At 41.3% G+C, this 576716-nt stretch overlaps 5 protein-coding genes and 3 long non-coding RNA genes across 22 annotated transcripts; 5 read left to right on the plus strand and 3 right to left on the minus strand.

Moving 5' to 3' along the window:
* Positions 1-54628: 54628 nt before the first annotated feature.
* Positions 54629-56873, minus strand: LOC307024050. The gene is made up of 3 exons (XR_013803823.1): positions 56739-56873; positions 55360-55655; positions 54629-55087 (listed from the first exon to the last, which is right to left on the minus strand). It is a non-coding gene; the product is annotated as an uncharacterized lncRNA (long non-coding RNA).
* A 21311-nt stretch (positions 56874-78184) lies between these two features.
* Positions 78185-80037, plus strand: LOC307024871. The gene is made up of 3 exons (XR_013804013.1): positions 78185-78240; positions 79322-79591; positions 79686-80037. It is a non-coding gene; the product is annotated as an uncharacterized lncRNA (long non-coding RNA).
* An 87546-nt stretch (positions 80038-167583) lies between these two features.
* On the minus strand, positions 167584-168771 carry LOC307025038 (E3 SUMO-protein ligase ZBED1-like). The gene is made up of 2 exons (XM_079659621.1): positions 168205-168771; positions 167584-168096 (listed from the first exon to the last, which is right to left on the minus strand). Exons 1-2 carry the CDS (start codon positions 168686-168688, stop codon positions 167657-167659), a joined length of 924 nt encoding a protein of 307 aa, XP_079515747.1. The 5' UTR covers positions 168689-168771; the 3' UTR covers positions 167584-167656.
* A 4761-nt stretch (positions 168772-173532) lies between these two features.
* sdk2b (sidekick cell adhesion molecule 2b) lies at positions 173533-446913 on the plus strand. 10 transcript variants are annotated; one of them, XM_079657186.1, is made up of 46 exons: positions 173533-173761; positions 354716-354875; positions 374722-374828; positions 377192-377339; positions 386436-386569; positions 389579-389690; positions 390517-390707; positions 392320-392403; positions 394071-394265; positions 397001-397117; positions 398195-398362; positions 398665-398767; positions 402125-402301; positions 403234-403370; positions 404074-404221; positions 405861-406001; positions 406762-406943; positions 407433-407548; positions 408632-408827; positions 409197-409295; positions 410403-410594; positions 412816-412937; positions 413054-413163; positions 414037-414187; positions 414683-414920; positions 415767-415882; positions 416045-416234; positions 416483-416581; positions 417052-417246; positions 418737-418938; positions 419387-419490; positions 420512-420582; positions 421210-421342; positions 421983-422039; positions 422912-423013; positions 423763-423878; positions 424261-424447; positions 429053-429190; positions 429551-429760; positions 430208-430333; positions 431584-431748; positions 431896-432036; positions 434201-434360; positions 439082-439211; positions 444181-444237; positions 444744-446913. In XM_079657186.1, the coding sequence occupies exons 1-46, from the start codon at positions 173674-173676 to the stop codon at positions 445200-445202; spliced, it is 6774 nt and encodes a 2257-aa protein (XP_079513312.1). In that variant the 5' UTR covers positions 173533-173673; the 3' UTR covers positions 445203-446913. The 10 variants fall into 10 exon arrangements, with proteins under 10 accessions (XP_079513312.1, XP_079513314.1, XP_079513315.1 ...); XM_079657188.1 differs by having other exon boundaries at positions 434222-434360; XM_079657189.1 differs by having other exon boundaries at positions 429599-429760.
* LOC307023717 lies at positions 415785-417403 on the minus strand. Its single transcript, XR_013803758.1, has 4 exons — positions 417303-417403; positions 417057-417221; positions 416025-416224; positions 415785-415921 (listed from the first exon to the last, which is right to left on the minus strand). It is a non-coding gene; the product is annotated as an uncharacterized lncRNA (long non-coding RNA).
* A 2998-nt stretch (positions 446914-449911) lies between the features above and the next one.
* Positions 449912-469949, plus strand: cdc42ep4b (CDC42 effector protein (Rho GTPase binding) 4b). The gene is made up of 2 exons (XM_079660599.1): positions 449912-450126; positions 466177-469949. Exon 2 carries the CDS (start codon positions 466359-466361, stop codon positions 467343-467345), a length of 987 nt encoding a protein of 328 aa, XP_079516725.1. The 5' UTR covers positions 449912-450126; positions 466177-466358; the 3' UTR covers positions 467346-469949.
* An 11357-nt stretch (positions 469950-481306) lies between these two features.
* On the plus strand, positions 481307-517374 carry tekt3 (tektin 3). 5 transcript variants are annotated; one of them, XM_079657842.1, is made up of 10 exons: positions 481307-481396; positions 481848-481967; positions 509988-510175; positions 510404-511004; positions 511607-511690; positions 511779-511849; positions 511951-512094; positions 515319-515541; positions 516392-516546; positions 516941-517374. In XM_079657842.1, exons 4-10 carry the CDS (start codon positions 510435-510437, stop codon positions 517155-517157), a joined length of 1464 nt encoding a protein of 487 aa, XP_079513968.1. In that variant the 5' UTR covers positions 481307-481396; positions 481848-481967; positions 509988-510175; positions 510404-510434; the 3' UTR covers positions 517158-517374. The 5 variants fall into 5 exon arrangements, with proteins under 5 accessions (XP_079513968.1, XP_079513970.1, XP_079513972.1 ...); XM_079657844.1 differs by having other exon boundaries at positions 510102-510175; XM_079657846.1 differs by having other exon boundaries at positions 510113-510175.
* A 4841-nt stretch (positions 517375-522215) lies between these two features.
* On the plus strand, positions 522216-532578 carry pmp22b (peripheral myelin protein 22b). 2 transcript variants are annotated; one of them, XM_079660601.1, is made up of 5 exons: positions 522216-522413; positions 525608-525698; positions 525959-526052; positions 529170-529310; positions 530241-532578. In XM_079660601.1, exons 2-5 carry the CDS (start codon positions 525621-525623, stop codon positions 530399-530401), a joined length of 474 nt encoding a protein of 157 aa, XP_079516727.1. In that variant the 5' UTR covers positions 522216-522413; positions 525608-525620; the 3' UTR covers positions 530402-532578. The 2 variants fall into 2 exon arrangements, with proteins under 2 accessions (XP_079516727.1, XP_079516728.1); XM_079660602.1 differs by lacking the exon at positions 522216-522413 and adding an exon at positions 524584-524742.
* The last annotated feature ends 44138 nt before the right edge of the window (positions 532579-576716 follow it).

The raw sequence follows: 576716 nt of genomic DNA on the forward strand, positions 1-576716 counted from the left end.
GGAGCTAGATAAATCACAATTGCCCTGCAAGATATATATTATTCTCTATTAGACCCCTTTAAATAAAGGGAAGAAAGCTTTGAATTCCCTGCTCACTTTTCATGAATAAATGATGAGGTGTGTTTGAATGAAACCGTGTCCTTTCTCAGTGTCCTTTCTAAAGTTCGCTAAATGGCAGACACAGCGATAGTCCCGTCTACGAGCTAGCTGCTGCTAATCTGATGGTGGGATGTTCCTAGGCCAAGCTTTTCCCTGAATCTTCTTTTAACAAAGGCTTCTTCTGCGGGGGCTTCAGATAAAATGAAATGTCCAGTATCAAACCAGGCTAGGGGTAAAGTAGTAGGTATAACTCGAAGCGCTTAGATAGCAGCCACAGCTTCTTGCTTTCTGCTCGCTGGAACTTGATTTGTGGCCATCGTTCCTTCATGCTGCGATATAAACAAGCCGAAGAAATGCTACCCTGCAACTTGATAGAGTAATGTGGTCATCTCTGCAAAACAAAGGTCACTCTCACATTTCTCACCAAGTGGCAAATCAGGTCTTGATATTGTATACTCACTTCTACATTTACTGGTTTGAGGGTGTGCATGCACTTCACACATATAATTGAATTGGTCACTGCCATTAAATAGTTTAGCAGCTCCAGGGGCAAATTAGCTGGAAGGCGTGTCTCAGTAAAAGGGAATGAGGACATATGGGATATGTTTCTGAGCTGTACAGAAGAAGACTCTTGGGAAAGACTAAACCAAAGGGTAGTGCCAGTCACAGCTCAAGCCCAGGCGTAGTAACACAAAGTCAGAGCCACAAGCGGAAGAGAAACGGAGAGTGGAAGAGAGAAAGGCGACTCACTCAATGAGTCTGGGGCAAAGATAAGGGGAGAATTAGCAGTTAATTTGTGGGGAAATTAATCCGTTTTCAGCATGAATCACAGCCCAACTCAACGCATTGTTCAAGGCAGTGAGCCCTCCTATCTCACGTCCCCAGATATTTGCAGGTCACTGCAGAGGAGAGGATTTCAATTTGGTCACTGATGTTGGATCAAGAGAGGAAACACACAAAAGAAGTCTTTGTTCCAGCAAGGGAATTTATTTGCAACAAAGGGGTTGACTGGAAAATGGCACATATCATCTTGAGAGAATTTCCCTGCTGCCAATGTGCACCGCGCGTCTTTTATAAGTTGCTTTTCATGAAGGGAAACTGAAGGCCACACAACAGCAAAACTGAACAAACTGTAATTGGAGCAGCCTCTATTTGATATTGAACATTTAATCACAGATCATTAATGCGGTGCCATTTAAAAAGCCTCAGCATCCCCAGAATATAGAGAAGGTGACATTTAAAAAGCCCCCAGTTCTCCACCGACACCAAATATTTCGCCAGTTGCTCAAATTAATTCACTGATGAGTTGCCTTTGGATACGAGCTGCACAACATAACAATACAGAAGGATTTTCTGAAATTGTTTTACACAAGGCAAGGTTATGTGAAAGCACCGTTGGCTTCAGCTTTCCTTGGCTGAACTAAAGGCTTTCAAATGACGCTGCAGTAGCCTGGTTGATATTAGTGTGTGTATGTCCTTGTGGAATGGTTTTCCATTGTGATTGATATTCTTTATTCAGTGGCACATCACTGACCGCAGACCTTTCACCTACATTAATGGTGTATTCAACAGCACCTCATACATTGTAAGTACAACATGGCTTCATATGGAATAGAAACAGTATAGAGATGGCAATCTCTCCTTTGAGACAGGCTGAGCAACTGACTGCTGTTTCTCAATGTCAAAGCTCATGGCTGCTCTTCTTCTGAATCTTGCAGACTAAATCAGGAGGACATCTAGCCTTTGTTTAGCAGCCTTCATGCCGTGCGCCATAATATAATGGCTTTTATTGTCATTCGTACATAGCTACAGTGTAGTTATGTCGATGAAAATCTTAGGTCATGAAACTGTCCCTGAGTCTGGTGGTTTTAGTCCGGATGCTGCGGTAGCGCCTGCCAGACGGCAGCAGACTGAACAGTTTGTGGCTGGGGTGATGGGGGTCTTTTCTAATCCTGAGGACTTTCTTCCTGAGCTTCTGGGAGTAAAGGTCCTCCATGGATGGCAGCTCAGTCCTGGTGATGTTCTGTGCAGTTTTCACCACCCTCTGTAAAGCCTTACGATTGAGGGCGGTGCAACCGCTTGATAGCGGTAACAAGACCAAAGTTGATGATAATGTAAAAGCTAATACATTGCACACTAGTGTGCCCTTCCTGTAAGTAATTGTCTTAAGAAATTAGTCCAATTATGTTGTGAAAGCTTGAATCCATTTTCCTCCCCGTAAACCATGTTTGATCAGCCTCTTAAGGCACACATCCCGCTTCACAGGCACACCACGCTATGTCCCTGACGCGCTTTGCGAAAAACAGTTAATTGTGCATTTTGTATGGAATATTTCCAGAAGCGGGTTGATTAACATTTGATGCTCCCTTGATTATTACAGCATCAAATCAGTGTATGTATGACTGACCCCAAATCTACAACTACAGTGACAATGTGTATCATGATCAATAAACATGTCAACTAGCGGCTAACTGATGTGTTTTCATTTGCTACTAGTGTATAATGGAGCTTTATGGCATAGAAGAATTAGATTGATCAGGCTTTAGCTACTAGGCTAATACTTGCTTGTAGTCTTATCCTACATGACCATAGTTGTGTATATGACAATAAACCTTAGAATCTTGAATTTCATTGAATCAAAAGATTTGTTGAGAATATGACAAAAACAAACGATGGACTGAATCCATTATTTTTCATTTTAAGATAACTTTTGCAGTCATCAATTCTCCTTCTCCATCGATGTAGGATGGATATGTGCAATGCTCCCTTTTTATCTTCGTCCCGCTTTGACAGGGAACAAAAACAAAATGCACAAAAGCTGTAACAAGAAGAGACATAAAAAATAATTCACGGCACCTGCCTCCAAAGGCATTAGCCTCCATCAGCTTGCTGCTGAGTATTAAGTAAAATTGATGGCCACACGTAGAAGAAGGGAAAAAAAACTCAACGACACAATATACATGCTTACATACATGCAGTGCTCAAAGCCCATTTGCTTGATTTACGGGGCCCTTGCAGAAAACCTTTCACAAAGGTTTAATTAGCGTACATTTAACACCGTTTTTCATGTTTAAAAGGTGATGAATTGTATAATTAAAGGGCTCACAATGTAAACCAATGGGGCAGAAAGAGAGAAGGTGATTAAACAGAGGCCTGGTTGGCATCATTATGTTCCAACTTTCGTGGGAGACTAGGGTTGCAAAATTCCAGGAATTTTCAAAGATGGAAACTTTCCATGGGAATTAACGGGAATTTAAGAGAATAAACTGTGAATTATCAAAATTGAAGGTTGGCTCTTCACAGGGAACTTAAATATAGTGGGGAGAAAGTATATTTTAGCATAATCTTGACTAAAACAAACAGATGCCATTCAAGTACACTTAAATATCCACGCCATTCCTCAATCACATGCACATAGCACACTGCTTACTGCATGGCTATTGAGACCACACCCCCTACAGGCACTGTGCATTCCTCCATCACATGCACAGATGATTTCTAGAAGTCATATTTAACTCAACATTGTTTTTGTTCTTCAATGAAACAAATATTTGTTCAATCAAATAATTCAAACTTGTTCTGTTCGACTTACAAATAAATCTGTTTGAAATGTCATGTTTTTTTAATTGTATCATTTTGCATGGATGTTTTCTTATGACAAAACAATGATTATATTTATGCTTGGATATGATACAATTTGATTACATTACCCTCAATTCCCAGTTAGTTCCCCTATACATTCCCATAATTCCCATTATTCCCATGGAAAGTGCCCAAACACTTGTTGACTGTATAATGAAATAATTTTTACACAAAAATACGTCCTGATAGGAAAACCTAATACTGTAGGTGGCTTTTATCATATTATAACCAAAAACTACAATTCAATAATTATATACACCTTTATCACAGAACCAATCTGTTAGGTGGAAGTGTTTAGTCCAGCAATATAGCATCTTCACATGTGTATCAGAGGGTCAATAAAAAAAAACAGGCTCTAAAACAATTTTGTACAAGTATTCTGACACAGTACTACTTTGATCATCCTTCGTCTTGCCTGATGACAACATTTCAGGATTCTGCCATGATGTGAAGAGTCTGCACCTTCCCATGTTTCCATCCCCAAACTGCATCTCCCTTTCAAATCACGCTCGCGTTTTTCTCTATTCTCCCAGGATTTGTGACATTTTGGAGCTATGAAAAGCAGCAAATGCTGATGTGACAGACCTCATTTGCAGTCTCAGTCCCAGTGCTCGACAGACTCAAAGCCCGAGGTGTTCTGCTACTTGAGCATCCAAAGATAAAGCTCACTTTTTCTATAGGCCAACCATCCTAGAGTTTCCTGGGATTGCCAGAACTGGCGGAGGCGGACGGGGGGGCAGATGTGTGGTAATTGAGTTTGGAATGGGGTTTTTGAGGTGGAGCCGGCGCCATGCAGCTCAGTCATAGCTATCCTCCCAATTTTCTGTCTCTAAGGAGTTCTCGCCCCAGGGAGTGTGCAAGTGAGTGGACTATGGCTGGCTGTTACTGTTGCGTAGAGTTACACTTGACACAGGCTCCACTGTCATTGAAAGACTTTGTTTTCACTTAATTGTTGCCTACTGCAGGTACGCTGTTACGTCCCAACTAGGGGAAGAGGAATGCAACACACACCAGTATGTAATTGGTATTAATTATAAGCGTTTATTTAAAACAGCTGTAAACAAAATGGCAGGCAAACAGCCTGAAACAAACAAAAGAGCCAAAAGGGCACAGGTTGACAAATAACCAACTAAAGGAGGACTCTAAAAAAGGAGTCTAAAGACATACAGGGAAAATAAATAATATACTAAATAAAGAACGAAACAAAACCTCACTCTAAAAGTGGTACACTAACACAAAGAATCTATACAAAAACACAGCTAAACTAAAGGCAACCGTCACAGAATCCTAAACTACTCTAAACACTAACTAATCTACTCTACACTCTAACTAATCTACTCTACACTCTAACTAATCACACAAGTTTTAACCCCAGAACAAAGAGCAAGTAGCGAGAGGCATCTGTCCACATACAGATCTTCTTCTTCTTCTTCTTCTTCTTCTTCTTCTTCTTCTTCTTCTTCTTCTTCTTCTTCTTCTTCTTCTTCTTCTTCTTCTTCTTCTTCTTCTTCTTCTTCTTCTTCTTCTTCTTCTTCTTCTTCTTCTTCTCCTCCTCCTTTTGCTTTTGGCGGATTGCAAACAACTAGCCTCCAGAATGATGATTGTCCCCAAGCTTTGTAGTAATCTCCAGCAGGTGTGCGCCGGCTGTGCGCTGCGATTGGAGTGCGTCGGGCCCGGTGTGCTCCAATCGCAATCTTCAGGGGCGGACCAGGAGATGGGAGCCAATGCCGGGAGAGCAACCGCACAGCTCATTTACATAGAACCCACACAGCTGAAAACACTCAGACGACCAGGAAGGCAGCAGCCGTAACATACGCTATAGTAATTTATAACAGCATTTTACAAGTGTATATCTTAACAAAAGCTGGGCTAGTTGTTTCCCCCAGTTTTAAGTAGTTAGCTAACGTCTGCTCGGGGTAGCCTCATACAGAAAGCGTTTTCAAGCAAAAAGGAGTATTTTTTTAATTGTCAAAGCAATCCTATAAGCTGACTGATTCAACTCGCATTGAAACCAAAATGAAGCACACAAATGCACGAGGAAAAGGACTTGTTCAATAGTGAGTGACTTTCTGTGCCAGGGTAGACACATACAGTGACTCAGGTGACAAATACATGTGCTACTTGTGTGAGTCTATAATTGGATTCTTTTTTTTCAAGCCTCTTACCTACTTTTTTTCCCTTTTTACTTATACTCTCCGGCTGTACAGACGTGTCCTGGCATGTTCTTAAAGGTGTGAGATTTATATTGGCACCTGCAATAAAATAATGAAGGATGCCCTGTACTATATCACCCATTCCTCTCTGTGTTCTGATGTCCAAGGCTGTAGGTGTGAAGCATGGGTGGCTTAACACAGCAGGTGGGGCCCACATGACTACCCGGTACAAAAAGCAAAAGAACATTCACCCATTAAGGGAGAAAAAAAGAAAAATCCTCACAAAGACATATAGAAGTGGTAACTGAAAGAAGGTAGAGTCTTTAAATAATTTGATCTTTTAGGTAAATGACACATGTAGCATTATTTCCCTCTATCACAAATCTATCAATGTACATCTTCTTTTTATCGCTCGGTTCTTTTCATCACACAAAGCCAAAAGCTCCTGCATTGTGTGATGCCGACAGCAAAGGCGAATCCCATTACGGAACAATATGATGGTGACAGAGCAACACGAGTTGAAGTATCACCAAGCAAGAAGTTCACAGGAGGTCAATGTACCTGTTGTTGAAAGAATTGCCTGTGCACAGAAAAATAATACCATGATACAATCAACCTGAATACATAACAACCTTTTTTGAAAGCAATGAATAATGTCTGGTTTATCTTTAAATATCTACTGGATGGTATAGAGACAAAAACAAAAAGCTGAACTTCATAGCTAATGTATTCTCTCTTCTGAGATACACAATCTCAGCTTTGACATTGTACTTAATCCACCCACCTAGTTATGTCTTTATGCTCAGCAAGCCTTCACCCAGACGCATACTGTATAACTGCTGGAAAAAAACACATTGCAGACGTAAAGGGTAAACACAAGACATCAAATGAGTTCCAAACTGAGTAAACCCAAACATGAAACTAATTTAAATCAGAGAAAGAAGTGTGTTTGTTTTAAACCAGCCTTTTTTTTGTTTGTGCAATCACTGACAAGTACAGAAAGTAATTGGGTTCACATTATTCTCGGGAAAGCAGGCATAATTTGTCCCGCACTAAAAATCAACGAGGGCAAAGCTCAGAACTGTGTGCAAATTTGATTTCATGTGCTCCAGGGGAATTGAATAAGGCTGTTGATGGAAGTGGCACAGAAGGGGACAGGGATGTGAGAGTAGCCAGCAGCCACTGTTTTTCTTGGAGGGGTTACAATTTAGAGGGCGGAGCAGATGGACGGCCAACAATCAAACAGCTGCTGTAATCAATTCAGCATGAGAGTTCATCATGAGTCTGTCTCGCTCGCAGAGTGGCACATAAAGACAGGGACAGAATGGTCCAGATTGAAAGCTTGCTGCACTCGGATCATATTTCTTATTCAAATACATGTGTGTAATAGTGCATTAAAATGTCTAAAAAAAAATGTGTATTATCCATGTACTGTATCATGTTATATGCTATTGTAGATGAAACTGATTGGAGTGCAGGATAATACTCTTGCATTTAGCTGCCATAGCTTTATGTCTCTATGGAAGTGGCAGTTTGCTGGTTAGTTAAGCACCATACATTAGTATGGATTCCAAAGGTGTTCCGTATGCCACACAACCATGAATAGAGGTTGGTATCAGTACCAGTGAAATTCCATGATTCCCGTTACTAATTGCTCGCCAATTAGTAAAAAAACAGCTAGCATGTTAGCATTGAAATTGCACACCTGTAGCATGCTAACATTAAGCTTGCTCACATAGCTTTTAGTATGAAGTACATTCCTAGACTTGTCACTAGTGTTTGGTGGATTTTGCAGAATAAATTAGGATAAATCCACCAGAGTACATAGCCTGTTGTTTGAATGTGCAGCAAGGTTAAATGTATGCGATGATGTTGCCACTACAGGCTTTTGGTCAATCAGGCAATCTTCTGTTACTAATTGAAGGCCAAAAATACTCACTGACTTTATCAATTTGTGGCAAACGGGAAGATATATGCCTATATTTATATGACCTGCCCACTGGCCTGCTCATAGGACTTCCGCTGTAGTTTCTAATGTTAAAATCCTTTTATTGTCAGCAATTTCGGAGCTGATGTTTCAAGTTTGATGGCAAGTTTTAGAAAATACGTTTCTGTGATGCACTGCATACACAGTGTAGACTTTGGTTGTTTTTGTGCATACAGTTTTGACATTCTGGACCAGAAAGAAACCTTTGCTACTGGATGTCTTCATCCATAACAAACGGTTTTCTTTCCAGAGCTCAAATCGAATAAAAAGAGCTTACAAAGTCCCAAAAGAGCTTGCCTCAGTTGATCACTTGATTAAAGAGGGATTGAGAGTCATTCTTATGAGGACTGTGTCATTGTAATAGAAAGACTCTGGCCTCACTATGTGCTATCTGTTTTACATCCTGCTTGTAACTTAAAGTGGACCTATCATGCTATATTTGAATAATATAGTGTAGGACCATACCTATATAAGGCATATTTATACTTTTTACTTTTCAAAATACCAAACAGATCATGCATTTTAGCCATTCCTCATTTCGCTCAATTTAACACTGTCTTTGCATGGGCTGATTCTGTGAGAACAGCACCATCTACAGGCCTGGCATATGTACTACAGCGTCTCCAGCGCTTTCGAACGGCAATGTCCGTGGCTGTCTCCTCCTGATTGGTGGAGTTGGCCCAATAGCCGTAGCGCCACTTCTGTGACGTTATAGAAGTGTTCAAATCTGGATCAGTCTGTATCCGATCCGTTGCAGCCCCTTTTTAAGAGATTTGGGTATGGAGGAAAATAGAGAGGGTTGTGTTTTCTGACACTTGGTGAGTTCCCTGGAACACCGGGGACACATATTCATGTATAAAAGACGTACAAAAGTGCATTTAGCATGATAGGTCACCTTTAAACTATAGCCTGGTGGGAAATAACATGATGGTTTCTGTGTGTCATGTTTGGCTCTTTACTCTAGCGTTGCCTTACAGCGTCCCTCTTATCTCCTACTCTTTACATGTTCTCTGTGTAGCTTACTGACTGTGTGTGTGGACTTATATCTGCTAGCTAAAGTATTGTTCTGCACACCATTGTAGAGGAAAGGCCAAAGCACTATCTCCTTTCCATCTGGACTTTTGGACCTCTGAATGCACTTGTGGTGGACACAGAGATGACATTACTGTATGCATACTGTACAGAGTTCTTCTAGAATAACTAGACAGTAAATACATTTTGACAACACAACACATGGTCTATAGTCTGCAGGGCTCTGCTGACCTTTAGGAAGAAAGAGTTAAACCGACCAACACAACAATTCCATTACTCTGATTAATTGATTTTGAATGCTTTCAGGGCCTTGGCAAGAAGAGTAAATGGGGCTTTATGCTGGCAAAAAGCACTCAGATGATTGGAGCTGAAGCCGAGACACAAATGATTTCCTGTACATTTATATCTGAATCATGATTCTTGGAAAGCTATATACATATTTCAATATTTATTCAATTTACATACAGCTCTAATATATGGATTCCTGATATGCGGCATTGCGGCATGCATACAGCAACTCTAAATGTCACATTGCCATATTGTAGAGAAAAGGTGTTGAAACGAACATATAGTAATGACGAATAAACAGCAAGTAAAAAATACAGTAACCCTGGAAAACACTCGATAGTATTTACTTCATTAGTAACATGATTTCACACAGACATGATAGAGAAAAGAGGGATAATAAGGGCTCATTAAATCAGGTTATACCCTTTTTAGAAAGTCGGCTGTGATGCTCATTAATATGGAGTAACCCGCCACCTGTGGAGCATGGACAACTCGCAATCCCATAAAGATTGCATTGGGCGACAGCACAGGGAGCGAGGGGATTGAACGTGATGACAGAGGGGAGAGTGTGGGACAGACAGAGCGGGAGGATGGGAGACACTGCGCATGAGTAAACTGAATGAACAAACAAGAAGACTGATGTCTTCAGTTACCGTGCTTTATAGATATTCAAAGCGTGGCCCTGCATTCATCACACCACTCCTGCCGTGGTGCTGTCACTGCAACACATTGGGTAATGGTGGAGGTTCAGGGTGGTGGGGGGGGGGGGGGGGGGGGCTGCGTTAGCATAAGGGTTTGTGAGGTGACAACTAGGAATGGAGCGTTCATGTGTTTGGAGATGACAAACAATGAATTGTGAAGAATGGGGGATGTCTACTGTAAGGAGAATGAGGAGCTGTTCAGCTACCCTCCCTCTGCCACACTCACACATCCTTTCTCGCAGCAGAATATTGTCAAGTCTGCCAACTCCCTGATACAGGAGGGATGCTATTCATTAACACTGTGGACTGCTGAGACTCAGCCTGTCTTTTTCTCTAGAGGACTCAGGCAGAAGCCGAGGGGCAAGGCGTCAGAGGTGGGAATGAGACTGGCACCTCCCGGAGAAGGTGGAAAGCATACTGGGGTGGGATGACACCGGGGCAGCAGCGTTGGGAGACTTTCTATAAATCACAGTGTCTGCATCAGAGCTAACGCCATAGCCGGTTCAATGACACTCTCGTTTACGGTATGCCGATGAGTCATGCCGTTCAAATGGGCTGTCACTCGCACTGAAGCTCAGGGACCGGGAGACGGCGAACAAACACTAGTGATTAGCATTAAAGATGTAGCTGTTTCCGAAATGTCTAGACTTGCAGTGGAGCGTCAACAGTCATGCTGGGCTGGAACACTTTACCGTTGTGAGTGAAAAGATAGTGGAACCTGGTTTTATTCTGTTTTTCTTTTTGAGCAGGGACAAAACACAAAATAAATGAAGCAGGAGATATCGATCTATTTGAGATGTGTTACTAGAGTATGAATAAAAGAAATGTTGTAAGATCCCCTGGTTTTACAGCAGCCAGCTTGCCATACAATTCTCATTAAACAGTCACTTGATTTTATGAGGAGTTTTATCCATGCCTCTGAGGTATAACTGCGGTGCCATATATTGCTGTCTCATAATATGTTAATATGCATTCCAGCTTTGGTTTCCCAGCTAGTATGTTTGCTTAATTGATCAAATCAACGAGGCACGTTTCCACCAGAAGAGCTCTGGAGGGACCCTCCTACGGTTTAGATTTGATCAACTGAACTTTTGTTCATCTATTGACTCTAACGGAAGCAATGCAGCTCACATGGGAAATCTCTGCTGCAGCGAGACACGTTCTGCAAACATGAGATCGTCATATTCTGTCACTCAACGCTGAACCAATATGCCCGTATGCCATGCTCATATCAAACAGCAGAGTGATTCAAAGACAAGAAATGCTTAAAGTCTACCGCACCTACAGCAAAACATTTTTGCGCTATAGCTTTTGCACATTCCTCACGGTGAAGCCCCCCTAAGACCCAACGAATCGTAACAACAGCATATGCAGAATACATCAATGTTTGTAGTAGCAGCTGCTGCTTTGTGATTTCAGATGTTAATGTTTGGATATCCATGTGGCTCAGTTTGAATAAGATTGTTCCCTTTAATTTCTTCTGCCTTGACAAACTGATACTTTACATACAGCCTGCTGATGTGTCCCTGGACCTTCTGGCAACAATGTGTGAACGCTGAAATGTGCCTCATCATCATCATTATATCACAGTGAAGACATCTGTGACTCCCCCTCAAACTGTCAGGCCACTAGTGGAAGCAAGAAGTCACGGAATGAGAATTTAATTTCAATCTTAGTTTTGTAGTTTGCTAACGACAGCTAACAGGCAAAGCAGCCAACAGAAGCTGACTGGCAGACTTATACAAGGTGGCTATACATAACGTTTATAATCGGAGCTCATTATAACGGGTCAAACACTTAACAACAAGCTTTTATCAACAAATGTTTGTGTCCTTAACTATAATATATGGTTTGCTACTTTATTACTTTTATAGCAACTTTCAAGTTATGTTTCAAGAATCCTCCCATTTTATTCCATACAGTATGAAAATCAGTAAGAAGACAATTCCTACCGAATTTACTCCTATAATTAGGTCATCATTATTAGGTCATCATCGGCCACCCACCCCGTACCAAAGCCATCCAGAATTTCAACTTCACTCTTGACAGCAACACTCTATCTCCCCCCCTCACATCCGCAACCTCGGAGTCATCTTCGACAGTCAGCTCAAATTCAATCACCACATCAATCACATCACTAGGACCGCCTTTTTCCACCTTGCCTGTCTCCGCCCATCGCTCTTCTCCTTTGCTGCTGAAACCCTGATTCATGCATTAATCACATCACGACTCGACTACTGCAATAGCATCCTCTACGCCGGCATACCATCCAACCTCCTCAATAAACTCCAACATATCCAGAATTCTGCTGCCCGCCTCCTCACCCACACCCGCTCCCGAGACCACATCACTCCCGTCCTCCAGAACCTCCACTTTCTCCCCGTCCATCAAAGAATCAACTTCAAAGTCCTCCTCATTACTTACAAAGCCCTCAACAATCAGGCCCCCCTCACCTCACAGACCTTCTACACCACCACACCCCTTCCCCCTACCTCACAGACCTGCTGCACCACCACACCACTTCCCCCTACCTCACAGACCTGCTGCACCACCACACCCCTTCCCCCTACCTCACAGACCTGCTGCACCACCACACCCCTTCCCCCTACCTCACAGACCTGCTGCACCACCACACTCCTTCCCCCTACCTCACAGACCTGCTGCACCACCACACCCCTTCCCCCTACCTCACAGACCTGCTGCACCACCACACCCCTTCCCCCTACCTCACAGACCTGCTGCACCACCACACTCCTTCCCCCTACCTCACAGACCTGCTGCACCACCACACCCCTTCCCCCTACCTCACAGACCTGCTGCACCACCACACTCCTTCCCGCTGCCTCCGCTCATCAGAAGCCAACATCCTATCCATCCCCACCCACATCAATCACCGGACCTGGGGGGACAGAGCCTTCTCCGTTGCTGCCCCCTCCCTCTGGAACTCACCCAATCCATCAGAGACTGCACTGACCTCACAAAAACTCACCTCTTCAATCTGGCTTTTAATGTGATTGTTTTTGTATTATTTGACTTTAACTTTAACTATATATATTTATTTGTTCTTTTCTTTTCACTATATCTGTAAAATGTCTTTGAGCACCTGTAAAAGCGCTAACAAAATAAATCTATTATTATTATTATTATAATCCACCTTTGTGGTAAAGTTTGCAAAAATCTAAATGAAACTTGTGTTGCATTGTAATGCAGTTGAAACGCAAATTGGTTTAAATCTGTGTGGCATTACCTGACAACACTATTGCAAATTCATTCACTGTGATGGATTACACATCTGTAGCGAGAATTTGGTTTCCATACATGTCATAAATGAATGGAAATCAATGGATGCCTTGAACAGAAGAAAAATGAGGGAAACTGTCACACCCATGGAGGCCAGTCTATTTGATGGTGCGGCTGCAAATAAGTTAATAATAATTCACAATGTAGGCACGTTAGAGCAAAATTGAATGATGCCTTATTTTTTGCCACAGATAAATATGCAGTCACATAAAGCACAATGTCCCCTCCTCACCTTACTCAGAGTGAGATTATTGCTGCCTCCCAAAATGCCGGTTTCAATTACTGCCATTTAAATTACCCAGTGACCCAACAGGGCACTTCCTTCACCTCACTCTACTCACTCAATTCCCATCCCAAAAATTGTCTTTGAATCTATGTCATCTGGGGCCTCATTTATAAAGGGATATACGCTCAAAAAATGGCGTACGCCAGTTTCTTCGCAATGTTTGCGATTTATAAAATACTAACTTGACGGGAAAACATGCGGTCCTCCACGCAAACTCTAACCCATGCGTACGCACTAAGCACAACAACGGGAGAGACGAGAAACTGCGACACTGTTGGCAGAAGGAAGAATGGAGAGAAATATGTGGAAATAATACCATAAATAAAATGTTACCTCTCATTTATCATATATGAAGAATTCATTTTCAAACATTGATTAAAGCCAATCTTAAAATGATTTAACAAATGCCTGTTTGAGACTCCTCAGTGCACACAAAAACATAACTGGGAGAAATAACTAAATACGGATATGTTATTTAAAACCACCTCGTATATGTTGAGTTAATGTTATGAAATGTTTTCTCATAAATTATGCGGTAAGCAGGAGGACAGAATTACGTCTAAACTGAAACCCTTTTTGCTTTTCTATAGATTGTAGATACAAACATGGTTTTATATACTATCATGTTTAATCGTGTTTTATGCCGTTTGCTAAGACTTGATAAGTCGCTCATAAAACACAGGAGGTATGGAAACTAAGAGCACCATATGTGGAAAATTGTACAGCTAATATAACACAACACATTAGTTGTATTTCCTTTAACTGGTGGATATAGAGTTGCTGCGGGGGGGGGGGGGTTGAGATGCACAGGCTGCAGTGGAGACGCTGCGCACAGCTGATCGACAGCTGGGACACAAACCACCAAATACGAAAACATAATTCAGACCCAGTCATCATGACTCCACTCCGGAGGGATTCCCAGATCATTTCTTACAGTTTCTCATCAAGGGGGGGGTCTCCTGTCCCCGGTACAAACACACTGCCTGAGGAAGGCTATGTGTATTCTTTTTGTCATGAACCTTTTTCGGACCACTTATTTATTTATTTTGGTGACGATCCGACCTCCATGCTGCTACTCTGGTTCAAACTGCATCCACCAAACAATATGATTTATCTCCACCTCCCCAAAATAACCAAAATCTGACACGGTGTGAGATGTCTTTTTTAGCTGTTCTGTCGTCATTTCCTGCTATCTTCTTCATAAGGTCAGTCAAAATGAATGAATGAAAGGGCGTTTCTTTGACTATTTATAGGCAAATATGGGCGTTACGTGAAGCCCGCAAAAGCTGCACCGCATTTCGAGTCGATTGTGATTTATAAAGGGAAACTGGCGTAGGAAGTGCTGTACGCACTTTCCTCACCGGTACGCAATGTTTGGTGAATCGGAACATTTCTGTACCTATTTTTTGGATTTCTACTACGTAAGCAACCTTCCCACGTGAATCCATACGCACGACGTTATAAATGAGGCCCTAGATCTGCAAAAGCAAGAGCAAATACATTGAAACTATTCGAATTGAGGTTGTTGATTCATTCATTATGTCTGAGCAGAAAATAACCAAACGAGCGATGAGCCAGTTCTATTTTAACACTACCTTCTTGGTAAAAAAATCCAAGTTTCCTGAGGAACCAACTTGCTGAACAATGCTGTCTTTAGGCAGAGACACTGTGAATATTCTTAACACACAACAGTGCCTGCAATGAGGGGACAAGCTGGCTGCTTCTGAATGTTGAATGATACAGAATTTATTCTGTTTATTCACAGTTCTTACCTTGTGCATACTATGCATTTCTAATGAAGGTGTAGTAAGACCCATTTCTGGCTGTGATCAGACAACAAACCCTCAGGCAACAACTGCTGACAGCGGAGAAGCAAAAGATGTTTGTATTTGGAGTCACATTCAGTCTCTGTGGAGATAAACCATCATGGACTTACAGACATCCTCACACTATTCTCCTTATTCTATCTAATCTGTTGTTGTTTGTGGAGAAGCCTGTGACACAAGATTTTCATCGACATTACTACACTGTAGCTATGTTCGTTTGACAAAGTTAGTAGTAACATTCCACGCTTAGGATTCACACATACCTGGCCAGCATCCACCTCAATATGGCTGTAGTGAATCTTAAACTGTGACCAAGAACGCAGGAGGAACGTTTACTTCCCCCCCTACCTCTCTACCACCTGCGTATCTTGCAAAGATGCAGGTGGCAAAGTAGTGTGTGGTAACCGACAGATGCAGTTTGTTTGTGTGTATGTGTGTATGTATGCTTGTGTATCTGTGCGAGAGTCAGATAGATGTGCTCCCTCCTTGGACCAGTTGCTGCTCCCTTCCCCGCCCTGACATTTCCATAGATTAAGTCTTGAGAGGCAAAAAGCGCTGCTTAGTATTCCAAATCTCAAATTCGCTGCCTGGGCTGCACCACATGGAGAAAGTTGTTTAGCTGTCACCACCTAAACGGAGAAAAATGTGGGCAATTAAAGTAATTTCAGTCCTCAGGTTGCATGCAAATATGTAATTCAGCTTGGACTTGCAGTGTAACTAGTACAGTGTTCAAACCTAGATTTAAAATGATTACAAGCGACTTTTTGCTCTTTAACAATAGCGAGTCCTCTTGAAAGGGCTAACTTTGAGGCAACCAAGAGTCATAAATGGACGATGCCATTGCAACCCATTAGCTGGGGTGCAACCACTTATATTAAAATATTGTTCTTAGACCGGATTGGATGCTATACACATGTGTTTAGATTTAACTGTGATCCTTTTGCACCTTTAGCAACTGAGCTACCTCTTGATAAAAGGATATTAGATCCAATCCTAAGAACAAAGGAGGGAGTAGAAAGAAGATTTGAGAGTTGATGTGATCGTGTTTGTGACGTTTGTTTCCAACATGCTACAGAGAGAGTGGTTAGCTTATCGTCTTCAGTAGTTCAACAAGAAACCCTGCAAGGACTTGACTCCACATGGGCTCAAGAGTCGACTGTCACTGCGACCTCATAGCCGTCCCTGTCTTGTGATATTTCAGTATTGCCTGGAGGGAATTTCTTCAAATATGAAGCAAATGTTCACTTGGACTGGAGGAAGAACCGGTTAGACTTTGTTGGTCAAAGCTAAAGGTTACTGTGACCTTACAATACAAGATTTTGGTCATATTTCAATAATTCATCAGTTGAATACCAAAAAGTGTCTTTATTTAGACATACATGGCTGTGTATCGTCACCTTGACTGGTATGCAAATGTGTACCACTGCAAGGCTGTAGAGTTTTCTCTTCGAGATGCATTGAAGGCTTGTTATTTTCCTTCAAAATCTTGACATTAGGTTGCAATAGGTGTCTGCAACCTTTTAACTACAAGAGCTCCAGTACTTGGTAAATGGAATATGTCGAGAGCTTATTTTTCCCCCTCTTGACTCGAGTAGAGACATACTTGATGCCATTACATATTCACCCTTCGGAAAACACTTCCCTCCGCTCCTTTGCTCTCCTCTCCAGATAAGATAAATAGTAGCCAAGGGCAGGTCAATGTGCATAAACACCTTTCTGCTAATGAACAAATTAACTTTGAATAAGTGTCCAACTTCTGATATAAAAATAAAGTTAGTGCGTCTAACTTTTTTTAATGTGCTCACATCACTATTAGTCACACTTATTCTGCCACCAGCTCTCCTATTAAAAAAACATGTGTTGACAGAGTTATACAATAGAATCAACTCATGGCTGGCATCTCACATTACAATATCTTTAACAGAGATTTTATCCAAGGTTAGGAGGATATACAATGTTGTATTTGTATCACATTGTGAAACTTGTTGAAGTCAACAAAAGATGGTTTTGAAGGTAAATTAATCAGATTATTACCCTCATAACTTTCTAGATTACATCTGAAAAATAATACTAACTCAATCTTGTATAGATGTAGTTTGTCATAAGTGAAAATGTCCCTTTACATTGACGTGGCCTGAGGTTTCTGCGCTAATATATCATCTGTATCCGCTGTCTGGACGAATCCGACAGTAAACAGGAGGATTGCCATGTTGACATTCACTTTGAAGGCGAGGTTAGAGGAGTCAGTCCAGAACTCTGCTAGAGACACATCCGGCAGACCTCGAATATATCTGGCAAATTAGTAGCTACAAGTGGAGTTCAGAATGCATGCTGCATGTTATTCACTAGGAGAGGAGAAGTTGGACTTCCATTGTCCTGGAGAGGGTTGGAGACAAAGGAAAACAACGTGCCTGTATTGTTAATGCCTCCACATGCCATTAAACCAAATTCCCCTGCCTCAATCTTTCTGTATCACCATAACTTTTGGGAGTAAGGTATGTTGCATATTCCCCTCTCCTGATGCAGCTTTATGTATAAATATGAATTGATGTATATATATATATATGTGTAACTGGAATCTCATCTTTAACGAGGCACAATCACGCAATGAGGCGTGAGACAAGGAATCGAAAGGTTAGCAGGTGGCTTAGTACTGTATGTGTGAATCATTGTGTGTGTGTGTGTGGGGGGGGTGTACCAATAGGAATGTTCAGGTGGTGTGTGTGTGTGTGTGTGTGTGTGTGTGTGTGTGTGTGTGTGTGTGTGTGTGTGTGTGTGTGTGTGTGTGTGTGTGTGTGTGTGTGTGTGTGTGTGTGTGTGTGTGTGTGTGTGTGTGTGTGTGTGTGTGTGTGTGTGTGTGTGTGTGTGTGTGTGTGTGTGTGTGTGTGTGTGGGTGGGTGGGTGGGTGTGGGGGTGTGGGGGGGGGTGTGGGGGTGTGTGTGTGTGTGGGGGGGGGGGGTGTGTGTGTGTGTGTGTGTGTGTGTGGGTAAATTGTAACAGGAGTTTTTTTCTCTTTAGAATGGCAGAGGCAGAGCAGCAGCTCTCATCAGAGGGTTGTATATGTGGCAGCATAATGGGGTCACAGTAGATGTGCAGGACAGGCAGAGGCTCTATTTCACCGGCTGAGAGATGGAATGTGCAAGGCGGTAGTTTGAGCAGTCTGCAGAAGGGTCTGAATAATGAGTTCTCTCTCTCCGACCTGTCTGCTTCGTGCCTCCCCCACCTACCCAACCCCAGCCCTCCACAAAACTCCACTTGGATATTAAAAGCTGTCATAGGCAGTGGACAAGGTACAGGGACAGTGTAGGGGAGTCGTGGAAAGGAAACAAGCAGATGAAGACTGACAGGATGATATGATAGTGTTTCCTGTTCCCTTGCCAAACACGGCAAGTTCTGATTTGTCCAATTATGGTCGTTTTTCTAAATGGGGGATGGCAGGATGTTTGTAGAGGACAACTTGTGGAAAGACACTCCTGTCAATAAGTTGGACATGGGGCTGAGAGAGATGGAAAGCAGCCTGCTGTATCCACCGGCTGAGTTTGTGCAAAGACAACTTTCTTTTTGGGTGATAACTAGACTATTAATAAGCAGATTAGACACATAAACGCTTTTCACCAACCTTTACGGCGCATCTGTTCAGTTCTACTTGCATAGGCACAGACATGATACTCAGCGCCAAGCCTACTGTACTGCATCACCAGATTTGTGGCGACAGAGCCAAGGCAAACTTATTGGATGTCAAGCAGGCATGAATTAATTATTCCCCACAAGCTTCAGAGCATAAAAACAAATTAGGTCGAAAGTAAACATATCGAGGCAAATTATTTCAATGAAAGTGTTTGCTTGATGATGATAAGAACATCCACGTGTTCTGCAACGTGAAGGTTGTGAGGCATCTGTCTGAAGAGAACATAGAACGCCTGTTCGCTCTTTCTCTTTCGTCATCCTGTTTTTTTGAGAACTTGGATAACTGCTGCATGTGTGTGTGAGTGCAAGTTTGTGTGTGTGGGTGATAAGGAAGGGGAAGGTGGATGAGGACAGGCAGGAAAGTGACTCTAAGGCTGTGCCACATCATTAGTCTACCACCCAGGCTCGCTAGCTGGAGCAGGTCTGGCATCCTATATTATTAACTGACACTGAGACACCAGTGGAGGTTTGGTGTGTACAGGACAGGCACTTCATCGCTTCCTATCACCACACTACAAGGCGAATAGAGGCAGCACAATCTGATTACCTATTCAAAGCACCGCCAACTCAGCCAATCTACAGAGTCACTGCAGACACGCCACTGATACAGACACGGTGGCTGTCCAGTACACAGCGGCCCTCATTTCAGCAAGGTTGCCTGTTTGGTCCTTGTTTCTTTTAGTTTTCTTCCCCTTGTTTTGACATAGCAGCAGCTCCTGTAAATGGTGCATAGCCTCTGTATAAGTGCTCTCCATCTCTGACAGAACCATTTTAGCCGAGATAACAGATGAAAGGCCAAATGTTTCCAGAACGCCTGAAAGTGCTGTTAATGAAAGTCCCTTGTTATGAAAACGGAGTTTCACAGGAACCTTGGTGGTAATTAAAGATTCCATTAATATGCAATGCTTCAGTCAGCCAAGCTTGTAGCATACTAACAGGAGGACATTTTATTTTTTTGATCAGCTCTGTGCTCAAAAAGGGCAAATGTTTTGTAGAAGTTGTAAACTGTACAAATGTGCTGCAGCCTTTCAGGTTTTTAAAGACGGGCATAATGGGCATTTCATCCATGCGCCGATGTGAGGTGAGACAAGTTTAGTATATTAACCAGCTACTTAAAATGAGGGCTGTAATTAAAAGGGTGACAGCTTTATTAACACATGCAGAGGAGTGGAGTACTTGATTAGCGCAGATGAGCTGATTTACATTATTGTATGCTTGCGTTAAACTAACCTTGCTCTTTTAAATGTTACGCACTGGAACTATTTTCCCAGGACACATTATCAGTAGCTGTCAACAGCTGTAATAGTAGCTTCTGCTTGTCTTCCAAAATGCCTTTCCTTGTTAATAGAATTGACAGGTATTCACAATGAGTATAGGCGGACAACAGTATATGATTATTGTGCTTTTCTTCAAGTTTGTATCTTGTTGGTCGAACGCACTTATTGAAAGTCGCTTTGGATAAAAGCGTCAGCTAAATGTAATGTAATGTGCTGTTGCTTTAAAAAAAAAAAGTGTTATGGAGTAGTTTAAGAAGATTTGATTTACTCTTTCCAAGACTTTTACCCTCGGAGGTTTCCGTAACAATAGGGTTTGTAGCATCTGGCACAAATCTCGAAACCTAGTTTTTTTCTTTAACAATGACAGGTTAATCCATGTCATTGTCTGAAATCTGATTTGTGGTGACAATGCCAAACTAAGATAAGATGGAATTGGAATTGCCTTGTGCTGCCAATCGAGGCAAATTGAGGCTGAAGAAGGCACACACACACGGGAACACACACCTGCAGAATAAATTATTCCTGTTATAAGAGAACTGTCAATTTTGACAACAGTGAAACTGCTTACTTTATGTGCGCAAAAACAATTATTGTCTTTATTTATACTTGGAATAAGTAATATTGGCAATTTACTTTAATTCACTTGGATGTTTAAACACTTTACTGCGAAGATCAATAGAACGTTTTTTGAGGAAGGTTTCTTATTCTGGCTTCTCAGCTTCCATCAGCACGTCTTTGTGAGATTTGCACGATGCAGAGGCGAACAGGAGTCCAACAGCTACTTTGAGTTCCCTTCTCTCATTAATGTCTAAATTGTATAGCTGATGGGGCTGCGGTGTGTTTGTGTGTGTGTGTGTGTGTGTGGCTTGGCAGGGCCCTGCTCTTTGGGACTCACCAGCATCACATGGACAGATGGCGGGAGGAAACAGCTGTGACTGAGGGAAATACAGGAAGCCAGGGAGATGGCTACAACCCTCGCTCTGTGGCAATGACACAACCTCAAGATGCATGTTGAGGGGAAAGTAAGTAAGATTGGTAAACAATACCGGGAATACCCTGTAGCTCCATTCTGTTGCGTACACCATTGGCAACAAGCTTGGGTCTCTGTCCCTTGCGTAATGCAAGACTTTCTGTCCCTACCAACCCACAAGGAATAAGTGCCAAGGTTCTATCACTTTCCTTTTTGGTCCTTCCCTTCACATCTTTAGAGCCCAATTCCAATTACTCCCTTGCAAAACCTACCTTCCTCTCACATCTCACCAAAAAATAAAATATAGTCCAGGGAAACTTAAGGCTCTTTCCTGATCCCGTTGATGTGCTGTTTGGCAGGATGGATGCATACAAATGAGCAGTTGGACCGTTTGGAGTCCAACTGGGGGGCCTTAGCCTGAGAAATGAGCTGGCATTTGGAGATAGGCAGGCACAGACTGATAGTCACTCTGAGGGGTTGTGAAGGAAATTCTCATCACTTTTCTTGGGGGGGGTAAATCATGCTGTGTGGTGAAGTGTTGAGAGCGCTGAGGCACTGTGGGCTGAGGCACTGTGGGCTGAGGCACTGTGGGCTGAGGCACTGTGGGCTGAGGCACTGTGGGCCGAGGCACGAGGCAGCCCCCTGAGACCAGGCGCCTCATTTATAAAGCTTTGCGTAGGATTCACGTGGGAAAGTTGCTTACGTAGGACAAAGCAACTAAATACGCACAGACAGTTTCCGGTTCATAAAACACGACAGAACAGCTAAAAAATACATGTTTATTTTTTTATTTGGTGGTTTGTGATCCAGCTGTCAATCAGCTGTGTGCAGCCTCCCACCACAGCCTGTGCATCTCAACCCCCCCCCGAAGCAACTTTATCACCAGTTAAATTAAATAAAACTAATGTGTTGAGTTATATCAGCTGCCAAATCTACCAAATATATGGTTTTCTTAGTTTCCATACCTCCTGTGTTTTATGAGCGACTTATCAAGTCTTAGCAAACGGCAAAAAACACAATTAAACATGGTAGTATATAAAACCATGCTCGTATCTATACAACGTATAGAAAAGCAAAACGGCCTCAGTTCAGACTTAATTCTGTCCTCCTGCTTACCGCATCATTTATGAGAGTACATGTCATAACATTAAGACAACATATTCGAGGTGGTTTTAAATAACATATCCGTATAATTTATTTCTCCCAGTTATGTTTTTGTGTGCACTGAGGAGTCTCAAACAGGCGTTTGTTTAATCATTTTAAGATTGGCTTTAATCAATGTTTGAAAATGAATTCTTCATATATGATAAATGAGAGGTAACATTTTATTCATGGCATTATTTTTACATATTCTTCCTTCTGCTAACGGTGTCGCAGTTTTTCGTCTCTCCCGTTTTTTGTGCTTAGTGCGTACGCATGGGTCAGAGTTTGCGTGGAGGACCGCACATTTTCCCATCAAGTTTGTTTTTCATAAATCGCAAACATTACAATACAATTATGAATGCTATGCTATAAAAAACATGTTTATATATTATTTGTCTGCAAAGAGGTTACAATACAGATAGGAATATATACTATATGTAAAATATATTAATAAAAACGAAAGATAAAAAAGTAATGTTTAAAACAATCACAGTTTAAAGTATCAAATGAATATGTAATGTACACAGATATTTAAGTACGTAATGTATTGAATATGGAAAGGGGGTCAGTGAGGGTCCGGGGCCCTGTTGACGAGGAGAGTTGCATTTTCAAGACTGTTTTTGAGACTTTTAATAATTTCAACTTGTCTTTTTCATTTTTTCCGATAAGTCGTTTGACTCAAAGATTGGATGCAATTGCAGCTAATACTGCTAAATAAAAAACAAATTAAGTTTTCCCTCGCTCCATCAACAACACATACCCCTTCCCTTACTTTATCTATTTTTTTCTTATGTTGGGAGCATAACAGATGTCCGGAACAAAATATGTTTAGTTCTTTGGGGGCCTCTTACAGACGATGACACAAGTTGTTCTAATTGAAAAACAACCATTTCTAATTAAGTATGGTTTCCAAATGAAGGGGATAGACGGAAGAGAAAGAGCTCCAAATGGCTGTCATGAGGGTCTCATGTCAGAGTACACGGGTTAGGCCCCTAATCTCATTAAAACAGGGTCTGTTTTCCCCACAAACCAGATCCTAGAGTACATCATGCCTGTGTGTGCATGTGTCAGCATCCACGCCGTGCATGGTTGTGTGTTTTATTTTGTGTTTAGGTGCTTGTGTTTGCCTGGGAGAACAGGCTGAATCTTATTTACAGTCCGAGGGGTCACTTATTGACTGAATCAACCCCCCTGCCAGGGCCCAGACGGAATGGAGGCTTAACAAGATTACTGTTATATATAGCAGCGGTAATGGGAACCTCTCTGGAGATTCTGGCGCTGCTGATTTGTGCCCTGCTACTCAGATTTGAGCAGAAACGGCTAGCATCCTGCACACAGCCTCTCACCGCTGGGAAACTCCTGATGCATTACGGCTGCAACGGATCAATCAATCTGCCCACTGCCCGCTCTCCCATCCCTCCACCTGCTGCCTGCCAGGACAGTGATTCCTCAGAGGACTGTGCCTCGAGCTGCACTGTCTGCGCGTGTGTTGCCCATGCATGCCTATCCACCTCTACCAACACTTAGTGGAATTACCGGCACATTTTTCCCCGATCCTCCTGTCCATTCTGCGCATACATTCAGGGGTCTAAACCCCACCGTGCAACAGATTGCTGCTCTCCATCGCGCCCGCCAGTCACGTCAGCTTCAGGTACAGGGGTTAAGGTTTGAAAGAAGGTTGGAGAAAGGAGGTGCGTATTGGAAAATGCAGCGCCGCCACCCTTGTGATTAATGGACCTCTCTCCGCCTGTGAGTGACGAATTATCAGAAGGCTCGAAGGCTCGTTCATCACTGTCAGCCGAGGCCTGCCAGTAGTGTGGCGTCTCCAGTCCAACCAGCCAGCCGAGCTACCATCCCGCCTCTTATCGCTCACACCTGGTCCGGCAGATTTGCAGAAGAATAAAGGAGACTGGAGGAAGAGGCAAAAGGCACAAGATAGCTCAGCTAGGTTTAGTTGCGACCATCGTGGCAAGCCAAAACACAAATGGATGCCACACTTATCCTGTGATTGACTGGATGTTTACTCCGATAAACCTTGTAGGTAAACGCCTGCAAGCAGGAACAACCATCTGCCAAAGCATTATCACATGATTGAAGGTAATTTGCAGAAAGGAGAGTCCCGATAAGAGTCTTTGCATTCAACAATTAAATGGCAGTGGATGGATAGTGGCATTTCTTTTTGTTTTGTTTCTCAGCCCAAGGCTCTGGCCTAGCTTCTAATTATCAGGTACAGAGCGCTTAGCAACGGGGATCTAATCTTTTGCCAGGCGACAAAGACAGTGTTCCAAAGAATAAACACTAATTAATTACCAAGAGTGTACTTTACTGTGAGGAGGCTTTTCCACTGGTGCCTGTTGTTACGGGCATTACAGAGATACAGATGGAGGCACAGGCTTCACGAGCGCCCCATAAAATAAAGCAAAACTCTCATTTCCATATTTACGGTTCGTCTCCTTCTTTCAAGTGTGTTTCCTCTTTCTGGCTCATGCACCCACTCCCACCTGGACATGGGAGGGGAGGTGAAGTAGTTGTTTTTTCAAGTGTGGTTCCATCCTGTGACACAGACAGCAGACCAAGCAGGTGATGGATGGGAAGTGGACAGCTCTCGAGAGGCAGCAGGACGGCGGGGCCCACGAGCAGCCGACGGAGACACACCTAATTCCCAGGTCTTATTTTGTCAATACACGGCAGCCAGTGGCACTCAATTAGGGGCCTTTATTGACTGTGCTGCCCGGCCTGTGTCAGATGTCAGCTTGTGACATGGCGTGATGTCCGACACTTTCCCAGAGATTAGAGAAAATAAGAAAAATCTAAAGAAAATTGCAGAAGCAGAGAAAATAAATAAAGGAGGGAAAGCATAGGGAGGATTTAGCCGAGAGACAGGGGGAGATTAGAGAGATGAAACGTGCCAGGTGACGACTGAACTAGTCCTCAAAGCATTTTTCTCAAAGGCTCCGGTTATTATGTCTCGTTTGGCCTGTTGAATGTTAGCCTAAGCAGAATGTAAAACAAAATCAGATAAGACAAATGTTAGCTTTAATTGGCAGGTTTCACATTGTTACCTTTAATGTTTATTCTTGCCTCTAGACATGTCAGGATAAAATGGATATCCTCCTCCATCTCTTTCTTGAGTGAACAAATCCTTTAACCAGTGTTTGTTTTTCAGTCGTCTCTCCTTCAGTATGTTGTCTTTTGTTTTACTTCAAATGCCACTGCATCATCTGTTCTCCCGCAGAGGCAGAAGCAAACAGAATCACCATCTTAGCCGGCTTTCCAAAGTAATTGGTTTAGAGTTACTCCTTGAAGTGGTTGCATTTTTTTGACACGGTGATCGTTGTGTGTTTATTTTTTTAGCTTATATTCACTGTCTTTTAGAATCTAAAAGAAAAAAAGATGTTCTTACCTCAAGATAAAAATACTGGTGGCATTGGAAGTGAGATCCTGTGCGTTTTGAGCAAACAAGAACACATAAACCCTGTTAGACATATGGATAAAGTTGTTTTGAAATGGTGTACGTTTCAAAAACATCTGGATGAATGAATTCCCCGTAGCTCTATCATAACTTCAACAACAATCTAATGCATTAAAGGCAATACATTTGTGTTTAGGACCAACGCATTTTGTTTTCCTCCAAATGGTTATTTTGTTTTTGGTTCATCATTCCTTACATATGCAAACTATTACATTTTGCAATGATACGATAATATGGAAATACCTAAAACCACAGAAGTAGAGGAATTAGACGACTGAGCTGAGGTTTGTTTTTATTTGAGCAATACATTTATGTTGTTTGAGAAACTTACTTCCCCTAAAGAATAGACAGACAATAAGAAGAGATTGGTTAATTTTGAAATACATTGTATAAAAGTCAATATATAATTGTATAAATACGTGTATACCCCCCCACTTGTATTTAATGAATGAAGAAAACTACCTACAATTACAGCAAATTATGAAATAATACCTCCCTAAATAACAGGGCCTCATCATAGTAACATTTGTGTATGATTTCAAGTATAAAAAATCATTAATCACAACGGGGGATCTTTAAGAGATAACACATGATGAGGTATCTCAAAAATAATGGATGCAGCAGAGGCGGAGCAACTCCACTTCATCATCCCCTCCACTGAGTTCATTATTTCTTCTTTTTTTTAGCATATTGTTTATTATATTATAACTTAGTACTTTTTTCTAACTCTAACTTCATAAGTTTAGTTTTTATTGTTATTCAAAACAAACTGTAAAGCATTATCAGGGCTGCTGCTTCAGTTTGAAGGCTAAAGGCTAATAAGTATTGTTCAACAGTAATTAAAGTGGAACTCTGCAGGATTCCTTAGTTAAAGGATGTTGCATCATTCTTGCTTATTATAAAGACTCTTGCACATACTAAAGTGTATGGATTCTCTTAAAAAAAATATTGGAATATAGATAGATACTTTATTTGGAAATTGAATATCGTGTTGTGATGCATTTGACACCAGTTCCTCTCACTCCCAGGGTGTCAACTAGATGCTTCCGCAGTGGACAAGGCACCCTTTGTGGCCACATGACTGGCCAGTGATGCTCTAAATAAACACCCCACTACAACATGCCATGATGATGCCGTGACACAGACCTTGAATAACCACATAATCTCTCACAGGTGATGTCAATCTTCTGCAGGGAACTCTGCAGGGATGTAGTTGCTTCCTGATGTAATTATGATCATTAGCACACAGCGTGAGGCTAAGCTGCACCTTCACTGACACACAACAGATGGTTGTGCTCTGAATACCAAAGCCGGGCAGTGGTCCTTCATCCCAGTAGGAGGCCCATCAACCAGCCTCGACTAGCCTGTCTTATACATGAAACAGAAATATAATAACATGCGATGACTTCACTCTTGTTCAAAAAAGCCACTACACCATTACTGGCTATTTGATTGTTAAATCTGTCGCAATATAAAAAAACGACATTGTCTTTTTAAAAGCTAGGTCAGGACTGAAACTACGTATGGAGAAAAGGTGGTGTCTGTTATGTCTGGATAGCTGTAAATCTTGTTTTTTATTTGTATTTAAAGATGTGTTTTGTACCAAGATGAAAACACTTGCATATTACTGGCTTGCAAATGTGCAGGTGTTACATTACCCTCAAAACAAGTCAAATTCTACTTCACTTTTAGCTCTGTTTTGGTCCCCACCAACTCCAGAGTATATTCTACTGCTAGGTGCTTACCTTTCTTCACCATGTGCTTGGTAACCTTTTCTGCCTGCCTTTCGGTCCAGACCAAGTAGCATCTATTGTTTATTGTACTTTCTATGCAACCAAATCAAAGAGCTAAAGGAGGCTAAACGATCCTGTAGAACATCTGTGTTTGTCACTTGACCCCTTTTCACATTACACATCCTTTATCTGATCTATTCTTTACATCAAATATATTGATAGTGGAAGTAGCCACATTTGAAAATAGTATGTAAGCTACCCTCGTGTTTGGCTAAATTACGTATTTGAGAAAGCAGTAACATAGAGGTGTGTAATGATGCAGTGGCTCGTAGTGTTAAGGTTGAACAGTTTTGGGGATTTTCTCACACCAGCGAAAGAAGATATGTAAATGAGGCGGGATTTTATAGCTGAGGATAGCTTGTGTTTAATTCATTTAGCTGAGGGAAAAACGTCCTAGTCGGGCTGATGTAGTAATTACAGACTTTGGACCTTCTCTGCAAACAAAATAATGCCTAAATGCCAATATTTCATTACCAAATATTTTCACTTCATCCAAGTTTAAACGGAACAAAGCCCTCTGGTGTTCCAAACTGTGAGCAGTCCAGGAATACAGGTTGGACTTGCATAGGGAGTAATTCTTTGAGTATTAGGCAAACAATTTAGTTGCGAGGCCGGTGCCAAAGTCACAAATGAGCATCCGCAGCAGCCCGAGTGGACACTGCCTGCCAAGCACAAGAATTATAGGGTGAGTGTGGCCAACATGTTCAAATGATTTATGATAATGAGAACGACGATAAATCTGCTGCTGTCAAATGGTGTGTCTGACCATGGCATGTCAATTTCATCTGGCTTTAGAGAAACATTGTGGGAGAGAGAGTTGTGGATAGGGGAGGGTGCAGGAATCCTCTCTCTCTGGCTTTCACACCTTCAACGCCCACTCGAGTATTTGTCTCCGGAGGACTTTTATAAATAAGACAACAGAATGTGACTGATGAGAAGTCGTGCCTACCTGATGTTTCCAAGACTTTTGCTCATATGCTCCGATAACCCTTTGCCGGTTCCTGTCTGCCACTCACAATATGAGGAAAGGAAATGGAGAACATAAAACAGATATACCTGCACTGAACCATTTAACACTGAAGACCAAAAAGAAAAGCCTTTGTGAGCCTTTGTCAAGCATTCAACTAATAAAGCATTTACTGCAGGTGCCTGGTCAAATATAACTGTACTCGCTATTATAAGCAGCTGTCTTAATGTCACTTTAACACAGAACAGCCAGTTTGACATGGCACTTGGGGCCAAACAGTAGCTCTAGGAAACAAATGAAGGACCCCTCAGAAATAAATGGAGACCTTTTACTCGTTTTTTTTGTATTTTGATATTCTCTTTTCTTGATATTCTTCAATATTAAATGTTTGAGATTGTGCGTCTTGCAATACTTCTACACCTTTTTTCACGATCCATAAGCAAGAGATGGTAGGGTCATAATGCCGGAGCCTTGATGTTTTATGGTTTTTCCCACATCCTATTTTCATTAACGTGATATTTTGAGGGAATTTCTTTACATTTGCCAAATATCTCCACTCTATGTTGGTGTTTTAAAGGCCACTGTGACCTCACGTCCTCCCCATCCTCATAAAAGCAGTATTTAAAGAAACATCCATAACATTCACCTGTTTGCAACTTACAAATGATGTATCACTTGTATATAGACTCTTATGGCACTACTTTCTATTTTATTGTATTTACTTGCACTATTTTATCTGTATCTTGAACATAAAAGCAGTATCAAGCACCTTAATGGAAATTCTTCTCAGGGCTCCTGAATCTGGATATGGTGTCTTAATGTCGCTTAAGGTGGATATTAGAGACTTATTGATAACTTTTGATACATATGAAGTAGTTCATATACTTTGCAGTGCATTATGTTCCAGACCTTTTATTTTTAGTCTGCTATTACCTACCTATTCTTATAAATAGACTATTGATTATTTTTACATACGTCTCTCTGGTGTTAGTATGGCCTGGGAGTCTTGAAATATTTTGCTTGGCTAACCTTGTGACATGGCTGCTTTCCCTGCCGCAGAGCAATTGAAACACAATTGCCATGCTTTTCATTCAGCCAATGCAGCTTGTTTCCACTTCATTGTCAGGACAATGGGTCAATGCTGTGTTGCAGATTAACCGTGCAAATAAATAAGAAAAGGCAAGTGGGCTGGCACTCGGGTTGGGGCAATCAATAGGGTCAAACGAGGATGGAAAACAACCAGAGTTGGAGAGTGGTGGGAAACAGCCAGACGGAAGGGGAGAGAGCTGTAGGTAATCAAGTGAGCCATCAGCTGCATGTTAAACCCAAAGGAACCGTTTTCCCTGGAGGAAGTGATTGCTCAGGAGCACAGTGAGGGTTCATCTCCTCTGACTGAAGTCTGCATTAAGTGTCCCCACTGGAAACTGCACACACGACTCGAGGGGGAGACCAATAAGTTAGGAAGTTGTGAAGTATTGATTCGGCTGCTCTGATAATTTTGTCTGTTCCTCTGTAGCCCTTTCACTTACTAAAAAGGCACATAATTATTGGCACATAACAGCTAATGATTGAGCCAAATCAAGATAAGAGATAAGATAAGATAGGACTTTATCTATCCCGAAGGAAATTGTTGAGCCAGAGTTACAAAAATACAATAACACATATAATACAGCAGCATAATAATAAAATTGCACACTAACAGTAAAAATAGCAATTAAATAACTACAGGAAACATAGACAGTCACATAATGTAAAATCTTGTACAGTGAAGAGCAGTATTTAGTAGTGCAAAAAAAAACATAGTGGCAGATACATAATTGCATGTTAGCAGATACGTAATTGCACGTTAATTGCAAGTAGGATACAATTCAATTTTCTGTCGTTCCAGCCCTTTTATTAAAAGACAAAAACAGTGACAGTAAGGCTGACCTGTTTATAAAAGAAGCAACACATATTTTCTTGCAAAGCTCCAGTTCTCACCTCTTAATTTCTCTCCCTTCTATGTGTTTGTACCATGTTATAGTTTCAAACAGACAAACAAACCCCACTGAGAAGTGTCAGAGCGAGAAGGGTGTTGTTTCTGCGAAAGCCCACAGCCGAAGCATAAATTCAATTGAGGCGAAATTCTGTTTGTGGCCTAAAAACAATGAGATGGGGTTTATTAAGTGAAAATGGGGAAACAGTGAGAGTGGAAAAGCTCTTCCAATTGCATTAGGACCGGATCTGGGAGAGCTAGTGCAATAATGGCACACAAGGCCGGGTCAGATTGCAACAGACTGGTAAAGGGTTTAGTGGACATGAAGGCCCAGAGAGAGAGCTAGGCACGCTGACTGAGAGGCTAAACAAAGATTATTAAAGATATTGGAGGTATAAAAAATGGAGGTAATGGGGAAATAGGAGAAGTTAGAAAAGTTGTGTGCATCTGAACAACAAAGTCATGAGGAAAAGTGTGTACTAAAAGTGTTTGTCTTCCTGGTGGCCTGTTTGAGTTCGACATTGCTGCAATGTTTCTGGTTCAGTTCCAGCTTTGTCGCATGTAATTCCGCCTTATTTTTCTGACATGTTTACATTTACATCTCCTCTGAAAAACATCTAATTCAAATAAAGGCTCTTAACCCTCTATGGTATGATGTTGCCTCCAGGCAATACCCATTTTTGCCTTTTGCATTCACACAATACATCCCAAATGATGATGCAATACTTTAAAAAAGAGGCAGGACCATAAGGAACCAATAGTAGTGTTTGAATTTGTCCCATGAGTCTCTGGCGGCCAATTTGAAGATCCTGTTTGCTGCCTTTCCCACAAGGATCAGCTCAGCCATTTCTCCCCAAGAAATGTGTCTAAAAACGTAATTTCCTGCGCATTTCTTGTCTGGAAAAAAATGTATTCTCAATAATAGGTGAGTAAACCTTAATTTCTAATAGTTTAATATACTTAATTTGCTAATTAGGAAAATGGAAACTTGTTAAAATGCAAATGTTGCCTGGAGGCAACATCCTACCATTATGGTCAATTGTAAATGTTGCCTTGAGGCAACACCGTACCATTATGGATTCACCATGATATTGTGGTATTGTGTGTTTTAAACTGTTCAAAAGCATACCATTCATCATAGATCTCTACAATTTAACCAAGATACATTTAATGTTAAACGCCAACCCAACGATCTGTGCAAAGATGGGATAAGAAAAAGAAAGAAACATTGCAGGTTACCTGCCCAAGTGTTGTGCATGCATACAATATAAGTATGGGAGGAGTGGATCTTCTAGGCTCGCTGATTGCTCTCTACAGAACAAAGATCAGGTCAAGGAAGTGGCATCACAAGATCGTGTTGCACATGATGGATTACTGAACGCGTGGCTCTTGTACCCCAGGGACTGCAAGGACTGCGGCATCCCCAAGAAAGAAGTATACAGCCTGCTTAAATTCAAAGCTGAAGTTGCAAGTTGCCTTTGCAACGAGACAAAAGTTTTGAAGAAGAGTGGGAGATCATCTCATAATGTTGACAGAGACCTGGCTGAGAAGAAGCACAGAGGTTCTTGCTCATCAGTGCCATCAACACATGTGCATCATGACCACACTGACCATTGGCCTGTGTGGGTGGAGAAAAAGGGCCGGTGCAAATACCCTGGCTGTAAGGGTGAAAGTGCAGTGATCAAAGTGTGTGACGTACCTGTGCTTCACTGCTGACAATAACTGCTTTCACAACTATTTTGAGTTCAATCTTTAAAGCAACTTCCGCCCTAATAGAAAATACCAAAAATGTAATCATTTTCAGGATTTTAACCCTTTAAATGCCATTTTGAAAACATGAAACCGCTGGTTTTTTTCATGATGAAAACAGAGAAAATTAGTTATTTTCCAAAAAATACATATCTGGTGACTGGCTCTTTATTTTTTATAACAGTCTTGGATATGTAAAAGATTACCATCAAAATTGATTTTTTTGCATTATTAGTTTTTGCACAAAATCAGATTGCACAAAAAAGTTACATATTAGTCATTTGGGACAAAAATGTCCACTTCCAAAAACTGCTCTAAAATGACAACAGATTATAATAATATAGATAATATATTTTTTAACTTTTTGGGGTTAAATCTTTCAATCAACTTCCGTCCTGATCAAAAATACCAAATGTTAAATTATGTTCAGGATTTTAACCCTTGAACTGCTAGTTTGAAAACATGAATTTGCGTTTTCTATAAAAAACCTGCACAAAAAGGCAGTTATTTTCCATATAATAAATGTTGAGGGGGTCGGCTTTTTTTTTTTTTATCACAGTCTTGGATATATCAAAGATTAGCAAGAACATTGATTTTGGTTGATTATTAGTTTTTCCACAAAATCAGATTGAACAAAAAAACTCACACATTAGTCATTCGGGACAAAAATGTCCACTTCCAAAAACTGCTCTAAAATGACAACAGATTAATATTTTTAAAAACTTTTTGGGGTTAAAAATTTCAATCAACTTCAGTCCTGATCAAAAATACCAAATGTTAACTTATTTTCAGGATTTTAACCCTTTAACTGCCAGTCTGAAAACATGAATTTGCGTTTTCTATGAAAAACATGCACAAAAAGGCAGTTATTTTCCATATAATGAATGTTGGGGGGGTCTGCTTTTTTTTTTTATCACAGTCTTGGATATGTCAAAGATTTGCAACAACATTGATTTTGGTGGATTATTAGTCTTTGCACAAAATCAGATTAAACAAAAAAACTCACACATTAGCCACTCGTGTCCCATCCACTCCCATTATAACCACATATTTTGATCTCTCCGCCATACCGGTATAAAATCATGCATTTTGTAATGTCAGGGTTTTATATTGGAGGAAAATAGTTCAATTTGTCCTTTTTACTGTATATAACCAGATGTGACATTTTACCATTGAATTACATGCTTGTCATTTCTTTGTTTCTTTGCCTGTTGTATAATGGGGCCCTGACAGCCATTGGAACTCATGTATGCAACTAATATGATGTAGGTGTGTTGTTATGGATGTGGAAGAGTGGTATCAGCTTAGAAGTGTGTGTTACAGTAGTGTGTGTGTGTGTGTGTGTGTGTGTGTGTGTGTGTGTGTGTGTGTGTGTGTGTGTGTGTGTGTGTGTGTGTGTGTCTGGATGTACAGTGTGTGTGTACAGAGACAACAATATACAGTAGATTTGGTTTACAGTAAGTCGCAGTTTTCGCCTCATATCTTTCTTTCTCTCTCTCTTTTTCTCTCACTCCCTCATTCCCAAACTCATACACACTCGTACATATTAAACCTCCTTATACCTTGTGTGTGTGTGTGTGTGTGTGTGTGTGTGTGTGTGTGTGTGTGTGTGTGTGTGTGTGTGTGTGTGTGTGTGTGTGTGTGTGTGTGTGTGTGTGTGTGTGTGTGTGTGTGTGTGTGTGTGTGTGTGTGTGTGTGTGTGTGTGTGTGTGTGTGTGTGTGAATGAGACAGGAGTAAGTGTGCGCTCTCATTGCGTTTTTCGTTTTTCATTTGTGCTGTTTCATGTGTCTTTGAGGTAAACAGATGTATGATCTTGACCCAGCTTGACCTCGATGTTTTGCATTGTTTGGAACTTCAAAGTGCTTTGATAATGTCTCTTTAGCAAACAGACATACACAGCGATACATACACTCCTTGAAGTAAATAAAAACATCTGGCTGCAATGCCAAAGCTTCAAATATATGTAGTTTGGCTGGCTGGTCATTTCATTCCTGTGATACGCAACAAGCAGTAAGATGAAGAGGAGCTTCTCTGTGGGACAAGAGGTCTCATGCAGCCCGTAACTTCAGCTGCAGGACTCATCCTCTGAAACAGAAACACCCTGAGAAGGAGAATCTGGTGTGGATCTGCCTGTGCTTGAAAGGAGTCAGCACAACGAGTAGAGTGATCTTGTTATACTGCTTCATAAAACACTTATGGGCTAAGTTGGGAGAAGGCATTCAAGGCTTGTACATTTAACACTGCGGGCGACTCTTTGTTTCCGGCAATCTTTCTCTTACATTTTCCTAATACGTGTATACGGGTGTTATATTTCAAAAGATTGTTGGAACGGTCATCGGATTTGTTATTACATTGCCAGTGGGACGTGACCTTTTTCTGCTTAGGTCCGAGGATTTGTTTTGTAAGTGAAAACATTAAACAAAAAGGGGTAAGAATTAGACGTTTTAATAACTGGTACCATTGGATAACTGCTATGTGAAGTATTTTGTTGAAAAAGGATGTGAGGTTGGCAGGCAACATATTGAAGGATCTGAAGTGGGATCAAAAAGGATGTCAGAATTGGACAGAAGACAGTTTCCAGGAAAGAAAAAAAGAGTGATTACTCTGACGTGTGTAATGACTTTATTGGTAGGTCGTGACATAAAATACATGTTTGTTGCCCCATCTTTTTGAATCAGTCACTTTTGTTGTACTTCTGACTGTACGCATCATCAATGATGGGTGTGATTGGGTGGGGTAAAATGTATGCTACGTTGCACCTGTTACCTACCCAAAAGTTACTGAACTGAAACACCCTGGAGTACCTGCTTACAGTACATTAGACCCCATTTACATGCAAATGCATGTGACATGCAAACGAACTGAATACGATATCAAAAAAGTATTCCTTCCACACGAGACCGCTCGGGAGCGCTGGAGACGCTGTAGTACATATGCCGGGCCTGTAAGTGGCGCTGTACTTCTGCCACAAGATACACCAAAAGCAGCGAAGAAGACCCTTGAGCATGATTGCCATGGTTGCCCTTCTGTTTATGCCCTGCGGTGGATCTAGCGACGTAGTGTAGTTCATGTAATTCTCCATGTCCACTTGTTGCTGACGGTTGTGGTAGAGGAGCTGTAGATTTTGCACTAACATCTGTAGCATGGTCAGTAGCTACTGACAGTAGCTACTGACCATGCTACAGCAGTGAGCAGCAGAGGCGGGTCTATGGCTTCATCGTTATCAGGAAATGATCGTATAGGGCGTACACACAGAGCCGTTGGGCCCCCCAGAGCGTTCCGCTTGCCGATCTATCCACCTTGGGACCCGTTATCGTTTGCGGGGTCCGTTCCCGCGTTTCCGTTACGGCCTCGTGTGAACGAACGGGCTATACGAAAGAGAAAAGTAGCGGATACAACCGTTTGCGTTCTCGTGTAAACAGCACCTAACACAGCAGTGAAAAGTAAAATCACTGTAGAATGGAATATACTTGAATTAATAATTATGCATTTTATTTATATAGCGCTTTTCACAACTCAAAGACGCTTTACAATATGAGGGAGGGTAGACAAATAAGGACAGGCAAACAAGTAAGTATAGTAAAATAAAAAGGCAGTCAAGAGGAAGTTGATTGAGAGGGGGGGGGCTTATGGGTAGACAGAGTGAAGAGGGAGCCGCTCTTGAATTGTTGTTACGTAAACAGAGGGGTTTTAGGTTGCCATAAGGCTGTTGACGGTCTTATAGGCTACATCCATTGGTTGGTTTTGTGGCACATTTGTAACGCTGTGCCAACATGGGCAAGCACGCAGGCAAACTTGAGGAGCGCACACAGGGTGGAGAGGTGGAGTGAGGTTGAGCGATGGAGAGAAAGGGAGAGAGAGAGATTGAGCGAGGCAGAGAGCGTGTGCACTGTGCAGTTTGTGAGAGAGCCGGCTTGAGAGTAAATTTCTCTTCAAAATATAATTGATTGCCAGCCTCCCTTATCCCTGGCTGGCTTGCTAGCTCGTTGGTAAGGTAACTGATTTTTTCTAATGTGCCTGCATCTGGCGCTGACTTGCCATATTCCTTTCGTGAAACACTTCCTGATATCCATTGTTGCAGATAAATATAAATGATAATAGCCAAACTAACCTAGCAAGAGTAAACTGACAGGCTGCTGTGCCGCATCTCACTCAAAAACCCACACGACTCAACCCAGCGAAAAACCTGTCTCGCGCGCAGCCATTTCATTCAGAATTTCATTCAGAATTTCATAAAAAAATGATATTAAACAAATCTTTCAACATAGTTTAAAACAAAAATAAATATTAGGACAAAGCCCTACAAATAACAACAATAAACATAATAATAAAACAATTAAAATGTTGTATTAATTCAGCCCTGATTAAAACAGCGGGCCCAAATCCTGGATGGGCGGGCCCAAATCCTGGATGGGCGGGCCCAGCCCCATGGGGCCCGCCCATGACGCCGGGTCTGCCTTTACCATCCGTTCGCTGTATTGATCATTGTGGAGAGCGGGCAGACGTTTTCCTGTTGTTTTGTATTATTGCAGCTATCAGATGGAATCAATACATGGGCTACATGTGGCCATCACAAGTAAAATCATAACGAAAACTACGTAAAATATGCGTGTAGAAAACGGCTTATGCCACAATATGATAGCAGTAGTCAAGATAGTCAGATTAGCTTCGGTTGCTAACATCACCTGTAGAATGCCAGAGAAACGTTCATAACAGCGTTGTGATGCCAAACAGCGTTCAGACTGAAACACATTCACTGATGGGGGATATTTATCAGCTGCTTGTGTGACATTCGGACATTCGGATTTGACTTTACAGCGGCCGCTGCCACGAGTTAACAGTAGAATAAACTCTGGTGAACGAGCAGCAGTAATGCCGCTGAACCACATTAATAAACAATGCACCACGGCACTCTGGAGAAAGGTATAAGGTTGCAGAAGTAGTTATTTAATTTAATCTGGCTTCGTATGATTAAAAACTACCAGACGCAGTCCTCTATTGATGTTGTTGTGAGCGGTGTTGCAGACAAAAATCAGCGACGTAAAACGCTGTGTGGGTCATAAGAAGGCACGTAACGGTTATGTCATGACGCAAATGATGACGCAATAATTCACCTTTGAACCTAATTCACCTTTGAACCTGCATCTGTAACAATGAGTGGACCAAAAGAAAAGTCGACATTGAGTGTTTAATGAGGAGTGGATAGCTAAATATTTGTTCACCGATTTGCTACTGGCCCGGCCCATCTGTCAAATTTTTAAACTCATAGTGGCCCCCGAGCCAAAAAGTTTGCCCACCCCTGCTCTAGAGGATCATCTTTCTTCTTGCTGCTGTGATGTAAACAAGTTTGTCACTGTGAAATCACTAAGTGTAGATGCAGGTACCATAGAGGTAACTTCTTACTGCATCCAACCACTTTTACAAAACTTGACACATTAGCCAAGACAGGGCATTGAAACAGTGCTTTTGTTCATTTAAAAAAAAAATCACCCAGTCAGTGGCAGCTTGCCATATTCTAATTTGTTCCGCCACAGACAATATTTTAACGGTTGGGCTGGCTGGCTCTTGTTGAAAATGTTCTTCCCTCTGGTGCCGTGTCACTCTTTTATACCAATCCAAAACGTCTATTGTATTATGCACAGTTAAAAACAAGTTTCCCTGCACAATTAAACAACAATGAACAGTTAGGAAACACGAGAAATGGAGAAATCAATTAAAAAAAAACAATAAACAGCCTGTCAGTGTGGAGTGTGTTTCACATTTGTATCTATGTGAATTGGTTTGAAGTAAGGTTATGGGCAGTGGAATGGATTTGTATATCCAAACCATCAATGTGTTTATCTTTTAGTTAAAGAGCACAAATATAGATCTTCATAGATTCAACCTCCTTACTTTTCTTTTCAAGTTCACCAGAGTGATGCTTTAAAATGTATAAAACCTCCACATACATTGATATATAAGCTGTCAAGCTGTTGAAAGCCTGAAAAAGTTAGAGGCAGCTACTTAGTATACCAAGGAGACTGCAGTCTCATTAAGCTGTACTGTACAGAGCACCTTGAAAGCAGAAAATGGCTCCAACAATGAAGTGAAGCCTCGACAATGTCTCCCTCTAGAATGACTCTGGCTTCTCAATAGCATCCAATAGCAGCCTTGCTGTCTGCTCTCTGACCGTCCCTGACAGGGGAAGTGTCTGAGTGCCACTCACTCAGTGTCCTTGCGTCTGCCAGGGCACGACACACACTCATCGATAGGTGGAAAGATACTCTCTGCAACGGCAAAGGATCAAATTGAACTGATTAAATCAAGCCGTTCGATACTCACCTTCTGCCAAATGACAATGAGATTGAGGACATTAAACAGCAATAACAGAGTGCCTCCGTGTGAAAATGAACTCCCAGGCATCTGTTTTCAAATGGCCATCTTCATCTCTTAGGAGTTGTAGAGATGACAAAACCAGACAATGCTTCTTCTTTGTTGTTGAAAGAGGAGAAGGAAGGAAATATTTACATAATGTATGACAAAGGAAAAAGAATAATGATCTTGTATGGTTTGGTTCCTTAAAAACATCGCGTCTAAACAGTTATTGCTTGGGGAGTTGGTTGTTTTTCCAGACATGAAAAATGCAATTGTCCTTCAGGAAAACAATCTTTATAATTAAACTGTCATTGCAATTAATGGCAGTTTACCATTAAAGCTTATAGGGAAAGTTATTTCAAGGTTGTACTTGTAATGTTTCGGTTGTAGCCGATTCAAAAAGTTTATACGTGTGAACTATCCACTATTCCTATGTCTACTTGTTCCACCTTGGCCACCTGGGCCTGTTTATCTGCCTTGAGGATCTAAACTTATTCTGTTCTCCTAACAACATCGATTCCCCCCTCTTCCCTATTCCGCAACAACTTCTTCTCACGGAAGATGTTGTTTTCAGGGCGGCGGCTATTATAGGTTGTTTGGTGCCGACCCGTGGGGTTGTGTGGTCCCTCATACTACCAGCTCTTATCCAAAGTGATTCCGACAGGCACATTAAAATGCAAATTCTTGCCTGTGCTCCCCTTGCCATTTTGTCACTTCCTTTCTCCTTGTGTGGCATGTTGAGGGGGAAGGAATTAGAGCGCTGGCCCTGGGGTTGAATATTCAAATGGCCACCTGATTTCCCAACAGAGCAGCACCACCCAGGCCTCCATTTACATAGTTCGCTTTCCCCATTTACCGCCCATCAACGCTGACTGACTCAACCACAACTCTCTAGTAGACCATTCACAGAACTTCAGACTCTGAAACAGTAGAGTGGTCATTTCCGTCAACCACAGGCTGCGTACCCATTCACTAAACTTCAGACAGCCAAAAGGGCATAGAAAAAGTCATTATTAGAATAATGCTCTGGAATAATGCGTCTCATTACCATTACCGAACCTTTGCTTGTCGGAGGTCAATGCTTTGTTCTTTCTGGGGGGGTTACTGGGGTTCGACCGAGCAATTACATATAATTAGTAGTGTATATCATTCTGAATACGAGCACTATTGCATTAAATAGGTAATCAGGCCTTTAATGAACTGGAGGTGACTGTTCTCTCTTTGAGAAATATTCTCATCAACTGGATGAACTTTTCCGTTCTTCAAAGTACAGACACATACTCACTTGTAGGCTTATGTATTTTATCTCACTGCTTTTTTATTTGCAGACAGTATCTCATGAGCAGATTTAATATGATAAACACGGTACGTATACCGTTTTTAGACTGCAACAAGAGAGAACTAACAGAGACAGACAAGACCACTCTATCACGAAAAAACAACATTTCAAGAAAGTCTAGGGATTGGTTCAAATGTGCACTGATTTGGCTTCCCTGAAAACCTGATAAACTCTTTTCCGAAGTCAAGGAGCAATCACAGCACCTTTGACTGTTCAGCCTTCCCTGCTGTGAGGACCTGAGGCAATTTAGATCATGACAGCGTTTATGCATAGAACGCCACTCATTTACCATTGCACTCCTGCAGCATATTATGATGGACAGAATAACTTAAAATGTATGTATCTGGACCAGAGATAGTCTTTTTCTATTCCTTGCATTCTTCCTTCCTTGTCAAAACCGGTCAAAACCCGGCGCCTACATTACCAACATGGACACTCATCCGCAGACACACCTGAGATTCAGGTGTTGCTGCCAATGTAGCCTCGAGACACTTGCCTCAAGCAGAGAGGAGGAGCGAGCTACAGAAGTACGGCGAGCTCACTTCTTTCAAACTATTCTATTATCTTCTAGTCCACTTGCCTAGCTCTCTCTGGAGCCACAGAAGGCTAGAGAACTAATGTTGATGCATAACATGCGTACTGACAAAGTCATCAATTGTAACACTACTAGTAAGAGGTCTTATTTACTACAATGGAGGAACTGAGAGTAAACACAGATAATGACTGATTTTTGCATAAACGGGTTTTGATTGGCTGACGCTTCCACCTCAGCTTCAAAAGTTGAACATTGCTCAACTTTTGAAACCTGGAAATCCTGGAAATCCTGGAAATCTTCGCTTCGCTTCCCCACAATGCAGTTTGGCGAAAAGCGAGGCAAAGTTACGTCACCCCATTTAAAGTCAATGGGCAGAGAAGCGTTGGAAGATTTTTTTAACGCTGCTGTAGACGGGCCGTAAAGCCCACTGAGACAAAAAACAACATTGTAAATTATAGAGTTAGAGCAAAATGAAAAGACAAGATAGTGTATGTAATACAAATAGAAATACAAAATAAATTAAGATAACAACCAAAGACAATAAAAATACATAAAACAACTTAAACATGATATAAGGAGTTATGTTCCAAAATAAGTGAAAAACATAAATGCTTGTTTTCCATAAAGTAAGGATTATGAAGAATTGAGTATTTCCTAGCAAGGCTCTCTCTTTCAAGCGGTTTATTACACCTATTTTTCCACGAGTAAATATTCTAGCTATCGGAGCTAAAAACAGAGGCCTTCTCTTCTCGTAGAGCAGGTAGTGACATTTTTAGGAATATGAAGATAAGAAATGTACAAAAACAACGTCTCCACTGCTAGCTTGTCTTCATTAAACCTGTCTCTGTCAATGACGGCCCTCCTCTCCTGCGTGCCCGAGCTGAATGGCTAATTACCTGGACGAGGTGCGGGGGGAGCAGTGGACCACAGCAGCCACCTGTCGGCTGGAGCGCCTCCAAATGACAAACGCCCGCGGGGCTGCGCTGCCCAGGTTGAGTCTGTGTTTTCCACTCTGTCGCCTCACACCGCAACCCAGCATGGCAGTATCAACCTGGGGAGCAACTGTTGTCTTTACTAATTTACCCAAAATAGCTGCCTGCCTCGGGCTCTTCCATGATGCCAGTGCCGGTGAAGAGCATCTGTTTTGAACTGCAGGGGCAATCGTAATCACACAGCGCGGTGGCTCGGGGTGTGAGCCGGGCTCCCAGCTAATAATACTGCATGTCTGACGCTTCATGACATGTCTCACTTCCTGAAAACACTCCTTGTAACACACAGACAATCAAGTTATAGAGCCAGAAAGAACCATATCTGTTATAAGCACTGCTGCCACAAAAAATAACTTTAATTTGTCCCTTTGTACTGGCTGGGTTATTTATGATCATCCATAAATAATGAGGTATCGATTGACTAGAGCAGTGCTTCTCAAACCTTTTCAGTAATGTACCCCCACATTTTCTCAGCCGAGTACCCTCTGACCGACCCCGAACATCTTTGATAGAAAAAGCCTATAAAGATAATTACAATATAGTGATGTTCCATCAGTGTGTGATTTATTAACTCCTTCATGCATGAATTACAACAAACTAAGGATTGTTTGATCTTTGTGCATGAAAAAAAAGAACATATACATAACGATTTTTCCAAGGAGTTTTTCAATTGAAGTAATATATATGTTTAACAAACCAATGAACAAAAATTATATATTATGAAAAACTATAAAATACAATACACACATTTGACACATTATGTTTATATGAGGACCCCCTTGGTGGTTCTAGAAATATTGTATATACAATTGTGTTTTCTATTTCACTTATTGTACTAAGATTATTTTTGTAATCATGCATGGTCTTTTTTTTTTAATCTCACGTACCCCCTGCAGTAGTCCAACGTACCCCTAGGGGTCCGCGTACCCCCATTTGAGAATCACTGGACTAGAGGTCAAGAAATGTGAAACATTTAAAACCCTTAATTAAACTTAGTTGGAGTACTACTAGTAGAAAGAAACTCTTTAAAGTGTGTGTTTGTGTGTTGAATGTTTCTTTGAGTGAATGTTCCTTTGTGAATACGCCAAGCAGAATAAATTCAAAGGTTGAAGAGAGCATCTGAGACTTTGAACGAGGAGTAAATAAAAACTCCTAGAGCAACTATTTGAGTTGTGTGACTGTCTTGCAAACCAGTGCAAATCAATATCATTCTTCAGTTTGTGGTTGGTGTTCTCTTGCCTATTGCTGTACACATTCAGAGTACGACTCAAAACAATAATGCGTATCAACAAAGAGAGACACTTCTTTCAGCTTCCTTGTATCGCTCACTTCTAAAGCAAGCTTATAGAGCTGTCCAAAGGAATTCTAACTGAAAATACACTCTCGTTGCAACACACAGAAGCATATATGGATAATTATTTGTGCAGAATGACGGCAAAAAGGCATGTCTCGCCCTTATCAGCCTTCGATTGGCTTACCCTGATATTTCTACCCAATTTGAGTTTTTTTATGACTATTGGGGTTACAGATTTGGTGTATTTTGAACAATTGCAGTCCCCATAACATGTGCCTCCTATCTTGTAATACAACTGGCGATAGTGTGCATCCAGACTATGTATCATGGCATAAACAGCCAGCACGGCCCCCATAGATAGATAGCTAGCATGTACTGTATAGATGGCTCACGTTGACTTTAAGCTGATGCCCCAGGATTATAAGACAGTATGTTGACCTTCCATCAGTTTCGTTGAATTTGTTGTATTCTTAATTGTTTCGGTTTGACAGTTGCCTTTTCTTTTTTTCCTTTTATTTATGTACATTTAGATTGCATGGACTTCAGTATTCGATGTGAAATGCTGACCCATATTTCTATGGAGCACATGGCTAGCCCAAACATTGCTCCGATATTGATGCAACATGATATTTTACTAACGAGAAAGGCAATTTGTGTTACTATGACGTTAGCACATACAGCTTTATCGTTTTGTAATAAAAGCAAATCGTATACTGTGAGGGAGCTCTCTCATTAAACGCAACGACACTGAAATAAAATTACCCCGCCATTATCTCTAAAGCGCACACGGATCATTTCAGTCTGGATGGGGTGAGGGGAAACATCAGCACTTTAGTGAGAGAACTGTTTGGAGACCCTTTATAAGTGTTTAAGTGTAAACATGCACACACATGTCCAATATGACTCTTATGGCCTGAGCCTTTGAGACCCTCACATCATTGGGTATTAATGTGCACACACTCAGACACACACAGATGCGGTCCAGTTCCAGCTGAGAGGCGGTTGCAAATTGACAGTGGAGGGATTTTGGAAGCAGGTTGATGGCAGGGGGAGTGCTGCTTAATGTGGCATCTGTCGCACAACAGTGTGTTCCAGCTGGAACAGAGGGCTCCGGGGCCACTGGGGCCTGGTGTAAAATATACTGCGGAGAAGGTCACTTTCCACAGCTCCACTGAACCAGGCCGCCATCCAGACTGCTGCCAGGGCTGGCCTCCGCTGATTCGCCTACAAACACAAATAACAACACGCTAAATCTCTGAGGTAATAATCCACACCAGGCATCAGGAGAGATGGTTATGAAGCCATTAAAACACACTGGGAGGTAGTGTAGAGTGTGCAATGTTGAATAGATTGAAACAAGTCAGACTGCAGGCAAGGCAAATATGTTTTCAGACACACATTTGAAATGACATGTCAATAAGAGAATCAGTCATTAATAACATTAATTAAAGCATACCAGGTCTCAGGTTTTGTGCATGCTCACACATTGACCCTGCCTAATGGAATGCTTTAATGTAAGTTAGCTACTGTTAACAATATTAGTTCTGTGAATGTCCTGCTATAACAAGTCAAAAAAGCTGCAATAAGAAATGACTATGTAAAGACATGAGTGGAAATGAAAGTTACCAATTACTTGATATTGTAGAAGCTATAGTGAGAAATCTAGTTTGGTTAACTAAAGTTACAAGGAACACATTGTTGAAACTACTGAAGGTCAAACAGACAATTTACACGTGATAGGAAATTATATCAAAAATATATACAACAAAACCATGTCTGCAATAAAATGCCATTACATTTTGTTTATTTTAAAAAGACAACATGTTTACTAGTTATACATACATCAAAACAATGTAAAATATGCCAAACATTTTTTTTTTTTATTAGCACGTTTGCACTGTTTGACCAGCTTGAGCATTGGTCTCTCTGCTTTCTTTGTAACATAATGCTGTCACAGCAGACCCAAACCAATCACATCAGCTGCAGCTTCATGTCGTTCATCTTACTTATAAAAGCAGTCCAATTCATTTTGCACTGCAAGTGTCTTTAAGTCTGTAACGGAGGTGATCTCTGGGGCCATAGATCTCAGCCTCCATTACGGATTGAGCAGCTTTGTTGGTGGCGAAATGTATGTAGTGTGTGCATCTGTTTGTGTTTTAGGTTGTCTGTCTCTGTTTGCTGGTTTTATGTTGCAAGTGTTCCCCTCCCCCCATGTTTGTTGCTGTTGATTGTGCACACCCGGTGCCCTGTGTTGTCTCCTCCCCCCTCACCTGTGTCTAATGGCTGATTAGTGTGTGTATTTAGGCTCGGTTGCCCTGTCTGTTTTGGGGCAGGTAGTGTGTGTGTGAGATCCTTGTGGTTGGTGACTGTGCTCACAAAAACAGCAAGATTGAGGCTGTGTCCTGGGAACGAGTTTAATAAATGCCCACACCGGGTTATATTTTTGGACGTTCTGCCTCTGCCTCCTTGCTTGGTCGGGCCGCTCCTTTGTCAGCTTCACAAAGTCCTTTTTTGAATCCTCCTTCACATATTTCCTTGTCCACATGGCATTTTTCACCAAGGAAAAATTGTTTTGTATAGAATATAGGTCAGCATATGTTCACTCTTTTTCCGCAGCCCATGAGTCCCTCAATAAATGAAGAAGCACAAAAGGTGACCTCATTGTTCCATAAGGGAGTTATTATTAGCATTTAGACAAATGATTAGGTGATCAGGCACCTAACAGCTCAGAATAAGGTCTCGACAGACAATAATTGCTCAAAAGTCATTTCCATCATGCTTGAAATGCCCAGTAGCATGCATCCGAACTTTCTTTTACTTTTTCTGTGTTTTAGCATATTATTATGCATACCTCTTAATCCCTCATTTTCAATACAACTCCCCTATTGGATTAATTTGCCTGGTATTACTTCCATGCTTCTGCCCTCAATTGTTAATTAATTTGCGGGGAGCTTTAAACGTGACTGCTAATTTGAAATCTAATCTTCCATATTTAATGCATCAGCCACTAAATGCTAAACATTCGTCTCAGCTATCCTCCTATCCACCTATTCTCTTGTCATTGATTTCATAATGACCAGTGAATAGGTCTCCCTACTTGTATGTGTTTCTTATGTATTGGATGATTGGTTATACAACATATTGTTGCTCATACCACATACGCTGACCTGGTTTTTCTTATGAAATCATAACATCCTTTAAAGAAATGATCTAAGTACCGGTAGATCGAAGTAGATATCATTAGCATCTTTGAATGATATCCAAGTTAGGTCATAGCCGTCTTTCAAAGGAAAATGTCCATCTATTAATTTCTCCATCTATTTACCTACTTCTAACCGCTTCAGGGTCGAATAGATGGAGTGAGCAAACACTTTATATTGTAAATAATCAAAAACCCAAACCTCCAAACCCATTTATAATTTCTTTCAATTGAAGGTGTTTATTCTCCAAACAATTTTGTGTTTTTAACCAGACACATGAGTATGAGTAATGTGTGTCACGTGAGTACGAATTTGAGCAAATCTTTGGCCAATTAAAATAAAAAAAACAATACAATTTGAGCTCAAGGTCCCTTTAGTACTGTAGCTATTCTGGAGCTTTAGATAGAACCATATGCTCTTCATCACCAGATAATGGATGCCCAGTTGTATGTTGGGTTAGAGGGTTCACATTTGCATTTTTGCTTGCACGCTACGGGTTCCAAGTCAATGTTGACTTAAAGTTATAACGTGATATCACTCAGCAGAGGTGGATTTCTCCATTATGTTATTGAAACTCAACCTTTTCTCCAACATGGATGCTCAGAGAACTGGACAAACTCCTGCGGATGACGATTGTGTATGTGGTTGGAAATTCTAAAAGTGTTATTTTTGTCGTAATTGTTGTAACAAATGCAGCCTCATGCTTTCACCATTGCATTGTTTATGGACCTTTGGGATGCTCCTCCTCTAGCAGAGAGGAGAAAAATGCACATTATTTATTGCCAAGGCAGTGTTAGTCTAACTACCTACTTATATCTCCAGCCTTATATGCTTTCAGACAAATAACAGTACTAAATCTTCTTTTAAGATAATTGAAATGTTCCCAGGGTGCTCTCAGAACTTTCTTCCTCTCTCTATGTTCTGGGTATGCAATGAGTTGCAAAATATTACAAGTATTCCCTTCTTTCTATCACTTTTTAAAGGTATTTTACAAAGGCCGTGAAGGCAACATGTTGCTGTTTTTTTTATGTATTGTACGTGTTCTAACATGTGAAACTGTTTTTATGTGAAACTGATTTTGCTGCCGCCTTGACTTCCTGGAAGAAGACATCTTGTTTCTCAATGGCACCTCTGTGACTCAATAAAGGATCATTAAAATAAGAAAAATAAACAATTGTATTTCATGAGATTTGCCTTACACGTCCTGCTTCTGAATGTGTTCATTGCTAATATTTAAGAAGTTCATCATACAGTACTCAACGTTCAAACTTTTACCCCAAGCACTCAAAATAGCTTTTAAATTGTACACCCCAATAAAAAAAGTGTTTAAAGAATGTGAAACTGTTGTTATAATTGCTGGAAAGCTTTTAGTGTGTCACATCTGATTTAATGGTCTTTGATGGCTCCACTTATTTGGTGTTTCTTTTTCTTTTTAGCCTCACAGTTACATGCCATTAAATTGATTCACCATGAGGCTCACACAATACCGAGTAACAAATGATGCTCTTGGAGAAGCAATAACCTTGGTTGCAGTTCTAACTATTCCCCAATGATTTCATTCTTTCAGCAGGCTGGGGAAATGGGAAACTGAGAAGAAGAACTCCTTCACCTTTTTTCAAGATCCCCACCGATCACTTCACAACGCTGAGAAAAATATATGGTATGTCTTCCACACACCTTTTCACGAAATAAACCCACATTTTCAATTCCAATTGCTGCGTTGAATTAAAAGATCATAACACAGTAGACAAATATTGACTGAGCAAATGTTGTTCATTCTTTTTTTTAAATAAACCGACCCATAAATATTGGGCATCACAGGCAAACAAATATAAAAGAACTGAATAGCAATGTTTGAGCCTCTGAAGCTGAGTTTAATCAGATTTCACCTCAAGTGGTATTCATCTTCAATTCGAAGAGTGTTGGACACACACATTTCACACTCATTTTCTTCTTGGCAATTTCAACGGGAACAGTATCAAAAGAACAAGTGATCTTGGAGAAAGGGAGTTTTTGCAACCTCTGTGTTGGTGCAATCTGAAATGCTTTTTGATTTACACAATATTTGTAAGATGGGGTTTGCTTTTGATGCATTCAGTAATCTTTCAAAGGCATTGAATTCTGTTGCCAGGAAACAACTTGTTGACTCATGGAAGACACTGACTGAATGCAGAAAGGACGAGACTTGTTTGTATGTGTATGTTTTATTCAGGTTTTTGCCAAGGTTTGACATTGATTTAGTTTTATGTCCATCTGCTGTACTGTGAAATCAGAAAGTATTAGGGTATGATATTAATGATATTTTGTTTTGGTTCTGTACTTTAGTAAATTAGATTAAGTTAAAACCCTGCTCCTGTTATTTGAGTTCTTAAATGTCAGAACTAATATTTTGAAAAAATCTAGTTTAAATATAAAGAGAGAGCTTCATACATTTCAGTGTACATTGTGATAAAGTTAGTATTTTAATTGCTACCTGTCACACTCTAAATGACTTTCAGAAAATCTGCCATCCATGACATCCATCCACTTAAAAAAACCAAGACAAAAGACTGAAACGGGGAAAAAGGTGAGTTTTTTTAAATTCTTTTCTTTCTGGAGAAAATGTCTAGTATAGTGCATCAACCCGGGACACTCTTTGGGACTTGATGGTTCCTTTTGGTCTCCATAGGAAAATTGAGTGAAAGCACTCCTTGTCCTCTAGAATTCGCCCTGGGTGCCCTCTCATACAGCCTGTTCTAATGGCAGTGAATTATGCTGACAAAGGAAGTGCTATAAAGGCCGACAGCCAAAAGATGGGACTTGAGGAAGTTCTCATAAAATGTCAGGAAAACAGAGATTGAATTTTCCTTCCACATCCCTTGAGCGAGGAACAAAGCTGGGTGTTACCGTTGGTCTTGGCTGTAAAAATGCAGCGAAATCAGTCCGGCTAATCCTGTGGAGCGCCATTGTGACGCTAATGATACACCAGGTGTGTTTTTTTCTGTCTGCTACTACTGACCCCGTCCAGCTCGAATCAGGCTTTAAGGAATCCGAGGATTACATTAGCTTTGTTTGCTTGCTGGAAGGCGAGAACGCACCAAGACCTTGTTCTTGGAGAAAAACAGACAAGGGCATCTCCCAGAGCTCTTTGCCAAACAGAAAAATAAAGTAGTTCCTCTCCCCGATCCAACACAATATAGATTTTTCATCACCTGTCCACTTTGCTGGTGTATTTATGCATTGCATTAGTCTACATTTTGTACATTGCTCAAGAGTTTCGAACACAATGGTCTACTCGTGCTGTATTATACCATTCCTCAATGAAACCTGGTACATCCAGTGTGCATTTCTAAGGCATCGTGCCTTATCACAGATTGCTGGTTGTAAACAACCTTGTAAACTTCCCAGCGCTGTTTCTTCAATCATACCGTTAAATAACTTAAATTATTTTACACATTACTAATCAAATCATTTGAAGTGATAACAGATTATATGGTTGGACAACCCGTGCATGTCATTATAATTAACCAAGAGCTTTGAATTGTAAAATGGTATTGTGGAATAACAAAATAAAATACAAAGACAATATATTAAAGCAAGTTAATGAAACAAGTAAGAAAAACACTCCCAATGTAACCATGATACATGAAAAAAAAAGCTTTTTTTTAATTTCTCTTCTGACTCTTGGTAATACGGCAAATGAGCTTGTAAAAGTATATTTTATGACAGTTTTACTTTTACTACATTTTGAACAAGAATAATATGCTTTTTTCCACCACATTTGATTGACATCTTTACTATTTACTTTGCAAGTTTAGATTATCGATATAAATGTAACTCATTATTCAATCAATAATTATAATAGAATAATATAATATAATCTGAAATCTCTCATTCTGCAAAATTAGTACTTTTAATTATTACTTTCATACTAAGTATTTTTACAATTCTGAACGCATTACTTTATCCTGGAACAGAGTGTTTATATTTTTGTTTTGATGCTTTTACCAAAGAAGCATTTCTGGATATTTATTGTTCCACTGGCATTACCTGTTACTTGAAAACAAATCTGAAGTGTTCTTTGGGACCGTAGCTCAGCACAAGTTGAGTGGCCTCCATCCAACATCTCTAAGTGTGTACAACGGGCATGTTTGAAATGCATCAGAGCTTCCAATCCATCCGAGTTTATAGATGTCTCCATGGTGATGATTGACGACGGTAAAAGGCCGCTCTGGTGAGAGGCTCCGGGTGAACAGATGAGATCACAAATCTCATCTCTTTCTGTCTCATTCACTCTCTCACCTCTCCGTCTCGCATACTCTCAACAACACACCGGAGCAGCACACAAACAGTGCATATCACAACAATTCTATCACTTTTCATCCCCTGTCATCTTCATGGAGCCAGTAAAAAAAGTATAGATGAAAACAAATTCAAGGTAAAAGAAAAAAAAAACAGTCAGAGTTTGAGAGAGTCTTCAAGGTTCCTGCAAAGATTTGAATTGTCGGAGGAACTAGGAGTCTGGCCAACTTAAAATGGGCGGGCAGAGTGTACTTCCAAGATGCCACAGGCTACTTTTACTCAGTTGAAATACCCATAAAATGATCTTTTACATCAAATAATCAGTATTCTTTCCCTGAGAGCTGGACCTAGTCAGCAAATGCGGAATGATTTGGTATTTCTCAACTGTGAAATCAGATGTTAATGTGGGCTTTCATGGTAAGGTGGTCCAGGAATCTGTCCAATAACGGTTGGTTTGACTGTTCAGTGTGCAAATGTGGGGAGACACACACATTTAGAGACATATAAACCGCCACGGGCTTGAATCAATGCCATTTTCGCCATCAACTTCCAGTGATACCACCGATTTAGCATTTCTCAAACATTTCATAATGTTGGCACCTGGCTGTGACCAGAAGCTATGAAGAACCTTGATTCCACCAAAGTATCATGTCCCTCTGTCATGTCATTTCATTAGTGTAATGACCCATCGATTTAGCATTTATGCCACGAATTGTATTGGGGCTGGCTTTTGGCCAAGTCAATCACAGGCAGGGCCGGCTGTGCTTCTTGGCAAAAGAAGGTGATTAAAATTACTTGGAAGAGCAAGGAGAATTTCCGATTCACCGCCCCAACAAACAGGAAGCAGCCTGCTAGCTTGACTGGGTTTCCTGCATTATTACCTTGTGTCCGGGGTGGGAAAAACGGAAGCAACAGATGGATGGCTACATGGGCGGAGGCTAAAGCATTTTCACACCAGGAGCCGCTTAATATCCGGTTAAACTCTGTGTGGGGTTTCTCTTATCGAAGTAGATTTGGATCTATTTAATTCCTTTTCATTCCCTCTCAATATTCACAGTTTGATCTCTTTGGCCAATATTGTATTTAACAACTTAGTACCTGTCAAGCCGAACTGATTTGCATTGTTCTGTGTGTTTGCCCTTCAAACACAGTGTTTACTATCTGATGTGCAGCAGTTTGAGAGACTGATGTTGTTGCAATTAGATGTTCTATTTTTCGGGGAACATGTGACAACCAACCACTGGTTTACTTCATTTAGGAATCATCTGGGTTTTTTTCAAAGTTGGAGGGACAAATTGGTGGCTTTAGTGTCTGAAATTGTACAGTTCTGCATTGGACCTCCAGGTTGTAAAGTGATTTACTGGTACCTATAGGTGGATCATTCTGCATGCAGTAACGTAGTTGCCTGAATAATAATAAGTAATTGTCGAGCTTGTTTCTCTTCTCTCCTTTGATCTTAGAGCTACACTTTAAGTATGCCAAGCACAGTGCGACATTAAAACACTTGGAAGACCACTCATTTGTTGCTCTGGCTACTATTTTTCAAAAGAAATAGCAAAAGAAATAGCAAAAGAAAACATAATTGCTGGCTGAAATTCAACTCTCTGGTTGTGTTGTTATGAAATGCAGGTACTTAAACCAAGTAAAAGTAGAATAGCTTTGAGCATTGGAAATATCCAATAGCCGCTATGCTAACTCATGCAGTGAGGTGCCCTGTATTAGAGCTACCTTATTTTTTGTTGATTCTACCACATGAATGCCCTGCAGATGGATTTATGTTTTATTTTGGTAATGTTTATGGACTGGGTCTACTGGTATGGAAAGGATGCAGCTTTTTGTTTATCATTTTCTAAAAGCAATTCAAAAACAAAAGGTTCAGATTTATCTGGCTGCTTGTGGTAATGGATGAAAAGAAAGTAGTTGCTAGAGTTGTATAAACAATTGAGGGAACGATACATTTAGAAGCAGCCAAAGACATTGTGGGATCATTGCGAGATTCACACATCTAGAAATAAATAGTCTCATCCATATCTCCCCTCCCTGCGATGGTCATTACACATATTGTGTGTTAACGAAGATGTTAATTGATATGTAAGATATTGATTCCAAGCCCTTTAAGTAACGCTTGACCTTTCCAACAACATGTTGTCTGTCACCACATCAGATGGCAAAGGCAGGTAGCCACTGACATGCCTGTTTCCGTGCGGCAACAACGCTCCTCAAAGATTGCCGTTTGTCCCCATTCATCTCACACACTGCTCCCACTTTAGCATATTGGCATTTCTGAGGTGCTTGGCGGTAATTGTCAGCCACACGGCAGCTCCTCGTTTGTTTCACTGACATTTTGCCTTTGGTTGATTGTGTATTTAACAGGGGAAGGAAAGCAAAATTAATTGGAGAGAGGCCTAATCTGTCTGCTTGAAATGTCACCCCTGTATTGTGATGCCGACACTGACACTGTGGCACACAAGAGGCAGCAACAGAAGGGAGGAATGCAGTGAAAGGGAACAGGAAAAATAAAACGGAAAAGAGGGAGATAGAAGAGTAATACATCAGTCTCTGAAATCAATAGTGCTCAAAGACTTAATTCTTGTCCCTGTGGGTTTTAACCTCAACCTTACGCTACAAAGATTAAAAAATACCAAACATTAATGTTCTGGGGTCTTTAGTGGCGTCTCTGAGCTCAGATGAATAAAACAATCTTTATCAGGCGGTGCTCTGCTGCTTCAGAACAAGGATGTGTTGTTCTACTCTGGTTGTTCTGTAATACATCATCTCTACAGCAGGTTTTCATGCAAGGCATAAGTAGGCATGTACAGGATAATCAAAGCATTATCATTCAGCAATCCGCAGTTTCTAGCCAAGCTCTATCCAATGGGTCGTTTTCAAAATGTCAACGCCGACCCCAGGGAGCCTCCAAAGAACATAGACGGCAACCCAGAAATCATTTTATTCCCACATTTCCAAACTTGCTAGCTAATCTATGACAAGATTATACATTATAGGGTAGGCAAAGCCGCCAAAGCCAAAAACATAAGTGAGACAAGAACATGTTTTGAATTACACCCAAAGTTTTTTTGTTTTACCTTTTTTGTTGAACCAGGAAAATGATTTATAATCAGGCTATATAAATTAAATATTTCAATGCGTTTTAACCTGGATAACATCATTATAGTTTTGCTCATTCAGATTAAAAAGTCAGGCGGGCTAGCTTTGCCATAAACCTCATTGTAGGGATTCAGGAAGCACGACTCAGGCTAGACAATGTATATTAGGGCAAGCATCACAAGCATTCAGATGTCTGCACGTCCAACAAAGGTAAACACTTTTAATCTAATTTCATTTAATCGTTTATTTGAACAGGAACAATGCACATTAATGAACACTTAAGACAAATAATGCTTCAAGTGTAAATATACCAGATTTTAGCTTTGAGCTCATTTCCATCCGTAGTCCCTGACATACAACATATAAGAACATGACATTTATAAACATAGCAACAAATAAATACATGATATGAAAAAGAGCAAGAGCAGCATACACAAGTATTTACCACATGGCAGTACACACACTATTCCCCTCTAATGTGTTACAGTATGTAATGATGTTGTTGCACCTCAACAATGCATCTTAAAATTCAAAGGGAGATCCTGGGGAATTTCTCTTCCCCCCCCTTTAAGGTCAGACAAAGATGTCTTTCCCCTGCATCTGATATGGTATGAAAGATATATGTGCTCATTCTTTAACAGGAACTCAGATCCCATAGCATGTGATTCTAAGATCTCTGTACTAATTTGAGCAGCATATTTCTTTCAAGTTCCGAGGCACAAGAACTCTCTTCCCATCACTTACTCTAATGTGTCTCCACACAATGGCATTATCCCCTGCTGTCCACCCACGGACTGTCTCTCCGGACAGCCTGTGAGACACACACACTTCTGTACAAGCCTTGACACCTTAGATCCGCTGCTGGCACTCATATGTAGGGTGAACAAATGTCTCCTGTGATTTGGGTCATTCTGGATTTTGATGCAGTTCCCCCTCAATGTATAAAATGAAAACAGACACATACAGTACAGAGGTAGCAATGTTATGTTTTTCTTGTAAATTACAGATTTTCTTTTTGTAATACATTCTTTGTAGCTTGCTTATTGTGCCAAGCAACTTTCTCCAAATGACCTTAGACGAGGGCGTTGACAGCAGAGAATGTCATGTCGTTGCATCATGCTCGTCAAAGGATTTTAATTAATTGCAGGTCTTTATCATTGCTGGCATTGAAATGAAACACTTTTTGTTCTTGTTGTTACTTGAAGCTTTATTCAAAGTTTTGCATTTGTTCAGATATGTCACTGTTTTCTCACCAAAACCCTCTCACTCATATTGTAAGAGAAAATGTTTTACACTGTAGCATAAACCGAATAACTTTTTTATCCATCATATTAGTTTTTATATTTTATTGCAATTTTCGAACCTAAAAATATAAATAAAGAAATCAGATTTTACTAAATATAGATCCATCAGACATGATCAATCAAACATGCTCATTCATCCACTCATTCATTCCTTCATAATGACTTTCTAAGTTGTTCTAAACACAGACAGTGATCATGTGAAATGAATACCTTGTGGATAAAGAATTAAAAAGACAACTGTTAGCAGATCATAAGAAAACCACGTGGCATCACTCGTAAAGCGTGATAGTGAGGATGATCCGGGAAAAGCAGGTTATGAAGCCCAAGGTTAGGTCCTGTAATTGGAAATAAAAAAGGACAAAACAATAATGAATAATAGTAAAGATTATTTCCAGTGTGGAAGAATTGAATTCCAAAATACATATAGAAATGGATAAAAAAAAAAAATTAACGCTTTTATATATTCAGCTTTTAAATGTCAGGGTTACATTTTTCTTGTACCACAGATTCATATTAATTTCAGCAGTAAATCAGCTTGTCGGACATCAGAGTATTTGTGATTGTGACATGGCAGTTATAAAAGGTTTTATGTGAGGTTGACACTTACATACGAACATGCGGATGCACATGCCACACATGGCGATGACGCTGGAGATCTGAAGGCATCTGCCGCACTCTCCACTCATCAGACAGTCCCTTGTCTTCAGGCAGCACGTGGGACACTTCCTCCCGGAGCTTTTAGTCTCCGTCTCCTCGTATTTCGGAGGCTGAGTCCGCCTCGTGTCGTTGCTCTTCTCATCCCAATCCAAGTCCTCATCTTGAAATGTTCCCATGATGCTTGTTTTTTTTCTTTTTTCAACAAAAGGCAAGTGGAGTACGTGCGTGAGGACTGATGGATCAGAGCTGTGGAGACAATGGCAGAAATGTATTATCGTATGTGTGCCACAGCTTCACTACAGTTGAACTCTCACAGGGGATAATGTGAAGCATATTATGTGTCGTGTCCCACCCTCAGGCTTCACAAAACAGGCTTTGTTTACAATAACAACAACAACTGTCCAAAATGTCATAATGCTGTTATTTCTGTTCTGTTCGTTTGGACTTGGCAGCTCTGAGTGTAACAGTGAACGCTATGACTCAAGCTTTGTACATTGCACTTACTAGGCGGTGTATTGTTTTTCACCTCCATCTTACTTTGTTTTTAGGAATCTAGGCAAGTACGCAGGTAACATTCCTGAATTCAACACCTCCTTGCAATGTAGAGGACATAGTATAATCGAACATACAACAACACACACTCTAACTCTACTAGACTGCACCCTACTGAATCTGTGTATCTTTACGTACAATGATCTTCATATACATAAAGATACACAGATTATCAGGTTTGATCTAGCCATAATGATTGTTTCAAATGATTTCTTTCAAATCTTGAATCTTTTACAATATATACAAAATGAAAAGTCCTTTTTAGCAATAAAGAGCAGAACAAATGAAAAGCACAACTGTTCCCTTTCATTAGAGTAGAATCCTCTCCCAAAAGAGTGAATCATTAACACTGCAGCCTAAACTTAAGTCCCTATGAACACTTTATTGAGTGAAGTCACATTGATTTGACAGATTAACAATTCTTCCGTGCTGATGATCATTTCTCGGGCCAGGAGTTGAGGCCCCCTGTTTTAACTGTCGGATACAATTGCTCCCCACAGACATTATCAGATATTAAGTGATAACCCTGATGGTGAAATAACGTCTTATCTGTGCCATCCGATGGCTCCCCATTTATTACCACTGACAGCAAATTAGATTGCTGGCATCTGGAGGGTATACCGGCGTTTTGAGTGCACCTTTCCATCTCATTCTGCTTTCAAAACTCCATTGGTTTTCAATCATAAGTAATGAAATTCCATCAGCCTCCTCGGCCGTGAAAGCGACTTGGAAAGGAAGTGAGAGACGGCCATTAAGAGTAGAGAAAACGAGCCTTACCCTTTGCTTTCAGAGTCGCCTCTCTGTCGGGTCGAATCTTTTCTTTTTTGTAGAGCAGACTTTTGTTAGAGCAGAGCACTGAACACCTTAACCCTAACAGAGACTCACAGGCTGTGTATGGTGAACAGGGTGTCAGCCTCAGATTACATGAGCAGGACAGGTGTGTTTTCAGGTATAACTGGTTCTACTGCCCTGCCCAGAAGGATTGTAATTACAGAAACAAGCCATGTCCTTTTTAAAGGTGTGACTAAGAGGCCCCACCTACACACATTAAATATGTTTAAAATTCCAGATTCTCCCATTATTTTTAAAAGGTTTACTTTTAGTATTTACATTATCATTATATCTTAAAGGGGCCCTCTAATGCTAATTTGTGTTTTGTGCCTCTACTGTGACATGTTTACATGCTTTAATGTTCGAAAAGGTCTTGCTTTTTATCATACTGCCTTTGCTGCAGAACCTCTTTTCACCCTCTGTCTGAAACCAGAGCCCAGTCTGCTCTGATTTGTTGGCTTGCCGTTTCTGTTGTGATTGGTCAACTGCTAAGAGATGTCCCGTCTCTTAGCCTATCATATACAATGTGTTGAAGCGTTAGCCAAAGGAAGTGCAAGTTTTACATTGTGATGTCACGTATGTTATGGAAGTAAACAAACGAGTACATGTTAGGCGTTTCAGCTAGGGGGGAGGGGGCGGATGTGCTAATTATTATTTAAATTATGATCGTTTCATAAACACTTAAAATATACAGTTTTCATTTTTAAATCAAAATATTTAAATCTGTGTATTAATATTTTTTACATTTGTGTGGTTCAAAGTATTATGTTGATTTACATAAAGATGGGTACACAGACAGAACTAGTTTGTGAAGTAAAATGTCAACATTTAATTTGCATAGCTTACATTAATGAATCTCCACACACGGTATCAGTGTATTTGATTTAGCCAACAACTATTTATTCTCAAATGCGTGACAGGCTATTTTAATAAGTATGTTCCTTCAGTCTTGCTCAGGAAATGCAATCAAGCTTTAATAAATAATTACACAGGATAATTAATTGATTAGACGGCACATTTCATTTCATGATGAACAAGGATAAATCTTGGGAAAAAGCAATTTATGGAAGCAATTAAAGCACACACAATTGGAATGTATTCAAAGTATTGCATTCCATTTCGAAACAGAATTACTTACTGAACAGTTTATCATCTATGAATGAAGCCACATCAAATGCACTAATTCATTAATTTTGTCTTAACAATGCATCAGATTTGGTGAATAGGAAGGTGTGTGTGTGTGTGTGTGTGTGTGTGTGTGTGTGTGTGTGTGTGTGTGTGTGTGTGTGTGTGTGTGTGTGTGTGTGTGTGTGTGTGTGTGTGTGTGTGTGTGTGTGTGTGTGTGTGTGTGTGTGTGTGTGTGTGTGTTACTGGCAACAATAATAAAGATCTGAAGTGTTCTCTCTCATTGTGCATTATGTTATGATGGAAAAATCAGGCACAAGAGGGGCTTCCTTTGTCCAAGGACATACATTTGTTGCACTTAATTGCAAAAAGTACTAGTACAAATATATTAAATGGCTACCTTCCATTCTGCTTTGACTGTCATTGAGATAAGTGGTACTGTAGCAGAAATAGTCTTGAGTAAAATGTAGTAATTATTTATTAAAGAAAGGGAAAATGGACATCAATTCAATAAGCACTTGAGACTATTGTGTAACTGTGCCAGATCTAGCGATAACACATACACTACATTACATCGCATTTAGCTGACGCTTTTATCCAAAGCGACTTACAATAAGTGCGTTCGACCGACAAGATACAAACTTAAATACATCATGTTTCACAGAGCTAAAACATTTCAAGTGCTACTCAACTGGCTTTAGATAAGCCAGTCCTTTATTAGTATATAAATGATTTGTTAGTAATTATATCGCTCGAAGTGGAGTCGAAAGAGATGAGTTTTCAGTCTGCACCGGAAGATGTGTAAGCTTTCTGCTGTCCTGATTTCAATGGGGAGCTCATTCCACCATTTTGGAGCCAGGATAGCAAACCCACGAGTTTTTGCTGATGGGAACTTGGGTCCCCCTCGCAGTGCGGGTGCAGCAAGTCGTTTGGCTGATGCAGAGCGGAGTGCACGTGCTGGGGTGTACGGTTTAACCATGTCCTGGATGTAGGAAGGGCCAGATCCATTCACAGCATGGTACGCAAGTACCAGTGTCTTGAAGTGGATTCTAGCAGTTACTGGAAGCCAGTGAAGGGAGCGGAGGTAATTATATTATTACCTCCGGGCTCGGACCCTCTCCAAGTTACCCTTTAGGTACGGTCTTTGAGGTATGAGGTGAGGAGGGAAAGTGCAGAGCCTGAAACTCCAAGTTCTTGGAGAGTGTGAAGGAGGATCTGATGGTTCACCGTGTCGAATGCAGCAGACAGGTCCAGAAAGATGATGACAGAGGAGAGGGAGGCTGCTTTAGCCGTGTGCAGGAGCAGGAGGGGACTGATGAGCCTGCCGAGATGTGAGAGGACAGAGAGAGTCCAGAGAGAATGAAAGAGTCGAGAGGAGAGTTTCTGCAGTAGAGTTTGGAGGCAGGAGTTGGAACGAGTCAGAGGAATCAGCCCTCCCGCTGATACCTCATTCACACCAACGCAACTCCGGTTCGAGCACCGTGCTGAGCTTTTCAGGTTCAGAACCGGTTCTTCGGTTTAACTCCGGCTCTTTTCACACCGCCCAGAGTCCGACTGGTGCTGCGTCATTGTGTCATTGCGTCATTTGCGCCATGACGTAACCGTTTGCGTGCCTGCTTCATAAAGCCAAACCGCGCGGAAACAGCTCACACCGACAACAACAACAATGGCCGATTGTGCTCCAGCTTCCTCTGTACCTCTTCGGAAGACCAGATTCCCAGTAGGTAGCTGGTCTCTTCAGTGGACCACTGCTACTTGTTAAGTTTCTCCATCGTTGTGTACAAACTGGATAAAACGCCGGCTTTTTGTTGTTGTTCAGGAGTTGATCCCGCCCCTTCCCCCGCCTCGACGTAAGCGTGACGAATGCGGTTCTTTTGCTCTGGCCGGACAATTTTTTGGTGCTTGAAACGAACCGGATTCCGGAGCTAAGAGGCTGCTCCGCTGCGGTGTGAACAGGAAAACCCGGTGCTTTTCAAGCTCCAGCTCCGAACCGGCCCTGAAACACCGTTGGTGTGAATGAGGTATGAGAGCACCGATGAGGCAAGGGTAGAGGGGGAGAGGGAACGAAGGTTGCTGCGGACAGTTGCAGAATTAGAAGAGATTAGTTTGTTATGTTTGGAAAGGGGTAGAGAGAATGAAATTAAGAAGTGATCGGATGTGTGGAGCGGGTTTACAGAGAGGATAGAAGTAGTGCATTTCCTTGAGAATATGAGATCAAGGACATTGCCAGCTTTATGAGTTGGTGGGGATGGAGACAGTGAGAAAACAAAGGTGGTTAAAAGAGATGTGGGTTCAGATATCTTCGCTATCTGGAGGTTGAAGTCTCTGAGAAGTATAGCGGGAGGGCCAGTTTCTGGGATGTGTTAGAGGAGATTATCTAATTCCTTCAAGAAGTCCCCCAAGGCGCCTGGTGGACGGTAGAGAACAACAATGGTTAATTGTATAGGATGGGTTACTGTGACGGCATGGGATTCAAAGGTGGAAGGAGTGAAGTTAGGTAGTTTGAAGAGGGAAAAGCTCCAGTTGGGAGAGAGCAGGAGACCAGTGCCACCTCTTCTGCCAGTGGGTCTGGGTGTATGGGAGAAGGAATATGCTATGGAGAGAGCTGCTGGGGTGGATGTGTTGGATGGAGTAATCCAGGTCTCAGTGAGAGCAAGGAAATCCAGAGACTGCAGGGAAGCGTAGCCAGAGATGAAGTCGGCCATCTTCAGTTCCAATATTCACTCTCCTATTCGCTCTGTTTTGGTCTCCACCAACTTTTTGGAATGATATCTACTAGGTGCTACTTCTTCAAATTTCTTCACCAGGTTGTCACTTGTTTGCTGTTTGTAGCTTAACAGACAGCTTACAGTGAATTTTTAAAAAACATTTAACAACAGCTTTTGCTCTTGTTGTAAACGAGGTTGATTAAAATAGTGAGTGTGAACAAAAACAGTACATTTGTGGGCCAAAAAAAAAACAATGGGCTGAAACATTCAATCAAGGCGAACTCACAGCTCTTTAGACAGCTACTCCTTACATATGATTTCTCACCAGAAATCACACGTCTGAAAATAAATCCACTGTGTGTTATGGAGTGTTCAAGGAGACAATAATTCACATGGACAGCTAGGGTTGAAGCAGATGTGAAGTGTCTTTAGGCAAGACACTGATGGGTTTCTTGTCAAGAACAAAGAAAGGGGTGGACAGTGCATGACACGTACCAAATGATATTTTCTTGAGTTTGGCAATTAAACAACTAAACTTTGTCATTTTAACTATACAGTATGTACAGATGGAGTTACAGAGCTAACAAAGCAACAAAAAACACAGCTTTCTACAAGTGTTCATCACAATACATTTAAGCTGAATTTGGCAAAAATCCAAATCCATTTCATGATAATGGCCATGTGCAGAGTATCAACATGCATGTTACAGTTCTGTTTCTGGGAAATGTATCCAAGATGGCCACGTATTGTCCTCCTTTCTTCGCCCTTCTTTGCATTCGCTGCCAGCAGGGATCTTTTTTTGTGGTGATTCCACAGTTAACTTTCCTCTAGTTGTTGTCATCTTCTTTGGTGTGCCTCAAATAGATTCACCTTTTATTTCCCGGAGAATGCAACTCTTAGGCAGACAGAATTGCACGGTGAAAGCAAGGCCCATAAGAAACCAATCTGAACTTTGATGGTGTCATTGTTCTGTAGCTATTACACTGTACAATCAGCATCTACTTTATAATGATGGCTTAAAGTAAATAGGTTGTCTATTGCCACTTTAACTCTTATATATAGAGGGAATATTTTGTTTAAATCAGCCAAAAGAAAATTGGTAATCAGAATCATTGATTGACTGTTATTTCACAAGGCTGTTAAATGGTAACAATGTGTAATGGTATTGAGGTTGTATGGAGAGTTAACTGTAGCCCATGTGAATCCACTTGGTGTACAGTCAGCTGCTTGTGACAGCAGGACACCGTATGGCATTTGCACTTTCATTTCCTCCCTTTTTCCATTTGTCTGTTCAATTGCTTTATTACCCAAGCAGGCACAATCTTTCAATATCTGGCAGAAACAAGACAAGCAGTCCATCTCATCAGAACACAAGCCCACGCAGCCACCACACTCCCAGGATGCATTCTGTCATCTGCTTTTGTACACAGCCACTCTTACTGTCTCTACTCTTCAGGGCTGTAGGAGAGGGTACGTCAACAGCCTGCTGAGGAAGTATATGATGAGCTGTGATGTTAAATAAGTACATGAAGGAAGAATATGCCACCCTTGGCAACGTATTATTCTGGCTGATGTCACCTTCATCCGATTTACAATGAACGCTGCATCGGTAGACCTTGCCTTGGTTTGCAGTCCTTCTAAAAATCGCAACTGTACAGAAGTGTAGTTTTCATCTGTAGTTTACTGTCAACGTTTCACAATTGAATTTGCATTCTGCTTTGCTGTTATGCTTAGTGAACAGTGATGCACACAGGAGGACCTACATGTATCTTTCTGCTGTATTGGTGGTTTGCTTCGGCCTGTGTGACGAAGATGGCTTCGTCAGTGTGGACTGACGGCTTCGGGCTTTGTATATTGCACATGTGTTTTTTTTGAAAAGTGTTCCCTTTCCCCATGTCTGTTGCTGTTGATTGTGTGCACCTGGTGCCCTGTGTTGTCTCCTCCCCCCTCACCTGTGTCTTGTTGGGTTAATTAGTGTGGGTATTTAGGCTCTGTGTTTCCTGTTTTGTTGGGGGGTGTGAGATCCTTGTGGCTGGTGACTGTGCTCACGTGAATAGCGAGATTGAGGCTGTGTGAGGTTCCCATTGAGTAATAAATGCCCACACCGGGTTGTATTTTGGACGTTCTGCCTCTGCCTCCTTGCTTGGTCGGGCCGCTCAACGGTCAGCTTCACAGCCTGTTTTCACCAATTTGCCGCTCACTTCTGCCACACTCCACCCTCTATTGTCATCCTGCATCCATCCACTTGGTGCCCTGCTCACCTGTGTCAACTTTCGCTGCAGTTTATAACTGGCCAATTTAGATTTGCTCCCCGCTAGATAGTCAATTTTGCTACGTGTCTTGCTTTCCAGTCATCCAAACATGCACCCTTCAACTTTAAATCTCCTGCCTCATATGTTTTATATGAAATAAAATGGGCTTATTATACTAAAGATCCATTGTTTAAAAAGAAAAAAAAAGTCTTTACCTCATCAGATTAGTAACTACAGATTTTTTTACCCAATTGTATGTCTCATTTCACCTTAAACTTTAGAGCTCCTAGAGGACAATAGACGGTAAGCAAAGCCCTGTTGCGATGTAACCAGATCAGAAAATGCTGACAGTTACAGAAAGTGAAAGGACATAAGCACTGCTGATTATGCATCACAGAGACCTTTAAAGGTTACAAATGATTGAGATCATTTGCACCGCAAATTAATAAATCTTTTTGGATTGATTTTTTCCTAGATTTCAAGACACTTTTAAAAATCAGCACAGTAACAGTTTAATGCCTGCATTTTGGTTTGTTAGTGAGAAACTTTCTAGACATCTGGCTATGAAACGTGATCACCTATTGCACTGTAAGACGGTTCAGACAAAACTTTGCCAAATGTAGTATAATGTAACATATAAAGTTAATATAGGTCAGCAAACCTGTATGTAATTGACTCTTAGGTGGATGCAGACTATGTCAAGCTCTGACTTCTTCAATCACAGCAGGGTGTTACTAGTGACAATTATAACTTTCCTCTAGAGGAACGTAGACTTCTACAGGTGGATTTGACAAGTTCTCCAAATGATGCAACCTTGTACGTCACTCTAGAATGACACATACAGGAGAATCGTGTTCTGATCTGACTCACCTATCATTTGTCTTTTAAAAACCATTACAAACTTCTATCATTGTGGTGTATAGTGAGGCTTTTGACATGCTACAGTTATTAAGGGAAGCAGAGCAGCGATGCCTTCATTATAAAGCCATAATAAAAAAGGTGTTGGGGTTAAATGTCTTGTGAAATTAGTAGTTGGTTCTAAATAATACATTTATTTGAAAGCTTTATTTTTCCCTCCAATGTTTTGTTCAGTGACTTTTACCCTTTCTATACGATGACACACGATGGCATTTGTATACTTTCACATAATATTACACTGTTTGCACTCTGTTTCTTTAAATGGAGATTGGTAATAAGCCAAGAATTTCTTTTTGCAATACAAAGCAATTAAATGTGATTTGCCATAGCTGAGTGCTGCGTGTCAAGTGAGACTAGTCAGTTTATTGTCATGCTAGAAACGACTCAACAGAGAGCCACCATAACTCCTGTGCTACTTCAAAAGCTCAACTTAATTTAAAATTGTAATTTTCTCAGGTTATTGCCTTTTTTGCATGGGAATGTATTTGGTCTAATTCCACCGCTGTTCCTCGTGTTTTTTTTTATTAAACTGAAAATCATGGACAAATTAAACAGAGGGGAAATTCACAGCTATTAACTTTTCGTGTTAGGAATTTGGCCTTTGGAGGACTAGTCTCTAGTGCGTATGTTTTTCATCGACTGTACCAAGGAGTACTATTCTCCATCCGAAAATGTTAACTTTTATCTTTCTTGCCTTTATTTCACCTTTTCCATGTCTCTGCTGTAACATTAATCTCTTCCTGTGCTCTTATACTATCCATATGCCACTCCAAGTAATATCTTGTTGGCTCCAATTGCACCTTAACTATGTATTTTTTGTAAACAAAGATAGGTTACATGGTATCCATACACACATATATTCTGTATTGCATCTGAACAGAGCCGATGTTGAATGGCTGTCAACATGCAGATGTGACCTTGATCATCCCTGAGGGGAAGAGGCGCTCATAAATCCAGCTATAATGCCACACTGTCTCTATTAATTCTGCTGCAACACAGATGTTAAATACTACCTCCTAGGCATTTGTTTGGATATGACAGGTAATCACGATATATCACATCAGGTGAAGCATACAGTTAAAAAAAGAGCTGTGTTAGATTTGCATGCCAAGGAAGCCAGGATAATGTATAGATAATTACATTATAGCAACATTATTTTGGTAACACTTTTATATTAACACGAATTAGTAACATATGGAGGACTCTTTATTTGTCATTACAAAACACTTAATGCCGCCATCTGCATGAAGATATTTTAGAACTACGAGGCGTTTTTCCTCGACAATTTTCTAATTACTAGTTTTTGACAGATAGGAAGTTGTTGCAAATAAATTACAGCCTTTGCTCAGTATGGGCGTTATCCATCCATTTCTTTATTTATTTATGTGTCCATTTAACTATGGCAAACTCTAAATATGTTCCCCATTCTTTAATGAAGTCTTGCTCATAACTTCTTGACTCGTAGTTTCATATTAACCTGAATTAACTTTGGGCTGTTCTGTCAAATAAAATTGAATTGATTCTGTAACTAAGATTGCTAATTATCTTTTGCATTTAGCTGTTTGCTTGATTCAGAACACCTTCTCATAAAGATGTATTTTGCAGACTTTTTCTGACTTTTATTAATAAAGCTGAAGAAGGACAGGAACGGACGAGAGAGAAGGGACAACAGGAAGCAAATGGTTGCAGGAACATATAAAACATATAAACAGGCCCATACAGAGCAGTGCATATTACAATTATTATTCATGTTAAAAAATAAATCATTGTCTCTTACAATAAATAACCAGTAAAAAGAAAGTTGATGAGGAAAAACTTGAGGAATTTTTGAATATAGTAATGGAGAATGAGTTATTGATAAGTGTGTTATGATGACTGATGGATAAAGAAGCTTACATCTTTTTATAGCAGCGGTAAAGCTTGCATTTTGACATTGGTTTTTAAAATAAGTCTGCGTCGGGTTCTTGTCCTTGTGCATCAGCTAATACAAGTCAGTAACAGCCTGAGTAGGAAGCACATGCTCAGCTGAATTTCACAGCCTGAGGTTAGAAATGAGTTTGACCACATGAAACGCACCATTTAGCCCGTGTTTGCCATTCCTCCCTCCACTCAGCATGAAGATAATTGGATATAAAACATCAGTGAGAAGTCATAGCTCTCCTCCCTTAACCCGGCGTGGCCTCACGGCTCCAAATCACACAATAAAACACCACTAAACCTCATCAATGGTGCTTTTAATGTGTTGGACAGAGCAGAATGGTTCAGTAGTCCATTCTATAAGTCATTTGGATGAAATTCTCATTGACCTCAACCCCTACTAGTTTCTTTATGTTCCCTTCTGCTGTGTCAAATCTCAGCTCAGGCATTTTTGTTCTCCCTCTGAATCTTTTTTTAGTGTTCTTCTTATATATGATTAAGTTTAATGGCTGGCTGACTTTAGAAAGACATCTGCAGTACTACAGTATATTGAAAAACGTAACACGTCCCCATGTCGACTCTCACAAAGGGGACACTTTGCAGGTTGCAATTACTTGGATAGCAACCATTTTTCTTCTCTCACACTCTGACACTTTTCTCTCCCTAAAGGTTTATAGATTATCTAGCTGAGCCAGCAATGACTAAACAATCCAGTTCACTTTAAGTTTTCCCTTCAGGGTGTCTCAAAAGGATAATTATTTGTCTCACTTACTGACTGGCATGCTTACTTGTTTACTGACTGATTGCCTTACTTACTTCTTACAGTAAAAGTCGTATCATGATCGAATGCGTTTGAAAATCATGGGGACCTTGATCACATTTTATTAAAAATAAAATAAACGGGCAATGCAGATTTTACCTTCAGCTAGACTTTCAAAATGGGTGATGATACCATTAGTGTTGGGTTACATTCCCTAAAAATGTGTCTTGTTACATTACATTGTTACTGCTATTAAAGAAGTTACAGCGTTAGATTCTAAGAAGCTTCTTGTTGGAGTACTTTTGCATAACCAAATATTAAAAACCTCTTGGAAAAGATGGAGGCTCTACATTTGAAACATTTCCTCCAGCACTTAAGCAACCAGAAGCTTGATGTATTTACTCAGTGACAGATTACTTGTTTGAAAGCATAAACAATTGATTTATTTCAAAACAAACTGTTAATGTTAATTTACTGTTGCAACAAAACGGTAATACTGATCACCTCAAACGCCAGCCATCAATTATGAATTCTGGAACGGCTCCATATACAATGAATTAGAACAATATGTTAAACGACGCTGAGAGCACCAAGGGCAGAGTATATAGGTACATTTTCAGTTTTTCAACTGTGAACACTAAAATAGAAAAATCTAATATTTTTTAGGTCCACAAAATCACTCTCCCATTCATTGTCTATGAAGCAGCTCCAAGCAAAAAATAATGAAGACGTCAAAAGTTTGAGACTTCTGGTCAAAAGTTTGAGACTTCTGGTTTCTGGATTAGCAATAGAATAGCCTGTGTTCTAACACTTTGATTGATCCTTGGCCTTGGAAATAACATATTTGGATCTAAATGTCAGTGGTGTTCCCCTTTCACACCACCCCATCCACAAGTTTTTTTTGTTACAGACTCGGGTCAACCCCACTCTAAGTCAAAGCTGTGCTGTGGCCCACTATATCTCATATTCGTCTCATATGGTGATGGTGTCTACATAATGAACGATTTCCCCAGTTTTTGGGATGAGATGAAACACCAATCTCCAGAGATGAAAGGCCTTACTCACTATGTTATGAGGTTTTGTGGCCCTTAGAGAGAGAAAAATTGTAGGCTGGGAAGTATGCATGTATGTGGGTGTGCATCAGGTGTAAAAGCATGAAATATAGCTGCAGTGAAGGGTACAGCATAAACGTGCACTCTAACTTTTTTTAATTTGGATTGGCAAGTCAACTGCCAGGATAGCAATATTTTCTCATCAAGTCGTTTTCTGAGTATCCCGCTCTGAAGCAGAGTGGCTCTCCATCATGTTTGTCAGAGGGATTTTATTGAAGAACACTGAGACCGGATTGGATGCCCGGCACTCATCGATGTGTGTGGAAAGGGGTGTGTTGGTGGAGTGATTATATTGAATTTGCAGCCATCCGAGTTTCTTAGTCGCTGACAAGCTGTGCCCCGAGTCAATCCTAAGAGTCCGTATAGAGCCGCCATGTACGCACAATAAACTAAAGTTACTCCATTTATTCTGACAACAAAATGGCAACAGCAAAGAAGAAAAACATGTTTATCTAGACGCTTAATTTCTGAAGGTCTAAGGATCATGACCTCACTCTCTGCAGCAGAGAAATACAAAGTATTCACAGGCATCCAACTATGTTATATTGTGTTTGCCACGTCCTCGTTTTGTGCTGTTATGGAGTAATATACTTCTTATAAACAATTTGAACTATTCCTTGCTGATAAAAAGTTTCATAATACATCATTCATTCATATTGTTTTCTGCCTGATACATATTTACATTGCATATAAATAACTTCTAAATGGAATGTTTATCTCTTTCTTAACAGTACATGCTTTAAATGAACAAGGTCAGCAATTTTGAAAGCCATTAACTCGAGTGGATAATGTTCCATTTCTGTGTTGTTGCCCAACAAAGAAGAAACCAAGGGCATACTTTTCAAAACACATTGGAAAGACCATTATGAACATTCAGTCATGAAAACATGAGGTTTTTTACCTCTTAAATGCAATACTTTGTAGAGCTGCTTTTATTTGTGCTTCTATGGTGACATTTTTCCATGCTTTAATGCTAAGTGCTTTATTTTTCTCATACTGCCGTCATACTGCCCCCCCCCCCATTAGCCTATCAGAGTCTATAGTGATGTCACTATGTTTCAAAGGTTAACAAAGGAGTCCAATAGAGGCATTTCTGGTAGTGGGGAGTGTGTGGGAGAGAAACTTTGTCAGCCTTGGCAGGATTTTAGCCTTTGGTGACCATGCACAGAAACCTATATAACACACTACAGGTTACGGAACAACCCAAATAACCTAATAGAATAAGTACCTACTATACCTCTCAGAAAAAAATTCTGGAGGCCTGCACGCCATTAATCTGGAGAAGCTAAACAAACCTGCCACAACACATCAACTTTACTTTCAAAATAACCTGTACTCTTTCATGGAGGAGGGTATTAAAAATCTGTCTTGGTTGGAAGTCTTTGATCCCATTGTTCTGGATGTGCTGTCGAGCAATTTCAAACTTCTTAATAAGTTTGCAGTATGATTCAGTAAGATGACTTATATGTACTTAACATAGTGCTGGAAGAACACTGTTCAATAAACACGGTGGGCAAAATTGAAACCCATTCATGAGCGTGGACAATGTGGCTTTTTGGCATACTTGTTTAAAATACAATTGCCAACTTAAAAGAACCAATGACAAAAACACACATCTTGTTAAATGATGAATAAAAACAAACTTAATTGCCGCATTTCATGAAAAACACAGTGGAGTGTAGTGGAATCATTTGGGTTTTTGTGTCAGTCCTGAATTTGTTCAAGGACCCCTGACTGAAATATGGTGCTTATGAATCCCCAAGGTAATGGAAAAGATGCTCTGCTGACAGGCAGCAGAGACCCAGGGTCATGTTTTTCCTTGCAAACATAAATCTTGCCCCCGTGTTGCCCCCTGCCCGCCCTTCTCGTACATCTCCTGCCGGATCCGTCTTTTGGCTATCTTGACTGATTGAGAGGCAAGATTTATATCATAGGGCCACACGACTATAGTAACATAATTCTATTAAATGGAGGACATAAATAGAAGATAAATAAATGAATAGGTGCCCTCACCTCACTGCATGTTTTCCCCATCTGCTTTTTCTGCAAAGATATCGTTTTCAACATGTGGGGACTCACAGTATGTTAATTACATCTCAGAAAAACACGCTTGAATGCAATAGAAACTAAATTGGGACAGAATCCATTTTATACAAGTCCTGTTATAATAAGCCTATAGTAAACAAGTACTCCTTCAAAAGTGTGGCATGCTTATTTTCAGGCCTGTTAACCATTTGAATGAACTGAAACCGCCACCAAAGTATTTAGTTTTCTACGATTGAATATCCAGTCTGACATTTTTCTTGCATCACAGCAGCTCCAACAAGGACAAATATTAAGTCAAGATAATAAGAAACATACACTTAACATGACATTACATTCACTGAAGACAATATGTCCTGTTTTTAAACAAGACATTACCATTTTAGGCTAAAGCCTGATCCTTATTTGCACAATTATCCATATTTTAAATTCAGTAGGTCCTTTACTGTATTATAGTGTATCTTAAAGGTCCCATGTCATGCTTTTCCGGTTATTACCCGTCCCCTTGTGTGTTATGAAGGTTTTTATGCATGTAAACTGTCTGCAGAGTCAAAAACCCTCAAAGTACACTCTGTAGGGAGTAAAACTCTTAACACAGAAAAGACCTCCCCAAAACGCCTCGTTGGACATTTCTCATTTTACATTTTTACTTCCCGGGTACTCTGACGTGGGGATACCCAGAGGCCGCACCCTCTGCCAGCCTTTCACGAAACAAAGCTTCACAAACCTTTCAGCGATTCATGCCGGATATGTACAGCGTAGGGCACTGTAGAACGATGCTGTTCCTACTTTGTTTGGACCAGAGGGAGATTTGGGTACACAACCTGTAAGTATTCATTGTTGTTTGTGTATTTATGATGTTTAAAGCAAACAAGGTATCTACCACGACTGTTTAAATGGGTAAACGTTTTTTGGGCTGCTACGGAAATGCTCTCCGCAGACCCATTCTCACAGCGTTATAAACCTTTTTCTTACTCAATATCAAACCACACTTATTGTTTTTACTTCGGCTGTGAGTGTTTGTGTGTGCTCAGGATGAGTTTCGCTTGTTCTTGCTGTATCGCCGACACGGAAGCCTGTCTGCTCCTCGCGAGCAGCAACGAGCCTCAACGTCCTGACCAATCAGAGCACACTGGGCTCACAGGGAGGGGGGGGGGGCAGGAGCTCCAACAAGCCGTTTAGGACAGAGAATGAATACCGGTGAATACACATACTTTACAGAGATGCTGTATGAGAAACCAATGTGAGTTTGGAAAATTGCACAGTATAAATCTATTTTAGTATACCTCAACAATGGAATTATGATCAGTAGAAAGGGCCATGACATGGGACCTTTAATGTTTATCAGCGCAGTCTCTTAATTTGTACAGTAATTGAAAAGGGTGTAGAACAGTTGCATTGTATTTTAAAACAGTCAATTACAATCAGTATAAACCAAAGCTGCCCATTTAGTTACTGTGTCAATGACATGGAAATCTGCAATAGAAATAATGAAAATATAAGATATATGAATTATTAATCATTATCAATATAATAATAATAATAGTCAACAGCTTGTTGTGATCCATCCAACCCTGGACAGAGGTTTCCACTGTGGCAGATTTGTACATTGGCGGGGTAATTGAGCTTGAGGGACATATTGAGATATATACATATATACATACATACTCATACTTATGTGACAAAGCAGTCAATGAAAGTGACAGCAACAATCCAGAGGGAGGTGTACGTCCTTGAGAGGAAAACAGCTGATATGTCAAATTTACTTGATGTAAAGAACAGAACACATTCCCTCCTGTATGTCGCAGGGGTCCTCAGTGTTTCATAGTGTTGACAAGAGCATCTCTCTCACTCTCGTCTGGGCTGTTAAAGTGACTTTTGAGATTTGATACTTAAACCCTGAAAGATATGTTTCCCCCCTACTCCCAATTTAGAGCTGACCTTTCCTCGCAGCCGCCTCGACTACAACTGCACAAATAAAAACAGGATCAACTAACGAAGGACACAATCTGTCTCTCTGTGCTCAGTCAAAACAGCTGATTTCGAACCAACATGTGCGCTCTTACAGTATTGACATTGCTGCTTGTTTTACTGCTTAATTTGTCCGCCCCGCTGAAGTATTTATAGATCTTCGCATCCAAATGCAACACATGTAAATGAAGCTTCATCATAAATAATCCATTGGCAATACATGCAGCACTATAATTGGAAGCAGGTACAAAACCCTCGTTTCCTGCCTTCATTATTGTGCCAGGGAGTTTATTTTCTGTCCTGCAGCATTGGGGTTTGTTTTGCTTCCAGCGATGATCATTAATATATGACTTCCCGTTTTCAGATGCCCTTGATCGACAAGGAGTTCTAAATCTGTACAAGTGGCGAGGAGGACACTCGTCTTAGCTTTGCGGGGCCAAGCCTGTCTACCAACTTAAGTAGGAACTAATTTATGCTCTGTGATAAAAAATACATAAAATAGAAGCAAGGAGTAGCCCAGGGCAAGGAACAGCAATAAGAGGTGTGAGCCCTCAATTGCAATCATTCAGAGTGATTTATGACTCGCTGACAGGAGGGGAAATGTTTCATTGGCTTGTCAGCACAATGCATCCCCATCATCATGAACTCAAAACACAACCTACACATCAGAACAGTTTCGTATTTATTCTTATTTCACTCGTATTATCCCCCTCCCACTCATAAGTAAAACCCAGTTGGATATAATAATGTGAACCAACTTTCATAGTAGATGGGAAAATCCAAGTAGAATCATATATTTGCATAAGTATGTGCACTAAATGTGTGTAAGAAAATCATACTGTTATTGCCCGGGAATGTGTAGCCTACTACCTAAAATAACCTGTAATCGTTATTTATGAATATTTCACCCTCCCCTCTGTATAATGGAGAGTGGTCGAACACATGGCTCATTTGCATGATTGCAAGTGCTCTTCATGCGCTGCAATTGAAAAATTATCAGGTTGTGGGGTCACACCTGTCTTGGCTGAAAATGACAATAATAATACATTCACGATAACATTTGTTATCTGGCGGACGGATATTTTGTCCTGCTTTTTAGCGACAAACAAGGCTCTACCAACATAATTTACTTGAATTCAATAGAATCACCTCTCTTCTCTGCATGTGAGAGGTTTGGGATTTCAGGATAAAGAAAAAGTCCAATTAAAAATGAAGCTTGCAGGAATTTGTGTTAAAAATCCTTGCGATGAAAATATATAAGGTGTAAGCATAGTTATTTAAATTGTCATCACTATATTTTCAGAATAAAATGCCCGGAGATGACTCCTTCCCCAACCCCAGGTGGCAGACTCTTTGACTCTCTTTCACACACACATTCATGCCATTATGCAAACAGCAGCCCCCCTGATGTCAAAGTGTGGATGCTCATGCACACACTCACGAACACAGCCAGACATGATGCAAAGGTGAGGAAATGAAGGCTGTCGCCGTGTGCGGTGCTGATAAGAGCGCCTCTCCTCGCTTTACTCCCCTTGCTCCGTATCCCCAGCATCTGCTCTGCCCTCATTAATCAAGGGAGAGGTGGGCAGGGGGCTGCCACTTGAAATAAAGCTTGATCATCACACAGAGTGCTGCGGACCACATCCCAGCATTAGGCTAAAATGTTTTTGTCATGTGTCTTACCCATCTCCCCTCAAGGCTGCACTGCTTGTTAGTTTTCCTCATAGCTGTGTCACATAGCCAGCTCCACATGGGCCCATTGCCATCTGTTAGGGGGTGTCACCCTGTGACCTAGGGGAGAACATGAAGGCTGTTAACCCCCTGCCCATATGTGACGTTTAACTCGGACTTGATAAAGCAGCCACCTCTAGGTACAGTATCCCGAGAGAGAGGGTGTCTGACTTTCTACAACACATGAGTGATGCTCATGACTCCGCCGCCGTGCCACACTGATTTATTCCCTCAGCAGCCTGGTGGGGCTAGCAGTCTGTGTGTCCTGCGCTTTGCTGCTCATCATTTCAGAGGAGAATGACATTTCCTTTGAGGCACTCTCTGCCATCATATCCTCTCAAAAAGAGCCTCTCCATGTTGCGTTCTTGGTTGGCCGGAGGCTAGAGAGGCTCATCACAGACTTGCTAGCATAGACATATGTCACAAAAGACACAAGGACAAGCGTTTTGAGGCTCAAGGACACCATTAGGGGGTTCTTTCTGCCAAAGCAAAAAATTCAGAGAGAACAGAGTAAAATAGAAGGCCTTCCTTAAATGTCCCCCCAGGATGTTTAAAAAGTGTTTTATTAAAGCCCAAAAAGACAGAAATTGAGAGACTAAAATCAACTCTGGTGTTTCTGCGATAAGTTACAATGATATACAGTAAGTCTGACAGCTCTAAAAAAAAACTAGCTGATATATGCACTACTTTCTAGTGAGAGTAAAAACTAGTCTGCAAATCAGCTCTTGGGAAGGCCCTGTTCATGGACATATCTGCTGGTTACAGCTAGATAATGCAGGTAGCTCAGCAGGGAGATTTAATGAATACATGAATATGCAACTTTGATCATTGCGATCTGTTTTCCTAACAGTCTTGATCACTTTTTTGGCAAGAAATTGGGATTTTCAATTATTTAAGTAAAGTTTGTTTTCATTGGAATCAGAGCTTCTTAAGATTACCTTCCCTTAACTTTCCAGCAGTTTCAATGGTGGTATTATAAATGATGATCAGAGATGCCTAACAACCACTCTGCAGCTAGAGCAGGGGTGCCCACACTTTTTCAGCTTGGGAGCTACTTTTAAAATGATCACGCCCAAAAGTCGCAAGTGCGCGGGGGGGGTGGGGCTAGTGGAATAAACGGCGGATAAACTGCGCACTTACACTAATTGCGCCGCATAGGCGCATAATAGTGCGCCGCATTTGCGCTTCAGATGAGGAGGTGAGGCCCCATCATAACTGCATGAACCCATATGGCACAATACAACTCAGACTGGCTTACCTGTACGTCAATCAAGTGGAAAATTCCATAGTAAGGATGGATGATAGGCTAACTTTAAACATTTCTTTTTTTCTTTTTCAATGCCATGCGATCTACCCACACTACCTTCGCGATCGACGTATTGGGCACCCCTGAGCTAGAGCCTCTCTCTGAGTTACAGGTATGGGTTTTAATGAGCACAACATGTAATCTATCTTATGACAGCATCAAGAAGGGTTGATCCATACAACCACATAAATAAATGTATTTGTTCTTAAATCTTATGGGAACATGTCATTCCCAGTGCAGTGATGACTAAGAGCCTTCTCACACTCTATAATGTGTCATGTGCAGCCGATGTGGAGTGTGTGTTACCTTTTGGGTCATTGAGAGCGACACATGACACCTCACTGAGACCCTCCATCATAGCACCTCAGAGGGCTGTCATAGGCATGACAGAATACAGCCAGACCATTTGTATCCAATCATGACAGCTAATGACAAATGAGCATCAGTGGAGCTATTTAGTGTCAAAGCTTAAGAGGCTCTGGAAGGATGTGAACAGCTCATGGCAGTAACTTGATAGCAAATAACTGCCACGCTTTGAGCCCTGGTAGACTTTTGTCGTACGATATAATGATGTGTGTATCAAAGTCCAAATAGCATCCCAATGATGAAAGTGCATCTCACCATGTGCTATCATAACAAGCACACATGGCACTCACTTCCACCGTGCCTGGCTTCAGCTCTTTGGAATGCCTCGATGAGTGAAGGGAAGGTTCTGACATCTTTCATACACAAAGATCATTTGACAATTGTTCCTTTCCCATTTAAACATTGAGTATTTAAAAAGTTCATTGTCAATCATATTTTTTAAATTCATAATAATAATGATAGGTTGTGTTAATTGGGTGTTTTTTAGGTTTTACATTTTTTTTTGTAATCAAGGCAATCTGTAATTAATCACATATTTAATAGTTTTTTAATTGTATCTATTTATCAAAAATGTAACAAAAATACTTGCTACCGGGACCTCACTCAAAAAAATGAAATGTTGACTTCAATAAAAAATGTTGTCAACAGGTTGCATATAACTGTATTAGTTATTTTAACTCAATATTATTGTTTTCAACCAACCTATACACTTACGTCACACCTGTTGACAACAAACATGAATTAAAGAAAACACCTACTGTTTTTGGAGCTGTTCTAAAGCTGCAATAGCTTATTTATATAACTTCAGACATCTACAATAATTACAAAAACAATATTAAACTTAATTTTGTTCGCAACTTTAAAAAAAGGAAATGCAGCACTTAGAAATGAAAGAGGAAAATAGACAAAAGCATGAACTTCATGTTTTGTTGTACTCTACCCAGAACCTTTATAGGTATCAACAAGCTGGTTTATAAACAGCATGGATTCAGTACTCCATTCATTCTGTGTTCAACTGTTTTATGCCAGAAATGATTTGTTTACTCCTCCCGTATGCACAAAGTTTATGTTTTCCCTCAAGGGCCCAAACAATCCAGTCCTACATATTGATCAGAAGATGCCTTTGGGGGAACTGAGCAATTGTTAGGAATTGAGCACTGCCTTCTTAATGGAAATCAAGGGTGAAGCATGTATAATCTATACACATGCTTTGAATGATTTATTAGCAATTATTTTGGTATGGAACCAATATGTTTCATTAAATGCATTTGTTTATTTATTGAGCTGTTGGGACGAGGTTAAAAATTAATAAGCAGATAATTGCCAACAAAAGCCAGGTTTCATGCGAGCTGCTCAATGAAATATTGCTTTGTAAAGTGATGCTGAGCGAACCCAACACACACACCCTTTATATGCACAGCATTATTCCTCCAGCAGTCTTTATTAAAAAAGCCCTTACGTGGCTAATGGAGGAAAAAATAGATACTTCATACCTGCAAAAAATGAATGAGCTGTGTTATTATTCCACACACAACTGACACAGCATGTTTTATGATGTGTTTTTTAAACTTGAAAACCTTTTTTGAAACTTCTGGACTACACAATTGTGTGTGTGTGTGTGTGTGTGTGTGTGTGTGTGTGTGTGTGTGTGTGTGTGTGTGTGTGTGTGTGTGTGTGTGTGTGTGTGTGTGTGTGTGTGTGTGTGTGTGTGTGTGTGTGTGTGTGTGTGTGTGTGTGTGTGTGTGTGTGTGTGTGTGTGTGTGTGTGTGTGTGTGTGTGTGTGTGTGTGTGTGTGTGTGTGTGTAGCATTGTGTATGCAGTTGTATATTTATTCCTTTGTATTCTTCCTAATACTTTTACGAAAGTGTTTCTTATTCTTTGTTTCCATACGTGTTTTATGTATTTTGCATAAAGGGGCTAAACCTGCCCTTTATTGCACATTTCTTTATTATTTAATGACAACAATACTACCCCTGAAACCTTCTCCCACTTGACACATGCCAAGTTTGTCCATGGATGTAAACCAGCCTTACTAAAACTCTATTTAGCTGTGGTATGACTTACTAATATGTAATGAGTTTCATGTTCAGTGTCTGCTGATTGCTTTATTGCCTGTTGAACAATATATTACACCATAATAATATCAATGTTCGTTCCTTCCTTGAGATATCTTTAAGTTCTTTGAGTTGCATATTTCAGCTCGTCTTTTACCATTTACTGCAAGAGAAAAATTCTAAATACATTTATTATAGGGCAGGCTATACAGTACTATGTGAAAACACTGCACTCTGAAAATAAGTGTGTATTACTGTGTCAGTGTGTTAGAATGTTGTACAGAACTAGGACACAGCTCAGGGTTCGTCCTCCATGCTTTTTTAAAGTGACACAAAGCGCCAAGCCCTTACGAAAATGAACTATAGTATTACTATAGTATACTATAAGAGTTGTATAGTATCCTATAGTAAGTTTGTAGAGTTCTGTAGTATTTTTCACCAGCTATCATATTACTATAGTCTTTTCTGTAGTGCCATTTTACTAGCTATGGTAGCCCTATAATATTTCAATAGTAATACTATGTATCTAGATCTTTGTAGTATTCCTATATTATTTTAAATAGTATAACTATAGTATAATATATAGTGTTTCTGTAGTTGTTTTTTGAACACACTGTAGACCACTCCTATAGTAATAGCATGATATTGTCATAGTGAATGCATATTATTATATAGTGTTTGTAAAAGTATTACCATAGTGTTTTTTTTGGTGTTTCTGTATTAAGACTATATTATTTTAAATATTACTACTGTAGTATAATATTTAGTGTTTCTGTAGTTGTATTTTGAACACACTATAGAACACTCCTATAATAGTATGATATTGTCATAATGAATGCATATTATTACCATAGTGTTTGTAAAAGTATTACACTCCTATAATTAATGTGTATTTTTTTTTTTAACACACTGCTGTGTCAAAGGCAATTCAACACATTCAGTGTCATTTCTGAACTATTTTACACACACATGTGTGTACATATAAAAAATAAAAATTCACATAGTCAACACATTAGTGTTGACTAACACTGGGCTAACATTGGGCACTGTCCTGCCCAATCACGGTTGAGTTATTTCAAATGTATCATTTTTCAACTGTCCAACTGTCAATCAAATGTCCCAACTGCCATTTCACCTCTGGCTGCTGTGGAGGATGGATGTCAGTGGAGGAGAGTCTAACTCTAGGTAAATTATACAGAAACAAAACGTTTTTAACAAAGTGAGCGGATATATTGTCATAATGTGAGCAAGCTAGGGGTCTAAATACATATTTTTAGACTTAAATAAATATAATTTTGCCAATGTTGAACAGCTAACTATTGTTTGAGTTAAGCTGCCTGGATGACAATAATTTTCCTTTAGGCCGTTCTTCTTTTTTATTATATTTATTTTATCTTAACTTAATGTAGCTTACACTCTTTTCTGTGATCATTCTTCAATCGGCATTATATTGATATCATTAGCAGCTATATGTTTAATGCTATCTAGCTACTTTGGCTAGGTTTCATTGTTCGGCCAGAGAAAGTGCGAGTGAGGCTGCGTTGATATACAGTCTCTTACAGTGCAAATACGTAACTTACTCGCACTAAAGTTATTTATTAGTAGTACGTGTACAGTACAGTTTACCTGTTTCTGACTAAAACATCAGCCAATACTCTACTTGCAAATATAATATCCTGTTGAAGGGAGATTTCATATCTGCCTAATGTGGCTAAGGCAACTGTATGTGAGACGCAGCGTCACGCACGGCAGTTAGGCCTTCCCTTCCGATTATTTGATTGTTCGGAAGGGAAGGGCCGGCGGGCTTTCCTTCTGACCAATCAAATCGTTGGAAGGGAAGGCCGGCGGGCTTTCCTTGACATGTCCCTGACACAGCGGACTGCGGGTGTAATATAGAGTGAGTGTAGCGTGCAATACTGTGTTTCACCACACATTAATTTAGAGGGGCGCTGTTTCAGTCTTTGTAAAATACTCACTGACAACAGCAGAGAGATGTTTTTTTAATACAAATAAAAAATATAAAGAAATACCCAGCCTCCAGGAGAAAACGCCACTGGAGGCTGAGCAGAATCTCCACTATGCTTCTCTAGAAGTTGTCTTTATGGGTGAAGTTAATTAACTTAAAATTACCATACTGCTTATAATTTATATAAGGTGTGTATTCATGGGTTTAACTAGAAGATGATAGATGATGGCATTTAATTTAATCTGGCATAATATGATTAGTCAACATCAGGATGAATTTGTCTTTTTCTTATAATTACAGGAAGCGGGAATGAGCTGCAGGAATCTGTTAAAGTCCATAGCAAAAAGGAAATTAAAAGAAAAATCTACAGTGTCCAAAGCACAAACCATCTCCTGGAAGTAACAGGTGAATTTGGATTTGTCCTTGATAGGATTTTAAAATACAACACAGACTTCAAAGAGTTTATAGATGTTGATAGAAGCGAGAATCAGTAACTTTGACAGATTCCAAGTGCACTTTTCTGAAGCACCAGATCTTCAGCCTGTCCTAAGAGAAGTCTGTCAAACTCAGGTATACATGTACCATGCTTGTTAAATTGTGTTTCAAAAATCACACAGGCCAGAACTTTACTTTGTGCTGTGCTTGCTCTTATTGTTTTGTTCAGCCAAGAACCAGTTCTTCTGAATGGCCTAACTGATCTACTTAAGAAGAAAATTCCAGAAGTATTTGATGAACTGCAAAATGACACTCTTACCGAGAAGACCAGCCTCAAACTTGTCAGAGTTTGCATCTCTGACTTGGTAGAGAGGCATGGGTTGTAAGTATATGAATGTGAAATGTGTTTATACTGTATATAGTGGTTGGGACACTTTTTCCCTTAATTTCATTGCCCAACCATTTCTGTTTCAGGCCTGAAATTGTTCTTGTAATTTTTTTACATTTAAGTTATTCGTATTCATATTCTGTGAACAATGTATTTTATTTTGTTAATAAAGTCCCTATCTTTCAAATTGAAACTGCTCTGCTTGCTAACTTTTATTTGTTGATACCATACTTACTATAGGGATGAATACATCATTATTAAAGATAATTAACTATAGATTCACTATAAGATCACCATAGCCAACTCTATAGTATTACTATAGTAATTTTCTGTAGTGTGTTCCAAAAAACCATAGAAATAATATAGAAAGCACTATAGTGATACTACATAAAATTCAATAGTATCGCTATAGTAATTTCCTATAGTGGCCGAAAAACCATAGAAATACTACAGGAAACACTATAGTATAACTGTAACTTCAATATAAGATCACCATAGCCAACTCTATAGTATTACTAAAGTAATTCTCTATAGTGTGTCCCAAAACACCATAGAAATACTGTAGCAGTTTTTTGTGGTATTTCTATAGTAATTCTTAATAGTAATACTATAGTGTTTTTTTGTAAGTAATCAATTTAAGAGAGTAAAGGCCAGATAAAACCACTATATCTCATCCTGTGTCTGGCTGTGTGTGTATGTGTGTAGGTCTCTGGGTGTGTGCCTGTCTGTGAATCTCAGTGACCTTTAAGTCTTCTGAAAGAGCCACCTTTTTTGAAAGGAGTGAAGGTGGGAGAAAATACATTTTAATGATCGCTGGGCTTTGATGAGGTTATAGTAGGTGCTACTTTTATATTACAGTGATGCAAATTAGTCGCTTTTCGGCGCCTCCCTCTTATTTAACGCTGCTTTGGGTGACTTGTGTAATTCGTGGAGAACCGAAGAGTTTTCGTTTTGGGGGGGGGGGGGTCCGTTAGTCCGTCCGGACAACTTCTCACTTCAACAAAGAAGAAGAAATCTAGATCGCAAAATAATTAAACCAGCGAGTGCCTTTTTTTCCTGGCCAAGGACAGGTTCCTTGAACACAACACGAGCGTAACGTGTCTTCACGTGGTTATGTCTCGTCTGAAAGGAGTGTAGACTAGACTAGAGTGCTTACGGAGAGCACCGGAACGCCGCTCCAACTCTTCAAATATTGCAGTACCCATAAGGAGCCGTACACATGCTGCAGTGTTTGCGTGGCTGTGTCTTTAGTTGTAAGCACAGTGGCGATCTGTTGTTATTAGCATCTGGTTAGCTAGCTATGCTAACGAATTTAAAGAGCTTTTCTACAACCAGGTGGAAGAGAGCTCTCTCCTGAGAGGCTCAAATAACCTCAGCTCAGTGAGGTTAAGGCACACCTTGATATGATCATTATAATTATTAATGAGACATTAGAGACTAAATGAAAAACAGGTATAAAATACTATATGACAGTAACAAAAAAGTTGTTAAAAATAAGTGATTTGTAAAATATCCCAAAAGAAAAATCTGCTTACAGTTCTGTTTCAAATGGGTGCTGAGAGATGTATCCATAGATCTCCTCATGTTGCTCTCAAAGTGCACCAGATTGAAGCTTTTAACTTCAATATTCAAAAAAAAAATCTTCCCGGGGGTGCATAACCCCGGACCCCCCTAGAGGAGGTTAGGTCCCCCCCACTTAAATCATGTTCACATGGATACTAAATACATTTGCACACATCTTGTGTCCATATCTTTCTGTTTTGGTGGTCATGCCACACCGTGCACATGCATGCGCGAGTCATGGTAGATATCTGGATTAAGAGGTTGCTTTTTCTTTGCACATCATGAAAGAAAGGCCAAATTAATTGGCTGTGATTTTATTTTTTTTAAGCAGAGGTTGAGTTCAATAATTTGTACGGCCCTCGGAGGATGTTGTAAAAATTTAACGGAAAAAGGTTCCCCTCCCCTGCTGTAAATAATAATAAAAACCCTTGATTTATAACTTAACATCTCTGTCTCCTATTGATCTGAGTATATTATAAAGAACAGTTAATTGAAGCATTATAGCACAGGCCTTTGTCAGATGGTATATTACGGTTTTTTTCCTGCTTCGAATAGTTCTCTCTTTTTTCACCATACCTGTGTTTGCATCACTGATATTAGAAGACCAATCTCTTACCATCAAGGTCTTACTTAATAACATCTCCATTTTATACTGTACCGTTCTACCCTGAACAGCGGAAAACACAGAATGATTATGCAGACATACTTTAACAACGTTGGGACCTCTCTGACAGCCAGTTTTAACTCGACAGCAAAGATAGTCTTAGAACCCTGAAAACATAAACTGCAATCTTTATCACTATTACAATTTAAATCTCATTAAATGTGACTCGGATATTAAATTATGTTATTTATAGACATGGCAGAGTGGCACAGATTAAAAAAGCTCAAGATATAAGTGTTCATTTTCACGCAGCTGTGCTGTGTTGAATTTGTGCTATTGACCTATTCCTAGTAAACTGAAGTGTAAACTCATATTGAATGTTGTGCTAACAAGAAATATTTGAAATCAATTACAGCAGGAGGTAACTTTGATATGACTTTATGAGGGTGAACCGTAACAATAAAAGTGCTTTTATATGTGCCGCACACCTTTACGTGGATCATTTTTCCCTTTGTCTTTATCTAAAGTCCATTTCAACACAATAAGCAATTTTCATGATTCTTTTAAGTAGTCTCCCGTGCCCCCAGATATTTCCCATGTTTCTTCTTTGGCCACTGGACAGAATCATTTTGGCTCTGTGACTTTCACAGAAGCTGGCACATAATTAGATTGAAGTCATGCTCAGCTGGTCCTGTCTCTTACCGAATGTCATTGTTGTCATCGGTGGCTCAGAGGAATGTCCAGGAAAAGGACCTGAATGCCAAACCATTTCAGATGTCCTCAGGTTATTCCACTATCTGTGAAAAGATGTAATACAATGCAAATACATCTTAATATGGTTTCACACCCAGCTGGCAAAACCTGTTTTTAATGGTATGTAAAATACAAATGTATATTTGTGTTGGCTAAGTATCTCAACATATTTGGGATGTACTGCAAACACATTTTGCATAGATATTAAATGGTTTTCAAAGGAGGAGTCCTAATGACTTTGGTAATACACTGGCCACTCCTCCATTTTAGTTTTTGAGCAAAAATAAATGTGGCAGAGATATCCATGTAAAGTATAACTGCTCCCTTGAAAATAATAGGTTAACTTGAAAAACATACATTACAGAAAAACATAAAGAAAATTGAATGGAAAACTGTAAAGTCTGACAAGGTTTTCCGATTTGGTGTGTACATGTTATTGATACAATAATAGTTTGGATTTCGCCAGTTGATAGCCCCATCCAAACACTAGAACTATGTATCTTTACTTTTTATTTAACTTTCTTTTATTTACTTTGTCATGTTGAGCAACAATGAGCTGAATACATGCTAATAGAAAAGAATTATTCCATAACCTTTCTACTCTTTACTGTATGTTTGTTACTGAAAAGGAGCAGTCTACGGAGCCTTTCATGGACTTATACAATATTGTCTTCATTCTCCACCTTCTCTAAGGCCATATACACTGAACAAAAATATAAATGCAACACTTTTGTTTTTGCTCCCATTTTTCATGAGATGAACTCAAAAGATCTAAAATATTTTCTATATACACAAAATAACCATTTCTCTCAAATATTGTTCACAAATCTGAAAAAATGTGTGATAGTGAGCACTTCTCCTTTGCCGAGATAATCCATCCCACCTCACAGGTGTGGCATATCAAGATGCTGATTAGACAGCATGATTATTGGACAGGTGGGCCTTAGGCTGGCCACAATAAAAGGCCACTCTGAAACGTGCAGTTTTGCTTTATTGGGGGGGTCTCGGGGGTTCCGAAAACCAGTCAGTATCTGGTGTGACCACCATTTGCCTCACGCAGTGCAACACATCTCCTTCGCGTAGAGTTGATCAGGTTGTTGATTGTGGCCTGTGGAATGTTGGTTCACTCCTCTTCAATGGCTGTGCGAAGTTGCTGGATATTGGCAGGAACTGGAACAGGCTGTCGTATACGCCGATCCAGAGCATCCCAAACATGCTCAATGGGTGACATGTTAGGCTTAGGGTTTAACCCTAGGGTTTAACCCTGTGCAATAATCATTCTGTCTAATCAGCATCTTGATATGCCACACCTGTGAGGTGGGATGGATTATCTCGGCAAAGGAGAAGTGCTCACTATCACAGATTTTTTCAGATTTGTGAACAATATTTGAGAGAAATGGTTATTTTGTGGATATAGAAAATGTTTTAGATCTTTGAGTTCATCTCATGAAAAATGGTAGCAAAAACAAAAGTGTTGCATTTACATTTTTGTTCAGTGTATATGCCCAAGGCTTAGTATGTATTGTTGAGGTAGTTACATTCTTGATGAAGCGCAAAAAAGCTATGGGGCAGTCAATTGTGTAGCTATTCAACCACACCTGTAGGGTACGAAGCTAATCAATAAGACCTGTGACCGTTTAACTACCAGTACAAACAAAAAACTATTAACTGAAATACTCTATACCCAACAATGGGCTGGTATTATTTGCCAAATAATAGACGGTTCTTGCTGTTTAATGCAAACTGTGCATCACACCTGACTTAGCTTCATTAGCATTTACCAAAGTGAGAAAGCAGCATGGCCGGTGACAGATGCAGGCCCCCAGCGCAGCATTGTGATGGATAGAGCTGCAGATGCATTGTTCCCAACAAAAGCTACTCCACTTGTCATCGCTCTGGTGGAGCCAGGTGTGGTGTGATAATTCATTTAGTATTTAAATGTTTTGTAAGGCAGAACGGTTGAATTGATCGAAAGCATGTTGGCTGTGCACTTAACACAAAAGCTGGGCTGCCTCTCACATCTGCTTTCTGCCACAATTATTCAAATAGCTCCACCGGTACCCTGCTTTTACCGCCGGATCAACAGGCTGTTTATGTCATTCTGGAGCCATTACAAGCATATTAGCCAAACTACTATCTTCGAGCATAGCTATTGGATCTTTGTTAAAAAGGGCAATTTTTCCCACCTACTTTAATGTATTTTTATGACTATGGAGTGCGAGTAATTGCTTGAACCATTCAAGTAATAAAAGGGTGATCTAGTAATTTAGGATAATCTTTATGTCTCTTTCACCATCTGTGGGACAGACGTGCGCCATGTGTGTTAGTGGAGAAACAAACCACAAATAACTATCGGAAAAGAAGACGGGTAACACCCAACCGTAGCTCAACAACTTGACAAAATGCAAATGAACATCCAGAAAATTCACTCACAAAAATCACAGCATCTCACCGCCCTTCCTCCATTTGATTCTTTTCCTTCAATTCCCATATTCTTTTTTTATTTTATCAAAGAAATTGAGAGCTGCTTCTCAGAGGAAGGAAAAAAGAAGTCGGTCTCACTCTACTGGCCAAAGTAATAGCAAAATGACTGGAGCAACAGGCAACAGTTATTTACAGATTTTATTTATTTATTTGTTCAGACGTTATCTGCTGGGGCTGAGGAAGGGGAGAAAAGCAATATTCATTTTTTTAATGGGGCTGCCCTACACAGATAATATCCCAGTGTTATTTTCTTTCTCCTGGATTTCTCAAGCAACGAAGTGTGCTGGGAATGCCAAGTGCTGCTCTTGTTCTTCCACCCAGACAGAAATGAAACCATTCTTTATTTGAAAGAGAACTATTTCACACCAGGAACTTATCTCCCAGATTTTAATTGTGTGGATAAGAACAGGATGTTTAAAAATGGTCTATGCTTTGTAATATCTTGATAAAGGATGAGGCAGCATGCACAACCAAAAGAGTTTAAAGTCACTTGCTGACACAAGGAATCTTGTAAATCACATGTTATGATTGCCGTATTGAGAGGAACTTAACTTCATCCGTAGACAGCCAGCATCTTTAAAAAGTGTATGTACTGCCAATGTGTCTCAAATATTTATTTGCATTAACTCCAGCACAGTTTAACACATTTTTCATTGGGACAACTCATTAAGGTGCACTGATGTAGCATCTTTAACTGACTGACACTAAATAATGTGTTCCTATAGTTACAGGGTTTCCTTTTTTACTAATGAACTGTTTGCCCTGAGTCTCTTGTGGAGAGTATACCTGTTATCAAAGCTAGATGGACTAACCACTGGCAGTTTGATGCAGCAGACAGGCTGTAACTATAGCTAACACTTCCACTCATCTGACTCCCTTTAGCTCTGCCTTTCATTCATTTGTCTTTTTCTTTTTGATCTGCCTTTTTTCAGTTTTGAGTTGTTTTCTCACAGCTCTGGTATGTCTGTGTTTTATTCATGCTCGGTTTTGACATGTTGTCATTGTATTTTCTTCCAACCAAAAGTGGTCTCATTAAAACTTAAAGAGCAGCTCTTGCCAATGGTCGGTTTATGAGACAATGGGCTCCAGGACAGAGACATATAAAAGGCCAATCCACTTAAACAGGAGCAAGAAGCACAAATGTTATAATCATTTAGTCCCTTTTGGTAGTCGTTTAGTTTCTATTTGTAGTTTTTAGGCATCTCTATGAGCCATGTGTCTCTATGTAGCCTTTTGTGTGTTATCAGTAATTGGGTAGTCATTTTGTCATAAATAGTTTTGTGCGGTTTTTATTTCTCTGTGGTCTATAAGTGTCTCCTAATAGTCTTTGTATGTTTTGTTGTGTTCTATGCGCGTCTCTTTGTCATCTTTTTGTGTCTCTGTGGTCTTTTTCGATTGTCTTAGTATTTGTTTTGTGCCTTTTTGTAGTCATATAATGTCTCTTCAAGGTAGTTCTCTGTCTCTTTGGTTTTGTTTTATTTCTCTTCGTGAGCATTTTGAGTTTCTTCCTGTGTGGTACATGTGTCTTTGAGTGACATTTTGTAGGTAAAGGCAAAGGAACCCCCTGAAATATTTAGTAATCTGATGGGCAAGCATTTCCCATGGGCAAGCATTGTTTTCAGTAAAAAGGATATGATGGCTAACGATTTAAAAAAGCTAAAGGTTTGTTGACACTCAATAAGAAGTCGGACTCGCAGTGTGACAATTGAAGCTAAATGAAATGGGGTTAGCAGCCCTGCAGATCAGACATAATTAGGATCAATACACGTGGTCATGTATATTTCAGTTCCCAGGCGACAGCAAGCATCTCTCTTTAACGTTGCCCATTTTAACGCATATTAAAAATTACTGATTCCTTTGCAAACTTTCCAGGCTTCTTATTAAATTGTAGCTGTCCTGCCAGTCGCAAGTCATTTTAATCTACAGGGTACACTTTCAATAGTGCCTTCCTTCAGTGGAAAGATGAAACAAACACATGAAAGGCACAGAGAAAAAAGATGAAAGAGTGAACAATTATATGCCACCCATTAATCTTCTGAAACTCAGGAAATGTTTTTAAGACTACACTGGCTTACCTTGGTGGCTCACAGAGACGGCTAATGATTTGTTTGAAAGCTAGCTCGGCGCTCCTGGGTGGGGGGCATGAATAGAAAACAGTGAGACAAACAAGCCCAGCCAGGTGTGCACGGCGCTACAGGCGGGCGAGATTGCAACCGAAGCGCAGAGCCAGCCAGCGTGGCATTCAGATGTGTGTGAGAGGTGCCCTTCTCTGCCTCTAATGCATCCGGGGGTGGTTGATTGATTTTTTGCGCAGAAGCGGGTGTCTTAATGTCCTAATGCATTGCTCTGTCACAGAGGGCTGCCTTGGCAAGCTGCCCTTTCCACAGACTGATCTGCCGCTCGATTGGATGAGACCAGGGCAAATAAATATACAGGGAGTGGAGCACTGGAGGAGTAGAAAGGATGGGCTACAAGCATGGTGACACCACCACATCAACGTAAACAACCACATGCACACATTATTCTCCTATGAAACACGCTTCCATCCATTGTCAAAAACACACATCAGAAGATTATTTCGGAGCTTTGTTTGTTGTTTCTTCACTATTGATTTGACAAGGGGGCTCCATGTTCATTTCAGGCCACCGGCTCCTTTTGTTGTTCTGTTTTGTGATGGTGGATAACACCAAAATCAATATATGGTTTGACAGTATTTTTCATCCCTTTTTACTTGCCCCACTGGCTTATACTTTTGTGATATTGCAATTCTATTTCCCAGGAATGATCTATTGTGCTGTATCAACTTACATCAAATATGAAAAACAATGCAGGATGTACAGTAGTGAGATTTATAGTCAGGCAATGGAGGCTACAGAGGTCATGTTCATGTAAGCCAATTGCCTTCAACCATATATGAATGTTAACTTTCCATCTTGTGTTGTCAATGTTGATTTCTCATCTTAAGAACTGTTTTCTTTTATCTCAATGACATTCACAATTTCCTTTGAGCAAATTGGTCCAGGTAAACGTGACAACTCCTAGAGAGGATATGCTTGGGCGCCATCTTAGGTTGCAGTCGCTGTGGCTACTCCAACTGAGTGGAAGCACGTTCAGATAACAGTGGCCATTTAACCCTCCTGTTGTCTTCGGCTCAAATCTGACCGATTTACTACTTTCATAAATCATAACTTTTTTGTTTTACATTAGATTGCATTAAGGCTTTATGATATCCTTCACAGTAGACCTTTGAACATATGAAATTGCTGATCACCACTTTCATTGAATTTTGGATGATTTACTCAACTTTGTAACACCCGTGGTGTTCCCGCTCCCCCCCCCTTAAGTGCCCATCCCCCCATGTGCATCACACCTGGCACACACAAACACACACACACAGAACAATTTGATACATTTCCCGCTCTTATGTGCCCATCCCCCCACATGGATCACACCTGGCACACGCAATACATGTTCAGTGTCTATTCTTTGTATATTTACGATGACAATAGGAGGGTTAATGTTTTGGGGGGTTTTCCCTTCTCTGTAGTGTGTTACGGAGGTCTTTGTGCATGTAAATGATCTGCAAAGGCTACAATCCCAAAGATCACCCCAGAACGAGTTTCTTGCCCAAACACTCTGAAACCCTTGATTCCTTTGTTCACTTCCGTATCATAGTGACATCACTACATAACACTCACCATTTATATTGGCCAGCTTTCCAACACATTCAACGTGATATGGGGCGGGAAATCTCTAAGCGGTTGACAAATCACAACAGAGATGGCCAGCTAACCAATCAGCAGACTGGGCTCTGGTTTCAGACAGAGGGTGAAAATAGGTGCTGCAGCACAGGCAGTATGAGAAAAAATAAAACCCTTTTTGAACATCAAAGCATGGAGACATGTCTCAGAGGCACAAACTATAATTATCAAACCTGAAAATGAGCATCATAGGGCCCCTTCAAATATTAGGAATACACACAAAAATATGCAGAAACAAAATAAATCCAGGCACTGCAACGAGGGTTCAGGATTGATTGATTAATTTTAAGTGCAGTTACGTTTATTTAAATTAGACACAAATAAAAAGGAGTCCAAAAGCAGCAAAAAACTTCAATAATGAGCTCCGTTTTGTTGTAGCATACTTCGCAGACCAAAAGAAAAAAAATATTCATGCTGAATTAAAAATGTTCTCAGTAAATTTGAATTAATCAGTGTAAGAACATTGTGTTCTGTAAAAAAACATGTTGGATTTTATTTGATATTGACAATAACAAAATCAATTCACTTTCATCTATTTGGGTTGCCACAATATCTGCAAGGCTAGATTAGTGAGAAATTGTAATTAGCGTGATCAATAGTGTGAGCCAAATCGACCATTTTAGATATTTTGGGTGTCCTTGTTTTCTTTCAAACCAGGACCACAATCGTACTGAGCCCCCTAGGGGACATGGAGAAGAAAAAAATAATTATTTGCAAAAAAGAAGTTTTCATTTAGTTCAATGTACTTCCTGGTCAGTTCGGCTGCTACGGCAACAGAGAAACCACAACAATGGAGTGGTTCATCGATTTTACTTGAGCTTGGCCTTAAATATAAAGATATAACATCAGTGCTTGGCAATAGGCACGGGTTTCACACATAGACTCTATGGGTTTCACATAAGTGAAGACACCTCAAGACAACACTCAGAGCGATGGGACATGCACGTCCCCCCTCTGAGCTGAGTTATTGACAGTTTCGAATTTCGCGGATCAATAACTCATGAACATAACGTTGTAAAAATACAAACATGACTTTACAACCATAGCAAGGTAGACAACGAGCTACAGAGTCGTTTTTATCAGAACAGTTCGATACGCGCCGTCATCCGAGCTAAACATCAAGAATTGGTCACAATCTGCAGTTGGAGGAGGGAGAAGAGTGCTTAGGGACCGTCTACAAACTGAAACGGGGTTTTGCGAGATATCGCAAAAGTATTGCGACATCTCACAAAGGTTTTGCGATATCTCGCAAAAGTATTGTATGTGAAGAAAAGCACCATGTGTGGCTTTTATTTCCCTTGAATGCATTAAAAAAAATATTTGCATATGGTCATAATTACTCTCTAGCATACAAGGTTGTATATTTTTTGTTGGATCAAGTCAGAGTATTCTCTCATTATTTAGCTCTTGCTTACTGTAATGTTGCTACACTATTAAAATAATTAAGCGCCACTCAAGTCTCACTGTTTATGGGCTTTCATTAACAGCTTTTACTCTCATGGCTTCTAATGAGAGAATACAGTAAGACAAACACAGTCAGTCATATCCAAGTCAAGACTTTATGTTGGAAAATTGTTTATTATTTCTCCTTTTGGTCTGATTGATGGCAGCTGTGTTACGCGAAATCTTGACGGTTTTCATAGACATGTCAAAAATGTGGGCTTTTACCAAACATAGTTTTACTTTCCCCAGAAGTTTTCAAGATTTCATCCTTATTTCAAAGGGGATACTATCAGCACCAATAAATAAATAATATGCATCATATGGCTATGATATACAATACGCCTGCAGACTATAGAATCTGGCATCTTACCGCTTGCATCCAAGTCCAGCCAGTGCCAATTTCTGTCTCGAGAGAAATAACTCTTCAAGAAGAGCATTTGTGTTGCCAACATTTTTTAATTTGCGGCTTCAATGGAGTGTTAAAATGTAATGGCCCGAGGTGGAGCAGTGCGGGAAAAAAATGACTTGGGAATTAGCCTGCATCAAAGGAGTCTTTGTGCGCTCCTTCACCCCTCCCCACCTCACTGAAACGCGATAAATACACAATAATTGTTGGAAATTATGTGTTTATGCACATAGATACTGCAATGCTAATACATACACACATGTTGGGATCAAACACACACTGGCTCGGTTTGTTGCCAAATGGCTTCACTCTGCCCTGCCCTCCTGCCCTTTCACTGTAAACTGTGTAGTGCTCATAGCAACTATAGTCAGGAGGTTTTATTCTATAGCAAACAACACACTCACTTGACTGCTCCCAGTGGTACTGGAGGAAAACCAATATAACATTTGAGTGCAAATGGCAAACTCTCACTGCAGGAAATGTAAACTGCAGGGCGCTGCCTCCTCTCCGCTGCGATGCTGAAGTGAGCACTGAACTGTCAACCCGCAATCATGGCACCCTCCCTGGCCTCTTCTCTCTCTGCTTCTGTCCTTTTTTAAACATTTGTTTTCACCTCTCTCATCGCAGACTGCAGCAACTGTAGGCTAAACACAGTGGGTCAGGTAAAAAGGGTTTGCTTGTTTGTATTTCTCCTCAAGGCTCCAGAGAGCAGCTACTCGCTCGCTGCCATGGCCTGCTTTGGAGAAAGTTCCCCTTCAGGTGCCAGCATGGCTTCACAGCAAAGTGCTGGTAAAGCACTCCAGTAGACGGCAGGAATATGCAGACTGCGTGTCCACCCTTGTGTCTGCGAGTGGTGGCAAAGTGATTTACCCCTCCCTTATGCTTCAAACACATAACCCACCCTGTATTTTCTCTGTCAGTAGCCGGCTGCCAGAGAAAAGCCTCCCCAATTTTGCAATGACAAGTGCCAGTGGTTGCACAGCATCCTCAATCCCTCCAGCCTGACATTACTGCCTTTTTGGTTTAAGTGCTCTCAATAGCCTTTTCATCCTAAGTGAGCTGGAAGCAGAGTTGAACAGGTAACCTTTAAGATTAAAACATGAGCCAATTTGGATAAAAAAGAAAAATGCATTAAACAAAACTGATTTCTCTGGCATGGTCACATTTAGCAATCTGCTTTCAGCAGATGTTTCTGTATTCTATACTATACACTGCAATGTTTTTATTAATTGTATATGTATTTTTTTATTTAACAGGGACAGTGCACATTAATGAACATTTCTGTAAATGTGCCACAGTTAGTCAAGAGGCTACTTTTCAAGTCACCCTAAATCAAATGTAATTTCAAATAACAACTAAATACAACTAATAAAGACATGACTTCCGGTAAATGCTAATGAAAACTATTAAAAAAGAAATAAAAACATACATATTACATAGCAAGAGGATAGCAACAGGTTAAGGCACGGGCAGTACAGACAGAAGGTTGTAAAGTGCAGTAGATTATTTCAGTGTTGACAGAGCTGATTCCTCAATAACCATGTTTTTAAATGGGATTTAAATTAACTGAATGTATTTAGTTCTCTGATTGTTGCTGGGATTAAGTTCCAATTGTTGAGCAGCTTTAACATACAATGTAGAATGACTTAAATAACTTTTCCTGAGTGGAATAATGCATTGTCCTCTTGCTGCACCTCTTGTTAGCCTGTTTGCAGTACGGAGGTGAGGTTATGCCGCGGTTGATCTTGTACGGAAGGCAAGCATTTGCATGTTTAATGATGTTTTCCGAGCTCAACAAGTTGTATTTTCTTAAGTTTTTGTCAGTGATGAGAATGTACATATTTCTTCTCAAGTTTTTTAAAGCTCACCTACAATGCTATATTTGAACAATATATTATAGGGCCATATCGATACAAAACATGTCTATGAAGTGTTTTGCTCGAAATACCGAACAGATCACCCATTGTAGCCCTGCCTCATACTCCTCTATTTCAGCCCTGTTACAAAAGTGCAGATTCTGGGTCTGGCCCATTAAAGGTCCCATGTCATGCGTTTCCGGTTATTACCCGTCCCCTTGTGTGTTATGTAGCTTTTTCTGCATGTAAACGGTCTGCAAAGTTACAAACCCTCAAAGTACACCTTGTAGCGAGTAAAACTCTAACACAGAAAATACCTTTCTATGCTGCCCCAGAACGCCTCGTTGGAAATTTTCATTTTTCAATTTTTTCTTCCTGGGTATAGTGACGTGACCATACCCAAATGGTCCGTGGAGCTCCTCAAACACCAGGATCCCTTGGCATCACTATCAAACGCAGTGGGGGGGACCTTGAGCGTCGATTTTCAACTATCAGGGAGTCCCGTTGACTTGCATAGAGCTCCCTGAACGTTGGTAATAGACGAGTTGGGATCGCGGAGAACTCACTCAGCCTTATCTTTTCTCAGGCTGTGAGTGTGTGGCGAACTGTGTGGCGAACAGCCTGGCTGTGAGTGTGTGTGTGTGCTCAGGCTGAGTTCTGCGATGTCTCGCTGTCTTGCAGACCCCACGCAGCAACCAGGAAACGACACCAGTAATACAGCTCACACTGCACCCAGACCCCAAGCAGCATTCTCCTCTGTTCGTCGGTTGCTAACAAACACAATTGTAACACATAATCACTGATGTTCCGCTGTAACGGTGGTGGACTCATCAGAACAGAGTGGGCGAGCTGACCGGGCTTATAAGGAGGGGGGGGGGGGGCAGGAGCTCCAACAAGCCGTTTAGGACAGAGAGTGAATACACATACTATACAGAGATGCTGTATGAGAAACCAATGTGATTTTGGAATATTGAACAATGTAAATCTATTCTAGTAGACCTCAAAAATGGAATTGCTAATGTAAACACAGCCAGCCCACATTTTAGTTATGACGTCAAGACCGCAGCAAATCTGGATTAGCTCCGTTGAACCCCCGTTTTAAGAGATGTTGGTAAGGAGCTAAAGAGAGAGTGTTGTATTTTCGGACACTGAGTCTCCTTACACACCGGGGACACATATTTATGTGTCAAAAATTGCATTTTGCATAATAGGTGACCTTTTAAGTACTTGTTTGCATAAAGACTCCAGTGGTTTTGAAGTAGTTGTTCTGGCATTTGACCAGGTTGTTAAACAGTAGGTGATGAGAGAGAACCATAAAGGGTTTCTTTTACAAACCCCTTTGTATCTGATTTATTTATAAATTATGTACACAAATCCTGTTCTATATTCCCTGAAGACAATGTTTTTTTTAAACAAGCAAAGTTATAGTATAAAGAGGATTACTGTAAATGTAATCACATCATTTTACTTGTATTGCTTGTAATCCATTTATGTTCCACCCTTACTGGAAGGCCTGTGCTTTTAATTACAGGCCCTGTTTTCATTGAGAGGTAATTATCATGTTGGCTTCTAATCCTTTTCATATTATACTTTCAAACACTGTTTTACAATTTTTACTCTGCCTGGCCGATCAAGTTAGTTTCTTCCTATTGGCATGATTCAGTAGCCACACAAGATAAAAGAAACAAAAGCCACACAGTGTGGCCAAATATATGTGAATATCCAAATTAAAACACTAGAGGGCCCCTGGGCTAAAATGTGCAATAGGCCCTAACTGACCCCCAACCTCTGCTTTCTCCAAATCTCTCTCTCGGGGGTTGTGCATATTCTGAATGTGTTAAATCCAAATTAATTTAGAAAAATACACCATGTAAGCAATTGAGCTTGGGGCTAAGGGCAAGATATAATGCAGCATTTGTTTTAAGGCTTGTAGTTTAACGTTCGCTTTTATGGTTCACACAGCAAATGACTCCAAGCCACACTTTTAATTAAATGGGCAACATTTTGATTTGAATAATTCCCCAAAAATGTGGGTCTGTGCGTGCGTTCATCATTTTATGAAACACTTTAGCACTTCAACTAAACAATATTTTTGTCATCTGCTGATTTCCAAAAGCCTGGAACCAAAATGTAATTTGTATGTAATATCTAAAGCATCCAATATTAACAACAAATGGCAATGATCAATGAAATTACCACAGGCTAATGATCATAGTCAAGCCTTTGGGCTCCCTGTGGGTCTGGAGAATTAACTACTTCTCACGGTTGATAACAAACAGCAATTGTGGGGTCTGAAAAGGGAAGCCAATGCGGAAGTGCCATTAGGCAACTATCGTGGCAACAAGAAGTCTAAATGTATAAAGTCTATATGAAAACAATTACCCTCTTCAAACTAGAGTTATTACTCTCAGTAAACATGAGTTTATGATCTCAATCCCTAGTTTAAATGTAACTTTAATACAGCAGGATTTAGAGTAAAATATATGATAAAGCAGTGTTTGCTTAAAGGCCCAGTGAAGTGCATATTTTTGCACCAAAATGAAATGGCAGTTTCATTCCTTACATATCATTGTGCCTGTTCATGGCTAAAATAATTTTTAATAATTCATAATTAATGAATTAATGAATTATTAATTTTGCCGTCTGAGCCTAACGGAAGTTGCAGACGATAGTGGCTGTGACGTCACAAGATGTACCCAGTTGCGATTGTAAACATGGCGGAGACTCTGGAAAGTGATACTAGTGTGAGAGAAATGATTGATTTGGACAGCTTTTCGGACAGGATAGATGAGGAAAGTGATCAATCTGGTGCACTTTGAGGGCAACATTAAGAGATTTACGGATACAGCTCTCAACACTCATATGAAACATATATTTCAATAATCAAAAAACATTGGAATGATTTCTTAACCTATTTTATACAACTAATATTACATAGATGGAAATATTTGTTTACATAGATGACCAAACCCACTGAGATAACTTAGGCTACAGTTTACCTCCCTGAGCTGACGTTATCTCTCTCAGTCCCACAGGAGAGCACTCTCCCTCTCCTTATTGTTGAAACAGCTAATCTCCGTTAGCTCCGAGCTAGCACCAGATGCTAACAACAACCCTGTAACTCTCTCAGTCTCTCTTTCTCTCTCTCTCGAATCGACCAGTGGCCTTTATTTATCATGATCAATCAAAGAATCTCCGAAACAATGACACCAGCCAGGCTCACCTTCATCTTTTGGGAACAGAAACATCGCCACTTCGGCAGACTTGACATTACTACAGCCAGCGGCAATGCATCGTTTCCCCTGTGTTTTTCATCCCTCTTTCTTCACTGTCGCCTCCATTGTCAGGTTTTCTCGATTGGCAATCACTTCCAGTCGACTCCGACACACTTTCCAGGAAAATACTAGCTCAAAAACGTTGAGAAATTCGACTTTGAAAAAGAGAAAAAACGAACGGTGGTGAATGTAAACAGTGCAGCGGCGTCCATCTCGTGACGTCACGCAGTAGATCGCAAGCCACGCCCACGAAGGCAAAGGTCGACTGCAGATTTCCCCGGAAAATTCAAAACTCGTCAAATTTGTTGCTATTCCAACATTTTTTGATATGGGTTCCAATGGACAATTTTGGTCATTACTATACGTATTAGCATAACAGATCATGCACAGGTGCACACTTCACTGGGCCTTTAAGAGCGTGGCTACTTTGTGATTAACAAGTCGGTAACACAGTTTTGGAGTCCAGGATTTCTTAGAGCTGATTACCAAAACATGTCAACTTAAACAACCCATAACACAACTGCAATTGTCAAAACGCCCAAATCAAGGCATTCCCACCATACTCCACAGACTAATAGGTAACGACGAGGTGACTAATACCTCATTCACACCAGGGTGTTTCAGGGCCGGTTCGGAGCTGGAGCTTGAAAAGCACCGGATTTTCCTCTTCACACCGCAGCGGAGCAGCCTCTTAGCTCCGGAATCCCGTTCATTTCGAGCACCAAAAAATTGTCCGGCCAGAGCAAAAGCACCACATACGTCACGCTTACGTCGAGGCGGGGGCAGGGGCAGATCAACTCCTGAACAACAACAAAAAGCCGGCGTTTTATCCAGTTTGTAGACAACGATGGAGAAACTTAACAAGCAGCAGTGGTCCACTGAAGAGACCAGCTACCTACTGGGAATCTGGTCTTCCAAAGAGGTACAGAGGAAGCTGGAGCACAATCGGCCATTGTTGTTGTTGTCGGTGTCAGCTGTGAGGGGTTTCCGCACAGTTTGGCTTTATGAAGCAGACACGCAAACGGTTACGTCATGACGCAAACGATGACGCAATGACGCAGCACCAGTCGGACTCTGGGCGGTGTGAAAAGAGCTGGAGCTAAACCGAAGAACCGGTTCTGAACCTGAAAAGCTCTAGCACGGAGCTTGAACCGGAGTTGCGTTGGTGTGAATGAGGTATATGTCCATGTGCTTATATATACAATCTATGGTTGGTAAATAGATTGCAGAAGATCCTATAAACTCCTTTTGCATATATTTGCTGCCATAACAGTTTGTTTCCAGTAAAACTCAAGGTAGGGACTTTGTGTACTAGGAACATTGAAACAGGAAAGGCACTCACCAAACTGTTGCCATAAAGTTACCTGCTACCAGCTGAGCCCTGCAGCCCTGAGCCATGTGAGTTTTGGTTATACTGTTATTGATAATATTTGATGTTCATTCATGAATCAGATAAATTATCTACAGTATGACTGTGGGAAGCAATCATCAGTCCCCTAGCTTTCATGGTAACAATGCTGTTTTGTGGCCTCCGTGCTTTCGAGTGACATGTCCTCTTTTGAATTCACTCATGCAGTGTTCGCCTGGTTGAAGTTGTAATGGTCCAAAATGGAGGTCAGATCACACAGGGTCATTATCTCCAAAGGCACATTAGATTAGCTCTGCAGCTGTTCTTTATGGGCCACTGTGGGCTGCTGTAAAAGCTGTCACTCAGAGACAAAACAAGTCTGCTCCTCCCTGCAGTTAGGGCTCATCTACAATATAAACACCCACACACTAGTACATGTCATAACACTGACTAAATGCAAAAATGAAAATACAGACTTCAAAACCAAACACACATCAGTAAACCCACCTTTTGGTATGCATGCTACTGCTAGACATTTTAATTATACATTTTTGGGGTTTAAATGCCAACTCCCTGTCCATTTGAATCCCCCATCATGGCAGGATTCAATGAAGAGTCCGGGCAAGGTCAGATGAGAAGAGTCAGAGGAAACTATTGGGAGCGTATAATCACTGGCAAGGCGCTGTATCTGTTCCTACAACTTCATCAGCCCAGCCTCTAATTAAGACTAATTAGCTGGCGCTGGGGAAACAGGCAGGCTCAAAAAACGTAATTAATGTGAGGACCCATGATGTCTGGGCATAACAACTTCCTCAGCACCTGCTTAGCATGAGACAGCACATTAACCTACCGTTGCTTGCCCGTCTCCAGACAGTCTGCAGACATCCAGCAGTATCTTTCACCAGTTGATGCAACCTGGCCTCCTACTATCCATAACAATAACCTCAGTCATTATGAGAAACAGGGCCTTTTTTGCCTGCAGTCACGTATTTCATGGACTATGAAAGTAACCTTTCCAAAAATGTTGTAATTTGATGTTATCAAAAAACACTGGCTTTGACTAATTTCCATTTTTTAATTATGTCATTCGTCACCAGCATGATGAATAATGAGTCTCACCTGTGATTCTAAGAGAATGGAGATGTCATTAGAAAGTGTATGTGCCTTTGTATACCCAAACACATTGTTAATGTTAATGAGCACATTCATCATTTCAGAGTTTATTGCAGGTTCATTTTCAGATTTTGATGTTGGAAAGACAGAAAAACACTGACTACCCGAAAGAAATGTCAAATTCGCAAAGCAGTGCTAAAGTGCGAAACTCTCAACAGACTAATAGGACAAAAAAGTTGTCAGTTAAACTTTTTTTGTAGTTTTGCTAGCTTGTTTACGTGTACTTTAAATACAGAAGCTACAACTGGCCTTGGAAAGTTAGCAGTTCCTTATCCTCAATTGAGTTTTTACCAAATGTAAAGAAAGCCGATTGACCAACCTACAACATAATCCATTTATGCACGCACACGTATCTAAAGCATTGCAATATTTTAGGAAACATCAAAATAAACTAAACCTTCCATCAGTCTTAATATCCTGTTGCCTTCTCTCAAATGCTAACATTTGCTGGCCGTATGCAACGTAGATAAACGCGAGTCTCTTGGTGAGTTGAATGATGCAGAGGGAGTCAAGGTCAAGGAGAGGGGAAGGGATGTTCCTCCCACTGTGTTATCAGAGCATGACAGACTGCAGAGTCACAGGGAGGCAGCCCTCCTATTAGCTCATTTAGGAAGATATTACACCAATCCATGTTGACACCTGCTGAGCCAACCTTCCTCTGACACCAAGAACAAGAGAAAAAACGAGCTCAGAGAGAGCATTACACTCTAAAACAGCGTCTGCAATTAGGGATGTAATGTATTATAAGGGACCTTTACAATATCACCGTACAAAAATACGACATCAGAGGATTGAACATAAGTAATGATTCCCAACAAAGGCACTCATTTAGGCTTGCATACTTAAAATACCAGAGGGTGCAACTTCATTGGTGCTGTTAACTGCAAAACATCACTGCTAATTGAACATCTTATGGTTTTAAGGGATTGACTTTACGTATACTTGGAAACAGGCCTACTGTACTTGTTTCTTGCCAGGAATAAGATTAGAAACAGAATTAGGTTTACTGCCAAACAGGTTCACACATACAAGGAATATGCCTTTGTGTGTAATGGTGCATACTTAAACACAGTAAGATTAATTTAGTTGTAATTTGGGAGCAAATATAGAACTACTATTAAACAAAAAAAACGTTCACATTTGAAAATAAGTGAATTGTCTACAAGAAATACAAATACAAAAAAGTAAGTACAAAATGAATGTGACTTAATGAATACAATAAAATATGCATTATTGGAAATTAAAGTATACAAGAGCAGTGCAGTTTAAAAAGATTCAAATAATTAAGATCAGGCAGTAGCAGCTTCCAGAACATGTTATGTCCTAATTAATTTGTTTAATCCAATCCAAACACAATGTTCCAAAAAGGCATTTTGTGGATCAGTTAGTTTTAACTCCAACCTTAAAAAAAATCTCATAAGTTATGATGCAAAAAGGCACATTTTTGTATGCATACAGTGGGTGCCAGAGGGTGCAATTAACGTCATCCATTACAATTGTGAACAATAAGAGGTCCCAGCGGCTGCCTGAACAGCTTAAAAAGTCTTTAAAAATGCACTTGTCCTTCACCAGACATCTAAATCAGCTTTTGTACAACGTTACTCCAGCCACACATTCCCTCTTTATCTTCATGATGTTCTCATTCTTCTTCTTTATGAAGAAATAGATCTTCTTGTATAAAAAGAAATCCTTCATTCTCTTAGTTTGTTAACTAGTAACGTATTACATCTTGTGCGTCTACCTTGTTATGTTGACTTTAATGTTATAAAAGCTCTTTATTGTTCTCATACTGCCTGTGCTGCAGCTCCTCTTTTAACCCTCCGTCTGAAACCAGAGCCCAGTCTGCTCTGATTGGTTGGCTGGCCGGCTCTGCTGCGATTGGTCAATCACCAAGAGATGTTCCGCCCCTTGATCACGTATGTGTTGAAACGCTAGCCAATAGTATAGTATTTGCAAAGTGAAATCATTATGTTACGGAAGTAAACAAAGGACTACAATCCAGGCATTTCATCTGTTATGGGAGAGAAACTCCCTCTGGAATAAACTTTGGCATTTAAGCCTTTGAAGACCATCTACATGCACAACAACCTATATAACACACTAAAAGAAAGTGAAACCCCCAAAAAGCATAATAGGGCCTGTTTAAATATGCTGGTGTGTAGTTCAATGTCAGTCCTTCTACTAAATATTCCTCAGGCAGCTTGTAACACTGTGTCTTTATTGTATATACAACCCGCTTTGTGAAGCGGATGGAGTGCGCTAATGGCAAGAGTGTAGCTGTCAGACCAAGAGCTAAGGATGATGGGACGTGATGACCCGGTACGGAGAGGAGGTGAAACCTGTGAGTCTGCATTGTTGTCCACTGGGGATCACATCGAGCCCTGGAGCGGGGAAACAAGAGCAGTGAGGTGGAGAGGTCGGTGTTATTAGATAGCATTAGATGCGATGTGGCACACTCCGGTTTCTTGTTGAACACATCAGAGGGCATCGGGGACCTCGCAGGAGAGCAGACGTCGGCCCTTGATTGACACGGCCGCAAGCTTTAACAAACACAGGCTGCTAGGAAGAGAGGGCAAACAAAGAGCAGTGGTGAAGAAGCACGATAGCCAGAGGTCAAATGTGCTCATTTGAATGCCAGAAAAAGGGCAGGGTCTTTGTCTTAGATTTAATTAAGACCCACAGGATTCTACTACTTATAGCTTTTTCTAAGCCCGACCAATGAGATGCGGCTGATGCTGATAGTCACACACAAGATCCCCTCTGTCAACTTGTTGCCTACTTCTAAGCCCCCGATAACCCATAAAACGAATTCATGCTCATTTTGCAAATTGCTCTGATATCCTGGCAGCCTATTTTGATCCATTCCTCTCTCAGCTCACGTGGCAGCAGGTGACAGGTTTAAATAGGATTTGCATCTGAAACCAGGAGGAATGTGAGCGTGATTTGAGCGGGGAAGATGGCATGAAGAATCTAATAGAAAAGAGGAAAGAAATAGAAGGCACTGCATTTGACCTTGAGAGCAGAGCGGAGAGGAGAAAGACGACGTGCAAGATTGACAGAGAGATTTAAAAAGATAACGTTGAGGGGATTAAGGAAGGTGCTTAATGACACTGCCCTGTAAACAATAGCTTTCGGAAGACTGAAAAGATACTAAATAAATAAATCCGATGAGCAAAAATCTGAAATTTCATGTTGTCAATACCTGAGGTAAATATTTTCATTAAATAAAAGAACAATTTGTAAGGCATTCTCCAAATATTAGTCACTATTGCTCATATAGAGACTAATTTATTCAAATACATTTGTGACTACTCAATTGTAAATCAAGCAAACAGACAATTGTAAATCTTAAAAATAAGAATTATTTGTGTTCCCTCTATCCAGCAGAAAAAACAACTGACTTGATGAGAGATGCAGTGCTAAATTATGTATGGCTTAAAATGTTCAATAGGGTTTCTGAATATTTGAGCGTTATTTAGAAAGTATTTTTGTCTCATCTCTATGCAAAGGAAGTTTTTACTGATATTGCATCATTCTGCCTGTTTCTGTAGAAATTGTAATGTTTACACTGCAGGAACAAATATGTGTTGGTACTGCGGCTTCTGAGTGTTCATCCTTCAACCTCTCTGCATGATGAGCATGAGGACAAATTGTAATGGCTGTAGGTTTGGCACAGCACAATTTTGCGTTTTTGCTTCAAAGGATGAAGAAGAAAAAACTGACAACTACAATCATGGGAGCAGGGTGCGGCTGTACTTACTGAGCTTTCCGACCAAGGAAGTCTTTCCATAACAAAGAAAGACTTGGTAGTGTAGGATGTATATTTGATGCAGGAATTCCAATATGAATTTGAAGGCCCATCAGATGCCAAAGCATAGCACAGTGATTTCTAATACTCTGAGGAAAATTCAACAACTTACGGTGGCAATCATGGAAATCTCAAGGCAAATTGCACACACCAAGTTACAATTACAAAGTAATCTTCCAGGAATGTTAACTTGCATGTTCAAATGTTCTGACTTACAACCTTGTGCTTCTTTGATTCATTGCATTTTGTGTTCTTTCCAAGAGCATTGGTGGAATGTATAACTCATTTCTAATTATACAGTAAGTCATTTTGTATAAAGGCGGCAGATGAATATGAAGTTATACAAGTGTGCCATGCCTTTACCAGTTGCAACATAACATTGATGTACACATGAATGCATCAATAACTATAATCTCATAATATAATACAATATTTCTGAAATGGGCCATTAAGTAATTGTACTCTTGGTACTTGAATATATTTATAGTTCTTAAGAACTTTTACCTAAGTAAGTTTTAAGTAAAACATCTGAATACTTTTTCACCTGAACCAGTTAAGCCCCAAGCCTGAAGAACGAGGCGCACACATTGTTTACCTGCAGGGCAAATTGGCAGTCTGATTGCTGCCATAGGAAAAGTAATGCTTTGCTTAGCAGTGCTAATGTCAGCATGCTACCATGTTTGCAATGACAAAGCTAATGTGTTGATGTAAAGCAGGTTTGTGTAATATTCTAATTGTCTTAGTTCAGTGCATTATCATACTAAACATTTGCTTATAAGCACTTAAGTACAACTTTCAGGTCATTTATTTTGCAGTTATTTAGCCATAAACCAAAGTATTGAATATAAAGTTCAAAGTTAAAACTGATGAAGTCAGAGCATCACGAAAGCTATTACGGTTCAACCTAAAGGCAAACTTGAATTAACTTTCATATCGATCCATTAATCATGGGTTCATCAGATTTTTCACTCAGACAACATCAGGGGAGTTCCTCTGTTGATCTTGAATGTCTGTCTGCCATTCAACAAACTAGTTGTTGACATATTAAGATCAGAACCACAATGGTGGACCAACCTATAGACCATCATTACCATCCACTCAGCATGGCAGTAATCTGAGAAAAGCAGTCGACTGCGTAACATGTAGTTCCACATGGATTCCACATTTTTGGGTATACAGCCAGTATATAACAGTTTTAGTGGTTAAGACTGGATGCAAACAAACCAAACCTCTAACTGAAACTTTTCCCTGCTTTCTCACTATATCTCGTCATTTCGACATTCTTCCTCTTTCTTCTCCATGACAGCACAGAGACAAGGTGCCTGTGTGCTGGTTAGGATCAGTGGTCAGCCCGTTAATAGGGTCTGTCAGATTCCCACATTATAGAAGGCCAAATTCTGCACGGTGTGAACAGGCTTTTTTTTGTAGCTTTCCTATAGACAGGACCAATCAGGACCATAATGAAAAATGTCTCAGGTTGTTTGACTTGGTTGTTTATCTGTGTTTGAAATGTGAAACCCGGAGAAGTCACTTCCAGTCAGGCATTTCACACAGTGTCTTTTTAAATCTGAAAAGGTAGTCTTGATGGAAGCAAACAATTAAATGTGGCTCCTCATCAGCCATTTTAACAGTGCTTGTTTTTTTCCTGTATTCTCACTGTTGGCATGATATGATTGATCATGCCTTCTTCCAAGGTCTGGCTCGGCTCCCTTTAGCTAAGAACTGTGTAATATTTTTACCCATTGTCTGCCTGTAGCTGGCAGGTGGAATCACTATATCTCCTGGTGACTCCTCGTGACACCTTCATCACTAAAACCTCCTCTGTCCTTGAACATTGATTGTACCACAGGCCTAATCTAAACACTACATAGTTCCTGCCAGAAAGCCTTTTAGCCTATTAGCTTTTTAGCCCTTTTTTCTCTTGGCTTTTGTGATCATTCCATCTCTGACATTGTTTCTCCCCCACGTTGCTCATCCTGTCTAGTGGACTGTGATATCAGTAAGATTAAGGGTATAATTGGATACAATTGATCTTGAGGTTTTTCAGCATGTTTCTTAAATCGGTTTTGCATATGGAGGATGCGCGGAAGGGAATTGTTGATCCACGTTAAGTACCATGTGTAACGAAACACAGCATAAAAATCACAGTAGCTACTAACATTTAAAGGGCCATTGTGTAGTTTGTAGAGGAATATTTTCGCAGAAATGGAATCTAAAACTATGTTTTCACTTGTGTATAAGCTCATGAAACCAAACAAGGTTGTGCTTTTGTCAGCTAAGAATGAGTTCTTCATATCTATTTACTCAACTATGTTCCTCCACCACCACGTTTCTGAAGTACAGTAGCTCAGAAAGGATAAACCAAACTCTGTGTCTATATTGGGCCTTTTGCATTATTATGGTACCTGAAGGTCAGAGTAGTTCTCCCATACGCTTGTAAAACTGCAGCCAGTCGCTGCATACATTTCGTTGCTCAAAGAGTGTCATGGGTAGGACTGCCTCTGAGCAAGGCAAATACAATATCCTAAAACATGCCACAATGTCACTTTGGTTTTCACTCATGGCTTGTGACCCCAGTCTTGTAAAACAAGAAGTTAGCAGCGGGTATTTAGTTGGTTGCAATCTGCAAGTGCAACGCTAGATGCCGCCACATGCTATATACTCTCTTTAATAGATCCCAATTGATGCAAAATGGAAAGGCAAACGGGGTAAGTGATGGTAGATGAGGGAAGGTGTCAGTAAATCAGTCACTTAAAAAACAAATAACATCAAACAAGTGCCAATAGCCTTGTCAGCAAAAGGGGCCATCATGAAGTAATTTTATATGCTGTACCTTTATATCTTTCACCTCCTCAATAAATAAGATGCGGGGTCGGCGTTACATTTGAGAGGAATGCACCTGAGTAATAAAAAACGGCTGAGTTATGAATCAAAATACATTCGTACAAGAAGGGTGGGAAGAAAAATGAGCCCGCTGGAGGTGCAGACAGATTTAAAATGCACTGCCGCCTTGTAATGATAAAGCATGGCTACACAGAGGGAAAGCACAGGCTCTCTCTCCCTACGCACACACTCAGATCAAGTATTTGTCAGACTTTGTTTTGTGGCTGTTTTGACTTTTCCTTATTCCCTGTTATTCGCTGTTGCTCAACAAGAGCCGTGGTCTCCCTTTTACAATGGTAACATTATGCTGAGACCAGAAGGAAAGTAATGAAGGCATGGCAAACCAATAAGGAACTCAGAATTAGGGTGCTTACAAAATAACTATTTTAGGTTCAAAGACCACAGCGAGGAGTGTCTGAAAGGGTATATGTGTTGGACGGAACAGTGTGGAAGGAGACGAGGCTGACTGGAAGAAAAGAAAGGAGACGAGTGGGAGCAGAGCAATAGGAGAGTGAGATATTTAAAAGGAGAGGTTTTTTTTCTTTCTTTTTTGGCAAATCAGACTTCAGAGTTTATTTCCCACTGAGGGCTGTGTTGCCCAAAAGCTGCCTAAGTATTACAAACTAATCCCTCAATCCGAGGCTTGTGGAACGGGCGATTTGTAAAAGGTGCCCTTTACAAATCAGTCTCAACCTGCTTTTTTTTTTGGTTGCTTAATATCAAACTGTTTTCTCCTTAATTACCATTCGTCTCCCTCCCTTGTCTTATGCCTTCCTTCCGTTTGCACATGGTTCAGAAATATGTCAGTGCCTGGGTGCATGAACTAGTTTGACGTGCCTGCACCCGTAAACATACTTAACCTAATGCAGCTTTTTGTTCCAGTTCATTAAAGTTTTGCTCCTCTCTCTTTCTGTTTCTCCAACTCTGTCTCCCTTTCCCTCAGTGGCGCAGAGGTCTAGAGAGATACAGGGGAAGGGGGGGATTAGTGTCTGCTTGGCTCATTTCAATGCCTCCAAAGAATCAGAGTCTAATCCTGGCCTCAGCTGCCTTGATGCTTCTGCTCTGTTAGCACTCAAAGGCTCTGCCAGTGGGGTGCAAGTGTGCCACAGAGATGCCACAGAAGCAGCCAAATAACAGGTCCACACACATAACGTCATTTCTCCTCGATCCAGGTGTATGTGCTGCTTGTTTTTCTGGGTTGTAAGCCAGCTTGGTGTTAGGAGAATTCAATCTTATGAAGAGGGCTGTGAAACACACTCAAGGGATGAACATGGTCAAAGCATTGTCTCCATTATGTGCAAATAATTCAATAAAAAAAATATTATATTTCGAATTGCGGGAGCTGAGGGTATATTTATGCCAAAACCAAACACTGGCCATTTGTTATTGTATACGTAATATGTTGGTGTAGCAAAGGATTGTAATTATTCTTAATGCAAACTCAAAAGTACTTTGTTTTAACCTCTTGAACCCCAAGCAGGTTTTTCTTTATTTGTTCGGCTTCATGTCAGAGTCGGTTCCCCTAATTTATTTACTTTACGTTACCATTTTGGCTCCAATTTCCAAAAGTGTAGTCGAAATGCCCAATTTATGATCTGAGGGAAATTATTTGAAACGAGGAGATGTAAAGACAGTTGTGTCAAGCATTGGATGTCGATGAATGACTGAATGTTGAGTGTTGTTTAGAGAGACTAGCATTTTACGCCTGTTACGGCGAACAAATCTGTATATGACAAACATACTGAAGAAAGCTATACATTATCGATTTATTTGAAAGATAGTTACATATATTTGTGTTTTATAGTTTGTAACAAGGCATCTAGATAGAGGTCGAACACACAAAGCACAGAAGACGTGAGGGCAGGCTAGTTGTCACATTTAGCCGTAGCAGTAGCCATGTGGATAATTGGATTTTACTAGCCCAGGTTTTACACATCTCAACACAAGGGAATGACAAAGCAATGAGCAGCACCTCTTTGCAGAACCAGTGTTTCATCTACCCTGTTTAACCACCAGAACACACTCTGAACTCTTTTAATTATAATTACTTCAACCATAGACATTGTTTCATTTAAAACGCTTGCCAGCATGTTCGGTGGATTACTCGAAGTGGGGCAGTCACTGTTTCAGCAAAGAGGTTTTTCAATCATGTGAGCAACACAACAATAACATTCCGTTACCCGCCAACATATTGGGATGGCAGTAGAAATGTGGGGAAATGAAACCAAATTATCTGCATGACTAGACACATCTAGAGGGGAGGAAATGCAGTGTGATTGTTTGTAATAAGGATGAGCTGACCCTCGGTTTTCAAATAAATGCTCTTCTTTGGAAATTATATGAGGATTGTCCCCACACAGACAGAATAACTTGCTTTTCCTGTCTCAAGAAGAAAATCATATACAAGTTACCTTATATCTGCCAGAACATTTTGGAAGTGTGGTTTTAACCCTAATATCTTTTTTTAATTGGAGTTTCAATTATATCAAGATCACATGCTGACATGCCTTGGAGCTGGCTTTGCCTAAATCTTATAAACTCAAAATGCATCTTCTTTTTAACAGTTATTGTCAATTAACATCACATAAGCCCCAAACACTCCAATATCTGCTTAACCCAGTGGTTCTCTATAACCTTTTCTGCAGTGCCACCTTTTTTATGTAGAAATATATTCATCATGCATCATTTATATGTAGCCTCGCAGCGACTTCTGCCACACCCCAGTTTGGGTACCGATAGGCGAGGCAAATGAAGACTGTGGCTACAAAAGCAACACTTGAGAGTACTGTACTTGTTAGAAAGGTAAATACAGTGTAGGTTTTTAGTCTCTTCGAGGGGATTGCAAATAGTAATAAAAACATGAAATAAAGCCACTGTTAGCCTTAAAGGTCATGCATTTAAGATTGCCTTATAATATGTACGGAATGGTTTAGTTTTTTTCCTGGTTTGCCTAGTGTTGTAATTTGTCATTGCTGTACTCTGTGTGTGTGTATTTGTGTGTGGGTGGGTGTATGTGCACATGTCAGTGAGTGCATGTTTGTTGTTCTGCAATCTCCGTTCACTCGTTGGCCTGGTTGGGTTAAGTGGATGATTGTGTGGAGAGATTGGGAGGCAGGGCTCGTGTTCCCCGGACGCGCTGCTTGTCCAGCTTGTTTTTTTCCTTTCCTCCTTCTAAGCTGGAGTTTATTTCTTACAGAAGAACTGTGCCTCCCGCAGCAATATAGCGAGGGTATGAACATCCACGCACACTTACACACACACTATGTATCACAGTTTTCTGTTTTTAACACACGCGCCTGAGCAGCAGTCGGAGCCCTAAAGGCTGATGAACAGGCCATAATTCACTGGCTGCTCTGTGACTGCTCAGAGACCTTGTTTAATGGGGGAACTGTACCAATTACCAACCTTCTATGTGCTTGTTGCACTTTTTTACTGTTGTGGAAGTCAATAAAGTTCAAACCTGCTGATTGAATTTGTTTTGTGTCTAACTCTGAAAGGGAATGGGAACTGCTTTTAAAGAGAGAATATGTTTTTCAATTACCTACTTGATGGAAGACAAAAGCACATTGAATACAAAATGTCAGAGAATAACAAACATATTTCAGTTGGAAACCAGCAATACAATCTAATAAAAAACCTTAGTCATTCATCACCGGCACAACACTCTTCATTGTGCTGAAAGGCACTTGTCTGCCCAACTGCTCATCATTTTGCAAACAGCCTCAGTGTGTTTATATTGAGCAGTTTTTAGCCACTTGCTGCCAGATTGTCTATGTGAGTTTAGCAGTCCAGCACATTCCTGGCTGCCTGTTAACAGAATGATATCTGTTACCTATGTGTTTGGACTACCTGGGTGTTTCTCAATGTCGAGGAAGGCTGCTCCAGAGCCACTATTTCAAGCATACTACGTCATCGAGTGCTGCCGAAGGACTGTTCCAATGTCCAGCATACTTGGAATTCTACCAAGGCCGGCGTACTGCGTAGCGAGAAATTTCGAGGCTGCACATGTGTAGACTCCGCGGTCTTAAAATTCCCACAATGCTTTGCGCACTAACCAATTTCCAAATCTTTGGCGGAAATCGGACTCCATTTAAGGCTTGCATATGACGCACACCTGCGTACCTGGTAGCCTGTTCCACAATTCTTTGTTTTCCGAGGCTAGGAAGGATTCTTGCCTCGCTTCTGAAGCAAGTGACTCGGGAGACATGTGCAACCAAGCAAGCGTCCTCGACATTGAGAAACACCCCCTGTCTGCCCTCTTGACTTCCTCCTGACTACTGTTTCTTCATTGCTTTTCTATTTGGACTGTGTGTTTTATTTCTTCTTTGTTCTCTGTCCTATATGTTGCACTGTTGGAGGAGCCTGTGACCTAAGTTTTTCATTGCCATATCTACACTGTAGCTAATGTACGAATGACAATGAAGCCTTGAAACTTGTAGTACTAAAGTACATGTAGAAATCGACTGAAACTATTGGTTAACGCAATGTTTTTTCATATAAAGCTAAATCAATTGATTTATTTGCCACCTTGACGGAAAAAACACACAACATCTTACATATTATCACATATTGTTAACACTAACTTGTTAGCATACAGTTTTCTATCCAGCTCATTAATATTATTTACTCTTCTTTTGGTCTTCACCAATAGTCAAAACATACATGGCTCTTAAAGTGATTTTTTCCCCCACAAATTCTAAATCACTGTAGAACCCCTTTAAAATAAAAATATTGAAATTGTTGTTTCTTGTGAAAGCCAATTATAACATCTAAAGTTATAAGCTGATGAAACAAGCACAACAACAACAACCCCCGTTACCCCAAAAGCAAGCACATAATTGACACCTCTGCAACAGTTGGGATGAGGGTCTAACTTTGCCAGAACTATCACACTGTGTTTTTACTGCAGTGCAGGAGAAAACTCTGGCAGAACCCATTGTTATTCTGCAATGATGCAATGCAAGTAAAGTTTTTCACTCCTGGAACTGGAGTTTGTATGAGCTATTGAATATACTCTGTGGACATGGACTGAATCTGGTTTGTCCTCAATGACCATTAGCATTTTACAGACTTTTACTGTAACAAGTGGAATAAAAAGCCAATTTAGATTCCGATAACTATGGAATTGATTTACCATTCAACAATAAGGTTAAGTTTAATGATAGGGCTTTATATTGCTAAAAGCCCACACTCTGAACTATGCGCAGACATAATATATCTGGGATATACCAGAAGAAAAACAAAGGAAACTAAAGAATGCAATTCCTGAAGAAATTGGTAGTGGGAATGCTTTATGCTGAAAAGCTGACGCTGAATTGCTATGCTGAAATGTAATGTGTAAGAAGAAAGTGAAGAATTTAGATTGAAATGATACATGAACACTGGGGGCTTGAATGTGTGATAAGAGAATAAAAGAAAGTAAAAAGGCTTGGAAAAGCAGCAAAATATTTGAAATGCAATATTTTGAACTAACTCGATGGCGAATGATCTGTCGCTATGGCAACGGCATTTGATGACACCCCATAATACGCTTAGATGTGTTGATGGCTGCATCGTTACCAAACATGCAAAGTTTTGGGCCGTTTGGAGCATTTTCACTGAAGTTATGAGAAAACCGTGTTTCATGGCAAGCGTTGTGTTGCCATGGCAATGGCATTTGAAGAAATCTCAAAACTGTCCCGTAGATGTCTTCACGGCTGAACTGTTAGCACACATGTGAAGTTTGAGCACTTTTTGAACATTTTCATCGGAGTTATAGCAATATCGTGATTTTTTGCGAGGGATGCGTTGCCATGGCAACAGCTTTTGAGGAAAACTCACTATTGAAACATAGACATGTTGAGGGCTGGACCATTAACCATTATCTGAAGTCTGGTGCTGTTTTGACCCTTTTTATAGGTGTTACGACAACATCGTGTTTTATGGCGAGGGATGCGTTTCCATGGAAATGGCATATGGTGAGATGTCAGATTTGACGTAAAGCTGTTGAGGCATGGAGAGGTGATATACAGGTGAAGATTAGATAGAGAGGCGAAGTCCCGCCCATCTACTTCCGCCCCATTGGACTTTATTTCGGAAAAATTATATATTGAAGTCAATGGAGAGAGAAAGATTATCTTTCGATCCCGTTTGAATTGTGCCACTAATTACACATATGATGTTTGTAAATCTTAAAAAATAATTTCCATGTCAAAAAGTCACAGTTTGTTGTAAAACTGTTGAAATATAAGACTATGAACAATACTCAACTAGAAAAGACTACAAATCCCAGAGTCGCATAAGTGATGTCATTAACGTTACACATTACACTTGTGTTACTCACCGAAACCTTGTAAAGCCGGTCCCTCATGCTGGCTCTTACGGAACCGACTAACTCCCCTTTTCCGTATGTACAGTTCTCAACATGCCCAGACTTGGAGTGATTTTCACTTTTAATACTTTTCGCCTAATTCTGAAAGAAAGAGGTGAAACGTGACAGCCATCTTGGTGTTGGTGACGTGTGCGGGACCAGAGATGTAGTTCATTGAGTGTTTCACACAAATAAAAGTGTTACCTCACAGTTTTACGACACATTTAAAAAATGTTGACTTGCAAAATTATCTTTTAAATTGACAAACATCATATGTGTAATTCCTGGCACAATTGAAAAGGGATCGAAATATAATCTTTCTCTCTCCATTGACTTCAATACATACTTTTTTTTTAATAAGTTCCCATGGAGGTCCCCCGGAAGGGGACGGACTTCGCCTCTCTATTGGAGTTACAGCGACATCGTGTTTTATGGTGAGGGAGTTTCCATGGCAACAGCCTATGGTGAGATCTCAGATTTGGCGTAGAGCTGTTGAGGCATGGACTGGTGATATACAAGCAAAGTTTGGGGGACGATCGGACCATGTCCATTGGAGTTACAGCAACTTAGAATTAGAATTGGGAGGGATGAAACCCTCTTTTAATGGTCACACATGCAGAGCACACAGTACACACAGTGAAATGTGGCCTCTGCATTTAACCCATCCTAGAACCAGGAGTCTAGTACTAGAAGCAGTGGGCAGCTAGTGTACAGCGCCCGGGGAGTAATGGGAGTGAGGGGGGAAGGGGGGTGTCTACCATGGCAGGGGCAAGTCCACACTCCACATTTGAGGTCTGGTCTGGGACTTGAACCAGCGACCCTACAGCTCCCAGTCCAAGCCCCTACTGACTGAAGCACTGCCGGACAATGGTTTTATGCTGAGCGATGCGTTTCCATGGAAACGGCATATGATGACACCCCATAATTGACGTAGAGCTGTTGAGGGCTGGACCATTAACCATTATCTGAAGTCTGCTGCTGTTTTATGTCGAGGGATGCGTTGCCAAAGTAACACCACATTACGTAACATCAGATTTGATTTAAAGCTGTTCAGGGCCACAGTGTTAACCATCATGAGATGTTTTGTGGCGTTCTGAGCATGTCAGTTGGAGTTATGACATCATCGTGTTCCATGACACAGGTTTTTATATTTGAGCTAACAATGAAACACCTGTGCTTGAGCCCAGAGATCAAAGGTTTCCATGGTGATGTGCAGTAATTAGTGAGAGGAGAGCCTTTCCATTGTTCTGTATGAGAGCTAAACCTCTTACATGTGAACGTTTTGTTGAAGAACCGTAACAGATATCGGTGAAATTTCAACGTGTGAAGCATCCCAAGGACCTTGAGCATCTGAAGTGTGCTTTTTGTGTACTTTTGGGTCATTAATGTGGCCTTTTGTGCAGATTAACTAAAGGTGTCCGGCTGCTGCTGTGAGGAAAGAGCAGCTTGAATGTACAATGGGCTTTAATAGAGAAATGTTGAAAGTTTTTGTCACTTCATGCCATTAAGAGGCATTTTGTTTAATTATTTTTGCTTTATTTTATTTTATTTTTCAAGCTACGAGATGTTTTCCTACGTTTCATATGGAAAGAGTGTAGGTTTTGGGAATTATGGCAGGTTTAAAAAAAACATATGAAGTCGAATTTCAAGCTGTCCTCCACTCTAGCTGTTACATCACGCACTCTAGCCTTAACGAGCTGGGCAATACACACTAATGTTAAAATCTGAAGAAGGCCTCTTTACCAAGGTCTGAACAATGTTTAATATTCCTAAAAGTATGAATCTGATTTAAGAGTTGCTTTATATGAATAATGTCAGAAAGATGTGTAACATTTTAAAGTTGGAATTAGGTTTCTGAGTGAAAGTATGAAGGAACAGTTAGCAGTTGAAGTCGCATGAAGATTTTTCAAGTCTGAAGAGTTTCTCCATTGACTTCCATGTTAAACATTTGATGAATTATGGGATATATCTCGGGAATTATGAAAGTTATGAATGAGAAAAGTAATAGCCATCGATTCCTGACTGAGCTGAACGTTTTGATGTTTGAACAGAGTTTCTGCGATGTGGGAGCAGAAGAGGGACAAAATAACCCGGCGGAATAAGAATAAAGAATTTTGTGCGTCGAAGAACAAGTATTTGGAATGCTGTATCAGCATTCCCACTAAATGAGATCAGCCACCAAGGTGATCTTGGAAGGGCACATTGTTTGAACTGTTGAGTTGTTTTGGACTGTATTCCAATTTGAAAACGTGACCCACCCTTTAAACTGTAAAATAAAACCTAAACTTCTTTCACCAGGTGAAGAGTGGACTGGCCTAAAGCAAGAAGAGGCCTCCCGGACGCAATGGCTGCCATCACCGTTAGCCTCATGTGGGGACGTTGCATCATTTATCCAATCGAACAGCCACTGGTGAGTTAAAACCTGTTATTTGCACTCTCAGGAACAACCTTGAAGAACCTCAACGAGAAACTTTAAATACAAAGGGTGCTTAAGTGTCAGGCAATCCGTTTTTCCAAAAATAAGCACAGGCTCTTTCCATTATTTTTAAAACTCTGTCTTTCATTATCTACCATTCTTTCTCTGGCACATTACATTATTTTTTGGAGGCTAGCAAGACTTGGCTTTCACTAGCTCAGCTTAGCATGAGGCTTAATTATTTGGTTCCACTTCTGCCTTAACTTTGAGTCTTGGAACATTGCCGCACAAATTGAGCAGACTAACACAAACAGACAGAATTAACTCACATGTCAAGAAAGTTTAGATGTTTTATTCCCTGATTTAAAAAACATGCATGTCTCCACTTGGGAATAATAAAGCTGTTCCCCCAACTGCATGAGAAATAAATCTGCCCCACGTCCCAAAATCTACCCCAAGTCCCAAAAACAGACTTATGCAAAAGGCAGAGAACAGTTCCTCAAGGTTTCGACATAACTAGCTTGAATAAGCGTTATTCAACATATTCCTTTATTACCACTACAATTGGCTTTGGGGCCACAACTACATTTCATTATGCATGAACAGATCTTAATTTCAATACATTCTATTAAGCTGTGGCAGATGATGTTCTAAACTAATTAGCATGTCATACACCTTCACAGGAGAGGTCACAGTGTTTGGAATCTGCTACGACAATACCAGATTTTTAAATTAATTTGCAGCTTTATGAAGCTAAATGGAAATGGTCTATTCGCAGTAAGGCCAACAAAAACTGCAGCCAGTAATTTAATTGTTGTTTCATTCAAATGAAGCACTTGCTGTCCTCTGGGGTTGGCTGATTATCAAACAGTCCTTTCACTCCTCTAGCTTTACAGCTCAATGTGTGTCGGGCTAATGGACTTTGGCCAGACAGTTATAGTATATTGGTAATGTATCTATCTTTTGAAAAAACAGCTGCCTTGCACACACTCACGCTCTATCTCCTCAGTAATGAAATGGGCTTTTTTATAAATGTTTAGCTTGGTCTTACAAGCAAATGAGCTTCTCTCATCTCATTCTGGCATAAAAACACTAAAGAATATTTGAATACGTCTTTGAAAAAGGAACCAGGGGAGCAGGAATGACAATGAACAACTCTGCAGTGTAATAGTTTTTCTGTCTTTTGAATTTTTGTGGTCCCTTTTCTCTCTCGTATTGTTTCCTCTGTCCCTTCTGACTCTCCACTGCTTTTCCATCCTTCCCACTGTAGCCCTCTGATCATGTTTAATTCCCCACCTGCTCTCCGTAGATTAACGTCTCCTTGTGTAATCCCATTAAGTGCTCTGTGTTTCCGCCTGGTGCTCATTACTCCTCTACCACACCACGGCGGAGTCTGGAATTGACTCATGCCTGACATCCAGCCCCACATGAGGCCATTCTCAGTCCTTCACAATTCAACATTATGCAACCCCGACTGCCCTCTAAACTTGACTTTTCTTTTTCCATATGAAATGTGAAATGAAACTTTTGAGTCACATATAAGTAAAAGTCTAGAACTGGGAGACAAATACTTGAGACCTGATGACATTCTCTTGAGGGCTGGCGTTGTTCAGTTGTTCAATTGATCCACTACTTTGGTCTGAAATATTTGGAGTGATTCACATGAAACTCATACTGATTTCCACAATACCCAGAGAGTACATTCTAATGACTTTGGTGATCTCCCGACTTTTCATCCACCACCATCTGGTCTAAAATTGAATTTGTCCAATTTGGTTTACAATCAAATAAATCACCCTCAACTTTGCATTCAGTGCTAATAAGTAAAAGTTAGCAAATTGACATGCTAAAATATGATGGTAAATGGTGAGACCATTTTGCCTTGTCATCACACCAGCTGCAACACCACATCAGACTGGGGCTCAAAGTGGGGGTTCAATGGTCCCTTCCTTACTTCCTACGCACATATGTACGCCCCCTTTGCCTGGATACAATTTATCTTCGAAAGTAGCCTTAATTTTGTTCTCAACTGCACTTCTGTCAACTTGTTTATTGTCAAATGGTGATTAGATTTCCTTTACAGACTTAAATGTTGTTTTTCAACTTCATCCCGTAAAAGGTTGGTCTCTGGCTTATTCCTGTCCCAGCTGGACTACGGTGATACCATTTATAGATTTGCCTGTCCCACTGTTTTTGCCAAACTTTACCCACTCTACCATGCTGCACTGCGTTATATATCAAATGCACCATATAGGACTCATCATTGCAAACTGTATAGCCTAACTGGATGGTCCTCACTTACCATGCGTAGGATGCAGCATTGGTCTTTATCAATGTATAAAGCCATTTAGGTAAGCTTCCACTGTACATACAGTATGTGCCAGATTTGCTCCAGTTTGTGACTCTTACCACCTCAGATCCAGTGCCTGGATACTTTTCCAGGTACCTGCTGTGCGGACTGAGGCTGGGAAAAGGAGTCTTTTTTATTATGGTTCTTGGTCTTGGAATGACCTTCAATCAAGACTGAAACTGACGGCACTTGTCTCAATAGCATGTTTTAAATTGAAGTTGTCTGAAGTCCTTACCACCAGCTGCTCTTGCAGTAATAAGTGGTGCACCTTTCTTACTGTCCTAATGTGCACAATGTAGTGACTGCTTTTTCGTCTTTTGTTTTCTTAGTTATGTTCTCTGTATTTGATATGTATGTGTTATGTGTAACGTTGCTGCCTTCTTGGTCAGGTCAGCATTGCAAATGAAATTTTATTTCAATGCTTTTATCTGGTTAAATAAGAAGAATTAGGAGGGCAAAGAGGGTTTGTCAAGAGGGGGGTGCCAATGCCCCTCGGAACATGGCGGTCTTTGTTGCCAGCCTGTTAGCATGATGATAGCTTTCACCCAAAATACAGCCTCAAACACCTGCATGTATGGCTGTACACACTCTTATGTCTGTAGTCCCCACATGTTTAAAACACTCCAGCATCGTTCCTGTCCTCAAAAAGACAAAAATCACCAGCCTCAACGACTACCGCCCAGTAGCACTCACTTCCATCATAATGAAGTGCTTTGAGCGGTTAATCAAAACCTTCATCACCTCCTCCCTCCCTGACTCTCTGGACCCCCTGCAGTTTCCCTACAGAGCAAACAGGTCCACAGGCGACGCCATAGCCCACACCATCCACACTGCCCTCTCACACCTGGACCAGAGGAACACATATGTGAGAATGCTGTTCATTGATTACAGTTCAGCATTCACCACCATTGTGCCCTCCAAGCTGGTCATCAAGCTCAGAGACCTTGGGCTCAATAGCACCCTCTGTGACTGGATCCTGAACTTCCTGACGGGCAGACCCCGGGCAGTGCGGTGGGACCCCAGGCAGTGCAGGTGGGAAACATCACATCCTCCTCCCTGAGAGGGTGGTGAAAACTGCTCAGAACATCACCAGGATGGATCTGCCATCCATGGAGGACCTTTACCCCCAGCAGCTCAGGAAGAAATCCCTCCGGATTATAAAAGACCCCCATCACCCCAGCCACAAACTGTTCAGTCTGCTGCCGTCTGGCAGGCGCTACCGCAGCATCCGGGCTAAAACCACCAGACTCAGGGACAGTTTCATCCCACAGGCAATAAGACTGAACTGAACTGTTGATAAAACATCCACAATATTCATCTGGCTGCTGCTTGAAAAGTATTTAACTATTTACCTAATATATCATATTTCAATGACTTGCATATAGACTCTTATTGCACTATTTCACTTTTTTAAACTATTTACTTGCACTATATTTGTCTGTTTATAGTGTTGCACTGTTGGAGAAGCCTGTAACACAATATTTTCATCGACATAACTACACTGTAGCTGTTCGTTTGACACATAAAGAACCTTGAACCTTGTTTGAGAATGAAGGGCAATACATCATCTGTTGTATATTTCTTTTTACATCAAACAAGAAACGGATATATGTGCCAGGTATTGGATGTCAAGTAGAGTACAGCAACTAATGATTACTTTCGTTGTTTCTCAGCCAAATTTCAGAACATTTGAAAATGTGCATTATCATGAATCGCTTTATCTTCATTGTTGGGCATTTTTTCACCACAATGTATTGTTTAACCTCTGCTAGGAGGCACATTGTTTACATTGAATAGCGCTCATGCTAGGCTGTGGCTTTTCTATGTAGAGTTTGCATGTCACCAATGTTGTGAACTCTCATCTTACCCCTAGCTCAATGTCACCATGGATAGGCTGAAGCCCCCCCATGAAGATGAGCAGGTTAGGTATTGCTAATGGCTGGATGTTTCAGCTGTTGTCTTGAGCATGTGTTTTGTCACACGCTAACTAGCTGACCATCCCCAACAGATTTCAATTGGATTTTTTGAAATGTCAATACTCTGTCGCACAGGGAGAGGAAATTGCCCGTGCTCAATCATTCGGCCGTGCTTATTGAATCAATGGGTAATCAACAACATTTTGGGGGCGATGAAGATGGTGATAAATTGCTGTCATAAACTATTCACAGTAGACACTGCTGCTGGTGACCACACAGCCGGGTAGCATTTAAACAATTATTTCAAAAGAAGGATTGGGATGGAAGCCACCTCAATGACCCTTGTGTAAAACAATAAGCATTTATCAGCTTATTTTCTCAACAACTCTCTCTAATGGCTGACTGTCAACTCCCATTATCTCTTCCATATATCTGTCTATGTGTTTGTGGTGTTTCTCCCCACGGTCTGAGGAAGTGTCTGACAAACTTATCTCTCCAATGTGTGGTAGTGGGACTGAGATCCTATCACGGCGCTCAGTTTATACTTAGGGGGGGGGGTCATGTAGCAATGTTTTGTCTGCTCTATTATCTGTACGAGGAAATATTTACATCTCAGCAGCGTTGCCAAAAAAAGTCCTCTGTTTTATTTAATATTCTCTTTGTGTCCTCCCCATCTGGTTTGATCGTGAGAGATACAAACCCTCCTGAATAAAGTTACCCTGGGATGCGGTTAGTGTTTGGTGGCCTCCAGACTGGCCAGCGTGCTTTGCAGTCCAGCAACATCATGCGGGGGCACCAGAGTGAAGCATTCTGGGAAAACAAGTCTCCTCTGCAACTGAGTGTGATTTATGTGCTGCAGGGACACCAGTGAGATGTTCTGACAACACATCTGCTTCTATTGATCCCTTCAATGTTGGCAGACAATAGAATAAATAGTGCCCAGGTGTCAGTCACTCACCTTAAACACTTCCACGGACCCCAGACCTGTACTATATATCTGATGCGAGGGGAGAAAGTCTGCTCCGCTTGGGATCCAACAGAGCACTATGAATGTTTTTTAATGGGAGGATGCCGGAAACACATCCCTGCCGGACCAGCAGCCAGTAACTAACTCCTGCTGTCTTTAAAGTCCGGGCAACCAGGAGCACTCGTTTACCCAAGCATCATTAATCTTACTCTTCCTCAGCCTGTCCCCCTTCCACCTCCTCTTCTCCCAGGGTGGTCTCCCTCGGGCACATGTTTTCTTCCCCGACTCGTTTTGCCTCTATGAAACACACACACACACACACACACACACACACACACACACACACACACACACACACACACACACACACACACACACACACACACACACACACACACACACACACACACACACACACACACACACACACACACACACACATCCCCCCCCCCACACACACACACACACACACACACACACACACACACACACACACACAGACACACACACACACACACACACACACACACACACACACACACACACAAAATCCATGCCCTCCCTCTCTCTTTCAGCCCAGTAGTTGGGAGAACATGAGCGGCAAATGTCCTGAGATCCTGTATCAGACAGGAGAGCTCCCCCCCACACACACACTGATTATAAAGTGGGAGTAAGCATTGTAATGACTCAACACCTCAGCTTTGGTCAAACATGCACATACACAACCCACAAAATACTTTCATAAAGTGTGACTAATTAAGCTTTGGAGGAAACTTCATTTTTTTGTGACATTCTTTTATTGCACTGAACTCATTTGGAGGATTCTGGAGCGGATGGTTGGGTTTTTTTTTTTTCTTAAACTCAACCGAATAGATTGAGGTGCCCTAAGCCTAACTTTACATTAACATTTGTGAAGGTATTTCTTTTAAATCCAGACTGTCTTTTCTAATAGAGATGTCCCAATTATAAATTAAATCTGTACATTGTTTTCTACAAAAGGTACTGTTAATGTCATGTCACACAGGGTTGCTGGTCACACAACACATACTGAATTCTAGAGGTCTTCACAGTTCTGAAGATTTGTGAAGAGAGCCGGCATTATAAGACACATACCCAGGGGAAACAGAATCAGTTCGCAACATTTTTAAAGCTTTAACAAATGACATATGTTTCCAACTTGTCAAAAAGCGTTTTGTCTTCTCCCATGAGTTCGGACATGAAACATATAATCCATCCTCATTGCAAAGAAACTTAGTAAAATACACCCACGTTTTTTGTAACTCCTCTCTTGCTGATTGAAACAAAGAGCATGTCTAATCCACACATTATTTTAGCTTTTAAAAAGTCCACTTGCTTTAATGTTGACTGATGAAAAACGCAAAACTGTTTTGTTGCATCTGACTAAAATCATTTTAAACTGCTGTTCTGTTTTTGTTTCAAAGATACATCTGTGACTATGTAAGTTCACAGCAAACGCTCTCTCTCAGCACTCCCCCACAACAGATGAATAAAAACACCTTGTACGTTACAATGAAATGTCAAGAATTACATAACTGCGAGAGACATTTGCATCGCCACCTTAGTTAGAAAAAAACCTGCTGTGTATCCTTTTTAATTTCATACACATTTTAAACACGAGAGATTTCATATGCAGCAAGCAATGTTAGCTCAGAGATTAGGTGAAATAAATGTATGCTGCACAGCTAAGAAAAACATGTGTGTTTTCATACTCTCACATACTTTAGAAAAAGTTGTTGTTGCCCTTTCATTTCAGTTCCATCAGAGAAAGGGTCTTCCTCTGTTTGAGAGAAGACTTAAAAAAAAAAAAAACACCAAGTTTTTGTGGGGAGACTTCCAAGTTTGTGGCAGTTTGAATACATTTATTTGACCGCCCTTGCATGAAACAACAGTGGATGAAAGAAAGGCAGACAATGAGATATCTATAGAAGCTCTTGGCCACTCAATGAAGGGGCCTTGAGGACCACTTTGCATATTAGTGAGTTTTGAGGATCTGAGTTTGAGGGGCTCTTCATTGGTATGCTATTGTGATGGCGGTGGTGTTGCACTGTCCATCATTTACTGGTATTTCTGGTATAGTCCTGGAAAGATCAAGATGGCTGCTTAATTGAGTTGCATTGTAATGATCAATTTCGCTTTTGGCTTATCACTTATCAATAGTCAAAATGTTATCTGATTTCAATGTTCATTTGAAAAATATGGAAAGCGTTAAACAAATCGTCCATTTTATTGAGCGAGCACTTTGTGATAAAAAGTCTTTAAAAAGCCATGGAGACTAGTGGTACCAAGGCTCATTTTTTTCTTTAACACTATAGAACCGCCAGGGGTCGCTGTATACCTAAAACCGCCAACGGATAAAATTTACTCTATATATCTATCTATAAGGAACCGCAGTAGACAAAAGGCGTTGCTATAGCAACACGTTTATGCAAAATCAATAGCACAACAATCGCTGCATTTTCTATAAGGTAAATATTACACACTAGCGCTAATGGGTATAAATGGCATTCATATTGACCATTTTTAACACCAGAGGGTGCTACATAACACACTGTCAGGAAAAGTCACGGACTGGGAGCCTTGAATATTTTATTGAAAAAAAGTTACATACAATAAAAAAAACAGCTGCGGGTAAAATGTACCCGTTGGCGGTTAGTGTTGAATCAAAGGCATGTTTTTAGTCAAATGAAAGTTGATGAAATGAGAAAATTATTATGTTTACAATAATCATTTCAATCATCTACTGTTTTATATTATCTAGGTTTTTGTCTAATCACATTCTCAATACTCTCAGGAGAAAGCATTTCATTACATCACATGTCACTTGTTAGATGCTTTTATCCAAAGCGACTTACATACATTCAGTACTGAGGCCAATCCACAGGAGCAATTTGGGGTGAAGTGTCTTGCCCAGGGACACAACGACATGCTGACTGCAGTGGGGTTCGAACTTGCTACCCCGTTCAAAGTTCAGCACACTATGTTCAGCGCACAATCCCACTGAGCCACAGCCTCCCTTTTTTTTCAGTTCAGTTTATCCATCTCTGTACTTATCCAGGGTCACAGAGGGAGACTCAATTTGTTTGTTTTTTACAACACTTTACTGTCCTTTAAAGTAAATTGTTTCCTTGACTTTTTCAAAAATAATTCATACCAACAAGATAAACAAAAGACACATCTCATACAGCCGGAATGTCAATAACTGTATTTTATGTTATAAGTGTTTATCATAGCAGCAAAATGAAAAAAATCCTCTTCGTAATTGAGTATTTAAATGTTAAAACGTCTTAGAACTAAAGAAATAGAGGAAGAGTATCTTAACGGGTCTACAAACCACCATAAACAAGATTCTTGAGAGTTGGACTCCAAATAAAGTTGCATTAATTAACTATTGTCAAAAAATCAAGCTGATTACCAACACAAAAAGCAATAATGGACTTAATGAAAATTACCTTTTCATGTGACAGCTCCTTCGGTTAAACAATGCTTTTCACCAGTGTTGTTATAATGTGTTCTTCATTGTTTAATTAGGTGATTGTGGAGCAATGACTTGTAGTGAAAGCATTTTCATTCCAGCAAAGAGGAACGGTCACAATACAATAGTACAAATACAGGTTTTTGTTTCAAACTAACAAATATCGATTCAAATTATGTGAATGTGTGTCTAGTTTTTTTTACTTTTACTTTATACTATTTAAAATATATAGTGTTAAATATCTTTGTGATGCAAGGGTCATTCTTGATCTTATTAGCAATTATCCAATAGTTTAAGAGAAACAAGATAAGGATAACATTACATTCTAACCCTATTGTACAGGATCCTGCCACCATAGTTACCATGGTGGCGGCACTGATTTGGATTTATGTGGAACAAAACTTCCATACTTATTATCTCAATTACTTCTTCCCCCGGAGTCATGCTAACAATAATCCATGCACCCTATACTTTAAAAAAGTATGTGTTTGAGCTCATACTTTAGTACATTTCTAAGGCTAATTGATCCATGCATCTATGCACTCTTGGGTTAGCAAAGAGCAGCAGAATGTGTTTTAATGGTCTCCTCAGGGCAGAAAAGTCAGTTGGAGCTCCAGAATCACTGTAATTATAAAAGGCAGTGAAGGTCAATGGGTGGGAAGTCATACTAAAGAACAATTTCTTTGTTTGAAAAGGAAAATCATTTTTTTAAGGCTTTTAAGTTGATGCTTATGAATTATTCTATTATATTGTAATCAGAATTATTATGAGTGAAAAAAAGGTAAAGCCAATCAATTATTGAAAGCATCTATTTTGGCTTTGTAAATCATTCGGTTGGTTTAGATATTTGCATATTGAGTCAATGGCAAACAGTCAGATTTTCAAGCTAAACCATAAAGCAAATAAGGTTTTAGTAACATTCTCTGCCACTCCACTACTATAGTGCAGCAAATCAACTCCCCAGTTCATCTGTGGATCCATTTAATAATGTTATGTTAGATATATATGCCTTTTTATTGTCATTTTAATTGGCTTATACCATTTCCAGAATCTCCCCGCAGTTTCTAAATGCTGACTGAATGGAGAAACAACAGGGCAGCAAGACATCTCACAGTGCCCTGCATTTAATTAAATTAACGTTTTTCTAACCTCTGCAAAGTAACAGTATTTAGCAGCATCCACCCTTTTCATCAATTAGTGTACTTTTTTCTTTGCTTCCTAAGTGCGTTGATTGATTTGTTGTTCTCATCAACAAACTGCCTTTCCATTAATGCGGGGCAGTTGAGGGGGTGATCATTAAAAATCCATTGTTTGAGAGAACAACTTCAAAAGCTTGGCAAGACTGCCGGCCCGTCTCTCAATGAGGGCAATCAATGTTCCCAATGACTGCTAATAACAGTGAGTTGGAGTGTACCAAACAAGGGAGAGACTCGGAGAGAATCAGACCTTCAGCATTGGACCAGAGGGAGAGAGAGGGTGAAAAAGCTCTTTATGGATTCCGCCCTAATTGACTGCCTTATTATCAGTTATTCACAACAGTCTTTTGGGAAACAGCCGCCTGTGGTGCTTTATAAAGACCAGAGCTTGATTGCTCAAGAGGACAATAACCACAGGAGGCACCGGTCCCAAACCAGGGCATTGTCCGACACTTGGCTTCAATGCCTGTATACCTGTGCAGCTAAGCAACTAATGGGGTAGAACATACAGTTTCAGGTTAACCACTGGATGGCCAGGATCCAACATATGTGCCTGAATTGATTACATTTTAGCAAAAAACTCCACATGTTAGTCACAGTCACTGACTGAATTAAACTTTCCAAAGCTATTGTTGTCGGCCATGTCAAACATTTATAATAAATGGAAGGAATGTAAAACGTCAAAATCGGTATTCAGCCAATGTCAAATGACCCCAACGTCTAGGGTTCATGGCCATCCTTGGGACCTTTGTTCCTTTTGATATCGATCTCTTTCTCGCCTCCATTTCTATACTGTCCTTTGTTAAACACAAGCGGACATGTCTTGATAGAGCAGTGATATTTTTCTTTAAATGATATTTCTTTAAAAGCCTTTGTTCTGCTGTCACACATTTGTCTGAACTGTTAGTTGTTGATTTGTTTCACAACCTAAAGAGCTCACTATTTTAAACCAGAACATGGATATACATGCAATTAGGACTCAACTTTTTCTATTGTTGACTACAGTAAAGCATACAGCCAGAACAAATATTACCCAAGAGTCACGACAGACCATCTGCAGTAGGTGCAACATTCCTTTACTAATTGTTCCAGGTGTTTAGAATAATACCTTACATATGCTAAACAAATTAAGTCAGTGTTATAGTTTGCACGCTATAATGCTCACAATTCAACTTTTAACTGACGTGGTGTCATTTTCTGATTGCAAACGCCATTGTAACGCATAATCACCGATGTTCCGCTGTAACGGTGGTAGACTCATCAGAACAGAGTGGGCGAGCTGACCAATCAGAGCACACTGGGCTTACAGGAAGGGGGGGGGGGGGGGGTGCAGGAGCTCCAACAAGCCGTGTAGGACAGAGAGTGAATACACATACTATACAGAGATGCTGTATGAGAAACCAATGTGAGTTTGGAAAATTGCACAATATAAATCTATTCTAGTAGACCTCAACAATGGAAGTATGATCAGTAGAAATGGCCATGACATGGGACCTTTAAAGTATTGGTGTATTGAATTAAAAGATTAAGATCATTATACTGTACATGAAGCAAGTGTCATGCCAAGACATAATATACAGTTCACCAGCAAAATGGCACACCCAAAGGTCAAATATGATGAACTAGAAAATTGCACTCACTAAAGTGCAGAATTGGGCCAGGTTTCTGACTCTGGGGCAGAACTTCAGACCACCACCAAGGAACACTCCACACAAATAATTTTAACCATTCCAATGGGAAACCAATATGCATCTCCTCTTCGTTCACACTATAATTCATTTATATTCCAGAATGATGTGTCAGCAGATAATGACAGTCAATAAAAACTTGTGAATCACCACAAACTCGAGAAATCCTTGAGAATCCAATGTTTTGGCCAATTGGTCCAGTAGTATGCAAGATTAGCTGTGGACAATTACAGCAAAGTAACACTAAAACAGCCTATTATACATTTTATACAACCATAATATGAAACCTGCAGTATAACCCTTTGTTGCAAGCAATCTAAAGAACAGATAAGGCGAGGAACTCTTAGTTCAAGGACATTATCAGGATATGTATATGAGTGTGTGGAGCTGGGAAGGGTTTGCAGAGTCGGGAACACGATGTAATTGGCTGAATTAACAAGGTGCTATACTGGGTTCACTGCAGGCAGGAGGGGGAAATTCTCAAAGTAAAAGAACACCCGAGGCTCAACCACAGGGACGTAGCAAGCGATGACAAATGACTGGAATAATTGGTAGACAGTGACACATCCGCTTAAGCAATAGTATTTGTACTCCCTGACAGCTGGGAATTACAGGGGTGGGTGACACGGAGCGAAAGCGTGTAACTCAGACAGTTGTAAGAGTCCCTCCCCTCCCCATCTTCCCTGAAACCCTTGTATCTGTGTCTTCTTAAACTATTGTGGAGAATTTTGCTGACAGGGAAACATTTCTTCCGAGTGCTACTCAAAAGAATGAATTGACTTTGTCATGTACCTCGATGCCATTCATTATTAAACCCTCTTGTTTGCTCTTCGCCTCAGGGGCAACGCTTTTCTTGCCTTTAATAACCTTTGTGCTTGCGCTTCAGGTCTCACTGTTGTTTTGTTTCGTACAACGGTGGAATGATGTTGGGGATGAATAAATAAAGAGGAGTACTGGCGGCTCACGCTGTGGATTTTCTTACCTCTTACAGTTATGGAAAAACAGACGTGGAAGTATGACTGTACAGCAAAAACTCTCAAGGTTAGAGACATTTTTAGAATAAAGAGATGGAGTTATGAGAAGGGATGGAACAGAGGGGTTATGTGATGGAAACGGACAGAGATTGCAAAAGTACACACATCCTTTACTCAAGTAGAAGTACAGATACTCGTGTTTAAACATACTCTGCTAAAAGTACTGAATAAACTTCTTTACTCAAGTTAATGTAAAAAAGTATCGGCTTCAAAATGTACTTCAGTAAAAAGTACACATAAATACCAGCTGTTTTATAGAGTAACTGACCTCACTTTATATTAATAGAACAATAATGTCATTGTTAGCTAATGAATGTTTCGATGCTGAACAACAGCAAAATTACAAAGTTATCATTGGTCCCTCTTCTTTAAGCCCGCATCACACTGTCCCGAAATTGACACCAGATGGACAAACGATAAAGGAAATGTTCAAATTCGGCTCTGATCAAACTTCGGGCCATTCGTGAGGGCATCTTAAGCCATCGTATGACCACCGGTGGAGTTTCTCAGACTCCGGAAGCAACTTCGTGAGCGGTGGCAAAATCTTTGGCATGCCAAAAAATGCCGATAGACCATGCAAAGGTTCATTTTCGGGTTGAATTTGTGTGTCCATTTTGCCCTTCGTATGGCCATCATGAGGGCATCTTGTCATCTTCGTCTTTACTTCGTGTGATCATCGGTGCCATCGGGCATTTTTGAGACAATACGAAGGAAACAAGAAGCTACCCGATTGTCTTAGGAAGGCAAGACGACTATGTGAAGCCCTCACAATGCCACCGTGTAGCCATCGTATTATAGTACGATGACATCGAGATGGGACCACGGTGTCGGCGAAGACAGCCGAATTTGAGTAGCTCAAGCGTTTCCCATGTGTCATGGTAACGTGGACGTGGCCAGCCTCAGAGCATCTTCCTCGGTCAGTCCTGAGCAACTCTACAGAGCAGAGGCATGTGTAACTCCCAAAGCTTCAATCACAATTAATCACAATTCAGTTCCTGCAGAATGGCATACTTTGATGAGACAACCAGGAAAAAGAAGGCAGCAGCATTGCTTCTTTTGATGCACCTCAGAAAACATGATGAGCAACTCTTACAGGCCCAGCACCTCCGCTTACAGGTACAAATGGTTCTTATTTCTTGCTATTTCTGACCTGCTCTATCGAAATCAGTAGCAGTGATGATACCTGTATTAAGCAGGTGAAACAGGAGCATGAGGACACGGTGTGCTATGTTTCCTTGCAGAGCGCTTCTCTGGTTGTTGTATTGCACAACAAAATCATGTAAACATATTATGTAAATAACCCAATTTGTGTTCTGTGAAACTGAAAAGGATATTACATTGTTTTTGTTACTTTCGTTGCAGTTGTATGTCTTAAATGTAATTTAGGTTAACTTCCTGTTTTCTTTAGATGCTTTCATTTTGAAGGCGAGTTTACACTGTTGACAGGAAGTTGTTGTTGCTATGGAAACAACATGACGGAGAAAAGTAATATCTTCTACATATATATAGAGACGGAGAAAGTAAAGAATAAAGTGTATGTTTTAATGTTGGCACCCCCCGAAGAGGTACAAGCTCTTAGTTGAGTCTGGATACATTCTAAATCATCAGTGAAGTCTACGACCATATTTCGGAGGGATATGCTAACTTTCTATTTCATGCATTTCAGTTCTTCATTAACATTCCTTAATTAACAATTCACTTTCCTGAAACAGTTCCACTAACATACATTCACTGTTGATTGTTATTTTTTAATATTCTTTGCCGAATTTGGCCGTGTAAAATGTCCTCTTGGGTTGCCGTACAGCCAATGCGTGGCGTAACGGACCCCGAAAAGATCTGGTAGGCCGAACACATCTGGTACCTACACCGGCTGTTGTTATGCCTGCTGTGGCATTACGTTACTCTGTTCTCCGCTTGTAATTATGCCGTTTCAAGCTTCAAAGTTGTATTTATCATCTGAATTTGCCAAAACAAGTTTAATATTCTGAAAGCCAAGACTTTCTTTATTTGAAATCAGATGAAAACAAACTGTAACGGACCCTCCCGTGTTATCTATGATTACTATATGCCTTACATTCATAATATCAGCGGGAGCAAGGGGAGAGGGGCTGCGGAACAGCACAGTGCGAGTGAGAGGTGCCTGTCTTCTTCCCTTTACAAGTTTAAAAAATGTATTTATCGTTTGATTTTGGAAATAAAAGTTTCATATTCTGAAAGCCAAGACTTTGTTTATTTAAAATCAAACAAAAAACCCGAACCCCGAAAAACAATTTTTTTTACACAAATACACGTTTATTTTGAAATGAGCCGTTGCGATTTTCGACTGATTTTGATAGAGCCGGTCACATTTGCCTTTCTAGCATTCGACAATGTACTTATTTTGTTTTGCTTTGTATTTTCCAGGGCAGGGGCAAACCGAGGCGAAGGAGGAAACCGAGGTCTATGTGGGTCAGGAAATGGCTGTCTGACAAAAGAAGAGAAGGCTATGGCCACTATAGCACTCCACTGAGCTGAAGACAAAAGATGAGAAGGCCTTCTACAACTACACAAGACTTCCCAGAGGCCTCTACGATGAGGTCTTGCGAAGGGTAGAAGGCAGAATAGAGAAGAAGGACACATGGTACATAAAGTCTCTCCCTCCTGGTCTCAAGCTGTCCATCACTCTACGACACCTGGTCTGCAGTGACAATTATCCAAGCCTGTTCTACAACTTCAGAGTTGCTCCAAACACCATCTCCCTCATCATTAATGAAGTCTGCGATGCCATCAAAGCAGACTTTGCTGCTGAGGTGATCCAGTGTCCTACTACGACTGAAGAGAGGACCTCCATTGCTGAGCAGTTTGAGAAGAGATGGCAATTTCCACACTGCTGTGGTGCTCTGGATGGCAAGCATGTGGCGGTTACCTGTCCTTGGAATCCTGGCTCTGTGTACAGAAACTACAAGGGATTCTTCTCCGTTGTCCTCATGGCCCTGGTCGACGCAGACTACAAGTTACTCTGGATTGATGTCGGCTCTGATGGTTCCAGCAACGATGCCAGTATCTACAATGGGGCAGAACTGAATGAAGAGAGTCCGAACAACATATTCAATCTCCCTGAAGAGAAGTCTCGACCTGGTGATGACATTCCTATCCCATACTACATAGTAGGGGACAATGCTTTTGGGATCAACAAGCGCCTGATGAACCTGTTTCCCATCAGAAACATGGAGCAACATGACAGAAAATGTAACTACAGACTCTCCAGAGCCAGGTGTGTAGTGGAGAATGCCTTAGGCATTCTGGCACACAAGTTCCGAGTTTTGCTGAGGACCATAAACCAGAGGCCCAGGGACATGCAGAAAAATCATCACAACTTGTGTGATCCTTCACAATCTCATCAGACTGAGATATCCAGCCACCCACAACAACATGGTGGACTTGGAGGACCAGAACCTGAATGTCATCCCAGGGGCATGGAGAAATGGCAAAGTACTTCTGGATGTTTACCATGAGAGGGCAAGGAACACTGAAACCCAGGAGGGGAGTCAAATTAGACTGGGCCACTACTTTACCTCAAAGGCTGGTTCGGTGCCATGGCAGGACAAGATGATCCTGTAATTATTCCCACAAAGCAGTGACAGTAAAATGAATACAGAGACACTAACATTGTGATGATGAACAAGTTCTTTTTCACATATTGCATTGTAACTTAAAACAAAATGTGTATGGATTAATACATTTAGTTTTTGAAATTTTGATTGAACATACTTTTTTCCATTTATTGATAAAAGAAAGACCGAACATTTAGATTTAGATTTAGTAGTAGGACACTGGATCACCTCAGATTTAGATAGTTTAAAAATCTCAAGTTTCTCAAGTCCCTAGTACTTTAACATAGAAATCAAAATAACTTGTAAGGTAAGTATAAAGGACCAAAAAAATTACAAAGTCCGAAAATATCAGTGACAATTTTTATTATATACAATCTCAAGTTTCTGTGATTTTTTTTCCCCCAGATTTTTCCTGGAAATGTCTAAATGTATTTTTCTTGAACTGTCTCAGAATTTCTGGTTACTGGCTTTTGTTATTATTGTCGTCATGTGGCACTAAAGCTGAGAGATAGATCTCTTTGTTGATATTTACACTTTCGTCTAGGTTTAGATATTGGCGGAGGCTGTCCTGGGCCACATTGTGCTGGGACTGCTGAGCTGGAAGAGGAGGCGGAGGACGACCCTAGACTGGCTGCTGGGGTGTTAGCTTCCAAGGACCTCTGATTTGCTGCTGAGGAGGCTGAGAAGGAAGTTGGAAAATGCAGCCTGGCGAGGAGAAGGAACGTAGCCCTGAGTAGAAGTGCTGGCTGGCTGGAGGGTATGGTACTGCTGCTGTTGCTGTTGTTCAAAGTTGTAATGGTGGTTCGCCTGCTCTACGTAGCCACACTCCTGGGATCTCCACACTGATGCCGGAGGTTGGTTAGGCCACTGGCTGGGACCTGGCTGGAACTCTGCTGACGGTGAGGAGGCAGCTCTGCTTGCAGAGTAGTTGGTACCGCTGGGGAGGGCACTCTCCTGTTGAAGTTGGCTCACTCTTGAGTAGGTGGCAGATGTGCAGACTGGGATCACAGCAACTGGCCTCTGCTGCTGCGGCTGCTGCGACTGGAATGCTGACGGGACATCTTCTAAAGGACTGATCTGGTCAGCCGCTTCCTTCATCCTGAACTGTCTGGACACCTTCCGGTAACTGGAAAGACAAAAACAAACAGCATAGGATTAATACAAGCTCAAATTTACCATGCAATAACATGTGTGACATCAAATAAATGAATTTTCAATTGTATGCAATGTTATATACTTACTAAGTATAAGAACTGTGGTGATCTCCTCATACGCAGGTTCCAGGCAGGCATCATGCAGACGATCCAGTTCGGTTTCCAGGCACTTGCAGAAAGGAGTGGCCCTGTTGACTTGTTAGTCTCGAGTGATGAACTGAACCAGCCTATCTTGGAGATCATGGGATGCGCAGGTAACTCTCATCTCCATGGTAGGAGACTCGGTCGGTCCTCAGCAGCTGTTCCTGTCCTGGAAGGAGCTCTCGGTGTAGGGTAGCCAGTGTACTTCTTGGTGGGCTCCCTGGGTTCGTCTGCAAGACTGCCTGCCATGGTACTGTTGTCACTCCCATCCAGCTCACCCGTCTCAGCCAGGGCCAACTTGTCCTTAAACTGCAAAGACAAAAATAGAAAACAAACATAAGTACATTTGAAAGTTATATTTGCAAACAAAAAATTGAGAAATTGAAAATGTTCAACAAAGTTCAGTTTGAATTTAATTTCAATGATATACTCTCACTAGCTGGTGTATCCTTCTTGTGATGTCTGACGTGTGGATTCATGAACGCAAACACCCGGCGGATGAACTTGTCACTGTCATTCTCACTGGCCTCCTCAGCAAGGATGGGGTCTTCCTCGTCACCACTCGACAGACCATCACCGGAACTCTTCTGGGATTTCTTCTTGGGTTGGCCCTCCCGCAGCTTCGAGAATCGAGTCCTCTGTGTGTGGTATCATTTCTGAATTGAATGATCTGCAATGACAAAAATCAAAACAAATAATTAGTACAATCATTGAAATGTTCATTGACAGCAATGTATGTCAAGTATCTGAAATAGATTTCAAATATTTCAAAGTAGTTGAAATGTAAATGTTGTTATACTTACAATCCACCCCGCACTCCACAGCCTTTCCCTCCCATAGTTGCCTCCTTAATGCCTTGTCTTTGTAATGTTTGTCCTTCATGTCATACAGTAGCTTGTTACACTCCACCCAGCGAGCGATTACCTCCTCCTTCGCCACTGTGAAGCTGTATGATTCACCAGGGGATGGGTTCTCATTCTGGGGCTTGCCTTTCCCTTTGTCGCCCTTGCCCACTTCAGGCTTGGACTTGGACTTGCCTGCAGGGAGGGCGGGGGAAGCTGAATCATCTGAAAAGATACCAAATGGAAAACAAATTAAGTACATGCAGGACAACAATGTATGGGAATATATAACAAAATCAATAACCCCTCTTGTCCCCCATCCATGCCAAAAATAAGTATAAATATTTACCTTCATCATCCGAGGATTCAGGCTGTCTGTTACGAGGAGGAGGGAGGGAAAGGTGAATGCTGCCGAGACTCTTGGGACTGCTGAGGAGACCTTTCAGACCGCTGAGGAGACCTGGAACCCTCCGGGGACCGCTCTGGAGTTTTACTTGGACAAGGACTGACATCTTTCTTGCATTTCCTCCCCTTTCTCTCTCTGGTTGGAGACTCAGTGCTGTCTTCTTGGACCTCTAAATCCTCAGTTTCCTCTGCTTTCCTCTTCTGAGTTCTGTATTTAGCAGCCAGCTTCTTCCGTCTGCCTCTCCCTGCCTTGGGTGGCATGTTAAAGTTGCATTAAAGTTGAATTTACTGTGTGTTCTGCTCCCAATAATCTCCGATCAGCAATTTAATTTCCCATGTGCGGCCGAAGGTTTTATACCATCGGGAGGTCACATGACGCCTTTGTGACCTAGTTCGAACAAATCGTACTCTCAATACGATGTTGTGTAGCCATCGTGTGGCCTTTGTGTTTCCTGCGGGTATAAACTACTATAAAAATGCACATCTTCGTGTTGCCTTCGTGTGTGGTTCGGGTGCCATCGTGTGGCCTTCTGTAGGCATCGTACTTGCTTCGGCTGTTGCTTGGCTGTTGACCAAGTTCGGGGCCATCTTCGTGCGAAATTCACAATTCCATATTCGTGTGTCCATCTGGTGTCAATTTTGGGACAGTGTGACGCCAGCCTTAGAGAAGACCAGGAAATGATGGATACACGGATCGTGTTAAAATCAATAGGCATGCAATGTTTCTAAATAATAATGATCACGCCTTCAAACACAGATTAAAATTAAAGTAACATGCCTGTTTTGAAAATGTAAGAAGTAGAAAGTAGAGGTATTTGTGTTAAAAATGTAAGAAGTAAAAGTAAAAAGTCGACAGAACAATCAGTAGTGGAGTAAATGACTGTTAAGTACATTTTTCTGGTATCAAAGTATTTATACTCCACTACTTCCCACCTCTAGAAAAGGAAATCCCAGCATTCCATCCTCTCCTCATTCCTGTCTTCATCTCCGTGGCTGTACCTTCCATTACTAAACACAGCTTGTATAAGCAGTTGTTTCCTCGTGCAGCCATTAGCTCTGTTCCCTGTCAGCTGACGTTAGATCCGCTATTTTAGCACCCCTAATGCTATGTTTGCTTTGTTCCCTGTCAGCTGACGTTTGATCATCCACATAGCACCGCCAATGCCGTGTTAGCTTTGTGAACTGTTAGGTAATGTCGGATCAACCGCAGCTTAGCCAGGCTTATGTAATATTAGCTTTGTGTGCTTTTAGCTTATCTTGGTGGGCCCGTAGTTTGTAATATTAGCACGTACTGAGCAATGGGAATACATTATAATGTGATGATCTGCGACACCTCTGCCAATAAATTTGCCTGGACACACCCCTGATGAAGGCATATGTGGGTTTTTTTAAATTATAATTTGGACAGGAGCAACCGCAAATGAATTATTTAAGATTTTTAATGAGTGCTACAACAAAATGTATTATTATTTTTTAATTGTCATAGCAGCAAATCATTATTTTTGAGTAGTAAACATGTTTTTTACCCTTGAAATATGACATAAAATCAATAAATTTGCCGATTACTAACGTCAGTAGCTAATTAATTATTTCACTTCTAAGTCCTGTTTATGAATAACATCAAACTTATACTTCTCCCTTCTCACAGTTTATGTTGTGCAGCATATTTTACATTACATTATAGCCTATAAACCCCAATAATTCAGAATCAGAAATTATTTATTCGTACCGCATAAATAAAGCAGCAGAGATACAGTGCAGATAAAAGGAAGAGCGAGAAAGATTAGAGTTAAATATTTAATAAAAAGGCAAGCACATAATAATAAAACAATTATAATAAATTAAAAGTTCACCTTGGTAAAAAAAGGTAGCAGTATTAAAAGAAAATATTAAGTGAAGATATAGCAGTTTTGAACGAGCCAGTAATGTTAGCGAATTGTGAATTCATATTAAAAAGTTAAAGTGTATATTGCACATAGGTTTATATTACACATGACCAGTGGTATTGCACAGCATAGTGTGTACTTATTGCACAACAGTGATGCTGATGCTCTCTGAAGTCAGCAGGTTAAACAAAGTCACCCGAGACTACTGTATCAGTTGGTTCACCATCTTCTCCTGCCTTAAAGGTCTCCTATTATACTGTTTTTCATCAATATATTATAGTTCTCAGATACAAACATGTCTCGGAAGTGTTTTGCTCGAAATACCAAACAGATCAGGCAATGTAGCATCCCATAAACCCCTCTGTTTCAGCCCTGTTTCAAAAGTGCTGATTCTCTGTCTGTTACTTTAGATGAAAATAAGGAGCCCCTCCCCACGCCCCTCTGAGAGATATTTGGTTAAAAAGAACACACTGGTGCTCTAGGAGGAGGTGCAGGTGATAATGTGTGTGTGTGTGTGGGGGGGGGGGGGGGGGTTACCTTGGTTGGTTATTGGCTACACAAGCCCACAAATTGTTATGACATCATAAAGTGGTTAAAATCTGATCAGCTCATTTTCAGACAGGTTTTTATATAAATGAATCAGGACAAAAAGTGAGCAAATATTTTTTCCTGAAACTTTCAGAATCTCTTTACACAGAAGAAATGAACAAGTGAATTTTGCATAATAGGTGACCTTTATACCCTACTTAAAACTATAGTTAACAAATGAAACTTCTTCAGGAAATGTTAAAGAATGAAAACAAATCGGACCAGAAAAGTAAAGTAAAGTCATTATCATTTTGAATGAGATTCAGATGGAGACAGGATGAAAGAAGCTGTCACACAGTAAATAAAGGCTGAGTTGCTGAACTACGGTGAATTCCAATTACCCTCCCGTGGACGAGACAAGTGTCAGACACGTCGCGCCTTTGTCAACACCGCAGATGAGGAGCTGGCACCTTCAGGGTCTTCATTTTTATTTTAATGCAAAGAGGTGGAGAGGTGAGTGCAGATAGCTGTCATACAAGCGCTGATGCAATGCATTACGGTCTAGTCATGTGAATATTTATGATAAGAAAAGGAGAAAAAAAGGGATTCATAAACATAGCTTTCTCACTTCAATAACTCCAAGGTTACATTTCAGAATTGTCCTTTACGTTTCAGTTTCTTTGGAAGTGTATTTTTAAAAATCATTTATGAGTTCAGGATCCTGTTGTATCTCCATTCCTGTTTTCACTCTTCTTCCTAAATACACTTAGTTTAACCCTGAGGACAGTAAGCAACACTATTCTGGCTGGTAGACCTGGAGTAAGCACCTGAAAGATTTTCAAAATGTTGCATACAGTATAGTGAATCCTTCTGGAGTACTCATGGTTTGCAACTCATATTGAAAAAAAAAACGATACACAAAACGAGACACTTGATTTACACTAAAGACACCTTGTGCACAACTCTTTTCAAACACATGCACACACACACACAGAGTAGCTGCCAACACCCACAAACAGCAGACATTTCATGTAAAGTAAACAATATCCTGCTTGGAGGCTGTCTAATTAATGACCTACACAGCATAAGACACACCACTGCGTTCCGTGTCTTCACTGAGGGGTAAAAAATGGAAATGAAGAGGGTCGTTATGCGTAATGCATCATTAATGAAAGCATTTTGTTGCACTTATGCAGAAAAATAAAAAAGCCAAGCTGAGATGCCAGAGGGTAAAAAGAGAAGAGAATGTGGGGCAGCTGGATATTATTCATCCACCCCATGATATTCAACCTTACACTAATACTTCCATGTATGCTTTGATTTGTATTTTGTTGTTCTTGCACAGTGATTCAAGGTATTATTTGACAGAATGAGGGGTTTTCATATAATCAAAAAAGAAAAATCTCTAAACCTTTTTTCAAAGTAAGATTAGGTAGTTTAAATCATACAATGCAATGGTTCAAAGTGATAAAATAACCACAAGCTATGGCTAAGATGTCTTCATCCAATAACACAAGGTTAGACTCATGGATGTTAGCAACTGGATTACTCTCCGACAAAATGGAACAGTTAACAGATCCAATCTTATTGAAACCTGCTTCATAACTTCAACATCCTGGCTAGCTTAACGAGAATTTAAGAACAAGGCTGCCCATCTTCAGAAAAATAAAACACTTGTTTATTAGCACCAGTGTTCAAAAACCAAGTGTGAAACATCTCTCTGGTACTATTGGCAAAGTGAAGCAACATCAGAATTACCACACCTCCACCTCATAAAAGAGCAGCACAGTTTTCCAGTGGTTGCAGAATAAATGCGAAATTACAAATATTCTTTATAATTAGCCACATAATAAAATCAATAGAATGCTATAGCTGGAGATGAACACAGAAAAATACCAGCTGCTACTGTTTGTTCCTTGGCAGCCTCCCCGATATGTGCATCCAGCCAGCTCAGAAGACTATTCATTAATCAAAAATGTAAATTGCAAAGTCTTTATTACTTTCATATCGCCATACTTGATGTCCTTTTTATAAGAAGCCAATGTGTACCACAGGTCGTAGCATGTTGTGATTATATCAAACCTTTTGGTCTACTTTTCAATGATCTACTCACAATATACTGGCCTTTCATGTTCTATATCTTAAAGGTCCCTTGTCATGGCCATTTCTACTGATCATAATTCCATTGTTGAGGTATACCAAAACAATAAAATAAATTGGTTTCTCATACAGCCTCTCTATATATTATGTGTATTCACTCTCTTTCCTAAACGGCTTGTTGGAGCTCCTGCTCCCCCCTCCCTGTGAGCCCAGTGGCCGTCTGCGAGACAGCGAGACACCGCGGAACTCTGGGCACACACACCCGCAGCCTGGCTGGGAGTTTGTGTGTGTGCCCAGGCTGAGTTCCGCGGTGTCTCGCTGTCTCGCCGACCCCACACCAGTGAGCCAGCTCACAGTGTCCCGCTCCTCGCAGCAGCGAGCCTCGCAACGTCCCGCCGAGTGTGTGTGAGGAAGTCCGCGGATTGGTCCAAACGTAATGGCTCCGCGGACGTAACGTAACGGCTCCCCTCCAATGACCAATCTGTGGAACCGTTACGTTACGTCACTATACCCGAAATACGTCACTATACCCAAGAAGTAAACAATGGAAAAAGAGAAATCTCCATCGAGGCGTTTTGGGGCAGCATAGACAGGTATGTTCTGTGTTAGAGTTGTATTCGCTACAGGATGTACTTTGAGGGTTTGTGACTCTGCAGACCGTTTACATGCATAAAAACCTTCATAACACACAAGGAGATGGGTAATAACCCTAGTTTGTGCATTGACAGTCCTTATTTCCATCCCACCAGAATAACTGGCACAGTGGGAGAGCAGCACTCACATTCATTAACACTTCCTAATTTGACTGAGATTGTCCTTAATGTGAAGTAATTATACAACTTAATGTGAATGACGAAAGATCTGCTGCAAAAACTGAAATCATCCATCAGAACTGAGACCACACTTCATATTAATCAAACCAAGCAATGTTTTGTGGGTTGCCATGCCAACCACATGTTCATAAATACCTTGTTTACCTTAAGCATATTTAATCAAGTAGACATCTGCTGGTGAACAGTGTATAAATGCCACAACACTTTTCTTTTAAATTACAAATATTGCATTTATGTAGCAATAAGAATACGCATAAGTTATCTCTATATAATTGTTACTAACTAGAGTTGTGTTAAGCATCAACTAATATATAAAATATGATAAACTTGTGCTAAAAAAAAACTTACAGTGTTTCATAAATGCAACAAAATGATGATTTTTTTACTCCATCAATATCGCCGATATTTTTGTAATTTGTCATGTGTACCAGCATTTTAGTACAGTAATTGGAACGCCCCAGCTGATGCAAGAGAGAGAGTGCTCTCCACTGCAAGATGGAGATAGCAGTGCTCCCAGTTTGGCCCTATAAACAAAGATGATAATGTCAATGAGTTGGAAGCCGGTGAGGGATTGTGTCCTCGTAACAGAAACAAGGACCTCAGTGCAGAGGGATTAAAGATGTAATCACGGTGCAACATTTTAGTTTGAAATTGTTTTTGTAATGGTTCCTAAATGGCACTACTCCATGCAGGAACTTTTGTACATCAAAAGTTGTCTCTCTGTTCACTCCGAGTCTACACAAACAGATGTTCTGTAAACAATAATTGTAACCCTGCAGTCTGAAACCTGCAACTAGCGCCTCAATAAAACACCTCAATAAAAAAAAACAAGCAGACAACATATTGGTAGGGTCTGCTAAAAATGAAAGGTCAATATTCCACGTTGGTATCATTTTATTTCAACATAAGCTAAATTAATTTGCTACATTTAAAACATGTTTAATTGTACAAAACAAGTTATTTATAGTTGTGAATATTAATTGGAAATCACATATTCCAATGAAAGCAGTCTGTCATTTTTAATAAAATGTTGCCCTAATTCTAAAGAGTTTATTCAGTGCAACAGATAATTTATAACAAACTATTGTGTAATATCATATGTACATACTGTACAGTCAATGCAATGGACAAGGGATCACACTTCAGATTGGGGTGAGGTGGTCGATTCAACTGTGTGTGTGTGTGTGTGTGTGTGTGTGTGTGTGTGTGTGTGTGTGTGTGTGTGTGTGTGTGTGTGTGTGTGTGTGTGTGTGTGTGTGTGTGTGTGTGTGTGTGTGTGTGTGTGTGTGTGTGTGTGTGTGTGTGTGTGTGTGTGTGTGTGTGTGTGTGTGTGATGAAGAGGTGGGGGAGACAGAGAGGTGAGGCACTGTCATAGACCCCTCTGTGCACGGCCTGTGGCAGTGATTAATGAGATGGGGTGTGCTTTAGAGATATATATGTGTTTGTGTGCGGTGCAAAGGTGTCCATGCACAGTATAGCAGCTATATGTAAGTGAAACGCATAGTAAAAGCGGGTAAAAGCAATATCTGTATAGTAACAATGGGTCAACAAGATTACTACCCATTGAGTCAACCTCACAGGTAATTTGCACATGACTCTTCCTCTCTGCTCTATGGGATGCCCACCCTTAAAAAAAAGACGGGCAACTATCTATTGAAGTTTGCTGAAGCATTATGCAGTTAGAAAGCAAGCATCTTTCTTCAAGAGTACAACAAAGAGCAAGCATATAACATGCCTCCAAAGTAATGCTACATTTGTGAATGTATCTGCAGGATGTGTAACAGCCTTGTCTCTATCAATTAGCTATATATGTGTTAAATCTCTGATTTATCAAGATATAAAATGTATTTCTGTCATCGGTAGGGTAATGGCTAACCAAAGCCTGGCTGGAGAGAAAAAAAAGATAGTGGATCGGTCCAAGGATTCGCAAGATAATCCAAACTCGGATACACATATACACACAGTGATGTTTTCATTATTTTATGATGTTGTATTTGATATGAGTGAAAACATATTTGTCCAGACTTCTCCTTATACGTGCCTAAAGTATGCTAGAAAGAATAATCTAGAAAGGTACCCCACGAAGAATTGATGCTCTAATTGCTATATTGTTGACATTGAAAATGAAAAATGTTCTCTAATGTCCTTAAATGTAGTTTTAGATTGGTAAAGTACCATTTGATTACCACATGCGGTGTGTAATAAGCTTCCAGCCCCAAACGTGCAAAACAGTGAATATCTTTTATTTAATATAACATAGAAAAACAACAACTGGTTAAGGAACAGTACTTGGTTTCTTTCGAGATGTTGATTTTATTTTTTGAAAACTTCAGCTGGGTAAGCAGGTACCAAAACTCTATTATAAATCTGCAATTTCAACACTTTACCAACACATTTACCATTTGAGAGACCTTGTTCACGGAAGAAGGAAATTATTGTTGACCTTGCAATCACACATGCTGGTACAAGAATAGATCTGAAATATGGAGCTGAGATTTTTTATCAAATGTAGCTAAAATCAAAGAAATACTGGATTTTATGCATTTTAGTTATGTAGTAGTTGTTTGTTTTTTTGCCCGTCTTTCTGTGGAGCTAGAGATGTTTATTGCTGTGTTACAGACATGTGTTTACATACAATATTTAAATCAGCAGTTGACGAAGGATTTTGTGTGTGTGTGTGTGTGTGTGTGTGTGTGTGTGTGTGTGTGTGTGTGTGTGTGTGTGTGTGTGTGTGTGTGTGTGTGTGTGTGTGTGTGTGTGTGTGTGTGTGTGTGTGTGTGTGTGTGTGTGTGTGTGTGTGTGTGTGTGTGTGTGTGTGTGTGTGTGTGTGTGTGTGTGTGTGTGGGTGGTATGGCCGCCTGAGACCCCGTATAGCTTCTAAATGTTCTGATTTACATGTACAACTTGCTGTGCGCGGCTTCCAAATTACCTGTCAGGGGTAGTTTATCTGGTACTTAAACAATCATTTCTCAAGCCTCCTGCATTTTCCTCCTATTAATGCTCCATCACTCATGCCTCACTTTCTTCTTTTTTATCATCCCCCCACACACACTCACTGCCTGTGCTGCTTCAATGAGCTGAAGTGATGCGGAGTATGTTAATGTTCAACTCAAGGCCTATAGTACTTGTTGAAGAAGAATGTCACACAGTTAAATAACTTTAGCCACATCAAAAGCTCTCAAGGCAAGTTTATTTATAAAGCACATTTCAGTATGCGACAATTCAAAGTGCTTTAAAAAATAAAATAAAAGACAGTTAAGAATAAATACAGTAAAAACACATTATATAATGGCATTTTACAACAGGCATTTAAAAGGCAGAGATAATAAGATAAACACACCAGTTATACAATACATGAATAAAAAGCTAACTGCAGTGTGAATATGAGCAGTTCAATTAAAAGCAGCGGCAAAAATATATGTTTTCAGTCTCAATTTGAAAATAGTAAGAGTTTCTGCGGACGTGCACGATTCAGGCAGTTTGTTCCAGATTGTGGGGGCATAATAGCTAAACGCCGCTTCTCCATGTTTTGTTCTTACTCTCAGAACTGAGAGCAGACCCGTTCCAGAAGACCTGAGACACCTTGATGGTTCATAATTGTGCAGGAGATCGTTGATATACTTTGGTCCTACACTATTTAATGTTTTAAAAACTGGCAATAGAACTTTAAAATCAATTATTTGGCCGACTGGAAGCCAGTGTAAAGGTTTCAGAACCGGACTGATGTGATCCACTCTTTTAATGTTAGTGAGGACTCGAGCAGCAGCGTTCTGAATCAGCTGCAGCTTTCTGATGGATTTTTGTGTCAGCCCTGTGAATACACTATTGCAGTTGTCGAGTCTACTGAAGATGAAAGCATGGACAAGCTTTATTAGTTGTTTTGTAGTCTGCCAACTGAGGCTCTGTGATTACTTTTAATTGGTCCTTCTTTGCTCCAAAAACAATGATTTCAGTTTTTTGTTTGTTCAATTGGAGAAAGTTCTGAATCATCCAGTCATTGATGTGCTCAATGCACTTGCTCAGTGTTCTAATCGGAGAGTAGTCTCCTGGTGTCATTTAAAAATAAATCTGGGTGTCGTCTGCATAGATATGATCGCTTAGATCGCTGTTTTTAATAATTTGAGCCAGTGGTAGTATATACAGTCGCAAGAAAAAGTATGTGAGCCCTTTGGAACTACCTGGATTTCTGCATAAGTTGGTCATAAAATGTGTTCTGATCTTCATCTAAGTCACAACAATAGACAAACACAGTCTGCTTAAACTAAAACCACACAAACAATGATATGTTTTTATGTTTTTATTGAACACACCATGTAAACATTCACAGTGCAGGGTGGAACAAGTATGTGAACCCTTGGATTTAATAACTGGTTGACCCTCCTTTGGCAGCAATAACCTCAACCAAACGTTTCCTATAGTTGCATATCAGACCTGCACCGTCAGGAAGAATTTTGGACCATTCCTCTTTACAAAACTGTTTCAGTTCAGCAATATTCTTGGGATGTCTGGTGTGAATCGCTCTCTTGAGGTCATGCCACAGCATCTCAATTGGGTTGAGGTCAGGACTCTGACTGGGCCACTCCAGAAGGCGTATTTTCTTCTGTTGAAGCCATTCTGTTGTTGATTTACTTCCTTGCTTTGGGTCGTTGTCCTGTTGCATCACCCATCTTCTGTTGAGCTTCAATTGGTGGACAGTTGGCCTTAAGTTCTCCAGAAAAATGTCTTGATAAACTTGAAAATTCATTTTTCCGTCGATCTGTCCAGGCCCTGAGGCAGCAAAGCAGCCCCAAACCATGATGCTCCCTCCACCATACTTCACAGTTGGGATGAGGTTTTGATGTTGGTGTGCTGTGCCTTTTTTTTTTTCAAACTACAGAAAGATAATCATGACACAAATTATTACATTTATAGAGCTAATTTCCAATACACTTTGCATCTAAAGATAACATAAGATCATGAAAAGTGTGAAACACATCATTAGACTTGTCAAAGAAAGGTATTACAGCAGCGTTTATGATTCCTAAGATGCTGATTCTCTACCACTTTAATTATGAATTGATTAATATAAGCCAGAGTTGGCCCAATTTTCGTTTTAGGGAATTGATAAAAACACTTTTCCTATTACTGTAAAGTACAACCAATTTGGAATTTGGTTCTTCATACGCAAACCTATTAATGGCCGACAATCTCTTGGCCGAAGCTCAATTACCTCATTCACACCAACGCAACTTCGGTTCAAGCTCCGTGCTCGAGCTTTTCAGGTTCAGAACCGGTTCTTCGGTTTAGCTCAGGCTCTTTTCACACCGCCCAGAGTCCGACTGGTGCTGAGTCATTGCATCATCGTTTGCGTCATGACGTAACCGTTTGCGTGCCTGCTTCATAAAACCAAACCGTGCGGAAACCCCTCACAGCTGACACCGACAACAATAACAATGGCCGATTGTGCTCCAGCTTCCTCTGTACCTCTTCGGAAGACCAGATTCCCAGTAGGAGCTGGTCTCTTCAGTGGATCACTGCTGCTTGTTAAGTTTCTCCATCGTTGTCTACAAACTGGATAAAACTTGGCTTTTTGTTGTTGTTCAGGAGTTGATTTGCCCCTGCCCCCGCCTCGACGTAAGCGTGACGTATGCAGTGCTTTTGCTCTAGCCAGACAATTTTTTGGTGCTTGAAACGAACTAGATTCCGGAGCTACTGAAACACCGTTGGTGTGAATGAGGTATTTGAGAGGAGTCCTGTCTGTGCATCTGTTCCTCTTCTCCTACATCCATCTCCATCCCGACACCTTTCTTTCACATTTGCCCTATACTCCCATTTCTCACTCCCTCCATCTTGCCCGTCTTCCTCCTCATCTTCTGCTTCAATCCTCCCACTCCCACTATCCATCATCATTGTTACCTTTATCTCTCTCACACTCTGTCTATTCTATTTTTCACTCAAAGAGTACATTCAAGATGCAGATAAATGTGATGGTCCGCTGGCTGGGAGCCCTCCGCAAGCTGAGACTTGGCAGACACCTTTCACACTGTATAAATCCACCAGGCCTTTTTCCCTTCTGCCTTTTCCCCTCATGCAGCTGGAGGATACTGTATATATAAATTCAGAGAGGAATGATCATTCACCATCCACAAGGCTCTTAAAATTTGAGTGACAGTTGTGGACCAGTAGGTTTAGCTTTGATGAGGGGCAAGAGACTCAGACCATCTCTGCTCTAGTGTCAAATATAGTGAGACAGGATGTTCTAAGAAAAAGTCAGAAATAGGAGAAGGAAAAATCACTTTTCCCCCCTTTTTTGAGTCCAAAACATCAATGTCTCAGGAAGGGTTTTATTTAGAGTCAGTGTGTATATGTGTGAAAGCTTGTTGGACTCCCATTGGATTTCAGATTGTGCTCACACATACACACACACACACACACACACACACACACACACACACACACACACACACACGCACACGCACACGCACACGCACACGCACTAACACAAAAAACGTAAGAATAATGTGAGCCAAGATGCAATTTCCTCTCCCATTGCCTATTTCTTTTTGATTAATTTGATCATTTGATTCCTAAAGGCTTGGCAACCACCACCAGCAGCGCGTCACCTTTATGGACTTTTCATGGAGCGAGTAGGAGTAGTTTACATTGATCTTTAGCAACCAATCGCTAGTGGGTGTGCACTGATAGCTGGCACCACAGTTTGTCTTCTTATGTGACCGCCATGGCAAAAGAGTGGGAGGCACATTGGATCCACTCCATGTCCCCTTATTGACCTTTAGTCTGTCGATCAAAATGCTCCTCAATGCTTAATGCACCTTGGCGGGGTTTAAATGTACCTTTTATAATGTCAGCCCCTTGATTGAGTTGTAGTTTTCCAGGCTCCTTGCTGTATTTATTCATTAAGTAGATATGTAATGCTTCTAAAGCACTTTATCTTCTATATGAATCCATAGACTACACTGTTCAGCAAAAGAAAGACAACGAGAGGTCATCCATTGGTTCTTAAAGAAAGGAACAATAAAGCACCATCATAACCATCGCCTCCATCTTTAATCGCTCCATTATCAAAAGGGTTATTCCAATCATCAGACCTCTATCAAATGAATTGCACAAAAAAAGGCACACTTGTACTTTCATTGCTGACATTTTGACTACCAGGAAAATAACAAAGGTTCTCAAACAGCCGTCATTACGTGCCACCTATTGCTTAAGCTATACTGGGGCTATTTATAGCTCGCACATCATTAATTATCCGCACATATTGGTTAAGTCTAATTGGATGTGAAATCCCAATCATCTTTAATAAACATCAGATAGATAATCAATGATTTAGCTCATAGCAAAGTGCGTACGGATAAGCACAGATAAAGTCATGACTGCAATATCAATACAAATAAGTGCAATTGATTAAAAACAAATCTGGACTGACATTTTAAGAATGTAGAATGCAACAAAAACGGTTAAGGAAATAAAACAACCAGTGAAATCAGCTAACAAGCCAAAAAAGCATAGATTGGATTCAGTCTATTGCCTTACTTGTCTGTCCTATATCACCCTCATTTAGCTTTTAAAAAAGGTCTATGCATACCTATTCGTACTGCACATACAGTCATTCTCACATTCCCAGCACACATACTGCTTTAGTAAAGGAAATGGTTTAGGTGCTTTTCTGGTCTGGTGCTCACACACAGCTGATGTCGTCTCGTGTCCTTGGCGTTCCTCAGATTTACAGCTGTTATGTCGGTCTCTGGTCTATGTTTTATTTCTTCATTTTTTTAGCAGAAGGATCATATCCAAGATTGATTTATCATTTAACTTCAACCTAAGCCTTTAAAATCCTCATACTTTCCACTGGTGTTGTATTCGTTGGATAACGCTGACACAGAACAGATGGGAAATTAAGACATTTTGGAAACAGAAATAACAGCATATGTAGGAAAAATCATTAAAATGTGAGCCTTATGCAGCAGTGACCCTGCACGTCACCTCTCCTCCTCATCCTGCCTCAATTTTCATCACACCCGGCCAATCACAGTTATCACCAAGACAGATTTATCCCTGTCTCTGTGCCCATTAAATCCAACAACAAAAGCAAAAGTGGCTTTTTTCCAGTAAATGAAATGTCTCACTGATAGGAGGAGAGGAATCAATTGCTGTTTTTTTTACTGTGCGTACATGCAATGCAGAGATGCTGTGACTGTGGCCATGGAAGAGCTATCAGGGAAGGCTTCAGATCGATAACATCGGGATTCATACAAGCACTCCATCGGCCAAATACTGAAGATGGAAGGAGAGCATTGGTGTATGTTTGAGCCTGTGTGAACAAGATATCTCCTGATCTGACTCCTGCACTAAGGGATGAGGTGTTCTGACTGCAACATAACAACCACATCCCCCTGGGCGTAAATACTCAAGAATTTCAGATTTCTTCTTTTCAATGTGATTGCTAAGATCAACTCTGAGATCTTCAGTGTAACTTGACCCACTTTGGTGGAGAAATGATGTCCAAAACAAAGACACTTATCATTTAGCTTATGACTTTGAAGGCCATCTACTGTAACTCAGTGTTTGTTTGTATTACCATGTGAGGTAGTAGTGTGCTGTGTGTGTGTCTTGTCTACGAGAAGTGTGTGTGTCTTCTGCCACTGACACTGATGGAGACATGTCTAGAACCTCAGTTGGCCACATTAGACTCACATTATGCAGGAGTTGCTTGGACCCTCACACCAAATTGCCAATCACTCTTTCAACACACACATGTGGCCCCTTGCATGTACAGCAAACATGCAAAACAAGCTCTTAGAGATAAATACACACCCAGAGATAAATGCAGGGGCATACACACACAAACCCATGTACTCATCTTTCTAAGCTGTGATATTCGCCTGAATATTTTAACAAACATGCCTCTTCTCTGCTCGCCCTTACCCCCAATTCCTCAAATGCTCTGCCCCGTGGCTCGTCAGCAGCGTCTCATCTCTCTTCTCCGCGCTGTCTACACTATGCATGCTTTAGTAGAATTAATAGAAAGTCTCACTGGCTTATCACAGTGAAATGGGTGCCATGTGCAGTGCTGTCTGCCAGCCTGTAAGTCATGTATAATGCATCCTGTCTTCCCTTCGCTTCTCATATAGCGTAGGTGAAGAGACGCTTACTGAGTGGATGCCAAGTATGAACACATAGCGAAAAGAAGCATGGGTCAGTCAGAGGGGGTGAGACACATACTGTACTGTAGATGGAGAAAATGAGAAAAGAGTGGAGGGACAGGCTGGGAGAGGATGAACAACAGAGGATAAAGAGGTATAAGTAAATGGAGATATACACAATAATACATTAAATGAGGCTCTGCAAGATATTTAGTTATAGAAGGCTAGAAGTCAAATTATTATTTCAATCTACAAAACGTTCTTAGGCTGGATACATTTGAACTTCACTACATTTGTGGTTGGTATTTAAAACATTTACTCTTCTACAATTATGTGTCAACTGTTATATCTATGTTATTAAATCATCAGAATCAGAAACGGGTTTATTACCAGGTAGGTTGACAACTACGAGGAATTTGAATTTTGGTGTCGTTTTGCATACATAAAAGTACATTTAAAAAAAAAAAAACACATAGATAACTATTATAAGAGAAATATAATAACATTACAAATAATAAAACAACAGAAAAATAAAGATATTCCAATACAACTATCCACCATGACCAGCACACTATGGGCAACTTTTGATACTTGAATTAGGTACATTTTGCACAATAATATATCTGTATGTTTAAATTACAAACTTTTTTGAAGGCTACACATCATTGTCAAGAACCCAAAAAGCAGTTTCTCTGAGTTCTTTAGGGCATTTTAGTATATTTCAGCTTATTGTTAATCAGCTCGCCATGAAGGTTATAGTCGGTGTTTGGCTATAATAAAAGCAATTAAATGGATGAAAAATAAACAAAAGAGGACATAGCAATAGGAATAGTGAGGAAATGCAGAAGAATATACAAAGAAAAACATGCTTTAGAAATGTTTTCTTATAAGCTGAATAATTTTTTATATTATTCTTCACAGTGTCAGTGGTTTTTTCTTCCTTTCCTCCGTTATTAAACATAACAGGTCTCTGACAATCATACTGTTGAAACCACGTCAGCAGTAACTTTTACAAACTATATATGAGTTGCCTCTTAGAGAGAAACATCTTTGCTAAACTGGAATATTGTGTACTCCTCCGCACGAAGCCCATGTCAGCGCACTGGATGGTCATTGTAAATGTTTTTTAAATGCACACTATCAAGTGCAACCTTGCCGCTTGATATTCAATCATGTTCTTCGAGCTTGTTAATGCAGAAACATTATTCTATACACTCCAGTCAGCAACATGTATATTCAGTCTGAGTTTAGTTAAACACACAGTGTATCATTTATGAGAAAAATAAAAACTATCACATTGAATGCATCATTTAGACGGATGTTGACATCTGGTCAGGGACTGTCTTACCCTTTCTTTTTTTCTTTTTTAAAGATGTTCCCACAAAGGATACAGAACATACCGTTATATAACTGATAACATGGATAACAAACTTTTTCTTTACCTTTTCAACATTGAGTCTAAACTGTACAAGAGACCCAGGACTTTGGGGACTAACTTCTGAATGCCTTTTTTTCTTCTTTTTTTTCCTTTCATTTATTCATTGATATTTTGACCTGAAGTGAATAAACTGTTCTTTCTCAAGGAACTATGGTTATCCATTTATACAGCAAGGAAACATTTAGCCTGCAGACAAGGGTTCAGTGTTTTCATAAATGACCTTGCCTAATCATAATGATCTATTAATATATTATTAACCAAACAAACTTTTCTTCAAAATAGTCAATACATTTGATCAATCTTCCCATACACACCAGTGTTTTGAATTCATTCTACCTTCGTACTAGATTTCTTTCTACCTCATTGTGGTATGCAGATAAAAGTAAGTGCAGTTTAACATTTGTCAGGGTTGGTGCATTCAAGTGCCTTCAGTAATGGCAAATGTTTGAAACTTTAAAGACCTGTGAAATATGGAATTCTAAAGGAAGAAAGACAAGCCTTACATGAAGGTTACAAAAAGGGTTTGGAAACTGTCAAAGCGCGGGTAACGGCGGCATTGAAATATTTCATGGTTATGTTAAGGTTAGAGAAAGTTGGTACAATACATAAAAGGTCTACTGTTCCATGAAGGACGAGACAGGATGACTTTATTAACATTTTGCCTCAACAACAATCTTTCCCTCGCCTTACTTAACATGCTTTTGTTGCTTGAACCCTACAGATTTGGCAGACTGTGAGCAGAGCACAGATTTCAAATATATTGGAAAAAATAAAAATAAGTTCACTACTGTCACAACTCTCAGGCCTCCATATAACTTTGGTATGGAACATAAATCTTATGTTTTATTTACTTTGCACGATAAACGCTGTTTTACAAAACACATGTTTTTGTTTGCTATCCCCTTTTTCAATAATCAACCCTAACCCCAAACTTTTACTTTTTCTAACACATGGAAACCAATTCATATTTTCAATTATTGCCAACCTACTCTTGAGGAATTGACAGCTCTACTCCTTCTTTGACTGAATTGACATCATTCTGATAAAGATGTTTGTCTAGCCTGGAGTGCTTGATACTGCAGTGTTGGGTCACCTTAAGCTTTACATTTACATTTAACCTATCCTAAAAATTATTATTTTTTTAGATTATGTGTGTGGTTGGCTTGTTTTTTGTACAATAATGTCCACACAGCAGCTTTAAGGGGAGAGCAACAGATGAGAGTTATTTAATTAAGCATTAATATTAATTATATAAATATCCTAGTATTTGTTTTGTCTTTATCGCAAAAAAAAGCAAAACGCTGCTCAAAGTCTTGACATATCTATAACGGCTATTACATAAACCCATGTGACCTCTTCCACAGCATGTCCAATCTGAATGTATAACAGTGTCCATTAGGTGAATATTTTATACTAAGAATTGTTCTTCAATATAATAGATAGACATGGTTATATGTTTGTTTTAGTATATTGTATAATTTGAAAGCAGCAGGGATTTATAATGGAAAATGTGTCATTGGAAATGAACCTTGATGACCATGGATACATTACTGTCACAGAATGCAATTTATTCCACCATGTTCAGCAATAGCTTTCACTACATGAGCTTATCAGAATAAATAATATGGGGGCAAACCTACAGGCAGCTCACGAGGTGTGACACAATTATTACCCATCAACGCTATTGAGTGTGTCATTTTAAATGTAGCTCTGTGGCCACATTGTGAATTACAAAGTGTCTTGATCTGACTCACATACGTCATTTGACGTGATTTGGATGATATAAATTTGTTCTCCATAAATAATTTGCTTGCTCTGGAGTTCCACATAATGGTCCCATCCATAGAGATAGAATGACAGTAGAACATAATCTTCTTTTGAGTAGTTCAAAAGTAAATGGCAATTGTTGTTAATTGAATGGTATGTATTTTACACATTTTACACTGCTTCGAAGGTCACAGGTATGGCAACAGTTAAAAACAAAATGGCCGCCACTCTGACCATCTATAGCTACTGTTGTAAATGGTTCCCAAAAATACTGTTAAATGTTGTGATGGCATGATTTTGTTTGAAATATTGTACTGACTGACACTTTGTTTTATTTCCTAATATTTCCTAGTTGATGAAGACCTCTAACTTCTCTGGTGACAACAAATAGTACTTTTTCCCCACCATGAGGTCGGCATTTTTCCTATAGTACATTTTCTTTACAACTATTTTACATAATTCCATGAAAATTGGTACAGATACTGTATATACATTCCCTTAATAGTTATTTGTAATAATGTGATTGAAGTCAATTTATTGAAATATCTTGGAATAGTTGTTCTTCAGTTCTATGATGCAGTCAGGGACGGCCCTAGACTTTTTGGGGCCCTAAGCGGCCGCTTATGTCGCTGAATGGGTCAGGCCGGATCTGGATGCAGTTAATTTGTTATAACCAAAAAAAGAAAGATGCATATGGGTGTGTGGTGTATATCTCTCTTTTAAGTTCTGCTTTCAAGTGTTTACTTTTGCTCATGTTGACCTCTGCAATGTGTTGCCTTCTGTTCTGCTTGTTGCCTTTAGCTTCATACCCAATTTGCATGGAAATAAGTTAAAGCATGTATTTAGTGGCAGACTATGGATTTTTGTAAATGCACTTTATAAAGTAGCAGCAGATAATTGGGAGTTCAGAAGGATGTGGTGGTAACCTGTCAAAAAGCGGTCTGCGGTTTGTAATGCGTATTTGTTTTGCCTCGCTTGTTCGCACTATCTATGTTTATACTATGTTTTGATGTATCTTTTTTAATTACTGCCATATTGTTAATGTGCTTAAATGGATACCCAGGCTCTCCAAATAACTGCATTTGTAATAACATAAAGATTGTAAAACAGTCATAAAAGTGTTTGGCAGTTGATTACATTTAGACCGGGGTCACACAACATATGGGCATCTGTTTTCTCCAGAGAAACGTCTCATGACAAAGTGCACACCAACAACAAAACAGTGTGAAATGTAGTTTATGTTCCAATAGCTCCAGACGTTTGCTGGGTACAAGTTCACTGAAGATGAATGAATTGCCATCCCTTGAAAAGTTTATACTGACCTTCAGGAAATTAAACTTCATGAAACACACCTACACATGCAAATGGAAATAAATACACCAGGGTTTTAGGAATAATCTCTTAGAATATTGATTCTATTCATACAAAATCATGATTAATGAATTCTTGTTAATCAGTGATTTAAAGTGAGCTTCTTGAATTGAACGACAGAATGAAGAAAAAAAGGAAGAAAACGTTTGTAAAAAAATTGAAATGTAATCAAGTTTCAAAATGGATTTTGAAGGAAACTGTTCCCCAGTTGCCATGGTGGCCTCGTCTTGGAAATAAGTTGGTATTATTCTGAGGATCAATGGGCGCACTCTAGAATAGCCAGGGGGTTGTATAAGTGATGGTGTATAGTTAAAATTGACTTTTGATTAAGGTCAAACAAAGCAGAAAAAGTATGTCTGCCATACTTAAATACATGTCTACTTTTAATTTTCAATGTCAGCAAGTGAGAGCTGATTATATATAACAATTAAATATTAAAAACAGTAAATTGAGATCATTTTTTGCGAGTTTTTCTGGGTGAGTCAAATTTCACCAAGTGATTTAAAATTTATTCCTAAAATAGGTGTCTCAAAATCACAAAGGAAAATACAACTTTAATGTTCAAATAAGTCTTTATTTTTCTGTTCCTGTTCCTGTGCTGCATCACCTCTTTTCACCCTCAGTCTGCTCTGATTGGTTAGCTGGCTCTATTGTGATTGGTCAGCCGCTTAGAGATGTGCCGGAAATCTCCCGCCCCTTAGCCTATCACATACAATATGTTGGAGCGCTTGCCAATAGAAGCAGGAGTGCAACGTAGTGATATCACTATGTGACAGTTGTAAACAAAGGAGTTCAATCGATGCATTTCTTTGGGATTGTAGCCTTTGCGTACCATTAACATGCACACAAACCCAAACCTAAACACTACAGGACTTCTGTAAATCAGTTGGTAATAACGTGGCATGCTTTTGTCTTCACACTCATGCACATCTGGGGACCGATAAATGTAGCTCTCCGACGCATTCTTCACAATAAACACGTTTTAACTGCTGTAATCACAACACAACTTTAGACAAAAACACATTAAAGGTCCCCTATTATACTGTTTTTCATCAATATATTATAGGTCTCAGATATGTAAAAAACTGTCTCTGAAGGGTTTGGCTCGAAATATCAAACAGATCATTGTAGCATCCCATAAACCCCTCTGTTTCAGCCCTGTTTCAAAAGTGCATAATAGGTCCCCTTTAAAGAATATAACACATCAAATGAATAGTGATTCATTGTTGTTTGAGAAGAGGAGACACTGAAACTGTAAAACCCATCATGTGACCTCCATGTGGAACTCTGAGATACGTGTTTCCTGTTGCTACGCTGATACTTACTCCAACACCATTTACTGCCCCAGCTCCCTCCACCAGACTGCCTCCTCCTCATGTGTGCTAAGCTTCTGGTATTGCTGATTTAACTTAGACTTAATGTGCATGTGTGTGTGTTAGGAGCGGATTAGTTCTCCCCAGCAAAATCCTTGCCGCTCGCTGCTTGGATTCTGAGGGGTTCCGCTAAATGCAGCACCTTTTGCATCAAATCCAACTGAATAACACTTTCATTCACAGAATTGCCTGTGAGTGAATTTATTCTGTTTGTTTTGAAGCTTTAAGGGAATACAGATGAAGCACTCTGACAAAATAAATCTTCTCTGGTTTGCTTTCTTTTTTGTTACAGTAGCTCTTAAAGAAAAATGACAAAACTGTCATGCAGTTTTTGTATTAAATTGAATTAGATTGTAAACTAGATAGGCGCAGTCAACTGCATGTGCTGTGTGTTCAGCATTGACATTTTTGTCTCTGGCTTCACCTCCTGCATTTCATGGCCAATCGAAGCAACAAATATTTTTCTCATGCATTGTCTTTAGCCGCCAGTCTCAAGATGCTTGCTCTGTCAACAATGAAGGAAGTCCCTCAAGGAAAGCAGAAACAAGAAGATGGACATGCCTTGGTGTAAAAAGAAGCATCAGAGCGGAGAGAAGAGTTCTACCTCATCAACTGATAACATGTTTAATCTGCATTCATGATCAGGCTGTACAAAACGTTAGCTATTAAGCAATTAAGAAGCAAAATGAATGGTAGCAGATTGTTAACCTCTTCTTTTGTTGTTTGTTTGCTTGTGAAGAAGTTCAGATTTCACACCCCCGTCATCTGTTTTGTCATTTTTCATTTCAAATCAGGGAAACAAAAAAACTGACAATCACCATAGCAGCTGTTATCGCAGATGTATTGTGTTTTTAAAGAAATATAAACACCTGGAGAACGTATGAGACTGACGAGTGGATGAATTCCTTTCTCTACATGAAAATTGAGACATTTCAAAGACACTTGTCTCCAGAAGGTGTATTTAACTGTCAATGTGAATACAAAAAATGCTCTGCAATCTGTCCTTAATTGAAAAGCTCTTTGCCTGAAATGATATTTATCAAATTTCATGAATTATTTAAATGGCTGGAGGTGAAGTGGACCAACATGTCGGCTCTTCGATACTAGCAACAAAAAAAGGGGGGGGGGGACGGAAACACTTTGCAGCTGCTCTGATCTAAATGCTTTCCTTTTCTCACTGTCAAGAGGTGGCAAAATACATTGAACTCATTAGACATTTTGTGCCAAACCACTCTGTATTTCATTAGGCTGTAGGCCAACATTCTGAGACAAATGGACAACATTTCCAGCCGAAACCCATCCAACTACCCTGTTTCTGAGACCAAAAAAGTCTCAGTGTGGAGATAATGCTGATAAAAGGTATTGATTCCATGGAGGCATCCAACATCTGTGTCTTTTTTATTCAGTTTTCTCTCTGGAAGGTGCAGTAAGGTCAGTTGGGTTCCAATCACTTTAAGTAAGATCCACTGGCTCTTTTAATGCCAGGGCATAATAGTCTATGGCGATGCAAAAAGAGAAGATTTGTTCCAAATGTTTTTTTCCTGGTCTCATTCAATTTCTGCATAGACAGTGTTATGTAATTGGTAGTTGGACCACTTTCAAGGCTTCAATGGACTTGAAACTAAACCAAAGTAACTGCTTTGGAAATTATCTTTGTCTTTAACAAAAAGGCAAAAGTGAGAGACGTTAACAAGGTACATTTAAGTATGAAATGTCCAATCACAAAAATATGTTCTGTGCACTGCTTAGTATGACCTAAAGCTAAAGTAAATGACTTGAAAAAAACAAAACAAGTAATACATTCAGCAGCTTTAGAGTCAGTTCACTTTTTAATGTTTGGACAGTTTTAGAGGATTTCTGAAACGGGTGCCTTTAAATATGGTTTCCGTTTGCCATTCAGAATTTACTACAATTACCGTTGAGCTGCTTCCCAAAGATGGCAGCCACTAAGGCTCATGGAATTGTTTATTTAAAGCCCTTCACCATACCAAACTAATAGAAAAGACATACAGTCATCTCTGAGAAACGAGGTTGACATAAGCCAAACTGATGACCATAAAAGGAATCTGCTGTACAGAAACACATTACCCAGGGGACACCACTAGCCTCAATATTCAAAGAAAGGTAGAACACTATCAGCAGCTTCTCCAGCATATTTCTGTATATTCTTTGCACAATTAAGACTTAATTACAAAGCACAGAATGTGAAATGGAGAACTAAGAGGGCTCTGTAGGAGAGAGGGACATTTTGAGAAAGAAAGTTGGAGCTGAGCGCTGGAACAGAGCAGCCGGGCTGATGGGTTGTCAGATGGACCCGTAACCTGGTTAGAGCCGATCACAGAGGGAGAGTCGGCGAGAGAGAAGGCGGGTATGTCATGCACAGCACGAATCCTTTTCCTCTCCTGTTGTCAATTAAAGCAGGCGGCTCTGCACCTGCATGTGGATGCCAGGCCGGCGCTTCTAGCCAGCATTCACCTCGGCACCAAGCTCGCTGTCCAACCGGCTCTTAATGAGGGGCTTTGTGTGCATAAAGGGGGCTGGCGCGTATACTCAGGCACCCATACATGGCAATTAGGGTGAACCAATCCTGGAAAGATCAAGGACTCATGCCTCTTTCTCTCTTTCTCTCCTCTTTTAGATGCCTTCCTCTTTATACTTTGCTTAAGTAAGACTGATGGACAGACATGTAGATATATGGAATTGAAGATTTCCAAATGCGTGGGTTGGGAAATGACTAACTGTAATCCTCACAGAATTAATCATAGCTGATGTCTTCCATACTGGAAATGTCCTGACAGTTATGGGATTCAACAAAATGTCATTGGGATACATTTTACATTACAAACTTGTCTACACATCAGTAAAACACCATTTAAAATCTTAAGGCTCAAACAAACACAGCAGTCGATACAATAAAGTCTGTTCCAGGATATAAACTTTAAATCCTTGTTCATTTGGTTTAAAGCTTAAGGAGAGAAGTCTTGGTCACAAACGAGGACACATATTTAGTGAGCTGTCATAGATCGAGCAGTGAAATGCAAATTTAGTTTGAATGGCTTTTCATTTCAAAAAGTGCCTCCCACAAAAAGAAAAGTGTATTTTCTTTCCTCTGAGACTAACTTTGACTTCAGATATGTGGGCATCACCTATGATGTGAATATAATCAATGGAAACGCAGGCAGAAGAGACTCATATGTGGAATGTCTGCGAGCAATAAACTGCAGCGGACAGTCAAAGGTGACATTCGGAAGTGAAAAGGCTGATGCATGCAATCACACTGAAGTATGTTCTTTAGCTATACAGTCAAAAGGTTGGTGTCAAGTCATTTATTTTAACGAGGCTTCCTTTGTATTGATTTGTTTATTCTCCACTGACCAACTTCTCTACTGTATTGAGGAAAAATGGAACAAAAGTCTAAGAGTTAAAGATAAATCTAACAATGAATTTTTGAAATAAATGATTTCTCATCAATCACAGCAGAGTTGTGAGAGTGGGTGAAGGAAACTTCTCACATTTTTAAAGACCGGGTGTTTGCATTCTTTGAAACAAACACCCCCCTCCCGGTGAAGTAAAGGGGATTTTCTAAACTCATTCCCGAGATGTAGAAAAGTCAAACTAGAGGTCTTTTCGCTCTCAGGTCTGACGTGAATGGCATGTCAACCGCGACTCAAAGCAGACCTCTTTACAGGATCGTTCCAGCATGACACAAGTGTTATCCTCATTTTCTTTGCATTTTTCATGCATGAAAGCAATCACGTTTAATGTCATCTCCGAGGCTATTTAATTGTAGATGCATACACGTGATGAACACTATTTTTATAAATCTGCTTTTTGCCGTACCTGCCAGGCTACGGAACAACATGTCTAATTCAGTCGGGGAAGGTGATCCATCACTGTGATTGAGAAGATAACAAACGTCTTTTGCCAAGTTCCATTAGAACACGTTGCACTGATGCCCAGCCCGAGGTTATCATGTTTCTAACCATGCATGTAATTGTGTGATAGGTGGGAAGAGTACTTACTGTACTCAAATACATCTCTACACCCAGCAAATAGCACTTATCCTGTGAGTAAAACTACTAGTTAAGTAATTCAGATGATGTATAATTAATTATTTGGGATTAAAAACCTTATTTTGTGGCTAATTTGGGACTTTTACCTCAGTATTACATCATTTTATAATAAGTTATTTAAAACAATGTAAACAAAATAGCAACAAAGCATTTGAAAACTGATCTGGAGAATGAATGCTTAAAATATATTTGGAACATTCCTATTTCACAGATGCAGTCCACGTGAAATGACACATATAGGTCAGATAGGCTTATACTCATTATGCTAACTTTTTTTGCGAGGCCTTGGCCCCTTTATAATTAGCTGTAGCGTCCATTATAAGTCTGATAGAAATCCCCCTTACAACTAAATACCTATTTTGACCTTGGAAGCAAACTATTGAGAGAAACTGGATTGTAACAGGAAACTGCACACAAAGGATTATTGCTACTAACTTTTATGGTAGCCTTTTGAAAATGTCATTATTGATGTGTCATGTTTGAGATGACTCGTCTGTCTGCCCCTCAGAATCATTTCTCATAAGAGCTTTTCTGCAGGGAGAGATATTGTTTTTTAATGTCTTTGGACAAGTTGTTTCTTTGAAATGCATCCTATCACAAAAATCAATTCCATTAAAACTCCATTTGTGATTTTGAAGAGGAAAGTAGCCCTTTCAGAGTTGGTGGCTGGCCGACAAAAGTTAAAGACAGGAAGAAAATACAGTTGCCTTTTGTTTGTTTTGCAATTGAGGAATTACTCCATGGGGGAGGACTTGGTTGACACCAGAGAAACAGACAATTGGATTCAGTGAAATGTCAAACCAATGATCAGATGTTATACTAATTCCAATAGAGAAAAGGAACAAGTTCTCTATTTTTGGTTTTGTTCTGCTTTCCGAAACAATTCCAAGATGAGACCTGAACTCTATCAGGGTGTATACCCGTCTAAGTTAGAACAGATAGTTCATCCATCTGGTTCAATTAAAGCACACCATTGGTTTGTTATGTCAGGGCTGACTTATATGTAGCCTCTGGGTCTTACAATTAAATATGGCCCAGCTGACTGTGGAAAGCTGCGGAGAATCTATTGTTATTGGCCAAAGAGGACCTACGCTATGTGAAAGGTCTCTGCATCCCTGACATTCAGAACGTCAATCCTTATGTCACAGCAACTCATGGCTGCTACCAGGAGAGTGACATCTGCACCTTGGCCTTATGAGCCTGATCTACACTCATTGTCGGTTGGTGGAAGTGGATTTGTTTGTCTAAAATCCGACATACTGTCCTTCGATCACCACAGCAATCAACCCCTGTGGAAGCACACATTGTGCACATGAAGCACGGCCAAATTAGGTTGATTTCTCCTCAATTTGTCCATAACGCAATTAGTCTGTGCATTGTGTTAGATGTTATACAGGAAGGTAGATGCAGTTTGTTGGGTTATAGAACAGCAATGTTTTAAATATAATTTAATATTTGTTCCCCCCCACATAAAGGGGGTACATGTTCAAATCTTTACATGGATAACGATCAGTGATCCTGTCACTTGCAGATGACTGTAGTGTCAGAAATGATGCAAGTTAGAAATAAGATCTTCTTCATTAGAATGTTCCATTGTGCTCACTCAATATTTCATAATACATTTGTGTACTCTAATTGCTCTCAATTTTTCTTCAGGCTCCCTTAAAGGGATCATTCAGCATTGGTGACAAAAATACTAATTTCGTAGACACTGTTTTTTTTTTTTAATCTTTACATCGAGCCAGCCTTCTTCATAATGTTTAGTAATGTGTAGAGTTTCAATTGCTGGATGGTTTACATTGAATTACTAATTACCCTCGTCAAGAAGTTTGTGATGTTCAAGGCTCCTGATAAAACTGTGCACGTAGGTTAATTCAAAAACGATTCTATGGGATTATAAAATGAGAAAACTTTTCATAATCATCACAAATCTGTGTGCGAGTAAGGGACAAGGACGGATAGGACACAAATTGTTTTCCAAGCTGAATGACATGCAATGTGTATTTATGCACGTGTTCATAGACCATTCCAGATAGGGATTGATAGCACAAAAAGTGCATAATAAGGCAAGGCTGCTACACTTACAGGACAGCTTGATGGCCAAATACATCAATCAGTAGAATAACTGGATACAGAAGAGTTCCAGGACTGAATCCATCATCTGTTATTACACCTATCATCTGTCCTTGCACCTCTGCTTCCTGAAAGAAGCCATTATCTCCGCTAATGTACACAGAAAAAAAACATTCTCTTCACAAGCCATTACATTGAGGGTCCGAGGAAGAAAAAGGTAATAGCTCCTTATCTACGTGAGAAAACAGGCACATTGAGCAATGTGCCTTCTTTATGCTCGTACTTTTTATTTTGGTCATTCTCACTGCCTACACGGACATGTCGGTATATTGGAAATAAAAAAAGCATATTACGTTGCAAAACATATGGTCAACCTTCAAAAAGTTCTCAAATGTGAAATAGAGAGAACAATCATTTGTAAAGTATACTCCTAATGGGTAAAGGAACTATTTCAAACATCTTAAAGTCAGACTGTAGGAGCCATTTTTACCGGAGAGAAAAAGAGAAACAAAATAAATATCCAACAGCTACACCACTGCACTCAACACTGTGGGGGCGTGAGGGTCAAGACTCCAAGAACATGGAGGCCGGAGCTCTATGTTGCCATTGTAGCAGCGAGTTGGGCACTGAATGCCTTTTCAGGCTTCAGGCTTAATGACACATGTATTGACCTGAAAGCATATCAGTGGGCGAAGAAACATCAATGCAACTGATAAAGGTGCACAAGGTTTAACGCTTCCACCAATTACAGCTCCGTATCGACTGATGTTTGATCCAAGATGCCAAAAAGATGAATCCTATAGGGGGCTATATGTTAGATCCTAAACACATACCCTCATTTGCATTTTGGATTCCTTGCTGTAAATATATTGTATGCATATGGGTCCATGTTATATAATAAAGGTCTCCTATTATGCTATTTTTAGAAATATATTATGGGTCTCAGATATATAAAAATATATAAAAAACATGTATATGATGTGTTTTGCTCAAAATGCCAAACAGATCATGCATTTTAGAAATGGTGGAGCTAATGCCTGCTCAGAATTACACAGCAGATTCAGCTCAATGCTGCCGTGACTAAATGCCATCATGTTCTAAACCACATCAAGGGTTATTTCTGAAACAGTATGGAGCTCAAATGCTTTTTCCAAAAGGTGAGTTTCTTTTTTTATTTCCTGCTGTTTTACACATGTGCTCTCTCCAGTACTGCGTTAACTCTGAGTGTTAGCGATGCTTGCTAATGTAAACAAAGACCATATTACGTCCAAAATAGTCGGCATTGTTTCTGATAGTGCCGTGGGTCCGCATTTCCGTTATTACATCATATCTGACGCAAATCTGGATCAGCTCCGTTGTACCCCCGTTTTTAGAGATTTGGGTACGGAATAAAAGAGAGAGGGTTTTATTTTCTGACGCTGCGTGAGTTCCCTGACACACTGGGGACACATATTTATGTATAAAATACATCAAAAATCGCATAATAGGTCCCGTTTAAAGGCAAAACTCAAATGTCTTGCAAATAAGGGTTACAGCAGAACCTGCACTAACGCAGATGGTTTCAGTGTTTGGCATCCTTTCAACACAGAGCAGGTTTTAGGCAGAATGTCTGGGTGACATTTGGATGTGTCAGATGGGCGCCTAGCCCAGAATTAAATCAGGACTAAAATAATGACGATCTATTTCAGCTTTGACATGGCTTTATATTCATTTTCCCCAGCCAGTGATAAAGTGAAGAAGGACTTTAGAGCTATATGGTGGCTGCACCTCTGTGACCCAGGCAATCTGTCAGACCCAGTCACGGCTGTGTTGTTTGTCTGTAAACGTTTGTACGTTGCAGGTGCGTGTAACAAAGAGTTATTCATACCCTTCGGCTCACTTGTTCTACTTGAAGATAATATCCAGATAAAGAATCACCAGAGTACTTGGATTGATTAAACATCATTTAGCAGCCAACATTTTGTCAAAGCAGGCTTGTACCATAGGGTTTCTTACAGCTTAAACTGTACAATGTACCAATTGTGTACAAGAGTTACTTTGCTGAGTTTTATTCTGAATACAGTACAGAATAGAGACGTCAACAAGCAGCAATTCAAGGCCTGATACAGGTATGTAATGTTGACCTTGAAAAACTCTATAGGCCATTTCCGAGAAATGCACTCTGTCCATGCCATTTCTAACATACACTCTGTGAGCTTTTTGCCAAGAGTAAGTTAAGCATTGCCAGAATCTTAATGGTATTTTTAAATCACATTCACGCAAAACAAACCATGATTAATTTATGGAGGGATGCTGCAACAGTTCTACACTTAGGACAACATTGCTGTGAGCACCATTCAGTCCACTGAACTGTATTGGGGGTATCAGCAGAATCCTCAAATGTGGCGAGCTGTTTGGGTGAACCAACCCTTTAAAATCTGATTGTGCTCCAGCTTCATGATTTATTTGTAACCTTGAATGTGTTAAATGGGGATTGAGGTACTTATGGGTGATGCAGTCAGGTGCAATCACTGCTCAGGTGCTGGTTGGTCATACTTCAGCTCACATTTAATTTACATTCCAAAATAGTTTTAGCATTTTAGGCTAATTGTGTGTAGAGCTATTAATGAAATACTGGTAAAGAGTTAGAAAATTGATTTCTGCGCAAATCAAAAACAGAAACATTACTCTCAAACTTTTTTTCTTTGCTTTTTTCCAAACGCCTACCCTTGTTACCTTTCTCTATGTGTTATAGACCCTCCTTTGCCAAGGTTGGCGCATTTCAGTTTAACATATTTATTTTCTATTTTGACCATCTGTCTCCCTTCCACAAACAGTTCTGCTCCGCTTTCCTCTCGCTGCGTTTTGACTGATCTCTCTTTCTCTCTGATGAATACAGTTGGATTCTTTCTTTACTCATCTCCATCTGCCAAAATGCCTACACCACGATTAAAGATCCCTACATAAATTAGACTGTCCATCAGGGTTTGTAAATGTCACTTTTCAAGTTCCATTTAATATCTAATGGTTGAAAGAGAAAGGAGAAGAAGTCACCGCAGGTTACTCACAGCAAACCCTATGGTAATGGTCTTATAACCTCCACAAAATAATCATACACTAACTTGCAAAGGAAAAATGCTGAAAAGATATCCTTCTAAATGAGGCGGTGTGTTTGTATGGACCGGGCTTATTCAGACGGTTATCTAAGCCATAAAGGAAACCATGACTCTTGTCTATCAGAAGTAGACTTTGACAGATCTTATTGTAATTGCCCTTGGAGGTAATAAGCAACACTCATCACCCCATTGGCCTCCCACAAGCTCCCGTTCCCATTATCTTCTACTTGTTCCGATTCATTAAACCTCCAGTGAGATTGGTCAGAGCGGTGGAAGAGAGGATTGAAGCATTCGTTTTGGTTAAGAAGATCCCTTTTCCTCGATCGCCTCGCTTTAAACTGCCTCTAATCGACAGAGAAATGCTAATGGGGTGAGAAATGTTTAATACATAGTATTGAGCCCACCATGTAATGACACACCATGTGTGTCCGTCACTTTTTGATAGATCTGGCTATCCTGTAATATCACTGGATGTTAATGCAACCACTGTTACCCTCTAGGTTTTCATTGAGGTCGGTTTTGAATAAGTGTGTGTGTGTGTGTGTGTGTGTGTGTGTGTGTGTGTGTGTGTGTGTGTGTGTGTGTGTGTGTGTGTGTGTGTGTGTGTGTCTCCTCAATGTCAGTTTCGGTAATTTATTGACAAGGATGACGACACCCTGAAACAGAGTAATGCAGCAAGATAAGCTGACAAAGTATTACCTCCATGCATGTCATCAACACAAATATATACCACGACACAGAGTATAGTAGTATAATAGTATAATATATATATATAGTATAATATATAGTATAATATAATAGTGGAAACAGTCTTACATGAATGAGTGGACGAACGTCTCAACTCGAGGCGGAGTGAATGAACAATGTTTGAACTAAAATGGCCGCTCGGCACTACCGGGTCAGAGCACGGCATAACCGGGCAGCGACAGCAGTGACGCTGCCCTCTAGTGGCCGGCGATAAACTCTTCATCCCCCCCAGACCGGAAATCTATGGGCCGGAATAGGTTAACGGTCTAAATCCAGTATCCAGCTGCCGGACTCGGGCTCGTAACGTGCAGGCGGCCTCCTCACGCGGCCCGGCCGAGCAGGCTGGGGCAGCGTCGGCGGCACCGGAAGCAGTGCGACCAGGAAGGCACCCGAAGGAACAGTGAGGTCAGAGGACACCTCATCAGCAGGCGTCGGTGGGGAAGCGCCCATTGCCGAGTCGCGGGGTCCAACAGCCGGCCGCTGAGCAATTCCCTGCAGCATAGCGCGCAGGAAGCGGTCCTGATCAAGGCTGCCCGACGGGCCGGTGTTGGACATCAGGAGGCGCTTAGCTGTCTTAACCGCAACTTCCGCCCTCCCATTCGACTGCGGAAAGCTAACGGAAGACACACGGTGTCAGACGTGCCATAAGCGGAGGAAGTCCTCAGTGTGGCTCGCCTTGAATTCCGGGCCACCGTCGCTCGAAAGCTCCTCCGGTACGCCGAAGGTGGCGAAGAATGACCGGAGGTGTTGGACCAGGCCAGCTGAGCCCGCCAGGGCAGTACCCGCCGTAGAGCTCAGGACCTTTACCCGGCCCGAGAGCCGATCCCCGACAACTAGGTAGTGGCGGCCACCATAGTCGAAGAAGTCAGCAAAAACCGCCTCGAATGGCGTGGACGGCTGAGGGGGTGTAGCCGCCTGTGACGGAGCATTGCGGTTGCAGTCTGCACACCCGTCCCTGGTGGCCTGAATATCCCCGGACATCCCGGGCCAGTAAACTATGGCTCGGGCATGCTGCCCCATATCTGAGGTCCCCTGGTGAGCGGCATGGAGATGCCGAAGGACTCTCCCACGGAGGGACGGGGGGACCACAACACGGTCCTGATAGAGCAGGACGCCGTCCTGTGCGTAGACGGACTCACAGACCGATGAGTTTGAGGAGGTGGTCGAGGCATCCATCAGCCGCTGTCTCCCGTGCGAGGAGGGGCCAAGAGACGGCTCCGAGCTCCCATGCGTCGTCGCGGATGGAGGCCATGAGTGCTGACTCCACGGCGTCAGGCCCGCTCGGCAGCCCCAATGAGAGGCCGTTCGCTGAGCCCGAGGGGGAAGGATGTCTCGACGTGGCATCAGCGGCATAGTTGCTCTTGCCAGACAGATGCACAATGTCGAAGCGCCATGGGAGGGTGCGCTGCTTGAGTCTAAACAGACGCAAGTTTGTGATCTCATTCAGCGTACGGTCGCCAAAGATCTTCACCAACGGATTATGGTCGGACGAGGTTGTCGGACCCCTGCGTGAAGTACCACGTCTGTTCCAGACCCCAGGCCACAGCTAGGGCCTCTCCCTCGACGGCCGCATAGCGCTGCTCCGCAGGGGACAGGACACGCGAACACGCGAGGGCGATCCTCCACCCTCCTGGACAGCAGTCCGGTATGCCCGAGGCAAAGTGACAATGTTGCTGGAGCAGGAAGTAGCCAATGCCACGCATGGACCAGTCAGGGCGGAGGCAGGTACGCTTCTGCATGTCGTAGATCTCCACGCCCTCGCGGATGGCCTCCATTATGGCTTGCTTGGAAGTCTGGAAGGCCTCCTCCAGAACGGGGGACCATAGGAACACACAGCATGGGCTGAGGAACGGCTTAAATGGAGCCATCGTGTCGCGCAACTGGGCCTAGTTAGCCACCTGGTTGACAAGGGCGAACCAACTCCTGATGTCCGTCGTGGAGCCTGGGGTGGGGAAGTCCCGGATGGCGTCCAAGTATTTTGGGAGCGGTTCGATGATAGATTCCGACACCCTGAAGCCAGCGAAGTCGACGCACCTCTCCGCGAACTGAAGCTTGTCCGGATTCAACACGATTCCCGACCGGCCGACATGCGTCAGGAAGTCGATGGTCCTCCACCAGTGTTGCTCAAGGTCGGTGTCATAGTGGATGGTGTCATCCACACAACGTTCCTTGCGTTCATAGTCCGAGAGGACGGCGTCAAACCGACGGTTGTAGCCATCCCCTGACGACAGGAAACCCTGTGGTGCCCTGGTGTAGCGCCAACGGCCGAAGGGTGTGATGAAGGTAGTGAGGTGGCGATCCGACTCACGCAGGGGGACACTGTGCTAGCCGTTACAGGCGTCCGTGACGGTCTTCCAGGTGCCCTTCGGGACGCGGCGTGCAAGGTGGAACGGGGACTCAGTGGCGAAGTTCTCACGTTGGCAGAACATGTTGAGGGGGGAGAGGTCCACGGTCCTACGGGGGGAACCGTCGTGCGTCCGAGTGACTACCATACGATGGCACCACGCCACCGGCCACCCATCGCCGTATGGCACACGTTCAATGACCCCAAGGGCTTCGTCCTGCAGGAGGTCATCATGGACCCTCCACTGCCAGTGTAGAGGCAATGTAGCCGCGGTGTGGCATGCCTTAAGCGTAACTGCGGGGTCCACTTGCATCTCGATAGGTGGCCCCTCCATGCATGGTAGTGCCCGATGGGGGCAAGTATTGAATGTCGACGAGGCATATCTCCCGAGTAGCCAACCTTTCATCCGGTTATTGTTCTCTGGCGTACAAGGGAACGGCAGTGCTGCGGGGCGCGCCGGGGGGACCGTGCGCTGAGGACATGAGCACTGGGCGTCCCGGGGGTCACCTGGCCCCACGCAGCCGCCGTTTGTTGACCTCGTCGCATTGACGGACATGGAGCTGGACTGGCGTGTCAGCCGTGTCAGGGCTACGCCTGTCCTTGGGCCCCCCTGCAACGTGGTCCGACGGGAAGTTCACGGGCAAGAGGCCGAGGTTGAGCAGCGACTCGTAGGAGAGGTACATGGCCCGGACTGAGCTGCTCACGTATTCCATGGAACGGCAGGATGTAAAACGCCCCCCGCTGCAGGTCGTCGAGAGCCTAGCGAAGAACGCTCCCTCGATGGCTATAGGGGAGCGGTTGGCGGCCGACAGGCTGAGGCTGACGGGTCGCAGGTCGTCCCGCGCGAAACAGCAGGCCAGGAACTCCTCCAGAGACCAAAGGTCCGACTGCGCGCCAGTGTCCGCGACGGCGGATATTCGAGCTCCGTCGGACGAGCCCCGGTTGCTGGTGCCATCCCTCAGACCGACTGGCATGTCCATCGAGATGGTGATTAATGCTCGGGGGTGGTCTCTCAGCCTGGCTTGCCTCCATTCACCCTTGGAGAAGATGTGGTGCTCGAGTCTGATAGGTGCAGGCCTGTTGACACAGCCGTGCGACGTAGGGGCGCGGCATCGGCGATGGCTCCCGCGACGTCGGCCAGGGCGGGCTCCAGCTTGCACCAACGAGACCTGGGAGACCAGCTCCGACCCCATGGCGGCCTCTTGACTGTCGGATGATGGCTGTTGTTGCCTCTGTCGTTGGCGGGCCCTGTAGCAGCCGATGCACACCTGGTGAGGCTTAGGATTGCACCTGCGAGGCCCCTCCGTGAAGACGTTAAAGACGCTCTTACATTCCGGGCACGAGGCACGTTTAGCCCCGTCCGCAGGGCTCGGGGCGGGGCTCGTCTGTGGAGTCGTCTTCAGGCGCCGGAATGATGACATGGCTGATAGGGAGGACGACGGGAGAGCGTTACGGGCCATCTCTTTGTTCTCTACGAGTGCAATTACGTTGTTAACTGGCTTGACCAGGACGTCAGGCGTCCCCAGCGTCTCGCGGCGTATGTCTGAGTCATAGATGCCATTGAGCAGAAAATCACGGATAATGTGGTCGGTATAGTCCACGTCCTTACCACACTCGCATACCGCATTATATGCGCATGTCTCTGCTTTACCCCGCACTCTGGCAGCGAATGCGCGGAACGTCTCGTCACGTTCCTGGCGTGACTGAAGTAGCTCGGTGCGCAGGACGCATGTAGCGACTGGGATGACAGCTAGGGACCGCATGACGGTAATTAGGTCTGGCAAGGGTCCGGAAGCGGCGTCGGGGACGGCTTTCAACAGGCTGTCTCCAAGTACAGGCCCAGTGCACTGAAACAGCTGGAAGGGGGCCTGTGCATCCTAGGGGTTTCACAACTACCAATATTTACTAGTCGACATATTTTTCAAAATAATAGTCGACTAGTCGTTACGTCATAATAAAGACACACAAAGAGAGGTGTAAAACTGTATTTTATATTGGAACTCATAGTTACATTAAACACTGCATTTTAATTTGTGTTACATGACAAACAGTAACTGGACTCACCAAAATCTACAACAAAAAACTCTGTTTACATAAATGCCACGTAAATCCAGTGCGCAACAGCGCATTGCGCAACATTTTACTCACTGTCCTCCAGGATAACGTCCACCTTTCCAGATTTTTGGTTTGCGTTGAGGAACACCAATGCATCAACATGTGAGGGAAGGAGGCTTGACTGCTGTCCGGTGACAGTGTTGCCTGCCAGGGAAAAAACCCTCTCACTCGGGGTGCTTGTGGCTGGAATAGCCAGGTAGCTCCTCGAAAGCTTGGCTAAACGGGGGAATCGGTGCGCGTTTTCTGCCCACCACTCCAGTGGGTTATCCATTGTGGGGATATGCGGTGTCCGCTGGCAGTAATCCCGTAGCTCATCATCAGCATCACTGTTGTTGACCCGTTTTTTCTTGCTGCTGCTCTCGAAATGAGCTCCAAACAGCTGTTCAAAGTCACTCTCCAGTCTCGCCTTTTTGCAACTTGCTTCCACCAGCTCCACTCCAACGTTGTCTGCGATCTCCTCTTCACCTACAGCAAAAATGAACCACATTAATGATAAACACATTGTTTTACAATTTGGCCGGTTTAAGTAGGACTTTTTTGTGAAACAATTATCGCTAGTTCAACTCTATTTACCTGTAGCTCCCGGCTGTTCCACCTCTCCTTCTTCACGCACTAATTGAGTCAGGCGCGCCTGGGCTTCCTCTCTGACATCGTCTGGAAGGAACTTCAGATGCTTAAATCGTGGATCTAGCATGCATGCCGTGATCGGGATGGATTCTGCCAGCAGGCGAGACAACAGCTTGAAGCGGGTGATGAGCTCTTTCCTCACGATATTCTTGAAGGAACAAATAGCCGCCAGATCGGACTCATTTGCACTTAGCGTGTTGTTAGCCATGTTCAGTAGGACGGGGTAGATGAAGGACAGCCAGACGTGATTTTCTCCGCACATGATAGTTGTCGCCTTTGCTAGAGGCCTGAGCACCGGGATCAGCTGTTCCACCAGTTCCCACTGGCACTCTCTCATGGCGAGGGATCTTCGGATGCCAACTTTTGTCACTGTCTCATCCGCAAGGACGGCCTGCACCGGGAGTCTCTGCTCATACAGTCGCTCGAGCATGGTGAACGTTGAATTCCAGCGGGTCGCACAGTCGTTTTGGAGTTTGTGTACTTTTACTCCAAGCTGTTCTTGATGTTTCTTCAAAGCACAAACTGCTACTGAGGAGTGACGAAAATGACTGACAACACGCCTGGCAGCCTCTGTGGTCTTGGCGATCCCCGACAACTAGGTAGTGGCGGCCACCATAGTCGAAGAAGTCAGCAAAAACCGCCTCGAATGGCGTGGACGGGGGTGAGGACGGCTGAGGGGGTGTAGCCGCCTGTGACGGAGCATTGCGGTTGCAGTCTGCACACCCGTCCCTGGTGGCCTGAATGTCCCCGGACATCCCGGGCCAGTAAACTATGGCTCGGGCATGCTGCCTCCCTAGTTGTCGGGGATCGGCTCTCGGGCCGGGTAAAGGTCCTGAGCTCTACGGCGAAGTGCAACCCTGCTTTTATTGCTAGTTGAATGGTGTGTCCGGCGCATCCAAGGTGGTGGGGAAACTGCTCGCAGAGCTCCATTGCCAGGTTCATGCTGCTTGCATTGTCATGAATAGTGCAAAACACAACTAAGTCCCACTCCTCAATTGTTTCTTTGAGCCTCTGGGCTATATTCACAGCGGTGTGTCTCTCTGGCATGATAGTGGTTCGCAGCACTCTGGATTTTAACTCCCAGGTGTCTGTGATGTAGTGGGCAGTTATGGTGATGTATGGATCCATGGTGCAAGATGTCCACAGATCAGTGGTTAGTGAGACACTTTTATCTTTCATCTCATTGGCAATCCTCGCTTTCACAGTGTTGTACTGATGCATGATGTTGCTCCAAAGTGTAGCATTTGACGGGATCTTATAGCCTGGCTTGAAAAACTTCATAATGTCCCTGAAGCCTTCTCCGGAAAGGGCAGAAAGTGGTCGAACATCCTTGACGACAAAGTTGATAAGCAAGTCTGTTATCTGCTGTCTTCTTTTGTCCGTAACGGGGCGCTTGGAAAAATCAATAATGCTCGTCTGTCTCTGTCCAGTGCTGACGGCGGTCCGTTGCTCACTGGTGCTAGCATTACTGCTAGTGCTAGCTGTCGGCAGCGGGTGTTTCATTTTAAGATGATTGCGCATAGCAGATGTATTTTTGTTGTACTTCAGTACAGCTGTACACAACTGACACTTCACTGTGGAGTTGGTTATATCTTCGTTGAAGTACTGCCATACATATGAATGTCGGACGTTTTTTGGAGCATTTTGCAGCACCTCGTTTACCTCCATTTTGTTCACGACTAGTTGACTAGGGCCTACAGCGCCGACTAGTGGTAAAGGTAGTCGACTAGACCGATCGAGTCTCGGGTCGTGAGGGGCTGGGGGCTGGCGCGGCAATGACAGGCGCTGCGTGCTGGTGGCTATATCCATGAATCGTCAATAGAGCAATGACGAGTGCTTCAGACAAGTCATCGGATTCAAACTCGCAGCCGGGGACAGGGCATCCAACAACGACCATGGTGCCGTCATGAAGAAACACACTCCTCAATGTCAGTTTCGGTAATTTACTGACAAGGATGACGACACCCTGAAACAGAGTAATGCAGCAAGATAAGCTGACAAAGTACTACCTCCATTCATGTCATCAGCAGAAATATATACCACGACACAGAGTATAGAAGTATAATAGTGTAATATATATATAGTATAATATATAGTATAATATAATAGTAGAAACAGTCTTACATGAATGAGTGGACGAACGTCTCAACTCGAGGCGGAGTGAATGAACAATGTTTGAAACTAAAATGGCCGCTCGGCACTACCGGGTCAGAGCACGGCATAACCGGGCAGCGACAGCAGTGACGCTGCCCTCTAGTGGCCGGCGATAAACTCTTCGTGTGTGTGTGTGTGTGTGTGTGTGTGTGTGTGTGTGTGTGTGTGTGTGTGTGTGTGTGTGTGTGTGTGTGTGTGTGTGTGTGTGTGTGTGTGTGTGTGTGTGTGTGTGTGTGTGTGTGTGTGTGTGTGTGTGGAAGTCCACTTCATATTTCTCTGAAGGACTCCAGTCTTCCCCCCAGGTCTTTCTTCCTGTTTAGATTTCTGACCTCTACCTTTAAAAATGGGCAGGCAACAGACCATTTCTCTGATTTTATTTTGCTATGTGTCTGTGTGTGTATTCTTGATCTCACCGTATCTGATGTACAATCCTCACAGCAAAACCGAGGTGAAGATCAGAGCTGTTGATCGGGGATTTGGTCTGAAATGATTTTAAACATTGATGCCCTTTGTTGTTCAAATTTGCCTCTTCTCTCCTGTCTTTGTTCTCTGTTACTCTCTTTTACGCCTTAGAAGGTGCAGGGGGGAGTTCAAACTCTCACTGCCTCTTTTACTTTGGCATGGTAGAATTTTCAGTCAGTAAGAAGAGTCTGAATGAAAGTCATAGGGAAGGTGTGAATAAATGTTGTATGTTAGAAATAGTGATGGGCTTTTTGAGAGCCACTGTAGTGAATATGGTATAACGTATATATGTTCATTTTCTCTGCAAATGTACATTGTATTCTTTGAATCAGCTATTCCCTCTGCCATCTAATGAATCTGCACTTCTACCAATAGGCAGCATTGATTTCCACTTCCTGTGTGAAAATGTATTAACAGGCTCTTGAAACATGCATATCTTCAGTGACTTGTTTTTCATTTGATACATAAAAATGAATGAAAGTGAATGGCTGCCTGGAACAATGAGAAAAACCTTCAAAAACTGAACCTTTAGAGCAATTATTTTAAGATTGACAACAAAACAAAGAATGCGTTATTAAAAGTGAAACCTTTAAGAGCTACCACTTGCAGGGTCTTTTGAGGAAAGAACACGTGTTTTCTCCAATTCCTTCCACGTTTCTATGCCCTCTTTTCTGTCTCCTCCGCTGTGCCAAAAATGGCATCCAATAGTCTGGTTTAAGGTGTTAAATATGGATGCCCTGGGCAAATGTCAGGATTACTTGAAATAATTGCAGTCTGCAGTAACTTGGGAACCATCATTCCCAGTTGTGTGGTTAATTCTAGGGCCAGATAAAAAAGTGTCTCTGACTGAGGTGAGTATAGCTTGCAGTAAGCTGCCATAGCACCTGTGATCACAGATATTGCTCATCTACACCTACAAGGGCTCACACCTGGCTGCTTTGGCATCTGCAGGAGAAAGAAGAGTGCAGAAAAAGAGCCACATAAACCAAGGACTTTTGCAAGTTGTGTTTGAAATGCTGTGGCTCAAATATTGTGTCCAGAGGTTTACTAAATTGCCCTCTTGCTGAGTTTAGTCACAGTATGTACTTTGAAAAATCATAATGGGGTCCCTGAGCAGCCCTGAGGGTGGCCGAGGAACCACTCCGTCTTGGTTCCCCTGATGTTAACTCTCCTTATTATTACATTTTGTGCAAGGTATCACATTTGGGGATGAGAAGGAGAAAGCTAACAGGATCCAGAAAATCATGCCGAGAAACAACAGAAGCTATTACCATGGTGCATTATTTCCTTACTGCCCTGTGGTGGCTTTAATGCGGCTCGCTATTCGCAAAAAAACGAACAAAAAAACATTAAGCACTCCTGCTTTCTCCTAGCAAGGCACTGTCATTTTCAAGACAGGAACATTTGCTCTGTCGTGCTCTCTCATTCTCTCCCTCAGCCTCCACTTTACTGATACTGTCATTTTGGCAACAGTATTTGCTCAGTCACTCTCTATCACCCTCCCTCCTTTCTCTCTCTCCACTCTTCCTACTTCTGTCCTGCACTCATTCATTTCCCCCTTCTCCTTGTCCTCCTTCCTCTCCAACACAGACGAGATAACATGCAGCAGTTTCAGTCCTGGCTTTTAGACTTAGCAAAGCCATTCATGTATTTTTCCATCCATGACAAGGTCCTCAAACATCCTTAAAAAAAGAGAAAGAAAAGAAGGTGTACTGCGCTAACCTACAGAACCATCACTGGATTAAAAGGTAGCCAACATATAAATAATTTTAATGATGCAATGGGACATTTAAAATACTAGAAGGTCAATGAACTCCGACACATAGTAAATCCCAACAGAAGTAGCCTATTACAATGATTTCCCCTCAGGCACCCTACTCTAGCAACACAAGCACGCGTTCCTTAAATCACTTAAACAAAGGACTATATTCATTCCACCTTTTTTTGTGGCGTGGAAAGCAATAAAAAACCCTCTCTCCTGTGAAAGCCTAGTGTTGTAACAGTGTGTTTTTGCGCCTGGCCGCTTGGTGGCAACCTGCGCTGCGCTGCCTGCACGTCAGATCCTAATGTTTCCTCATAAAGAACCCGGGACTCGTCCTCATCCGACGCACACCGGCAGCCGGGCTCTCCTCCGCGGCAGGCTCCGACCATGACAGCGTGCTCTCTCCTTCCCCCTTCTGCTCTCTTTCTTTGCTCTCCTCGCTGCTGAACTTCTCCTCCAGTCTGTCAAACTGAAACGCCGACCTTGACTTCGCGCTGTGGACAGGATTCGAGTAAAAGTCTGTCCGCTTCTTTTTTTTTTTGCGAGGGGAAAAACTGGAACCAATCGGGGTGCCAGCAGCAACGGGTGAAGTTTGAAGTAAGACGCAGGAAAGGAAGATAACCTCCAGGACGCATGAAGAGTCCGTGAAAAAGTATGATCCTGCCTTGTTACAGGTGCAGCGAGCAATGGACTAACCTGGATTCATCTGACTGAGTTGCATCCAATACTTCAAAGAAATCAACTAAGGCTGCTTTGCTACTTCTAGGAAAATATCTCTCTATCCTACGGAGTCTGTGGAACAAGAGAACATTATAACTGTAAAAACGAATTTACACTCTGAAATTCTCCAGTCACTACAGGCTGCAGGAACAGAGGCTCGGTTTTGCGCTCCCAGATCGGTGCGCTTTACCCGGATCCAGTGCCGGCAGGTTCCCGCACGGAGACCCGGCGTCAGGCGGACAGCAGCGGAACCACACCGGGACACGGACACAGAAGCACACCGGGCACTTGTTGTCCATTCTGCCCAGTTTGGGACAATGTTTGAGGACTCCTGGAGCAGATCAATGTGGCGCGCCACATGGATTTTATTTTCCTCCTTAATCATCCACTCCACACAAGCTCAAGGTAAGAGGGACACGGTGTTGGTTAGTCATCACACGGGGCCATTAGTGTGTAGCTCCCCTGCTATGTTCGATTTTGGCATTTCCATTTGTGGCGGTACCGGGTCTGTGATGTGTTCATTATGCTTAGCCTTTTGCACGTAACCTGTAATTTCCTCATTAGGCGACACCTCACCGTGACACACAGTCCCTCTTAATGACACACACTTACACACAAGCAATCCATTACCGCTGTAATTTCTTTGATTAAACATGTCATTGACACTTTTCCACATTTGTTCCCCATAACTTCATCAACGTTCAGATCATGCTTGAGGTAACAAATAGGCTACAATATGATTATTGTGAGGCTCTCCAGTTTTTAACAGTTTATTATGAAGAACCAGTCTTTCTTTCCAGCTGTCAAGATTTGACTGCATTTTCTAGTTTGAACATATGCAATGAATATGTCATTAGAAGAGCAGCTGTTAACAAAAATGTTAATCTGATTAATAAGTACTAATTAATTAATCAGCCAACTCCCTCAGAAATTAAACTTTGTGCCTGAAATAAACAGATCCATATTGATATGCAGCAACTGATGCAGGCGCATGCACTCAGAGCATTACATGTTTAAAATTAATTGGTTCTCTCTTTGAGAATTATGCAGCCTGTTTCCCTTGAGCACGAGGCGAGCCACAGCCAAGTGTGGCAGTTTGCTGGGACTGGAATTGGTGGCTGCTTTTCGTAGGGTTTTTATCTGAGTAGTTGCTTTAGTTGGAATTCAACTCAGATTCTCCACACAATAATCCCACATGATCCCTGTGATATTCCTGTGAAGACCTAGAGTGTGAGTCTTTAGTAACCTCAGGCCCTCACCACATTAGTCTGTCCCTGTAGAGTTGGTTAGTTTTATATTTGTACAGTAGACAGTTAATTTCCAAATGATTATATCATTAATTGTTTGCTTTTGAAACAGAATAAAACAGTTGCCTTGGGGAATGAATGAATGTGTTGTTGTTTTTACCATGCAGATAGGCCAGTGTTGGGTCTGTTTTCACCACCATGGGTCCCTGAGTTTGCTCCAGAGTGTCCTCAGCAAAGTAAATCTTAATCGCCACCCCACTCAATTCTTAGGAAAAGCATTGTAAAACAATTGAAGAATGACATGGATCGAAGGTTGTTCTCTCCTCCCTGTAATCTTTAAGGCTTTATTACAGGAGGTGGTCTTTTCCATGGTGACACAACTTAAAAAATAGCACTATTGCTCCTTGGTTTCCCCCACTGCACACTCTCCACAGGGGTCATTGGGATTCAGGTATTGCTGCCACTGTAAGGAGGGAGTATTTCATCTGAAGATAGACTCTAAGCCCTCGATGGCGCTCACTCAATAATACAATGTAGAGAAGATGAAAAAAAAAAACAAGGCAGATATCCATCATTCATGAGGGCATATCCTAGTGCCTGACATTTACAGGAGATTGATAACTTGTGTGTCCTAGGGATTAAGAGTCCTGACATTGTTGCTTCCTCTCTTTCTATAACTGTATCTCTCCCTGCTGTCATTATCTGATTTTGGATGCTTGTTCCCACTCCTCTCTCTTTCCCTCTTAATGCCTTTTTAACCATTCAAGTGAAATAAGAACACATTATTTACTGTAGTGCCATAGGGGGAAGGCCTTGACTGCCAGTCACTCATTCTCTTTCTGTTCGGGCCATCAAGCAGTGGCCCTCGGATTTCATTACATAGTCGCTCCTGGGTCAGGACATGTAGGATTTAATTGGACTCTAATTGCATCCCGAACCGTCTGAGTGTCCGTTTCGGAGCGCGGCTCGTTGAAAGTGACCCCCGTGTGGGCCGCTCTCTTCCCATGCGATGATTAAAGAACATGATGAGGCAAGCAGCATGCCTCTGGATGGACATGTCAGCCACTGCTTGCCACATTTTAATGACCAGCCCACTGAAACAGCTTTTTAACGACGGAAGAACGGCCTTCACCGGACCAAATTGCTGTGAAGCCTTGCTTTAAGCGGAAAGAGATAATCCTCAGTGTATATTGGCATTCATTATCATTGTGAGCAGCAAGAAAAAGAACAAAGTTTTAGTGTTAATACTTCAGTACCTGACTGATGGCTAATGTACAATCGGTGTCTGTCAGTAGGTTTGATGTTCTTCTAAAACGGTGCAACGTTTTGCATTTCAAACAAAGGCTTTGTAAAACATACACACACTATTTTCGGTAGCTGACACACACAGTAAGAACATTCTTCGTTATATCATGTAAAAAAAAACAGGCCATACTCCCAACTAAAGTGACAGTTATAGGAGCTGCCTGGTCTGTCCCACTGTTCACTTCCATTTATTTACTGAGGTCATGCGGAGACAATGCTGGGCTCGCCTGCTGCTTTTGTCGTTTCTTACACGTCTATTTTGGAACTCGGAACAGCGCAGGGGGGGGCTCTATTGGAATGTCATGTTTGGCATACATATTTCTGCATCACTCCACGTCTGCAGATTAGTCTGACTAGCTACAGCTCGACTTTAGGAGCTTTAGAGGGAGTTGAGGACTTCATTCTGTCAAAGGCGTGGCACTCAGATTAACATCCATAAGGGTAGTTTTGACAGTGTGTGTGTGTGTGTGGGGGGGGGGGGGGGGGCTGCTGGGAAACTGCCTGCATTAGAATTAGCTATTACATGGCTGTTGTCTGACAAGGATGCAAGCGCACAAGATGTTTAGAGGGCCGCTCTGTTTTTAGCTTACTCTATTGGACATGGTCCTTGACACAGTAATAGCAGTCAAGGATGTCATCTCCATTTTACATCTGTTAGAAGATTGGATTGAAATTGTGTGGCCGGAATGAAATGCATGCAGTTTGTGAGCACCTCTTGACTGCTTCTGAAGGAAATAAAATTGGATGCATTCTTATCCCAGGCGACAAAGTAGGGCACATAATCATAGAAGTACAGCAGAAATGTTCTGAGAGCTACTAGATGGCTCTCAGATTAAGAGGTGGAAGCTATAGTAACATTTGTTAATATTAAAGGTCCTATGTCATGTCCATTTCTACTGATCATAATTCCATTGTTGAGGTATACTAAAATAGATTTACATTGTTCAATGTTCCAAAATCACATTGGTTTCTCATACAGCATCTCTGTATGTTTATTCACTCTCTGTCCTAAACGGCTTGTTGGAGCTCCTGCCCCCCCTCTCTATGAGCCAGTGGCCGTCTGCGAGACAGCGAAACCCAGAGAAACCCAGCCCGAAACCAGCCCGAACACACACACACCCGCAGCCTGGCTGGGAGTTTGTGTGTGTGCTCACACACCGACTCACAGCCTTGCCGCATCCCGCCGTCTCAGGGAGGAGACATTTGGGGGAGCTGCAGCTGAGAAAAGATTGAGTGTGTGTGTGTGTGTGTGTGTGTGTGAGGAAGTTTGCGGTTTGGTCCATTTGGACCAATCCACGGACTTAACCTAACGGCTCCGCGGATTGGTCCATTTGGGTATGGGCACGTCACTGTACCTGGGAAGAAAACAATGGAAAAAGAGAAATCTCCAACAAGGCGTTCTGTGGCAGCATAGACAGGTATTTTCTGTGTTAGAGTTTTACTCGCTACAGGGTGTACTTTGAGGGTTTGTGACTTTGCAAACCGTTTACATGCAAAAAAAAAACTTCATAACACCCAAGGGGACGGGTAATAACCGGAAAAGCATGACATGGGACCTTTAAGACTTTTGTAAATCCTGTGCATTCATCTTTAGTTTCCTTGAGATGAATCCGCTTCTTCACTGAATGGTCAGATACTTGAGTCGTCAAGACATTGTGTTTGCGTGGCCATGTGTGTACTTGACACCCTGAGAAGCCAATTCCACGAGGCTATAACACATACAACATATGTATTTAGATAAAGGGACACTTAAAATCAAGAGTCTTGAACAACGGCACATTTGGTCTTTGATATTAGTCATCCTTTCATTCAGCAGCAGGATCACGTTTTTAGTGGGTTTATTTGAACGTGATAGATTGTGCTTAAAGTAAGGTAAGAAATATGAAAATAAACTGATTGAGCTTGTTGTGTGAATGATGGTGACAGTGGGATTGTCACAATGTCTCCAGACTACAAACGCCCTGATTTGTCACTCATCTTAATTGACAGACTGGGGATATCTTTTTCCTTGTAGCAGATGTGCTTTGTAAAATTATTTGAAAGAAAAAAAAGACAAAGCTATCCTAGATCCCTGCAACCAGAACTTTGGCAAAGGTCACAACATATTGCTTTAAGTATTCAGGGCTGGCCACAAATCTCATGGTCAAAGTCTTGTGATAGATTTCTCAGAGGGATGTCTAGAGTTTCACTGTGCTACGTTCAATAAAACTTAGCTTCCCACCCAAGGTCTCTGCTACTGGCAAGTCCTAGAGAGAGGTGTTACTGAAATACTTTTTCCTCTCTGGAAAGCACTTTCAGAGCATCTGCAAATGGGGCTCTTTTCATTGATCCTGGCACAGTTCCCCAATATCAGTCAATCGAAGAGTTTAAGAGTATTTCTAAGTGGGACTCTGTCAGTGTTCTTACATTTCTACACTTGCACTTTAAAAAAAGAAAATAGGGTGATCGCTAGTGGCATACATATTAAAGTTCTGCGCAACAGAAATACAAAGAAACACAATAGGCGCATTCACACCGCAGTACTTTTCCCACTTTACAGTAGTTCTGATATAGTTCCGAAATGTCGCGTTCACACCAAAAAGAGCCGGAACTAAAATGAGTTCCTCAGAACCTTTTTTACCCCCTTTTCTGTCCCTGCTAGAGAGCAGGGGCTTTCGTGGGAGAAAAAGGTTCCTATGACAGATTGGCTGGGCGGAATCCAAACCACGCCCCGTAAAACTCCCAAAAGGTTTTGTGAAGCTGCCATTTTATTATCCTCGCATTAGCATTATTAGCATTAGCATTAGCCCAGCGCAGAAACACAGAGAGACTAACTTATTGCAACACAAAAGAAAACATGGGAGCGGTGGAGATGAGGAGGTGTCGGCGTTCAGGCGATTTACTCGGAAGACTTCAGGCTTCAGCAAGAAGCTGCTGGGAGTCCCAGCAGCTTCTACTGAAGCCAGTCCCTAACTCCGGGGACTTCCGGCCGGGGACTTCGGGTGGCAGTATACGGCGTGAAGTTTTTTGCGGCCTGCCAGTAAACCCAAAGCAGAAGAAGAAGAAGTGACGTCAGCGGCTTCATTTGCCTTACCCCTCCCCCAGGAACTGATTCTGGTGTGAACGCGATCTGTACTTAGTTCATGAGAACTAAGGAGTTCTCATGAACTAAGTTCTCATGAACCTTACTGCTAACTACTAAGTACTGCGGTGTGAAAGCACCTAATATAGATTTTGCTCGGTTTAAGAGAGAATGCATACATATTATAAAATAGTTAAAACTTAAAAATGGTGACAAAGTGACAGTTATTCGTGAAATTCTTATTTAGATACCCAACTGAACATACATGGTACATTCCTTATAAATAATATTTAACAACAGTGCTGATATATATATTATTAAGAAAGCCTGGGGCTGAACGCAAAACCTCGGGATGATTTGAATGAACCTGGAAGACCCCGTCAGTGGACTTCTCACCTATTCCCATCTAACTCTGCATTTTTTTTTCCTGTATACTCATAATAGTCAATACACATTATGCAGGTTTTATTATAATACTGATTGCTGTGTTGAAAACCCCCTGGAAACTACCAGGAAAATAACTTTGTGTTCTTCACTGGGTGGATAACAGCATCATTTTTTTGGGATTAAAATATTCCTCTGTTCATCATGATGATGAATATGTGACAGTGGGTGTTTCTCAATGTCGAGTACGCTTGCTTGGTAGCACATGTCTGCTGAGCGTCTTGCTTCAGAAGCGAGGCAAGAATACTTCCTGGCATTCGGAAAACAATATGTGGAACAGGCTAGCAAGTGTGCACTTGTGCATCACATGAGAAGCCCCACCTTACATTTTCCGCCACAGATTTGGGGAAATTGGTCTGTGCATAAAGCATTGTGGGGATTTTAAGACCGCAGAGTCTACACATGTGCAGCCTCAACATTTCTCCAAACGAAGTACGCCGGGCTTGGTAGATTTCCAAGTATGCTGGACATTGGAACAGTACTTCGGCGGCACTCGATGACGTAGTATGCTTGAAATAGTGGCTCTGGAGCAGCTTTACTCGCGATTGAGAAACACCCAGTGTCCTCATTGCACCTTTAGAGCTACCCCAACTTTATTCTGTTCAAGAAGCCTTCACATTCATGGATTTCTGTGTGTTATGGCTCACTGGTCCATGAAACATTGGTGCCAAGATGCCTCATAAGCACAAAACGATCAGCGTCACTTTGGCGCAATTACATAAAATGGTGCCACCAGGAACGCCTTGCTACTGTAGACGATGTTTCAAAGTATCATGACAAGGCACAATCAATGCCATTTTGAAACTATCTGTTCAGTGACCGCATTGGCTTCTCATTTCCTTCATTGGTATGCAAACAGCTTATCATTTATCTCTCGTCTCATTGAGTACATACTAAGAGCTTGAATACAAAAATGTAAGCCAGTCTTTTGCTTCAAAACAGCAGTTATTTCATCCTAAAAATGACTATTGGATTAAAACAAAAAAGATGTATGTTTGTCCCCTTTCATCTCACTTCTAAGCACTGCGCTGCCCAGACCAAGAACTGTTGGAGTAATGTGAAAATGTAGCAGCCTCATTCAGAAATAGTTTCTATTCAAGCCCCTGCCAACTTACCCACTGTCTGGAACATGGCACAAAAGGAGTCTGGTTGGTTTTTGCCAGGGCTGTCCTTTGTGTTATTGCATTGTTATTAATTTGAGTTTTTTTCACACTGTTTACGGACTGGGAAAAGAGGACATCCAGGCAAGCTGGGAATTCTCACCATACACTCAGATGGACAGTGGTCAATGTTTGACTGAAAAGCTATTTGGACTCTGCAATAAACACAGAGGTACTATGTGTCTCCCTTCTGTCTTTAGTAGTGACAGGCTTATGATGATTGTTCAGCCATACTGTATATCCTAATTGGGGCTCTGACTGTAGTGTATTATACTGTTGATTCCTTTTCTTTTTTACTAAGTCTTAAACAGGTCCTTTGATCCTTATGCTGTGCACTAGGGCAAGCCAGATTTCTTGCAGAGGAATTAATATATTTGGCCTGTGTTGTGTGTAGGTCTTACAGCTACTGAGGTTGTGCTTTTGCACCTTTTTATACAGGTGGTGCCTCTTTACCTTTGATGATCAGCAATGCTACACTGCTACCTTACATTTGTAGTGCACTTTTAGCTTTTCAGTACATAGCACTACAGCGTTGTTCCTTTGAAGCTGCCGCTGCCGCTTTCAATGCAGCATGTATGCTCTACAATAAAACGTTGGCCTCAACAAGGTTTTGTGCCAACAGTAGATTGAAGGTTTTTACGGTAGGGCATTTCATCTTGTTTTAATACCACTGTGGTGAAAGCTTATCCTGTGTTTCCATATTTGCTGAGCCAAGCTAACCCACAATTCTGCACTCTTAAATTAGCACCTGGAGGCCTTCTGCACCTTTACACCACAGTTTCAGCTGCACAGTGCCAAGTCATGAGAGTGATTTGCTCCTGCTGCACATGTCCTTCAAAGTGGGCTCCAAAATGACCCCTAAAAAAATAATAAGCCAGAGGTACGGATGTGATTATGGACTTGAACTTTTCTCTCGCTTTTTAAGAGGGCCATTATGCATGCAGGGAAAGGCAGGGGGGAGTCGGAGTCAAGGCTTGTTTACCAGCATCATCCCTCATCCATCTAGATGGAAATGAGCGCGGACCTTTAGAGTGACACTAGCTTCAAGAGGCCCCCAAACCTGACTCACTCATGCAGATCCTTGTGTGTTTATAATAGCAATGCACTCAGTTTGGCTGGGGGCTTGGGAAACCACCTTTGAACCCTGTAATTGCTGTTCCTTGGGGGAGATGTTTTTGTGAGTGTGTGTGTGTGGTTGCATGTTGAATTTGAATTTGTATGCATATATAAGATGGTGTGTGCTATTGGATGTGTACAAGTGGCCATTGAGCAGTCCTTTAGCTATCATCACGCCCTGACTTTCGACCACAGACTGACTCCCATGGGACTATAAAATGTCCTCCCCTAAAGTGCAGGATGAACAAAACGACGGTAAACAAAAAAAACAACCTGAAACTGTAGTTCATGGGGTTCAAAAAAGGGCGTTAAAGCAAATGCCCAAAGTCATATATTTTGTGAATGAAAATGGATTTATCCTTAACTGCTCCTCTTTCCTGCATAGTTTGATATCACCGGTATTATTCTCTCTTGAAGAAGCCGGATGACAAGCAAATCAATTTAAGGGATTAGTTAGGGATGGTATAGAGCCTGATCGATTCTGACAATCGCGCCATCTTTAACAGACATCTCATCAAAGCCCCATTCCCTTTTTTGGCCATTCCATTACCCATCCACCCAGTACTTGGATCTACTGCCTATTTACCCATCCCATGCAGGAATAATGGGGCCTTCACCCCCAGTTGGATTAATCAGCCATAACCATATGCTACCGTGTGCAATTACGCTGCAATTTTGACCAAGGGAAACAGCTGTTGCCATTTGAAAGGGTGGAATAAGATTGTAATTGCCTTAACTTTGATTTGTAGGGTGCTTTGATTTGATGAGAGAACACATTTTAAGCTTTACATAATAATAACCTCGGAACGAAGAGAACATGAGACTTTTTCTTCTTCCAGATGCATTCAGTGGATAACCTAGCAGTTATGAGGTAACTCACACATTATATAAGGAATGACTGTTTATTCATTTAGGTTTGAATAGGCTTTCTGTTTTCAGAAGCTTTGTTTTAGATTTAATCGTCTAATGACATTTGAATATATTTAGGCATGGCGGCGCCTTAACATTTTGATTTAGAAGGCTTTCTCTCTAATCCCTCAGGTGAGGTAGACTGCTGAGATCCTTTACACCGCAGCCTCTTATACCGCTTATCTGACACCATTTGTTTTCACACTATTTTTATCAATTGGCTGGATTTGATGTAAAACCTACCTTCTGTACAAAAGCAAGTTCTGTGCTGCGGTTGTGATCATACACTCAAAGATTTATACTTTATAGAACTCACTGTCGAATACATTTTTATATCCCAGACCGTTGCAATATTGACCTGGAGTTAGACAACTGATCTCAGATGATGTCTACTAATTATTATAAAAGTAATTCCAGTTACAGAAATCCACAAATTGTCAAAAGGGATGGAAAAATAATAATAACAACATATGTGAACAACTCAAAATACAGTCACTTTGCTCAAGTCCATGTCCTCCATCTTTTCCTCCATGCCCAAAGTCTCCTGATGCACTCCCATTGGATACCTTTATTTTGGCTACAATATAATCAAACTGCTCTCAGAAGAATCAAGACACTTTTCATAATGTCTGAAAACCCACCTTTATAAGCATAATGGCAGAATTATTTACCATTAGGATGGTGTGGATGTTTAAAACATTTCAGGAATAGGCAATTTCAAGAGAAAAAGTCATGTAGTCTGTTCTAGGGTTTAGCCGCACCATTGGTTGGAGCCTGATAAGACATTAACAAATGGATTTTCTTCAAATCCCAGAAGATAAAAGATCAACAGCAGATTGATTGAAGACGAAGAGAAAGAAAGGGCATGAGGATGAATGTCTAAGTGGAAGCACAAGGAGCATTAAATGAAACTAGAATGTTAGTTGTAATGGAAGAGACAGGGCATCAGAATCCGTTATGTTGAAAACTGTAAGGAGTATTTTAAGTGGAACGTTCAATTTTCCCAACCCATTTGTGCACCTGTCAGTAAAGAAGATGGTGCATGTGTCACTCTTATTTTTCATAGGACTGCCAATTACTGGCTTTCTCTTCTCAAACTTTTTAAAGAAGGATACAGTAAATGATACATCTCTTCTTCTGCCATTCATAGTCTGTGTCTTTGTATAATTATCCAAAAATGGAACTTTGTGCTGAATCAGATCTACAAAAAGGGAGAATGTAATAATGAGATGTCTTCTTAGTGCCTCAACTATGCGAGGCCAGTATTTCCTCCTCTTTTAAAAATACACCAAATGACTCATCCCTGACGTTGCTTTGAAAACTGTACTCATTTGAATTTCTGAAGCATGTTCTTATTTCCCTTTTTTGTCTTTGTTTGACGCTCAAGGGCCAGTCTTGAGAGATTTAAAGCTCGGTTCCCTCGATGGAACGCGTCTCACATCTCTGCTGGTATTCACACATTGATCATGGACGCCTGTGATATTGTTTTTGAAGAGTTCCTTTTGACTCCTGCCAAACACCATGTAAACACCAAGCACTGTTCAAATGATGTTTTTGTTAGCAGATGTACTTATGAGTGGAGTGCCACACACAGAGAGGGAGTGATGCGGAAAGAGAAGAAAGAAGGTGAAGGCAGTATCACCAATTAACTGGAGGCTAATCAAAGGTGTTGTTAGATACTTTGAAGGGTCTGTTGCTGATTTCTTCCTTAGCCACGTCCCTTATCTCCGCTAGAATTAGGTTTGAATATAACCTGCTTACCAAAATGCTTATCTATGAATCTGAGAGTTGTATGACCATTGACCACATTTTGAAAAAGACATCAGCTCAAGTGCTTAACACTTGAGCAATTCAGATTTGTTCAATTAACATCTTGATAATCATTTGCTTGGATGCACTTCACACATAACCATGCCTCCTAAGCTGTGTCGGAAGGACCCGATGATAATGGAAGGTGACGGAGTGAGATGGACGTTAGGGCGCAGGGCTTTGAACCGCAGCATAACTTGCTCTTGACCTCGACTCAAGCACTCTAATAGGTAGCCTTGCACACGTTCCAAGATGGCAGCGCTCGGTAGCACAAACAGCTACACCTTCACATTTGTGTCCCCTACGTGTACTAGTCGGACAAAGATAATCACTCTCAGAGCTGAGCAGAACAGGCAGGAAGTGCTCCATCCATCTTGATTTGTCAATAGTTACAATTTTAATTACACCTGAGTGCTGCCAGCCTGCCAAGCTGGGAGTATTGATTTGCTCCAACTAATTGATTAATTGTTGCGTTCAAGGGGGCAGTTTTCCCTGCATCCCCCCATATCTTTTTTTTTTTACCATACCCTTCATTTTCCCTTTCTGTATACTGTTTTTACTGAGTGTTTAAGTTTTACCTGCAGGCAGTTGTGTGGAATAAGTGGAGGACTTGTAAATAAGAACTGCCATATTTTTCACAAGTAAAGGAATGGTATATTAAAAACAAGGGGGGTCTTTTGTTTCTGTAAAGCAATAGGTAACAGTTGGTTGCAGGGCAAGGGACGCAATACATCACCATAGCCCTTATGTGACAGTTAAAGGGTGGCGGGAGATTTTGAGGCACATCTGCCAGGGACCTTTTATTCAAAACTGTAGTTTAACTTTGTGCGGCTGTTTTTCAAAGCCTCAACAGTCTGTCGGAATGCGCTCCGACCTTTTAATGCCATTTTAGAAGACACTATACACCTTTGAGCAAAGACGTGTGGACAGCCCAGCAGATTGGCCTATCACTACTATTGTCTCTAAATCATCCTTCCTTCCTGGCAGAAGTCTTTAAACCTCTCATAAAATGACAGAACTGTGGAGCTGCTGTGTATCACAGCCAACCACAGTGCTTACCGCCCCAGCTCCAGTCTATATAAAACGACCCCCCTTAACAGGCTAACTTTACAATTGTCTGTCATTGAATGGGAAGATTGGTAGGGTTTTATAAAAATGTAAAATTCCAAACCATAATTGTGGTGGCTAAATGTTGTTTACCTTCATAAAAGAACATTCATTTTTAATTAGCAGTTTAGAAGCTTTATATCTTTTTTTATGTTACAGCCTTTGTTACAGATATGATGTTGTGAAATAAACTCAAATACAAGTTGGTAAAAAGCTAAACACCACGGTGACTTCAATGAATGACTAGTATGGTTCAGTGCAGCTTGCTCTTTTAAATATTTATACTCAGTGTGTGGGCTCTGTACAAATGAATGAGTTAATGAGTGTTTTGACAGTGTTTGTTACTTGTGGCCGGTGGTGGTGGGGGCTATAGCAGACATGATGACATATGGGAAAAGGGGTCATGCGTCACCCTGAGTTTATACTGTATGATACATCACAAACACTTGGCCACAAACACTGGCCAACGCATACCCAAAACATTGCAATGCAGCTGTGTTTCTTTACTCTGCCCAACAGTGGAATTCCTTTATTAAAGAGGATTAAAGTGACCGTAACATAGTAGTTTAACAGGGTAAGTTGAGTGAAAGTTTACATACGTTTCAAGCTGTTTTTTACCTGATGTTCAGATTTCCCCCCTAACAGAAATCCAAGCATGCATAGCCAAAAGAGAATACCTGAGAGGAGAGCATTAAATCTCCAAAACAAGTGTGTTTATTCTCTGCATGACATTCTGAAATGTTTGGATTTGTGGCGTTGCACACGTCCAACTGAAGGCATTATAAGCACAACGTTCTTTCTGTGTACTTTGACATTTTAGATATAAACTGCCAAATCCTATTTTGAGTCTCCCGAAATATAGTGTTGTGGTAACAAACGAGCCTTGAAGAGGTGCTTTACAGTGTGACTGTAACACTGTATAAGGTTTCCTATGCTGGCCATTTACATCCTTTTACATTTATTCTGGAAGCGCTAGGATACAACACAATCTACGCACATGGTCCGCTATCCCTCCGTCCCTCATGGTTCTAACTCACACAAACACTCATGTTCCCACAAACTGAAACACTGATGTATGAAAAATTGCTCTTTTACGCTGTGGGGTTTATTCATGTAAACACTATCTGAATAAACAAACAAATAGACAAACACAAAGGCAGAGTGCTGCATGCTTAAGACCCCCTCACGCCTGCTGACACACACACACACACACACACGCACACACACACACACACACACACACACACACACACACACACACACACACACACACACACACACACACACACACACACACACACACACACACACACACACACACACACACACACACACACACACACACACACACACACACAGACTCACAGACAAGCAGCACTGTTTCATTCTGCATCTGCTTTTTTCTCCTGTGGGATCCCGGCAATGATTGTATGAGGATGTAGCGGTCTTAACAAACCACAAAAAAAAGGCACACACTTACAGGGGCAGAGAAACAGAATGCACCGAAAGAGCTGTTTCTTTCAGTTCCCTGCAAACATGTAACTCTAGCTGCCTGCTGTGAAACTTTTTCTTTTGATTGTTTTCCGTAAGCTTTAAATGAACACTGACATTTTACGGAATACACTTTTTTCTTTTGCCATTTTTCCCAAAGACACATGAGAAAATTGATATCTGGCACATATTGTTGGGTTTGTTAGATAAATGTCCTACATAGAAAAGGTGCTGTCTGCTGAAATGTCACTGATATGTTTATGATTTATATATTCAATTGAATAATTTAGAACTCCTTTGTACAAGAATACAGTCGGTGAGGAAAAATATTCCACTTAAAGGTGGTGGGGTAGTTTGAGAAACCGGCTTGAGATACACTTTTTGTTATATTCCATGGAATGCTCTTAACATCCCGATAGCAATGAATACCCTAAGTGCTTTGACAACAAATCCTGGAAACGGTTTGTTCACAATCTATTGTTGAAATAAGTTATTATTATTGCATAATAATAAATGGGAACAAATGGCCTTTTTACAAAGTTAAATACATGCAAATGTAAATGATAGTTTTCAGGGCTTATAACTTATGATCTGATGATCTTGACTAATGTCTGATGACTATAACCGTGTTTTGTGTCATTAACTAATGGGGCGAAGCCTGCGAGCTAGTTCAGGCAGTCAACTCGAGCACTTATGCTGCATTCATACATAACGCCCCCTTGCCACTCTACAACCAACCAAACAGAGTCTCCTTAATATGCCGCTCTATTTAACCTGCCAGATCTCTCTCTATGCATTGCTTGCTGCTGCTATTGCTGCAGCTATCTCTACGTCGCTGCTGCTTGCCTGCCCCTCCACCACCCCAGCTGCCACCCCAGCTTCCACCTGTAGGCTCGGGGGTTAGTTATTTAATCATCACTCATCGTGCTATGTATATCATGGAGTGATGATGCCCGAGCCTGTTCGCCAAACTTAACTATATGCTGCTTCTAATAAACATGTTAAAGAAACACGTGAGTTTTCTGACTGAACTTTGTTTCTGCCTGTGTTACATCTCACTGAAGAGTGGCTGTTCTCTGATTCACTTTTGAAGATAATGATTGGACAAGATACAGCAAGTTGACCGCTCCCTTCCTTCTTGCATCAATAAAACTCTTTCACCCCTCAAAGAGTTTTTAACAAAGCTCAGCTAACTATTGCCCCTGCTTGTAGTCTTTCCCAACCAAAACTTGTCCTTACCTGCCAAAATAATATCCTTATGTAACTTCTCATCTTACCCGGCTTGGATGGCAAACAATTGTCAGTGTTCCTTTCAGAATATTTTGCTGGGGGATTAACCGCTGTATTGAAATAGCTGTGATATTTTAAAAACATAGCTGCTGGTAACACATAGTTCAATGGCCGTAGGACACTGGATACCATTTTGTTGTGGGATACACATCAATATTTCAATGTGAAATCATTTCTGCTGATGAAGGATTCAGTTACCCATTGTGCATTGTGTTGGCCCTGTACAGATATAGAGTCAGTGTCCCGGTCAGAGAGCTCCTAACAACTGTCATTCCTTGGCCTATGCAGCTGCTGCCGTGCCCCTCAGGTGCAAACACACATAGGCCTTGATCCTTTGACCCACCAAGCCTTGTCTAATCCCCCAAAATAGATCTGTACCCGTGACCCGTCAATGCCAGAGAAGTCAGAAGTGTTTGATAGGCCGGAAGACACCGTCGTGTTCAAGGATATGGTGGTTCAGAACGATGATGTACCAACTGATAAACAGAAACAAGCTGTTTGATGTTGTACTAACAGAGCCCTTCCGGGACCGCTCCGAACCGCACTGTTCTCCCTTGACTGGCTTACATTGTTTTCCTCTGTTATCACTCGGAGAGGAGGCTTTGAAATGAGATTGACAGCCCTGATCAGAAGCGATTTCTCTCAGTCTGTTTTGGGACGAGGCAGTAGGTAGGAGGCACAGGGTTTTTGCTGGAAGCTAGCAGCTGGACTGACAGACCAGACATACATGCTGTCGGACTGTAGTGTCTCCGGCCAAAATCTGATCCCGTTGTTCAGCCAGGGCCTGGGGGGGCAGCTGTGAGATCGGTGGGCTGTCAACTTCCCATTGCCTCCTCCAGGTACAGCCATGCGAGAAGAACCAGTTTGATTATTTTTGCCTGAAGGCATCGCTCTCTCTCATCCTCTTTCTCTTGTTTTTAATGGAGGTTGGCAATTTTACCTTTTATGTTTCTCTCTGTCTTCCTTGTGCTCTTTCTGCTCTGCTTTTTTTTTTTTTAGCAACAAGCTTTGAGGAACCAGCAGGGAAAGAGAAGTTCAAAGGGAGCCCGCACACTCTGTCCTCAAATATCATTAGGCTATCTCAGATGGCATTATTACAGCTTCTGCCATGTTTTGTGTGTTACTCTATCCATGATTTTCTTTTTTTCTGTATCTTTGCTTGATTGATTATTTTCTCTTTGAGCCTGTGTCTGCGCACACAAATGCGTGTACATGCAGCCAGTGCGTGCCTTGCCTTCCTCTGGCACGGGGCCCGGGGCCACCAATGGGCCGCCCTGCCATCAGCCCCTCCATATTGAGCAAGACGTCCGCGCTCCCCTCCAGCACAGTGCACGAGGGAGCTGCCCTCTGTTTGATGTCACTTCTGTTTTGCTCTGATCTTCCTCCACCAAAGCCTCACAGTAACACAGTCGTACATAAGCCGAGATAATAGAGAAATAGTATGAAGGAAAAACATCTGGAGTCTGCAGGAGCAAAGGTCCCAAACCACATGCTGAATCAAAGCTGCCTTTTCTGCACCCCCTGAAGGATATATGGCTTGTGTTATTTCATCTTTTAACTATAATCAACGCTGCTTATGTGAAGTATCAAAACAATAACTCCATTGTTAACCAGACACTTTTAAAAGTGCCATACTATGTCCCTTCATTGGCATAACATCAACAAATGTAGTTTATTCACCTTAGCTTATCGAACTGAGCACTTAGAAAGTACAGTCTCAGTTGTTTCATTGGCCGTGTATATAATGTATAACTATCTGCAACAATTTTGTGGACAACAATTATGTTCCGCCGTACCAATACATGATCTATATCCGGCTTTCTCTATTAAGAAAATGATGGTCAGTTGGATCAATTCACTGTTGGTTGTGGTCTCTTCATATTTTGGAAATAGTTAAAGCATAAAATAATGCCAATGTAATCCTTTGAATGTGAATCAATTCAGGTGGCGCCTTGCTAGCTGTTTGCATGCCTATACATTTTTTAATAAACACATTACACTGCGTAACATTGTGTGGCCAAATCTAGCAGATGTCTTATTTAGTTTTTAACAGAATACGTATGGTTGATTTATAATATATTGTAGAGTTCCAAATGCTGTTCCTTTCGCATAATGTTTCATGGCAACCAATATGAATATTTCACATTTTCTTTGCGTCATAGAATCCCATTCTCTTTTTCAGATAAATGCATTTGAAATAGCCTGCTGCTGGAGATGTCATTTTGATATGAATGCAGGTGAAATGTATGAATTAAAACGATAGGGCCAGCATTTCCATGTGCTATGTTCAAGTGAACATCATATGGCATGTGAAAAATATGATATTAATGCTTGCAGAACTTGTTATGTGATGGACCCTCTATCCAACACTGATCCAATCTGTTTGGACGCTGAGTCTTCACTTTTGCCCACACAACTCCAGAATGTACAGAGATAGAGTCAGCTGGAAGATGAATAGTTACCATATAAGGCAATAACTGACAATGGGTGTCAGCAGGGCCGTTACTTCACACCTGAATGTTTTATTGCTACTGGAGGTCCATTTTGGCGGAAACTGAAGGTCCCTGCTGTATTTCGTTTGCCTTCTCAATTCTTTATACATTGTCGGTTCTATTGTACGTTGGGCGTGCAATGGGCCTCGGCTGAGAGGAGTTGTGTGCACTTTTCCTGTGTGCTTGCGTGTCTGTAATGCGCAGTTGCTGCAACCCTGCGAGTACCATATATCTGGACTCTGTAAGAAGGGTGCGAGCAAGCATGCAAGATGGAGGGATTGAGAGATTGTGAGAGACAGGAGGAAGAGGGAGGGGGGGGCCCGAGAGACGGAGCCTGCACAGTTACTGAATCCATAACGGATGAAAAGGGCCTTGGCAGGAGTCTTAAGGGGCTAATAAAATAAAGTTCTCTCAGATTAGTGAGCTAATAGAGCTGTAACATAGTTTTGCGTCTTAATGCTGAAGGGAACATGGCCTCATGTGTGCTGGCTGTGATGTGGGGGGAGTGATGAGGCAGGGTAGGGTGGGTGGGAAAGCGGGCGTGAGGGGTTAGCGGCGCTAACGGAGCACCTGCTGTGAAGAAGGCCTCCGGGTCTGGTTATTCAGTCAGGGGCGAGCAAGTAGACAAGGAGAGGAGAGGGAGCTACCTGGCATGAAATCACCCTCCCAGCAGCTTTAGTACTTACTGTACGAGATCAATGCACAGGCTATGGCTACATGTGTTTTTGTAAGCTAGAGGAAATTAATGCTTTCTGTAAGGCATCAGAGGAGGGATTTCTGCACTGCTGTGGAGGATAATATTGCCTGGCTGGCAAAGACAGGAGTATAAAGGCTTTCATTGACAAGTGGCCTATTGTTAAACATGTTGAAGCTTCACATTTTCTTGAAAAGACTTGAAGAAAGACTTGAAAACAGTGCATTCATCCACAAGTTATAGAGCCATAGAGAACAGGTCCGGAAGAGATAAGGTAAAACAACCGAGCCAACATCAAAGTGAACACAAAGGTTGACCTTAAAAGATTAAAAGCACTCTAGAAGGAACAGCCAGGAGTCTCTTTATCAAAAAAAAGAAAAAGGTATCCTCCTGACTTTCCCTGATTATCGACTCAACGCTCTCTGTAATGGTGTTGCGTCATATCAGGTAGTCCCCACAAAGTTCTTCTCTTGAACTGCATTCCATAAAGCTGGGATTTATGGGCGCAACATTTACATTTGCAACCTCTTTCCAAATGACAGGAAGTCCACTGCTTCTCTTTTGAAGTCTCCACTGTAAGGCAGGAGTGGCCATGGCTCAGCCTTTATCTTGCTTTGTCTCTCAGGGCTTTTCACAGGGAGCTATTATGATAAACTTCAACTTTACAGAGTAGAAATAAAGAGTTGTGGATCATCCAAGGCCAAGTCAACAACACATACAGTCTGTGGATCCTCAAACCTATTCCTGCAGAGAAAATGTGATTGTGTATTTACAATAGGTCTGTGCACGCTGAACATGTATTTCTATTGAAGAAGAAGATTGCAGCCCATTGTCGTGGAGGTCTCCAGACACTGGCTGTTGGAGGGAAAATACCAGCAGAACATGGCCTCTTGTGAGGAGATGGAGAATGGAAGCTACGGAGAGAGAAAAACAGAGGAATATGATGTTCTCTCCAGCGAACAAAGTGGTGAGGAAGAAGTGGTATGGATGAGTGAAGAGAGGGAAGTACCTTGTTTCTTATAAGAGCGTACAAGCGGCTCTCTCAGTGCTGTCATTTTAACAGGAATGTTTAATGAGAGGCCTCTCTGAGTGGGGACTGATTGAGTGCATCATCTTTATCCCTCCCCCCTCAGTCTGATCCCGCTCTTTTCTTACTAAGATCCTTATTCTCTCTAGATTTCATCTCGTTGGAGCTCGCTCTGGGAAACTAGACTTCATTACTAGTGCTTTTACCTGAGGGCTTAAATGAAGAGTACCGTCTGAGTCGTTTACTCAACTATTTGGTCATTTTCTTCCGTTTTATTTCTTCTAGTAGTCGTTATTTTATGCTCCTTAATGCTAAATGACTTTTTTTCCAAAAATATAAGCACATCTTTTGTAAACACAATACTTTTAAGTGGTGCTTTTGCATTTAAAACTCAGCTTTATATATGTATATATCAATTAAATCAACTTCTCACTATTTTCCATTGCAATAGTAGGCATGGGGAAACAGCAGCATTTTAATCACATCTTGCCCTTTTCCAAAATTATTAATTGAGAGTGCTAAATTATATATTTGTTGTAGGTTTGACACATTCGCCCATTTACCGTATATCCACCACCTTATTTTCAGCCAGAGCTTTTATAGACATTATTGAAAGAGAGAGGGATGATGACCTTTATCTGGAGTAAAGGTGCTGGCTTTAACTGTAGTGTCTTAACTGGAGACCAAAAATAATCGATGAAATGGGCAATGTAATTAAGTCTTAAGTATATTACAGGGGCTGTAGGTCTAAGCTGGGCTACAGCAGAAGCTATTACTTGGACTGCAGTTATGACACAAAGGATTTGACATCATTCAAACAGATGATGAATCCAGCATCTTGCCATTAATGAAAAACATGATATATGTACTTGTATCTTCTTTGCAACTGTAAAACTTCCTGACACACCCAACGGACAGTGCCATAAAAATAACTTGAAATAAAAAACCTGGTAATTGCCAACTGATCTGAGGGAGACAGAAACCTGAGAGGCACTCGAACAATTGGGTGAGAGGACGCTACACACCAAACTGACACCAAAGAACACGTCCCGACGGACCCGACTGTTGTGTCGCCTCACGTCTCCTGTAGATGGGTGAGTCCTGATTCATCCAGATCATTAACCCAGATCCTAGTAATGAGCTGGTCGTGACGAGTCTCCCCTTTTGATTAAACCGAGTCCTTTGAGTCCCACACCTGGTGACGTACAAATGAAAACTATAAATTGTGTCACTCACTGCTCTCCTTATAACATGTAAAATCACATTACAATGTACCCCAGTCCATCTGCCTAGCCTTTAGCAAGTAGGATAGCTACCAGAAGTTATCGTTTGGCTCAGGGGAGTGGACGCGGATCAGTGAAACTTCCTGCAGACTCGTGCGGACTCAGAACCGTAACCTTAGTAGATCCAGAGATCCAGAGATTCAGGCAGACTCATCATGCACAAGTCAACAGCAGACTCAGATTCACAAATCCTGACTCACTGAATCAAGGGAACTTCCTTCACTTCCTGCAGACTCGTGCGGACTCAGAACCGTAACCGTAGTAGATCCAGAGATCCAGAGATCCAGCAGACCCGTCGTCATGCACGAGTCAACAGCAGACTTAGATTCTACATAGCTGTCAGTTGCAGCCATAGCATTAATATTGATTTAAACTAGCCTAACAGTATATTTTACTTAAGTACTGTACTTCTCCACTCCCATTCAGGCAAATAGTGTTTCGCTAAGCTGAACAGCCAATCAGAGTGATTTCTTTAGCCGACGGCCTTTTACCGACAGCCTACCGATTCAACATGGCGGAAGGTGTCGGCATGGCCAAAAAGACAGAACGGTGCGGGACACACCAATCTGAGTAGGGCGACAGAACGCTCATCGACGGCCAGACATCTATCGACGTCCGAAATCGGCCTGGTGTGTAGGGGCCTTAGGTGAAAAAGTAGCAGTTGTTTTATGTGTTGCATTGGAAAACACCCACACACGCGCACACACACACACATATGAGCAGAGTGGAACAGCAATTTCAGCTCCCCGCTCAAATCATTCTGTAATCACCCAGCTCCAGGCGACTCCAGGTTTTCTATTTTCCATTTCCCAATCGTTCTCTGCTTGCAGTGAGAGGAAACCTGCTCTAGTTAACTCCATCGCAAATATGATAAATGCTATCCTTTTAGTTGAATTACACAACACAAAGCAAAATTCAGAAGGGGTGTAATGGCTCACAAAGTCGATGGAGAGGCGTGAACAGGAGTGTGCAGGTCCGCCCCAGGCGGGCAAGACGCATCAGGCTTGGATTGAAAATGTTTCAACTTGAGCAACACAATTTGCTGTAATCTCAACTTTACTAATGTACAAAGACAGTGGCAAACGCAAAGTGCCAGCATGAAAATGAGTGAAATAATTGGAGTTCCTAGTCCTACTACCTGTGTGAGACAAAAGCCAGGAGGATAGAGGAATCAAAGAGTTCCTAATAGTAAACAGACACCATTCAATACAAGTGCAATGAATTGTTTGATACACTGCAACAGTATGTATTATGCATGCTGGAACATAATTAGAAGTAGTTCATTATTATGCCTTAATTATAGTCGGTAGTAAACTGACAGGAAACGAGGGAGAGAAGGATCAATTCTCAATCATCCAAATTATGCATCCGAGAAACAGAAAATCCCGCTGAGACAGTCTTTAAAATGTATTTATTAACAGTAATTCTACAGTGTAACACAGCCAATGAAATGACAAATAAAATCCCCAAAAACTCCTGAAATCTGTGTCAATGGTATATTTCTGCATAATGAATTCACATTCCCAAGGCCTTTTAATCTAAATGTAGCCAATTCTTTATCTGAGAAAGAGCGAGATAGAGTCTTACTGTAGCGGATTACTTGATGCCTGATTTGGAGCTCTTAAGATGTTTTTTGCTTTTCAAAATGAAATTAATTGAGAGCATTTAGCTTGATTAATAGTCACTATATTAGACACATGGGCTTAAAATACACATTCTGTGATATTCTGGGGTCCACTTGGTTGCTCCCACTGCCTCTCTGGATTTTGTTCTTGGCCATTTCTTACCACTGCAGCTTGACCAGAAAGGGAGGGAGTTAAAGTGGGGTTTCATTAATAAAGAGTAAAGCCATAGGCCGCTGCTGTAGCTGATGCTGTAATGATGAATGAGCACAGGGCTTTAGCCTCAGTGGTGGTGTCTCTGTTGAATCAGGCTCTGATTATGTCTTGCTGGGTCACACATGACTAATGGCTCTGGGGCCTAATTCATCCTTCCATGAGCCTTGCCATATGGAATAACTACTGGCCGTAACTGTCTGTGTGTGATCAAATTCAAAGAGCTGGCATGCATTATGTACTTTCACACTTTACATGAATTTTAAAAACAAATATTTCCTCCCGGTAATTTGTATTACCCTGGTGATGGCTCCTTTGCCCCATGGGTGCACAGTCTCTACATAATTAGGACTTGACCATTCAAATGTGGGATTAGGATGGCGCTTACTTTACTACAATATACTTCTCCTACCCTAAGGGTAGTTTTTTTCCCCATTAGGACTTCATGAAATGGCTTTTTGTTTACTCATTATTATTTTGCGTTCATTGCTGGGTTGTGATTGGTTTGTAGGAGGTATGAGGCGGGAGCCGTTGTATTGATACTGCCTGGGAAATTACTGCCAATACCTACAGCATGCCCTCAAAGACAGGTTTAGGAACATCATTTATTAAGGGAAATATAATGTAAAAGCTGACCACTAGTGGGAACTTTCTAATTACAACATTAATTTTTACCTTTTTCAACTTGACCATAAATCAGGAGACAAATGAGGTCATGGCAATCAGCAATTGCCAAAATGTACTGGCTGTGATGGGACCAAAACTCCAGTATAGAAGTCAGACATAATGCATGCCTATGCACCATTGGACTCATATTTTGACATCTGGAAAAATGTATTGTATGGACATAATTCAAAGGATATTGGCCTTGTGTTGCAGGCTTGCCAACGTAAAGCCAGAATCGAATGATTGATCACTCTTTACTCTTACTTTGTGTGTCAGGAAGGAAAAGTCCTTCTTTTTCGGGTAAATAAGTGCCACCACATAAATCCCCATAAAACTGTAGCTAATTTGACTGATGTACCGAACTCATACCCGAAATGTTGGCTTAACAGAAAATATTGCTATTTCATGACCCAATACGCCCACTCTCAGGCCTGTTGACTTGTCGTTTTGGTTTCGCTAGTCACCCTTCTGCTCCATTTCCTTAGCTGCAATCACACTGTCAGTATTTGATCTGGTGTTAAGCTGTGGCTCATTGCACCGGGCTGTGCTTGCTGGGTGCGAGCCATGTGGAAGTGGCGGGCATGCTCCTCTGGACGGATGGAGTCAGGAGCGGGGTGGAAGGAGCCGCAATCGAGAGTAGTGGCAGTGAAGGGATCCTTTACAGCTCCCTAGCCTTTATTTTTCCATTCTGGCGAGCTTGTTGTTTACTGCTCAGCAGCAGCAGCATGATTCTCTACTGGGCTAATTTGTCACCCCATAAAAACAGGACAGCACTGGTGCACATAGAGTGGGAGTCGGTGAGCTTGTTATGTTCGTGCAAGGGAGGGGAAGATAAGACGAAAGAGAAAGATAGCCATATATTCAGAAAAGAGGTAGCATCTGCGAATACAGTTTGGGCAACAAAAGGGAAAGGGGGAAGAAGATGTAGGCCAAACAAACATCTAGAGTAAGGAAGATAAAAAGGAGAAACAGTGATTGGATTGCAGCTTACCAGGCTCGGAGGAGGAAATGTAAACATACAGTAAGGAACATTAACACGTTTGTGTGTATGTTAAAAAGATGGCTCTTCCTCTGTCATCTTCTTCTCTGTGTTCAAGAGTAAGCTTGCTTGCTATTCTGAGGGTCTGCTGCTCATTAGAGGACCCTGCAGACTCCTTTAACAGTGCGTACTCAGCTGACCCGGGCACCGCTTTGTGACAGTACACTCCAAATATGCTGCTGTTACAGTACACTGTGATGGAATCGCTGTAACGATGATATGTTTCCGTATGCACATAGCAAAATCTGAAGTATTTTCTCTATCTTTATCCCCCTTCCATCTTTGTCTCTTTGTGCCGCAGTATGTTTTTCGACTTTTATTTCCCCTCTCTCCTCCTCTCTGTGTGCTTGGGTCAGTAATGAGCTGGTTTGGTTTCTTTTTTCTGCCACAGGCATATTTTTCTTCTCTTCTCCATCACAATCCCACACCCCCCCTTCCTCATATGCTATCTTGTTTTCTGCTCTCAATGCCTCTTCTCCCCCAAGGACCTTCCAGGTTGTTTTTTGTGTGTTTCTCTTATCCTCCATATTCACATTTCCCCCCAGTTTAGAATACTTTAATTCAATTCCCGTGAGAATCTGACATGCAGAAGCACCATGCGCTACCTACTGAACAGAAGTTGTCTCATGTTCGGCACATGTGGTCCTCATCTGTCTTAAGGTGTGAACAATGTATGAGCACTTGTGTCATTGCCCTGGGGCTACATGCAGACAGCATCACCCACGGCTCTGTGGTCGAATGTTTAAATGAGAGACATTCCCTCACGCTTGGTCTATAACAAGGAATCATGCATGTAAGCATACTGTGGTAGAAAGTGGCTTTCAAAGGCCATGAAGGCATGTAGCGTTGAAGGTACGTCTGAATAAATGAAACAATGGAAATGATTCATACAGTTTTAAAAAGAAAAAGGCTCTAAATACACATGATGCGTCAGCAAAGCAAGCTATGTCTGACATTTAAACTGTTTCTCTTTTACCTAAATGTTCTCTCCTGTCTTGCTGTGAAAAATCATTGGTGGGTGATTGGTTTTCGAATATAGCCTATCTGACAAAGTGGTGCATTTCTACCATAACAACATATAACAAAGTATGTTGTAACTGTTGTCCTTTGGTCTTAAGATCAGCATATTTGACTGTAACCTCCTCTCCACAGCTAAGGTACACATGACAGTTTTAAAAGGAATGGAACAGGAGAACAAGCAAGGAAAAAAGAGGAAAGGACATGAGAGAAAAAGTTGGAGAGCTATAGCAGGAGTAAAAAGAATTCCCATAAATCACTTCTTGCTCTTTTAACAAGCGGGGTGAAGTGGCTAGTATTTGAGGATTTACAGAGATACTGTCGCTTAGCCCCCCTCCTGCTAATTGAAACATGAGATGGGTAAAACCTACAGGAGGGATAAAGAAGCTGCTGTTATAATTCATGCCTCTTCGCCCCAATCAAACCTAAGCTCTCTTCTCGCTGTCATACCCCAAAGACAATTCTCGCAAATCCTTTTTGTTTCCCCGCCTGATTCTAGCAGTGCTATAGAAGTGACCCTGAGAAGCGCTCACTCAAAAGAGGAGTTTGTACAATCCGCAGACTGCAGGATTAAAGCGCCGGTTCCAAGGTATTTCAGATCCAGGTCCATTTGCATGGAGGAAGTGCCCGCAGTCTTAAGAATTAGAGACGGTATTGTGCCGAAATATTGAGGGTCAGGTGAGCTAGCTGCACTTGTTCAGCATGCAGTGCGCAGGAACAAAGCCCTTACTTATTAACATTGTTACTCATTCATGAGAAGGAGCCCAGCGAAGCAGAGCCATTTACCTTAGATACATTTAACAAATGCAAAACCAGTTTTAAAAAAAAGAAATACAAATCTCCTTATGAGAAACAATTGAATAGTTATGCAGCCTTAGCTTGAACCAGACTAGTAGACTTATAAAGCTTTCAAGACCTTGGGTTTAAATATAGCTTTTTATTATGGCGGCAACCACTTTAAGGGATTTCAATGTCTATACCTCAGTAATAAAGGCATTTTTCAGTACATGCACAATTGCTTTATTTTTGCAGGTTAATTCTGCTCAGAGTTTGTCTTACTAGGAAAATATTGACAACATATAAGATGTAGAAAAAATAAGACATTAGAAAACACATGTATTTGCATATAAAAACATCACTAATAACCACAATAACGAGAGGCAACGGCCACTTAACAGACACAATGTGGAGATCAATAAAAAAGCAATCAATAGGACCTTGCAGGCCTTCGTCCAGGGGAACAGAGGAAAGAAAGAAACTCATGGAGGCTGTAATTATCACTGCATTATTTCATAATGAATGTGTTAGAAGATCTTAATTATAACCCTATTTCTTCATTATGAGGACTGTCCATCAAGGCACCTTCATATGAGTCTTTAGTCATGATACAATTATATAAAATGATAAATATATGACAGCTGTTTCTGCTAACCCTAACACACTTGGATTGAACTCCTAGAATAAATATTATATTTCATCTCAAGTATGGATAAAGCAGGTCAACAGTAGTTGTGAAAAGCAATTTTAGTCATCAAATCTTCACCTAACTGACTCCAAGTTTCAAGTATAAACATACTTTTCTAAACAAATCTATCCACGTCCTGTTTTGTCTGCTCCCCTGGAGTTAAATAAACACTTGATAATAGATGGTCACCGAGCCCTGGACCCAAGAGCTGTGTTTGTGACTGGGGAATGTACACACTGACTTCTCAGGATGGGGAGGAAAGAGGGAAGTTACACCAGCGGTTTTTCTTCTGTTTTCTTTGGATGACGCCGGTCACGTCCATTTCAGTTATTTTAACTGCCCTCAAGGTCCATTTCACTGGAGAACACTGCTTTCTTTGTCTGAAACCTCTAACGTTTTACCACAGATTGTACAAACAACGGTATTGTTTTTTTTCTGAAGTAGTAGATATAAAACAACGAGTAAAAATCCAATCTATGTCATAAAGATCTACATATATTCAGTACTTTGAATATCAGTCAGGGTGGGTGATTTTATAAAATGTTCAATATGTTCAATATATTAGAGTCTAAAGTAGAAATGGTGAATCCATCTAGCCCACATGATAGCTATTTTACCCTGAGGCTTATTTTGAGTTGGATATTACCCTACTGGGTCAATTAAATGCTCTGCCATGTATGGCATATTTGCAGGGCTTGGCACCTGTCCTGTCTGGTTGTGTTTTGTGGTGCTGGTGCCCCAACCAGCCCTCCTTAATGAGAGTAGAGGAACAACAGAAGCAGATGGAATTGCCTGTGGGATTGTGGGAAGACTCAGGAACGGCTAGAAGGACTGCTGTGGGAGGAAGCTGGTGCCATGTGGTGGCGTGCCCACTCTGCCCTCTGGTCATCTCTGCTAGTCCTGCTTGGTGGTCATCCAAGCACACACTGGCCTGCCAATTAAAGATGGGCCCACAGTCAACCCTGAAGGTTCCTCCAAGCCCACAGGCCTCTCCCTTCCTTCCTTCCATCCTTAATCTTTTTTTCTCTCCTCCTTACTCCTTACCACTATCCAGCCAACACCCTGCCACGAATTTTGCTTTGTTGTTTATTTTTGACTCAATGGAAGTGTTTTTCCACCTCAGCCAGATGACTCACCTCCATTGACTTTGCAGGTGCCAGTGACACGCTCTGTTCAGATATGACAATGATGAAATATGCCTTGGCTCTGAAACACTTGCAGTACTGCATTTATGCAGAATTAAGATGCAAATCAGGATTACCTAAAGTTGCTGCTCAGCATTATGACCCTACATATGGGACACCTGTGCTTTCAGAGGAGTCTATCCAGAGAAGGCTCATAGTTCTTCATCCCTGGGGTTTTTAAGCAGTCAAGTTCAGAGGTCACCGGTCTGGCCGGCTTTGTGTAAGCTGATAACTTGTGAGAAAGACATGGAGACAAAGAGGGAGAGAGAGAAATCAGGACAGTAAAGTAGTAAGGCTGTCAGCAGAGCAGTGAGAACGGCTGACTGAGGGAGAATAGATGGGATCACAGGGATTAGGGAGGCTTGTTAGGAAACTCTACCCAACCTCACTGTCTACCATGTGCACTAAACTTGCATATATAAAACTTTAGAACACCGTTTTTTCACATTTACCTGTCACACTTAATGATGAAGTGATTTCTCTTTGTAACCTTCACCAAGCATAAACTAGAAGGTGCAACTCCTTCTCCGACTCTATCACCTCTATCTGTCTGATGAAGGAGGGTCGTGTTCTACTTCTCAAAATCTCCACAGAGACCTCAGATGGCAGGGAAATTCTCTGACTTCCATATGGAGGGAACAGATGTCAGGAACACATCAAGCACTCCCGTGTTTGATATCAGGGGGCGTTTCTTCTCGGGTCCTTCAGGAGGCCTTTCAGCTCAGTTTCTGATGGAGACGTCCACACTCCAGATTTCTGCAGTGCCTTTTCATTCTGATGGCACCCTGCCTCCACCACTTTCTTTTTCTTTCCCTTAATGGAGTTGTTGCCAAGGACCATGGCCTTAATGTAATATGCTTCCTGCATTCTAGATATTGAACAGTTATAATGCTTCAACAGGCAAACAAAATGCTGAATTTCGCAGGCAATCGAAGCAGTGCGGAATAAAACTGTCCATAGTATTTCAGCTCAATTTCAGGGTCAATTATATTGATGTATTCCTCCCTGTATCCCTCTTTTAAATGAGTATTTACTGTATAAGTCTTACACAGTTGACATGCTAAAGGCTTCTGCAGCTTTAACAAATGTATGAAGAGACTATTGAAGACATAATCAACACATCTCACTTAATTTGTGTGGGCTGTGTGTTATTTATTTCTCACAGACCCAAATGTTCATGTCAATTCCCATCAAACTACTGCCATTATACTGCAAAACACATGCAATTGAACTACAATCACAGACGGTTTTTTATAACAGCATCAATCTAACGCTTCAATTCTAAAACGGCTATATCACATTTCCTCAATAATTGCTGTGTTGTCAGACCTTAGTTTGCCCATGCAGGTAAAAGCAGTAATGGTGCAGTTGGCGGTTCTCCATATTTCTCTCTGTTTCTTCTTAGGCAGAACCAGTGAAAAGCAGAGAACAAAATATATTCTCCAAGTTAATGTAGCGTAGTTTCTGTGTAATGTAGAAGTTCAGACAGAAACTCTGTTTGTCACTAAAGTTCCAATGTACATTGGGTGACAAATTGATTCAAAGATTGAATCTGTTTTCTGGAAACTTGGACCCCCTTATGTTTTACATGTCATATCATATGGTGTCAGGTAAGTTGTCGTTAAAGATGCTACATTTCCATGAATCTGGATGGCAATCATTGACTAACAAGCATAGAATATGGTTTAATATTCACAGTCTGATTCCGCTCAAGGAACCACAATTGCAAATCAACAAGCTGTTATAGAAGCCGAACGATTGACTGCCTTTGCGGAAATTAGCAGAATTGTTTCCTCCTGATATAGTGAAAGTCTGTAATTTGGCTTACAGTAAACCACACTGTCATCAGCATCCTTATATTTCTATTTTGCAGTGGTTCAGTCTTCTGGCCATAGCTCAAAGGATTCCACCCTATGAAAAATGTATGCCACATACACACTTTCCTTTGGTATCCTACACTTGTGGGGACCCAAATCAAGATAATTATCTTCCTATCCATATTTATGCCCCAATCTAAGGGCTAAGGAATGCATTATATTCTGACAAATATACATTTTAAAACAAGCCTAACCCTTTAAAGAACTGAGGATTGGCCAACATGTCCTCCTGTTTTGAAAATGTGCTATCATCTCAGTGGAATTGCCTTGAATTAAACAACATGTATTCATGTGTGAAAAAGTGATAGTAGAAGGATGGTTGTCAATAATGAGCTTGAGTGTCCATTGTTTTAGTCAGAAGAACCATAATCAACAACATCATTTTGCTGAGAGGTTCAAACCTCTGTTTGTAAAACTGTTAAAAAATACTTGTTCAGCCAAACATTAAATATTGTTTTTTGGATAGCTAGATTCTGGAATAGATATCCATCAAACAGGCTTGTACTGTAGAATGGCGCTTTTTGATTCAGAATCATTAAATCCAACCATTTGGTAGGTTTGGAAATGCTATTGATTACCAAATAAATTGCTTTAAATACATTTTATGTTGAGCAAATACAATGATATGTGCTCAATGCCGTTTTATAACTTCACTAGGGTACAGAATGTGGAAGTAGAAAGTAGTTTGAAAAGAAAGAGATTGTTCCCTGGAGACCATCTGAAGATGAGGTCTTTGATGCAATCTGCTCCCATTTTGCTTTGCACTCCAGAAGGCAAAGCAGGCAAAGATGCATCTTAAACTGCAGCACACATTTGTTTACCGATGACAATAACATAAAGCCGCCTATTACCAATAAGAAAGCTCCTTGGCTTTCCTCCACCGTCAAAGATTCCTGTCATCTTGGAATGGCACTTTTTGCAGCATTACGTCTAAGGTAAGATCTGGTGTTATGGTGTCACAGAGAATCAAGCATCTGTGTGTGTTGTCGTAAAAGCCGCCTTCACAAATAAAGTATTTGACAAAACATGTTGAGAGCATATCCAAGGTGTCAGGAGTATACATTTCAATTAACAAATAACAAGCTACACATGCTGCCATTTTAAGCCATATCTCTAGATGTTTCTCTTTCTACCATGTGAGGAATCTGTACATCTGCCTCTAAGCCTTTTATATCCTGGAGCCATCAATCAGCAGAGTAAAACCTACTGTGCTGAAAGAGATGGGGTACGGTCCCATGAACATGACATGAATAGATTGAAAGCAACACCTGTACCCTGTCTGTCACACCTCAGCTGTGTGTCAAAGGCAAGCAGAAATACCTGCCTGTGTTTGTGCTAATATTTTAATTTGCAGTCTATTGTACGTATGGTAGCACCAATCGCAAAGGGACGCTAAGGTAGAGAATCATGCGGCAGGGACTGGATATCTGCAGCTTAAAGGTCCCATGTCATGGCCATTTCTACTGATCATATTTCCATTGTTGAGGTCTACTAGAATAGATTTAAATTGTGCAATTTTCCAAACTCACATTGGTTTCTCATACAGCCTCTCTTTATAGTATGTGTACTCACCAGGTATTCACTCTCTGCCCTAAACGGCTTGTTGGAGCTCCTGCCCCCCCCCCCATCCCTGTGAGCCCAGTGTGCTCTGATTGGTCGGGACGTAGCGAGGCTCGTTGCTGCTCACAGCGGACAGATTTCCGGGTCGGCGATACAGCGAGAACAAGCGAAACTCATCCTGAGCACACACAAACATTCACAGCCGAAGTAAAAACAATAAGTGTGGCTTGATATTGAGTAAGAAAAAGGTTTATAACGCTGTGAGAATGGATCTGCGGAGAGCATTTCTCCGAGATCCAAACTTGTCTATTACCAGCGTTCAGGGAGCTCTAAGCAAGTCAATGGGGACTCCCTGTTAGTTAGCCAAGGGATCCTGGTGTATGAGGTGCCCCACGGATTGGTCCATTTGGGCCAATCCGGTCATTTGTTGTTGATTTGGGTGTTCACACTGGAAACAAACAATGGAAAATGAGAAATCCCCAACCAGGCGTTCTGGGGCAGCATAGACAGGTACAAGGGTGTACTTTGAGGGTGTTTGACTCTGCAGACCGTTTACATGCATAAAAACCTTCATAACACACAAGGGGATGGGTGATAACCGGAAAAGTATGAAAAAGGGGGCTTTAAGATGCATGTTATGTAAGAGAAATCAATAAAGTGGGGCTCTTAGACCTCTGTGGTAGGTCATGCCCCTACAGACTACACCGGGCTCCTGCAGTGTTGTCCCAATAGCAGACAGGATTTGTACACACAGGCTGAGATGCATGTGGGAATGGGGTTAATGTTGCAGGGTTAGCAGGTCTAGATTGGTCCTGGTGGAAGGGTTGGTGTTGGGGTATAGAAAGGTGCTTACAGCTTAATATTGTTTAATTAAAATACAAAATAAATGCACTGAGAAACAGTTATTGATGATTTTAGATTAATCAATTCTTGTAGGATTCTCTCAAAGATCTTATTTCATTATTGAAGAGTTGGCCGAGAGAGCTGGATAATATCTAGCTATACCGAATGAGCAGGATTTGACAGGCCTTTAAGCTTTTTTTATATCTCCAGTAACATTTTAAATGTTTTACATGATGATGACATGTTTGTTAGGAAACGTCATGAGTCAAAGCAAGTGTTCATGAAAGAGTTGCAGTTAACACCCCGCTGTGCTTCATTTGAAAACCTTTTATCTACAAATTGTTACTTGTTAGAAGAGCCAAAGCGCTTCAATCTGGCTGGGTCAAAATGCACTCGTACGTGAATCTGTTAAGATTTTTGAAAGTGTCTCATACGCTCAAGTTTTAAAGTTTGTATCAACTCACAAGGGGCCAGTTATCCTTTAACTGAATCTAGACAATAGTCACCCAAAGTTATTATTCTACCCTCTTTCGTCTTCTTACTTTGGGCAAAAGCTGTTCTTTTTCCCCTGCTAAAGACAAATTAAACTTTACTTATTTTATAGTTTGTTTAAATTAGTCTAAAGCATATTTTTCCCCATTAGTCACCATTTTGAGGAAAAAAAACTGCATTCTTTCCAAAAAAGTCTGGTCAATTATGTTTGTATGCATACAGTGGTATCACATGTGTGGTTCTGATCCATTGCAGCTTTTAATGAACAAGTCTTTTCGTCTTGTTGTCCGTCTTGCCGTGCATTGAGGGTATATTTCCAGCCCTTGAGTGCCAAACCATGCAACATTAAGTGATATCTTTTGATTAGTGACTCTGCCTCAGACACAGTGGTGATGGGACAGCTTTACACCCCATCAACTGCAGTGGTGAGCAATTATGCACCGAACTGGAATGAAAACTAGTGGACCTCTTAACATGGAAACAGTGTTACTGTATCTTACTGCAACAGCCTTTGACAGAGGTGTGAAATGTGTATGTGTCACATTTCATGAGGAGTGTGTGGGCGGTACTGGGTTTAAGCGGGAGAGAGATGGTCAATGAAAGTGAAAAAAAGAGAGGAAGTGTAGCTTGTTCAATCACATGCTAAGTGACTCTATCGATCACAGATCTTCATCAAGTCACTTTTATTGAGTTGGAAAGGGGGGCGGAAAGGTGTTTTTTCTGGATTATTGCAGATACTTCAATTGAAATAACAGTTTTACAATCTCACCTTCAACCTCAATGACAGGAATGTATCAATGACTAATACTAGTTCAAATAATAATAACTGCTATGTTGGCCCATTTATTTGCAGTCTCTAACAGAGTTGGAGCTTTTTCTCTCAATTGATAAAAAAATAAAAATAACACATTACCCTGAGTAGAAACTATTTTCTGGTAACTTTGTTTCCTAGAGTGAGATCAGTGTAAGGCTCATACATTATGAATCACTCAGGCACAGAAATGTACTGGGGGACCAACTGAATTTCTGCCATTCCTAAGAAAAGGGCCAACAGTTTGCATGCAGATTATCATTTGTCTCTCATCCCATATCCAACTGAATGAGCCTCTTGGTTAGGAGCCGCCGACAAATATATTCTGGAACAATGTTACAGCCCATTACTCAAATTGGAGGCACAGACACAGACCCGCTGCCACTAGTCCAGATGTCAAAAGCTTTTATGAAAATCCCTAATGTGATTCAACCTGATCCGACCAACAAAAGGCCTCTTGTATTTCACACAAACACAATCAGAGCCTGTGTGATTGCAGCTGCTGCTCCCCTCATTATTGATAGATGCACAGCAGAGAGAAACAGCGGAGTTCAGCACGTTTATAACCAAATGCCTCGTGATAAGCCTCGGGAAGCCTTGCTTTATAACCTGCAGAAGTGCCGACGCTGTTCAATCAAATGTAGGTGCCTTCTACGCTTGTGCTTTGTCGTTTAAATGGGGACCCTAATCATCGGTATAATGCCTCTTCGAAATCTACAACAAGAGCCTGCTCTTATTCTGGCTTGTTAACTTTAAGCTTTTTTTGTGCAGGCTGACAGAATGGTGACTCACTAGAGAGGCTGCGATGTCAGTAAGGCTTTGTTCACTGGTGGATTCTTCAGGCCACACATATTTCTTTCCTTTACCCAAGCTGCCAAACCACCATGCCCTGTGAGTTTTTTTTGTTTAATACAGGCTACAGGTGGGCTGCAGCAGAACGTTTTCACATGGATTTACCAGACCACATGCAGTTACTTGTGTTGGGCAACTTTGACTTCCCTTCAGCTTCTGGCCTCATCACCCATCCTCTGCCTGGTAGTAAACAACTTTCCAACTGCAAGGACAGAGAAAAGGCAAACACAGGGACCAACACCCAGCATATCACCAGCTGTGGGGCTAAATGAAGGCCATTCATCACTGTAAACTGATTTAAGCAACTCAATGAAAATGCTGACGCAGCTGATCTGCTGATTACTATAATAATACCCTTTAACCTTACAGCCCCTTAACCAAACTTATTTTTTGGTAGATTTTGAAGGCATGCTGTACTACTTGGGTGAAAAAAGTTTCCGAGTAAAAGTAAGCTTCAAATGTGTCAACTGCTAAGTTTAGCAACCCCTCCCCCCCTTTTTAATTCCTGGTTGTATCATTCATTTTGCATTGTTGCATTGTTCTGGACTGTAATCATCTTGGCTATGAGGAAGTGGCTTTTTCACAAGCTGTTTTAAGGTTTCGGGTGGTTTTTGAGGCTGCGGCCCCCGAAGGCCTTACAAGGGGGTGAAGGCTCAACCCTGCTATTTCATCTCCATATATAGTCAGGCAGCTCCACCACAAAGTCAGGGCAGACTGCCTGTCTGGCTCTGGACTGGGTGTGGCCCACCCTGTGAGCACACAGTGGGCAGAGAAGAAGGATGGAGAGTGCTTAGAGCTGCTGCAGCACTTTCTCTTGTGTAAACTCTCACCCTTGCTTATTTAACATGTCCTCAGAGCATGGCCTTAACATGGACGTAAATGAGCATTTTAAACCCTCTCCACATGTGTTCTTCTGCCGACACACACATTTCATAACCTAGATGTGCTCGTATTAAAATTCCCCCTGTTGAATATCAAACAGTTTTGCATAAAACCCCCTGCTGCTTATATTTTACCACTAGCCTATGGGAGCCTAGCCGTTGGCTTAGTTGCCTTTGCTGCATGTCATTTGTCATGTTTATGTGACTGACTGGTCAAAGGTGTTTAAAAGGAAGGATTTTAACAGTGTTTCAAAGGAAAGCAAGCTCCCTTTTGCTGCAAGTAGATCAGGAGTGACAGCTGCATTTGCAAGGCTATGTTGAAGAGAGCAGGGTAGAGGGGAGAGCACATCCCCCGATATATGAGGCTCTTTGGGGCAGATGAAATGTTTCAACGTATTTACTGTATGTACAAGCGGGCCCACAAAGCATCCTCTCATCTCTCACTAATGACTCTCTTAATCTGAAATTCTCCCCCAAAAGTAAAAAATACACATACAAACATGCAACACATTCACACACATGCTTGTGAAAGATGGAGGGCACACATGAAAGTGACAGGGAAAAGAAAAAAAACATCACATATATGGAAAAGGAAGTCAGAAACATTGATGATGCAAAAACAGAATTAAGCAGGCTTTCTCCCAGCATGCTTATCCTAGAAAATGGTTGACGTGTGAACTTCAGGTTCCATCTTTTCACCCCACGCTCCGCAGTGGGAGGTTTGCCAGTGAAGGCTCTAAGACGACAGGCATACACACACCACCCAACAGCGAAGACAACTTTCATAAACTACTAAGTATTCATGTGTCTACTTCATCTATGCCACGCTGATAAAAGTCCCTTATAACTTGACTTGTAAATGCCACCCTGTTCTAAAAAGGGATTAAAGAGGGTGCCAACTTTAGGCATATTTGAAGGTGGAAATAAAACATTGGCAGAGATCTGTGGTTGTGTCGGTTGTGTGTGTTTAAAGAAGGATAGGTAGAAATTGAGACTCTGTCTGCAGGAGGGTAGTATTGGCTGAAATTGGCTATTTTCTTCTCACTCGCTTGACATCTAGAGGTGCGCGTGTGAGGCATTATGAATTCATAGGCTCCGGGGAGCCAAATGAGGTCCCGTCACATAGAATTTACACGAGACAGAAATCACTTATTCTCAATGTATTATTTTTTCGTGGCACTTCCACGAGAGGTTACCACATTTTTTTTGTTGCAATGCCTCTTCCTTCTCTTCACTTTCCCCCCCTTCCATCCTCCCCCCCAATATAATCTTCTCCATGGGGCACAATTTCCGTGGCAACTTGGTCACACTTTTGATTCAGTATACTATAGCCTCAACTTACTCAAAATCCAGTTTTCCTGTGCCGTCCTTTTTCCTCAGTAGGTCGCCTATCTTAACAGCACCACAAGCAAGCTGTAACCCTCTCCAGTTAAATGCCAGGCCCTGTGCTGTAATAGAGGGCACTCGGAATGGGATTTGTACATAGCGTGGATGAAGCAGACGCACAGTGTAGCAGTTTGAGTGGTGGACCTCTGGGGACCTCCCTGGCCCACTTCCTGAAAGTCAACATCAGGCCTCATGTGGCATCGTGTGCCAACTGGGAATTGAGACATGATGGATGGACTGGGGGTGGGATGGCGCTCTTAAAGAGGCACTATTGAGATTTACCCTACCCTACTTTTGTCTCTGGCATGTTTTTTTTTTCATGGCCATCTTGGAGTCAAGAGCAGCCTGTTCTTGTCATACACGGCCTATTCCTGTCGCAACAGCTGGGGCATTATTGTGGCGTCCCATCTGCCCCCCCTATGTGATCCCATAATCGCAGTCACAAAGGCAGTCTCATTTTACCTATAGTATGCGTGACTTGTCAAATAAGCTAAACATTCCAGAGCCTTCATCTGATGCATGTATGTCATTCCATTATACCCACTACCCATATTCCACTCCAACCCATTCCTCTGCTGCTGTTCATTCCTCCGTGGCTTCCTTTATTCCCATTGCGCCTTCCCTCCATTCCCTCACACTTCAGTCACCTGATACCCTTGATGGAGGTTTTCCCCCAGGCCCAAGGCCAAGCGGTTCTCCCTGTAGGCCCAATGCCTGGCTAGGACCACATGGCACCTAAAAGAGCTCGGCTGCACCACCGGGGCCATGGCCCTTCGTGTTCCTGGAGGTCACACGCCCTGACACAGATGTTTCTTGTTTGTTCATTTGCGTTTTCTCTTCAAACATGGCTAATCCCTCCCAGCAGCTCCTCCTTTTTCTTCACTGAATTTACTCAGGTGTTCATTCAGCCTATTCATTTAGTCTGTGGAATGCAGTTGAAATCCCAGGTTCACAGGGCGGCTGTATTTCATGAGGAAACTGGGAAGTTTGGATTCCAGCTTGGATTGCTTTTTTAGGGGCTCAGGGTTAAACTGGGTTTAAACAGACATGCTTTTGAAATGGAAATCTTCATGTTAGTGCTGCCTGGGCAGCAAGTCTACAAAGCAGGGAGGAATCAGTGATCGGGAAATCCTTCCTATCTCGGGTGGAGATATAAATCAGCAGACTGTACAGACTGTCATAATCGCTTTGTCAAACCCACAAATTACATTGCCAATGGACAGCTGAAGCTTACTGGTTCAGAGCGATAGGAAAATAGAATATAATTAAATAACAATCGGATATGTATTTTAGCTTGATCAGCCCCTCTTGTGCTATGGTTTAGGCTAGTTACACTAGTTTTACATCAATAAAATATGAAAGTGTCGGTGAAGCAGTTGTGCAAACACAATTTCTCTCACTATGAATTCCCCAATGTACAGTACACTGTATAATGATTAATAGAAACATTAGAAAGCAGCTACTAATTACCCCTGATTGCTTATGAAAAACCAAGCCCATAAATAAGCATATTTATGTATACCCAATTGGAGTTCTTTATTCCGTTTGTTTAACCTATTGTTAATGTGTTTGTTTTGCCTCAGCTGTATTTTCAATAATTATATTACTCATCAACATTTCAATGGGACTCTTTTTTTACTTTTCTCAGGTCACAGGCCTTTCATAAATGTGCTAAATCCTGGATGATGAATCTATTAATATCCTCGTGTAAATTACTCTTGTGTCGAGCAAGCCACCTTTTATTTATTACCCTTATGCTTTTATAATAGGAAAGTTAAATCAAAACATTTTATCAAACAAAATATTGGGACAAGATAGTTTCTATGTTAGCTGTCATCTCTCTGCTTACGCTCTGCAAACACGCAGAGTTTAAAAAAAACAAGACACAAAAAGAAATATAGGAAAAAAAATTGTTTAATCATTTAAAGATGTGGAAAGGATTGGGATGAGATATATATGGGACGAAGAAAAAAATCAATCAAAAAAAGCTGTCATGGGGGCCGTTCGAGCATTTCCATAGCCGTTTTAAGGCTTCGGCATACACTTCAAAGAGAAGCTCTGATCCACTGAGAGGGGTTGGAAACACATTTTCATCCATTTGGTTAATTTCTAGGTGAAGTAGCATGTGTAAAAACGTTACAAATACAACTAAAAACCATCTTACAGCCCGTCCACACAGCGGCGTTGCCTATTCACTTTGAATGGGGTGACGTCACTTTTCGCCGAACTGCATTGTGGGAAGCAGAGCGGAGCTTTCCTGGCGTTTCAGGCTGCAAAAGTTGAGCAATGTTCAACTTTTGAAGCTTCTGAAGCTTTCGGTGGAAGCGTCAGCCAATCAAATCATATGCCAGTACAAGCTCTAGCCAATCAAACCGCTGCTTGTGTGTCAGGGGCGGGAGATTCATGTGATTGGTTGTTGGTCGAGCTTCAGACGCGCCCGCCGGCAAGCTTTTTTTGAAGCTGTAGTGTGGACGGGCCGTTAGAGGCACTCTGATGCAAGAAAACATGGTTTGTTGTTTGTCATTCAGAAAATTGTGCATGAAAAATTGCAAACAAGTACTTAACAAATCGTCACGCCTTGCTCAAGTAGGCATGTTTTTTTGAAAGTTTCACAAGAGTGTGTGAATATAGGAAGGCTCCTTCAAAGATGTAATTGCTCACGCTCCCCTTTATTTTATATGTAGCACCTCTTTCACTCTTATTGATTCCTTCCCCACGGCTAGTACTTAATGTACAGTATACGTTTCATGAGGTCAGCTTAACCTGGACCTTTTATTCGTAATTTTATACTTGCCTCACATTGCTTCATCAGTGTGCGACTGCAAAGGAATGTTGCTGCTTTAGCCCCATCCTAATCAATTACCAGCCGAGCCCTGCTGACCTGAGTTACTCTCTAACCTCCACCCTGGAGTCCCACACAGTTCATGTTTTCAGAGAGCCACTAATGCACACCTTGTTTTTATTTTCACTCGTTTCATGTTCCTACTCAGGAATGCGTCCATTTAACGCCTGTGGGCAAGCACATATAAATAATCTGGAATAATAATTTGCTATTTTCTATTGTATCCAAGTTAAAATAGCACATTAAAATGTTCTTCAAAATATGACTCTTATTTTCCAGCTTACCGTCTGTATCTCCTGTGATACATACCCATTAAAGGTATACATTTATATATTATTAAACCCATATGTTATCTAATTTACACCTGTGCTATACAGCTTTTATACGGTTAGACCATTATTACACCCAAATACACACGCATATAACACCAACATTACACCCATATTGCACTTATTTTACACATTACAATGCTGCAAATTGACATAGCCTGTCAAATGAAAACCATAAGAAATAAGCATCCTTGTAAATACTTAAAATGACTGAAGTATTGGTTATTACAGTATGATGGGTGTCCTAGTTTAAAATGAAGTATTCTGCAACTTGCATGGCCTATTATTCTACCTCAAAGCCAACTTTCCCAGATAGCTTTCTTTTTGTAGCATACTCGAGAGAAATGTGACATATTCAGAATGTGTCTTAGTGTGTGTGTTTTATCAGCCTTTCAATAAATGTATCTCAGTTAAAAACAGAAGTTGAAAGCAGGATAGCTTTTAATCATCACATCCAGACATAATGATTTCAACCAGCCTACTAATAAAACCTAGCTGTGGGGATGACCACATTCACAGAGAAGTTCTCTGCATTATGCATGTGAGAAATTACACTCTTACATAAGTTTGTTCTCTACATAATTCACTAGAGAGCACTTAAAACTTAACAAATGTTTCAGTTTTGTATGTATGTTAAGCCCTTCACTACAGAAAAAAAGGCAAACATAGTAAGAAAAGACATGCAGTAACGTTGGTCAGCTGGTTGTCAGGGTCACTATGAAAGAGAACAGAGGATACATCGACAAGTGTGCAATTAGAGACATTAAAGCAATTAGTCGCCCAGGATACACGAGCAGAACAATTGTAATCAGTCTAGATAGCTTTGAACATAGGTGTCTCAGTTTACTGTTTCACATGGCACAAACACTATGCATATTAATCAAAGTGTGATAAATACATTTCACGCCTGTGGCGGGGAGGCTCCTCACAGAATGAGGACATTGGAGTCATTTAGGGTGCATACTCCTGTTTGCATCTTTTTCATGGTCATAATAACACATTTCTACGGGTGTGAACAGGTAGCTTGCTGTGTAGGAAGGCACACGAATAAATGTTTTTCTGGTGTGATATCCGATTGAGTCCAGGGGATATTATAGGCATTCTTGGTAAATTTTTCTGGCAATACATAAAAGACCAGAGGCAAGAAAAATAACTAGGAAAGCTTCAATCGAGACCTCTGTGCCAAGCCCTAATAATCTCCCCAGGTACAGTAACTCTGCACTAGATGATTACAGTTATATAAAACACATTTTGTTCTGACGGTGCTCGAGTGGGATGGTGTGACAAAAGTCAATCGTTTTTTTATTGGAAGCACGAATATGCACAGTAAATGTTATGCAAATTGGGCCACTATTTATCCACAAATTAGTCACAAACAAACAATCAAAAAGCAAACTGTGAAAGGGAGGTGGTAGCCAAGACACAGGAAGAGAAATTGATGAGATGAACATAGGTAGTATGGACATATATATCGGTGAAAGATGAAAGAGATAAACAATCAATACAAGAAGGAGACATTCAAAGTGAAACACAGCCAACATGAATCTAAGAAAAGGACAAGATAGGTGTTAAAGGGTGTTGAGAAAAAGCAGTAAAAGAGATGCCGGAGGCGTTGCGGTGGGAACAAGAGCAACAGATGTGCTTTAAGTTAGCCTGGCTCGAGGAATGCAGCCCATGAAAGAGGCCAGATAAAGTGACCCTCGGCCTTGCAACCTGATCCCCTGTGGCACAAGCATCTCTTTTGTGCCCCCCCCCCCCTCCAAACCTCGGCACAATGAGCTTGCTGGTTTTTCAGACCACTCCAATCAGACCAGAATAGAAGCGGCAGAAACAAGTCAGCCCCTTACTCCTAGAAATGCTCGCTAAAAGCTAGCTCAGCTCCCAAGTGCTCAGCTCCCAAGTGCTCTGCTCCGTGCTCCGGTTCGCCCTTAATTATCCGGGGCCTGGCATTCAGCTAATGATCACAGTTTCCTTTCTCTTCCTTTAACCCGAGTACAGTAGTAGGCTTGGCCCCTTCTCTTAAGGCTAAAACTGGATCACCATGACATTCAAATAGTCGAGGTGCATACATAACCTCTCTCCTTCTCATAGAATTAAGAATTACAATGTTACACATTTCCATCACCTACTGTGTCACCTTGTCTCCTTTTCTACAGGTGCTAATCATATTCTTTCCTCACTCTGTGTTAATTTGCCACGCTTCTTCTTCTTCTTCTTCTTCTTCTTCTTCTTCTTCTTCTTCTTCTTCTTCTTCTTCTTCTTCTTCTTCTTCTTCTTCTTCTTCTTCACCGTCTCCTACAGAGCACATTCTTCGTCAGTTACACTCGTGCAGCTGCCCACTGTTCGTGTGTTCTGCACCTGTTCTCTGGGGTCCCCTGTCATCTCCCTAAAGCGCTATGATTGAAGTTAAGCCGTTGTTAGTCTTTATGTCTGGATTCCTTCTCGCTGTCTGTTTGTGGGGTCCATGAGACAATGTCCCTCTTAGTTTACTCTCCTGTTTGCAAATTGAACTTCAGTTTTTCGCTCTCGTGTTCTTCAACAAGAATGATCAAGTGCAGGAACACTACATAATTTATGTTTACACTCACACACACACACACACACACACACACACACACACACACACACACACACACACACACACACACACACACACACACACACACACACACACACACACACACACTGTACTTCAGCCCTGCCTGGCAGGATGGTTGTTGTTGCACACTATTAGCATAATGATCATTTACATAGGGCAGGACTGTTCCAGGTAATTCAATCTATATGTAAAACACTGTTGCTAGAGAGGCAGGGGGCTAGTGACAGCTCAGCTAACCCATGCTGCCCGGAGCACCTTCGTTGCCATAGTTATAGCCGGCAATTAGACCTAGTCCACATCCATATTTAGAAACCAAAAGTCACATCTACATTGGGCGACCATGCATTGATTTGATAGACTTTTATATAAGGACATGATGCTCGACCTGTCATAAACACATTCCTGTTATAATAATATAGAATCCATGCAAATCACTAATTAATTTGGTGAAAGCTGGGATTACAGGATTACTTATTGACACAGTATGCTATACTGTATATAGGCAAGACATTGTGACAATCTGAATGGTTAACCAACTGCTGCCCCACAAACACCCCTCAATGTCCCCCACACATGCTTGTACTGTATACACCAACACTATTTCCCTCACCCTTATTTTTTGCCAATCACGTTATCGTCCTGTAACACTGCACTGGCTGCTGATCCGTCATGCATGCAAGCCGTCACCATAATGTTATCATCATCATAATAAGCCTCTATTCATCCATGAATGACAGCCGACTAAATCTGAATTGACTGACTAATTCTGATTTGCCAAGTTTGCGAGCTTCCTCCAAACAGAACCAACTCTGCCTTTTACGGAGCGTTTATTTTTACTCCCTTTATTCCCACTTAGAGTCCATTGTTTTATTTCCAACTGTTTTTTTCTTCTTATTTGCCTTCATCCTCTTCCACTTCCTTCATGAATAGTTAATTGAGTCATGCATAATTTAGGGGAAGCAGCCAGAGATTTACACAGCTCTTTGTGTCTCTGTGTTTTGTTTGGTGACATATTCAATAATTGTTTAATATATCAAATTGACTGGGAGTCGGGAGCCCGGGCCTCGCGTGCAGCAGTGCCTGATGATGGCAGAGGTTAGCAACAAATACTCTCCTACAGTAGGAGACTCCACATGACTGCCAGAGGAACTTACTACTACTGTAGCCTTCAACACCCATAATTCTTCGTTTTCTTATTGGCTTCTCGGAATACTTTGCAGCATGCTAATAAACCACGGAGTCAGTTTACGGTCATTCATTGTGTGAGAGACTCTGCATTGACCTCACACTGTGTCTGCTTCAGATTAGCTCCGCTGTGGTGTGTTTGCATGCCAAATGTGTCTGACAGTGTCCTATTTGGTTTAGTTCTTTACATAGCAGTGAAAGGGGGAATTCAAAAACTTAGAAAGATTGCTAACATTAATAATTTCATATTTCACAGAGGACCCAGCATGACATTTGCTGGTCCATTCCTCTTCAGTAAAATATGGGCTTCTATTCATTTTTATTCATCCCGATGGAATTGCTCAAAACTGTGAATTTTTGCTCTACTTCCATTGTGTATTTCAAAAGGGTTTATGCACTCCGCTAGACCCAGAACATGTTATCGTTTCTAATATGTCGAGCTTTCAGAACTTGTATTCGTTTTGGGATACCTTTGTTTTATTTGTCTGAATAATCATCCGTTGTTATAATCCTGTATTTGGTTTTCTGGCAACATTTCACTACGCAGACGCACTAAAAAGACAAAGCAATGCAATCAAATCTGATCCTCCGGCAGCTTTACCTAACATTCACATATCCTTTGTTGTTCCCCCTAGGGTTTTTTTTATGACTGAAGGGAACATCTTTGCCAAGTCCTCTTTAATGAACAACTTCTGTCAACCGGTTCCCTTCATACAGTCACTTGTCAATTCCACCGATGTGCTGGTTTTTCAGTTGAACCTCAAGTATTTGCGGATATTCCTAATTGTATTTTGATTATTCACAAGGGAATTGCAAAGTTAATCCTCTTCGTATTGATATTGACACTGTGGATTGTTTTTCAGTTAAATATGAACAATTGTTCAGACGTTGGTTGATTTATCCCGACTTCCAACTAGCCTGAGATAAATATACATAGCTGGATATACATTATGCGACCACAGAGCTTCTGTGTTATCATATCCCTTGTCAAACCTCTGGGTCCGGAGCTGTTCTTTCATCCCTTGGAGTCAGTGAGGCCATGAAAGAACTCTGACTACCATTTCATGTCCTCTGTAGCCAGCCAATGCTCCTTTCAACTTTTCTTTTTGTCCTTGTGGACTGATTGAAAACCAGCCAGGGTTTACACTTTAATATCCTGTATATATGCAGGGTTAAATATTTCATTTGGAACCGCTGAAGAGAGAACTGGAAACCCAAATTCGACGTTCAAGTGTGTCCAGCCCTGCCTCAGAACAGGCGACTATTATTGATATCCCCTTCAGCGAACACTCAGGTTGTAAAATCCAACAACTCACTTGCATTGTTTTCAATACATACAGTATTGACTGGCAACGCTAATTGGCTTAATACATTAATGACCTTCAATAATGCATCGTAGGATCAGAAATGTCTTCTTGTTCTATGACATTTACAGACAATTAAACCCCATGATAGGCTCTTTGTGTAGCCTTGGAGATGGATTTGAATAAGAAATGAGTTTTAATGAAATTAAGTATTCATATTTAATCAATGATTTGGCACATGGAATGTCAGTAACACCAGTGATCATTGAAGTCCTTCATTATTTTTGTCATAATCCTCCGCCTTAAATTGCTCTTGGTACTAATTACACTTTAATGAGATTCTATGACATTTTTGAGAAGTTCCTCCTCACTGCTCTGCAACAGTTACATGTGTTTTTGTTTTTTCTGATGAGCCAAAGACGAAATATAGCTGTTCCACTACCTTTTCTTTGTTACCAGTACTGAACATTTATATCAAAATGCTATTGAAATTCGCAATAAGGACTAGAGGAATAATAAATATTCTATTCTAAAATTTAAAAAAAATAAAGCTCTCTCTCTGGTTCAGACCTTGAAAAAAGTCATGATCATTTACAGTACATATATTCCAATCAAAGTAAGAATAATGATGCATAAAGGTTCATCCCTCCACTATCAGGAACCGTGCTTGTATTGAGTTGAATGAATCGTCATTATTTTTTTTCATATTTTTCAGATTGTTACATTAAATGAACGATAAGCATTAGGAAAAATCTGGAGGAAAAAAACTGCTCTTCTAAAGAAAATGTCACATTGCATGTTACTGTCAGCCGTAAGTGATGTGCCTCGGTAGAGAGACACTTTCCTCTGGCTTTCATCCAAAAAAAGTGTCACTCAGCATCTGCCATTGAGAATCAAAGGGAGAACACCTCGCTACAGTAAAAAATACCATCCGCTGCTCGTTGCACACTGCCATCTTGAGTTCCTACAATTTGCAGCGAGCCAAAGCAGGCGATACCACTCGTGCCACTTGACAATTTGGACCGCGGGAAGAGTGTGAAACACTTGGACCGGGGAAAACAATTAGACATTTGGAGAAGTCTGCTGCTGCCTCTTTGCTGTGCGAGATTGGCGAAGGCAACTTCTGAAAAAAAGAAAGACAGGTGGAAAGATGGAGAGCAGTGGTGTGGATGGATCTCTCAAGCAGATCAAGCAGCAGGTGTCTAAACATGTCATTTCAGAAAGAGAGATGGACACGAGAGGGATGTTTAGCTATATTGTTCGAGATAGGCACTACATTGTATTCCTAGGAAAAGTAATGATTAAAACTCTACAGGCAAGACATCAATACGTCCAAATTCTTGCCCCAGGAGGGAGACAAATAAAATAAAATAAAGCACAAGGTTACCTGGCTGTAGCGAAAAGAAAGAAACACAGAGTAGAAGGTGTCAAAATAAATGAGAGATCGGTGGAAAAACCAAACAAGGGAGGAAGGTTTGAGTAGAGATCAAAGGAGCGTGAGGGATGTGTCTGCATGCAGCCGTGGAAAGAGCATTGGAGAGTGAGGAGTGATATGTCCGTGACAGCTGCAGCATCATTAGTGTATTAGGATCAATCCTCAAGACACTTGTTTGCAGTCTTTGCCCATACAGAGGCCTCATGTAATGTATATGGGCATGGTCATGCAGCTGCTGCAGCAACTTACAGGGAGAGCCTGCCTTACTTTTTCCCACATCTGTGATCTCTGATCTCCCTCCCCTCCACCTCGACATCTCACCATCAGCACCGTGGGTATTTCTCTCGTGCGCTGCCCTGCCGGCCCATATCTGATGTTGACTTCTAAAGCCAGAGGTCAGCCTTGAGCGATGTTTCTCTGTTGAAGTTCATCTATCTTCAGCCTTTCTATGTTGACAATTCTATGTTTTAAAAAATAATTACATTCCTTTCTCTGCTCTACACCTCCATCCAGGTGGTTCTGTCACGCCAATTGGTTTGGCTCCCCCCGTTGTTGTGGCTATTGGTATATCAATTTACGTCAGCAGGCAGTAATTTGCCAGAGACAGTGGGTGTGTGATTAAAGATCCCTTACCACCCTGAGCCAGGCAGCTGGCACACTGTGACAACAGAGCGTGTCGACAAGACGTACATGTAGGCATGCTGACAGATTTATACAGTTGCTCAGACACACAAAGTAACGCGTAGCCGGCTCACTGCTGTTTGCTCCAATCTCTGCATGTGTGTGTGTACTCACATACTGCCACTCACATGTGTCCTTGAATAAGGCTGATTGAACCAGGAGCTCATTTGAATCCAACTTTATGGGCCGTGTTGAGGCCATTGCATGTGGATAATAATAAAAGCCAAGCTTGACTGATTACTTGTGTCATTATAGTACCATGTATATTCCTCGCGGATCATTATGCGGATGCAACCATCCCTGGTACGCGGCCCTTTCTCACTCTACTGAGCGTTCTGTTTGAGTTTCTAATTCCGGACTTAGGACAATAATTGGAACAATGCTCTAGTCAAAAAGGCACATCTCATCCATTGCAGGAGCACTCTGTTTGCACAGCTACATGGACAAATATCTTGTGATTTCGCTATCGGGCTGCTCAATTATATCTGGGCTACCCCTTTGTGTTTGCGTTTCCAGTCTTTAGAGTTATCTTCTTCTTGGTCGCAAGTAAATGTACGCAGGACTGCTAAAGCAGTGTCACATTAACAGGGTGAAAAAAAGCCATGCTGTCTTTCAAGGAAGGAGAAAAGGTTGACAGAGAAGAGGGATAACACAAGAGCTGAGCCTTCCGTCTCATTTACTAAATAAAGCCAAAATTGTCTAGCCGAGAGAAATGTGCATTGTGGCAAACATGATCTCATTGGTTCCCTTGTTTTAGAAGTTGATTGTTTAACCTGCTGAACCTAATAATGATACATTAGACTCATATTATTGCACATGACAGCACAGCGATTCACACGAGCTCTGCATGAGTGTATGCATTTATATTGTTTCTGTATCATCGACACTAATGATGCCCCAGATAAGTCTTTGTCTCTATGGTAGTTACAATGTGGCACATTGTCACACATATTAACAGCATTCGGTTGGTTAGCACTTTTTTTTATACTGTTGCGTGTATGCAGCACATTTTTCAGTACATATAGCACAACTCTTTTAAAACAACTGTCTGCTTTGTCAATGCTTTCATCAGAAGCGGTAAAGCTAGAGGCTTTACTTGGTGGACAACCAGAAACCCTACTCCTAGGTGACTCATTGCGTTTCCCACAGGCACGTCTGAATCATTGTAATGGCCTTAACAGCAGCTGTCTGGTTCTACTGCGTGTGCCTGTGCATTACTATGTGCTGGCGAGAGTGTGTGTGTCTTCAAAAAAGCTCTGCTTTTCTCCTCATCTCTCGAGCAAACATGTAGAGCCCTCCATCCGTCTCTAATTGCCTCTACCTCACACATCATTTGTGTTTCTGCCGTAAAAAGAAACATTGAAACTCTACCGCTGGGGATCCATAACCGTTTTCAGCCTATATGCTTTTTATTGCCATATTTAGAGCGTTCATAAATATAGAGAAAAGCATTAGGGAAAAGAGAACTGAGGAAGAATCACAGCCAAGACACCTGCCGCTATTTCTGTAGATAATCTGTCAGACAGGCCAATAGAGTGGCGGTCACACACTCCAACAATCGGGAAACTGAAGCGATGATGTTGACTGCATTTTGGAATGTTTGAAATATTCTCAACATGTAAAAATCCCAGATTAAAACGTAATATTATAACATGGTAAACTGTGTCCAAATAAAACTAATGAGTCCAGAGGCAGCTACAACAATGCAGGATTAGGGAGGTTAGCTATGCATTTTCAGCATGAAGCAATAGTTTTCCGTCTCAAGCAGGTCCAGAGTTCTGGATGAATAAATTGGATTTAGAATCAACTTTTATTTTAAATAAAGTCACCATTCTTGCAAATTCCTATGCATCTAGACCAGGCCCAATTTGATAGAGCTTTTCTTCAAAGGGAGAAAGAGTTTTGAGCTTGAAGAAGTCTGTTTTTATTTTGTGATACAGATCCTCAGATGAGGGACTATGTTATGCAGACTTGATCATCTTTATTTTAGTAAAGCAGAAGGTTATAAAGACAGTCTGAGTAAGACCAGTTTTATTTAGTATGCAAGGTTGTTCTTGCTCTCACTGAACCACAACTGATTGTGTTTGTAATGTTCTCTGGCCATTTGCCCACACCATAAAAGTAACCCTCTATGAAATCGCAGGTAGCGGACATTGATAGTTCACTATTATTAATCAGAATGACGTTTTCAAATACATTTTTATGTAAAGGTCCTGATCTGCTGCCAAGTTCGTTAACACTGCAGCTAATAGAACACCAATTAAATCATTGATTTCTCCATTGGAGTTTTTTTTACAGATAAAATATAGTCAATAGCACTTCATTTCTATTTGCCCTGGAAAATAACAGATCTCCTCATGTATCTGTGTGATGGGTGTCAGACCTGAATGCAGTCGATACAATTGTGCAGTTGTTACATTAGATAAACTGTAGGCAACTGTATATTAACTTACACATTTAAAACATAAGTCATTTGCTGTCAGAATCTTTCTCTTGCCCTCTATTCAGCAACAGTTATACTTTTAGATTCTTGAAAGGCAAAGAAGGCGGCATGCGATCGATGTGCGGTCGTCCAAACGCCCCCTTTAATGGCAGCACACACAGCCTGAGGAGTCTGGCCGCCCAAGAATGCTATAGGTGTTGTCAAATGTGCTTCGCACTACACCTCTCAGGTGTGTGAACACTCACACACATTGTGCATTCCCCTGCTGTCCAGCTCTTCCAGCACGAGCTGATTATACACAGCCAGGTTCATATACAAACACACTCACTCAACACAGATAGCCATACGCCTCCAGATTGTTTAGCATACAGCAGGCATTCGCTCATTGTTCTCCGGGAGTCGCAGGGTCAATAAGTACCCTCCCTGATAGACTCAACATGGAGAGGATGGAGGATGAACAGAGCTAGCGTTGCATACACATACATCACCCTCCCTTGTGCACCAAGGCATACACGCACTTTTCACAGAGCTGCACTCACATATTTAGATGTTTTCCTGCCAAGACAAATTAATAATAATACATTAGGCATTTAGCAAAGGTATCAAATAAAATATGTATTGAGCACTGTGCATGAACCAGAATGCTCACAGCAGAACAACCTAATGCTCAGTCATACAAACAAGATTTGAATTTATTTCTGAAGTTAGGCAAAGTACATTCTTAATTGTATCGATTTGTTGTTTTTGTTATTATAATTTGATCTTACTTTACATGTTTTTAGGAATGTAGTTGCATTTAATGTTGACATGAATTGAAATGAACATACATAACAGTGGAAAGAGGTTGTAAGGGACTTTTTTTTGGGGGGGGGTTTCAAGACCACCCGATCACGCAACATAAAGTGGACTAAGTCAGCCCGATGCCACCCATTGGTTTATGGAGTAAAAAGTTTGTCTTTTTTTTGCCAGACATCTTGGTTTGTTGGATCTAGAAGTGACACCATTTCAACCACATGTTAAACAAGATACGTTAAGGCAACCAGAATGTTGCTGTCGTGAACTGAAAACACGCGTTTAAAGAACTATCATTCAAAAAATGAACATCATGCTTGTTTGGACTTATTGGACTACCAGCCGATCACTCCCTTCTTGATATTAGAAATTGTAGTTTAAAAGCACTTCCACTTCTCTGAACTTTTCAGACCTGAAGTTTGAACCTTGGTTACTTTTCAATTGTTTGAATTTAATTTTGAGACCTGTTTTGCTTTTATGGCGTGTGAGTTTAAAATCAGACATAGCCAAAATAAATATAATAAATATGAGTATCTCTCCACTTCATTTTTAGTTTTTCACTTGTCTTTATTAAGCCAGACAGCCCATTGAACACTGCAAGGGGATGAAGGAGGGAAAAAATAAAACAAAGTGATGGCTTTTATCATGACTCAATTAAAATTGTTTTTATTCTACTAGCAACACAGACGAAGACTTGGTCGTGTGTGCGTTTATGTGTGTGTGTGTGTGTGTGTGTGTGTGTGTGTGTGTGTGTGTGTGTGTGTGTGTGTGTGTGTGTGTGTGTGTGTGTGTGTGTGTGTGTGTGTGTGTGTGTGTGTGTGTGTGTGTGTGTGTGTGTGTGTGTGTGTGTGTGTGTGTGTGTGTGTGTGTGTGTGTGTGTGTGTGTGTGTGTGTGTGTGAATGTGTGTATGTGTGTTGGTATACAAGAAGAGATGTGACTTAATAGCAGTTTAGCATGGTAGCGTCAAGGGATCTGGTTGAAGTGTCGTCTCTTTTAGCTGTAAAAGGCAATCAGTTAGTTACACTACCCCACAGCTAACACATTTCCCACACTTTCCTCTTTTATTTCACAAGATGATTTTTCAAGACTTTGCTAATACACAATTACATTTTTCATCGAGCAAACGTTCACCAGCATAATATATTGAAAGATAAATGGATTGATCTTATGAGCTTAAGGTGAAATAATGACCTTATGCTACTGAATATGACTTAAAAACCTGAAAGACCACACGTTTTTGGAACCTGCTGTACTTATGTGTCTCTTCATACTCAATTATTTTCATTGTTTATCACTTTCTTTTTCAGTTCTAATTACCTAATGTCCCTTACTAATACTTCTTTCCCTCCAACCTTCCAGTGCCCTCTTACTTTCCTCCTTCTCACTCATTCTTGTAGCTCTTCCCTCAATTCCCCCTTTGCTAATTTTAATTACAGACAATAAATGTGATATTTTATTAATAACGTCGTTAATGTTAAAGTTTTAACCAATTTATTCCCCCGCAATTAAAGTTGAAGAAAAAGATTCTTCCGGAAGAGCGTTTGCTGTACTCTAGACTCTCTTGTTGCGGCATGTTTTTTTTACCCATACGCTAAACGCCTGAAATCCTTGAGGGGTTTTATGCCTAGAGGCTCTAATCGTATGCAGGGTGGAATAAAATGCAGGTTACAAATCTCTTTGTATCGGTGTAACTGTTTTATATTTTTGTACTCTATGTACATAACCAGGGATTTACATGTGTTTTGGAATCAGTTCAGAAGCGAAGAGGATTTACCGCCTACTGCAATTTCAAAAAGCCGCACTGATCAACTTGTAATTGAGGCTGTTTTTGGTCGACAGATCATTCAAACAGCACGGAGCCTTTCCATAGTAACTACCCCATTTTATAATGTCCCCTTAAACACCTCGGTCAAAGATTAGTCCGACGAAAAAACTAATGACAAGGTTTATTGACCAATACCTACAGTAAGCAATAACTTTTTTTCGCACCAAAAGTTATCATCTGATTGAGTTTGTCCCTATGTCATTATTTTAAACTTCCTAACTGCTGTTTCCAAGGCCAATAATCAACTGTAAAGAACAGCTTTTAAACCAAGAACATGACCAAATATTCAACGTTAATCTTTCAATACTCAGTGCCACAAACCCTTTACTCACAAAGCGTTAGGGTTTGAAATCCTGCATTGACAAGAGGCCAGTCAGGCAGAACGTTTATCATTACCAGATCTTTATTATTTGCAAAATATAAAATACAGTAAACCCAGCCTTCAGGGGGAAAGCTAGCATTTCTCAGCCAGTCCATATTCCACGCTTTGTTTCCATCGCACCTGCAAAGAAGATTGACGAGGGATGATCCATCGCACTTGGAAATTCACATATAGTTACGAAAGCGATACACCAGCAATGCCCCAATTAGCTGGAGAGGCGCTGAGAGTTAAAGCCATCCGTGTCTCCCTTGAGTGGTGTGTTATTGACAAAACTGCTTTGAGGCAATTTGAGAATAACGGCGCTCTTTTTATATGTAGTTTTGAGTGTGAGTGTGTCGCCGTGGTGCGAGGAAACAAGCCATTAAATTGAGCACACGGTCTGTACACAAAAAACACAAAACTGTAGCACACTCACTCTCCCTCCTCCACTCTGCGTGTCAGCGGCTTTTTCATTTGTCCCAGCAGTGTGCCGTATTCTTCTGAATGGTGCTCAACCACCTCACGTGGAGAGAGAAGGATGGACAGGCCCACCGAGAGCCTAATTAACCCTAATTAAAGACTAGAAATAAGAATGAAAAGGCGAGCTGCTGCGCCATGATGGCCGGAGCTGCTGCATGCCACTGTGGTTTTCTTCCCTTCTTACTTTTGTTCCCTATTAATTTACTTTTTCTAACTTACTGAATGGTGGCTTTCTAAAAGGTCAATTTGGGATACTCCGAGTTCCGTGAAAATCCACATGGAGACATAAGTGAAGGACACAATAACCGGCAGGTCATGTTCAAGTTCATTATTTACCTTCTGTTCTACTCAGGAGCTTTGAACATATCAGTTCTATTTCTACTATGAAGTATACTGTACCTGCTATGTAGCATTAGGCATCCTCATTTTAGCTGCATTATATGCCCTGATAAGGCTCCTTGTTTAGGGGGCCAATAAGATAGAAGGCCCAGGAACGATAGTGCCCATGATTGTGATTCATAGAGCCTGTTCTCCACCTTGCTCTTCATCCTATCCTCCATGTACGAGGCAGATTATAGGGCAGACTAATGAGTGTCAGTCTAAATGAATGACCGTAGCTGCCAATTGTACTGCTGCCACCACACCGCCCCACAGGCCCATCTCCCCTCAATGATTAAATACACTTACTTCTCCTTCCCTCTTCTCATTCCCCTGTGGCTGCACTTCCTCCTCACCTTCTCAGCTATTTCAAATTAGCTCGTTACCGTCCCAGATGAGAAGAAAAATTGGAAATGGTATCCCATCCTCTGTCTGGATGGATGGATGGATGGCTGCTTTCATGATTGTTTTCTTGAGCAGGCACAACACAGAGCTGAGGAACGGCGTAATGGTGTTCTCAGAGGTTTGACAAGGTGGATGTTGCTGCTGCATTGTGCTTATTGCGGATTGGGGTGGCGGAGGTAATGTGATTTCTGACTGAAGCGTGGCGAGTGTAGGTTGAAAATGTGATGTCTAAAGACCGTTGGGCATTTATCAGTGTGTGTGTGGGGGACTTTGTGTGTGTGTGTGTGTGTGTGTGTGTGTGTGTGTGTGTGTGTGTGTGTGTGTGTGTGTGTGTGTGTGTGTGTGTGTGTGTGTGTGTGTGTGTGTGTGTGTGTGTGTGTGTGTGTGTGTGTGTGCGTGTGTAAAGGAGAAGAGGAAACAAAGAGATGGCATTGCTCATGTGTCAATTTTCTATTGCAATATATAGAAGACAAATGATTGTGTGTGTTGTGTGTAACGTTTGTCTGTATCTCTGTGTAAGTGTGCTTTTTGTTTTGCCAAAGACTTAATGTCATTCCTCGACTCTCCCTACCCCCGAGGCTAGTTTTGATGGGCTGGTATCTGATTTTGCACCATCTCGCACTACCTCATAACCCTATCGCCCTGAAGGAAACATACATTGTACGGTGTCTCCTTTCTGTCCATCCATTGCCTTTTCCCTTTGAGGTTCTGATCCGCCGGGTGTCCGTTCATCACAACGCCTGCATGAACGTCCGGAGATGCTTTGTTTCATCCCCGCAGGCACCAAGCCCTATCTGAGAGATTGGAGACAGCTACAGAACATACACGCCTTTTGTAAATTCTTTCAGCATATTACTGCCGAGGTTCCCCTCTATTGTTACTGCAGAAAAGAAAGAAAGATTATTTGAATCTACGATTGCTTGATATCATTTACTGTGATCTGATATGATAGAGCGTGTCACTTCTGCTATCGTATATATGTGTTTGCCTTATTCTTGTCTGTGGTATAATAGACAGTTTTCATACGCTATCTCCATACAGGGAAAACCTTTGCTCAGGTCTAATCCTGTTAATGCTAAAATCTGATTATGGCCGGTAGCCTATAGCACAAAGGTATTGTGTATGTGTGTGTGAGAGAGAGAGGAAGAGTTTGTGTGTTGTAATATAGAGCATACAAAGAGGAACAAATGACAAAGACAATTTGATAAAGTCACCCTCAGGGGAATAAACTTGTATTTGTGCATCTGGATATCCATATGTTCCACTCTTTTAGAACAAAAACATCTCTCTCCTTAACGACATGTTGAATGCATCTTTCGAGGATGCACTGAGAATCGAATCAGCTAGAACATTGGAACATTGACTGATGAAATATTGATTACCAAACATCAAGGAATATTGTGGATGTAATTCAATACCTGACCTTTCCTTTGCAACACATGTCAGCAGTGTAGAACACAGTCAATCTCCGGGCAACAGACTTTCTCAGAGTGTATATTCTTCAGCCGAAAATATGAATATCATCAGTGGTCAGTCCTATTCTGAGGTTTTTAAAGTATTCTAGTGAGGCCCTGATGCTGGACTTAATTACTGTTATCAGCCTCCACTCAGATACAATCTGTCAAGCTGTCATTTGCGTCTGCACGTCATTGTGGGAAAATCAAATTCCAGTTTTTTTATATTCAAACACTGCCGGAATAAATCATGATTTACCAGTTGAGTCTTGGTATATTATCGTGAGCTATGAGTTATGTTTGGCTCATTAAGATCCTTTTTCAACCAATTTGCGTGGGTGAAGTTACGGGCCAGCAGTCCATTGAGTGGAATCAGTCAGATTAATCAAATACAGTATGTTTTCATAGTTAATAATAAAATAAAAAAACAGCTCAACATGTTAATGGAGATTCATTGCCATGTTTGACATGCATGAGAATAACCACCATATACAGTAAGGAGCTGAACACACTATGTTTTTGCATAGAAGCCAACTGACTGATAAATAATGGTTCCATGCAGGTGTGGGTGGATGAGGATTTCCAAATTGGATATAATTATAAAGTCAGGGAATTGATAATTGATGAGTATGTGCATATTTAGGCGATATCAGTGCTGATCTACGCATCTCTGTTGAATGCAGTTGGTATATTTTATAGCTTGCCTGGGGATCCCTCTTGAAGGGGCTGGTAGAAATTGGAAGGTTAGATGATTACAAATATTCCCTCAGTAATTGACTGTTTGGGTACTTCAGAGAGGGCAGTTTGACACTATTTTAGTCATTGATCGATACATATGAATACAGTATAGCAGAATAAAACACTTGTACTTCTAGCCCTCTTTGTGCAACTTTTTGAAGTTATTCTATTTTTGTCTTTGAAGTTGGCTTGTCCTACTCTTATTTTTGTTTTGTTTTTAAATCTCAGCAGCAGTGTAATAAAAGAGATATTCATGCTGTGTAATGGAAACCACCTACATTTAAACCAAGAAATGTTGCAATGTGTCACCTTTTTTATCTGTTCATCACAGAAAGAGTCACAAAAAGAAAAAGAGAAAGTGGAGAATGACCCGGGAGACGGATTTAAGACTGTTCTTTTGAAGTAAGACACAATCAGGGGCTGCAGTGACCTGTTTCCCCCCCTTGTAAGTGTATTATGCATACGGGGGTGTATGTGTTTGTATGTAGTTCATAGGGATGCATACAGTTGCTCAAAAGGGCCTTTATCCAGGTAGGAGGCTGGCTTAACGAGTGCAGTGGATACTAAAAGCAGTAGATGGTCAACCGAGCATAACATCTGGGGTAGATGGCGCGAAACATTCAGTGTTTACTCTTTACATATATCCACAAAGTTGTGATGAACTTTGACGAAGGATTGGAGAAAGTTCTTCATCTTAAAGGAAGTAAAATTGGTCCTGTTTCTGTGGATTACATGATGTCGACTGTGCTAACATAGTGTTAGTCAATTCATCACCAATCAAACTGCAGAAGGCACACATATTGTTGCCTCATTTACACTGGCAACACAATCAAAGCCAACACATGTGAGATTATTTATCATTAGAAGATGTTTGCATGTGATATCACGCTGTGTGTCGACAGTTAACAAACATCATCTTTTCATAGTGCACCTATTCGGACATATATTGCATTGGTAACAACAACCACACCATGTTAGTTGACTATTATAATGAAGCTGGCTTTTATTAAAAGTTTTACAAACAACGTTGGTCAGGAATAGCTCCGGTAATATTCAAACACTCTCCCATTTGAAGTTTTATATGAGTAAATAAGTCCGTCAATATGTCTATTGAACACACAGTCATTTTATTGACTTCAGATTCCTCTGGATGAACACCTTTTTTTCACAGTTTCAGTAGCTTTAGTGCTAAAATGTCATTTCAATAAACTTCATAAGCAGCAGAATGTTTTGATCTGAAGGATGCTGGATCCTACACTTCCCAGAATGCAATTTGTAGAACATTTGTGTCTTGTAATGCTCCCCTTTTTCAAATGCCACAACCCTAGTTTGTAAGGAAGGCTGTCCATTAACAATTTAAAGTATCCGAACCTGAGCTGATATTACCCTGATGACATCACTGTGACCTCCAGATGACACTGGTTTAAACATGTTTTTGTTCGAGACAAGTGTTCCCCTTTCCTACTGGCAAGAGTGTCTCCTAAATTGTCCATTAAGGAGCTAATCTTAGCCATAAAATGTTGCTTGCATTCGGCCCCTAAAATACAAGACGATCAAACGTAAAAGAGAAAGAGAACAGGGTGTGAGGAGGAGAGAAAGAGAGAAAAATCAATTAAACATGAATGCCAACCAGGGCGAGGGTTTCACTCTGTTTGTAATTGTAAATATTTGATAAGGAAAAAGACAACTCACTTAGCACACAGCCATATGCTAACAATGGCATTATGAGTAGGCTCTAGAAAGGCATGACAGGGCCTCCCCCTAGGCTCCCACTGCTGGACATGCTGGCATGATAGTCACACACACACACACACACACACACACACACACACACACACACACACACACACACACACACACACACACACACACACACACACACACACACACACACACACACACACACACACACACACACACACACACACACACACACACACACACACACACACACACAGGGCTGTATAGTATGTTGTGTCAGTGGAGTTTAGCCATGTATATGATGACATTTCAGCTCTTGGAGCCAAAACAACATCAAGCTGCCGTAACGCTATCTGCTGGGACGGGACCCCTGTCTGCCCCCCTGCTCTCAAGAGGGACCACATACCAGGCCTGGGCATTACTCACACCTCACCTCACCACCACCTGCTAACTGAAGGGTGGGATACCCTTCAACGTCCCTGTCCCTCTCTTTTTCCTCTCACTCTGTTGGTTTCATTTCCATCTCCTGCTTAAAGGGAAATGAGGGCTGCCCGATTATGGCAAAAATCATAATCTCGATTATTTGGGTCAATAACTGATATCACGATTATTAAAAACGATTATCCATTTACTTTGAAAACATCAATTTATTGGGGAGAAAAAATGTGAACAGTATGTTTTTAACAGTTGATTACCCTGAACTTTAAGTATAATTCAACTGAAAAACCAATAAAAAAATAAAGTATTTGAAAGAAAAATAAATAAATAATAATAATTATAAAATAATCGTTTATTTCAATTACGTTGTTTTCGTAATCATTGCAAGCCACAATCGTAATTGCGATTAAAATACGATTAATTGAGCTGCCCTAAGGGAAATACAGGCTTTTTACAACGTGGGTTTTCTTTGACACTCTACATGGCTCGTGGTCAGTCCGAGATGATTTGAATAGCAATTTCTATCAGGTATCCATGGCGTCTAATGACTCATGCCATCCCCTGACTTTTCAATTTCATTTTTAGCTCTACATAAATTGGTTTAGATAATCTGACTGAACCTGATATTCAGCCTGTGCTTTTAGTGATTTACCCGTGTTCCAGTACCTCAGCAATTACTCTGATAAGTAGCATTTTACCATAACCAGTAGAAGCGGACGACAAATCTACAAAAATAACTTGTAATACCCCAGCATTTTCTTTGAACTCCTTTTTTTCCACTTCTGTCACAGTTTCATTTCCTCACTCAGCCTTCTTTTGGCTCCTCATGTCTCCCTTTCTTTCTGTCCTCCTCTCCCACTGGTATTTTTATTCTCTCTTGCTGCCATTTTCCCCCGTCTATTAAACCGCTTCTCGCTAATTACTTCTTTCTCATGTCTCCTCCCTGCAACTAAATGACAGTAGTCTGCTCTTTTGATTCTCTTCCCCTGCACACCCCTCACAGTTACAACAGCAACATTGTCTGACATTAAGCGGCTCGCACTTACAGGGCCCCCGATTTGAAACTGTCTCTTCATTTTATTAAGGGAGTTGACTAAAAAGCTTCTTCCACTTCCTTCCCCGACTACTGCTGTCTGTTTTTTTTAACGTGACTTAGCATGGCAGACAAAGCGCTTTCAACAAGAAATCAGAACAGAGAGGCTTGCTGGAAATGAGGATGGTTAAAGTGAGGAGAGTGCGGTCATTTAGCAGGCAGCATCGGATGTGTGAGGCGCCTGCTGATTCTCCCGCTGATTCTCCCGCCGATTATTGTTTTGTTTTCAGAATTGCTTATTTCATGCTTGTCTGTTTTTCGCCCTGTGAGTGTGTGTTTCTTTAATGACCTTCCATGAATATTACATGCGTGGCGGAGGACAGAAAGAACTGAGAGGAGAGATGAAATATAGTCCCCGAACAGACATAAATATGGAGTGTGGACTGCTACTTGGAGGGGTCCCAGTTCACCTCCTGGGCCCTGCCGTGGTGCACTTGAGCAAGGCACCGGACAACCCCCTTTCCCCCCACTCCCATTGCTCCCCGGGCGCTGTGCAATAGCTGCCCACTGCTCCTAGTACTAGACTCCTGGTACTAGGATGGGTTAAATGCAGAGGCCACATTTCACTGTGTGTGCTGTGTGCTCTGCATGTGTGACCATTAAAGAGGGTTTCATCCCTCCCAATTCTATCGGTGGAACAGAAGGGAGAGAAAAAAGGAGGGAAAATAGAAGCAGAGAATGAAAAGACTTGAATAGAACAAGTTAAAAGAGGAGAGCAGAACAGAGGAGATGAGTGCAGAGAAGGGGATGAACGATGACAATAGAACAAAACAACTGGACGAAGAAAAGTAGGAGAGTGGGGGAAGAAGAGCTGGGAATAAAACTATTCTTTGGGATTGAAATGACTTGAATTGAGATGAATTCAACTGGATAGAGGAAAAGGAAATATAAGGAGGGGGAGGAGTGGAGAGTCACTGGCCAGTGCAGTATGAATGTTGATCAGGCGATTTTGCTGGCTTACCTTTAGCATGCTCAAATGGGCTGCCTTGCTCACACTGAGGGAGCCTTGTTTATGGAGAGAGGACTAAATCAGACATGTATGAGGCAGCACACATGTACACACACACTCCACACAGACACAAGCCACTCTGGAGACATCACAGTGGCACAAAAAGCATGGAAAACAAACACACACACACACATGGGGATCCAGATTATTTGCTTACAGTACCTGCGTTTTTAAGGCCTTGGGGGGTCTCTGGAGTGCGTAGGTGTGTGGGTAACAACGCTCTCTTAACCATACAAAACACACACACTCAAACCAACCGAGAGATGATGTACATCTCAGCAGACGCTTACACGGCATATTCCCTCCACGGGTCTTTCTGTTGCTTGCCTAAGGAGACCTGCTGGTTACAGCTTTAATTTCAAATGAAAAATGGTCTGTGCTAGACTGGGGTAAAAAGTCTTCAAGCGTACTTCTTCTCCAGAGCTTTTAAAAGTGTTTGAATATTATTTTAATTGATTCATTTTTGCAAAGAATAGCAGATGTTATTTATAACATTTCAGCTCTTATTTAGCCGATGAGTGAGTGTGATGATCCAGACAGCAGACAAAATAGATTTCAATGTTTTCCTAACACCTAACAGTCATCACCTCTTTTAGTACTTGAAAGATGAAGAAGAGCAGGAAGATAATGTATTCATGTGTGACGCTGAAGTTAGACTTTTTCTGTGTGTGGGTAAGTAAGAAGATTACTCTGTGTCTAACACATTTTGCGCTTTGAAGTGTGTTCATATGAGGTGTGATGATATTTAAGGTACAACTTGCTCAAACCCGGTAGAAGGGATGAATCCAATGCCAGTGAATATTCCCTTGCCGTTGACTTTTTTCACTGATTTAAATTACCTTGATCTACAGTAATTTAAAAATATTGCCGTGAGCGAGACACTGGAATGAAGAAAGCCACGGAGAGACAAAAATTATGCTGAAGTTGATTTAAATGTTTCTTTTACTTTGGAGCTTAAAGCAGTCCGTACAAATCCAATATTCTGAATACTCATGGTGTTGGTTTTAAATGATGGTTCAGGCCCATTTTGTATTAATTTTAGGAAATGTGACACTGTCTATAGTATTTACTTCTTGACTGAAACGCGTGTTGATGTACGCAATACACATGTTCTAACTGTATATTGGTCATACAGTACAGGATGATAATGTAAGGAGGAAACATCTGTTAACCAATTTTCACTGAAAAATAACCCGACGGTGTATATTTATATATAAATATTATAAAACGAAGTGCAGAGATTAAGTGGAGCAAACCTTTAGACCAATGGTTCTCAACTGGTGGGTCACGGACCCGTTTCGAGTGGGTCGCAGATGTGTGAGTGAAGAAAAAATAATTGAAAGAAAAAATAATTTCCTTATTTTTCTTTTTGGAAAAAGGTCAAACTTTTATTTTGAAGGCCCGATTTTCTAACGCTGTGCATGCAGTAGGCGTTGGACTGGAAGTACCGGAGAACATAAACGGTTTTGAAAATGTCTGTCACGTAGTGATCATCTTCTCAATAAAACATCTTTGCTGATTCGAGTCTTCTGGTCAATCAGTATCAAGATTACTGCCGGAAGTCCCCACGGAGAATAACTTTGCGGTAGAACTCTTTATACATCCATGGCAACAACTTCAGATAAAAATGAACACATAATTAAATATGACCCCCGGTTTGATGATTGACAGGTCACAGAACAATGGGAGCTATCTACCCTTACCCACAATTTAAAATAATTCACACAGACTCTCCCCTCTTTACTCTTCTCTCTGTGTGGAGCAGCAAGTTCAGCTGTCAGAACAAAGTGACAAACAAACAATGGCATCAAATATTATTAATATGTCGGGTAGTAATAAATTAATTTATTTTCTTCTCAGAGTGCACCAGAATGCGTAGTTTATATGTTAGTATTTAAAAAAATCTCCTGGGGAACAATCGCCCCAGACCCCCCTTCTGGGGTTGGGTTTTCAGCACGTGTGCCTTTTTATGTTATCCAGTTCAACTTTGATTCCATCATCTCATTAAACCTTTTTTAAAAGCATTCCTTCGTTCTGTGAAGGGGTATAAGGGCTATATGCACTGTACCTCACTTTCATTAATAATGTATGCTGAAAAGCGTATATTACTGCACGATTTTTTGTTGAATAGATTTGAGTGGTTCAAATTTTCGGCTCGCCATCTATTGACAAAGGAAAAAGTGGGTCCCGAGGCCTGACCAGTTGAGAACCACTGCTTTAGACGATCATCGCCCGCGGCATCTTCCGACCTTCTAGTCCGACCAAAGCCACCAAGGCCGCCCCGGGAGGTGAGCCACGACGGGAGCTAAGCTAACCCAGCTAGGAGCTAAGGGGGGTCCCTATACGCAATCTACTCCTGGAAAATAATTTATGAAATAAGACTCCAAGTTAACCCTCCAGCGGGATCAGAAACCTGGTTCCCTCATGGCAGCCCGGATCGAGCCTCTGCACTTTGGACCCAAGGACAGATCGCAGGACTCTATGGACGATATCAGGCGAAGTCTGTGTTAACACCAATGATGCTTGGTGGTCAAACGTTCGTCAATGGACAGTGTTTTCTGATATTGAAATGGTCTACACTGATAAATCACCCTTGTTTTTTTTATTGCTGCTCAGTAAATCCCTGCTGATTTTGTATTTGTTTTGGCATGTTTTTTTTTGTTAAGCGTTAATGTTCTACAGCATTTTTAAGGATCCATTTATCCTTGTTTTTATCGCTCGAATAACCCACTCACAACACATAGAATGTTTCCAGTATTGAAAGTTTAAGAATACAAATGGAAAAAAACTCAAATGAGTTGCTGATTAACCAAAGTCTCTTTAAATATATAACTTGAAATTAGTGTTTTGTTTTATTGACTTGCTCTTCCAAAAACTAAACGCCAATAATTACATATTTCAAATAACAAAAAAAAGGGAACCAAGTATAACCCAAATGTATGTAACGGTCCAATGCTCCTGTATTGCTCCTTCTATCCAGAGGGACAGGACACGAGCAGAAATACCTTCTTGTTGCTCTTCACTATCAAATTCTGGGGCAGTGCAGTGTGACCGAGCGATATCACAGCCTGTCACACACTCTACAGCCGCAACCAGCACACAACCCTTCGTTCCTGCTGTGTATGTAGGTTCAGCATTGTGCTCGCCGTTGTGTATGTGTGTTCCAGATGAACTCGAGTGGTTTTAGATGGTTTCATCTGAGCACCCTTGTGTGTACAGAAGGACCAAGGTGTCAAAAAAGTGACCGCTCTCTGCTCTTTCTGCTTTTTTCTCCACCCATACATCAACCTGCCTCCGCTCCATCCATCACTCATCCATTACTATAATGCTGTAAAGTCACCTTCTGCACAACAATTTAAACATCCTCCAGGTTTAAGCATTGTTTAAGATTCTACAAGTGTGTATGTGTGTGTTTGAGCACATGCTAAAGTTGTACTACTGGCTTCCTCGTGTGCATGCACTACTCTAGACTAGCAATTAAAACAAGCCATTCACTTATCACGAGCGTCTGTTCCCTCCCACTCAAAACACATCTCCTCAGTACCACAGTTGTGTGCGTGTCTATGTGTAAGAGAGAGGAGATGGGGGGTTTGAATCTCAATCTGACACTTCAATGTGTGAAATGTAATTACACATGCTTCACAACCATCCACATACACACATATAGGCACACATAGAAAATATAATGAAAAAATACGTTAATGCAGTACAAACTTTAATCCTATCAACATTTACTCATACATTGGCCCTTTACCTTTCCTATTAGTGACTTTTCTCAGGCTACTTTTATTTTCCATAAAAACGCCTCTCTGCATGAGGTAAAGAATACGTCTGTGAGTGTCGAATGGCTTCAAAGAAAACTCAAAATGGATCAGTTCTGTAAACAGTCGGGCTGGACCCCTATGACCACCCTAGGGTAACCTTGAGCTAAGCACTTAACCCCCAGCTGTTCCAATGGAGCTGCTCAGATGCCAACGTGTTAGTTTCCATGTGTGTGGCTGTGATTGTAGCGCTGATCAACTTACTTGTGTTAACAAAACATATTCAAACTTTTACTGATGTTAGAAATCCAAGAGGCAAGAGGTTGGCAGGGTGTCGTCCTGGGACATGGAACTCGAGTCTGTCCCAAGGCATTCTGGGCTTAATTAAGCGAAAGCAATTAATTAATAACTCCAATGTTGTACAGAGTCCCCGATTTTCCATCTAGAGAAAACCATGCAGACCTTTTTTAATGTTCGAGGCCATTAACTATGAATTGTAAATGTTTGATGAGTGTTGGCTCTCTGGTACTTTTTTCGGCTACTGCTAGCCGGTTATGTTCTCTGAAGCATTGCTTTAACTGATGCAAGATCCTGTTTCTTGTACTCCTGAATATTGGATACACTAGTTGGTGTCATATTAAAAATGTGATGCTATAGTACACACTGTAAGCCGTAATAAGGACTTCCCCTTTTTGTGAACTCGACGGAAATATTTCAATTTTACTATGTATATTTGTAAAGAGTTATCCAGCAATTTAGTATTGAGTAATGACATATTAAACACATGATTAATGGTCAACATTGAAGCCAAAACTGATATATATATATATTCTTACTGACTCCAAAAACATTGGATCCAACATTACTTATAATGCAACGTAGCTTGGTAAAGAGACCTATTTCAATCCAAGTAGTCCTCCTCATTTAGAGTAAACTGAACTTTATATGTTTATGAGTGCAATGACTATTTAAGACAATAAAGTATTAAAACATAAGCATAAGAGCTTATTTTGTATGCCACACTGCAGTGTTACAAATACAATACTTACCTGACCTTGAAACAATGTCTTTGATATATGTGTGTGCCCAAAATTCTGCGCAAATTACAGTGATATTGTATTGATATTGCCTGTGTTCATCATCCATAACATACGCCTGCCCATACCATAACCCTACCACCACCATGGGCCACTCGATTCACAACATTACCCTAATCCTAACCCTCAAACCAGATACTGACTGGTTTTCGGACCCCCCCAGACCCCCCCAAATAAAGCAAAACTGCACGTTTCAGAGTGGCCTTTTATTGTGGCCAGCCTAAGTCACACCTGTGCAATAATCATTCTGTCTAATCAGCATCTTGATATGCCACACCTGTGAGGTGGGATGGATTATCTCGGCAAAGGAGAAGTGCTCATTATCACAGATTTTTTCAGATTTGTGAACAATATTTGAGAGAAATTGTTATTTTGTGTATGTAGAAAATGTTTTAGATCTTTGAGTTCATCCCATGAAAAATGGGATCAAAAACAAAAGTTTTGCGTTTATATTTTTGTTCAGTGTAGAAACGACACTAGAAGGATATGCATTGCATCCGCCATGTTGCTGCTAAATGACAAGGCTTTAATTATTTGTGTACTGATGAGTGTGATGTTGGTGACCTACTTCGATGCGAGAGCCCTCATTAGGCACCACGGAATACTGTAACGGGCTCGTAGTAGTATTTATGTACAGTATGTGGGTGTTTATGCTTCTAAATTAAGCTGCAGGATTGTCTCTTTCATGTTCTAACGAACAACGGCTTCTAATGTTCTTCTTCATCATATCGTGATTTACGAAGCAGGCGACAGACAGTATGTCTGTCGCCTGCTTCGTAAATCACTTGGCTGTTCTTGACAAATATGTTGACACATCTGTTTGATGTCTTGAACTTCTGGATGACAGACGCTTCGCACAATATACTAGACCCCTCCCAGTGGGGAATCAATTCAACCTATCACCTTGCTAGTTTTTCTCTCAGGTTCAGATGTGAGTGCTGGTCTACCCAGTGGGATTCCTTGCAGCGGTGTGAAGGAGGAGGAGAAGCAAAGCAATGAGAGTTCAACTCAGGTTCTTTCCCTTTGTGAGTCCTGAGAAGCTTGCAGGAGAGTGTTTCAAGGCGATAGTGGGCTAACCCGCAAACAACTTAAACCCCCGGCCCACTGCTTTGAAGAGTTTGGTGAACGCTGTTTGAACCAGCGACCTTTCTTAGGCAATATCCCGAAGCCACCTTTAAGTTAGTACAGTATCGACACCCTTACTCCTCCTTTTGTGCACATTTATGATGTCCCAACAATTCATCATTTAAAACTTTATTTGACATGATGTTTGAGACAGATGTGATGACGTTTGAGACAGATGTGTTCTTTTCCTTGAAAATTTACTTAGCCTTTCCAGTGCTTTCCTTCTTGCCCATGGCAGATTCATCAGCTGCTCACTCGTCACCCACTTTTTCATGTCAGGAAGCCAGTAAGATTTAACCCATACGCTGACAGCCCACACCCCGGGCCTTGAGGCGACGGGGCGATTTTAGATTAGGACCCTTTTAGGGGCTTGTAATTTCCTCAGGCATTTTCTTTAAAATTCCCCTCTCAAAGTCAATTCTCCCACTCAGTGTCACGAATGTCAGGACGGGCTTCGGTGGCTTATGTAACAGTCCATTAAGTTTGCCGTAGAAATGGCCTGTGTTGCCTGAGAGGCTGCAGCAGACACATAGGGATAAGTAGAGCCTCTTACATCTTTTATGGAACATTAGACTGAGTGAAGAGATAGCCTAATTTGAATTGATTTGGGGTATATTTGCGCTCAGGAGAACACATACGGAGACACACAGGCACAAAGACACACACATGTATGCAGGCCCACCCATCGTGCACACACCGAGACGCACAGACATACACACTCAATCACAGCCAATCTAGGTCTCTCCGCTTGTACGCTACCCAGCTGTAGCTGCATATCTTTGGCAAAATCTAAGATGTTTTCAGCTGAATAAGCTCCTGCTTGATTACACTGCTTTCTTCCCCTCTCATCCCCCCTTTTGTATTAATGAGGCTGGCTGTTCCTTCTTGCTGAAATCTCTCTCCATATTGTTGTTGTTAAGTGCATGGTCCAGTGGGTTACTGGCCCGCAGATGTAATTGTTTTAATTTGCTAACTTTAAACTCACTCAATTAGGACGCGCAGAAGTCTGTTTTATTTCCTCTGCCCATCGCAGAAAATGAGAGTGGAAATCTTCTTGAAGCAGCACTTATTGTAGCGTGCACAACATAACAGGACTTAGGGAATGTTATTTTGTAGTTGTTTTGTTTGGGGTATTTAAAATGGTATGCTGTGTTTTTTTTTATCCATTCTCCTACTTTTCACCAGTATTTTAAGCTATTCTACTTGTCAAGGTTTCTCTGTGTGCATTCTGTTTAATTAGAGTGCTTTAGAACTGGCCTTTGGCAGTAGAATGTTTATTTCTGTATCGCGTGTGTGTTTTCCCTTTTCTTTTTCCCACGTTCATTTTTTGCATTCACGAAAACTATTTATATATTTATAATACACATAGATGTTATTTTACCACACATTAAAGTGAAGTAAAACATTTTTTCTTGCTCTTACGATTTCTACAAAGATGTCAAGATATTTATTTCAACATGCACCCTTCTTAAACTGAAAGTGCCATTTGTGTGTATCCTACAGCGTCTGTAAGCGGCCTTGGCCAATTAGAAGATACATGATTAAATGTTACTCAAATTAGGAAACAGACATTGGGGGGATCAGTGAGATATTATTCAAAAATCAAAGTTATAAATATCCTAGGTAATAATGATCCAAACAGCAGCTAATCACTGAAGAAAATGTCAATGAATCAAAGCAATATTAAAAATGGCAGACAGATCATACAACAGACACTTTAATTACATAAGTAAATGCCAAAGTAATTAGGTTAGATGCCTGGAAAATACACATTTCTGATTATTGGTTTTTAGAAGAGTATATTGAAAAGATTTATCGAAAGCTGACTGATAACTCTAGATTTTAACATGATTTACAGTCCATTGACAGACTGGCTTGTTAAGCTGCATCTCATTTACATACCAGTAAAAAACAGATATCTTGTAAGTTCAGGATTAAAGAGGTAGCATAGTGATCAAAAATATAACTGGGCCCAGTACAGTCCCCTGAGGTACCCCGTTAATCCTTTTTGCAGATGTGGACATGCAAACAGATTACAATTGGCAACGGACATGCCATGTTCATAAAATGTATCAAATGAGCGCTTATGAACTGGAAATGAGGATTTCTCTGCTGTAATGGCTTTAAAGTGAATATGTAATCGCTTGAGGTAAAGCTGTCTTGATGTCATATTGAACTCTTGACCAGCATGGTAGACCATCCTTAGCAAATAAGTTAGGCTTTTGTCAGTAGCTATACTTCTGTCAGTAATCTTGTCTCTCTCTTTTGAGACGGAAAGAGGGTTTCATTTAAATCACAGCGTCAGTGAGGGTTTCAGAGGAAACCAACTCAAAAGACTCAAGAGAGACACACACTTTCATCTTGACTGCTACATCTTGAGTTGGATGGGTGAGCCGCCTGTGAGTTTTTGACATTTTGTTAACAGGATCTGACGAAGCTTTGCTTGGCAAAGGCTCGCCAAGAACCTCAGAGTTAGCGGCAGTTTTTTTTTACGTGGATTGTCGGGATCTTTCTCAATGAGGTCAGTGAAAATCTCAACTTCACCATTGAGGTGTCTCACGCTTATGTTCCCCCCTCTTTCAAAATTAATTTTAGTTAGAAAAGGGAGGAGGGTTAGTGTTTGAAATCTGAAATGTTTTTACAAGAGCAGAACACATATTAATGAAGCCATCCATCACACATCCAACAGCAGTCAGTGTGAATACTTCTGAGGTGTTTTAATTACTCGTCAGTACGGTCAACTTTTGGTGCCATGGGAACAGCAAATGTTTAACCAAAATTGAGAATTGCTTAATATAGTTTCCTTGGCATTGTTCTCCTTCAATTACCTTATGTCCTCCTCCCCCCTTCATCACCACCTCTGCACTCCCTCCATTTCTTCTCAATTTTCTCTCCATAATGTATCATCTGCCTTTTCTTTTTATAGCGGGATTAATTGCCCTTGAATGATTTTATAATTGAGAGGTGTTGGTGTCATTAATGGCCCGTGGAAGTCTTTGGAGGAAAATATAGGAAGGTGGCAGAGCACCCCTGCCAGTCAGTGTTGATGGTAGGAGGCTTTGTGTGTGTGTGTGTGTGTGTGTGTGTGTGTGTTTGTGTGTGTGTGTGTGTGTGTGTGTGTGTGTGTGTGTGTGTGTGCGTGCGTGCGTGCGTGCGTGCGTGCGTGCGTGCGTGCGTGCGTGCGTGCGTGCGTGCGTGCGTGTGTGTGTTTTCCCACTGACAAACATGATGTAATTGTACATGAACTGATGAATGCACACACATATACTTTATGAAATCCATGCTGCTTTTGACTCAAATTGCTTTTGAGACTCTCACTTCCCAACACACGCTAACACACACACACAGACACCATACACACACATACAGTAGACATATAAACAAACACACCTCGCTTTCAGACACAATTGGTATCCACATGAACAGATGTCCACTTGAAATGCATAATCATAAAAAGTACTTTTTTACTTGTACTACTAAATGATCTAAAGTAGGTGGATAAACATGAATAATTAATTAATATTAATGGCAATGAGATCGAAAAAAGTTATCTGTGATTAATGCAGATGTTAGATTGGTTGAATATGATTATAGTCATGTTTTAATTTTAATTGATTTTACCCCACTCAAACTGACATATTTCAGCCTCATGATAATCTAGATTGGAGTTCTGGATCATGAATTGGGTCCCGTGTTCAGGCCTAATGCACATTTTCTGGGGTTGTGAGTAGCCACGGTGGCCATCCATTGACATGGATTCTGGCTGTTCAACCCTATCTTGGCCTTTCAGCCTGTGTAATTCCATGAGGCCAGGTCCAGCTTGGTTTGCAAAGATGGAGGCAGTCAAGACCTGCCAAAAACTGAAATCTGGCAAAAACAAACATAAGCTGACCACGACAACCACTTTCCCAACTCTTTTTAAATTACTTTACGATTAAATTTAGAGGAGCAAACAACAAGAAGCCACATGCAACAAGGATTGGCGATTGTTTGTACATTTTCAGGATGACACATTTGCTCTTTATGTGGGAATGTTTTTGTGGTGATGACCCATTTTGTGCCAGTGTGAACAGCTTCCTGACTGAATGGCATGGAGACAGTAATTTGTCTGAACTGGTCTGCTTTCATGAACTGTGATTCACTTAGACAGGCACAGACTCGCACACAAGGCAAATGGCTTTAAAAGAAACCATGCACACTGGCTCAGTCCAAACATTTTCCTCCAATCATGTGTTTGTTTCTCCAGTCTCCTTCGTCTGTGTGCATTAATCCACATGGGCCATTTTGAAAGATTTAATGTGAGGCGAGGAAACCATCATCGTGTGACTGCACTTTGAGGGCAATCTTTTTTTTGAGCAGCTCTGCGGCTTGGCCCAGGAGGCCATCTTTATTTTTGACTACTGGTTTGAGCAAAAGCACAAAAAATCTCCACTTAATGGGAAACCAAGACTTTGCAAGGCTTCCGTGACCTCTCCAGACTAAGAAGCATTAGCAACGGGATTTTGGTTGAGTGAAAGCAGCATAACTGTTTTTGCTTCTTTGCTTGTTCATTTGTATATCCGCCCCAAAATGCACAACCTTAGAGCTTCTCTGTGCGCGTATAAGAAGTGGGCTGAATCTGTCTTTTTGTGAAGAGCTATTGGGAAATGGTAGACATAATCAGTCTTAATAAAAATGGGAATAATGGGATAAATAAAGCTGGATTACCACTATGGAAATTGGCAGGGCTTTTTTCTTTTTCTAAACCTCCCTAAAAAGGTCAAATTTCACTTGTTTTGCATCAATCTTGATACAGGGTACTTATTATATGTTATAGTTTGGATTATTAAAACTTTAAGTCTACTATCCCATCATTAAAGGGTGGTTTTCACTATAAGTAATGTTTTTTTTTTGGAAGGGCACAATAATTTAATTTATTTGACTATGTTCAATCTGAATTTACTTTAAAATAAAAAACATCTATATTGATTCAGACTTTTCTACATCCAACTCACAGGTTTATCATTGCTTTGAGAAAAAAGTGTATTAATTTACCACTTTTTAGAAGTGAAGTTATAGTGATTTGTTCTGGGAATGTCATTTTCGAGCCTGAGGCCTGAAAAACAGGTTCGGGGCTCAACTGGTTAAAAGAGAAACAGAGCTAAAAGGAGGCCTGCTTTACCGACCAGACTTTTCTAATTGCTCTGATAGACCAGTTCCACTGACCTCACTACAGATGACATCGCTTAATGAATATTCAATTTGTGCTGCGTCCAATGCTGCAAACAGGGTGACTTATTTGTAGAAAGCTACATTCCATTCATGATAGTTAACTTAATGTTGTGGGGGCTTCTCTTAGCAGGATTGTTTCCTTATTATCTGCATGGCTGGCCCCAATGCAATGTAATCACTCTGGCTGACAGTGAACATTTAAAACTGAAATGCATGCATTATGCAAAAGGAAGATGGAAAATAGTTTATTTTTATTTCACCTGGAATGTTTTTTTGGTAATTATGTAGCTTCAGGCTGAAGAAAGTGAGATTTTTCTTTTTTTTTTATTATTATTATTCTTGTTAAAACCAGAGTAACATGTTTGAAATATATATGAATGTACAGTAGGATATGTGAGAGTTTGACACTAAGATATGCGGGTATAAATGGACGCTAATGTGTCAGATGTTGTTTTCTCTGATTCAAGTTTGGGGGAATGGGTGAACAGCAAAATCTCTAATACATTTGTCAGTGCAGCTGAACAGAGATAACATATCTGGATCACGGCTCACTTCTCTTCCTTCTCAAACGCTCAGAATTGAAAAAGCCTTATTCAGGGCTGTCAGTAGTTTCGTCTTCTTTTCTCTGAGTTTTGCAGATGTTCTCCTCCCATCTCTTTCTGTTTTTCTCTCTCATCTCCTCCCTCCACATCCTAGCCCTCATTTCCCCTATTTTTCTCACTCTAGCTTTTACTTATTTTATTTTTTTCATTGGCCCTCAATCTATGGGAGGGGATAGTTGAGACGTATGGGTTGGGGCTTTTCTTTACTCCTTTAGTTTACTGAGTCTTCCTGAAAGCTGTCAAGATGAAAGAACCATCCGCCCCCCTCTGTATGCTCTTCAGCTCATCATTTTTCTAGCTCTCCCCCACCCTCTCAACCTTCCCTGCCTCTTTCTCATCTTCAATTATCACCCTTCAGATAAGTTATTCTCCCTTCCCCTTGCCACTCCTTCTCTTTTTTCTCTCTCGGCTAATGGAACTATAATGGAACCATAAGTCTAGAGAGTTGAGTTGTTTAGCAAATGGCACTTCGCGCGTCAGTCAGTCAGTCAGTCAAACGGAATTCAGCAGACCACTTTTGCCTCCCTAGCACCTAAACATAGCCCTAACATGCATGGCACTGTTTCAATTATCTTGCAGCACTAATTGAAGCTGGTTGCTTTCAGTATTTGATTAACATATTTTTTATTTTATAATTTATGCAAAGATACTGGGTTTCCAGTAAAAAAGTTAGACAGTAGACGCACTATATGCCATATATGCTTGAGTCTTATAACAGCTGTTATCGAGTTCACTGAGTCTGCATTTAATCTCATGATATAGAGGCAATTAAATCGACTTTTAGCATACATTAAGGAAATGGTTAGCAGAATGATGTGATTATTATTGTACAATTTGCCATAATATTGTTTACTGGCCCGGTTCATCAAACTTTGGAAATTCAGTTGTTCCAAATTCATCAGTATATTTGTTCACTTTTGCTGAAGACATTAGTAATATTTGCTCGTTATAAATATCGTCCTGTTTTTGTGTTTGCCACAATGAACATTTTAAACAAAGTTCAACCGTCATCAACTCAGATGTCAAAATGTATTTGCAATATACATGTATATATTTGCAGGAACTGATTAGTTCCAAACCTGTACACTCTTTATGTATGAAACACATGACATTAAAGTGTGTTAATTTACCACAGTGCCTAATCTAATCCTATTTCTTTTTTTCTCTTTATCCCTTGGTGCCCTCTACCCTGAATGATTGCAAATACAGGTAAGAGTATTCTTTCTTTTTTTTGCATGCATTTTTTGTACTGAGCAGAAATGTGAGAGTGGCTTGAGGAATTAACTGAGACTTCTTTGGATAATTACTTTTAAAAGCAATTAGCAAGGCCCTTACATTTGAAAAGAAGTAAACAACATTGTGGCATACATCAAAGTAAATTAAGGAATATTTAGGGAATAGTAGACATCTCCAGACAACTGTTGTGTTTCCTGAGAGGGGTAACTCTCGAGCTTCAGACCTTGGAGGAAATGAGAAGAAATATTTAGGGCTTGTAGACTTGGAATATCTACTTTTGTATTTAATTTGTCTTTATCTGCAAATTATGTATACAAAGGCTGGAGGAATTGTGCTGGCTTTGGCCTATTTGTTCTATACCTTAATGAACCATAACATGATGAAGTTGTGGAGATATTTTCTTTTTTCTATAAACCACTTGCTCAAACCTTTTTGTTATGAAGAAGTTATGCAGTTTTGCACTTAACCATTGGTTGCTGTCAGAAAAAGGACCCCCTACTGCTGCTTTCTGTTGCTATTTGTTCCCAAAACTCAGTCCATTTTCAATCACAGAAAAATATCTCAACTTGAATTTTTTCCCAGTCATAAAAAATGAAGGAGATGGATCGTTTTTTTTATACTGTTGAAAGATGTTCTTTAGTTTGTCTTGTGGTCAACATTCTTTAAGAGGTCTGCATCAATTACCCTAGTATACAGAACCCGTTATTTTGGAGAAAAGTCTCCATACAGTATGCTGTGGATGCCTTTTAGATTCTTCCCCCACAAGTCATGGTGATGAAATAGGACCCAAAGACAGCGTGGGCTGACCCACAGCAATTACAGAACAGAGGCAACACATTTCAGTTACCTCCAGTTATAGGAACATTGCTGCTGTTCCCTTGCCAGTATACAAGATCAGTAGGGGTCATACAGTGTATGACATACAGTATATGTTGAGTTCAATGCTTTTTCCTCTTGTATTACGTACTGTTATGTTCTCTTTCCATCTCTTCCCTGCTTACCCTGAAGCTGAAAACAGATTGTTTTTATTTACCTTAACAGCTTACCTTTTCCTCTTGTTAGATGCATGATGGTTTGTCTATTCAACTACTCTCTCTAAACGTGAAAGGGGTTTTTACCACTCATGCAATAATAGATTTGATTTACTTACATTAAAGCAAACCGTTTTTAATGTTCTTACAGAAAGGCTAGCTTACTGGCTTTCAAAAGGACCTATACTTATTATCTTAGCAAAGTCCATTTTTAGCTTGGAATATGTTTTAGAACAGCATGTCATTTTAACCTCCTGCCAGCTCTAATAGGCCTTGCCATGATGCCTAGACCAGGCTCTGGCTTGATAATCCCTCACTCTGCCAGCTTTCTTATGATGTTATGAGTGGAAATGGAAGTAACAGGCCTGGGGTTGATCACAGGATGCAGAAACTTGCAGATAGCCGTGAGTCAGTACAGGCTGGGCTTTAATAAAGCCTTGCAAACAAGGCGAGTGGGCGGTAAGGCTTTGAGGATAAGCCCCCCATACAGGCAAGGACGATCATTCGCTGCACTGCCAGAGACAATAAGTCACTATGGCACACTAAGAGGCGTTTCATATGGGATGAATAGCATCTCTAATGACCACCCCTCTGCTTATTACCACTGTGATTACGAGCCATTTGTTTGCTTTATCATGGCCCTAAACCTCAGGGGATTTAATGAGTGTTGGGATGTAAAAAACGTCTCCCCCAAAGCAGGGAAGGTCACAGTGATTGTTTGATGTGGCACAGAGGATATTGTGCATTTTTACACATTTGCCTTCGCTGTTTGTGAGTTTGCACTCATCACGTCCTTAACTACCGTCATCTTTATTCAGAGCCTCTGCTGGGATGACAATGCAAGTTGGGTTTTCTAAAACCAGGAGGGAAGAAAACATGGATGGATATAGTTTTTAGATGTGGAAGCTTTAGTTAAGATGAATGGTTTTGTGGGAAGTGGTTTAGCTGATGATAAAAATGATGTCTGGGACGAAGCAAGGAAGGATCATACAGAAACGGACTCCCTAAAACGGCAGAGTGAGTTTCATTGTTGTGGCTGTCGAGGGTATGCTCGTGTAATTGTTCTCATTATAGCACCATCATGACTTGTATAGTTATTATGTCTGACTGCATCAGTTTGCCATTTGCCTTTATCTTTCGCTGCAGTCTCAGTGGGCCTCATTATCAATAATTAAGAAATGGCAGGCACAACCGCGTCTGTGTCAGCCACATGACGGGATGTGCGCAAACACACAAATGTGCACACAAACACAGAGGTTTGCAGAAGGTTTGGGCGGCCTTTATATTTCCGTTCTTCATTAACCTTTCAGTAAGACTCACAAGACAGCTGGTGATATGCGGTAAATAATGAGTGATAGCCTTGTCAAGAATCCGCGTATGTGTAATTAATGTTTGTTTGGTTGCACCCATCTTCCTGAAGAATCAGCAGATAATTCACACTCTCCATGTTAACCACCTGCAGGTCAAACAATATGGATGACATTTTGGGTTGATGTATTCATCAAGTAATCTCCAGAAGGGACATGGATGACTTATAATCAGTGTTACAAATAATAAAAAGGTGAATCCATATTTATTCAACAGCTAAATAACAGCTGTGAAAGGATTAGTCATTCAGCTACTATTTCTGTTTGGACAGAGAAAATAAAACTCAGAATAGCAGCAAGAAGATCGATAGTTACGGCTGTAACTAGGGTTCTATGAGTCCCGGATGAACGCCAGAGGCAGTGCTTTTAGCACTGGATATGTCCATCGCACGCATGCGCAGTTCGAGTACCAATAACAACAAAGTCACCTGTGACCCACGTGACTACGGCTACATAGGCCGGCGTCATTAGTGGATCGGTTCCCAGAATCTTCTCGCGAGCACACAAGAATTTTGAGTGACCGGAAACTCTGGCGGTCATCCGGGACTCATAGAACCGTAGTTACAGCCGTAACTATCGTTCTATTTCGTCCCTACTGACCGCCAGAGGCGGTGCTTTTAGCACTGGATGACTATACCAACCATGTCATGAAGAATCCGAACACTTGCTTACCTAGCTCGAAGCAGCGGAGCTCGGTAACAGGACCACGTCCAAAGGATGGGGAGTCGCGACATTGACCCAGTAGAACCTGGAGAATGTGCCAGACGATGCCCACGACGCCGCAGCGCAGATGGTCTCCAGGGACACCCCAGCCCAAGACGTTGAGATGCTCCTTGTAGAGTGACATCTCACCCCTGATGGCGGGGGGTGGCCGCTGGCCCCATAGGCATGTGAGATTGTATCCACAACCCAGTGGGACAGCCGCTGTTTGGGGAGAGCACAGCCCCTTCTCGTGCCGCCATGGCAGATGAAGAGCTGCTCCGACTGTCGTATATGGGCCATACCACCAATATACGCCCCTAGGGCACGCACAGGGCACAGCAACTCAGGCGTGCCGTTCTCCTGTGGGACGTTAAAGCGCGCCAGCTGGATAGGCCGATTTGAGTGGAAGCACTTTGGGCAGGAACGCCACGTTCGGCCAGAGGGCAACACCCGAGCCATCGGAGTTCCACCTCAGGCATGTATCGCTCACGGAGAGGGCATGTAGCTCTCCAACTCGTTTCCCTGAGGTCATGGCAAGCAGAAATGCTGCCTTCAGGTACAGCCACTTAAGCTCCACCTGGGCTAGGGGCTCGAAGGGAGGAGATGACAGGGCATCCAGCACTAGGGGCAAGTCCCAAGCCGGAACCCCCGGGGTGCTAGGGGGACGCTGCCGCAAAGCCCCTCTCAGGAAGAGGGACAATAACCTGTGGCGCCCCACTGTGGCGCCGTCGACTCCCACATGTCGGGCAGATATAGCAGCCGTATAGACCTTCGAGGTGGAGTGAGAATGACCACTATCTAAAAGGGACTGCAGAAACTCTAAAATGGTGGCCACCGAGCAATGCTCCGGATTCTCGGCCTTACCCGAACAACAGTGTGAGAAGAGCTTCCATTTGTACTCGTACTGTACTCGAGTGGATGGTGCTCTGGCATTCAGGATAGTTTCCCTGAAAGATGCCGTGAAAACGCTCAACAGTGGGTTTGGCCCCTCAGAGGCCAGGCCCAGAGCTGAAGGCGGTGAGGGTCGGGATGCCAGATCTGACCCCCGAGCTGTGACAGAAGGTCCTTCCTGTCGGGGAAACGCCATGGTGGGCTGTAGCAGAGACTGCGCAGCAGTGGGAACCAGACTCTCCCCGGCCAGCGGGGGGCGACCAGAAGGAGCCTGTGCCGCTGAGTAAGAACCCTGTAAAGCGTCTGCAATATCAGAGGCAGTGGCGGCAAGGCATACAGGAGACTGTCTGGCCAGTTGTGCGACAGAGCATCCTGCCCCATCGGGCTGGTCACCTCGGTCCAGGAGAACCAGAGGGGGCAGTGCCTCGATTCTTCCGAGGCGAAGAGGTCCACCTCGGCCTTGCCAAAAAGGTTCCAAATTGTCTCCACCACCTCTGGATGAAGCCACCACTCCCCTGATGGAGGTTTGTGCCGAGAGAGGAAATCCGCAACCTGATTTCGGTATCCTGGTAAAAAGGCTGCCCGCAGACTGGTCAAGCGGGGAGAGGCCCAAGACAAGAGGTTCTGTGAAAGCCAGAGCAGCTGCACGGACCTGGTGCCTCCTTGGTGGTTGATATGGGCAACGGCGGACATGTTGTCCGAACGAACAAGCACATGCCTGCCCGCCAGTTGGGGTAAAAAGTGCTTGAGTGCGAGCAGCACAGCCCGAAGCTCTAGCACATTGATATGGTGCGCCCCCTCCTGGGTGGACCACTGAGCCTGAGCAGTTCTGCCCTGCCACACTGCACCCTACCCAGAGAGACATGCATCCAGAGTGACAGTCTCCCGGCGGGATGGGACGACGCCCATGGGCGCACCCATCAGAAGATAGGCCCTGTCCCCCCAGCATGACAGAGAGCGGAGACACCGCTGTGACACCCTGACTCTCCTGTGCCTGTGCCACTTGGCATCCAAGTGGAGGCTGTTCAGCCACATCTGTATGGGGCGCAAAGACAGCAGGCCTAAGGGCACAACGGCTGAGGCAGCCGACAGTGTGCCCAGGAGCCGGAGGAACTGGATGTAAGGTACCATCTTGCCCAGCCTGAAGGTGGGAAGAAGGTGGGAAATGTCATCTACACGACGAGGTGCCAGATAGGCCTTCATGGCAACCGAGTCTAGGACCATCCCCAGGTAAATAACCTGTTGGGCAGGGTCCAGACAACTCTTCTCGATGTTCACTCTCAGGCCCAACCGGGCTACGTGAGACAAGAGGCGCGTCGTATCCTGGGCCACTTGAGGCCGGGATGGCGCGCAGACCAGCCAGTCGACTAGATACGGCAGGACCTTCACGCCCTGCTCTTGCAGGGGTGCGAGAGCTGCTGCCACGACCCTGGTGAACACTCTTGGAGAGAGGGAGAGACGGAGGGAAGCACACGGAACTGATAGTGTTGGCCACGAAAGGCGAACCTCAGGAACTTCCGGTGATGGGGTGTAATCGGCACGTGGAAGTAGGCGTCCCTCAAGTCCACGGTTGCGAACCACTCCACCTGTGTGACAACACGAAGGGTGTCTGTTGTGGTCAGCATATGAAAGGGCACTACCTTCAGGAATCTGTTGAGTCCCCTGAGGTCCAGCACTGGCCGGAATCCGCCGACTATATTGGCCACAAGAAAGTACGCCGAATAGAACCCCCCAGACTGAAACAGAAGGTCTACCGGCTCGATTCCGCCCTTGGCCAAGAGGACGGATAACTCTTTGACCAGAGCTAAGGCCTTCACCGGGTCGCTGACAACTTTCATTCTGACCCGGTGGAAGGCTAGGGGCTGGCGTCGGAACAGCAATTCGTATCCCCGGGTTAGGATGGAAACTACCCAGGGGTCGGAAGTACAGGCAGCCCAGTAACTGGCTGCTGCTGGGAGAAGCAGCCGACGACCGGCCCCGGGGCTTCAGGGCCTCGCCCCCCGGCCTCTGGAGCCCCTTGGGGGGCGCCGGTAAGGCGCTGAGGTAAGAGGCTGCCTAGAACCTAGAAGGCCGGCGATCGGGGGCCCGAAAGCCACTGGGAGGCAGAATCAGGGAGGCGATGGTGGGCTCAATGGGTGGCATGCGACCCAGCCCCAATCTCGCCGAATCCTGCATGGCAGCCAAGGTCCGGGCATCAGAGCCGGAGTGGGAGAGGGCCTTGGTGTCCCTCCAGCATGCATGGAGCTCCCACAGGTACTCCTCTGAAGGAGGAACAGTGAGGGGGACAGTGGCAGGACTACGCCTGAAAAAGGCGCTAGCCTGAGCCGGATCGGCCTGCGGAACCGGAAGCTGTAAGCGTGCCAGGGCCGCACGAATAATGGCCGCCATAGAGGCGTCCTCCTCCTGCAGAGAACCCTGAGCAGAGGAGTGGGAACGGCTAAACTGCTCTGGGGGGAAATGTGACGAGGAGAGGTGTTCATTGGCTGCCGCCAAATGCTCCACCTCTGCATCTCTAGCTACTCTGAGCGCCCGAGGGATACAGCTACAGTTCATGCAGGCATTCTGCGTGAGACCCTCCCTCAAATGCTCGAGACCAAGGCAAGAGGGGCAGCGGTCATGGCCGTCCTCGGGCTCAAGAGGAGCCATACAGGCACTACATGAATGAGCCATTATGTAGGTGGCCAGATGCAAGGCAACCGGGAGCGGGTGCGAGGACACAGCCTTCACCAGCTGCCTGCTGAATGGGAGAATAGAGCAATGCTCCTACTCGCCGAACACGACAAGGGATGTAAATGTCCTACACCCAATTTACCAGCAAAGGGAGCGGGAGCGAGAGCACTGCCTTCACCTAGGTGAATAAAAGAAAAGGAAAAAAGAAAAGAAGCTCAACAGGACGGCTTAGCCGGTGTTTGCTGCTAGCCCCGCTACTGCTAACTAGCTAACCGAAACAGAGCTAAACTGTTAACTCAAAAATGCTATTAATAGCTCGGCAGTACAAAATAGCACAACAAGTGCAACCCCTGGGAGAGGGAGCGGAACCGCTGCCGTCACCAAGAAAAAAGGTTAAGCAAAATAGTAAACAAAATAGCACGGGTAATCCGGGCGTCAGCTAACGCTGCACGCCAGGGCACGGTCAGGCTGAGCGATGCTACTGCTAACTAATTAACAAGGAAACACAGCTAAAGCTGGAAACCCAAATGCTAATAATAGCTTGGTACAACGCCACGGTCAGCAGAGATACAAAATAGCACAGCAAGGCAACTCCTGGGAGAGGGAGCGGAAACGCTGCCGTCACCAAAAACGTTAAAGCCAAGTAGTAAGCAAGACAGAAATCAGGACAGCTTGGCTGGGAGAGGGAGCGGAAACACTGCCATCACCGACCAAGCCGACACCAACCTGTCCGTCAAAGTTTTCCGCGTAGCCGGCCACAGCTCCTGGGGGACGGGTAACCCGTAGCCCCGACTGGATTAGTCGCGAAACTGCACTCAGCCGGCTGTAAGCGGGGAAATCCTTAGATCCAACGTTCCAACGGACGTCTGTAGGTTACAAAAAGCAAGCATGGTACTCTCGCGAACCGAGAAGATGAAAAGGAACCGATCCACTAATGACGCCGGCCTATGTAGCCGTAGTCACGTGGGTCACAGGTGACTTTGTTGTTATTGGTACTCGAACTGCGCATGTGTGCGATGGACATACTGTATCCAGTGCTAAAAGCACCGCCTCTGGCGGTCAGTAGGGACGAAATAGAACTGTTTTTCATGAAGACTTTGAGGTTTCTGACAGCAAAAAGACCCCCAACTGCTTCTGTCTTTTGACGCTTCTCACCAACTATCCAATGCTATTCCATTGTGGAGTTTATCCAGTTTGAACTTGTATGTTTTTTTAATGGCAAAATAAAAAGATCAAAGGTAGCTATTGCACGAAATTCACAGATCAAATATGTTTTTCACTTTTGTTTATTCTTTGAGGGGTGCATCAACTACTGTCAGAGAATGTAAAGTCTCCAGATGTTGTACTTTCTCGTTGTTTACCTTGTGTTGTCCAATTTCATTCAGATACATAGAGGCCCGCAAGAACTTTAGCTCAATTGATCGATAATTCAGGGCCCAATGAGGAGTTAGCAACATCTTCTAGAGTTTAAAATCAAATCATGGCTACAATTAAGTTTATTCTTGAACTCCTGGTTATAAAAAGTTCATGGTGAACCCTCTCATCTGGCCTCTTGGCCCACTCATTAAGATGACTAATTGATTATGGGCCAAGACCACGGCCAAAGGGGCAATGTATCAATTATTAAGGTGCATTAATAGATTAAACGGGAAGAATATGCAGAGCATTTAACTTCTGTAACCCTCTGAAAGTGGAAGCAATTAGGAAGTGCCTCTCTGACCACTAAAAAAGAATATTCTCTCCGTAGTGAAAACTATGTTCTGGCTATTTTCCCTAAGGGCTACAGGTCTGAACCCACTAATGGCCTTTGACATAATTAACAACACCGGCCCCTTATATGTTCCTAAATTGATATTCTATATTTGCTTGTCTAATGATGACAGGCAAAGGATGTGGAGATAGCGAAGACCCTTCCAGAAAGACATATCCTTTCACTTAGATTTCAAAGCACAAGATAATCACCCATCTAATACATAAAATTATGGATATTGACAGGCGTAAAAGTTTGCAAGGTTTTTTTTGTCTTTCAAAGCAAAGTAGTATTTTGACAAAAGCTCCCAAAACATGAGACCAATTAAGATTATTTGTACTTCTCTTTGAAAGGATAACTTTGCCAGTGATCAGAGATTTATGCTTTAAGATTTTCAATTGTGACTGATGGCAGTCTTTTCATTAACACAATCTGACATTTATCAAGAACAATGTCAATGCAATTTGACAGGGTAGGTCCCACAGAGGAATATAGTCATGCCGTGATTTGGCCTCAGTGGTACTTTGACCTTTGTATGACATATTTGGTATAGTGGGACTCTATAGTATGAAAGAAATGTCGGAAATAGCATCTTTAGCAGGTACAGGAAGGCAAGCAGGCTTCTTATGACAAATGGCACTTCAGTCACTTGGGCAGCCTATTGATTGGGCGGCCTCTGGCTGCGATTTATGCCTGCCATTCCTCTCTCATTTGAAGGGGGAGGTGTCAGAAAGTGACAGAGTTATGTACATGTCCTCCATATGATTGGTGACCCCAAGGTGGGCTCTTACCAACTCTCCTGTCTGTCCCCTTGAAAAAAGCTACAGAGGAAAAGGTGGTATCTGAAGTGAAATGATGGAGGGAAGTAAACTGTGATGAACTGTAGGGCAAAAACAGCATGGATATAATAACCCTCTCAACCCTGATTAGTATGAAACTTCCACTTGCCTTGCTACTGCGTTGATTAAATCTCACATCTCGAATCTGCCCCTGTGGTATTGCAACGCAGACGTTCCAGATGAAATGAAAGTTTGCCATCTTTCAGAGATGATTGCTTTATTGAACCTTGCAGTGATGACCATCAGCGGCGTGTGTTTGCAAACGTCGCTTACAGAAAGAACATTAAAGAACAAAATGGGAAGAAACAGTAACACCACCTGCCACTTCCAATCTGACTCCTCTCCATCAGTTGCTGAACCAACATGAATAAATCAGCAGAATGAATCCCAATAAATGTTTCGACCTATTGCAGTAATCAGCACTCTTTCCCGTACCAACTATAAATGGATGCCCAATGTTTTTTTTCTCTTTCCTTTTTCTCCATCCAATTGGTTTCAGGCTGTGGATAGCAGTGAAAGCTGGAAGGTTGGCCCGAGTATTAGTGATCAGGGTTTGGATGCATTTGGCAGACGTTTTATGTAATTCTGTGGCTGATGTAGAGAGCTGATAAGTGAATTGGTTTCCTGGGTCAGGCTGTGGAAGCTACTTATACTCTGTTTCGGTGCCTTGGTATGAAAGCAGCTTTGTTTTTTTTGTGGCTTTGCTGTTTTAAGAAGAATTGGAGTCAAGATGTAAAGTGAAACTTTCAGTCTAGTTTAGTGTAAAGCCTAATATTGCAGAGCCAAGGTTCTTAAAATGCCAGAAGTGGTGGACCAAAGTTTGACGTTTGGCAACCAAGCGTTGGATGCACACTCAATGAAACTTAAACAGTATGGTGGGACAAATTGTTGGATTTGAACATCTGAGGTTTTTGACTGGACATCAAATGACATATGGGACCTTGATTTTATATCCCGTCTTCCTTGGTTACTCACCGATGTGCACTTCTTACATCCTGGTTACTGGGCTTTTTGTTAATGACAGCACTATTTGCAGCAGGGACCGCAAATTGAACTTTTTTCCAACCACTATGGCTTGGCCTATAGATATGCTGAAATACATATGAATCTGATAATAATAGTAGATCTCCACAAATGATTATGGAACATACTTTATAGACATGTTCATTCTTCGAAATTTGTCTAAATGATGCTCCTTGTCATCATTAACACTGAGAGATAAGCTGAGACTCACTCTGTTGTTTGCCTTTCAAATACACTCCTTATGACTAAGCCACCATGTCTTAAAGTGTACACCTTCATCCGCCCAATCAGGCGTGTCCGCTTCAGACTCTAAGCCAATTAGCAGCGCGTTGGCTGCAGTATTTCACTCTCCCCGCTGTCATTAGTGCCGGTCAAAGATAATACATAGACACTTGATCTGTGAATGTTTGTCACATAGCATGAGTGCTCTCACTGCCAGTGACAAAAGCCTGTCATCTCTGTGAGACTAAAGCATAAATTCATCTACTACACACACATGAAGTGCACAGTCACCTTCTTTTGCTGAACTTTGTGATCCCTGGTCTTAATGAGAACTGAGCGATAGAAAGATAAAACAAATCCAATAAGACTAGCCATGCACAAACTAGGTTGCCTCTGCCCCTTCTCCCACTCCTCCTCTTCTCTTTCCCATTTTGACTAATGGAATTTATGCAAAATAAATTATAATTAGCATATCAATACTGCCACCGTTTTCTGGGCCGGGCATGCAACACCACTCCCGGCTGTCAGGGTAAGTAGGTCGGGGTGTGTGTCTAAGAACAAACTGACTAGTCAACCTCCCCCAGTGATTTGTCTCTGTGTCTGAACAGAAGATTTAACAAGAGTACACTCGGGGTCACATCCAAAGACAGACAAAAGACAGAAGGGATTGAAGACATGGCATATGGTTTGAATCATGAACCAGAAGTTCCTTTCCATGAGCTCAGAAAGTTCAGAGGAATGTTTTAGTTTGTGTTCAATCCGTTTTGGTCTGGATGTTTCCTATGTTTTGCCAAAGTTACAGTTAAGTCAGTGGGAAAAACAAGTCTGGTGTCTTGCATCTTTTATTTAAAGATTCAGATGAACACTTTTTATCCTGGAGTTCTCTTTCTGCAACTTAGAGAACACTTCAAAGCGCTCTGAGGGAGACAAATGACCTAAAACATTGATGCCTCTTTGATGCCCTAGGTTCACATCCTCAAGTTGATCACAGCTAGTGATATATCGGTGATCATTATGGGTATCCACTCATAAGTCCTTTTGTAAAGTAGACCTTTTGCTAATAAGTGTCGTCTCCTTAAGTCTCTTGATCTAGAGAAGTTTGTGCGTGTCATCAAATTAGAATTTGTCTCCTTAATTAAAATCCTGTCGCGCCTCTAAGTACGTTGATACAGCCGGCTTCTTATCCAGACATCGTTCCCCTGATGTCCTGCACTCAAAAGCCTGTCTCCTCCTCTGCCCTATGTGCTGCACTCCTTATATGAATACCCGGATGAATATTAATGTCCTTACAGCTGCTGTGCTGTTTACCGAGCTACGCCACCGCTTCTAATCGCTCAATGTAATTAGTCAGGTAGAGCACGAAGACACACAACATACAAATACAAGGAGGATGCCGGAGAAAGAGGAGTTGGTGGGGTAAGAAAAAATAAATTGCAGGAGGTGTGTGCAGTGGTAGGGGGAGGACGTGTCCTGCAGGCTTTTCTAATTAAGTGGTTTTCAAAAAGGGCATCAGTGAGGGAACATAGTGGTGTGAGTAAATAAGCTTGTGTATGTATGTGAGAGCAAGGTGAGGAGTAAAACAAGGGAGAAAAAGGGAGTGGTGAGAAACAGATGTAAACAAGCTGCTGCATAAGGGAGAGAAATGTAAATAAATCTGTGTGAAAAAGAGAGAATGAGAGAGGGAAATGTGTGTTTGTGAGGAAATAAATGAAGAGTAAACATTTGGTTCTCCAAGCAGCTCTTGCATAGCAGCGGATTCAGAAACTAAGCAATCCTTCGGGGAGTTTAAGGAAAGAAATCTGAAATCTTGACATTATTTTCTTCCATCCGCCATCAATCCTCATTCTGCCCCATGTCTCCTGAGAGCTGGAACATGATTTCTTTCTTTAATTAGCGACTCCTCATCAGATTCTGAGCAACATGTTAGGGTTAATGAACAGATGAAAACTTGTCTTTTCAAATCAGTGGTTTATATTTAGAAGGATTTTAAAAGTACCACCCAACAACAATATATAAATGAAAGGGATGGGAGCATACTATCATTCTGAAATTGATTGATTTCTTTATTTCAGGATGAACAAAGCTTAGCTGTTCTTTTATTTCAACATAGCACTAAAGCAGATATATTTTTTCATTTTGAATGGCACTCGGAGAGCCTCCACGAAGGCCAATGGTGCATTCATGTGTTCCTTGTATGGTCCAATCTCCCAAGTTGGGAAGTCTTGCTTCCAGTGTAAGTGTTTTCATGGGCTTTGTAGCGTGGGAATAAACGACACGCTACAAAGATTATGTGTTGTATTTTATTCCTCAGACAATTAAAGCAACATGCTGCTCTACGTTTCCAAGGTTTTGTTCCAACTTGAGGAAATGTTCAAATGTTACAGTCATAAACTCTGTAAAGGAGATGGGGTCTACAGGATATGGATAGGTTCTAGAGTTGTGACAGTGTGTGTGTGTGTGTGTGTGTGTGTGTGTGTGTGTGTGTGTGTGTGTGTGTGTGTGTGTGTGTGTGTGTGTGTGTGTGTGTGTGTGTGTGTGTGTGTGTGTGTGTGTGTGTGTGTGTGTGTGTGTGTGTGTGTGTGTGTGTGTGTGTGTGTGTGTGTGTGTGTGTGTGTGTGTGTGTGTGTGTGTGTGTGTGTGTGTGTGTGTGTGTGTGTGTGTGTGTGTGTGTGTGTGTGTGTGTGTGTGTGTGTGTGTGTGTGTGTGTGTGTGTGTGTGTGTGTGTGTGTGTGTGTGTGTGTGTGTGTGGGTGGGTGTGGGTGGGTGGGTGGGTGTGTGTGTGTTTGTTGGTCCCGGTCAGAGAACACGGACATAGACTATCCCAGTCCAGATTGTTTATTTAAGTGTGTTCACGCTGGGTTTGAACTGTGTACGATGTGGTCTGTAACAATAATACAAACAACGAAATGGTATTGGATTGGAATAAAATTGACTTCATACAATCGTTTTTTTTTAATTATCTGTTCACTTATGTATTTATATTTAGCTCAAATACTGTATATAGGGCCTTTGTATAAGAGGCCAATTAAATATGAGAGTTCCTTAATGAAAAGTTGGCACACCATCCACAGCAACGAATTACTGGGAAGTTGAGGTACATCAACTGAGTCGAGGACGTTATGGTCACCCGCGCATGACTACAGTAAGCAAAGTAATGGCCTGGTCAATGCTAATGCTGACAGTCACTGAGTGTGTTTGTGTATGTTTGTTGTGCTCCTTTATTCAATGCCTGACAGGATGGATTGGAGCAGAGGAACTTTGCTTGTCATTGCTGGATGACTGAGCCCTTTCAGCCCCCCCCCCCCCCCCCCCCCCTGAATGCAAAGATCAAGTGGTAGTCAGAGGTAGATGGTAGTCAGCGTTGTGTGATGGAGGTTGAGGATGTTACAGCGGGCCGGGCCAGTGGGCCGTGGGTGTTTTTTTACTTGTTTTCAACCCCCGGTCTGGAATCTGTCAACTCAGGACAAATGGTGGCATTCTGCGGGGCAAATATTGGCCATAAGCCAAGCAGCATTGTTATCAACAACAGCACTGGTTGAGTTTTAGAGGACACAAGCAGGACTCTGTCTGTAGCTCAGTACCCAGAATGATATAGAGTAAGTATATGACTTTTAATGCCCTTATTATAGTAGCATTGTTCTGTCCCATTTGATAATTGGACTTTACACTCTTGCCCTCTTTTATACATTTTTCCAGCCACAATGGAAGGTTATTAACTCTTCAGTAATTGTTTTATTGGCTAATTAAGCAATATACAGCTCATTCCATTGAGTTTATTTGTCCTAATATATATTTAATGAATTCAAATAAATCATCTTAATGCCGGACAGCAATTGAAATGAATCCAGCAGTTTTTTTTATATTTGCTTGAGGCAGTGCAGAGTTCCGATAAATGCCTCGGTTAAATTCTTCCCCTCTTCAGCGCTCTTCAGCGGTTTGGCACAAGGCCCTTCAGTGTTCAAATCCAGTGCTGCAAATATAGAAAATTAACGGTTTCCAGAAATATATCTGTATTCAACTGTCCCTTACACAATGCTTGTTCATCTTGAGTGAGGAACTGAGGTCAAAATACTCTGGTTTGCCTGGCAGCTCAGTTGTGGGTGGACAACTCTGATCAAATCCACAAGAAGCACCTAGAGTCTGGAAGGAAGAAGGAGTAAAACAAAAAGCTTTCCCGGATGACGGGAGTACGACAACGGCAGACTAAAAGGGCAACGAGAATCAGGGGAGAGGGAGATGATGGGAGTTCCTCTGCTGAGTGATGGACTACAGGGATCACTGTCAAAACAGTAGATATCAACCCTGCCCTGCCTCCTCCCCAAACCCCTATCCATCAGCTTAAGCAGAGGGGAACACGGGGCGCGCCATGGGGAGTCGTAGTGGGGTCAAACGGAGTAGCCTAACCTCGTCACAAGGCCTAAACCCGACAGTCAGTCATTATTGACCCCGGCACCCCCCTGCAGCCGTTGTTATCCTGGAATCTCATCTCACGGGGCGACCTCTGGGAGGCGAAAGAGACGGCGGTTAACGGACTGCTGTGTGTGAGTTTGATGTATGAGGCCGCACCGAGGATTGACGTGGGAGAGATGGTGAAAAGCAGCTTCAGTCGGATGCGTACGGAGCCTGAAAGTCTGAACTGTCAGATGGTTTTATGGAGTTGTCACATCTGGCCATTTGGGTCAAAAAGCCCCAGAGTGGAAAAGTGCGGGTGTGTTTTTTTCTGCACTGGGCACGCTCGCTTTCCTGTCGGCGACATTTTAAAGTCCTTAATCTTATGTTTGAAGTAAAGCCCAAGACAGGATGTTTTATTCTAATTTTCGCTTAAGGGGTTTTATACCATACACTCTTTGGCTTGTTTTAATTCCTCCTGCCCACTGGCTAGACATCAGTATTAACTGGAGATAGATCCACTTTATCACTTACCCAGCCTACAGTTAAAACACCAGATAATATTTCCTCCCATATACTTTAGTTGGGTCCTGACTATTCATTATTTATGATCTATTCCAAATTATATTATCTTTCAGCAGGCTTCAATTACACCCTTCCCTGAGGCTGGGAAAATGACTCACGGTCTGTGCAGAGGACTGTACGAGAGACTGTATGAGCAAGAGAGTGGCTGATCATTTGTGTGCGCTCATATCCGCCACAGTGAAGTGGAACCCATTGTTTTCCAATTTTCAAAACGTCTAATCCGACAAGTTAATTGATTGGACATAACAAATTGAATATCTATTCAGTGATGCAAAAATATATTCTGATTTTTGTGATCGTTATTGATGATACTGTGAGGTTTGATAACACAGTATCATCAACCAGCATCACTCTGCATCTATAATCAGAACCAGAGGGGGACTAGTCAGATCATATTTCTGAGGAAAGCAGAATATTTCAATGTTATTTAAAGAACTCTATTGAAAGGCATCTTTACAAAAAGTATACAAATTAAGTTTCTTCGAATATGGCTATTCAACTTTAGAAACGTATTTCCCTTTTTAAGAGTGACTGATAAAACCCTCTGTAATTGCACTCAGTTACAGAAGCTATTTTGAAATTGGCCCACCCAGAAGTGATGCAAGTCTTTCCTGTCTTGGGTGGTGGGTTCAAAAAGTGACAAAGCGGCATACTGATGAAGTTGTTCATAGCTTACATGTTGTGAATAGTCCACTATCCACTTTACCTTTATATGTCTTAAAGGGGCCATATTATGTTTTGGGTTTTTTTCTCTTGCCTGTAGTGTATTACTGTATATAGGTTTATGTGCATGTTAATGGTCTACAGAGGCTAAAATCCCAAAGTTCATGCCAGAGGAAATTTCTACACTCCCCCACCTGCCTGAAATGCCTCCATCGTGCTTCTTTGTTTATTTCCATGACATAATGACATCACTATAGCCATAGCGCTTCTATTGGCTGGCTCCAACACATTATACATGATGAAATACAAATACGAGACTGAAATATCTTCATAATAGGGCCCCTTTAAAACATACACAAGAGCACCTCTATTATCATTAGAGTACTTGGTTGATCAAAACATATTTTTCTGAAGGTTTATTTCATATTGGCTCTTGGGTGTGGATATTTAACAACAGTTACCCATATCACTAGTTTCCAGTAACCAACAGAATGCTAGCTCATTTGACTTGTTTTTGATATAATCCCCCATGTTGATATCTGCAACAAACAAAGGGCTCAATTGAATCATCTGTTGAAAAAGTGTCATGCCATGTCAGATGACACATGCCTGAAGAGACAGCCTGAAATATGCCAAGAGTCAGAGAAAATCTGCATGTCCTCACAAAACTGACCTCCCTTCAGAGATTGATGGTGAGAGTGTGTGGGTGCGTGACTGAAAAACAGAAAAAATGGAATGCCCATTACTAGCTGCACTCGCATCCCATTTGACTGTAATTCAGCCTAAGATATTTGACAGGATTTGATCTTGAGAAAAATGTAAATTGATGTTATGGGTTTTTTTATTCAAATCTCAAGTTTGTGTCTGGCGGGGTTGAAGAGGTTAACACCACGGTTTCATTTTTATTTCAATGTATTTAGATCTAATACTCTATGACTGAACAATTATTTCGCCTGAAAGGATAAGATTATTAAAACTTTACCCCTCCACATTTTCAAAACGAGTGCTATTAGCCATCCGAAATGGAGGAAGGGAGCTGACAGAGGCAGAACGAGAGGGAATGAGAGGGAGGGAGGGAGAGAGGAGCGGGAAAAAGCAGAGGGAGGGAAGGAGAGACAGGGAGCATGTTAAACATGACATCTAAGTATCTAATTGCCTCCGTGGCTATGTCAGCCTCCCAGACCGGGCTGGTGTTTTCACACCTACACCAGCCCTGGGTCTCTGAGCCTGCCCCAGTCTCCTCGTGTCCGCTCTCTGTGCTGTCTTCCAGCCTAAAACATATTTAATGTGGTACAGCAGGAGTGACTACATGTGAGTAACAACCTGAACATGTGAAGCTGTCCCATGGAAATCAGGTAAGTAAGTCAGAGCAACACCATGCTAGCTATAAGTGTTATATCCTTGCTTACAAGGCATAAGCAAGGCACTCACAAATACGGAGCGTGAAAGGTCATGGAGCAAGCTGTCATGTATGCACATTAATATTAATAACTTTTTTAAACTTTTTAAACTGTCTGATAGCATGTTCTCCAGGAATGTATAGTTCATACACACTGCACCCCTGCTGTCTCACAGAGATATACCGCAGGTCCTTCCTTCCTGAAGCGGTCAGACTATACAACCAGCACAACAACTAGAAGACCCCCCCCCCACACACACACACACACACACAATAACACATACTATAACACCCCCTGCTGTTAAATACCAACCAACTATGTGCAATATGTGCTATATGTGCAATATATATATACATATATATATATATATATATATATATATATATGCCGTTAATAACTGTGCCATATATACACCTGGCTGCTAAATCCTTAGAACTGTTACAGGATGTGTATTTTGAAAATGATGTAACTTTTTTTTTTTTTTATTATATTTTTTATTATCATAACTTAGTACTTTAATGCATGTAACATATATACCATTAAGCTGTCTGTGGCTCTTTTTCTGCTGTGAATAAATGTCCCCTCTGTGGGACTAATAAAGGTATTCTGATTCTGAATCTGACACTGCTCAGAAGAAGCATTATAAATATTTGCATTTATGCCATTGGTATCGCTGATGGAGTGCTCTCATCAGAGTATCCCTTTTTTGTTGAACTTATTTCGGGAGAATGATAAATGAAGGTATTGCATGACTGTGTTTGAATGCAGAGTGCACGCAGATGATCGCAGCGGAGGGGGTGGTGTCTGTCGGGACAGAGTTCAACAAAGAGAATCATAAATACACAGCTGACAATTTATGGATGTGCGGGCTGATGTCTTCCATATAGTCATGTATAATGCAGTCCCTTCTTTAACTTTTTATTAAGTCGAAAGAGCTGCATATGGTCCATTGTCATCGACTTGTCCTGGCACACCCTTGTCTCTTTTTTTTTAGGCTTTACTGTCTTATGTAAAAGAGGACAATTGGAAATAGAAAAGTGCTCCAGACAATACTACTCCATTTTAGCCAAAGTGCCCAGAGTTAAAGTTGGTGACCACAGGGGTTTGGTGCTTTCATGCTGAGTCCACTTTTCTCATCACAGTGTTTTCAGTGCCTCCCTGCAGTTTGCTGGTCTCGGATCGGATGGAAGGAATGATGGGCACTGGACATTGTGTTGCTCCATTGGTCAGATTTGTGTCTATTTCAATGTATTTTGTTCCTTTCAGTCTATTTTGCTGTTTACAACTGTGTATTTTGTGCGTGTTGTACACTTTTCTGTACATTACAATATCACAGCATAGCCTAGGTGTGCAACTCTTTCCACAGCAACTACAAGCTGCATGTGGCCACCCCCCTCCCTCGCTGTCTCTCTGGCTGCTTATGACCCAGTGGTGACATTTCATGCCTGTCATCGCTGCTGTTTGCCGTGGTAGGGCAGTGTGCAGGTGTAACTGTTAGCATATTCACCAGCACAGTCTATTAAAGGCAAAGTGCCATAATTCTTCCTTTCAATGACATGCACAGTGATATGTGGAGAAATCCCAGCAGCATGCCGCGGCAGACGATTTACCACTTTAGGTTGATGTTTCTCAATATAGACCATTTAAATGTTCCAGTCCACTGCGTAGGATGCACTGTTTCAAGTTATAATGGTTGTGCCTCTTTAAATGCATTTATATTTCCAATCAGGTTCGATTTCAGTTGTTTGTTTCTTTACAAGTGCAATGCATAGCGCGAAGCTATTGTGCCGGTAACATCTGAAGGCGCTGCAGTAACATCAAACTCCCCGCTCACACAATTAGTCTGCACTCTTGCTTTCCTTGGTATTCTTTCTAAGATTGATTCATACAGAGATGAATAGCTACTTCGCACCTTCATCCCCCCGCCCCCCTTTTTCAATTTCTTCCCACAACTCTCATCATCACTGCAGCAAGCAACAAAGCAAAGATGTGTACACTATGCCCAGCATGTGCTGCGGCGTTCTGTCAGAAAAGTCCCCCACTGCAAACAGAGAAGCTCCTGTGGATGTTTATTATGTATAGAGTTTTTCCCATGTAGCAGAGATTATATCCTGTGGGGCAGGAGAGTGAGCGAGATGGATTGTGGAGTGTGCATATTTGTGGGATGAAGAAGGAGGAGGCTTTCATTCTGACGTTTCGGCCTTCATCGTATTGCATTAGAATCCCTTTGCTCCCATGTTGTTTTTCCTATTGCACCTATCAGTTTGGTAATGCAGGTTTTGGGTTCAAATGAAAAATCACCCACGAATATAATACATCTCTTTGGCCTTTTGTGCACATTAAAAGACCAGTGCGCTCATGGAAAGAAGATAACTTGTTTATGTTATACACTTGTATTGCACATTTTCAAGGCTTCTGTTGTTGTGGGTTGCATAATTGTGTCTGGGACTCCAGTTGAGTGCAGTGTGGTAACCCTTTGACGCCAGAGTGCTTCATCTCTCCCACTACTGTACGTCTGTAGATGTTCCAGTAGCGCTTAATGCAACATTCTTGTCATCATCTCGGCATGTGATGCAAGCAGTAAAAGTGCTGCGTTTCTCGTTTTTCGCTCATCTTAAGATTTCAGCTGCGTGTTCGCATTGACTAGCAGCGCTTTTTTCTCCAATTACTCTTTTAACTCAGCCTCACACCAGCGTGGCTTATCATGTGAAAGTGAGCCAGTTGCTTCTCTCTCTGTGTGAGAAATGCATAATCTGTGCTCTTTCTCAACCCCCTTATGAACACTTTTATGCTAATGTTATGTCTATTTACTCTGTGGCTGCTAGGGAGTACTTTTCTAATTCTTCACTTTTAAGGCTGTGCACACACAGAAATTCTCACATGGGTATTGGAAGGCGTATGAATGACACGTGAAAAGGGAATGGATTTCTCGTTCGTAGGGCGGTGGCAGCAGGTGGGAGAGTAATAGCAGGAGGTGTGTGGGAAGAAAAGCACGGTGCTGTATACCAGGTTGTAGTTCCTTGGGGATTTTGTAGCATGTGTGTGGTTTGTGTATTTGTATCCCACTGTAAAATATGACTTAAAGCATACGCTTGACAGGGATTTTCTCTCCCATATGCATGCACAGTGAATGTTTGTGTAGGTTTAAAGTCACTTAAGAGCCTGAAAGCGTATAAATCCTTGCACCTGTGCACAAGATGGCTGATTCTAAACACACAAACCCTGCCTAGTTCTAGACCACTTGGCTCCCAGTGGAACCACAGATCTTTGTGAATAATCTCACTTCTGTCTTACAGTATCACATTCTAGCTTGTAGTTAAGCCATCAACAGGTGCATACCTAAAATGCTGCGAAACTGAACAAGTGAAATATTCTTCAGCGTTAAATTATTAGCTGATCGAGTGCAGCCGAATTTTGTTTTCCTTCCACTGTCTCCATCTCGTTTTCACACCTTAGGTGGAACACTTAAGAGGGCGGGGAGGTAAAAAGAACAGCATGAAAGTGCTCCTGTAATTGGCTTCTAATTAAATTGTGTGTGCGTTTGTGCAGAGAGTGTGTCCGCGAATATTTGCATATGCCGGTGAAAGATTCTAAATCAAAGATGAGAGGAGCAACGAGAGTGAGGATAGAGAATCGTTAAAGTACGCTTGAACCTTAAAGAAGAGATGGAAGCTATTAATAATTAATCAACCCTCTCTTATCTTTTAATCAAGACGATAGGAGGCAGAAAATGAATTAGGACAAAAAGAAGGGGGAGAGTTGTGGTAATGAGAGCGGTCTCTTGTGGTTTGCCTGTTAGTGGAAGGTATCGGAGTTTATTGCGCCGGCTGACGGGATATTATTCTTCCATGCTTCTGATGATAGATCGCATCCTCAAAACTCTCTTAGTATGACACTATAGTAAATGCAGTACAGTTAGAGATAAAGAAGATTAATTTAAAAGCTTACTTTCAAGAGGTAATTACTATGTATCCTCCCACACTTTCTTAACAGATACACCTAGGGTCTTGTAGTGCAACATCCCAGGGACAATTTCAAATTCATCATCCTGACAACGTTTTTTGCTTTTGTAAGTATACGCTGCACGGTCACAAGTGGACTAAACCCTTCTCTATCTGCCACAGGCAAAAACCCAGAGGCTTGTTGCTTTCCCCCCCAAGACTGCAGTTCTGTCATACAGAATGCAAATATTTCTCTGATATCTTATGTTGCCCTTTTTATTTTTCCGTTAACTGACAGCTAGCATTTGCAGCCACATTTTTAAGTGTTTTATGACCTACCTAAACCTTTTCCTGGAAAAGGTTAAAAATGCTATTGAAAATAAACTACATGGTTCAGTTTCCTGAACAACATTTGTGTTATCTTGGATCTCAACTATCAAAGCTATTCTATTCGAGATTTTAACAAAACGTCTGGTGAGTGTCACAAGTCAGATCATACATACATTCTCCCTCGACCCCCACATCCACCAAGTTGTAAAAATCTCATGTTTCCACCTCCGCAATATCGCCAAACTCCGTCCCTCTCTCACCCGCCCCGCAGCTGAGCGACTCATTCACGCCTTCATCTCCTCCCGCCTTGACTATTGCGACTCACTCCTCTTCGGCATCAGCACAACATCCCTCAACAGACACCAGCGTGTCCAGAACGCAGCCGCCAGACTCCTCAACCACTCCAAATCATGGCATCACATCACCCCGGTCCTCAAAGAACTCCACTGGCTCCCCGTCTCACACCGCATTCACTACAAACTCCTGGTCCTCACCTATAAAGCCCTCCACCATCTGGCCCCCCCCCCCTACCTCACTGACCTCCTCATCCTCTACCAACCACCCCGGTCCCTCAGATCCACCTCAGCCGGTTTGCTTTCAATCCCCAAGGCCAAACTCTGGAGCTTCGGGGACAGAGCCTTCTCTGTGGCAGCCCGGAAGCTCTGGAACTCCCTCCCCCGAGACCTCCGTGGGTCTGATTCCCTCACCCTGTTCCAGCCCCGTCTCAAAACCCACCTCTTCAACTCTGCTTATCCTTAAACCCGCCCCTCCCCCCTCTGAACCAACATCCTCCTGACTGTTTTTCTGTTTTTGTTTTTGTTTGTGTTTTTGTTCTTGTTTTGTTTGTCGACCTTACTCGTAATGTAAAGCATCTTTGGGTCTAGAAAAGCGCTATATAAATCCCATTTATTGTTATTATTATTACATACCAAACCAAACACAAAAAGGGATTCTGACAGCTGCAGTATGACTCATTATTTTGAGCTGAATGAAAGTAAAAGCTTTAGCTCCCAGCTGAACATTTACATTCATGTTTTATAAAGATATGTTTGTTCTCCAACGGTCTTATTGACATTTTACTACTGACAATAAAGCATTGGTATTTTATGGATACGTATTGTATATTTGTATTGTCACATTTCTAAACCTGGAATGATTAATATCCTTATATGGGATTAAAGACAGAAACCCTGACAAATGATCCAATAAGTACAGTCAATTATTCAGCTTTTTCTACACAGCTACTATTTATATTCCTTCATTACAGCAGAATATGTTTTCTTCTACCCTTCTCTCTTTTCCACTTCACTGCCAGTTATCTCCCCTCGACCCAACCAGCCTTGTACTATGTCAGACATTTAATCAGAGTGATTATCTTGCCACTAGATACTGAAATATGTATGCCCTGTAACTGCAACCTGGCATTTAACAAGCTCGGAAATGGACCTGATCTCAAATGCACACCAAAGCATACAGTACTGTGGGTTTGAGGCACGCAGACAAGAAAACAGCTGATTACCTCAACACCTGACCTATAGCCACATTAGTGTGTGTGTGTGCGTGTGTGTATCTGTTGGAAAGTGACAATTGTTTTCGTATCTCGGTCATAATCTCCTCAGTCAGCAGGGTGTCAGTCTGCATTGTGATTGCTCAGCATTTAGTCAGGAGCCCTCAAGGTGAGAGGTTGAGGTTCTTGGCAGGAGACTGACTCCCTGGGGAGGGGGAGGGGGAGGGGGGGTACGGGTCATGGGTACAACTGGATAATACTGATGGATAAAGTCACATACTGCATACAATTTACTTTTTTTAAATGTCAATCACATTATTTTATCCTACAATGGATAGGAGCAAAAATGCTTTCGAAAACATGTTGTTGAACCAAAAGTCTGTTCTGATGAAACACACGGTTCATTTCCACCTCTTTGTGTTCAAATTGAATGCAAGTTACATTTAAAAGGGGGTGACAGTATTTAGAGTCAAAGGTAAGGTGACAATGGCAGCGTGAACTGCAAAATGTTCTACCCAAGCAAATAAAAAAATGAAAATGTAAATAAAAAATAATTGGTTATTGAACAAAGCAAATGTGGTCAAGGAGCATTTTGGTAATATGTTAATCATCGTGTTTGTATTGTTCCATGCTAAGCTCGAAGAACGAAAACTAAAGATTTGAGTTAGTAGGAACTTGCTAATACATTCAGAGGTTTGATATCATTACTTTTTAAAACTGCATCCATGAAGTTAGTAATAATGTGGAGCTGTGTTTTGTGCTTAGTTGCAACAATGAAGTGCTATTAAATTGCTAGACCTCTACTTCGCACCTCTTACTGTTTTATTTTGTATTGCAACAGCGGCTGAGATTCGCTTTATTGTATTACAGTAATAGAGCAAAAACTCCCATGACACAACAATCTCCGCCCAGGAGTACCTACTGACGGTCCAATTTCCTGTCATCCTCACCAAGACCAGACAAACCCTGTATGTGTGTGTGTGTGTGTGTGTGTGTGTGTGTGTGTGTGTGTGTGTGTGTGTGTGTGTGTGTGTGTGTGTGTGTGCACGATGGTGTTGTTGTGCGTGCACATTTGTGTGCGTGGTTTCCCTCTAATTTCCTCTCTACCTGTGCTCGTCTGAATTGCTTCCTGTTCGTGATTGATTTGCACTTAATGGGGACACCTCTTTCTCCCTCTGGCTGTTTTTCTGTCTCTCCATCTCCATCTCTTCCGCCCTTGTGTACATGCGTGATAGTACAAACAATACATAATAATATGATATGATAAGGGGGCCGAGGCCTGGCACCTCAACTTATCAAAAAGTCTGTTATTACGGGAAGAAATGAACCAACGGCTAATGGCTGTATTCACATCAGTAAAATTGATTCATCAATGGGTCGGATGAAACTCGGCACCATTAGTCAGGTAGTTTTGTCTCTGATCTATGAACGCACTCTGACATTAACTGCAGCCATCCATTATCGTTGAACCAAATACTTCCCTATGAAGCAGCTCTGTTATGGTTTTATTCTATTCACCAAAATGTGTTTTTTTTAGGTCTTTTTTCCTGAGATAAAGCGGAAAAAAACCAATAACATTCTTTCACAGACTTTGAATAAAAGTATGGAATGTGCCGTAATGGAAATTCTATACACATCAGACACAAAATAGACTCTGCTTACATAGAAAATAAATGAAAACCAGTCCATCTTCAGTGAACTAAATATCAGTTGAGGTTCCTTCTTAAGGCGTTTATCTATCTTTTATTTCCTTCTCTAACAACCCTGGTAAGAAAATCCAATGTAATTTGGTCAAATCCAAATACACTATTTCTGTTCAGCAAGTTTATTTTTGAAGATTAAATAAATTGAAGTGTGACAACATATAAGGAACACTATCTAAGGTTAATTCAAGTGTATTTTTTGTTATGATATGGTACATGTCAGCATGCTTCGTGGCCATGTTCCTTTCTGCAGGATTTAGTCACTGCCCAACAGTAAGAGAGCACCATCAGATGAGCCTAAGTTAAAAAAGGCAGCACTAATTTCCTAAATCCTAAAGCGTTTTTGAGTTTCTAGAAAAGCGCTATACAAGTCTCATGTATTATTATTATTATTATTATTATTATTATTATTATTATTATTATTATTTTAAAGACATGAGATGTTAGCCCTACAACACGGGGAGTGGAGGAACTGCTAAACTATAATTCAAGGCAGGTTTTTACTTACAACAACTCTTCAAACCGCTATCCGTTTCTTTCCTATTATTCAATTATGTCCCCATTTTCTTATGTTTCTGTCTGTAAGACATCTGTCCTCTCGTCTGTCTTTCCAGTATGTGACTGTTTATCTGCCTCTCTCTCGCACTCTGTATCCTGCTTTAGTTGCTGGGCAGCCAGAAGTGCAATTCCCCTCTCGCTCTCTCCACTTGTAGCCCGCAGAGCCGGTCTCAAAGGACTTCTAAAAGCAGGCTGCAAGCAGTATGACGAATGTGTTGCTTGCCGTCGCTGTCACTGTCCCTGACTTGCAATTTGAAAGGTTTGTGAAAAAGACACGGCCAAAAACCAGCAAGAGTCCGCACTCTGTGGGGAGTCGGTGACATCAGAGGTGGCGTGTCACCCCTCCTTGCCCCTGTTTGGCGTCTCATCTTTCTCTGTCACTGCATCTTCCGAGCGGCCTTTGAGCTCATCCTTTTTACCCCAGCGCGGGCGTTCAGCTGACCTTTAAAAGGTGGAACCTGTCAACATCTGTTGAAAGACACAGCGAGCGATGGTGATGAGCGGATTTACATACTATTAATGATTTGGAAAGGCGAAGAGTGTGTTGGAAGGGGGAGGCTGGGTAATGGATGATGTGCGGATGTGTTCGAAATGTTAATGTGCCATTACAGAACCAAAGGAAAGATCTGGGAATGGAAAAGAAGATAGAAATTGTTTCGGTGGTCAAACTAAACAGTCATTGTGTTGTTTAATGATTGAAGATGCTTATTTCCTCCACCTATAAGCCCTCCTCACATGGGTTTTATTAGTATTTTGGCCCCTTGGAGGCAGTTAAAACCAGCTGTGGCTACAACGTTGACATATTGTATCATCACCTTTAAGTCTAATATGATGGGCTTGTTAGCAAACAATTACTAACACATCGTGCAGTCATGGAGCAACATCATTATTCACTTGGAGTTGCGTTACTGACCATGAGGAGAATATAATGACCTCTGTTTTAGCTCGTCTTTGGTCACTACCACCTCCCTAGGGATGTATCTTTCTCTTTAGCTAATAATTGCTTCACAGCTAGTCCTCGTCTGGTGCTGAGCATGTAGTGTACAGTCTGGTTTGAAGGCTAACAAAACACTTCCTGCTATATATCAATTTCAATTCCCAGTGTCTTTCTTCCGCTCCATCATGTTCCCTTTTTCTCTCATTCCCCATATAACCCTGACTGTGATTGAAGGTTTGAATTGGGTGTTATTTCGAGAGTGTCGTCTCACCGCGGGCACACTGAGTGAAAGGCGTGAATGCACATCATGACACTGACAATTTCCTTTTTTTTTTTATACTTAAGCAGTGGAACAGCAAAGTTTGTCACATTTTCTTTGCAGAGTACAGACATGAGTGTGGGTGTGATCATGAGTAAGGCTGCGAGTGCGATCACATGAGTGAACTTGAGAAAGTATGCACCGTCAGCCTGTACTCTAGACGTGTTCATGCGTGTATATTTGTGTACACGCATTTGTTCATGGGTGCAGTATGTTGCTGAATGTGTCTAAGCTTACGTACCTTGAAAAAGTCAAACCCCCATCACCTTCTGGTCAGCAGAGCGAGGCGGAGCATTTGTCCTGGCGAGTGACATGGCAATTTTCCACCTGCCTCCCACACATTACCTCATTTCCCCTGGCACACACGCCCCCTCTCCCCACTGGCCACACCGCTCTGACCTCCAGTCCTAACCCGCAAAACTATCTGCCATGCGCCTCTATCCCTCCTTCCAGCTCTTTATCTGCCCCCTTTTCTCCGCCCTCAATCCGTCTGGGGCCAGCAGCTGATGGATGTCCCCTCAGGAGAGGGTTGCAGGAGGGGTCAGGTATGATTTCTGGAACTTTTCAGCATGGATGGAAACAGAGGAATTGAGGCAAGATTGGCACAGATTTGAGGAAAAAAAAGAATTCTGTTTTTAAAAGCAAATCCTCCCCACTGCTGCCCCTGCAGTCTCTACCTCCCCCTTCCATCTCTACCCTGTGGATCCCCCCATCCTTATTTCTCACCATCCTCCCTGTTGCCCCATCCTACCTGTGTTGTCAGCTGTCAGTTGAACCGACAGGGGACTGCTGTGTTTTCTGGTACATGTAGGTACGCTTGCAAGTGTACTCTCACTAAGTATTTGTTTGGGCTTTCAAGGTGTCTCCTGAGTGCCAGCTTGCCTTCTGTTGAATATTTATCACTTATTTAATGCTGTTGCCCCCACCCACCGGAGATTTGGACTCTGCGTCTCGTACCTCCCACCCTCTCTTCCTTTTCTACACTGTCGCTGCCCTTGTGTTTTTTCCCCCCTATTTCTCTGCATGCTGTATTTTCTGGCTCACACTGTCTTAGTCACACTTTGTCTTAAGCTCTACCGACTTCCATATTTAAAATCCCCCTCTACTCAAACATGGTCCCATCCATGTCTGTCGTTACCTTTTTTGTTTTATTCAACCCTGAAAATCCAGACTGAGATGGTTGCTTATTCCCAAATATGTTGTGATTTAAGAGCTAAACACATTCCTTTATCATCATCATGAGACTATTGTTGGAAAGATCAGTGAAGAACAAAAGCTATAACCAGATGTCAAGGGAAAAGGGTTACCAATACCTAGAAGGAGAAACAAAAAAGCTTTAGAAAGAGTCAAACTTGGTAGATAAAATAGTCCCCAGTGTGTGTTTCTCCTCTCCCTTCAGTCCCACTATTTATTCTCATCACTCACACAAACCTGGGAGAGAAAGAAGAAAGAAAGAATTGTGCTTTGCGATTCCGCACAAAAGAGTGTGATTCAACACAGGAACTGCGCTTCGTTAGCGTCTGCGTTTTGTCAATGGAAATGTCACCTGGCAAAACATGTTAAGGACAATATAAAAGCAAAGAGAGACGAGCAGAAAAAGCTGGAAGGAAAATCTAGGTATGAGTTTAAAGGGTGTGCTTGTGGGAGATTTGATTCAATAAAAGATAGACGTGGTGAGAGTTGGCGGCGAAAACAATGGAGCTGTGTGAGGCTTTCTTTAATATTGCAATTCTAACACAACACTCTACAGATATTGCTCCTTCTCTTTCTTCTCACTTGCTCTCCCTTTCATTGGTCACTCATGTCATCTTGCCTGCTTTGTTTTCTGAGATCAAAGTCTCACATCCATCATACAATATTATATTTCTGTTGTTACTTCATCCATTCCATATATTCACTGTGTTGAGAAGCGCACTTCTGGCGCTTGGTCATAGCCTCAAATAAGAAATTGAGCAGGGCCCCCTGCTGTTTGTGACACAGAAGCATGACAAGTAGGGACACTAACCTTAAAGGTCCCATGTCGTGCTTTTCTGGTTATTACCCGTCCCCATTATGTAGCTTTTTCTGCATGTAAACGGTCTGCAGAGTCACAAACCCTCAAAGTACACCCTATAACGAGTAGAACTCTAACACAGAAATTTTGCCCCAAAACGCCTCGTTGGAGATTTTTCTTTTTCCATTTTTTCCTTCCGGGTCCTATTGACGTAACAAAGTCTAAATGGACCAATCTGCGCACACACACTCACTCAGCCTTATCTTTTCTCAGCCGCGGCGCTGTTTTCTTTGGCCCATACTTCGAGAACACTTCAGACAAAGTCCACCTCAGTCCTCTCCCAGTCATGTTAACCTTTATTTGACCTTTATGCATCACAAAAACAAAATCAATTTGTTCAATGCTTAAATGCTGGAAGTTGAAGTCATGACCCTCAATTGTTTTAATCATAATGACAAAAGTGGTCAGCTGCAGTTAATTCATGTTGCGCATTATGGTTTGTGTATTCCCTCAAGCTACAGAGCAGAATCCTTAGGTTTTATCTAAAACACTTTACTTAGCATGCTTTGTAAAGGCTTCTTGTTCAGATATCACTCTGAAGAAGTGTATCATAATTACAAGAAATTAAGCCACATGCTGATTTCAGTATACCACCACCATAAAACATTTTTGAAAAACACAATTGCAATTGAAATATGTTGGGTAAAACAAATACAAATAGATCGTACTCTAAATGATATGTCTGTCTTTTTAATCTGTATAAAATACGCTTATTTTACTAAAAGATAACCTTTTTTCGCGGTTGGAAATTTGAAGCCTTGGAGGTTTGAATGTATTTAGTTTGATACTATGTAGACGTGTTTGATATTATATAGAACAAATACATGCCTTAGTTTAATTTATAGAAAAAAATCACAATAGAAATTGAAATATTGTCCTCAGATCATTCAGCCTTACCCTGAGCACACATGGTTGCTGCACTCTGCACACCCCCATTTTGCCAACTGTGCCCCCCACCCCCGGCAATCTGAAGTTCTTTAATTCCATCGGCTCTTATTAGAAGTTCGGACAGTAGCGTTGTCCCCCATCTTGAAGCAATTTTGTCAGGAAATGGTATAATTCCCTCATCTGGATCCCATTACAGCCGGGCTGACTGCTATTCCTGTGATGCCTGTACAGTGTAATTAAGGGCTTTGTGTCTCAAAGCCAGCCACAGTCAGCTTTCTTTCTCTCACTACCTCCCTGTCCTATATACGATTTTTTCTCTCTGCTTAACCTCACATCACTTCTCTGGAGACTCACTAACATGCCCAATAGCAAATATACGCTACACTGCCCACACCACAAGTATTTCTACCTACATTTATTACTTTATCTTGTGCAAAGAGTAAACAGACAGTATGCTGAAGCCTTTCTCCAGAGTATTCTGCTTGGCCCTGTTGGTGTTTTACTCTTAATGGTCTGTAGCTAGCTGTAAAAATCGATGTATTGCAGCCATGTTGGTATGTGATGACTGGACATGTTACTATTACCACACACTTAACACTTTCTGAGAGGAAAAATGTACGGCAACATAGAACCAAGCCAATTCCTTATATCCACGCCAACATAAGACATGGTCAGCACTTACCAAAAAAAAATCATAAACCATTTATTGTCAGCTCTCTCCACGTTTATGGAATGTTTACAGTTTGAGAACTGAAACCATCTTGGTTAAATGTGCAGAACCATCACCTTTTTGAATGTTGAATCAACATATCCGCAATCTGTGAATTCTCCTGTACAAGTAAAGGCAATATTAGTTCTGCCTTTGGATTTAACTGTTCAAGATGGAGGAAGCCATTATAGTATATTAGCTTTGTCGCAAGGCCTGTAAGTCACTTCCACCACCTGGCACACATGACTCTGATTTCCAGGGTGCAGTTTTACTTCCCACACCACTTCTTTGCCAAAGCACTATTAGAGGGAGCCAGATTGAACAGAAACGTCATGGAATCTCATTAAAATACCTCAGTGGCTAGACCCAGCCACCACTTCAGCTCTCAAAGTGGAACAGGCTGCTTTATACTAAGGGACATGGGATATTATCATCCCTGAAACTGGTGTGTGGGTTTGGGGGGGGGGGTGTTTTATGCACATGACACCCACATCACCGGTGGGGCCTGCAATCCAAGAGCCCAAACATGGAAATGGAGGGTGGTTGGCCCAGATAAGACACTTATACTGTACACACCACTGTGCATACACAAACAAACACACAAAGACTCACACACAAACTGAGTACACACACAAACACTTGTGCAAATCTGCATGCACTGTGATCTTGAAACCCTGAGTCCGTGTCATTGGTAAATCAATATGCCTTGCTATTTCATCCAATTAATTAGTGACTGGTGGATGGAGCTGTGTGTGTGTGTGTGTGTGTGTGTGTGTGTGTGTGGGGGGGGGGGGTGTGTGTGTGTGTGTGTGTGTGTGTGTGTGTGTGTGTGTGTGTGTGTGTGTGTGTGTGTGTGTGTGTGTGTGTGTGTGTGTGTGTGTGTGTGTGTGTGTGTGTGTGTGTGTGTGTGTGTGTGTGTAGGGTATATGTGTGTGTAGGGTATATGTGTGTGTAGGGTATATGTGTACACACAGTATGTATGTATGTATGTATGTATGTATGTATGTATGTATGTATGTATGTATGTATGTATGTATTGTATATAGAACATCTATTCTATCTATCTATTTGCTTTGTGGTGTGTATTTACTCCTGCCGTGTTTTGACAATTACAGTACACAACATTAAGCCGTTGTGTATTTACTTTCAACAAAAGCGCTAACAAGCTGTAATCCTGTGAACACTGGACAGCTTGCGATGATGTCACTAATACCTCTTCAAGCTAGCAGCACTTAAACGACTCGGTGACCAACAATAGTGTGGTTGTATAACCAGATTAGCCCAGGCCCTGTGTCCTGGAGGCCCACTTCTGGCACCTCTTCTGAGGATGAGCGTAATCCTTCAGGCCTTTATACACCTGCTCGCTGACTATACAATGCAACGGTATGTAATGAAACACTGAGATGTGCTAGACACATTTAAAAAAATTAAAGACGGTGCATAACGGCTTTCAAGGCACAGCAGTACTACACGACACAGCATGGCACGCAATGTTCTGTAATATTATTACAGTCAAACAATGGAGTTTAATCATGTATAAAACAACGTAATATAAATTGATGCAATGCTATGAAATAAAACATGAGGAAAACTAGAACAAGGTAATAGCAAACAGAAAACACAATACTTCATAAACAACATGCCAAACAGCAGAATATGCCAAACACGATCAAAGCAGCATTTAAATAAATATATATGTAAAACCCTACCACATACAGTATACCACGTAGTAGACATGTGAAATCTAATGCAACACAATAATATTTTGCATTATATTTAGAATGATGCCCTCCTTTATGTGTCAAATTGAAAATAAGTGCCACTTATCATAATGCACCTTTAACGAGGACTTCATCAGGACTAGATCATTTGAACAACTGAACATAATTAACTCTATAAAGTACATGATAATTCAAACCCAACTGTATTTGTATTTGATCTTTCTCTAACCGTCACCATAGTTTCTATTCTCAAAATAGACATATTTGTTATAATATTTGAATGAAGCATGCTCTTGGGTTCTTTAAAACCACATACGATTTTGATGATGTGGTCTAAGATGTATTCATTCATGTGCAATCATAATACCAAATGTATATAGCAATTCATGTACTGTATATGCCATGATAATATAAGTAGGATTTGAACATAGATATCAAGAACATGCATTTAACACTTCTCCATTTTGATTTTATACATCAAATCTAGTTTCCTTTCAATATTGTTAAAACTGTGCACTTTAGAAATGAAATAATTATTCAGGTGAACTCTGAAGCAATAATATAATGTATGTCTGAAAGCAAACCCATCTGTCATCCCCATCTCTTCCAACCACAAAGGCCCTATATCTCGCCTCAGGCATCCATCTAATAAAGGCAAAGGTCAGTCTGGAGGGTACTTACACTAACCCACAGCACATTTTCACAATTCATGAAATTCCCACCACCATGAATATAGTATGACCTGGTCAATGAAAGGACGCTAGTCAGATGTAACACACCTTCAAATACTGAATGGAAATCAATTGTATACCTTCAGTGATGGAAGGATACTCACGTGCAGCCGAAGGTTGGAGTGTGTCGGTGTAGAGTTGTCTAACTGATGTCAATACTGATGCGTTCAGGGGCAAAGGGCAGGGAAAGTTCACATCACTTTATAAATAGCTGTGATTGAATGAATAAAAAAAGCACTGGCTTGGGATTTACTGATACCTCATTCACACCAACGCAACTCCGGTTCAAGCTCCATGCTAGAGCTTTTCAGGTTCAGAACCGGTTCTTCGGTTTAGCTCCGGCCCTTTTCACACCGCCCAGAGTCCGACTGGTGCTGCGTCATTGTGTCATTGTTTGCACCATGACGTAACCGTTTGCGTGCCTGCTTCATAAAACCAAACCGCACGGAAACCCATCACAGCTCACACCGACAATAACAACAACAATGGCCGATTGTGCTCCAGCTTCCTCTGTACCTCTTTGGAAGACCAGATTCCCTGTAGGAGCTGATCTCTTCAGTGGACCACTGCTGCTTGTTAAGTTTCTCCATCCTTGTGTACAAACTGGATAAAACGCGGGCTTTTTGTTGTTGTTCAGGAGTTGATCTGCCCCTGCCCCCGCCTCGACGTAAGCGTGACGTATGTGGTGCTTTTGCTCTAGCCGTACAATTTTTTGGTGCTTGAAACGAACCGGATTCCGGAGCTAAGAGGCTGCTCCGCTGTGGTGTGAACAGGAAAACCCGGTGCTTTTCAAGTTCCAGCTCCGAACCAGCCCTGAAACACCGTTGGTGTGAATGAGGTATAGTGATTAGTGTCATGGCCTTCCTCTCCAGGTATCTTTAGCTTCCCTCCCACGAAGGATTGCAGGTTGGTTTCATCAGAAAAATATTTGTTATATACAGTTTATTTTCCATAAGCGCTTATTCACATAAAAAGGGCATTTTACGTTTTAGTCACTTTAAATATATCATCTTTATAGTCACTCACTTTTTAGGTAACAGTTTGCTGTAGATCAAAGGCTTTTGGTCAAATTAAAGGAGGAGCAAGAAAAGAAAGAAGATACAGTGAGAGGTGAAATGGACTGGTCAAAATGTCTACCTCTCTAAAATTAACATTTTACAAGGATATCGTTACTCGGATGTCAACTGATATAATTTTCCCCAAATATGTTTAGAAATTATAAGAAAAAAAGCCTTAGTTGCCTTCTAAATTGTCAGATTTTGTCTGAGAAATTCACTTCAATTTGATACATATTCAGTATCAAAGTGATAGTGATAGTTAATGAATAAATAGCATAAAGGAAATGCTAAAACATAAATCAACATACTTTTAATGAAGCCTCATTTAGGCAAATGTAGTCTAAATTGGCGCTATAGGTTGTAGACCATAGGTAATGTTTCCATGGTACTATCACCATGGAACATTTGAACTACTGCTCCCATGTATTTCAACATTTGTATCCTGTTGTTCTAAATAAATCAGAATTCTTATATACTTTGCCAAGCCAGAAATAAATCTAGAAGTATCTCCTTATGCATCATTTGTCCATTACTCAACTCCCTTTTGTTATATATGAGCTGCCTTGCAGCATCAAATATTCAGTTTAAATTTGTATATTTACAGGCAATAGACAAAAATACTTAAATCTGCATCTCATCTGCGTCTAGTTTTGCCTATTTTATCGTGCTTTTTTAATCTAATTGCTCTTACTATGTATCTGTTATTATCTCCCACAAGGTGGTCTTTCTCATTTCCAACTTATTTTTCTCTGTCACCAGTAATGTCATCTTTCTGAAAGCCTCCGCTGTGTCGCAAGCCTATGCCTGGCCAGTGATAAAGATAATGAAAATTTCCAATCAGTTCCACTGCCATCCGGAATGGGCAGCAGCCAGGGCTCTAAAGTATATGAAATTCATTTGTAACAACTTCAAATATTAGATGAAGCCTCTGCATTCAGAACCGGGTACACATGGCAGGGTAATTGAGAAGCCCAAACATTTTTCCTTCATGTGGAAAGCGGGCGGTAAATCTTTTATCCCTTGTAAAATATAACTTAGTTCACAATGAGAGAATCTCGGAAGATTTCAAGCCCATTTGAGCAAAGTATTAATCTCCATGTACACGTCATAAGGCTGTTTGTGTGGCTTTATTTGTCTATATAACACATGGTAAATCCTCTACAATGGTTAGACAAATATCTCTCACGTCACCAGTTGTGTTTTATTTAAATGTTGCTATTTTTAAACCTTCTTCCTTCCACTCTGAGACCATTACTGTAAATCCCTTTTGTATATACTTAGCCTGTGACAGATATTATGTCTATATTCAGTAATATGTGCATCTGTAACAGTATCACTTTACCCCATCTCCTCTATCAGATTACTATGGACCTATTATTATGACAGCAGAATTGGAGTCTCTTTTTATAACTGTGTCTTTAAAGCACAGATTCAAACATTTCCAGGTTACCATGCTGTCAAATGTTCCATTACAGTTGAAAGGGACACATTGACACAGTCATTAGCTTTGCCTATCAATATGGAGATCTATTTTTATCCCCCTGTTCACCCCAGGCCAGTATTTGATAACTGCAGCATTTTCGTCATCACTGATAGGATGGAGCTGGGGCGGAGCGTGTCCCGGTCTCATGTTACTGTACCCTGTGCTACCACATGGCACATTACAGTTAGAAAATCAATGGAATTCTGGGAATATTCAGCTCAGTGTGCCACGCCCTGTCCTGGTTAAGCATGTTACCCTGTTACAGGATGATGGGCACTTTGTGAATTAAACACATTTCTTACTAAAGTGCTGTAAATCTGCAGCAGGAGACATATACAAAATATGGTTCTTTAATATCTGTATTTTTCTTGGAGTAAACTTCCAAAGCATGGCTTGTCAGACTTTTCTTACAGCCTGTGTCCTTAGATTCTATGCCCCTCTTTCATGTCACCAATGACATTTTCAGATATGTCAGATTTCATCCTTTTAGCTCTAAATTCCTATGATTTAACCACTTTGTCTGTGCCTTTTCTCCTTTCCAGTCTGTGATCTTGTCAAAAAGCTTATCGACCATCATTCCGTTCTCCAGTGACCTCACCCCGCCACCCACTTTTTCAATAATTTCACACATTTATTTGGCTCTGCGAGAAAATTACTCCAAATACATTCTCAAAACGACCACCTTTCTCCGCGACTCAAACGCCTAATGTGTTCAAATATACCCAGACTGTCATCTGAAAAGAGGGATTTGGAAAGCAGAGCAGTTCAACGACCCGGCTTGTTCATGCTTTCACCCTCCTTCAACTTTTTCCTCCTTTTGATTTGTAGCTTTTTCCCACTTTAACCATGCCGCCACCTCCTCTTCTTTCCATCAGATGCAACTGAAGAATGTGTTGTTGTTTTTTACCGCAAATTGCATTTAGTCTGGAGGTTATTCCATTTCTTTGAAGTATTCAGTGTCTGAAGGCTGGTAAACCAGGTGAAGACTTTGCCGTTCATCCGAATGAATTCATGAATTTATTGAAAATGTGAAGCCTCATGTATATTTTGTCCTTGGCCAGTTAATGCTGAGAGATTTCAACAAAGGAAACAAATGGGGGATCTCCAGCAGTGGTGAAGTAGCTGTACATAAGAAAGTAATTGGCTGTGATGTCACATGGTTCATCTACATCATGATCCCTACACCCTCTGTGTCTCTATATTCTGTTTTCTGATCATGGCTTTTTTGACCTTAAGAAAAAAAGTAAAGTGATGCACTCAGTATCTCTTTAAAGTATTCTTTAAACATAATGTATAATCATTTATTTCCCAGGCTGCAGTTAAAGTCACTATACAGATTTATTTCCACCACCAGGTATTTAAAAGCCAATAGCTATTACATTGAGTGTTATTACTGGGTTACAGGAAAGATATATTAGTGTATTGTAGTCTTTACGTTTGGATAAAGCAGAGGCTAATACTCACTATGTATACACATGAACAAATACACGCAGATTACTTGTTCCCTTGAGATTGACAAAAAGGACATTGATATTCCCACTTTACTGGATTGTCAATTCCCCTCACCACGTTCATTGGCAGCCATGAGATTGCAAAAACCACACTGTTTAGCATAAAGTCAGATTTAATATGTGTTTAACTGTGATTCAAAAAACACATTTCACACAAAATGAAATCTTTCCCTCGTCTCCGTGTTGAGAACTTCTGCTGCTCCCCTTCAGCTTTTCTCTCAGATGTATTAAGAATTTCCAGCAGCTACAGTATGGCTTGTGAACATCTTTAGTCAGGCTGTCAGTGTTCTGAGCCATGCCTGCCAGACAGCAGCCTTTGATTCAGACTATAGCACTTGGGAATATCTACAGTATGTGGATTTGTGTCTCTCACGGGAGAGCCATTTCATTAGTTCCTTCAGCCGTCATATACACTCAAGTTTATTTCCTTCCCCCAGGCTGAGTAAATCTGGTCGGTGGCCAGGCAGCCACACCGTGGAGCTGTGCTATAAAATGAAGCATAATCGTCCCGGCCCCTGTAAGTGGTCTTACCTTCGGGGAGCCATTTTGCTCTGGACAGACATGATCAGGCACTTTGGCCATCACCAACAAACAGCCCTGCAGTGTCATCCAGGAGAAAATCAAGTGACCGCCCTTGCCTCTCAAACCATATTTCCCAACCCACCAAACTCTAGCCAATAAAAGGGGAACAGTAAATACAAAGCTCTTTATAGGGACAACTCACTTAGTGCATGAAATGTGGTTATATGTGTCTTCATGGAAAGGTAACCTTTGGCTTCTTTATATTTGGCTTAAGGGAGAATCTTTACTTACACCATTACCTGTTGCAGCTTTGTTGTGCACTACTGAAGAAGCAGTGCCTGGGAGCTCGCATAGAAAACAGATCTGTGGTATTGACCTCTGTCTACCAATTTATTTTTCAACGTTTTTTATTTCAGGTTTCAGGACAAATGGATTGTACGACACAGTTGTAAAAAAACTTTTAAAAAATCCTTGAAAAAGCAGAATAACTTCATTTGTGCATAGATGTGTTTCGCTTCTAAGAATAAACAAATATATAGTGTAGACTATGACTAGATATTGTTTGGAAATATAGCTTATTAATTCCAAAATGATACATGAGTTTCAGTGCAAAACAAAAATGCTTCTTTTCTTTCAAGGAATATATGGAAAAACATGTTTATCTTACATCTGAAATGTACAGTTTATTCATTATTTCAACATTTTAGTTTGATTAAAGTCATATTTGGATTCGATCATAGACAAACGTTGTCCAGTATTGTTTATTACTCTGACCTTGTATCTAGGATTAGGGTTGACATATGTTTGCATAACATGCTTTTAACAGGCCAACAAAATCCTGTTTATAGACTTCATGTATAGTCTTGTTTCACCTTGCCTGTGTAGGTATTCTGCGTAATGAGATCTATAAGAAGCCATGTGTGGCGACTGAATGCCGGTGTTAATTACACCTTTTAATGGACTCAGTGTTCCTGTGGCTTTGTCTCTGACGGCAACCTTCACAGCATTAATTGAAACTCCCCCACCTTCACAAGAGGGAACGCCTCAATTAACCTCTCTCAGTGGCTCTAACTGGTCAATTACATCCAGCCCACCCCCCTGTCAGCAAACACTGTCACAGTTCACATGGCGTTTCATCTAAAGGCCACGCATCTGAAGTTGTGTTGCTCTTTCATCTGAGCTTGTGGAGCATGCAGTGCTGCGTTTGTTTGCTTGTTACTTCCTGTACGCCATCATGCGTCCAGGTAAATTCTGGGGTGTGTTCAAATCTGAGCCAATGTGAGTCTATTCATCCCGATAGCTCCGGTAGAGTTGTGCCCTTATTAAAGCAGCTTTAATTTCCTATACCGTATGACACTGATGCAGATTGGCATTCTGACATTGAGTGCCAGTCGATTTCAATTCCCTCTGCATCCCACACCCCCCCCCCCCTTCCCTTCCCCTCCGTACCCACTTATGCAGCAAAGTTTGATTTGCCTCCAGTTCCTCATATTGAATGAGACCAATTGTCCTTCAGAGGGAGACCGAGAGGAGAGAGTGAAAGAGAGAGAGAAAAAGCCATCAGAGACGCTGAGAGAAAATTGGACAGAGAGAGAGCTAAACAGTGGGAGAGAGGAATCAGACAAGCGGAATAGACATGGGTCAGACTTCTGTCCTATCACATTGTTAGACTTTTACAAAGCAGAAAGGAAAAAGAGGATCAACGTGATGTCAGTTGTTCCTAAAGTCATCTTTTCCCTTTCCTTTTTCTTCCTTCGCTGTTTCCTTTCCTTCCCTCTGTTCTTTGTTCTCGAGTCCTCATGTTTGTCCTTCTGTCCATCGTGCTTGTTATCAGTTAGCCGAGAGCTTCTACAGTACATCCGTCCCTCATGGCTGCACAGGACAGGCACACACACACACACACACACACACACACACACACACACACACACACACACACACACACACACACACACACACACACACACACACACACACACACACACACACACAAACACACACACACACACACACACAGACACACACACAGACACACACACACACACACACACACACACACACACACACACACACACACACACACACACACACACACACACACACACACAAGAGTCAACACCTGCAAGTAGTAGGTCTGGGAAGATAATGATGGCTGGAAAAGGAGTGTGTGTGTGTGTGTGTGTGTGTGTGTGTGTGTGTGTGTGTGTGTGTGTGTGTGTGTGTGTGTGTGTGTGCGTGCGTGCGTGCGTGCGTGCGTGCGTGCGTGCGTGCGTGCGTGCGTGCGTGCGTGCGTGCGTGCGTGCGTGCGTGTGTGTAAAGGACAGTGTACAGGAAACAGAAGTAGCAAGGGCAGATAAGAAAGACAAGACAGAACATAGCCCTCCTCCACCTACAAACTATCTCAAGGTTTGTTTTTTTCTCCTTTTTCACACAGCTCAAACTATTGTTTTGTTAAAGAGCAAAAGAGAAACAACTGGTGCCACTCTCTATCAAGGATTTGAATAACATCCAAAGTCTGTATTGTGCAATAAATAGTGACAAATGCCAGTTAATATCTTCAAATTCCTGAAAGAAATATGTAAAAAAAAGAGTGATTAAAAAGGAACAGGAGAAAATCCTTCCACCATCATTATCAAATTAAATGTTAATATAATACATGTTTATTATCTGTTAATCCCCACCCTTACCATTAAAGCTAACACATTCAAACGTGGGGGATATATTCTTTTGTCCTCATATAATCCATGACTGTGATCTGATATTGGCCCACCTGGCTCCTGATAGTGCCGGGAGAGAAAGAGAGCTATCAGGGAGAGTTATTTGAGCGCGCTGCCTTGGCACTGGATGTGGGCCGGCTATCTGGAGGACATCTCGGTGATCTATGAAGGGGACAGTTCGACCTGGGAAAGCCAATTTACAACCTTTTTCCACAATGCAGAGCTCCAAGACAAATGTGGTGCGAGGTGACACTCCATAGAGTCCAGTTAGATGAACTTTTTGGGATCGGGAGAAGTCAGTGATTATCTGCCATTTAATCTGAGACACATCCTTACTCAAAAAGGGACAGGTGGAGGGAGACAAAATCAGGAAGAAACAGAGAGAAAATAACTGCTTGTTTTTGAGTTTTTCTTATACTGTGTTTTATTTTACTGACTCTAAATTCCTTTTTGGACTGTAGAAATGGTTATTCACAGTGTGAGGTGGTCCAAAGTGTTTCCGTTTTCACTTGATGGGTTATTTTACACCTTGTTGGCTTGGTACAGAGTGGGTGGTTATTGGAATATCAATGTGTTCCATTTCAAGGTCTGCTAAGGTAGGAAATCTGCGGACAAAGCAAAGCCCTTCCTCACACACTTTTTACTTTTATGGAAGCAATTGTTCTTAATTTCCATACATTGTATACATCGTTCTATGGCAATATTAATAATTATAATACTGTTCATAAAATAAGAACAAGAAGAAGATTGCCAAATGTGTATTTACATTTGTCGTATTTAATTCAAATGTTTTGCTCGAGGCTATATGGTGTAGCCTGTAATCATCACACTTTATTTTAGTCATATCGTCGTGCTCCAGTGTCATTGCCAAGTCTTCATAGTCTCAAATTATTACCCATGAATCGTAGCTTTAAAGACCTTACAGGCGGTGATTATTAATTCACTTTAAGATAAAGGATTTCCCCCTCAGCAGATTATCAGCCCCAGATCTTTTTCCGGGCACCAATGTGGTTCCTTGCCAGTCTTTACGGCACGCAGAGAACACACTCTGGACTCCCACTGAGATGAAATGCTGCAGTAGTAAATCTCACCGTGAGCGAAATACAGCGTGCTATTTATGTTCTTCCTTTGCTTTTGTGGAAGATGTTTGAAAATGAGATGACGAATGAATGATGGCTTTAAGGATAACTATTTATGATTTGAACCTTGATGCTTGTGTGCCTGTTAAAGAGACAATATTGGCCTCCAAATGTTTTACTCTTTCATGCATATTATTTTATCAAAGGGAGCTCTCCACTGTGTTTTGCAAGTCCTTCTGAAGCAAAAAATATATCTGCAGATAACCTTAAAGTATTTTTTCTTCCTTTAATTAAAAAAATTATTGAAATGTAATGTCGAAATCATGAGTTTTATTCTAACAAATGATTCTGTTATCATCATTCTAACCTTTTATTTTCTTCTTTTTTGTCTTCCTGCTGCTGCCACCTCTCTAATGGACACACAAACAGGTAATGAATACATTTAATTATTTATTCTCTTATTGTCTGTCTTCGAATGCTAAAATGATGGGTTTGCACTCCAGTGATCTGCTTCCCTTGAAAAGCACTGGTACTGTTGCAATTTCCATTTTCCTTTAAGCAATCACATATGACAGCAAACATACACAGGCTGACTAATGACTGGAATGCTAATGGGTATTTGCTATTTTTGCAATTGGAGCAGGCAGCTTAACAGCTACGCCACACAAATAGGAGGCAGTTATTGGAGCTTTTGACCTCTGCCTCACTTCGCTATCAAACCCTCTTGAACCCTATCATTCACTGTCTGGCCACAACAGTATTGTCCCATAACAGTGCATGCTTTGGACAGTGTACTGCTCTGTAGACATAAAGACATTACACTGGAAGCAAATCCGAATATCATGCAATGACCTCTCTTGTTTACCCCTTGTTAGGAGCCCTCAATCAAACCGGGGGTCACGTAGTGCAATTGCTGAGTCGGCTCTCCTGACTTGTTCGCACATAGAAAAAGAAAAGGAAAAAAACTCAATAACTCACATAAAAGCAGCCAGTGCATGATGCTGATGAAATGCCAGCCAAGCAATCTGGGAGTGGGAACTTAAGCAGGATGCAAAGACTGCGAGGCGACAGGCCTTTTACCATACAGTACATTTATTTCAAGCCTTTATCCAAAGCACCTTACTATTCCGACTGCCTATCTGTACACCTGAAAGGAAAAGCGCACTTCCAGATACAGCACACAATCTTTTTTTATGAAGTGCACCTTCCATCTGTGATGTTCAATACATTCAAAGAGATTTATTGAATGGAATATTGAAATTATTTTGCTGCAAACCACCTTTTCTCAAAGTGCATGCCTCCTCTACTTCTATCCAGAATGCATTTGACACCCTATAGACCAGCGACGTGCAGTCAGGGGAGGCAGAGCCTCACCTGTCATACTCCAATTTAACGTTAAAACAACTAAAGGAAAACTAAATAGTAATAATAATAAAATGTCTCCACTGATCTATGATGTAAGTGTGATTTATGTATGATTCCAATCGCTTTTTAAAGTCAAAATCAGCAAATTTGCCGAGCTCCGCTACAACTACGGGTAGCGATGAGAAGTGAGGCAGGGACGAGCTCTGCCTCTCGTAAACCCACAGTAACTTGCTGGAACGCGGGCACTAATTTAGCGCGGGCACTTATTTTGTGAGCCCGCTCAAGCCAGTTACTGTGGGGTGAGGTGAGGCACAGATGAGCTCTGCCTCACCTCAGAATGTGTCACCCCACAGAAACTGGCTGGAAAGCGGGCCCTAAGCGCATGCCTGTTACCATCTCACTGTAGGTCACCAATGTAATGTTTGTAGATCCCTTTATTCAATTTATCCTCGCCATCCATAGTCTCTAAATAACTTATTTAACGTATATATGATATTTAGGTATGATATTTGAACCGCTCCTCCTTCGCGTCGAAAGGAACCAGTTGAGGTGGTTCGGGCACCTAGTTAGGATGCCACCTGGGCGCCTCCCTAGGGAGGTATTCCAGGCACGTCCAGCTGGGAAGAGACCAAGGGGTAGACCTAGAACCAGATGGAGGGATTATATCTCTTCGCTGGCCTGGGAGCGCCTTGGGATCCCCCAGTCAGAGCTGGTTGATGTGGCCAGGGAAAAGAAAGTTTGGGGCTCTCTGCTGGAACTGCTACCTCCGCGACCTGACCACGGATAAGCGGGAGAATATGGATGGATGGATGGATGATATTTAGGCTCGCTGGTCTCATCGTATAACGGCAATGAAAAAAGCAGCAGGAGAGGCAACCATAACCTCTGCCGCACGTGAGCCCACAGGTTCTTGTTGCTACTGTTATTCTACACAGAGACGGTAGACATCAACAACAAACTAGACTTTTGAAACTACAGGAAGATAAGGAGGACTTTTACAAAAAACGAATAGAGATTGTTGTCCAGAAGGAGAGCATGGACTTAATCTTCAAGTCAAGGTAAGACCACAATTGTAATGAAAATGGGATCTTACTAAGAAAGAACAATCCAATATTTAGATTTTGGGTATCCTTTTGTTGAACGGTCTGTTTAAAATGAATCGAAGCATAAGACTAAAAAAGCTTTTGAAAATAACCGAATATTTTGATTAAGGTCCAAATATGATATTTGTAAATCTGACTCTGAAAGAGTCAGTGCCTCACCAGCCATGAAGCTCACCGCACGTCACTGCTATTGACCACTGACTGCAATAGAAGACGTTGGTTCCAATCGAAGCATGCTTGGTTGTTACTACTGTAGATGGTACCCTTTTGCAAAACCTTTCTTAAATTCACACAAACCTTGCTGCCCAATGATCTATCCAAACCTTAACCATTCAAGGTTAATGCTGTAAATGTAATATTTAAAGGAGCCCTATAATGCTAGTTTGGGTTTTCCCTTTCCTGTAGTGTATTGTTAAGGTAAATTATTTGCATGTAAATGGTCTGCAATGGCTTGAATGACAAAGTTCTCTCTAGAGGGAGTTACTCTCCCCTACAATTCCCCCTGCCTAAAAAGGCCTCAATTGTAGTGCTTTTTTCACTTCAGTGTCATGGTGACATCACTACGTAGCACACACGTTTCTATTGGCTAGTGCTCCAACACATTGCACGAGATAGGTGCAGGATATCTTTTACCTTTTGAACACTCAAAGCAGGGATGGCCAGCTGACCAATCAGAGCAGACTGCAGCACAGTATAGTATGAGAAAAATAAAGACCTTTTGCACATTAAAGCATGTAAACATGTGACAGTGGAGACATTAAATACAATTATGAAACCTAGAAATGAGCATCAAAGGGCCCCTTTAAGAGTTTTTGCATATTGGGGGTTACAATCCTGACACTACACCTCCTTGTTACCCCCTTGTTACCTCTGGTCACAGGTGGCATTTGTTGTAAGGAACTCAACAACAGAGGGATTTTATCACTTTTTGAATTGTGTCTTCTTCTTTCCTATCTTGTTGACCTTCTTGCATCCACTGAGCTTTTGTTTTCCTGAGGTTTTTGTGAACTAGGACACAATTTGAAGGGTTGCATTAAACAACATTGACAAAATATGAACGAAGCCAGCAGCTGTTGAGCTGTTCTCCAATCTGTCAATTGTCACAGGCAAGTTAACCGTCATTGATGTTTGATCCACTCTGTTATGCCCTGGTAACTGTTGTGTCAACTCTGATGAACAATTGTTGGATAAGAGAAGTGATGGAGCTGCATATAGTGACTGGGACGTATTCAATATCTATTATGTAAACTCTGACCGAATAGAATGCAGAGATAAAAAAAGGGCATACTAAACTTCCCGGCACTTAAGTTTCTCTTTCAATTAACTGTAGCATATACTTTGTCAAAGTCTAGTAAGCAGCCATAGAAAGATTCTGAGAAAAATACTTCACTTTGCACTAACTACTGAGATAGGTTGTTGTGATGTGTCCTCTGACAACCTTCTGAGATACTGTATTTATTCATATATATATATGACAGCAGAAATGTTTGACAGTGTTGTGTGAGACTAGCAACAAGCCTTGATTAAGAGCCATATTACATGTAGTGGGAAGGTGATAATGAGGAAGGTTATAATCACTGTGCTCAATATATTTACAGCAAGCTTTCTTAAAATGTATTTTTCATCATCAAGTATGCTTCTCTGCGTTGCCAGAGATAATCACCACTATTTTTATCACGGTATAATCTTGTGTTTGTTTTTCTTTAGTCATTTTTTGATGGGCTTCATCAAATTTGACAAGTTGCTACCAGCCCATGTTGGGCATTATTCCCTAAAATAATCAAATGAATTATGACATGTTATTATCAAAAAAAGGCATGGTTTGTCATTTTGGGGGAAATATTGCCTGGAAATGTACTCCAAATATTAGCATGAGCAATGCGTAGTAAGTAAAAAGTCAAGCAGTGACATTCTATTTTATTTGTACAACTGTAGGTTGATCAAACGAGAAATGAACTGAAGCGAGCTACTCAGTTTCCCTTTGTTCTGTTCCTTTTTCTAGAAGTCAGTAGTACTTCCCAGGAGAAAAAATGAAGGCATATTACTCGTGCTCCTCTCTCCAAGACGTGTGAAGAGTCTTACACTCTGTTCCAAGTTGTAAGCATCGCCGTAGTGCATTGCTGCCTCAAATCCCATTACCAGTGCATGTGTTGGAAGCCTCTCTGACCGTGGCTGAGAGTTTCTGCCGTTTGTTCAGGGCTGATGCAGCTGCTGTTATCGTAACGCTGGCAGAACAACTTTGCTGTGTATCCTTCGGCAGCAGGCTCTTGTTTGCATCCGCCACACCAGAGTTTAGTCTGCAAAGTTTCGAGCGAGAGAAGGTATCTTGTACTACTTTCTTTCTCCCCTTCCTACTTCCTTTCTCGTCCTATTCTGTCCGTCCATGCGGCATCAACAAAGATTATGCTGTGCATTCCAAATGGAAATGGAGGAAAGGGTATTGTAGCCTGACTACTTGCATTGTTTCATCTCAGGGCCATCCACTTTAAATGTGTGCTGTGACAAAGCGAGGTGGGTGGTGTGGGGAGGTAGGATGGCGGTGCATTCAGGTTGACAGCAGAAAGGGGAGGGGAAGAAGAAGAAGCGGAAGACTGGGACAAACGGAGACGAAGAGCGAGGCGGTGAAGGCAAGATGTAGGAAAGGGAAAAATGATCCATGATTGCTCTCACTTTGTATTCAATTGGTCTGCTGAGAGATGCAGATTGAACTCTCGTAAATTGTGGGAGCTCAGCCAAAGATAAGAGAGGAAATTACTACTAGCCCAAATAGAGAGAAGCTGGGAACTGAAATAGAATAACAGCCATTATTCAAATAGGGGATTATTAGTTGGCTGAGTGGCCTTTTGTACACTGTGGGACCTAACAATGCAAGGCTTACCAACAACCTGGCGCCATGCCACTCCTCTTGTCTTGTTTTCTATTTGGCCTTGTTGTTGACTGAGATTGAGAGAAAAGGGGGGCGGGGGTTCGGAGGTTGTTTACCCCCCTATGTCATCTCTACTTCCACAACATTTCAATCAGATTACAATGGTAGTTGATGACAGGACGCAGGGCTTAGATGGGCATCCTTCGGTGGGGACTTAATAAGAATAGAGTGGAGTAATCCCCCATTTTTCATCTGCTCCTCCCTGTCATCCCCATAGGGATCTAAGGCAGCATCAGATTTCTGTCCCCTTTTTTATCTGATGTAATGGATTTGCAACAGCCACAACCTGGAGCAGACTCAGAGAGATCAGCTTTTTAGGGAAAGACGGCTGAGTCTGAGAAGAGAAAAAAGGGTGGGAGGTAGGGAGGAAGATAATATCCCGGGTGATTGAGGTCCAATATGGAAGACAGAGTGATAGACGTATACATCTGTGGAAACTGTGGAATATGAGCAGAAAAGATTCAGGTCAGCCTGCTTTGATCTAACTACTGTTTGAAAAGTAGATATTTGGAACGTCTTTCTTTCTCTAAAAAACGCAGTGACCACAAACTGGTGCCAAAAGAACAGCAAGGTTTTCAATGTAGGTCAATAAAAGCAAGTTTTAGAACTAATGCCACATTTCCAGTGCGCGGTGAGGCACATCTTAACTTGACTGTCTTTAGTTTGGTTTTCCATTAGCAAAACTTGTGGATGTTCTTGATATTTGCTCTGGTTGCACCTCAATCATGGCTCCAAGTAACTCAAGCCGATACTAGAATGTGGAAGATGACAATTGGTGAGAGAGAAACATCAATGGGGAAATATAGGACACAAGCAGTGCTAACGTCAATAGCATATCCAGATAAAAAAAATGGCCAACAAAACTGCACAGACAAAGCATACACCACGTTTTAGAAGTGCTGACCTAATAAAATAATACAGCGAGTGTTGCTTTTAAGATGATGTTACAGCAGTATCACATTGCCATACCGATCAGTTCTACACTGAGGGGTAATATTCACAATGGAAAAGGAACATAGAAAAAAAATGACCTAGTACTTAGTAAGTAAGTTGAGGCAAACCATGATATTATGCAACTATTTTAAAGAACCGTGTGGTTATATCTTGTTTCACTTTGCATTATTCACTCTGTTCTTGTCCTCATTGTTTTCTCAAATCTCAGGGATGGAAGGAACAAGAGTAAAAAGCTCCAAGCTGGTGACGGATGAAGGAAGAAAATATAAAATGTTGCTATGTCAGGATGAAGCACCGAGGCGATGGAGTGATTAGGGAGCCGGGGAAATAATGACAGTGTGGGGAGAGATTACAACAGATTTGTTGTTTGTTCATCCCTGTGTCACCTCATCACCTCGAAAACAATACCAGAGAGGGTTTGGCTTGTGAAGAGACAAAAAAGGAAAATAAGCTATTATTGAGAGATTTAGATGCAATGACAGAAATGAAAGAAAGTGTCATAAAAGGAGCAATATTTGAAAATGAGAAAGACTGATTTAAGATGCAAAGGACTGCTTTCTATTGTTTATGTGTGCAAGTATTAGGGGAGATTTATTCACATTTTCTGCACTATCATCTAAGTGCCTCCACAGTGCGTTGACCTTGCAGCATGTGCACTTGCTCATTCTGCTGTCTGGCTGGGCGAGATCTGTTTGAGCAGCAGTAAACCCAGATGTGTATCGTTCTCATCTGATGGCAATGGGCCATAAGTCTTAAAAACACACACTTCCGTAATCTCCCTGTGGCGACTTGAAATACCGGGCTTCCTCTATATTTTTCTCTCCGTGATCATTCTTTGGTTGCTCTGTGTCATTATTTATCATCACTTCCCCTCTTTCATCTGTAGTCTTATCTACAAAGCCAGCTCCCTCTGCCAGCTTCGCCAGGACTATGGCCAGCTACATAAACATTTTACTGACAAGGACGGTCAACTGTTTACTGACGAAGCAAAAGTCTTACTGGCAGCAGCCACACTGTGTGTGTGTGTGTGTGTGTGTGTGTGTGTGTGTGTGTGTGTGTGTGTGTGTGTGTGTGTGTGTGTGTGTGTGTGTGTGTGTGTGTGTGTGTGTGTGTGTGTGTGTGTGTGTGTGTGTGTGTGTGTGTGTGTGTGTGTGTGTGTGTGTGTGTGTGTGTGTGTGTGTGTGTGTGTGTGTGTGTGTGTGTGTGTGTGTGTGTGTGTGTGTGTGTGTGTGTGTGTGTGTGTGTGTTCTCTTGCATGATACATTGTTTGTGAGAAAGAAAGGGGGGGGGGGGAATGACCAAGAGAGCTCCTAATGTACGGCCACTTTTGGTTTGGACACCTACAGGTCTCTCTGCAGGGACCCATTTGTCGGATGCACTTAATGCGTACTCCAACCTTGGGCGATGCTATACGTCTGAGCAGTATAAAGTACAGAGTGGACGGAATAAGTAGTGCTCCTTTTCTCTTCTTATCCACACACCTTCATTTTCTGTCTACTCTTCATCTTTCCCGCTCTCTGCCTGCTTTCTCTTACTTGGAGAGCCTTCTATTCTTCTACTACTATCCTGCCTTTCCTCTCCCACTTGTTTTTCTCCATCTTAATTGTTATCAACACCATTGTAAAACATGGATCAGTCTGGCACTGCATCAAGTAGCTACTGTAGTGCCACAGAAATTGAAAGTCCATTTTGTCCATTTTAAAGAAGTCATAGTATGGTCACTTTCAGGGTCATATGTTTCTGAGTGTCTACTAAAACATGTTTACATGCTTTTATGTTGAAAAACACATTACTTTTTGTATAATGTCTTTCTAAACTTAACTCTATTCACCCTTTTTCAGAAACGCTTGGTTTTATTGTCTCTTTAAGACTCCCTGAATCCTCTGACTAGGTCTTCATTTGTAATAAGTTGTTTTGATATTTTGGTTGTAAATCAAAGTGTTATTATAAAAACTTAACAAATTGGTGGTTGAAAAAAGCCAGATTTTACAAAATAATTGTCATTAAATATCTGGGTACCTTGAAACCAATTAATGGGTACCATTAATTGTTGAGGACTTTCACTCATCAGTCAAATAGACAAGCCGTGTGCAAAATAGACAACATGGAGGTCCATTTCCTACATAGGACTGTAGCTGTTCAGTAACTCTGAGCTTTAACCTGCTTATTCAATTGCAGTCAACCCGTTTCCTTATTTCAAATTAACACAGCATTTAGTAGTAGGAGACATTCCGGAGTTGAATGAACACTACCAGCGTCACCTAATTCACTGAAAGAGGAGGTGAAGGTGGGACACAAAGCAGAGATATTACTTTGAAAAATCGCTGACTTGTGAAGCAGAATGCTGTTACCCTCTGGGCATTAGGATATACGCCCTGGCCAAACGCTCAAAGCACTGCTATTTTATTGTACTTATATTGACTGCAATGTACAGAGCTTGTTTGGAGACTCTGAAGACAAATGTTTCTCAGCCTGCAGTTTGCTGACTAGGGCAGAGAGTGAAAAAAGTATTAATGTGCCAATTGCTGCCTCCGAACCGGACAGTTCAGGTCTGTTTGGCAGATTGGTGTGAGGAAAACAGCTGATGGCTTTTGCAAACATATAGCCTTGCCCACACACTGACACAAAACACACAAGGATGTCTCGGGCCAGCTTGTAGGGACCAGCTGTCTGTGTCGTTGGGCGTTCAGGCCAGTCATCAGTGTAGCCAGACCCAGGCCACTGGCCCGGTGCTCTGAACATGCCCCACACCAGAGATAGGTGAAGCAGAGTTGACTTACACAACACACTTGCACCATACTATGATATAACAGATTGCATATAGCAGGGATTGGGTTTCAATAAAGTTCAATAGCTACTGATGTATAGCCATGTACGTTTCCATCGGCCCATATCACGCAATCGCCCTTTCACACATGACCTGCTACCCTGAACCAATCTACATGTAACCTTCAGGAGCTAAATGTGAGAACACAAAGTACCAAAGTATTCAGACCAAACATCAATCAGTTTCACCCTGCATCCTCCCTAGTAACAAGAACGTTGGATGTCCGATTGAGCCTATGTGTAAAAAGAACTCCTCATAGCCTGGGGCAATTCACGTAGACCGGCTTGGCGTGTTGATGATGTCATATCTATTGTAGCTTTGGATACACGAACAAACATCGAAGGGTAAGGAAAACAAATGTCTAAGGGAAATAAAGGATAATTTACACAAAGATGGCAAGAAAAATGCCTATATGTTAGAATCGAGGGGTTCAATATGTAAGGGCAGACACTGGATTTTTTACAAATTCAAGGAACAGCTACACGTGATTATGGTGTAATCCCCTTTATGTTGTGTCTCATGGCCGTTCTACCCGGGCACCATCTCTCTCGAGTAATTCCAGTTTGTGAGAAAGCCTGACACTGTCAATATGCATGTGTGAAAAGGAGTATTGTCCGGTGTTAATCTGGGAAACCAGCTCCAGTTTCTCTGAGGTATTTGCATGTTCTGTACAGGAACTGCTCCCAATCCTAATGCAGTTTAAGGGGATTTGACACCTATTTTGTTTTCTGAGGTTTAAGCAATACAAAGAAGATCTTGGCCCACTTCCAAGTGTACTTTAAGGTTTGTTTGTGGTGCAAATACAAAACAGAAAAAGCAGATTGATGCTGTTTCAATTCAAGCCCTGAACTACTGCTGGAAGTAGACCTCTGATACAGTAGTATTTGTGGTATAAAATATGTACGGCAGCATTTGAGTATGGGGATTTTCCCAAAGATATCAGAATAGTAAATAGGATTTAAAACAAATATAAGATTTGCTTGTGTCCTAATCCATAGTGTTATCTTTTTATTAAAAAGTTCCAACATTCACTAAGAACAGAAACATAACATTCAGACATCCAAACTTATATAAAAAAATCACAATGATGAAGCAGTTCAAGTTAAAAGGATCCAAGTACATATCAAAGGTAGGTTAGATTATTTATTTATTATATATTTGTTGAAGAAGTGCAATGAAGTTTAAAGCCAGACGTGAAAAGAAAATCAATGTCTCAGTCCATGTGTAACATAACCCAGTCACTGGTCATAATATGCTCCGAGCCATGGCTCTATACTGACAATGTAACAGCATTGGTGAGTATTGACACAGCTGCTGGAATGACTCTTTCCAGAGTTTGAGTTGTTTTATTCAATATTGAAGTTCCAGTTAGCCTCTGATGTAAGCTCACCACAAGGTCAAGTTATACACAAACAGCCATCTGTCAATATGTAAACTCTTGTTTTCCCAGACTGTGTTTTTCTCTGTGGTCGGAAAATCCAATCGTCAGTCTAGGGGATGTCCATTTTCTCTCTGCCTGCTTTCTCTTACTTGGACTTGACCATAAAAAAGTAGTACATGTGCAGACAACGAGACAAGATGCTGAAATCAAAACCGTCTCAAAATTCTAAGAAATCATGTCTCCTATTGTCAAATACAAAGGTCAGAGTGGTATTGAACTGCTTGCTACCTGATTGTGTCTTCCCTGCTGAGAGGAGAACAAGAGAGAGACAACCAGCATTTGATATGAAGACAAGTTGAAGCTTTGACAAATGCAGTTTGAAATGGGAGAGATGAAAGGGGAATAAGGGGTAGTGAGAATCACTCATCACTAGGAGAAGAAACAAGTTAAGTCAGACGTCAGATAATCTAAACCCTGTATTTGAGGTGTGCTCAGTTTAGATTTTTGGGAACATTTGCTTAAATCTTATCAACTATGGGTACGATTGCAGGTCACAGTTGATTAAACTGTGATGGACCAGCCTGTCCCTCCCTGAAAAATTACTCCATGAGCGACCTCTATGACCTCTAGTGGCTGTATTAATCATGAATGAAGCAAAGGAGGAAATCAGGTGACACATTTTAAAGTAGATAGCTCAGCTATGCAAGGCGTGAGCAGGAGATGGAAAGTTAAAAAAGAAACAAGGACTTTCACTGAGGAGACAGCTGTTTGTGCCCAAATGTGAAACCTAACGTCAAGTTTGAACTATTTTTACGTAAAACTATGTTCTTTCGGCACGTTATGTCTTAAATCTGGTTGCGCAACCACTACCTTAAAACTGCAACTTTTACAAGATGCCGCTTAGTTGTTGTATTAGAGGATAGTAATAAAGGATGACTGTGGTCACATCAGTTGGAAGACATGTTTGATGGAAGTTCAGTGTAAGAATTGTATATTTATTAGTATTTTCCGTGCTAAAAAAGTTTGGCTAACCTGTTTGTTTTAAACTTGTCTGATTGCTTCTGTTTCTTGACCCGTTGGACTTTTTAAAGTAATTGTTCCAAGATAAAATTATTTTTCCATTTAAGAAACTAGCCCACGATTGCTGAATATTTAGCATGTATTAATGCTACATGCTAAGAGAAATCACTGCATCACTTCAATAGACAATAAAAAAAAGCCAGCAGCAGGGATATTCCACTTTGTTGAGACCAGATATATTTAAGTCATGGCCATTTTACATTAGCAGCAACTATTCAACAAATCAGTTTCCCTTTTTCAGTCAGCTCAGTAGCAAATCAATTCCAGTAGCTTTAAGTGGTTTCTTTGAAAAAAGAGTCTGAATGTACTTCAACTACACACAGGTAATTTACAGACAGTTAAACACGAACATGCACATTTTTTTACGCTTGTAAAAACATTTGTACACATTCACTCAACTGTCTCAGCCACCTACAGCACACACACACACACACACACACACACACACACACACACACACACACACACACACACACACACACACACACACACACACACACACACACACACACACACACACACACACACAGTGCAGTCCTCTCTCTTACATGACTCATACACTACTGCCCCCTCATTCATCAATAGTGCCAGAACAACTGGGCCAGGGGTCAGCGTGCCACTGCAGCAGCCAGGCAGAAGTGGTAGAGGGGGATTTAACAGCAGGCACCGTGCCCTAAAGAAACAGCTCCTGCCTTCCTGCTAGATTAGTGCCCCATTCCATCACTCGCCTGGAATTGCTGCGCAGAAGTGTGTCAGACTTTGATATGCCTGTCAAGTGACACCAAACCACATGGCATCGCACACGGCCAGACAGCCTTAGCGCTGTGTTGCTATGTGTGTGTCTATGCGGGATAAATTACAGGGATGGTGTTACTTTTACTACTGAGCCAATCTGTCCATGTGCACTGTATGCCCAAAGCGTGTGTGCATGAGTGTGTGTTTGTATGTTTTTATATTGCTTGATGTATTTCAGGTATGGCACTAGGACTTCCAGTGCGCCAACCCTTCGAAGCTGGTGAATGTTTCCAGTGTGTGTGTGGTGTGTGTGCATGTGTGAATCCATCTGGTAATGACTTAGAGATGACTGGGCCAGTTGGCTCTGCGCGACGGTGCCATTTCCAAGTCCCTGTGTCGACTTTTTCACTCCGACTCTCTCTCTCTTTCTGTCACACACAGTAACACACACAGACAGACGCAGCTGTTTGGTATACTAAATTCCACCTCTTGTGCCTGTTACTGATGCATCACCATCTAACAGAAACACGGCAAAATCAAAATAAATGCCACCCAAGTCCAGAGGTACAACAGATGAATGGGAGCTCTTTGTTCTGGTTTGATGCTTTCTATTTTATTTTGTAAAACTACTGCCATTGTGTTTTTTTTCCCTTTCAGCTGTCTTAAGACTCCAAGCCTTATTTTTTATTATTTTAACTTTTCCCTGAGTTCTTCCTCTCTGAGCTGGGGTTAAAGGGGCCCTATTATTATTTTTGTTGGTTTGTCCCTTTCGTGTCGTGTGTTATCTAGGTTTTAGTGAATCTAAATGGTCTGCAAAGGTTTAAACTTCCATAAAACATAGTGACATCACTACGTAACATTCACACACTGTATGTGATAGGAAAGGGGCATTACATCTCAGAGCCTTTGACCAATCACAACAGGGCTGGCCAGCTAACCAATCAGAGCAGACTAGGATCTGGTTTTAGACAGAAGGTGAAAAGAAGTGCTGCAGCACAGGCTGTATGAGACCATTTTGAACATTAAAGCATGGAAACATGTTGCATTTAGATATACACATACAAAATAAGCACATTAGGGGCCCTTTAAGTGTTTTTTTAACCATCCCGATCAAAATAAAGATGAAACACAGTGTAAAACAAAACCAGAACCATTGGTGATGTATTGAGAATGCTTGTTTTGTTTGACCACTAGTCCAACAATACAGATCATGTACATATCAATGAATGTCAATGAAACCACCTTTTACATTTTAGGACAGTAATGTCTGTCTTTTTCTTCCTATTTGAGGTTGGGGAGATATCAATCAGTCATAACATGAGCCGTTTTGTCAGTAGTTGTCAGTCACTCACACATTTAGACACACAGCACACATTCTATAGCAGATATTGGAACAGCTGAACATAAGTCCCTCTCTGAGGTCCTCCTGTTTCCATTTCCTCTGACTGGTGTAGATTCCACAACCTAAATCTGAAACTTTACAACTCTGCACTTGAGAAACACTGGATGGATGAATGGATGTGTAAATAGTTGAAACCTGAGGAAGACGTATTTCTGGATCAATATGGGCCATTGTATATCCAGAGTATTGTTATCTGAGAGCTGCTAAGTCTTGTGGAATCGAGCCTGGGTGTGTACGTCTATTTTTAGCTGAAGTATAGGCCTCCGAGGTGGTAGAGACAGGGTAGAGTGTGTGTGTGTGTGTGTGTGTGTGTGTGTGTGTGTGTGTGTGTGTGTGTGTGTGTGTGTGTGTGTGTGTGTGTGTGTGTGTGTGTGTGTGTGTGTGTGTGTGTGTGTGTGTGTGTGTGTGTGTGTGTGTGTGTGTGTGTGTGTGTGTGTGTGTGTGTGTGTGTGTGTGTGTGTGTGTGTGTGTGTTGCCTTCCTCTAGGTAAGTAAAGTGACACACAGAGGGAAGTGGGTCAGCACAGATTTTATTTGAAGGGTGCATCTCATTCAGCCAGCTGACTTCCTCTAGGATTTAATAGAGGTGCTCATGGAAAGAGATAAAACAAAGCACATTAAAAAAGAAGTACCCTCTCTTCTGAGTCTCATTAAGCAAATGCTATATACTGGAACTCTGTTTGCATTTGAACATTGGTTCCATCCTCTGGTGGTTCCTCCTTTTCCTTTTTACAACATCTCTCTCTCCCTTATGTTTCTTCCTCTTCTCCTCACTCCATCTCTAGTCTTCCTTCCCTCTGAAGCATGCATCTAGCTAACAGCGGTGACACTGTGTCTAAGCTATCTCTCCCTGGCAGACCTCAGTACTGTGGAATCACTTTGTCTGGCCAAAGCCCTGTGTCATCTGCATGTCCTGAGAACGAGAGAGAAAAAGGCAGATATAAAAAAAAAAGGGGGAAGCCATAGCTCATGGAGAGACAGGGACATACACATCGAGACATGGAAACGGGATGTGTATACCAAAAAGGGAAGATTAAATAAGAGTAGATACCTTTTAGCTTTTAAATCCATTGGGTGCACTCAATCTTATGGAGATGATGGTGAAAATCTCAAAAACAACTATCTGCATAGATACATCTAGATGTGAAGTTACACAATGTGTTTGTTTTTGGGAGAACTCACGCTTTTAAATTAAGCTAGCTGGCCAGTGGCTACTGATAATGGTAAATGCCAAGAGAAAAAAGAATCCCACTTTGCCACAAATCTCTCAAGAATACATATAAAGCTGTCTGGGGTTTTTCTGATGGGATACATATTGAAAAGATAATTGATTTTTTTGTAGTCACACTTCTGTTGTATTGTATTTTTTGGCAGATATTGTGTGTCTAGATGTGCTTTGAATTTGATAGGGAGAGACACACACCCGCAGAAAACTTAAAATGGATTTTACCAACTTATGATTGATCAATTTGAACAAGCCAGGTGTTAAACTTACTCCAAGAATAAAATCACATCAACAAGTAACTGGCACGGGAAATTAATTCTTGCTGTTGATGGCCTGGGAGCAACCAAATTCAGAATGCAGCCAATTTCCACAGGCACAGAAGTAAACACGGGCAAAAACACTTTCTGATTTTCTGACATTTTAGTTTTTGGTTAAAGAACCAATTTTTGCTCTGGCTACTGGAGTTGAATTTTGAGAAGCAGCACTTTCTTTTGTAGTCAGTCATCAAGCTGCCATCTTGAAGGATGCCTGTTCAGACAAAATGGAACCGCTTATGGTTCTCTGTTCAGAAGAGCCAGTCTTTTAACCCTAGCCTTATTGGACATTGTGTGGTTTCATTGTGGGCCCCCAATCTATGTCTGGTTCCCAATCAGTGCTCTCATAGCCAGACATAAAATCTGTTGTCAGAAGAGAGACACTGAAACGCTTCATAAGAGGATACTTTCATGTTCTTTTTGATTAATTTGAGTTCAGTTATTCTTGTTCAGATCCATTCTGTCTGGTTGTGCAGCTTCAGGCTCGGTGTCTCCGGAGGCTTGCCTTGAGAAGCGTGATTCACACTCTCCTTTCTCTCACTATTTTGTCTTTTTCATCATGTGTCGGATGATGATTCTGTCCTCCTTGACTCTACATACTTTTAGTCATACCGAGAGAGAAGTGGTAAAACCAGAGGTAGAGGAAATTGAAGAGGAGTTGAATTAAAGATCAGTAGAAAAAAAAGACAACAATTTCCTTTTCTGTTTTTCCCTTCGGCTGTGTATCTATGAACGTTTTAGTTGGAGTATACAATTCTCAATAGTTCCGCTCCCATCATTTCTATTTTATTTGTTTTATTTTGTGTAAGAGAAGTTACTCATTCCAGGCTCATGGCTGTGGCCAAACTTCAGAGGGAGGTTTGAACTGAATTGAGCCCCGTAATGTTGCTGTGCAGCTGACCAAACCGATCAAATCGATAAGCACTGTGAGTCAAAAACACACTGAAGCAATGGTCTTGACCTGCACACCATTGTGTTTGTCCTCTTTCAGGTAGTGATACAATAGAAGAATAGTAGTAGTACATGTTTTTTGCATTGGATCGAAAATGATTGGTTTTGGGAAAAGCAAGGACAATCCAATTGCACTTGGCCTTGATCTGCCTTGTTACATTGTGTGAGCAAATCACTTCTTACTGCCAAGAGAGATAACCAGGAAGAAGCATCACTAATGCATTACTTCTACCAGTCACAGCTGAATTAAAAGCCTTTGTTATTTGTATTTATTCCATCTACAATATCCCTTAAACCTACACCTACGCAGGGCGACTGAAAACGGCCATCGCTCTGGAATCAGAGATTTTATTGCACTAGAACAAACCTCTCAAACTATTATTGAATGTTTTACTTTCTCTGTCAAATCACTTATATTAAAGTCAAAAAGTATAGCACACCTTGTGAATGTTAACTTGTAGTTTGAAGTGGACCTTTCATCAAAGTCAGACCATTACTGTCTGCTCCTGCCCACGCCTGCCCACAACCATTTTTTATATTGAAGATCTGTCTCTATCCTACAGGGAGGATAAGACTAATTATTTTAAGAAGAAAAAGAATGCTGATGCTCTGCTGGTAATCAGCCACCGTTAGAAGATATAAACTAAATATAAGCCTTGTGAAATGCCTTTAGAAGCAATGATTATGCCCTCATTAAAGTAGATACATCCCTCACTTACAACATCTTCACTGAGACGCATTGGGATACAAAGCCTTCTATTTCAAATTCCACTAATAACACACATACTGTAGCCTTCCCAGCAAATAGTTTTGTTTCACGTATACAAACAGCCTTATATTGCCTTATTCTACATGTTTTTCGAATGGTATAGCACTTATCGTATCATACAAATAAGAGCAGATAAATGTAGGCTGCAAGGTTTTGTCTAACCCCGGAAAATGTTGGCGTCTGCCGTCATACCAAAATGCAGATTTTCCCCGTAAAATGTTAAATTGATGCTAGAAAACAATATTTAAATCCTTCAAAAACTGTATAATTACTCCAAAAATATGAAAAACCTTTCAAATAGACCGTCAGACGGTAAAGGCAGCTTTGTTTTTACGGAGCTCTGAATAAATATATGTTGTAGAGCAGACAATAAAGCTGATTCAGTAACTTCCATAGGAGCTTCCTTCAACAAAATCTGACCTAGTCCCTTTATTGGTTTGTAAAACTGTATTTTTTTCAAGCTTTAAATCCCGATTTTTGTTGCTGTTGCCATCTTGTTATTCTACAACCAACATTGACACCGAGGATGAAACTAGATAAAACCAATCATTAGATAAGTGATTTTTTATTACACACATTTTACATTTAGCTTTCATTATTTGCAAACCCAATGTGAAAGAGTTCAAGTTGTAAAAGGAAACAATGATAGCTCCTGCACCTGTAAACACTGCAGTAGTGACTTGCTAATACCAAGTAGTTACGCCCTCAAGGGAACGCTGCTTTATCTTCCATTAACTGGAACCATTATTTTCAAAATCAACATCATGCTGTGTTGAACAAAATGTTAACTAGCGATCGAGAACATATCATTATCAATACATTTTTGGATGAGTTAATAAATAAAGTCAAAGGTAAAGTAATTGTTTCCATAAAATGTGTCTTTGCATCCAGTGGCCCTATTGCTGGATTTGAGAGAAAGAGATCAAAGCTCTTCTGCAAATAATCAGTCAATTCATTCTTTATTCCTCCCCCATACATATGAGTCGATACATTTATATATTTGTGTAAAAGCCCCTAAAAAAAAGATTTCGTACCCTGGTCAAAAAAAATAAACTCCTTTTCAGTCAGCGTTGTATTTGTACAGATTGTCCAGATATTGATACGTTTCAAGCTTAACTATGAACTGGAACAAGCCCAATTCCTCCCCCCCCTGTTGGCTAAGTGCTTTCTTATCTTAGGCTAAACTAGTCTTGAAGGTTGAATGTGGAATGAAATGATGTGTTCTGCTGTGCAGCACCATGGACAGTGGCTCTCACAGTATGATCACAGCTTGCACCTGAGCAATGACATGAGACTTATTTTATTTATATCTCTGCTCTGTTTGGAAGTACCATTTCACATATTGATCATACCGCTCCCCAAAAACCCTGCGTTTCTCTTCCTTGTTGAAGCGCTCAGTCCTGCCTTTCCTCTGTGTGTTATGATTCAGTCTTTCTCCTCTAGTTAACTCCGGCTCTCCCTCCCCTCATCGCGTTACGGTAGCTCCCAGCTGTCGTTAGATTGATCCAAACTTCCATGTCTCTCCCTACAGCGGCGTATCGATCAAACGAGAGGTAGGCAGGAGATGAAGGAGGAAGGGCATGGCTAGAGGAGATGTCCTGTGTTCTCACCCTTCTTATTCCTTGCTTCTGCCTTCAGAACAGCAATGGGTGAGACGGGAGCAGACAGATGGAGGAACTGTGACGTCAGCCCCCTCCAACAAGGCGTTCAGCGAGGCACAGTCACAGAGACAGGCAGGAACAGAAAGAGTGTAAAGAGGAGAGAGAACATAGTTTGGGACAGGATTCCAACCCACAAAGCCTTGAATACTAATTGGTGTCTGGCTTTATTAGAATGAAATCCCAGTTTCATTCAGTCTGGATGTTATTTTCTGTGCTAAACAGAAATTGTTTCTTCAACATTGTTAAAGTAGCAAGCAATTATCAGCTTTATTTAGAACAAATCTATAACGGACAAGTTTTGTGAAAGCCCCGGATGATCCTACGCACTTCTTTCTGGGCGGAGATCCAGTCCGCCATGTTTTAAAGAGAAATAGGTTTAAATTGTTCCAAGTGCAATAAATGTGCTTCATTTGCAATGAACTTTGACTTGACTGCACTGCTCAGCAGCACTTGGCAACCATTACAATTGTTCTGTACTTTTAACGCAGATCTTCTTTTACTTCCTGCTACTGTTGTGATTAATGTCCCATGTCCCTTATTTCCCCTCCAGGGACAATATAGAACTAAACTGAACTTAATAAAAACCCAAGATATTGGATTCACTTCTTATTCAAGTCAAGTGATTTGTAGAAAAATACTTAAGCAGTAGGCTCAACTCATTCGGCAGAGTAAAACAAAGGTGTTACCGATTCATCATTAACCCTATTTAAAGTGGACCTATCATGCTATATTTGAATAATATAGTGTAGGACCATACCTATATAAGGCATATTTATACTTTTTATTTTTCAAAATACCAAACAGATCATGCATTTTAGCCATTCCTCATTTCGTTCAATTTAACACTTTCTTTTCATGGGCTGATTCTGTGAGAACAGCATCATCTACAGGCCTGGCATATGTACTACAGCGTCTCCAGCGCTTTCCAACGGCCCGGACATTTCCCCCAAAACATATTTAGATGCAATCGCAACACAGAAGTACCTTTCAAATCCGATCATTTTTAAGACCTTCTAAATCATATTTAAGACCTTTTTAAGGCCTTAAATTATGATTATCAAATGTAAGACTTTATAAGACCCCGCGGGAACCCTGCAGTTAGTAAAATTGAATTGATACCAAAAGGAACTACACATTTGTCTCATCAAGGTCATTGTTATAGGATTGACCACGTAAGGTAACTTTTTAAAAAAAGATAATTGGTCACATTATGGGTGCAAATTCCTTTCATTTTAGCTCAAAATACATTTGTAGTGACAACGTTTTATTTAGAATCCGTCTATCATAAACTAACAGCTGGTTAGGTAGTGGTGGACCAGGAAATAGCCTTATCCAAGGTTATTTCATATGTAGGTTGGCCTTTAACTGGGATTCTTTTAGCATGAAGTGTCAATTGATGTTTGACAAAACCATGTTCATTCACATTCTATGAACACAGTGTCTATAAAATGCTGACCAATGTCATCCTGCATGCCTATGATCTATTTTGAATCTGCAATTTAAGCAACACTGCATTTTGTAAAGTCTATGGTCTGGATTTTCTTTATATTGTCCAGGAAATTAAAAGCCAGACAAATGTTCACTGAATCGCCTCAGACAGAAAACTGCTCCAGATGTATTCAGTATTGAACCTTCAAACTCGTCCACATGTTCACATTGATGCTGTGTTGCTGAATCTTTTTGAATATTAAAAGCAGTCCTCCGTCAGAATAAATCAATACAAGTTTTCACTCACATATTGACAGTGTGTTCCCTCCCATGCTCGGCTAATAAATACAGAATATTTGGTGTAGAGTTTATATTCAGTGTGGAGGCATTTGGCCCTTGCCTTACTCCTCTTATATATCCCTTGATAGGAGCTTACAATTCAAAAGGCACATGACAAATAACACTTGATATAAACCTTGCGTCTGTGAGCCCTTACCCCCAGTTGATAGGCGCAGGTGGGAGGCAGAGTACGATACCAGCAGAGGTTCCATGACCTCTTCTGCATAAAGTTGTCTGGCCTCTTTCTGAGGCAGTCCGCGGAACACAAGTGGTGTCCTCCTGGAGAGTCGATGCCGATTCATCGCCTGAGGCCTACGATGCATTTTGGCCCTCTCTGAACCTCACCTCTCTTTGCCTCTCCCTGATGCCGCCTCACTCGCTCTGTAGCTCTGCCAGCCGAGCGAGGCGCCTTGCACCCAGGAACAGCTCAAAGGAAATGCAGAGAAAGGTAGACCAGCAGATGTAAAAGGCATAGGCTCATCTTTTTTCTCTTCCAATCACCGTTTATATTTCATTACAGCCTTTTTTTTTTTTTGCGCGTGTTGCTGTTTGATTATGAAGTTAGAGGTCACCCACTCTAACACATTGGAACCCTTAAGAGTAGGAAGGCAGGCTTACATATGCAGATTGATGTCAAATGGGTTTTTAACAAAGCCAATGCATTAACATGCACTTATCTTCCTGGCAACTTACAGCAGTAACGGGATTAAGTCTTAAATGTCACATAAATTAGAATATTTTCTGGCAAAAGCTCTCGTTGCCTTGTATTCAGGTAACTGTTTTTAAAGAGGAGAATAGCACCAATGCTTTAACTAATGGTGAATATAATCTGTAAATCCATATAGTGTAGTTACTACAGCTGTCGACACTCCTTGTTTTTAAATTCAAACATATTAGGGCTCCTTCACAAAAATAACAACAACATAAGGAAGCAGTACACCTTTAGGGGGGAAACTCTGTTTGAACTGCTACATGTAAACAAAGATTTGTAAGATCTACATAACCAGTTTACTGAAGTCAACGTAAACACGCAGTAAAATTTCCTCTGTAACCTGATTAACCGGATTTCTAAGTAAACATCTCACTTTCTGGGCAGGGAGAACGACAGGAACAGCTTTCAAAAGCTGGCAGGAATGTGAAAGGCATGGTAGTGAAGTGAACAAAAGGAAAAGTCTGGCCCTCGGCGGGCCTCTCCATCAACATGATCAAAGTGCATAAATAAATTAATAAGCTTCTCACATTAGGAGCGCTACATTTTATATGTTTTTGTTTTCTCCGCTGCCTCCTCAAACTGTGATGCTTTGACAGCTTCAGTCTCTTCCATTATGCAAATTGCAAAACATACAGCTGGTGTTTATTTCTGCAGCTGCAGTCGCTTTTATGCAGGCACAATGTGTACATAGTTCCCTTTTAGCATAATGCTCAGTTGGTCTATCTGTTATAGTAATAGCTTTTCGGCTTCAGACATAGATCTCTGTTATTCTGACTCTGTTCAAACACGACAAGACCATTACGGAAACGATAAGGGAGATCTGCAGCTTCTTTTTTACTCCTCACCATGATGGGAGCAGTGAGTTTGAAAATATCACCAAGGGAGAGCAGCATTTACAACCGCTGCCTCAGTGATGAAATGTACATCTTAGTTTGAACTTGACCATATGAAGCCTCTGGGACAGTCTCCCTGACTCCTTAACGCTACTAGTATTTATAGTAGTATTTTTAAAATACAACTAAACGCTGGTGGGCCTAAATATGACAAGTTTATGGTGGTGTGAAACAGTATATTAAAATTGGAAAAAGCTAAACTCACATGCAGCCTAATTCAGAGACCTTAATATTTCTCATCAATGTTGTCTTGCTTTTTTAATTACATGGTTGTGCCTACTTCCAGACACAAAATTAATTGAGAAACTACATTTATGTTGTCTGGATCAAAATTGCACAGATTTGGTCCTTATTTAATTTTTTATTTGATATACCCTTAATAGTCCCACAGATGGGACATTTTCATTCTGCATTTGCCCGATCCTAGTGTTAGGAGCAGGGGGCTGCCATTATGTACGGCGCCTGGGGATCAGTGTAGGGAACGGTGCCTTGCTCAGGGACACCTCAGTAGCACCTGGTCTTTCGGGGACTAAACTGGTGACCTTCCGGTTTTGAACATTATAATAACATTGGGCTTCCGGTTCCCAAGCCAAGTCCCTATGAACTTCGCCACCACCGCCCATACCCTAAAATTGGACAAATGTGCCCTAGAGGATGTTTACTGACGTAGAAAATATGTGTGATTTGCCATTCTAATTGCTTGTCGGCTCATGTTAAGGCCACACGTCGTTATAATGAGTTGGGATGTCATCTAATATCAATCCCCTGGAACTCGTCTCTTATACATACAAAACGTCACATCATTCGACAAACTGATGTTCATGCTAACCTCATATGACATAGAGAACACCTGTAGGAAGCAGATTTGAAAAGACATCCCCTAGGGCCTAGGCGGAACCTAAGGCGTGCCAGTGGAGTCTGCACTCACTCCCCAGAGGTCACACTCTATAGGCATTAGCCCTTTATCCACCTCCCTACCACATTCCCTCCATCTCTACATGTCACCCTCGACCCATTACCTCGTCCACACACCTTCAGAGAGGAGCAGAGGTAGCTCTGTCGGCCTCTCAGAAGCTCTGCCCCTGTCACTATTAATATCTCTCCCCTTTCCATCTCTCTGATTTTTTTTATTTTGAAACCCCTTTTCCTCTCTTCCCACTCATGCTCAGCTCATTTTGAGAATATAGACCCAAAAGGAGACGGGGGAAGAACATTTTCAAGGGTTATCTCACCAGGGAGTGCACCCAGACAGATTCAGAAAATAAACAAGAGAAGGGGTCATTCAGTGTTTTTGGAGAGGTGAAATCCATCTTAGACTACCTTAGAAAGGCTTATTTGTCAAAGACAATACCCAGACAGGCTCTTTTAGAGGGAGATATTCAACTCCCCTCGCAAGAAAAGTCTCATTTACCAAGAAACTGTGGCAGACAGTCCCCGTAAAAAAAATGTCACACAAATACCAATCTTGAATAAACAAAGGGTATGTTAATAAGGAAATATACCCATCTGTAGAGAAATGTATGACACACCAAGCAGCTGTAACCTCAGATGTTGAACCCTTAAAAAGGAAATTGAGGTGCAGTTAAATCCACCCGTGTGTTTTTTGTATTTGTGCATTCAAATATCTCAGAAGGCCATAAATTAAAAAAATCCATTTAAATAATGCAAACATGTGCAAAATGTGTGAAAGTCAGATAACATTTTATTTTTCTAATACATTTTGATGATGAGGTACCCGAAGAAAATACACAAAAAGCCAAAGAAAAATGAAATGTTTTATTAGACATGCATTTTATGAAAGTTTTGCAGACCAGTTCCATTTCTTGGCCTTGTAAGGGAGCTTGTGAATGGATCCCATTTCACTTGGAGTGTTTACGAGGCCCATTCATCCTGTGTAGTGAGACAAGGAATTGTCTGAGGCAAGAAGCACAATAGGACCAAAGCCCAGGTCCATATTAGGTCTCTTTACACCGCAGAGTGAGATCAGAGGGGAGATTAAAAGTGGATCTATGGCACTTGGAGGGAGGGAAGGGGGAGATGAGGAGAAGGACGCTGACCTTCAGTGTTTTTTTTTCTCTGTTGTTCCCTCACAAGCCGACAGACGTACATATCAAGTATTTTATCCTCACTCTCCTATGACCGGAGCATGCACAGGATTGCTTTAGTGAACGTTTTATAGCCCCAGGCAAGCCCCTAGCGTGACTCCAGGTGGGTTATGGGTAGTGTCTGCCGCTGAAGCCAAGAGCATTCAACCACTTTGACTATTCATTCAAACCCCTGGACTAAGTGGTCGGGCAAAATCACAGGGGAGACCTGCAATCATAAATATACAAATGCTGGAAACGTGTGCGCACATACACACAAACAGGGAAGAGGTAAAACCAGAGCTATCTCTACACACTCAGGCTGATGCACACACCTCCATTTATATCTGGAATATGGTCACAGGCATCCTTGAAAGCACACATACCCTTTGTTTCAGAAACAACAAAAGCTATCTTCGGGAATGCAATACACAAAGGGATACTGGGAGAGGAGAGGAAGGAAATTGAAGCCATTAGAAGCCTTATTACTTTTTTATCAGAAACTGGAGGATAAGCTCGTAGAAATGGGAAGAAAAGCACGGAGAAAGACAGCGATATAAAAATAAAAGGGATGGGGTGTAATAGAAAGAGCAAAAAACAAGTAAGAGGGACTGATATAAGTGAAAAGCAGAGGGATAATGGAGCAAGAGAATCAAATTGCAGGCTGCTGAAGGAAATTAAATGAGTAAATGAGAGAAGCCCAGGAGGAAATAATGAAATTCCAACACATCAGCTCGCTTCCATCAGAAAAGAGCTTGAGCCACGGTTGCCAGTTGCTTAAAAGTCAACTGCTTGGCAAGAAAGTGGTGAGTCGCTCTGTGTCCTCTGCTCCTCTAACGTCCTCCTTCAGCCCATTTACTTGGCTCACACAGAGGAAGCTGCAGAGTAATTCTGAGGATGGAAAGGTGTGTGTGTGTGTGTGCATTTTGTCCAGTATCCCCTTTAGGTTGGGACAGTGTGTGTGTGTGTGTGTGTGTGTGTGTGTGTGTGTGTGTGTGTGTGTGTGTGTGTGTGTGTGTGTGTGTGTGTGTGTGTGTGTGTGTGTGTGCGTGTGTGCATGCGTGTGTGTGTGTGTGTGTGTGTGTGTGTGTGTGTGTGTGTGTGTGTGTGTGTGTGTGTGTGTGTGAAGTGCTAACATTGATGAATGAGGGTGCAGTGGATGACTCATGGGAGAAAGGGTCGATAAGGGTGTGCGGTGAATGTGTGTGTGTGCTTCTATATCTGTCTTTATGTATTAAAGTGTGTATAATTTGCACACATTTGCATTTTTTCATGTCTCTACGGTGGCCGACAGGGGCAAACACGCTACAACGGGCCAAAAACACTTGCATTAGTAGAAATGTACTTCACTTTAAAAAATAATGCAAATACAAAAACAGAAATGTGCCCAAACACATGCAATTGAAGAAACGTCTTCTCCAACTTGACAAGACATACGCAAGGTTTATTAAAAGCGCTGCATAAGCGAAACGCTGCAAATGAAAAATGCTGCAGGAAGCTCAAAACATAACAGAAACGGGGACATATAAAAGTGTTGCACACAGCTCGGACCGGAGCACTTGTTGACGTTCGGGGATCATCCAGTTGGCCAAACGTTCCTTTTGCAGAGCTAGTCTGTTTCATAATTGTACGTTTTTTGTCAGTATATTTGAAATGACTTGGTTAGCTACGTTAGCTAGGTAGCAGAGCTGCAATAATATCGGAAGGAATCCTGCTAATCAGTGTTAAAATCAAACCCAAAAGCCAATAAAACATATAAGGTAGTTTCTGTTTGATTGTTGGCCAACTTTATAATCCCTGATTTCAACAAGCGCTCCAGTCCAAGCAGTGTGCTTCACTTTTTAGTGTCTTCGTTTCCATCGTGTTTTGAGCTTTTCGCCGTTTTTATTTGCCACATTTTGTGTTTGCAGCATTTCGTTTATGCATTGCTTTTAGTAAACCCTGCACATGTTTCGTCAAGTTCTTAAATCTGTGGGCTGCTGTAGCGTGTTTGCCCCTGTTGGCTTCCGTATGTCTGTATTACATGTGAATCCACTGTATTATATAAACAGCCAAAAATTGTCACTGGCTTGTCGCTCAGTATTTGCGTGCAGATTGACACACATTTTAACACCTGGGTCAGGGTTAAGGTTGCACTTCTAAGCCTTGACTGTTGATAAATGTTGCATATTCAGCGCGCTTACATCGTCCTTCCCATCACAAACTGAGTGTCTCTCGCTTGTTTAGACTCGCACAAGCTTGAGGGGATGTATCATCTTCAAATGAGGAGACATCTCATAGGAGACCAGGGGAACGGTCTTGAATGCTAATTGTCCTGTGCAACTGCTGGAAAAAAGCAATAAGAAATGAAATCAGCCCGCAGACACGCATGCATGGCGTGCAAAACACACAAAAACACTTCTCTTTTGGATGCTGTGTGTGTGCTACGGTTTTGCATACTGATGATAATACTTTAGCATCCATAGGAGTCTTGTTAGGGAGTCAGCAATGACTACGCAGAGACATAAATACACACACATTTATGTACCCTTTCATCCGCACTGTTATATCCTCACTGCGTCAAACATTGGTGTGTTTTTACACTGAGTACAGATGATGATAGCATAACCAGTGTGTGTGTTCTTGTGTGTGTGTCTGCCCATTATCTGTGACTTAGAGCCCATCTCCAACTCTGACGGGCCCTATGGTTAAGTGCCTGTAATAAAGCTTTTAAGTGTTTTGGGCAAACCCAGAGGCCATTTGCTGCTCAGGATACCCCTTCGCCTCAGCTTCACCCTATGTTTGGAAATGAATCAGACGGAGATATCTTGGATCCCGCCCTAGAACCGCGAGAAGGATTAGAGACACACAGATTGGTGAAATGTAAATAGCCACCTGGAGGCCACTTATTTATCTCCTGCAGATGATATGATATGATTAAATGGGAGAAAATGAAAGAAGTGTGAGCTGAAATTGCTCACATTTAAATCCTACTCACCCTACTTACAGTATTTGACACTGTGTGATCTTTTGTGTATTTATAAATTATTCTAAAATATATTTGGATTGAGGTGAATTTGTTGCACATTGAGGGTGATTTCCGCTCAATTAAATGTTAATGCGGGTTCCTCCTTATCGTGAGCTTTTATTTAAAAAGTTTGATCAACAACACGAGAGCAGACATCACGGCCTACAGTATGGGTGGAAACATCGCTAACAGTGTTGATTAGACTCAACACCAGGCAGGGCAAATCTCCCAGAGGCATTTTTTATTTCATTTAGCCTCTTATCCTACTGTATTAATATGACTGTTAGACCGCGGGGCACTCCCTGATGTTTGGAAAATATGGAAAGGCCAGCATTAATTCAACAAAGATTATTGATATGCATATTCATTACGCAAAACGGAAAAAGGAGTACTGCTTTTTAGGTTCATGTGTTGCAGCTGATATACCAGCCTCTCTTTTTGGGCTTGGCAAGGCTTTAGCAGCGTGGGATGGAGGAACTGTGAGGTTATTGGCCCTCACTAACAAGGACTCAGAGAGGAGGTCAGTTCTCTTTTTTACACGTCTTTTCACATTTCCTCTCCCACTTTCTCATAGTTATTGTATCCTTTTCACAATCCCGTGTGGAACACAATTTTAATCATGTATAACTGCCTGTATTCAAACCTTTCTCGTATAAAAGGAACAGGGGTTATATTTTGCATGTAAATGCTTTTGTTGCCTGGCAATCTGACATAATACAAAAAATGAATTATATGTACCCACATGGGATTATTACAGTATATGGTTCAATAAAAGAAAAACTCAAGGTTGTTGACCTATTTACATTACTCAAGAACATTCATTATGTGCATTATGTTCCTTTTGCATTTAATGAAACCACTAGATTCTAATGGAACATTATAGTATTGCTCTCCCTTACCCAATCACATATACTTGCTACATTTCTGTTTGCAGAAACCCCCTGGTTTTCCTTATATATTCCCTAAATACCCAGCAGGGCGTCCACATCTTGCGAGGAAGAGCCCATGTCTTTGTTTTTCTTCCTCTGTTTGTTTTCGCTCCAATCGATCAAACCACCTGCGGCTTAACGTGTCTAAGAATCATCGCCTCAAGCCAGAGGACATGGCAGCCATATGAATCCTTTGTCCCTTGCTGATGTATATACATAGATAGCTCTCTGAGGGTTACTGTATGAAATGAATCAACACGCCGGCAGGATGAAGGAACAGAATGATAGAAGTCAACGCTGGCACCGCAGTGTTTTTCAGCCCAAGATGGCGGCAGGTGTCACGGTTTGTGAAACAAGCAGGACCCAAATGCAGATATAAACTGAACTTCCTTTATTTCAAGGCTTTAAGATATATGTACAATGACAAAAACAGAACACTCACCGCAGAACTAGTCAGGGAACAAGACGAACCGACCAAGACAGACAGACAACCCAGAACTTAAATACACACAAGACTCAATCACACAACAAGACACAGGTGAGGAGGGAGGAGAAAACACAGGGGCCCAGGTGAACATAATCAGACCATTAGACACACCAGGGAAACTAATGACAAGAGGAAAAACACAGGGAAAAGGACCAGACAATAACCCAATGGAAAACATGACATGGAAAATAGCAAAAACACCCAAACCTACAAAACTATAAACGTGACATAACATGAGAATCGTGACATAACCCCCCCCTCAAGGGATGGATTCCAGACGTCCCAAAAAAACAAAAATCCAGCAGGGTGGGTGGAGGGGGTCTGGAGGACGGGTCTCGGGCGAACGGCCCGGGGGCAAGGCAGAGTTCAAAAAAGGGGAATTCGGGCGGACGGCCCGGGGGCAAGGCAGAGTTCAAAAAGGGGAATTCGGGCGGACGGCCCGGGGGCAAGGCAGAGTCCATGGAGGGAATCTCGGGCGGACGGCCCGGGGGCAAGGCAGAGTCCGAGGAGGGGTGAAGACCAGACAGCTCCGGAGGCCGGTCAGGAGCCGGTGTCGGCAAGATCCCCCATGGAAGAGGACACAGGATCGGCAGAACCCCCGGCAGGAGAGCAGTCGGCGGGACCTCCAACGGCACAGGACATGGGGTTGGCAGGACCCCCGGCAGAAGAGCAGTCTGCGGGACCTCCAACGGCACAGGACATGGGGTTGGCAGGACCCTCGGCAGAAGAGCAGTCTGCGGGACCTCCAACGTGACAAGACATGGAGTTGGCCGGACCCCCGGTAGAAGAGTAGTCTGCGGGACCTCCAACGGCACAGGACATGGGGTTGGCAGGACCCTCGGCAGAAGAGCAGTCTGCGGGACCTCCAACGTGACAAGACATGGAGTTGGCAGGACCCCCGGTAGAAGAGTAGTCTGCGGGACCTCCAACGGCACAGGACATGGGGTTGGCAGGACCCTCGGCAGAAGAGCAGTCTGCGGGACCTCCAACGTGACAAGACATGGAGTTGGCAGGACCCCCGGCAGAAGAGTAGTCTGCGGGACCTCCAACGGCTCAGGACATGGGGTTGGCAGGACCCCCGGCAGAAGGGCAGTCTGCGGGACCTCCAACGACACTTGAGTGGGTTGGTTCGCCAACAGAACCCGGGGAGCTGGCGTCGGACGGACGGCCAACAGGAGACGAGGTGCTGGAGTCGGCCGGTATGCCGACAAGACACGGGGAGCTGGCGTTGGACGGACAGCCATCAGGACACAGGGAGCTGGCGTCGGACGGAAAGCCCACCGGAGACGAGGTGCTGGAGTCGGCCGGTACGCCGACAGGACTCGGGGAGCTGGCGTCGGACAGACAGCCAACCGGAGACGAGGTGCTGGAGTCGGCCGGTACGCCGACAGGACTCGGGGAGCTGGCGTCGGCCGATGAGTCAGCAGGTGAAGAGGAGCCGGAGTCGGGACCATGGTTACTGGAGCCGGCACTGAAGCCGGGACCATGGCTGTAAGGTCCGGTTCTGGAGCCGGAAACATGGCTGTAAGGTCCGGCTCTGGAGCCGGAAACATGGCTGTGTGGGCCGGTACTGGAGCCGGAAACATGGCTGTAGGGGCTTGAGCTGCTAGCTTGGCCTTGCGACTCCTCCTCTTAGCAGCCGCCTGAATACTCCGTGGACCTCCATAAGCCAGACGAGTTCCAGAATATGACTCCTGGACAGGAGCAGGAACTGGGGCAGAAGCACGGGTTGACTTCAGACGGAACCCACCAAGGCGCATGGTGCCAGGTTGGGAATTGGGAGACATTGAGCTAGCATGCCTGGGGCTAGCAGGCCGGGAATCACACACTGAGAGGAAGTCCAAAATCCAGCCAGGTAAGAATTTAACTAAACCTGGTTTCTCCATTGCCCTCTAATGTGCCTCAGCCCGAACAGCCTCTCGCTGCTGACCCCTGGACGCTCCCAACCATCGACTAGAGCAGACAGCCAAAGCAACGGTTAACTCAAATATCTCCTGCTTGAAAGGATCTGCTGGGCCCATATTTCAGGTCAGTTCGTACTGTCACGGTTTGTGAAACAAGCAGGACCCAAATGCAGATATAAACTGAACTTCCTTTATTTCAAGGCTATGAGATATATGTACAATGACAAAAACAGAAAACTCACCGCAGAACTAGTCAGGGAACAAGACGAACCAACCAAGACAGACAGACAACCCAGAACTTAAATACACACAAGACTCAATCACACAACAAGACACAGGTGAGGAGGGAGGAGAAAACACAGGGGCCCAGGTGAACATAATCAGACCATTAGACACACCAGGGAAACTAATGACAAGAGGAAAAACACAGGGAAAAGGACCAGACAATAACCCAAAGGAAAACATGACATGGAAAATAGCAAAAACACCCAAACCTACAAAACTATAAACGTGACATAACATGAGAATCGTGACAGCAGGTCTGTAAAGCATAGCCCGTGTATTGAATTTTGCTCTAAGCTTCAGCAGCCTATTGCTTTAGTGTTATCTCTCAAAGCCAAATCTGCTTCATTCTGTGTCTAGGAAAGGAATGGAAAAGAAGGAAGAGACATTTGTAACAAAATTGGCTTTATTATCAAAAAACGGTCTCCAAATGGAAGCCATCTCCGTTATGTGTCGGCCTATTGGATAAAGTTAATAGCCAAACCGAGCGCCTGAGTTAGAAGTTAATGCACTCGCATATTGGGAGTTGTACTGAAGAACACCAGAGCCAAAGGAGAAGGGGATTAAAAAGAATGCGTGGTGTTTCTGACTGGTTCTTAGTCGGTGTCGGGGCTTTGAGCTAGGCCCGTGGACGGTGTGGAGTGAAGGGGGGATTTTCAGGACATCCGCTTTGTCAAAGGGAAACAGACCGAAATGGGCTCTAAGCTGAGCAGAGCTCCCCGAGAACAGAGAGCGGACATACCATTCACTGAGGAGGAGAGCAGGCTTTCTGATTCCTCTCTTCTTCAGATTATAATGCCGGTTTCTCATTAGCTGCATTGCACTGGTTTCATTAGGAACATTTAATCATTGATGAATTAGGTTATCAAAGAGCATGTGTTGATAGATTTGGTTCATCATGGCTTTTTTGAGGTAAGAAGGGAAAATGGTTTGCCTGTTGGGAAACTTGCTCCTTTCAGTCCACTGTGTGCAGTTTTTTGTTCGTGTGTACCTTGATTCTCTTGATGGGGATGTCCTTGGCTCGACTCTGAGATTACAAAGGACAGTCTCGACAACGTCCCGACCACAATGAGGCCTTGTGGGAAACAAGGGAAGAAGGAAGAAAAGACGAAATGACATGGAAGGAAAACAGTTGAATTTAATGTGAAGTAAAGACGTTTTCTAGCCCTCTTGTGGTTTCAAGTCATGCAGAGAGATTTGGCTTCATTTGCTCTGAGTTGTATCTCTGAGTTTATATCCCAACACAGTAGATGTGAAGGAAATATGTGCAAAAGAGAAATACATCTTATCAGAAAGCCCTTATAACTCTGGATAATCCACATACCTTCCTCTAGATTATCTTGACTAAAAGATCCTAGTCCCTATGAGAACGGTTGACAGAAGGGTCGGTGGATTATCCATGGCCCATCATTGTCTCTGCGTTTTTGCAAAATAACTACACAATGTTTAAATATCTGCACGTAAAGATGAAACTGTATAATACTACGATAGTTAAAAGACAAGTTTATAATTTTGAAATATTTCCATTTGTTTTATTGCAAAATGAAATGTCGATATCCACTCTTCAAGCATCCTTATTCCGTTTTTAATTATTTTGTGATTTGGGTCAATTCACCGTTTTTAAAACTACTTTATCTTGGCTCTCATCAAGACCTGTCGGGCTTTGATGAGTTTTTAAACGATGAGACCTTGAAGAGACCTTGAACAAAACTCTCTTTCCCTACCCTGCTTCCTCCCGCCCTTCATTCCTCTCCAAACCGCGTTCCCTCCAACTACGTAGCCGCAGTCTATAAAAGGGAGCAGAAAGACTGAATCATAGGGCTGCTAGTTGTGGAGCCTGCGGTTCAGATAAACAGTGAAACAATAGCCTGGCCTAGAAAGTTGTCACAAGAGATAAACATAGTGGGAGAGTGAGATATGGTATCCCCCAGCAGGAGAGGCTTCCACTCTGTGTGTGTGTGTGTGTGTGTGTGTGTGTGTGTGTGTGTGTGTGTGTGTGTGTGTGTGTGTGTGTGTGTGTGTGTGTGTGTGTGTGTGTGTGTGTGTGTGTGTGTGTGTGTGTGTGTGTGTGTGTGTGTGTGTGTGTGTGTGTGTGTGTGTGTGTGTGTGTGTGTGTGTGTGTGTGTGTGTGAGATCATGTGTGTGTATCAAGAGTGTGTTTGCTTCATGATTGAAGGGATGGGCCACTGTGGTTTACAGAGTGTCTCCATCTGGAAGCACTCCGTTTTCGGTCTGCTGTTTTAACTGGGAATGTCTGAGTTGTGCAAATAGGCAAGCAGGCACAAACACAAAGGTCTGCACGTACGCACATGCAGAGCCTTACTGTACACACAGACAGATTTTGTTTCTTTTTGTCGTCTGGAGAACATACAGAAGGACAGCATGATCGAACAGAGTGACTAAGCTCCTAAAATAGAATCTCTGAAGAGAGTCTGGAGGCCCGCTGGAGACGAGACATCTGCAGATAAGAGACAAGGGAAAGAGGAAGGGAGATGAAATGTTCCGTCTCCATTCCTCTCCCACCTGGAAGCTCCGTTATGGGAAGCTTCCGAGGAGCAGAGAGACTAAAAGAAGCATGAAGATGTACAATCTTATGTATTTGTCTTTTTAGGATCTCTGTGTACTGGTATGTTGGAAGAAAATGGTGTGGGTCAGCAGCTATTCCAAAAATAAGAGTGGTCATCTACCCGCGAAATCATTTTCAATCACGTACACACACAGCAGAGCAATAAACGCAGATATGCATACATGTCTATTAATTTATTAGCTAATTTAAGCCGCCATTTGTGGCGTTCGGATACTACTTAGGACCCCAAAGCAAGACTGACACAAATAAAGTTTCAATGTGTTTAATAAAGAAAGCTAGTCCACGGCAGGTACTGAAGACAGGGAGCTGGCTGGCTGCACAAAGGTCCAAAAACAAAGCAGAGGGAAAACGTCCCCGACAAAAACTCAAAAGTTCCTCAAAAACTGCGAAGTGAACAAAACTAGACTCAAGCCTGCAGAAAGGCACTCCGGATCGTCGAACAGCATTTAATTCTCTGGCAGAGAAGTGAGGTGAGGGCTCTTAAAGAGAAGGTTGATTATGTGAATGGGAATGGTTTGCCTCATCTGCAGCCAGGAGAATACCAGTCACGCCTCCTGTCACACACCAGCCCTGCCAACACATCCTCAATCCCAGGGTGGCCTATGTTGACGTTATGTCAAGTCCCCTGTGTCGGCTTTTTCCAACGCAAGGGGGCAGCCCTTAGCGTACATTTTCAACTTTCCGGGATGTCCATAGGCTTCTAAATAGCTCCCTAAACGTATGTTGTGTAGACGACTTGAGATCGCGAGCGAATGATACCCGCAGATCCATTCTCACAGCGTTTATCAACCTTTTTCCTTACTCAATATCAAGCCACACTTATTGTTTTTACTTCTTTATTTTAATTGAATAATGTAGGACTTTTGTTGCTTTCCTGCAATGTTAACCACTGTATGTTTAAGCACTTATTTTAACTGATATTATACATATTTATTATACTCTTATAAGATGTATGTAGATAGCATAAGAAATGTGCAGAATACGACAGTTTAATGGTGGAGGTATACACACATATTGATAGATGTCTTGTAATGCACTGTTGAGGAACCTGCAACCCAAGTTTTTCATCTCCGGCCTTGTCAGGTATTGAACAATCAATAAATAAAGAACACAGAATTATTAAATAAAACAAAGAATTTGTGTGATTATACTAAATGATTTACAAATAAACACCACTGCATATCGTCACCTTCTTAAACTAATGGCCTAAGTCATATTTGAAAGTCTTTCAAAAAACAGAAAAAACTTAACCAAATATAGAATATATGATATATATTAATTATTTCACACAAAAAGGTTATGACAATATATGACTATTGACATACAAATAACACTGTCTGTCAATTGTGTAAAATAAGAGGATTAGATGACTTAGGCCAATTTACGAACATGTTGTTGTGACTTAGGCAATTTGAAACCTGACTTAGGCCTTATTACTTCTGGAGTAAGTGACTTAGGCAAAACAGTGCACTTCTCTTTCCCGCATTACTGTGACAGACCATGGGGCTGGGTCAGCCACTAACAGTTTAAAATGCTAGAGGAGCATACAGAGACTCAGGAAACAGAGGGCAGTTTGGCCGTGGTTGGCCCTTTCATTCAATATAGCAAACTCAAAAGCTACAACTTAAATCACTCTTAGCTAAATAAAACAAAAGGCAAGTAAATCAAACCCTGAGGAGGCATGTGCCTCTCCTCACTACTCCCTCCAGCTCTTCTTTGTTGTGTTTTTAATTGTAGCTAACCCTTCTCCATTTAAATGAGTTTCTCCCCTGAACCTTTCTCAGTCATCTTGTGTGTGTGTGTGTGTGTGTGTGTGTGTGTGTGTGTGTGTGTGTGTGTGTGTGTGTGTGTGTGTGTGTGTGTGTGTGTGTGTGTGTGTGTGTGTGTGTGTGTGTGTGTGTGTGTGTGTGTGTGTGTGTGTGTGTGTCTAATTATGTGGCAAATTGTCAAAAAGCTGATGACACTCGAAGGGAATGACATGTTTCATGGATGTAAGGTCCTGAAACCTCCTCGCCTTGATTGGCAGAGTGTCAACTTCAGCAGTTGCAGCCGCCTGTTGGTATTCCTGATGTAGTTGGGATGGTTGTGCCTAGGTGAAGGAACTTCTAGTCTTTGTGGGTCGCTGTGCTTCTGCAGTAGTGCGAATCAACAGTGGGCAGATCCTATAACCATTCCTTAATGAAATCTGTAACAGCAATTTCCAGCTTTGCATTTTTGCCACTCTTAGGTGGAGATGTAGTTGGCGGGTCTGCCACTTGTTCGTCATGGTCGATGGTATTTTTGTTCAGCCATTGTAATGGTGCTTTCAGGGATACCAAGTGTAGAAGAAAAAAAGCTTTGCACACTTTAAGATTTGTTCCATCCTGAAGTTTCAGTTGGAAGGAAAATGATGAACTGCGCCTGGATCCCTCATCAACTTTCTCTCTTTTGCTTCATGGCAACCTTTGTGACCAAAGTGGTGACGAATGTTCTTCCCAGTTGTCCATTGACCAAACTTTCTGAAATATCCACTGCCTCTGCTCTTCTGTAATGGATTGACAGTCTCGAGTCGTTACTCGTTGACAGAACTTAGAATTGCAGGGAAGGCCCATAGCCTTTGTAGCTATTTATTTGCCACCTTTGGCCTTGTATGCCATTCCTTTGAGATGTTTCTTCTTGGATTCATTTTGCTTCCATGTTTCTGGGCTGAGGTATTTATGTTGTTTCCTTTTGACCGTATTGTTTTCATACACATCCTCTAGATGAGGACCATAATGTTCTGAAGTTGCTGCCAGACTGTCTTCATTTTCAGGGACAGAGGACTCATCAGAGGATGGATTGTAGTTTGGGTCAATGATAACATCATCATCATCTATGTCTTCTTCATGGTGTGGACGGGTCTACTAAGGCATCTTCAGCAACACTCTCTTCTTCAATGAAAGTGTTTAGGTTATTGTCTGCTCCGTCTGATTCAGGGTGTTTCTCAATGTCGAGCAAAGCTGCTCCAGAGCCACTATTTCAAGGATACTACGTCATCGAGTGCCGCCGAAGGACTGTTCCAATGCCCAGGATCCTTGGAATTCTACCGAGGCCGGCGTAATTCGTTGCTGGAAATTTCGAGGCTGCACATGTGTAGACTCCGCGGTCTTAAAATCCCCACAATGCTTTGTGCACAGACCAATTCCCCAAATCTTTGGCAGAAAATGTAAGGCGGGGCCTCTCATATGACGCACACCTGCACACATGCTAGCCTGTTCCATTCTTCGTTCTCCGAAAGCCAGGAATGATTCTTGCCTAGCCTCTGATGGACCTGACTCGGAGGACAAGGAAGCGTCCTCGACATTGAGAAACACACAGTTTCTTGGCCTGGTACATGCTGCTCCAACTCTTTAACGACAGTCTCATTTTCATTGGATGATTCCTGATCGGTGTCTGAAAAGTCAAGTGCATCTCCTACCAAAAAGGAGTAGGCGTACGGTCACAACTGTGTGATCATTGTGAAAAACATTTTTGTAATTGCACTGTGGTCCTATGCATTAATACATTAAAGCTATTTAATGAATATTATTTGGCCAAATTCAGTTAAAAACACATTTAATCTTTCCTAATAAGATGGAAATGTAATGTGGAAAAAGGACGATATTAAGAATTAAAACAGACAAACGCAAAATGTACTTCTCCTTATTTATAAATATGCTGTAATTGTAACCGTTAGTTTTGAAAGATTAGATTCGTTTTTAGATGAGTCTTTATGGTCCCAGAGGGAAATTTGTGCAAGCTTCATGGAGCTACAGTAGCTACAGTAACTATACAGTAGTAACTATAGTACCTACAGTAGCTACATTTGCTACAGTAACTACAAATTGTGAAATTAAAAGACTAAATCACTACACAACATTTATAGCCTAGCCTATAGTATAGTAAACATCGCTTACCAACAGGGGACAAGCCTTGAACCATGAAACTAACTTAATTTATCTGTTAGTTTTTCTTTCTTCTTGAAGCAGCCATTTTGTAAAGCTTGTCAAATTGCCTAAGTCACAAGACAATGTGACTTAAGCAATTATCTTTTAAAAATATATTGCCTAAGTCACACTCTTGACATAGGCCATTATACTATCAGGGTAGGAACAGCACTTTCTTTTCAATAAGGATTTAGGCAATTTTACCAGAGGTGGCCAGCATCAAGAAGAGATGATTTAGGCAAAAAAAACATTTTCTCCAAAATATGACTTAGGCCATTAGTTTAAGAAGGTGACGATATTTACAACTGTTTCACATGCTGATGTAACGCAAATGTTTCCAACTTGGGATCAATAAAGTATATCTTATCTTAAGATGATCGATGGCTACTGCCAGATTTGCCTCTGAACCTCTACAAGTGCATGTTTCAGGCTTATCAATGAACAACAGGAGGGGTCACAGACATAAGACCAGCTGTTAAATAAAGCTCTTCTGACCTTAGCTGGCATGTGGGTATATATTAATGCTGCCCATTATGGGCACAAGCTATTTTCACCCATGTATTAATTATATGTTTTAAATGTGAGTGTTCCCATCTCCTAAACCTCCAGGGATGTACACAGTTTAATACTGGCAACTTCTTATTATGGGAAATGAAAACGTCTTTTAAAACTACAACTCCCAGTAGAGACGTGCCATAGAAGTTAAACATGTTGCGAAACACACAATAGCCAGCATGTGTAGTTCTGGGGACGGGGTGGGGGTGGGGGAGGGGGCGACGGGGTGGACCCGTTCAAATCCAGTTTTGGACAGTCTGCCGTGGTTCCATCCCATTTCAAAGTGTTGTTCGACGCTCGGCGTAACCCTCGGCACACACTCAAACATCCAATCACAGAGCTTGAGGATTATCACAGGGTTTGTTAAGCGAAGCGGAGAGAATACTTACTTCCGGGTGTAAAATTCTCTAAAGCAACTAGGCTACTATGAGCTGCTCCGACCCTCGGTCCTGACGGACTCCAACTTGTGTTTATTAATCAAACAAATAAAAAAACACAAGGATAATTATGTGTTATTGTTGAGTAAATAACAGTGTGTGGTTTAGAAAAGAATACAAAATTAGAAGGAAAAAACGCAGAAACAATACAGATTTCAGTATTCTGAGCCCCTACTCTCCCCATAACTGACAGCAACAAAAGTCCTACATTATTCAATTAAAATAAAGAAGTAAAAACAATAAGTGTGGCTTGATATTGAGTTAGAAAAAGGTTGATAAACGCTGTGAGAATGGATTTGCGGGTAGCATTCGCTCGCGATCTCAAGTCGTCTACAACATGCGTTTAGGGAGCTATATAGAAGCCTATGGACATCCCGGAAAGTTGAAAATGTACGCTAAGGTAAGTACCCTTGCGTTGGAAAAAGCCGACACAGGGGACTTGACATAACGTCAACATAGGCCGACCTAGGAGTGAGGATGTGTTGGCCCTGCAGAGACGGAGAGACAGAGTAGTGAGGGGTAAAAGGAGCAAACAACAAGAAAAAACACAACAACAAAAAAAAACATGCATAAACATAACACCATTACCACAGTGACATTTATCTGTGTGTGACTTGGCTGTATGTAAACTGCTATGGTAGAACCTATCTCACAGTTTTGAACATTTTGCAAAGTATATTCCATTCTAAAACTGCACAACTCTTATTTATCTCACTGTATTTTGTCCTATCTTTTTTGTATTTAAAATGTTAGTTTTTCAATAGTTACTCTTATTTTAATATTTACCTAGTATTTCTCTTACTTTATATATTTCACCAAAGAAAATTCCCTGTATGTAAAAACAATTGCAAAAGCAAAATATTTGTAATCTGATTTAAATGTTGTAATGTAGTCTTTGAATTGCCACTGACACACCGGGCTGTCCTGGTATCAGCTGATTCGACTGTGGAAGAAGGAAAATGTACAAGTTATGCTCCATGAAATCTTCATGGATTTGATTTCATCTCCATGAAAGCCTTGTGCTCTTGCTCAAGCCTGACCACCTTCCTTAGAGCAGAGATGATCATTTCAAAGAACCCTTTTTTATGAATTGATGTTTAACCAAAAATGATGGTTTGCAAATGTGTTGTTTGACGATAATTTGACAGCAAACCCAGACTGAATACTGGCCAGTGCTGCAATATTTCAAATCTATTCTGTAAAAACTGTTCAAAAATAGTTAATGTTAACATTTGTCTCCTAAAACAGGTGTCATAACTCATTTGTGACTTTATATTTTAACACAGAAAAACATCCACTTCTACATTGACTCCCTTCATCAATCAGAATGCGTGATTATGGATCGTGTTCAATCCAAACATCCATGCTTCACCTGTAATTGAATATGCGTTTCTTTAAACATGCCAACACAGTGAAGGAACATCAAAAGCAAACATTAGGCAGATATCACATGACGTGCATTTGTCAAATCAGAACGCGTGTATGAACGCCATAGATCCTGGCAACATATGATATTCAGTCACATCCACAATGTAAATGCACTGACCCCTCCCCTCAGGCACACAGGGTATCACACAGAGAGTAATCCTACCACTGGTAGCTGTAATAACTTTGCTGACAATAATAGCTGATCTTGCTCCCTGTGTAGTGGGGTTAAATCTGAGGCTTAAAGTAACACACAATGGCTCTGCGCAGAACCCCTAAACCTTGAGCTGCCTTCTTACACTAAACACACACACACACACACACACACACACACACACACACACACACACACACACACACACACACACACACACACACACACACACACACACACACACACACACACACACACGCACGCATGCACGCGCACACACGCACACACACACACACACACACATACATACACACACACACACACACACACACACACACACACACACACACACACACACACACACACACACACACACACAGGCCACTCACATCCTCACAGGGCGTTTCACCACAGTCCATTCAATTGGTGTTAAGTCTTCTTTCCCTTAAAGGAATAACCTATAGCTATTAGAATTTCCCTTCACATTGATGCTGGTTCCACTGTGTTTGTCCCTGATCAGAGACATTTCCCTGCATTACTGGACATGAGACTTGTCATTTAGAGATTTATTTTTCCCTTTCTTGTTTCAGTTATCTGTAGGTGACAGATATGATGTTCTATTTAAGCACCAAGACCTCCAAACGCACACGAATAACCCTCCTCGCTCACACTATGATTAATTATATTAAATAGACAATGACCGTTGGAAGTTCTACATCATACAGCGTGTAATTTATTATAATTTGTATGGACATTATTAGTGTGACCGGACATCAATTACTATCATTGTTATTATTTTGATATGGAGCGAGCCTCAGTGGGCGACTATTGATCAACGCATTGTGTCAGCGACCATGTTTCACAGTAGGAAGACATGGGGTCTTATTACATTACTGTTTTGTCCTTGGCAGACATAATTGCTTCCTCCTTCCTTTTTCTTTTCTCAGCCTCCCTTGTTCTCTTTCTACATTGTGTTCCTGCACATTGCACCTTGTCGTACAGGGGCTTGGCTAACCATAATTAAACATATTTTTCTTTCTTTCCTTTGTCCTGTTTCAGCATAATTGGACAGGCTGTTAGGTATAATTGTGGACTTTTAAACAAAAAAGGGTTAGTTATGCTTTGGTGCCCTGCTGCTTCTTTTACCTATCAAGCTGCCCCTAAAACAGGGAATACATGTTCCTGTTCGATGAGAAGACAATGCTCATGTTTGTGTGCTAAATATGAAACAAGCTCAGACAACCATTTGCTTTTCTGAGCTTAAAAAACGGAATAATTAGTTTGAGGAGTTGCATGCAATTCTATCTTGACTGGTGCATTGCCTTCCAGTCATGAAGAAGAATGTTTAAAAAAAACATAACATGTCTTGTTTACATGTTGGTTTTTAAACAATTGAAATAGACAAAATATAATATGTTCATTTGTCAGCTTAGGAGGTAAGGTAGAGATTTGTACCTTTGGAAAGAACTTACAGTTTCCCTTGGCGTTGTCTTTATGCTAAGCTAAGCAAAATGCATGCTAGCTCTAGATTCACAGACATAAGAGTGGTTATAATCTTTTCAAATAACTCAGCAAAAAATGCAAAAAGCACATTTCCCAACAATTCAAATAACTCTGAAGTGTGTTGTCAGTTGTACTGGCCCCTTAAAACCCCTCTTAAATGTTTGCACAATCCCTTTATATCCAGTTTTATTGTTACGGATTATCGCTGTTCTCATGTAACTCATGGCACGACAGACGGACTGTTACTTTAATACCACTGCTAACAAAAGGCAGTTTATCCTTATGTTTGAAGATACAGTTAAAAGAGAAAAGTCAGTCACATGGTGCCTCTGTGCCCCCCATTTACATCAAACACGTACACCGACCCACCCACTCAGAGGCTTGGAGGCACAACAGGGATTTATGATGTACCTGTATATCCAAAACACTTTTCTCAAACCTGTTGGCATTCGCAAGGTTTTTATTTATTTAAAAAGGGATGACGTTTGATTTCAGACTTTAATTATTTCTTAAAACACATGAAGATTGATTATCTGGGAATCTTAAACTTCAAAGTGTTTTCTAGATATAATCTTTTAATGACCGTTTTATGTCGAGAAATAATGACTAGAAGTTTGTCGTAGAAACTTGCAAAAAAGATAACATTCACATTTCTTTTTTTACATATAACTTCTGCTGTTTTTTCTTTTCTTTTCCAGAATAGCAAAAGCGTTCATTTTATATTCAGTCACCTCTGCGAACCTCCCACTTCCAGAACCCCGGTGCCCTTTTCTTTCTCTCCGACACTTGCACGACCTCGCTCCTCGTCTTTACATCTCTCCTCAGGATAACACATTGCCTTCCTTGACATGGAAAATGTAAGTTGAGAGAGCACCAAAGGAGGTTTGGAGTGCGGAAAGGTTTGCCCCTCCTGTGGGTGTCAACTTTTTCCCAGTGTCAAACTTTGACCTTTCCTTCTTCTACTATATTTACAACTTATGAATACAATGCCTCCGATTGAGAGGCAAGATCAAAATCAACTAACTTACTTGGAACTTGGTTAACATGGCTGAACTGTGGAAACTAAGATTTTCTGAGGTGAAAAGTATATGAGATTGAAGCGGTAAGTGATGGATGAGGGAGGCGGTGGATGCCCAGGACAGCGTGTGTTTATTTCTTAACAGTGATCCTTTGATCTGCCGAAACATAAATATAGATTTTCTTCCAAATTCCTAGTCCAAGGGAGATCATGGAGGTCAATAACATGTTTGCACTGTGAACAGTGGTTGCTGGGGCTTCTATGGGAGCCAGTGCAATATTTTTATTCTTCTCGAAACCACAACTTTTTATTAAAGTGTTGCACTCTGCCTTGGACTTTTTTGCTACATAGTTACATTCATCATGTTCGAAAAAAATTCTTTGTAAGACCTATTTTCCAGATCCGAAAACCAAATGTATTCCTCATTTCCCAAATTGAAATTGGAGGGATGGAGAAAGTTTATTTTTACTTTATTTCATCATAGCATTGTTCTCAATTTCCAAGCCTCTTATCAACAATAGAGAGGCATTATTATCTGCCATCTGCCAGAGATTCATACTCCGTGCATGGACTATAAGCCCCATTACCCAAGATAAGTGATTAGTGTGAAATCAACTCCCTTCTTGCTGCATACCAGTGTTGTGCAGTGTGTTGTTTTCCCCTGGTTTATTGAGCAAAGCACTGGGAGGAATGGGTCTGCACCATTAGGTGTACAGTAGAGAGCACTCTAAACTTTCAACAGGCAGCTGTTGTCTCGAGGAATAATGGATGGAAGCGGGCAGTTTTTTTTTTGTGGGAAGTTAGGAGATATGTTGCATTTGATCCTAATTACTCGTCCTGTTCTTCAGCCCGATTCTTGTAAAAGCTTAAAGTTTGGGATTAGAGACAATTGGAAACACCTGCTGTCCAGAGCAGTCTTATCAACATCTGGACAAAGTATTTCTGCATTGAAACATTGAGTAGAACTGACCCTGTCACAACTCCAGCTGTTTAATAGAACAGAGCTATTTTCTGTATCTGACAGTGTGGACTTGAGGTCATACCCCTCTCAGCTGTTACACCATACCTGCGTGTTAATAAACCTTAGAATCGCTGCAACATTCTCCTCACCTGCTGTTCCTCCGTATTCATGGCTGTCATATTGCATTCTTCCCCCCCAAAAAACAAGCAAATGGCCCCGTCTTCAACCCAACTTTTTTCTGGCCCCATGGCTATACTTCAGACATGTCAGCAAATACCCAAACACCAAGGAAGCTTCGGGTCTCTGATTCCCCTTTGGTCATTATTTTGTAAAACAAAGGCGTGTGCTGTGTTCTCGAAACAATTGATTTAGAGCCCTGTTGGAGCACTTGAATCTAACCCGAAATGCTGGAGCTGCGAAACTAGCAACATGCCCTCTGAACTCCTCTCGAAGAGACTCTGTATATGAATTGAACTTTTGTAAAAAGTGCAACTGTGTTTCGCAGCTATACCGAGACTGTTTTCAAGAACCGATTGCTTTGCTTTAACCCATCAACCCAACCTCCAGCCCCCAGCGCTAACCCTCAGCCACCATGCCTTTCCCCTCACATAACAACTGCTGAACCAGGAAACATTATATCCTCTGTGATACCATTCAGACAACTCGTGGATTATAGTTCATCACTGGATTAGGGCCATCTCCCTACACGACAGCTGTTTTACTATGGAGGCTCTCGGAGATTAAAGGAGAAAACCACATGCTCTGTTACAAACACATGGGCAGACGATGTAATCTCATCAAGTGATTAGAATCTGTATTGTCTCTAGATACAAACTGAAAGAGAAAAACAAAGAGGCAGAGAACGAGGGGGAATTGTTGGAGATAAATTAAAGGCATAATCTGTGTGTTTTGTTTGTCCGGATTCCAGGGACGGACTGTGTTTTTTTCTTGACTTTAAATTAAAATGCCAGCTCATAAGCTTTACTAATAACATGTGCAATGTATTGTGCAACATCTAGTTCCCGTATGGTTTCCTTTCACATGGGGCAGATGTGAGGATAGAGTAAGGGAATGCCTTTAAAGCAAAACTTCGATGAGTTTCAAATGACTTTGAAAGGATACCACCCGCATTGCAACAATACAAAGCTGGTTGAAATGTGTTTCCCTTTTTTAAAGTGTAGTTTTACCCAAAATCCCCTGAACAACACATTATTTCACTCACAAGTGGCATTGTGACATTCAGATAGTTTGAAATGTTTATGATATAAAACTTGGATCAAAAGAATGCCTTATTATGGGGAGATATACTGTACATATAAATAGGAATATAATATATAATATATAATTGAGAGACAAAAAAAACGCTATTAATAAAAGAATAGTAAATGCAAAACAAACAGTTTTGAGATCATTTATTACCTTACTTAAATGAGAAAAAAACTTTATTTTCAAAAATTATTTGTATTGCAAGCTACATTTTTGGAGTTAAAAATTATAACATTTTGCAATCCAGATAATAAAAAATGTCACCATATGTTTAGCTGTCTGCGAAACATGTTGCCTTAATGACCATTATTTAAAGATAGGAAAACATATTTTGCACATTATCTTTTGTTCATGTGTTTTTAAAATGGATTTACTAGAAAGTATTAGTGGGATTGTGAGTGAACTGGTCCATATGTTAGCATATTAAGTGATTTATTCTTTATTGGACCTTAGAGAGAAACAATGAGGGCTGCTCGATTATGGCAAAAATCATAATCTCGATTATTTGGGTCAATAATTGATATCACGATTATTAAAAACGATTAACCATTTACTTTGAAAACATCCATTTATTAAAAAATAAAGGTGAACACTATGTTTTTAACAGTTGATTACCCTGAACTGTAAATTGTTCATGTACTTTTTATTCATGTATTTTTTCTTTTAATGTTTCTTTTATAATCTTTTCTTTTGAATGATTGTTTTTAAATGCCTTTGTCTGAATGTCTTTCAGTTTTGTAAAGCACCTTGAATTGCCTTGTGTTGAAAGGTGCTATATAAATAAACTTGCCTTGCCTTGAACTTCAAGTATAATTCATCTGAAAAACCAATAAAAAAACAAAATAATAATCGTTTAATTTCGATTATGTTGTTTTCATAATCGTTGCAAGAAAAAATTATAATTGCGATTACAATATGATTAATTGAGCAGCCCTATCCCCCTGCACTTGGACATTAAAACCCTTTTCCCTTTATCTCTACAGCAGATTGCTCAGGTTAACATTTCTTTCTTAATAATTGTCATATGTTTACTGAAACACATACACGCATCATCTCTAAAACACACAAACATGTGTGCACACAGAGCATGTACTCCCCACCATCCACTACTAATTAGGAGCTAATTATCTAGGCAAGTGTAAACAATCTCAGCAGATGGCAAAAAGCGTGGCATTAGCACTAATGACCTTGAGCAGTGTGAGGCCTTGGGCTTCCATTCAAGAACATAATTTCTCGTTATGATATGCCGCACTATCATTAAATACCACACATATGAACACACAAATATGCACACACACGGCCAACCAAGGTTAATATTAAAACCAAGTGTCATTGAGCTCAAAATATTGTTCAGTTTCCTCATGAAGTTAAAGTTAACAGTACTTTCAGAGGCTATTTCTGGGTCATTGCCAAAGATGTGCAAATTAGCAATATTTTTCAGTTAAGCTTCTCAATAACACAATTACATAAATTGTATTTTACGCATGCATATATGGCTTTTCGGGTCCAAGCGGCAGAGTAATTTGACTCGCTGATGGCTGAGCATCTGGACGTGGAGCAGATGAAATAAGTACTTAAGAGAACTGTTGAGAATGAACCACGGTTAATGTATACTACTCTTAACAACTCTGTTTATGTATGAGCACTTCCATCTCATTACAACATCCAGCCGCTAATGTCTCTGATGCTAATTTTCTCTGAGTGTTTTTTTACTTTACTTATTATATTTTGTATTTAAGCATCCCGTTATGAGATTTCCAGTACAAAACACATTTATATCATCTGCTATCCTGCATATGGCCTAAATGCGGGATTGGATGAACACACATATCCATGTGAAAGGATTTTCAATACACGTTCACCCCATTATGAACTGGATTGCAGCAAATAGAGAACCCTGCACACGATTGTCCAAAAGGCAAGGTCTATAGAATTAGGATGCAGTGACTGGAATAATGTATGAGATTGAAACAAGGATAAAGAAACATGTGGTTACAAGGCTGTGCATCTAAAAATATCCATCTTGAAAGTCAACATGATCATAAACATGATTTTCCCATACCTCTGCCCACTTTTGTATCCATAGGACGAATGACATAAACAATTACATTCAGCCCCATCCCTGAATGCCCCATGATGTACATTGCATATTTTCCATTTGAATTTAATCCAAGTGAACGCCATGCACACACAAATGGCCTAACGATATACAGTAATACACATGGGAAAAGGGACTCAAGACATGGAAAAAATGTTGAAGAACAACTCTTGTACAGTAATGAAGTCGAGTAGGTGTAAGTCTCATTGAGACCTAGGCTGAGTAATGACCACTCCACTTGTAGCTGAACAGTACCTCAGAGCAGCTCATTTAAATTGGCCCCCGTAGAGCCCGTCGTCTACCTTATCTTTTTTACTTATCAATGTAAAGTATACAGTAGCTCGTCTTTCCTTGAATAGAGTTGTCATAGCACTCATGCTAATTCTAACGTATCGGTTCCCTGTAATCAACACAGGGTTGTGTTACATTCAAAATGTATCCCTTTGCTGATATTCCATTTTCTAGGTTCCCTTCTTCCCCAGAATTGTAAAACATTTTATGATTATGCACATTTTCTGTGTTTTCTGCAGTCAAGCATTTATTATACATCCTCTTAGACCTTCCTGCTCTCCCGCCTCAGTGAGTAAAAAAGAAGACTTGTGTGGGAGTTGGTGATGATAAAGAACAGTCATGGAGGAGAGTGAGAGCACAAAGGAGCGGAAGCAAAGAGGCTGCATTGTGCGACCCCCTTCTGGGACATAAATGGCAAAGGCAAGCGTCTTTTGGTATCGTGCTTTTGAAGGACCTTAGCCCTTCATCTCCTCCCGCCCGCCCAGCTTGGCAAAGGTCATTCTGCCCTTTTTCTTACAATGACAAGTCTCTTCTTCCCCTGGACAATGCACCGTAGGGCAGTGTTTGGCTCTGATCTGCATTATAAAGGAAGCTTGATGCAGCAGGTAAGAATAGGACAGGACGGGCTAATTGCAGCAAGGACACTAGCCCGCTTTCCTTGTCGCTAGATATGTGGAGACAGGTAGAGGGCACAGAGAGAAAGAGAGCTGGAGCTGAACAATAAGTCCATTTTAATTGGCATTTAAAGGCTAATGATAGTCCTAAAGAAAACATTCTCACGAATTGAGTAAATTGCAAAAGTATAGGCCCCTGTACCTCTTTGTCTGATTCCCGATCAGCGTGGACTCTTTTCACTCCACTGTCTCTCTCAAGAACTGTTGTTGCATCTGATGAATCAGACACCGCAGAGGATGAAGCATTGGTCACGGAGGATGAGGTGTCTGAAACGTCTGACTCCAGCAAAATTTGCGATAGATTTTGAAGCACAACTGCAAGATAGATAAAAGAATGACATCCAAACGATGTTACAGGGGTCATCTCTCAACAGCAAAAACTCAGTATGATCCCTGATTTTTCATTGTGAGTCTGAATCTTACCTGAAGACTGTTCTGTGGACACTTTGACTGTAAGGTTCCCTGCTTGTAAAAGCTCCTCAAATACATCTGCATCCACCTCTGTCCCTGATTCATCAGTCAAGTGCAGCTCACTCTGTAGTGGTAAACCAAACTTGTCTATGACTGAGAGAGAATATTAAAATGTACCACCTGACAACCATGGTACATTTAACTAAAACAAGATTCCTTTTTTACACTCAAACAATCAGTGATAAATATTAAAGTTATCCATACGTTCTGAAGAAATGTACTGTAGCTTAGCCTTCTTCAGTCTCAGCCACTTTCATATATTTCTGGCTTTCGCCATATATTACTTTCACCAACATGGTGTCCTATAAGAATACAAATTCATTAGCAAACATATTACAGAAATGTCTAACAGACCTGTTGCTACAAAAATATAATTATGCATTTAAAGGTTGGTAATTTTAGAGAAACCAGCTCGAGTGCGATAGAATTTGAAATACAACCGGAAAAAATCTGCCACTTCCTTAGAGAGCCCCTCCCCCAACACACGAACGCGCACTTGACCAATGAGGGCACGAGATAAGTTTGTGCACAGATGGAAGGCTGACAGGCAGGTAGGCCATACAGTTACTTTAGCCGGGCCGGCTAAAATGATTGGTCGTGCTTTTTACAGCGCTACGGCTTCCACAGATGACGTTTTTTATATGGATTTTTTTGTCAAAGCACTTAAGATATTCATTGCTATCGGGATGTTAAGAGCATTCCATGGAATATAACAAAAAGTGTATCTCGAGCCGGTTTCTCAAACTTACCTACCCCACCTTTAACTGACTAAATAATAATAATATAATAATAATAATAATAATAATAATAATAATAATAATAATAATTATGCGTAACGTTCCAACACCTGTTTACATACTGTATTTTGCATTGAACTGTCAAGGTGTTCCCGATCATTGCAATTACTTTGATGAGTACAATATCATCAAAATGGATAAAATAAAGCTACCAAAGACACAAAATATACTATCCAAGTTTAAATATATCGACATTTAAAAACATAGGAAAGCAGAGTGATACCAGACGATGGCATTATTGTATATTTTGGCATCTTTTCCTCAATATTGAAAAGATACAAGCTTTAGTTATATAGATGCAGCACAATATATTGTAGCAGTGTTTTTCACAAAGAGTTTCACTGCCAATACTTCAGCTCCATCTTTTTTTAGACTCAAGGATTCATATTCTCCAAGCACTTTGCTACCGGTCCCTCAAGCGCCCGCTTTGTATCCGTTTTGCTTTTTACTCTGCGACAAATAACGTCTGTTTTCTGAAGTCCTGTTGGAGCGGCATCATGGCACAACAATGATAATGCTGATGTCATTATTCTAAATGACAGCTCGAGAGACTGATGTGGCTGTGTTTCGTGGTGCTGAGTATGTTGATCCATACCTGAGCTGTGACTGCATGAAGTGGGTGAAGAAATGGAGTTTGTCTCGTCAATGCAATGTGGGGAGATGGGGACAATGAAATGGGAGCCATCTGATATATGGAAGTGATGCTGGAGGAAAGGGAGTGTGTGCTAGAGTGTGAACAGTAGAGAGCTGGAATACTGTGCAGATAATATATGTTCATGCACGTTGTGTGACATACTGTATGCCGTACATCCTTGCTTGTGAGCCTGTGGGTTCTTGCATGTGGGAGGAAGTAAAAAGACAGCCGATGGGATGTCAATCACAGGTGCTTCAGCTGTCATGGCGACGTTGCTGCTGAGGGATGGCCTGACCTTCAGCAGTGACAAGGGAGCAAGGCAGCACAATTAGACTCTACTTCTGCATCGCTTCTACTCTCTCCCTTCCTCGCGCTATTCACAGACGTCCGGTCACACCCACCTCTTTTCAATATCCGGAGTTCAATGTCGCCTCGTGTTCAAACTGAAGACAAGGTGCAAACAGGCAGGGACATGAAACACACCTCCATTGATAGAAAGAGGTTTGCAAGGGGTGTATGAGTTGAAGGCTAATGAAATAGCAGTTAAAGAAACAGAAAGAAACTACAGGCAGTGATCAAACCATCAGGTCAGTTCAATTTATTTTGAAGAGAAAGTGAAGGGAAAGTTCATATTCTAACTTTTACTTGTGTAAACTCATAGTTTTCCTACTAGCACCTTCAGTTTTATCTCTGAATAACCAGGCAGGTAAGTTGAACTAACTATCAGGGTTTGTTATTGACGTTTGGTTACAGCATGTTTGGATTGGTCACACCGAAGCAGGAAAGCACAGGTGGAATTAATATCATTAATGATGATCAATTCCAGTGAGCCAGCAAAACAGGGAGCACATTGAGCCATCGTTATTGGTATACACCTGTGCTATTTGATTTATGCAGTTCTATTTTGAAATATGTTCGAGTGATGAGAGAATGAAAAGTGAGAATAACGAGCGCCCAGTAGTAGATTAAATGAATTTAGATACAAAATATTTTGTCCTACTATTGTAATCCCGAACAAAATCAAATTAAACAGAGTAATTTGTTGTGTCTCGTCAAATGTGTTAGTTATGTTTATGTATCATGTCTGTCATTTTCATGTTTTTTCACATCTGGTCATGTCTGTTTATTTAGGTTCTTCATCTCTAGTCAGTCTCTGTGTTTATTGTCATGTCTCGTTTTCCATTTCCTGTTTTATTTTGTACTTACCTCTTGTCTTTTATTTCAGACCCTGTTTCTTCCTCCCCTTGTGTGTTTTTTCCCGCCATCATCAGTGTCTGCCCCGCCCCTGATTGTTTCCACCTGTTCCCACTCACCTCATGTTTAAATAGTCCTGTCTCTCCCCTGTCCTGTGTCAGTTCCTCTTGTTTGTTTCCCCGAATGGTCGTGCCAAGCCTCAGCTCAGAAAGGATCACTTTCACTCATGTCAGGTTTTGTCTATTTTGTTAATTTTGTAGGCTTATGTTTTTTCTTAAGTTCTCTTTTCGTTATGCCTAGTTTTTTCCTCCTTTTATAAGCGCCTTTTGTTATTTCCAGTAGGGATTACCTGAGCTGTGAAACTTTTTTTACATTCAAGACTTTCTCTCTGGGTCGTGCATTTGGGTTCATCAGTTTGTGTCGAGATCCTGACATCATTGTTCTTCTATTGGCCTAACATTTAGTTCAGTGTATTAAAGACCACATGCACGTGAAGGGGTTCCTTGATTTGCAATTACAGTAGCCCAGATAAGTATGGCATATATTTGAATCTAGCAGATATGTAAGATAATAACCCTTAATGTTATGCAAATTCCGATAAGTAATATCATCTTTTTTGCATCTCGTTGGGTGGAAGGACTGAGAATAAATAATTCCTTTAACGGTTCCGATAATTTTTTTTGTTTCTCAAATGGCTTGTTGAATTGGGCATATAGCGGGCGTAATGGGAAAATAAATGTCACCACGGCACCGCTTAGGTTTACAACGTTTGGCTCCGCCCCTGTTTAGTTGCACATACAGTCATGGTAAAGTAGGGTGCTGCTTTTGAACTAACATGTTTGGTGTTTAATTTAAAAATGAAAAGATGAAAGTGACAGGGATAAACGAAAGGGAAATTAAACATAGAGTTCAAAGGAAGGATAGTTGTACAGAGAGTAGAAACTAACACATAGAGGGGAACTTCAGAGCGAGGGCAACAGGTCGCTTATAAAAGAAAATGGAGAGGGAGTTTAGGATGGTTTAAGGACAGGTGACGGCCCACATTGCATGGCGAGGCTGTGATCTTCCCCCACACGGTGATGAGCGCGGGATCTCTAATGGATGGTCCAACCTCGGCCCTCTTTGCGGAGTCATTAGGCAGAGAGGTTTCTTCAGGACATGTCTGAACGCAGGGTGCAGAGCCACTGCATCACATGGCTGCTGTGTCGGCTGAAGCCATCAAGATAACGCTCCATAGGTGTGTGCTATAGGAAATGAGGATATCTACAGGTACAATATATAAGTCAAAACCTCCTGGAACAGCCTTTATCACACTTTTACTGCAGCACAGGCTAAAAATTGTGGATGATTGAATTCACAATACAGTCTGGGTTTTTTCTTGGTGTAACTGTGAAAAATGAAATTCTACTTTCAGCTGGATTTAGTGAGTTTTATCTAGACATAATGATTCAGCGCTTCACACACTCATAGTGGCTACTCATAGACTCAGTGATACCCAAACTGGCCTCCAGCATTGGCTTTATCTCAGCTTTTTTTTAGTCCAGTATGAATTGGATACCACCATGTGGCACAGATACAGAGCAAAAGGGCAAACTCATTTTCTCTGTGCGGTGCCGTTAAGGCAGCCCAATGGCGGCTTCATACAGAGCTGTAAATGCACACATGTGCCTCAGATGATATAAAACATTTTTTTTTCCAATTACTCTCAGTGATGGGCATTAACTCTCAAAGGATGATGGGGGAATTCTGCGGTTTTACAAGCTTAAGGCAGATTAGGATCCTGACAAATCATAGCCTACATTGTTTTTTTTTCTACCAGGACTAAATGTAATGCCTGGAGCTAAATTCATATGAGGAGCTTCATAAATACAATTTCTCTTTTCAAGAGAGAGTTGCGAATGTGATTCAAAAAAGAAAAAAGTGGAAAATTGTTTCATGAGTGCAATGATAGTCATTTAAGCGAGATATGGCCAGCTAGCAATATAAAATCTGGCCCTGGTCAGCATATCGCTCGATTGGCATGATGGTGTGTTTGAGGTCTCTTCAGAACTGCTGGACATTATGCGGTGCGATGGAAAATGGGCACTGTAATCTGGAGTGCATCTTACATAAATCGAGTGGAGAAACGTTTTTTTTTCTATTTTATAAAGTGGTGGAGGAGAGTAGCCTGCTAAGAGCAGTGGAGTGGCGGAGCGTGTGTTTTGAGTGTCCACTTTTAGATAGATGCTCATCAAACAATGGCAGACGCGGTTACAGAGGTGGGTGGCAAACCTATCAATCACAGCGCAGCCAATACACTTCCATTTGAAGGAGCTGTCAGTCACCTGAGAGGTGCAGTAATGGTATGGTTGTCAGAGAGATATTGGGAAGGATGGTTGGAGTAATCGGATGGAGAAAAAATGATTTGGTAGAGCTGCTACTTCTCCAGGATTGTTCCGGAAGTTTCTACCTCTACAACTAATTATTGCTGATATGTAAATGCAGCCATAGCGTCGTGTGTGTCTTTTTTTGCTAGCCTCGCTATGTTTACTCGACTTTATTCTAATGTCTACAGTAAATGTATATCTACAGCCAGACATCTATAAGCTTAGCATAAAGATTAGAAGATCAGGGAAAAAGCTAGCCTGGCTTTATTCAAATGTAACGAAATCCACCTTCCAGCGCCTGCTAAGTTCATTATTTAATAATAATTCACTTCTTTTTTTTATTATACTGAAACCAGACTATTACTTTGATGGGTGTTTTATGTGATGTTGTCTAATTGTTATTAAATGAGAGTCTGATTGATGCGCTTATCATACTCATGGCACAGTGTTTAGCTTAATTTTGCATTTTCAAAATTAAAATAAGTCTCACCTGCTATACAGACTGCTGCGTTGCATCATACATTTCCTGCAAGCTGTGATTTGCCACCGTGCATCATTTCCTCTTGCTGTTTTTGACAAGTTTCATTAATCAAAACAAAAACGCCACACTTCAGAGAGCAATAAGCATGTAGGAGTTACACAGTTGGATGTAATGTGGCATCAACAGACATGTGTGAAACTTGTTTCTGCCACAGTTTGTCATCCGCATGTAAGCATTGAATACAAATTACTTTTGGGGCATTCTGCTAACCACTCTTTTCTGGTGTTAAAACTATAAATTAAAACTGTAGGTTCTCCAAGGTGTCAGGCTCCAGAGGCTTCAAGGAAGGAAAACATTTTCCCTTCTTTACAGTTCAATAAGGGATCAATATTTGATCCAGTTCTGTTTCTTGAGGTAAGAAGCATTCACAAAAAAATACTGTCTTGTTTTGTTTTTTTGTATTCTCCATTTCATATTCGACAGGAGATCAGAAATAGAAATTCAGCTAGGGTGAAATGTACCATCTCTTTTTTAATCCAATTGTTGCTCCCCTGTTGCCTGAAAGTTAAAGCATTTTTTTTTTTTATCTTTCTACTTTCCCTTTCAACACATCTATCTTTAGGCTTTAAATTCTATTTTATTTTTTGCACCAAAAACAATCTTTACTACGGCTGTGTTGAGGGAAAAAATGTTCTTGCACAACAACTAAATCCAAATAATAAACAGTTTCGAACTGACTTCCAAACTCTTTCTGGCTGAACTTTGAAAGAATGTTGTTGTAGATAAACTTCTATGAATAACATTCATATATTTTTTTAAAGGTACAGATCAGGGTTGACATTCAGCTAATCACAAGAGCTGTGCCCCTATGAATGGAAACTATTATCAGTTGACAACCTCTACTTGACCTCTCACAACTCTCTGTAGCTTTGGATACAATTCATCATTCCTTCCTTCCAAGAAATCAATTTTGCACTTTATTATACGCTGCCTTTATAATGTTGTGTGCCAAAAAAGACCAGAAGTTAAAATGTGTCCTTGCAAACAGCACTTTGGTTCAAGCCCCGGCCGCTCCCATGCAGTGTTTCATACAGGTTTAAACCCCCACTGCAGTCAGCATGTCGTTCAACCCAAATTGCTCCTGTGGTGATTGCTCACAGTATTGAGTATGTAAGTCGAACAAGTAACATGTAATGTAATGTAATGAAATGTCCTTGGGCAAAACACTGACCCCACATGTCTCCCAATGGTCATGCCAGACAATGTAAGGGCTTCATCTGAGAATTGTCTTCAAATATCATTGGACGATATTGAAAATACGTTGTTTTCCCATTGTCCTTTGGATTTTTGTCTTTATATCTGACAATCCATGAAAAATAATCAAGCAGTCCTTTTTTTATAAAGTTCAATCTCATGTTAATAACTGTAGTCTCGTATTTGGGACTGTTCATGTTGAGGGTTGATTTCTAAAGTTATTATTTCCCTCTCAAAATGATGACCGTATTAAGCCTTTGTGACCATCAGCAATGGCTACGATTATTGCTGCTCTGTTTGCTGCCCCCCTGCCATCTCTCTTCTATATCTCTACTACTTCACTTCTTGAATTTTTATGATAATATTATGTTAACAAAAACCATGAATGCTGTGAGCAAAAACGTTGTGCTACAATAATGTGCCATGACAGATTGTCTTGCAGAGTATCGAGCATAATTTGACAGTAAACTGGCATGGTGCACATTATATAGAAACTCTGCCCACTGACTACAGCCTGCGAGCCCAACAAATTAAACAAAAAAAATAAAAAATCCAACCATACTGTAGTACCCAGCCAGTAAGATTTCTGGCTTAAGAGTTTTTATGTGCCGTGATGTAAATGAAACCCTTGTTTTTCCACATAACCTTAACTAAGACTTTGTAATACAGCTTAGAATTTAGAGAATGTTTTTGTCCCTCGGTCTTCATAATGACTGCTCATTCAGCCCACTTTCTTCTTTTCAGCCTCCTCCTTTATGCTTTATCCATGTTCTTCCCATTCCATTGTGTGACCTGGGTACAGTGGCACAATATACTGCAGTCTGCTCACAAATAACACCTAAATTGAAGGCTTATTAATGAAAGATTACTTTGGCTCTGAATAGCCAACGCAGGATTTTATTCTGGGCACAAAAACCCAAACACAAACGGGACAAAACATTGACCACTGCAGGAGTATAAAAGACTACAGCAGAGCTATTATGCCAGTATTTAAATACACACCCTTGGCCAGAAGTTATGACCCCCTACTATTAAGTAAAAATGAACTTTTTTGTGAAGAAATATAAGGCTTTGAATACCCCAGCATTTAGTCCACTTCTGCTGAACTTGTAATCTTTCCTGCTGCTCCATTTTGGATCTCCACGTATAAATAGGTACGCAATGGAAGCAATCAGAGGGGGAAGGAAAGCAGGGGGTAAACCAACTATGATTACTGAGAAAGAACACAAATGTATGGCAGAAGGTAAGAAGGAGCTAATTGGCTTGCTGAGCAGTGAAACCAACCCCATCCATTCCCTTAGCTTTATTAAGACATGCCCTTCATTAGGTGAGCACAAAAAGGACACGGCAATGATCACATTCATCCCGGGGAGGTGGAGGGGAGGGGGGGGGGGGGTTGCTTATAGTCTGTGTATGTTTGCCTGTGTTGCAAGGGGACAGAGGGGGGTCTACTTGTTTATATGTATTGGCCTTTGTGCGAGCGCGAGGATGAGCAGAAAGCCACAAGCAGAGACAGGGAGGAGATGGATGAGGTGGGCGACGTGTGTACGCATGCAGCTCTATTTGTGCGGAGTATTTATCAAGATCACAGCGGCACTGTTCGTGTGCATGTGTAGGAAAGACATTCACTTGTGAGCGTACACCTGCTGGGTGCATTAATGCCGGCACGGCTTTACACCGAAACACAGACTAATGGAAGCAGGCACACATGAATGCACCCACAGACAATCAGCAAACACATATTACCTTTATTCAGCTGACGCTTTTAACTAAAGTGACTTACAATAAGTGCATTCAACGCAGCAAACATGAGCGGTAACTCTTTTATTTTATTCTATTCTGTCAACCTGCGCATCACTGGTGGTCTCATTGGGAATACAGATGGAAAGGAGCTTTTAGCTACAGTATATGCAGGTGCAATATATATATTGCTCCAGTTGAATAAACAATAGGATACATTAATGCATGGCATTTATCATGCATGGTGAATTTTCTCTCATTGTTACAACAGGCTTCAGGAAGACAGAAACAGGAGAGATGCCACATTGGCCGACATTGTCAGAAAGGAAACAATGTTAAAATAACTTTTATTTTGGCATCTTGACTACTATATGGCAATAGATATTAACATAGACTGACTAAAATTGCCCATTCTAGTGCACAAAAAGCCTTCTAACAAGCCTGTGAAGTGGAATTGTTTCCTGCCGTGCCCCACACTGAACAAGTGTTGAATTTGGAGAGATGTTGGATAATGACCTTTCCGACAGCCTACCTCAGCTATCAAATGCCTTGCATATTAATATGCACTAATCATCTTCACTAAGTGGCAATTTAGACAATTGTGCCCCCAGATTTTTTGAAACAAGTACTCCTTTGAAACTAATTCGAGCACAAATACAAAGTTTAACACAGATACATCTGGATATTTTGACTGCATGTGTTATCGCATGACACAATGTGGTGAGCTCTCTCTATAATAACTGAGTACAATTATTTAAGTAAAGTCAACTGATGATCCAACCATGTTATATGGGTTGGAAGTGCTTGATAAAGCACACTCCGTTTCATACAGTCAGGTACAAAAATACTTACAGCAGCGATGCATGTCACTGTAGCTCATTGTATAGAGTACCCTTGATTGAGTCCATAATAACGTTACACGCTGACTTATTTTTAGATGATTGGTCATTGTTGCATTTTCTATTGAGGGCCTTGTAACATATTAACTCACTCCTCATGCTGTTGTTTGTGTCGGTGTAGCCTTCAGGATGAAATACTCTTGATTTTACTTACTTTTCACAATCCTTATTGCTATGAGCAACGGATTAGATGCTGTTATGTACTTGTTTCCTGGTCTGTTATGATTTTTTTTGTCGTCCCTAGATTGTAAATCTTAGCCTTTTCTGTTATCAAACCTCAACAATTATTGCTGACTCATTAGGATTACATACAGTGTACATATGACTGAAAGATATAAAAAAACTGACATAAAATACAATAAAAAAATACAGTAATGTTTACCAGAAGACAACAAGGACCATGCTTTTTGTCAACATCATGCTTCATATAGACGTATTATTTGTATACTAGTGACTTTATACTAGTGACTTTGCGTTTCTTTCTACCTATCTTCCTTTTTTCTGTCTTTATTCTCTTACTTGCAAATAGTTTTTTTCTGGTTTTGGTCTAAAACGGGCAAGGCCTGTTTTGGTTCTTTGATAAAAAATGTAGGAGCAATTGTTGTGTCCACTCTGCCCATTGTCATTCTGCCAGTGCTGCAAGCCTGCTGCGTCCACCTGTAGAATCTCACTAAGTTTTCCTTCTCTAGGAATTATTCTCTGGCATCTCTCCAGATATCAGTGATATTTGCACTCAGTGTTGTATTTGCACACCGATAATACTGCGTTCACCATAATAATAAATCAGTCCCGCATGATTTGGCTGCCTCAAATGTAATGAACGTCAGCCAAGACGAGGCAGAAATGTGTTATTTTGTGGCTGACACATGAGCAACACTCTCACTCAGTTTATTCTCACATTGAACTATACACTTGGCTCGATAAACATTCGCACACATTGGGGGTTTATGCTGTTGAGTTTGGTTAACACCTCTTTATAACACCTGTGTGTGTGCATATGTATACGTGCTGCCCTGCACATATATATTTGAATTTGAATCGCTGCAGAGTAGACTCTTCCTCGGTCTGTGGTCTTTCCTGCAGTAACCTGCCCATACATTATTGAGAACCAGCGAACAATGTTCCACAGCGTTAATTTTTCAGCAGGCCAGGGGTGGACTGCAGAGACACACCATCCCATAGCCGTGGGATGGTCAGGTCACTGATGCGTACTGTCTCGCATAGTGTGCGTGTCGACATTGTGTTTGTTCATCTTTTTCCTCTGACTGCACTTATTTCCTCCTACAGTGGTATCAGAGCAGGAATCTAAAAGTTTTCCATAACACAATATCAAAAGATATTCCTTCCAAGCTGTAACCATTTAAAATTACCCAATTCTTCACTTTAATTGGTGTAGAAAATCTTCCCTGCATATCACTACATAAGATGTGAGTGTAAATATGTCCTGTTTTAGCATAAAAGGCCCTCATTGGAGCATAGCGAAGGTTTTCTGCAGGGATGGCTCATGCAGACATTTTAGCCTTACGATCCTGGTACATGAGATGCTTCTCAGCTTTATTGTGTTCCATAATACAGCAATTGATTTACCTCCATAAACGTAATAGCATAATATGCCCAGTGTACTGAGCACCACACACCAGCACTAAGGAGATTTCTCTTTCTGGATCTTTTGGGAAATTAAACTGAGCAAACACACGCACATCCCTAAATACACAAACATACTCCAACACACCCGTACACATATTTGCATGTGGAAGAAACAGACAATTACACTAAAGTAGCAGGAATGGGGAAGTGTGTATTGGCAGACATTCAGTCATATTTTCTTTCATTTCCCACCATAATCTTTCCCACACCTGTTTATTAAAACGTATTTTCTTTGTGCAGCTCCGTTTCATGGCATTAGCTGCTTAGTGTAGCTTTGCAAGTCATTATTGGAGGGGGGAAAAGGATTGCTGTGGGGTAAGTGATAAAGTAAGCATGCGAGCTGAGAGCTTAGCCTGTCGTGGTTAAAGGTTAGCTCCTAGATTTATGACTGCCGTCCCTCTTTGCCCATGCTGCATAAAGAGGCAGACACTTTTAATGTTTGAGATGCTCTGATTGATCGTGGCCAGACAGTGCTGTGTTATCCCTACACCGGAGGAGATGAAAACAGTAGAGGGGAAGAAAACATGAATTTTATCATATTTGAAACTTTGGGAATCTATCCCACATTGCTGTGTACACGGGGCACCCCATCTACCAAGATCAGTGGTGCACAACCTGTTCAATTCGTCAAATCTTCCAAAAAAGTAAACTGTATTTCAAGCACCTCATTGAAATACACAGGGAAAAAAAGATTAGCAAAATATCGTGGAGATAATAATCATATTTTGTTCCCAGGAAAAATAAAATCTTTATTTTTCTCTTGGGGCCCCTTATAAAATGTCGCCTGACCCTTCTGGGGAACATTCCCCAGAGTTTGGTAAACAACATCCTAGAATATACCAACACCATAGCAACATTAACATCTAGTGTTTGCTAGATGTCGATGTTTTACAGTCTTTAGTCTGGGCAGATCAAGTCTTAAACTAATAAAATAAGCAGATATAAATAAGAAATTAATAAATAATAATAACTAATGAAATTGTGGTCATCCTCTTCTGCCCATTTAGAGTCCTTCTCACGAACAGCACAGGGGTCTTTGGACCCACAGCGCTGGAAGACCAGAGTTGAGAGTAGTGGCTGCCAGCAGGGTCTCATGGGAAATACAGTTGCTGTAGGCGAAGAGGAGGAGGAGGAGGAGGAGTCACTGAGCCATGAATTGAACAAAAAGGGCCAACAATATAATACACTGGAGATGTGCCAAAAGCTGTGTGCTAGAAAGATGTGTGTGTTTGTGAAAATGTGTTAGAATGTATGGAGTGTTATGGCTATATGTGAACAGAGTAGGGAACAGCTGATTGGTTCGGTAAAATTGCGTCATGTGTTTGTAGACACGTGGCAGTGGAAATCAGCAGCTGGTCTTGAAGTGATTGTCTCCTTGGGATGAGAAAATATCAATCAGCACACACACACACACACACACACACACACACACACACACACACACACACACACACACACACACACACACACACACACACACACACACACACACACGCACACACACACATGCACACACACACACACACACACACACACACACACACACACACACACACACACACACACGTATGCCAAACCATCAAAGAAAGATGTACAGTATAGTGTGCTGACATAGCCTACATACACTGGCATATTTTGGAGCTCCTCCATTTCCCACCCTGCACACACACATACGCACACACACATTCACTCACTCAGCAAGAGGGCTAGACCGGTGTGCTAAATAAAGACAGACAGTGGAACAGATTTTCACACCCAGCAGGGCCATTAGCAGCTCAGTTAGACCACCAGCGAACTTCCATCCTCATCAGCATCACAATCACATACATCCAGACACCTGCCATCAAAGATGATACGCTGCGCAAATTGTCTGAAATACAGAAATCTGACATAGTCCCTAAACAAACAACAAACAACATTAATTCACATCCAGACAACCATTTAACATGCGTGATTAATATACAGTTGGCTGTGCCTTTCAACACCGCTTAGTACTTTTTGGGATATCCAAGTGTATAAAAAGACAAGCACCTGTGTTTGTCGCTTTGTGTGTGGCCCCCAGGCTGCACCTGAAATATGTAGGCTGTGTCCGGGAGCACTGGGCCCCTGGGGATCGAGCTAGGAGGGAGGTATGCTACTCATGGCTGCCAGCGCAACACCACAGCCTTCTGGGAACTGGAAAGTAGCTTGTGAGCGCTTCCACAGCCTGACTTATCTGTGAAAACTCAGCCGTGCGGTTTGCACTTGACTCATTAAAGCTGAGAAAACTTGTCACCTGTAAAGCCGGCAACCTCTCAGACATATTGAGCAGAGCCAAAGCATTGAAAATATGTGCTTTCATAAAAATGACAAGAGGGTATTTATCCGGCAATGGACCAGAGGCGTAACTGATTAAACTGGCAAGATTATTTCAAAACTTCTACCCACTATTTATTCTGCACTACTTTTAGTTCAATGTGTTTCTGATCGTTATGAAAGAAAATCCTCTGTGTAGGGTTGAACAGCATTTGTAAGTAATTGGTACATTCCTTTTAAATCCTTCATCTGAAAAGTTTCACACCAGGTAAAGAAATCATAGTTCAAATGATACAAGAGAAACATGATTGAATTTCAATAATTTCTTTGTGTTATATTTTATAAAATGTTTGTTAAACTTGTGTGCAGTATTCTTTTGTAAAGGAATATACAGTATATTTCCATTGTATGTATTTGACATTAAAGGCTGATGCTGGTAAGGATCAGTTTTAAGGGTTGTTTTCACCTTTTTAAGTATTTTGGAGGAAAATAGGAGAAATGTCCCTGAGTATGGCTCTTGTTACTTTAGAAATATATTCTCCAAGTTCTTCTCAATTATGAATTCCCACCTCAGGGCAGGCATTTGTACCTGGCACTGTTCTCATTAATGAGAGAGCTGATTTAATTGACTGTGCTGCAGACTGGGTTGTGAGCGTCCGTCTGACACACTAACCTGCACGCACATATGCACACACACAGACACACACACACTCAGTCGACCTAGGCCGTGCCCTAGGGAGCATCCTCTGGCATGAGCTGTGCTGTATGCAAATGAGGGGCCTCGCTCAGACAATAATTGCTTTGTATTGCATAGGAAACACACATCAGCATACAGTAGCTGTAGCTGGAGTTGGGTTGAGTTTGTGTTTGCATTCATTGGAAGTGAATAATACATCTTTGGTGATTGAGGATGGTGGTGACATAAGTTATTCACATTATACACTGCATCTGTCTTATTGTGTGATATAGGCTATAATTACAAATAATTTGGGACAAACTTACTTAAAAAAACCCAGATCATTACAGTATTGTTAAAGTATCCATTTTCACAACATATTATTTAATTTCAGTTACAGTTAAATATGTTGTAGTGCTGGCAAGTTTGATTAATGTATAGCTATTAGCTAGTGATGCTAACGTGATTTATCTGTGTGGGTTAATTGTGCGTCGATCTGTTGGTAATGCCTCGGGATCCACAAGGGGGAACTCGGCGCTCCTCTACCTCACTCAACAAGTGAAAGCTGGAGCTTCACGTCACTATTTTTCGCCTCATAAAAGGTATTTACCTTTCGCAAAACACCGTAGAGTTGTAAGCACAAGTTGTTAATGTTTTCCAACTTAATTGTTTTTCACTTTGAGAGAAGAGGGGCAAATTTGTTACTCATTGTTTGTGAGTGGCTAAAGTTGGACCATGTAAACTAGCTTAATCTGGTGTCAATAGACACAAGGGTGTAATTGTTGTTAGCATCAAGCTAGCTTCTAGCACACCTATCTTTGCTTTAGGGTGTATATATATATATAGGGCTGCTCGATTATGGCAAAAATCATAATCACTATTATTTTTGGTCAATAATTGATATCAGGATTATTAAATACGATTATTCATTGACTTTGGAAACATCCATTTGTTGAACTTTAAAACAATACAAATAATAATTTGAACCGTCTCATTTGAACTGTTGATTACCCTGAACGTATAATTCAACCGAAAAACCAATACAAAAATAAACGATACATTTATATTCACATTTAAATAAATAATATCAAAATAATAAATACCAATAAAAAAGATCAACAAATATTTTGGAGCGCACTCCCACAAGCTACTAAACATATATAAATATGATAAATAAAAATAAATTAGACTCAAATAAATTAGATCAAATATGTTGCAGTGCACTGTCACAACCTAGCAAAGCAAAATAATCGTTTTTTTCGATTATGTTGTTTACGTAATTGTGGCAGGCCAAAATCGTAATTGCGATTAAAATACGATTAATTGCACAGCCCTAGTACAGTATAGGCTAAAATAGGTGACTTCAAGATTTCTGAGATAATTGGGGATTCTTTAGTCACTTTGGGGCAATATTGCAATATTTAAACACACATTTGACATACCCTTATTAAACGTATAGCGTTGCTTTAGGTTCTACAATGGCTCAGGGAAATATATGGTCACTCATTGGTCTGATGTTTGCTAGACAGGTAAAGTACTGTGGCTGTTTTGCTTAAAATAGTTTTGGGCTGCAGCTTCAAATGAGTTGTTGCAAGCAACAAACCAAAAACAATAGCTGCTGGCTGTATAACCAAAACAATGAGCAGAGTTTAAAACACTCCATAGAAGTTGCATAGTACTGTTTTAGTGTTAACATTTTGAGTTTAACAAAAAATATAGATCCATTGTTCATATAAAACAATTTACCATTGCTACTACTACTACTACTACTTTAATAGTAGTAGCAGTGTTTTTTTTTTTTTTTAAACCTGTTTTGCTTCAAAATCTAGGCTTTTAGCAAACAAACAATTTGTTTTTTAATGGAGCAATAGTAATTTACCTTCAATGAAAATGATCATAAATTGCATTAGCTGCGTCCCCACATGAGTTGTTCTCCTGCTGCGTGAGCTGATTCCTCAGATAGATATCACTGGTGAGCGCTTATTTGCTTCCTGTTGGGAAGGAGTATTGTAGATACACATCAATGATCAATGTTTTCTTTGGCCTCACACCTTCCTGTTGATAATCAAGTATCTGTGTATGGGTATAGTACGGTACGCATGCTAGTGTTTTTTTTAGCATACCCCTTTCTCCCTCTCTTCCCCTGCCTCTCATTTGCCTCCCCCCTCATTCTCTTTTATCTCCCCATCGTAGATAAAAGCACATCGCCAGGGAATAATTAGTCTCGGCCATCTCAAATCACTATTGCACATCTCAATCTTCCCTCATTTTTGCAGTCTATCTTCCTCTGTGCCAGGCATAGTATTAACCCACACTGCTTTGAGAGATGCCAAGGCACTCCAACTCTTAAGCTTCCTCTGAGTCTGTTTTACATTTTATCTGTAGTTTGAATCTATTAAGTCCCCTGTATGCTATGCTCCTCTCACAATTCACTTTCACTTTGTTTTGTTCTTCAATCACTTAACCTAAGTTTTTCCTTTCCTTTTGGTTCATTCCATATTCAATCTTTGCACTAACATAGACTTGTTCACATCACAGTGTGACTTTCTGATTAGCCGTGTCTGTGTTTTGGCTCAGCCTCTTAAGCTTCTCCCGCAATGTGGAGGCTTTCTCCTTGTTTGACTATAGCGAAAGGAATCAGATTTACACAGAGCAGTGCAATCAGGATGGCAAGGGGCACAATTTCAAACTGAAATGCTCAATAGTAATGTGAGTTGAATCAGATGGATCAATACTGTGTGGTGCTTTATTAAGTCTCCTCTGTCTTCTTCTATTTGTTATAAATATGTATTCATGCCCAGCCTCTGGGTTAGCACAGCGCTCAGAAGTCAGATGCACCAACGTACTGTTCATAAATATGCAACAAGAAGGTGCTGGAATGTATGAATATTCATTATTGGTTTATACAGATATGTCGTGCACTTTTGAACCGCAAACAAATACTGTTTCTATGCTTTTAATTTCTCTTGATGTTCCTCCTAATTCACCATTGTGTGTGTAGCTTTATATCATTGGGTTTCTCAACACACTGTAACTTAAAAAAAATCCACAAAGAGAGACAAGTTATGAAGGTGCACACAAATAAAACTCCCAAATATTTCTGAAATAAATTCTGCCTTTACAAGGTTATCATTTTTAAAGTTTATTATTTGTTTTGGGGGCTCTGGTTTGTGTTGCTCTTTAATAGCATAAACCTATTTGCAGTGGAGAAAGAAATACTCACATCTTATTCCAAGGGAAATAAAAGTATTGATACCGCAGTGGAATTACTCTGTTCCAAGTCAAATGCATGCATTTCAAATGTTACTAAGTATAAGTATTAGCAACAAAATGTACTAAAAGTACAAAAAGTAAAAATACTCATTCTGCACAATGGCTCATTTTGGAATAATATAAAGTAAAGTATTATCAGCAGATTGTACTTCAAGGTTCAAAAGTTAAAGTATTCTTTATGCAGAAATTATCTTTTCAAAATATTACATTATTATAGTTATTATACTATTCAGTGTTCTTCAATAATACGTAAGAGCATTTTATTATTGGAGTTTGTCAATGTAGATACATTACTGCATTTTACCATATCAGTATATCATGTGCTTTATATGTACAAAGCAAATGTGAGTGTTGAATAAATGTGAGGGAGTAAAAAGTACACTATTTGCCTCTGAATGTATTGTTGGAGCGTGTCCAACATTAAAATACAAATACTTTAAAAGTGGAATAGTGTTAACAACCACTACTACTCCATCTTCAAATGACACCATAATGAACAGAAAAACCAAGTAGGCTTTACCCTGTTGTCTACCTCCGTGATAAGATACCTCACACTGTACTGGTAGTGTGATTACAAAAATATGTTGTCATCAAATTAGTCGTATACATCGAGAAGTCTCAGTTGAGCGAAAATGAAAAGCTTGTAAATCATCTTTTCCCTCTCACTCTTTTCTACCTTCATTCGTTATATCCCCGCTCATTATTCCTCCTATCAGTCTACCACCGGTGGAAGAACAAAATATCAGCACTATAGATCATTCTGACAGTTTAATTTCAATGCCTGATTATCAGTCAATTTGATAATTATATTATCCAACCATCCAATTAATGTGTTCTATATTTACAATGATCATCAAGTAAGCTCTCCATTCTCGCATCATTTATCAACGGTGAAAAAACCGCGAGGGACTTTGACAGGCTGCGTGTGAGGCTGTTTGATTGAGATATAAAAGTCATTGTGTGTGTGTTGCCATGTTCAGCATGTGCATCACCCTGTGGAGAAGTTCTCGCTGGTCTTCCTCAATCCGTTCCTTCACACTCAACAGAGCGTGCGGAAGAAACACAGAAAGAGCGAAACGGAGTGGAGGCGAACGAATGATGAAAGGATTTCATGCCTCCTCCTCGGCTTTGCTCCTCTCCTGTCTGCTCCGTCTAGCTGGGAGGAAAGTAGTGCCCCGTGCCAATGAGTTACTGACACACACACACACACACACACACAGAGCAAGGAGACACGGGAGCAATCTTTCTCTACTTGATGCCTCCGCTTCCACCTCCTTGTTAGCCATCTATGACACTCTCCCAAGTCAACATCCCCCAACAACACTGCCTCGCATACTCCAAATAAAACACGTCCAGGAAGGGTTTTCCATCTGGAGTTTGGCAGCTTCCTGTTTACATATCAGTGATGAGATAATTCAGCAGAGTTTGCTTTGTCTTAGGTGATATCCCAGCATCTGACCATCTACAATCTGTTACAGTCAGATAGCTGTAAGCATCAACAAACCCTCTTTGTGCCAGTTTTTTCCTTCACATGCGTTTCAGTAGTTTGACAACTCCGTGTTTGCTCCTCATCTACTAGGCCTACCTCATCAGGATGAAAGATGAGTTCAGAGTTATCCCTCTTATCTTCTCGCTCTTTTGTCCTGTCATTCTTTACTCTGTTTTTATTCACACATTTGTGCCTCTGGCTTCATGGATGTGTGTGGGATTTAAGAGTCTGTGTTCTTTATTCGGATGCTTTTGAGGTAGCTTCAAAAGCAACACTTCAATGGCAAACTCTGCTCTATATTTACAGATGACGTGCCTCCCTACTTCAAGACGGAGCCGGTGCGCAGCCAGCTCCATCTGGAACGCAACAGGCTGGTTCTGACCTGTATGGCTGAGGGAAGCTGGCCACTGGAGTTCAAATGGATCCACAACAACACCGAGCTGACCCGCTTCTCCCTGGAGTACAGGTGAGGACAATATGATAACTTCTATTGAAAGATTGAGAGAGCTATATGTTTGACGGATTTGGCCTCATTTTATGTGGCTCGCAAGAGCTTGCAAATAATATAATATACAATACAATTGGTGTAATTGTTGAATATTTGCTTTCAATCATTTGCCCTAGACTAGTTATTTATGAGGTTATTACCAGAACTGATAATAATCCAAGGCAGAGCCAATAATACATTATTTAATATATATTATATATTTATATATGTGTATTTATATGGTCTTAAAGTTAGAACTAGCCCTTTGAATGCAACCATAATGCTAATGTGGCCCGTGATGACATTTAGTTTGACAGAAAACATGCAATTTCTCCAAAAACTACCATAATTGCAGCAGTCTTACAAAGTGAACTGACAGTACACATAATTGTTAATTTTGAGTAAGTATGGTATTTACTTTTTAGATATTTTAGACTTAACTTGCTAACATCTTAGCCAAGCCACAGTATATGAGTCACTGCATTATGGCTATTATTAGGGCCAATTTACAGAGGAAATACAGTAAGTCTCTCATACATGTGTGGCAAGTTGTAGATTCAAACTACCGTAGTCATAACCCTGTAGATAAAACTAACTAGGGTAGGTGGATGCAGCTAATCTCAGCTAATGCAATTACCCCAAGGTCTCTTAAAGTATGCTATAATTACAAATATATACTTTATAAATGTCATGTTAATAATTCAGAACCAAAGAAATGAGGACAATAACAACACAAGAACATTTAAATAATATATGTAACGTATAAAACTATAATCTGTTGTACAAGGTTATTAGTTGAAATGGACACATTGTGTTTGTAGCTCTGTGCTTCCAGATTGTTCTAAAGTAAAACATGTGCATGTTTTAGGTATTGTGTGACATGATTGGTTTAAAATTGAATATTCTGCCAATAAAAGAAAAACTTAAATGAGGGTTTACTAAGGGCCCAATCCCCTTCTGCTCCTGTAGGGCAGTTTAGTATCACAGATATTTGTAGTTTAATTTCCGAATACCCTTATTAAATATTGAAAAAAGGAATAGCGTGCCTGTTCTCTATTTCCCTCTCTGCCTCTTCCTTCCCCCTCGTGGCTCATTGTGACCTCCATCACTCTCTAGAGAGGTGGCGCACGGAGCGAAATGTGTGAATGAGGGTTAGGGCAGGAGATAAACTGTCTTTAATGGTAACTGTAAGATCTGGAATGTGGCAAGCCTTTCTTCTCACACAGTGCAGAGTGTGTGTGTTGCCTACAGACTGCAGTGTGAACGAAGCACTATAGAGGATTGAAGGAAAGCTTGCTGACACAAACTTTTAGCTGGACATGTGACTGTTTGTGCGAAAACAGCAGAGGGTGAGCGTCCTACATCAGCCCTATTGATGGAGCTGGGCCTTCCTCCTGACAGTCTCTGTAGAAAGATAAGACCAGAGTAGGAACAGCGTGGTAGGGAGGGCAGCAGTGACAGCAGCTGCAACAATTGATTACAATGGACTGTACTTGAGAATTAAACTGTCTGTGGGAGCCTCAGGGCCCCCTTGACTGTGTTGTTATTGGGTAAGTGATTGAGTGGTAGAATGGGTGATTAAACAAACAGTCAGGCACAAAGCTGCACACCATTCTGCATGTGTGAGTGTGTGTGTGTGTGTGTGTGTGTGTGTGTGTGTGTGTGTGTGTGTGTGTGTGTGTGTGTGTGTGTGTGTGTGTGTGTGTGTGTGTGTGTGTGTGTGTGTGTGTGTGTGTGTGTGTGTGTGTGTGTGTGTGTGTGTGTGTGTGTATACTGTAGAAAAGCATGGTTGAAGGTGGGGTAGGTAATTTTGGAGAAACCAGCTCGAGTCTGCTAGAATTTGAAAATACACAGCTGAAAAAAAATCTGCCACTTCCTTACAGAGCCCCTCCTCCAACACACACGAACGCGCACGTGACCAATGAGGGCACGAGATAAGTTTGTGCACAGATGGAAGGCTGACAGGCAGGTAGGCCATCCAGTTATTTTAGCCGGCCCGGCTAAAATGATTGGTCGTGCTTTTTACAGTACTACGACTTCCACAGATGATATTTCTGTATGGATTCTTTTTCAAAGCACTTAAGATATTCATCGTTATCGGGATGTTAAGAGCATTCCATGGAATATAACAACAACTGTATCTCGAGCCGGTTTCTCAAACTTAACTACCCCACCTTTAAGACAAGGGGAAATGGACAATTATCCCAAATAGTGGCTTATTTTCACCACAGGGTGCTCAGCCATGATGAGAAGTTAGCTGCTAAAACAGTGATGAAGAAGATAGCCACAAAATATAACATGTTCCCCAACAAACAGAGAATTCTGCATCTGCATAGAATACATTTATACAGCCAGTTGTGATAATGCATCACCTGACAGGTAGGCCTGTCACGATAATTAATTGTGTTGGACGATATATTTTTCTGGAAATTATTGCGATAAAAGATAATATTGTCGGCACTGTTTTAAGACCATTTTAGACATAATGATAATATATAATAATAATTCAAGTAATTTCAAACATAACTTTTTATTGAACATTCAACATTGCAAATGAAATGTGAAATAATATTAAAATATATAAATTATATATAATAAATAAAACAAATTAATTAAATTATAATAAATTAATTAAATCACACACAACCAAAACAATAAATTAAATAGAGTCAGGCTGGAAAACAGATCTCTCTCTCTCTCTCTCTCTCTCTCTCTCTCTCTCTCTCTCTCTCTCTCTCTCTCTCTCTCTATATATATCTATATATATATATATATATATATATATATATATATATATATATAAATAAATAAATAAATAAATAAATAAATAAATATGAGCACACATTATCTCACAAGCGAAAAAAACCTCCTTAAAACAACAGTCAAGTGTACAGTCCACTGTCAAAGACCCAGATGTCTCAACAGGCCATATCCAAATCTGTTTTTCTAAGTTTTCGAGCAAGGAACACCAACATGTTTGCATTGTCGGGCGGGGGCTCTCCATCTCCAGCGGCCGTGTTTGCTCCCAGCTGGGAAAACGGAATGGGGTGGTTGTGTTTTAGGTGGTTTAAAAGGCTTGGTATTGCCTGCTTTTGTCGCTACCTTTTTGAAACCAATGCGACACACCGCCCGGCTCATTCAAGTCCGTAGGTTCGCCTCGTTGATTTGGTTTGAATCCAAAATACTGCCACACCGGAGAATCGAGATGTGTAGTTAGGTTTTGTAACCAATTCCATTTCACTTTAAATTCCCCGCGAGTAAGTCACACGTTGTCTGCCGCTTGTCGCTATATTATTAATTTGGCTGCTACGCTGCTGCACGTGCACGCGGAGTGTCCTGACCTGGCTGTGTGTCAGCCCCGCCCCTCACAGCGCGCCTGGCAGCCACAGCGCTCCAGGCTAAAATGCTGGTTACATCTTTATGTAAACGGCAATTTATCGAGCTCGGAAAAGTTATCGAGTCCATTTTTATTTATCGTACGATAAGTCAATTTATCGATTATTGCGACAGGCCTACTGACAGGTTGAGTATGTTAAAATCACTCTGCAATGTATCAAAGCAACGTCCTGTTTCAATAGGAAATCCATTAAACAAATCAGTAAAGATGCAAGATGTATTTGTGTGCATATCGTATTCCTTTATAGCCTTTGCGTGTGGGTGCAAGAGTACTGTCGCCGTGGGTATGCATCCCCTCATTCCTGAAGTCGACCTTTCTCTGTGCCAGGAGAGTATTTGAGAAGAGCATACCCCCATATTAATGAGGTTATGATAGAGGTCCCCAGTGCTGAGGGCTGGTTTAAATATTGACACCATGCGACTTGACCTTGTGTCCTCTGGCAACCGATCAATACTGCAAGGTGGGTGTGTGGGAGCATTGCTATGCAACATTAAGGTGGGAGTGTGTGTGTGTGTGTGTGTGTGTGTGTGTGTGTGTGTGTGTGTGTGTGTGTGTGTGTGTGTGTGTGTGTGTGTGTGTGTGTGTGTGTGTGTGTGTGTGTGTGTGTGTGTGTGTGTGTGTGTGTGTGTGTGTGTGTGTGTGTGTGTGTGTGTGTGTGTGTGTGTGTGTGTGTGTGTGTGTGTGTGTGTGTGCTAAGAGGTAAAGGAGTGGCACAGTTTTAGTGATCACTTAAGAGTAATATCACCTATATAGTTTCCTAATGCAAACCAGCCACACACATATACATTCATAGCATTTGGCCAGCGTTCTGCTTTTTAATAATGTAAAAGGTTTATTTGCTAATTAAAATTTAACTCAATTAAGATTGAAGATTACATCCAATACAATTAAGCCTTTTTGAACCCATCAGCCAGTAAATCATCCCGCTTACAATGATTTACAGCTCAATTGGGCAATACTGCAAATACACAACAAAGCACAACATGCCCATAATCCTCAGGGGCGTTTACCTGGCATGCCACCAATCTTGATGCAGCCAATTAACCTAGAAACTTAATTAAGAGAGTTAATTATTAAACAAACCTCATGAGTAATTTTTGTTTGTCAATCGGTTGTTGGCTGGGTTGGTGGAGTGCGGCCTCCTAAGCCCTGTAGGAATAATCAACCTTTATCCAATGTTCATATTGTATTGTAATGAGACGGACAGACTGGAGGAAAAAAACAAAATATCTTAAGGGATTTAGTAAAAGCACAATTTAATCAACCGTCACAGACAGAAGTAAATGAAATGATGAAGACATGACAGTTCCAGCATCACAAGTTTATTTATCTATTGACTTTTCATCTCCAAGGTACATCCTGTCCCTTGTCCCTGTCAATTTTATGAGTATAGAAAATGAGTTTCCCTTGCAATCAAATCACAACTAAAAGATGGCTTTCTTTGTTCGCTTATCACAATCGCTAAAGAAAAAAAAACACAGAAAATGAGATCATAGAAAATGAAAAATGAGTTTTGACGGCTAGCTTAATGTGTCACTTTTGTCACTCCAGTAATGACTAGTCTCTGCAAAATGTGACAAGGTGTTCCAAAATAGTAGTACATTTGTATCGTGCACAAAAACACGCTGTTTTTAGAGATGTATAGATGAAGTTGCACTTCGTGTATTGCCTGAAAATCCCTAATGTCACAATTCCCGCCTCTCTTCACACTGTTGATCTGTCTTTCATCCTTCCTCTTTGTTCATCTTGTGTGCCTCGGTTTATTCCACTCGTACGTGCACTACCTGACACCGAGCACCCCTCGGTTTTTTTCACATATATAATTTCATGGTGGCTTTGAACAAATTAACGACAGTTCAGTGCAATATTAGTACATGTCTGGGGAAAGACACCTCAAAGACACCAACAAAAAGGGGATGAAGGAAAATCAAAAGGGAAAGCAGCAGAAAATGAGAACATGTTTCATTTGTGTTTGTGCAAAAGGATATCTGTTCTTCGACCCCACAAACCAACACAAATCTGGAAGATGTGCTACACATGTACTTTAAAAACACTCATATACAACCATGTTTTAATGAAAGGTTGTTCTGATTTGTTTTCAGTTTTCTGGCTTTAAACTTGAACAATAACTTAAAAAACCGCGACTTTCACGCTGATTTTGGCTTCCATAAACAGCAATTTGTCACGAAGAATTCACAAAGAGCAGAGCTTCACGACGACACAAATTGGAAACTGCTAAAACGTTTTCCTTTTTGAAGCTTAAAGCACACACTCAAAGGCGTGCATGCATGGAGAATGAAAACAGTGAAAACAAATAAAGAATCGGTATAAGACCTTGAGATTCAAATTTGCCCTTTTGTCACTTTATTTTTTCCATCTTCTTAGATGTTGGCATCATTCAGCACGTCTCGTAAATCGGTGCCTTTCTCTGCCTGCTTTGGTTGCTGGCCACCTCGAAACGGAAAGTCAAGTTCAATTGAAACTAATTCATTTGAACACTCTCTTTCTACCTTTAACCCCTCCCATTTTTAGAATGGTAAGTGAGTGGGACTGGCAATTAAAAGGGGTAGATACAAAGTCGTGTATGGAGGACTTGGAGGTAGTGTACATCATAAGAAAGCTTGGAACCTGAAGATGCAGCTCAGCCTTCTATGTGAAGTTATTTCAGTCATGAATCAGAAATAAAAACAAATTAATTAAGTTGTTAAAATAAATTGTAATACCATTTTAAGGGCTGAGACCATTATGATCGAAAATATGTTTTTGCCATTCCCATGCTCAATTATATCTCATAAGTTGTTGCACACATTTTCGGGTTGAAACCTTTTGTTACACAGATTTGGTGCTAAATTTGACCAGTTATGCAGCTTATATAGTTGTAAACATAAACAGTCTAAATCCTAATCCATTTCCTGTTAATGTGAATGACATCAGCTGACAGGAAGTTGTCATGGACCCAAGCTGGGGAACTCCATCGAAACAATGTGAGATAACAGACTTGTCAATCAGGGTATTTGATACGATGAATAGTCTTCTTATTTTGTCACTTTGAGACTTCTAATGGGATCAGTTGTACACTTCTAAGGAGATAAAAGTAGTAGTATTAGTAACATCGAATAACAGGCTGAGCTGGGGTCTGTTCCTGAACCCCATGATGTCGGTGAGGGGCGGGACTCGGACAAAGCCAGCCGGGCAGCATCTCTCTCCCGATGGCCTTAATGGATTCCCCTCTCTAACTAAAAACATCCATTTTCTGTCTCCTTGGCCCTCCTCCACAGCCCCCAGATACAATAGATTTTTTTCTTCTTTTACCTTTCTCCTTCCCCCTTGTGCAGTCGCTAACTTCTTATTTTCTCTAGCTGAGTAGAAGACGTCTGAAAATGTGAGAGCAAGAGAGAAAACACAGACAGCGTTCCTTTAATTGCAGTGTTTTCTTTTTTTCTATGAGTGTGTGTGTGTTAATGAGTTTCAGTTGCAGTGTTAGCTAGTACCACTGCTTACTAATTTGTGATCCACGGCCAGTGTTATGAAGCCTTCCTGTATAAGCACATCTTATTACATAAAAACAGCCAGACTGAGTGTTCCACCGCTCAAAACAAAATGTTTCTCTGAATCCTCAAAGACCTCTCACCAGCAAAAACTGTGTGTTTTTCTCTTAGGATAATTATACCCATAACAGCGTTAATACAGTATGGCATGGTCTTGCATAATGTTGTAGCTACAGTTTGAGTTGTTGTGATAGAAGTATGCTGGTGCTGTTCCCAAACGTTTAGTGCTGACCTACATTTAAAGTGCCGGCAGGGCTGCTGGTGTTTGCAGGCTCCTCTCTGATCTATACAGACCCACATCATCTTTAAAAAAGTGTTGCTGCTGGTATCGTACTGTACAGTGATTGTGCTACAACACGTCTCACAGAAACAATGCAGAAGTACTGCAATAAAAAACCCAACGTGAACACACCAGACATCACATCAGGATGAATGTAGAATTTAACGAGGAGGTCTTAGACGAAGGTTTAAAGATTATACATAACGTGTTTAATCAATGTCAGTCTAGGGCTTTTTACAATTTAAAAGACATGATCAAGCAAGGGTGACTATAACTAAAAGAGAGAGAGTCGTCTTTCAACCAGAGGGTTGCAGGTTCAACATGTTGATGTATCCCCGGGCAAGATACTTAACTTTAAATTGCTCCAAATGGTCAATGGTGTATGAATGTGTATGAATGTAAGTTTACAAGAGCCAGTGGCACTGCGCTGAATGAATGAGGTGTCAAAGGGTGAATGACTTGTAGTATGTAAAGCGCTTTATAAGCAATAATAATAATAATAATAATGCATTTTATTTATATAGCGCTTTTCACAACTCAAAGACGCTTTACAATATGAGGGAGGGTAGACAAACAAGGACAGGCAAACAAGTAAGTATAGTAAAATAAAAAGGCAGTCAAGAGGAAGTTGATTGAGAGGGGGGGGGCTTATTGTTGAAAAGACAATAGAGTTGAAAAGATGTGTTTTGAGGCGGGACTGAAAGACTGTGAGGGACTCAGAGTCACGGAGATCTTGGGGGAGGGAATTCCAGAGCCGAGGAGCTGCCACTGAGAAGGCTCTGTGCCCACAGCTGCAGAGTGTGGATGTGGGAATGGATAGGAGTGCGGCTGCGGTGGATCTGAGGGACCGTGGGGGTTGATAAGGAGTGAGAAGGTTTGTGAGATAAGGGGGGGCCAAATGGTGGAGTGCTTTGTAGGTGAGGACCAAAATGTTGTAGTTCATGCGATGGGAGACAGGAAGCCAGTGGAGTTCTTTGAGGACTGGGCTTATGTGATGCCAGGATTTGGTATGCGTGAGGAGACGTGCAGCTGCATTTTGAACCCGTTGGAGTCTGTTGAGGGATGTAGTGCTGATGCCGTAAAGAAGTGAGTTGCAGTAGTCAAGGCGGGAGGAAATGAAGGCATGGATTAGTCGTTCGGCTGCGGGGCGGGTGAGAGAGGGTAGGATTTTTGCAATATTGCGGAGGTGGAAAAATGAGGTTTTGACTGTTTGACGGATTTGGTGCTGAGGTAGATCTGAGTGTCATCAGCAGAGCAGTGGAAGTCCAGGTTGAAGTGGCGGAGTATCTGACCAAGGGGCAGGATGTAAATGATGAAGAGGAGGGGGCCAAGGACTGTACCAAGTACCAAGTACCAAGTACAGTCCATTTACTGTCCATTTAACATCAACTGCAATATTGACGTTTAAAAAGTGTTATCCACTCATGGAAATACCGTCAAGGTCTTCCTAAGCTAAAAACCAGCCTCCAGCTTGAAACTTCTCTTATGGGCTCTCACACTGCTGGGTGCGCACCCTACAGCCGCAGCCTGTGAATTCTTTCTGTGTTAATATTTGCCTGGATGACCATGATTAGTCTTTGGCGGAGGACTTTCTCCACAGTGCTGGCTTTGTTGGGGCTGCATTTTCTCTTTGGTGGGCTACAAACGACCGTAATAGGTTGGCTTGAAAAAGCTTTGTTGAAGGTAGTGTGGACCTCAGGGCCTCCAGGCAGACAAAAGAGACAGACTTCATGGCGCAACTGTCCTAAGTGAAAAGGGTCAGTAGCAATGTTGGCAACCCACCTGACCCATCTCAAAACACATTAATTCAACTAATACCTTAATGATTGAATTGTTAAAAAGGTTTATTTAGCCCCTTCCTTTTACTCTTAAAGTGTACCAGATTGATGCTTTTAACTAAAATGAAGCATACAAAATGTAGGATGAATTTTCCTGTAGTTTTTAACACCAGTACGTTCCTACCAACTGCGCCACACACCACTGTAAACTCTGCAGCCTTCATCTAGGCCAGGGGTCTGCAACCTTTTTGACCAAAAGAGCCATTTTGCTCCTTTTTCCCCAACAATGTTTTGTCTGGAAAAACATATTTCATAGCTTGATAGCTAATAAAGTTGTTTTTATTGTTATATCAGACAAAAACTACAGTTTTTTTGCATTTATTAATTTTTGTATGTATTTATTGTCAAAGCATTTAATATATTCATTGCTATCGGGACGTTAAGAGCATTCCATGGAATATAACAAAAAGTGTTTTCTGAAATAAATTACATACCCCATTGAATTATGACTGAAGATCGTCAGCTGTCTTCCTCTCCCGTGTTGTTCCTCAATACGTAAAGGCTGCAGCACCGTTGACAACTTCTCTCCACATATCAAACATACCGGTAAACCAGCATCGTTTGCTGTGAAAGCATACAACTCTGTCCACACAGAATTAAATCCTGTGTTCCTCCGGTACTTTTCTTTGATTTATCCATAGTTTGCTCATCGAGCCGGGGGTCCCCGCGCGAGTGCCTCCAAGAAAAGGCGCTCGCGCGGGACCGTAGCAGGATGTGACGCATATTAGTTGACCTAATTAAAACCGTTTTGTTTTTTATTTATGTGTCACGGTATCACCTCAACGAAACATTTTCAACCATGCAACAAAATATAAATAGTCCTACAAATACTTTTATTTTATCTCCTTCTTATTTTTTTCTAAGCTCATGGGCCGCGGGTTGCCGACCCCTGATCTAGGCAGATGCATGGATTCTTTACTCATCAAATATTTCTTATCCAGCAGTCATGTGCATAGGCTTTAATCAACAAGTATGATGCCATGTGAGACATGCAACACATAACCAATGCTGGCCATCAGAGATGCCTCACTGCTTTAGGGTTTACATCGAATTGCCTGTGCAGCTCAGGGGAAAAAGGATTTCATATGGATGAATGTGGGCACATTCTACAAGAAACAAAGGGATACAGCAGACCAATTAATATATGAAAAACAAAATACAGGTGACAATAGCTTGTGTGAATTGCCATCATCAGACAGTTGTCCATCTGTTATATCCTTAGAAAAGATGGAACATTAGGCTGTCCCTCTGGGCCTGAAGACAAATGACACACTATTGATTTCCTGCAGCTTAATCCAGAAGTCCCTATTACCTGTCATGTGTTGTATGTAATGAGATATTGTTCTCTCTTAAGGAGACAGAACAATATCAAGAGTGCATCCTCATCCTCTACAATCTAGAAGATTATCTCTATATATAATTCAATACAGTTTCCAAGGACATCTCCTCAAAAGATATATAGTGGAATATTGATTTGCTGCCACCTGCTTTCAGAGACCTATCGCTCGGTGAAGAACTGGAAATGTGTATATTTGATTTGTGTCGATGTGTTTTCCACATGGTTTCGTTTTACTTGACTTTCTGTGATGGATAATGTAAGTTGCACAGAACAAGCATAGTAATCCTATCAGGATAATGATTCCTTAAGAAAAGGGCTTGCACAAGTAATAATTTACTCGTGCTATTGCTTTTGTTTACATTCTACGGCATGTACAGGCTGCTAAATCCTCACAAGTATGCAACAATGCTGTTAGCGAACTCATTAATGTAAGTAAATTGACATCAAAGGTTTGCAAGAGGGCAATGACCTCATCATAAACTTCAAACAACACCATGAGAGTAAAAAAAAACATCAGTGAGCCGTGACGCTCTGTGCTATGGGATTGCTTTTATTACGAGTTGTAAAAATAATTGTTGCATCAACGCGGTGTATCTCAAATCATTTGCCGTGTTCAGCAGAGAAATTACACCATCCCTAATGACAGGAAACATTCATAAAACGATAGAAATGCATTGATGCTGCGGACAAAAGATGTGTGTCATTACCGTCTCATCCCAGATTTATGATGCTAAGGATGTAGCCTATAATTACAATATTCTCCAACCGTGTGCATAAGGTTTTAAAATATCACTGTAGAAAGAGCAATTCAAGTAAATGATATGAGAGCTAAAGGTTTGATGTTATTATGGAGTGCTTCAACCTCTACAACACTATCATTTTCCCTCTATCTTCCTGTCTTTCCATTTTGTGTCCCACTTTCTGCTCTCCTCCCCTCTCCAACCCACTCTGCTACCAGTCCTCCATTTTTCTCATGTCCCTCGATCAGTCACCCTGCCACTCCTCCATCTAATCATTTCTCCTGAGTGGGGCTAATTAAAGGGGATCTGACGGAGTGCGCTGACCACAGGAACATCAATCAATCTCTGTCGGACGCAGCGAGCCCCCGCTGAATCCCCCCAACCTGCCGCCAACACGCACAGCTCCGCAAAGGTTAATTGTATTCATTATATAAGGGACAGAGAGAGAGAGAGAGAGCATACCGTCTAAAGTCACCCTGAAGGTTCCAGCTCCGGGGTGAATTCTCCGCAGGCCTCTGTGAGGTTAAATTTGGAGCAGCGACACCACCTGTCAGCTATCCCTCACTTAATGTCTGCTGCAGGGGCGTCGCCTGGACCTGAAAACATTCAGGGCTTAGCCCACAGTGGCTACAGTGGAACTTCCTACTGCAACACTCCCCACATGCACACGCACAGTACACCCGCGACTGTTACAATGAATGCTCGATAATCAGCTCGCGGCATATAGGCAGGGGTAAAGTGCTATTTTTCAGAGTGGGGGAGCGGACCTCATCTCCTCTAGGGGGGTCCGGGGGGATGTTCTCCCGGGAAGATTTTTTTTTTTATATTGAAGTTAAAAGCATCAATCTGGTGCACTTTGAGAGCAACATGGAGAGATCTATGGAGACATCTCTCAACACATCACATTACATTTCATTTTAGCTGATGCTTTTATCCAAAGCGACTTACAATTACCAATTACAGGGACATTCTCCCTGGAGTAACTAAGGGCCTTACTCAAGGGCACACTAGTGGTGGTGTTCCAGGCAGGAACACCCATATGAAACAGAACTGTAAACAGATGTTCTTTTTCTTTATGGATATTTTACAAATCACTCCCCTTTCAAACTGTATTCTTGTTTTACTGTCATATAGTAGATTTCATAACTGTTTCTCCTTTATTCTCTTATTTTTTTTATAACTATAATGATCATATGAAGGTGTGCCGTGGAGATAATCTTTTGAATAATTTGTGACCAAACCGTTTGAGACCCACTGAGATAACTTAGACTCAAGTTAACTATCTAAACACTCAGAGAGTCCTTTAGCTCACCTGAGTCCCTCAGTCTGAGAGGGGAGTTTGTTGTGGAACAAACAGCTCCTTATGTCCGTTAGCGCAGCTAGCTAACCAGATGCTTGCTCTCTCTCTCTCTCTCTCCTCTCTCTCTCTCTCTCTCTCTCTCTCTCTCTCTCTCTCTCTCTCTCTCTCTCTCTCTCTCTCTCTCTCTCTCTCTCTCACTCACTAAATGAGCTATCGCCACACACACACAGGCCCCGTCTCAGGTCGGTTAAATTAAATCCTTGCTTCCCTCACTTGCGTCGTTTCCCTGCGTCTAGTCCCTCCCACCAGGGAAGCATGGAGGGACGCAAGGAAACCATGAGAAGCAGGGAAATGAGTTTTAAGAGCAATGGGACGTCCTTTCCTCCGGAGCGTCAGGTGAAGCGACGTCCGTTTGTGATGACGCCGCACAGCTGTTCGTCTGACAGCAGGACTGCAGTCGAATAGTCCATTTAGCTGAGGAACCTTCCTAACCGAGTGAAATGACCCGGAAGTCCCTCAGTGGCAGCCATGATAAGTGCCGTTCGAATTCTCTAGAATGATAGGAAAGGAGGTTTCAAACTTCCTTTATAACCTCCTTTAACTTAGGAACCACTGGACCTCCCTAACCGAAAGGAGAGGAGAAAATGCTGTCCCACAATGCCTTGCAGCCGCAGCATTTGACGTCACACAACAGTCGGCCGTTCACGGACACAAATTATTATTACGGAGAAATTATATCATGAAAGTTACGGTGCTTATTAACCATCTTAAAACGTATGTGGTAAGTTGCCAAAGTGCTTTTTTTTTTAACGTTCATCAGTATTATAATCAAAAAGAGAAATATGAACGTTAGTTTTTACTGAAATGACCAAAAAAAGTCAACATTTCACTGAGCTGTGTGGGGTTTGTTCAACTTTTAAAAGATGCTTGAATGGTGATATAGGTGTTAAAGACTAACGTTTATAATAAATACATTTGTATTGATTTTAAGATATTTTCATAGTTCATACAATCATACGTATTGGGATCATTTGTATTAATGTGGACCGGAGGGAGAGGGTGATGAACAAAAGTTTCACTTTTTTATTTCAATTCCAACTTTGGTCATGAAGAATATGTTTCTCTGTTGTTTATAAAGCATAAAGCAACAGCATCAGAGCACGGTGTTGTCTCTAGATGAGTCCGTCGTTCTTATTATACATCCATTTTGTAGTCCGCTGTATAGAAAACTGTAGTTTCAATAGTTTCCCCACAGCAGCAGACGCACAAAATGACGTCCGCTGGCGCATCATAAACACGTTGGATAGTGAAAGTGCATTCGGATTCTCTAAAGTACCGCAGCCTCTTCTCCTAAATCCTTTTGAATTCTCCTATCCACTATCCCTTAACCCTGTGACGTTTCACTCAGAGGTCAAGGAATAGGAGATAGGGTTAGAACTTAGGAGCTGATTTTTAAACTATCCGAACGCAACCCAGCTCTGTCCTCGTTGTTTTCACAAACACCCCCGCATCACATTTATTGACACAAACATTTGTATCATCTGTTGTAGACCCCAATAAATAAAATAAAATAAGAACTCACTCTCAAAAAAGATAAACGCCATTCTTAAAATGTATAAACAAACAATAGTTTGATTAATATTGATTAGAGTGCACAATAGAAATAAAATAATTGAGAGAAGAAAAAGAGATATTATCTATCAAAACCCAGTTAAATTAACATTCATTGGATTGCACACTTTGTTTGTTTGTGTGGATATGTAGCACATTAACATTTTAAAAGCACTTAATGACTGACTGAATGGAAATGACAATAAATGAAAATGTAAAACGAAAAAAGCGATCATGAAAATGTTTCCAAAAAATGAATAAAATGATTTTTGACCACTTTGTTGTTCAGATATATCACATATTTGTAACTAAATGATACATGAATTGAAACAAAACACAGTGTAAACTGAGGAGTGACTCTCGTGAGTTTCATTTATTTTCTTCACTCCGCTGGGAAATGGCTCTCAAGTCAAGAAACAAAACACGAGAGTGTACCTAGTTAGCTAATGTTAGCTAGCTGACATTAACGTTACACATTACACTCTTGTTACTCACCGAAACCTTGTAAAGCCGGTCCTGCATGCTGGCTCTTACGAAGCCGACTAACTCCCCTTTTTCCTATATGTACAGCTCTCAACATGCCCAGACTTGTAGTGATTTTCACCTCTTTTAATACTTTTCGCCTCATTCTGAAAGAAAGAGGTGAAATGTACCAACGTGACGGCCATCTTGGTGTTGGTGACGTGTGCAAGACCAGATTTGTAGTTCATTGAGCGCTTCACTCAAAGAAATGTGTAACTTCAAAGTTTTACGACACATTTAAAAAAATTTGACTTGCAAAATTATCTTTTAAATTGACAAACATCATATGTGTAATTTGTGGCACAATTCAAACGGGATCGAAAGATAATCTTTCTCTCCCCATTGACTTCAATACATTATTTTTCCGATATAAGGTCCCAATGGAGGTCCACCGGAAGGGGAGGGACTTCGCCACTCTATACATTATTTTTCCGATATAAGGTCCCATGGAGGTCCACCGGAAGGGGAGGGACTTCGCCACTCTATACATTATTTTTCCGATATAAGGTCCCATGGAGGTCCACCGGAAGGGGAGGGACCGTTATTTTGACATTCCGCTGAAGTATACGCTGTGATGTAATAACTCGAGGGAAGGGGTGGGGGTCAGAGGGCCTAGGTATAAAAGTCACGGCTCGCCACTGCCATGGATGTATAATAAGAACTGGATACAGCGTGGGAGGAGGGGCCTCATTCATTCCTATGAGAGTTGCTCATTGGCGCATGATGATAAAATGGCCCAACTTTTGAGAGAGCGAAAAGTCACAGATTACCCGGCATGCCTGAGAAGTACCCGTATGTGCGCTCATAGCGCATGCGCAACTTTAACCAAAATGCTCGTTCACATCAAGCACGTCAATTTGCGTACACGTAACAGCACCACGCGTTCATGGTAATGGCTTGTTATCATGATGGATTTTATATTAACGAGGCGGCAGTTCCGCCAGTTAGCAGCTAGCGGCTAGCTAGTAATTATGCTAATGTGCACATCAATTGTTATTATGTACTTATATTACGCTGTAACAGGATCTAGTGATATCCAAGCAACAGAGCTTAATTTAGCATGAAATAATTATTGCACTGTATATATATATAAACGCAACACTTTTGTTTTTGCTCCCATTTTTCATGAGATGAACTCAAAGATCTAAAACATTTTCTATACACACAAAATAACAATTTCTCTCAAATAATTTTCAAAAATCTGAAAAAATCTGTGATAGTGAGCACTTCTCCTTTGCCGAGATAATCCATCCCACCTCACAGGTGTGGCATATCAAGATGCTGATTAGACAGCAAGATTATTGCACAGGTGTGCCTTAGGCTGGCACAATAAAAGGCCACTCTGAAACGTGCATTTTTGCTTTATTGGGGGGGTCTGGGGGGCTCCGAAAACCAGTCAGTATCTGCTGTGAGGGTTAGGATTAGGGTTAGGTTTAGGGTTAGGGTAATGTTGTGAATCGAGTGGCCTGTGTTCATCGTCTATAACATACGCCTGCCCATACCATAACCCCACCACCACCATGGGCCCCTCGATTCACAACATTACCCTAACCCTAATCCTAACCCTCGCACCAGATACTGACTGGTTTTCATGATGAGGTTCACGTACTGTAAAGCACGGTTAATGTATTATATTATTGAGGGAGAATTGTCCGGGGCTACAGAAAAAACATTCGGGGCTTTAGCCCAGGCCAGGCGACGCCACTGGTCTGCTGCTTCTACATCCAAACTCAAAAACATCTTTACTTGTCTTGCCACTCTGCTCTCTTGCACCCTATTCGATCACCTCATCTTCCTTTCATCTATGCATATACGTAATTGTATTAATTTAGTTGATGGAACATATGAAAGGAATCACGCATCATTAATTGAGACTCCTGATTAGTTGATTAAGCCTTAACAGACTTTGGGCAAAAACTAATTTAGTCCTTCGGGCTCCAATGCGGCTAATGAGATTTGATATCCCTTCATTTTTTCTTATAGATATTAACAGCCTTCGAACACACCCAGCCATTTGTTACTGTAGCACTGCTTCCACTTGGTAGCAGCCGCTTTCAAACCTTAAAGGCAGCTTTCTAGATATTTTCATGCTGTCAGAATAACAAAGGAGAAACTTTGCTTTCTACTGGCGTGAATAATATAGCAGGATTTGCCAATTTCGTTTCACTGTATCCACTGAGCGTGATATGTCAATGTCAAATATTTCAGCTTGGAATACTGGATCATCTTGTTTTGTGTTTCCCTCAACAATTACCAGTGATTGACATATCCATTTGCTGTCGACACAAAAGCTGCGGTTGCCATTATCTTAATGAATTTCACAGCAAGCAAAAGAAACATCAATATGCAAGTGCTGTTAGTCTCTTAAAGATTTACCACAACTTGAGTTCACTAGTGACAAATCTAAGAAAAGACTGATTGGGAAATAAAGGCAGATGCTTCACTATAGAACTTGATAGGAATCAAAATGGAGTTGGATGGTGGCGGTGCACTCCACCCTCAGCATCAACAAACAAATGGCTGCTTAAAAATAAACACTTTTAATGTAATAAGTTACCCTTATATAGCGTTGTCTTTCTGTTTAACATTTTGACATTGCAACATCAACTTTGAACCATCCCCTTTGCGAAGTATTGTGGGTCAGAATAGCCAGAAAAAGCCAAATAGCAAAATGCCACCAAATGCAATAAGACATCCTGGCATGTGTGGCATAATGCATTCGAAAAAGAAATCTTGAATATGAAATATAATGGTAGAATGGGTATTACAAAGTAGAAGGTTGTATTAGGAACACAGATCAGATCAGAGACTTTAAATATCTCAGCCACAGCTTTTTCTGGCGGCTCCAAATTGGATGTTGGTTTGTTTTAACTTATTACTCATCCGAATATTGACATTAACTTCTCTCTGAATGCTGAAGGCATGCCTGGCTGCTTTTGTATTAGTTTTCATTAAGTAAGCTTTTGTGTCTGAATTTGAAACTATGTCTATACTATTTTGTTCATATTATTCAGAATTCTTTGTTTAGGCAACATCATACCCAAATTATAGCACTTACTTATTTTTGAAGAACAATCCTTGTCATGGCACCAATTTTATGACTCCCTTGTCCTCAATGTGAGCGTGGTTGTTGTGAAAGCATCCACACTTTCCTGGAATCAGCTTGTTGAAAGCACTTCTGAACTTTTGAATTGCTCTCTTTTACTTCTATTTCATTCACTTGAGCTCTTCCCAAACCTATATTAATGCAAAAAAAACTATTTTAAACAAAAGTTGATCACAAAAAATAAACTATTATATATAAACTACTCCAATTAGCGAGGGTTACACTCTGGCTTCCTGTCTGGCAGTTCGCGAAGCACTCTCAAGCACACGCAGGAATATGACAGCAGCAAAGATGGCAAGCACACTTATGGTTTTTCACCTCCCACAAGAAGTATTTATTTGTACAAGAGTGTTTTGTGCTAGACTCAAACTGAACATGCACAACTTGCTTTAAGCTAATTCAGAACTTGCTTCATGCTGTTCTGCCATCTCACATGCCCTAGAGACCAACAGTTGGCCGCCCCATGCCTCCCCCACCACACTGCCATTTATTAGTTATTGGAAGGCTGTTATGAAGACGATGCCTGAGCACTCGGCAGGCCTGATCTCTGAAAAGATTTACTCCAATGACAAAAAATAGACCAATCTATTCTGTATTGCGGTGATGTTGAGGTTATCTCTCACAGATATACCCTGGTGTATTGCAGATATCGAAAGAGACACACCGGCACACAGTCAAGCAAACATTGATCACTGATGAGTATCTACCGGAGTCTCCTCCTGGAGCCAATAGAGCAGTTGTTAGTTCACAAGTGATGCTGTCTAACAGCTGTTATACACACACAGGCTCACACAGGACCATTAGGGGCGTTTTAAATGGCCACTTACAATCATCATAGCCTCCTCCTAACTGCATACACTCCCCTATCTCTTTACAAGAATTCTGCATCTTATGCGTGTCTTTGCAGTCACAATTCAACGGACTGTGCAAAGTCATTGTGGGAAGAATGAAATGGTGAAAAGTGCAAATTAATCACTGCCTTAAGGGACGTTGACTTTCAGATTTGTACAGATTTTTTTGAAATACCTTGAGCTGTATTTAGTAAACGTATTGTATTTTTTATTGCATTTTTTGGTAAGCGTATTTAACTCTAATTGTACCTTATTAACATAATACTGTACATTAATATCAGTATATGTTTCATTTTATGTACTTGCATTGTTTTTATATATTAATATTTTAATGTAATTGTTATGGCTTTTAATTTAGGCTATTTTTACCTCTGTCATTGTTTGTATTCCATTGCATTGCAATCGAACACTGTTTCCTTTGTTCCTAGTTTTAACTTATTATAATGGTGTTATGTTTTTTATGCTTGTTCTGTGAAGCACTTAGGGCTGTAACCTGCATGAAAGATGCTATACCAATAAAGTTATCATTAGTTAGTTATGTATAAAGCTGTATATGGCTGTGTCACAACTGTGGGGAAAAAAAACCCTGTGGGACAATAGATCTCAAATCTGAATGCATAATAAGCCATATAGTGCTCTATAAGTGGGTTTTTTATTTATTATATTTATTTTGTTAAATAAATAGGTAATCATGATTTATAACATTACTTGCCACTTGTTGTGTTGGCTTTCCATGTGACTCAAGATATGCATTAAGCTTATAGTTAGTTTCAGCAGCTTTATAAAGTATATGTTACGCTGCCTCCACATGGCAGGGAGGCAGTACTGCCACCACAGCTGGACCCTGGAGTCAAGGTCAGAGGAAGAGTGTCAACTGCTGGAGACACATGGCTTTAACCTGCGTCCCAGGGGAGGGTTAGCATGTGTGAGTTTGCATAGAGGAAATGTTAATGCTGCCTGTCTACGTAAGTGTGTGTGTGTCTTGGGGGAGAGCTTTGCTGTGGTTGCTGGGTTAGCCTCTCGAGCATCATTATCATTGAAATAAACAATAGCTAAGCTCCGATGTCCTCTGTGCCCTTGTTCCTCTATTAGACGGTCTTGCGTTTCCGTGTGTGCACTCAGGCGTTGATTTCGGCACGTTTCATGAGTACCGGTACACATTTGCAAAAACCCGTGTTTGTGCGCTTACATAAATACTCCTTTGATTTCCACTTTATTGGTAATTAGTTTACCAGTTGATTGCAATTTAAGAGAATCCTCATCCATGTCTCGTGTGTTTTTGTGCTTATTTAGGTACCTGATCCCCTCATTGGACCGCTCCCATGCCGGCCTCTACCGTTGCATCGTGAGGAATCGTGTGGGAGCCCTGCTGCAGAGGCGCACAGAAGTACAGGTGGCCTGTAAGTATCCCCACGGGACAGAGGTGAAACACAGATGAATGGACCCTAATGGGGGAATCAAGGGATGGATAATAGATGGTGTGTGTGTGTGTGTGTGTGTGTGTGTGTGTGTGTGTGTGTGTGTGTGTGTGTGTGTGTGTGTGTGTGTGTGTGTGTGTGTGTGTGTGTGTGTGTGTGTGTGTGTGTGTGTGTGTGTGTGTGTGTGTGTGTGTGTGTGTGTGTGTGTGTGTGTGTGTGTGTGTGTGTGTGTGTGTGTGTGTGTGTGTGTGTGTGTGTGTGTGTGTGTGTGTGTGTGTGTGTGTGTGTGTACACAGTGAGCCCACACAGTTTGGTTGCCTTTGTATCAGGGACTGAGTGGGGAGGGACAGCTGACGGCGGGGTGAAAGAGCTACCTGCATATCATCCGAGGTGTTATCAACCCAGACAGCTGTTCCACTCAGCACTCTCATTACATTGATATTGTCACCGTGGTTGTTTTTAACTTTGTATCATTTCAATATGACCGCCGCTTATTTCTTCCTCCCTCCTTTGTCAACAACATCTGTCGTTCCTTGTGGAAAACGGGTCCCGGATGCTTTGTGTGTCTGTACATTTCCAACCACCACTTTCATGCCACAGACCTCCTTCTTTCCTATTAATGAGATTATTACAAACGCACCACAGAGGTGTCTGGAGTGTAGTTACGGTTATCCCCTCTTCCCATGGTATGCCAGGTCCATTGGCTTCCCCTTGTTTCAGCGACATTTGGGTGGATGCGACACGGCGCTGTACCTGACTGAACAATGCAGCCAACCAGGCGTGCGAGAGAAAGAGACAGGAGGGGGACGGGGGTGCAGACAGCGAGGGTCTAGCAGTCCCACCGGTCCACTTCTTTAGTGTCGGGCAAACATGCCGTCGCCAGCCCCTTCCTTCCTCTCTTTCCTCCTCACTACTTGCTACTCCCACCACTGTTTCTTTTTGTTGTGGCTCCCCTCCCTCTCTTTAGACTTTGTCTGCTTTTCTGGCCACCACTGCCTTCTATTTATTTCTTGGCTTCCACCCCACTGTCATCTTCTTTCTCCTCATTCCCACCTCTTCCCATTTCCATAATTCCTTTTCTTCCCCCCTCATCAGTTGCTCACGGAAAGAATGTGGACGGTGAGACAGAGTGAAAAGGGGAATTAAGGACACCTGCAGAAGAAACGGATGAGACAGACAGGGGAGGGAGAGAGGGAGGGAAAGAGAAACAGAGAAGAATGGGAGACATGGAGAGATCTCTTTTGCAAGCTTTTCCATTGAAGCAGCACAATTAGGATTGCGGAGACACACCTCTGAGAAAGGAAAACATGCCAAGGCATTACAGTTTAGGGGAGGGGAGGAGGACATCACATCGCAGAAACTGCAGATCAAAGTCAGGGGATTTGCACACTTCCTAGATTTTCATTTAAGCTAAGCACCAGAGCTCCAGCGCAAATCCAGATTACCTTTTTTCATTCTCTTTGAACGAGAGCGGCGCAAGAGAGAAAAATAAGATTGCTATCGATGCACAACCACTCTAACGTCCCCAGTTCAAAGCCCCATACCTTGATCCGTGCGTTTCACAACGATATTATTATTTCTAAAGTGTGTTAGAACTTAATTGAGTGTTTGATGTTACATTCAAATTATTTTTTTCTTTATTGAAGAGCAAAAGATAGGATCCTTTACTCGCATCGGAAATAAAACAATCTTTCCAGCCATGGAGAAATGCTTGCTTCTGTTGTGTTTGGAAGAATTACAGGCAGTATCAGCCAATATGGTCGCATCAGAGGATTGCTGCAGCTGAGATAGAAAGAACAATTGAAGTTAAGGCTGATGGACGTGAAATCCATCAAACATTCCCAACCTTCCTATATATCTCACTCAGGAACAGGCCGAGCATGGAGCAGGAATATTAGCGCAGTATTTTTCAGCTTTTAAGATATAATGAGGCAGGGGAGGAATAAAGCCGCTGTAACAAATGAAATGTATTAGGGGATAATGGAATAGCGGCAGCGCTGGTCATCTTCTATGTTGAGTAATGCACATATTTAGAGTGTGATTAAGATTGATTGCCCTTGATGCATCCACACAGGAGGATACGGAATATGAGTTAATTTAGCGTCCCCTCTGTGTCCCTGTGTGAGTCATTACATCTTGGTTCCTTCCAGCCTTTCTTGATGTACTGTGGAAACCATGGCAACCACACTGTGCTGTCCATCAATGTAACGTTTCACAACAGAAAGCAGATGGCAAAAGCTCTGTGGGGCACCAAAAGTCCGATTTAAGAAAAAAGGGAGATTTGTGCCTGCAGACTTAACTGAACTCTTCCTTGTTTCTAACTCTCTCCTGTGTTTTTCCCGTAGTTATGGGCAGTTTTGAGGAGGGGGAACGCTCCCAATCCGTCTCCCAGGGAGAGGGTGCGGTGGTCCATGCGCCGCGCATTCGCAGCTTCCCCCAGCCCCAAGTCACCTGGTTCAGAGATGGGCGTAAGATTCCACCCAGCAGTCGCATGTAAGTCCTTTGATTTATTTGTTCAGATTTGTATTCTTCTTCCCCTGGTTTCATGTGTTTGCTTTACTTTGATTTTTTCCTTTGATCTTGTTACTACGTCTTTGTGCCTTGTTTGTTATGTGGGGTCTTTGATTGCTTTGGTTTGATAGGGTCTGTTCCCACCTGTGTTTTATCATTCATCTCGCTACACTTTGTGCTAAAAGAGAGTTTGAATTTCTCCTGCCAAGACCAAAGCAGTATTGACACTGTGTGAAATAGAATCGCACCTTTGATTCTTGTTTTTATTTGAAAAGAAAACCTATACCCACCACTTTTATTTCAACTCATCTGTGTCTCTGTCTCTCCTCATTTGGGGATTCTGGGGTCAGCTATCAATTCAATAAAGAGGTGAATCAGGAAAGAGGTGTTGAGGTCCAAACATGGGGGCATGGGCCAATGTTGGTACTTTAATTACATGGGATTTGATCTTGTATGCTCCATTTTAAGAAACATGGAAAACAAATTGTACTTATCTATATAGCACATTCAGGCTTATGTATTATTAAGGGGGTACTCAATTCATTTAGTTGGACTCACAACGTCGGGTAAAACATATCATATTTTCGATTTCACACATCCTTATTTCCTTTTTCTATCTCCTACATTACCAACAGTCCAACTCTACCACCCATGGTGCGTTTGAAGATCTGGTCGTGTCTCTAGTAGCGGCTGATGTAGCCCTGAGGATGATAAGTGTGCTTCAGAGGTCTGGTTATCTCACTTCTGTCTAACTGCAAACCCGCAGGTTTTTATTTTATTTCCCACAGATCACTCTGGAGCCACTACTAAAAAACGTATTCGCATATGCAGTAGTACTCCTAAGACCTGTAAATAGACTTGGAAATTCATATTGATAATATAGATCCCATTAGGCAAAGTAGGAGTGGTATTTCTCTTTCTGTTATTTAGTTATTACTTTTTTGGTAGAGTAGAAATCTCTGTGTTGCTGTGTTTGTATAACAATACGTCTTGGATATGCGACCCTGTTATAAAAACACTTATCCCTGTGTCATCACATCTGCATCTCCTCGCAGTGGGAGGTGACCTTGCCCTTGGTTAGAGTGAATCTTTCTTATCTGCTCTTCATCACCAGTAATCATACCCTGACCTAGAATGACAATGAGACAAACACCCAGACTGACTGAGAGGCTGAAGGCTGCAGATGGCCGTGGATCTGCAGAGCCATTTTGTTCCGTGTTGTTGTGGAAATCTGGATTACTTTTGATAAGTTATTCGGAAAAAGGTCAAACAACAGTGCAGCTCAATGTGTTTACTAATTAGGTATTTGAAGAGATTATTGTTATGGAAGTTTGAAGAAGGATCGCACTTTGTCGACGGTTTTAGTGAGAAGGCGTCCGTCATATAATCGTCCAACTCCTTATTAGTTTCACATTTCGCTCATTCAGCTCCTTCTCCTCTCTCTCCCTTCATGTCTCCTTATATAATGTTCTGTTTATGTCTCCCTCTCTCTCTCTTCTCACTCCTTTTGTCTCCATTATCGGCCACCCACTGGGTGTACTTTGCTTCTCTTCATCCTCGCTACCTACCCTCTAGCTCTGAGAATGCTAATTTTGCACGCACCACCAAGGTCACTGTGTGCAAATGAGAACTGTTGATAACAGGCAGTCTCTTTTTATTGAAAATCATTTAATTGAATTTGATTCGTGCCACAAGCGTTAACTCTGCAGCAACATCAAAGTCCCACTGGTGGAGGAGACGGAGGGGGCACCAAAGAGATTGTTCTGCGCCCAAACACAGTTGTTACCTTGACAAAGGCTCTTTCCAAGGCCTGGTGCTCTCAAGAGTCAGCTCCAGCTCTCTAAACATCGTCACATGACTCCTATGTATTCTACCAATCATCTGTGAAAGGCTGGTAGTTATATTTCAAAGATGCGTGCCAACTAATGATCCAGAATAGCAGTAAAGAGATAGATACATTATTAGAAAAAAGATGCCATGCACCACAACCGATAGTTATTTTACTCTTTTTATTTTCTCTCTCCTCATCATCGTCCCCTGCTCCTGCTATCCCTCCTCAGGTGTTATAACTTTAATTTGCAGGCTCTCCAGGAGTTCTTCCAGCTTCTTCTATCCGTGCTCTACTTAATCACACCTCAGCAATAGATGAGAGACGCAAAAACAGCCAGACCCAGAATAACTCTGTGCTACCTCTGCAGGCTGCTGTACTTGAACTACAGTATTTGTCACGTCGAGTTTACATTTACTTTGTGATCAGTTGGCCCTCACTGTGTGGACACGTTGTAAGTTGCTTTTTTCAAATTGCATCACACAGTAGGAGGGGTTGCAACTACTGCTTTTATTGTTGTGGAATAGTTTCAGGAGCTTTGATATTAAACCAGTCAAGTTTTATGGCGGATTGAAATAACTGTTGTTTAGTTAACTGGGTCTCAGATCTCATCACGATGTAACCCCTCAAAATAAAGGGTAATAGGTCATATTGGAGCTGCTAACATTAGCAAAATACTGGATTATGGTTTGATTTTCTTAATTTAATTTAAGTATCAAATTCATGTATGCAAAATGCAAAGACCTCTCTACTAATAATACTGAAGAATGAACACATTTGGGTTTCTGCTTGCCACAACTTGAAGTTAATGACGTTTTTCCATCTAATTATCAGTAGTGGAAAACGACCAAAATGCTAGAAAAAAGATTGGGATGATTAAATACCTTATGCCTGCTGTACATCAGCTTGTTAACATTGTCCTAGCACTTCAAGATCAAGGATGCAACTCATACATGGATTCATGGATCATTTATCTTCAACAAAATGCAGTCTAGTCTAACACAATACAAAACACAATGACGCATGCATTCCTGTAGTGCATGCGTTGAATTTGAATGAGGATTAATGTAGCAGCAAAGGAAACATGGCATGTGCATTCTCTGACCATATGATATGGCCGACATCTTCATCATAAAATATTTGGAAACTGTCAATCAACTCTGATGTCTGAGCACCAAGCATCATTGATCCACTGGAGTCCTCTGTAAAGTGTAGCTTGATCCTTGATGCCATGACGAAACCACGTCTCTGAATGTTCTCTGGGTTAGCCTGAGCATTATTTCAACCGTGACCGGACATCAGGCAAGAGCCTTAATTCTTAGCTGGGTTAGCTTAGCGTTTGTCTTGGCTTTCATCCTGAGGCGGTCACTCCACACGCGGTCACTCCACACGTGGTGCCGTTTGGTCCTGCAGGGTGGACGGAAGATGCCCCGGGCGGCAATTGTTTCAGGGTCCGCTGCACTTTATCCAATCCCACGCTTCACTGAACCGCTTTTGACGAGTGTTTCCATCATAAAAGAAAACAATTAAAAAGAAAGTGTAGCGAAGTTCACGGGAGCTATCATGTGCCACAATAACTGCATACTTAGCATGGTGTGAACCCAGCACACCATCCAAACCCTGCATGTGTAAAGAAAACCCACGGAAACTTACTGAATGCTGCATTTTTGCTTCCCTGCTGCCAGTTTCCCCCTGGCAAAGCGGCGTCTCACTGTGACTCTGTGACTGTTCTCTCTTTGCCATGTGGCCTCTGCAGCTGTTGCCCTTTGGCGAAGGCGAAGACTCCTGCGCCGTCTCTCACAGCACACCCATAAACGTACGGATTCACTAATTGCAGTGTTTGTCTCTGATGTCCGTGCTGTCCACGCTCACAAAAAGTTGACACAATGCTTAAAAATGCAGCCAGGCGTTGGTGTAGCAGCCTTTGGTTCTCACGTCTTTGTTGTGTTGCGATGTAGAGCAAGATACAAGGAGAGAAGGAGCTTATTTAGCATCAACAGTCATTATTCTCCCCTCACTGAATGGGAATGCATTTGGCGGGCTCTTTTCCATTCACCTATCGCGATTTGTTGTGTTATTTCGGAGACTTAATGTGGTGTATAATCAGAGGCTCTTTCAGTAAACACTTTGGCCGGGAATTGCGGCGCTGCTGGCTAAGGTGAGTCGTCTGCTGGATATAGCAAAAACCTGTCCTCTCACTATTTCTCCACTGACAACAACTTACTGCCAGCTACCTGGTTTTCTTTCACAAATACTTTCCATTGACACCTTGGCATGGATTTATCTGCATTACACCGAAAACAACCTTGTAGAGGTATCCGTTAAGACAGAACATAGAGGAGGCTGACCTGCAGGAGTCAGTGGGAGGACACCCCGACACACACACATTGCAATCCCCCCCCGAGTAATCTGCTGTAGCTACTGATCAATTAATGGCCCCTGCCTGTGATGTTCAGGCACTGTCAGTCTGCTATAGATTCCCCATTAGTCACGAGGGCCAGTGAAGAGCCGGGCCCTTTCTCTGCATTTCCATGGAACCAACTGCCCACCATTAGTCATGAACCCAACAATCCTCAGGTCAAAAGGGAAGAGATGTCAAGAAGAAGCAGCTCCAACCAAGAACAAAACACCGTCATGCACATGGCTGCAGGATTAAATTAATTATTGATTCACTTTTTGTTTATTTACTTGATAAATCCATTGCAGGGCTAAGGACATAATAGAAATTGCTTGTTTTGTCCAACCAACACTAAAAAATGCAAAGATATTCAATATGCAATGATAGCAGAAAAGCTAATCTTCTGATAATTTGGTTTCTGCATAAAAAAATCACTTTGATTAAAAATAATATGACTGCAAAAGAAAAAGGTAAACCGGTCTAAATTCATATATCTAACAGGCAAACCAGAAATCAATACAACCGATTCAATAAAATGTCATTATGTTTTACGGACACTAATCCAAATCCCCAAAATGTACTAATCAGCACTCTCACACTGTTTAGCGGCAACAACCAAATGATTGCTTTTCTTGTTCAATTACCTCCAAATATTAATTAATTATCAAATAATTGCCGTTCAGTTTTCTTTCCATCGGCTTATCGATTGTTCATTGAATCTTTTCAGCTCTAGTGAAGATAGATTGGATTTACAGGATGGATTATCAAATAGCTTGTTATTTATTATGTCAACACTTGTTATTCTGCAGGTCAAGGCTGATCAGAAATGGCCTCGAGTCCATTTTGATGTCACCATTTGACCTTGTTCGGGTAAATCCATTCTTTCTTCACAGTTTTCTGAACACTCAACCAACTGCGAGCAATAGGGTATGAGAGAGCTAACTGTGAGCCACAAATCTCCAGTGCATGCCCCTGGTGAGAAAACAAGTGGCTTTTTTCTTATGAGCAACACTCTCTTAACTATTCCCGTCTCTCCTCTACCTCTCCAACCCCAGGAGCTGTGGCTTTTTCATCACAGGTCTTGAGCAGTAGGGCTGGCAGCCTGCTGCTTCCTCTCACTCTTCTGGCTCTCTCCAGCTTTTCTTTAGCATTCATCTACTTACTGGCTGTGCTTTGACTCATACTTTAGCCAGCCATGTGAGCTGCTTGATCCTGTCAACCTCCCTCTCTCCTTCCTGGGGGAGCCCATCAGTCGACTGGGGCCATTTGTCTGCATGTAATGGAGGTCTGAGGCTGTGGAGCGAGGTGAGCTCCCTCACGGCCCGGCAGAGAGGGACAGCCACGACAGATGCCAACACACTTCCAACAAAGTGTGTGTGTGTGTGTGTGTGTGTGTGTGTGTGTGTGTGTGTGTGTGTGTGTGTGTGTGTGTGTGTGTGTGTGTGTGTGTGTGTGTGTGTGTGTGTGTGTGTGTGTGTCTGTGTCTGTGTGTGTGTGTGTGTGTGTGTGTGTGTGTGTGTGTGTGTGTGTGTCTGTGTCTGTGTCTGTGTCTGTGTGTGTGTGTGTGTGTGTGTGTGTGTGTGGTGTTAGAACAGGCACAGCTCTGTCAGACTGTGTCAGTACTGGATTCACACGATAAGATATGCACACTGCGGATGAACTAGATACAGAGATATTGCTCTTAAGATACTTGTTCAAAATGTAGAGTCCAGGGACGACGTGTCCTTAAATAAAGAGAACATCCATGCCTCATTGTTTATTTAATTTCCTTGTTATGTAATGTATTAGTAATAATGAAAATTAGTAAAAGGGAAGAACCCAGTGGCAAACCAAACATTTATACTCCTATCTCTCTATTTCAATCAAGCATAAATCCTCATCATTATTATTGATTAAAGTGCTAGGGAATCATTATCAGACTGGCAGCCATTGAAAAACCACCCTTGACGCTAAATATAAATAAATTGAGCCACAAGAAAGTAATTGCATATGAGACGGTGCTGCTTCGAGCTGCAAGCAAAACTGGGATTGGGCATGAAGCTGCACAGTTGGCCAAGATGTTTCTGAGCAGCTGTCCAGCCTGCCAGGCTCTCCTGTGGACCGCAGCGCATTCTGGAGAATAATAATGGAAAAGGAAATTGGGTTGGAATAAGAAAGAGAAAGTGTTCAAAGATGCAGGAATAACAAAAAGACCAGACAGAGGCATGTTCACACATATCAGATTTGTCCAAATGTCTCCGCTCCGTGGTTTGTTAAATCCCCGCACCGTGCCGGATACGTGGTAAGCCATTGTTACATTCCGCCTCAGACAGCTGCTCACACACCGCCGAGATGCTGGGGACTTTAATAAGGATGACCAAAACGCAATGAGCGAGATAATGAGATAGATACAAAAAAAATAAGCAACCAAAACAAGAAATTACTTCAGGAAGCTGGTCAAAAAGAAATCCATTACCTCCTTTTAACCAAAGTCTTATCTCCCTCTTCCCGCTCCCTTGATATACATGTAAAGCCATTCAGGATAATTGGCTTACTTTTAATTCGTCATGTGGTCTTTGATCCCCCAGGACTGGTGAGCCGGGGAGCGGTTAGTCCCGCTGAACACGCTGCATAACAAAGTCTTCTGTGACCCCCGCAGCAGCCGTGATTACAGGCTGAAGGGAGAAAATGCTCAACAGGGAAGCACTTTAAAGTCTACCATTCAGGGGGAAAACTGCCTCCTACGCTCTGGTTATTATTGACGAAATCAGGGCTCTGTATGATGGTAAAATATCCGGTTTTTCTCAGGTGCTTGGGTGCCTTGTTTAGGGCTTTGTGGAAGAAAAATATAGAAAAAAGAAGCTTCTAAGATCATCATACAATGCTGTCAGTATCACAGAGAGATGGGGATGCCTGCTGTAGATCACATAAAACTCTGCCTCCTATAACTGAGCAGCACTACCCTGTATATTCATCTTCAGGAGTTTATAAGCGACAGGTAAAGAAGTTAAGCTCCAGATTGTGTCCTGGGATGTCGCCTGGGATTCATTCAGCGCCTTGGACACTTCCGTTCTTCCCATATCCCAGAAGGGATCCATAATTCATGACTGTGCGTCCAGGATGTCACCGCTCCAGCAAGCTAGCATTAAATATTTACCGGTGATCATAAGCTGCAGCCATTGAGGCCTGTCAGTCCCTTTAGAAAGACTGTTTTCAGCCACAGCATGCACAGGAAATCCAAACGTGAACCCAGTGACTGTGGCTGCTCTGGGAAATATATTTGGATGAATCTCATAAGTCATAATACTGTAAACGCTAAGAGCGCAGGTAAGCAGCATAGAAAGCCTTTTTTATTTGATGTGTGCACACTATATCATTTTCTAGTCCTTTTTTCTCCCGATGTATCTTTTTATCCTTTCATCAGCTCTCTTGCCACCTGAAGGCAGAGCAGGTACTTAGATCCCCCGCTGATGAGACGAAGGTCAGGATGGAGGAACAAGTGGATGGAGAAGTGGAGTGTTAGATTGGAGGAAGTGAGAAAGAGGAGGTCATCACCTGTGAAAGGATCATGGCTTAAATGTAACAGGGGTTAGCATTTTCACTCTTGTGTGCAACACGCAGAGAGAATTACATTTATTTGATGGATAAAAGCCATTTCTCTCTAGGATCAAAGACTTTTTGTGTGTTATTGACTACTAAGATAGCTGTTATTACCGGTTTTAAGCTGCCAATAACTCTGGAAACGTCAAAGAGAAAAATCAAACTGATTTTAATATAGGTATAGGAGCCAGAGCCACAACCATTTGAATGCTATTGATTTGCTTCTCTGACAAAAGTATTTTTCTCAAGACCAAGCTTCCTGATGGGAGGTATTTGCACTTGTGTGTAACTGTGTTTGCAGGTGTGTCACACATGTGCTTTTGTTGTTTAGAATTCATTTTTAGCTGCTTTGCTGATGAGTTTTTATCCTAAATCTGGTTCGGGAAAGGCCTGAAATGATGTCACTTCCTCACCTGACCACATTTCAGCATCTGGAGAAATGGATGGAAGATAGAGGGGGCGTAAGATGGAGGGATAAAGCCAGGGGAAAAGATGTATGTGGGGGAGGGCACCCGCTTGGAACGGACTATCTACCTCCAGATTGTTGAACAGCCACAGATAATAAGACAATATTGATTGTTCACAGTCAGGGGGCTGTAACACGAGGCGGCAAAGGAGAGGGAGGAACATTTCTCTCTTGCTACGTTGCCGAGGGAAAGTCAAAGAGAGGACTTGATAGAGACAACAAGACACCAGGTATTAGTCCCTATAGAACGCTGGCTGAGAAATTGATCAGTGTTTATTTATTCAGGCATCATTTCAGCGGACGACAAGGAGGACGCTATTGTTTCTTGCCAAAAGTAGTCGGCTGCCAAAACGCAGGCCGAGAGGAGGCTGAGGGGTACAAATAGCCAATTAAAAGCCCCGGGTTATTACGCAGAGCTATCATATTTCAGAGCGGACCATGAGAAGTATGAACAAGGGAGGTTGTCAATATTTCTCTTGCTAAGTCAGCAGCTACACTGTGTACACATTGTAAATCGATATAACTAATGCAGCTTGAACAATGTAATTAAAATGTTAAAATGGTTAATGCCCTTTTGGGCCCTGGGATCAAGTGTGGGCTCACATATTAGCCATCATTAGGCCGTCAAAAGCTACCTCTTGATGGTTAAATGTACTGTTTTTTCTTTTGTGTGAAACTTTATTATTATAAATTGTCAGTCGTACTGGAGTCCTTACTCCTGTCTTGACTTACTGTTTCCTCCCCACTGTATTCTGTAGTCAATATGTCTTGAAAACAGTTTCTTAAATAGTTCTTGTTCCTCCACAGTGCCATCACTCTGGACAACACGCTGGTTATTCTGTCTACAGTGGCACCAGACGCCGGGCGCTACTACGTACAAGCTGTAAATGACAAGAACGGAGAGAACAAGACCAGCCAGCCCATCACCTTATCAGTAGAGAGTGAGTAATCACACACTTTTTACACAGACACTGTAATCAGCTCATTATGCCACGACTGGTAGACGTGAGGCTCCACTGTAAGATCTTGCTAATAAGAACATTCTAACCACCCTCACGTACTGTAATTAATGTACAACATTGCTTCTTATTTCCTAAGCTCATCACATTTCCTGAATTTGAAATTGGTATAATGTGACGTAACTAGTAAAAATAAAAGTAGTGGAATAAAAAGTACAATACTTCCTTATTAACAAGAATATTAAATAGTGTGACACTAAATTAAGTACAATCCCTAAAATGTGTTCATTACTGTATATCATAACTCATGGGCCATAATGCGAATTGAGTATTTTTACTTTTGGGGCCCTTTACTGCTTTTGGGGTGTTCCTTCTCCTGTAGTGTGTAATATATGTTTGTGTGCATGTAAACGGTCTGCAAAGGCTTGAATCCCAAAGTTCTCTCCAGAGGGAGTTTCTCTCCCAAACCCTCCCACCTGCCTGAAACGCCTCCTTTATTTACTTTCGTAACAAAGTGACATCACTACATGACACTAGCGCTTCAACACATTGTACGTGACAAGGTAATGGGTGGGACATCTCGGTTGACAAATTACAGCAGAGCCAGTCAGCTAACCAATCAGAGCAGACTGGGCTATCATTCCAGACAAAGGGTGAACGTATACTTGAGTATAAGTATATTCTGCTGATTATACTTTGAATGGAGGTATTTTAATTGTAATTATATATTTTTCTCTTACTTACCCCTTGCTTTATATTTGGTATCACCACTTTGAAACCCCCTGTGACATCCAAGAAGCTCCACCATTTTGATATGTTTTCATTTCATTGCACTGAAGTGTATCTGTAGCCAAATTCACACGTTATTGCAGATGTACGCACTCAGGAAGAGAGAGCTGCGGGGACAGGGACAAAGACAGACTGTTCTACTGCCAAGTAGTTCTTAATATTCACCAGCATCCTCAGCTGCCACAAAAACAACAAAACACAAGATGCACAAATCAAACCAATTTGGTTGGCTGCAGCTCAGCAGAGTGAATTGTAAGAGGAAAGCTATCAGACAGCATCTCATGACATGGTAGACTGGAGTTCAGTGTGGAAGTGAATGAGGAGGGTGAGGGTAAGATATTACAGTTGACAACACAAGGGAACAGAAATAGCCTGTGTTATGCATGGAGAACAGTGGCAGGGTTGATTATACTAGTGATAGTACACACACACACACACACACACACACACACACACACACACACACGCACACACACACACACACACACACACACACACACACACACACACAGACACACACACACACACACACACACACACACACACACACACACACACACACACACACACACACAGAAACACACACACACTGATTCAGGTAAGATCAAGAGCCTAGCGGGAGGTCTCGACTTGGCAGGTCTCAGGGAATCATGCCATGCATTTGTATATAAACATTACACACATGCTCCACATATAGACGCTCGAATGAACACCCACACACACATAGATGTAGAGGCCAATGCTAGAGCCAGTACTGAAAGTTGTGTGTGTTAAGTGAGTGTGTGTGCAGGTGTATCCGTCAGTATCTGCCTCAGCAGCTGTTCCTGCAATGACACCTCTGACAGTTATCTCCCGGGAGACTTCCTGGCTCCGGCAGTGCTTGCGAGGGCGGAGGTCAAGGAGAATTTTGAAGACACCAATATTGCTCGTGTTACATTTTCCATACTCAAGTTGAAGTAAAAAATCCTGCAAGTCAAGTTGTTGAACTATTATTTTAAGTGCTCAGCACATTTAAGGAACTGTGGTTTGTCCAGTTGAAATATTAGCAATGTTTTCCTGGTGACTAGCAACAAACCTTGCCAATGATTTCAATAAATGGACCTGATCGGTTTAAAAGTGTAAAGGTGATAATTACATCATTTAAATTGAAGGCATCTGAGGGTACATATGTTAGCAAACATATGTTTACTTACATTACATGTAATAGGACTGCAGATGGAAATGAGCTATTAGTTACAATCTAGAATAAAACATCTTAGATGAATGTATTTGTATGCATGGTCTTTCTTTGAATAAATACATAAACTAAACTATCAATAGGGGTTCCTTGGAAAAAGTTTTTCCATGTAAGGGCTCAATGTCCGCAAAAGTTTGAAAACGTCTGGTTAAAGGTGTGTGTGTGTGTGTGTGTGTGTGTGTGTGTGTGTGTGTGTGTGTGTGTGTGTGTGTGTGTGTGTGTGTGTGTGTGTGTGTGTGTGTGTGTGTGTGTGTGTGTGTGTGTGTGTGTGTGTGTGTGTGTGTGTGTGTGTGTGTGTGTGTGTGTGTGTGTGTGTGTGTGTGTGTGTGTGTGTGTGTGTGTGTGTGTGTGTGTGTGGTTCACACATGGCCTGTTTACAGTGTCTGATGACCCGAGATTGGTTAGATTGAGCTTTGACAGACCCCGTAGTTCCAACTGACATGTGCAGCCCTGAGCACACACCCAGGGCATGATGGGATTGACGGATCAGTGTGAGTTTATCACAGACATGACACATCTCAAGCAGCACACGCACACACTGTGCACTCGCTGCCATGGGCTGTCTGTCTCTGATGCGCACAACACACACACGCGAAGGCAAACACAGCGGCATAAACTAGTTTTCAAATGCAGGATTTTATACACACGACAGCCTATTCACCCCTTCAGCTTTGAGTTTGTCAGGCAGTATTTTTCTATCTCTGTTTCTGGTTCTCCAGCAGACATCTTATTATACACAGTCAGTGCACTGCCTCGTCATATTCCACCCATCTCTCAGGACTTGGATACACTGTGTGCACTGGTCACTTCCAATATGTCACGTTGGTGAACACCCCCAGAGCACTGGGTGGAAATGAGCGCATTCTGTCTGTTATAAACAAATCTATTTATCTATCCAGATCACTGCTCTGTGCTTAACCTCTCCGTGTCTCTGTGTTGTTGTTGTTGTTGTTATGTCTGTGTAGATGTAGGAGGTCCAGCAGACCCCATTGCCCCCACCATCATCATCCCTCCGAGGAACACTAGCGTGGTCACAGGCACCTCCGAGGTCACCATGGAGTGTGTTGCCAACGCCAGGTAAACATGCTGGAACTGCAGGGTCATACTGAAGAGCAGTCTGTTAAAGGGTCACTGCGCTAAGGGTAATAATGAGTAGGGGGTTTCATAGGGACTGTATTTCCGTAAAAATGTAGTTCCTCTGAGCATTTTCTGTGACTCATCAATAGCAACTGGAATGTTGATTCTTGATAGGTTTTTTTATGTGAGCACCATTGTTGTTTAAAGACTGATGCCATGAAACTCAAGCAAATAAAAAAGTAGACTAGACTTCTAATTAGAAGACAAGTAGTAGGGGGAACATTTGTACTCCTTTTTTTTTATTTGGATGAAAATTCCCTGTCTAAACTCGAGGTATGTTTCAATTTTGTAAATGACAAAAGTTAGATGATCAAATAGATAATAGTATCTCATTCATACTTACACTGCACAGCACAAATGTGTATCTAAGGAAATATTTGATCAAATTCTGTCATGATTTTCTTTCCCCAAGAAAGTTTAGTATTCTATGTACCGTAGTAAAAAATGCAACTGCTTTCGCCAGTTTTTGCAGACTCAAGTGCTCTTGTTCCTTGTAATATGCAGAATGAAAGCCCAGTGCTTCACTAACAACATCCCTTGGTTCATGAAATAGTCAGTTTGAATTAAAAAAAGTTGGCACCATCTTAGCCCATAAACAGATTTCTTTTTTTGGTTTTTCAAAAACCCGATGCTCCGGCAGATTAAACAGATTGATGGATACGTGCCACATTGGATCAGTGTTGCAGACTCATTTATCCTCAAGCACAAGAAAATACATTCTCAGTGAGCTCATAGAAGACGAATGAAACTCTGCTTCGCTCTGTAGGCCTCTCATCAAGCTGAGTATCACGTGGCGTAAGAACGGCGTGTTGGTGACGAGCGGTTTGAGCGACTTCAACCGCCGGCTGACCATCATCAACCCCCTGGTGGGCGACGCCGGCTTCTACGAGTGCGAGGCCATCCTCCGTAGCAGCAGCGTGCCTTCAGTCAGCGGCGGGGCTTATCTGCATGTTCTGGGTAAGAATGATTATTTAAAATATTATTGTGTTTTCACCACTTGTAACAATACTGTTGACACCTTCAACATTTGTTGACACTTTAACGCTTTAGTATTTAGTATAATCAAATCAGCATATTAATTGAAATGTCTACAGTACCTGTCACCAGGTTTAATTAGAGTGCATTGCAAGCACTATTTTTAGTGTTCTGTGGGGAAAAAAACACAGAAATGTGTGTAATGTGCAGTCGGTTTTATTAGTTTGTGTGCATGTCAATGGTCTGCAAAGGCTAAAAAATATGAATTTCTCTCCCATACTCCCGCCTGCTTGAAAAGCCTCTATTGGACTTTTATCTATTTTTCCTAAACATAATGACATTGCACAAAACTTGCACTTCTTTTGGCTTGCGCTCCAACACATTGTACTTGATAGTCTAAGGGGCGGGACAGCTCTAAGCAGTTGACGAATCATAACACAGCCAGCTAACCAATCAGAGCAGCAGGGCTCTGGTTTTGGACAGAGGGTGAGAAAAGGTGCTGCAACACAGGCAAAATAAAGCACTTCTTGAACATTAAATAATATAAGCAGTTCACAGTAGAGGCACAAAATACAAAAATGAACCTGTAAATGAGCGTATTGGGCCCATTTAAGTATGCAGTCCACTTCCACATCCAGATGATCCTTGTGGGAAAAGTTCCAGTATATTTTTCCGCTGTTAAGTCTGGATCGTGTCTTTATTCCTTTTCCATTTTTTTCTTGCAGTGCTTTTGAATGTTTGTTGTTTTGCATTTCGTAAAGTGCCTTTTATTATGTAACATGTTCTCAATGTTAGTGTTTATATTCTCTGCTGTTGTCCTTAAGGTTCATTTATAATTATATCCCCAGACCTTTTTTCTGTGGACACGGTGAAGGGAGAATTATGTGATTAGTCATAATGCATAATTACTGTGTGTGCTTTCATATCAGCCTGACAACTTAAATGGGAAGTAAACAGTGCATCTCCAATTGGCCACATACATCAGACAAATGTGTGGGCGTAAACGCTGCATTAAGGTTTGCAAGTTCAAAAGAACGAGCTGCTATGAAATTGATATAAATATTACAAGTCTCACGATATGAATCTGGCTGAGCTGCAGCGGTAAAGTCGTGACGAAAGTGAGGCGAGAGTGGTATTGATTAAAAAGGCAGAAAACTAATGGTTGGCCTCAAGAAACTGTTTAATAGCATTGCTTGAGTCACTTTCCTTCCATCTCACTGAAGCACTTTGATGTTTTCAAGGTTGTAACGTGATTCAAAGGACAAGGTGTGGTGAACCTTTCCCTTGAAACTGCTAACAGCCGTCCCTCTCCCCATGAGTTTGAATGATACATTTAAAACCATTATGATATAGCTATAATTGATTTCCAACATCAAACTACTGTATAATCACATTATCTTCGGCTGAGTAGTAGCCCCGTGAGCAATACATTTGACAAAAAAGTGCAGTGCAATATAGCAGTTATTTGTTTTAAACCTCACACAGTATCCCTAAGGCACTGTTTCACGCTGTGAGGATTTCAGCTGCTGGTTCACAATATTTCTTGTGATTTTTTTTAATTCATTTGTCATCCTTTCTTCTTCCATTCCCTCAGAACCACCGCAGTTTATCAAGGAACCAGAGAAGCACATCACAGCTGAGATGGAAAAGGTGGTGGACATTCCCTGTCAGGCACGAGGTGAGCATATGGGTGCATTTTACCACAAGAATGTGAGGATAATAAATAATGCCCAGCAGAAAGATCTGAAACAATATACTATTTATGTGACTATACTGAAAAATGTAATGGAAAAAAAGCTAAGCTAGACTTCCTGTTTGCATGGTCTGGGCAGGCAGTAGCTCTGTTTGAGTGGTTGGCCTGGAAACCAGATGGTCATCAAATGGTCACTGGTTCAAGTCACCGCACGGACCAAAATAAATATACATATTTGTGTGTACTGGTAATTGGAGGGGTGCCAGTTCACCTCATGCCCACTGTCAAGGTGTTCTTGACCAAATCTGCAACTGCTCCCGGACGCTGAAACATGGCAGCCCTTTCGCTCTGAGACCCCCCAATTAATGCCCATGTTTGCTGATTTCAAAAATCACCTCTGATTGGAAGAGAAGTCTCTGCTCTATAGCTTCTCTTGGATAACTGGACCTAAACTCCCACTTTACATTTTACATTTATATTCAATCTAATATTTGTATGTAATGTAATGTAATGTAATGTAATGTAATGTAATGTAATGTAATATTTAATAATCCATTCCTTTCACAATTAATGTATATATAATATCCGGATTTATATTTTGTTACTGTACATTTTTATTTCCACATGTCTATTTTTTACTTTTTTAATGCTATTTTATTTCTATTTGAGATGTCTTTTAATATCTCTAATGTACAATGCCTTGTCTTTTTATGCGACTGCAACGCAAACATTTCCCAAATTGGGATCAACAAAGTACTTCTTATTCTTATCTTATCTTATCTTCAGGCCTACAGTAATAGAGTGGTGCAGTGATGAGTCCTAAAACCCGGAAGTGAGTTAGCATTTTACCACTACGAGTTCCCTCGTCTCAGAGTCAACAGGATTTCTCCATAGGATTCTGGAAAATAGCTGGAAATAAGGTCTGTGGTTGACACACATTTAAGAGACGGATCACGTTTTGTTCTACGACATGAAATACATCAGCAGAGTTTGTGTCTGAAAAACGATGGTTGTTAACAAGTGGCTGAATAGGACTACAGAAGTCGTCGAGGCCGTTGCACGTCATTACGCCGAACACGTAAACACTCCCGCTAAGTTTGTTTTCCCTGTTCTGCTTGCAAGCAAGTACTTGCGCTCTTGCAAACCGTTAAAAACAAACGCTTCCACTTGTACAATTTTGAATCTGTATTTTTGAATATGGATCTTGATGTTGACGTGACGTGACGTTGAAGCAGCGACCCTGCTGTACTCGGCTGTAGTTCGTTTATAGCATAACATTAGCATTTTGCTTCTGGCGATTAGATTTATGATTAGAAAATGATAAAAGTAGGGTAGACATGTGGATATTATCCGGCTGAACAAAACGTGCATTTATCAAACAGGTTCGTGTTCCACAGACCTTATTTTTTTACAATATTCCAAAATCCTATGGAGAAATCCCATTGCTTTTTGGTCGAGGGAACCCATGCGCAGCTTACTTCCGGGTCGGCCTACAAAAATACGTCATCACTGCACCCCTCTTTTCCATAAGTCTTGTATGTGCATTTGTCCATTTAAACTGTAAATGTGTATCTACTGCAACCTGAATTTCCCATAGGGGGTTTAACAAAGAATGCCTTTTTCTAATCCCTACCCTTACTCATGCTCTGCAGGAGTCCCCCAGCCAGACATTGTGTGGTACAAGGATGCTTTTCCCATCAACCCTGTGAAGATGCCCAGGTACAGAGTGTTGTTGGGGGGCAGCCTTCAGGTCAACGGCCTCCTGCCAGACGACACCGGGATGTTCCAGTGCTTCGCCAGGAACTTGGCAGGAGAAGTTCAGACCAACACCTACCTCGCTGTCACCAGTAAGTGCTGAAGCAGATTTTCAGACAATTACTGCAATTACAGTCCAATGTGTTTTATTAAAACTCTGAGTAAACCCTTGTTAATACAGAACAATGTTAAAACGTTACACAGCTCTCATACAGCCCTTGTCAAAATCTGAAAAAAAGACCAGTTGTAATTGCTTTACAAAAATAGAAAAGCAATTCCAACGAGAAGAGTAGCAGCAATTTAGTGCTTTATATGGAATTCTCCTGCAATTTCTTCCTCGAGAAATAACTGAAGATTACACAATGTACTTTTTCATCACAATTTAGAAAAAGGTCAACTTTGTTTGCCCCAAAGAGGTCAAGCAATATATTAGTTTTCAGGAGCTAGCTGCTTGGTGGGTTCATCCCTTTGTTATACATTGAATAATCTCAAACACTATCAGAAGGATTGCCTTGACATTTTGTAAAAACATTCATGGTCCCCTTACCCATTATCAGGTTACATCAAAAACCTTCAAAGTAATGACATTCCCATTAGCCTCTATGCTACACGTTTTGTAAAGCCTCACAGAGCAACCAGCGTGGCTGTAGAGACTTTGAATTATTGTTTCTACTTAATAATTACTATAAAACAATCTATTTAAATCTTTAATTTGGATTTGCAGCACAAAGTATAAACATTATACAATGTTTTTCACAGCTGTATGTGCAAGCAACCACACATAACAGCACTCAAGTGGAGGTCATCAAAATAAATTAAAGGGGACCTATCGTGCAAAATGCACTTTGTGATGTCTTTTATACATAAATATGTGTCCCCGGTGTGTCGGGGACCTCACGCAGCGTCAGAAAATAAAACCCTTTCTCTTTTCCTCCGTACCCAAATCTTTTAAAAACAAGCGGATACAGATTTTCTGCAGATGTGACGTCAAATCGGCAGCGGACCCACAGAAAGTTGCTATCAGAAACAATGCCTGACGTGTTTTGGACGTAATCTCGTCTTTGTTTACATTAGCAAGCCTCGCTAACACTCAGAGCTAACCTGTACTGGAGAGCACTTGTGTTTAAAAAGCAGTAAATAAAAATAGAACTCACCTTGTGATAAACCCGCAAGAGAAAAAGCATTTGAGCTCTATACTGTTTCAGAAATAATCCTTGATGTGGTTTAGAACAGGATTGTGTTTTATCACAGCAGAATTGACCTTTATCTCCGGTATAATTCTGATCAGGCATTAGCTCTGCCTCCTCTTTTTTTTTTTTAAGCTAAGGACCCAAAATCCGAGTTTTTCTAACAAGGCTGCAAAAGAGGGGTATGAGCAGTATGAGGCATGGCTACAATGGGTGATCTGTTTTGGTATTTCAAGCAAAAAACTTCACAGACATATTTTTTATAGGTATGACCCTACAATATATTTGTCCAATATAGCATCATAGGTCCACTTTAACTTAAGAGGGCCACAGTTCACAGACTTTGTTTAGGTTCTCTTTGCTATCTGATCAAAAACAAATGGTGAGGAATTCTAAAAACGTATGATTGTTAGCAAAACAACTACTTCTGCTCAACCCGACCTACAACTTGGTTTCCCAACGTGGGAATACAAATGTGGATCAAATGTAATACTGATATTGACTTCTCTTGCTTCTAACACAGCTTGTTGCCTAGGGAATATATATATTTTTGGTCTGACAGGAGTGTAAATACAGTGGGTTGATGGCAATGTGATTGGCGCACATCATATCATACTGTATGCAGAAGGTGATACTATTGTAAGAGATGTGACCCCAATCAGTGAAGATATATGTCAGCACTAATTGACCGAGAATTACTTGGAGAAATGTACCGTTGTTTTCTGTGCGAACAAACTTCTGTCACATGTATTATTTAGTTTCAGAAATATATTCTTCTCTTTTGTTCTCAGTAGTTACTCATCTCTGGACTTTCTTATATGAACTGACAATTAGGCCTACACTATTAAGTTCACATGACTTATGACTCACCTTGAAGCCATATTTGCAGCTTCTCTCATCGCCTGAATGAATGTGTAGAGGTGTGTTTTTCCTAAGCAAATGCCACTGCAGGGATTAGAAAAATGACGGCTTATTTTTCTCTTTTTGTGCATCTGTTTGACAAGTTTCTGACTTTCTTCCCTTTGTCTCAGTTCCTGCAGCCTTCACTTCTCACTGCACCGCGTTATCAGAATTCATGATATTCTCTCTTCCTCTCTTTCTCTTACTGACACGTACTTTCTCTCCTCTCCTTCTCCCTCCAGATCTCATCTTTTCCCTTACACATTCTTGTCTCCTCCTTCTGTCCTTCTCACTGTGTCCTGAGATCAACACTGCTCCTGTGACAAACTCCCTTCTCCCTGTGTCCTCTTGGGAGCAATACAGTTTCCTGTCATCCTATAAAAGCTTTGATTTATTGCATGACATAAATAGGGATTTTAGTCGTCTACATATTGCATTCTGTTTCTATGCTTCTCCCTCAGTTATTTCCATTCCTCCTCTTCATATAGTCGCTATCTCTGTGGGTGAAAGAAAAGGAAAAATAGGCCGGCAGCAGATAGTTGAGGTGAAGGCTGTGTCAATCCGCTAAGAATTAGTGGGACAAAATATCAACTAAACGCTGAGATGCAGCGCTTACAGGAAATACCTTTTGAAGAGGGGCTTTGTCATAGACATTCAATATCTCACCTCTGTAACCCTCTTACCTTCTCTCACTGGGCTTTATTTTTATTCCGTGTATGTGTGTGTTTTTCTCCCCTCAGGCATTGCCCCGAATATCACAGCCGGACCCTCAGACAGCACTGTGATCGACGGCATGTCAGTCATCCTGCACTGCGAGACCTCTGGAGCTCCGAGGCCCGCGATCACCTGGCAGAAAGGTCCCCGATACACACATGCATGCACGCACACACACCCAGGGATTATGATGTTGGTGATCTAGGCCTACACTCTGCACTACTTAACATATAAGACCTCATTGGGTTCCATGTTTGCATTCCAGATAAGGGCTGAGCAATATGAAATATGAAAAATCTATATGTGATCGTGGTGTGGTTCCTCAAACATCTCAGGTGCTGTGCACATTAAAACATTGGCCAAGGAAGCTGTTTACAAGATTATCGTATTGGGTGGTGAATTGTAAAGGATTTTCTTTGTGCAAGAATATAAATGAATTTATGTTGGTATTTATACTATTAACAACATAATGACCATTAATTAGGTTTTCAAGTTTAATGACATGCTAGGCGCTTCCACAATATTAAAGTGCTCTTTTCCCTCGCGACATAGGATGAATCAATAGGGATAAATCACATCAAATACTAAATCTACTTTGAAACTAGGTGGTATTGTCAGATAGCACATCATTTTTCCTCCCCTGGTTTTTTTTATTAAACTTAGATTTCATTATTTTACTACAAACATAAGTAGCGTGAGATCAACAAATATATACACAACATCGACAATGTTCCTCCCCTGATTTTGAAGGCTGCGTAACAATGAAGAGATACTTACCATACTGTTCTATTAATTGCATTTTCACACATTTCCCCATTACAGTACTTGTGATTGTCTGTCAACAATCTCGACTTGTTAATATGTTCTGAAAGCACCAATAATAAACCCCACAAGGTCCATCTCCGAGCATTTGGTCATAATATAATGATACCTAATTTAAACAACAGCTCAGGGAAAAGCTGTCCTTGTTGTTCATCACGGTTCCACCCCCTCATATTCTGTTAATAGATGTCTCTATTTGGACTTGTCATTTTCTGAACTTTTTTCCGACTTTATTTTATATCAGTTTTTACGACAGATCCCGACTTTGTTTCGGCTTTCTTTTTAGTCACTTTTCCAAACATTCATATTTTCACTTTTTGGGTCTGTTTTTTTCTCACTTTTTTTTCACTGTCGCTTCTTTTCATCTTATCTTGTGTCTTCCTCCTCACACACTTTAGGTGAGCGTGTGTTGGCCAGCGGCTCGGTCCAGCTGCCCAGGTTCACCCTCCTCGAGTCAGGCAGCCTCCTCATCTCCCCCTCACACATCTCAGATGCCGGGACCTACACTTGCATGGCGAGCAACTCCAGGGGCATCGATGAGGCTTCCGCTGACCTCGTGGTCTTGGGTGAGTGTGCAGGGTCGCCGTCGTTCTTTTTGAAAAAACAACACATTCCTGATGTTTGTTTTTAATACCCAAGCAATCTTTCTCAATCACTCTTACCTGGCAAAATGTGGAGTTTCATTGAGAGGCATTTCTGTGGGAAACAAGGTCATGCTGTTTAATAATAAAACATTCCTTCAGATACAAAAGTGCTCTTCTGTGCGAGTAATCTACTTGTCATGTTGTTGTGTTTGCAGTGTTGTTCTCCTCAGGAAGGACAATTTGTAGGCTGTGTTCTCCTTTCTTACTTATTTTTGTCTCCACAGCTCGCACCCGGATTACCACCCCCCCACAGGACCAGAGTGTTATCAAAGGAACTAAAGCTGTTATGACCTGTGGAGTCACACATGACCCAAGTGTAACTGTCAGGTAAGAGTACAAACACACACATAGAAGTATTAAGTAAGTCACGTTTCCTTAATAGCATTACAGATAACACTTGTTTAGAAGAAATGTGCTTCACAATAAAAGACAAAAGCAACAGAGTGAAAGCAAAGACACAATAGCAGAATGAACAAAGAAACAAAGGGAAAATAAAAGTGGTTGATAAGACTGAGCTATATTTTTCTTCCCAACAAATTAAATTACCAAAAACCAATTTGCCACTGTCTCTCAAGTGTTTGTTTTTTATTTAATGGTAAGTAATTCTGTAAAACATCTGGGCACTGTAGGTTTAGCATATGTAACTCAGGCAATTATCTAGCCCCTTTGTTGGGATCTATTTTCGGTTGAGTATTAAAACGCATTTAGTGCACCACTGAGTGTTTAGTGCAGCAGGATGGTGTATATAGGATTGACTCGCCTCCCAGTGTTTCTCATTAATGTGTTTTTAATCCTAATTGAAAAAAACAACGGAGCTCTATCGTGCTGATGAATGCTGATCTCACGCTTTAAGTACACAGGAAAAACTTGTTAGTAAGAAACATTCATTGTGCGTTTTGATCTTTTCATGGGATTATTTTTACGATAAGAAAATATGTAAATTAAAGGCAGCCTCATCTTTTAAAATAGTGCCCACAATGCCACTAGATCAAAAGTCCATAAAGAATGAGTTTCAAAGGGAAGGAGACGCAACCTCAAAGTCAAAGTATCCTTTAAAGCCAGGAGCGAGGTTCAACAAATAGACATGCCTGACCGTGCAGGGGAGATCTTAAATTGGATTCAGGAATTCATAGGGACTTTTTTTGAAAGACCTGTTTTTAAAGCTTTGCAGCTTCCTTTGGGGCCACTTGCAAGAGATTCAGGCATTTTAAATAGCGTTAACCTATATGGATCTTTCAATAGATCCAAAATCCATTTTCACATCTGGACACGTTTGTACGCATTCACTATCTTCTACACCGGTAAATACATAAACCTAAAGGTATGTTTCTTGACACCTTTAGTTGTTTGATTAATCTTTTATAGCTGAAAAACAAATTGGAAGCTAAAGCTTTTTCGATGAACAAAGAGCTCTAGGAGCCGCGGTAACCTGGTCCTATCAGTAGCATTTAGCTTGAATATACAAACTGTGTTCATAGTGGAGCTTTCCATTTGATTTACACAAAAACAGTTATTCTAAAGAGTAAACGTCTTGCCTCATGTATCCTTCCTTTTATCTTTGTATCCCACCAAAGATATACTGCTTCAGAACTGTCTTCAATCCCACTTTGACCATGACTTACGATCAAGTGATGTTCCACCTTGAATGCAGTCTGTCGGGGGCGGGATGGGTGTAAATAGCCGAATAGCTGCTGTGTAACTATTGTCCCCGGGTGCAAATGGACCTTGTCCAACATTTTTTTTTTAACTCTCTGTATCTTATTATTTTTGCTGCTTTGCTCAAGTCCCTTGCAAGAATGAGCATTGGACTGAATGGACTACAAAACAAAGAAAGAGCACAGCGGCGTCCCAAACACTAGACTTAGACGTGCTCTTCCTGCAAAAGCAAACCCTTACACGGATTGAAAATGTTTGTTGACCATTTTTGTGCAGTGCACGTACATCACGAGAACAGTCGCTCCCACACAACCAGCTTACAATTGCAGTCCAATTCAGTTCAACACACAGCCCTCACAAAAGATATTTACTGAACGCCAGGCTTGTAGCAGACATCAGAAGCGATCAATAGACCATTCTGTCCCTTTCTACTCAGGAGAGAAGGCTACATCTGACGCCACGTTTGAGCCGTGCACTTTTGATGAGGGTGTATTCAGCGTTTGATATGCAGCTGCCAAACGCTATGATATGTATGCAGGGCAGCTCCGAGTTTGAAGAGACATCGAGGAGAAAGATGAAATACCTCGCTAATAACGCATTCCTCTAGGATTGAGGTGGAATAAAAGACAAGCAAAACCTCAGTTTACTCATTGCTTTACTGTCAGAAAGAGTTAACCTACCGTCTAAAGCTGACATGCATGTGTACGTCATAGTTCACATCCCAGCATGTGGTAACGAAATGATGCAAGTCATGTTCTGGAGAAAAAAATATGTGTATGGATGGATTTGATCACGCATTTAATTTGGCACTGAAGAATGTTCATTTGAGAGTGTGCTTCAAAGCAAAAACTGTTCATTTTTTCCCTAGAGCGTTTCCAAGTGGTATTGCTTTCCTTTTTCCGCAGAGATCCCGGAAAGAATATTTATTGTCTGTTTATTGTATGTTGAATTGTACGGAACAAGCTGTAATAATCTGCACTGAACTCGAATTCCACCAGCCTGGCTGTGTGGTCATTAAAGATTCTAATCTAATCTAGATACCGACAAGGGTTCTTTATTTAGTCATACGAACATAGCTACAGTGTAGTAATGCCAAGGTCACAGGCTTCTCCAACAGTGCAGCACAATAACACAGATAAACAGAAACATATAGTGCAAATAAATAGTAAATACAAAAAGAAAAATAATTTTAAAAAGTGAAATTGTGAAATAGTGCAATAAGAGTCTATATGCAAGTTATTGGAATGATATATTAGAGAAAAAGAGAAATAATGACTAAGTAGCAGATGAATGTTATGGATGTTGTTTCAACAGTTCAGTTGTTTAGCAGTCTTATTGTCTGTGGTATGAAACTGTCTCTGAGTCTGGTGGTTTTAGTCCGGATGCTGCGGTAGCGCCTTCCAGACGGCAGCAGACTGAACAGTTTGTGGCTGGGGTGATGGGGGTCTTTTATAATCCGGAGGGATTTCTTCCTGAGCCGCTGGACACCCCGCTTTTTTTTCATTATAAACTTTGAAACGGACACGCTCAGTACAAATTTTCCCTCCATTCATTTTCATATGCACAAGGAGATCAATCTACATATCTAAATTGTTAGCAACACGGCTATTACTAACATGCTAATCAAAGTGAGCAAGAAAGAAAAAGGATCAAAAATAATTAGAAACCCATAATTGAATTTTTATGTTCCACAAATGTTGCTTTGAAATGCAGTTTTTCCTAATGTTGTGCTGCTGTCACATTTTTGCATCCAGTACTTTCTCAGTGGTGTTTAAGTTGTTTTATACATTGTGTATGATTATTGCAGGCCTACCGTCATTGCCCTGTTGACGGTGTTGTTGCCTGATTACGTGTTTCTCAAATCTCTAAAATGGAGGTTGTGAGTGATACTCTAATAATAGGTAAAAGCATCCAGGTTCTACATTCGAAAGTGCAACTACTTATTCACAGTGTATTCAAATGGATAGTGTTGATGATGTGAATATGCAGCAGAACATGATGACATACAACAAACATTTTGCATTCCAGGCATGTCTGGGAGAAAGAGGGCTCAGTGGTCAACGTCCAGTCCATCCCCCGCATGCGCCTGGAGGCAGACGGGACCCTCCACATCTCCCAGACCTGGTCAGGTGACATCGGCACGTACACCTGCAGAGTCACCTCCGTTGGGGGGAATGACTCCCGCAGCGCTCACCTCAGAGTCAGGTAACCACCGTCATCCTCGCCTGGTTTTTATTTTAAATGTTGTCTCTCCTTATTGTTTCTATGCCATGCTCCAGTGCATAACACAAGAAGAAACAAGTTCCCACATGATCTACTAACTAGGAAACGTACACACATTAATGAACACTCACACACACGCTTTCCACCATCCTTTCGCTGCTTTTTCCTATTGACACCTCTGACTCATTTCCACATAAATGACGGTTTCTTCTCACCTTCCCTGTCCTCATTCTCACCTGACACACTTTCAGCCCCAGGGGACCCCCCACCCCCCTCCATTCCATCTGTGAGACTACACACTCACACAAACACCTCGGCATTGTTTCAAATCTTGTTTTCTCCCAAAACTTTGCTTGCCGTTGTTTTTCTTTTGCACACAAGCATAAATTCAATATGAATGAGACATCTAACTTTCTGCTAGCCAAACCGATGGACTGTCTGTGTCGTTCTCCGTCCCCCTATTGGCCCTTTCATTGGCTGGCTGCTTTCTGACCGTATACAGGCTGTTTTGGTTCATTGCTATAAGATTGATCCATCTGTTTGATCTTATCTGAATTTATGGCTGAATGAATTAATGATCCATAGCTTTAGCCTCATTTATTCACGTCTTGCTCTGTGAATTCCTTTCCTATCTGTCTCCTGTCTTTCAATCCATTTCGCTCCCCTCTGGCGTTATCGGTCTCCTTTTGTTTGCTCGTGTGACCACCTCGACAGCAAACCATCTTTGCAGTCTTGTCTTGCCACATTTCATCACCTGTCTTAACTGTTATAAAACATTCAGCCTTACTTCAGATTTGGCCCTAGACGTTTAGAGAGGACAGACATTTCCGGTAACTCGCTGTCCCCCGCGGATGATTTGCTGTGATAGGAGAGATTGTTTTATTTATCGAAAGTTGTCCTGCTGCTCCCTGCAGGCAGCTGCCCCATGCTCCAGAGAACCCTACAGCCGTGCTGAGCGCATCGGAAAAAAGAGCCATCGACCTGGCCTGGGCCAAGCCTTTTGATGGCAACAGCCCCCTCATTCGCTACATCCTGGAGGTTTCTGAGAACAGTAAGTCACAATATATCCAGTCTTTTCCATTCAACCTTTAGCTTTGCTCACTATCTTCTATGCTTTGTATATTTTTCTATATAAGGGGTTATGGGGAGGGAAGTTGGCTCTTCGATTCCCAGTTGAGCAACGAGTAAAAAATACTTTAAATGTAGTTTGTTTTTATTTCTTATTCCATGCTGTCAGGCTTCTATGAAGTCAATGTTTTTCTCAAGGCGCCTAACTGTAAAGCAAATACAGCAAATAACTCAAAAATACATTTAGAAGCAGCATCAATGAGACTAATTAAGCATGTCCATCATTGCTTTTAATCTCACGTTGGATGTGTAAGCTTCCCTACCGTCAATCACTTTACAGCACTTCATGAATAAAATATGTTCGAAGCATGTTCTAATCTATATAAGTAGAAGTGAAGAAGTGTTCAGCTTGAATCTGCAGCATAGTGTGCTCTCGGTTCCTTTTTCTGACCATGACTTGTTTCATTTATTGAATTAGAAGTTTAAATTGTGACCTGCCATGACAAATTGATTGTAAGCATGAGAGTGAAAATCCCTTCTGACGAATAATGAACATTTGCTAGAATTGTCTGAGTCCGTTCTTACAAAGTGTTACATTTCATGGGATGTTAAGACACATTTTCAGCATAGCAATGAACAACATATGAGAGGATCAAGGCGTTGACGTTTATTGGCCTTTCTTCTAGACGCTCCCTGGGCCATCCTGCTGGCCAACATCGAGCCAGAGTCCACAGCGGTGACGGTGAACGGTTTGATCCCGGCGCGCTCCTATCAGTTCCGCCTCTGTGCCGTTAATGATGTGGGGAAGGGGCAGTTCAGCAAGGAGACAGAACGGTGAGCTGAAGACAGATCCCATATCTACTGCACATCAACACTAACAGCTGGTCTGTCCCTTTTTATCCAATCATACAAAGTAGAGAAATACAAAGTGCTAAAGTAGTTTGTTTTTGTAGGGGAAGCTACACTTTTTTTTCAGTATCCGAGGACGAAGTTAATGAAAAATCATATTTCTTCTTTGTAGAGACAGACTATTTTTATCAATTCCTTTTGTTTTAAATCCACCCTAACTTTCCTCTTTTGTAGTATTGTTTAATTGGCAATAGCAATGAGAAATGTGATGAATTCAAGCCTAGAAAATGAAAACCTGCAGTACATTTTATTGTCGGCTAATACTGCATTGTGCTCAAGAAATCGGTTTCCTAGACAACCAGATTGACTGATCCGTTCAGTCAAGAGCCAGTGAGGAGGGATATAAGTGTAAGCATTCTGAAAGCCGCAGGAGGGATTTAGGTTCGAGGCAGCTTCAGGTTTGGCCTTTCTACGGCCTCACACAACTTCAAGCACTTATTCCTCACTCTATCTTCCCCCCCCCCCCCCCCCCCCTGCACCAGTCAGTCACGCTGCCAGGGGAGAGCCACGGGGGGGCTCCGTCTGTGTGCAGGGGAGCTGGCACCGTACGCTCTGTGACGCCATTTGGAACTTAGTCACCGCCACTGATCTCTAGACGCTCCTGGTGTTTTGTCAGGACACAGTTATATATATATATATATATATATATATATATATATATATATATATAAATCGTTTGGTGGCTGATAAGCCCTGATATGGTCAGGGTTTTTAACAAAGAAAACAAAGCTGTAAGAAACGATAAGGGGACAGAAGAAGAGGTTTCGAAGTAGCAATCACAGCTTTTTTATCATGATACGATATATCCATTCTTTGGACAAGGATACAATGTTTCCCTATGTTACAAAGTCAAAACTGTTTCTATCCAATTCTCATGGACCTGCGTTTGATTAGACAAGATATAATTTCCCCATTCAACACATCAGCTACTCAACTTACAAAAAGCAGTTAAATATAATTTGACAACTTTAGAAATGAGCTCTTCCAGACATTTAGATTATTTTCTTTTGATTAAATTGACATGTTGTTGAGGTCTCGGTTTCTGGTCAAAGCTGTTGAAGCAGTCACTAAAAGGAGAACAGCTGGTCCACCTTAAGTGAGCCTGAGTCGTTGTTGTGCCTAACCTCCTTCAATATAATCAGCAGGTGGCAAAAATGACGTGGGAGCTGAGCATGAGTCATTGTAGAATTTAGTCACAAAACTGGCCTGTATTCACAGCCGCTGGCACTGTTCGCTTATTGCATTCAGAGAAAAGCACATCTTAAAGATGATGATGTGTACTGATTTATTTTGTTGTCTGCGTTGATGATATTAGATAGTTGACCCTCAAATCTAGTTACACCCCTATATTGCGCAATTGCTTCAGTTGAAATTAAACTAATGTTAAGCTTCAAAACCCTTGAAAAAGAGACCAATGATCTCAATGGGATTCACCTGCATAAATAAAGGTTTGAAATTAAATGAAATGAAAATCAAATGCTCCATTATATAATTCCATAAAGAAAACATCCTTTTTCCTCACTTGTTCTCTCTTCAAAACTCTGCATGATTATGTGTTGTGCAGGGTCTCTCTCCCAGAGGAGCCCCCCAGTGCTCCGACTCAAAACGTCATTGCCAGCGGTCGCACCAACCAATCCATCATGATCCAGTGGCAGCCCCCGCCCGAAAGCCACCAGAACGGCATCCTCAGGGGCTACACCGTCCGGTAAGATCCCTGTTCATCCAACCATCCATTTCTTTATTTGTGTAGTTATAAGTTATAAACATAGATTCACTTCAGCTTCAAATCTTATCTAAGGAAGATATGATCCCGTCTGTTTACCTTGGCTTGGTGTTCTCTTTAATTGATTGATTTCACATAATTTGTCGCATTGAGAACTTAAGATTTGCAAACTTAAGTATGAACGAATGAAAAGAGACATTGTGAGTCATTTTATACCTTGTTATGCACACCAGCCCACACTTTAATTACTACCTGAAAATCTTCCATTTAATATAGTTTTTACTTCATTTCCACTCCATTATCTAATTATGGTAAGAGCTGGATATAAGTTACCGGCGGCATGTTTCACTTTAAAGCCTAAAATCCCCACAGTTTCAGTAAACAACCAAATGATTCACTCTGAGAGAGAACTAAACATTCTATGACTTCTTTTGACTTCAGCCAAACTTTAGCAACTTTAATAGGCAGAGTCAGCAAAACGCCAAACTGAGTGTAAATCCTGTAAACATGTAATTAGGGTTGGTTTTCTGTCATTCATTACATCCAAATAAAACAGCAGGTGTTTTCCAGGTCTGTCAGTGGTTTTTTTAATTGCTTGTTTGCTGGTGCTTTGTCTCCCCCTAGCAGGGACTCTAGTGTACTGACTCAAGCAGCAGAACTGGAATACATTTCAAATTCAGGGTGTAAAAAAACACAATGAACAGATGCATCTAATGCTTCCTTTTTCCTCTGTGTGTCTTAGGTACCGTCTGACTGGACTTCCTGTGGACTACCAGATAAAGAACATAACTAGTCCTGAGGTGACTAACCTTCTCCTGGAGGACCTAATCATCTGGACCAACTATGAGATTGAGGTTGCCGCGTACAACGGGGCGGGTTTGGGCACTTTCAGCCATAAAGTCACTGAGTGGACTCTGCAGGGAGGTGAGCGCACATCATCAATGTTATCGACCCGAGACCAAAACTAATGTGCTGACTCATTTCTTTCTTATTTATCAAATGTGTCATTTTCAATGAGTCTGCGTTTATATGTGTTAATTTCAAGCGCGATCATTATTCATAATGAATAGGACTACGATGCAACATCCTGTGGGAACAGTGCAATAATAGCAGTACACATTTTCCAGTAAAAAAAAAAACACTTGATGCATTGATTCTTCTTTGTAAGGATCACACAAAGGTTGCATCCCGGCTGAAATCTATAAGCAGCTCACTCAAAGAAAGTCACAGAGCCCTGGTATTAGGTGTTAGTGCCGACAGAAAGAGAGTGATGGCAGTATGAGCCCTGACCTGTTCAGCAGCGATCAATACCCACATCAAAATAGATGCAGGAAGGCTTCCAGCAGTCATCTGAAATGTGTTCTCACACCTTTGTCTTTCCACTTCTCCTCTTCCTCCTATCGTCCATCCCAGTACCCACCATCGCCCCCGGCAACGTGCAGGCCGAGCCGGTCAACTCGACAACTATCCGTTTCACGTGGACGGCCCCTAACCCTCAGTTCATCAACGGCATCAACCAGGGCTACAAGGTCAGTAGTTGCCGCGGCGACGTCCCCACCGGCCGTCACATCCATTGACAGAAGTGTCAGCGATGAGCTTATAGTATCACATGTCCTGTGTAGCAAAAGGAGGAGCGGAGCCAAGGGGCAAAATATATTTGATGTCATGGTGACGAATGGACCGTGTTCACCCATTTGTCGGTCGGTCACTCTCTTTATTCCCGCATCCATTTATCACATGTTTTATAGTGAGGCTGTAATGATGAATGTCTTCATTATTTTGTATCGGGCTCTTGAATACAGTCCATCTCTTTATTGAAATATTCTAAGAAATGTAGCCCACAGGTAATAGGGCACTGCTGTTTTTCCGCCTCCAGAAATATCCCTCTATTTCCGACTAATTTGGCACTTAATTACATAATTGGTTTCTTTTCCCCTTGCCTTTTTGTCTGTCTGCTCAATAGTGCTGCAAAGGCCTTACTCAGCAGGGTGGAGGGGTCACTGTTCAAACCCAATCTGAATTATAAATGCCAAATGTTTTCCGGGGAGAGACTCAGGCAGCAATGGGAATAAGAGATTTAAAATGTGTGAGAGGTGATAGAAAGGTAAGGAAAGGAATACGTGCTGGAAAAGGGATTGGGAAAATAAGAGTGGCAGACAATCAACTATCTCTCCCTCTGACATCTCTTTTGCCAGCTCTTGACTTCCCTGCAAGCTTCCCGCTCTCTGGAAACATACCCAACAGAAATCCAATGGGTCTCATTAACTAAGCACCTAATTGGTCGATCCAGCTCCCATTTGGAGATGCTACATGGTGCGCTATCAAAATGCATGATGAGATGCCTCTCTTGAGCCTTGAATCTCTACATTTCCTAGTCTGTTTTAATGGAGCTAATCAGCCATACCCTCCCAGTGAAAAGCTCTTCAGGGTGTCTTTCTAAATATATATTTAGGAGAGCAATGATGCCAAATAACTCCTCAGAGTGGCTCATGACTACCGAGGGGAGATAATGTTGTTGGATTTGTAAGGTTAAATGTGTATTACAGAAACATCATTAGCAGCTTTCTGGCTGATTTTCTTCAGTCTAACGTGTCCCTCTCTGTCTGTTTCAGTTACTGGCCTGGGAGCCCGGCAGAGACGACGATGTTACTATGGTAACAGTGCGACCGAACTTCCAGGACAGCGTCCATGTGGGATATGTGACAGGTCTCAAGAAGTTCACAGAGTATTACACCTCTGTGCTATGTTTCACCACGCCAGGAGACGGCCCCCGAAGCCCGCCCAAAGCATTGAGGACACACGAAGACAGTAAGTGACTCTCGTCCACATTTCTCTCACTCTCTGGTGGTGGCGAGGGGACATGAAGCATCTCACACTAACACATCCTCCGGGCAACATCTATTATTCATGCAGAACCAAGTTGTGCAGAAGTGTTAATGACTGAGTTTATGCTGCATCTAGCCAGCATCCTCATAATTGGGACTTCCCTCTGAGATAATTGGTTAAGCTTTAGAAACTGTTAATTTTTCTCAACTTGTCATCAGACACTTTTTGTTTGGGCTGATTTAGTTTAGTGAAAATTCAAATGCCGTCACCAGTTTGCCGATATGCCCACAGTTCCACAGTGTCTTGTTTACCCATTGGCCCAGCTCATGTTTATTATTTGTCCCCGCTCAGCCCCCGGTGCTGTGGGTCACCTGAGCTTCACTGAGATCCTGGACACCTCGCTCAAAGTCAGCTGGAGCGAGCCTGGCGAGAAGAATGGAGTCCTCACAGGTATATCCAGCTCACCTCAACATGACACTGGTACAAGGATGGAGTTCTGCAGCCAGCTCAATGAAATGTTCTTGTTTTATTTTGCTTCTTTTTTTCATTCTGCTGCCTAAGCTGCATGAGCTTACACAACAGCCAATATCCCATTACATCAGTTGAACAGCACTTGTCAGAAATTGATACAACTTCCTACATAAAACATTACATTGCACACACATACATTTTCTCTCCTCCCATGAGCTTTGCAAGTACATTCTGTGGGAGAGAAACTACTTCTTGAGGGAACTTTGGGATTTTAGCCTTCGCATACCATATATGCACTAAATCCTATATAACACACTTCAGGAAAGAGAAACCCCAAAAAGCATATTAAGACCTCTATAAATAAAAATGTTGTCTCACTAGTCCATGGATATGCGTGCCTTAATTAAATATATTTCTAGTAGGCAACTGTTAGTTCTACACTGCAAAATCTAAGGGAAGAACAAATGGTTTACACTGACTTTAATATTTAAGTGTTTACCCAGGTCCAAATCCAGCAGAATATCTTGAAGCGTTTTTCCAGCACATTTTAAAGCGCACACAGCAGGAGACAAGCACTGACATGCCATGTGAAATTATTGATTTGGCATGAAATGCTGCCTAATGCCTTATGCAATCACATGAAAAGAGCTGCTGGCCAAGAAGCAAATTGTATTAACTTTGAGAGGGTACAGTAAGCACGGGAGTGTGCGGGGGGGGAGTGTGTGTGTGTGTGTGTGTGTGTGTGTGTGTGTGTGTGTGTGTGTGTGTGTGTGTGTGTGTGTGTGTGTGTGTGTGTGTGTGTGTGTGTGTGTGTGTGTGTGTGTGTGTGTGTGTGTGTGTGTGTGTGTGTGTGTGTGTGTGTGTGTGTGTGTGTGTGTGTGTGTGTGTGTATGTGCAGGGAGATATAATAATCAAGGGCTGATTTAATTTGCTATATTCAATTTTTGATGAAGTTAATTTAATATTTCTGTTAGCTTGCCTCGTGGCATGCTCGCAGAGAGTTGCTATTGTAGTAAAACTGATGTAGAATTGTCCCCAAGAGGACTCTCTGTCTGTTTCTGTAAACCAATCTCTGTCGCTCTACAGGTTACCGCATTTCGTGGGAGGAGTTCAACCGCACCAACACCAGAGTTACCCACTACCTGCCCAATGTCACCTTAGAGTACAGGGTCACTGGACTCACTGCTCTCACCACCTACACCATAGAAGTGGCAGGGATGACCTCCAAAGGTCAGGGCCAGCTGTCCTCCTCCACCATCTCCTCCGGGGTCCCACCAGGTCAGGAACCAAACAGTACTCACACCAAACGATCAGTACACAAAACAACAAAACATATGTTCTCACTTAGCTCTGGGGATATCTAGCCACACCAATATTTGCCCATGTTGTGAGATATTAGGCTAAGTCTCATTTGTGTGGTCACAGAAATACAATTTCTTTCGAGAAATGTCCCAACTATTCTGTCTGGATAGGCCACTTACTTCCTTCTGTTGTTGTGGTTTGAATCTTGTTTATTATTTTGCCATTACTATTTTATAAGCATATCATTTGATTAACTTTGTGTCATATATCCTTTATCCGTCCCACAGCAAGGGAAATTACAACAGCCAATTAAGCTTAATGTGGGCTTACAAATAATAATGAGGCAAACACACATGTAATACAAATCAAATTAGTACACTACAATGGTCAAAATAAGAAGCAGCATTATAAAAGTAAGTGAACTAGCACCCAGTTTTAACAATAAGAAAAGTAAATGTATATATTGCACATGAACAGTGTGACTGCACAACAGTGGTGTTACAGTCAGTATTGTGTGTACTAGGGACTGCACACCAGTATATAATACTTACATTTTAACAGTAGTTAACACCTTCAATTAGGTGCATTGAAGGACCACAGGGGGTTTTCTGCCTTTGACTATTTTTAAATTGTGCATACAAACAGACCATTACTGAAAGGGGTGTCTGAGGGGCTTGATAGACTGATTAAAGAGATCATTATGAAAATCTAAGTAATTAAGACCAAAACATCCTTCGTTTTAGTTCCTATAAAGTCAAGCTCCAAAAACAATTTCCTACATCCCCCGAGATGCACCTCAATGGCATGTTTTATTTGAGCCTCCCTGCCTCCTGAAGCCTTATTTTGTTTATAATGCAGGCCCTTCTGTTAAAAGTGTTCACTCCGGGTTGATATCTCAATAGCAGGGAACCTTTTATTAAAACTCCCCTTCCTGCATATTTACTGCTTCACCTTCAGTCTGGTGAACACTCTGTCTGTTGTCTGGCGCCAGACACAATGAAATCTGACCCGGGTCACCTCAGCCGGGACCGAGCCGGAGAGAGTCACCAATACAAATAGCTGCGCCACATCTGCGAAATAACAGCTCCCACGAGAGCATTAAGGACAATTATGGTCTTTAATGATTTCATGTTTGCGAAATTGTGTTATAGAAAACACAATGCCCACATCAACTACTAGAGCAGCATTCAGAGCATCTGTGAAACCTGTGAGAAAACAGGCTGTTAAATGGAGAGCAGGCTTCACAGCAGCCGTTATAGTCCCCAAAATGGTGATTACTCTCATTGTATATGTGTAAAGAAAACACCTATGTGCCGGCAACTGTACCATAACCACCTTATTTATCAGTCATGCAAATTATTTAAAAGTGGTAATTTAACTATGACCCGTGTAATCTGCATTCCATTCATGTTGAATACAACCCGCATTTAAGCAATCTTGGAAGAAAGGGCTCCCTTTGGAGTGATTGCATCTATTTGAATATTACGCCACTGTCCACGCTCCAATAGGCAGTTGGCGTTAATATCTTTTAACTAGGATTTATTTAAACTATATCGTGCTTTGGAATGGGCATATGGTATAGTAGGTTTAATGCTTGTCTTGATAGAAGCATGAAAGGGAAAGAAGACGAGGAGTAAGTTGTTTAATGCGCAGGCACATTCTCAAAAAGCCTCCCAATAAACACAGACTCACAAAAAACATTTCTACAAACGATGATATTCATATACACTGAAAAGGCGTCCTGCTGTTCTACATATTCAGCGTTTTCAGATTCCCCTCTTGGATTTCCAGGGAATAATCCATTCTTATGGTTTACTCGGCTCAAGTGTAAACAGTGTGATATCAGATTGAATCATATCTCCAGATAACTGCAGTGTAATTGGCATTCATGGCATTGTCTCCGCGTGTATGAATCTTTTTCTAATCTAATCTACTTTTGCTGTTTTAGCTGAAGTTGGTAGCACAAGGGAGAGGAATAAATGAGGCGGCTGAGAAGTTAATCTATGTGCAGTATCTGTACGGCCACAAGGGGGTGCTTCGGGAGATAGATGTTCCTAATCAAAGTCTACAACCCAAAAGCAGCCTGTGGAAGAGGCTGCCACACAAAATAGTCCCAGAGCATTGTCAATGCATTGCTCCATAACTCATTCTTCTTCTGTCTTTTTTAAGTTCAACACTGACTCTTCTCTCTTCACAGAGCTTCCTGGTCCTCCTACCAATGTGGCAATCTCCAACATCGGCCCACGCTCCGTCACCCTGCAGTTCAAACCGGGTTATGATGGCAAAACCTCCATTTCCCGTTGGCAGATGGAGGCCCAGGTGAACCACATTTAATCCAGAGCTGAAGTTCACATTTCCTTTGTCATGTTTTGCTGCCTTTTTTAAGTCATCTTCTTTATGCTGAAGACTAAAGATCAAATTGTTCTTGCTCCCAGGTTTCTGTGGTGGGGGAGAATGAGGACTGGGTGATGGTCCACAAAGTGTCCAACGAACCTGAGGCTCGCTCCTTGGAGGTGCCTGGTCTCAACCCTTACACCTTCTACAGGTACTGTGAACCGTCTGCTTTACTCCTCATATTGTTATCTGCAATGAGCATCCGAAAATAACCAATATTGGCGAACACAAAACCTTCAAATGGGCCCGGACTTAGCCTAGATATTCAAATGTAATCAATTTATCCTGGACTTGAATCCTGCAAATAAATACTAAAACTAATTATACATAGCAGCAAACAAACAAGTACCCAAAGGCCTCAAACGCATCAAATTTGAATCGGCTGTCACAAGACTATCTTCTTTTGTTTGCAGTGCATTGTTATAGCAATAGGATAGTCTCATAAGGTATGAACAAGAATAAGCTAATGCTAGATAACATGCTAATTAAGCGTGTGCAGATTGTGACAAACAACAGATAAGGTGTATGTGTGTTTCAGTATCTCAGCTAAATTCAGCTCATCCCAGGAGCCTTATCTCATTCTCCATTCCTTTTGATTTGGATACAAGCTTGTTATGGGCAGTGTGGTTTCAAAATCATTTTTTAACAGCATGCGTGATCTTTATCTTGTTTCAGTCTTCTGCTTGTTTTCCTCCATCACATTCAATATAACAAATGCACATTTCACCAATCCCTGTAGACCTACAACAGCTATCTTCATTCGAACATCAGTGCTGCCAGTTTATATTTGATTAGAGTTAGACAGCAACATTTTGTTTTTGTTGCATATACAGGCTGTAACAAACAAGCCTGCTGCTCATGTTCATGCCGTATGCATAGCCGGTGCTCTGATCTCAGTTCAAATGCAATAAGCCTCATGTAAGAGGATGCACACTGCAAGAGTTACAAAAACCCCAGGAGTTAATTCGAAGTTTTCGAAAATGAGTTCAGTTCAGATGAAAGGAGCATTACGATGTTTTTTCAGGTTCCGTATGCGCCAGGTGAACATTGTTGGCACCAGCCTCCCCAGCCAGCCCTCCAGGAAGATCCAGACTCTCCCTGCCCCCCCTGACATGGCCCCCGCCAACGTCACCTTGCGCACCGCCAGCGAGACCAGCCTCTGGTTGCGATGGATGGTGAGTAGGACTCAGCTTCCTGTGTGCATCTCGTGAATATTCATCACATAGTGAATCGCCATGTCTCACAATTTGGAAAAAACAACAAGTTACCATTATTTTTGACAGATATTGCCATGGTGATATGTTTCCAGATATAAGAGGGAAGGATTTTATTTAAAATAAATATTCATATTACCGTAATAAAAATCCATTAAAATGGTGGTATCATGGTGTGTTTTATTTCTTATAAAGGGCCAACACCAAACAATATTTTCTTAATAAGTCTGTAGTATACTCATTGTAGGCCTGGATTCCACTGTAGTTCCAGAATACCTCATTAAACATTTTATTTGTTGGCCTATAACAAAAATTATAATTTAGATATTGCAATAGTCCTCTGTGATTTGGAGAATCTTTTGATTAATTGTGCAGTATAAAAGCCAACTATAAAAAAAGTCGCAGTTTAAGCTTATTTTGACCCCTTTTCCCTATCCCTTACTCTCTCATGCTTAGCCTTTGCCGGAATGGGAGTACAACGGGAACGCAGAGCAGGTGGGCTACAGGGTCCAGTACTCCCGCGCGGGCTCACAGGGCCGGGCGCTGATCCACATCATCGCAGACCGCCTGGAGAGAGAGTTCACCATCGAGGACCTGGAGGAGTGGACGGAGTACGAGGTCAGGGTCCAGGCCGTCAACGGCATCGGGACGGGACCCTGGAGCCAGCCCGTCAGAGGCAGGACGAGGGAGTCTGGTGAGTCATCTGTCATCCTCAGAGAGAAATATATGAGAGTCAAATGATCAATGATCCTAGAGGGAAGAAATATGCATCATTAGCATCACAAAAACACCAACGCATGGCTCGCTTAATTACTCAGAAGCACTTTTGTTTGTGCTGCAAAGTATCAGGTTGTGTCAACAGAAGCTACAATTAAATCAGGATTTATAACAAACAGAAAACAAGCAAGACAACACATTCCTATTTAAGAACCATGACCATATTTTCATAGATTTGTCCATGAATTAAAACCCTGTGTTACTTTTCTAATACTAATGTTATTGTTGCAACATCTGGGTGGAAAATCTACATGATTAGTCATATTAAAAGAAACAAACAGTTGACACTGCCATATGTGAAATGATTGTATGAGCAGGCACTATAATGCTCTTTTTAGCAGCCGAGCAATTCTCCCTCCATGCTTCTGCTTTCATATCGCTCAGCAGACGTCGGGCAGTGAGGAATGGAAGGAGTCTAAGGAAATTGAGAACACATGGACTCAAATGTGGAATTCCTGTGCTCCCTTTTTCCACTCACTTCAGCAGATTCTTAGGAATCAGCGCATTATGTCCAGAGATAAGTGCCAAGGAAGAGAAAAGGCCTATTCTTGCAGTCTTTCTTTTTTTTTTTTTACAGCAGGCCTGCAGGGTATACCAGGATATCAGAGGCTTTGTGCAAACAAAACTACACGGGCTATAACCGTATCAGTTCAATCAAAGTACATCCACACAGTAAATAGACAAATTAATCTTTCAGAAGAAATGGCAAACAATGGACTATTGAGGCCTAATGTTTCTGGCTCCCGCTCTCTTTGTGTTCCAGTCCCCTCCTGTGGACCCACCAACGTTTCTGCCTTCGCCACCACCTCCAGCAGCATCCTGGTGCGCTGGTTTGAAGTTCCCGAGCCAGACAGAAATGGACTCATTCTTGGCTACAAGGTCTGTTTGTGCTTCTTGTACTGAGCAGTCAAAAACCATCTAATTGTCCCGTAAGAAAAAACAACTATTGTTAGGCAGTATACAGAGCAGCAGGGTGACCATTTCTTTATTTCCAAATCCCCTTTTCCCCAACATCTCTCGCCTTTCTCGTCCCTGGATCAGGTGGTGTTCAAAGAGAAGGACTCTGACAGTTCGGTCCACTTCTGGATGGTGGAGGGGAACGCCACCCACAGCATTCAGCTCACCGGTCTTGGGAAATACGTTCTGTATGAGATCCAGGTTCTGGCTTTCACGCGGATTGGAGATGGACGGCCCAGTTCTCCACCCATCCTGGAGAGGACTCTGGATGATGGTAGGGACAACGTTAAGCATTTAAGCATGTAGTATCACATCAAAGAAAATTGTAAACAATGTTAATGTGCATAGTCCAAGTAGAACATTTGCTTTTATGCTATTGACATTTACAATTTGTATTAACCTTTATTTTAACATTGGGACGATTTATCTTTAGCTTGATGGTGAACAAATAAGTGTAAATAAAACGTAAGCAAAGTCCGAGTTGTTGAAGTATTCAGTGTTTTGTCTGTTTATTTCCTGCAGTGCCAGGACCTCCTGTGGGTATCCTATTCCCTGAAGTGCGGACCACCTCTGTCAGGCTTATTTGGCAGTCTCCCTCGCAGCCCAATGGCATAATACTTGGTTAGTAACATACAAAAGTAGTTATTTTCTCTTACCACCATTATTCCTTGACATTTTACCTTAAAATCTAGCATATAATCCAGAAATATATTTTTTGAATGGAGTGTAAGGCCCACTGATGTTGACTTTCAACATACTTTGGCGGTGTTTAATATCAAATCTTGTGATTTCCTGGCTCTAAAGGGAGTTGGGATCTCTTTTAAGCTAATAGGGGATTTCCCTGTGAGCCATTGAGTCATTATACATCTGTCGGATAATTTATTTTAAACTATACAGTATGTCAGTCCCACACAGTAGCATGCAGAAGCAGATGCTAATAGAGTCGTTTCAGAAGAGACAAATCTGCTTGTTGCACAGTTGGCTATTACCAACAGAAGCAACAAATAAAACATGTTTCATCCTAGTTTTACCCTAAAACTGAGCTCCGTTTGACACCTTAATAAGATATTTTTTCCTCCATCTTCCCCCAGCTTACCAGATCACATACCACCTCAACTCGTCCAACAGCAACACACCCACAGTGGACGTGCTGATCCCCAGTGCTCGCCAGTACACTGTGACCAGCCTCAAGCCGGAGTCCGTCTACGTGTTCCGTATCAAAGCGCAGACGAGGAAGGGCTGGGGCGAGGCTGCTGAGGCGCTGGTGGTCACCACGGAGAAGAGAGGTAACCATGTTAGACTGCTGGATTTATAGCAGATGATTAACAACAGTAATACGTACAGTGCTGCAGCGATGATGTATTCCGTATGCTGACCTGAAAGTTGTCCCTAGACAAAAAAGCTCGTTTGAATGACAGCTGAAACATGAAAATATGTTAATCTTGTGTTTAAACACAGGGAAACTGAAAGTAATAAAATAATAACTGATTTCTTGGTTTTAGGACTTATTCCTGCACCGGTCTATCCAGAAGAGCACATAAAATAACATTATTATCTGTTATGGGGTTTTAAAGGTTTAGTGGTATTTTGAGGTGTAACAGTAACAAACAAGGTAACAGTAGTTTGCATAATTCTTGAAGCAGACACAGGTGTTTGATCTGAGTAATGGCACAGCTAGCAGAGAGCTGTAAGAAGCATGCTTTGCACTCACTTCCAGTTTACAGTCCAGTCAGCAGATGTGTTTTCAGAGCGTTTCTGCCCCGTGGGTGTTTATCGGAAGCGCTCTGATGCAGTTCTGAGAACGAATCAGTCCATCTGCTTCCCTCAAGGCATGCTGTGGATTGTTTACTCTGCAACTTTATTCCTCGGCTACTTTTCATTCATCTGAATCTCCCTTGTTTGTGCAACATGGCCCATGCAAATGTGAACAAGCAAAAAGTGTATTCAACTTTTATATAATTTCTCCATCCTGTCTTGATGATTTCAATCCTTTGCTCCCACTCTATTCTTAAATGTGTATTTCTCTTGTCCACCCTCCTCTGTTGCCAATGTCTCCTTCCCTATTTTTTTTATTTCAGAACTTTCTTTGTTTCGTTTTAGACAACAATACAGTACAACATATCTTTCAGTTACATTCACATTTTCAGTTTTTCGAGCTGTATCAATACAATCCTGAATAGGCTTCTAGTATTAGAAAACCAGTAACAGAGTACCACTCAGTGCTAAAAAAAAGAAAAAAAAATGTAATAAAGATGGCCTACCTTAGAAAATAAGCAAAATAAATAACAAATAATAGTAAATAAACAAAAATAATAATGATGGAAACAGAATACAAGTGACATACGAGTGTTAACAATTATTACTGCATCATCGCTTGATAAATGTATTTTTCTGTAAGCATAATAAATATGTTATTGCTCCGTGTGGTGGATATCCCACACTCTCCGAATCCAGCGGTTATAGGTGGGAGGTTTTAGTTTTAACCATTTAATGGTGATGCACTTCCGGGCCGCTGTCAATACAATTCTTAATATACCTCTTAGACCTCTCTTTTAGACCCTCAGGTAAAACTCCCAGTAGAGCCACCATCGGATTTAGAGCGATATTCTGTTAGAATACTTCTTTAAGAGCATCAAATATCTCTTTCCAAAATATATGTAATTTAGGGCATAACCAAGATATATGAGTATGATTTCCCACAGTCCCTCCAACATAAGTTACTATGTGTTTTTCTCCTTCCCTTTTTAACACCTGTTGTCTGTGTGTCCACATTCAGCTCGTCCCCAGCCCACCAGCCGCCCCATGGTTCCTCAGAAAGACGTCCAGGCCCGTCATGTCCTCCTGTCCTGGGAGCCGGGCAGCGACGGCCTGTCCCCTGTGCGTTACTACACCGTGCAGCAAAGAGAGCTTCCTGAGAGCAACTGGACCGTCCACTCTGCCTCCGTCAACCATGAGGCCTCCTCCTACATAGTATCAAGGTAGAGAGTTATTTGAGCTTTCTGGAGTTTTATTTCCAACATCTAATCCTCTTTATTACAAGAGATGTTTTTATATTTGTTCTCTTTAGATGTACAGTATAAGTCTAGTCCCTACTGCTACACTCACTTAAATATTCCCTCAGCTGCACTATACTTGGCATTTCAACAATATGCTTATACGGAATAATGTTTCCAGGGTATTAGAGTCTTATTAGGAACATAAACAATGGTATGAACTAGCCAAACAAGTTTAGGACATTAGGAATGCAGCATTCAGCAGAGAGGTCTCTCAGTTTGGCTGACTTTCTTCCTTGTTAGCTTGAAAAGCTTTTAGCTCCCACAGTGAGACTACATTTGTCTTTTTGATATCTGTAGCTGAAAGGTTAAAGATCCAGTGTCGTAGTTTATCATCAAGATTGATGGGCTTTCCTGTGCTTCCATCCCTAAGGCTGAAGCCCTTCACATCCTACCAGTTCAGAGTAAAAGCCACCAATGACATAGGGGACAGTGAGTACAGCGAGGAAAGTGAAGCAATCACGACACTACAGGACGGTAAGAGTGCCATCAACTTTAATATCTGATGAGTGAATTAAGCCTTTGCTAAGCCCCACCTTTCGCTGCTACTCAATCAAGCTAATAAGACTAACTTTCTTTGCTTATGGTTGCTCCACAGGATTTTAAGTAGAAATCTAACATTTAAAAAAAATGACATTTTCTTCCAATATGCCCGGTAACTATCGCTGTTACACATGCCCCCAGGCTCAACGTTTACCTCGACTAGTTTGAAATCCACACTCACCACTCTCCTTTTATCCAAGAGTTAGATCTAAAGCTTTGGCAGCACTCTCATGTCTGTTTGTTAAACAGTAGGCTACAGCTAGCTGCCAATTAGCTAAGCATTACATAAAGACTGGAAGTAAGGTTATAAAAACCACCTATAAGCTTAAATATGTCTCCTGTTTTGAATCTATTCAAGTGTAAAAACAACATGTTGTGGTTCTTTTGGGCGTTTCTGCAACTATTCCATGGCATGTGCATTCACTCCTCAATGGTTAGCTGGCAACCTAACAGTATTGACAAGACTTTGCTGAAAAAACCATAATAACACATAATATCAAACGCTTTTTAAAAAATATTACGTTTCTGTACTGTGAAATGTGGAACTATTTCACCTTTTAATGTTCGCACATGAACTGTATTGAGGTATTTATAGGCACAATATTACCATTTCACTCTTATGTATATGTGAACAGAGTCTAATGTCTCCATGAATCAGCCTATTGTTGTGATTCAGACACCACTGGCAAACCCAGTAGGTGATGTCATGTGTGCAGCATCTGCAGTTACCATGAGACGTGCACAGCATCAAACGTTTGCCCACTGGTGCTTTAACCAACTAAAGAAATATCCTCTTTCCAAACGCCTGTTTTCGACCCATCTGTCAATGCCTGTTCTGTTCTAGCCGTTGTGTTTATGCTCCATGAATGCCACTGCACATGGATACATTTAGCATCTTGAATTGTGAACATTTGCAGGTCAATTTAGCCCATTTATCTCACTTTTGTTGCCTCAGCGCCTGACGAAGCACCCTCCATTCTCTCTGTGACACCGCACACAACGACGTCCGTGCTGATCCGCTGGCAGGTAAGAAGAGGCAGATTTATTTTATTTGTTATGTTCCATTGTTTGCAAAATCCATAAAAAGTCTAAGAAAGTGGCCTCTAAAGAGATACCCTGGCAGTACACAAAGTAGGCCTATACTTACGGGCTGATGCTTCACACACCATGTACTCTGTGTGTGTCTAACTAAAAACACCCTCTCCAACACTCACACCTGAATCCACAGCTCATAAAGAGGAAAACAGGAGGCTGCAAGCCCCGATGTGATGTTTATGGAGAACACTTGTAGAGTTTATAAGGATAGAAGGGTTCTTGTTTTGCTTTTGCCCTCCGGCTCCGCTCTCTCATGTTCAACCATCGGGGATTTCTCTCTGTGTGACTCACCTTTGGATGAGATCACTCTGAGACGAGATTTTCTTTTATAACTGTAAGCCTCAATTAATGCATGCCAGTCAAGAGACAAATTACATGTTGAAGAAGTGGAATATTACAGTGAAAAAACACAAAAGTAAAATGTCTATTAAAGTGAAATTAGCAATTTATATGACCACATTAAAGCTGAAAAAGTATGCCATGTGCAATATTCTCAGATATTTGTTCGGCTTAGTTCTGCTACATTAGACTTAAAATCCTCAATCTTTTCATTTCCAGCCCCCCTCTGAGGAGAAGATAAACGGAATCTTACTGGGCTTTCGGATTCGATATCGTGAGCTGCTTTATGATCGTCTGCGCAGTTACTCTGCTCACACCATCAGCAGTTTGTCCACCTGGGGCGATCTCACCGGTGAGGAATTACTGCAGCAAACATGAATAACAGCAGTTTGTTACCACCTACACTGTTGGATCATTACACAAAAACCTTTTCATTGAGAACTGCCGGTATGCTGCATTTATTATGCTAATAAAGCTACATTGTGAATTTAAAGAAATAAACCAAGGACAACAACTGCACATCAAGAAACTATTCACCACTGTGACAAAAAGTGTTATATCGTCCCAGCTTCACATCAGTAACAACTACACATCATCATGAGTTTCCTTCACGGGTCATTTTTCTCTTCACGTGTCAGCAGCACCATTTATTTCCATCAGAGGAAAACTTTCCCAAGATATCCCCGCTGGTCTTGACACCTCACAGCAAAACATGTCATCTTGTGATCAGCAGCTATCAGCTGCAGGCTATTATTAGGTTTACTCAGGCACTGTTACTCCTGCTCCGTGTAACTTACCCTATCATTTACCTTTGAGTCAATCCTGGGCTGACTCGGAGGTATGACCACTGTGATTGTGGGTTTATTTATGATCAAAGTGAAGCGCTTCTTAACAAGGGGAATATCAGACACTAAGCCTATTGTCTCTCCACTTCCTCCCCCTTATTTAACCCATCTTTTTTATTACTTTTCCTTCTTGCCTCTCCACCGCAGCACCCTACAGCATCCAGAACCTGAGTGATTCAACTCAGACCCAGCATCAGTTGGACAGTAAGTGATGTGATGGCTCTGTCTTAAAAAAAAACACACACATGTCCTGAAGAGGCCCTATTTAGCTTTTTGTGGTTTTTCCCCTGGTTTGTGTTATACAGGTTTGTGTGCACGCAAAGGCTAAAAAAAGCAAGTTTTGAACATTAAAGCGTGTAAACATGTCCAACTACTCAACAAAACGTAGTGCTCATAATATGGCCTCTTTAACAATGATTCAATCCCCAAAGTAATTAGGTTACAAAGAAAAACAATCTCAACATATGTTTGAAGTTTCGAGTAAGTTAACACAACATTTGGCTGCTTATATTTACACCAAACTGGTACAAACACTTCTCTAAAGCAAACGGAAGCTCTCTGTCTGCAGACATCCTTGGACCCTGAGTACACACGCTCGTGTAGTCCCAACACACCCTTGGTTTGCACTTGGTTTGTCAGTTTATTTGGAGAAAAAAAAAAAAGCAGATGGCCACAGACTGCTCCTGCACCCTTGTAATTATTTATTTGCGGCAGAAAATCAGTGTTTTACCATTCTCAGTAGCGGTGTTATGAGAACAAGTGGGACACTGCTGAGGGATTACAGCCTTAGTATTGCACTACTGACTCAACCAGATTTGTTGTGGCACCAGGAAGGAGGTTGAGGGATTTTGGATGAGCTGAAGGAATATTGGGTTTCCAAAATAAGGAGCAAATAGGGATTCGACAATCAATATATTTATCACATGTAATTATACAAGGTACAATGCCTGTGAAACATATGCCTGCTGTTCCTTATATCTACGAGTTCAAAATAGTTTTTCCAAAAGGTGATTTGTGGTGTTTCGTGTTAAATAGATTCCTAGTTTTTAATCCCTTGTTGTTTACTTCCACTGCAGAGCTGAGTAAACACAAGCGCTACGAGATACGCATGAGTGTTTACAACGCTGTGGGCGAGGGGCCGACCAGCACGCCACAGGAGGTGTTTGTGGGGGAGGCAGGTATGTACGCTTCCTGTCATTTTAATCAACACAGGCTCCTGCACAAAGTAATTTGACCACCCGCAATGCAAGTGGATTAGACTTTTCTATACAGCCGTCGCTCACACAACCTATGTGCTTTTTATCCACCCCAAAAACATTATGCATCACATTTAATAAGAACAACATCTTGTTCTTTTTTGTCTTTCTTAATAATGTGAGCCATGTTCATGCTCAACTCTCTGACTGCTTTTTGCACATGTCTGCACAGCCCATCCTTTTAAAATAGAATACACTGTAGTTTGCCATATATACTTATTGTCCTAAGTTTTTTTTTTTTTATGCATTTAAGGTTATTTGTATATTTACATTTACATTTATTTGTATTGTTACATCTAAAATGCTAAAAATAAATAAAAAATACTTATTTCTGTATTATCCTTATATATATATTTTTTTTTTTTCTAACTGCCTTGCAACTTCTTCTTTTTTTTTATTGTTTATGTTCGAACCACCAGATACCAAAGCAAGTGTATTGTATGTGTAAACGTACTTGGAAGTAAACTCCTGATTCTGAAGTAATCTCCTAAAGAAGCACGCTAAGAGGAATATTTTGTCTTTGTAAATCCCGGGTTCTTCTTCTTAGGTTTAGTCTGTTTGGCTGTTATCCTATCTGTCAACACACAGAGTATAGCACGAACTAAAACAATCCCTTGTATGCAGGAAATGTCCTTGTCTGGTATAATAATGTGTGTGATGGCCTTCAACAGTGCCTACAGCTCCGCCCCAGAGTGTGGCCATTCAGTCCGCAACCGCCACCCAGCTGGACGTGACGTGGGACCCTCCCCCCGTGGACGCACAGAACGGAGACATCCAGGGCTACAAGGTCGGAGTCACACTTTTTTTATTTAACATCTTCTGAAAACGCTGCCAGGTGCCAAAATAGGCCCTGGAGCAACACATTTTATAGTCCTACTTCCCAGTTTTTATCTTTATATAAAGATTCTGATGTTTATTTGTAGTGCTCAAGAGACCGCATCTATTTCATGTGAATCACCATTAAATGCACATTTCTACACTTTAGGTAGCACTGTTTTCCAGAGGGGCTTTCAATGAAATGTTTCAACAAAACATTTACAGTGAATCAAATAAAAAACACTTTCCCTTAAGGGAGATTGAAATGGGAGGGAGGTTTATAGAAGCTGAATTCCCTGAACAGCCTCTGTAGACTTGCATTAATATTTATTCATGAATCCTATTCCACGTAGGTTTACTTTTGGGAGTTCCAGCGCAAGAACGAGACGGAGCGGCTGCGGACTCTGTTCATGCCAGAGGGGGGAGTGAAGCTGAAGAACCTCACCGGTTACACCACCTATATGATCAGTGTGGCCCCTTTCAACGCAGCTGGTGACGGACCCCGCAGCGCACCCACGAGGGGCCGCACCCAGCAAGCAGGTACATTAAACCACTAGAAACCGAATAAAAGGGCAATCTGAGAGCAAGGCAGACCACCACCATGGCTGTTTTACATTTTTCGAATCCGCTATAGCAGGGGTGTCCAATCTTTTTTCACTGAGGGCCACATGCAGAAAAACATACGAAGGGCTGGGCCACTCACTAGAGGTGAGGTATATTGCCTCGTAAGTTATAAGTTAGCAAAATCAATCAAATGTATGTAAATATGCTTTAAGCAAAAAAACACAGCATACATCCCAGCTTTCATTTAGTGTTTCATTTATTTAGTTTTCAGTTCATTCATTAACATAGAAACCTCTGATTGCTTGTAATAAGGGGAAATAGGAAGTCTATATCTCAAGCTTGTTATGCAAATAAGTTATTGGGCTTTTTTTTATCAACTAAAATTAGTTGTAAAAAATATTTTCAACTTTAATTTACTGAATGTATTTGAAAATGTGGCTTATTACACATGTAATGTATTTTTCGATATGTTTAAGATGTACAATATAAGACAAGCACAAGTTTCATGTGTGGGCCATATTCCATTATTGATACGCAGAGTGAAGCAGGGAGGACCCAAACGCAGATAACACTTGACAACACCTTTATTTCAAGGACTTAAGCAAACAAAACACTCTACGGTGAACTATGTCACACACAAAAGAAGCACCAACACTGAACACAGGAGGAGACAAGACTAAATACACAGAAGGGTAATCACAGGACAAGAAACAGCTGGGCAGGGGAGGAGAAACACAAGGGCCACAGGTGAACACAATCAGATAACTAGACACACCAGGGAACTAAGGACAGGAGGAAAAACACAGGGAAAAGGACCAGACAATAACCCAGAGGAAAACATGACATGGAGAACAGCAAAAACACCCAAACCTACAAAACTACAACCGTGACATGAACCCAGGAGCGTGACATAACCCCCCCCTCAAGGGACGGATTCCAGACGTCCCAAAAAACAAAGTCCAGCAGGGTGGGTGGAGGGGGTCTGGAGGACGGGTCTCGGGCGGACGGCCCGGGGTAAGGCAGAAAACAAGGAGGGAAACTCGGGCAGACGGCCCGGGGGCAAAGCAGAGTCCAAAGTGGGGAACTCGGGCGGACGGCCCGGGGGTAAGGTAGAGACCATGGATGGGTTCTCGGGCGGAAGGCCCGGGGGCAAGGCAGAGTTCAAAGAGGGGAACTCGGGCGGACGGCCCGGGGGCAAGGCAGAGTTCGAGGAGGGGCGAAGACCACCGCGGGCGAACTCAGGGGACCGGGCTCGAGGGCGAAGACCAGACAGCTCCGGAGGCCGGGCAGGAGCCGGTGTCGGCAAGATCCCCCACGGAAGAGGACACAGGGCCGGCAGGACCCCCGGCAGGAGAGCAGTCGGCGGAACCTCCAACGGCTCAGGACATGGGGTTGGCAGGACCCCCGGCAGAAGAGCAGTCTGCGGGACCTCCAACGGCTCAGGACATGGGGTTGGCAGGACCCCCGGCAGAAGAGCAGTCTGCGGGACCTCCAAAGGGACAAGACATGGAGTTGGCAGGACCCCCGGCAGGAGAGCAGTTGGCGGAACCTCCAACGGCTCAGGACATGGGGTTGGCAGGACCCCCGGCAGAAGAGCAGTCTGCGGGACCTCCAACGGCTCAGGACATGGGGTTGGCAGGACCCCCGGCAGAAGAGCAGTCTGCGGGACCTCCAACGGCACAGGACATAGGATTGGCAGGACCCCCAGCGGAACCTCCAACGACACAGGACAAGGGACTTGAGTGGAGACTCGAGAGGAAACTTGAAAGTTGACTTGAGAGATGACTTGAGAGAGATCTTGAGAGGGAACTTGAAAGGAGACTTGAGAGGGGACTTGAGAAGGGACTAGAGAGGAGACTCGAGAGTGAACTTGAGAGTTGACTTGAGAGATGACTTGAGAGGTGACTCGAGAGGTAGCTCGAGAGGAGACTTGAGAAGGCACTGGAGAGGAGACTTGAGAGGTGACTTGAGAAGTGTCTTGAAAGGGGACTCGAGATGGGACTCGAGAGGTAGCTCGAGAGGAGACTTGAGAAGGCACTGGAGAGGAGACTTGAGAGGTGACTTGAGAAGTGTCTTGAAAGGGGACTCGAGAGGTAGCTCGAGAGGAGACTTGAGAGGGAACTGGAAAGGAGACTTGAGAGGTGACTTGAGAGGGGACTCGAGAGGTAGCTCGAGAGGAGACTTGAGAAGGCAGTCAGGAGGATACTTGAGAGGGAACTCGAGGGGAGACTTGAGAGGGGACTCGGGTAGGAACTTGAGAGGAGACTTGAGAGGGGACTGGAGAGGAGGCTTGAAAGGAGACTTTAGAGGGGACTCGAGAAGAGACTCGAGAGGGGACCTGAGAGGGAACTGGAGAGAGGGCTTGAGAGAGGGCTTGAGAGGGAACTTGAGAGGAGACTCGAGAGGTGACTCGAGAGGTAGCTCGAGAGGAGACTTGAGAGGGGACTCGGGTAGGAACTTGAGAGGAGACTTGAGAGGGAACTGGAGAGGAGGCTTGAAAGGAGACTTTAGAGGGGACTCGAGAAGAGACTCGAGAGGAGACTTGAGAAGGCACTGGAGAGGAGACTTCAGAGGTGACTTGAGAAGTGTCTTGAAAGGGGACTCGAGAGATAGCTCGAGAGGAGACTTGAGAGGGAACTGGAGAGGAGACTTGAGAGGTGACTTGAGAGGGGACTCGAGAGGTAGCTCGAGAGGAGACTTGAGAAGGCAGTCGGGAGGATACTTGAGAGGGAACTCGAGGGGAGACTTGAGAGGGTACTCAGGTAGGAACTTGAGAGGAGACTTGAGAGGGGACTGGAGAGGAGGCTTGAAAGGAGACTTTAGAGGGGACTCGAGAAGAGACTCGAGAGGGGACCTGAGAGGGAACTTGAGAGAGGGCTTGAGAGAGGGCTTGAGAGGGAACTTGAGAGGAGACTCGAGAGGTGACTCGAGAGGTAGCTCGAGAGGAGACTTGAGAAGGCACTGGAGAGGAGATATGAGCGGTGACTTGAGAGCGAACTCGAGAGGTAGCTCGAGAGGAGACTTGAGAAACAGGACAAGAAACAGCTGGGCAGGGGAGGAGAAACACAAGGGCCACAGGTGAACACAATCAGATAACTAAACACACCAGGGAACTAATGACAAGAGGAAAAACACAGGGAAAAGGACCAGACAATAACCCAGAGGAAAACATGACATGGAAAACAGCAAAAACACCCAAACCTACAAAACTACAACCGTGACATGAACCCAGGAGCGTGACAATTATACATTTATAATTTGCTGCGGGCCAATTCAAAATGGATCACAGGCCAGATTTGGCCCCCCGGGTGGTAATTTGGACACCCCTGCACTATAGCATTAAATATGTTGTTCACCGGCCTATGCTACACTCCTTCCCAAGTGTTATAAATATCTGGCTGGTAGATGTTCTGTAATCCTGCTGACAAACAGGTCAAACAAACCAACCTGAAAACATAACCTCTTTGGCGGAGGTAATAAATATGCAAATTCACTATGAATGAGTGCAAGAGTCAGGAACCGCGGTAATCAAGCAATCCAGTAAAACAAATACTTCTCTGCGTTTAATTAATGAACACCTGATGGAGAGTTACTGAACAAAAGAAGACAAGCTGAAGACAAACAAGGTAACGGGATGACATGACTAAAGCAGATGAATTCGAGCACGTACAGTGATGTTCATTCATTTGTCATATTTATGTGCTGCTGATGCCGGTGTGGAGAACGCAGAGTGTTTTCTCAAAGCGGATGAGTCAACCAAGAGGAAAGTATTTGATGCAAACATGATGCTAATTGTTGCTGTCAGCATGCCAAACTGTATTAGCAGAACCACACACAGAGCATACGTTTCTAATCAGCAAACCCACTCGGAACTCTTTTGCTGAATCTCATATTTGTCTGAAAAGTATGGAAATTCTCTGAGCATGCTTTCTCTCTACAGGCACCACACAAATTGCCCATTACCATCTATCTTTATTTTATATCTTTCTTTCTGTATCTCTCTCTCTCTATATTTCTTAAATCGCTGTATAAAAAAGCAATTCTTCAAATTTGTGGTGCATTTAAAGAAAGAAAAAGAGCCTGTTCACAGCCTCTTGGTTTCCCTCGTGAGCCATTGTGGTGAGAGGAGGAAACGGATGATAAGCTGGAAGGGGGAGGAAGGAGGAGCGCTGTGGATATAGTGATCCCATCTTTCTCAAAGACAAAGGGGCTTTGTATAACTGCAAGCGTCTCAACTTCTGCTCGACAAGTTTAAAGGCAACAGGGCAAACAGTGTTTGGAGCACAGTGGTGTCACGGGCTCAGTCAGCTGTGAGGGCGCCTGGAGGCTGAAAATTGTCATTGTGAATTCATAGTCCTGTCAGATAATATTTTTTAGCGATCGTATGGGAGCCATGACCCTTTGTCATATGGTTACATTTGAGTTTTATGGGCTTTGTATTGAGTTTTCTCTGAAACACACCCATTTCTACAGCCATATGTCCACAGATACGTCCCTGGAAGAGCTCCAAATCCCTTACGCATGCTTGTTTATTGACTACTTCCCATGCATCGTTTAACCTCTGGTCTCTGAATGTTCCAGCTCCCAGTGCCCCCAGCTTCATCCACTTCAGTGAGCTGACCACCACCTCCGTCAACGTATCCTGGGGCGAGCCCACCTTCCCTAATGGCATCATCGAGGGCTACCGTCTGGTCTACGAACCCTGCACACCGGTAGATGGTGAGCTCTCGTTCTCCCACTTTTCCCTGCTCTAAATGGCTGCTGATTTCCATAAAAAGCTTTATGCACACGACAAGATCTAATAAATATGCAGATTTTGTTGCGATCAATTTACTTTAACCTGTTCAAAAGTCTTGTAGTGTGCATTTTACTTGAGCTTTAAGCTAATCAACATTGACCCTAACAGCTTGCAACCTTTTATCTTCTGTTATCATCACAACCTGACTAAATACGGTTATATAATAACATCAATATAATTATTCCCCCTACTAATGTCATGTCTGCTTGTGTGTTTACCTGTGAGCTCCCTCCCTGCTTGGCTTGTGTAAGACCTGCTCTAAATGTGGTTTGTTTGTCTAGAGTCCTCAGTGGCCTGTGTCGACTGTCTCCACTCCCCCTCCCCCCCAGGCGTCAGTAAGACAGTGACAGTGGATGTGAAGGGGACCGGCCCCCTCTGGTTGAAGCTCAGAGACCTGGCCGACGGCATCACCTACAACTTCCGCATCCGAGCCAAGACTTTCATCTACGGGCCTGAGGTGGAGGCCAACATCACCACCGGCCCCGGGGAAGGTACAGGCCGCGATATCTGATTATGAAAATTGTTCCGGGACTAAGGATTTACATCTGATTTGTCAAGTCTTGTTTGGTTGACTTATCATCCAATCGCCTGTTGGTTTATTTCTTTGTATATATAGATAGATAGATACCTCTCTGTTTAATCTTTTTGCCATTTTGGAAAGTGAAATGAAATGTTGACTTACTTATGGACACTAAGGAGTTTTTACTATATTTATAGTAACAGTATTATAATAAGATACAGTAAAAAAAAATCAGTAATCTAGCACCCCCATTTATCTGAAATGGTATGATCCTATGCTGCATAACCAAATTGTCCCACCATTGAAATAATTTGAAAGTAAGCTTGAGGGTCAAAACAAGCTCCTTGGATCAAATTGTCGTGTAATAGATCTTTAATTTTTAATTCTTTATTTGAAAGTCCTTTTTATTCCTTCCCAGGAGCCCCGGGACCCCCAGGAGAACCCTTCATCACTCGCTACGGTTCGGCCCTGACTATCCACTGGACCAGCGGGGACCCGGGACGTGCTCCCATCAGTCGCTACGTGATCGAGGCCAGACCTTCAGGTGTGTGCTGCAGCCGCCTGAGGACACAGACGATCAGCACTTTAGTCATGCATCAGTAAACCTTTCAGCCTATCAGTCATCCTTGACACTTTAAATAAGGAAAGTGGTGTAAAGTGTCAACACCTGCGACCCCTGAGGGTCTCCCTGGTGTTTTAATTGGTTATTGATCATGGCGCTGCAGTTGAAACAATTCGCATCAGGTTTCAGTTTTGATTGACAGGTACGGACAGGGTTAGGGAGGTGATGAATGGTAGGTGACTCACTGATGGGGATGTGTTTCACCACTTTGAGTGAAAATAGAAGGGGGTGCTTAGTGTATAATTAAGAGTTATTATAATATTTAATAATAAGCTTTATTTAGATAACACTTTTCATAAAGCACATGCAGCTCCAAGTGCTTTACAAAATGGCACACATCACAAATTAAAAATAAACAACAAGACATTCCCCTCAGATCAGATGTTAAGACCTTTAAAAATACATGCAGCAAAATATAACATTTTAACAGGTTAAGAGAAACAAGGAGGTAAAAGGTATGATAATACAAATACAATTCAATAAAATAAATAATGATTTATCTCGGAAAGATAAGACACGTGAAACGATGCAACAATATGAAACAATATAAAATAAAGTGAACATATAGGTACAACAAAATACAAAATATAATAGCAATAAAAACGTCATAATTATAATAAAGGATTAAAGGGTAGGAAGATGGTAAACCAACCTCTCACAACCCCCTCCCCCCTCGTATTCTTGTGTCCATATGCCAAGGGCCATAACTCTCTGCAGTATCATATAACTGGATGACTTGTTTTTATCTTCAAATCAAATGACCCGTTTTCTTACTTTTGCAAAAAGTTAAGTGACCAATGACAGATGATCTCCCGTGCTAGTTTATGTTTGTGTACCTCACTAAAAGAGATGTTTACAAGCAGCGATGTGTAATAAAGGGCCTCTCTGGCAAGATTTCCAAAGCAAACAACCTTCTTCGTGTGAAATATGGCTGCAACACTATTTATGATGTAGATTTGGTTGCTGTAAATTTAACAGGAGCAGTGAAATTGATGGATTGTGTAACATTTGTTGGAATTATGGATTACCCGGGGAGCTGTCAGCCAGCCAGGCCGGAGCCTTGTATCAAACAAAACAAACAACATGTTAACAAAGACAAATTGGCACTGTTTAAATGTTTTACCTGTTTAATTTTCTCGTCACACAAAATTAAAACGTAATCTCCATTACAGATGAGGGATTGTGGGATATCCTAATCAAGGACATCCCCAAGGAGGTGACATCACACACATTCAACATGGATATCCTGAAGCAAGGGGTCAGTTACGACTTCAGGGTCATTGGAGTGAACGACTACGGGTACGGCTCCCCCAGTCTACCTTCTCCTTCGATATCTGGTGAGCTTTCATACATTTCTTCATAAATTGGAGAAACATACATTTTCAGACCTATTAATTGAATTCCCTGAGGTCATTCAGGCATCACAGAAATAAGGCCACTTTATTTTTAACAAGCATGAATTCCAATGTATGTGTTTCGTCCAGCCCAAAAAGTGGCGCCTTTCTACGAGGAGTGGTGGTTTCTGGTCGTGGTGGCTTTGGTGGGGCTCATCTTCATCCTGCTGCTTGTCTTCATCCTCATTATCAGAGGCCAGAGCAAGAAGTACGCCAAGAAGTCAGAATCAGGTGAGTGCACACAAATACTTCCAGAGTTTCTAAATAGACTTAGAAGCTGTAAGAGGGGCCGGGAATCTGATTATTACAAATGTTCTTAATAAAGATTCTCACTTAATAAGGGGATTTAATGATTTGCCGTTTTCAAAAATTGAGCATCAAACTTAGGGTTAACTTTTTTTTTGAATGATTTAGATAATTGACAGAGTAGAGGGAGAATAAAAGAATGAGAGAAGAGGTCCATTCAGTGAAGCTCTGACATCAGCGGGTATTTCCCTTGGCTCAGCACTTCTGCCATAGCTGTTTAGCTGCCAGGCATGGGAGGGGGGGAGGGGGTCCCTGCGGGTCACTGCCCATCTTTCTGACTGACAGAGGGAAAACAAGAGGTTCCTTCTCACTCTAACAAAGACGCTCTCAAAGCCTCCATATTCCCCTGCAGGAATCTGGCCCCGGCCACTGGACCTACCCAAGAGTTTTTATTTTTCTCCGTGTTTGTGTAACCATCAATTGACCTGGAGTAGCCCTGGAGCTACCGCGGAGGTCCTGGCCTCGCTGCGGCCCCTCATAAGTCTGAGGATGACTGAAAGTGTTTTTAAACCTGTAGCACGGCCAACAACAGTGCCTCCAAACATTAATCTACTGCACAGCATGGCAAGTCTGTCACTCTCAGCCTTTAGAGTTGGCGCTTTGATTAATCGCGAGGGACACTAGGGAGTCGTTGCAAAAAAGTTGCGTTATTGCCTATTCATGTGTGATCCACAGACAGTGTTTACACAGAGGCTCACTCATTTATCATATGTCTTCCTATGTGTTTGCATTTACAAATGTCATTTGTGTTCCTGACTTAATGGTTTTATTATATATGTTATTGACTCTTTAAAAACATTCCTCAATTTGTGTGGACTATACTGTATAACCTGTATAGTTTCCACCGGTGGTATATTAAAAAATAATCAATAACTTTAGACTAATAACCTATTTCTTTGTGTCACATTTTTGTATTATTGACCTCACTAAAAAGTGACCTTGTTTGTCAATGTGTGCCATTATGAAAACTAAAAGTATAGATAACACTTAAACCTTATGTGTTAATAATAATGTAATTACAGTTGAATATGGGTGTAACATTTGTGGTACATAGGTGCAATGTGGGTCTAATAACAGAAATATGTAATATAGGTGTATTAATAGTGTAACATGGGTATGATATGGACGTAAAACGGGTGTATTAATGTTGTAACATGGGTTTAATAGGTGTATATGTACTATGGATATAAAAAGGGGTGTAATAACTGTGTTACTATGATTTTCTATAGGTGTTACATGGGACTCATAACAATGGTGTAACATTGGTAAAAACAAAAGTTAAATCAGACTGAAAGGAGTAAATCCACATTTTGAGACATTCTAAGGGTTCGATAAGAAGCTTAACACCACTCTCGTATCAGTCTGTTGAATAAAAGGCTACTGCTAGCGGCCTGTTGGCTTATTGAACAGAGACTGGAAACAGGGGAAAGCAGCTAGCCTTGCTCCTAAAATCTATAAACCAGCATCTCTTAAACTCACTAATTACCACCCCAGGCTAGCTGTTCCCCTCTTTCCACTCTTAATGCTAAGCTCCAGCTACACCTTGTGTATTATTCTTTTTTTTTTGTGTAACTCTCAACGAAAAATAGAATAAGCATATTTCCCAAAGTGATTAACTATTGCTTTAAGTCACAAATATTAGTTCTATAGTTGAATCTCTTTAAACCGTAAAACAAATCAAGTCAAAGCATTTGTGGTTACCATATCCTCGAACAATAATGTTGTTGTTGTTCTAAAGACACACCTTTTTTTAACCTATGGTTTTTCAGCTTTACAGTTATGATATATACAGCTCTGGAAGGAAAATGTTTTTAATGGTCCACATTTTAAGACCTGAAAGACATGACATATCATTTCCTCATTACAACTTCCCTGAAAGACTTCAAACATCTCTATGATTTACTCACTCATTACTTTCCTTTAGTTGGTCCATATTCCCATTTAGCAACAGTTACATTTAATCATCCGTCTATGTTCCATCCTTCCTAACTCCTAATGTTGTTCACTCACTTACCCACAAGTCATTGATCAGCCCCCTCCATCCTCCCGGGCACTAACTTGCATGTCCATCTGGCCTGTGGTCACACAGTGTCTCTGTACGTGTGTCCAGGAAACAACTCCAACTGTAACGCTCTGACCCACGGAGACATGGTTAGTCTGGACGAAGGCCGTTTCCCCGCTCTGGAACTCAACAACCGAAGGCTGTCTGTGAAGAACTCTTTCTGCCGGAAGAACGGCGTCTACACCCGGTGAGAGATTTAAGCAGCTTTAAAGTGCAGGTTATAATTAAACTAGAAGCTTCATTTCAGGTCAATATGAGACAACCATATGGTGTTATAATTGGCTTAGCCATAGAATCTTCACATCATATCCGAATACATTTTTAGCTCTCTTCCTCCTGACAAATCCTCATCTGCAGCTTTTTCAACATTTCATATAAAAAGACTCACCAAGGATTTAATGATGCTACTCTATTTCAGTGCATCTCAGCTGTACCACGCAGTATGTTGAGAACATTACATAGTTTAAAGCCAATCACTCTGACTGACACCTGCAGGGACAGATAGGTCCAATTTTGAACCATTTGCATTAGACCAGTACCAGTTTAGGACGGCTGAAAGGTATGTGACAGATAGTGTGTGTTTAGAATTCTGATATTTAGATGTTTTGCGACAGGTGCACTCTGATGTTGCACCGAAACAAATTAGCCTCCTCTGTATGAGCCTGCATGTCCATACATTGCTTTGTGCATGAGAATGTGAGAGAAAGTAGTTTTTGAAGGTGTTTATGCGAGTGTGGCCTTGAGGATAGATCAAAGCAGCTCCAGGTCTTTGAGGGGCTTCCAGGCAGCTTCCTATTATGTCTCTGGGCTTGAAGGGGGGAGGCGGGGAATGAAAGAATGCACAGATGTACTTTTCAGACTCGGCGCTCTTTGAACTCAGCCTAAGCGAAGGAACCCAAATCCCAACACCTGAACCCCCCCCCCCCCCCCCCCCCCCCCTGATTATAGATTAATGCCATCTCCGGTCTCAGAATACCAAAGACAGGACAAAGTCCTCCGCCTGATACCAGGATCACAAATCAAACATTCCTAATCCTCCAGCATTCATTGTAATTCAGCGCTGTGTCGGACAGCAAATGCCATTTCTGTTTGATTTCAGGTCCAGAAAGATTCTCTCTACGGAGAACATTTTCCCAAAGTCTTACAAAAGGGTCAATATGCATGACAGTAAATTCAATTACAATCGCAGGGAAGTCAATGCAGTTCACTTTGCGTGACTGACAACTTAGTCCATCACCACTCGAATTGTCAATCTGCATTGTTATCACTGTAAAGAGGTTAAAAGGAAGACTTAGAATAGTACTTGAATTATCTGTTCCACAGCACATTGTCGATTCTGGTTAACAATAAACAATTTAGGGCCCATGTCAACATAGCGCCTTACTCTGAGCACCATTGTCTATTTTAAATTGATTTGAACGAGTGGAAGCAGTTTTTTACAGAAAAAGGGCCGTGCCAAGCGCCTTTTTCCTAAGTGCTCCATCTTTTTTGTGCGGCCGCTCCAACTTGAAAATATTCAACTTTTCAGAAAAGCACCGAGACGTCACTGTACAAAAGCTTGTGTTTGTTTTTTTGGGGTTTTTGTTTTTGCTTCATCCCTTGCTCTGTGGCTGTCAGACAGGGAAATGACAACATTGTGTACAAAGTGTGAGAGCAAGAATCTTCCAGTTGGTGATTAGTAAAAAAACAATGTCAAAGATACGGTATGTATTGTAGCACAAACAGGTCAAATCCATGCTAGTTTATCGTATAACGACGGTCATACTTTATCGATATATCCTTGTCCTTGAAACAATAAAAGATCTCTGGGAGGCTTTTTTTGGATGAAACGCCAGCTCCTTTCTGCCATGTATACACGGGCCCTAAGGTATCACGTCCTCCCACGCTTGATGTCAGACATTAGCAATCTGACAGCACATAAACTCTAACACTGGAGTCCAAATGTGTCTCCAATTTGAGCTTCAACACCCAGATGATCAATGTTTAACTGCCTTTAAGATAAAGAGGGATGGAATTAACACCATTATTCCCGTATGGCTTTGCATCACTCTCTTTCATTAGTTTGAAACTTACTTTGATGCTCTGGTTTGGGGTTTGAGGAGGTCTTGGTGAAGTAATTCAGTGTAGATTAACACGGTTTTAAAAGCTGTTGAATGACAAAGGTCTTGAACACTTCAGACATGTTAATGAGTCCCTACAGGCGACTGTAGCAAGAGGAGAGCCTGATAATGAGTATAGACCAGGGGCGGATTTGATTTCACCCCCCGCTCCTCGTTTCTTAACCGACGTACTGCTGACTGAATTTTGCTGCGAGAGGATTAAGTGGAGCCTTCTCTATCCAAGTGAGAGAGCTGATAAATAATTCACGCCTCACTTACCAGTGTATGAGAGTCAAGGAGAAGAGGTGAGAGTGGGCTGAGCCTTCTCAATGTTTTTAAACAGGCAGTTTATCATAATGTCTCAATGGCCTCCCGATTGCATTTCTTCACACTGGCTCCAGCTCTTTGTACGACTGTGTTTTATAAAGGGGGGAGAGGGGGAGGGATCGCTGTAAGGACTGCAGAGGAATGGGAGTTGGTAAAGGTTACACTGAAGAGTCCTTGGGGAATAAGTGCAGATTGGAATTCCGAGCTGTGATTCAAACTTTGTTGCAACATTTTCAAAGTTGGACTGCATCTTAGAAAGAATGTGCCCTGAGAGATTTGACTTTAAACCATTATTTTTACATAGTCGCAAATGAAAAAAAAAGTATGCGTTTTTATCTTGCTAATACCAGCCACCTGTTAGTTTAGAAACTCACTTCAAAGTATTGAAAATAATGTTTTCATTTGAGTTATTAATCAACAACTATTAAATTGTGTCATTACCTTTATTGATAAATGATATAATTACTGCAATTATAATCCTTAAATGCATCATTTGCTAACAGTTTCACATATATAAGTGCTAATAACAACAACAAAGAGAAAATTACAAAGCAGAGTAGTGCACTAAGTACAGAAAAGATGTCCTTAATACAGTGAGGCCCACTAAGCATTGACTTTACTAAGCAATGACATGAGATACAAATAGATGCACATCATGCAACAACAAAAACTTGCATATATTAATACACACACCATCTGCATGCATTTCATCCAGCCATCTCACATAGGGCATCTAGCTCATATTCTTTTCAAGCAATATTGTGCCCTTTTTTTCTTTACGCCAAGTAAGATAAGGAAAACACATCCCACATCCCCCAGCAAAGTGTTAATATATCTGCATAAAGTGACACACTTAAACTCTGTAGAACATCTTCAAACCAACATAGACAAATGAGATGACATGTAGAACATCATATATAATTAGTTCTCTGCACATGTTTCACTCCTCCACTCAAGTTAAGTGAATTAACTTTAGTTTAATATAGCTCATTGAGCATAATTGAATTACAGTTTGCTTTGTGATTTCCCAGTGGAGTGTTCCATTTCATCCACACCACACGCGGAACGCCAGCTCTCGTGAAGACAGCTGGAATTTACCCACAACATTTTTGAAATGCTTTCAGGATGTATTTATTTGGAGAAATGCTAATGTGGTTTTGACGTGTAAATCGGCTGTGTGTGCAGCAGCACTCCACTGGCAGCGAGTGGCGGCCGACACTATGGCTGGAGAGTCAACAGGAGTCCCTGTGTCCCCGTGGTCTCTGCCAAACCAGCACCAATCAGCAGAAACAGATGGGTGTTTGTTTAGCAGCACCGGCGACAGTGGAAAATACGGAGAAGCTTTTTTCCCCTCTCGTATTTACTCAAAGAACTCTTGGCTAGAGCATACCATTTTAGGAAATGTTTTTCCAGTTTTTCATCTTTCTCTGGCCTCATTTTTCTCATTCCTCCTTTCTCTCAGCTTTAATGTTCGCTCAACACCTCTCACTCATATATCACTTACACTCTCAAATATACATCTAAATATTCGATCCTCCGCAGTATGCCAGTAGCCCTTTAATCCACACAATGTACAGTAGGATCTAATAACATTTTCCAGAGCAAGAGTTCAGTTCAGACTCTAGTCACAAGGGCCCAGTGGTTTGACATTCCACAGCCCACATTGAGCACTGAATGAGGGGGAATTATTAAATCCAGAAGAGAGGCTTTAGGGAGCCATCTCATGAGTATCCCATGATTCTCATCAGGCTGCACTCCTACACACAGACAGACAGTGATACATGTGAACTGGAGAGGAAGCGCCTTCTGAAGTGTCATTGCAATGAATCAGGGCTGACTAGACTCCCTAAAAGGCTTTATTAACAGAAAGTGCTTCAATATGATTTCCGAATACAATATAGAAGGCCAAATTGAAAAACAGTTTTTCTGGTCATCGCAGCATTTTACACACAAGTAACCACTAAGATTTAAACATCAATACAACAGAGGCGGGGGGTGTAGCTTTAGGTCCTGGTGAGACATTTAAATCCAATACAGGAAGTCCAGCTTGAGTAACAGATCTGTGAATGTGAAGGCTTATGAATTGCCAAAACATTGCACAGCTGTGGAAATACTAAGAGACAGGATTTCACAACTCTGTAAAGTTATTATGGCGCAATAGTAGCAAAGATTTAGCATTAGCAAAAATGTCCAACCAACTTTATTTTGAGGTTAACCTAAAGGTCCATCAGAAGTGTCTGAAATAATCCCTTAATGAGGGTTAATGGGTTCAACTTTGCCCAACAATTATTGTAAATACAGTAAGTCAAAGCAAAACAAGGAAGTGTGTCTACAACAACTCATTACTTTTGACCTATCACATTGGAATGACGGCAAAAACGTGCATTATCCTACATTAAAACAATAAAAGGGTCTACTCAATTCTTTGCTAAGGGCAACAATCCTCTGAATGATCCTCATGTCTGTATGTCTCTTTGCCCAGGTCTCCTCCTAGGCCCAGTCCAGGCAGTTTACACTACTCAGACGAAGACGTCAGCACAAAGTACAACGACCTGATCCCCGCAGAGAGCAGCAGCCTGACTGAGAAGCCCTCCGAAATCTCAGACTCACAGGTGCAGTAGCAACTCTTGATGTTGTTCTATGTCTTGTATGGTCTCTCTGTGTCCAATGTTCACCGTCTGTCTGCATTAAGTGTGTATTTCCTATATGTTTGTACCTGTCTGTGTGTGTGTGTGTGTCATCTCCTTGAATTCTTCTGGAATTCAGCTTTCCATCGTCGGCTGTACTGTGTCAGTCCATACTGTCCACATTGTGTCTTTTCCTTGTTACTCACCTGAATGCAGTCGGGTCATAAGATATAGCTACAGTAATGCACAGGGAGATATGAGAGATGAATGACTCTGCTCAAGGGCGGCAAAGCAGTTTTTACACAAGGCAGTGACCTGTGGAGAATGTCACTCTGGGAACATTCACCTGCGATCCAGGCCACTGCACTCAGCCACAGCAGGAGTTATGTAAGCCGGGGGGGGGGGGGGGCACATGCACTCTGCAAAGTTTATTTTAGAGACAGTTACTTATTGGAAGGCAGCCTCTCCTATTTTCCTACCGAGTTCTCTTTAAGTCAGGCCAGACTTAGTATAAATAATCTCTGAGGAAAACTCTGAATTAGCTTTCCTCTGTAGCAGAGCCCAGCCTAGAGTCATAAGTAAACAAATATCATAGTTTAGCATTCATATTTAAAGTGCTTTAAGAACACTGTCAGGACCAATAGATGAACATGTATTTCTAGAATGTCTACTCCAGCATTTGCCAATCTGCTTTTGCCCAGTAAGTGAGATCAATCTATAAATTGTGACTTTCTCTCCGTCTCTTTCTGTCTCTCCATTGATCGTGTGCCGCCCTGCCTCATGTTTCTACATCCTGACTTCAATCTTTTTTCCATTTCAGGATTTTCTTTTATCCTCACATGTTCATTTATCTGGTTTGTTTGTTCCCCTACGTCTTAAATGCATACATGTTTTTTCAGTTCTTGCCCATGTGCTCCCTCCCTGTGGTTTGGGGGGAACCATCATGCAGTCTGGTTTCGATCCTTGTCAGATGAAAGCGTCGGGGGGGGGGTAAATGGTCCTGAATTCCCTTGCTTTCAAGGCCTCCTTCAGTGTTTTCTTTTATCTACAAATTCTTCTACTCCAGGCATTTCTCAAATGATCTCGGGACATCTCTCGGCTACATGCGTCCCTAGTGTGAATTCCGCAGCCAGAAATCTCTCCCCACCTGGCCTTATCGGGTCCTGAGTACCTTTTCCAGATCAAATGAAAATCTCCCTACAATGAATCGTTACGGACAGGACCTTTCGCAGCACGATAACATCCCCCTCGTATTAATCATTTCATCATTTCATCACCTGTCTGACATATCTACCGTTCGCACTTGTGTATTGTCAAACATGGCCTTAATGCAGTGCCTGCCCCCTCAGTCTGAGGTGGGGACCCCCGCCTGCTGCCACACCACACGTCCAAGGTGCTGACGTTGGCTTTGATGGGCTACACCGCACAGACCCCTGCCTGTTACCTCTGCCATGCCCCTGACAGCCCACCGTATCAGCACCCAATGGTGTTTTGAAAAGAAATCCAGGAATGCTCTTTGAAGTTTTATTGAGCGGATAACTCTGAGCTATCAGAATGACATTCTGCTGTCTGTCCTCTTTAATCCCCGGAGGCTCCGCCAGCAGGTATAAGTTGACTATTGTGCTCCTCCTCAAGAGGGGATTTGGAGAGACTTGGCGAGGCAACAAGGCCACCATTACTGATCCGCTCCCCTGCAGGTAGTTCCACATTGACTTTTTCCATTAAAAGTATAGGCTTTCTGATTCAGCTCTGCCTTTTTGTGTCATTCAAGGCTGAAAATGGTCAAAGATGGATGATCTCATCTCTGAATCACACACGGATTGTAGATCATGCCCTCTCTGCAGAGAGGCATTCCATGGGAAACAAATGAAAATGTCTGCTTTCTGTTACATGCTTTTTTCTCACTCTGCCTTTCTCCACCTTCCCACTCCCTGTCTCTGGCTACTGTAGCTTCTTTGGTTGGAGCTCTACTGAGAATACTTTGAGTAATGTTTGGATTGTCTCTAGTGACAACGCACCACTTTGTTTTGACTGGCCCAGTCTGAAGAATGACATCACAACCCAGAATTAAAGAAGATTATGACCACAATAAACAATGTTATAATAGTTTTAAGGTGTCTGTAACAGAAGATGGTAAGAGACAAAAGTTGAAGTGAGAACTAACCAATATGTTCCCTTAGCGTACGGAAAAGTGACAAATAAAGAAGGTTCAGAGAACAACAGAACAAAAGCACATGCTTAGAGTACTCATTTAAATCCTCCAGTCTGTGACATCACTAAAGCCCAACAAAATCTCAAATCCCTTTAATCATAGTTGCTCTGACATCTCTCACATACATTATAAGCATTAAGAGGTGTTTGGCACTCTATATGCCTTGATGATGACAGAAAACAACTTCACTTTGATGCAGCAGGCTACACAGTATGCCAAAAACACATTTTCCCATTCCTGTTCTTCCTCCACTCTAATCTTTTTTTTCTACACAGACATTTCTGCAAGCTCAAAAAAATGTAGGTACTGTGAATGTCTCCGGATATTTTAAATCCCCCTCGAGCCCCACATATACTGTCTTTGTCTCCCGGGCCCCCTGCTGTGTTCACTTCATCAATGAGAGTGACATAGACAGCCCCCTCCCCCCCCCCCGCTCCTCATTGCAATAATCCATAACTAGAGGACAAAGGACTGACCCACTCTGAGGTATTGGGGTATGCATTCATTTAGTGTGTGGGGGGTTGGGGGCCATGCTTGCCCTGAGATTGTTCTTTCAGTCTCATACTCTTGTTTAAACATTAGGAAGGTACATTATTACTTGTTATAAAAGTTATTTTTAAATAATGTGTAACATTTGCGGAACAGCTTTGGCCATAAATATAGATTAAAGACAAGAATAGCTTGATACGACTGCATTTGCCATTTTCAGTTGAACTCTCTCTAGACTGAGGTCATAGGTAAAATTTCATTAGATAGGTCATCTCAACATCTGCCATATTTGCCAATAATTACCAATTTATCAGAATACCTTTATTAGTCCCACAGAGGGGATTTTGCAACATTACATAGTGATTCTAGCACAAAGCACATCAATTTCTTCGTCTGTCCTAAATGGATCTCCCTCCTACGATGATAACAATCGCAATCAGGAACACAGGGCAACTTTATTATGCTGCTGTTAAATAAACTACTGTCAAGAGGGTTCACCAGTTAATTAGATAGATGTCTTAATCTCTTTGGCTGCCTAATTTAACATTATAACGATGAGAAAATGTTTAATAATTGTCTTTGGCAAGCTGCTATGTGTCTGTCTTACACATCACCGTGCATAAGTGAGACGGCGGTTCCCTAGAGGCTGAGGTGCAACGCTGCATTTCATGCCTTAAGTCTGCTTCTTTCACAGCATTCAGCTCTGGTAATTAGCTCGTAATGAGTCGGAGTGGGGAGCTGTTTCAAGGGCCGTGCCGCCCCACAGGCAAATTATTAAGCATCTCCACTGTCGATTCCCCAATTGGATCGTTGAGTTATTTCTATTAAAGACTGCTGATGAACCAACAGAAGGACAGATTGCAGCGGTTTTTGTATGTAGAACATTCCAAGGGTCAGAACACCACAGCCAGGCAGGAGAGGGTCGCAATGCACTGTCAACACTTGGTCTATTCTTATTATCACGACCACACACTCACAACAAGAGTGGTGAATCTCTCATTGCAGCGTTAGATCTTTCACAGTGAGGCAATATCACTTGAAGTGGATCGGCATGTCCTGTTGGACCACTGCGATGGATCTTGTTATTGTGTTGTTGTGTTGCTAAACACTGGCATGACTGGAATGCTTTTCAACGCTGGTTGGCCTCAAGTACACACGCACACGGAAAGCCATTGATGCTGGCATACCCCTGCTCTCCTTAGTAAGAGGAACAACAATATACAAAAATCTAAACAAAGAGAAAGTATAATCATAAGAGCCACACTTTGCTTTGATTAGTTTATGGAAGAATGGGAATAAAGGGGATCAATTTCCTTTGTTTAGAACCAACGAGATCAAAAAAGCAGGATATCCAAAACAAGCGTCTGTTTCGACATTTATAAACTCTAGAAAAAGAAAAAGTCTTTATATAGGGCTTGGCATAGGGGACGTGCAACATGTTGAGGCTGAGAGAAATCTGAGCCTACTGCCATATGTATCACATATGTGCTGTGCAATATCCAGCATGAGAGCCGTGCTCCCGAGTGTATCCTTCTGCTGCATGCCAACAGCCATGTTTCTGTATGGGAGGATTGAAAGCAATAGTATGAGAGCTGAAAGGAAGCTAAGACGGTCACAATTATCAGCATCATGTTCTGAAAAGGAACAGCCTTCCTTGCTTTCCTTTAGACCTAATTCATACTACAAGGCATGTCTTTGGGAAATTATCCATTAGCAATTTTGGCAAAGTACACTCTGCATTAGTTCTTGGTGGTCAGGTGATTAATCACAGGCTTACTATCCAATTGGCAGCTTGCATTTAGCGCAATTAGCTAACCGAGAGCCATCCCCACCAAGTGTTCAACAATCACATTGCTCTAAGGTTGACACATGGGATGTTACTTGACGTGAATACAAAGGTGTTTCTAGCCCAGCCCTCATGAAGGCGGAGGGTCAATGACAAGAATGTCCTGAAGATTATTGTCATTCCTTTACAGACGTTTTACAAGGAATTTAAACTGATTTAAAGAATGATGAAGATAGATCCCACTCCCCTCCCTATTAGCTGCTAAAATCACATTTTTGATGTTTGAGAATGCATGTTGCTTTTTATTTTAAATTTGTTCATACCATTCACCCAGAATGGCTCGAAGAACCTAAATATATATACATATGTACAACATATCTATGATATTATCATCATCATGACTGGGCCATTTGAATCATTTTGTTATGGTGATGTACTGTAAAACCCATTGTTTTGTTCACCCATAGGAGGCGCTGGTGTTTTCATATGGGACAGGTGGCCTACATACACTTCCACTGCATTTGGTGAGGTTCCTGTGGCTGCCTGCTTTGAATGTTTGTAGCCTGATAGGGGACTGGTTCCTATTGCTAGTCCCCGTCCAATCCTCTCCCTCAGATGTGCTGCACAACACCAAACCCGCCTTGCTGGATACAGAGATCTTAGATGCTGAACATAGCGATTAAGTCCTGAAGATAAATTGACCTGTGCCATGATGTGTCGATGGTCCGTTTACAATGCACGCTTCAGTAACAAGTCATCCATCCGTAAATCATGCTTTGACCGTTTTTGGTGTCCATGTGTTCTCGTGCTGTGTTGTGAATGTGAGTGTGTGTGCATGTGTGTAGTATAGACTGGGATGATTGTGAATTGATGACTTTGCTCAGAATAATTCAATAACTTCATGTCCATTTACATGTATAGCCTCTGCTTCTCTAACTGCTCCACATGGAAACACTGCAGTGATCCCTTTAACTCAATATATCACTGTCTCTTTATTCTCTCCCCCCCCCCCCCCCCCCCCCCCCCACAGGGCAGCGACAGTGAGTACGAGGTGGACCCCAACCGCCAGAAGACCCACTCCTTCGTCAACCACTACATCAGCGACCCCACCTACTACAACTCCTGGCGCCGCCAACAGAAAGGCATCTCCCGGGCTCAGGCCTACAGCTACACCGAGTCCGAGTCGGGGGATCCGGACCACTGCGCCCCCCCGCCACTGCCTCCTCTACCTCCACTGCCCCCCCAGCTCAGTTCCCCTAGCCCCCAGCCTCAACAGGCCCAGGGCCAGCCTCAGGGCCAGCCCCAGGGCCCGCCCCAGGTTCATCCCCAGGGCCAAGGCAGCCTGTTCAGGCCCAAAGGTAGCCGGACTCCCACCCCCTCCCAGCAGAGCTCCAACCCCCCCAGCCAGCAGAGCACCCTCTACAGGCCCCCCAGCAGCCTGGCCCCTGGCTCGCGGGCCCCAATCGCTGGCTTCTCTTCCTTTGTGTGAAATATGCAGTAAAGGACTTTTCTGGAAATATATTCCCATCTTCTGAAGGAGTACTCCGAAACGCGCAGTCCACCCAATCACGTCTTTTTTAGGCTTTTCGTTCTTCTCATTGCTTTGTCTGTGTTATTTCTCAGCCTGGAAACTTGCGGAACAACACTTTTATGTTATTGTTTAATGTGTGGAAGTGTGCCAATTTAGATTTCTCTCTGATAAAATAGTCCCTGCATCATCTATTCACTTTTATGTTGCTATTTGAACTATTAGCATGCTTTTATTTCCTCGTTTGTTTGTTACTTTTCTTTGAATACATTCACATGGTAATCTATTTGATTCTGTACAAAGTCACAAGAATCTTTGAAAACACACACACACATATAAATATATATATACAGTATATATATAGTAGATGTACCTAAAAGACTAAATCAAGTCAATGCGGAGTGTGCATTGATGGAGACTGAAATAACAATATGTGATGGAGCCATATTGTGGACGTGAAAGGACAATTGTTTGCTTGGATTGTTATAAACTTGATGTAAAAAGAAGAAAAAAGTGGACGTTATAAGAGACAGACGTGGATGTGGAACTCAGGCCAAATCGAACAAATTTTAATGTGTTGGTTTGGAGAGTTTTAAGCAAACATTGGAGAAACAATCATGGGATTCCATGGAAAAGGCTCTCTGGCCTACAGCACACAAACACTTGGAAAAATCGGACAACCTGGACACGGCAGGTCAAATGTCAATGACTGTGCCATGCCTGATGGATCCTGCAGATATATGAAATGAGTGTATATCTGTTTAAGTGGAAGTGTTTAAGTATTTTTGTGAGTGTGTTACAGTGGATCAAAGATGCCTTGATAGAGAAACACTTATTTATAATATCTGGCACCAATTGCTACTGGACTGCTGGCGGTGCTCTTGACCGCAGCTTCGTAATGGCTGGCCTCGCGCTACGGGAGCCTTCTTTTAATCGTGACAGACGTGGGCTGTGAATTAATTTGCATTCACAATCCATATTTGTTTTCACCCTTTGCTGGCTCAAATATACACACGTAAGTTTCATTCTGCATATGTCTACTGAAATGCTTCGAAAGCCAAACGAAGGGGGTTAAAACTGTCTAAAGTAGACAGTCACATGTGGGCACAGCTGCTCCATCTGCTCAAATGTAAAGGGGAATTTTTCATAAGAAACTACCTTTTTTTCCTGTTTCCTTCCCTGCTGGTATAACTCTTCTCTGTCACTGCTCACAATCACGGGGCAGAGCTGAGCCTGCACCAAGAGATGATGTCGTCGGATTGCCTCACCTCTTTCCCCTTTGTGTAATCAACCACGCTGTACTATTCAGGTGTGACTGTATTGTCCCAAATGCTAATGCGTGTGTGCGTGTGCATGTGTGCGTGTGATTACACTTCTCGTGCGTAAGCTTTACAGATCATTCACTGTGTGTCTGGTTATAAAGAGATTGTCCTGCAGCATCTGTAAACCTGCCTGGAGTAGCGCCATACCAGGGGCACTCGTAACGCTATAGTGAAGACTCAGTGGTGTGTTCCTAGTTTTCATAGTAAAAAAACTGAAAAAAAATGTCATCTACTTTTTTTTTACTTCTCTGTGCGGTGATTTCATTGTACGCAACAAACGCTTATCATGCAGAATCTGAATGAATATATGATCACAGTACATTTCTGAAATAAATTATTTTTGAATGTTAGCAGTTCTGGTACTCAATTTGAAACTGCAAAGGGTAGACGGGCGGTGGAACATAAAATGCTGATCGCATATAATTTAAATCACATACCATTGTATCCTAGTCTTTCAGACCAACAATCGCTCTCAAAATGCAGTCTCGTCATTCTTTTCAGACTGACTTTAAAAAGCAGTCATTCAGAAATACACTAGATCCAGGGTCAACTTTTTCCACAACCATTATAGCCTCTGTACAGAAGCTTTGCTATAGTCATAGTGACACATCTATAAGCCATTTCACTGCAAACCCTCTCCATCACACATCAACACGCCGATTGCACAACGGAAGTCTTCTATTCACTAAAACCAAGAAATAGAAATTACCTGTATGTCTTCTTCTATAGGAAAGTGCAAAGCCAACCTACATCAGTACTAAATAAAAGAGCATGTAAACCAAGGTAGGCCTATACTTTTAAATCTGCATGCATATTTAATTTGTGCTTCCAGGTTAACTATGAACGTGTGAAAATACAAAGGGTATTTCACAGAAGGCGTCTTACTTTTAATGACATGTCATGAAATCATCAAAGGAAAACGTGCACAAATGTTAAGATATCAACGATGCTCTGTGAATAAATGCTATCTGTTAGCACATAGGTAGAATCTGTCTGCGGCTAATTACATGATGAAATGCCACATAACCTTAGTGTTACTCAGGGCAGCAATAAATTGGATCAGCGTAGATGCTGTGAAATCCTTTTATCTGGTTACAAATGTCCTCTGGACTTTTTTATCTCCCTCCGTGCTCCCTGATACCCACAATTCATTAGCCCATCATTTGTTCCTTGGTTGAATAAACTGTCTCCGTTGGCCCTTTAATCAGACTGCACATAAAGTGACTTCAATTTATTTAAGGAATATCAATGTTTTGGAATTGAAAAAAAGCACCTGAACCGAACGGACAAATTCTTCCATGAAAGAAGCACATGTACAGTTTCAGATGGTGTTAGATGCTAATTGGATCTCATTCAGCTTGATCCACGGCTAACCTACTAAACACATAGGCATGAGAAGAGAAGAGATTAGATGGGATAGGACAGAACAGGGAATTGGAACGAGCGCCGTCCAAAGCACTAATCCCTTTTTTGAAAACACATGGGAAATGTCCCCCTGACATAAGAATCACAGGCAGGAGCCATTTCACTTGCTGAAAAATTCCTTTCCGTCTGTCTCTCACCTACTCTCTCCCTCAGGAACTGAATGACAGAAAAGAGCAAGCTGGTGGTCTCTTTTAAAAAGGCAGCCCAAGGTACTTAATGGCCCTGATGAGCTTTGAGAACCAACAGTAGGAATAATAAAGGACTCAGACAGAAGGTGTAGTTCAAAGGAGTTTGAAACCCTGAATTTAATTGCCTCATTTGTGAGCTTCACTGAGAGCGGTTGGGGGATTTGAAGAGGGTATACCGACAGTTGAAGAAAGGACACTAATTTCAGAAAAAGGCGATGTTTCCTGAGTGCCTTTTATGAATGCCTTTTTAATGTACTGTTTGCAGAATGCTTAAATTGGTTTCTGACTCGATGCGCATTAAATGAAAGAAGAACAAAAATGATCCTCACTCTTGTAACAGTTTGGTTGGACAGAACATTCCACAGTGTGTGATTTAAGAAAGTTCTATTTGAATATATGAGGCAACTGAAATGTTGACATCAATTCCTGACATTGTTCGATTAAGTTATTTGGCCTTGTGTGTGTCCCAATTTCTGAATGAAGCCTTTCAAGGCCGTATTCATTATAACGTACAACACAAAGCCACAGAAGGAACCAATAATTGAAAAAGGGTGCCCGCTCCAGGGAAATGTGCCATCAAAGTTTTTGTCCTACATAAGCCACACTGAAGTTTTGAAAGACCTAAAAAGCGCTTCCCATAAAACTTTGCACCACTAATTGGTCCATCGTGTAATAATATAATTTGAGCTGATGATATTTACAGGTGGGTGTAAGAGGCTTTTACAGGCAGGTGGGCGTCTGCAATTTCCGGCAGTTTTTAAAGTTCACACCTGAGGACCAGATGACTGTTGTAAATTAAAGGCCGTTTTTAAATGTAATCTGTGAACTGTCAAAAATAATTGGAGTAAAGTGTTCATAGTCTCCCCTATTAACCTTCAAGTCTTTCAGAAGTTAGTACTCAAATAAATCCTTATGTTTGGGATATTGCATTATAACTGGGCAAATGTGCTGTAGGCTACATGTGCCTCAATGCTACAAATTATACGTGGAAAGAACATTAAGTCCGTACATTTCAAGTATTTTGAATAAATAGATCCTAATACAGTTGACAAACAAGAGACCATCTTGCGATAAAGCACCAACTTCTGTTGCTTAAGATTGAAGCATGCGCAGATTTGCGAATCATCTAATGGCCACTTGGGGCTTGCTTCATAAACTCTGCGGTCAGAAATCTGTCCACATAAAAGCTTAGGCCAAGAGATGCTAGCTGAATTTAGCAAAACACTGGAAATGAGGGGAAACAGAAAAACAGAACAGCAAAGTTTAGTTTTGTCCAAAGGCAACAGAACCTGCCTGCTTTGTTAATACTTAGTAAGTGGTAAAATGCCAAGTTTTGGTTTTACAGGGTCACGCAAAGTTAGCCCACTATTTCTTCCTGGTTACCATTTCCCATTGGTTATGGTCTTTATGCTAAGCTAAGTAAATGCTAAAGCTTGTGTGGGCTTAAGCTTTGAGGTTCCCTACATTCAATGGTATTAATATTTATATCTAAATTGGCAAGAAAGTAAAAAGTGCACATTAACAAAATGTCAAACTATTCCTTTAAATTGTCTTTGCTTTGGTCATATCTTTGAGGATCTTATTTCACTGCCATTAGTCCTTGGCTAAGGGCTTGTTAGTCCCAGCAGGTTGAAGTGGTGCCTATTGTCATGTGTTGTGGGTAAATAGGGCTATGTCCCTTTAAACTTCAGCAGGGGGGTGGTGCTCTCGGGCAGATGAGAGGAGGGGGGAGGGCCGCTTTCAGCGCCACACACATGCAAACTAAACGGACATTGGAGCACCAACACGGTGACTGTCCTGCCGCAGCTCATGCTTCTCCTGCCCTGGAAACTAAAGTGACTCCGAAGTGACACAGACGTTTCCCCTCCTGTTGTTGCTGTTCTTCTGTGTTTACGGGAAGTTGAGTGGAATATAACCTGAAACTTCGCCATTGCTCGGACCTTAAAAAAGGTAAAATGTCTTCATGTTATTGTTTTAGAGTTGGATGTCCTGTTGTAGAATGCTTAATTTAATCTAGTTCGGTGAGTGACGATTTTTAGTTCAAACAATAGAATCGGCATTGTTTAGTGTAGTTTTCAGACTACTCTGCTGGGCCAGGAAACTAACGTATGTCGAAGTAAAGCCAACTGTTAGAAATCTGCATCTCATTTGAATGTCAAATCTGCTTGTAGTCAATTTGCGCCTTGCAGTCTGATCGAGCTCCTTCCTGTCTGTCCCATATGGAGCGACAACAATGAGCCGTGCGTCCTCCATCCGCCTGGGGAACACTAGAAAGTAAAGGGAAACTCATGTCATTATTGAAGTCACCACTTCAGGTTAAAGATGATTTTGTTCTTGGGTCAAATCATGCTTTTACTATGTCATTTTGGATTCCAAACACTCATGTCACTGCTATGAGCTCAACCTTTTAGGACCAATAGTTTTTAGTTACATTCAGCCTTGATCATGAAGTTGTGCAAAGCTTCCCTCCTCTTCAAACGTTTTGTTTTAAATCATGTGATATATATCGTAGATTAAGATTACTGACACGATTACATTTGGCAGAGAACCCCTTTTTCCAAGAAATCCTGCTTCGGTTCATTACTTATCAAATTATCAAATTATCTGTTTTAAAGGCAAGGCCAGAACCAAGATGAAAGGAGCCAGTAACTTGGTCAGTGAAAGAAAAGTTTGTTCACATGTGGGATCCAAATAAGTAGCCTCCAAGAGGTTAATAGACTTCAGGACACAAAAATGTCTATACTAATACAATTCCTCATAAATTGACTGTATATTACTCACTTGTGTGTCCTGAAGTCTCTTGACCTCTTGGAGGCTACTTCATAGTAATAATAGTAGTTCCCACTATTACTAGATCCCAACAGTTTGGTTTCTACTTTGTAGATACCCACGATGGGACCTCGCAAGACACATAAGTTTCCCAAATAAGACTTTCCAGCTTCAGGACAGGATATGATTTAATCGGAGTGGGCAGATGGCCTTAAAAGCATCAGTTATTTTCACTGACAGTTACGTAACATGAATACTCCGCCACTCTGGGAATCTACCGAGAGCTCAGCAAACTGCACGGCTACTTTCACCTCGTCTCTCCCGGATTTGTCCACCTCCCTGCGTCATTAGTTAGATGTTCCTGCTTGTGTTTACAGGCCTGGCACTTGCCTCTCTTGCTCATCATGACTGATGAACCGGGCAATCTACTCTAGAATTAGCACCGTGGCTGTTTACCTGCCCAGCCTCGTTCATCATGCTCTGTCCGTATTGGATGTGCTTGACTTTAACCACTGACCATAAAGCCTGCAGGGCCGTTTTATGACGTTGAGTTGAATTATTCCTCTCTCAAAGTCTGTAATGAAGCCTTAGCTCTTGTTAAACTGCCAGTCTGGAAAACAGCAGGAGGACATTTTGAATAATGGGCTTGGCTTTGGGGTTGTCTTTGTACAACTGTTGACCTATGACCCCCGCCTTCACTCGTCCGCACCCGCCCTAACAACAGCCCTAAGGTCAATGGGTGTTTGTGTTTTTTCTTGATGAATCATTTACTTATAACTGTATTGGTAACTCTGTAGAAAAAAGGAAGCAACTTGAGGTAATAGGCCAAGGTCAGACTAGCAGCGCCACTTTTCCAAGAATCCTCTAGCTTTTCTGTGTCTTTTGTGGTCAACTGAAGTAGCGCATTATCACACAGAAACACACTCCATGCCTTTCAGCTCCTTATTGTATGACTTCTCCAGAGCTGCCAGGCAGATATCTCTCCATCAAGATGTATTGTGTGCACTGCGGTCAGAGGGGAGGGGAGTGTGTCATCTCTTACTGACTGTGCTTTCTTTTTTTTGCGTCGGAGGCTATTTCAGTTAGCTCTGGAGGGTACGCCTGCTGCCTAGTGAGGAAGCTGGCTACCTGCCCTATTCTGACGGAGCTGAGGTCATTACAGTTTTATACTGCAGAGAAGAGGGCGTGCAGGAGTGGGGGTTGGGAGAGGCAGTGAGACTCATTTCCCCATGAAATCTTACTTCAGGCACAAGCAGTTCGTTAAAAGTGGAGGGCAACTAATTTCCTTGTATATCAACACTGAGGGAGTATTTCATTTGTGTCCAGATTATATGTTGCATGGTGGTTGAATGTGTGATGTATTAACTTTTCGTGTTGGTTTATATGAGAGAAAAAAAGTTGTTAACTGGAGTCAGATGTGATCATTTACAGTATATTGAGTCTTGTTGTTACTTCCCATGCCTCAGGAAATGCCTATGTAAATTACAGCCTCTATTATCCACCCACCTTTATTCCATACTCCATAGGAGGCCTGCTGGGAACGATGGGAGAACATCTTGACATTTAGTCTTTGGCATGGCTTCTTTACATGGTTTGGAAAAAGCTCCTTTAGTTGGGAAAAGGATCAACCAAAATATTTTTGGTTGATTATTGTGTATTCAGAATGGAAGAAAGAGGGCAATTGCAAGCAGTAACATTTAAAAACCATCACTTGTTTTAATATGATTACATCATTTGTGTATGACTTGTTAATGGCATACAATTACTTTCGTGGGACTTATTTATGGCATACTAAACTATGGCTTTTTAAGACTTTTTCAATAATATTCTGCACTAGGCCATTTGAATGACATTCCTTATTCCTTTTTTTTACTATATTATTACCATTTGTTGGCATACTAAAGCCTACTACACTAGTACTGATTTGTATGACCTGCTATGAATTATATGATTTTATGGCATACTGTACTGTGACTTTTTTATGATAGTACTAGGACTTCAATGTTAATCACAAAATATATATATTATTTTTAACACACCATATAATGATTTTTGAGAATTTTTCATGACATTTCTATAACAAACCATGAGTTTTCCTTTTTTGAATGACACTAGCATACTCTCTCACCCCAGAGCTCTGAACTGTGGAAGGCTCCCCATGTCTGTGAATTATTAATCACTTCAAAGGTGACGGGTGTGTAATTTTTTTTCTGCCGTTGATACTGGAAATCATAGAGACTTATGTTGAACTCCCAGAGGAGAGTTGTTTTGACTCAGACAATTACAGGATTCACTCACCTGCAAACACAGCAGGGAGGTCTATGAACTTGGATCATAAATCCAACTGAGGGTTTTTGAGTTAATCTCTCAACAGACTTTATATGGAAGAATAGTCCATGTTACGCAGTGTTGAGGTATTTTGCAGAACCCATTTGACTTTGAACTTCGATCAGTAGCAACAAATTAACCAGTATGCTTAAAACAAGAGATTCCCTATATTACAGCCTTTATATCATTCTGGCATTCCAACGATTGTGATTACCGCAGGATATTGCTTTGTTCCCTAAACAAAGCAATATCTGCTGCAACCTCATTTCCCCCAAAATGTCTATGAATCAAGAGCAGGGACACCAAAGAATGCCTTTGTTTGTTTAATCTGGAAACAAGGGTTAAGTTGTACAGATTTTGTTTTTAGGAATGAAGGATTTGCTATAAAAACCTAAAATAAACAAACGTAATTTGGTCTAGCAGAAAAAATGTTTTGCTGTCACCTGTTAATCCTTTTACGACCCCACAGATCTGTCTTCGACCCTAGGGCACCACTGATTAAGTCAACCATGGACTTTAAGGGACAGTGTGTCGGATTTGGCATTATTTAACATAATGGATGGAGATGCGAACCCCTCCCAAACCAAGCAGTTAAAACCATAGTAACACCTTTGCTTAAAGGCCATTTTTCCATCACAATACTTTGGGAGCTATACAATTCAGGCGGTAGCTGGCGTTGCCACAGTTTTACAAACTCGTCGGAGAACTACAATGGCCTTCAGGTAGAAACTGCGAAAGGTTATATTGAAAGATTGGTTTGTAAATTCTGAGCTACTGTAGAGAAATTGCAGTGCATGGGAATAATCTCCCATGTAGATTTAAAGGGCTCATTCTAAATAGGGATGCTCCGATCGCCAATTTTGGGGCCGATCGCCGGAATCAGTATCGGCCGACCCGATCGAGTGGGCGGGGCCTATGGGGATCTTCCATTTAAAGTGATGTTTAAAACTCAGTTAATGTGGCTCATTCACTGGCGCTTCCACAAACAACAACCAACATAATTATTACATTCAAATGAAGTACATTATTCAAGTTTACATTAACTTTGGATAATAACACGGGAGAAATGAGTGGAAGCGCTCTCTTTTCCTCCCTCTCTCCCTCTCTCTCTCTCTCTCCTGACAGCCTGTCAGTATCTCATGCAGCTCGCTGATCCAGTAATGAGTGACCCGACAGTGAAGAATAAATATATGTATAACTAGTTTAGCTTGTTCCAGAGGTAGATAAAATGGCTAAGTGTGTTAGGTCTAACTCTTAGTGTGTGTTTCGCTCCGCTCACCGGTCCGTCACAGCGGGTGGAGCTGCAGGATTTCTGCTTCACACACGTTGCATACTGCTATTTTATTGTCCTTTTCGGACACCTTAAAATACGGCCAGACCGGTGAAGCCATTTTGGCGAGCTTGTTTTGCCGCGCAGTTAGAAAAGTGTCATGTATTTTACGTCATCATTTTACGTCATGCGACCGGCTCTCGCGATCTGCATTTTTAGAGAGCACCGATCGATCAGTAGAGTGAGTATCGGCCGATATCGATCGGCGGCCGATCGATCGGAGCATCCCTAATTCTAAAGAAACAAAAACACAGCAGTTCTTTATTTAAGATAAAAAAGACTCAAATGAAAACATAGTTATAGTTCATTTCTGTTAATAGATCCCACTAGTCACTGACTCTGTATTTTTTCAAGACTAGATTTAATTGAATTATCTTATCACACAATTGGAAGGTTGGTCAGTTAAAGAGGTCTAAACCGTGTCAACTCTTTTGGGACCAACCCCCCTGAAAAATCCATCAGCGGTCAATATTCGACCCAAAGCCCCAACCCTCAAGAGAGAAACCTTAGCTGATTCTGGCATAGTGACACCACATGCCCTTTATCGCCCCATTTAACAACAATATATCACTGCCGTTCCCATGGAAAGGGGCCACTTTCTCTTTTTCTTTTGTGAAACCCATATGCACCTGTTACTCGATCGCTCAGATCTTCGCCTGTTTTGGTTACTGTCAGTGTAATGTGAGCATTGTGGAGGAAAATAACCAGTTCAACAGGAACTATTTTTCATGTGTGGCGTGCACTTCACATTGAAGTAATTTCACTCCCTTCTTGAAACAAAACATGACAGTTTGACGCGACAACACCTAAGCACATCCATTAAATAACTACTCATATGATAGAGTCATAGATGTTTATAGCATATGGTCATCACTCTTGCAGCACATCATTTGTATCTTTAATTGCATTGTTTGAACCAGTTTGGATAATGATCATGTCTGAGATGAAGGCAGTGCCAGTGGAGCTGTGGCGAGGCTGGTGGGTTGGTCCAACATTGCGAATGTTTTAGAACATCATCAGTGGTTTCTGTTTTTTACAAGAACACCACAGATCAAAATCACCAGCTGGCACACCTGTCCAATATTCATCTGGAATCTAATTGCAAACATATTTTGAAGATGTGTCATAACTTTCTTTCAATTTTGGCTTTAATACCGTCAATGCTGATTTTAAAAGGGAATATCTTTCGTCCTTGGTCTTACTCTCCACTTTGTCCATTAGTCCTGTTGATGTTCTACGATTTAGAGATTTGGGCAAGAACACATTTGAATGGCTTACAAGGAGGATGACGACAACCCTCCGGCAGCTTTCCAGAAAAAGATTCCAGCAGAGATTTCCAGCTACTTCCTTTAGTCGTTCCGAGGAATCAGTTTGAAAAGATACTTAATTTTCTGGGTAGTGGGAAGCTCAAACTTCTTGTCGGCAATCAAATTGTTATCACCCACGTTGTTCTTGATCGCGACCCTTATATAATACAATGTTATCCTGACATATGACTATATGATCTGGGTTGACTAATTCCAGCATATCTGTTCAACGATGCTAAAAAAAACATTTCCCCTCATTGTCGGCATAAATTAGCATATTCCCATGTAATTTAATTTATAAGAAAATCTTTTTTTGCCCATACAATTTGAATCTGACCCAGCGTTTGATATGTATATTTCCGATTTTTCAGCTGAATTTAGTTAATGAAACGGTTAGATAAGAAAACTCATTGGGCATGCCTTTCTTTGTTGTACATTTTCATAAAAATCGTATAGTGAAGTGCCAATGCCGGCTTTTATGGAACACAGTTAAACATTAACCACGTGTGTTAGCATTAAGTTCCCCTTCTTCTGCCGTCCGTCACTGACACAATATTGCTTTTAGCAGCAGCAGGGCTATGGTTGGTGCAATATCTGCTGACTCGACTGTGACGGGGTCACATATTGAAAACACACATGACTGTGCAGCTGGCCGTTGCAGTCCGGGCTTTGGTCTGTTTACAGTCCAGCGAGCCCTCATTGTTTTGCTGCTCTGTATGAACACAGGAACAGGTGGTGTCTCTCTCAAGCGTACTGAAAAGACAAAGGAGGACTGTTGGCGTTGATGTGGTCACCTTTGTGCCCACTAGATAACAAATGTTTACCGGGAAATAAGGAGATGCGAATAGTCACATGCACTATTGTGGGCTCTTGTTGTGGATCCCGGGAGGGTCACAGGTTTCTCACATATCATCCTGTCTGAGCCTCTAGAGGAGAGTTTTAGGACAGCAATCCGGTGATCTGAATGGCCCGTGGTGGAAGGTTACAATACCTGAATGAATAGATACGGATCTCAGGCCTTTGTCTCTTTGTATTAAATTAATGTGAATCACTGCGAATAGTGGGTGTCATTCATCTGGGTCACATTTGAGCCTCATCTTAATTGTGTGTGTACGTGCACGCATTAGTTTCCTTTTAAAGGTGCATGCGTGCGGTCTGGGTGTGCCAAAAGGGTTTGGTTCCTGTCTTCCTCTGAACTAATGGTGTCTGTCATTCGGAAACCAAAAGGGTGTGTTTTTGATGTTTGTGACAAACTCCCAATGACCCTTGAACCTATTTACAGTTCCGTTTCAACTGGGGCCGTTGATGGACTTTAAACTTTAGTGTTAACTATGCACATAAACATGCACAGATCCTATGCATGTAAACACAGCCACAACCATCTGTATGTGCTTCACCAATGGAAACGTTATGCTTGCAGACATATGTTTCCTTGAAAAACGCGTTGTTGCTTGATTTCCAAATCAAAGTAGCATGCCAGATGTGAAAGCTGTCTTCAAGAAACCCAAATAAAAGGAAGATGGATTTCGGTAAGATGACACTGATGGTACTTCAAAGATGTTCCTGACATAATCGGGTACTGATTCCCGAGAACACTTTGCACTTTCATTATCCGGCCCTACAGACTTACAGGTTTCAAAGGAGCCTGTGTTAAGTTGTGGCTTTTATTTGATCTAATGTGATCCTCTTGTCATGCCTCTGGCGTTTTATTTGATAGTGTTACACTAATGACTGTTTTTCTTTTACTTTAAATGATCTTTAACTCCAAAAGTGGTGGAGAATACTGAACATACAGCAGATAGCACATTTTGACACGGCATCTATGCACATATTAGGTTGTAGTATGCTCTCAGGTCAACTGTCAGTGAGCTGAGCTGCTGAAATATCAGCCCCCCTGTGCTTAGCTAGCAATTCCCAAAGATACACTATAGGAAGAACTTGTACGCACACTCACAGCAAGCGTGGCCTCCTCACACAGAGCACTAACAAGGGAGCAATTGCATTAACAACGTGCTTTACGAGGGGAAGAGTCTTTATCTCTGTCCTGTTCTGGGTGTTTTCAACTTGTCAACCGCTGTTGTGAATTTGCCATTATTAGGTTGAAGTGGCCATGTTTGTGAGCCTTTGTGTTCTCTTTTGTCAGTAAGTGTTTTGTTGTTTGCCTTCGGTGTCATTTAAGGTAACACCATGGGGGTTTATTAACTCATCTTGTCAGTCAGGGCGCTGTGCCTGAGGCCTTTATAACTGGTATGTGTGTTTGACTTTAACGGGAAGGCAGCTTGTAAAAAAAAAAAGGCCAGGAGGTGTGGACACAGTGCAGAAAAACTGTCACTTATCTATCAGTCCCACTGAGAGGCCTCCTGTCGACTTCACTAGAGTTTCTGCTTTTGTGTGCTCTTTTTATACATTCTCAAAGATTATCCAACAATCTTTTTGGTGGTTTGGTATATTTTGTTTTGCCAAGGTGTCTTTCTAAAGCACCCTCAAAAAACAGACAATATGGCCAGTAAACTATTTGAACTGTTTATCTAAAGTGCAAGCCAACTCATTCTGGCATCCCTGCTGCAACAGAGCATTTTGTATTCCCTCAGTATTTCTCAGCACTATCCTCAGTAGAACTTCTGCTTTGTTTTGCCATCCAGCAGCTATTGGACGGTTCATTCAACCACTTGGCTCAGATCCTGCTCTCTGGTACCAGGCGTGAATGCTGTATATTTGTCAGAGACTCAAGGGGCGGATTTCAGTGATTAATTTGACATGTGCTCTCACGTGCACGGACTCACACACACAGTGAAGTACAATCACTCCACTGTAGGCATAATGAGGCTTTGGGTACATTTCATGCAGGACACGGAGAAAGAACGTCTGTCATTCTGCTGGCATGAACGAGTAAATCCAATGTGGCGACACCCTCCACCGCCCCTTTGAGGGAGTGTTTCTCTTCAGCGCCTCCATCTGTGCCTTCCCTTTTTTGGGGGGGGTAAGGTCATGGCACTTCACACTGTTACTCTGGATATTATTCATACATGGAGTGGGGGGAGATGTAGGGCTTATTATGTAATCAAAAAACATGTTTGTATCTATCCCTTTGGTTGTTAGCCAAGGTTCTTCTTTCCTCTCTCTGGCAACAGCTCAGCATGGCAGCTTAGTCAGTACTTGACCACACGCTTTGTCCGACTGTGCAGGAATAACAGCTCAATAAAAAGGTTAGCTTGACTGGAAGCAAACAAGGAAATCTGCTTCTGGATATCAGGATTTGGGAAGATTAAAAAAAGATATCACTGGGTGTGCAGGGGTCAAAGGACCTTGCGCAAAACAACAAAAGAGATAGGAAATGGATTTTGGAGTCAGACAGAGTAGGGCTATCTGGTGTAGGGCTGTACGATTAATCGATTTTAAATCAAAATCGCAAAGCCTGCAATTTTTGTTGTTGTTCTTCTTGTGTGTCAGTCATCCACATCAATCAGAAGTGCTGTGCTCCACATGTACCAGTCATTGTCAATATATCAGAAGTGGCCCATGATAGAAGGTGACAGATTGATCCAATCACCTGCCAAGTATGTTTGAAATACTTTTCCAAATAGCTTCCAATGGAGCTTTCCTAGATGGTTTGGTGAAACAAACCATCTGAGTCAGGTTAGTAATGCTCCATCACATGTTTATATTACAGGGTGAATCTTAAACTGAAGCTTGACTTTAAAGCAACCCAACGGAAGTTTCATGTAAGTTTAGTTCTTTCACTCGTAGCTCGGGGTGCTAGAGACGGGAGCACGTTGATACGCTCTTCCTAGCCGGAGATATGGCCGCATTTTACAATAAACATCCGTTGGGTCGCTTAAAAACAAATATCACAAATCGAAAAAGCAATCGCAATATCTGTCAGAAAAATCGCAATTAGATTATTTCCCCAAATCGTGCAGCCCTAATCTGGTGGGGATATGGGATGTTTGTTTTTTATTTTTCTGGGTGGACGGAAGAGTTGCGTTTGCCGTCCTGAGCTCCTGACACACGGAGCAGAGGGCAGGCTCAGGCAGGCTGGTTTTATTTGCTCACGTCGAACGCGTTGCCCTTAATCCTCCTGTGGTTTTGTTTCGGTCGGTGCAGCATTGGGGCCCTGAAGGCTGATGTGCTATAGTACAGTACAAACATACGAACAAAGGGCATGTAGAGTTTGAGCAACCATCACGCTGATGTTGGTTTATTTGATCCCAAAGCTTTTTTACATGAGCAAGATGAGCGTTCACTATCTAGTCGGTCTTGTGCAGATAAAGCAGTCAATGTTCCAGGGGCGCTTCTGACCTTTCCCAAAGTCCAACTTGGATGTTTCCGGTTTCTTTAAGCTTCTTTATCGGCCCTGCCTTTGATGTAATTAGGTTAACCATTGCCATATCTGAATAATGCACAGTTGCTCAAATTCCTGTTTATCTTGTCAGATTTTATGATAGCAATTTTATATAAGGGCTAGAACCTGCTAATATGAAATTTCTTGATTTCACCATGGACACTATAGTTGCAACACCCATATTTTATAAACTTTACTTCCACATGTGCTTTGTTATTAGGTTTACGTATATTTTCTCCATAGTATTGAGGACAAATGGGTTTTTTGTCTGGATCTTAATAGCTGTGTTATGTGAGGACAAATGTGTTGATGCTGAAGATTCGGCTAATTAAGTTACTAAATGGGCCCTCAAGAGATTGCATGTTCTCACTGTTTATGCCTAATAAACATATTGAACCCATTTCTGCTTCGTAGAGAATACAGGCTTTTTATGACGATACGTTTCACCTTGAGCCTTAAACACAACAACATTTTTCCTTGGAGGACTATAATAAAATAAATGTTACGATAATTGCAAATTGGACATTTAAATGTTATTCTTTATCTGTTCCACTTATACGTTTAGAGTATATTTCATCTTTATTCTAGCTATATTGGGTCAGTACAGAAGGAGCAACAACCTTTACAGACAGGCTTACTGAGACCTCGGCGAAATTCTATACTGTGTGAGTTTTGAATAAGTGAGCAAATAGCACTGGTGTGTTTAACATAAGTTATATCTGTTTACCCTGGGTAAACCTGCTGAGTGAAATAGGAATGCTTTGCTTTATCCCTTTCTTAGCATTCACATCCTTTCCTCTGGGTCTATTCAATATATTCCGGACATTTGTCATACAGGGTTAGCCTTGCAGCGTGTCACTAGATATGAAGTCGAACAGGAAGAACATGTTTCTTCCGTAGGAGGCAGTCATGAGGTGGTATGCAGGAACAAAGGATGGCTTATTTTAGAGTGTTATCTGTAACAGGTTGCCATTCTTATGTTACTGTCACACATTCTTTGATCCGATCAGACAGTGTTTACATGATACTGGAATCTCTTACTTCTATATTAACTAGAAAAATATATACATTGGATTCCATTTTCAATACCTCAGGGACAAGAATACGCAATATTGAGGGCATAGGGCATAACATGATAGAATAATTCAATAGTTATGGATTGTCTAAACAGTGTCTAAATCCAGTATCATTACTTTGGATTGATTCTATTTTCAGGTGTGTTGTAATGTGACGTGAGGCTGAATTTGTGTCGAGTATTTCTTCATCCTTTATCTGTGCGGTGAGTTAAGGACAATAAGTAGATGTCGGACTGGAGGAAACGTTGAGGCGGCTAGAGAAACGGCGCTGTGCTAATGAGCTGGCACCAAGGCTACAGCACCATGATGTAAGGCGGAAACACATTCATACATAGTGGATGAAGCCTCCTAATTCCTTCATTTCTAGCCTCTTTGATAGCAAACACTTCTATATTTATTATATTCGTTTATACAGTTGTTGTGTTTGGACGATGACAATGGGACAATTCTGAAGGAAGATGAAAATAAAAATGGACATGGTCCTTGATGTTGTTTCTCTGCTTCTGGCTCTGACGGCGTCCTCTCCACCCGTGGGAATCAGATGTTTGGGCTGGAGGTTATGGGCCTCACAAAGTAGCTGCAAATGAAGTTTGCCGACCTTCTTTGTCAGAGTTGGGAACTTTCCATTCTTATGCATCAATTGATTAGCAATGTCATAGATGCCGTTGGCTGACTCTTTATTTTCATTTGCATATCAATGTTGCTGACAATAGGCCTGAACAAAAGCAGATTCAAGGTTAAACAAAGCAGAGGTTTTCTTGTTGCTCAAGGTCTCTGTTTGGAAAATCATAGTTTAGAGAAATGGGGGGGAAAGCTGGAGAAGAAAAGAGTTGGTAAAACATAACTTTAGTAGTGTTTGCTTGCCCAAAGGAAAATCTGTAACTGCATATTGAAAGTCAGTTAACATGAATATTTTGGTATTGATACATTTGTTTCGAACTGATTCATAGGCTCACTATTGTATCCTTTCCCTGCAGAAAAGGCATTTTTTTAACATAATAACAGTTATGCAATTGCACTGTTTATGTCTCCTTGTAACTCTTCAAGGCTTCTTCCTTGTGAATAAATTATGGACTCTCCTTCTCCTTTTAAAAGATTCAAACAAAGTCTAAAATAAAACCAGAAAGTCTCGCAGTCAGTGCACGTCTGTTGCTTTAACTCGACAGTAGGCGAGCTGTGATTGGATGAGCAGCCAAAGCCTCTTTCCCCTGCTCATCGGGGTGAATGAAGAGAAAGTGGTGTGGGATAGCCGAGGACTGTGTGGCGCCTGTGATCCACAGGATTACAAGAGCGAGACTGAACGCTGCTGAGCATGCTGGTTGTTGTGATGTCATTCAGAGTCTGCCAGCGACACGATGCTCTTAATCATTCATGGCCCTGTCACCACTTGTCTCAGTTCGAGCTGGAGTCATGTGGCACTTTGAGAGCTCTGTTACATAAAGGCTTCGTCACGGGCTGGCACCATGGCTGAGGCAATATACTCAACTCAAACAAACAATATAATACCTCTTTGGGCTTATCTAGTGGCCTAAAACAAATATGTTCACCTGTGTGTTTGTGTTGAAGTGATTGCTATCTTTGAGTTTTATAACCTGCTTTTTTGTTTTGCTCCATGAGCCTGTAAAAAGATAGCAGAGATTAAATTCTGCCCCCAGCTGAACTGAGTGTAGTGGAAGCCATACAGGTCAGACTGGAATCCCTAGTCTTCCGTTTGACCTTAGCACAATGTATGAGCAAACAAGAGAGGGGCGACTGTATGTTTTTCTATTGGTCAAGACACTGAGGAGAAATAACCTTTTCATTTTTTTTTGAGTGAGTTGTATAGTATTCTCTGTATGTTCACGAAATCCAAGAGACAGCCCAAGCAAAACTATTTAGAACTTTATTTCCGTTACCTACTTTAAAATTAAAGAAACCAAAGATACAGCAATGTAAAATAGTACACCCAATTCTTTCTATTTGAAGGTCTGAAATGAGAATAAACTTGCAGTATTAATCATTATGACATTAATTCAAAAGGTGGAGTTTGTCATTTGCAATTGACGGAGTCTTGGTATTTCAATATGAAGGAAAAATAACCACAACATTTTATTATTTTTAATCGATAAAAAGCCTCAACATTGGACACAATCTTTCTTCCAAGCTAACAGAACAGATTTATTAGCATTGTACTTAAATATGATAAGTATTTAGCAGTCTATATTGTAGAAATGTTCAGGTATCGTATTTAAAACAGTTAACCTAAATGCCTAATATATCTGGAGAAAGCCTGGATAGGCTCCCAGAACAACAGAAAAAAGAGAAGCATACATTCTCCGCTCTATGGGAAAGAACATTTACCACGGCCCCAGTTTCATACGCAACATTAGTGCTCCCTTTTTAGGCGTTTTAAATGGTCTCTGGAATGTTTGAAATAGGAGAATGCATAACACATAACACTGTCATTCTTCATGGTTTATCTTTTGAAGAGTGCTGAAAGGCTAGAACTGAATATGACAGGGCTGCCTGCAGGCTGTACTCCATCTTTTGTCATGCCCACAATAATGGGGTCTTGATGATCCTGGAGAGGGAGGGGGGGGGGTTGAACTATTCCTCGTGAAACACCAAGGGGCCCCAAAAGACATTAAATGGGCCATTTCCTAGAATGGCTAAAGGTGTGGGGCTGGCACCTTTTGATATTCGAGCACCCACTGACATATGTTATGCTTGGTTTGAATGTATTCGGGTGACAAGGCACATCAAAGGTATTCCCCTTCAGCTATAGCAGCGTAGTTATTGTCTTATTGCCCTGCATGTTGCCACCAGGAAGGGTTAATCCATCCATCTGAATGAGCTGATCTCTCCATGTAGGGGATCAAATCTCACTGGCTGTCTCCGGCCGGCTTAGAGACAGGAAGCTCGCTCCATAGCCAGTGCTCTGCTCTGACGTTGCCATAGAGAAACACAAAACGATGGGCAGCGGGGAGGAACATTGCAGATGAGTTGTCTTGAGTGGTCAGTCACACATTCGGCAGCCTTTGTGCAGCGGATACTAATTGGCTACCGCACAAGGCATGAAGGAATAAAGGGTTTAGCTAATAATAGATCATACTGCATTAATCTAACCACTAGGACTCCGCTTAGAGGGACTTTGTGGGAATGTGTTTGCTCTACGCTATAATCTTACAATTTGGCATCCAGTTGCTGTTTGAATAGCCTTCGTAGCAGTAAGCCCATTCCAATTGTCACGTATCAGGGTGTGAACTTGAACTAGCTTTAACAATAGTACTTGAAAATAAGTACTATTGTTAATGAATTTGCCCTTTGTTAGGCCGGCTTGTGTTGCGGGGACAGTGCATCTCCTCCATTCAACAGCACCAGAACTACAGCTTGAATGAAGTTGTTGAATATAGAGGATACAAACCTTTGGCAGTGGATAGAGTTCAGTTCTCTTTGGGAATGACATCTTTTTCTGAAAGAGCTGTGAACAAAAACACAGCGCTAGCTTTTATCATCTATCAAACCCCCTTCTGTTCCCTCTAGTGCTACAGTTGCCTTTCCAATTCAATGGGTTCTTGTCAGAGATGCAAATGTTTTCATGGGTGACGTTCCTTTTTGAATATTGTTTAGTGAAGCCCCCATTCATTCACTGTGGGGATGCGTATACGGGCCCAGAGCGTGGGCTTCAGCTGCAGTCTGAAAACACGGAGAATGGCGGGATTGCTGTCTGGCTAAAACAATTGGAACCCTTGTTAATGTCAGTAACACATGGATCCAGTAGAGTGTAACCAGCACATAAGTGGGTGTTAAGACCTATTCTCCACTCGTTCTGCTTTAAGATCACGTTTCAAGGCTTGCGTCACTGGTGACCTAGGGACAGTGTGTGAAATGAGCCATATTATCTGCTTATCCAGTCAAATATCATCAGGATGAGCTGCGTTAAATCAAGAGCACCCTGTTTCCATCGCATAACAGAACGTCCATTGCCATCTCTAGAGATGATAGACAAAGCTAGGTCAAACGTGACCATTGATGTGTGTTCAGTGATAGACAGAACAAAATAATATGTTGGAGGTGCTTAAATATCGCTCTCAAGGCAAAAGAGACAAAAGCTCAAACTGAAGAAAAGCACAGAGCCCCCGATGGAAACATCTAATCTCTTGGTGACAGGAAGGTTAGAACAGAATGTAGCAGATCTGGACTTTCTGAGCTGTGCAGTCAGTTGATCCATGCTAAAGAAATGCTGTTCCACTTCTTTTTTTTGTTTTATTCCTGCCAGCTTGAACTGCTCTTGCTCCAAGTATCCTGTGTCTTGCTGGTTATGTAACAGTCGGGGGTCTAAATGGGAACTAAAGCACAGCAGAGACATCGGACACTGCAGCTACTTGAAAAACTGAAAGTGACAGCAGCCTATTATAGGGGTCTTTAGAAAGAGCTTTAAAATGTACCAGAAGAATGGTACTAGCACAATTTGGATGGGAATAGTTGCCTTGGTAAACCTCATTGGGGATATTTCACTGGTTTTGAGTGCTGTGAACTTTGTACAAGAAAGTATTTATTTACCATTACATAACACCCTCAAAGACTTCTGCATATAAAAGCTTTTCATTAGTTAAGAACCACTCAAGTGAGGATTCATTCTGAAGCCCTGGCAACGAAAGCCTCCATACTTAGTGCAGATCGCGACAGAGCCAGTTATTCGATAGTGGCTGATGAGAAAGGAATATATACATAGCTCTTTAGAGAAGCATTTAAAGTGGTGTTTCACATTTTCAGCAGAATAAAATGTTATTAATTGAACAATTCCACACTTCCTGCCAAGGATTAGAGTACTGATGTGGCTTTAATGCTCTCTCTTCTTGTTCATAGGTTTATCTGACGGTGGAAGGAAACTTGAGCTGAATCACCAGAATGGCTGCACACATTAAACACCTGGAATTATACTTTCTTTGACATAACCTCAGCCAAATAAGTTTGGAAGGAACTCCTCTGAACTACTACAGAAGCTAGCTCCATTTCTCTCTGTGGATTATAAGTAACAGACTGCCATCATGCCGATCCTCAAGCAGCTGGTGAACAACTCTAACCAGTCCAAGAGACGGTCCCGTGCAGACCTGACCGCCGAGATGATCAGCGCCCCATTGGGCGACTTCCGCCACACCATGCACGTTGGCCGCGGAGGAGACGCCTTCGGGGATACTTCGTTTCTGAGCACCCGATCAGGGGAACCTCCCAGGGAGCCGGAACCTAAGCAGAACTCCCCGGTGCCCAAACCAGGTCTGCTGTCCCGCACCTTCAGAAGCAGCAAGCGCTCTCAGTCAGTAAACCGGGGCGACAAATACGAGTACACCATGACGGGGCCTTCTGGTGGTTCGTCGGCCTATGTCAAAAACGCCATATCCATGCCTTACCTAAACGAAGAGGATGTGAACCGAGGCCAACGACTGCCGAAGAGCGTTTCCTCCAGCCCCATGAAGAGACTGTCGGAGATCGAGAAGCCATCGAACGGAGCCGCAGCCATGGCGACACTGGATGCAGAGTTTGAAGAGCGCAATTTCGGCGAACTCACCGATTTGCCTCCATTCATGCCCAAGGGAGGCGGAATGAAGCACGCGGAGTCCATGATGTCCTTCAACATCGACTTGGGGCCCTCAATGCTCGGGGATATCTTGAGCGTGATGGAAAAGAAAGGCTGTGAGGAGGACGACCTCGGCTACGAGGAGGGCGAGGGCCGGGCGTCGCCTTCCCTCATCCCCCACATAGATGACGATGACGCAGAGGAAAAGGCCCCTTCCAGGCCCCCCCGCACCATGTACCAGCAGAAGCCCGTGGTGGAGCCCTACACCCCCGAGCTGCACCCCAGGAACAACCACCACAACCTGGACAGCTGCTCCGTGTCCAGCGCCGGCTCCGTCACCGAGGAGAAACCGCAGTTCCACGACAACGACACGGACAGTGCGAAGTACAGCTCGCCACGTGGGGAAGAAGACCAAGAATTCACCTTCATGGATGATGACGATGACGAGATTCGAGTGTAGATGTTTTACCTATCACTGCCACGAACAGTCTTGAAGGACACTAATGTAAAGGACCAAGCTGGAAAAGGGCAGTGGAGGGATTTAGAAGCAGGGCCACATCTGCTTTAAGTTTCTTGTAGATCAATCTAATCTCTGCCCACTTTGTTCTACATCATAAATAAAAACCAATTAAGCCTTATTCACCATGCTGTTGCAAGGAGATATGAGCCAAGAGCGTGTCAGACTGACTCACAAAGTGAAACTCTCGCAAAGTTTGGGTTAATTTCCAACACCAGACTCTGAACTTATCGAGGAATTCTCCATTTTATAATAAGACTGGCTCTGAACCACGTCCTTCTCAAAGGTGCATTGCTCGTTTTAATAAGTAAAGGGCGGCAATATGGTTAAAGAGCCCTAACCCCAGCTGTCAATCAAATGAATATCACATTTGGGGTATTTGATGTGAGGAGAAGGATACGTGAAGTCACAAACCAGATGTGGACGTGTGCTACAGATTCTGAAGAAGAAGGACGGAAAGGAAAAGAAGTGGAACTCTGATAGCTTTGTAATGTGTGGGAGTGATCATTTTTGCCATATCTTGGCATAGACACTAAATAGATAAAGTAGGTTCCTACTTTTGTCCAAGTCTGACTTTAAAGGGTGATTATTTTGTACTTTATAATATGTAAATAGAGTATCTGGAAGTTGGTCTACAGTAGCTCTCTTGTATTTGAGTTTGGTAGTTTACCACTTTGCCCCTGTCTCTCTTTTATATCTCTCTTCTTTAAATCCATAGAGAGCTGTGGTATTTATTCAACATGTTTTATAAGGGATGGATCATACTAATTGTGCACTGCGAGGTCTTAAAAGTTTAGATTTCAAGGTTCTCTGATACGTTGAATTTTACAAAAACGTCTTAATTGAACTAAAGAGTTAGCCAGCTTCTTTACGTTGAATTCGGCTGCCTAGCACTTACATATTGGATTCAATTAGACATTAAAGTGTCTAAGTCACATCACTCCTACTTTCACTGTCGTGTTAAGGCTGTACTAGCTCACAAAATGTCATGTACTTTCTTTCAACAACAATACAGAAGTTGTGTTTATTTTTTGTATCTTCACAACTCATTCCACATCATCACTCAGATGTGTATGATAGGCAGGTCAAAGAGAGGCATGAAAGCGTTTGAAAGGGAGTTGTCGCTGTAGACAAATTGTTATATTCAAATTAATAGTTAGGGCTCTATCCAAAACACACATCCTCTCTCTAGACATGTGTTCAGGCGCGTCTCTAAGGGAAGAGAGAGTGTGTTATTAGAGCGCAGCTACTTAATAAAGCATCAGGAATGTCCCCGGGCAGCGTCAGATATTTCCTAAACTGGCCCCACAAGTGATACCTCCTGTACACAACCAAATCACACAGTAGGAACACATGATTAAATGAACCCATCATCTGGCCGTTTCTCTGTCTACTCATTAAATGTGCTGCATTGTTGGCTCCCAACCAGCTGGATCGGCTCCTCAAACAGCAGGGTCAGGGACGGGCAGGTGGGCGGCTTCTCTTTCTTCTTTTCTACGATGCAGGCTCCTACAAGTCTAAATAAGGTATCCACGGTTAATATGACCCTTTTTTTATTTGGCGTTAAGAAACTAATTGCCAGGTTTTTGAACTTCCTGTTGACGTGTGGGGTGTGCACGTAGAATCAGGATGCTGTGCCATTCTGCCTCGGGTTATTGTGATGTTTCAAAACAGAAACAGGTTTAAAGAAGTTTGTCTTAAAAGCAATCTAGAGGAAATTGCCAAGTATGTTCTAACTTTATTATTGGGTAACGTTAGAAGGAGGTATGATTGTGTTGTTGTTACTTATGTGTAGATATGCAAAACAAGAGTCAGAGCTCACATTTTGATGCCAGTGAGTCAAAATGGAAGCCGTCTTTACTTCTATTGGTCCAGAATGAAATGGTTTGCGCTGCTGCAGTCCTTCACGTTCATCGCCAAGAAATGAACACTCTAAAAAGAGAACAGAAACGCTCCTTATCTGCCGTTGTTTTAATCAAGTCGTGTAAATATAGTTAGTGCCATGGATGATTACATTAAACACTGGTTGTTATCAGCAGTGTGACGATGTGGTACTACCGTGGGAATGTTAGCGGATTCAACACTAAATGGCACATTTGCGGCCAAATTGTCGCAAGTAGAAGAATAAAGGATCATGGGAAAGTATACTAAATGACGCTGAAGTACTTTCTTTGTATTTTCTTATTTTTGCTGGCATTCTCCTTGTTTCTCTTTAGGACACTCCTAAGTAGGCCAGAACAAACTATTTAAAATAATTTGCAAGTTCTTTCTGCCCAGGTCTTAAAGTTTTCAGCGCCCGGACAGCTTTGCTTTGGAGTGGCGGGAAAAGATAAGGACGTGAAAAACAACGTGCTCAGAGTTCTGCTGTCAATGTTTATTCTTTTTTTTCTATTCAGTGGCTGTAGTGTTATGCCGAGTTTGTACTGTTTTTCTTTTCCTACTCCTTATTCTGGTTTTACAGTATATTAATATATTTACCTTCCTCATTTTCCTTTCTTTGAAATAACAGCTATATTTTTCAATAAAAGAGAAGCTGGTAATCTTTAACCATGACTCAGTCGTTTATTTACAAATTCATAAGTCTGTCACCGCAGGCGTCCTTTCATTTTCAAAACTCTTCAGCAAGTTTATACACACTCTTAAAACGCGCTTATTGAAATCTGACCTTTGTGTAGCCCTCCGATTTGTTTATAGTGAGGGAGCTACTTAAACAGTTTTATCCGCAACCCCAGTTTAACAAAGTCAGAGTGGATTGTTCTGCATAAATAACCCTGAAATTAAAGATAAAACCTTGTTCTAAAGATTCCACATTACGGGCAAGATGAGACTTGTTAGCGAATTAAAGCCCTCCAGCCTGACATTGATTTTAACAGGCTTTAGAACTTGCTGGGTAAGACATAAAGAGCATATCTTGTGATTCATAACATTCAGTCAAAATGTTTTTGTATGATCCAATTTGTTCGGAAGGGGAGTCAATGTAGCTTAAATGATGCATCAGTGACAAATTGTGAGGGCGCTAAATTAACCGTACAGAATATATTACAGGTTCTTTCCTTTTTTCAACCGTAAATCTAATTTCTCCATATGATGGCCATCTGGATATGTGGTGACATTTTTTCATATCACATATCTATATGAAGACTGTCATGATCTCAGGTCTAAGAATAACATCTGGAATGAAGCCCAAGGGAAAAGTAGTAAATCTAGCCTGGTTTGTTTCTGAAGAGTTTCACACGTATGTAGTTATAGCTGTATAAAAGCAATGGTGAAATGTAAAGGTAATTTATTGTGATGCACACAAAATGCTACTTTATACATTGGTACTTTTCTTCGGGCCATTATTCTGAGAAATATATATTATTCTGTAATTCAAGAACAGTTTCTTGGTGATACTTTGGTAATATCCTAAATGAACTTGATCTTGTAAAGAGTATGCTTAAAGTGTGGTATTAATACTTTTATAAGAAAAGGATTTGAAGCTACAAAATACATTTTTAACTCGCATTGCTTTACATTACATTACATTGCATTTAGCTGACGCTTTTATCCAAAGCGACTTACAATAAGTACATTCGACCAGGAAGATACAACCTTGAAGAAAACAGAATCATATAAGTACATCAGGTTTCATAGAGCCAAACATTTCAATTGCTACTGAACTGGCTTTAAATAAGCCAGTCCTTTATTAGTATATAAGTGCTTTGTTAGCAATTATATCCCTCTTACTGGTGGCAAATAACTGTAAAGCAGTTTTTATAAAACCCATAAAAAGATAAGTGTTGGTTAAATTGTAATATTTCCGGAAACTGTGTTCCATACTTTCTTATAGGTGTGCTGCTATCGCCCTCTAGTGTCACCTTTATAATACTGCAAGTTAAAGTCCTTTAATCCTGCATAATTTGATATGGCAACCACTGTCTTTATTTCAGTACTAGTTTTCCTGGTGTCCATATGCAATAAAATATTTGAACACACTTTAATTTCTAACATCCCCTCTAGCCTTTGGTTTGTTTGTTGTTGTGAAAAGAGATGTTCTGTTATGAATACACAGGGCTCATGTTGATCCTTCAGAAACATTTGCAGGGCAAACTATTCATGGTTTTTCAATCCTTAATCCTCCGTAATGTGAAAACAAAGAACATCTTCCACAGTGTTCAAATCGTTTGGTGAATTTGAATATGACCTGTATCATTTTCTTTACAGAGTATGAGAGAATTGTGAGAAAGCCTACACAAATCCCAAGACAAGTTTTCTTCTTCTACATGTTAATATGGAAAACTGTTGCTGTAATACACATGTGGGTATATCTTTTTGATCAGTTTCATGCTGAAGTTAGTTTTGTTTCTTCTCATTGAAACTCCAGAAATAGTGCTATCTATGCTAACCAAAACTAAAGCCACCAAATGTTGCCTAATCGCCCAATTACACTAATAACACCCCCTTAAAGCATGTCATTTACACAAAACAGCCAATAGCATACACAATGTATTTGCATGGGCAGCTAAGAGGATTTCTAAATGGTGCTTTCAGTAATACATCGTCTTTGTTTCAGTCTCTGGAGGAGGACAAACAGCAGGATCAGAGCGGTGACTCACGTGCAGCGAGCACGTGGAACAGTCTGTGTTATTGCCAGGGAGATGAAATATCCTCCTGAAAGATTAATGTGTGTGTGCTCGGCTGTAAATCTGCACCCTGCTTTTACTCCTGTCTGATGTTCCCCATCTACAACACAGCGTGATGTCTATTTATCTGTTGTGTGTCGGAATTAATCAACTACAGTGCCATAAAGGAGTCTTTATGCATAGTCCTTGAAATGCAGTTCTACAATTCTTATACTGATTTTTCCTTTTAGTTGAGGTCCTGTATATCTGCCATATAAATATGTGGAGCATTAATATACAGTAATTTCTAAGATAAAGATGAACTACACACGTTGGGGTTTCAATAAAGGATTTGTTGTTGTGTAACCTGCATACAGAAATAAATGTAAAGCATGACCTGCTCACCATACAACGTTTTTTTGTATCTTTGTGAACTTGCCTTCAATCTCTGTCCAAATGGCTGTAAATCTTTTATGAAGCTTGATAATGTTTTAAAAGATCTCTGTATTTATTGGTGATGTTGGAATTGTGTCATGTTAACTAAGGCACAGTACATCCTGTATTGAGTTACTGATCAATGTGTGTGTGCTTGTATGTTTTTTCTAATAGTTTCAACATAATAATCTATTATACTGTAGGCAATTTTCAAAATACTATACTGTATGGTTTTTGTTCAGATATTTTTCAATGTATATGTTGATTTATTTATGTTTTTGAAATACTGAATGTAGTCGTTTTTCTGATATTTTTTTACTCTAATATGTCGTTTTGTTAATATTTTGAACATTATATAACATTTGTATTTATTTATGCTATAAAGTTGCAAGAAAAAGTATGTGAACCCTTTGGAACTACCTGGATTTCTGCATAAATTGGTCATAAAATGTGTTCTGATCTTCATCTAAGTCACAACAATAGACAAACACAGTCTGCTTAAGCTAAAACCACACAAAAAATTATATGTTTTTATGTTTTTATTGAACACACCAAACATTCACAGTGCAGGGTGGAAAAAGTATGTGAACCCTTGGATTTAATAACTGGTTGACCCTCCTTTGGCAGCAATAACCTCAACCAAACGTTTCCTATAGTTGCATATCAGACCTGCACCGTCAGGAAGAATTTTGGACCATTGCTCTTTACAAAACTGTTTCAGTTCAGCAATATTCTTGGGATGTCTGGTGTGAATCGCTCTCTTGAGGTCATGCCACAGCATCTCAATTGGGTTGAGGTCAGGATTCTGACTGGGCCACTCCAGAAGGCGTATTTTCTTCTGTTGAAGCCATTCTGTTGTTGATTTACTTCTGTGCTTTGGGTCGTTGTTCTGTTGCATCACCCATCTTCTGTTGAGCTTCAATTGGTGGACAGATGGCCTTAAGTTCTCCAGCAAAATGTCTTGATAAACTTGAGAATTCATTTTTCCGTCGATGATGGCAATCTGTCCAGGCCCTGAAGCAGCAAAGCAGCCCCAAACCATGAGGCTCCCTCCACCATACTTCATAGTTGGGATGAGGTGTTGATGTTGGTGTGCTGTGCTTTTTTTTCTCTACACATAGCGTTGTGTGTTCCTTCCAAACAACTCAACTTTGGTTTCATCTGTCCACAGAATATTTTGCCAGTAGCGCCGTGGAACATCCAGGTGCTCTTTTGCAAACTTCAAACGTGCAGATCAGAACACATTTTGTGACCAATTTATGCAGAAATCCAGGTAATTCCAAAGGGTTCACATACTTTTTCTTGCAACTGTATATGCCAGTGTTTCCCATTGTCTTGGTGGGGCGCTGCGCCCTGCCAACGGAGCCCCCGCGCCCTGCCTGAAATTCAAGGTGTTTTGTTTTGTTTTATTTAAAATATATATATTTATAGCACCAAATTGCAACTGAAGTAATCTATCTACGGTCACTTTTCACATTGAACATATGCTCTTCTATTAAATAAACTAAATGCCTGTGTTATTTATCCAATGTATGTGCATGTTTCAGTGTCCACTGCTTTGCGTATTCACATTCTCCCTCCGCTCTGTTTCTGAAGGGCATACTATGTCAATTTTTACATATTTTCGACGTACTATATTATGTCCTTTTATAATAATTTAGATATACTATATTTTGTTGTTTTTTTACATATTTTCGACATAGCAACTATGTTGTTTTAATAATATTTTCAACAACCTATACTATGTCGTTTTTATCATATTTTCGACATACTATGTCGTTTTTATAATTAATTAGACATACTATACTATGTTGTTTTTATAATTATTTAGACACATTAATCTATGTCGTTTTTTTCATATTTTCGACATACTATTTTATGACGTTTTTATAATATTTTCAACAAACTGTACTACGTCGTTTCTTTGCCTATTTTCAACTTTGTTGTTTTTTTGCATGTTATTGACATACTAATCCATGTCGTTTTTATAATATTTGTGACATACTCGTTTTGTTGCATATTTTCAACATACTATATATAGTATGCAGGTTAAAAATATTTTCGACTTTCTATACATATGCATTTTTTTGACATACTATACTGCGTAGTTTTTATAATATTTTCGCCATACTATACTTAGCCGTTTTTATTTACTATATTTTTTACATACTAACTATTTATTTTATTTAGCATACTAAGTATGTTTTTTTTTTTATTGATTTATACACTAAACTATGTACAACGTTGTTCTTCATACTCTTTCGTTACTTCTTTTGACAAAAATGTTCACAAAAACTGTATTATTTGGTTTAAAGGTTTTAAAAGCTGTACATTTACAAAATGAAGAAGGCCTTTGATTGATGCAGCAATTTGCCTTACACTGTTCCTCATTTATTTGCAGTATCTATTCATGGCCAGTAGAGGGAGCTGAGTGGCTGTTGTACAGCATCATTGTTCCCATCATTAAACTGCTCCTTTAACCAGTAGTATGGCTATGGCCAGGGGTGCACATCACTTTTTTGCCCTGGTTCTCAAAGGAGAACCTGGAGATGTTGCTTGCTGCGCATCCTTAAAATGAAATAAACCGGACCTTTTGAGGGGTACTTCACTTTATGAACGGGGGGGGGGGGGAGGTGGACGGATTAAAACAATTAAACCTAAATGGCTCGCGAATTATACTTTGGTGGCCGTTAATATACTTAAAGTCTATGTGTGGGGAACACTGCTGTCTTACCATTTCTTATGCAACTCGCAAATATCTCTCTCTCTCTCTCTCTCTCTCTCTCTCTCTCTCTCTCTCTCTCTCTCTCTCACAATGTTGGTGCGCAAATGCGCTTTTTTCAAATGATCCGGTGCTCCTTTTTTGGCGCACCAGTTATGTGTAGCCCTGGCTATGGCTCTACATTTAACTGGTATATAAAGCAGGACAATATACAGTGGGGCAAAAAAGTATTTAGTCAGCCACCAATTGTGCAAGTTCTCCCACTTAAAAATATGAGAGAGGCCTGTAATTCTCATCCTAGGTATACCTCAAGAGAGACAAAATTAGAAAAAAAAAATCCAGAAAATCACATCTGTCTGATTTTTAAAGAATTTATTTGCAAATTATGGTGGAAAATAAGTATTTGGTCAATAACAAAAGTTCATCTCAATACTTTGTTATATACCCTTTGTTGGCAATGACAGAGGTCAAACGTTTTCTGTAAGTCTTCACAAGGTTTTCACACACAGTTGCTGGTATTTTGGCCCATTCCTCCATGCAGATCTCCTCTAGAGCAGTGATCTTTTGGGGCTGTCGCTGGGCAACACAGACTTTCAACTCCCTCCAAAGATTTTCTATGGGGTTGAGATCTGGAGACTGGCTAGGCCACTCCAGGACCTTGAAATGCTTCTTACAAAGCCACTCCTTCGTTGCCCGGGCGGTGTGTTTGGGATCATTGTCATGCTGAAAGACCCAGCCACGTTTCATCTTCAATGCCCTTGCTGATGGAAGGAGGTTGTCACTCAAAATCTCACGATACATGGCCCCATTCATTCTTTCCTTTACAGAGATCAGTCGTCCTGGTCCCTTTGCAGAAAAACAGCCCCAAAGCATGATGTTTCCACCCCCATGTTTCACAGTAGGTATGGTGTTCTTTGGATGCAACTCAGCAGTCTTTCTCCTCCAAACACGTCTAGTTGAGTTTTTACCAGAAAGTTCTATTTTGGTTTCATCTGACCATATGACATTCTCCCAATCCTCTTCTGGATAATCTAAATGCTCTCTAGCAAACTTCAGACGGGCCTGGACATGTACTGGCTTAAGCAGGGGGACACGTCTGGCACTGCAGGATTTGAGTCCCTGGCGGCGTAGTGTTTTACTGATGGTAGCCTTTGTTACTTTGGTCCCAGCTCTCTGCAGGTCATTGACTAGGTCCCCCCGTGTGGTTCTGGGATTTTTGCTCACCGTTCTTGTGATCATTTTGACCCAACGGGGTGAGATCTTGCGTGGAGCCCCAGATCGAGGGAGATTATCAGTGGTCTTGTATGTCTTCCATTTTCGAATAATTGCTCCCACAGTGGATTTCTTCACACCAAGCTGCTTACCTATTGCAGATTCAGTCTTCCCAGCCTGGTGCAGGTCTACAATTTTGTTTCCTGGTGTCCTTTGACAGCTCTTTGGTCTTTGCCATAGTGGAGTTTGGAGTGTGACTGTTTGAGGTTGTGGACAGGTGTCTTTTATACTGATAACGAGTTCAAACAGGTGCCATTAATACAGTTAACAAGTGGAGGACAGAGGAGGCTCTTAAAGAATAAGTTACAGGTCTGTGAGAGCCAGAAATATTTTTTGTTTGTAGGTGACCAAATACTTATTTTCCACCATAATTTGCAAATAAATTCCTTAAAAATCAGACAATGTAATTTTCTGGATTTTTTTTCCGCATTTTGTCTCTCATAGTTTACCTAGGAGGAAAATTACAGGCCTCTCTCATCTTTTTAAGTGGGAGAACTTGCACAATTGGTGGCCGACTAAATACTTTTGACGACTATGTGTCGATGTCTTTTTTTTCTCCATAGTACTTATTAAAATAACTAATTGATTAATTGATTTTTTGATTATTTTTGAATGAAAAATTGATAAGTATGTTTAATTAATTGAGTTAATATGCCTAGATTGCCTACTCTCAAAGTCATGTATTATGTTATTGAGCAAATAATATAATACATTAACCGTGCTTTACCTGAACCTCATCATGAAACTAGAGAGGGCGGCAGGAATGTAATTTCCCGTGTTCAGTGAATACAACAGAGGCAAGACACCAGACCAACCAGAGAGTTGAATGGAAATAAACATCCGTCTTATTGGATGACAGTTACCTATCCTGTGAGCTGTGATAATATTTAAAATAAACTGTCAGTCGGACTCAGAGTTTTTGAAGATGGACATAAGAAATGTTTTTCTTAAAAAATATGATAATTCTCGAGTGGTGGCTCACACAACAACCCCAGAGCCACCACTTGAGCCAGGTAAACAAGGTATGTAAATGTCAGTAAACTTCCAAGTTCTGCGAACATGTAAGCAAAGCATAAATTACAGCTACGTTGACGTTACTTTGAATTGCGGGGATAAGCTAAACCGTTAGCAAGTAGCTATAGCTAGCCAGATATATTAAATAAACACTTTGTCATACAATCTAAATGTAATGTTTTTTAGCATTACGGCGTTACCTGGTGATTTCAAAGAAAGCTCTCTGGGAAATGTTGACTTACTGTTCGACATGAAGCTAGAAGCCACCTTACAGTAAACAGTTGATCCTGAGTCCTGTCAGTTAAAGTGTTTCATAGTTAGCTTAGCTAAGCATCAACCTAGCACTGAAATATGTGGATGTTATGTGACAGTATTTCTGAGAAAAAGTCAGCTGAAATGGTGGCATAGTGGCCACTGCTTTACGTGTCGGCAGCATGTTTGAACATATTTTCAAGAGTAAATGTGCCTGTTTGGCCACTGACGTTGTCATAACAACACCTGAATTTAAATGTGCTACCTCTTTTTGTGACAGATTTTTGCATACAATTATAATTCTTCTGAATGATATTCCTATCGACAGCTAGTTTCTATTTGAACATTATCCTGTTAAGCCCCAAAGCCCCCCTCGGCGGGGGCTTTTTTTTTACAACACTGTGTCTCAGGGCATCTTAATATTTAAGAACCTATTAATGTGTTATACCAGATTAACGGGAAGAATCTCAGCTAACTGACGATACAAACCATTTTTACCACAACACAAGTCTCATAAGAAGCATCTAAATGACCCCTGAACGAAAATGCTAACGCACTTTGGCACAGAACTCAAGATAAAAGATACCCTTATTCCTTATCGTAGCTACACATACAATATATCCGATTAAAGCTGAGGTTCCACAGATTATTTAAGTATATAGTATCATCACTGAGTTATCCGAACTCGCGACAGGGGAAGCAAACACAGACATCACAACGCGTACCTTTACGTATAGCTTTTACGGGAGATCCTCTCACCGGAGCTGTCAATCTGATCAAAAGACTTGTTCAATGGCATTAAAACGAGAAAAAACGCGGCTGAATCGGTTAATCCATAAATTGATAATGTTTCTTTGTAAACATTTTTAAATTTGTAATCCATAATTCAATTTTTATGTAAAAATCGGAGAGTAAAAGTTAGCTGCTAATGGTAGCCACCAGAGTTATTGCAGCTTCCGGTTTTGACTATGCGTCAGTCTCACACACACACATTACCAAATAAGGAGTATGTGGGAGTTCCCCTCAATTCCATTGGCTCTGACAGTTAGAAAGAGCCAATCAGCAAAATCGAGCATGGGGGGCCAGAGATAGGTCAAATCCACCCAAATGACCCCAGAAGTATTTTTTTTTGGTGCTAAATCTCTCTAAAAGGTCAAATTTCACTTGTTTTGCATCAATCTTGATACAGGGTACTTATTATATGTTGTAGTTTGGATTCCTAAAGCTTTTAGTCTACCATCCCATCATTCAAGGGTGGGTTTCACTATAAGTAATTAATTTGGACGGACACAATCATTTACATTTTTTACTGTGTTCAATCTGAATTTACTTTAAAATAAAAACATCTATATTGATTCTGACACTTCTACATCCAACTCACAGGTTTAACCTTGCTTTGAGAAAAAAGATTATTAATTTAACCCTTTTAGAAGTGAAGATATGGTCATTTGTTCTGGGAATGTCATTTTCGAGCCTGAAACCTGAAAAACAGGCTCGGGGCTTAAAGACCCAGTGAAGTGCATGTTTTTGCACCAAAATTAAATGGCAGTTTCATTCCTTACATATCATTGTGCCTGTTCATGGCTAAAATAATTTTTAATAATTCAGAATTAATGAATGAATGAATTATTAATTTTGCCGTCTGAGCCTAACGGTAGTTGCAGACGATAGTGGCTGTGACGTCACAAGATGTACCCAGTTGCGATTGTAAACATGGCGGAGACTTTGGAAAGTGATACTAGTGTGAGAGAAATGATTGATTTGGACAGCTTTTCGGACAGGATAGATGAGGAAAGTGATCAATTTGGTGCACTTTGAAGGCAACATTAAGAGATTTATGGATACAGCTCTCAACACTCATATGAAACATATATTTCAATAATCAAAAAACATTGGAAGGATTTCTTAACCTATTTTATACAACTAATATTACATAGATGGAAATATTTGTTTACATAGATGACCAAACCCACTGAGATAACTTAGGCTACAGTTTACCTCCCTGAGCTGACGTTATCTCTCTCAGTCCCACAGGAGAGCACTCTCCCTCTCCTTATTGTTGAAACAGCTAATCTCTGTTAGCTCCGAGCTAGCACCAGATGCTAACGACAACCCTGTAACTCTCTCAGTCTCTCTTTCTCAATCTCTCGAATCGACCAGTGGCCTTTATTTATCATGATCAATCAAAGAATCTACGAAACAATGACACCAGCCAGGCTCACCTTCATCTTTTGGGAACAGAAACATCGCCACTTCGGCAGACTTGACATTACTACAGCCAGCCGCAATGCATCGTTTCCCCTGTGTTTTTCATCCCTCTTTCTTCACTGTCGCCTCCAATGTCAGGTTTTCTCGATTGGCAATCACTTCCAGTCGACTCCGACACACTTTCCAGGAAAATACTAGCTCAAAAACGTTGAGAAATTCGACTTTGAAAAAGAGAAAAAATGAACGGTGGTGAATGTAAACAGTGCGGCGGCGTCCATCTCGTGAAGTCACGCAGTAGATCGCAAGCCACGCCCACGAAGGCGAAGGTCGACTGCAGATTTCCCCGGCAAATTCAAAACTCATCAAATTCGTTGCTATTCCAACATCTTTTGATATGGGTTCCAATGGATAATTTTGGTCATTACCATACGTATTAGCATAACAGATCATGCACAGGCGCACACTTCACAGGGTCTTTAAAGAGCATCTTGCAGGGGTTTTTTTTCTACATTTATGCTTAAACTTGCTTGAAAATTACAATTAAAAAACTGAATGCAGGATTTGATATGTTTTACGAGACATAAGGTCAGGAATTCAGAGGGAAAGGAGCAATTTTGAGCTCTGCTCTTAAAAACTGCTTTTTTTAAGGTCATACGTCAAACGCGTCATATTACATCACAAAGGGGACACATCTCCGCTCTCTGACCACGGGAATAGTTAGTAGTTGTGTTGAGCAGTTGTGTTGAGCGGTTGTGTTTTAGTGAGCTGGTATTTTTCGGTAGTTTTACATTGTATTTCACCATTTGTAATCATGGTGCAGTATTGTGTTTGTGCAGGTTGCACAAATACCAGCCTGTCAGGACATCGAGTCCACTATTTCCCTAACAGGAAAAGAACGATAGCTAGCGTTCGGCAGTGGCGGAGCTGGGGGGTGGCTGGGAGTGGTCGTGGCCACCCCCAGCTGAATCCTGGCCAGCCTATTGGCCACCCCAAACACCCTCACCACGGGGGCCAAAATTATTTTAGAACATTAAGAACAAAATGTTTAAGTAACCTTTCATCATTCATTAATAATTAACATTAATATAACGTTATATTGATAATGTACTCACTAAACTTACAATTCATTTAACTTATTTTCTGCCAAAAAGTTAATTATCCAAAGCCTCTGTACACCCCCTTCTATTTAAATTGTAATGGTTTGGTCCCGCCTCCGCCTCCAAACGGCACTTTCTAGCAGAGAGTGAGAGCATGTCAGCAGGGATGCAAGTACTTACGTGTGTGCCATTGTGACAGACAAGAATAGTAAATCCTGAGAGATAGAAGTATCCTACTGTATGGGCTGATTGTGCGTTAATCTGTTGGTAATGCCATGGGGTTCCGGTGGGAGGGATCACTGCGCTCTTCCTCGCTTGATTCAGACGAGTGAAGGCGGGAGCTGCGTGATTGTATGTCTTCACTTCTCTCACTCACTATTTCCCTTTTTTAAGGTAATTACAGTATACAAAGCACTATACATCTATCAACCCATGTTATATATATAATCTGTATTACATCACCGTGGTTCGTTGTGAGAGGAAAGTGTGTATTTTGCACTTTGCTGTATTGTTTGAAGGTTCTTGCTAATTCTGGCTAACTTTGTGGTCATTGAAGCTAGCTGCTGTATAGCTTGTGGTGCCGCTGAATCTGACCGTTTGTCATGTTGTTAGCAGCTAAGCTATTCACTGTTGCATTCACATGTCCATACACATGTTGTTTTACAACTGTTAAAGAGCTAAAGATAAAGGAGAATTTAGTCATAATTATTGGACCTGAAATGTGAGTGTATTCATTGTAAATGTACAAGCTTCATTATAAAGATGGCTCGATTCAGATGAGTGAAGGCGGGAGCTGCGTGATTGTATGTCTTCACTCCTTTCACTTGCTATTTCCCTTTTTAAGGGTACAACACCATGTCTCAATGACTCACAAAGTCAGGCTTTCAGAAAGAAAAGAAAGGAGAGAAAGAAAAGAGAGGGACTAAAGGGCGACAGTATGTCACCCAGTATTTCAAGAGAAAAGGTGAGTGGTGGAAATGAGTCTTGTTAGCTAAGCGTAGTCCATTGTAAATTATATTTTTTATGTTTTTGTTTTTACTAAGCTGACATTAAGTACTGTTAATATCTATAAAGAAAATGCAGAGGTTTTTAATTTCACTTTGAAGGAGGTGAGCTGCATTGTGTTGAATTGCATGCCCCCTAACATATCTGAAGGGAGACTGGAATACAACATATATATATATATATATCAAAACAAAAAGCTAACATCTCATTTCAATTATACATTTCAAACACAGTATTTTCCCACCAAAAAAATAAAAAAGGCATTTACATCGTAAAAGATGACTATTGAGATATATTGTCAGGAATGTTAGTCTTATATGTATGGCCAGAGGGCAGGACCTATAAACACATTTACTACCCAATAGCATGGTGAGGCTGAACAAAAGGCCATTTTGACTATGTAAATTTAATCTTTTAAAAAAACAAAAACATTTACTGACTTTTTTAGATAGCTTAAAGTAATGTTGTAAAATTAAAACCGGGGGCCTTTAAGGGCTATTGTTTATTGTTATTTACTTTAAGATGTTTATTCTTAACCTATCATTTGATTTAAAAACTCTTATTTGAATGATGTGTGTGTTTCTCTGTATTCCTGATGATACACTGAGAGAATGAGCTCATAGGGCTGCTGATCACCATAAGCTAAACCGTCTGTATATTGCATTACATTTGTATAATGTAAGCTTCGTTGATACTTTGCCTGAGGGAATACGAAAAAAATAGTTAGATATACATATATATATATATATATTTGAACTATTCCACCACTAGCTTAATCCCAAATAATGTAGAGGTGTGTTGTAGGTGCCTTAAATAACCCCTTATTTTATAGTGCGATGTATGTTTATGTTCATATAATAGTGATTTCAATGCCACCCCAAAATGATCACTGGTTCCATCCTGGCCACCCCACTGAAAATATCCTGGCTCCGCCACTGGCGTTCGGTCCTGGATTCGTTTTGTGCAGACAAAGAGACGGGCTTCAATGCTGCGTCTGTGACGAAATGTATATTGATATTCTAATGTAAATATGTGTAGCTCATCAACAGTCCTGCCAGTAACGTTACTATATTATCAATGCTACTTTAGTTATAGCCTGATATATGATAGCTAACTTTACAATGTTGTGATGTGACGTTAGCTAACATTATGTAGCTAACGCCGATCACTCACCAAAATAGCTGCCCCTTCCCTGCTCTCTCTCTCCCCTCCGGTACAGCTCCGAAGGTAGTGTGAAGTTGCATTAGGTAACGCAAGATACGGCTGATACTTGCGCATTAGTTTCTGTTATGGATCAGTATCAACAGTTCTGCCAGTAACGTTACTATATTATCAATGCTACTTTAGTTATAGCCTGATATATGATAGCTAACTTTACGATGTTGTTAGCTAACTTTCTGTAGCTAACGCCGATCACTCACCAAGATAGCTTCCCAGTTCTCCACTGGTTCTCCTCACACCACAGCTCAATTTCTCTCCGATGGCCGTTATTTCGTCTAATCCTTGGCTGCTCCTGGTCTCTTGGACGCCTAGCAGGCTCATAATTATAAGGTTGTGGTCCGTCATATGCATTTGAATATACATGTTCAACTTCTTCTGTGTCTTCTTTGTCGAAACTAGCATTGGGATCCAACGACGCCAGATGTCACTGTAGTGTATATTTATGTATATATTTTTGAAAATCTAGTGTATAATTTTCCTACACATTTATTCACAGGTGTCTTTAACCTGGAAGTTGTTCTTTAACAGTTATGAGATGGACAGCCAGAGAGAATAAATGAAAAACAGTTGTGCTATATGACAAAACAAGAATACAGTTTAAAAGGGGAGTGATTTGTAAAATATCCATAAAGAAAAATATGTTTACAGTTCTGTTTCATATAGGTGTTGAGAGATGTATCCATAGATCTCTTAATATTGCTCTCAAAGTGCACCAGATTGATGCTTTTAACTTCAATATTTAAACAAAAAAAGCTCGCTAGGGGACCCCAAAAGTCTAGGCCGGCCCTGTGCACATGCACATGTTCCCCTTGTCTGTAGAAATATACACTTGGAAATCAGATGTTTAAAAAAACTTGCATGTAGATTAGTATTTATTTTAAATAATTCATCAAACATGTGAAATCAAACAACTGTGAAGGGCTTTTAATGTAATACAATCTATAAGCTGTTTAATAAGGAAAATCCCTGATACTGTAAAAAGTTTGATTCACCCTTTACTCTTCATATCAAGGGTTTTCCCAAGTTTTCCTAAAATACTTTGGTTTGTCATTTTTGGGTGTTTGAATACAGCTCGTGTTTCTGAAGAGACTCTTGAGAAGAAGCTCTTATGTTGAGTCCTTTAATGTAGAATCATCTAAATACACCTTTGAGCAAACAGTGAAAATCTTTCCTAGACATATCTAATCATTTCTTTCTTTATTTAGTCTGAGCAGTCCTGTTTTCCTTGTCATCCATCATTTGATCCTGTAATGAGTCCAACATTGTATTCAAAAGCAAGCATTAAAAGGAATCTGTGTACATTTTGTAATTCATGTAATTCACGCAGTAAAAACACAAGTTGGTCAGTTATCTTTGGCCCATCACTGAAGCTATGTTACACATGTGATACCGTTTTCTTTCCCTCTAAATGTGAATATGATCGGGAGTTGCAGAGGGTGTGAGTTCAGGGTATATACTGAAAAAACAAAAACCAGGTTCAAGTATAGACCATCAGCGAGAGGTCTGAAGCCAACCCCACACACCTCAAACACTTAAATATTTAGTTTAGTCATGGCGAGCCGGCCAATTAATATTTTCACATGAGAGAAACAAACAGAAACTGGTACTTCATGAAGCCGTCCTTTAATGTGTGTGAGTGTATGTGGAGTTGTACTTCAGCTTACTGCAAAGGAAATCCAAACAACACGCGGGAGAGACGTTCTACAGAGAAGAAAAGCTACAGTTGTTCCCTCTGAAGCAGCTCTGTTTATATCCTCAGCCGTCATAAAGGTTGATCTTGAAAGCTGTTTGAAATTATCCTTCAAGTTTAGGTCCAAGGTCTGGTGCTCATAAATTATAATTAATGAGCAGGCAGGTGTTTTTTTTCTCTCATCCAGTGATTTTCAGCTGAGCAAAGCACATTTAAGTGAAGGGATAACAGCCGCACATTAAGGGCTTCAGTGGAAGAATAATAGAAGTTCGGAAACGGCCTCCGTCTGTACGTTTGACTGCTTGAAACCCTGTTTTCTGGCTCTGGTTATTTTTGCAGGGGCCTCGAGCTCTGGGAACCCTCAAAACGCCGGGAAATCGCAAGAGAATATTTGTGATGGACTGTGATGGAAGTTTGTCCAGGTGGCAAGATTAATAGTTGCTGAACTTCTCAGTAGGGAAAAAAGGCGTCCCTCGTGGTCTTTAATTATGGGTGTTCACCACCAGCACTCTTTGTGGTGTAACCCAGGAATTGTTAATGGAAGGAGATGTCAGCAACAAAAGGTGCCGACCAGGGTCAATACAGGAACAAATACATATGAATAAGCATTGAATAATAATTTAACCTTTCATTAATGCATAATCTGGCCGGAAGAGAACTCTCTGCTCCATAGTTTCTCTTAATAACTGGACTTAAACTCCCACTGTACATTTTACATTTATAATCAATTTAATATTGAATAATCAATTTCTTGCACAATAATATCCTGCATTATATTTGCTATTGGAAATGTGTATTTCCACATGTGTATTTTCCACATCCACGTATATATATCTTTTTTACTGTAATGCTATTTTATTTCTATTTCAGAAATATTTATGGACTGTTTATTTCTTGTGACAGAGCCTGCAGGGCTAAAGTAAAGATAACAACGTACACAGTTGTTGCCCAGCAGCAGTTACTCAGCAGTACACTTATTTTAGAAACAAACTATTATAAAGAGCACCATCTAGGACATCTGGAGTGGAGATATAAAGATGCCATTATTTGTTTGGAACAGAAAAGAGTACTCAAGAAAAGCCAACAGCTGGTGACCAGAGAAAAAGGTTTCAAAAACTTTATAGAGATATTAATAAGCAGCAAAGTGTATACACAGTCAGGGGTTATGCAAATGTGCTGTCTGTTGTCCTCTTTGAGTCAAAATCATGACTGGTTAACAGCAAAATATCTATCTGTGTATGATGTGGCTCACTCAAAAGTAAAATTCACAAATATAACAGATACATGATATACAGTGCAGAAAGAGGAAGAAAAACCACTAGGCTTATTTGAATCTATAGAATACATAAGGTGAAATAGAAAAAAAGAAAGAAAGTGTATTCAAAAGTGATGGCAAACTAATGAAACAATATAGAATACAATCAACATGAAATAACATTTAAATGAAGAACAAGAAAGGATGTGGGTGTGATTACAATACGCTTAGTAAAGAGGTGGGTGTTAGATATAAAGGCCATGTAAAGGCAGGGTTTCGGTCACCGCTACAGTGTTATTATCTTCCAGGGTTACATATTGGGGCCTATACAAAAATACTGTCCATGTGTATCGTTTCTTTGGAGTAAAACGAATGTGGCAGAAACGATAAAGAGAACCCCAACCTTCGTTTCATCCTTCCCGAGGCCAGAAAAAAATAAAGTCATAGCATAGTATTGTCTGAAGAAATACTCAAAAATCATAGTAAAGTATTTCATAGAAAAAATATAGGAAAGTGAATAGTATACCTTGTCATAAAAAATTGCATCAATCAGTATTATGCCATTACGTCGTACAAACATGTTAAATACTATACCAAGTTATAATGAAAAAGTAAGTAAGTATAGTCTATTAAAAAGGCAAAACAATTCAAAAGTATAGTAGACTATAAAACAAGAGATCGGACCCCAGAGTCTGCTTTTATGCAAATATATCCATTTGAAGATAAAAAAAACAACTATCAACAATCTATGTTTTAAAAATGTTTTAAAATCTTGACAGTAAAGGAATGTGCAGAGTTAGTATTTAGGTAAACTCAAACTGAGAGGGAAACATAAACACAGAGACAGAACACGTTAAACTTTGGATGCTTAAATGTTGTGGGTCATGGTGATCCTAAATGTCAAGTATTTTGAAATGCCAGAACCTTCAAAGCACCAGAGATACGAAGTTATTAGACAGTGAGTGTTTTCACAGAATGTGCGGTTGTACAGCCCTGACATGCCACAGCTCTGCATCACCACGCTGACATCCTGTGTGTTACTATTGAAAAACACACAGACGCACAATTCCTTTGAGTTTCCTCCTCTTGTTTCCTGCTGTCAGTTCCAGGGTCCGGGGGCCGACACCCTCCTCTTCCCCCCTCTGGGATTCAACCTCTTACAGGGTGGAGAGGGTCAGCTTCCTTCCCCAAGAGGAGGCTTGGAGGGAGGGCGGGAGGGGGTGACGGAGAGGAGACCCAAGATATTTACAGAAAACACAGGCGTGCCCCTCACATTCCCCCCCTATGAATGAAAAAGCCGGGGCGGGGTCCGAGACGGATTTCACAACGAAACGCAGAAGAGGAAATGGACTGGACGGATACTTCACTACTCCATCATTTTCCTTCTAGTGTTTATTTTTTACCGTGTGTGTGTGTGTGTGTGTGTGTGTGTGTGTGTGTGTGTGTGTGTGTGTGTGTGTGTGTGTGTGTGTGTGTGTGTGTGTGTGTGTGTGTGTGTGTGTGTGTGTGTGTGTGTGTGTGTGTGTGTGTGTGTGTGTGTGTGTGTGTGTGTGTGTGTGTGTGTGTGTGTGTGTGTGTGTGTACCTTTGTTTCAAGCCAGCTGTGGGATTTGAAGGGCAGCAGCCTTGTGTGGATTCCAGCTCAGAAGAGCCTGGTATCCTCCATGATTGCCCCTCCCTCCCTCATCCTGTATCAAGTGATCCTGATTTTTTTTAACTTAATGGCGACTATTGAGATACAGCATAGCTTTAAAACGTACAGTGGTTTAGCTATATTATATAATAAAAAGGCATTATTGCGCATCATTTCCTTTTAAAATGGTCTGTGGTGTGCTTGGCAAGGACAGACAAATTGATATGAGACAGTCAGTCGCCAGAATAAAGATTTAGATGAAGATCACTTGTTCCATACATTCCAAGAAATTGCTAATATAATAGCTAAAAAGGCCACTATCTCCGTTTCACTATGTTTATATTGTTGACATGAGACAGTAAGAAAGAGATATTGAAATTCCTGAGTCTAACTGGTTAATCTCACACATCTGGGACCTGCCTCTTCAATCTGGACCTCTGCCTGAGAATGAAGTCCTCATTGAATCTCACCGGGGAATTTCCTGTAGTCACTGGATCTGCTCCAAAAGGGTTGGACCTTTTTTAGATATTTTTAATCCTCTAAATTTGAAGGCAGTAAATCCAGTTTTCTTTATCTCATGTGCTTTAGACACATAAAAAACAACGACATTGTGACAGTTTAAAGGTCTCCTATTATACTGTTTTTCATCAATATATCATAGGTCTCAGATATATACAAAACATGTCTCTGAAGTGTTTAGCTCCAAATACCAAACATATTGTGCATTGTAGCATCCCATAAGACCCCTCTGTTTCAGCCCTGTTTCAAAAGTGCTGATTCTCTGTCTGTTACTTTAGATGAAAATAAGGAGCCACTCCCCACGCCCCTCTGAGAGTGCTGCTCTAGAAGGAGATTCAGGTGATAAGGTGGGGGGGGGGGGGGTGTTACCTTGGTTGGAGATTGGCTAATGGTTACACAAGCCAAAAAATCGTTATGACATCATAAAGTGGCCAAAATCTGATCAGCTCATTTTCAGACAGGTTTTTGTAGAAATGGATCAGGACAAAAAGAGAGCGAATATTTTTTTTTGAAACTTTCAGAATCTCTTTACACAGAGGGGACACATGTTGATGTATGAAAGACATGAAAAAGTGGATTTTGCATAATAGGTGACCTTTAAAAGGCCTGATTCAGGATCCCTTTTATTTATTTTATGAAAATGAGCTGATCCTATAGGTTGACAGACAGCGGTCACAACCACTGTCAGATTAATGAGCCATTTAGCCAGCCATTCTCAAACCCCCGACTGGCCTCTTTCGATGGAAAACTGCTGGCTCTCTGGATGGTTTTCCCTAGCAACGGAAAAGGGGCATTCTCCATGTGCTAAGTGGCAGTGGAACACTTTTGGCCACCGGAAAGTTGGTGCAGAAAAGGAAGTCTTACAGGATTTATTGTAGAGTTTTTCTGGAGAACTATATTACCGCAATTGAGACTGACATCAATGCCTGGAATGAGCACTCTCATTGGTCCTGCTCTACAAGGGTCACGATTCCGACGGTATGAATAAGGAGTGATCCACACTTATTTTACCATAGAGGAATTCAGACGGTCAACTCAAATCCATTTTATTTCCAGGAACGTTTTTGTGAAGCATGCAAACGGCAGAGACGCTTGCACAAGGACCACACACAGTGAAATCCAACGCCTCCACTTTGGGTAAAGGGTTTATTTACATGGGCATGTAGTCGACGAATCAAAAACCAAATACATCTGAAAACAATTTATCTTATGAGTAAAACAAACGCAACATCTCAGGAAAAAGAGGCACTGCTTGGTTTGCATGACCTCAACTACAGTAAGACAAATGGCAGAAATTCAACTTCTCTTCAACTTCTAAAAATGACTTCAACAGAGAAATGTCACATGTTGAGTGTAGAAGAAAACAGCCAGACACTGTCTCTGCAGTTCACTACTCTTACACTAGCTGCAATCTACCTTATTTCAATGTCCACTCAACTTATCTGACAGAGGTGTTGCTTAGGCCAACTCTACTCAGAAGACTTAAATCTACACCTCAGCACATTCCTAGCGCTGCTGCAGAAGGTCAAAGGGCCACTGATGGATTGGCGTGAAAACAGAGCTGCAGTGAAACATGTTCGGTGGGACCTGCAGAATTTATTGTACACCCTCAACCGTGTAGACGCGGGACATTTATCTCACACTGCATTTTCAGTTAACTAAAATGTTGGCTCATTAATACCCACTTTAAGATACTTATGGCGCTTTTCCACTGCAGCACGTAGCACGTTTTAAGTTTTTTGTTTGTTTTTCCACTAGGTCTAGTTCGGGCTCAGGGCAACTTTTTCATCTTTTTTCTGGCCCTCCAAAATCGAGGTTCTTACCGGGCCAACAACCGGGCTGAATATGCTAAAATAGTGACGTAAACAATCTCGACTGCTGAATGGTCAGAGAGAATCGCTGGCAAGTGGGCTACAACTACAACAAAATTAACATATTTTACCGTGATTTAATTGTAATACACGTTCCAAACATACCGATACCGGTCAGACAAGACGGCAGTTGAAAAACCTTATAAAATGCCTGTTTTCTGAATGGAGATCGGATCGATTAGGCTAAGCTAACGTTGTGCTCCGTCCACACTCACAACAACGGCCTACAGACATAAATAAACCAGCGACTGTATTCGCCATGACACAGACAGTCTGTGGTTTGTACTTGTTTAACTTGTGTCTAGTTTCTGAACAGATATGAGGAGCTGTGAGCTCTGAGTGCTAACAGCTAACGACTGCTGTTTTGGTTTTGTGGTTCGCATTGAAGATGACGTCACGGCAGTTTTACGCAGTGTCGCTCCGCCCGCCGAACAGCCGATCGCCCTGCCTACAATGCGTTACTATAGTTACTACCCCAGTTCCTAAACTGTAATGGAAACGCAGCATAAAGTGAGCCTGGCCTAACAAGGCCTAACCATACCGTACTAAGCCGGGCTAGGTCCTGCAGTGGAAATGCGCCATTAGAGGCAGCAAGCAATTTAACATATGATTTCGATACCCTGGGAGCAAAATACTTTTTAAGTTAATTGTGTTTTATTAATTGGAATTATACACGAGTTAACCTTTAGTTAAAAGAAATGCCCTTAAGTGTCACCCGTAAAATGTACATTTGTGTTTTATTTTGGTTCAAAATGTAATATTAAAACAGGAGTAACAAACTGTTCAGATTTAAAATGTGCCTTGTGGTCCAGCAGAGGCCGCTCTTAAATGTCATTATAAGCTTGACCCTTATCCCCTAACTATTGATAATTAAACTAAGCTAGTATATAAAAATGGAGGAAGGAGGACAGAAGAAAGTTCAATCTGATTATTACTACACAGAATCATCTGAGGAGACGTATCTGGAAGTATTTTTGTCTTAAACCAAAGAATAATGAGGCTTGTTTTTTAAAAAGCAGCTGCCAACCTTACACCAACAAATCAGAGCAATCACCAGCTAGTCTGCCCAGAAACAGGTGTAGTAGAGTTGAACCTACAACCTCATCTACTTGAATACTTTTGACCACACTCACCCTTGCCAGATGCTCGTAGGTTTTCAGGGTTATGTTATATTGGTTGCGCATTCACATTTTTGTTGGAATTTGTCTGAACTAGATTTTTTGAAAAGGGGACCACCCTGGTATCTTGATAGAGCTACTGGTTGTGTGTTTTAGCGCCTGTCTTCAAACCCCCACCCCTAAAAAGGCCAAGTCTGCTCTGATTGATCAGATCTTCCATATCTGAGCTTGAAAGCGAATGACGTTTTTATGGATTATTTATATATGTTTAAAAAATTGTGACATCACAAATTCCTATGCCTTGTTTAAGGGCACAGTTTGAAGAGTGGGTTTGTGCATTTCACTGTGGATTGAACATTTATTATTCTTTCACACCAGTGATAAAACTCCTAGACCTGCCATGTAATAAAAATGAATATGAAATGTCCCTTTTTACAAAATGGGAACTTTACTTGGGAACACCTGAACTTGTCCTTTAGAAAGGATTGAGTTGTCCCAGGAAAGGCGTAGATGTGACATATGGCTGGATAAACACATCTTAAACTGGAGTTTATATGTGAAACATATTTTCATAAATCCAGGATAGATTTTCAGCGCTCTAAATACATCACCAGGAAGTATAAATCGTGACAACTCCAACAGTAGCAGCGACCTGTCCGATATCTTGTTGACTGGTTTCCTTGACACACGCACATACAAGCACATGATGAATGCAAATACACGTAAGCCTCCTCTTCATCTTATTTGAGCGGCAAACCTTGTGGCTGTAAAATCCACACAGTGAATTTCGGACACGTTTAGAGGGGTGTATTTATAAATGGCGAGCCCACCCTGCCTGGCATGCTTCAGATGTTTTGGCTGTCACCAGAACTGGCACCAATAAGAGGAAGGCAGCATTCCTAAAGCTAGCAACATTAGATGCAAAAGAGCCACCGTTTGTTTTCCACTTCCAAGTAAACATATGTTAGATTTTTCACATATTTTTCGCAGAAATTCGTCTTTCTTTTCAAAACAAAGGAGTTATATCGAGGTTTTTATAAGAAACGTTCACTTGTTCACATTCAGAGTTACTGGGTGTGTCTGCCATGTTGACTGATATAAGTATATGTCAGGTCACAGGGCCAGCACCTTCCTCTTTAGCATGTCCAGAATATAACTGCCCTCTCGCTTTTGCACTCTCCCTCTCATTTCAAACACAAACATGAGGCACATTTGGCTGCAGTGCCCTGGCCATGCTAAGTTTTCTTTTCTCCTTCCGCGTTTTCAAATAAAAACATTATCGGTGCTTATATTTTGTATACCAACACCTCATCAAAAAATACACTCTAATGCAGGACAACAGCTTAAGTCTTAATAATTTCAAAGCACTTATAATCAAGGAGAGCACAAAGTGGAAAGTTATGGATTTGTCATTGTCTGAGCAGCGGTCTGTCTGAAAGGAGGGTTTAAGTCCCTCTGGGTTCTTTTGAGGCCAAATCTTCATTTAATTGAATCTTAATCAGATCAGGTTTCCAGATGTCTGACTCAATAAATCTAGCTCATATTGATAAAATGTCTGCTGTTATTACAAAATGCCCTCTAAAAAGCCATGGGTTGTCTTGTAAATGTCATTGTTTTCATCCATCAACTTAAAAAAGCAAAAACATATTTTTATCTTCAACAAGCTTATGGCAATTAATACACTACTGTTACAGCAGATCCAATATTGCGTGGGCTAAATGCCTACCACTATACTATAGCTTTAACTGCAATGCAGGAAACATAATATGTATATACCCGTGCATGTGTAGGGCAAAGTGTACAGTATGTGGTGTATACAGTCCAGGATGCCTGGTGACTTCCTTCCTTTTGTTTTATGTGCACAGTGGAGGAATTTGCAACACCTGGCTTTAGAGTCAGGAAATTAGATTTTTCTTCTCCTTTTTTTACCTAATTTTGTGCAGTATTTGTTAAAATCATTGTAGATTAATCATGGCATTTATCAGGCAACAGAACAAAAATGAATGTGTTGTTTAAAAGTGTCTACTGTTTCATGTTTTGTAGTAGCCAAAACAAATGTATTGAATAAGAATTGTATTTGATGATACTTAATAATTATATTTAAATATTACCCAAATATTTATTAAATAAAAGGTAAGAATAGCAAATAAAAACAACCTGAAAAGCCAAATAGTTTTTACTGGAGATTTGTAATAAGATGCAAATGTAAGTAGATGCTACTTGAAATATACGTTGTTACAACGCACTCAGTTTTCTGAGTGCAATTTCTTACCTTGATTTTCCTAAGTAAATCTTACTCCCTTTTTTTTTCAGTGTACTAAAAGACACTGAAACAATATTTGCCTTTGAAGGGGGAAAGCGTTAGTCTGCTCTTCATTATGACTAGTGATAGACCAGGTAGCTAAAGCTCAGTCAGCTCAAAATCCAACCTCAGATGTATATACTGTACCTCTTATCGACATCCTTCCCTCTGGGTTTCTCCTGCTTTAACTCTTTACATGATGTCCCGTGACAAGATCATCAAAACCCTGTCATTCTGTATCCTTCCGTGAGGATGGCTTGCCAACATAACAGTTTGTGTCTGAAAATGTCCGAAAGTTTCAAGGGGGCAACACACAAAGGTAGCACTGTTCTATGAGAGGCCGTCTAGCTCACAACTCATACTTGGTCTTACAAACAATATCAGAATCTCACACATACACCATTAAACTCTTTTATACATATTGCTAAACACTTTTACACGCACAATCATACTCTCTTTCACACACGTTTGTTTGGGCCATAAATCAAACTTACTTACATACCAAACTGTATTTTCTTAAACACTATTATTCCCACTTAAAGACAACAACATACGTGCAGTTTTGCTTTATTGGGGGGGTCTGGAAACCAGTCAGGTTTAACCCTAACCCTAACCCTAACATGTCACCCACTGACATGTTAGGGTTAGGGTTAGGGTTAAACCCTAAAACATTTTTTAATGTGTCAGTGGGTGACATGTTAGGGTTAGGGTTAAACCTGACTGGTTAAACCCTAAAACATTTTTTAATGTTTCAGTGGGTGACATGTTAGGGTTAGGGTTAAACCTGACTGGTTTTCGGACCCCCCCAGACCCCCCCAATAAAGCAAAACTGCACGTTTCAGAGTGGCCTTTTATTGTGGCCAGCCTAAGGCACACCTGTGCAATAATCATGCTGTCTAATCAGCATCTTGATATGCCACACCTGTGAGGTGGGATGGATTATCTCGGCAAAGGAGAAGTGCTCACTATCACAGATTTTTTCAAATTTGTGAACAACATTTGAGAGAAATTGTTATTTTGTAAATATAGAAAATGTTTTAGATCTTTGAGTTCATCTCATGAAAAATGGGAGCAAAAACAAAAGTGTTGCGTTTATATTTTTGTTCAGTGTATGAGGGTATAGTAGAGTGTGTGAGAGAGAATGATAGTGTATGTGAGAGAGGAATTGTAGTATTGTATGAGCCTCATACATTGTCCGAATTGTGACAATGCTTGTGATTTTGAGAGTGTATGACAGTTTATGTGAGAGGATATTGTACTGGTTGTGAGAGAGTATACTTTAAAAGCAAGTCAAGTTGATCCAACAGGAAGCCAGTTTAAATATTCATTCCTTGATGGTTTACAGCCTTGAAAACAAAGCCTGAAGCTGCTCAGAACACTGCTACAGTAGCTACATTTGAGCTGCAATAAGAACTTTTGGTAACACTTTAAATTAAGGTACACAAATTCACCATCAACTAGTTGTTAATTAACATCCATATTAGCAGTATATTGGCTCTTTATTAGTCATGATAAAACACTTATTAATGCCTTATTCTACATGACCATATTCTACAAGTAATACGCCATTAGTTGAGAGTTTTTCCTCAATAACCCTCTAATTAGTGCTTATTTATTGCAAGTAAGGAAGTTGTTGTACATGAGTTTTTGTCTTAATATGCGCTGCTCACGATGGGTCTAAGGCTGGAATACCACAAGAATAGTGATTTTCCCATAATAACACTCAACAAAATTATATCTTCTTATGTAACAAGACATGAAACTATAAGTGTTAATTAAGTCTAAATAACTCCAAATTAGGTATTTCCATTGAAGACTAAGTTCCCTATTTTAAAGTTAAGTCTTGATCATAACCAATAAGCTAGTAGTTTGACTCTAATTGACCTGAACAGGTTCCCTATTCTAAAGTTCCATCCTCTTCACACTTTGTTAATACACTATAGCACACAACTACTGAAATTAACCTCAACACTACATGAACAAAGTAGGCACACGTTCGTGTATATTTTATTTTGAAATTCAGTTCCTGACACACGCCAAAAAAGCCCGAGATTATAGAATTAAACAAATAAATAAAAACAAGGATAATTGTGTGCTACTATTGTTGAGTAAATAACAGTGTGTTATTTAGAAAATAATAACAAATTAGAAGGAAAAAAAGATTACAAAATGACAGATTTCAGCATTCTGAGGCTCTTTATTTTCCTCGTGGAGGGCAAAAAAAGTCAGACATTATACGATTTAAAATCAAAAACAATAATTGTGGCTTGATATTGAGTAAGAACATGTTTTTATGAACCACACAGCTTCCGGTCTTCCGAGACCCGACCGGACAAAAAGACGTGGTGCAGGCACGAAACACACTACAAGAAATACATTGCTTTTAAAATCATTCTGTGTGACACGAAAAAAAGGGGGAAATCGTGTTGGTGAACACAAATCAATAGATTAAATGTCTTGACTATAACATGAAATGCCGTGAGACTGGGTTGGTATACAGGCTGGCTAGCGTGTATGCTAACAGTAGTGCGAATGCTAACGCATTTTCTCATTGAGTTTACAAATCTCCAAATGTCATCACATAAACACAATACATATTACTAATCCTTACAGTCATTGCTTTCTGACAGACATGACCCTTTTACTCTTCAGGTTGCATAGGGAAAATTAGTAGTAGTCTACTGCCATGCTCGGGCGGTGTCCGTCAAACATCAAACGTAGAGCCAATCAGGAACTGAAAATGTAGTCCAACTTCCTTTTCAATCAAACTCACTTCCTTTTCAATCATACTCTCTCACACACACATAACTATTCTTATGCACACACCCTATCATTCTGTTTTATACACATAGCTATATAGTCATTCACATTAACTATTATTACCTATAAGCTATTATTCGGCCTTTCATTCACTGCTATTCTGTTTTACATATATGACTATTGTTATTAACATGAAATAATATTCCCTCTTACTCTTACTCTTGTATTTTGTAGATTGTGTAACTTGCTGCTGTTAAATACCGTCAAACTATGTGCAATATGTGCTTTATGTGGAACTGCTACAGGATTTGATTTGTAGATTTGATTTGTTTTTGATCTGTATTTTGGAAAATTATGTAACTTTTTTAGTTTTTATCTTTTTTTTGTGCATATTTTTTATTGTTTATTAACTTATTACTTTTTTAGCATATTGTTGTGTTGTTTGTTTATTATATTATAACTTAGTACTTTTTTTTAACGCATGTAAGATATTCAACACTAAGCTGTCTGTGGCTCTTTCCTGCTGTCACGCTGCAAATTTCCCCTCTGTGGGACTAATAAAGGTATTCTGATTCTGATTACACACATAGGCCTACTACCATCCTCTTTCACATACACTATTATAATGTTCTATTAGATTATAGTTGTTTGTGGAAGACGATAGTGGTGTGTGTACGAGAGTATGATGGAGCGTTTAAGAGATTTTGTTTTTGTGTGTGAGAGAGAATAGTTATTTATGTATGATAGGATGATATTAAATGAAGGAAGGAATGACAGTACGTTAAAGACGGTATGATACTGTCTGTGAAAGAGTCTGGTGGTGTACATGTGAGATTCTGATATTGATATTGTATAAGTGTGAGTTGTGAGCTAGACGGCCTCTCATACTGTTCTGCTCATTCCCACGTATGAAACACAGGGGGCGACAGGGAGCACCTTTGACAGGAAAAAGTGCACTAAACCCTCATCTTAAATGTTGACAATTTACATCCTCTTATTTGTGGCTTTGTAAGTCTTACTATTTTCACTCTTTCTGGTACAGTTCCATCTGCATCATATTCCTTTCCCTGCTTAACCTCTTTAAGTATAACTCTTCTTTGTATTTCCTCCCTTCCTTGTCTAAATCTACAAGATGATGAGCCCTCTCCAGCCGACACATGCCCTTTTCCCTCGCTCTTCCTACACTTTCTCCAAAGAGCATTTTCCAGAAAGCCTCTTCCCACCCCTAAGTGGACAGGACTGTGGTCTGCAGACAGGGGGGTGGAGGAGAGATGTTGTATTACATCATACTGTAGATGCTTCATTGAACCGTGACGAACAACGTGTTTGCATTGAAATGACTGAGCATCACACATGCATTCACACTGATTTGCAGGGTGCAAAGATAATCATAACAACAGTAGGTTGGTGGAATGATATCAATCTGAAATGTAGGAGGCTTGTCATTTTCTCCATTCAGCATTGGCAGATCGGAGCATAGTGGGGGTTTGGATTGGTGAGACAGTTAAAATGTGTGACACATAGAAGGTCTTTGTTTGCCTCAGCAGACAGAGGGCACCGGGCTGCGATGGTGGACAGCAGCCAAGACAGCATGGCTAATAAAATACACCTATTAAACAATGCAGCAGCATACTGTACATGAAAACACTTGTGCAGCAGTTCCTCTTCTGCATACCTTCTAAGGGCAAGAGAATAACATGTGATTTATTTCCTGAGAAGACGCTATGATTACAATTAGGATTTTTGTACACAGATCAGGGTCACACAAGGACCGCTTAGCCCTCAAGCTCTCAATCCACTCACAAGTAAAAAATACCGAGTCGGCAGATTAACATCAACGATCTGGAGTCGAGAACCTAAAAGCAAATATATCTGATTTGATCATGAATCTGTTCATGTACCAAGTAGGTTGTTACTCTGATTGGATAAGAGATAATTGAGAAAGCATTGAGAACACAGCGCTAAATAATAAATCTGTGCGGAATATTAAAACATCTAGGAATGTTTGTTTTTGTTGTGGCCATACATCCAGTGAAACAGATAGTGAAATGCATGGAACTGGCAGAGGCACTCATGTAATTTAACCATACTGAGTGTTCACAGCATCAGAATGAGAGCATCACATCACCGGTGGACTGCAGCTGTCCAGGGGAGAGTGTAAAGAGGTTTTCCAACGTGAGGAGGGTGAAATCCAGCCTCCAGTGCAGCTGTGCTCTGCTGTCCACAGCAGCCAGGATCAACTATGTGGGCATGTGATGCCGACGCTGGGTAAATGAGGGAGAGAAGAATGAGGCGTTGAAACGTTCAATGTCTTCCCGCTCTGGTTGGGAGAAACTTGCAGTGGCCTTGGGTGGTCGCTCACAACCCTGCATGGAAAAAAACTGTGTGAAACAGCAGAGGTTCACCACAGCAGCTTGTGAAAGACACAAAGCCAGAGCGGGAAAGTTGGCAGCACTTGCAGAGAGGATTAGAGACATGAGGAACTCAAATTGTGACTGAAAACGTTTTTACTAGAGGTAAATATTTTTGGGATATTGCAAATTGTTGTCATTTTAGGTCTCAAGCGAGGCTAATGAGTTTTTGTTGGTTTACTACTGATATTTCATAATAACTGCTACTCCAGAACTCTCAAAGAACTTGAGAGAAAACAAGCTCTTTGCTTCAGCCTGTCCTCCAAACAAAAAACGAACATATAGGGCCGATTGTTCAAGCCCTTATTACGACCCAGAGACACGTTTTCAAGTGTATGTTGTTTCTTACACGACCACTAGAGGTGCTCTAGTTGTTGTGTAAGAAACAACATGCCGTTGATTGCAAACGCTCTGTTTTCTAAAAAAATCCTAAATTGTGGAATAGTTTGGCCATTAAAATGCTTTTTGATTCGATTTCTAGCAAGAAGTGTATATTATACTCTTAGAATCCACGTCCAGTCGATGTGTAGGATCTATAGTTTGATAGATATTACGAAGATGATTTGAGGTTTCGCCAGGATAACGTGGATATGCGGCAGCTTCCATGTAAAGTTAACATCAACTCTCATGGGGTGAAAAAAGTTTTTCCGGTCTCGAAGTTTTCATAATTAAACTGGAAGTGTTCCCCATACTGTCAAATGATTACACAGTGATATTTGCATTACTCATCCACTAAAGAACATCAGTTTATCCTTGTTAATTACACAATATTGATTGGTTTAAATTGTGTACAATGCTTTTGTGTTTTTAACCTTCGATTCGGAAAAACAAATAGTTTTTTCGGAGTTTAGACACTACAGTTTCCGAAGACACTACACTACCCAGAATCCCCAGCTATTGTTTGGGACTACAACATCCGCCTTGCTTAACAAACCCTGTGATTAGTCCTCGAGCCCTGTGATTGGATGTTGGAGTGGCAGTGCGACAAGGTTACGCCGAGCGTCAAACAGCTCTTTGAAATGGAGCCCCCCCCAGAACTACACATGCTGGCTATTGTGTGTTTAGCAACATGTTCTATGGCACGTCTCTACTGGGAATTGTAGTTTTATAAGACGTTTTCGTATTTCCTACAATTAGAAGTTGCCAGTATTAAACTGTGCACATCCTGGAGGTTTAGGGGATACGAAACACAGTGGTGTTATCACATTTAAAACATATAATTAATAAATGGGTGAAAATTGCTTGTGTCCATAATGGGCAGCATTAATATACCCACATGACAGCTAAGGTCAGAAAAGCTTTATTTAACAGTTGATCTTATGTCTGTGACCCCTCTTGTTGTTCATTGATAAGCCTGAAACATTCACTTGTCAAGGTTCAGAGGCCAATTTTGCAAATATGGCAGTAGCCATCGATCATCTTAAGATAAGATAAGATATATTTTATCGATCCCAAGTTGGGAAATGTTTTGGTTACAGCATCATGTACTACTTTGTTCTACTCCACTAATTCAGGTTAACCTGGTATTTTTACTCCACTACATTTATTTTAGTTACTTTGCAGATTCTGATTAATGATGTGAAATATAAACAACCCTTAAATCAGACTTTAGTTACACCTGAGTCAAATTAGGTCAAGGTGATTGTACTTTGTCAGACTTAATATTTATCTGTTGATACCCCCAACGTTTTTTTCTTATTCAAAAGAAGACCTTAGCTTAAAGTATTCTTAAATGTTTAAATAAATATTTTTTTCATCAAATATAACAGAATTTCAACAAAAAAATTCGATAACGTTTTTTAACCATTAGGTGTCCCTTTCTATCAGCTGTGCACCGTTATGGTGTAAATATAACCTATCTACCAATTGGATCAAATATAAAAGTCAGCCGAATTAATGTTGATACTGCAAGGAGACGTATTTTGTGAAAAGAAATGTAAGATGTTGTGTAATTGCTGATATATGATTCACATCACATATTCAGTTTCGGCGGCACTTCTTCCTGTTTGTCCAGAAGTCTTCTCATCAGGGCTCTATAAATAAAGAACTACAGCACATGTGTAATATTTAATGCAACCGAACCGTGTATTACAATGCGATTATGTGATGACTTCCAAAGAGAAAAGCAAGAACATTCGGAATAAAGTATTATTATAATTTTTTTAAATGTTTTCGGATATCACATTGCATAAACACCATACCCCAACGTGCATTGCGGCTAAACAATCAAATCACCTAGCTGAGGATCTTTCCTACGTCTGTTTCCGGTATTGTTCCTGTACAAACATTCCCAGTTAAACATACAAAAACAAATCGCTAAATAAAAAGATAAAACACTGGCATGTAATTTACGTTAGAATAAATAGAATGGTTTTGAATAATAGATTAGTTAAATCTACGTCACTTTACAGCCCCGCCCACTTTTGGGGAAACCAACGCTGTCATTTGAACGGCGATCAAGCCTGAAGCCACAGAGATCTTCTGTTACTGTCCTTTCTTCTTAGAGGAAGTACAGAAAAACCTAACTCTGGGTTTGTTTTAAGGTTTGAGGTGCAATAAACGACACAGCAGCTTTTTGGCATGTTAAAACTATTATTTTCTGCCTCGCTCATGAGAGTAACAGCTGGCAAAAATGTACGGCCTCGCCAACAGATTTTAATTTAACCATATATCGAGCCCGATTGTCGATTTGAAATGTGTGCTCTAAAATTATATTTGTTAAATTACTATTATCATTATTATAAGCAAGACAATAAATGGCAAATATATGTAGAAAATAACCGTATTTAAGATACGTTCATAACAAACGTAACGTGGGAGAAAATATGTTTCTAGAAGATATATGTATATAACATATATGATAATAAACGTATTTGAGATACGTTCATAACAAACGTAACGTGGGAGAAAATATGTTTCTAGAAGATATATGTATATAACATATATGATAATAAACGTATTTGAGATACGTTCATAACAAACGTAACATGGGAGAAAATACATTTCTAATCAAACGTAATTGAAAATGCAGTTTAGTAATGTGGGAACGTAATTTTTAGGAGACAGGGTTGACAGGCTGACGCTCCCGTTGATTGAAAACGCTCCTGTGGGTCGTATTATGGGTCGGAACAATTGGCCTATTTGGTCGTATTAGTTGGAGGACGTGTTGCTTTGCTTGGTTGTAGAAATAGTCTGAAATACAAACAAAAAATGTCTTCAGCTATAGGTTTTATGTAGTCTTTTAAAACAGATTTTATCCTCCACTTTTTGTTTTAGGATCAAACCTGCTTAACGTTACGACCCTGACCTCTGAACTCAGTCCAACAGGTCTGATCTTTCTTCTGCCTTCACTTTTGCTGACCTTGACTCCTCCCATTGAGGTCAATGTTGCATTCTCAGCTGCTGCAGCCTTTCCTCACACAGACAAGGGTGTATAGCTGCTGCAGATCCACCAGAGCAATATGCACCGGCTAACTGACAGCTCATGGCAGCACAGACACCTGCCATACATGCACACAGACTTCCTCATAAAACATCATCATAATAGTCAGAATGGACTTAATGATATTATATGAGGCACTATATGCCGCAGACATTGCCACTTGAAATGCTGCAAGACATTTTTACAGCTGGGTTCTCTGTGTAGAGCCCAAATTGGTACCCATGTGACCATAATCGTCAAATGCCTACTCTATTTATGATGTTTGGCATCTCTACTGAATGAATGTTATACCCACGGTTTGAATCTGATAACACATCCTACATCCTTGGGCCTGTAAAAAAAAAGGTAGCAAAACAACATTTTTAAGCAAAATCAGGATTTTCCACTGCTTCATCTATGAGAAGGTAAAGCTGCCAGGAAAGATAAATGAAATTCTCTCAAGCCCGCTAAACAAGTGCACAATAGCCCCATTATACTTCGGACCAAATTTGGGAAAAGGGGAACAATTTGAAAGCTTGTGAGGAGCTGTCAACCAGATGCCTTTGGCATTTCAGAGAGAGAGGGAGGGTGCAGGGGTTGGAAAATGCCTCTGAACAAAAAAGCCATGGTTTTAAATGCCTTTCTCCGCCTTCTTGCACTAAATCTGAATCTTCCTTGGCCTTTTGTTTGGCCATCGCGAGCCACCAGAGAAGAATTCAGACAGGGTTTGTGTGCAAATGAGAACTGGTCAGTAATGTTGTATGCAAAAATGTGTTTCATCAAGTGCATGCTGAATATTTACCCAGGAAAACACAACCATAATGGACAATGGCCCTTTAATGCAATTAAACTAAGAAAACCACAACCACTCTTACAGAGGTCACTTTGGGGTTAAGTTTCACTTTTTCCACACATGCTGTGAAAAATAGTGGCATGACTAAGTCCAATAAGAAGCTGCTACATGGCAGCAGGGTTACATTGCAGCAGGGTGTGTCTCTCTGAAGGCCTAACATGAAAACATGCCTTTGAATCCATCCGATATCTCATTTGATGCACTCTGACCTTTGGCAGTACGCAAACAGAATGCAGGGCTGGGGAATGCTGTAGCCGCAGCTGTGTATATGTTGAGTGTATTTGTACGGCATGCCTTGTGTCACATGCTAGTCAAACTAAGTGTGTAGCGTCTTTTTATTTTCTTAATTAGATATAGGAGTTTAGAGCGGGTGTTCAATAAGCTTTTGGAACTGAACCTTTTTAGAAAAATTCAAGAAAACAAATGTAGCTTCAGCTTCAACAGCTTGTTGGCAGAAACTCCTAGAATCAATGTTTAGACATGTTATATAAAAAAAACTATCACATCAGCCAAACCTTTTCAGGAAATCAATTTGGAAAAAGAAAGAGATTCTGACTTTTTGTTATTGTGGCAAGCCTCTCCTCTGGGAGACAACGTTGTGTTTGAAGGCTGTTAATAGTGGTTCCATCTGGAGCAAGAAGCCCCCATGTTCCAACCCTTGTTCCCATGCTGCCAAGGTCCAGCTGTGCACAGTCTCCCATCAACACTGACAGACACCTCTTTGTGCAGAGGACATAAGATTACGACCGGCTATAAAAAGGGTACAGAGAGATCTGTGACAAATGGAACATTTAAAAAGTGATTAAAGGGAATGGTGGGGGGGATAGGGAAAGGGGTGGGAGGGAAAGGGGTGGGAGACACCGCGCGACGAAAAAAACAAGGGAAGGATGGGAATTAAGGCACAGACGCTAACTTCTAAATGTCTTCCCTTCTTTATTTGTCTTTTTGGCTCTGATGCTCGATGCAGTTTGCACATCAGCTGGCCACATGTTGAATATGCCTGATTTCACACTCTAACTCCTAAGTGACACCAACATGAGGAATGCAGGGTCCTTCCCTCATGATTAAGGCTCCTGACCAATACTTTCAAAACCGTGAGTCACCGTACGGCGATCAGAGGTTTCTATCATTCATGTTCACTTCCTGTCTTGCCTAGATGACAAACAAAAACTGCATTTTCCCTAATTTGGGGGTGGAGGTCTGTGTGTGAGAGAAATACACACGCCCAGGCTGAATAATTCAACTCCTGAGTCAGCATGGAAACATTAGACCTCTCTCCCCTTTATAAACGTTTAGCCCAAAATAGCTAGAAATACAAGCACCGAGGCAGTTGTAGCCTCACATTGTTAACTCACTTGGACCAAAGTTTCTCTGTGTCAGGAGCAAGCACCCCGCCAACGCAAATGACTCATAAATTCCAAAACAGTCAGGGATTAAAACATTAAGGACTTCATGTGCAAAAAGAAGTTCCCAATTCCTGTGGCTGACCAGTAGAGGTGCTGTGTTGGTGAACCGGAAAACATTTGTGGGTTTCTAGCAGGAAAATCTCTAACATGGTTTATGAATGGTCTGAAGTTTCATGGAGAGGGGATTACAAAAATGACATTCATATACCATGAGCTCCATGTTTGATGCACTCAAGATGCTACGTCTACATCAGGGGTGTCCAAACTACGGCCAAGGGGCCAAATGCGGCCCGCGGACCATTTTAAATCGGCCCTCATCAAATTTAAAAAGTATAATGGAATATGGCCCACATGAAACTTGTGCTTGTCTTATATTGTACTTCTTTAATATAAATGTATACATATGTTACACAGCAGTATTCATGTGTTAATAAGACCACTTTTCAAATAAATTAAGTCAATTCAAGTTGGAAATTTTTTCTAACATATCTTAGTTGATAAAAAAAAAGCCCAATGACTTATTTACATAAAAAGCTTGAAATAGACCCTTCATATTTAATCTTATTATAATCACTCTGAGGCTTCTGCTTTAAGGGATGAGCTGCCAACAAGATAAATGAAACCCAATAGAGGGCTGTTTTGTTCTAAAAGCATATTCATGTATCAAGCCTAATTTACCTACATTTTGCTAAATTATAACTTAACTTACGAGGTAATATACCTAAGTGGCCCAGCCCTTCGTATATATTTCTGTATGTGGCCCTCTGTAAAAAAAGGTTTGGACACCCCCTGGTCTACATAGATGGCGCAGAACCATATATTTGATGCCCATGTTGCATTACAATCAGAGACTCTGGTCAGTGTTTCCTCTCATGTCCTCTCCTGCCCTGCCCTCTCCTCCGCTCTGCTGCATGCCGCACAGTGGCTCCAGTGGAATGTGATGACCATGGACTGGACAAAGCCCTGCATTCATGACCCCCCATCCCACTCTAGAAGTTTACGACTGGGAGCCTTGATCACCGAGTCGGGGGTGGCCTGAGTCCATGCACCCTTCGCCTTTCCTGTCAGACAAACGTTGCCCACCATATGACTTCCAGCCATCACCTCTAATGGCTGTGCTTGTTGTAGATGATGCCCTTTACAGTTAACAACCAAAAAGAAATGCTGAGGTAGAAAACGTTCTGTTAATTTAATTTGTTTATGTCTGCGTGTGGTGAGAAGCAATTGGAAAAGAAATAGTTATCTGTGTTTATATTCATGTGCTGTTCCTTTAAGTGGATTTATTACTTGTGAAGTGGCTTTTAGTAACCATTAAAGCGCCATACCAGTAAAGTGTACTATGATTTATTTTTACGCTTAATGGTAGCATGAAATATCTCCAACATGGACTGAGGAAGAGTTGATTGGTAGTAATGTGGGGAACAAAATTCAGGAAAGATATATCCGTGTGTTTGTCTGCATGGAAATGTCTACCTCCATGCTGGTTCAGAGATAATCCCTCGAGACCAGATATCATAAACAAAGCTATACATCATACATCATCTGCTGCCTGCCGGTCTGTCTCTACTTCCTCTGCCTAAGTATCCAATACACTAGCATTTGCCTGCTTTGTGTAGGTAATATAATAGAGCCCATAGAGTGTCTCAGAGGCTTCTCCTCTAAACTTATACACAACTGCAAACACAGTAGTTACCATGCAACGCTACATAAACATGCCAAAGGCATGCAAACATGCTAATGGACACTTATTGCAATGTGAAATTAACTCTATATTATTGCTATACATTACATACAATTCTACACTGTTATATAAATACACATGGATCTGGCTCCTATATAAATACATTTGGTGATATTCAATACATCTCTTCTGTCAACAAATACCATAGAAAGACTGACCACAAAGTATGAGCGGTTAATCGAAAGCTCTATTCCTCTGTACAAAAGAGCTCAATTATATGCTAAAAACTATTAGAAGAAATACCAACAAGCCACACTATTGCATTGAAGTTCCTTCCTTACCATAAACTTTACACTGTCTTGCTACCGTGAGTACTCGTTGGCAACCAACACTGCAGTTTAAAATAGTCCCCATCAAATTTACTATGCAATGCTATTACTGTGTAGCTATTTTAAAGAAATGATATACTGGTAACCAATGGGCTTGGGGCTACAGACAGAAGCCCATGGCATATGACGAATACCAAACAATTGGAGACTGTTGGTTAACTGGCTAATAACATCTAATTGTTTTTGTGGGAAATGAAGCTGCAGTTTGTTCCAATGCAGAGGTCTTACTTTGTAACCATGGTTGTTGCATGTCTGCTGCATTTGCTCCACAAGGTAGTGCTAAGAAAAGTCAGATCAGACAACGTTGTCAAATTCTATCAACATCAGCGTACTTGGAATAACAGAAAAACAGATAGTCTCAGTAACAACTGGAGAAGTAATTCACATTGGGAAAAGGATGGATGAATAATGATGAGGTGGCTCCAGGAGTCAGACCACACACCTGAGAAGAGCCCAGGACGCTCCTGTTATTTTACCATCTGGATGCCCCATTATCTCAGTAGGGGATCTCTAATACTGTCATCAGATTTAATGGTTGATTTCCTCTCCAGGTGTGGCCACCCTCCTCCCAGACTGCTCTATGCACAATTCATGAGGGGAAACTGATGCCATTATAAGGCCCGTAGAGAGAGAAAGGTTATTCTGGTTAACCCATTAAACTGCGCAGTCAGAACATCATGTTGAACTACTGATTTTGAAAGAGGAAGCTGTGGTTTGACCAGGGCTCTAGATTTAGCAGGAAGCGTGCCAGGCTCACATAGAAAATGGGTGGGTGGTGGATGGGTATAAAGAAGTGAAAACACCAGGGGCCGGAGACGGAACAGAAAAGGGAATTGTTTTCACTGGGTGTGAATGTTTAGAGAACACTTCTGACCTCCTCTTCTGGTCTAATCTTACCTGATAAACTCAAGGTCAATGGTGAAAAGTGAAGGATGTGTCAAGGCCTTAGGGAGCCTGTGTACGTGTCAAAAAAAGGACAGTATTGTCAAAGTGTTAGTTAAAAGTAATAATATTAAAGATTGTCATATTATGTACGAGCAAACAAATAGAGTGCTGAAAAAACAGAACATATGGATTATAACTTTAATTCTACGAGTCACATGCTGTTTCATCAGGGAAAAAGAACAGTCACTCTTGGATCGTGTTGTTACATTCTTTAATGTCACAGCTAACGCACCAGATTGTTTGTTTTGGTGGTGGGTTGCAGGATAAAGCCTGGTATCTTATGAGTACAGACTGCTTGTGTTTATATTCGGCAGCCTCTAAAATGTGAGTGGATAGATACTGAGGGGTTTGGTATCACATGGCTGACCTTCTTATGTTTTTTTTGCAGTTATTGGCAATTGCCATAATTGACGTGTGGCTTTGGGGACATACTGTATATGTATATGTATAGGTGGCAGTTTGTGTCTTCTACTAGGTTGTAAAGAAAGGACATAGACACACAGCATTACATATTTGAGAAAGAGAAAAGTCCAAAGTCCTTTCTCAATTACTGACCGATGAAATCCAAGCCCCTGTGTGCTGTCACCTGAGAGCACTGTGCATCATTTATTTTGTCCCCTCTGTCAAATTGTGACCATTCATACCATGTCTTATTCAAGCCAAAATGTAAAACATTCCAAGGGCGAAAAACCTCTGCCAAACCCCATGACATCAATAAGAGAATGCATATTACTTTCCTGCTTGGGTCACTTTTCATCCCAAAACGATATACTGTAGGGTTTAACTGCTTATTTGAAATGAAGCTGTACCATACCAAAGGGGAAACATTTCTTAAATACTGGACATTTCAGGCAAATATTTCATTAAAAAGCTTTTATTTATTGTGTTTTCATTCCTGTGGGTATTACAGCCCTTGGTTCAGTTTCATTTGGCTGTTAGTGGATTGGACAGCATGCTTGCTCTAGCAGACTTTTCCACTATGCAGTAACACTCTCATGGGCCACAAGAAAGGAGTATATATATAGGCCCTCATGTTTTAAGGGCCAGTGGGGAGATTGCCCGGGAACCACTGGTCCAGAGGACACTCACAGCTCTATCCAAAGGATGAATTTAATACCTAGGATGGCTTTTCATGTTTTTCTGAGGCATATTTATAGTGGCTGAGGTCTTGGTGGCAAAGCATGCGGGGTGGCCTTCTTCGACCTCGCCATGTTAATATATGCTGAGGCCACAGGGGTGGAGCAATCGCATGTCATTCCATTCTAAATCTAAACCTCCATGTTTATGACAATAGTAGCCCGAACACTGCAAAATAGTTCACAGAGCGGCCTCTGTGAAGCCTTGCCCTTTAAAAATACTGGATACATATAAGCTTCAGGGCAAGAAACACAGACCAGAAAGCCAATCACATTATATTTGAGATGATATGGCTGGCAGTTTCAAGTAGATAAACAGGCAGTATGTATACATTTAGAACTGCACCTTGGTGGATACAAAAGCAATTAAAATCACTACTACACTAATTAAAGATGTGAACACAGACTGTATTGTCAATTCTAACACATTTGGAAGGACATAGATTGTGTTTTTCGATCTATAAATCAAATATTTAACTCAGCCTATCCCCCAGTATATGTGGTAAAAAAAAGTAGGTGGAAGGAGGATTTTTTTACTAAAGAAAGAATGGCTCAAAAGTATTGTGACAACACAAACTAATGAACATGTAAGCTTTGAATAATTTGTGTTTATTTTTGAGCGGTCAGAATTCTGTGATATAGATAGACCAGCTGAGTAACTCCTGGCAACAGCTATGCTTGTGTCTGTAGTGGAAACCAGACTATCATCTATCGGGCCCTGCCCCTTCAGAACTGATTAGTGTAAATGATCCTCAGTTCTAATGGTAGGTAACACAACACAGATTATTATTCTGTGCTAAGGGGGTTTGTGTGGACTCTTCCTGTGGCATGAATCATTAAACAGGTGACTGTAATCCATACAGACAGATAGCTTCTCAGGGTGAGGGTGAGCTATCTGATGATGCCTGGCGACCAACTGAACTCCTCTGCTTTGAAGACAAAGCTCAGATTGCTCAACTTCCAACGAGAACATTTAAGGTAGATGACCTTTCTGAAAAGTGAACTTGCGAAATACATTTTCAAACCAAGCAGTGGGAAGGACACATTTGCAGAACAAAATCAAGTACAGGTGGTCATATATAGAAATGTATAGCAGTAATTGGGAACAGTAATGCCGAGGATTTGTTACGTATCAGTTTGAGGTGGAAAAAGTACAGTAGTCTTATTTGGAGTTGTAGCCAGCCAAAAGCAGCCGCACAAAGAATACAAAAGCAAATAAGAAAAATTACAAACATAAAAATGTGATTCACAGTTTAGTGACATTTCAATATATTTAAATGAACAAAGTAAAAGCACCTGCTCACCATTAATCCGAACATCCCGGGTTGAGTGTTTCAGTAACCTATGGCAACTGCTTCTGTGACAACAGAAATCTTGGACGGGCCACCTCCTGCAGGCGAGGAGCGTGCAACCCCATTGGCTGGCTGAATGAAAACTTGTCCATCTATAATGCATGTCAGTTTACCTTTAGTGTGTTCTTGAGCTCAATTCCAGGTAAGCACAGCTGAGAGGCAGTCTGCGAGCATCAAGACCTGGAGTATCCACTTGTTCATCCTGGTAAGACATTTCTTTTTAAAGTTTTTTCTTTTCTTTTGCCTATCGAATCTAATGACACAAACACTTTATTTCATGTCTGAAACATTTATTTGAATGCCTTTGAACTATGCCTTGATTCAACATAAGTAAAATAATATATCTGCATTTAATGTCAAGAGTTTTAGGTCTACAAATGAAACTGAATGGTAAATAATTGTAGTTAAAAGTTATTTTGTGAGCTTGTCTCAGAAAACCAAGAGCACCCTGAGGCGACTCAAATATGGAGCTGATGGGATCCACTCTGACAGCCACATATGCTCGCCCTAAAACCAGCCACTTCCTCCCGGCCATCTCCACCATGGCATCCAGCTATCGCAACCCCCAGCCTGCCATGGCCATGAATCCCAGTGCCAACATGTGGAGGACCAACACCTATTTCAAAAGCAGCAGCACTGTCCCCACCCCTTCTTCCATGCAGCGAGATAATTTAGATCTGGTTCGAGCAAAGACCATGTTCTACCCATCGAACAGGACAGCGCTGTCCACCCGCTACACTCCTGACGACTGGTACAAGTCTAACATAAGCAACTACAGGGAGTCCGAGGCGTCCCGGAACAGCGCAGAGAGGCTGAGAAGAGACACCATCAGGCTGATGCAGGACAGGGATCAGCTGACCAGACGTACCCAGGAGAGTACCAGCAAGAACATTGGCGAGCGGCTCAATGACGTTGTCTTCTGGAGGTCTGAGCTGAGCCATGAGATTGACAACATGTTGACAGAGATAGCAGCACTCACTGATGTTAAGAGGAGGCTAGAGAGAGCCCTGGCAGAGACTGAGGGGCCCCTTCAGGTGAGATTGGAAGGAAGACATGAGTGTGTGTTACCTTGAAGATTTCCTGTCTGGTAGCTACATAAGTTTTACTTTTTTAAAATGTGTTTTTGGAAATGTTTGCAGGAAATGTTTACATCCTTACAAAGACAAATTGCATTTGCCTTAAATTCTCTGGTCAGGGCTTTGTTCATGCATTCATATTAACAATTATATCATATTGTGTGTGCACAATCTGTGGTGAAACAGTTTTAACAAAGGGTTCCTAGTTTAGCTGTAGCAACAGTGTCTGCCTGGTTCTTCAAACTACTTTAAAATGCAGTTATTTGCTAGTCAAACTTTAATTAGGTCCCCCGGGTAAAGAACCACTGGTCATTGTCTCACCTAGAGTGGGTCAACTTGACTGGAGATCTGATGACATACATCTTGCTAGGCTTAGATCAAATGGCAGGAGCCTTGTCCAGGTGGCTGAAACTGGAGAATGCAGCTGGTTCAAGTCATACTATACTTAGGAATATATACTTTATGTCATAACTGCTCACCTTGAATTTCACAATCAATAAAATGCTGCACTTTGAGTGACTTATATATACTCCTAATAGTCACCATCACTTTGTCAATAGGTGTCTCAAGAATGTTTGTACCACAGAGAGAAGCGAATGTCAATCGATCTGGTACACGACGACGTGGAGAAAGACCTCATAAGGGTAACATTAAAGCTAGAGTAATGTGTGACTTCTGATAGAAACCTTGGTAAAGCAATAATCATATGTTGTTATTTACCTTCCCCGTAAGGAAGTGGAAGTCATTAAGTCATGTCAGGAAAGGATGAGGAGACATCTGGACAGAGCCATCGCTCAACTGGCGTGAGTCTGAAAAATCTATTTATGAATCATTACTAAATCCAGGGTTTGACGTGCGTTTGATTGATCGCTTTGTTTCTGCATTGGTGTGTGGGGTTTCTCAGGTCAAACAGAGCAGCGCAGCATGAACTGGAAAGAGACATCAGTGACAAAGTGACAGCTCAGAGGATAGATGACAGGTGTCACCATCTGAGGAACACATCAGACGGTATCGGCTACTACAGAGGGATTGAAAGACTAGATCCTTCGTGAGTACAGTTTTATGTCATCAAATATATGGATTAACTGCTCCGTTTCATCACGTCAAACGGCTGTTAACAATCTCTTATGTTTGTTTAAACCAGCCTGGAATACCGGACAGGGCTGTTTAGTTTAATTGTCAATCATAAAAAAGCCTTTGAAAGTCAAAATAGCTGCTGCCCCTTTTTGTTCTTACACCAGGTTTAAGCATACCATAGTGAATCTGCAGTTATTCTACAACACAGTCAGGCCAAACTGCTATTAGCCAGTTGCTAACATCAGCTTGCTAACATGAAAATGCTAAAATGCTTATGTTTTACAGGTAGGCTATAGGTGTGTTATTGAATTTTTGATCATCAACATACTTTAGCAAGATCGTTTGCTAACATTTTTAATTACACATAGGATAGCTGAAGCTGATTGACATTTGATTAATTTTGGAATTATAAACTTTTTATTTGTCTAGTAGTTTTGACATGATAGATATAACCAAAGTTAGGACAATTCATTCTGAGAGGGAAATTAATGTTTGGAAAACTTCATGGTAATCCATTCCAAGATGTTTCACTAAAAGAAAAAGACAACATTATATTATAAAGATCTAGATGATGGAAGGCTAGAGGAAAAGCCAGGGGATCAACAAAGTCGCCTTCTTCCTATGGGAAAAACAATTGGGAAATGTCATCACAATCCATCCAATAATTGTTGAGATACTTGAGTCGGGCTAAAGTGGTCAACTTACAGAAAGATGTTGCCTTCGTTTAAGACGCGTTGCTAGTATGATCAAAACTATCTGAGGAAATGTCCCTCACCATGATTTGCCTGTATCGACAACCCACCGCTAAGGTGGATTTCTATGACCAGGTAAAACTCCTGCTGAATTCCTGTGACTCCAACTAAGAGATAATTATTGTAGGAGACTTTAATATCAACTGGAATGACAAACAAAATAGAAAGAGCTTAAAACGGATCATGGATAAACACAACTTAATACAACTAATGGATCAACCGACTAGAATAACCCAAACCTCCAAGACTATGATAGATTTATTTTTGAACAAACAAAGTTGACAGAATAGTTAAAACCTACAACTTCCTGACTGGTCTTTCTGACCATAATCTTGTTATTTTTGCCAGGAAACTCACAAAAAAAAAAGGTTTATGGCCACACCTGAAAACCCCTGCCTTCGGTTCTCGCTTTGTCCCCAAAAACCTGCAACAACGTTTTATGGAGGCAGTGAAAATGATTGATTGGGGGGACACTCTCTCCTCTGAAGACATTGGTGAAAACAGTAATCTGTTTATATCTAAAATTAACGATGCAATGTCTTCCTTTTCAAGGAGAGGGTGCCTTAGGGACAGGAAGGAACATCATCTTCCCTGACTGAATCTACAGTGCAGGAATCTCATGAAATCTAGAGACCAACTATTAAAGCAGAGCTTGAAATCCGGGCTATTCACTGATAGACAGAAATTCACTCATGCTCGTAACGAGGTAACACAAACAATAAGACAGGCCAAAGCGAACTTTTTCATAAACATAATTGAAGGTGCGAAAGGTAACAGTAAAAACGTTTGGCAAATCCTAAATAAACTATTAGGTAAACATACCAAACAGGAAAATAATGTACTAGAATAAAAAATCAACGATGCCCTGATAAAAGACCCTGCAGTGTTGGCCAACTCTCTAAATGGGTGTCAAAACTAATCACCAAACATTTAGATAAAGCTTTCGCTCCACTCCACCCAATGCAGTTTGGTTTTCGTGCTCACCACTCCACTGAGACAGCTAACTGTGTCTTTGTGGAAAAGGTTAAATGTATGTTGGACATGTAGGTGCTGTCTTCCTTGATCTCAGGAAGGCTTTTGACACTGTTGACCAGCAAGTGCTCCTTACAAAGCTGACTTATTTCAATTCTTCGGCAGATTCAATACATTGGGTTAAGTTTTACTTATCTAACAGAAAACAGTGTGTTTTGGTCAACTGTACCAAATCCCCCATACCTTGACAACCCTGTTGGGGTTCAACAAGGTTCCATTCATGGACCATTACTGTTTTCACTGTACATTAATGACTTGCCTAATGTATGTCCTGAGTTGAATGTGCCGATGATGCGGTCATCTTTGTACATGGGAAAAACACTGAAATTATCTCATCCTGTCTCAAATGCTTTGGACAAGGTTCAACACTAGCTGAACAACATTTGCTTACAGTTAAATGCAAAAAAACAGTATGCATGATGTTCAGTAAAAAAACAGTCAAAATCGAAGGCTCCAATGTGTTTTTAAACGGAGCAGAAACAGAACTAGTCCCCCACTTCAAGTGTATTGGAGTCATACTGGACTTGAACTTGACTATTAAGAAACATATTAAGAAAGTATCCAATACCATTAAATTCAACTTGCAACATTTTAAACAAATTATACCTTTCTTAACTGTCAATGCTGCAAAGTCATACCTCCACTGTATGATTATATCCCATATTGAATACCGTTTGACAAACTGGTTGTGTGCTTGTGCCACAAACCTGAAACCCATAGAACAGCTGTACAAGAGAGGTATCAAGGTTTTTGACTGAAAGCCAAACTCATACCACCACTCCATCCTTGAAACACAATTTCTTGAGTTTTGACAATTTTAAGTCTTTTAAAAGTATGTGTTTTTTTTTTATAAATGTTTACATGGACTGCCCCCCCCCCCCCCCTTAGGGGTCAAAATGTTCTATCAATTAAAGGCAGCTCATTCTGGAATAGCCTCCCAACTGAGTTAGGGATTGTCCTACTTTGAACAGTTTTAAAGGTCAATTAAAAGAATGGTGGAGAAAAAAACAGACGTGCAATCAACGCTAAATGCACTTTAATACAGGGGTATCTCCTCTTGCACTTGATGTAGCTCTTTTATCTTCTCTTGCACTTTATATGTCGTAGCTGCTACATTGTACTGCCATGTACTTGTACATGTACTTACGTATATATGCTGCTCATGCTCTTTCTGCGTATCATGTATTTATTTTGCTATGTATATAAATGTCATGTTCTTAAATGTTGTATGTGAGGGACTACGGATGGAACTGAGCTCAAAGCTAAAATCTGGCATGTTTACGTTTGAAAGCATTATTTGTTTTAAATGTTCATCAATGTGCATTGTCCCTCTTCAAATAAACGATTAAATGAAAAAAAATGATAGTATAAACTTCCGAATACATAAGTCATTATTTTTTCCCTTTGTCAGACTCTCCCTGCCGGACTCATGGTCGAAGTTCACAGACGACAACATCCTGCACTCCCAGAGCGAAAGAGCTTCCTCCCACAAGCTCAGGGACGAGATCGAGGTCCTGCTGAATACCACGTCCAACGAGATGTGGAACCAGTTCAACAACGCCAACGTAGCCTTCACAAACCGCATATCAGAAACCGCTGATGCTAAGAACAGCCTGCAGACACACCTGGCTAAGGTCATCCCCTTTTCTACATGACAATTCATTCTTGTTATGTTGTTGAAGAAGAAATATTGGTGACAAGATTTTTAACAGGCTGTCAGGTAAGAATGAAAAGTGAAACTGCCTGGATTCTAAGAAAGTAGTTTCCAAGAAGCAGTCACATGGCTCTATGCTAAGGAACAAGACAACATCCATTGAGTGGTTAACTAAATTTGCCACTTATGAGAGAAGGGGATGATGTGTTTTCTCCATTCTCTACACAACACACAGTCCATATGTGCTATATATCTTTAAAACTGTGGAATGTAAGATAAATCTTCACTGACTGCCCACTCCCTGTAGCGGACATTTTTCCTGTCTGTAATGGATTTTGTGAATGTTTACAGCAAAACATTCCTGTCAAAAGAGCGACAGGAATTGTGATAAATGTCCCTTTCATTGCTTGCGCCATATTCCACACTGGGTCTCATTGTTCTCCGGCTAATTGCTTGAGGTTGTACTTTGGAATCAGCTGTTGGATGGGGTTGAACACTGACAGCAGCTGTGATGATGTGAGACACACAGTCCTTAATAATCCTCTGTCACCGTCAGTTGTAAAACTAGATAGAAATTAAATATACTTGAAATGGGTTTGGACAGAGCAGGGCACTGTGCTCAGCTGAAAGCTTGCAGTGTACAGAGTTGGCTTGTTCTGTGCTCCTACCAGGGGGATTTCTATCTCCTTCTCTTGATCTATTCAATACTTCCTCTTTCGAGCATAATGAATCTCTATCATGAATGAGACACTCAGTTGTTACTTTTATCATTTAACGATGAATTGTTTTCATGTCATTTGATTCTGTATTTGTTTTGTCTCATCATGTAGACTCTGCAGGAGATCTTCCAGACGGAGATGCTGATTGAGTCTCTGAAGAAGGCCCTCAGAGACAAAGAGTGCCCGCTGAAAGTGGCCCAAACCAGGCTGGAGGAGAGGACCCGCAGGCCCAATGTGGAGCTCTGCAGGGACAACCCACACCACAGGTACTCTGCTGCTAGTATTCCTTCCTTCATTGTTCTATATAATTCATGGAGTAAAATACTATTTGGTCATTCCTTTTTATTGTGGTAATACTATCAGTACACTGCTGGTGGTTCCATATTACTGGCTAGCAAACACGATAAGCCATTAGTGATAAATAATTCCATCTAATGTATCCATCCCCATGATTTGCATATGCTGCAAAATGTTATGGGCTCTCCCTTTCAGCAAGTTTCATCAAAATCCAGCCAGGCGATTTTAACGTTATACTGCTGACTTACAGACAAACAGAGATTTAATGTGTAGTTCAGTAGTTAAGTGTCACTCATTACATGTTTCCTGGGACTACACCTTTATTTATTTCGCTTCTTGAGGTGCTCCTCTTTATCCTTCCAGACTTGTGAGTGAGGTGAGAGAGATAGAGGACACCATTCATCGGCTCCAGGAGAGGCTGATGGAGGCTGAGAACACTGTGCAGAATCTGGTCAAGACTAAAGTCACCTTGGAGCACGACCTGTCCATCAAGGCCAACTCCATCTTCCTGGACCAGGAGAAGTGTATGAGCATGCGCAAGAGCTTTCCCAGCATGCCCCGTCTGGTGGGCTACACCTAAATAAGGTTCTAGAAAAAGCGAGTCAATATTGGAGAACCAATATAATTAACGATGACTGTTTCAATGGGTTTGGAGTGATTTTAAGGGTGGTGTGAATGTAAACAAAATGACTTAACTTTACAGGCACAGATGTCCAAATGTAGCTATAAACAATTTATTAACCAGATGTATAAAAAGACAAAAAAAACATTCATTGTCGCCTGATGCTTTCATTTTGCACTTTTCACTGCATAGTTTTAACTGTTTTTCTTTAAAAATGCTAAAAGATATTATCAAATGCAAATTAAAAGAATAGTTGATGATCAAAAGAAATCAGTGCAATCTAATAATATCGTACAGGAAAAGATCCCTCAACAGTCAAAGGTGAGCATTGACGTGAAAATCAATCACTTGATATGTTCTGTGATGGCATTCAAATAACTTGTATTTTCTGATCTGTCTTTACAGTTTGGACAGTGTTGCACAAACGGTGGTCCTGAAGCGCGTGTGACGAGTAATCTTTAAAACAAATAGTTGAGATTATCTTATGCACACAATCAGAGCTATTAGTTTGACCCAAATGTAACCTGAGGGAGTGGTGACACGGAGATACACCCTTTGTCAGGTCGGTATGGTAAACACAGAAAAGTTGACTATGGATGTGGATTGTGAAGGACTTTTTTTTACCAACCTTCTTTAATGAGCCATTACTCAATGCCTCACCCATAGGAGAAGCTGTGCAAACAACTTCTAAGTTATGTATGAAACCCCACACAAATCTTACAGGACTTGAGACCCGTACCACTCACTTCTCATTGGCCTCTTTCTTTTCCCCTTCTTATGCACCCCTCCGTCCCTGAAGCCTTCATGGCTACTATAGATTTAACCCTGACTTGATCCCACACATTTAAAGATGTTGTTTCATTCCATTTTGTTTATTCAGTCAACACCTTTTGGAGCCTGAACCATGTACTCACAAAAACACACTATCACACTTCTTGACCCAAACCTTCCACTACTACTGAACTCGGTGTGTAACCTTTGGCTTCACAGAGGAATGTGCAAACACGAATAATGTTTGAGTTCTAACGTTGTCCGCACAATAGTCACTACGTCTCCAATCAGTAAATTGATCAACGTTATCAGAACAAAGAAGAGACAACATCTTTTGACTTGTATCTGGTTCCATGTGTTCATTTGGTAATTCTCTCCACTGCAGTTTATTTATGTTCAATATCCTTTCTATCTTGTAGCATCAGCGAGAAAATGGTATACGTCTCAGTTATTCGTTTCTTTAATCAAAGTTAATGGAAGTTGACGACAGTCGCTAGCTCCACTGGCAAAAATTTAAGGATTAGAGATGCAACAGGCATATGTGCTTTTCTCGGATCTATCATAGAATCTAGTTCCACCCTAAATCTTTTCAGAGGCATTAAATACAAGCATGTACAGAGTTTCATTATACAGATTCTAAACAGGAGGGAGGGATGGGACATAAAGATAAACCACTCTGTGTCTGTGTGTGAAACTTGCACTTTGATTTAGGAGTAAAGTTGTACAAGTCACAGTGGGCTCTCTCTGCTGAGCAAACAGCATTGTGTTTGACTGTAACCCTCAGGTCTCTGCCATGGTTTCCTACATGCAGTGTGTGTTTAATTTGTAGTCCCTCTCCTGTGCCCAGGCACATTCCTGAGCCCTCGTATTGCAAAGAAAGGCCCCCTGTTGTCTAGCTCACATCAAAAGACTGCCTGCTCTCATCACCTTGTGATTAAACACATTGACAGATAGCACAGAGTTGAGTTTTTCAGATCCAACCCCCCAATCTGTCCTTTCTGCTTTCCCGCTCAGAAACACATAGTGGAGATACTCATGAAATGCCAGAATGAACCCCTGTTTCTATGGCCCTTTGAGGTTAGGGTCTCTGTTTGGATGGGACACAAATAGGTTTTCCTATTTGACCTCCTCTAACACCCCCGCATATGGGGAATGTACTCTGGAATTCTTACCGCAGTCCAGACATATTGGCGGTTTATTCTTAACGCCCGTTCTTGTTATAGATGCCCTGAGCCCCATGTTATTTTATGTTTCTTACATACCACCATGCCATACTAAAGAGCTGATCGCAGATCACTTGAGACTGGTGTCAACGGCCCAGGGTTTCTTACTCTGCGCTGTAATTACAGACTTAGACTGAGAGTGCATCGTTGAATGAGAAAAGTGGTTGACGTCATGGAGACTATTTGTTTTACTCAAAGTATGACAGTTAAACAATTAATGACCACTAATTACAACATTTTGGGAATGTGGTTCCAAATTGTTTCTCAAAAGACTAAAATATTACTTGATTGTATTACTGCTGATTGGGTTATCATTTGGCTACTAGGGTGTGGATCTCTAAAAATAAAACACAACCCTGACATACATATCCTCACATTTTTAAGTTTATGTTTTAGCAAAATGGCCTATTTACACTTCCAGCAATAACAGGACATTACTATCATCCTACACAAGTCATTTGTCTGGACAGACAAATGTAAGTCCAAATATTTAGCCTCCTTTTTAGCTCCTTTTTGTTCTCCACCAACAACTGAAAGAAATGTCATTATGTTGCTATTTGAAAAGAGAACTAGCTTTGGAAGTTGCAAAAAAAAGGTTGTTAAGAGTTCTGAAAGTCAACCATATCTTTACATTAAATGTCTACTGTATGTTTCCAATAAAAATAAGGAATTAAAAAGCTTTGAAGAACTGAAAATGTATATGGTAATTCAAATGCATTAATCACTAGGATTAGCCCCTACCATATCACATGGTAATATGTATTCAATGTTAATATAAACATGTTGATGAATGCAGGTTTAGTTGTATGTGCTCAAATCAGTCTAAACTATTCTTAAAAAACATTTTCCTTAGCTGTACCATGTGCTACTTTTCTTTTTCAGACACTATTCAAAGTGTAAACTCTACACAGGTGATTTATGTAGTATATCATTTGTCCAAATTCAATTAGGGCCGTTTGTCTTATACCCTGCATGCAGTAACCATAGTAACAAAGTATAATTGAATTTGAATCCTCTGCTCGCAGCTTTAACTTCAATCTTACACGGAAACGTAAAATCTGAATGGAATGGCAATAATACTGTCCATAATTGTGTCATATTCATTATTTGTATTGTAACTTTTAAGTGTTAGTCTAAATGTTACGCTCATTTGTCTGTTCTGGAAGAGCGATGCCTCCTCTGTTGCTTTAACTGACGCTTCTTCCATATTTTTCCTTATTAAATAATAGAGTTTTGGGGCATTTTTTCCATATCCAAGCGAGGGCTGAAAAAGGACAGAGGGTGTTTTATGCTGAACAGAGGCAACCATTTGCCAAAGAAAACTTGATTACATGAAAGTCACAAATTAATCATGAACAAATGTTTCGGGTCATATACTGTATGATGGATAAAACCCCAAAAAATACCTAAAAGTGGCCTCTACTGTAAATTCTTGTTCAAACCGCTCAATTATATAAAACATATATCACTTAATCTCCAGTCCTCTGAAAACTCCTGCAGAGCTCAGTTTGGACTGAACACTAAACATTCATGGGAACCAGCTCTTCCTGCCGCTTCTGGATCCGTGCCAAAGCCCTGAGTTTTCTCAAGAGGCTGTTTCACTGCTCCATTATTGGGCTATGAAGTGTGTCTATCACTGTAAGCAAGGATAAAACGGGAAAAATAAACTAAGCAGGAATCCGTTGAGTAATCGGCCAAGTTACAGCTACGAGGCTAGAGAGAGGAAGCTGGAGACTGACAGATAAGGAACATTTTATATTCTGTGTGGTTTTCCGTCCCAACTGCCATCTTCACATGCAGCGGCTCTGTGTGGCTGATGATAACCAATGTGACAAATCTTTGCCTCCTTAAACATGTATCCAATCAACATTGTGTCCCCCAGCATTCTGCACATAACTGTGTCTCCAATCAGGCACTGGAGATAAGCCAGCGGAGCCTAACTGCTAACCAAAGTTCAGGGGTCCGCCACAAAGACTGGCACACACAGTACAATGTGGAAAAGACAAAGGTCGTGTGGGTCATATGTAATATTGAGTTGAATTCTGGAAAAATCCATAACATTTAACTGTGAGTCCAATTGTTCACATTGTCCTTAGAAAGAAGAGTGGGAGTATAATAGAGCGACACAGACGTCAAGACACAGTACTGCAGTCTTTTGTGCTGAATCATGGTGGGGTGAGGGAGACTGTGAGTTATGCACTATGGTCAGACTAAAAGCCACATTTATTAGATTTCTTTTTAAAGAGTTTTTCTCTGGAACCAAGGGAACAATCACAGCATAATACAAAAACGGAAATGGTCCAAATTGCTGTTTGTATTAATATAATTTGACCATTCTCATGGATGTCGACCTTACATACTTTTACTCCAGCCACATACAGTATGTCACTATTGACCAATTCAATGTCACAGGGTGATGTGTGAATCATGGCCATGTGATTTCAGTAATGTCAGAAGAGACGGTTATTCAAGATTAATGCAAGAGTTTGCTGACAAGCAAGGCAATGATGCAATCACGAGGCTTTCCACAAACAGTGATATTCTAGGCTTAGCATTATAATTAGGTAACTTCATTATTTGATATATTTCTTAACAAAGCAATGAAAACTTTGGTATGATTTTAGAGTAAAACCCTTAATTTTTCCACCGGAAATTATATCATTATCTTTTGAGCTCGGAGCCCAGACATACTCACATCACAGGACTGTATTTAGTTAAGGGACAGGGCTTAGTTTCCACATGTGTTGTCATCACTCTGTGTCTCTTGATTAAAGTGTGATGACAAGACAAGGATTGTGAGTAGCTTAATACTTATCAGAATAAACAAACACAACATATTTACCTCTCATCTCTAGTATCCCCAACTTTCTTGTCCTACATGCAATTGCTTGCTTTATATTGCTTAACAACCATGCTGTATGTGTGAGTTTGTGTAAACAGTTAGGGAGTTCTGGCCAGAAACATCTGACGTTAGTGGAGAGAGGGGCAGTCGCGGCTGCAGTAGGAGGGGAGCTATTAAACTACTGCAACTCAGAGGTCCGACAGTCAGCGGAACTTCCCATGCTGATGAAAGGACACCAGGGCTGACCCACCTTTGACCGACAGCTGTCAGAACCTGACCGACAAGGCTTAAAGACAAACAGCGACGCAGACAGGCCTTCCCTCTGACATATCATCAGCTGGATCCACTGATTCAAAGTCGAGCTGAATAATATATACTGTGAGTATGAGCCATTCATTCATCACAGCTAATGGGGTCTTAGTCTAGATAAGTAATATTACATTCAATGGAATCAAGTGAAAGCAGCCTGTCACATTGTTTTAAAATCAGCAACAATGGAATTGCAAAGGGAAAGTGCCCATCTTTGGTCCATTTGCTATCTAATCTTGAATTCATTTGGTTTAGGTAGAAACAAAAACATCAGATATGCACGCTTGCATCTGCTCTTACACTCTAGTCCGTGTTGGTATGTGGAAGGTGTTACTGTAACTTAATCTACCCTCCAGGTCCTCCTGGCCGAGGTCCTATCTATGGTTTTGGTATGCACTTGTACCGTCTGCCGCGCTGACGTGAAGATAAGTCTTAGCGTTTTAACTACAGAGGTGAAATGTAAGTTGCCGTTCCAGATGTAACATTCAGTATCTCGGCCTGAATGTTTGTTATGTGGCTCTCCCTGGAAAGTTTGGCCGCAATTCCGGGCTTCACAAACGCAGTAAACTTAACACTCCCATGTCCACCCATTGTAGGTCTTTTACAAACATTGACATATAAGGGATGGGGATGGGGAGCGCCGGCACAGTTACTAAACACCTTTAACAAGAGTTCTCCTTTACAAGTCACATATTTTTCTGGAGCAGAACACATATGATCAGGGTTAAGACCTGATAATTCAGTAAACATATTACACGAATAAAAATATCGGAGAGACAAAGAGGTTCTTCTATGCTGCACTAGCTGAGAATGTCACATACTTTGAGCCACAACGCATCCACTCAGAGCACTTCATGGCCTTGTAACTGTCCCTTTCATGTGTGTGTGTGGACACGAGCCCAGCAGAAAGGCCTCTGTTATCATGGGAGTGTGAGAAACACATGCAGAGGCATCCAAGAAGTGTGAGCTAAGTGGTGAAGAATAGAGAGAGTGGATGTTGACAGGGGTTATCTGAGGTCGGACAGCTCTTAAGCTCCTCTCTACCAGCCGGCTAATGCATATAAAGTGTATGTTTCAAAATCTGCTGCAACATCGAGGAAGCCCAGTATTTTTGCTGTGAAGAGTATACAATCAGTGAAGGAGCTTGATAAGTCCAGTTTTATTATGACCCAATGAAAATTATAGTGTATTTCGAAAATGCCAGGCTAAAGAATGAAGAAGCCCAACAACAGCTAAATTATCACTAACATAACTTTTTTTTACAGCAGGTGTTTTTTGTATCTCTTAACCCTTGAAAAGATAAGGTAGTAGATTCATACTTTCAAATATTTACACTTTTGACCACTCCCTGTCCTGCCTGCATTTCCCTGGAATTCCTTTGATTGCAACACCCATATGTAAGAGTAATCTCAGAGGATACTTTTTTGTACACATTAACAACAGGGGCTGCAGTCCCAGGTCAGGGCAGAACGTTATCTAACTCCCACTGCAAATGAGTCATGTCAAACAGAGGAGAGCCCCAGATGCTATCTGTCCGAGGCATACCTATCCACACTTCGACACATACTGTGAGTCACGAAGCCGACTAGATGACTACCAGAGGGAGAAGACCCACACCACAATGTTTTTGTTTCTAATTGCCAGGGTAACGAGAAGCTACGTTTACAGAGAAACATTGCATCTTGGAAGAAGTCCACTTTTTTTTTTAATTCTATACTGTGAGATAAATGCAATCAAATGCATGACAATGCTTGTTTTGCTAAAATAGCAAATCTTGAATGACCAGAAGGCTGATAACATAAGCAAAGATATAACGGTCAAAATCAAGCTGTTAGAGTGCTTTAAAAACCACTATATGATTCTCCAATTTCCTCTAAAATGTTTAAATTTATTTATGATATTATTCTGAATAATATCTATATGGAAATATTCATATTTAACATTAACTGAGCAGCAAAAAAAAAGGAATTCCACAGTACAGGGCACTATTCTAAAGTGCTATAAAAATGTATTCCTGTCAAAGAGAACAGGAATAAATATTAGAAAGCAGGCAGATGTTTTAGTTACCATGACAGCTTAACAATGAACAGTCGGGTCACTACAGATACAGAAAGTTAGTAACTAAGGCAACCCATGCGCTATTACGCATGGCGCATCTATATTGGGAACCCTGGCCGTGCACCAGAGGGTCACTCCATGACGTAGCGACGCACGCAGGGCGTTGTTCTCCCATAATGAGACACTTTATAACAGAACGTCAGTACCGACATCAATCTAGTCTGAGAGCAACTTTTAGGACTGAGGAACTACCGCTGTTGGACTCGTTTGGGAAAACTTGCTTTTGCTTGTTGTAAGCCTAAACCGCTTTTTTTGTGGAAATACAAGCTCGCCGCTCAAAGTAAGTGGACCTTTTTTCCTAACTTCCTTGTATTCAGCTGCACTCAGCCAGTCCTGGCGGATTAAAGAAGGGAACGCGCCTTTCGCTGGGACACCCGACGCTCCATTGCGCGCAGAGACTGGATGATTGGGCTGTCATCGCAGAAAAATAAGCTTATTTGGTCGTTTAGAAATGATTTTATTCGATAAATGCACTTTATATTGTTCTACTTTGTTAACTTCTTTAAAGTGGTTCTTTATTGCTTTGTTATACAATTACGATGTTATACAATTATGAGATCGACTTTTACTCATTTTCTTTCCATTAGTAGACAAACCGTCAATTTCAGGCAAATCGTAAAAGAACAGAACTTCAAACATGAAAAATCAGCGCAATTCAAAATAATCAAACTTTTAAGAAATGTTTCTATTATTATAGATAAAAACAACACATGTGATCCTTAAAATAAGCTAAACGTAAATCAAACGTTCCAGATGACCAACAATTACTTTTTTTTGTATGGTGATTATTGGTAATTGACATGCTGTATAAACGTGAAACATCCAGAGAAGTTTCTCTAAAAAAGCTGTCAGTGTTTAACGTGCTGCAGCGACACACCCATGTCCCAATCATCTGACACACACACACACACACACACACACACACACACACACACACACACACACACACACACACACACACACACACACACACACACACACACACACACACACACACACACACACACACACACACACACACACACACACACACACACACACACACACACACACACACACACACACACACACACACACACACACACACACACACACACACACACACACTCTAAAAGAGACCGTCTCCTCTTCTCATTGCTGCCCAGACCGCCTGAAAAGATGCTGCTCCTACTCCTGGGAATCGTCCTCCTGCACATTGCTGGCCTGGTTCTCCTGTTTGTGTCAACAATTGTCAGCGTGAGTAAAACTGTTATTATGCTTTCCCCCCCTTTTTTGTTCAGATGCAATTTTAAGGATTGAAGATTAATATATGCAAACACATATGCTGCAGAATCAGTGTTGAAGCTTACTGAAATGTAAAACCATCAGAAATAAATACAAGTTAATAGATTGTTTGCCTCCCACACTTTATAGTGGTGCCTTTGAATATGACATATATATTTTTTCTGACCTCTTTTGTGCTCTACACACATCTGATTGTATGTTTTTGACAACAGGTATGGATATCAGGTCAAACTAGCACCTCAGACCTCTGGCAAAACTGCTCTACTATCAGTGTGGGATCCCAATGTGATCCAGGATCAGCTGGAGGTAAGACTCATTTGACTATTTTCCTTTAGGCCAACTATTGTGTTACAATACAAGGCTAATGGAGACTTAAAGCATTGCTCTGCTGGGAAGTTGTAAAACATCTCAAGATTTGTTTCCCACTGATAAGTCACCCTTCAAGTTTACTTTAAGCAAAAATAGTCTCCCCTAATAGCACTGAAACCAGTTTAAACCATCCAAATGGTACATTTGGAGAAATGACTTGCTGAAAAACAACATTTACCATGTTGATGATGTGGGTGTGTCACAGCTCCTCTGGGACTCTGGCGCCATCTAGGGCAGAGAATGTGCCAGTGCTGTGTTCAAGTGCTAGCTGATAGGCTGCCACTGTATAAATAGTCGTGGGGTGATGTCCATATTCAGGTCCCGTGTTGGGAGTCCATAGTTACAGGAGCCTGGGAGTTGTGGAGGATCAGGGTGGGGCTGCAGAGAGTATTTAAAGTTTTACATCTATGTATGTACGTGTGTGCGTCGGCATGCCTGTGACAGAGTATTTGAAAGCAGGGAGACCTTAGACTACCTCATTCAGAACATAGCATTCTGACAGTGGGTCCCACCCAGTGTCAGATCATAGTGTTCAGTGTTAGTTTGCAGGGATCATTGGGACAATCTAAGGCAGGAGCTGTAGGGTTACATATTTATTTAGACAGTCAGCCCCGCCCCCTCATTTTTGAATTAGATCGCATAAGATTCAACTCTTTTTTAAAAACCCTTACCTAATAACATTTTCATTCTCCTAAAATGTATTATTAAGCATAAACGTGAGATCACTGTTTGGCAGATATTTTTTGCTACTAAATGTGCTGTCACAGTGGTGCAGGAGGTGCTGGCTGCATTTAGGTGATGTCATTTATCTAGAATGAGCTGTGCTCAGCCAGTGTGTGTTTTGTAAGGGGCAGCAGCGCCTGCCAGGTAGTTTCATGGCACGGCCAGTTTGTTTGACTTGCTTTCATTATTTGCACTGACGCACAGTGTTTGTTCAAGAAGGCCCCGCAGGTCTGGGTCTGCGCTTTGGCTTTGGGAGATGGAAGATAGTGGACTCTATCCTGACGTGTCGGCCAAGCCTGCGTTCAATAGAGCTTTCTGAAGCTTTGCTGAGCTGTCAAGTTCCTTCTGAAGTGAATCATAATCATCATAGTGAGGTGCCTTGGTTACCAAAATATTGGCTCCATTTACTTTTGATGACGCCAAGGTGAGAGATGCACATGTCACAGTTATCACATGCCCAGTTAAATAACACTTCCGTACAGCCAGGAAAATTACTTCATAGAATTTACTCCTTCTAAAATTAGAAATTGAGGAAGAATCTCTTCTGCTTCCATGCAGTTCAACTATACATAAACATAGTGAAGTAAATACTACAGTGGTTTGTTGTTGAGCTGTGCGGCACAGTGGGGTGTAGGGCCTCAGAATAGAATGCAGAAACCATCAACAGTTTGTTTCCTGTTTGGTATTACACTAAAACGCTTGAGTAGAAGCTCTAACTGTCTGCATTGTAATAACAACACAATAACAACACAATGGCGTTCAAGTACATTTTTTAAATATGAGTCAGAATCGCTTATCAGTGATATTCAGTGAGTCCTGAACCGCGCCCCTTTTTAGGAAATGCCCCATGTCACTGTTTCCTACTAGCGGTCAGTGAAGGAAGGAAGGACAACAAGATGTCTGTTTATCAGAGAGCAGTGATGGATTGTCGGTATTTATAGGTGAGCACTATTCATAGGGGCAGGGATGGAACATTTCACCCATTTCTCACAGTGTTATTACCCAGTATTATGTAACATCTGAAAACAGCATCATTAGAAGGGAATCTAATTGTTGCTCCGGTGTGGTATTTGTGCTGGCTGCATTTTGTGGATGGAGATTTGCAGCGTGTCATATTTCCTCCCATATCTCATCCCCCCTCGAGCCAATGATCATCAGGACATATTGTAGCGCTGTTATTTCTGGTAACCGGACTCCATCCTGGTAACCCTGTGCCATCATTCAAAATCTCGTTTCCTTTTAAATCAATAACGCAGGTCTTTTTTTTTCCAGGAAAACTGCATGATTCTTTATAAATGTGAACAGAGACACATTCAGGGATATTGAATGTTTTCATTTAAGCTTACAATGCGAGAATGTGGTTAGTGTAAGTCATTATATCACACAGCAGTATCATTCATTAATCATTATTTTTGTAACATGAGCGGTAATAAATCATCCATCATGCCTTTTTTTACAACATGTTGTAAGTGCCCCCCATTAAACCATCACACGCCTGTGATTAACATAATGCAAAAGGATCGATAAACCAAAGATGCTTGAGAATGTTGAAGCAATCACATCCAATATTGATGTCAGAGATCAGCAGTGGCGTGCATACAAATGGAGATATAATAAAACCGCTCTTTTTATAGGGCTTGTCTGGAATAATTGCTAATGCTAGAAGTAGATGCCAACGCATAACCACATTGAGGCAGTTGTTTGTTGTTCAATATCTTGTGACATGGCAGTTTTTATGCCAGAAAACCATGACAGTAGTAGCAGATACCAAAAAGAGAAGAGTTAGATAGATACAGAGGAGTAAAAGTAAATGCCAAGGAAACCAAAGAGGACAACAAGGCACCATGGATAACCCTCAGACAAGTAATAGACCCTGCTTGGAAAACGTTGGTTTCCTGGCACGATTGTAGCACAAACATACAACCACACACTCCAAAGATACAGTAGCACATGTAGATGGTCTCCCCCATCAATACAGGTGTCTAATGGGTTAATGGGCTTATAGCCTTGGAGAACTAGCAGTGCCGATCGATGGTACATCCAGTCAGAGGTCCTGCTGTGAGGGTAGCACGGAGCTTTTAGGAACAAGATACCTAGGTTTCATTGTTATTGATCCATTACACATTCCCAGAAGTCAACATTACTTTCAGAGGATGCTTCAATTCAGCAGGGACAAAACCAGCAGGCTTTGGCGTTTAGTTTTTTATACGAGCCTTCCATTCTCATGCGCTCCTTAGGACAATTTTAATGTAGGTTTATTGATGCTTTGGATAATGATGATTGTGTATCAATTATTGACAACACTCTTCCTCTCTTTCCTCCCTCCTGCAGAATGGATTCAGGCAGTCCAGGCTCTCATGATCTTGTCCATCATCTTCAGCTGCATTTCTCTCCTGCTCTTCTTCTGCCAGCTCTTCACTTTGCAGAAGGGCGGACGCTTCTTCCTCACTGGAACCTTCCAGATCCTTGCCAGTAAGTTCAATTCTCCCTTTCACCTCTTCTCCCCAAATTAATGAATATCAGATGGATATTATATTAGCTAGTGTCAAAACAAAATGTCCAAAGAGATTTATGTTGAATCTGATATGACTACAGCTTGGGAAACTAAATATCATAATGACCATATCCTAGATTCCAAGTGACATCTTCAAATTAGTTGTTTTGTTCGACCAACAGTCCTGAACCCAAAGGCATTCAATTGTCAATAACATAAAAAAACTCACATTTGAGAAGTTGTACACACAAGTGAGTTCTCAGCCAATTGACAATCCACTAAATACAGTTTCAACATTACTCTAATTGGAACAGTAAGACTTGACTTTTAAGTAGTCTTCAAAATACAGCACTCCAACAAATCGTCCTTAAAAAAAAACAGAAGCAGATGATAACACTGCATCTACTGTGGCAGAGAATTAGATGAAGTCTGAGCCAGTAGCTAATGGTTTAATGCTCCACTTGTCCATTGTTCTCCATGCCCTTTGGCCAGAGAGTGGCTCCACTGCCAGCCCATTGTGTCCCCTCTTGGCAGCCCTTTCCAACATCCCAGGTTGGCTCTCTATAGTGGGCATTGACTGGCTACAGGTGCCCACTCAGCCAAAAGGGACTGGCGCTCGGCACACTGCGAGTCGTGCAAGTTGAAATGTCAGGAAGGGCTGGCAGTGTGGGGGTCCGACAAACACATCATGTCATGTCGTACCAGGGAGGTGGGCAGAGCCGGAAAATCTTTCTATGGCTGGCTCTGAGATCAATAAGCATGAACCATTGTGTTGTTGTGGAAGGATGCCTTCTGGGAAACCTGCTCTGCCAGACAGGGTTCAGCCCAGGACACAAGACTGCAGAGAAACATGATCTGATAATTGATCGAGATTATGTCCTAAGTGCTCACTTTTTCCTCCCCTGCAGGTTTGTTCGTGATGAGCGGAGCCATCATCTACACGGTGATGAGTCCACAGTGGGTGCCGGATACGGAGCCCTTCGGGTTCTCCTACATCCTGGCGTGGGTGGCCTTCCCATTGGCTCTGATCAGCGGACTCATCTATGTCATCTTAAGGAAGCGAGAATGAGCCATTACTCCATCCCAGTGTTTCCCAGTAACCCTCTACCAAACTGCAAGTGTCATCAGTTCCACTCTGAAGTTAAAGATTTGATGCCTGAGTACCAATGGCCGCTGGAGCCACCAGGCCAATTAACCCCAATCACAGCGAATTGGGGTAATACCAAAAATCAACAAGCAACCCAACACAAAAACAACCAATACTGTCTCAGTTAAAAGATGTATATAGTATCTATGGTTTAAAACCTATTTATAACACTTTTTACATATATGTACATAGTTGTGTTGCTCTGTCAAAGGATATGTGTAAGAGCTTTGTTTTAGCTGATTAAGTGCCTCAGTGTTTGTTTGTAATGATGAAATAATTAGATGCTAATTTGTTATGTTTTCTTTTCTTTTTTGTTGCCTTTTTTGTTTTGGTAACTGCCAAAGAATTAGTAAAAAAAGCTAAAAAAGTATATTAACCAAAGTGCATGTATAGAAATAGAAGGGTTAGAGGGTTTTGTATGGGCTTGATCTACAAAGAAAGAGTGGTAACATCCGGTAATGTAGCATAGCCACAAAGTATAGATTGGATCCATTTTCTATTTTGTGACATTTCAAGTTTCAATGTTTTTATTTTCAGTATTTTTTTAATTTCTTATTTTCAACAAAAGATGGTGCTATGTATTTATCATTCCTATTAATGATAGCATTTACAACAGAGTTACTTTGTAATTGTTTAGAGTCAAACAGCCATTCATTAAAGTGAGAATCAGACAGAGGTACACCTGTACATACAGGGCCCGACTGCTTCTTTAGGGAACACAGTCTATTCACACAGTAGTGTCTGACCATTTAATTATTCTTCATCTATAACTGTACTTAAAATGCATTTGAGGTGGTGCACTGAAGAAATCAAAAGTGTAATGTCAGTATTATTCTGTAAGTTTGTAAAGGTAGACAACAATACTTCTTATTAGCTTTATTTTACCTTTGTTTGCCTTAATTGTCATTCTGTTGTCCATGTTCACCTGGGTGATAAAGTCTCCAGATGAAGAAGCCAAATTGCCTATTAAGTAGAGTACCATAAACAAATAACACTGTGGGGCATTATAGCCTTAAAGTCTACATGTAACATTATTAGAATGAAGTGCCACTGAGTTAAAGCCATATGAGATGATAGGAAAACATATTTAGTATTAACTCAAAATGTGAGGTAAAGGACAGAGAGGGTTTGCAGTGATGATTCAAATGTCTGTTTCACATACTTGAAGTTTGGCACGCTGCACTCCTGCCCACTGACGTCTCAACGATGATTTACTGTATAAAAACGCTGTTCATGTGTTGTGTATAACAGATAGGGATTACAATATAGCCTAAAAACACTCACTTACTCAATAAAACTACTCTCACATGATCTAATACTGTGTATTGAAATGTTACAAGGGACTGGTTTCACGCCAACCATAATGCATGCAGAATTTAATTGTTTAGGCTGTTGTGCTGTCAAACTGTAAAATCCAAAACACACATCTCTGGGCTAAAAAAGCATGGTTTAAGAAAACTGCCAGTTAATAGGAATATACATCCAATTCTGATCCAACTGTGGTTTATAAATTTGTTTTGCATGCAAATATCTGATGGATGAAAGATGTTGAAATGCAGTGTGTGCAGCATGTAAATTCCTGTGTACTTTCTAACCAAGCAAGTCCACCTTACAGTATGCCATCATACTACGGGAGATCAAATAAGCGTCCTGGTTGCAAATGCTATACGTGACTTGTGTTAGACACACTGGTGCAGGGGATGGCCGTTGGCACCCGATGCCAGTTATGTAAAACATGCAGCTAGTGTTTCAGACTCTCATGGCATCAGAAATAAGACGACTTTGACGTGTTTCGAATACGTAAGAAGGAGTCTGTCCTCCACTTGACAACTTCTTGTACCATACTTTAGCCTTCCAAAAAAAACGAGCTATGTTGTGGTGGATTAAAGTATTTAATTCAGAGCTTACACTTGCTAGTCTGCTGTGGTTGTATGTTCATTATTTGGTTCAGTTAGAAGAGAATGTCTCTAATGACAACTGCCCTTTTTATTTTCTGTAAAAGCAACCTTTCTATGTTTACACCTAAACTTCCAAATGCTCTTCATGTTACCAAAGCTAATTTGACTGAACTCATTAAAGGATGTTTCTCACAACCACGATGGAGCTTTTTTGTGTCTTTTAATACCACTACACATATGCAAAACATGTCCAATCCATGTCCCACAGAGGTAATATGTTTCTGTTCAAGACTCAAATAACGATGATATCCATTCATTTTAAATACGACAGTCAGTCTACAACCAGCAGTTAATCTGCACCGAGCTGATGATAGGTATATAAATCTCCAGCATTGAAAGAGTACTCTCAGATGGAGGATTCTTGCTGCAGGCCTGAGAGGTCACAGCCTCCCACTACCCCTCCCTCCCCCCCTGACATACTAGCACTGGGTGAAATTGGGACACTACATTCTAGGCTGCACGTTTGAGTATGTTACTTCAAATGTCTGAGAAAGTCTGTATGATCATTAATTTCCCCCATGTTTCAAAAATATCCATCATTTGTTGGGGTACACAAGTGTAATTCCATCCATAAAATGCACTTTTAGATAGATTATCATATTTGGGGTAATTACATTACATTACATTGCATTTAGCTGACGCTTTTATCCAAAGTGACTTACAATAAGTACATTCGACCAGGAAGATACAACCTTGAAGAAAACAGAATCATATAATTAAATCAGGTTTGATAGAGCCAAACATTTCACGTGCTACTCAACTGGCTATAGATAAGCCAGTACTTTATAAGTATATAAGTGCTTTGTTAGTAATTCTATCACATGGGTAATGTCGCCATCTGGTGGACGCATATAGTAACTGCAACTTCATTATTATATCACAATTGGTTAGCAAATACTGCCTCTATGTGGTGAAATATAGGTACTACAGTCAAATCTGGTAATTGGTATAAAGTATAGTATAAAGTACAAGTATAAAATGGCCAGTGTGGGTTTTGCCATCCAATCTGATGTCATGTAAGGAAATGCTAATATAAGACTTTCAATGTCTCCCTTGGGCTCAGCTGATAATATTAACCTCATTAATTCTATATATGATCATTAAGCATTGTCTAGAGCTTGTTAGTTAGGGCGGATAGTCTCACCATTAGTATGCATGCATGTGAGAGAGAGAGGTGATTTCTCCAACCTGTCTACTGTGCATTACCCTTCAGTCCGTCTAATGGATAATCCTCCTCCAGAGCCATTATGAAGGCTTTTATGGCACAACACATCATTAGAAGTAAAGGCAGAAGACAAATGACTCATCTACATTTGATAAATGATTTGATATATTAAGACAAAAACATGATAACATCACAGTGTTGGTAATTAGAACAGAATGGAGTGCAGATTAGGGTCAAACTGCAAAAACACCTTTGTGCTTCAAACCTGGATCTATTGGGCATCAGCAACGTTTGATTCACTTAAACACTTTTATTGAAAGATCTGGAAGAGATGATGTAGATCACAGACAGTATTCCCATGGTGGCCAATGAGCAGATTAATTATTGGCCATTGAGCCAATTAAATGTTATTACCTAACAAGCAAGTCTATACACTTCAATAGAGTTGTTGTACTAGAACAAATAAATGAACATCTGACAAGTCAGCTGTCAAGGTTATGGACTTCTGTTTGAAATAGAATACATGTTAAATTGTTAAGGTATCAGCTACGAGAAGTAGGTAATTGTCTGTGTCAACTTGAAAAATATCCATATTCATAGGTCAAATCCTGTTAGTTGACAACTATTCAACTAAAGCAGATGATTAAGACGACTGTTTTACATACAATCCTTGTTCACTTGGATTTACATATGTAATTATTTATTTCTAATCTTAGTAAACTATATGGTGAGACCAATGCCCTCTATGGAAGTGTTAGCATAGGTTACATTATGTCCACGTATTTTATACAGGATTTGTCAGAATTGTAAATGTCAAGTTTATTTATATGTCTATCTTATCTTGAATGCTTTAACTGCTTAAATGTGGTAAAAACTCAACTTTTGTCGACAACCGATGTATTTGTAATTTATATAAGTAAATCAAAATGCATTGCATAAAAGATGGGTTCTCTCTCTGAATAGGGATATTTGACCAACAAATATACCTTTATTTTGTACCTGTGTTTTGAATGACTAAACTTAGTGAACCTCTGCCTTTATGGCACGCACAGAAACACAGTGATGACAAACATGTTGTGGGACAAAGCAGACAGACATAAGACATATTCATCACATCATCCTGAACCAACACCAGTCTGGAAAGCATTGTCCAGTCCCTCTCACATAAACTATAGTGATGATGACAGATAAACATCCTGTCAAAGCCATTTCATTTTACCACCACCTGCCTTTTGGCAGTTAAGTGAACATCACAAACTCCTGCCTGTACGCAATCTTTTTAAATCAGTATTTTGCACAGTTTTAAACGTGTTAAAATAGCAAAACATTGACTCGAAAAGAGGAAATCTGTCAAGTATTGACTGATACGCATTATTACCCTGGTGCGTAATGGGTGTCTGGGGGTTCCACGCATCATTGTTTTGCCATCACGGGGTGAAGGACAAGCTTTTAAAACAATCACTTTTCCCATCAATGCCTTAAAAACTCCCCCTGTCTTGTCCTATTCCACCCAATGTCACTATCACCTCCTGAACCCCCTCTTTTTTCCTACTGGGAGATAATATTTTCTAATTTCTGGAACGCATTGAAGGGGGTGCAGACAGAAGGTCCACCTTAATCTATCATAGCTCCTCCGAGGGTGCAGGGGAGCATGGTGACAGGCACAACATCGCAGAGCCGGTGGGGAGGAGGGCTACAGACGCAATTAAGGCTCATGAAATGCAAATGGCACTTCATGCGAGGGTCTGGGGTTGGGGAGGAGGGTGAGGTCTCTCCTACTCTCACTGCCATCTGTTTGCCATCAGCACCAGTGGAAGAACCTCTGGGTCTTGGTAATTTGTAGCTTTAATAATTTTCTCCCTCAGCTGGAGAATGAAGAGGGAGATGGGGATGTAGGGGCAAAGGATGTGCAGCTGGCTAAGATTAGATTTAGATTAGCTGGCCAGATCACACGGAGATTTGACCTCTTACACTTTAGCACGGGCATAAACACACTCGCATGTTCACACGCAAGCATGCGCACACATGCATCCCATGTGCAGGCACACATTCAGACCCACCACCACACTCGCCTGTGCCCCATCAAAGTTGACCCTGATCCGTGGTGTACTTATAGCCGAGTTGGTCCATAAATCCCTGAGGATGTCTGGAGGTTATTTAGGAACATGATCCCTGGCCGCTGGGGGCCGTGCGGATACCCCAAGAGTAGATTCCGTGTCTACATTTCCCCGGAGCGCCGTACAAAGATGTCAAAGTGGAAACAGTGTGTTTTTTTTTCTTTTTCCAAATGACACAGCCATTCATTTGTCATGTGGTAAAGGAAAAGGACTTAATACCGACCGTACCAACCCATTCCCAAGGTCAAGACTGAGCCAAGGTCAGCACCACACATAGCTGACCCTTGGCCCTGGGGGCGTCCATCATGCTGAGAGAATAAAAGATGAGATAGGCAGCGGACTAAATGAACTTCAGCTTCTGCCATACATCAACATCACTTCCACCAACATGCACTCGCACTGAGGGCCTAATCATGTTATCGGCAGTGAAAGAGTAGCGAAGATGGAGGAGGGCGATGGACGTGTCACAGTCACGAGGACAGGAGCTTGGTGGATGAGTTAGAGCAAGTATTGGTGTGCAAGTGTGCCTCTCTGCCTAACCCTAACCCTTTCCAAGGATGGTGCTACAGGCTGCAACTACAATAAGCATATTACTGTTAATCTAACCGTTTGGAAAGCTCCCGATTTCTGAGGTCTCAAGGTTGGCAAGTATGACTTAAACATCAGTGAGTGCACCTTTAGCAGCTGGGAAACATCACATAGCTCCCTTTCTGCCGCATGAAACGTAAGTGGCACTTGTAACACTTATATTGGCCAACCATACACATATTTGGATTCGGAGGACTTCTGAAAAGATGATTTTTAAGATGAGCCGCAAAACTTCTACAGCATGGATCCACCATAATCGGATCATATGTGTGTAAAAAATGCATGATCAGCATGAGGGCCACATGCCACAAAGGATCAAATAATTTGCCAGTGCTGAACTTCATTTAAATAAAACCACCTTTCAACAGCGGAACAATAGGGATCTCTCTACGTAGCCGACCCGTGCAAACACCCAAAAAACGATTTTCCAAAACGCAAATGAAGAAACATCTTCACCAACTTGACGAAACAAGCACAGGGTTTACTAAAAGCTCTGAATAAACGAAACGATAAATTTAGCAGAGGAAGCTGAAAACACAACGGAAACGGGGACACTAAAAAGTAATGCACAGATCTGGGACCAGAGCGCTTGTTGACATTCAGCGTTTATAATCATAATCATAATAGTGAGTCATAATCACTGGAAACTAATCTAAAATTTAAGTTTCATTGAACTATGTTAACAATGTGATTGAATGATTCCTTTCGATACTATTGCAGATCTGCTTTAAGCTAGCTAGCTAAAGCAGCTATAACCTTGTCATTTCAAATATACTGAAAAAAAATTCTAACATCTATCAGACAAACTAAGGCCCAATACCAAACCACGCCCTACACACTACCCCTACACACTACCCCTCCGTTCCGGTGTGTGTTTCGGTGTGGAGGGGGAGTGGGCTATCAAACCGGGGACGTTTCTCAATCGCGAGGATGCTTGCTTGGTAGCACATGTCTTCCGAGTCACTTGTTTCAGAAGCTAGGCAAGAATCCTTCCAGGCATTCGGAAAACGAAGAGTGGAACAGGCTAGCAAGTGTGCAGGTGTGCGTCATATGAGAGGCCCCGCCTTACATTTTCCGCCACAGATTTGGGGAAATTGGTCCGTGCGCAAAGCATTGTAGGGATTTTAAGGACGCAAAGTCTACCCATGTGCAGCCTCGAAATTACCCCCAAACCAAAGACGCAGCCTCTGTGGAATTCCAAGTATGCTGGAGATTGGAACAGTCCTTCGGCGGCACTCGATGACGTAGCATCCTTGAAATATTGAGAAACGGCCCATCTGTGTCACTACCCGATCTGCAGCTCTGCCCGATCTGCAGTGCGCATGTGCGAGATGGTCCGCCATATTGGACAACTGCGGACGGCAACCCAAGAAGGACACTTGACACAGTGGCCGTTTCTAAATCGCGAGGATACTGGCTTGGTAGTCGCATACTTCCAAGTCACTTCCTTCAGAAACGAAGCAATATACTTCCAAGCCACGGCTTCGGAAAACAAAGAAGAATGGAACAGGCTAACAAGTGTGCCACTCTCTCTAACGGTTTCAACATAAACTGTAGCGAAAATAAATACCTCACGATGTCTATCTAATTATGAACTTGCTTTACTTTCACGGAACACATTTTTGGTGATAACAAATTCAACAAAGTAACATAATTACCAACACATGTTCTACGCCACTACATACAGTACCTACTTACATTTAAATGTGTGCTGCGTCGGTTCAGCCATTCTCCGTAAGGGTTTTTGAAATTGGTCCGTGCGCAAAGCATTGTGGGGATTTGAAGGACGCGAAGTCTACCCATGTGCAACCTCGAAATTACCCCCAAACCAGGGACGTGGCCTCGTGGAATTCAAAGTATGAATGGAGATTGGAACAGTTCTTCGGCGGCACTCGATGACGTAGTATCCTTGAAATATTGGCTTGGAAGCCAGTTTCCTCGCGATTGAGAAACGGCCAGTGGCTTATAATATAGGTTACTATATGCACTGCAGATCGGGCAGTTCGGGCAGAGCTGAAGATCGGGTAGTGACACCATCAAACAGCGAGTCTGCATCGGTGCTGAATGGAGACCGGTCTCTACCTGACCGGTCTCAACGCTGTGTGTGTCCGTCAGGAAACACGCTGTTTACAAGTAGTTCCAGCAAACATCCACTGATAAATTGCGATGTTAACAATCTCATGATAGCAGAGGTGGGGACTCGAGTTACATGACTTGACTCGCATATTTTTTGACTTGAGACTTGCTTGACTAACATTGATAAAATACTTTACTTGACTTTGACTTGGTATTCATGACTTGAGACTTGACTTAAGCTTGAGACAGATGACTTGAAAGGACTTGACTGTTTAAAATTAAATATTTGCGTTTGTTTTTGTAGTGGGATATTACGTAATTTTTTTTCGAAAAACGTGATTAACGCCATGCGCGCAAACCTGGCAACCCACTAGACGGCAGGAGTGTCAGTTAACATGGCAGCGGCTAGCTTTACTCAACAAATAGTTAAATTTGGATTCAAGGATTATTTTGTCGATGACGCTAATAAGAAGAGAACAGCGGTATGCAGGGTCTGCAGCATAAAGATCAGTGACAGGACCACCACAACATCCAACTTAATTCGTCACTACAAAAAAGAACCACTGAGAAAGGTAGGCTACGTGACTGTGTTGTGTTGGCTAGAAAGCTAACATTAAGTTTAAGCTACGTTAGACTTGGTTTCAAATCGATTAAGCAAAGAGAAGACAAAACGGGGTAAATGAACACTAGAACCGCCAAGGGATTCATTTTTGACTAACCCTGATACTGACGGGCTGCCAGGAGAGGGAGAGAGAGAGGAAAAGAGATGCCTCGTTTATTTCCCCTGTGTTATTATCAGAAGTTACTGGAAACTTTTGAATAATGTAGTTCATTTACTTTTAGTAGTTTGTTTAAATGTTTTAATTATGTTGTTTTTGTTTGTAGAAGTGCATCATTCTTTGATTTATTGTAAAATGAATCTGAACTTTTTGATCTGTTATGATGATAAACTGAAGCCATTTCTAAATTAACCCAATTAAGTGAGTTTTAAATCGTCCTGCTTAGCTTATAAGGAAATTATGAAGAGGAACAAATTAAATGGTTTGAAAATGATATCTCTGTAGGTGCTGACGCTGTTGGCGGTTCTAGTGTTAACAGAAATTTAAATTAAATATGTGTAATGACAAATGCCATATATGAATTTCTTACCTGGAATTCTGCCTTTTTTAACAGACTTTTTGAGTCCTAGCTATATTGTCTACAGTTCTGGGGTTAATATGAATCCAATATGATTGTCATCGGTCTAAATTAGATTTCAAATGATTAACTATGTATGTAATGAAGATCATAGTGTGGGTTGAACACATTTTCATAACCACTGTCTTTTAACTGATTTAAAGGCGGAAACTGGGCTTATTCATCAGAATTTCGTATGACTTGACTTGACTTGCTTGACCTGAGCAATGACTTGACTTGCTTGACTCTCACCACAGTGACTTGGGACTTGCTTGATACTTGTAGGTCAAGACTTGAGACTTGCTCATGACTTGCACATGTAGGACTTACTCCCACCTCTGCATGATAGCCTCATATTTGTTTAACTTAGGATCATTATGATCAGGTATGATCGGATCATACCTGTGTTTAGTCTAGCAAAAAGTAAAGTGTGCATCTTATTATAAAGTTGTGTATATTTACAGATTGTTGCAAAAACTAAGAAGCTTTTAAAAATCAGGTTTAAAACTAAAAGATGTTTGGAGTTTTATTTTAGTTATTAATTTATCATTTTTGTCTAAGTCTAAGAGATGCTGATATGAAACCGTTGTTACATACAGTTATGGCATTTCCTGTTTCTACCGGAGAGATGGGAGTTTGTCCCAAAGCTTGTCGCTGTATTTACTCCCTCCATCTGACAGGAGGGAGCCTCGTTGAGGTGGTTCCATGGTTGAGCTGCGAGGGTCACTCCACGGAGTTCACTCTGTCGCGGAGGGGGAGTGTGTAGGTGTAGGGCGTGGTTTGGGATTGAGCCTAAATCTGCCAACAGTCACAGCATTTTATTTTTTGCAGCTTTATGTATTTTCCGCGTTTTGAAAGTGCAGTGCGTTTTTCAAGTGTTTTGGGCTGTTGTAGCGCGTTTGCACGGGTCAGTTACCGTCATCTTTCACTGCTAATTGGAGCAAATAACACACTGCAAGTACCAAGGCAAGTAAAGTATTTAATACACAAAAAACACAGACATTTGAAATTCTAAGTTGTATTAGACAAGAAAGTTTCAAGCAGGGTGAACAAGGCTGCTTTTAATATCTGCAGGCAGACAGAGAGACACAGATGGCTCTCATGAGGTCCAGTAAAGCTTCATATTGGCTGAATGAGCGGCCGTAAAATCTCTCTGAATGGTGTCGATGAAGCCTCATAAATTCCCAAGGCAATAACTGGGCCTCCTATGGGAATGGAGAACGCAGCAGCCAAGTTATTTGGAGCTGTGCTGCATTATTTGAGAGCCCCTTTCATTGGGGGTTATGTATATCCTTTAATTTTATGATATATCCATTCCCCTCTACTACAGCACACACAAGATGTTTGTACACAGGTATGTGCATCGCAGCAAAGATTGAGAGGTATGGGTAATAATGTTAAGCGACCACAACATTGGACTTAACGTCTGAGCGCAGCAACTTCTCTCCCTATCATGGAGCGCAACAGGCTCTAAATCAGCCAGATGGAGCAGGAGCAGACAGCTATATGAGCCAGAGATAAAACTGCTGCGACAGTCCTGGGATGACAAAGAATTAAGAAGATCAAATTCCTCACAGTGTGCCTCTCTTCTGCATAGGCCAGCATAATGCCGCACGTGCCTCTGCGAGATTCAGCAAAAATGCCTGGCGTCAGAGGCTTTTGTTTACACTCCTATTGATTTAATTAACACAATAATCATCTCAAGAGGAAAAGTTAATATTAAACCTAATCCAGAGTACATAACATTGTTTATCCTGTTTTAAAATACATTTGTCGCAATGCTTAGAATAAGCTTTGTTGCCCCTATCTGAACAGTATGGACACATCTTTGTTCTGCAATGACAAAACTGTATCATCAGCAAAAACAAAGCATGTCATTGAACTCTTAAAGGACACCCTTAGATGAATACCCAAATGATTTATTTACAGCGCGTTTGCAACTCCTAATTATGATATCACTCTCCTTTTGAATAATTTAGCTGTACAAAGAGAAAGGCTCTAAAAGAAAAGGAAATCTTCCTGTTCTTAGAAGCATCGAGATTCAGACCTAGAGGCTAATGAAAGTGTGATTAGTAAACCTAATTATCAGCTACTTTCCCATCTTTTGCATGTCCTGGAATCACCATTCATGTACATGGAATAGAGGCAGGGTGATTAGTAGAACAAAGACCAACGCTGTAATCTTCTCTCAATGGAGTGTCAGCCGTGGCCCAGGAGAAGATAGCAGGCCGGGTTGATAGCGAGGAGACTGTCGAGCTGTAAGTGCCCATGTAGCTGGGAACTCTGCGGGATCCCAGGACAAAGGAGCGGACTGAGGGGAGATAAGAGAGGACACAGTGGCATGGATATCCACAGCACAGGCCAAACTGCATTATGCATGGGAACAGAACAAAGAGAAAACATTTACTGTATATGCACACAGTACACAAGCCAAAAGCTTCACACAAAATCACATTCTTTGAAGGCTAATGCAATATAAGTTCCACTCATGCCCCCCCATTTCATGATTTTATACTACCCCCATCACAAAATGCTGTGTTCCGTTACAGCAAAGACACTATTCAATGAGTTATTCTCCTTATGAAATGAAAACAGTGAGAAACTCATTATATATGCACCACCTGAGTAAGTACATTTAAAAAATATAGCTTTAGAAGAGTATTTAAGTCTGATCCTTATCATTGTTGTTATATTGAAATGTTCTGTTTAACAATCCCAATGAATGCTAGCACTGAAACAAAATCCTATATTATCGATTTATTGTTTGACTGTCAAGCCATTGTTATATTAAAAAGTGAACAAATATAAAGCCTTACCAATGGACTGGCCTTTTCCAGTCACTTTACTTAAAGATTAACATAACATCTGCATGGTAAAACTCAGACGTCTTAAGGGGCTTTAAAATGTGTGCAGCATACGGCACTCTCTGTCCTCTTGACCCTCATAAAGAGAAAATCTACTTCAAAAATGATACCCAATATCAAATAAAGCTAAGTTATTTTAATAGTTGAAATTGAGTGGTAAAATACACATACACACATAAGTCTCTGTTAAAGTATAAAGGTGCACACATGTTTCATTTGTCTTTAAAACATTCTTACTGTTGATCATTTATCAAAGAGACATGTTGACGGGCCACAGTCAGATAGTATGTCTACGTGTGTGTGTGTGTGTGTGTGTGTGTGTGTGTGTGTGTGTGTGTGTGTGTGTGTGTGTGTGTGTGTGTGTGTGTGTGTGTGTGTGTGTGTGTGTGTGTGTGTGTGTGTGGTTCTGCAAGTTTGTGTGTAGCCCCCTGTTGGCCTGACCCTCAGAGCCTGCATAAACCCCTCACCCCTAGAACCACTGCTGCAGTCCAGTGCTGTAAATCACAAACACACACACACACAAATGTCTGGATAATGTTCACACTGCCACCACTTACACAGGCTTTGCCGTAGCCCCATGTAGCATAGGGAATTTTGAGGAGACCCCCTTCTACACACACCCCTCAGTCCCTTTATGCTTTCTTTCTTTCTCCCACTAAGAATCAAAGGCCATATGGCAAACATATTCCTAAGGTTCATTGGCTTTTATGGCCGTTGTTTAAAGAATGGGCCGCAGCTTGGTCGAAGGGTGCTCCGGGGGGCCATATTGAAGGGCAAAAATAATAACGTCTGCCCTCAGTCCATTAGGGGACCTTTATCTATTACTCAAGCCACTAGGCACTCTGGGACCAATGAAACAACCCTGGTTAATTAAGACAAAATAACACAAGCACGTTTTGAAGGAAAGTAGAAGCTTCTGATTTTTTTCTGCATCTCTGCACTCGCTCCCTGGGCATCAGTCCTTTTATGCATCATTTGATCACTTCACCGGAGCTAATTGTGCTTCGCTGAGAGATTCAGCAGTCATATTAAATAAATGGCCAAACAAAAACTGATTACATTCTGCTTAAATTGTTCTAATCAAACATGAAAGTGACTTTGGGCTTCTCTGTGATGCTTGCAGAAAGTTACTACATTAAAAGTGAATGGAGCATAATATTTGGCAAGTGTTCCCAACGCAGAAATATGTCACCAAAGCTAAAACCCACTGGAGGTGTTAACATTAGGATATGTGCAGCAATGTTTTCCCTCTACATGCAGCGAGCAATAACTCAACAACATTTGGAAACCTTAAATGCTGCTTAATCTGTTCCAGTGATCCAGAACAGAACCTCTGGTGACAACTCTCCGACTAACGCGTTAACTTTCTCACAACGAGCTGCCGCAACATTAGAGAATAACTAAACACAGTAATAAGGAACTCAATCCTCGGGCGTTTCTATTTGATTCATTCTGCAAGGTGGAGTTTAGAGTTTACCCCCACTCTTTTCTGTCCGGAGTGGCCTTTTACAGCGAGCTGTAAGTCACTTGGACAGCGTCCTGCACCCCACTGTTGACCTGCATCTGGACAGCATCTGGGGTCACTGACTCACCCTGACAAGTGCTAAACCATCTGGAAACTTCCTCCTTCACTTTGAGGGGTCATTGTGAGGAGGGTTGAGTTCTACAATGGAGGAATAAAAGATGGCTGTGATTTGAAAAAGGAAGAGAAATGACTGAACAGTGTGGAAAACAAAGCTGAGAATAATCTTCTGATTTAAACTGTTAATGATTACCAATCAGCATATTCAGCAGTATGAGGGATTCAATTCTCTCTCACAAACCACTCAAAAGGAAAGAAGTGCTCAATTGCGGTCTATTAAGTACTTCTAGAAAATGGAAGCGATTAGACGTTAATAGTTACTATTCCCTTGTGGTAACCATTCCAAAAAACATCCTCCTCTTCCTCTCAAATTCCATCTATTTTGTCTGTCTCTCAGCTAACGTGGACCAGCTGAAACGGTCTTTCAGTATTCAGATATTCAAACAGCTTCTGAAGGGGTGAGGAGTCAAGAGAAAGATTCCTCACCAAATAGAAAACAAGTGTCCTTGAGAGAACATGATACTTTCCTTGCTAGCGAGTGTAAGGGGGGGGGGGGGATACATATCTCATGGACAAAAGAGGGAGAGCAGTGAAGAGGGAGCTCAACGCTTTAAACTACTTGAAACACTTGAAAGCGTTCTCTGTTGAACCCCAGGGTGGACTCAGCACTCAGGGTGAAGGATCCTGCTACAGGAAGTAAACAAGGCCCTGGGAAAAAAGCCGTGAAATGTTTTGGACTCAGAGGAAGGGTTGACGGATTAAAATGGGATTGTTACCGAGCCAAAAAAGGTTTCTTGTTAATCAAATGATGAGGAAGCTTGGCCGTGTAATGTGAGAGATGATGGGATAGTGAAGGACAGCCAGGAATGTAAGTGATAATAGATAACAGAGTACAGAGTTGTCCCAGGTGAAAGCTACAGGACACACCAGGATGTTGTATCCAGAGCTAATTGCATCATGGGAGGCGTAGTTGCTGAGGGCTTTTGTTCCATAGCTGCTGCGTCTCCCAGCCTTGTAATTAAAGAAACCATTAGGCTCCAGACAGACACAAAGATGGCATCAGACAGCAAGTATTATGTCATTGCTCAAAGTCAGCGTGAACATTACATATGGAAATGGAAAGCAGATCCATAGAGTGTTTGATATTACACTTGTCTAACCTTGGATTGAATGTTATGACATTGAAACAAGGCCATCACTCAATGAGCGCGCACACACACAGGGTCCATGATGGCACTGCTGTATTACAGGCTGTTTAGCAATGTGGGCCTTGAGCTGATACAGGGAAGGAAATAGAATCAATATGGAGAGGTCAATCCTTCTTAGAGAAGCAGAGGTAGGAAATCCAAGTGGTACCATACGTGATGCATCGTTGGGTAATAACTCAAACTCTGCCTCTGGCACCACATATGTTCTGGCTTGCTTGGATCAGAGCATTTCCCCCCCCCGTTTGTAGCTGTCTTTCTTTGAATTTCTTCCAGTTCTCCATATAAATCAACACATGTATTTTCTTTTGAGTATACAAGACAGAACAAATCATTTTTTTTTTAGGGCAGCATTTATTGATACAGTACGCCCTCTAAACAATCGCAGAGAATCATTACTGACAGTAACAGGAACAGTTGATGTTGCTCATGTTCTTCAGCTGTGAGGAATCAATACGGGCTCTTGGTTCATTCACTATTGAGCAAATTGTAAATGCTATGGGACCCTGGGAAGTGCTTCTCATTAACAGAAACTAGCTTTTAATGATGTCCCGTCTCATTTGGACTGATGATAAGAATTGATCCTCCTGCCGCCCATTGACCGCCTACCGTTTGACCTTTGGACCCTGAGTTACTGTGGTTAAACTGTAAGCCTGCCAGAACAGTTTTATAAGGGGTCGGGCCCTCTGCATCTGTCACTGTAGGCCCACACATGTAGCAGGAGGTGGAAAAGATGGAGGGAAGAAATTAGTATAAGGATGATAATGAGAAGTAGTAATGTTGAGGTCAGATGTGTGACGATGAGGGTGAAAGTGATGTTGCTGATGTTGCACTCTTTGCCCTCTCTTTACCCCGGGGCACTCTCCCAGCTGATCCCACAGGCCCTGTCTATATCCTCCTAGACACTGTTCCATCCTCCCTGGTGAACCACCATAGCCTGAAGGCAAGACTGACAAATGACTGACAGAAAAGCACCTTGTTGGCAGTGCTCAGGGACCAAGTACAGGTGCTCAGTGGTCATTATAAAAGACCAGGGGCACTCTGGGGGAAAGCCCCTAATAATATCACCTCTGTGCCCTCAGCTCACCTCTTTATATGCTAATGACTCTATGAAGCTGTCTGATGTGCTAATTTGTAACAGCTTGGCCAATCAGTAGGGAGCTCTTTGGTTGCCATGGTGGCGCTCAGCAGGAGCAACGGGAGTTCTAAAGGGCGGCAGGTGGACAGCAGAGCTTTTTCAGCCCTGTCCTGTCACCTCACCTCCGTCATCTGGCCGCGGGCACCAGCTGTGTCCCACTGCCACACGTCGTGACCCGAGATAACCACCACGGAGAGGTCACTTCACACCGTTTGATCTACACTCTGAAGTGTACAATGATCATTGTTTGATGTCAAATAAGGACAAATTTGTAGTACAATGTGGAACTGAAATGTTCAGAGGGCAGCACATCAGGCCTAATGACTCATTATGTAGCTGATTAAGATTAAGCTTAATTAAAAACGGCATTGAAACGGTTTACAGATGGAGACACATATTCATTCACAGGGAAACCCTATTGAAATAATTTCATTTTGTATGAATATAGGGTAGGATATGTTTCTGTAATTGCAAGATATTGGGTATAAGTCATAATTTAGTATAAATTATGAATCGTTTACATTAAACTGTAATCGAGCAAAGCTCATCGTAATAATGTCCGAAGGCTTTAGAGTGTCATGTGTTTTATACATATAACTTATCTAAAAATGAAGAGGAAACTTTTAAAAAGCCAAGTCAATTTTGATTGTGAAGCAAGAAACAGCTGATTTCTGTGTCCGAGCAAGACAAGTTCTAACATAGATTCATTTTAACCTACTTTGAGTGTTCAAGAGTTTTGCCATACTTTGTTTGAATTGCTCATCATTTAAAACATTAATAATGTAGAAATATCCTCAGCTTTTAAATAAAGCTGCTTCCACTTAGAGCTGTTTCAGAGTTACACCAAGTCAAATGCAAATTACAGTTGATTTCTTTAGAGAAATCCAGTAAATCACTTGAAGACATTTGGATGCTAATGCGAGTGAAAGAGGTTATCCCCCCACTCTGAAAGACCACAAGTGCCCTAATCCACAACAATCACCTCAAAATGAACCAACTTTCCACTGGAGACAGTGGCTCAACAATGAGACTTAGCTTCTTTTCAAAGCACCATCAAATCAGTCATTCTGTCATTAATGAGCTGTTGTAAAAACACATTGTCTTTGCCAGTGGGAAATGAGGAGTAGCAGGGGTGAGGGGAAGAAGAAATTCCCATTCACAGGAAACTATCACTGTAAAGGCTCTCTTCACAACAGATTCAACTCCTCCTCCTCAGCTCTTTACTTGCACTGCTACCAAAGTCTGGGCTCCAATTAGGCCATCCAATTCAGAAAAAAGGAAATAATTGGGCTGTTTGCCTATTAAAAGATGAGACATTGGACCTGCTGGCGCCTCCAATGAAGCTTCTGAGTTCTTTTCAGGAGGGATGGAAAGGAAGAAGGATCAGAGACAATAGCATTAGGTATCCTTTCTCACCATGGCCTACACAACCCTTTGCCCATTAAATTGCCAGTAAAAATAGGAAAATGGCCGATTGATAAGCACTAATGGACTTATTCTTCAACTAACACCATTTGCTAACAATCTTTCACTCTTTCCCCCACGTCTTCTGTGCTCCTTGAGCAAAGTGCTTTCATCTGCAGTAAATCAGAAATTGGGAGCCACATTAGCTCCTGAAGCCCTCACTTTGTTCAGCAGCTCACAATACACTTTTGTTTCTAAAAAATATTGCCACTTCACCAGCAATTACTGTTGAAAGTGAGTGCTTCTTGTTGATTGCCATTAAAGTAAAATCTTTGTTAAATGTAAGCGTACAAAGAAGTCTGGTTAATAGATGATGGATTGTGTGTGCTTGACACCTGCACCTCAACCCAACGACAGGCTAACATTAAGGGACCTTGCTCAGATTATTATGCTAGTTGAATGGGTTTAGAGCCCCATCCATCTTCACTATGGCTTGTAAAAAACTAGTGTGTCAAAACACTGAAAACTTGGCGTGGTCCACAGAACAGTATGAACAATTTGCACTTATCAGAAATAAAAAAAGAGTATGGCTGTAAACGTCATGGAATGTCAGCGCACAGTGTTTGATGAGGGCAGGAACAACTAAATGAGGACCATTAACTGGAAATAAAACTCCTGCGAGCACGTACATGCCATACAATGGGGCATTTCTTTGGGTCCGTTTGTGTGGCATGTTGGCTTTAGCTCCGGATGAGACGATAACAGCTAAAAAGTGCTTGGTTGATTGGACTATGATGTATCGGCCAAAAGAGCCTCAATTATTCAGTCCCACCTTTACCTTAAATGTCTAACAACCCCAGCTATCCAATGTCAGTCATGATGTATATTTGCCAAATTAGGGCCCAATTAGAAGTAATGGCCCTTGCAGTGCACAATTTATTACCATGCGGATTTGATTTAAGCACAGCAAAGGCTGCAGACTGATTGTTATTTCTGAGAGCCTCAACAGCACTCCATGCTTTCAATTATAACGGAGGTGTTTCAGAACTGGCTTCATAAAAAAGAAAAATCGACAGATGCCAATTATGGCAGATCAAAAAAGGAAATAAATATACGATGGTTGTTAATGCTACCATCCTCACCTCCAAACCATCTATGCTCAGGCATACTTTTGTTCCAGTCTTTGTCGGGAACCATCTTTGACTGCCAGTGCAGGAGCTAATGAGCAAGTATACATTTGTTAACCCACTGCGGTACTGGAGGCGGACAGAGAAGTGGGACTCACTGTCAGAGTTCAGCTGTGTTTGGTGTCCGCAGTTCACAGGTTAAAGATTGATGTCTGCCCTAATCCCGTCTCCTCCCACACGCACACTCACTTTCTCTTCCTTTGTCCCCGCGAGCCAAAGCAGAATCAAAGAGTGCATTGAGCAGACCTGGAGAGCCAGCACACCCCATTGCACATGAAAAACTGATAGGTTCCTTTCGAGCCTTGAGAGGTAAGCCCTGAACTTTGAGGTCCACATTGTCCCAGTGCACTTTGACATGAGACTACAATGGAAGCCCTATCTCCAGCTATAACGCAAGCTCAGGAGAAGGGGGCAGAAAAACCATTCAACCCGTCATTAACCCTTTCTGCCTGGCTCTTGAAACCAGAGAATGGGGTAGTTCCACCGTAACACCCTGTTCCATACACCTCACACACCACCCTCCCCAACAGACCAATACCCTCCAGCGGTACAGCCCCCCTTTTGTCCTTTTGTGCCATGAGTGATGGATTCTGGCGGATGGGGAGAAAATGAGTGCCGCAGAGAGTTTCATGGGCTTGATTGGCAACTTTGGATATGCAAACTGTCAAGAGAGAAGGCAGGAATAACTATGGTACACCTAAATGGGCTGGCCCCAAAAAGGAGAGGGCAAGGGGCACAGTGTTGACACACAGTCATAATGATAAAGAAAGAAGTCCCTGTAGAGGAACATTGTGTGCAGCTTGGCCTTTTCTCTGGTGGGTTAACTTGATCTCCTGTGAATGCTGATAGATATTTTGGGGGTGCAGATAGGCTGACAGTGTTTTTACCGAGGCCTCTTTTGAAGCGCTGGGGCATTATAAATGCTAAATACCAAGCCGGACCCAGATGATCAGCATAGCCTGCGGCAATCAATAAGTGAATGGAGACCAGGTGGTGGTGCCGCCATTCAGAAAGAAAGGAGGAGGACCAGGGTTTTACCAAGTGGGGCAGGAGTGAATACACAATGGAGGTTAAAACTGGAAGATCGTAAAAGTGATTGGACGCTCTTGCACACATCAGCAGCAAAGCTTTGATTAAGAACAAGCCAGGATGGAGGAGGATCAATGGATGTGTGTAGTATCACAAAGCCCTGAGGGCTGGGAAACTGGGGAGAAAAAACCAATACTGACTAATGTTATGGGATCACGGCATCTGCCAACTTTCATGTGTCTAATCTTCAATACCCTTATTTTCACATGGTGTTAATGATTTGATAGTATGGACAGTATAGAATCCAAATCCTTCTGAATCCTTATTACATATATATAAGGTAGTATTTAGTTATTTCCCATAATTATAAAGGAACTACATTTAGAAATTATTCTGTAGAGATGACCCTCTGTTGGTATTATTAAACTGCATAACGCTCAGCGTCAGTTCTTCTTCTTACAAAGCCAATTAACCAGAAAATTACATTTTCTTGGGTCATTGGGTACATTACATATGAAATTAATGTCAATAAGCTACGTCTGATCACAGATCACCTAATTTCCACCAACATAGCACCATTAATATCCAACTTAAAATCTGTCTGCTAGGGAAATCAAAAGACACACTGAAAGTAAATCTAAAATAAAAATAAAAACTCTTTCTCCAAGTTTGATAAGTACTTTGATTCAATGCTAGTTCCAAGCTAATTCTCATGTTCATGCGTGCGTTAATAATATTTCTAAATCCTCCACCATCCACCTGTATGCAACATGTTCGGGTTGTTTTAACTAGACTGAAACATTTTCCACCTGCTCTTTGAACAAGGTAATGAATGAATGACTGCTTGGCACACCTTGTGATCCCAGCTGCTTTCTGCCATGTCTAATGTGATCCAGGTATGGGTTCAGCCTTCACTTAACTCTAATCCCTCCACACTTGATACTTTCTTATGTGACTGTAATGCAAACATCATGCAGAGGCTCGTAGAGCTGCTTAATGTGATTGTTAAAAGGAGGGGGAGCAAAACATTAAAAGATAAGCTTTGTCCGTAAACCGTTACACATATGGATCAGGTGAGATCCTCTTTCTTCCCAGCAAAGGAAGCTGAAGCCCATTAAAAGAGTACAACAAAAGGATTTAGCTTCCATGCTGATGAAGGAACAATATAAACAATAAACCCAAGTGTTTCTTATTTACCGTCTTGGTTTAATGTGTTTTTTTTAAGTGTTCAATACTTAAAAGCAGCTCTGCCATATGCTGTTGTGCCTTGTTCCAGTTAATCAAATGATAAATCACCAATACACTAATCTGGAATGATTTAAAGAAAATGCTAGTATGTGCAGACTGCAAGAATGAAAAAGATAGAAACATACATATAAAATGTATTAACATGACAAATCTTTTATCAGGTCACCTAATTATTATTTATGTATTATCACGAAGCAATCTGTAAACGTTAATTGTCTAGATGACGGCTTTATATACCGGTATATATTTTTTTACCCGTTCAGTTATAATTGAGCACATCCCCTTATTCCATTTGCATTCCCAATATCCCCCTATGTTGACATCCCCTTTGGATTACATGCTTTTTAATGAACTCAACATTGCTGGGAATAATCAGTCATTTTCATCAGCTGAGTGTTAATTATACATTGCTGCTCTGGCTTTAATTACCGCCAAGCTGCAAGTCATTGAATTCCTTAATGTAATTAATGAGCATATCATTCTGAATAATACCAGGATTTTTGTTTCAGCGTTTGTTTGACCTTCCTAACCCTGTGAGATACTCAAAGCTGAAATGGCACACTGTGGAGATTTTCTTGAAAGTTCTGTTTACATTCAACATTTCTAATTATACAGTGGGGCAAAAAAGTATTTAGTCAGCCACCAATTGTGCAAGTTCTCCCACTTAAAAAGATGAGAGAGGCCTGTCATTTTCATCCTAGGTATACCTCAACTATGAGAGACAAAATGAGAAAAAAAAAATCCAGAAAATCACATTGTCTGATTTTTAAAGAATTTATTTGCAAATGATGGTGAAAAATAAGTATTTGGTCAAGAACAAAAGTTCATCTCAATACTTTGTTATATACCCTTTGTTGGCAATGACAGAGGTCAAACGTTTTCTGTAAGTCTTCACATGGTTTTCACACACTGTTGCTGGTATTTTGGCCCATTCCTCCATGCAGATCTCCTCTAGAGCAGTGATGTTTTGGGGCTGTCGCTGGGCAACAGACTTTCAAGTCCCTCCAAATATTTTCTATGGGGTTGAGATCTGGAGACTGGCTAGGCCACTCCAGGACCTTGAAATGCTTCTTATGAAGCCACTCCTTCGTTGCCCGGGCGGTGTGTTTGGAATCATTGTCTTGCTGAAAGACCCAGCCACGTTTCATCTTCAATGCCCTTGCTGATGGAAGGAGGTTGTCACTCAAAATCTCACGATACATGGCCCCATTCATTCTTTCCTTTACACGGATCAGTAGTCCTGGTCCCTTTGCAGAAAAACAGCCCCAAAGCATGATGTTTCCACCCCCATGTTTCACAGTAGGTATGGTGTTCTTTGGATGCAACTCAGCATTCTTTTTCCTCCAAACACGTCTAGTTGAGTTTTTACCAAAAAGTTCTATTTTGGTTTCATCTGACCATATGACATTCTCCCAATCCTCTTCTGGATCATCTAAATGCTCTCTAGCAAACTTCAGACGGGCCTGGACATGTAGTGGCCTAAGCAGGGGGACAGGTCTGGCACTGCAGGATTTGAGTCCCTGGCGGCGTAGTGTGTTACTGATGGTAGCCTTTGTTACTTTGGTCCCAGCTCTCTGCAGGTCATTGACTAGGTCCCCCCGTGTGGTTCTGGGATTTTTGCTCACCGTTCTTGTGATCATTTTGACCCCACGGGGTGAGATCTTGTGTGGAGCCCCAGATCGAGGGAGATTATCACTGGTCTTGTATGTCTTCCATTTTCTAATAATTGCTCCCACAGTTGATTTCTTCACACCAAGCTGCTTACCTATTGCAGATTCAGTCTTCCCAGCCTGGTGCAGGTCTAAAACTTTGTTTCTGGTGTCCTTTGACAGCTCTTTGGTCTTGGCCATAGTGGAGTTTGGAGTGTGACTGTTTCAGGTTGTGGACAGGTGTCTTTTATACTGATAACGAGTTCAAACAGGTGCCATTAATACAGTTAACAAGTGGAGGACAGAGGAGGCTCTTAAAGAAGAAGTTACAGGTCTGTGAGAGCCAGAAATCTTGTTGTTTGTAGGTGACCAAATACTTATTTTCCACCATAATTTGCAAATAAATTCTTTAAAGATCAGACAATGTGATTTTCTGGATCTTTTTTTCTCATTTTGTCTCTCATAGTTGAGGTATACCTAGGATGAAAATTACAGGCCTCTCATCTTTTTAAGTGCAGAACTTGCACAATTGGTGGCTGACTAAATACTTTTTTGCCCCACTGTATGTGTCCCTCAAGGTCTAACAAACATGTTGAATGTATTTCCTACCTTATGATTCATTAAAGGTGGGGTATGTCAGGGGTAAACATTAAGGGTAAAATGCCACTGGCCCTCCGGGCCGGTGGAATTGTATTATCACTGGCCCCAACATTGTAACCACTGGCCCGGAGCATTCGTCCAAAAAAAATCGATTAATAATGAAGAAAATTAACACATTTGTTGCAATAGTAATTTATGCACTAACTACATTACTACTTGTACTACAACATTTGAATCATCAGTTCTTCCTCATTTTCCTCAATTGTTCATATTTGGTTTATTAAAATAATGATATTGTGGTCATTGTTAAAAGTTGTCTGCTATTATTATGAGTAATATTATTTGTATAATGCACTTTCTGCCTTCCTGTCATTAGGAGTTAGAAATGTAATGGCTATGTAGTAGATTATATTAGAACCTTCATTCTCCTAAACTGCTGGGACATTTCCCTAAAGCCAATACCTTTTATATGTTCTACTCTTCACTTACTTGTCAGCATAGGTCGGCATTGATGTAACGAGCCGACAGAAGACCTTAGAGGTTTCTCAATACTCAAATTTCCCCTCCTCGGTCCTCCGCTAGTGACCCGGAAATGAATTTCAGCGCGCCATTTTGAAGGACATCTCCTTTCTCTAAATGCACTTCGAGGACCGAGCATCGAGGAGGCTCTCTGGAGGAGCTCTAACCGAGGAGACACTGATAGGTCCTCCACGGCTCCTCCACAGATGCATTTCCGGGAACGGTGGAGGCGTGACGCACGGCCGGACTTATCTCAGCCAATGACAGCTCTGCATGCATCCCCTGGACATTATTTTAGTAACTGCTTTCATCGCGACGCGATGTTTACAGTGAGAACAGCTGTGAGGTCTGTGCAGAAAGCTGAGCAGTGTGTAAAATATATATCACTCAGTATCAATCGATAGATTATGAAAGGGTTTTAGGACGCCAACTCCTTCGATCAAGCTGGCTGAAACATTCTCTCCCTCTTCTTCTCATGCTCCCTGTCACTCTCCTTTAACTCCTCCGGTGACTTTCCAGCGGGCCATTTATAATGTCGAGCCCTGTATGTAATTTTAGAGAAACCAGCTCGAGTGCGCTAGAATTTGAAAGTACGCAGCTGGAAAAAATCTGCCACTTCCTTCAGACTTCCTTACAGAGCCCCTCCTCCAACACACACGAACGCGCACATGACCAATGAGGGCATGAGATAAATTTGTGCACAGATGGAAGACTGACAGGCAGGTAGGCCATCCAGTTATTTTAGCCGGGCCGGCTAAAATTATTGGTCGTGCTTTTTACCGTACTACGACTTCCACAGATGAATTTTTTTAATGTATTTATTGTCAAAGCTTTTAATATATTCATTTCTATCGGGATGTTTAGAGCATTCAATGGAAAATAACAAAACGTGTTTCTGAAATAAATGACGTAGCCCACCTTTATGACATTTTTGTTTATGTTTGGTTGTTGTTTTCCATTGGCTTCCGGTCCTCTTCTTCTTCTTCTCTTTTGCTAACTTTAACAACAAACCAAATGTTGATCTGCTAACAGTTTGCTGTTTAAAATGTGTTTACTTGTATTTGAAGTCTCCTTTGGTCTTTGGTGAGACACAACCGATATTTGAAGCAGTTTCTTTAATATTCAGAGCACATTCTTAACAACTAGCTTAAATGTACAGTTGGAAGACATTCAAATAGCACAGATATCCGTAACTGCCTATGTGCTTTTAAAAAGGATATACTGATATGGCGATGACATCTCTATGTTTATAAGAAATACCAATTCAATCCATTCAGGAAGAGAAATTTGTTTCAACTATAGCACAACACAATTAGAAAGTTAAAAAAATGCACTACACTACAGTGCATACAATTCACGTGTATACTCATATTTTCCAACGACAGCGGATATATACACATTTATGGAAGTGGTTGAAGTTTGAGTTTCATAATTTTGCATTTGTTAAATTGATTAGTGTACTTTGAGAATCTCTGTTCTTCCTGAGGGCTTACAAATGAGTTTTCATCCACTACATGCTATGAGGTTGAGTTATTAATACAAAACTTATAATGCGGCGGTGAAATATTTATTCAAAGTTTCATGAAATGACTCAGCACAGCCCAAGAGGAATGGAAAGCCATCCAGTTATTTGAAACTCAGTGATCTTTTATTAAACTGGTCTAAAGATCACTTCACTTCGGGGACTCAGGTGCTGATGAGCCGAAGCTCCTCTGGTGAGAGTGTAATTAAAATGTTTTCCAATTTCTAACCTCTTGTGTGTGAGTTATGGGCTAGAATTTAAATAATCTATCATTTAGATACCTGGAGAGGTTCGTGCTTTGTGTCTTTTCTGATATTTTTCATGTCGGCATGGAATGAAAAAGGCAATAATTAATTGTAATAAGTCTAATTATCCTCAAGCCCATTGTTCTATTACCTTAGATGAGTAATAGTGGCATTTGCTAAGATTTATCTTGCATTACAGACCGAAGTACCTATTATTTAATAATGGAAACATCTCATGGGGAGATATATTCACAACAGATCAAAAGAACAGACGCTTTTCAGGAAAGCTATATTTTCCTCGTTACTCTCTCCCATAACCCTTTCCACAGCCCTGTTATTTTCAAATGCAGATTCAGAGACAGCGATCACATGTGTCAGATGACACCAGGCAAAGACTAAACAGAGACAACTTGAAAGTAGCTGTGACTCCTGCTTTTCAAAGACATGTGATATAGTCTTATCTCAACACCTCCATTGTTCTAAATCTGAAACACACTTCAAATAATGTTTTCCAAAAAAACATCTGCAGTGATGTACAGTGGAGCGGTGTTATGTTTGCCAGGTCACTGTTCTACACAATGTGTCATCTACAAACAGAAGGAGTAGCAGTGCAAACATGCCCTTGGTTCCCGACTCGCAGCCCAGCGGTTGTTCACTTCTGTAATCGGCACAGACAGGGAGTGTATAATAAACACTGGTAGGGAATGATAAGGTTTGTTTCACTTTAAAACTGTAAACTCTGCAGTTTTACTAGACGAGGACATGGCAGGAAAGCACCACTAAATGTCTAAGGCTTTATGATGAGCCTGGGGAAAAAGGGGGACATTTGGGCCTGAATAAAGTGTTGGGTGCAGAAGAAGTCATGAGTCGGCAAAATATTTCATCTTCCATAAACACTACTTCTCCTACCTCTTTTTTCACCTTCTATTGATTCAACCAGTGCACACAATTGTTTGTTTGCGAATACTTTAAACTTTTGTTGATACATGATGCAAACGCAGATTCAATGTTTTAAAAAAATATTAATCATAGAAGTCCAGCTTGATTGTGCGTTTTCTCTGTGCTTATTGGTTGCAACAGTGAGTTATACTGTAATAGCACGGGTCTTGGAGTTTGTTTGAAATACAAAATGTATCGGCCACTGGAGGGCAAAACCTTAAGCAGCTACTCTGGGAGGCTACATAGTTTCCTGTGAATTCCTTGTGTATGAATGTTCAATATGAAGCCCGATGAGAAGCGTCCTTGGACAAATATATCTATATACAAAGGTAAATAAAGAATAGAAGTGTATTGACAAAGTACTATTAAAAAAATGTATGAACTAGAATGAAACTCGGAAAGCGCAGACCTCTGGCATGGCCAATGGCACAATGACATGACCTCGAATGGTCAGATTTCCCAAGATAGGCATTTGTTCTTCTGATTGTGTGTTCATGAGCAGTAATTTGTAATGTTAAGGAAACAATATTGACATTTCAAAGATGTGTCATGATATATTGCTTTATACAGTAGAGAGCTTTCTAAACCAAAATAAAAAGTTGATGTTTCCAAACTGTTGTTTCGACTTGAGGAGTCGTGAAGAAACACATTTTTCCCACACCACATGAATGCAGCACAAATGTCGTAACCTCTCACAATCTTAAAGACAGCCCAATGTGAGTCTTAATTCAAATTCGACACATGATTCTAAAAAGTGATGGGCTCTTCCTTGAACCAACCTACACACTTTCAACAGGTTTCATGAAAACATTATCCAGCTGCAAGACAGACAAACTGAGACACACATCGAATCTCCTTGGGAGAGGGAGAAATGTTGCTTTTAACAGAGAGAAACTTAAGATGTATACATCACAGTAGCCTTGTAGTTTCTAATTTCCCATTTAAAACAGAGTAAAGGAAATCAAAATTAAAATGCAGGTAATCCCAAGTGCCACCCTCCCTGCGCCACAGTCCTAAAACCACAGCATGCCGCTATTCACTATGCAGCCATTGAACCACATGAAGCCAGCAACCACTGAGGTCCCAACAGAGTTAGCAAAAAGGCTCTGAAATGCTTGCTGAAACCACCAATGCTTGAATTTCTGACTGAAATAAAAAAATGAAGTAGAGCGGAAAATGTTTATTTTACAGTGTGTGACCTGGATTATATTTGTTTTCCAAGGGAAATTCTGCAGCGCTAACCCTCATTTATTTTTGGAACAGATATTGGTTGGATTTTCGCACACTGCTGCAGTGAGTGGTTTGAAATTCAGCTAAGGCAAGAATAGCAGGAGTACTTTTTCGTAGGAAAGCTTGAGTGACTAGTTTTACTTTCTCTGAGGGTCTGTCACCAAGCATTCACACTCCATCCATCCATCCATCCATCCATGCAGTTAGCCATGAGTCTTCTTCGTTATCTGTTGAATGCTTGCTTCATTTGCCTGCTCAGCCTGGCCTTGTTTGAGGGGATTTAAGGGGCGAGATGGCTAATCCCAATTTTGAACATGAATCAGCATCCAGGGGGAAGGCCTCCTGGATTCTCAGCCTCTTTCTTATGATAATGGTCCAATCAGTATGGCCGGAATGATGAAAATGCCCACCAGCTTATCTCAGTGGGACAGCTTGGCGGTGAGGAGGGAGGCCTGTCAGAAAGACAACAAGAACCTGTTTTGAAATAAGGAGCTCTCATTTCTGCTAGCGAGTTAAAGCAGTAGCTGCACGTTTGTTGATGTGGAGTGTTTACTGTTGGCTGAGGTAAAACCGATACAAACCAAGCTGCGGTATGATTGTGTATGTTCGTATTTGCATTAATGCACAGCACATAAGCGAACAGGAGTAAGGGCTGTGTGTGTATGTGTACGGATTGATGGTGATTATGTTTGAAAATGTGGCTTGAAGCATACTGTAGGACAGGTGGGTTTCTGCCTTGCACAAACACTGGGGCTCACATTTCTGAAATGGATAACTGTTGACCAAAAGATAACCTTTGTTATTTGAGGGTTGCCCATGCTCTCAGAGCGAATGCAAAAAAAGAAGCTTGATACAAATGCTGTTGTTTAGGATCATGTATCTTAGATTTTCTGTACTGAAAACCAAAATAATTCATGATGATTTTTCTGTGTGTGTCCGTCACTTCCCATGCCAATCTTATGGGTTTGACAACAGGTGCACGATCAGCGGGTGGTTCAAGGGTTCAGTCGCATAGCGGATATATTTGTCAATGGGAGGTATTATGGTATTTGGCATGAATGAAAAGTGTTAACTATCTGTAAGGTAGGAGTTCTTGGCAGCTGGGGAGGAGCAGAGGATGGGACTGGATGGGAATTGGCTGTGTGTCCATCACTGTACATGCAAGCTTGAGTTACAGTGAAGGCATCATGCCAGATTAAGGGGCTAAGCAGGGGCCAGTGTCTGTCTCTCTGCTGGGGCTTGGAGAGGACTCGAGCTGGACTGGACACACAGCTGTTCCTGGCCGCTGTGCACCAGACACTGCGGCGTCCAATAAAACTGCATGCGTTGGTGTGTGTTTTTGTGTCTGTGTTAATATTTGTCTTGTTGGAGTTGACCCTGTTTGCGCTCACATCCAATTACCAATATGTGCGAGTAATCGAGCAAATATGTATGTCCAGATTGGAATGGCCCCTCTCATTTCCCCACTGGGTGATGAGGGATAGCATTCTGTGATGTGGTCGCTAGAGCCTGTAACTTATCCAAAGACTCCCCTAGGGCTGCAGCTCTGTAATGAGAGGCCATTATCACTGGAGAGGACACTGCACTGTAGATAAGAGAAGCCCAGCCTGCAGGCAACCAGCACTGTTCACTGTCACTACCCAGGAATAGCCACATGACGCTTGTATCTCCAAATTCAATTCTCATCCGCTTTCCTCTCTTACATTGTATCAAATGTTCCAGGCGTCTCGTTATTTCTCTCCTCTTCCTGTTAGGTATTCACACCCAGACTGATTTTTCTTCCCTTGTACTTCCCGAGGATTGGCAGGGCCCAGTTGGGATTGCCCTTGTCAGTCGGTGGCGGTGGAAGTGTATAACAAGCAAGCACGTGATTATGAGCCCGTTCGCCCCATAAAATAAAGCTTACTCCATCAGAGGAATGGCATGTACAGTGTGCCAGCGGAGCTCCGACCCATGAGCTCATTTTCTATTAGCGTAAGTGTGGAGTAGAGATGGACACCATATCCGTATAGGAGTGCATGCGTTGTGTTTGTGACCTTTTGGCCTGATCGAGTTACATTATGTGTGAAATTTTACTGTGACACCATGGGCATCATCATTAGCATAGGGTTGCAATCGAATACGGGTATGAAACTCAAATTGTCAGAACAAAAACTCCTATTTCAAGTTACTCTTTAAAGCGGACTGAACTTGGATAACAGATATTTTATAAACCTAGAAAGTCTGGTCTTATATATTTAAATAAAAAAATGAAATATCGGCTTTCCGTTCATCATCTGCCTTAGTTTTCCTTTGAGTTTTCTTCTCAGCATCTTCTCTGAAGTTTCCTCTGAACATTTAAATCCTTCTCCATTTATTATAGGCTGAGAGTGGAGAGGATCTGACTCTGTCGACTTTCATTTGCCTTGTCGGACAGCATTTGCATAGACTGAATCCAAAATACCACGCTGTAACGACAGTCATACAGAAGTGGATTTAGTAGTGAAACTCTACTTAGTGGATATAGAGGAAGCAAGCTGTTTTCACAAGAAGTGGAAGGAGCTGAAGTCCTTTCCATTCTCTATGTCCTTATCAGCTGTGCTCACAAAGCCGGGCCTCAACACTGAACTCGAGGGACGTAGAGTGCAGTTATAAAAACATATATAGAGAGTGGCTGGAATACTTCAGTTCATAAGTTAAGGCAAAAGATCTGAAAGGAAAGTTATTCATATCCAGATGTTTGGGTGTTTCTGTGCAGCACATTCAGAATACTGAAATGAGTTGTCATTCCCAGTCTGTGAGGCTGCCAAGTGTTTTCTTGTGTCAAGCTTTCTAGAAATAATGTTCCTGATATTTGATCAGCAAATTTGAATCACTTTAGTCCATGTTTAAGCTGGTACCACTTTTCAAGCAATTTTACTAAAAATGTACTAGAATGGGATGGATGTATGAACAACCCAACAACATAATGCCATAACAACAAGAAGTTGCATCCCTTATATAGAGAAACTTAAAAAGTGTGTATCTGAGTGTTATGCCTGAAAGCTGAAGTGTGGATTTTTGGAATAAATATACGTAAAATCTCAGAGTAGCTCGAAAGGAAAGGAAAAGTGACGATATCCTTCGAGATCAGTTAGGCGATTCGACCTATTCTGATCCGTGTTGGCTAACATCTGGCTAATGAAACCTGCTTCATGGGGTCCATACGATGCTTCAGTCTGTTGGCCCTCACCCGCTTGGAGCTGGGGGTGAACATGAACTGCTGTCTCACTGCTTAGACAGTGCATAAATTAACACCAGCAGCTGACACGTCAGCGCTGGCTTGGTGAAACAGAAGACAGGTGTCTCTCTGGCATGACTTTCCACAGTGTGTGTGTGTGTGTGTGTGTGTGTGTGTGTGTGTGTGTGTGTGTGTGTGTGTGTGTGTGTGTGTGTGTGTGTGTGTGTGTGTGTGTGTGTGTGTGTGTGTGTACATAATACAGAGAGAAAGAGGTCTACAGTGTTAATCTGTCAAACTCTGCCATGCTGTCTACATTCAACCGAATGTTCATCAATCACAAGTGTCCGGTGAGCACACACACCGTACAGTGCCTTAAAGTGACTCCGGCCACCCGCCATCATGGTCCCCTCCTCTGGCATATGTGGCACCTACACACACACAAGGAACAGGTAGAGAGAAGAAGAGACGAGGAAGTGGGATAGAAGAAAAGAGAAGGATGAATGAATGTAGGAGTCGGTGTTCATGCTTACACACACACACACACACACACACACACACACACACACACACACACACACACACACACACACACACACACACACACACACACACACACACACACACACACACACACACACACACACACACACACACACACACACACACACACACACACACACACACACACACACACACACACACACACACACACACACACACACACCAGCTAAAATGAAACCAAATGGCCCTTCAGCAGCAGCAGTACATCTGCAGTCATCCAAAACACTGACCCCAAAGGCTTTCTAACTGTGGAACACCTGGAGCTCAACGAGTCAGAAGAGGAAGGCCACATTTAAACCTGTACCCTCCTCCAAACTCCACCCAAAACATGGAATGGTGACACGGTGACAGTCAGTGTTTTGGGAATACACAAGCTCATCAATCATCAATTAGCTCAAATGTATTTGTATTGTAAAACATAAACATTTAAACACTTTGCTTCGCTGCACATCCAAGCTTCCTTTTCTTCCGCTTCCATTAATGGCCGATTCTCCGTGGTGCCGCCCAGTTTTGCCCCGCTGCAGATGCACAGCTTGCAGGGGGAAAAAATACTTCCGTAGCTTTGAGAGCTGCAAGCAGGTGTGAAAACAAGCCCACGGCCTGGAGGAGGGATTTGAAAAGGAGAGGAAACGGGAAAGAAGGAAGAAGAGGTGTTACGCTCCAGTTCAGGTTGTGAGGTTTAGTCTGTGGTGCTTCGTGTGGGAGAAGCCCATTAATCATTTCTTCTCACTGACAGGACACACAGACACACCCACATGCATGAGCACCCACACGTCGGTGCCGTAGCCCCTGCTGCCACATACAGAGGAGCACAACCTAATTTTGCCCCAACATAGCCCCCGATCATCTCTCGCCCACGCGCACCTCCACCCTGTCAAACCATCCATCTTATACATTTATCTGCCCATCCATCTCTCCATCTCCCCGCTTTGATAAGCGCTGGCAAATGCTCATGAACCGTCAAATGCTCATGAGCCGTCAAATGCTCATGAGCCGTCAAATGTGCTTTCATTTCTTTCTCCACTTGGCAGCCGTTGAAAGAGAACACAATCTCAACATCACACCAAAGAAAACAAACTGAGGGTGAAATGCTACGTAAACTGTGAGATGACATCACAACAAAACCGAAATGAGAACAAAAAAAAGCTTTCTCAGTAAATATACTGAGCACAGAGACTCAGAGAGACTTAAAACAAACCTGCATGACTGAGAAGACTTTGTGAAAACAATTTAGTGGTAAAATATATGTAAATCTGTCTCGAGCTAGTTTGCCTGAGCACAGATAGCATGGTTAACTTGCATTGATATTGAAAGTAATTATTTTTAAATTACACACTTGGCAGGTAAATCAATTAACACAAACTGTGCATGAGGAGATTTTTTTGAACTTTTAAAAACTGTACAACAAAGTGACTCATATTTATAACCTGTTATTTAAAGCATTCCCATTTTCCTGTATTGTGACATGAATTAAACAGGTCTGGATTTTAATGACTGATAAACTTTGATTCTGGGAGATTAAGTCAGTAAAATGGTTAAATAACTTACATTATGTCATTCTTATCTTTATTTTTTATTCAAATTCTGTACAGGAAATATGTTCATTTTATAAAGCCTACAAAGCACTTTTTTAGGTGCAACTATTACAGTAAAAGAAAGTGAACTTTATAAAAGTGTCATACTATTAGCCGCCACTAGGGGCTATCTACCCCACAGGTTTCTCCACTTCAATGCACCAGCTCTCCCAAGCCTCACTCAGCAACCACTTCTCATGACAAAGGATTAAAGGCTGAGTCTATTACAGAAAGTGTATAATTCCTGCAGTATGCATTTCACTAATGGATCCATCAAAGTCCTGTCTGAGTGAGAGAAAAGAGAAGAAACATTGAGAATCTGAAGCAGAGCGACCGGAGTTTTCCACATGAATCCAGTGCATAATGTGCTGCTTTTCGTTTCTGTGTGAAAATCAGGAATGTGTGTTTTTTTCCATTCAAAGAGACAATGAGTACTGAAAATTATCCACCAAGATGAGAAGGCACAATGAAAAAATTATACCCTTACCCAGTTTTCTGCAACGGCATGCAAACGCGAGACGAACAAATATGTACTGTATGCGTTTTAACCCGTTCTGTTACTAAAAAATCAACATGGTGTTAGATATGCCCTGGTGGGGAATGTAATAATCACAGTTTGAAGCGCATAAGATAAGAAGGATGGAAACGGTGCGACAGCTGCCACAGCCTGAAAGGTTGGGAAATACATATGTAAATGATCTGGGGAAAGCTCAAGGTAGGAGAACGTTGGATGGAGATAATACATCGGAGTATATTGAGGCAGACAGTGAAAACTACATATGGGCAAAGAAAGTAGATCTGATTTAAAAGGGTGCCTAGATACAAAAATAAACACGCTGAAGGGAAGAGGTGGTAAACTATGAGGGAAATAAGGAATAATGAGCCAGCCAAGAAGCTAAATGACATGTTTGAGACCACCAGAAGAACTGAGTGGGATAGAGAGGTAATATGTTTCTGCTCTGCCTTTCACCTTTGTGTGGCAGAAACTATAGGTAAGGATTAATGAGGTAAGTCGATTCCTCCTTCCATCTGCCCCTTCAAATGGATTTCATCGGGAAAATGCCTCGAGGGGATGTCAGTGCTAATTGCTTCCCATTTAGCCAAATCAAATGAGTTACATCTCACAGTGTTGTTAAAATATGAGTGGGCTGTCAGATACGATATGAAAGGGACTTGATTAAACCCTCAGGGGTCACAGTTTGAAAATGTCTTGCTCAGGCTAAGAATAGCCAGATGTTTTGATGCTAATGCGTGGCAAATCCATTCAAAGACTAGCAATAGAGAGAGATTTGGATATTAATAGTTAAACATCTTAAGGGGAAAAAAAACATAAGTAGTCAGAAATTATTTGAAAAATTATTTGATGGTCGTCAAGATCTAGTTTAAGACTTTAAATCGAAAGAAAATTCCGTGCATATATCACCAGCGCTCCTCCATGGTCTGAAAAAACTGCAATTTTGACATGATTATTAATGTAATATGTAATCAGAGACTAAAATAGCTCTGGCTTTGAGTATGTTTTCATAAATATGAATATTACTGTGACAACAGAGAGGGAGAAAAAGAAAAGGCTTGGCAAAGCGATCTCTCTTTCTGCCAGTGTTATTACATGTGCAAAAGTCACCATCAAACTGGATTAGGGGAATAGGATTGCGATGCTTGCCTTTGATCTGCCAGATTACAGTAAATCTTCCGCGGTACAGAAAGAAAAGTTAGCGCGCGAGACAGAGGAAAACGGAGAAAGGGAGGAGGGGGATTCAGCAGGGGCCCGATATCTGTGCCGTCTCTCAGCTTAGCCGAATTCTTCCCCCCTCGCCTCGTGCTTCCAGGAGATTTGGTGTGGCTGTGATGTCTAAGTCCGATGAGACACAATCGGGACAGTTGCTAGTATGGCAGTCTCGAAAAAAAAAAGGAAGGGAGATGGAGAGAAAAGAAAGAGAAATGCAGATACCGTTCATTAATGATATCTGTTTATTCCACCCCCATTTTAGATCCACTCAACCATACATGTTGATGAAGAGAGATCAAATGTTCCTAGGAGATAAAAGCTCATATTAGTCAGTAAACAAAACAGCACTGGCTCCCCAGAGGCTTTTATATATGATATTTGATGTAGGGTGGGTGCCACCATTTTCTAACAAATGTGATGTATTAGATTTTCAGTGAGTGCAGTTAGATTAGAGAACAAGGCTCGATAATAGCTCTGCTAATGAACTCCAGACAACAGCGGAGGAGTTGAGAGTTGGCTCCTGGCTAATCTCAGAACAAATGTCCCCTTCCTCTCTACATCACCTCTCTGCTGCTCCCACTGCCACCTTGACAGCATGCTCACTTATATAATGATGTCGTTTGGCGTACAAAACTCCCTCAGCTCAGTTTCCTCACAAGGAGCCGTAACGAGACCTTTAGCGCGACCATCGTATCTGTCGGGGACCCTGAGATCCTTCAACAGTCTCGATCATTAACCTCTCTCCGGAGCCGGCCCAGGAATTAATCTCTGACCTGCAGGGAAGGACAGGAGAAGACGACAGACAGCGGGAAAGAAAGGAGAAATAATGGTTAGGGTGTGAATGAGAGAAGACGACTTGTGAAAAATAAGCTTTAAAGAGTGTTTTAGTGCCAAAGAGACAGACTATCCTTATTACATGAGTCAGTTGATCCCATAACAAGCCGCTGCTCTGCTGTTCTCTTGCTAACGACTCCGGATAGACCCAATATCAATGATTCTCTGGACATTAGTCACCAAGTGAGAGGAAGTCAAGATTATTGCACTGTCATTCTTAATAAATACAGACGCTTTCCCACATCCTCCATCTTTTCTTTTGCAATAGATGTTTTTGTCTTCTATTACTTGTCTCCTCTCTTGTTTTCTTTAATTCATCATCTTTATTCCTTGCTTTTCATCCATCTTCTTTCTGTTCTCCTTCCTCTCAGACGAGTGTGTGTGCCCAGTGTGCAGGCTCTGGGGTAAATAGCTGGAAAACATTCAGACATTAATCAGCCTGTCGCCAGACAGCGCTGACATCACAGGGTTAGCAGGATAAACACACACAGGCAGACAGTCCTGCGCACCAACACACACTCAGGTCCTTTTTTATAAAGGCAGCCCGTTCCTTTTCTCTCTGCAGCGGAACAGGTAATCAGTCTGGAGTGGGACCGCTAATTGGCACACAGAGTACGTGCACGCACACACACACACAAAGAGTACGTGCAGGCACACACAAAGAGTACGTGCGCACACACAGATTACTACTTGCGCGCACACACAGATTACTACTTGCGCACGCGCGCACACACACAACTACTTGCGCGCACCCACAGATTACCACACACACACACACACACACACACACACACACACACACACACACACACACACACACACACACACACACACACACACACACACACACACACACACACACACACACACAGATCTGGCTGGAGAGGGACAGTAAACAGGTGACCTCATGTTGATGACCTAATAGGGTGTCTACAAGGAAAATGTGTCCACATCCAGGGGAGACAGGGTGGTGTTGTCACTATATCCAAGGTCCTTGTCGACGTCATATACAGTATGTGGTTTCTCCAGATCAGCTTTTCTTTTTTACAAACGAGAGATGATGTTAGTGAGCTTTAGAGGTGCTGATATAGTATGATGTTTACCATTTAAGAGCCAGGGAAGTTGCCTCCCTGCTACCACTATTTATGCTTACCTATCTGCTTCCTGAAACTGTATATGTAACTGAGAAAAATGAGGGTGGAATCATTCTGAAATTGTAAAAGTGTCTAGGTGTTCAGCCGTTTTTTAAGGTTCTATACCAATCATTTAGTCTTAACTAGACTTGCTCATTATTGTAAATGTTTTGGTACCTCCCAAGCTGATAAATTGAAACAGTTGGAGTTGAAGCACCACAGACCAGCGATACTACAGATCACAGAGGACTGTCATGTGCTTGACATAAGACCTCCTGCACAATCCAGCCTTTTTTAAATAACCAAAATACCGCTAATAGCCATTTATATTTATCCACTCCATCTAAATTTGTGTCAGCCCTCAAAACTACTCCTGTATGTACACTAAAATGTACAATTGACAAAGTGCAAAAGTTCCAATGACTGGTTACAGAACAGTTCACGCCAGTTAACACGGCACTACTTTGAGTGGGAACTAACCACAGTGCAAAAGAAAAAAGAGTAAAGTACTTGGTCCCAAAAACTGCCGTACCACGCAGTGGAAACACAGCATGGGAGGAGAAGCCGTCTGCTACCTCATAGATCACAGTTCAATTCCAAAAATTGGATCATAAAGCAATAATAAGCTATTATTCTAAACTTCCTGCATGTATAGACATAACTTGATATGCAGGCTTCAGCTTCTCAGAATCTCTTTCTGTAAAATGCTCATGCTTTCTGTTGCACATATGCTCAAGAGATAAAAATGTAGATAGAAACCCAGACACACAGACACACACAGATGTTAACACAGAGGGTGTCAGAGGGATGATGTGGTACAGGCTGTGTGGAACAAAGGCAGATTTGGTTTCACCCCTCCTCCCTGCCACATACGACCTGCCGGGGGGATTATTTCAGAGCGGTTACGGGATGGACGATTTGGTGAGCAGACATGCACCTCGCCTCGCACCTCCCAATCCCCAGCAGACACCCCTCTGAGATGAGGGTCCCGGCTCTGGTGACAGAGAGCTACAAAGCTACAAAAGGTTTTGTTACATCCGCCCCCAGTTTTTAACACACTGGCAGAAAAAGACAAAAACAAAGTGAGAACGAGCCATCCAAACAGCATTTCTCAGCGGAAAACGGGCAATTTCCAGGTGGATGTCATTTTTCTTTTTTTATATCATTATGCTTTTTGCTGTCTTTTACTCAGACACTCAGACACTCAGACACTCGTAACATTTTCTCTTTTTTAGCTCATAACTGTCTAATTACCTATGGCATCAATCTCCCCGATTACAGCTATGCGCTACAGCTGCTCCCATTATGAGCTATACATCATTACCTCCGGAAGAATGGGAGATCCTATTTGGAGCATGACATCCCATACTCTAAGACGTTCAGGGATCAGGCCTGTGTGTATACTGTATGTGCGTGTGAGAAAGTCTTAGATGCGGCCTGACAACAAGTTTAATATATGCATACTGTAGAGTGTATTATTCAGAGGCACGGTAAATGAAGATGACATTTAGACATTTGTAATTCTCCATCAGTGCAGCAGACGTTAGAACAATGCCCTGTGGGCGGAAAGCACAGAAGCCCTTTCAGCGAGGTGATACACATTTTACAGTATAATTACCCTGATACCCGGTACACTTGCTTTTTCTGTCACCCTCTCTTTGTCTGCATGTCAGATATGTCATCCTTCTTTTAGCAGAACAGAAATGTCAATTAGATTGAGATTTGATTGGGTGTGAGTACATCATAAGAGTAATATCTTTTCACAATTTTCACAATTTTGACAGATTTCTTTTAAAACAAAACATATTCTTAAAGAAGCCCTGGGGTTTTCCCTTTCCTGTAGTGTGCTCTATAGCTTTTTGTGCATGTAAATGGTCTGCAGAGGCTAAAATGTTCCTCCATAGGAGTTTCTCTCCCAAACACTCCTGCGGGACACCTCTAAGTGTCCAATCACAATAGAGCCGGTCAGCTAACCAATCAGAGCAGACTGGGCTCTGGTTTCAGACAGAGGGTGAAAAGAGGTGCTGCAGCACAGGCAGTGTGAGATAAATAAAGAGCTTTTTGAACATTAAAGCATGTCTCAGTACATGCAAATATGAACCTGAAATGAGCATAATGGAGCAAAGGAGCTTACACTTTTCACTGACGTTTACTTTAAACTATGTGCATCTCAGATCAATATTTTTTTACCATTAGGCAGTGAAAGGAGAAATCGCAAAAACGGAAATGCTCAAGTGTCATTCAAAGTAATACAAAAAAAGAAAAGAAATAGTCAAGTTAAAATCAGATTTGTACTCGTAAATTAAGGGGTCCCAGAGTGACAAATGTCTGACTTATAGACCTGGACATCACCACAAGAAGAGACACTTTGTTTACAGGACACCAAAGCTTCAAACGACACTGATGAAAGAGTGAACCGAAACAGAGAAAATACAGCTGAAAGACGCTATAAAGCACCCATAGAGCTTTGGGGAGAGTTAGGTGTGGCTCCTTCAATAGGAAACATATAATGTACATGTGACCAAAGGAAAGGAAATGATAACAGTTAAGCTGTGAGGGAGAGAAAATAAATGACATAGATGTACCGAGCTGGCAGCATTTAGGTTGTGGGGGTCTTAATCTAACGCAGGCAGAACAGCCAAGTCTTCATAGGGGCTCTTTTCATGAAACTGTGCCCTGGTGCTTTCTAAGGCCTGGGGTGCAGGGACAGGCCCCCCACCTCCCTCCCTCCCTCGCTCATTCTACCCCCATCCAGACCCTAGTCATCCTCCTTCCACCCCTTTGTAGGTCTTTTCCACTTTGATTTCATGTTTGCCCATCTCATGGCTCGGAGACGGGGCAGGCAGAGGCATTCCACAAAAGACCCCATGAGACGCTGCCCCCTCCACTTCCTGCACACTCACACCAATACACATAACAACACACATGCTAACACACACAGTCTGTATATATGTGTAGGTAAATGTGTGTTTGGACGTGAAGATTCAACACCAAACATGCACACACACCCTACAACCAAATATGCACACCCTACCTTCCTAAACCCCTTGTTTCCACTCCCATCCAAAGAAAGAAAAGCTTGTGCCACAAACAAAGGCTGCATTCTGTTTCTCTTTCTGTTTTAGCTGTGTTCAGGGGATTCCGTGGGGCGGTTCAAGTCTCATCTTCCTATTTTTTTCACCTGCATATAGTCTTTGGATTTCTGTTCTACGAGAAATCCAACAAACCCAACGTCGTCAAAATTCCCAGGCTGATGACGAACCTAGAAGAAGAAACCATACGGGGGTCCCCTCAGCTGTTCCTCCCCCAAACAGGCTGTGAGCCCGTATTTGGTAGGAGGTCCCGGGGTGTTCCCCTGAGGAGCCCCAGAGCTCTGGGTGTTAGTGTTGCCACTGGGGCTTTATAGACTCCCTACTGAGAGCATCTCCTTAGAACAGACAATGGGAGGCATTTATCCCCTGGGTGACCGTGCTGACCCCCTAAACTCACTCCCCTAAATCCGCCGGGCATGGACTGGCGGCTCCTTTCACGGAGCCTTTCACAAGGCCTCACAAAGGCTCCGTGGCCCATGGGCAAGCCTTCTCAGTGCTGCATCACTTATACACATGCAAGATAAAGAATGGTGTAGAGGTAAGCAAGTTCTTCCATAGGGCTATAAAAAGGTTTGGTTCGGAAATGTAAAGAGTATCAATGCTTGTTTCTGAGTTTGGTTTTGTTTCAGGACGTTTTTGCAACATTTTCAAGTTTCTTTATTGTGAATTAGCAAGACAGTAGCAGAGAGACAACGAGAACTCCATCAGTCAATAGGAACCTACGATGCACCGGCGCACACAAGAGAATCAAACTTCCCTTCAGAGGCGGAATAAAAACATTTTCTATTTCCAGCCTCTGCTGCCTTTTCTCATCCTCGGTGCTCTTCCCATCCCCAAACCGTGTTCGCCCTTTTCAAACTCATCCCCCTCTTTTCAGCCTCACTTCCTTTCCCAGTTTGTGTTGTTGTTGTCCCCCCCCCAACCCACCTACCCATTCCTCCTCTGTCTTTCACTCAGCACTTTTAATTCAACCCGCTTTTTACTCCCCTCAGCGTAGAGGCACCATTTCAATTGGGGGGTGTTAGTGTGTGTGTTTTTGTCTATAAGATTTGATGCGTGTCTGACTGGGACTATGTTAGTTAATGTGTGTGTATGTGTGTGAACTAGGGGAGGGGCAAAAAAGGGAGAGGAAGAAAAAGAGGTTAATATATGTGTGTATTTTTGTGAGAGGCAGTGTGAGCAAGAGGTTTTTTTTTTGCATGTGTGTGTGTGTGTCTGTGCATGCGTGTCTTTGTGCGCGTGATGGAGATTGAGTATAGGGGTTTACCCCCCTTTAGTTTATGCGTGTATCCTTTTGGGGACCCCCGCTTCAAGGAAGAGGCTTCCTTTCATGCTTTTTTTTTGCATTCCAATGCATCCTATACACTCCCTAATACCCCGTTAAATGCGGAGAAAATAGGCCGATTGGAAGGAGTGAGTGATAGACGTCTCTGTTCTTCAGATTTCACATTCTTTCTCTAGGTTCCTATTTATTGGCATTTTTTCAGCTTTGAGAAAGAGAAAACCACTTTATTTGAGAATGCAGCGTGGAGAAAGAACCCCCACATCTCAAGGTTTGTCACAGGCCTGCTAACCCAATGGCAGATCAAATGGTATTATCTGACAAATATTGTAGAAAATAACTATACCATACTCAATATTTTAGGAATGTCTTTTCTGTATATTGGATTTTTATCATCAAATGTATTTCATACTTTCACAATGGACAATATTTCTATGGTTTCATATAAAACCCAGAGGTGAGCACGCCCAGAATATCAGTCACGTTCCATCATGGCAGGAGAACTGTGTTTTATGATGGCCTTGCACCTTCATCTTCTTCACTGTTGCCAGGGAGGTTTAAAGCCCCCCAAGGTGGCACCAATTCATTTCTATCAAAAATGCTCGCTCAGCACGGGAGCCAAAAGTTTTATCGCTTCCTGATTTACTATCATACTGTGTGGCCCATTACAGCATGTGACTTTCAAGGCAAAAGTGATTTTTATTGGACTGTAGCAATGTTTTCTCGGAGGCTTCCAAACACACATAACACTAAACAAATTGTAAATGAATAAATAGTTGTAAAAAATCATTCTACTTTTTTGTAAAGGTTTAGGGAGTGCTACATTTATAAACAGTAACCAGAGTGGGTTTTTTCAGCGTGTTTAAAATGAAATGTAAAACAAAAAACGATTCGAACAAACCATTATGTGTTGTGAAAAGTCTGCCAAATTATGACCTGGGGGAAACCCCAATTCTGACATACAGTAGATTCAACATCTGAAACCCTGAAAAGAAGTACTGTATGTAAATGTTTATGCTTAACATGCCATTTTAAAGGAGTTTGACTTTATCCTGTTATTGTTAGCTTTAGGGTTAACCATAGCCCTAAGCAGCAGAATCCTTTCACAAGCTAACTTTCATTTCCAGTCAATGAAAAGTGGGAGAACAACATAGGACGATTAGCTTTTCTCGTATATCAAAGTAAACAGGCGGGATCAGATCTGTTTTGAATGAGAGCAAAGTCCCTCATGTTTCGTTTGAACGTATGTTATGTTATTTCTCCAATGGTCTCAGAAAGGTTGTAGAGTCATAACATGTGGTTAGGTCAGACAAACCGCAGAACACGCTACTCCAAACAAAACACCGCCATGAGAACAAGCTGCCACACGATGGTGGCCACATGGGCACTTGTAAACATGGAGAACATGCCCCTAAACGCTGACTTGTTAACTTCAACTTTTAGGAGTAAATAAATACACAGGCTTGCCAACATTTCAGTTTCATTTCAGTTTTACACATCCCTTGGAAAAAGAAAAACTACAAATAGGGTTCAGTTTGCAGTATTGGCAGATTCTCAGAGAGGAAAATGTTGTCGGCTATGGGAGGGAAAAATACTTTTGGCCTAACAGACTGAAAAAAAGCTTAAAAAGAAAGAGAAAAAATAAATCAATGGTTAAGTTTCTCCACTTCCTTTTAAAAACCAATAACAGGCAGTGTCAAAGAAAGCTGCCTTTCAAACTTTATCTCAATTTCAACAACATTTAACCTTAAAGGTTACTGTCATTTAGCTGGTGACTTTGAGGTTAGCCTTTATAACAAACAGAGCTGAAGATCGGTCGAGATTCTCAAAGACCATATAGACCAAGGTTCAGGTCGGCAGCGGTGTGTGCTTTGCCATGACCTATGAGTTGTGTTTATTGTTTCTCCATATGTACGGCTTTGCCTGTGTGTGTGAGCCATGCCCTAACCCGACCTGGGGGTAAAAGGTACACTAGGGTCAAGTATGCCAGGAGTGCAGAATATGTGGAGCAGGTTGTTTCGCAAAGTCTCGGTGGGTGCGGCGGGACAGGAGGCAGGTGGGGAGTCAAAGGGTTAAACTAGAACAGGTTGGTAAGAGTGCAGGCATGGTATGTGCCACAGTTGGTACTGAATTGCAAGTGTGCGAAGTCAAAGGGGTCGGTCAGTTCTGCATGAGCGTGTGTGGCAGCGCATTACTGCACGGCAAAGGGTCAGGGTTAAAAACACACGGGTGTTTTAACCCTGGGAAACGCTCGCCCTTATGTCTAATCAAGATTTTCCCAAAAATGCAAGCATATGTCGCTCTGTTTCGTCTTCTGATACACACAGAGTATTTATGTATGATTTTTCATCATCCAGTTTTAAGCATGCCCTTCTACGGAAGAGGATTAGGGCCACATGATTATTTTTTTTGGGAGGATTTGAAAAAAGTCCAAAAAAAATGTTTTTGGGAGAAAAAAGATTTTGACTTTGAAGTTAGAATTCTGAGAAAAAAGTCAGAATTCTGAGATTAAAGTTAGAATTCTGAGAAAAAAAGTCAGAATTTTGACTTTTTTGTTCGGAGGAAAAAGTCAGAATTCTGAAATTAAAGTAAAAAAAACTTTTTTTCCCCCTCCCAATCAAATCCTCCCAAAAAAATAAATAATATGGCCCTAATCCTCTTCCGTTCCCTTCTTTAAGTGGGAGTATTTCACTTTTTCTTTAAACAAACCTTATGGTAAGAGGGACTAGTATCAGCTAATGTAGCACAATGTGAACAAGTAGTGACAGTCATTCTCCCTACTCTCCAGGGCCAACAGACTATGATGAAGCAGGCACAATGTCCATCGCTGCTGCACATATATCATCAAGTCCCTTCTAACGGTGGTCTGCCTAGAGGAGCCCCCCGAGTGGAATTTGTGCATTAACAATCATTTTCCACATTTCTCTCAAAAAACGGCACGCCTCTCTCCCAGAACCCCCGAGACACTCAAGATATTCTTACAAAAGCTTGTTCTATTACCCTTCATGTCATCGACATTTCACACTAACCAGAAGGATCGGGCTCCAATAAGTTCTGAGCCATTAGCTTTCCCAGGAAAAAAACCTTGAGTCTTTAGATGTGAGCCAGCCACAGGGAGAACAGTGGGAGTAGGTGGAGGCTGCATTCTTTCGTTTTGGTTTCAGCTTCTGCCTATAAATCTTTGGTAAATGAATCTCAGGCGCAGGCCCATCCCTCTGTCCTTTTGTGTTTTAAGAGGCACATTAGAGAGTGGATGGTTGGACACTTTCAAAGCAGCTAAGGTGAATTGGCGATGAAGCTAACCCTAACCCTCACTCAAGCCCTTATCAATAGCAACTATTTGCACTGCAATGCGTCCTTAAATTCCTTTCAGGCATCGTGTAACAGCCATTGGTATTGAATGTTCTGTGTGTAAATGCATTTTAGCCAAGGGTTCCTGAAGGAAAAGTCTTCTTTTCTATCCTTTCCCCTTGGTAAGATGAGAATGTAGGTGAAGGGGGTGAATGAGCTCTCTTTCCTCCCCTTGTAAAATCACATTTTCCCCTCCTACTTGAAAGGATTTCTCACATTTCCGGAAGCAATGGCACACATGCAGGCACACATGCAGGCACAAAGACAATTACACAATCACTCACACACTAACACACACCATGAAGGTTAGGTACTTTTTTTAGACATACTAATAACAGACCAACATTGTACACTCAGATCTTCAAAGGAACTACAGAGGAGAGGAGAATGAGAAGCCTATTGAGAGTTTTTGGCACATTTGAACCCACTTAGCCTGTAAAAGAACACTTCAATATTTACAAATTGGAGTAAAACTGCATGCAGCACAAGGCCAAAGCCAATTCACTTCAGCAAACAAAGTCTGAGAGAGGGGAGTTAATTTACAGGCAAAGAATGCAATAAATAAAAACAGCTTTTACAGTTTCTTTTTACAGGCTCGTAAAGAAGGTGAAGTTTACTTTCTTTATCTTTAAATGTGAACTTAACAGAATTATACCCTTTGAAACGGTATTGGATGTTTTATTGCTATCTTAAAAAGGCTTTGTTGATTCATTTCAAACAGTATAGATGAGACATTTTCCAACAACGTTTGAGTTCCAAGTAGTGGCTGAACTTCATTGCCAGTTCATTCCGCTACAGGAAATGAAAGCACTCATTTAGACCACATTGAGGCCTATATCACGCTTACAACTGGCCTCATAAAGCTGTCTTCGATGACACTCATATTTCATATTCTGTAGCAGATGATATAAAATCAACTGGAGCATCTCAAGAATTTTGGTATGGCCGTATTTCCTTCAGGAAATAATGTCCTCACTGAGCTCAGCTGCCACTTATACCTCATTCACACAAACGGTGTTTCAGGGCTGGTTCGGAGCTAGAGCTGGAGCTTGAAAAGCACCGGGTTTTCCTCTTCACACCGCAGCGGAGCAGCCTCTTAGCTCCGGAATCCGGTTCATTTGAAGCACCAAAAAATTGTCCGGCCAGAGCAAAGCACCACATACGTCACGCTTACGTCGAGGCGGGGGCAGGGGCGGGGGCAGGGGCGGGATCAACTCCTGAACAACAACAAAAAGCCTGCATTTTATCCAGTTTGTACACAAGGATGGAGAAACTTAACAAGCAGCAGTGGTCCACTGAAGAGACCAGCTACCTACTGGGAATCTGGTCTTCCGAAGAGGTACAGAGGAAGCTGGAGCACAATCGGCCATTGTTGTTGTTGTCGGTATGAGCTGTGAGGGGTTTCCGCGCGGTTTGGCTTTATGAAGCAGGCACGCAAACGGTTACGTCATGACGATGACGCAATGACGCAGCACCAGTCGGACTCTGGGCAGTGTGAAAAGAGCCGGAGCTAAACCGAAGAACCGGTTCTGAACTTGGAAATCTCTAGCACGGAGCTTGAACCGGAGTTGCGTTGGTGTGAATGAGGTATTAGACTCCTGGGGTTTCCATGGAGCCAGAAAGGGCTGCATCCGTTTAAGAATACAACAGTCTTTATTTAGGAAGATAGAGATCGTATAATACATCATGAAAAATGTTACCCTGATTAAGAAGAGTGCATTAGACAGGACACTTATAGAACTTTGGAAATAGCTATAATGATAGAGACAAAATGGCAGCAGAAACTTTAGGATTGCTGCCAGATCAATAAGAGTTGATCAAACATGTTCAATTATTATTCTGCTCTGGTTATTGATGGTTTATGTTGTTTTGCTACATATGTTACTCTAGTCTTTGGGAAATAAAGTCTCTCTCTCTCACCACACCTTATTATAAGCAATCCTCTCACTTGATACCCATTGTTTGGATCAAAAAAATGTGATTGATGCCAGCACACAAACACACACGTACGCACACACTCGTCATAAGGTAAATTAAGGAG

The sequence above is a fragment of the Notothenia rossii genome (genome assembly GCF_949606895.1).
Source record: "Notothenia rossii genome assembly, chromosome: 11".
Taxonomy (NCBI): domain Eukaryota; kingdom Metazoa; phylum Chordata; class Actinopteri; order Perciformes; family Nototheniidae; genus Notothenia; species Notothenia rossii.

Excerpts from the sequence above, each read along its gene's own strand:
- LOC307025038 (XM_079659621.1), bottom strand. The coding sequence starts at position 168,688 with ATGCTCGAGCGACTGTATGAGCAGAGACTCCCGGTGCAGGCCGTCCTT. Across the intron at positions 168,097-168,204 it reads GGAACAGCCGGGAGCTACAG|GTGAAGAGGAGATCGCAGAC; the intron begins GTAAATAGAGTT and ends TTTTTGCTGTAG.
- sdk2b (XM_079657186.1), top strand. The coding sequence starts at position 173,674 with ATGTTTGAGGACTCCTGGAGCAGATCAATGTGGCGCGCCACATGGATT. Across the intron at positions 420,583-421,209 it reads CCGTGCTGATCCGCTGGCAG|CCCCCCTCTGAGGAGAAGAT; the intron begins GTAAGAAGAGGC and ends TTTCATTTCCAG. Across the intron at positions 434,361-439,081 it reads AAGAACGGCGTCTACACCCG|GTCTCCTCCTAGGCCCAGTC; the intron begins GTGAGAGATTTA and ends CTCTTTGCCCAG.
- cdc42ep4b (XM_079660599.1), top strand. The coding sequence starts at position 466,359 with ATGCCGATCCTCAAGCAGCTGGTGAACAACTCTAACCAGTCCAAGAGA.
- tekt3 (XM_079657842.1), top strand. The coding sequence starts at position 510,435 with ATGGAGCTGATGGGATCCACTCTGACAGCCACATATGCTCGCCCTAAA. Across the intron at positions 511,691-511,778 it reads TGGAGAAAGACCTCATAAGG|GAAGTGGAAGTCATTAAGTC; the intron begins GTAACATTAAAG and ends CTTCCCCGTAAG. Across the intron at positions 512,095-515,318 it reads ATTGAAAGACTAGATCCTTC|ACTCTCCCTGCCGGACTCAT; the intron begins GTGAGTACAGTT and ends TCCCTTTGTCAG.
- pmp22b (XM_079660601.1), top strand. The coding sequence starts at position 525,621 with ATGCTGCTCCTACTCCTGGGAATCGTCCTCCTGCACATTGCTGGCCTG. Across the intron at positions 525,699-525,958 it reads TTGTGTCAACAATTGTCAGC|GTATGGATATCAGGTCAAAC; the intron begins GTGAGTAAAACT and ends TTTTGACAACAG. Across the intron at positions 529,311-530,240 it reads AACCTTCCAGATCCTTGCCA|GTTTGTTCGTGATGAGCGGA; the intron begins GTAAGTTCAATT and ends CCTCCCCTGCAG.